At 45.4% G+C, this 487587-nt stretch overlaps 2 protein-coding genes and 2 long non-coding RNA genes across 7 annotated transcripts in view; 2 read left to right on the top strand and 2 right to left on the bottom strand.

The window, feature by feature from the left end:
• The first annotated feature begins 3853 nt into the window (after positions 1 to 3853).
• Positions 3854 to 354302, top strand: LOC138741602 (potassium voltage-gated channel subfamily KQT member 4-like). 2 transcript variants are annotated; one of them, XM_069895915.1, is made up of 14 exons: positions 3854 to 4233; positions 253489 to 253579; positions 261941 to 262067; positions 265924 to 266099; positions 268284 to 268409; positions 275462 to 275572; positions 276361 to 276456; positions 284181 to 284269; positions 297465 to 297617; positions 318408 to 318625; positions 322297 to 322399; positions 330125 to 330256; positions 340879 to 341014; positions 344044 to 354302. In XM_069895915.1, exons 1-14 carry the CDS (start codon positions 3878 to 3880, stop codon positions 344263 to 344265), a joined length of 2136 nt encoding a protein of 711 aa, XP_069752016.1. In that variant the 5' UTR covers positions 3854 to 3877; the 3' UTR covers positions 344266 to 354302. The 2 variants fall into 2 exon arrangements, with proteins under 2 accessions (XP_069752016.1, XP_069752015.1); XM_069895914.1 differs by lacking the exon at positions 297465 to 297617 and having other exon boundaries at positions 318411 to 318625.
• On the bottom strand, positions 298961 to 303975 carry LOC138741603 (uncharacterized). The gene is made up of 2 exons (XR_011343599.1): positions 303906 to 303975; positions 298961 to 301304 (listed from the first exon to the last, which is right to left on the bottom strand). It is a non-coding gene; the product is annotated as an uncharacterized lncRNA (long non-coding RNA).
• A 67715-nt stretch (positions 354303 to 422017) lies between the features above and the next one.
• Positions 422018 to 476512, top strand: tinagl1 (tubulointerstitial nephritis antigen-like 1). 3 transcript variants are annotated; one of them, XM_069895911.1, is made up of 12 exons: positions 422018 to 422238; positions 427059 to 427392; positions 427929 to 427992; positions 440731 to 440820; positions 441495 to 441609; positions 443863 to 443986; positions 448914 to 449064; positions 455007 to 455181; positions 456437 to 456482; positions 463072 to 463195; positions 473334 to 473379; positions 475789 to 476512. In XM_069895911.1, exons 2-12 carry the CDS (start codon positions 427092 to 427094, stop codon positions 475927 to 475929), a joined length of 1377 nt encoding a protein of 458 aa, XP_069752012.1. In that variant the 5' UTR covers positions 422018 to 422238; positions 427059 to 427091; the 3' UTR covers positions 475930 to 476512. The 3 variants fall into 3 exon arrangements, with proteins under 3 accessions (XP_069752012.1, XP_069752013.1, XP_069752014.1); XM_069895912.1 differs by lacking the exon at positions 422018 to 422238 and adding an exon at positions 422245 to 422297; XM_069895913.1 differs by lacking the exon at positions 422018 to 422238 and having other exon boundaries at positions 427304 to 427392; positions 441445 to 441609.
• LOC138741601 (uncharacterized) overlaps positions 428708 to 487587 on the bottom strand; it is a 60377-nt gene continuing 1497 nt past the window's right edge. The window contains exons 2-3 of the long non-coding RNA XR_011343598.1: positions 440646 to 440733; positions 428708 to 430974 (exon numbers count right to left, since the gene is read on the bottom strand). This is a non-coding gene — a long non-coding RNA (uncharacterized lncRNA). The remainder of the gene's footprint in view (positions 430975 to 440645; positions 440734 to 487587) is intronic.

Raw genomic sequence — 487587 nt, 5'->3', positions numbered from 1 at the left:
ATTGCTTTAAATGAAGAATAAAGGAATGGCAAGAGAAATGTTCTAATGGTTTAAAATTAGAATCGTGGATGCACAAGATTAACTTATCAATGGAAATTGAACATCAGTGATCAGGACCTACACAAAGAAAAATGAATATTTGGGAAAGAGTTGCATTGGGGCTCTACCAAGGAGTTCACAGAGAGATGATTGGAGCTGGAGACCAGTCCACTTACTGAGTTGGCATCTTCTGTTTGGAACAATAATGCTGTAGGGCAAGCTATTTCCTTCAGCTGTGTGACTTAACCAAGTTTAAAAAGGCCAACCTATACTTCCCAGGTGTATCCCAACCTCTTCCATTATCCAATCCTGAGTCAGAGATTCAGGTCACTCTTTCCACATTCTCTCCTCCCAATTCCCTCAGCTGCTGACCATACATCTCATCCAGGCAACGTGCCTAATCCTGTGTGGCTTGACGCAGTTATTCCCCTTCCATCATTATCACACCTGTTGGTGCAGCTCACCAGCCATTGCGAGGGCTCACTAAGCCTGTCCCTGACTGTTAATGTGTTCCTCCACCCACCATACTTACTTTAATGCAATCCACCTGTCCTTCACAGGCGTAGCTTCCCACCAATCCCATCTGGAAATTATTAGAATCTATTATTGTCATTTTGATTGCTTGGTACTCATCCGATATTCATGACACCTGCAAGATTTGAAACATTGCCATGTACCCCTCAGTCATAGGGATTGATTGCAGGTTAAATGAAGGAATAAAAGATCACTAGATGGGATATCTGATATCATTGAACAATTTCCAGCGCAGGATCTAAATGAATGGTTTGGTTTATAAATGGAGCAGGAGTAATTCTGGAGTGAATTCTGGGCCAGAATCCAACCAGAAAGTTACGTGGCTGATGTATTGATTATCAGAAGGCTGTGGGTGGGGGCGGTAGTTAGAAACTGTGATTCAAATAAAGTATTTTCATAGTATAACAGACACCCAGGAATTATCTGTCAGCAGGAATCCAGTCAAAGCGTTTGGGGGTGTGATCTTCAGGCTGGAATCCAAAGAAGGAAGCTCAGAGTTAATGGGACAGATAATACTGACTGTGACCCAGACTCCCTCCGCGATTCTGCTTGCCTGGAGGTCACAATAAGCCCTCTGACAGTGGTCTGGAAAGGTGGAGTAGGTTTTGAGTGGCGAATGGTGCTTCAGAACATATCCTGAGCCCAGCTGATGGAGCACCCTGTCAGGAACAAATATTTTAAATTGATTTTTTTTAAAGTTTAAAAAGTAGTATATTTAATTGAATAAGCTAAACAAAAGTAACAAGGCTGGTCACCCCTGTCAGCCAAAGGGCATCTAATGGACTGAATGGTGAATCCAGTTCCACCTGAATTCCTCTTCACTGCTTCCTTCCACAGCTGAGACCTGTTCTCAGCTAAGGGCCCTCCAAGTCACAGCCACAGAGGTAACAACAGGCTGAATTGTGGGGAAAGGGGTTGGGTAATTTGTTTGCAGAATAACCACCCTCTACCAATCAGGATAAAGTTGCAGATGTGAAAAGCTGAAATAAAATCAGATTCAGGAAACACTTAGCAGGTCAGCCAGTACCTGTGGAGAAAGTACAGGCCATCACCTCGCCTTCCAACAGTAGGGACACGTTACAAAGGTAAAGGAGTTTAACTGTTCATTTAATGACAGCTTCATTTCATCCCATTATTGGAACTCAATGCTCACCCTGGTCTCCTTTCTCAGGACTGATGGGGCCCAGAAATTAAACCTGAATTAGTGACATAAGATGCTGCAGTTGCTGGAATCTGGAGCAAAAATCAAACTACTGAGGTAACTCCACAGGTCGAGCAACATCTGTGGAGTGAAAGGGATCGCTCTGAGCACATTCTCAAGCCAAGGCATTGACCATCTCTTCTCCCCAACCCCTACCAATACTGCTTGACCCACTGACTTCCTGCAGAAGTATACTTCCATAAGACATAGGAGCTGAAATAGGCTATTCAGCCCATCGAGTCTGCCCTGCCATTCAACCATGACCTGATCCATTGTTCCATTCCACTGTCTGGCCTTTTCCCCATAACCTTTGATGCCCTGGCTAAATAATTACCTATTAGTCTCTCTCTTAAATACCTGGCCTCCACAATCTCCCGTGGCAACAAATCCCACAGATTCACTGCCCTCTGGCTGAAGAAAATCGTCTGCATCTCTGTTCTAAGTGGACACCCTTCAAAATCCGGAAGTTGCGCCCTCTTGTCCGAGACTCTTCCACTGTGGAAAACAACCTTTCCACATCTACTCTGTCCATGCCTTTCAACATTCAAAATGTTTCAATAAGATCCCCCCTCATTCTCCTAAATTCTAACAAGTACAGGCCAAGAGACACAACCGTTCCTCCTATGATAACCCTTTCATTTCTGCAACCATCCTTGTGAACCTCTCCTAAACCCTAATGTCAGCACATCCTTTCTTAAACGAGGAGCCCAAAACTGCTCACAATTCTCCAAATGAGGTCTCAGCAGGGCCTTATAAAGCCTCAACATCACATCCCTCCTCTTATATTCTTCTCCTCTGGAAATGAACGCCGGCATTTGCCTACTTCACCACCATCTCATCATGCAAGTTGACCTTCAGGGGATCCTACATGAGGACTTGCAGCTCAATTTGCATCTGGCAATTTTCAATTTTCTCCCCATTTAGAAAATAGCCCTGCCCATTTATTTCTTCTTTCAAAGTGGATAGCCATCCATTTCCCCCACATTATATCTCTTGTGCCCGTTCTTGTAATCGGTCCAAGTCTTTCTGCAGCCTCCCTATTTCCTCAAAACGACCTGCTCCTCCACCCTCCTTTCTCCAGTTTCCTCTTGAGGAAGTTTCCTTCCTAAAGTTTCCTGGAAACTTTAACTGTTTCCCTCCTCATCGACGCTGCCAGACCTGGTGAGTGTTTCCACCCTGTTCGGTGAGTTTACTGTCATAGACACAAGTACAATGTACAGATGCACTGAAATTCTTCCTTGCTGCAGCCAGTGACATGAGCTTCACCAACTGCAAAGTTAAACGTGCAAATGGCCACAATTGCAAGACGGAAAAGGGGATAAAAGAAACATCCTGTTTAGAAGAGATTCACCTGAATTGGGTTAGAGACAAGAATCCAATGGCAGGGAGGGTAGTTCATGAATAAAGAATCATCTGCTATCTCAGTACAAGATTCAGTGACTTATTTCCAGTGTTAGCTAGTAGAAGCAAAGAAGTTGTTTGCATTGGTTCGTATCTCGGATCATCGGGGTAGGACGTGGTGGAACTTTAACTAGGTGGGGGTTGAGGGGTTCAGTCGGAGAATAACGGGGCGGAAGATTAAGCAGATTGCATCAAATCTCTTTGGGACGGGAGTGAGTCTGTTGCATCCGCGGTGCCCGGGGAGACCATCCTATCGTCCGCTCCGACCTCCGGCTGAGCAGCTGCGGTCCAGCTCCTTCCCGGGGCAGCGAGGGATGGGCAATAAACGCTGGCCTTGCCCCTTCCTTCCCGCCCCCTCCCCAAAAGAAGGTGCGCCGCCGGACGCCCCCTGCGAGCCCCGGCCGATCTCTCCTCCCCCGGGTCGGGAACCGCTTCGCGTACTGGGGACGGCGGTCACAGCTGGGCGCTGGGTGGGGAGGGAGGGGGGGGGGGGGCGTTCCGGCGGCGGCGGGAGGGGGCGGGTCGCTGTCAGCGCGGACATGGAGGGAGGCGGAGGATCAGAAGCCCGGCGCCTGAGCTCAATCCAACACACGGCGGGATGTCCCGTTAAACTCTCCCGGAGCCCGGCGCTGCGCAGCTTCGCCGCTGTGTGACGGGTGGCGGGAGACCCCCCCCCCCCCCCCCCCCCCACGGCCGCACCCGATGCCCCGGGACCACGCGGATAACGGCGGCATGCCGGACGAGAAACGGGTGGAGTTCGTGGGACTGACGGCAGTGGAGAGCGGCACCCCCAGCCGCGAAGGGTCGACGGGGAGCCCTGGGGAGCGGCAGCAGAACAGCCGGCTCCGGCTGGCGGGGGTGCCCGGCCACAGCGAGAGACTGGGACTGGCGGCGGCGCCCGGGGACGGCGCGCCGAGTGCCCGCGTGGGACTCCTGGGCAGACCGCTGCCCCTCAAGCACGGGAACAAGCGGAATGCGCGCTACAGGAAGCTGCAGAATTGCCTGTACAACGTGCTGGAGAGACCCCGCGGATGGGCTTTCATTTACCACGCGTTCATGTGAGTCCCGAACGCGCGCACTCTCGGGCCACTGGCTCCAGATTCTGCTCGCCTGAGATTTCAACTGTCTTCACTTATGGGGCTGGTGTTAACGAGTCTCTGTCTCGGGTCAATGTTACTGGGTTCATGCATTTCAGTTCTAAACTGTGCCAGGCTTTCAGTCTGCAGGGAAAGAATCATTGGCTGGGATTTTTGCCCAGTGACGATAAGTAAGTGTTCTCCGTGGTCACTGTCCGTGCGGGTGCTCATTCATGAGAGGTGTGACCTCCCGGAATCCCTTGAGAGGCGTGGGGGCACAACTTGCCTGCACTCGCGGGCGGCGAGGGAGAGGGTTCGCTCGGGACGCGTCGCTGCTCCAGCCACAGGAGCCCCAAACTCAGAAGTAACTTCGTGGGCGAGTTGCTTGTGTTTTAAAGAAATGGAGATAAGGACCTCAAAGTCAGCCCCGGAATTGCGGCTGATGTTTAACATTTAATGCCCTTCTCTCTGCGCTGTTTCCAAGCGGGACGATGTAGTTGACGTTTGTGTTCAGCTGTTGGAAATAACACGGGTCCCCCCCCCCAACCCTTCAACTGGCGAAGGGACTCGACCCACGTGTAATATTAGAGTAAAACATGGTGTCAGGGCGTTGGATTTCACCCCAGGGCCGAGACAAGGGAGAGAACTGTGACCGCGTGAAAAAGAGAGGGGACTGGGGCGTCCTCAGTGAGAGGCGAGCCTTCGAACTCCCCACTGCCTGCTGGCGTCACTCACCGCGCTCCCTCTCTGTCCGGTGTCCCAAGCATCACCCGAGTACAAGCCATTATTGTTGGCGGAGTTCCGCGGGTCGAGTCCCTGGGGAAGGTCTCCAGTCCACCGATGCCGCAGCATCCCCATTGCCGGCGGTCAACGCCGAGATGTGTATTGCCGGCGCCGGTTTGGCCATTGGTGTCTCATCGCGGTCCTTTGGGCAACACAAGCGTCTGGTTGAGCTTTGAGAACGGGAAAGTGGTGGTGGGGGAAGGACGCGAGAGAGGTGCTGGGATAGAGACGGGGGAAAAAGTGGGGATGTGTGCCGCCGTTGCACTAAGTCAAGTTTATTGTCATCTGATTGTACAAGGACAAGCCGGGGAAAGAGTATTCTCCGGTCCTCGATGCAAACCACGCAGACACACAACCAGACCGAACACCATCACTATACAGGGAGAAATGCGTATTGTTTCCTGGATGGAAGAGGCTCAGTGTGAGCAGTTCCTTTTCGGGAGGAGTTGGGGGAGGTGAGAGATGATGGGGTGAGGGTTATATGGTTCCACGGGAATTAGGGGTGGCCGGTTGACCGGAGCCCGAACTTTCCTTCCCCACGGGGAGAGACGGGTGAAGGCGATCCGCTGGCGGAGGGGAGGTGGGAGCGGGCGGATCTCTGTGGCCAAGGGACAGGGGATGGCCTTGGGGTGGGGGGGGGGGGGGACACAACGTGGGCAGTGGGACAGTGAGTGCGGTCTGTGAGGAAATCACCTTCAGTGCGGAATGCTGCGTGACCGGCTGAGTTTGTCCAGCACGTTTGTGTCCTGCCCTCAAACAAAACCCCGCGTTCTTCACACACTGTCTCGCCTTCTCTTCGCTCAGTTCCCATTTGCTGAATAACTGGAACTTTCGGTTCTCTATGGAGTTGGACAGTACCGGGAGGCCGTTTGGTCCGTCCTGCCGGGAATGACTGAAAACCATCTGGTCGTTTACACCAAAGTGTTGCGTGATCCTGCCTTTGCGGTGGCTGAGTTCCAGTGCGAGGCAACCCCCTCTTCAACTCCTTCCAGAATCTCCGCTACCCAGTATTTTACCCTCTGTGGAAGAAAATAGGCCCTTCCCGCTTCGAGTCCCAAGTGAGCAAGTCGTCCATGCCGACTCGTCCGCTCTCCTGCAGTTAACAAACTCCGCGTTCATTGACTGTCCCGCGGAACCCAGCGTTTTCTGTTTATCTTTTATTTCAGATTTCCAGCATCTGCAGCCTTTCTGCCACCGCACTTCTCCCAACTCTTCCCCCACATCCCTCTGTTTTGGTCCACAAGAGCGGAATTGGGCGATTCGGCCCAACGAGCCCGCTCCGACCTTGCATCAAGGTTGATTTACCACTCCTTCGAGTGAAATGCTTCCAATTAGAGACCATCTCCAGATAACTCCTACCGATCCTCTCCGGGAACATCTTGTAACCAGGTGACTCAACTCTCCAGCGTGGTTCTCAACCCTTTCCCATCGGTGCTGCGGTTAGTAAGGGATTACAAACTTTTTATTGCCATCATACCACTTTAAGCAATCCCTTCCTAATCACAGAGCACCGCTGGTATAGGGATTGCATAAGGTGGAAAGTGAGTGGAAAGAACCACTGTTTTAATCGTCCCTAATGGACTCGTTAGGTGCACAGTTTCATAACTCCAAGGGAAATGGACCAATGACAATTTTTCTCAAGCAAAATATTTCAGTAACAATTGGGTTTAGAGCAGTGATTCTCAACCTTCCCTTCCCACCCACATCCCACCTTAAGCAATCCCTTACTAATCACAGAGCCCCGATGACATAGGGATTACTTAAAGTGGGATGTGAATAGAAAGAAAAAGGTTGAGAACCTCTGCGGAGGAATCAGTTGGGAACTGTTAGGTGGGGTTCCAGGCTGGATTCTTGCAGGGGTGGGTTGGGGATGGTGCCCATGCCTGGGCAGCATATTGGGACAAGGTGCCTGAGGCAGACGGCACTTATCCCCAGGCCATTCTGTGAGCTTCCAATCCTCCAACTGTGTCAACACCTTTCCCCCAGGCGGCTGATTGACATCAGCAAGGTGATCACAGCCACGTTGCCACCTTGCCTTCCCAGAGTCAAGCAGAAACAGGGGTTGGGAATGTATTGCCATCTGTGGTGGGTCCCAGAGAAATTAATCTCAACAGAAGATGTGGAGATGTGAGCAGGAATGAAACAGTCCTTGGATGAGAGAGGAGCTGGATGTTTCATGGCCACCCTTCCACTAAGCCCCAGCCTGCTGCGGGCAGATAGACATGCTGACAGTGGAGTATTGGAGCTGGGGAGCGGTGGGATGCGGAATAACCTTGGCCAGGCGGATATGCGCCAGTGAAGGCATATGCGGAGACTCCGCTGGGGTGAGGGGAGGACGGACGGTGGCAGTATTCAGCCAGAACCCTGTCCGGCGCTCACCTCGCCGACCCTGGAGAAGAGCACACAGCCAGTGGGCCACACACCACTCAGGCACAGATCAGTGAGTCAGGGTAGAAGGGCCACTTCAAGGGGCAGGAGAGCAGTTGCTCAAGCCCTTTGGCATGGTCGGAGAGTGGAGGCTGGGGATGGAGACGGTCACACAGGGTCAGACCAGCATATCCACTCCAGAAACCCACCGAAAGGCGGTTTTGTGGAAGGTGGAACTATTGTAGTACACCACCGGCCTATTGCAGGGGGCCACCTCTGTACCTGCAGGATGTAAGGAGACAGGACAACACCTGGACGGCTGTCAATCAGTCGGCCTGAAGGGATCAAGCCCCACACGGTCGGGAGTCAATCACACTCCGGGATATAAGTCTGCGCCGGCCCCCCGAGGCCTCACACAGACTTGCTGCAGTCACAGCTAGCCTGGCTCTGTGGAAGTCTTTGTGGATTAAAGCCTGTTGTACAGTCTTTACCTTGTGTGTGTCTGATTCTGGCTAACAGCACCTTTGGAGCGCAGGAGACTCCCCGAGGGCGAGGGGCTGGTTGCCGTCTCCCCTCCATACAGCAGGCGCAGCAAATCTGTGCATTGTGGCGACGGCTGGAGGTTCAGGGCTCAGGATCCCTCTCTGAAAAGGGCATGTCCTCAGCTAAGATATTGCATTTCCTACAAATGAAACCCATGCCACTTTTAGAGAACAGTCCTGAGACGATCAGCGGGGGGCGAGGACCCCACACCCAGATCAGCCACGGTCAAGTTCAAGTTTTGCTCTCATTTGACAGTGTTTCTTCGCACAGACACCTCCCGCCAGCTGAGTCCAAGGAATTCCAAGGATGACGATCAGCCCACAAGCTCCGCATGTGATCACAGTGGAGGAGGGTGAGGGTGGGGACAATGACGATCCAGTTGCTGGCTGCAACTGGAGCCCCTTCCAGCGCGGGCTGCGGTGAGATAGGAGCGGAGCCAATTTAAAAGGAGCATGGATCCTGTCAGTTTTGGCGCTGGATGTGCTTGACCCAGGTCCGTTTCCCATCACCTTTCCTTCGGACTCCTGTCCTGCATCTGTTACCCACCACCTCTCCTTCTAACTCCTGTCCCGGGTCTGTTTCCCACCTCCTCTCCTTCTAACTCCCGTCCCGGGTCTGTTTCCCGCCACCTCTCCTTCTAACTCCTGTCCCGGGTCTGTTTCCTGCCACCTCTCCTTCTAACTCCTGTCCCGGGTCTGTTTCCCGCCAACTCTCCTTCTAACTCCCGTCCCGGATCTGTTTCCCGCCACCTCTCCTTCTAACTCCCGTCCCGGGTCTGTTTCCCACCAACTCTACTTCTAACTCCCGCCCCGGGTCTGTTTCCCACCACCTCTCCTTCTAACTCCTGTCCCGGGTCTGTTTCCCACCACCACTCCTTCTAACTCCCGTCCCGGGTCTGTTTCCCACCACCTCTCCTTCTAACTCCTGTCCCAGGTCTGTTTCCCGCCACCTCTCCTTCTAACACCCGTCCCGGGTCTGTTTCCCGCCACCTCTCCTTCTAAATCCTGTCCCGGGATTGTTTCCCGCCACCTAACTCCTGTCCCAGGTCTGTTTGCCACCAACTCCCCTTCTAACACTCATCCCAGGTCTGTTTCCCGCCACTTCTCCTTCTACCTCCTGTCCCGGGTCTGTTTCTCGCGACCTCTCCTTCTAACTCCCGTCTTGGGTCTGTTTCCCACCACCTCTCCTTCTAACTCCCGTCCCGGGTCTGTTTCCCACCACCTCTCCTTCTAACTCTCGTCCCGGGTCTGTTTCCCACCAACTCTCCTTCTAACACCCGCCCCGGGTCTGTTTCCCACCACCTCTCTTTCTAAATCCTGTCCCGGGTCTATTTCCCAACAACTCTCCTTCTAACTCTCGTCCCGGGTCTGTTTCCCGCCACCTCTCCTTCAAACTCCCGTCCCGGGTGTGTTTCCCACCAACTCTCCTTCTAACTCTCGTCCCGGGTCTGTTTCCCACCACCTCTCCTTCTAACTCCTGTCCCGGGTCTGTTTCCCGCCACCTCTCCTTCTGACTCTCGTCCCGGATCTGTTTCCCACCAACTCCCCTTCTAACTCCTGCCCCGGGTCTGTTTCCCACCAACACTCCTTCTAACTCCCGCCCCGGGTCTGTTTCCCACCACCTTGCCATCTAACTCCTATCCCAGATCTGTTTCCCACCACCTCTCCTTCTAACTCCTGTCCCGGGTCTGTTTCCCACCACCTCTCCTTCTAACTCCTGTCCCTGGTCTGTTTCCCACCACCTCTCCTACAACTCCCGTCCCGGGTCTGTTTCCCACCACCTCTACTTCTAACGCCTGTCCCGGGTCTGTTTCCCACCACATCTCCTTCTAACTCCCGTCCCGGGTCTGTTTCCCACCACCTCTCCTTCTAACTCCCGTCCCAGGTCTGTTTCCCGTCACCTCTCCTTCTAACTGCCATCCCAGGTCTGTTTCCCGCCACCTCTTCTTCTAACTCCCGTCCCGGGTCTGTTTCCCGCCACCTCTCCTTCTAACTCCTGTCCCGGGTCTGTTTCCCACCACCTCTCCTTCTAACTCCCGTCCCGGGACTGTTTCCCACCACCTCTCCTTCTAACTCCCGTCCCGGGTCTGTTTCCCGCCACCTCTCCTTCTAACTCCCGTCCCGGGTCTGTTTCCCGCCACCTCTCCTTCTAACTCCTGTCCCGGGTCTGTTTCCCACCAACTCTACTTCTAACTCCCGCCCCGGGTCTGTTTCCCACCAACACTCCTTCTAACTCCCGCCCCGGGTCTGTTTCCCACCACCTTGCAATCTAACTCCTTTCCCAGATCTGTTTCCCACTACCTCTCCTTCTAACTCCTGTCCCGGGTCTGTTTCCCACCACTTCTCGTTCTAACTCCTGTCCAGGGTCTGTTTCCCACCACCTCTCCTTCTAACTCCTGTCCCGGGTCTGTTTCCCACCACCTCTCCTTCAAATCCCGTCCCGGGTCTGTTTCCCACCAACTCTCCTTCTAACTCTCGTCCCGGGTCTGTTTGCCGCCACCTCTCCTTCTAACTCCAGTCCCGGGTCTGTTTCCCACCACCTCTCCTTCTAACTCTCGTCCCCGGTCTGTTTCCCACCACCTCTACTTCTAACTCCTGTCCCTGGTCTGTTTCCCAAGAACTCTCCTTCTAACTCCCGCCCCGGGTCTGTTTCCCGCCACCTCTCCTTCTAACTCCTGTCCCTGGACTGTTTCCCACCACATCTCCTTCTAACTCCCGTCCCGGGTCTGTTTCCCGCCACCTCTCCTTCTAACTCCTGTCCCGGGACTGTTTCCCACCACCTCTCCTTCTAACTCCCGTCCCGGGTCTGTTTCCCGCCACCTCTCCTTCTAACTCCCGTTCCGGGTCTGTTTCCCGCCACCTCTCCTTCTAACTCCCATCCCGGGTCTGTTTCCCGCCACCTCTCCTTCTAACTCCCATCCCGGGTCTGTTTCCCGCCACCTCTCCTTCTAACTCCCGTTCCGGGTCTGTTTCCCACCACCTCTCCTTCTGACTCCCATCCCAGGTCTGTTTCCCACCACCTCTCCTTCTAACTCCCGTCCCGGGTCTGTTTCCCACCAACTCTCCTTCTAACTCCCATCCCGGGTCTGTTTCCCGCCACCTCTCCTTCTAACTCCCGTCCCGGGTCTGTTTCCCGCCACCTCTCCTTCTAACTCCCGTTCCAGGTCTGTTTCCCGCCACCTCTCCTTCTAACTCCTGTCCCGGGTCTGTTTCCCGCCACCTCTCCTTCTAACTCCCGTCCCGGGTCTGTTTCCCACCACCTCTCCTTCTAACTCCTGTCCCGGGACTGTTTCCCACCACATCTCCTTCTAACTCCCGTCCCGGGTCTGTTTCCCGCCACCTCTCCTTCTAACTCCTGTCCCGGGACTGTTTCCCACCACATCTCCTTCTAACTCCCGTCCCGGGTCTGTTTCCCGCCACCTCTCCATCTAACTGCTGTCCCGGTACTGTTTCCTACCACATCTCCTTCTAACTCCCGTCCCGGGTCTGTTTCCCGCCACCTCTCCTTCTAACTCCCATCCCGGGTCTGTTTCCCGCCACCTCTCCTTCTAACTCCCGTCCCGGGTCTGTTTCCCACCACCTCTCCTTCTAACTCCCGTCCCGGGTCTGTTTCCCACCACCTCTCCTTCTAACTCCCATCCCGGGTCTGTTTCCCGCCACCTCTCCTTCTAACTCCCGTCCCGGGTCTGTTTCCCACCACCTCTCATTCTAACTCCCGTCCCGGGTCTGTTTCCCACCACCTCTCCTTCTAACTCCCATCCCGGGTCTGTTTCCCGCCACCTCTCCTTCTAACTCCCGTCCCGGGTCTGTTTCCCACCACCTCTCCTTCTAACTCCCATCCCGGGTCTGTTTCCCGCCACCTCTCCTTCTAACTCCCGTCCCGGGTCTGTTTCCCGCCACCTCTCCTTCTAACTCCCGTTCCGGGTCTGTTTCCCGCCACCTCTCCTTCTAACTGCTGTCCCGGGTCTGTTTCCCGCCATCTCTCCTTCTAACTCCCGTTCCGGGTCTGTTTCCCGCCAGCTCTCCTTCTGACTCCCATCCCGGGTCTGTTTCCCACCACCTCTCCTTCTAACTCCCGTCCCGGGTCTGTTTCCCACCAACTCTCCTTCTAACTCCCATCCCGGGTCTGTTTCCCGCCACCTCTCCTTCTAACTCCCGTCCCGGGTCTGTTTCCCGCCACCTCTCCTTCTAACTCCCGTTCCAGGTCTGTTTCCCGCCACCTCTCCTTCTAACTCCTGTCCCGGGTCTGTTTCCCGCCACCTCTCCTTCTAACTCCCGTCCCGGGTCTGTTTCCCGCCACCTCTCCTTCTAACTCCTGTCCCGGGACTGTTTCCCACCACATCTCCTTCTAACTCCCGTCCCGGGTCTGTTTCCCGCCACCTCTCCTTCTAACTCCTGTCCCGGGACTGTTTCCCACCACATCTCCTTCTAACTCCCGTCCCGGGTCTGTTTCCCGCCACCTCTCCATCTAACTGCTGTCCCGGTACTGTTTCCTACCACATCTCCTTCTAACTCCCGTCCCGGGTCTGTTTCCCACCACCTCTCCTTCTAACTCCCGTCCCGGGTCTGTTTCCCGCCACCTCTCCTTCTAACTCCCATCCCGGGTCTGTTTCCCGCCACCTCTCCTTCTAACTCCCGTCCCGGGTCTGTTTCCCACCACCTCTCATTCTAACTCCCGTCCCGGGTCTGTTTCCCACCACCTCTCCTTCTAACTCCCATCCCGGGTCTGTTTCCCGCCACCTCTCCTTCTAACTCCCGTCCCGGGTCTGTTTCCCACCACCTCTCCTTCTAACTCCCATCCCGGGTCTGTTTCCCGCCACCTCTCCTTCTAACTCCCGTCCCGGGTCTGTTTCCCGCCACCTCTCCTTCTAACTCCCGTTCCGGGTCTGTTTCCCGCCACCTCTCCTTCTAACTGCTGTCCCGGGTCTGTTTCCCGCCATCTCTCCTTCTAACTCCCGTTCCGGGTCTGTTTCCCGCCAGCTCTCCTTCTGACTCCCATCCCGGGTCTGTTTCCCACCACCTCTCCTTCTAACTCCCGTCCCGGGTCTGTTTCCCACCAACTCTCCTTCTAACTCCCATCCCGGGTCTGTTTCCCGCCACCTCTCCTTCTAACTCCCGTCCCGGGTCTGTTTCCCGCCACCTCTCCTTCTAACTCCCGTTCCAGGTCTGTTTCCCGCCACCTCTCCTTCTAACTCCTGTCCCGGGTCTGTTTCCCGCCACCTCTCCTTCTAACTCCCGTCCCGGGTCTGTTTCCCGCCACCTCTCCTTCTAACTCCTGTCCCGGGACTGTTTCCCACCACATCTCCTTCTAACTCCCGTCCCGGGTCTGTTTCCCGCCACCTCTCCTTCTAACTCCTGTCCCGGGACTGTTTCCCACCACATCTCCTTCTAACTCCCGTCCCGGGTCTGTTTCCCGCCACCTCTCCATCTAACTGCTGTCCCGGTACTGTTTCCTACCACATCTCCTTCTAACTCCCGTCCCGGGTCTGTTTCCCGCCACCTCTCCTTCTAACTCCCATCCCGGGTCTGTTTCCCGCCACCTCTCCTTCTAACTCCCGTCCCGGGTCTGTTTCCCACCACCTCTCCTTCTAACTCCCGTCCCGGGTCTGTTTCCCACCACCTCTCCTTCTAGCTCCCATCCCGGGTCTGTTTCCCGCCACCTCTCCTTCTAACTCCCGTCCCGGGTCTGTTTCCCACCACCTCTCCTTCTAACTCCCGTCCCGGGTCTGTTTCCCGCCACCTCTCCTTCTAACTCCCGTCCCGGGTCTGTTTCCCGCCACCTCTCCTTCTAACTCCCGTTCCGGGTCTGTTTCCCGCCACCTCTCCTTCTAACTCCTGTCCCGGGACTGTTTCCCACCACCTTGCCATCTAACTCCTATCCCAGATCTGTTTCCCACCACCTCTCCTTCTAACTCCTGTCCCGGGTCTGTTTCCCACCACCTCTCCTTCTAACTCCTGTCCCTGGTCTGTTTCCCACCATCTCTCCTACAACTCCCGTCCCGGGTCTGTTTCCCACCACCTCTACTTCTAACGCCTGTCCCGGGTCTGTTTCCCACCACATCTCCTTCTAACTCCCGTCCCGGGTCTGTTTCCCACCACCTCTCCTTCTAACTCCCGTCCCAGGTCTGTTTTCCGTCACCTCTCCTTCTAACTGCCATCCCGGGTCTGTTTCCCGCCACCTCTTCTTCTAACTCCCGTCCCGGGTCTGTTTCCCGCCACCTCTCCTTCTAACTCCTGTCCCGGGTCTGTTTCCCACCACCTCTCCTTCTAACTCCCGTCCCGGGACTGTTTCCCACCACCTCTCCTTCTAACTCCCGTCCCGGGTCTGTTTCCCACCACCTCTCCTTCTAACTCCCGTCCCGGGTCTGTTTCCCGCCACCTCTCCTTCTAACTCCTGTCCCGGGTCTGTTTCCCACCAACTCTACTTCTAACTCCCGCCCCGGGTCTGTTTCCCACCAACACTCCTTCTAACTCCCGCCCCGGGTCTGTTTCCCACCACCTTGCAATCTAACTCCTTTCCTAGATCTGTTTCCCACTACCTCTCCTTCTAACTCCTGTCCCGGGTCTGTTTCCCACCACTTCTCGTTCTAACTCCTGTCCAGGGTCTGTTTCCCACCACCTCTCCTTCTAACTCCTGTCCCGGGTCTGTTTCCCACCACCTCTCCTTCAAATCCCGTCCCGGGTCTGTTTCCCACCAATTCTCCTTCTAACTCTCGTCCCGGGTCTGTTTGCCGCCACCTCTCCTTCTAACTCCAGTCCCGGGTCTGTTTCCCACCACCTCTCCTTCTAACTCTCGTCCCCGGTCTGTTTCCCACCACCTCTCCTTCTAACTCCTGTCCCTGGTCTGTTTCCCAAGAACTCTCCTTCTAACTCCCGCCCCGGGTCTGTTTCCCACCAACACTCCTTCTAACTCCCGCCCCGGGTCTGTTTCCCACCACCTTGCAATCTAACTCCTTTCCCAGATCTGTTTCCCACCACCTCTCCTTCTAACTCCTGTCCCGGGTCTGTTTCCCACCACTTCTCGTTCTAACTCCTGTCCAGGGTCTGTTTCCCACCACCTCTCCTTCTTCCTCCTGTCCCGGGTCTGTTTCCCACCACTTCTCCTTCTAACTCCTGTCCCGGGTCTGTTTCCCACCACCTCTCCTTCAACTCCCGTCCCGGGTCTGTTTCCCACCACCTCTACTTCTAACGCCTGTCCCGGGTCTGTTTCCCAACAAATCTCCTTCTAACTCCCGTCCCGGGTCTGTTTCCCGCCACCTCTCCTTCTAACTCCTGTCCCGGGTCTGTTTCCCGCCACCTCTCCTTCTAACTCCTGTCCCGGGTCTGTTTCCCACCACCTCTCCTTCTAACTCCCGTCCCGGGTCTGTTTCCCACCACCTCTCCTTCTAACTCCCGTCCCGGGTCTGTTTCCCGTCACCTCTCCTTCTAAATCCCGTCACGGGTCTGTTTCCCACCACCTCTACTTCTAACTCCCATCCCGGGTCTGTTTCCCGCCACCTCTCCTTCTAACTCCCGTCCCGGGATTGTTTCCGGCCACCTCTCCTTCTAACTCCCGTCCCGGGTCTGTTTCCCGCCACCTCTCCTTCTAACTCCCGTTCCGGGTCTGTTTCCCGCCACCTCTCCTTCTAACTCCCATCCCGGGTCTGTTTCCCGCCACCTCTCCTTCTCACTCCCATCCCGGGTCTGTTTCCCGCCACCTCTCCTTCTAACTCCCGTTCCGGGTCTGTTTCCCACCACCTCTCCTTCTAACTCCCATCCCGGGTCTGTTTCCCACCACCTCTCCTTCTAACTCCCGTCCCGGGTCTGTTTCCCACCAACTCTCCTTCTAACTCCCATCCCGGGTATGTTTCCCGCCACCTCTCCTTCTAACTTCCGTCCCGGGTCTGTTTCCCGCCACCTCTCCTTCTAACTCCCGTTCCAGGTCTGTTTCCCGCCACCTCTCCTTCTAACTCCTGTCCCGGGTCTGTTTCCCGCCACCTCTCCTTCTAACTCCCGTCCCGGGTCTGTTTCCCGCCACCTCTCCTTCTAACTTCCGTCCCGGGTCTGTTTCCCGCCACCTCTCCTTCTAACTCCCGTTCCAGGTCTGTTTCCCGCCACCTCTCCTTCTAACTCCCGTCCGCCACCTCTCCTTCTAACTCCCGTCCCGGGTCTGTTTCCCGCCACCTCTCCTTCTAACTCCCGTTCCAGGTCTGTTTCCCGCCACCTCTCCTTCTAACTCCTGTCCCGGGTCTGTTTCCCGCCACCTCTCCTTCTAACTCCCGTCCCGGGTCTGTTTCCCGCCACCTCTCCTTCTAACTCCTGTCCCGGGACTGTTTCCCACCACCTCTCCTTCTAACTCCCGTCCCGGGTCTGTTTCCCACCAACTCTCCTTCTAACTCCCATCCCGGGTCTGTTTCCCGCCACCTCTCCTTCTAACTCCCGTCCCGGGTCTGTTTCCCGCCACCTCTCCTTCTAACTCCCGTTCCAGGTCTGTTTGCCGCCACCTCTCCTTCTAACTCCTGTCCCGGGTCTGTTTCCCGCCACCTCTCCTTCTAACTCCCGTCCCGGGTCTGTTTCCCACCACCTCTCCTTCTAACTCCTGTCCCGGGACTGTTTCCCACCACATCTCCTTCTAACTCCCGTCCCGGGTCTGTTTCCCGCCACCTCTCCTTCTAACTCCTGTCCCGGGACTGTTTCCCACCACATCTCCTTCTAACTCCCGTCCCGGGTCTGTTTCCCGCCACCTCTCCATCTAACTGCTGTCCCGGTACTGTTTCCTACCACATCTCCTTCTAACTCCCGTCCCGGGTCTGTTTCCCGCCACCTCTCCTTCTAACTCCCATCCCGGGTCTGTTTCCCGCCACCTCTCCTTCTAACTCCCGTCCCGGGTCTGTTTCCCACCACCTCTCCTTCTAACTCCCGTCCCGGGTCTGTTTCCCACCACCTCTCCTTCTAACTCCCATCCCGGGTCTGTTTCCCGCCACCTCTCCTTCTAACTCCCGTCCCGGGTCTGTTTCCCACCACCTCTCATTCTAACTCCCGTCCCGGGTCTGTTTCCCACCACCTCTCCTTCTAACTCCCATCCCGGGTCTGTTTCCCGCCACCTCTCCTTCCAACTCCCGTCCCGGGTCTGTTTCCCACCACCTCTCCTTCTAACTCCCATCCCGGGTCTGTTTCCCGCCACCTCTCCTTCTAACTCCCGTCCCGGGTCTGTTTCCCGCCACCTCTCCTTCTAACTCCCGTTCCGGGTCTGTTTCCCGCCACCTCTCCTTCTAACTGCTGTCCCGGGTCTGTTTCCCGCCATCTCTCCTTCTAACTCCCGTTCCGGGTCTGTTTCCCGCCAGCTCTCCTTCTGACTCCCATCCCGGGTCTGTTTCCCACCACCTCTCCTTCTAACTCCCGTCCCGGGTCTGTTTCCCACCAACTCTCCTTCTAACTCCCATCCCGGGTCTGTTTCCCGCCACCTCTCCTTCTAACTCCCGTCCCGGGTCTGTTTCCCGCCACCTCTCCTTCTAACTCCCGTTCCAGGTCTGTTTCCCGCCACCTCTCCTTCTAACTCCTGTCCCGGGTCTGTTTCCCGCCACCTCTCCTTCTAACTCCCGTCCCGGGTCTGTTTCCCGCCACCTCTCCTTCTAACTCCTGTCCCGGGACTGTTTCCCACCACATCTCCTTCTAACTCCCGTCCCGGGTCTGTTTCCCGCCACCTCTCCTTCTAACTCCTGTCCCGGGACTGTTTCCCACCACATCTCCTTCTAACTCCCGTCCCGGGTCTGTTTCCCGCCACCTCTCCATCTAACTGCTGTCCCGGTACTGTTTCCTACCACATCTCCTTCTAACTCCCGTCCCGGGTCTGTTTCCCGCCACCTCTCCTTCTAACTCCCATCCCGGGTCTGTTTCCCGCCACCTCTCCTTCTAACTCCCGTCCCGGGTCTGTTTCCCACCACCTCTCCTTCTAACTCCCGTCCCGGGTCTGTTTCCCACCACCTCTCCTTCTAGCTCCCATCCCGGGTCTGTTTCCCGCCACCTCTCCTTCTAACTCCCGTCCCGGGTCTGTTTCCCACCACCTCTCCTTCTAACTCCCGTCCCGGGTCTGTTTCCCGCCACCTCTCCTTCTAACTCCCGTCCCGGGTCTGTTTCCCGCCACCTCTCCTTCTAACTCCCGTTCCGGGTCTGTTTCCCGCCACCTCTCCTTCTAACTCCTGTCCCGGGTCTGTTTCCCACCACCTTGCCATCTAACTCCTATCCCAGATCTGTTTCCCACCACCTCTCCTTCTAACTCCCGTCCCGGGTCTGTTTCCCACCACCTCTACTTCTAACGCCTGTCCCGGGTCTGTTTCCCGCCACCTCTCCTTCTAACTCCCGTCCCGGGTCTGTTTCCCGCCACCTCTCCTTCTAACTCCCGTTCCGGGTCTGTTTCCCGCCACCTCTCCTTCTAACTCCTGTCCCGGGTCTGTTTCCCACCACCTTGCCATCTAACTCCTATCCCAGATCTGTTTCCCACCACCTCTCCTTCTAACTCCCGTCCCGGGTCTGTTTCCCACCACCTCTACTTCTAACGCCTGTCCCGGGTCTGTTTCCCACCACATCTCCTTCTAACTCCCGTCCCGGGTCTGTTTCCCACCACCTCTCCTTCTAACTCCCGTCCCAGGTCTGTTTTCCGTCACCTCTCCTTCTAACTGCCATCCCGGGTCTGTTTCCCGCCACCTCTTCTTCTAACTCCCGTCCCGGGTCTGTTTCCCGCCACCTCTCCTTCTAACTCCCGTCCCGGGTCTGTTTCCCGCCACCTCTCCTTCTAACTCCCGTTCCGGGTCTGTTTCCCGCCACCTCTCCTTCTAACTCCTGTCCCGGGTCTGTTTCCCGCCACCTCTCCTTCTAACTCCCGTCCCGGGTCTGTTTCCCGCCACCTCTCCTTCTAACTCCTGTCCCGGGACTGTTTCCTACCACATCTCCTTCTAACTCCCGTCCCGGGTCTGTTTCCCGCCACCTCTCCTTCTAACTCCTCTCCCGGGACTGTTTCCCACCACATCTCCTTCTAACTCCTGTCCTGCGTCTGTTACCCACCACCTCTTCTTCTAACTCCTGTCCCTGGACTGTTTCCCACCACATCTCCTTCTAACTCCCGTCCCGGGTCTGTTTCCCGCCACCTCTCCTTCTAACTCCTGTCCCGGGTCTGTTTCCCACCACCTCTCCTTCTAACTCCCGTCCCGGGTCTGTTTCCCACCACCTCTCCTTCTAACTCCCGTCCCGGGTCTGTTTCCCGCCACCTCTCCTTCTAACTCCTGTCCCGGGTCTGTTTCCCACCAACTCTACTTCTAACTCCCGCCCCGGGTCTGTTTCCCACCAACACTCCTTCTAACTCCCGCCCCGGGTCTGTTTCCCACCACCTTGCAATCTAACTCCTTTCCTAGATCTGTTTCCCACTACCTCTCCTTCTAACTCCTGTCCCGGGTCTGTTTCCCACCACTTCTCGTTCTAACTCCTGTCCAGGGTCTGTTTCCCACCACCTCTCCTTCTAACTCCTGTCCCGGGTCTGTTTCCCACCACCTCTCCTTCAAATCCCGTCCCGGGTCTGTTTCCCACCAACTCTCCTTCTAACTCTCGTCCCGGGTCTGTTTGCCGCCACCTCTCCTTCTAACTCCAGTCCCGGGTCTGTTTCCCACCACCTCTCCTTCTAACTCTCGTCCCCGGTCTGTTTCCCACCACCTCTCCTTCTAACTCCTGTCCCTGGTCTGTTTCCCAAGAACTCTCCTTCTAACTCCCGCCCCGGGTCTGTTTCCCACCAACACTCCTTCTAACTCCCGCCCCGGGTCTGTTTCCCACCACCTTGCAATCTAACTCCTGTCCCGGGTCTGTTTCCCACCACTTCTCGTTCTAACTCCTGTCCAGGGTCTGTTTCCCACCACCTCTCCTTCTTCCTCCTGTCCCGGGTCTGTTTCCCACCACTTCTCCTTCTAACTCCTGTCCCGGGTCTGTTTCCCACCACCTCTCCTTCAACTCCCGTCCCGGGTCTGTTTCCCACCACCTCTACTTCTAACGCCTGTCCCGGGTCTGTTTCCCAACAAATCTCCTTCTAACTCCCGTCCCGGGTCTGTTTCCCGCCACCTCTCCTTCTAACTCCTGTCCCGGGTCTGTTTCCCGCCACCTCTCCTTCTAACTCCTGTCCCGGGTCTGTTTCCCACCACCTCTCCTTCTAACTCCCGTCCCGGGTCTGTTTCCCACCACCTCTCCTTCTAACTCCCGTCCCGGGTCTGTTTCCCGTCACCTCTCCTTCTAAATCCCGTCACGGGTCTGTTTCCCACCACCTCTACTTCTAACTCCCATCCCGGGTCTGTTTCCCGCCACCTCTCCTTCTAACTCCCGTCCCGGGATTGTTTCCGGCCACCTCTCCTTCTAACTCCCGTCCCGGGTCTGTTTCCCGCCACCTCTCCTTCTAACTCCCGTTCCGGGTCTGTTTCCCGCCACCTCTCCTTCTAACTCCCATCCCGGGTCTGTTTCCCGCCACCTCTCCTTCTCACTCCCATCCCGGGTCTGTTTCCCGCCACCTCTCCTTCTAACTCCCGTTCCGGGTCTGTTTCCCACCACCTCTCCTTCTAACTCCCATCCCGGGTCTGTTTCCCACCAACTCTCCTTCTAACTCCCATCCCGGGTATGTTTCCCGCCACCTCTCCTTCTAACTTCCGTCCCGGGTCTGTTTCCCGCCACCTCTCCTTCTAACTCCCGTTCCAGGTCTGTTTCCCGCCACCTCTCCTTCTAACTCCTGTCCCGGGTCTGTTTCCCACCACCTTGCCATCTAACTCCTATCCCAGATCTGTTTCCCACCACCTCTTCTTCTAACTCCCGTCCCGGGTCTGTTTCCCGCCACCTCTCCTTCTAACTCCCGTCCCGGGTCTGTTTCCCGCCACCTCTCCTTCTAACTCCCGTTCCGGGTCTGTTTCCCGCCACCTCTCCTTCTAACTCCTGTCCCGGGTCTGTTTCCCGCCACCTCTCCTTCTAACTCCCGTCCCGGGTCTGTTTCCCGCCACCTCTCCTTCTAACTCCTGTCCCGGGACTGTTTCCTACCACATCTCCTTCTAACTCCCGTCCCGGGTCTGTTTCCCGCCACCTCTCCTTCTAACTCCTCTCCCGGGACTGTTTCCCACCACATCTCCTTCTAACTCCTGTCCTGCGTCTGTTACCCACCACCTCTTCTTCTAACTCCTGTCCCTGGACTGTTTCCCACCACATCTCCTTCTAACTCCCGTCCCGGGTCTGTTTCCCGCCACCTCTCCTTCTAACTCCTGTCCCGGGTCTGTTTCCCACCACCTCTCCTTCTAACTCCCGTCCCGGGTCTGTTTCCCACCACCTCTCCTTCTAACTCCCGTCCCGGGTCTGTTTCCCGCCACCTCTCCTTCTAACTCCTGTCCCGGGTCTGTTTCCCACCAACTCTACTTCTAACTCCCGCCCCGGGTCTGTTTCCCACCAACACTCCTTCTAACTCCCGCCCCGGGTCTGTTTCCCACCACCTTGCAATCTAACTCCTTTCCTAGATCTGTTTCCCACTACCTCTCCTTCTAACTCCTGTCCCGGGTCTGTTTCCCACCACTTCTCGTTCTAACTCCTGTCCAGGGTCTGTTTCCCACCACCTCTCCTTCTAACTCCTGTCCCGGGTCTGTTTCCCACCACCTCTCCTTCAAATCCCGTCCCGGGTCTGTTTCCCACCAACTCTCCTTCTAACTCTCGTCCCGGGTCTGTTTGCCGCCACCTCTCCTTCTAACTCCAGTCCCGGGTCTGTTTCCCACCACCTCTCCTTCTAAATCTCGTCCCCGGTCTGTTTCCCACCACCTCTCCTTCTAACTCCTGTCCCTGGTCTGTTTCCCAAGAACTCTCCTTCTAACTCCCGCCCCGGGTCTGTTTCCCACCAACACTCCTTCTAACTCCCGCCCCGGGTCTGTTTCCCACCACCTTGCAATCTAACTCCTTTCCCAGATCTGTTTCCCACCACCTCTCCTTCTAACTCCTGTCCCGGGTCTGTTTCCCACCACTTCTCGTTCTAACTCCTGTCCAGGGTCTGTTTCCCACCACCTCTCCTTCTTCCTCCTGTCCCGGGTCTGTTTCCCACCACTTCTCCTTCTAACTCCTGTCCCGGGTCTGTTTCCCACCACCTCTCCTTCAACTCCCGTCCCGGGTCTGTTTCCCACCACCTCTACTTCTAACGCCTGTCCCGGGTCTGTTTCCCAACAAATCTCCTTCTAACTCCCGTCCCGGGTCTGTTTCCCGCCACCTCTCCTTCTAACTCCTGTCCCGGGTCTGTTTCCCGCCACCTCTCCTTCTAACTCCTGTCCCGGGTCTGTTTCCCACCACCTCTCCTTCTAACTCCCGTCCCGGGTCTGTTTCCCACCACCTCTCCTTCTAACTCCCGTCCCGGGTCTGTTTCCCGTCACCTCTCCTTCTAAATCCCGTCACGGGTCTGTTTCCCACCACCTCTACTTCTAACTCCCATCCCGGGTCTGTTTCCCGCCACCTCTCCTTCTAACTCCCGTCCCGGGATTGTTTCCGGCCACCTCTCCTTCTAACTCCCGTCCCGGGTCTGTTTCCCGCCACCTCTCCTTCTAACTCCCGTTCCGGGTCTGTTTCCCGCCACCTCTCCTTCTAACTCCCATCCCGGGTCTGTTTCCCGCCACCTCTCCTTCTCACTCCCATCCCGGGTCTGTTTCCCGCCACCTCTCCTTCTAACTCCCGTTCCGGGTCTGTTTCCCACCACCTCTCCTTCTAACTCCCATCCCGGGTCTGTTTCCCACCACCTCTCCTTCTAACTCCCGTCCCGGGTCTGTTTCCCACCAACTCTCCTTCTAACTCCCATCCCGGGTATGTTTCCCGCCACCTCTCCTTCTAACTTCCGTCCCGGGTCTGTTTCCCGCCACCTCTCCTTCTAACTCCCGTTCCAGGTCTGTTTCCCGCCACCTCTCCTTCTAACTCCTGTCCCGGGTCTGTTTCCCGCCACCTCTCCTTCTAACTCCCGTCCCGGGTCTGTTTCCCGCCACCTCTCCTTCTAACTTCCGTCCCGGGTCTGTTTCCCGCCACCTCTCCTTCTAACTCCCGTTCCAGGTCTGTTTCCCGCCACCTCTCCTTCTAACTCCCGTCCGCCACCTCTCCTTCTAACTCCCGTCCCGGGTCTGTTTCCCGCCACCTCTCCTTCTAACTCCCGTTCCAGGTCTGTTTCCCGCCACCTCTCCTTCTAACTCCTGTCCCGGGTCTGTTTCCCGCCACCTCTCCTTCTAACTCCCGTCCCGGGTCTGTTTCCCGCCACCTCTCCTTCTAACTCCTGTCCCGGGACTGTTTCCCGCCACCTCTCCTTCTAACTCCTGTCCCGGGACTGTTTCCCACCACCTCTCCTTCTAACTCCCGTCCCGGGTCTGTTTCCCGCCACCTCTCCTTCTAACTCCCGTTCCGGGTCTGTTTCCCGCCACCTCTCCTTCTAACTCCCATCCCGGGTCTGTTTCCCGCCACCTCTCCTTCTAACTCCCATCCCGGGTGTGTTTCCCGCCACCTCTCCTTCTAACTCCCGTTCCGGGTCTGTTTCCCACCACCTCTCCTTCTGACTCCCATCCCGGGTCTGTTTCCCACCACCTCTCCTTCTAACTCCCGTCCCGGGTCTGTTTCCCACCAACTCTCCTTCTAACTCCCATCCCGGGTCTGTTTCCCGCCACCTCTCCTTCTAACTCCCGTCCCGGGTCTGTTTCCCGCCACCTCTCCTTCTAACTCCCGTTCCAGGTCTGTTTCCCGCCACCTCTCCTTCTAACTCCTGTCCCGGGTCTGTTTCCCGCCACCTCTCCTTCTAACTCCCGTCCCGGGTCTGTTTCCCGCCACCTCTCCTTCTAACTCCTGTCCCGGGACTGTTTCCCACCACATCTCCTTCTAACTCCCGTCCCGGGTCTGTTTCCCGCCACCTCTCCTTCTAACTCCTGTCCCGGGACTGTTTCCCACCACATCTCCTTCTAACTCCCGTCCCGGGTCTGTTTCCCGCCACCTCTCCATCTAACTGCTGTCCCGGTACTGTTTCCTACCACATCTCCTTCTAACTCCCATCCCGGGTCTGTTTCCCGCCACCTCTCCTTCTAACTCCCGTCCCGGGTCTGTTTCCCACCACCTCTCCTTCTAACTCCCGTCCCGGGTCTGTTTCCCACCACCTCTCCTTCTAACTCCCATCCCGGGTCTGTTTCCCGCCACCTCTCCTTCTAACTCCCGTCCCGGGTCTGTTTCCCACCACCTCTCCTTCTAACTCCCGTCCCGGGTCTGTTTCCCACCACCTCTCCTTCTAACTCCCATCCCGGGTCTGTTTCCCGCCACCTCTCCTTCTAACTCCCGTCCCGGGTCTGTTTCCCACCACCTCTCCTTCTAACTCCCATCCCGGGTCTGTTTCCCGCCACCTCTCCTTCTAACTCCCGTCCCGGGTCTGTTTCCCGCCACCTCTCCTTCTAACTCCCGTTCCGGGTCTGTTTCCCGCCACCTCTCCTTCTAACTCCCGTCCCGGGTCTGTTTCCCGCCAGCTCTCCTACTGACTCCCATCCCGGGTCTGTTTCCCACCACCTCTCCTTCTAACTCCCGTCCCGGGTCTGTTTCCCACCAACTCTCCTTCTAACTCCCATCCCGGGTCTGTTTCCCGCCACCTCTCCTTCTAACTCCCGTCCCGGGTCTGTTTCCCGCCACCTCTCCTTCTAACTCCCGTTCCAGGTCTGTTTCCCGCCACCTCTCCTTCTAACTCCTGTCCCGGGTCTGTTTCCCGCCACCTCTCCTTCTAACTCCCGTCCCGGGTCTGTTTCCCGCCACCTCTCCTTCTAACTCCTGTCCCGGGACTGTTTCCCACCACATCTCCTTCTAACTCCCGTCCCGGGTCTGTTTCCCGCCACCTCTCCTTCTAACTCCCGTCCCGGGACTGTTTCCCACCACATCTTCTTCTAACTCCCGTCCCGGGTCTGTTTCCCGCCACCTCTCCATCTAACTGCTGTCCCGGTACTGTTTCCTACCACATCTCCTTCTAACTCCCGTCCCGGGTCTGTTTCCCGCCACCTCTCCTTCTAACTCCCATCCCGGGTCTGTTTCCCGCCACCTCTCCTTCTAACTCCCGTCCCGGGTCTGTTTCCCACCACCTCTCCTTCTAACTCCCGTCCCGGGTCTGTTTCCCACCACCTCTCCTTCTAACTCCCATCCCGGGTCTGTTTCCCGCCACCTCTCCTTCTAACTCCCGTCCCGGGTCTGTTTCCCACCACCTCTCCTTCTAACTCCCGTCCCGGGTCTGTTTCCCACCACCTCTCCTTCTAACTCCCATCCCGGGTCTGTTTCCCGCCACCTCTCCTTCTAACTCCCGTCCCGGGTCTGTTTCCCGCCACCTCTCCTTCTAACTCCCGTTCCGGGTCTGTTTCCCGCCACCTCTCCTTCTAACTCCTGTCCCGGGTCTGTTTCCCGCCACCTCTCCTTCTAACTCCCGTCCCGGGTCTGTTTCCCGCCACCTCTCCTTCTAACTCCTGTCCCGGGACTGTTTCCTACCACATCTCCTTCTAACTCCCGTCCCGGGTCTGTTTCCCGCCACCTCTCCTTCTAACTCCTCTCCCGGGACTGTTTCCCACCACATCTCCTTCTAACTCCTGTCCTGCGTCTGTTACCCACCACCTCTTCTTCTAACTCCTGTCCCTGGACTGTTTCCCACCACATCTCCTTCTAACTCCCGTCCCGGGTCTGTTTCCCGCCACCTCTCCTTCTAACTCCTGTCCCGGGTCTGTTTCCCGCCACCTCTCCTTCTAACTCCCGTCCCGGGTCTGTTTCCCGCCACCTCTCCTTCTAACTCCTGTCCCGGGACTGTTTCCCACCACATCTCCTTCTAACTCCCGTCCCGGGTCTGTTTCCCGCCACCTCTCCATCTAACAGCTGTCCCGGTACTGTTTCCTACCACATCTCCTTCTAACTCCCGTCCCGGGTCTGTTTCCCGCCACCTCTCCTTCTAACTCCTGTCCCGGGACTGTTTCCCACCACCTCTCCTTCTAACTCCTGTCCCGGGTCTGTTTCCCGCCACCTCTCCTTCTAACTCCCGTCCCGGGTCTGTTTCCCGCCACCTCTCCTTCTAACTCCTGTCCCGGGACTGTTTCCCACCACATCTCCTTCTAACTCCCGTCCCGGGTCTGTTTCCCGCCACCTCTCCATCTAACAGCTGTCCCGGTACTGTTTCCTACCACATCTCCTTCTAACTCCTGTCCCGGGACTGTTTCCCACCACCTCTCCTTCTAACTCCTGTCCCGGGTCTGTTTCCCGCCACCTCTCCTTCTAACTCCTGTCCCGGGACTGTTTCCCACCACATCTCCTTCTAACTCCCGTCCCGGGTCTGTTTCCCGCCACCTCTCCATCTAACAGCTGTCCCGGTACTGTTTCCTACCACATCTCCTTCTAACTCCCGTCCCGGGTCTGTTTCCCGCCACCTCTCCTTCTAACTCCTGTCCCGGGACTGTTTCCCACCACCTCTCCTTCTAACTCCTGTCCTGCGTCTGTTACCCACCACCTCTCCTTCTAACTCCTGTCCTGCGTCTGTTACCCACCACCTCTCCTTCTAACTCCTGTCCCGGGACTGTTTCCCACCACCTCTCCTTCTAACTCCTGTCCTGCGTCTGTTACCCACCACCTCTCCTTCTAACTCCTGTCCTGCGTCTGTTACCCACCACCTCTCCTTCTAACTCCTGTCCCGGGACTGTTTCCCACCACATCTCCTTCTAACTCCCGTCCCGGGTCTGTTTCCCGCCACCTCTCCTTCTAACTCCTGTCCCGGTACTGTTTCCTACCACATCTCCTTCTAACTCCCGTCCCGGGTCTGTTTCCCGCCACCTCTCCTTCTAACTCCTGTCCCGGGACTGTTTCCCACCACCTCTCCTTCTAACTCCTGTCCTGCGTCTGTTACCCACCACCTCTCCTTCTAACTCCTGTCCCGGGTCTGTTTCCCGCCACCTCTCCTTCTAACTCCCGTCCCGGGTCTGTTTCACGCCACCTCTCCTTCTAACTCCTGTCCCGGGACTGTTTCCCACCACCTCTCCTTCTAACTCCCGTCCCGGGTCTGTTTCACGCCACCTCTCCTTCTAACTCCTGTCCCGGGACTGTTTCCTACCACATCTCCTTCTAACTCCCGTCCCGGGTCTGTTTCCCGCCACCTCTCCTTCTAACTCCTGTTCCCATCACTCCTGCTCCCCCCCCCTCTCTCTCTCTCTATCCTCATTTGTTCCTTCGTTCGTTCCCTTCCTCCGCCGCGCAGCCACACCGAACAGGCGGCTCCTGGAGTTGTCGAGCTGGCCGTGGAGGTGAAGCCCCCCCTCACCTGGTGCAACCTGACCCCGCTCCGCACCCCGGCTGTGACAAGGAGGAGCGTCCTGCGCTGCCGCATTCACTCAGGCGCCCAGCTCGTGTTGAGCGGCCGGAGAGGGAAGCAGGAGAAGGGGAGGTTTGCGACCCCAGGCTCCGGCGCTGCAGGCATGACGCCCCCACCCTCCCTCCGCTCAGGCGGACGCGTAGCTAAGCAGCGACCTGACACCGAACTGGTCCTGGTCCTCGACCCGCTGCGTTTCTCCAGCAATTCCGGGTATTGCAGGGGTGGCCGAACTTGCTTAACGAAAGACGATAAAACTTCAGGGCGTTGGAGAGCCTCGAACAATCATTACAGACTCGGTTTTACCCAGTTACAAAATTATCTCAATATTAAGAATTGCATAATATTTATTCATGGATGTGGGTTTTAAACTGCTCATTTGTATTAGTTTCAATGTTTCACAAACTAGATATTCCGTATATATTCGTGTAATAGTCGAATCCTGTGGACCAGTTTTTGGGGAGTTTTTATGGACAGAAAAACATGTTCTAGTGGATCAAGGATGACAAAGCCAGGGCTTTTCTCTTTGGAGAGACAAATGATGAGAGGACTTAAACCACGCTCCCCCCACCCCCTCCCCACATCCACACCCACACACCCACCCACGCGGACACACCCACACAAACACACCCCCACCCACGCACACACACACACACACACACCCACCCCCCCCCCCCACACACACACACACACACACCCACCCCCACACACACACCCACCCCCACACACACACCCACCCCCACACACACACCCACCCCCACACACCCACACAAACACCCCCACCCACGCACCCACACAAACACACCCACACCCACCCACACACCCACACCCACCCACACACCCACACCCACCCACACACCCACACCCACCCACACACCCACACCCACCCACACAAACACACACACCCACACAAACACCCCCACCCACGCACCCACACACACACACCCACCCACACACACACCCCCACCCACACACACCCCCACACCCACCCACACAAACACATACACACCCACGCACACACACACACACCCACATACGTGTATGTGACAATATATAAATATGTAGGTCTAGATATTTACCATTGTACGATGCCTTGACAGAGGGTGGAGAGCTGGCACCCTTTTCCTGGGGCAACAATAGCAGATATCTGAGGGCACCTTTTTAAGGTGAACACAGGAAAGTTCAGGAGAGATATTCGAGGTGAGACTTTTACACAGAGAGGGGTGCATTGCCAGGGGAGGTGGTGGAGGCAGGTACAATAGAATCAGAATTTATTGTCATGGAGAAGTCATGAAATTCCGTGTTTTGCGGCAGCAAATATTCATATTATAACCACCGTACAACATTACTATATATAAAAAATATAATAGAGCACAAAAAGTAAGGCAGTGTCTTTGGTTCCTTGATTATTCAGGAATCTGATGGCAGCGGGGAAAAAGTTGTCCTTGTGCCGTTGAGTCCTCGTCTTTAGGCTCCTGCACCTTTTCCCAATGGTAGCAGAGTGAAGAGGGCATGGTCTGGGTGGTAGGGGTGGGTGTCTTTGAGGATAGAGGTTGTTTTTTTAAGAAACTGCCTCATGTCGATGTCCTCGATGGAGTGAAGTCTGGTGCCTGTGATGTCGCAGGCCGAGTTAACCACCCTCTGGAGTTTATTCTTGTCCTGAGAATTGGCACCTCCGTACCAGACAGTGTTACAACCATCCAGAATGCTCTCCACCTGTAGAAGTTAACGAGTCTTTGGTGACATACTGAATGTCCTCAAGACACCTCACAAGGTGATTGCATCACACCAACATATCAGTGCAGGGACAAGATTCAAGGAGCCGTGGTCAGATTTGTGACCCTGAAAAAGAATAGCAGTGAGCTGTTAAGATTTCTGTTAATACACAGAATATTGAGGTTTGTAACCATATACGCATCTTATTTTTCCATGAAAACTACAAAGAATTGTTTTGAGGAAGATTCAGAGACACAAGGGAGCGCACAGTTAGCGTAGTTGGTCAGCGCAACTTTCCTACAGCAGGTTCGAATCTGGTGCTGCCCTGTAAGGAGTTTGTATGTTTACTTGATGACTTGTGTGGTTTTCCTCCAGGTGCTTGTTTCCTGCCACATTCAAATGTTGTACGGGACTGGTGGATTAATTGGTCACTTGGGGTGTAATTGGGGAGCATGGGCTTGTTGCCATGTGTATCTCTCAATTAAAACATGATAGGAAGAAGAGAGAGAGAGAAAAGGGAAGTTAATACAAGAGCAGAGAAGGCTGGAAACATTCAGGTTGAGGAGATGCTTTGGAGCTTGGCTGAAGACTATTTCTTATTTCTATGAGGCATCACTCTTTGGACTGCAAGTTGTTGATTGTGGCTGTGAAGCACGAGCCATTGTTTTGTTGATGGCCAGTGATGAAAAATAGACTGTAAAAATAGAACTGCAATGCTTTTCTGTCTGTGGGACAGTCATTTCGGAATACCCTCTCTGCATTGGTAATTACATTAGCTCGATTATTTCATTGCCAGCAAAACTGATGACTATTGTATAAATGTTGTTTTAGCTAATTTTGGACAGCTTCAGTAAAGTTTCCCATGGTGGGCAAACTGTCCAAGTACAATGTTTGGAATGATCTCTCAGAGAGGGCTCAGTACAGCTTGTGCTCAGTGAACATTGTACGGCACAACAGGCCTTTCAACCCACCTGTTTGCACTGAATATTGTTCCCAAATTAAATTAAAACTGCACAGTTTACGCGTGATACATACTCCCTGCATATTTCTAGCGAATCTCTGTATTGCACAGTCGCTTACATTTGTTTGTTTACATTGTGTACAATTGTTTACAGTGTAAAGAGATTTACACGACCAAAAAGTGGCAATTCTGCCTCTCCTGCAGAAAAGAGGATCTCAGGGCTGTATGTGATGTATAAATTACATTATACTGAGAATAAATCTGAAAATCTGAAGCTGATCTAGAACATTCTTAAATGATACAAATGCATCTGCTTCCACCACTACACCTGACAGCTTGCTCCAAGTACCTATCATTTCTGTGTAAAAACCCTTCTCCCACACATCTTTAAACCCACCCCCCCCCCTCACTTTAAACACATGTCCTCTTGTAGGTGACAAATTTTACCCTGGGTAAATGATTCTGACCGTCTATTCAATGTTTCTCATCATTTAAATTTTTTTTTTATCAGCCTCTGACACTCCGGCGGGTGGGGGGGGGGGGGGGAACCTCAAATTTGTGGTTAGCTCATACCCTCAAATACAGACAACAGCCTGGTAAATCCCTTCAGTACCCTTTCCAAACCTTTCACATCCTTCCTGGCATGGGGCCACCAGATTGCACACAATACTCCAAGTGAAGCCTAACCAAATGTTTATATAGATGCAACTTGGCTTCCTTACTCCTGCCCTCAGAATACTACCCATTGAAGGCAAGGGTACCATGTGCCTTCCTTACCCACCATATCTACCTGCATGGCCAATTTAAAGGAACTATGGACCTGCATGCCCATCTCCCTCTGCACATCAATGGTTTAGGTCTTGCCATTAACTGCAAACTTCCCCCTTATATTCAACCTCCCAAAGTGCAACACCTCTAATGCACGGTCAATTGCACAAAGACTGAAGGCTTTTATTTACAAGAGATGGACAGGATCCCTGTGTCGGTCGCTCTCACTGACCCAGACTTCAACTGGGGGTGGGCTTGTGGCATGACAACCGTTATGGGGAAGAAAGGGGGAGAAGTCACAAGCCGGCCAGTGAGAGCAGGGTCAACCAGGAAAGGTCATGTCATTTACATATGACGATTATGTTTCACCACAACCAAACTCTTGCCCGAACTAAACTCCATCTGCCATTTCTCTATGCGCGTCTGGAACTGATCTCTACCTTGCCGTATCCTTTGATTGTCAGCTGAAATGTCCAAAACTACACCATATTATCTGCAAACTTACTCACACACCCACCTTTTTCATCGTCATTTATATAATATCACAAACATTTGAGGCATACTTCTGAATTTGATTCTGTGGACTAAGGATCTATATATAAAAAATTCTAAATTATATTTAATGTATACATATCCATTCTGTGTATGTTTGAAAGGACAATGAAGAGCCAGCTCTTCAGGGCTTGACGTCCTGTTTTGCGGAAACTGCCAAAATGTTTGGCCTGGAAGTCAGCCTGAAGAAAACTGAGGTCCTCCATCAGCCAGCTCCCCACCATGACTACCAGCCCCCCCCCACATCTCCATCGGGCACACAAAACTCAAAACGGTCAACCAGTTTACCTATCTTGGCTGCACCATTTCATCGGATGCAAGGATCAACAACGAGATGGACAACAGACTCGCCAAGGCAAATAGCGCCTTTGGAAGACTACACAAAAGAGTCTGGAAAAACAACCAACTGAAAAACCTCACAAAGATTAGCGTATACAGAGCCGTTGTCATACCCACACTCCTGTTCGGCTCCTAATCATGGGTCCTCTACCGGCATCACCTACGGCTCCTAGAACGCTTCCACCAGCGTTATCTCCGCTCCATCCTCAACATTCATTGGAGCGACTTCATCACCAACATCGAAGTACTCGAGATGGCAGAGGCCGACAGCATCGAATCCACGCTGCTGAAGATCCAACTGCGCTGGGTAGGTCACGTCTCCAGAATGGAGGACCATCGCCTTCCCAAGATCGTGTTATATGGTGAGCTCTCCACTGGCCACCGTGACAGAGGTGCACCAAAGAAGAGATACAAGGATTGCCTAAGGAAATCTCTTGGTGCCTGCCACATTGACCACCGCCAGTGGGCTGATATCGCCTCCAACCGTGCATCTTGGCGCCTCACAGTTCGGCGGGTAGCAACCTCCTTTGAAGAAGACCGCAGAGCCCACCTCACTGACAAAAGTCAAAGGAGGAAAAACCCAACACCCAACCCCAACCAATCAATTTTCCCCTGCAACCGCTGCAACCTTGTCTGCCTGCCCCGCATTGGACTTGTCAGCCACAAACGAGCCTGCAGCTGACGTGGACATTACCCCTCCATAAATCTTCGTCCGCGAAGCCAAGCCAAAGAAGAAGAAGTGACACAGAAACTAAATGGTAAAGAGGAATTTAATAAAAGCTCGCAAATGATAATCCTACTCAAAGACGGATGCAGAAGAATGTGCTCTCCGGGGTATAGTATAGCAGTGGTTGTACAGAGCCGGTTTGCAATAGTAAGCTTGCTTCTACTCCCTGCTCCTTCGATGACAGATCGTTTTGTATTCTACTCCTGTATCTGTGATAAGTAAACTACCATGTGGGTGTGGGGATGGGAGGGTATGGGCAGCCAGACCAGCAAGGGGGGACCAGGCTTTCATTTCTAATGATCTTCATACTGACATAAACTGATCTGAGCCATGCCCTCCCTCACTTTGTGCTGACTCATTGCTTTGGAAAGTTTAAAAAAAAATCTCTCGTGCACTTGTACAGAAACATTGGCAGTTATTACTTCACTGCTCCCTTGATCTATCTTCGATCAGCCTCGGGAGCTGTTGGTGTGGAATTTGCACACCTTGCTGTTACTGCACAAGTTTCCTCCAAATGCAGACATGTGGACTAGGAGGTTATAAATGACTGCTATAAGATTCCCCTAGTGAGTGGGGGTAGAATCTAATGTAGAGAGAATAAAAGGAGATTAGTGTAAGTGTGTAGTGGGTGGTTTCTGTGGCTGTACGTAGTACCTCTCGTATTGGGATGTCCCAATGTGTTATACAACTGGTTTGGTTCAGGAATTCAAAATGCATAACACTGCCAATTTACGAAGGACCTGTTGCATCACTGTCGGCACCATGGGTAGCAACTTCATCTCAGTATTGGGTGTTTCTCATTTAGCTTGCCTGACTCCAAATTTTGAGGTTGATCCCTCAGCAACAGAGCCGAGGCAACAGGTGAAGAAGGGCCAAGCCTAATTACGCTGTTAGTGAAGCTGGAGGGTGATGACTAGCCATGGTGAGCCTTACACTTGGGCTGGAACATGGACTGGAGAAGGTCATTGAAGCAAACAGATGATTGGGTTTAAGACACAAGTGGACCAGTTTTCTAAATGAGAAGTAACGGAAAAATTGAAGAGGACGGGAATTATTTATGTACCTTCATGTTTAAATCTTGATTTTGTGTGGTCAGGTGGGAGGAAGTAAAGTTGTTCTGTAAAGCAAGGTCTTGGGATCACTCATGTTCCCTGGAGCTCTAGAAGATGTTGACACTGTAATGCTACCAGCTTCACTTTCAGTGTTCCAGTTCTAGAGTGAATCTTGATTCAACTGTCTTCTTACCTGAAAAGGAAGAAGTTGTAGCTTGTGTTTAATCAACAGCTTTCTTGATGGCCACTCCATATTTGACTAAGAACCTTTGGAAGAACAGATGGTGTCTTCATGTGGAAAATTCAGTTTGTGTTTGATAATCACTGTGTAATATCGCTAACCTGTTTTAGTGAAACCATTTGCAAGGAAAACATCCAAACTGAGCCAATTAATAATTGGGGATATGGTGTGAGAAATATGGTGGGCGGAGATTCATTTTGTATCTTGTTACTAAACATTTGTAATGTGTGTAAGTTAATAAAGAACATCCCACTAAAAACACATCCAAATGCTGGAGGAACTCAGCCGATCCTTTCTGCGTCCATAGGAGTCAAAGATATATTGCTGATATTTTGGGCTTGGGCCCTTCTTCAAGGAATAAGCAGGAAATCTCAGAATTCAGACAGTGCTGACTGGGGGAGGAATCCAGACCAACAAAAGATGTTAATTGGATATGATAAGGGACGAGGTGAGAATTGATCAGGTATATGTGAAAAGAGATGAAATGAAGAGACAGAGATAGGGAAAGGCATCGGGAGGAAGGGGTGGTTTTAATGGAAGTCAGTATTAACGCCATCTGGTTGGAGGGTACCCAGTTGGAAGATGAGGTGGTGTTCCTCCATTTTACAGGTGGTCTCAGTCTGGCAGTGGATGAGTCCATGGACAGATATGTCAGCAAGGGAATGTGATGTAGAATTGAAATGGTTGGCCACTGAGAGATTCATGCTATTGCGGCAGACAGAGCCGAGGTGCTCAACAAAGTGGTCTCCCAGTCTGTGTCCAGTCTCTACAAGGTAGGGGCGACCACAACAGGAGCACCAGATACAGTAGATGACCCCTGCAGATTTACAAGAGAAATGTTGCTTCGCTTGTAAGGACTTTGGGTCCATGAACAGTGGTGCAGGAGGAGGTATGGGTGAAAGTGGAGCATCTCCTGTGATCACAAGGGTAGGTCCCAAGGGGATAATTGCTGGGGAGGAAGGAGTGGATGAGGGAGTCACGGAGAGAGTGTCCCTGCAGAAGGCAGAAAGAAGAGGAGGGGAATATTTGTCTAGTGGTGGGATCATGTAGTGGGTGTCAGAGGAGGATGTGTTGGATGTGGATACTGGTGAGGTGGTAGATGAAAACGAGAGAAATTCTGTCCTTGTTGTGGTGGGGGGGGGGGGGGTGATGGGGCCCAGGGCACATGTGTGGGTATGGGAGGATATGTAGATGAAGGTTGAGTTGATGGTGGTAGAGGGAAAGCCACGTTGTTGAAGAAGGTGGACATCTCTGATAATCTGGCATGGAAGACCTCGTCCTGGGTGCCGATGTCGGAGACAGAGGAATTGAGAGAATGGAATGGAATCCTTCCGGGGACAGGGTGAGAAGAGGTGTAGTCGAGGTAGCTGTGGGAGTTGGTGGGTATGTAGAGGATGTCTTGCTACCACTTTAATCTGGAGAAAGTGGGATGAGTCAAAGGAGAAATTATTGAGGGTGAGGACAAGTTCTGTCAGCTGGATGAAGGCCTTCAGTATGGGGGATGGAGGGATTGGATATCTCTGGTCATTTGTTTCTGTCTGGATAATAGAACCAACCAGTCCCCCTCCACCACTACCATCCTCCTCACCCTCAATAATTTCTCCTTTGACTCATCCATGGGCTTTTGGTTAGGCTGCGATGTGGAGTAGATGTCCTTATCACAGCTCTACACCATCAGTATATTTGCTAAACTTTTGAATTGGTGTCAAATTATATATTCTATATTAGAAATGGATACAAGAGCTGGAAAGATCGCTAAAAGTGGAAAAAATGGAAAGAAACAAGAAACTCTCCCTTATTCCACTCACAAACCTGGTTGCTGAGGGCTCTTCCAATGTACTTGAACAAATTAAAGAATCTATTGATACAGGATATAAATGTCTGGATGAAAGGCTTTTGGCACTGGGAAAACTGACTTGCACAGATCTGTCCTTCTATAGAAGAACAAGGTGAGCATTTGACCTTAACAGAATGTACATTAAAGGAAATGAACCACCAGGTCTGCTACCTGGAAGACAATAACAAGAGACTAATGACTAGAGTTATTGATATGGAAAGTCGAAGTAGAATTTGCACATTTGAGGTTTGGCTGAAGTTACCGAGGCTGGTAACTAAATTTTTCTCTGATCTGCTGTCAATGGTGTTTGGAGATGAGTTATTTCCAACTCTACTGGAGCTTGATGGAGCACACTGTTCATTATTGGCTAAGCCTATTTTAAAATATGTTGCTTAATGAATATTATGCATTTGCCTTCTGGGAAAATTCCTGAGTATATTCTTTCATTGGATACTTAAAAATCTTTTGATTGGATAGAATGGACATATTTGTTTACAACTCTTGAAAAATTTAAGTTTTGTCCTGATTTTATGACATGTTAAGCTATTGTATTTATGACCATCTGCCACAACTCTTACAACAATCTCAGCCTTTCAGTCAGCAGTGCGGCACTCGTCAAGGATGGCTGTTAAGCCCTTTATTATCTGATCTGGCGATTGAACCATTGGCATTTTGCGAGTGCAGGGACATCTTGGGGATATGGAGGAAAGGGGCTGAACGTAAGGTCTCTTTATGCAGACGATCTCTTGCTTTTCATTTCGGATCCAACCACCTCCCCCCCCCCATATCATGTCATGACTTTCACAATTTAGTCAATTCTCAGGATATAAATTGAATGTGCATAACAGTGAACTTCTTCCATTGAATTTTTACACAGCAGCATGTGGTGAGTCTCCTTTTAAGGTTGTTTGAAAACCAGTTTATTTACCTTGGTAAAGAATCGTAATGATCTTTTTAAGGAGAATTATCTTGCTACGCTTAAACAAGTGTAACATTCCCTGACCCAATGGACGCCTTTATCTACAACTCTAGTGAAGTGAATAAAATTGCTGAGGAACCTTGGACAGCAGCGGAGGGTAGCAATGCACGAGCGAATCTCCAATACAGTGCGAGCAGATTCATTTGATCAAGGTGCATATTGTGAAATGTAGGAAGAACTGTCCTGCCATCATTAGCCCCCTTCTAACACACTGCTTTTCAAAACAAAGCCCATGCTAAAGGTGTCAGCGTGCTGGTTAGGACCAGCTAGTTCAGTAATGATCATTATCTTTAGATGGACGTTTTAAAAGCCTGAACTGATTAAAACTAAAAAGCAAGTGACTTTGTGCCATCAGAAGCCACAACAGGTTGCTGGCCCAGACCACTTCACATCTCTTTGGACTAAGGTGATGCTTGACATTCTCTTCTCAGAATTATTATTTGACAGATTCACAAAATAGAAGTATAAAGGGTTACTTTAATCTTCTTGTTCTAATACTTGCACCACAGAGAATCTGTTTGTTATAAATTTCTAAGTAAAAGTTTTAAAAAAAAGATGGAGGAATGGCTCTGCCAAACTTTAGATTCTCCTATTGGGGAGTCAATATACCAAGACTTACGTTTTGGTCCTTTTTTCAGAATCATTCTGGGTGCCCATATTATGGGTATCAGTGGAGCTGAACTCCCCCCCCCCCCGCCCACCCCAAAATGTTTGTAATGCAGTGCTTCTGGGCTCTTCACTTCCATCTTCAACTAAATTAATCCAATTGTTAAATATCCTTTGATAATTTGGGCACAGTTTAGAAAAAAATTTGCATTTTATAATTTTTGTCTCTCAAGCCCTAACGTTTGCAATCACTTTTTCAACCTTCTTTACATGATGTTATTTTTCAGGGATGGTATAGACAGGGAATTTGAAGATCCTTAATCTGTTCATTGATCAAATATTTTATCATTCGAGTATCTTTCTGCTAAATTTAACCTGCCCAAATCACAATTTTTTAGATAGTTGCAAGTCTGGCATTTTCTTGAATCGCAAGTATCTGATTTTCCAAGAGAATCCGAATCAAATTTTATAGATGAGTTTTTTAGTTTAATGCCTTCTCAAAAAGGTTTAATATCTATTATTTATGAGAAATTGTTATGTTAAAATCAGACCGTTAGTTAAAATCAAAAATGCTTGGGAACAGCATTTAAATCAGTGGTTCTTAACCTTTTTCTTTCCACTCACATCCCACTTTAAGTATTCCCTACACCATCGGTGCTCTGAGATTGTTAAGGGATTGGTTAAAGTGGGATGTGGGTGGAAAGAAAAATTTTGAAAACCACTGTTTAAATCGTCCCTCATTGACTCGTTATGTGCAGGGTTTCAGAACTCCAAAGGAAATAGGCCAATTACAATTTTTCTCAAGCAAAATATTTCAGTAACAATTGGGTCTAGAGCAGTGGTTCTCAACCTTCCCTTCCCACCTTAAGCAATCCCTTACTCATCACAGAGCACCAATGGCATAGGGATGACTTAAAGCGGGATGTGAGCGGAAAGAGAAAGATTGAGAAGCACTGATTTAAATTTGACTATATCATATGTGGATTGGGTCACAATTCTTAAGTTCGTTAATAGCTCTTTGATATGTGCTTGATATCGTTTATTACAATTCAAAGAGGTACATAGGAGCACATTTGTCTAAGGCTAAATTGTCTCGCTTTTATTCCACTATGAGTCCTTAATGTGACAGGTGTAAGAGCAGAGAAGTGTCATTAATTCATGTGTTCCAGATTTGTCCCTAGTCTAGAAAAATACTGGAGGGAGGTTTCCGCTACTTTATCAACAATTTTTAACAAAGATTTAAGACCGAACCCTTTGGTGGCCCTCTTCGGTACAACAGGAGGGAATGATTCTTCTTTATCTCTGGTTCAGTGTCGTCCTGTCACTTTTCCCTCTCTTTTGGTGAGGTAAGCGATTTTACTTAAATGGAAGGATGCTGTCCCACCTACTCATGATCAGTGTTTGCAGAACATCAGGTCCTGTTTGAATATGGAAAAGATTTATTATTCAAATAATAATTCCGATATATAATTCCAGAAGTTATGGGGGTTGTTTATGACTCACTCTCTTGCTTTATAATTTGACTCTAATGTAATTAGAGTCATGTAATTAATTTATATTAATTATTTTCTACCTTTGTTTTTCTTTTGACACCAGTCCTATATAACATCTGGCAACATTTCACTTGTGAATCTGCATCCCGTGCTCCCATTGTGGTCTACTCTACATTGGAGAGACTGGACACAGACTGGGAGATCACTTTGTTGAGCACCTTAGCTCTCTGCTGCAATAGCGTGGATCTCCCAATGGCCACCCATTTCAATTCCCCATCCCAATCCCTTGCTGACATGTCTGTCCATGGTCACGTGCACTGCCAGACTAAGACCAGAAAATTGGAGGAACAACACCTCATCTTCTGACCAGGCACCCTCCATCCAGATGGCATTAATATCGACTTCGCTGGCTTTCATTAAATCACCCCCCCCTCCCACCCCTTTCCCTATCTCTTGTCTCTCCATTCCATCTCCTTTCACACAAACATGATAAATTCTTACCTCGTCCTTCCAATTAACACCTTTTGTTGGTCTGGATTCCTCCCCCATCTAGCATTGTCTGAATTCTGAGATTTCCTGCTTCTGTCCTCTCTGGTCTCTGTTTTCCTTTGTTCAACTCAGTTAAGCCAAAATCCTGTTGGAGCCCACCTCCATTTCATTTCTCTCCGAACCTTCTTTTATGCAAAGGGATCACCCCTGCTTCCCTGGACCGTTCTGATCGAACCACTCCAGTGAATCTTTGCCGCACACCCTCAGAGACCTTCACAGCCCCTTGACCGTGTGCTGACCAGAAATGGATGCAGTATTCCAGTTGTGACACAGCTGGTGTTCAGTTGGGCTTCAACACAACCTCCCTGAATTTATATGTAGGCAAGAGGGGAAGTTTACAAATCCCCAGATCCTATAGTTTTACTAATCATTCTCTCAAGTTGCACTGCAGGCCTCTCTGCTTCTGCAAAACTAGGATGTGGAGTAGTTTACTTTGGTCAGCACAGCATCCATGGGCTGAAAAACCCCTTACTGAGCTGAATATACTGTCATTTTGTTTTTTTGTTAATTTTCGAGATAGTACAGTAACAGGCCCTTCCAGCCCACGAGCTCGTGCCACCCAAATATACCAATGAACCTATCAGCCCTGTACATCTATTGGATGGGGGAGGAAACTGAAGCAGCTGGGGAAACCCCACACAAACACTGGAGAACGTGCAAACTCCTTACAGACAACGTCTGATTCCAACCCAGGTCACTGACATTGTAATAGCATTGGGATTAACTGCTAGGGTAACAGTGCTGTCTAGTTGTTCCCATCCCTCTGTTAAAGTCCATCACTTTATCCCTCCAGCCGTTACCTGTTCAGTCAGCCTTAAGATACTTCTCATGGGTCACCACACTTCCAAGCTCAGAGCCATCTGCAAACTTAACCATTTGCATTGACACAGACGACTGTCTGCTATCTTGATACCTGAAACACAGCCGTTCACCAACATTGCCACTGATATGTCTGCCTATGCACTGCCAAATCAAGGCCACCTGCAAACTGGAGGAACACCACCTTGTATTCTGCCTCAGTGTTCTCCAACCAGACTGCATTAATATTGACTTCTCCAATGTCTGTCTGTCTGTCCCCCTCTCCCTCCCTCCCTCCCTCCCTCCCTCCCTCCCTCCCCTATCAGAGTCACTCTTCTTTGCCCTCTGCCCACTCCCCCATCACTTCTCAGCTTTTTCTCTTTGACCCTCCCACCTGTTAGCCTTCCCCTTCCTTCCTGTTTTATTCAGACATTTTCCTGTTTTTCCACATTCTTGATAAAGGGCTCAAGCCTGAAACATCAACTGCCTGGATGCTGAGTGACCTGCTTTTATTGGGTTGAATTTAATGAGTCCCCTGCATTCCTCTTGATGGGTTTAATGAGCCCCCTTGTTGGGGTGAGTGAGCACCTTGCATGCCATATTGATTTGTTTTGTGGCCTTGTTTAATACTGTAGTTGGTGTAATAGCCTGTTTCAGTGCCCTAATGATGGGTTTAATGATCTGATCTAACATCCATTAATGGAATTCATCTGGAATTGATGGGAGTATTGATCCAGTGAATTGTACCCAGTAGGAAGCATAAAATGGCAGTAGGGGCATGCTTTTCCTGCTGTTGGCTTCAGGTAATGCACTTACTGACTAGTTCTATGATGCTCATTTTATTTCTTGTCAGTTAATTAATCTTTTTACATGATAGACCCAATGTTCTCTAAAATGGCCTCTCTGTTTATAGTATGATCCCATTGCATTGTCTCATGCAGTGCTGTCAGTCAGGAGTCTGGTGATCCATGCTGCATAATTGTTCTGTGATGTCAGGAGTTTTGTGTTCAGTGATTAATGATGTTGGGATACAGAAGAGCTGATCTCTAGAGTTGGATACATCACCGCTATTAAATATTGCAAAGTAATCATCAATTAATTGAAGAGATTTAATCAATTAATAGAATATTGCCTGGATTAGAGGGAAACTGAGGGGAGACTTGATAGAGGTTTATAAAATTATGAGAGGTATTGATGGGGCAGAGATCATTTTTTTCCCAGGGTAGAAATGCCACATTCTAGAGGGAATAGCTTTAAGGTGAGAAGGTTTAAAGGGATGTGTAAGACACGTTTTAAAACACAGAGCAGCTGGAACACATGACAAGGGTGAAAGCAGATACAACAGTGACATTAGGAAGCATTTAGAAAAGCACCCAAGTATGCAGGGAATGGAACAGCATGTATTACGTGCAGGCAGATGTGATTAGTTTAATTTTGCCTCATGATCAATACAGATATGTGGGCTGAAGGGCTAAATAGATGATCTTGTGGCTGGTAGGAATGTTCTGTAGATGCTGTTGACAGGACGTTCTGCAGCAAGACAGTGACTGCATTTCAAAGGGACTCAAATAACTGTTAAACGTTTGGTAATAGCTTGAGCTGGTGACAAGTCGTCAATAGCGATTGTACAACTTGCTGTAAATTAGTTGTCAGCTTGCTCATTGGAGACGAGGGGAGATTTGATAGAATATTACAAAATAATGAGGGGCAAAGTAATGAGGGGAAAAGAACTAGAGGATATGGGTTAAGGGTGAAATGCTTGAAGGGGAACTTCTTCACTCAGAGGATGGTGAGAGTGTGGGATGAGCTGCCAGTGGAGGGGATGGATGTGGGTTTAATTTTGGTTGAAGAAAAATCTGGATAGATACATGGATAGGAGGGACATGGAGGGTGGAGAACAATAGAAGGACCAGGTGTTTGGCCAAAGGGTCTGTTTCTGGGGTGTAGTGTTGACTGCTCCATGTGATATAATACACACATGCAGAAATAATTTAACTCCACATAAATGCACCTCAAATAACCAAATACCGACTTATCCTGTGAACATCTACAGTTGGCCAACCTGGTATTGTCACGCACGCACTCACTCACACACACACTCTCTCACACACTCACTCACACACACACACACACACTCTCTCTATTTGCAGGTTCTTGCATTGTTAGAATCTGGAAGGACTAAGAATTGCTGGGTTTTTTAAAAGGATGTAAACCATGCACACTTGCAAGTCTAGCAACACATCAAGTGGATAAATCCTCTGGGTCCAGATGGAATATATCCTTGGTCACTGAAGGAAGTGTGGGAGGAGGTCCTGGCCATAATCCTCCAACTGCCCACAGATTCAGGGACACTGGAATGAAAGTTAATGCTGAGAAATGCAAATGTTTCATTTTGGCAGAAATAATGTGAAAAGGTAATGTAACCTGGAGGATGCAATATAGAGGGGTAAAGGAACAGAGAGGTTAGATTTTACATAGACCTAGTTTATGAAATGTCACCAGGCAAGTTGAGAAAGTTGATTTAAAATAAACCTGAGATCGTGGAGCTCATAAATGTTCAACCACAACAGGAGTACTGTTATTGACAACCATTACTTACCAATAGCATCCACTGCCCCTGATCCTATAAACCGAAATATCAATGTTGGTGATTTTAAGATGTTTCATTCCTGGAGTGACCCTGGGATCCTGAGCTGCACACTTCCTGGAGCAGGAGTTCCTGCAGATAGTGTTAGAGTATCCGATAGCTCTTGCTGGACATCAGTTAGACACACTGTACCCCCTCAAAACTGCCCCATCCTTCAGTATGATCATGGATGATCAGCAATGGGCATCTTCTCTCCTCTGCCCGTGGCTCTCATTTCCCCAATCAGTCCAAAATGAATCTTCCTCCTTTAAATCCCTTCAACCATAGAGATTTCTGATGTTCACCACCCCTAGTGAGAAGATGTTCCTTTGCAGCTCAATTAAATGAATCCGAGTTTGACCCATCTTCAGTTCATCGAGCATGGAAACAGGCCTTTCAGCCCAACTCTTTAGGCTGACCAAAATGCTTACCCATTTGGTCGATATTCCATTAAACCTTTTCTATCTATTTACTTGTTTAAATGCCTTTTAAATGTTGTAATTGTACTCAACTCTCCCATATACCACCATCTTCTGTGTGAAAATGTCACACCCAACTCTCCCTGTCCACTCTCAATTTAAACCAAAGCCCTCTAGGTTTAGATTCCCTGGCTTTGGAGAAAAGACTGTGACCATGAACCATGTGCAGCTCGGGATATTATAAACCTTAGCCTCCTTCTCGCCAGAAAAAAACAGCCCCAGCCATTCCGGACTCTCGTTATAACTCAAGTCCACCAGTCCCAGCAACATCCTCATGAACTTTCTCGACACTCTCTTTAGTTTCATCACATCCTTCCACTAGCACGGTGACCAAAACTGCACACGATGCTCCAAGTGCAGTCTCACCAACAACCTGTACAGTGTAACACGATGCTCCATCTTTATACCCAATATCTTGTCTGATGAAGTCGAGTGCCAAATGCCTTCCTTATCCCGTCTCATGTGTTGCTACTTTAGGGAACTATTGATATGTACCCCCAAATCACCGTTTTATAACAGGTCTATGCTCTGGCTGAACTTCCCATTGTAACTTCATTTTCTCTCTCTCTCTCTCTCACATTCTCTCTCTCTCTTTCTCTCATACACACACTACCCCTACCCCTCATTGGTCACCTCTTTAAAGAACTCAACCAAGTTTGCAAGATATGATTTCCCATGCCCAAAGGCACTTTGCCTATCACTAATCAGTCCTTGGTTTTTCAAATGCAGATAGATCCCATCCTGCACCATCACCTTTAGTAATCATCGCCTACTGATGTGAAGCTCATTAACCCTTAGTTCCCTGGCTTGACCTTGCAACACTTCTTGCGTCCAATCTTTCACTCAGCTTTTTTATGCTGCAAGGACTCAGGTGACATTAGTGGGCTAAAGGTGCTACAAGCTAGGCAGAGGATTAACCAAGTAAGATGCGGTAGGTGACGCAACACACAAATTTATTGGTGGTCAGTCGCCCCACCCCCCCACCGTCAATAGTGCTCCCCCCACCACCCCACACCCCCCCACAGCAGCGACCTCACTCCCCCCCAATTGTGCACCCCACCCCCACCGTGGCAGCAACCCCACTCTCCCCCTGATCAAGCCAGACACTTCCGCCGGGGTTTTCCTGTGACGCCAGCATGCAAACACTGACATCATAGGAGTAACCAGGTCGCCCATTTTTGTTTTCAAGCTGCCGGTGGACGTGTCCTGGGTAAGTTTAACTGGGTTCCCTGACTACCTCCAAGGTAGGGCAGGATCCTGGTTGATTTTGGAGCATGCTGACCGTGTCGGACCTTTTTAAGCTGCCATGTAAGTGGGGCGCTAACCAGGCAAATTGCCCGGTTAACCCCATTTTACACGACAGCTTGAAAGCGCTTAGTACCTCACCTGTGATTAAAGACAATGCAGGGCTCCTGAAGCTTTATCCCTGGTTTTGCATAATGTTCCAGGACATCCTTGGGAACTGATCCACCTTCGTGCACTTCAAAATCACCAAAATCTCCTCTTTTATTATGGTGATATGTTTCAGGACATCACTGTATTTTTCCTGAACCCATGAATCTCCTTGACCTATTTGACAGAAAATATCTCGTAAAATTCCACCTATTTGAAACTCCTCCACCATCAGAAACCTCTACCTCTGATGTTTCAACCCCTTGGGTTAGTAGATATTTCAAAAGGATCGCTCCTCATTTTTCTGAACTCCCAAGAATTCAGATCCATCCTATCTGCAGGGTATTGAAGGCGATACCTCATCCTGTTGAACAGCTCTCTGACATTTACTCTCTAGGTCCCGTTTCAAGAATGGGAGCTGGCTGACGTCCCAGTGTTGACTCGTTCCCAACCTCTGCCAAAACTGAAATGATGTTAAAGTCACATTAAGTGGGAGTCTGGTGGAGACAGGGCTGGAGTGTGTGGGGTATGAAATATGTTGTGTGATTGAAATGTGGTAGGTTGGGACATCAACCTCACGTAGTTCCAGACCGATGGCTAGGATCATAATTAAGCTTGTATCTAATAGAACTTATAGAGGGGCTCCATTCCAATTGCAAGGTGTTGGAGAAATGTAGCTGAGAGCTGGATGAGACAGCTCCAGTGTAATAGGGCACTGGTTGTGGTAGAGGAGGTGATGGCAGGAACCACTGAAGTACAGACCACACCTGACTGGACAGCTTTCATTAGGAAGTCCAAAAAACCGAGGAAAGAGAGCACCTGCATTTGGAGTCTATTATCTGACTGTAAGGATACAACCAGACGAAACAGCAAAAGGTATTTCTTCGGACCACTGTGCACACACATACATTCATCATACTCTGTGCGTAATAATCACCTGTATACATACAGATATTATTTAAAATAAATATGTATAAATATTTGGGGTTGATTTACTTCTTCATCAGTCTCACAGCTTGAGGGAAGAAGCTATTTCTCAGCCTGGCAGATCTGATTTTGATGCTCTTTCTTGATGGTCAACGATACTGTGAGCTGGATGGAAAGGATCCTCAATAATTCTTTGAGCCTTATTTAAGCAAAGTTCCTGGTGACTGTCATTGACAGAAAAAAGGGAGACCCCAGTGGTCTCCTCCGACATTTAGTTCATTCCCTCTATTGATTTCCAGTCCAATGTTTTGCAGTGACCGAAATACAGATTATGCAGGAAAAGGCATGCCTACCCTAAACAAGTTTTGAACCTGTCTTCAAAGGGAGCTCCTTGAGTTTCTTTCACTGCTACTCCTGCATTATCCCCGCTGTTCCCAAGCTCTAATACCATGTGAGCATCCAGTGTTGCTTCCAGAGCCACGTGTCCTTCCTGGCAACGCCTTCTTGTGCCACGTGGCTTCCAGTTGGCTTCCCTTATCAGAGGGCTACCCTTATTTGCCCTATGGCCTCCCTCTCTGTCACCTCTCAGCTTCTACCCTCCCCCCTACAACTTCTTGCCTGTTAGCCTGCGCTCCTCCCCTTGCCCCTTCTTCCTCCCCCCCCCAACCCCCACCCTTTTATTCAGATGCCTGCCTGATTTTGGATATACTTGACAAAGGACTCAGGCCTGAATCGTTAGTTATTTTTTACTTTCTCAGGATGCTTCATGACCTGCTGAGTTTCTCCAGCGTGTTCGTGCATTGAACTCAACCCCAGCATCTGTAGATTTTCAGGTTAAAGTCCCATGAATGTTAATGTGGTGATGTTACCAAGGGATAAACATTGTCTGGGAAGCTGAAAGGAACTCCTTGCGCCTACTATCTGTCTACAGGTCTTTTACATGTAACATTTCTGCAGCTCCTTTCACAGACTTGACATTTTATGCTGTCCATTCACCACTTTCATACAGGAAATGCAGCAGGCACATTTGGTCCCACACACAACAATGGCTGGATAAAGTGATTAGCGTTTCATTCACTGGACAGCATTTCTTGATCAAGACAATGGGCTTAACGCTTCAACATATTCTCGTGGAATCAATTACGAGTGAACAGCAAGAAACGGCAAGGCCTCGATGGGCTGGGCAGCATCCACATCAAGAAATGATCAGTCAGTAGTTTTAGGTCAGGACCATTGGCCCCTCCAGCTTCTCGTTGTTCACTCAACGTCTGACGATCTTGTGTGGAATTATTTTTCACTGTAATTTCAGCCTGAAGGATGGCGATCGGATTGTAGCACTCCTCAAACTATACTGAGATGGCAGCTGAGATGTATAATTCGGGGGTGAGTCAAGCCTCCATCATTAGGTCCAGAGGCAGGAGTACTAACGTGGGGCCAATGCTTAACGCAAAGCCAGTGCTCTCTTATTTCTCGTTCTTCAGAATCATGGTTCCATTTGACAGAGAGAGGCAGCAATTAGTGCTGATCTGTGCGTGTTTTCCTGCTGTAATCTTCCATCCAGAATCTGTTGTCTGAAGACTGTCCCACACCTCGAGCTAACAAAAATGACTATTTAACTCAGTCGGAGGTCTCAATTCAAACTTGAGGGTGAGATCGTGGGGAATTTGCTAATTGGCTGTGACATCAGGTTCTCTTGAAAATTGAACTTGTGCCATGAATAAGGAAGGCTTCAGACTGATGAATGGCTCACAAAGTTCCTGCAAATTAAGTTAAGTTTGGTACTCCACTTTTCCCATTGCGTATTCTGTTTATAATGCAAGTAAACATTTCGACTTCACAATCCACTTTCAAATTTATTAAATTGTTTATGTGCATTGATACACTGAGTCCTTGAAGGTAGTTAAATTACTTAATGGTGTGAGAGAATTGTTGGCTCAATTTGCAGAAAAGTTAGGAAAGGAGCGGAGTTTCTACCTCAGCCCCAGCTGAAAGCTTGCTTGGCCTTGCTGAAAGTGCAGGCCTCTCAATAGAATGAGTAAATGGGGTTGACAAAAAAAATTAAAAGTTGAATGTGAGACTGCAGGGTTGAGAGAGAGGGTAACAGCCTCAATAACTAATTTTAAATGTTTTGAATTAAATTTAGACAGTAACAAGTCCTTCCAGCCCACGAACGAACCCAAGCTATCCAAATATCCCAATTTACCTGCAACCCCCATAAGTTTTTGAACCCAGAGCACCTGGAGGAAACAGACATAGGGAGAGCGTACAAATTCCTACAGACAGCACCAGATTCGAACCCAGGTTGCTGGCGCTTTAATAGCTTTGCACGAATCATGTCGCCCATAAACTGACAAATTAAAAAACAAATTTAAAAATTCATAATCATTCCCTCAGGAATTAAGCCCTCCATATTATAAAATCAAAAAGAACCAGAAAATTGATTTGCAAAGAGGAAAGGGAACTCTGGGGAAAGATGGCTCTCTGAATAATGCACAAGTGGACATCTCTTCGGCTGTGGTGGTTCCCAGGGGCTCAGAGTTGCAAGTTATTTGAAATTTAGTGAGAAGAGGAATTGTGCAGTAGAAGGTTGGGGAACTTTCAGGATGGAGGCAGTACCAGAGATCATTGCAAGTGATTAGATATGTGATGGTACAGGAGATAGGTCCCTGGTGGTAATTAGTGGGTTACTAGTCTGGGGTAGATACGAGGAGTTGGCTGGGAGCTGATGTTTGGCCTCCGTAAGGTCGTTTACTAGGACCACAATAGCACATCCCTTGTGTGTGGGTTTAATAGTAAAGTTGGGGAGTGGAGAGCAGTATGTCTGGGGTGGGGGGGGGGGGGTGTGCTGAGGTTAGAATGGGTGGTGGGGGAATGGAGAAGTCCAGGTGGTTGATGTGCCATTGGCAATCAAAATAGGCGTTGGGCACTCAAATTGCACAGGGACGCACTGCTTAGTGGCTTCTTTCACTTTCTCTGTTATGGAGGGTGTGAACAGATGACGTAGAAACCAGTCTTAATGAGGCACAATTACTCCAAATAAAGATTCCACAGCCCATTGTCCCTAGTTCCAGCCATACGGTCTCTCTGTTCAAAGTTGGACCCCTACACCACTCTGCTGAGCTTTCAACATCATGTCCTCTTTCAGATAATCCAACACCATTGCCTTGTCAATGATGCTCTTTTACATTCTCATGGCAAGATTCTGAAATGTCACCTGCCCTTAAAGTCCAGCTCATTCCCAAAACACTGTTTTCTATATTTGCCCTACAATGGTTGCTGTGCAGTAACCTATCCTCTGGAATCTAGCTCCTCACTCTTTCCAATTTAATCTCATCCTTTGGTTACATTTCTACAAGATTCAGCTTATTCCTCTCTTTTACGTCCTCCAAATTTCCATTTTTCTGATTTGATGGCTGTCTGCTCCACCTACAACTGTTTTGTATCTCGCGTTCCTTTCCTCTGCTGTTCCCGCACTGCCAGTTCTTCTTCATTGGATCTGCAATCATTACTCTCTTGCATCAAAGTGGTGGAAAGATGCAGACATTTCGCATTATCTAAAGGCAATAAAAATACATGATTGTTCCGGTCTGGGTTTGGAGTTGAACAAGAAAGTCTGCAGACACTGGATTGAATGCAATACAGATGGTCCCCGACACATCCGAGTTCTGCTCTGACCGACTGGTTGGATCTCAAAATGGACATGTCAGACATATGTTACTCTGGGCCAACACATTCTTAAACTGGACCCACAGCACTTTGTCCACAGCTCAGCTCACCCGATACAGGAAAGACCCATTGTCCACCACCACCTGGCCTGCGCTCACCTCCCTCCACCTTGAACACCGGATCCACCACCGCCTTCGTGTCCTGAAAATAGGACACATTCGGCAGCAGCAAGGCCTTAGCGCCATCCCGGCTCGTGGCTGCCGCATTGTTTGCTGTAGGTATCAAAATCTGATCAATCGATTCCCTCTATTTTATCTCTTCTTCAGCAATTTGATCAATTTTCATGTTACAAATTACATTTACAGAAAAGTGAGATGTTTGTGATGGACTTTTCCAACTTTTTAGATTCTTCTGTTCCTTTTAAAACAGTCAATAATCAATTTAATGATCTAGGTATTACCATCATTAGGAAATTTAATAACCTGTTTAAGGAAACCTTTCTTGCCCTACTGAGTCACGCTGAGAACTCCTTGACTCGATGGTCTCCACTTTTGATGACCTTAATTGGATATGTTAAGTTCATTAAGATGAATCAACAGCTCCTGGATCCCTGGGACCTGATGTATAATTTTTATATTTACATATTTTTTCTTTTTTTTATAATTTATACAGTATTTTCTTTTTTGGTCATATGTACAGATGGTCGTAAGTCGCATAGATCATAAGTAGGGGATCACCTGTACAGAAAATTAGAAAGTTAGAAGATCACGCAGCATCTATTACCAACATTTTGGGCTTATGCCCTGTCAAGGTGTGAGCAAAAAAACTGGCAGGTGCCTGTCTGGTTTTTGTTTATTCAGGTACTTTGACAAAAGATTCAGGCCCGAAACATTAGTTGCCTTTATTTCCCATAGATACTGCATGACTTGCTAAGTTCTCGGGACTTTTGAGTGTTGCTGTCTGGTCCTGTCTTTGCATTTTGGCTGGTAGTGGGTAAGAGAAACTGCGGTTGCTTTTTGCTGAATATTGGTCCACTGATTGAATGATTATGAGTTTGCTGTTATATATGTTGTACAATGTACTTACAGTATGCACCCAAATTCTTATTGAACAGGCACTCTGTAAAATTAAACATCTTCAAAAACTGCTACAATAATATAGTTGAATGAAAGAGGCAGTCAACAAAAACAATAGATAATAAATATTAACAGTTATTCCAGTGCAAAAAAAAAGTGACTTTACAACAGGGCAGATAGTCCTTTTGCAGGGTTGGAACAATCCCTAATTAGTGACGTTCAATAACCTGATCGCTGTTGAATAGTTCTTGAACCGGGAGGGGGTGGTTTTCAGGCTTCTGCACCTTCTCCCCGAAGGCAGCAGTGAGAGGAGGATGTGACCAGGGTGATGTTGGCTGCATTACAGAATTGCATAGCAGAGGGATACATTGATATTTGAGGCAATGCCCGGATCCAGGTTAGGATATTCTATTGAGTTATTTTATTCTTGGTCAAAATAATCAAATGTGTGACTTTGACTTTTTGTTTTGACTGTGTTGCAATTTCTCCATTTGCTTCAGTGTATTGGTTTGCAAGGCCTATTTCCAGACTGAAATCCATTTTGGGCAACAGGGATAGAACAGTGGCTCGTGCAACACTATTTACCGTGCCAGTGGCCCAGGTTTGAATCTGACGTTGTCTGTAAGGAGTCTGTAGCTTTTCCCCAAGTCTCTGTGGGTTTCCTCCCACCCTTCAAAACCTGTTGTAGTTTAATTGGGTATTTTGGCAGCGTGGGCTCGTGGGCCGGAAGGGCCTGTTACCAAGCTGTATGTCTAAATTTAAATGGCCAACAAATGCCCTCAGGTGGAAACGAGGACAAAGTTGGAGGAAGTTTCCTGGGCAACGTGACACCATAAGAGGCGTAGCAGTCGGAACTCCAAGGTGTTTAATCTCCATTTCAGATTCCCTCTCAGATTTTCTTTACGGCCAACAGTATATGAGACATTTCATTGCTCTAACCAGCATTACTAAAAGAGGGCTTCTGGTTTTTGCTTCATTTTGATTCTGGAACGTGTTCTGTACAAATTGGCTGCTGCATTTGTTGTACGGTATCAATAAAACGGTCTGCAGTTGATTATATGGTATGAACTATTTCAGGATGCCGGAAGGTTCTAAAGATGCTATTGAGAAGCAAGCCTTTCCTCTATGAAAGAGATACAATAACCACATGGTATGATAAATTGTCAGCATGGACCATTGGTGCACACAACTGCAGAAGGCCTAAAACCCCCTGAGACTGGAGAAGTGTTCTGGTTAGTCCTTCTCTAACGCTGGCCCATGTATGATATCAGTCCTAAAATTACTGTCGCGCATCACTAGATTTAAAAAGTGGTCAGTAGTTTGCAAAATTGAATGAGCTGATGGGTCCAGGAGAATCTTTGACAATTAGCCATCCTAGATATCTGTGGTGTTCCTCACTTAACAGTGGAATAATCAAACTACAATGTTTGTTCAAGAGAGTGTAAATGATAACAGATCTACTGAGGTGGCACAGCAGAGAAATGAAAGCTAGTCCAGAATTCCCAGTCCAAGCTTGATTTATTATAATTCATTATATAAACAACGTGGGAATTCTCACCATGGTAACTCCAGCTAAAACAAATACATAATACAAAAAATTATTTATATGTGTATATACATAAGTTGTTTTTATCTCCAAACTGTGCCAAGGATCGTAATGGTTGGGTCTCTTTCTTAACCCTTTCTTGTAGCAAATGCACCTTCTTCATCAGACAAGACAAATGAACGAGGTGCTGAGATGAAGTGCTCATATTTCCTTTAATTTCTTCCTGTGTTGTAATTCCTGCCTTTGCTCATTGCCCTGTCCTTTCTCCGTCCCCATCGTCTCCCAGCATCTCATGGAGAATGATCTTAGCATTAGGATGATGGCAGTGAATGTTAAGTTCAAAGTCCTCAATAAGTTACCACTCCACCCTAACATTCCCCCTAAACTTTTCCCCTTTCATTCTTAAGCTGTGTTTTCTGATTTGTGTCTCACCTACCCTCAGTGGGGAGGGGGGGGGGGGGTGGTGGGGAAGGGAAAGCCTACTTGCATTTGCTCTATCTATAGTCCTTATCATTTTAAATACCTCGATTAAATCTCCCCTCATTCTTTTATGCTCCAGCGAATAAAGTCCTAATCTGTTTAATCTTTCCCTGTAACTCAGTTCCTGAAGTCCCAGCAACATTCTAGTAAATCTTCTCTGTACTCTTTCTATCTTATTGATCTTTCCCATGATTCGGTGACCAGAAAGTTCATTGAAGGTGTTTCCTAAGTACATGTAATGGGAAGTGATCCACCCTTTCAGAGTCTCGCCTTGGAGGCAGGCTCAATGGGCCCCATATCTTGAGGATGTTGAGTTAAGCCCCATTCTTTGGTGAATGCGTCAACGGTGACATACAGCTCAGCCTAAAAGCACATGTAAGCTGACGAGCTGTCTTCATGCTGCAGTTGGTCAACTAAGGTTGATGTGACCTTGGCTTTGGAATGTGGTCGTCATTGGTCAAACAGATTCCCATGAGTTGTAACAAACTGTGTAATGTTCCTGGACAACAAATCTCTGGCCAGGACTTTAAATACCACCACTTCAATTTGAGACATTTTAATTCCTTAGGTTAGAACATAGATTAGTACAGCACAGTACAGGCCCTTCGGCCCTTGATGTTGTGGTGACCCATATAATTCCTTCTTTAAAAAAATAGTACTAAACCCTCCCTACCTCATAACCCCCTATTTTTCTTTCATCCATGTGTCTATTAAGCATCTCTTAAATGTCCCCAGTGTTTCAGCCTCCACCACTATCCCTGGGAAGGCATTCCATGCCACCACAGAGAGCTGTGGGGGAAAAAAACAACACCCCTGTTGTCTCCCCTAAACTTCCCTTCCTTCACTTTGTACATGTCCTCTGGTATTTGCTGATCTTTCCCTAGGAAACAGGTGCTGGCTGTCCACCCTATCTATATCTCTCGTAATCTTGTAGACCTCTATCAAGTCTTCTCTCATCCTTCTATGTTCCAAAATGAAAAGCCCCAGCTCTGCTAACCTTGCCTCATAAGACTTATTTCCCAATCCAGGCAACATCCTGGTAAATTTCCTCTGCACCCTCTCCACAGCTTCCACATCCATCCTGTAATGAAGTGACCAGAACTCTACTGATCTCTACTCCTGAATTCAATCCCCTTATTAATGAATCCCAGCATTCCATAGGCCTTCTTAACTATCCTGTCAACCTGTGCAGCAACCTTGAGGGACGTATAGATTTGCACCTCAAGGCCCTTCTGTTCATCCACACTCTTAAGTAACTGACCATTAACCTTGTTCTCAGCCTTCTGGTTTGTCCTTCCAAAATGCATCATCTCACACTTACCTGGATTGAACTCCATCTGCCACTTTTCAGCCCAGCTCTGCATCCTGTTTATATGGTTATATGGTTATATCATCTTGTAACCTTTGATAACCTTCAGCTCCATCCACAACTCCTCCAACCTTCATTTCATCCACAAACTTACTGACCTATCCTTCCACCTCTTCAACCAGGTCATTTATAAAAATCACAAAGAGCAGGGGTCCCAGAACAGATCTCTGTGGCCCCTCCACTAGTCACTGACCTCCAGACAGAAAACTTTCCTTCCACTACTACTCTCTGCTTTCATCCTACAAGCCAATTTTTTATCCACACACCCAAATTTCCACTGATTCTGAATCTTATGACTTTCTGGATGAGTCTCTCATGGAGAACCTTGTCAAATGCCTTGCTAAGATCAACGTCGACCACACCTACCACCCGACATTCCTCAATTTCCTTTGTTACCTCCTCAAAGATCTCTATTAGACTCATGAGGGTCAACCTTCCCTTCACAAAGGCCTGCTGACTATCCTTGAGTAGACTGGACTTCTCTAAATGCTCATAGATCATATCCTAAGAATCCTCTCCATTAGTTTGCACACCACCGACATAAGACTCACCGGTCTATAATTCCCAGGATTCTCCCTATTACCTTTTTTAAACAAAGGGACGACATTTGCTATTCTCCAATCCTCTGGTACCTTCCCGGTGGCCAAAGAAGATTCAAAGATCGTAGCTAATTCCCCCAGCTAGCTCTTCCCTCACTTTCCACAGCAGCCTGGGGCATATTGCATCTGGCTCCGGGGACTTATCAATCTTGATGTTTTTAAGAAGATCCAATTCTTCTTCCTTCTCTTAGTCTCCACATTGTCCAGCACACAAGCCTGTTCTATTACGACCTCATCCTGATCAAGGTTTTTTCTCTTGTATCACAAAATATTAATTTCAAATCTCCCCATCCTACTCCGCCTCCAGGCACATGTTGCCTCTTCTATCCGTTAGTGGCCTCACTCTCATTCTCATCATCCTTTTGTTTATGCAGATGACCTTTTGCTGTAGGTATCGAATCCTGATCGATCGATTCCCTCTATTTCATCTCTTCTTCAGCAATTTGGTCAATTTTCAGGTTACAAATTAAATTTACAGATAAGTGAGATGTTTGTGATGGACTCTTCTAACTTTTTAGACTCTTCCGTTCCTTTTAAAACAGTCAATAATCAATTTAATGATCTGGGTATTACCATCATTAGGAAACCTTTCTTGCCCTACTGAGTCACGCTGAGAACTCCTTGACTCGATGGTTCCCGACGTGTTCATATCATTAAGATGAATATCCTGCCAAAATTTTTATACATTTTTCAAGCTGGACCAGTTTTTGTCCCTAAATCCTTTTTTGATTCTTTGGACTCTTATATCTTCCTTTATATGGAATATAAGCTTCCCTGTCTTTAAAAAAAAACATTCCTTCAAACTATTAAGATAAATGGAGGCTTGGATTACCGAATTTTAGATTTCACCACTGGTCACTCATATCAGATGTTATTCTTTGGATTCATCAGAAGGTTTTTTTTCAGGTGCTTCAGGTTGGATTAATTTAGAAATTAAATTACTAAAAAGCTCTCCTGTATTTCAATTCTTGGAGCTTCTTGATTATCGGATAATTTTTTTGTCAGACATACATTGAGAATTTGGTTTCAATTCAGGAAATATTTTGGCCAAAGAAGATTCAAAGATCGTAGCTAATTCCCCCAGCTAGCTCTTCCCTCACTTTCCACAGCAGTCCTATCTTAAGTAAATCTTTTTTCCTCCCTCCGTTCAAGATATATTTTTTTAAATCAATGGCCTTGGGTATCTGATCTGTACTCTTGCCTCTTTCAAACAACTGTCTGCTAAATATAATATATCCAGACACCATTTATTTTGTTATTTACAGTTAGGAATTTTTTTATCTTGGAGACTTCCTCAGGTCTTAGTTTAATGTTACAGGGAAGATGTATAATTTTCACTGGACCTTATACGGCTGTTATCTGCCCTATGTGAATTATTTTTGCTTTCTAGGGATAAGCCCCTGGATTAAATTAACAAAAGATGGGAACAAGATCTCCAACAAATATTTTTTAAGACTACATGGGATTCTATTCTGAAATGTGTTCATTCATTTTCTCTCTGTGCCCGACACTTGCTTTTGCAACTTAAAGTGGTCATCGTGCCCACTGTTCCAAAACCCCATCGGCTAAATTCTATCCCAACTTCTCTTCTAAATACGATAAATGTGAAACTGAAGATGGTTCTCATTGTATCATATAGGTTTTGGTCACATCCTTCTCTCAATTATCAAGAAGGTGTTTGCAATTTGTGGGCCCAATGATCGAATATTGAATTCTTCCCAATCCCATGTAATAGCGTTTGCCTCCCTGATCGCCAGAATGAGATGGAAAGATGCCGTCCCTCCCACTCACGCTAAATGTCTGTCTGATATGATGGCTTGTTTGTCGTTAGAAAAAATTAGATGCTTCACGACTGTAACAAATGTAAATTTGATTTCTTCATGGGGTTCTTTCCTTAATTAATTCCCAAATTTGTAAGCTACATTCATTTTTGATTTTTGACCTCATTGTTTATTTGCTTCTTTCATTATCAGATAGTGTATGGTGTATTCTGCCAACAGCCTCTTTACGTAGGGGGTCGAATCTGTAGAATAGCCAGTTTATTTTTTCCTTATTTGCGTGTAAAACGTAATATAGGTTTTGTCATTATGTTCACTAGTGTTGTTTAACTTTGATTATTGTCTATTCATGTTTATTTACCTATGCAACATTTGCTAAACAAAATTAATAAAAAATATTGAAAAGGGATGTCCCCAACCTCCACCACCTCCAGGAACATGTCACCTCCTTTATCCTTTCGTGGCCCCACCTTCATGCTCATCATCCTTCTGTTCTTCACACATACATAGAGCATCTTGGGGTTCTCCTTAATCCTATTTGCCAAGGCCTCTCATGCCCCCTTTGAGCTCCCCTAAGTCCTTTCTTAAGCTCCTTCCTGGATACCACATACTTCTCATGAGCCCTTCCTGTTTCCTGATTCCTATATCTAACATATGCTTCCTTCTTCCTTTTGACTAGTTGTCTGACCTGTTTTGTCAACCACAGTTCCCTTTTTCTATCATCTTTTCCTTGACCCAGTGGGACAAACCTATCCTGAACCCAGCACAAGTGGTCCCTAAACTTCCTCCACATTACTTCTGCGCTTTCACACTTGAATATCTGTTTCAATTTATTCCCACAAGTTCCTGCCTCATCCCTTCATAATTAGCCCTTCCCCAGTTAAGCACTTCCCCATTTTATCTGTTTTTATCCTTTTCTATAGCTATGCTAAAACTCAAGGAGTTGTAGCCACTCTCACCAAAATGCTTCCCCACAGAGAGGTCCACCACCTGACCATGTTCATTACCCATAACCAGATCCAGTACGGCCTCTCCTCTCATCGGCCGATTCACATACTGTGTCAGGAATCCTTCTTGAGGGGGGTGTGGCAAGATGGCGTAGAAGAAAGACGTGTATTCCACCTTTCCCCAGATGGATTACTAAATACTCGGTTTAAAAAAAGCATAAAACTGGTTAAACATAATACTTAAAGTTGTTTAAATAACAGTAATTTATTATGGCAACTAATGTGAAAAAATCTAAACCTCAACTTCAGAAAAAATTACCATATAAAAGTGCGGAAGAATTGAGGTCTACTTGCATAGCTTAATGCACTGAATCGTCGTTGGGAGCCTCCAAGCCTCAGAGGACTACAGCCCATTCTGAACTCACCGCCAATCCTGCCTCTGCAGGCTGTTGCCGACCTGCGTTCACGTGAAGCCGTGTGCGTGGGCGGCATGGCCGACAAGGGGACTCGCGAACCCACGACCTTGCTGTGCAGCCCAGGGATGCACAGTGTAGCATTGGAGGATGCTTCTGCGCATCTGGCTGCTTTTCCTGGCTTGTGTGAGGCGTCCCGGGTCCGAGAATTGCTGGACAAAATATGGGCTGTGGGGGAGCCCGAACGTTGGTGCCCCTAAGAGGTCGGGGTGCCGCTGTCAGGTGTCAAGACCCGCAGCCGTTCAGCTAAAGGATTTACAATGACTGAGGAAGAAGAGGAACTTACCTTATTGGAATTTGCCCAGGAGGTGGAGCCTGTAGTTAAAGATGGTAGACCTCAAAAAGTGGTGGTGGAATCTGGAATAGATTCAGTGTTCACTGTTTTGGAAGGGATTGCTTGTCAAATGGACAATATGTCAAAACAAATATCAACTCAGATGAACGAAGGATTTATGGAGATGAAAATAAAATTGAATACCTTGTGTGATGAAATATCAACCATGAAACAGGAAATGACTGTAGTTAAGAGTGATATTAATAGATGTATAAAATCAGTTGATTTGTGCAAGATAATTTTAAGAAAATTGAAACATCCTTTTCTGAATGTCAAAATCAGGTAGAACGTAATAGAGAAAAAATGGAAAAAGTGGAAGGTTCTTTTGTAGATTGGGGGATTCAAAGAAGAGACTTATTGAAGAAGATTGATTTGTTGGAACATCAAAGCTGAAGGAATAATGTGAAAATAGTTGGTCTTCCAGAAGACATTGAAGGTTCCGATCCTATAAAATTTTTGTAGCATTGGATCCCAGATGTGCTAGGTAAAGAGCTTTTTCCTGAAGGCTTGGAACTGGATAGGGCTCACAGAGCTCTGAGGAGAAAACCACTTCCAGGACAAGCATTGAGGGCAGTCTTGGTTCGTTGTTTAAAATATAAAGATAGAGAAATGATTCTACGTACGGCGGTACAGAAAGCATGGTAGAGTCAGTCTCCATTAATGATTCAAAATAACAAGAGTGTTTTTTATGCCGATTTGAGCCAAGAGGTTATTAGAAGACGACAAGATTTTAATAAGGCTAAAGATGTTTTGTGGCGAAAGGGCTACAAGTTTGCTTTTCGTTATCCTGCAATTTTGAAGGTTTTTTTTATGGAAATTTTCAATCTCAATTCTTTAAGAATGATCATGATGCTTTGGTTTTTGCTAATTCTTTGCTGGAATTGCAAAGAAATGGGTGTTCTCCTCTGTTGTCTCCTAAGAGGAGGGTAATTGGAAATGACATGGGCATGGAAAGAATGGAATGAAAGAGAAGTTGACACAAAGTCTTCTTGATATTGAAGATCCAGAGCAGTCATTGGGTTTGGAATCATTGGACTATATTTGCTTATGTTTAATTAAATCATAAATATGTATCTGGCTGGGGCGGTGGGGAGGGAGGGGGGTTGGATGACACTGAAAACTTTGATAGTCATCTGCCACTAGTGGGTTCACCACACCTAGAATTTTAGGGTATTGCAGGCTATTTTTTCTTTCCTTTTTTTTTGAAGAATTATAGAGGGGAGCATTATTTTATATTGTGTAAATATATTAGTAGTTAAAAGGATGTCTAAATTGAATTTTGCAACTTTTAATGTTTAGGAATTAAATAATCCAATTAAGTGAAAGAGAATATTGGTTTATATTTCTTTCTTCTTTCTTTGGCTTGGCTTCACGGACGAAGATTTATGGAGGGGGTAAAAGTCCACGTCTGCTGCAGGCTCGTTGGTGACTGACAAGTCTGATGCGGGACAGGCAGGCACGGTTGCAGTGGCTGCAAGGGAAAATTGGTTGGTTGGGTGTTGGGTTTTTCCTCCTTTGTCTTTTGTCAGTGAGGTGGGCTCTGCGGTCTTCTTCAAAGGAGGTTGCTGCCCACCGAACTGTGAGACGCCAAGATGTACGGTTGGAGGTGATATCAGCCCACTGGCGGTGGTCAATGTGGCAGGCACCAAGAGATTTCTTTAAATAGTCCTTGTACCTCTGTCTCAGTGGCCAGTGGAGAGCTCGCCATATAACACGATCTTGGGAAGGTGATGGTCCTCCATTCTGGAGACGTGACCCACCCAGCGCAGTTGGGTCTTCAGCAGCATGGATTCGATGCTTGCGGACTCTGCCAGCTCAAGTACTTCGATGTTGGTGATGAAGTCACCAACATGAATGTTGAGGATGGGGCGGAGACTGCGCTGATGGAAGCGTTCTAGGAGCTGTAGGTGATGCTGGTAGAGAACCCATGATTCGGAGCCGAACAGGAGCATGGGTATGACAACGGCTCTGTACACGCTGATCTTTGTGTGTTTCTTCAGGTGGTTGTTTTTCCATACTCTTTTGTGTAGTCTTCCAAAGGCACTATTTGCCTTGGCGAGTCTGTTGTCTATCTCTTTGTCGATCCTTGCATCAGATGAAATGGTGCAGCTGAGGTAGGTAAACTGGTTGACCATTTTGAGTTCTGTGTGCCGGATGGAGATGTGGGGGGGACTGGTAGTCATGGTGGGGAGCTGGCTGATGGAGGACCTCAGTTTTCTTCAGGCTGACAGGACGTCATGCGTTGGAGAGCTGGCTCTGAATGGGCAACTAAAGCAGCATCGTCTGCAAAGAGTAGTTCACGGACAAGTTGCTCTTGTCATCTGACTAAAAAAGAACATTTGAAATTGAAAAGAGATTGGGTTGGTCATGTTTTTTCTTCTTCTTTTAATTCTAAGGCAAGAGGAGTAGTGATTTTATTCATAAAATTTTACCATTTGAGTTGGAATCTTCGGAGGGGTACGCTGGCAGAGTGTTAAGAGTAAACCGTAAAATTTTTGCTGAATCTTGGACTTTGCTGAATCTTTATGCCCCTAATGAGATGATGAGCAGTTTATTTCAGAAGCTTTTTTACTGTAAACTCAAGCTAATGAAATTGTTTTAGTTGGTCGTGATTTTAATTGTTTTGGACCCTTTATTGGACAGAAATCCAAAAAGTATAAGGAAATCAAAGGTGGTAACACAAATTAATGTGTTAATGAAAGATTTAAATTTGGTGGATATTTGGAGAAAAGTTAATCCTACAGAGAAAGATTTTTCTTTTTACTCTTCACGACATGATTTGTGTTAACCATATAACCATTTACGGAGTGGAAACAGGCCATGTTGGCCTTTCAAGTCCACACCGGTTCACTGATTTTGTGTGCCCTCTTCAGGCATTGGTCCCGGTAGATCTTCATTCAATAACGATGGGTGAATCCAATGCAGGTGGAATCAGATAATAGCAAAACTATGAGCAAACAGATTGGGTGTCTGTGTACCAAAAATAGTAAAACTTGATGAAACTGGATTTATTAAGAAAACACAAACAATGGACAATATCTCTAAATTCATTAACTTAATCCATGCAGTACAAGGAAAGAAGACTCCAACAGTGGCAGTTGCTTTTGACGCAGAGAAAGCCGTTGACAGGGTAGAATGGAATTATTTATTTAAAGTACTACAGCGGTTCAACCTACCAGAGAAATATATTAATTCTAGAATTGATTTATTTTTGGTATCAGCACATTTACAAGGTAGAGTATTATGAGCTTAATATAAAAGTAGAGTTATATCAGATCATTCATTATTACTTTTTTCTTGTGAAAGTTCGAAGGTAGTACATCCATCATTTAGATGGAGGTTTAATGCAATGTTATTGAAAAAAACCAGAGTTTATTACTTTTGTTAAAGAATATATCTCTTTATTTTTGACCGAGAATGTTAATTCTGTGGATAGTCATTTTGTAATATGGGACACTTTAAAAGCTTATTTGAGGGGGCAGATTAATAGTTATTCTACAAAAGTTAAGAAACGATATATGGCAGAAGCTTTAGAGTTAGAAAATCAGATTGCTGAGTTAGAGAAAGAATTTCAGAAAGGTGTAACAGAAGATTTTTTTTTAAAAAAAGCCACATTAGCAAGGTTGAAATTATGTTATAATACTTTACAAACTTATCAGGTTGAGCACTTAATTAATTGATCTAAACAATGTTATTATAAGTTGGGGGAAAGAGCTCATAAGGTACTTGCTTGGCAATTGAAAGCAGAACAGGCATCTCAGACTATTAATGCTGTTAAGAAGAATTCAAAAGTTACATAAAATTCAGGAAATTAATTACCAGTTTTATTCATTTTATCTAAAATTATATAATTCTGAGGGGAAACAGGATAATGGTTCTCTTGACTCTTACTTATCTAAATTAAAGTTTACCAATATTATATAGGAATGATGTTCAGGAATTAGAATCTCCATTTATGGATTTTGAAATTAAGGAAGCTATTCAGGAAATGCCTAATGGAAAGCCCCCAGGGGATGATAGATTCCCTGTGGAATTTTATAAACTTTTTAATGATGATTTCTCTAATGTATTTGGAGAAATGTTGAATCAAGTTACTGAAGATCAGAAGTTACCAGAATCATGTTCAAGTGCTTTAATAACTGTTATTTCAAAAAAATATAGAGATCCATTAAAAGTGTCTTCATATTGACCCATTTCTTTATTAAATGTAGATTATAAAATTATAGCAAAAGTATTAGCTAATAGACTTGCTAAATATTTACCCAAATTGGTACATATTGATCAAACAGGTTTCATTAAGAATAGAAACTCATCAGACAATATATTTCGATTAATTACTTTGGTCAACACATACACATGGTTGCATTAGATGCAGAAAAAGCTTTTGATAGGGTTGAGTGAGATTTTTTATTTAAAGTGTTAGAGAAATTTAAATTCGGCCCTTTTTTATTGGTTGAGTTAACCAACACATGGTTGCATTAGATGCAGAAAAAGCTTTTGATAGGGTTGAGTGAGATTTTTTATTTAAAGTGTTAGAGAAATTTAAATTCGGCCCTTATTTATTGGTTGAGTTAAGGCTTTATATACGAACCCGATTGCTAGGATGATGATAAATGGACAGATTTCTTTACATTTAAATTGACTCGTTCAACTCGGCAGGGCTGCCCATTGTCACCAGCTTTGTTTGCATTGGCTATTGAACAGTTAACTCAGGCTATTAGACAAAATGAAGAAATTATAGGGATGAGGGTTAAGAATGAAGAATATAAAATTAACTTATTTTTGGATGATGTGTTGATATACTTGATGGTACCAGAACGATCGTTGAAACAATTGCAAGAGTGTTTGTCAAAATTTGGAGAATTATTGGAATATGAAGTTAATTGAGATAAAAGTGAAATTTTACCAGTTGGAGTGGGAGATTATTCTGAATTTAAAACTATTAGAAAATTAAGGTGGACAAGTAAAATTAAATATTTAAGTGTATTTAGGGATACTAATTATTAATCATTATATCAATTAAATTATGTGCCTATATTAAGATGGATTAAAGCAGATTTGATTAAGTGGAAAGATCTTCCATTAACTTTGATTGGTCGGGTCAATTGTATTAAAATGAATATTTTTCCTCAAATTCAATATTTATTTCAGTCTATACCTTGTTTACTTCCAATGGGTTTTTTTCAAGATTTGAATAAAGCAGTGGAAGAGTTTTTATGGAAAGGTAAATTAGCTCGAGTGGCGTTGCATAGACTTACATGGAAGTATGCATTGGGCAGACTACAGTTACCACATTTTCAAAATTATTCTGAAGCGGCCCAGTTGAAGTTTGTTAGTAGATTGATGGATTTAGATCAGCCTCCTAGCTGGGCTAAAGTGGAGATGGTGTGTATTTCTAGGGTTGAGATACATGAATTTATATTTTGTTGGAATTTGATTTTATTACAGTAATATGATATGCCGATATTGAAACATTTGTTAAAGATTTGGATTAAAAAAACAGGGTGTTAGGGTCGAAAGATAAATTATAAATTCTAATTCCATTGTATAATAATCAGCTTATTCCTTTTCCAATGTTTAATAATCATTTAAAGATTTGGGACTCTAAAGGTTTAAAGACAATACAAGATTGTTTTGAACAGGGGGAATTTCTTTCTTTTAATCAATTGAGAGAAAAATTTGATATATCTGTAAATTCTTTGTTTGTGTATTATCAACTAAGAGCTTTGATAAAAGATAATTATGGTAGAGAGATGATTTTACCTACTTTGTCGAGATTTAAATCTTTTATTTCCTCTATACTGAAAAAGGGTTATATTTCAGTTATGTATAATTTGTTACAAGATAGAATGGGTAAGTCAGATTGGGAGAAATCTAAACTTAAATGGGAGAGTGATTTAGTATTTAATTTTCCCGAAGATGATTGGGTGACTATGTGTCAGGATAATGTAATTAAATTGACTAATGTAAGATATGGAATGGTTAATTATAATTTTTTACATCACTTATATTTGACCACAGAAAAGCTAAAAAAAAATATGGGTTTAGTAATTCGGATTCTTGTTTTAGATGTGGCTCATGTATCGGAACTTTTCTACATGCCGTTTGGACTTGTGTTAAAATTCAATCATTTTGGCAAGGAATTAAAGTAGTTTTAGAAAAATTATATAATTTTATATTACCATTAGATCCAATGATTTTTTTGTTGGGAAATTTGTATTCATTAAGGGGAATGGGATTGGACAAAATTCAAATTGCTTTTGTACGTTATCAGTAGTATTGCTAGTACTTGGAAAGATGATACTGAGATTAATATATTACGCTGGCACAATGAATTAAAAGTATGTATTGTCATGGAAAAATTACCTATAATTTACATGATAATTATTCTTCTTTTGTTAATAAGTGGTCTCCATATTTGAAATATATGCATTTAGATATACTTTGAAATGTTATTAACATTTATAATATTTTTTTTATATATATATATATAAATAAAATATTATATATAATCTATATTTTTTTTGCTCCCCTTAAGGGAGTTGGCTGAAGGGGTGAGAGGGTGGGGTGGGTTTTATTTTGGATTTTTAAAAATTATTTTTTATTATTTGTTTTTTTAATATATTTGTAAAATCTTTTTTTGATTATTACTATACTGTCATGATTTTTCTATCTTTTAAATAGTTTTTTTTTAAAAAAGGAATCCTTCTTGAACACACCTGACAAACTCAGCCCCATCTCTCCCTCTTGCAGTCAGGAGGTGCCAGTCAATATTAGGGAAGTTGAAATCACCCATAACTACAACCCTGTATTTCTTGCCCCATTCCAAAATCTGCCTGCTTATCTGCTCCTTGGTGTCCCGAAGGCTATTTGGGGGCCTTTCGACGACTCCCAGTACAGTGAGAGCTCCCTTCCTTTCTTTCTTTTTATGAAGTTTCAGATTAATTAAACATAATTATGATACAGAGAGATGGGGATTGCATTAACAACCTGTACAAACACAGACATCGAGCAATGTTTGTAAACTGAGCCCCCTAGTCTCTTAAAGGCCAAACGTGAAAAGGAATCAAATTTTATTACAAAAATGCCCCTCTAACTAAGAAACAAAACAAAGAAGAAAACAAAAGCTGGGCGACTGTGATTTATTGGTTAAACAATCATTTTGTGGTTAATTCTGCTCTTCTACACTCACAAAAACAAATATTGAACCAGATTTGGAAAGGATCAACTTACATCATATGAAAATGTCTCCACATTTCTTCAACTTTAACTGATAGGTTAACAGTGCCCCTTCTGATTTTTTTTCTTCTAAATTTAAACATGCTCTAGTTTGGGAAAACCATTGAAATGTAGTCGATAGTTTAGGGTCTTTCTATTTGAGTAGAATTGATCTCCTGGCTATTAAAGTAACAAATGCAATCACTGACAAGCTGAAATAGTTCAGTGCCCAGAGTCCAAAACTGGATGTCCAAAATACGCAGTCATAGGACGAGGTTATACGCCAATAAACAAAACTGCTGAAATAATATCAAAGAATATCTTTCCAATATTTTTTCGGGGAAGGGCACGATCAAAACATGGGAAGCCATCTCAGAATGACATCTGTCACAGATAGGGTTTACATGGGAGTAAAAACGAGCTGGCTTAAACTTAAATTGTATCAAAGAGTGTCGAGCACACATTGAAGAAGGGTTAACGAATTGGAGAATTTTCTCCCATGTCTCTATAGATAAGGGATCTGACAGTCGCCTTCCCTTTCATTCTTAATTTTATCAGAAATCACTGGATGTATTTTCAGGATCAAATCATAAATAATTGCTGTTAAACTCTTTTAAAAAGGTTTGAGCTCCCTTCCAATTTCTGACCCACACTGACTTGGTGGACACTCCCTTGCTGTAGCTATGATACTTCCTTGACCAGTAATGCTATTCCCCCCCCCCCATCTCTTACCTCACACCCTATTCCTTTTAGAACACCTAAACCCTGATACCTGCTTCAGCCATTCCTGCCCTTCCTCCAGCCAAGTTTCAGTAATGGTCACAAAATAGTAGTTCCACGTACTGATCCATGCTCTAAGTTCATCCCTTTTATTTATAATACTTTACATTCCATTCCATGGTGGTTATCTCAAACAAGCTGCCTAAGGAGTGGTGGAGACGGATATAATTACAATTTTTTAAAAAGGGTTTTGGACAGGTACAAGGTGTGGGGGGGATTGGGCCTAATGCAAACAAATGGAATTAATGCAGACGGGAATGATGGTCAGCAGGGACAAGATGGGCCGCAGGGCTTGTTTTTGTTCAGTACAGTTCTCTGATTCTGTAACTTTTCCCCTTTCACCCTTAACCCATGTCCTTTTGCTTGAATCTCAACCACCCTCAGTGGAAAAAGCCATCCTACATTTACTCTGTCAATCTCCCTCAGAATTTTAAATACCTCTATCAAATCACCCTTCATTCATCTACATCCCAGGGAATAAAGTCCTAACCTATTTAACGTTTCCCTGTAACTCAGTCCCTGAAGTCCAGGCATCATCCTAGTAAATCTTCTTTGCACTCTTTCTACCTTATTGATATCTTTCTTGCACACAATCCTCCCAATATGGCCTCACCAATGTTTTATACAACTTTACTATAACATCCCAACTCCTATACTCAATACTTTAATTTATGAAGGACAAGATGCCAAAAACCTTGTTTACAACCCTGTCCTCATGTGATGCCACTTTCAGGGAATTATGTATCTGTATTCCCAGATCCTTTGACACGGGGCTCAGCCCTTTCCTATGGACGCATCATGACCTACTGAGTTTCTCCAGCAATTTTTGTATCACTCTCAACCGCAGGGTCTTGCTGATTTTCTTTTTAACTCAGTGTTTGAAATAAATGCTCCTTTAAAATCTGCTGGTGAAAATTTTTTTTATTTTTTATTTTATTTTTTTTTTATTTTTTATTTTTCACACCATAAATCACATTAACCATGATACACACTTTTTCCTTTTCACACATATACAGTGCCATTTTCTCCCCCCCCCCCATCCCACCCTCCCCACCTCCCCCCTCCCGTCCATTTAAGGTACAAAATCTAGGATACATTAAACCAGTCAGACAATGTTGTCATTCAATAAAAATACACCAGAAATTCCACTGAGTCCATTCTTTTCATTTCCTTTTCCTTCCGTTAACTTAGGTAGTGATTGTCGCCGGTAGGTTTTCGCTATTGTGTTTAATGTAAGGCTCCCATATTTGTTCGAATATTTCAATATTATTTCTTAAATTATATGTTATTTTTTCTAATGGAATACATTTATTCATTTCTATATACCATTGTTGTATTTTCAAATTATCTTCCAATTTCCAGGTTGACATAATACATTTTTTTGCTATGGCTAGAGCTATCTTAACAAATCTTTTTTGTGCATCCTCCAAATCAATTCCAAATTCTTTGTTTTTTATGTTACTTAGGAGGAAGATCTCTGGATTCTTTGGTATATTGTTTTCTGTTATTTTATTTAATATCTGATTTAGATCTTCCCAAAATTTTTCTACTTTCTCACATGTCCAGATTGCATGAATTGTTGTTCCCATTTCTTTTTTACATCGAAAACATCGATCAGATACTGTTGGGTCCCATTTATTTAACTTTTGAGGTGTAATGTATAGCCTGTGTATCCAGTTATATTGTATCATACGTAACCTCGTATTTATTGTATTTCTCATCGTTCCAGAGCATAACTTCTCCGCTGGTGAAAAATTGATGAAATCTTGACAAGTGAATTGGATGTTTAGTTGCTTAGGCATTGGATTCAAGGTTAGAAGATGGTAATGAGGCTGAAGTAATGATTTCAGATTTCAGATTTATTGTCAGATTACATACATACAACCCTGAGATTCCTTTTCCCTCTGGGTGAGGCATAATCACCACTAATTGGTAGTGCAAAAAAAAAACTCTACCCAGCCTATACATGCAAACAAATAAATAACTGTCAACAAGTAATGAATGTAAACAAACTGTGCAATACAGAGGGAATAAAGTGCACAAGTAAGAGTCCTTAAATGAGGCCCTGATTGTGTTTGTTATTGAGGAGTCTGATGGTGGAGGGGGAACAGCTGTTCCAAAACTGGCAATGCATGTCTTTCCTGATGGCAGCGGTGAGAACAGAGCGTGTGCTGGGTGGTGTGGATCCTTAATGATTGCTGCTGCTCTCCGATGGCAGCGTTCCCTGTAGATGTGGTCTATGGTGATGTCCTGGGCTGTGTCCACTACCTTTTACAGGGCTTTACACTCAGGGGTATTGATTGGTGTCCCCATGATGTAGTTGGTCAGCACACTTTCCACCACACCTCTGTAGAAATTTGCCAGCATTTCAGGTGTCGTACCGAACCTCCGCAAACTCCTGAGGAAGTAGACATGCTTTCTTCATGATGCCACTAGTTTGTTAGGTCCAGGAAAGATCCTCTGAGATAGTGACTCCTAAGAACCTAAATGTGCTCATCCTCTCCACTTCTAATACTCCTAATGATCACTGGATTGTAAACCTCTAGTTTTCCCTTCCTGAATTCAACAATCAGCCCCTTAGTTTAGGTGACATTGAGTGTGAGGTTGTTGTTAGTGCACCATTGAGCCAAGTTTTCAATCTCCATCCTGTATACTGATTCATCCTCTTCCTTTATACAACCCACTACTTGTGGTGTTGTCAGCAAATTTGTAGATGGTGTTTATAATGAGCAAAGTGGTAGATTGTTCAGGATGTGATATTGTTTCCTATCAAATACTCCCAGGTCATGTACCATACACTCAATCCTCTCCCATTCTAGGATTTGGTGTCTACCACCTCGCTCAGTGAAACTAGATGTTAAATGCTCAGTCATGGACAGTTTGTGTTTGATCCCAAGAACATACTGAGCACTAGGTGGAAATGTCTAGCTGCAAATGTTGAAAGAATGAGAGTTTATCCATTAAAATAATGTTAACTCTGTGCATTAGTCACACCCTGCATTTCCTTATTGATTCTGATTTGTAATTTATGTGGAGTTGATCTGTTCTGTTTTGAACCCATGTGCATTGGGTGGTGGATCCCCACTCACTGCCAATGCGAAGTATGCGTTTCTCTGATCTTTGGGTCAGGTTCATGGGTAATCACCAACCTGTTCCTCAGGTTAAATGAAGGAATCTGGATGAACTGGGTCAGAAGTGGTACAGGATAGCTCAAAGTGATTGGATCAATGAGTAGGGCTGACAGCTCCTTCAGAAGCTAAAGTGCAGGATGATCAAGTCTGTAATGAGACCAGATGCTCAAAGGTTGCTGAAGGGAAATAATCTTATGAAACTCATTCAGCAAAACCTGCTGCTGGTGTGGTTCGTGTATGCCAAGTCTGAGATGGGCCAGTTTAGAGGTAGGAATGTGGACCCTGGATTAGAACATTACAGTACAGTACAGACCCACAATGTTGTGCCAACCTACTCCACAGCATCTTTCCCACTCACACTCACTTTCCTACATCCATATCCCTATTTGAGTGTTTTTTTTAAATGTCTCTATTGTATCAGCCTCCATCACCATTCCCAGCAATGATTTCCAGGCACCCATCACTCTCTGAGTTAAAAAAAATTGAACCCTGGCATCTCCCCGAATCATTTCTCCACTCACCTTACGCAGACGTCCTCTGGTATCTGCTACTGAAAAACGTGCTGGCTGTCTATGGCCCTCATAATCTTGCATACTTTTCTTAAGTCTTAAGTGAAGGACATTGTGTCTCTTCCACTAGCAGGAGTGTTGTGAAGTAGTTCATGAGTAACAAAACTCCGATGAAATCTGGGCTCTGTTGTGGGTGTTTCCTTTATGGCATGAAGCAGAAACATCCGATATAATAAAGGCCAACAATTTGTTTTGGGTTTTTGGATGGGGGAGATCTTCACGCCACTCTTCTCTGGGATAGTTTCGACCCAGCTGAGCTGAGACAACATTCCGCTCACTACTGCAGTGAAGTGCCAGCCCAAACTCTCCGCAGGGCAAGGAACTTTGACTCAGACCACAAGAATCATCGGCTTCTCCATACCTCGATGAAACCTTGTTAGTTTTGTGTCTTTATCTTTACTACATAATGGACTGTTTGACCTGCTGAATTTCTCCAGTGTTGTGTTCTTACTTCAATCACAGAGTCTGCAGACTTGTGGGTTTTACTCCTCCAGCTTCCCCATTTTGTACTAATTCCCATGACCCCTTGAGAATTAGTGGAAATGTTCACAAGGTTGGGTTGCAGAGATGTAAGCGTATGTTGAGGTTAAATATTCCCCAACTTCCCTGTAAGTGAGGTCCATTTGGAACTGCAAGGCATAAATAGGAACATAGGAGGTAGGAACAGGAGTAGGCCAAAAATGGCCCATCGAGCCTGCTCCTCCATTCAATACGATCATGGCTGATCTAATTTATGACCTAACTCCACCTACCTGCCTTCTCCCCATATCCCCTAATTCCTCTATCATGTAAAAATTTATCTAACCAAATTTTAAATATGTTTAATGAGGCAGCCTCAACCACTTCCCTGGTTAGAGAATTCCAAACATTCACTACTCTCTGGGAAAAACTATTTTTCCTCATCTCTGTCCTAAATCTATTCCCCCGAATCTTGAGACTGTGTCCTCTCGTTTTAGTTTCCCCGGCCAGCTCAAAAAACCTTCTAACATCTATCCTATCCATACCTTTCATAATCCTATATGTTTCTATAAGATCTCCTCTCATTCTTCTGAACTCGAGCGAATACAATCCTAGACGATTTAATCTTTCATCATAAGTCAACCCCTTCATCCCAGAAACTTAGCAGGTCACTCAGCATCCATGGGATGGGTAAAGGGTATCCAACATTTTGGGTCTGGGCCCTTCGTCAGGAATGCTAAGTTTCTCCAGTATATTTGTTGTGTGAGAACAGGGTTGATAAGTCGAAGTGAGTCCTGGGGATGGCCATGACTAAGGCATTTTAGACAGGACATGTGAGGTCCTTGCTGGAGTATCCCAGAGCTAATTCTACTGCTCTCACAGTCACCATTGGTCTGCACTTGAGTCGATTTCAACATTGAGACATGTTTTACAGCCACAATATCTGCCTCAACCACAGAATCAAGGATTGCAAAGAGTTCAGCTTGTAACAGCCCAGTGTCAAGCCTATTGAGCTAGTCCCACTTTCCACAGCCCTGTAAAGCCTTTCCTTTCAGACACTTACCCATTTCCTTTATGACCTCCTCTATTTCTCCATTCCCTAACCGTGCACTGCATGAAAGTGTTTTTCCTTGGACAACTTTTGCCTCCTTCAATACATCCTGTTCTTCTCTCTGCCAATGAAGTGATCTGCTATCTAATCCTCCTGGAATCTTCAAGATTTTAGATAACTCATTGTGACCAAAGAGACCAGCCCACCCTTTCCCAGACTATCCACAAAACTGAAGTCCTTCTGGACGAGAATTTCCTCTGCACCATCCCCTAAGGCTGTACATCTTTCATCTAAAGCAGTGCCAAGAACTGAACTCTGTGCTCCCAGTGTGACTGAAACTGTGTTTTTGAGATGTTAATCTTGGCTTTTTCACTCTGTACTCGATGCCACTATTTACAAAGCCCAGGATCCCATATGTTTTGCTTTGTGACTTACTCAGCCTGCCCTCTAACTTTTGATGAACTCTGCACATCTTATTCCAGATATCTCACCTCTTGTACCTTTTTCAAATTTGGTTCCTCTGGTTTATATCTCTTTTTATTCTTGCAACCAAAATACAGTACTTCACATCTCTCACCGTCAAAAGTCCCTCTGCCATCTCTCTTTCGAGAGAGATTCAGGGTAAATGCTGTCCTTCCCACTGTTGCTCTTCCCCCAAGTTTTGTGACACCTGTCAATTTGGAAGAGGCAGCCTCTGCATTCAAGTCCAAGCCACTAAATAACTGAAATAAAGGGGTTGTCCTTCTTCTATGAATTCCACTTCCCCCCTAGTCTAACCTATTTCCCCTCAACTTCTCATATCAGCTAATTTCCAATCAAGCTTTTATTCCACGTCTATTAGTCATGACGCCATTCTTGATGAAGGGCACAGGCCTGAAATATCTGTCACCTTTCGCTCACTGCGTGACCTGTTGAGTTTCTCCAGCACATTTGGGTATTGTACTCAACTCCAGCATTTGGGAATACAGATACATTGTTCCCTGCAGGTGGACAGGGTTGTGAAGAAAGCTTTTGGCATCTTAGCCTTTATAAATCAAAGTATTGAATGTTGTGTGCAGTTTTGGGCGCCAACCTACAGGAAGGATATCAATAAGATTTACTTGGATGTTGCCAGGTCCTCATGAACTGAGTTACGGGGAAAGATTAAATAGGTTAGGACTTTATTCCTTGGAGTGAAGAAGAATGAGGGGAGATTTGATTGAGGTTTACAAGATTATGAGAGGTGTCGACGGAGAGGATGTGAGTAGCCTCTTTCCAATTAGATTGGGGAAGATAAATACATGAGGGGGAAGTTATGCTGAAAGGGGAGAGGTTTAGAGAGAACATTAGGGGGAAGTTCTTCACTCAGATAATGGCGGGAGTATGGATTGAGCTGCCATCTGATGTGAATGTTTTGAGAATTAATTGGATAAATACATGAATGGAAGAGATCTGGAGGGTTATGGAAAGGGAGCAGGTCAGTGGGACTAGGGAGATGATGACTGGTACAGACAAGAGAGGCTGAATGGTTGGTTTTCTGTGCTCTAGCGTTCTATGGTTTTAACGCCATTTGGCTGCGAGTCTCTTTGAAGAAGTTCTCCTCTCTTTGAAAGGAGTTTTGTGAGAATCTCCCTCACTGTTCACCCGTTACCTCCATCCTTGATGAAGTGCCCAGGTCTGAAACGTTGGTCACCCTTTACATACCATGTGACCTGATGAGTTTCTCCAACATGTTTGTGTATTGCTTGATGATCCGATTGTGTCGTATGTCAGAGGGTTTTTGGAAACTCCGATATACCACATCAACAATATTTCCCTCATCATCTTTCTGTTCAACTTCATCTAACAGCTCTGTCAGGTTAGTTTACATGATTCATAAAATTATGACAGTCAGAATCTTTGGGTAAAACTATCACTAACTGAAGGCATGTTTTTATAAAAGGATGGGGGGGAGTGACAGGTGAGGGGCGCGGCAGGAGGGAGGATAGACAGTTCTTTATATGCAGTTAGTAATGGATGCCTGGAATGGGCTGTCAGGAGTAACTATGGAAGGAGACGCTATTAAGAGACTGCTGGAATATGCAGGAAAGAGAGGGATGTGTATCATGTACAAGCAGCAGATTTTAACTTGGCCATCATGGCCAGCACAGACATTGCAGGCCGAAGGTTCTATGTTCAGTGTTCTATAGTTAGGAACATAGGAACATAGGAAGTAGGAACAGGAGTCAGCCAGAAATGGCCCATCGAGCCTGCTCCTCCATTCAATACGATCATGGCTGATCTAATTTATGACCTAACTCCACCTACCTGCCTTCTCCCCATATCCCCTAATTCCTCTATCATGTAAAAATTTATCTAACCGAATTTTAAATATGTTTAATGAAGCAGCCTCAACCACTTCCCTGGTTAGAGAATTCCAAACATTCACTACTCTCTGGGAAAAACTATTTTTCCTCATCTTTGTCCTAAATGCCTTCAAGAAATTCACACTGTAGTTTCCTCAATCAACACATACCTGTCCTCGTTGATTGATGTGAACTAGAACCTCAGCCATGAATAATTTCCGTCCCTGACCTCTCCCCTTACAGTCCTCTTCCTTTTCACACGTGTATTGAATGTTTTCATTTTCCTTCTATATTTGCTGTCAGTCTCTTTTTTCTTATTATTTCTCCTCTGAACTTTAAAATGTTTTAAATTTAGAGATACAGCACGATAACTGCCCTTCTATTATACAAGCCTGCACCACCCATATACGGCCATGTGATCAATTAACCTACAAACACCGTAGGTGGGAAAAGTGGCAGAAAACAGGTGCACCTGGAGGAAGCCCACATGTTCACAGGGGGAATGTGCAGACCCCCTGCCAACAGCGACAGGTTCAAACCCATGTCACTGGCGCTGTAATAGCTTGTGCAAACTGTGATGCCCACTTTGGAGCTCTTTATCATCAGCTTGGTTCTCACTTGTGTTAATAATCTGGTACCTGGAATACTTTTAATCTCCTCGATTTTACATTCCATAATTTTAGTCATTCCTGAAGAAGCCTAATAGCCTGAATATGCCTGAGATTGTCTCATCTTGGAAGCTAAGCAGGCTCAGTCCTGGTCAGTACTTGGAGGGGAGACCATCGAGGATCACCAGGTGCTGTAGGCTTCTGTGAGGAGCGCTGGACAAAGTGGCGACTCTCTGCCTGCCTTACAGTAGACGAAAGAATTTCATGTATGTTACAATCTAAATGTAGTATTACATGACAATACTGGAACCTTTGTTATTAATCACCACCTCCTTGCTGGTGGAGATGTGTACCAGGAACTACAGCCACAATATCTCCATAATGGCTCCTTTTCCTGTTGCCTGTCAAAATTTGACATGATTGACTCTGTTGGAATTGCCCTTGCCTGAGTCACATGATATAGGTCATAGAGCGTAGAAACAGGCCATTCTGTCCAACCAGCCTGTGTTGGTGCTTCTACACCACCATTTCCTATCCATTTATTGCTGGATATCAGCTTATCTTTCTGTTTCCCGATGATGAACTCTAGTCCATGCCAAATTATTATTCTGTTTTCTTTTCCCTTGTGTATTTGTCTGGATTTTGTTTTGAACCCTTCCCTCAACCACTTCCTGTGGCATTCCCCTCCCTCCTGCAGACGGGACACTTCTTATTTTTCTGTTGAGATTTTTGGATTCACCCACAGATGGAACATTCTCTCCACAACCACTTCACCCAAACCATTCACCATTTTAGAGATTTCTATGAGCTCACCTCCAAGTCTTTTCACAGTCCCTTCAAACTTTCCTAACATATCCAGCCCTTCAGTTTTGTGACCATTCCTCAAAATCCTATTGGTATTTTGTGCGGTCTTTCCATATTCCTCTTATAGAACTGTGTCCTCACTCAAAGAACAGCCAGAATACAAGCTCCACGTGCATTCCCTTTTCTACTCAGTGCCCCATGAAATAAGGATGAATAAGGAATAAGAAATGTTCTTTCACATTTCTAATCGCTGTGTTGACCTTCACTACTCCTTTCATGACTTATCCACCTGTATCTCTTTGCTTTTCCAGACCACTATTTTGGAAGGCACAGGTGATATTCTGGTGCCCTTTCTGTCAAGGTACTTCACCAGAGTTATTTTTTAAACCTGATGACTTGTTCAATTGCTCTGTGAACAAATGGAAAACCTTACATTTTTTAAAATTTAGATATACAGCATGGTAACAAGCCATTTTGACCTATTGATCCATGCCATTCAATTTATACCCAATTGACCTACACCCCCAGTTTGTTTCTAATGGTGGGAGGAAACCGGAGATTGTAGTGTCTGCATGGGAGTTGAACCCCGGTCCGGCCCCAATCTCTGGCACTGTAAAGATGTAACACTGCTATTGGGAGAAGTAGGTTTTCTGAAAATACTGACGTAATCATAGTTAGTGGGCAGATTGCACAAAACACAATTACTGGCCCAGAATATGTTTTACAATCTTTTTCAGTATCCCTCAAGGTATTTACTTGTATTAAAGAACTCCACATCTCAGCAATATTTGCATCTCGCTCTGTATCCCACTATTTGAACTGCTTTCTCGTTGTTCATACATATATACCTCTTCTTCTCCACTCTCCTTCACTTTCCTTTCCTCATTCTCCCTTCCTCCACTTCCTCCCTCTCCCCTTTTTGACCCCTACTCCTTCACGCCTCTTTCTCTTCTGTTTCCCTTTCCTGCCTCCTCCCTACCCTCTCTCTCCTTTCCCCATTTCACCCCTCCTTCTCTCTCCCCTTCCAATTTCCTTCCCTCTCTCCCCTTCCTCCCAAAATGTCTCCCCTTCTCCCTTATTCTCCACTTTCCATCACTTCTTTCTTTCCCCCTTATTTCTTCCTCTCTTTTATTTCTGCTCTCTCCTCTTCTCCCCGCTCCAACTCTTAAAATAAAATTAAGATATACAGGTAACAGGCTCTCGAACCTGCTCTCTCTCCCCTCCCACTTTCTGATTCTCTCCTTCTCCCTTTCACCAGCTTCTCTCTCTCCTTTTCTATTTCTCCCTCCTCACTGTCTCCCCTTTGTCATTTTCTCATCTTTCTGTTTCTTTATTATTGTGATAGTTTCCCCTCACTATCTGTCTCTTTCTCACACTCCCCATCTTTTCTATCTGTTTCTCTCTCTCTCTCTCGTTCCCTGTCACTTTCTGTTACTCTCTACTTCCCTTCTTACTGACTCTCGATGTTTGTCTCTTTTACGATATTTTCTACGTTTATCACTGGCATTCTCAGCCCTCCCACTCTGTACCTTCCATTCCTTTTTATGAAAATGTCTTTTGCTCTCTATTTTTGCTCTTATTTTCTCTTTCATAATTTTCAATCATTCCCCATCTCCAATGCACCAAGACCCCCTCTCTCAACCCATTGCACCTCACAGTAATGGTGGACTTTCAAACCCTTCAGATCTTACCTATTTGTTTGCAAACTGCTTCCTGGTTTTGTAGGCCACTGACTCAAGCAGCAAGATCAAATTAAATGCGGGAAATCCTTTAGTCTTATTGACTAATCCTGTGATATGACAGCCTGGGGTGAGGGCAGCACAAGCCTTCTACCGCAAGTGCACGTGGGATTAAAATTACTGGATTTGCAGATGGAAGTCGTGGGGGCTGAAAGAGTTAAAGTGGTCTCTCATCCTCAGATTGTATTCCTGCCCCTCTTTTGGCGAGGGCCTTCTCTCCAGAGAAGGTGAAGTTTGTGAGGGGAGAGCAGGAGACCAATGTTAAACAATCTGTCAGCGAGGCAAGGACGTGCTAATGAGCTATTCCTGTGTTTTAGACATGTCCTTGGCATCTGAGATTGAGCCACTTCCTGGGAACTTCCCTTCTTATGGAAGAGGTCAGCTTTGAGCATTTGGTTTTGGTTGGTGATCTATGGTGCAGTTTGATAGAAATTACCCTGTTGTCTTTTATGGAATGGATCTTTTTTCATCGAGTCAGGGTACCAGTGTCAGTGAAGACCAAGCAGATTTAACATTCCTGAGTTCATTGGCAAAGCACTGTCAGCAGGGAGACTGCAAGTGGTGACCGGCAGCTCTCCTACCTGTGAGTCGGAGACTCTGGGTTCATATCTCAGGCACACGAACACTGATCCTGGGCAACACACCTGGAGAGGGGATCTGTTCTTGGTTTTAGTGGCATTCTACGGTGAGTTCAGCTGGGCAATCTCCTGGGCAGAGGGCAAATGAGCTCCTGACAAGCTGTCGGTAACCTGCCATATCTAGTGAGGCCAACAAGCTCAGCACAGGTTTGTGCCAGGGCCTCTCTGCTCTGTTTGGCTCAGTTCCTTAATAGGAGGCACACTCACCCATGGAGCCAACAAGCACTTGTGTAAGGCCCTGTCCTACCTTGGCCCTGATAATGGTTGGAGATCTGAAGAAGCAATGGAGAGAGAAGATGAACAAACATGGATTTAGATACAATGTCAAGAGCTCCTTGAGTCTAGCAGAGCCAAAAGTCATTGATGCAGTGGGGCCTTTATCACTGGTCCTGATGATATGCATCCAAGGGTACTGAAGGAAATGGCAGAAGTTATAGTTGATGCATTGGTGGTCATATACCAAAGTTCTTTGGATTCTGGGCAGGTCCTGGCAGACTGGAAGACAGCAAATGTCACGCCACTTTTTAAGAAGGGATGTAGGCAGAAGACTGGAAATTATCGGCCAATTAGCCTGACGTCTGTAGTTGGAAAAATGCTTGAAGCTGTTATTAAAGATGAAATAGTGAAACTTTTGGAACGTAAGGGTTCAATCAGGCAGGCGCAGCATGGTTTTAGAAAGGGAAGATCTTGTTTGACAAACTTGTTAGGATTCTTTGAGGATATAATGGGTGCGGTGGATAGAGGGGAACAGGTTGATGATGTCTATTTGGATTTCCAGAAAGCGTTTGATAAGGTGCCGCACAAGAGACTTATCAGTAAGTTACAGGAAAGTGGAGTCCGGGGAAGTCTATTGGCCTGGATTGAAAATTGGTTGTCTGACAGGAGGGAGAGAGTCGGGATAAGTGGGAGTTTTTCAGGTCGGCAGAGAGTGGTAAGTGGGGTGCCGCAGGGGTCAGTGTTAGGCCCACAACTGTTCATCATTTACATTGGTGATTTGGAGGAGGGGACAAAATGTGGTGTAGCCAAGTTTGAGGATGACACCAAAATGAGTGGAAGAGCAAATTGTAATGAGGGTGTGGAGAGTCTGCAGAGAGATAGAGTTAAGCTGGATGAGTGGGCAAAGGGCTGGCAGATGGAGTACAATGTTAGTAAGTGTGAGGTTATCCACTTTGGCAAGAAAAATAAAAAAGCTGAATATTATTTAAAGGGTGAAAAACTACAGCATACTGTTGTGCAGAGGGACTTGGGAGGGCTTGTGCATGAATTGCAAAAAGTTAGGTTGCAGGTGCAGCAGGTTATGAAGAAGGCAAATGGAATGTTGGCCTTCATCGCTAGAGGAATTGAATTCAGGAGTAGGGAGGTAATGTTGCAACTGTTTAAGGTACTGGTGAGACCGCACCTGGAGTACTGAGTCCAGTTCTGGTCTCCTTATTTGAGGAAGGATATACTGGCTTTGGAGACGGTCCAGAGGAGGTTTACTAGGTTGATCCCTGGGATGAAGGGGTTGACTTATGGTGAAAGATTAAATCGTCTAGGATTGTATTCGCTCGAGTTCAGAAGAATGAGAGGAGATCTTATAGAAACATATAGGATTATGAAGGGTATGGATAGGATAGATGTAGGAAGGTTTTTTTGAGTTGGCCGGGGAAACTAAAATGAGAGGACACAGTCTCAAGATTCGGGGGAGTAGATTTAGGACAGAGATGAGGAAAAATAGTTTTTCCCAGAGAGTAGTGAATGTTTGGAATTCTCTAACCAGGGAAGTGGTTGAGGCTGCCTCATTAAACATATTTAAAATTCGGTTAGATAAATTTTTACATGATAGAGGAATTAGGGGATATGGGGAGAAGGCAGGTAGGTGGAGTTAGGTCATAAACTAGATCAGCCATGATCGTATTGAATGGTGGAGCAGGCTCGATGGGCCATTTTTGGCCGACTCCTGTTCCTACTTCCTATGTTTATCAGCCTTGTCCTCATCTACATTTTCCATTCATTTTTCAGAATATGGGGAGTTATTACCCTCCCTAATTGACCTTTTGGGAGGTGGGGGCAGTATGTGACCTCTTCCCCATGATCTGGTGATGCCTCCAGACTGCTCCAGTCAAGGGAGCTCCATGATTTCAACCCCATGATGATGGCAAAGGACTGGCCATGTATTGCAAGGCAGGATGGAGTGTGTTGTGGACGGAGGTGGTGTTCCCATGCTCTCAATTTCCATTATCTTCTGGGTGGAAGAGGTCATATTTCTGGGGAGAGGTGTCAAAGTAGCCCAGACGAGTAACTGCAGCACATTTTGTCAATGGGACACATTGTAGTGACTGTGTACCTTAATGGAGCAAATAAATGTTTGGGATGTGTTTGGGGGGTACAGATAAAGGAGTTGCCTTGTCATGGATGGTGACCACCAGCTGATTCCCAACAGCGAGTTTTCCATGAAAAAGGCCTGCCATTATTCTTAGTGGGGGTCTCATTTGGAATTTCATTTAGTGGGGTCCATTTGTGGTTCACATGAAGCAGTGGTTCCTCACCAATGGGGTTCTCAGTAGGGGCTCTCAATTTGTGGAATGCTGGAGTTGTTATTTTGAGTTCTAATGGGGGAGGTGGTGTTTTCTATAAATTGGTACAATTGCAGGACTCGATTTAATGTTGGTGTCTCTATTTAGTGTGGACAGTTGATGGAGCTTTTAAAATCAGGCCCAGTTATCCTTCCTGACTCCATTAATCGGGTTTCCGATGCAAGATTTGTCACTGAGGTCTGTTACGTGTGATTGGCCATTTGCAGACATTATTATGGATGTAGTGAATTTAGACGGTCAGTTCGAAGTATCAGTGGAACATGGACAGGCCATTTAGTACCTCTTTCTTCCTCTTTGCTCTCCATTCTCTTTGTCTGTCTCATTGTTGGACTCTCACTCCCTTTCCTTGGCATTATCATGCTCTGCTCATGGACTACACCAGGCATTGCCCATTGAACATCTCTCCCTTGTCCAGCTGGCCCAGGAATTCAACTAGGGTGGCATGGTTAACGTAGCAGTTAGCGCAATGTTATTACAGTGTCAATGGCCCAGGTTTGAATCCAGCACTGCCTGTAAGGAGTTAGTATGTTCTCCCCATGACTGTGTGGGTTTCCTCCCACGTTCCAAAGACGTACAGGGCTAGTAGGTTAATGGGTGTATTTGGGCGGCATGGGCTCATGGGCCAGAAGGGCCTATGACATGCTGTATCTCTACATTTAACATTTTGTCAGTGTGATCTAATTCCACACGTCATTTCCCCTGTGGGTCTCCACTGATCAGGTCATTATTTGTGGGCTCTTCATTCCGAGGAACCATAATTGGTGATGTATGTTATTGGGGCTGTTATTGAGTCCTCAACCCTGTTGGTAGGGCATCTGTTACCAGAGACCCTTCATGTGGCTCCTCTCCCACTGAGGGAATCAATTCCTAGGTTGGTAGATGGAGTTTACTTTCAATGAGTCGTAGAACACTGCAGCTTAGATACAGGCCCTTCGGCAAATCTAGTCCATGCCAAATTATTATTCTGCCTAGTCCCACTGACCTGCACCTGGACCTTTTGTACCCCTCCCATCCAGGCGCCCAATCCAAATGTTTCTCAAATGAGCCCGCATTTAATTCCACTGTCAGCTTGATCTACACTCTTGCCACTTTCTGCGAGAGAAGTTTCCCCTAATTGTCCCCTTAAACGTTTCACCCTTAACCCGTGGCCTCTAGTTTTTTGTCTCAGTGGAAAAAGCCCGCCTGCATTTACTGATCTATCCCCCTCAAAAGAATCTCTTCTGTGGAGACCTTGTTCGGTAGAGTGCAGTGATCTGGCAGGCTGTGATATGTGAACAGCGTGCAGTTGACCATTAAACAGAAAACCCAATCAATGTAGTTCAGCCATCCACACGGAACAAATTCAGCAATGATGGGGTTAAACAGTAGACTACGGATACTGTCCAGTGCTCATTAAAGGCTCTTGGTTGATTGGTCGACCTAAGCTGTAGCTAAAACATTCAATGTGGCTTCTCCTTCATCTGGTGTTATTCTTGGCAAACTTTTCCCATCAGCTTGAGGTTCTATCAATGTTTAGAAATACAATTGTGATTTATGTTCCATGTGGGGTTGGGAAGGGGGGGGCCAAGGGTGGGAGAGGGAAAAGCCATAGAAAGTTGTACACACAAGCGCTGGGGAAACTCAGCAGCTCATGCAGCATCCATTGGAAGTAAAAAGGCAGCTGACATATCGGGCCTGAGCCCGTGGTTGGGAAGGGCCACAGAATCCTTCCACAACTGTGTGAATGAACATTTCGGTCATGCTCATTTTCTCTTTTTTATGCTTCCTCCGACTTTTGTTTCTCTGCTTCTCTCTCACCAACATGTTGCCTGCCCATCTGCCTCTCTGTGACTCCCCTCTCTTTATCCATTTCCATCTGCACCTCTCTTTTCCTACCCTCCATTCTCTCATTCTCTTTCTCCAAGCCTCGCTCCCTTCTCCCTGGAATTGTGCCCCATAGTGACCTTGGCCTTGCTTTGTGACCTGTCCTCATTCTCTACCTTGTCCTGCTTATATAATCACCAACTTTATGCTTCCTGCAAATCTAAAATCAACCTCCTGACACAAAAGTGTTTTTGAGATGCTGGGAGTTTGCCTCCTGATGACCATTTTTACGTGGGCTTGTCTAAAGTTTCAAGCATTTTATGATTGGCACAGACAAACAAATAGCTTTCTGCATCCACAATATTACAGCTCTCGCTGTTGAGTTCTATTTTGCAAATAAATAATTCTCTGGGGGGAATAACATTCTGGTCGCTTGCAATTTTCCCTGCGTGTGACTTTGTTTAACTTTACTGATTTCAGCACAGAGGAAGGCCATTCAGTCCCTAGGGTTCATGCCAGCCCTCAGAGACCAATCTCATCTGTTCCATTCTAAGAACCTTTTGGGGTTTTTGGCATTTTTCTGGTAAATATAAAACCAGAAATGTGTGAATTTGTGCCTAAACCAGAGTCATGAATGTACCTGTAGGAAGGCAGTCCAGAACTTTGCTTGAGGGTGTGTCGGAATATCAGAAGATAACAACATAAGAAGCAGAAGCAGGAGTCGACCATCTGCCCGATCGAGCCGGCTCCGCCACTCAATAAGATCATGGCTGATCTGGTTGTGGACACTGTTCCACTTACTCATCTGTTTGCCACAAATCTTAATCCCCCTGTTCTTCAGAAATCTACCAATGTTTTAATGAGGCAGCCTTTACTGCTTCCTCACGCAGAGAATTCCCCAGATTCATCACTCTCTGATAGAAGCAGTTCCTCCTCATCTCTGCCCTAAATTGACTCCCTGACTCTTGAGGCCATGTCCATTAGTTCTGGCCTCCAGCGGTAGCAACCATTCTTCCTCAATTTCATATATCGCTTTCATAATTTTATAATTTATTAGCAGGGAGGTTCCCCTGCAATTGTAATTTTATTTTATAATGTTGAATGTTTCTAGAAGATTCCATCTCATTTTTCTGAATTCCAGCAAGTATAGTCCCAGGTTACTCAATTTCTCCTCAAACAATAACCCCTTATCTCTGGAATCAACCAAGTGAACCTCCTCTGCATTCTCTCCAAAGCCAGTATATCTTTTTGTCAAGTCAGGAGACCAGAACTGCAGGCATTTCTCCAGAAGCGACCTGACCAGTCCCCTGCAGCAGAACCTCCCTGCTCCTAAACTCAATCCCTCTCACAATGAAGGCCAACGCCCCACTTGCCTTCTTGATTACCTGTCTGTGGCACCTGCAAAGCAACCAATCAGAATCAGGATTTATTGTCCTGAACAAGTCATGAAATTGGGTGTTTGCAGCAACGTCCTAGTGTAAACATTCAGATTCTAACCATCTGACAACATTGCTGTAAAAAAATAACAGTTCACGAAAAGTAAGGCAGTGTCCGTGGTTCATTGATCATTCAGGAATCTGATGACAGCGGGGAAGAAACTGTCCTTGTGCCGTTGGGTGCTCATCTTTAGGCTCCTGTACCTTTTCCCCAATGGTAGCAGAGTGAGGAGGATATGGCCTGGGTGGTGGGGGTCTTTGAGGAGAGAGGCTGCTTTTTTAAAGATGTTGGAGTGAAGTCTGGTGTCTGTGATGTCGCAGGCTGAGTTATTCTTGTTCTGAGAGTTGGTGCCTCTGTACCAGGCAGTGATGCAACCAGCCAGAATGCTCTCCACCTGTAAAAGTAACTAGAGTCTTTGGTGACATACCAAACTGCATCAGACACCTCACAAAGTATAGCGACTGGCAAGCCTTCTTTGTGATTGCATCAATGTGGAAGCTCTAGGACAGATCCTCAGAGATATTGACACCCAGGAATTTGAAGTTCTCGACCCTCTCCAAACTGAGCCCTTGATGAGTGTTCCCCTGACTTTCTCCTGAAGTCCACAATCATCTCCTTGGTTTTGCTGACATTGAGCATCAGGTTGTTGTGGTTACACCATTCACAGAACTGATCGATCTCCCTCCTGGACGCTTCCTCATTGCCATTTGTGATTCTGCTGACAACTGTAGTGTCATCGGCAGACCTGCAGATGGTATTGGAATTGTGCCGGGCCACACGGTCGTGGGTGAGTAGTGAGTAGAGCAGTGGGCTAAGCACGCATCCTTGGGGTGTGCCCGTGTTGATGATCAGTGAGGAGGAGACCTTGTTTCCAATTCATATTCACTGTGCTCTTCTGATAAGGATCCAGTTGCAGAGGGAGTACAGAGTTTGTAGCTTCTTGACCAGCATTGAGGGAAAAATGTTATTGAAGGCCGAGCTGTAGTCGATAAAGAGTAGCCATATGTATGAGTTGCTGTTTTCAAGGTGATCCAGAGCTGAGTGGAGAGCCAATACAATTGCATCTGGTACGTAGCCATTGTGACGATTTTTGTGATTTATACTCGCACACTCCCAAGATTCTCTGTACAACAGCATGCGGCGAGCTATCACCATTTAAATAATGATCTGACCTATTTGTTTGAACATTTGCCAACATTGTATTCCATCTCTCTGCAGACTTTCCACATCCTCTGCACAATTTGCTTTTCAACTTGATTTAATGTGATCAACAACTTAGATGTACCACTCTCAGTCCCCTCTTCCAAATCATTTGTGCATATCGTGAACAGTTGAGGGACCATTATTGATCCCTGCAGCACCACTGATTGTTCACCACTGATTGGCAGCCAGAGAAAAATCCACTTATGCCAATTCTCTGCTTTCTATTGGTTAAGCAATCCTCTCTATTTATGCCAATATATCACCCCTCCATTGCCAGGCATCCTTATCTTACCGATAACTTTTACATCGGGACCTCTCCATCCATAGAGTTATATCCCAAAGAACTCCAGTAAATTTCTCAAACATGATCTACCCTTCCTGCATCCATGCTGCGTCTGCTTGATGGAATAATCTTTATCCAGATGTCTTGTTATTTTTTTCCTTAGTGATTGATTCATGCATTTCCTGGCTGCAGACATTAAGCTAACTTGCCTACAGATACCTGCCTTCCACCAACATCTTTTTTAAAAAACTGTGGCATGACATTCACTGTCTTCCGATCCGTAGGGACCCTGTGCAGTGTCCAGAGAATTTTATTGAAGTGCCACAAATAGCCTCTACTGTAATTCAGCCATTTCTTTCGGTTCTTTGGGATAAATTCCATCAGGGCCACAGGCTCCACTAGTTTGCTCAGTACGACCTCTATGGTGATAACGATTGTATTGAGGTCCTCACTGCATCCTTAACATCGCTCTTCGGCAGGGATGTCTTCCACTGTGAAGACCGACAAAGTCGTTCAAGGCCTCAACCATTTCTGTACTCCCCAGTATTAATTACCCCCTTCTCATCTTCCAAGGGACCCACGTTCACTTTATCCACCCTTTTCCGCTTTATTTAATTATAAAACTTTTGATATCTCTTCATATATTTTGTGCTAATTCACTTTTATAATCTATCTTTCCTTACTTTTGCTTGCTTAGTGGTTCTTTGGGAAAATAAAAAGCATCAATCTTCTAGTTTCCCAAGACTCTTGATAACTTTCTATGCATTGTCTTTTGATTTGATGCCGTCCTTTATTTCCTCAGTTGTCCACAGCTGTTTCTTCCCACTCTTACTGTCCTTGTCTCTTAACTGGAATAGACTTTTGTCTCTTTGGAAGTTTTCCAATGTTCCTCAACTCTCCCCCCATACAGCCTGGCCTCCCAGTTTACTCCAGCCAACTCTTTCTCCACCCTATTGCACTCCCTTGTAAAGGTTTAATACACTGTTTGCATGTGAAATTCCATCATACTGTGATCACTCTTTCCAAGAAGATCCCCAACAAGAAGATGAAATGTCCTATCATTCCGGTGAGAGGTTGAATCGAAGATCCTTGTTTCTCAAGTGAACACAGAAGAGGTATTCCCTCTCCCTATCAATTCTCAGCCTTTTCTCTCTTCTGCCCTCCCACCCACATCTACCTGTGTCCTCTTGCCTGTTGGCCCATGCTCCTCCCTCCTCTCCCTACTTTTTTCCTGCCTGCATCTTGCTCATACCTTGACAAAGGGCTCAGGGCCAAAACATTGGCTACAACTTTGGCTCCAAATTGATGAAAACAAAGCAGATTATCTGCACCTTGTCATTGTACTGTCACCCTCTATGTCTTGTATTTTGCCCATTAACCAACCTGCAATCCATGGTGAAATAATATCCCCCCCATGTTGTGACATGGTCTCTTTTGTGGCATCCAAATTAATGCCTTCTGAAAATCCACCTCCACTGATCTCTATATCCACCCTCCCAGATATTCCCTCACAATCATAATCAATTGTTCTTGGCCAGCGTGGTTAGAGTAGCGGTTAGCAACCCAAGTTTGGATCCTATGCTGTCTGTTTGTATGCTCTCCACATGACCATGTGGGTTTCCTCTGGGTGCCACAGTTTCCTCCCACATTCCAAAGACGTACAGGTTTACATGAACAAAGGCATAAGTTAATTGGTCACATTGGTGTGTTTGGACGGCAGGGGTTTGTAGGCTGGCAAGGTTTATTACCAAACTATATCTCTAAATAAAATTAATTTTTTTTGTTACTTTATTTTTCCATGTCTCCTGACACCATAATAAACTCCAACAATTTCCATTTAACTGATGCCAAGTTAACAGTCTCGCCTCTTGATTTTGCTTGCTCTTTCTTGAGTTGGTGAACACATTTGCTGTCTTCCAGTCTACAGGAAGAGAGGAGCCCACTGTCTTCCGAAAACTCATCATGCCACCCATCAGCTTTTAGTCCGATTAATTTTGACACTACCTTCTCTCCACTGGTTCTTCCTCAAGTTCTTTACTTTCATGTGATCTTTGGCTCCCTGTAATTTCTGAAACGTAGTTTCTCTTACAAAGGTGAAAGATGTGGATCATAGAATCACGCAGTGTGGAAATGGACCCTTTGGCCCAACCTGGCTATGCCGACCAAAATGTCCCACCCACTCTAGACCCCCTGCCTACGTTTGGCCCATATCCCTCTAAATCTAGTCGATGTATTCATCCATTTGTTTCTTAATCATTGCAATAGTATCTACCTCAACCATCTCCTCTTGTAGCTCATTCATTATACCCACAAATCACTCTGTTAAAAAATAATACCCCTCAGGTTCTTGTTAAAGTTCTCCCCCTCACTTTAAACCCCTGTTCTCTGGTATTGATTCCCCTACTCTGAGCAAAAGATTTTCTGAGTTCACCCGATCTAGTCCTCATGATTTTGTACACCTCTCCTTATCCTCCTGTGCTTCAAGGAATAAAGCTCCAGCCTACTCAACATCTCCCTGTAGCTCACGTCCCTCAAGTTCTTCATAAATCTTCTCCATACCCTCTTTAGCTTGACAACATCTTTCCTGCAGCACAGTTGACCGAAACGGAACTCAATAATCCAAATGGGGCCTTATCAACATCTTGTACAATGGCAGCATGACCTCCCAACCTCTACAGTATATTCAATACTTTGACTGATTTCTGCCCACCCTATAGAACTGAATCCACTGCCAGACTTGACCCTATCAAAGGTTGACATGGTGTTTATTGTATCAGAGATGATGTTGATGGGAGAGAAAAGAACTACTAATGACAATATCCTTAAGACTAACAGAGCAGGCTTATGTTCGGGGCTGGTGACCATTGGATGCTGGGGCCAGGTCCCTCCATGCTTCAGCCCTCAGGAATGATGGAGCCACAGGTCTCTTGGTTACAAATTGGACCAAAGGATTTGTTTTTCCTGCAGCTTTGGGCTGGAGGGCAGGGGATTATTTGAGAGAATTGTCTATTGCTTGATTTTTAAAAAAATATTTTATTATAAAACCATTAGCAAGCATATCACAATATTTCAAACTTAATCATACTTAACATGTATTCGATGTGGTATTTTATGTAAAAGAAAAAAGAAAGTTTATCAAAAAAACAAAGACAAACATCCTATAAATCCCCCACCCCTTCCCCAATCCCCGACAAACTAAAAAAAGAAAAAGAGAGAGTGATTAAAAAAAAACACAACAGGTGTATTTCACTTTCTGATACTTTTAAACATGTTCATAGAGATCTATAAGAGAAATCATATAGTAAAAATACTAGTAAATACATAATATTTTACCCCATATAATCACCCACCCCAACCCTAACACACCCACCCTCCCAACCCCCTTCTAATCTACTCCAAAGAGAGAAAGAAGATAGACTAGGAGATCAACTTTTAGAAGTTTTATTTAAATTTAAAATTTCATTTGATCCTATGGTATTTTTATTGAGTTATATTAAGAAATTGAGTTTGGAATTAAAACCAGATAAGTTTAAAATTGCTTTTTGAGATTGGCTTTAGCTGTGGCTAGAAAACATTTGGCGATAACTTGGAAAAATGAGACTGATTTGAGTATTTAATGGTGGCATTTGGAAATGAAGTCTTGTATTCCATTGGAAAAGACCATGTATAATTTACGTAACAATTATTCTTCCTTTGCTAAAGTTAGGAGCCCGAACATGAGATATATGGGACTGAATTTGTAATCATTTGTTTCCCCACAGTTGTTGGGGTAGCACTAAACCGTGGCAATAGTTGAAGGTTGTGATGTAAGTTGATCTTCTATTCTCTTTGGGGTAGATTAAACAAGGCCTTTGATGTGGTGAGCAGGTCTGGAAGGTCAGGAGGCATGGGATTCATAATGAGCTGGTCAATTGGATGCAGAATTAGCCTAATGATGGGAGACGGAGAGTGTTGGTAGAGGTTGACATTCAGGATGGAGGCCTGTGACCAGTGATGTGCTGCAGAGATCAGTGCTGGGTCCACTGTGGTTTATCATTAAATTCATAATCGGATGGCAGTGAAGTTGGTCTGGTCAATAAGTTTGCAAATGACACCAAAATTGAATAATGGAACATGATGGGGCTCTCTGAGATTGCACCAGGACCTGAGACTGGGACCATTATCCATGAATTTCAGAATAAACACGAGATGGAGTAGTTTCAAATGAAACGTTGGTTACCCTTTCCTTCCTATGGATGTTGCATGTCTGCTGAGTCTCTCAAGTAGTGTTGACCCCAAGATTGCCGGCCTTGTTTTACTTCTGCCCCCGGAGCAGCCGCCCAGTGCAGATTGGAAAGACAATAGACTGACAGGAAAGTGTGATGAAAGGATCTCTCTGCCAGTCAGCCAGCCCTGGAAATGTCTTCCAGGCTCGTGATTTACGAATATTACGTTTCTGTGTTTGATCTGCATGAAGATTGGCAGGCAAGCACCCTCAGAGAGTTTGAAGTTATGTCCTGCACATCCCTGCCAGTTCGCAGCATCTTTACATGACCAGGAAAGAGTGTTTGGAAAGACTTGATCTTTTACTTGGGGAGAAGGAAGAAAAAAGAGTTGCTTTGTCACTTTGGCTCCGAGTCCAAATCAGAATTGTTATGATTAGACCCTGTTTCCTACCCTTTGCCCATCCTATTCCTCAGTCACACTCAGCTAAACCAATCAACGGACAGCCACTGTAATTCTCCATCACCTGTCTCACGCCAGTGATTGGATTGCTGAGTGCAGGGGCAAAGAACTTGCATCCCTTTTGACCTTGCAGGGCCTGAAACTTGCTGGATGTCCACCTTGCTCCACATCAAGGGGGGGAAAAATCCTTCCATTCAGGGCATGATTGATGTGGGCTTCTTGAACATTCACCACAGTTTCATCCCTCAGCAAGCAGAGCTGCTTGATGCAAATTCAATCAGGTCCTTGGAAATTATGATGCACCTGACAAACATTTCCTGGCAGCCTGGAACATTCTTGGAGTTCCTGTTTAGAGGGCTGAGGCTCATTTGAAGGAGGTCATATCATCCACTGTAGAATCTCCCATCTTACAGTATTTTTTCTGCCCCCACCCGGCCTCCAGGGTTAGGTTTCAAAGCTCAGTCTAGGCATCACTGCCCATCTCCTGCACCATCCACAGCTCAACCTGGGCATCACTGACCATCTCCTGCACCATCCACAGCTCAACCTGGGCATGTGACCATCTCCTGCACCATCCACGCTCAACCTGGGCATCACTGACCATCTCCTGCACCATCCACAGCTCAACCAGGGCATCAGTGCCCATCTCCTGCACCATCCACAGCTCAGCCTGGGCATCAGTGACCATCTCCTGCATCATCTACAGCTCAACCAGGGCATCACTGCCCATCTCCTGCACCATCCACAGCTCAACCTGGGCATCAGTGCCTATCTCCAGCACCATCCTCAGCTCAACCTGGGCATCTGTGACCATCTCCTGCACCATCCACAGCTCAACCAGGGCTTCTCTCCCCATCTCCTGCACCATCACAGCTCAACCAGGGCATCTCTCCCCATCTCCTGCACCATCCACAGCTCAACCAGGGCATCTCTCCCCATCTCCTGCACCATCCACAGCTCAACCAGGGCATCTCTCCCCATCTCCTGCACCATCCACAGCTCAACCAGGGCATCTCTCCCCATCTCCTGCACCATCCACAGCTCAACCAGGGCATCTCTCCCATCTCCTGCACCATCCACAGCTCAACCAGGGCATCTCTCCCCATCTCCTGCACCATCCACAGCTCAACCAGGGCATCTGTGACCATCTCCTGCTCCTGAAAAGATGAGGAACAATCTTCTTAAAAGATTGTCAGAGACCCCAATGTTCCTAGGAACATGGAGGCAGTGAGTGCAGCAGCTATTGTTTGCTTAGTTAGGACCAAAATAAATGAATGACCTGTTAGTGATCGTTGTTCTGACAGACTCAGGTATCAGGTTCTGTTCAGAAAATTTCAGCTCCAACCAGAGAAGACAGCTTTGGTTGAAATATCTCATTAGTTGGAGAACACATCTGAAGCTACAAGACTCTGGGAGTTAGTTGGTCTGTGGGAGAGGGAATGGATTGGTAGTGGAGCATTGAGTGGAGAACCTGAAGGCCATGAAATTGACCCTGTAAGGAAAGTGGTTGAGTGGGTGTGATATCCTGTGGTAATGGGCAAGAGGTCACCCGAGGGGTTCAGTAAGAAAGTTAGTGACATCTCAAATATTTACCATGTCCGTAAAGACATTCAGTAATGATGTAGAAAGACGAGTGTCTAGGGTTGTTAATGACACTTTCAATGTTACACTGTGACCATGCAGCTGGAACTGTTAAATTACAAAATGTTTTTAATAATTAAGTAAATGAGCAACTCTGGTGGGGATTTATGGGATCATTCAGTTTGGACCCAGAAAGAGAACAGGTGGTTGGAAATCGGAGCTCACCCTCTTTGACTTCACCACATGCACTGTATGTGTATGTGATCTCCACCCCACCCTCCCGAAAATGTTAACAGAAGCTCAGTGGGATTTGGTCCAGCGGTTCAGGAGCTGAGACTACATTTAGGCAGCTGCACAAGGAGTTCACAGGCATCTGGACAAAACAATTCAACACTTAAAGGATTAATTGAAACCACAGCTTTGGATGAGCTGATGAGCTTGATCAGCAACAGGTTGCAGTGAGATGCTGCTATGTGTCAAGGAGCACATACTCTGTGTGGATTGAACAAGAGAGCAGAGGTTTAAATTCTGAGGAAGATCACACAAAGTAATTATAATGGGCTCCTTTTAATTCTCACCTGTCAATCAGCTGAGGGTCAAAAGCCATATTAATGTGCCAATTAGTTTGGTCATCATTGAAATGGCCAGGTTGCATGTGATGAGGTCATAACTTGTGCGACTGAGGCCCTGCAAATGATAATGTGTTTAACAGGAAAGTCTGCAGACAGCATGATTGTAAATCAACACATAAAAGTTCTGTGGAAACTCCACATTTTCAGACTTTTCAGGAACCTTGATGAAAGGTTCTATCACTTTGCTTTCTATGTCCTGCTGAGTTTCTCCAGCACTTTTGTGAATGGTATTTGTGAGCGCTGCTGTGCAAATGATTCTGACGCAAAGTCCACAGAATGCACAGCAGGCTTTAATTAGCTTAAACTTTGTACACCAGTCTTAGTATCTTTTCTGGCTCCACGTCTGAACTGTCCCCCGAAGGGGCCGGTTTGAGTCTTTATACGAGCCGGTGACTGACAGCTGGCAGGTGGGGCCAACCTCCCAGGTTGTCTACCTGCAGGTACAGTTGCCCCCTGCAGTAGGCTGGTAGGAGTGCAGCCAGTGTAGTGGTTGTATCATGGTAGCAATTAGATTATTGTCCTATACATTGTACAAAATACATATGCATGAAAATTCTTACTTTCTGCAGCTGGACAGGTACTTTTTAAATGTAAACTACAATTGTGTACATTAAATTAGATTAAATGGAGATAATAAATCCCAAAGAAACCAAGATAAACTTTAAAATGCCAAAGTAATGGGTGCATTGGTGCTCACGTCAACAGGTACAAAATGATGTGGGTGTGACCGGCAGCCGGCTGGAGAAATTCATCAGGTCATACAGCCTCCGCAGGAAATAAAGCACGACCAATGTTTCAGGCCTGGGCCCTTCGACAGGAATAGGAGAAAAACCAGGCAGACGTCTGCATTAGAGAGTTGGGGGCAGGCAAGGGAGGAAGGGGGAGGAGCACAGGCTAACAGGTGGGAGGTCAGAGGTGGATACAGGTGGGAGGGTATAAGAGAAAGAAACTGAGGTGATGGGGGAGAGGGAATCTCTGATAGAAAGAAGGAAAGAGGGGAGCTGAAGGAAAGGAGACCGAAGGTTGGGAAAGAGGAGGTGAATGGAAACCAGAGAAGTTAATGTTAATAAATATTATTTTATTAACATTAGTAAATTAAACTATTATGGTATCAGAGAGCTCTGTTCCTCCCTCTATAACTTCACAGCTTTTTCCTCTTCGAACCTCCCACCCATAACCAACTGTGACCTGTTAGCTTGATCTGCTCCCCCTGTTCCTTCCTCCCTCGTCTCCTCCCCCTTCTTCAGACACCTGCCTGTTTTCTTTCCTTATACCAGATGAAGGGCTCAGGCCCAGTACGTTGGTTACCCTTTACTCCTATGGCTGTTGATTGACCCGCTGAGTTTCTCCACCATTCTTATGCATTTGCTAATGTATGTAGAGAAGATTTTCTGGACAAATACATCCAATTCCCCAACAAGAGGAGCAGTCAAATGGTTAAAATCTCTGGGCAGTAGAGGAGCAGAGTTAACCAACATTGAAGTGGCATGGACAAGAAACGACAACAAAAGCTTTCGCAGAGAACCAGACCAGGGGTACAGCTTGTGTTCCAGCTGTGCAGAGCCACTTCCATCCCCTGGCCGCAGAAAGGATGCTTATGCCTTTGAGGCAAAGAAATCTTGATTTTTTTTCTAATACATGGCCTGAACACCTCGGGTTAACTTCTGGGGGAAATGATACAAATTAAACATAGAATGTAGAAATTTACAACACGGTACATGTCCTTCGGTCCACAGTGTTGTGCCAACCTAAAAACCTGCTTTCATAACTGCCTAGAATTTCCCCCACTGCACAACCTCCATTTTTCTCAGCTCCATATACTGATCTGATAGTTTCCCACCATTGCCAGCAGCACATTCCATGCACCCAACACTCTCTGTGTGAAGAAATTGCCTCTTACATTCCCCTCCCCCTCCCCTGTACTTTCTCCCAAGCACCTTAAAACTATGCCCTCTCATGTTAGCCATTTCAGCCCTGGGTGGAAGCTTCTGGCCATCCACACGATGAATGCTTCCTATCATCTTTTATCCCTCTATCTGCTCATCCTTCATCCCCTGTCACTCCAAGGACTCTAACTTTCCTCAGAAGATGTGCTCTCCAATCCAGGCAGCGTCCTTGTGAATCTCCTCTGCCCCCTCTCTACAGCATCCACATCCTTCCTGTAGTGAGGTGACTAGAACGGAACAAGCGTGGTCAAACTAAGATTCAGATTTCAGATGTATTCTCAGAGCACAGATATGACATAACATACAACCCGGAGATTTGTTTACCTGCGGAGAGCCCCTAATTGGTTGTGCAAAAAACTGTACTCAATGTACACATTTACATAATAAAAAAACTTTGCAATACAGAGAGAGAAAAAAAGCAATAAAGTGCACAAGTAAAGTCCTTAAATGAGGCCCTGATTGAGTTTGTCGTTGAGGAGTCTGATGGTGGAGAGGTAGCAGTGTTCCTGAACCTGGTGGGGCAAGACTTGTGGCACCTCTACCTCTTTCTGTAAATAGTGTGTTGGGTCCATGAAAGAAACTCCGAGATAGTGTCTTGCAAAAACTTAAATTTGATCACCTCCACCTCCACCTCTCTAGTTAAGTAAGGTCTTGTATAGCTATAACATGAACTCAAAGTTATCTTCCAAAAGTTTTGCAGATACAAAAGGGAACTGACAGAACAAATGGAGGGGGAGTCTGTGGGTTGGTTTGGTCTGGAGACAGAGTTTGGAATGCAGATGCAAGGTTTTATGTGGGAACTGAGAGGAATTCAGAACTTCCCCACCAGAGTCAGCTGGTGCCAGCACAGTGGCCCATTTTAAATAAAAAGCACAGAGATGCTGGAAGAATTCAGCAGGTCTCACAGCGTCTGTGGGAGGTAAAGATATATAACTGATGCTTCAGGCCTGAGCCTTTCTTCAAGGTCTGAGAGTACCACTCGGCTCACTTTAAATGCCAGGTGGATCATTTTTGGTATGGAGTGGTCACAGGATGGATAGGTCACAGTTCAGCCCTTATCTCAACAAATGGCAGAATAGATTTGTGAAGCCATGCTGAATCCTATGTGAACCACCACCTCAGCGGGACTAAAATCCAGGAAGAATTGAGTTTCTCTTACGTTTTAATACCTTGAATTGAACACAAGATATTGAAGCAACAAGCTGGATCATAACTTTCTGCTGCAGTCATAGAGGTTCACAGTTCTCACTCTCCCCTTCATCATTCACTCAGCCCTAAACATTACTGGTAGCCAAGGTTCCCAAACAAAACCGGAAGGGATGGTCAGGCGAGTCACCTGGAGTTAGACCACATCCACACCTTTACAACTGTTCCCTGCTCATGGTGTGTGTGTATATTATGAACATACTGGTGTGGGAGTGTGTGTGTGTGTTATGAACACACTGGTGTGTGTGTGGGTAAGTGTGTTCTGAACACTGCTGCATGAGTGTGTTCTGAAAACACTGGTTGTGTGTGGGGGGGAGTGTGTTCTGAACACTGCTGTATGTGTGTGTGTGTGTGTGTGTGTGTGTGTGTGTGTGGTGGGGGGGAGTCTGTTATGAACACACTGGTGTGTGTGTGTGTGGGAGGGTAAATGTGTTCTGAACTTTGCTGCGTGAGTGGGTAAGTGTGTTCTGAAAACGCTGGTGTGTGTGTGTGGGGGGGGAGTGTGTTCTGAACACACTGGTGTGTGTGTGTGTGTGTGTGTGTGTGTGTGTGTGTGTGTGTGTGTGTGTGTGACTGACTGATTGCCCTTGTTGGTGAAGGAGCCCATTCCAAACTGCTTTTTGCTCAGTTGATGAACTGAATCTCATAAAATGATCCCTTGATACAAACAGAGAAAACTTCTGGTGAACTGTTTAGACAGTGTCACATTCCATCAAATCCACTGAGAGATCTTTTGTACTGAACTATCATGTCTGATCAAATGGCCTTCTGGTCAAATGCACAGAAATAATTATATAATTGGCTTTGCTTCGAAGAAAACTGGAGGCTGGGGACTTTGTTGACGGAATCGTAGACTTTGCTGTCATCAACTAAAACTGCTGATGAGCACAGAGAAGGTTTTATTTTCTCTTTCCCCTGATTTACTCTCATCTTTCTTAGCAACCATGGTAATTAAACAGTTAATAGATTCTGCACTGAACCCACTCTCAGCCCGAGTTACCCAGAGAAGTGTGAATCTGTGTGAATCTGTGGAATTCTCTGCCACAGAGGGTGGTAGAGGCAGATTCGCTGACTATGTTCAAAAGAGAGTTAGATAAGACTCTTGTGGGTTACGGAGTTAAGGGTTATGGGGATAAGGCTGGAAAGGGGTACTGATGGTAATGATCAGCCATGATCTAAAATGGCGGTGCTGGCCCGACAGGCCAAATGGCCTACTCCAGCTCCTATTGTCTATTGTCTATTGTCTGAAACTGAGTGGCTCACACAGGTGGAAGTATGGAATCAGGAGACACTGTTATAAGACAAGGAAGTGGTCATTTTCAAATGAGGTGCTTTGTGAATCTCTGGAACTTTCTACCCGAAAGGTTCGGGTCATGATAGGTTCAGCTAAATCAAGGCTTTTGGATTTCAGGATAAATGGGAAGTCAGGATTTGGGGAAAGGAGAAGATAGTCTTGAGGCAGAAAATGGGGCTGAATGACCAGCCCCTACCCTATTTATTAGCCAATGTTAGCCAACAGTCAAAGGGGCACCCTCTGTTGTTTCACAAATTTGACAATTCGTGTGTGCGAAAGAGATGGAATAGGTGGAGTGTAGGGCAGACCCAGATAACACCATAACATCCAGCTGTTCGCTCCCCCACCAGCTGTGGCACAGCATCCAGATTTCTTGTAATAATTCCGCTTCCTCTCTGGATTGGCACCCAGTTCATCTGATTGACCGAGGTGGGCTGTACTGGTGGATTGGGTGGTGCAGATTGTACTCCTGCCTCATGCTCCCGCAATGTGGGTTCAGTCCTCACCTCGGCTGCTGTCAGTGTGGAGTTTTCACATTCTCCCTGTGACCGTGTGGTTCCTCCAGGTGCTCCAGTTCCCTTCCACATCCCAAGGGTATGTAGCCAGAGGGAGAATGCGCAACAGCACAGGCCCTTTAGCCCATGACAGTCAGTTGACCTATTTCAATCTACTCCACATCCATCCTACCTTTCCCTCCCCCTAACCCACTATCTTCTTTTCAAAAGGAATTACAACAATATAATGTTGTCAGAGATAATCTTTATTCTGAAATTTGTAACATTAATCTTGAAGCGGTGAGATGGTTAGCATTAGCACTCATCTCAACACTGCTCCAACGCCAGCAACCTGAGTTTGAATCCACTGTTATCTGTGAGAAATTTATATGTTCTTGCTGTGCCTGTGTGGGTTTCCTCTGGGTGCTCCGGTTTCCTCCCACGTTCCAATGATAAACAGGGTTCATCGGTGAATTGGTCATATGGTGTATTTGGGCAGTATGGCCTCATGGGCCAGAAGGGCAAGTTACCGAGCGATATCTACAAATTAAATGTTGTAATCTTGATGTCCTACAATACCTAGACCACCCCAAAGTTTCCCTGGTACAATGATCTGCAGGAACAGCCTGGACTATCTCAGCTAGTCTACTCTGAGCCATTGCCCAATTGCTAGCCAATACTCTTCTCACTTGTCAGAAGCATGGAAGTCCTGGATGCCTGTAACATAGGGGGGTCTGCTCCCTGGGCTCCTGCTCTGGCAAACATCCTGCACCACTCATTGGTGAGACATATGAACTGGAAGAGAGATGTATCCATGTGAACAGCACCCTATCCATGAACACCAGCATCTCTAATCCAGAGGACGAGCGCTGGCTTCAGCCTGGAATCTTACCAGGAGAGTGCTAGCAAACTCCCAGTGTCACTCACGTTGGGCAAAGAGGAAGTAAACAGGAAAATAAAAGTTTAAAGTTCAAATATATTGTCACATCACATACAACCCTGAGATTCTTTTTCCTGCAGCCAGGCAGAATTTCTACTTGTGGGTAATTGTAAACTCTATCCATGAAGAAAGAAACGTAAATAAACTGATAGCAAACAGAAAAAAAGTTCAGTGATAAATAATGTACAAAGGAAGAGTCCTTAAATGAGTCCCTGACTGAGTTTCTCATTGAGGAGTCTGATGGTGGAGGGGGAGCTGCTGTTCCTGGACCTGGTTGTGCGAGTCTTGTGGCACTGATACCTTTTTCCTGATGGCAGCAGCGTGTGCTAGTTAGATCTGAAGATACTGCAGATTACTGGGCAACTATTAGGTTCCAGGACCACCGATCCCTCAAGGTTGCTGCATAACTTGATAAGGTGGTTAAGAAGTGGTCAAGGATGTGTTGACTTTTATCTCTATGAAACTTAGACCGACCATTTTCAACCTTTTTTTGGCTGTGGCTTCCTTAGGACTCTGCTCCAAGTTTATGAGCTCCCTTCCCTGTGAAACAGTCAAGTTTTGTTTTCTTTTATACTTCATTTCCTACCGACTATATAAAAATATTTGTTACGTGAGGTGAAGAGGAAGCAAGGCATTTTCTTAAATGTGCTTGGCCCCTGGGGGTGCATAGGGCCTCCATCGAGAATGGCTGGGTTGGGTCACACTTGAGATTTGTGTTTTGGTTGCCTCATTACCAGAAGGATGTCGACACTTTGGAGAGGGTGCAGAGGAGATTTACCCCCAGATACCATTCCAGAATGTTGCCTGCATTGGAGAACGTGTCCTGTGAAGCAAAGTTGACAGAGCTAGGGCTTTTCTCTTTGGAGTGATGAAAGGTGATAGGTGTCTTAATAGAGGAAAATAAGATTATGAGAGACATAGACAGCTAATGCCTTTTTCCGGGATGACCGTAGCAAATAGCAGAGGACATCTGTCTAAGGTAAGTGGAAGAAAGTTTAGGGGAGACGCCAGAGGTAAGTGTTTTTACACAGTGAGTGATGGGTGCCTGCAATGCATTGCTGGGGGTGGTGGTGGAGACTGGTACACTAGGGTCATGGATGTAAGAAAAATAGTGAGTTGTGCATGTGATGTAGGGAGGGATTAGATTGTTGTGGAGGAGATGTGGTGGTACACCACTGGCCTACTGCAGGGGGAAATTTCTGTACTTGCAGAAGAGCATGGGGACAAGACGACACCTGGCCGGCTGTCAATCAGCCGACCTGAATAGACCAAGCCCCACCCGGTCGAGTGTCAATCACCCTCTGGGATATAAGCCTGAGCCGGCTTTTCGAAGTCAATCTCAGAGATCACAGCAGTACAATTTCACAGCCAGCTCTGTGGAAGTTTACGGCGAATAAAGCCTGTTGTACAGTCTTTTGGTTTTGTGTGTTTGCTTCTGACTGACAGCGCACCACAGTAGGTTTATATTGGTTGGCACAACAGGGTGGACTGAAGGGCCGACACTGTACTGCAATGTTCTATCTTTTGCCAATGTGAGATCCGTTCAAGAGTCTGATACAGTAGGAAAGAAACTGCCCTTGATTCTGGAGGTTCGTGTTATTGTGGGTATCTGATTCTGTCCATCGATGAGGCCTGGGGCAAATAAGCCCAATACTGGCATCTCTGTGAGTTAATTCAGGTGTTCCTAAAAAGGGAAGGGGCATCTTGAGCATGTACTTCAGTAAAATTAGCTCTACTTTGAGCAAATGTGAAAGCTGTTTAAATTACTTCACTTCAAAGTAACCGTGTGAAAGGATAAAATAACTGTTTAAAATATTTGGAAGTATTTGTTACTGAAAGTGATAGGAAAAGGAAACTGGGCCCAGGTTCCAAAGGAAATGTCAGAGCTGTAAGTGGCTCTTTGGTGAAGGTTTTTCAAACCCTCACCTGTCACTGTTTATTACAGGGAATGGATTTTGAAATTGTTTGGTTGGGAAGATTCCGGAGCTGGGTGGACATTGAAGGATCTCACTCTTTGAGTGGGTTCGCTGCCTTTAATGAGGTACTGTTTCACTGGCTGAGGTCATCTTCACATCTGCATTGCAAAACTTGGGCAAAGGCAAGATAAACACAAAAGTTTGCAGATGCTGGGGTTGAGCGCAGTCTGTGCTGGAAAACTCAGCAGGTCATGCAGCAAACCATAGCAAGTAAAGGGTGAGCAACATTTTGGTCCTGGACCTTTATCAGGATTGAGATGAGAGGCATTGATCACGAGGCTTTTTCCCAGGGGTGAAATGGCTAACACCAGAGGCCATAGATTTAAGGTGCCTTGGATTAAGTACCCGGGGAATGAAAGGGATAAGTACTTACACAGAGAGTAAGAATCAATGGCAGTGGAGGCAGGTACAACAGGATCTTTGACGACACTATTAGATAGGTATCTTATGCAGGGAAAAATGCAGTAGGGAAATACTAGGCATTAATTTGATAGGTTATTAAGTCAACATAACACTGTTGGGTGAAGGGCCTGAACTGTGCTATAGATTTCTATGATCTTTGTTTTAAGAAACAAAAAGTAGGCATCTGAATAAAAAGATGTGGGGAGGAGGGAGAGGAGAAGAGAGGAGGGATGAAGGGGAAGAGGGAGGAGCACAGGCTAACAGATTGGAGATAGATACAGATGGGAGGGTATTCAGTCTCTTGGCGGCATCCTTCTTGCATGCAGGGGTGCTGGGAACAAGGGGCAGCTTGTCTCTCGATGGTCTTGTCAGGTGGCTACTTGGCTGAGCTTTGGGCAGGGTGTACAGTCAAATTGACAACTGAGTTGCTCGGTTGAATCATTAATAAAATCATTAGTTTGGCAACTTGCCTCTGGATCTTGAATAAATCTTGTGTTTCATCACAGAACATTTGTTATATTTCTAATGAAAGACCAAACAAGAAGAAATGTGCAGTGAATGACTGTGTAGGCTGTGAATGGCTCTGTGTGTACACTATAAAGTTATTGTACATGGCACGTATGTCTGTGTGCAGTAAACAACTCTGTGTACGTACAATGTACAACTCTGCGCCCAAACAACTATGTGCCTGTACGTTAAAAAATGTGCATGTGGATAACCTTGTGGTGTTTTGTGTGTGGGTGTGTTCGTGGGAGTGTGTATACACAGGCCCTTCAGTTCAGGATGTTGTGCCGACCTGATGTAAACCCACTCCACAACAATCTAACCCTTCCCTGCCTCACGCCCATAACCCTCTATTTTTCTATCTAAGAGTATTTTAAATGTTCTCATTGTACCAGCTTCCATCAGCACCCCTGGCAATGCATTCCAGGCCCCACCATCCCTGCAATGCATTTCAGGCCTCCACCATCCCTGGCAATGCATTCCAAGCCCCCACCATTCCAGGCCCCCACCATTCCTGACAATTCATTCCAAGCCCCCACCATTCCAGGCCCCCACCATCCCTGACAATGCATTCCAAGCCCCCACCATCCCTGACAATGTATTCCAAGCCCCCACCATTCTCTGAGTGAAAAACCTGCCTCTGACATCTCCACTCATCTTTTCTCCACTCACTTAAATAGACTTCCTCAGGTATTTGCTATTGTCATTGCAAGAAAAAAGGTTCTGGTGTCCATCCTATTTAAGCCCCTCAAAATTTTATAAGCCCCTATTAAGTCACCTCTCATCTTTCCAAAGAGAAAAGCCCTAGATTTATTAAGCTTGGTTCCTATGATATGTTCTCCAATCCAGGCATCGACCTGGTAAATCTCCTCTGCACCCTGTAACGAGGCAACTAGAATTGAATGCAAAACTCCAGATGTGGCCTAACCCAAGTTTTATAGAGATGCGACATTACCTCACAGCTCTTGAACTCAATTCCCTGACTAATGAAGCCCCACACACCAAATGCTTTCGTAACCATCCTGATCTATGGTCCTAGGCTTTTCAATTGTGGAAAAGGTGTGGGGTGTCAGCTGGTGAATCACTCACTGTAAGATACTGAGTCAATAACAAACATTGGATATTTAGTGACTGGCTCTGGTCAAAGGAAGTCGAAGGCGTGGGACTCAGTGATGGTTTCTCCACTGAATATCAAGTCTGGTTGGGTAGCCTCTCTCTTGTTGGAGATACTCTGTTCCCTATCAATGGGCCCATGCTTGAACATTGCTAGGTCACGTTGCATACAGATGTGGAATTCTTCATATTGTTCAGAGGTGCAAATGGAATTAATTGAATGTTGTGAGCAATGAAAAGTGAAAAAAAATCAACAATATTCATTGTTCACCAGGGCTTACATTAACTAAGAATAAGGCAATGATAAATATCCAGAAAATACTGAATTGCAAGACCAAAAATGTAAAAGAAAATTATACTTATCCAATGACTCTAGATTTTTTTGACGGGGTGGCAAACGTGGTTGATGGAATAGATTTTCAAAATCAAATTTTGGACACAAAATTAACTGAATGACATCGCGGGACAGTGATGGTTTGTGGGCTGGAGGAAGCAGTGAGGTCAGGGTCCACTACCTGATGTCTATGACTGAGCCGTGCATCATTAACGCGAAGGTTGTAAGCATGGTTGGCAGCAGATGGGGCAGGCGTTGACTTCAGGGGGACACTGAATGATTTGTGAAATGACGAACTCCCACCAAGTCACAATGAATGCAGCAACGTGTGAATACTTTCTGGAAGGCAGGCAGAGATTTGAAAAGGGCTTCAGAAGGAGACAAAAATAGGTGTGAATATGTACAAATCTCTAGAGTCATAAGAGCCCTGGCCACTAAGCAAGGCCAGTAAAATGCACAAACTCTGTCAGTAGAAGCCCAGAGTGCATAATTTTGCAAGGGGTGTGATATGGCTTCATCACGAAGGCACCTCTCTTATGAGTAAAACAAAAACTCCAACATCCTTGTCGAAAGTTCTTCTTGACCAGAGTTGGCCATATGGTCGATGAGGAATGCAGGAGAGGGAAGTGTCAGGTCATGAGCACAGGAAGTTGGGGGAGAATGCAATGCTTATTGATTCCAACAGCCCCTCATGGGTACCCTGTTTACCCCAGTGAAGGGGAACTCCGAGAGAACCTATGACTGGTGAGGGCCGCTGTGAGCGTAGAAGGTGAAAATGATATGTGAGATTAGCAGCCTGAGCTCTTTTTTTGATCTGGGTAGTGCCTTGGAGGGAGCTATTAACAGCTGACAATATGCCAGCTAATGACCTTAGCAACCCAACATCCCTGTAGGATGGGTTCACCACCCTGGCATTATTGGTGACACCAGACATGCAGAAGGTTGTAATGCTATACTTTGAAGGGGGCTACTTTTTCCAGTTGATTTTCCTTTTCCAGTGTAGCTGAGAACTCCCATACTTGTCTGGAAATATTTTTAAGATACGTGGACAAACGGTGAATGTAGACCTAGGAATCACACGGAAACCAGACAAAAGTTTGACACAGAGGAGTTGACAGCACGTCAAATAGAGGAGAGGGCATAGGGGTAGTTTGGGATCACTAGTTATGGATCTATGCACAGATGGTATTTTTTTAATTCATTTTCAAGACGTGAAGTTTATTGTCATATGACAATAATGACAAAAGAGCATTCTCCGGTCCTCGATGCAAAATCAAAGCAGACACACAACCAGACATAACACACATACAGACAAACAAAATGCAGGAAAAGTATTTCATCTGCATAAATAAATAAATAGATGTTGTTTCATGAATATGAGAGTCTCGGATGGTCAGTGTGAGCAGTTCCTTTGGTCGTTCAGCATTCTCACTGCCCATGCGAAGAGGCTGTTCCTCAGCCTGGTGGTGCTGGCTCTGATCTTCATGTATCTCCTCCCCAAAGGGAGCAGCTGAAAGATGCTGTGCGCGGGGTGAAAGGGGTCCTCAATGATTTTGTGCGGCCTCTTCATCTCTCTGTAACTTGGGGGGTTGGCACATCACTGAAATTGAAAAATCCTGGAATAACAAATGATTCATCAAATAAGGAGGGAAAATGTGCAGTACGTGTGTTGGTTGGTGAGTGATGATGGCTGAGGGATGTCCCCTTCCCACATTCCAGAAAGTCCAAACAGGACCCGATGCATGCTGTATCCCTGGGAAATGGATTATACACTTGGAGTTCAGCCGCCACCTCCACATGGGATCCTGCCAACGATCGGAGCCATTTGCACTGAGTGCAGAATCTTCGCACCGCCTCGCTGCCCTCTTGGTGAGATGGTGAAGCCCGGAGATGGACAGTAAGGTGAGCTTCTCTGGTTAGTCCAAAACATGCTGTCCTAACCTCCGAGATGCTGGAGTTAACCTGAGAAAGTCCATGACTTCTGCTTGTAGCATGTGAAACAAATTCCTTCACTGTAGGAAGGAACTACTGGCCAGCTTGACATTCAGATTTGTTGAGAAACTCCTAATTTGCTGAACGATCTGACAGCTGTGATGAGCCAAACTAATGATGTAATCCTTTCAAATATATGTTGATCCAGATAGCCCTTATTGTGCATTACAGGAATGCTTTGAGCTGCTTGTAATCCCTGGCTCCCTCTCCCTCTCCATGTTCACATCACGCGTTCCCTTTATTCCCCAACAAAAGCTTGTCTCCAGACTCCAACTGCTGTACTTTTCACTTTGCAGTGTTTGCCTTTTGTTCTCGTGCTGCTCTGGCCCCGCATACAAGTTACAGGAAAATTATCCAAATGTTGGAAGTGACTGGCACCAGCTCCACCCCCAACTCATCCTCACTTTTTGATTTTGAGGCACATACATGGCCTGGGATGGAGTGACTCAGTTGCAAAGAAAGAGTAGGTAGGATGGGGTTAAACAAGATGCTGGAGTCTAGTGCAAGACTCAAAACGACTGGGAAAACTCAACAGGTCACGCAGCATCCATGGGAAGTCAAAGGCAGTCTTTTTTATTAAACTTCCTTTGGATGCTGCGTGACCTCCTTAATTTCTCCAGCACTTTTGTAATTGACCATAATCATAACGTCTGCAGACTTTTGTGTTTCACTGAAGGAAGGAAGGGGTTGATTTCCATGGAGGGGTGCAGGCTAAGGGGGTGATAAACCTGCACAAAATTGCAGAAGGGTATAATTGAAAATTGATTGTTTGTTAGTACAGTGTTAAAGCAACTCTCCATAACTCTACTATTTATTGAGTATTTATTTTAATATGTGTACAGATGTTCTGTGTATATTGTTTGTCTGTATGTTCGTCGTGCTCTGCTCCATGGACTGGAGAATGCAGTTTTGCCAGGTTGTACGGGTTCATTCAGATGACAAATAAACTTGAACAAAAAAATATTCCTCCAAAGCAGAAGTATCTAGAACTGAAGACATTAGGTCAGAAGTCATGAGGGAATCTGAGGAAAAAAATTTCCACCCAGAAAGGGGTTGAAATCTGAGCTGGTGCTAGAGGAAGGTCCACTTGTAGCTCAATGTGTACTTGAATGAATAAGGCACCAAAGGTTATGGAGCAAGTATTTGCCAATGGGCAATTGATAGTTGGCGTGAATATAATGGGTGGAATGGCCTGCTTCTGCTGGTTGGCCGTTACTCTCTCCATCAGAAATAGCATGACTGTTTATGGTCCTTTGTGCAGGTATATATGAGGAGCATTGCCGGGTTTAGCTTCAGGAAGGAGACGGGGCACAAACCACAGCAAGGAAAACTTCAGGGGAAGAGAGAAGACGAGGGAGAAGAGAACTTGCTCTTGCACTGACAGGGACACTCACAACACTTCACTTGTGGATGCATGGAATGCACTGCCGGTATCAGTGGTGAAATCGGGTACAATGAGATCTTCTAAGAGATTATTAGATAAAGTACATGGAACTGAGAAAAATGGAGGGTTTTGCAGTAGGGAAATTCTTGGCAGCAACTAGAGTAGGTTATTAGGTCAGCATAACACTGGTCTGAAGGGCCTGTGCTGTGCTGTAGATTTCTATGCTCTAAGGCAGTTATCCTTGGGTACTGTGGCTTCTGAGCAAGTACCAACCTTCTATTTGATGCAACATGGTGGTAAATATTCACTTGGTAACGACTTACAATTATAAATGAAGCCATGTCAATTCCATTCATGCCACAATAAATCATGGGTGCATGTCACGTTAATGGAATGTGCGTTCTTGAACAATGTCCACCAGAACCTCACTAATTATCCCAGTTATTCATCATTTTAATAAAGAATGGTAATGAAAATTCTCATCTATCTGACTCCTTTCACAAAGCACTTCTTGGACTGATAACCAGATGGAATTTGACACTAAAAGCCACATATGTAGCACCAGAGCTGGCTGAAATAGGGTGATCAATGCCCTCGGGAGAGTGTTTGGTAGTGCTGTTGAGGAAGGTTTAAACTAATGTGGCAGGGGGATGGGATCAGGAGTAGAGAAATGGAGGGGTTTAGCATGAGGGAAGAAGTCGGAGATAGGAGGAAAAGAGGCAGGCAGGTAACCTCAGGGCAAAAATGTAAAAGGGCCACTTTACAGCATAATGGTGATAGGGTTAAGGCTCTGGTAAAAACAAGCTTGAAGGCCTTGTCTTAATGCAAGGAGTATTCGTAATAAGGTGGATGATTTGAATGTGCAGATAGCTGTAAATGACTATGATATAGTTGGGATCACAGAGACATGGCTTCAAGGGGACCAAGGCTGGGAGCTTAACATTCATGGATTTTCAATATTCAGGAGGGACAGACAGAAAGGAAAAGGAGGTGGGGTAGCATTGTTAGTTAGAGAGGAGTTAAAAGCAATAGAAGGGAAGGATGTTAGCTTGAATGATGTGGAATCAATGTGGATAGAGCTGCAAAATGCAAGGGGGAAGAAGATGTTAGTGGGAGTTTTATATAGACCACCTAACAGTAGTAGAGAGGTTGGGGATGGCATTAAACAGGAAATTGGAAATGGGTGCAATAAAGGCAAGGCAGTTATAATGGGTGACTTTAATCTCCATATAGACTGGATGAATCAAATTGGTAAGGGTACTGATGAGGACGATTTCTTAGAAGGTATACGGGATCATTTTCTAACCCAGTATGTTGAAGAACCAAAGAGGGAATAGGCCATTCTAGACTGGGTTCCGAGTAATGAGGAAGGGTTTGTTAACAGTCTTGTTGTGCGAAACCCTTTGGGCAAGCGTGACCACAATATGGTGGAATTTTACATTAGGATGGAAAGTGACAGGGTTAATTCTGTAACTCAGGTTCTGAACTTAAAGAAGGGTGACTTTGAGGGTATGAGACACGAATTGATTAAGTTAGATTGGCAAATGTTACTTAAAGAATTAACTGTAGAAAGGCAATGGCAAGTATTTAAGGATCACCTGGATGCAATACAGCGTTTGTTCATCCCAGTTTGGAAAAAGAATAACTCAAAGAGGGTAGTACATCCTTGGATAACAAGGGAAATCAGGGAGAGTATCAAATGTAAAGAGGAAGCATTTAGACTAGCCAGGAAAGACAGAATACCAGAGGATTGGGAGAAATTCGGAGTTCTACAGAGGAAGACAAAGGGATTAATCAGGAAAGGCAAACGAGATAACCATATAACCACTTACAGCACAGAATAGGCCAGTTCGGCCCTACTAGTCCATGCAGTAACAAATCCCCACCCTCCTAGTCCCACTGAGCAGCACCCAGTCCATACCCCTCCAGTCTTCTCCTATCCATGTAACTATCCAGTCTTTCCTTAAATGTAACCAATGATCCCGCCTCGACCACGTCTGTCGGAAGCTCATTCCACATCCCTACCACCCTTTGCGTAAAGAAATTTCCCCTCATGTTCCCCTTATAATTTTCCCCCTTCAATCTTAAACCATGCCCTCTAGTTTGAATCTCCCCCACTCTTAACTGAAAAAGCCTATCCACATTTACTCTGTCTGTCCCTTTTAAAATCTTAAACACCTCTATCGTCCCCTCTCAATCTTCTACGCTCCAGAGAAAAAAGCTCTAGTCTGCACAACCTTTCCCTGTAACTCAGACCTTGAAATCCTGTCAACATTCTCGTGAACCTTCTCTGCACTCTCTCTATTTTGTTTATATCTTTCCTATAATTTGGTGACCAAAACTGTACACAGTACTCCAAATTTAGCCTCACCAATGCCTTGTACAATTTCATCATAATCTCCCTACTCTTGAATTCAATACTCCGATTTATGAAGGCCAACATTCCAAATGCCTTCTTCACCACACCATCTACCTGAGTATCAGCCTTGAGGGTACTATTTACCACAACTCCTAAATCCCTTTGTTCCTCTGCACTTCTCAATAGCCTACCATTTATGAGAGAAAGTTGGCAGGGAACATAAAAAATGACTGCAAAAGTTTTTATAGATATGTAAAGAGAAAGAGACTAGTAAAGACAAATGTGGGTCCCTTGAAGTCAGAAACAGGTAAATTGGTCATGGGGAACAAGGACATGACAGACCAATTAAATAGCTACTTTAGTTCGGTCTTCACTTGGGAAAATATGAATAATCCAGGAAATAACAGAGGACCATGGGGCTAATGTGATGGAAGGACTAGTGAAAATAAGTGTAAGTTATGAGGTTGTGTTGGATAAATTGAAGGGATTAAAGGCAGACAAGTCCCCAGGGGCAGGTAGTCTGCATCCCAGAGTGCTAAAGGAAGCAGCCCATGAAATAGTGGTTTCATTGTTGATAATATTTCAAAACTCTTTAGATTCTGGAGTAGTTCCTGAGGACTGGAGGGTGGCTAATGTAACTCCACTTTTTAAAAAGGGAGGGAAAGAGAAATCAGGGAATTATAGACCGGTTAGCTTGACATCGGTAGTGGGGAAAATGTTAGAGTCAGTTATTAAAGATGTGATTGCGGCACATCTGGAAAGTGGTGAATTCATTGGTCAGAGCAGCATGGTTTTATGAAGGGAAAATCGTGTCTGACTAATCTTATTGAATTTTTTGTGGATGTAACTAGTAGAGTGGATAGGGGAGAATCAGTAGATGTGGTTTACCTGGATTTTCAAAAGGTTTTTGATAAGGTTCCCACACAGGAAATTACTAGACAAACTTAAGGCACACGGTATAGGGGATATGGTATTGAGGTGGATAGAGAATTGGTTGACAGATAGGAAGCAAAGAGTAGGAATAAACGGGTACTTTTCGGAATGGCAGTCAGTTACTAGTGGGGTACCACAAGGCTCAGTGCTTGGAGCCCAGTTATTTACGATACATATTAATGATTTAGATGAGGAAATAGAAAATAGCATTTCCAAGTTTGCAGATGACATGAAGCTGGGTGGCATTGTAAGCTGTGTAGAGGCTGTTAAGAGTGTGCAGGGTGACTTGGACGGGTTGGGTGAGGGGGCAAATGCATGGCAGATACAATATTATGTGGATAAGTGTGTGGTTAACCACTTTGGAGGAAAGAATGGGAGGGCTGAGTACTATCTTAATGGTATCCATTTAGGAAAAGGGGAGATGCAAAGAGACCTGGGTGTCGCTGTGCATCAGTCATTAAAAGTGGGCAGGCAGGTGCAGCAAGCAGTAAAAAAGGTGAATGGTATGTTGGCGTTCATATCAAGAGGATTTGAGTACAGGAGCAGAGAGGTATTGATGCAGTTGTATAGGGTCTTGTTGAGACCCCATCTGGAGTATTGTGTTCAGTTTTGGTCTCCTTATCTGAGGAAGGACATCATTGCCATGGAGAAAGTGCAGAAAAGGTTGACCAGATTGATACCAGGGATGGCGGGTCTTGCATATGAAGAAAGGCTAGAATGACTGGGCTTGTACTCGCTGGAGTTTAGACAATTAAGAGGAGATTTAACAGAAATGTTCAAAATTCTTAAGGGATTTGACAGGCTAGATGCAGAAAGATTGTTCCCAATGTTGAGCAAGTCTAGAACCAGGGGTCGCAGTTTAAAGATAAAAGGGAAGTCCTTTAGGACTGAGATGAGGAAGAATTTATTTCACTCAGAGGGTGGTGAATCTATGGAATTCTCTGCCACAGGAAGTGATTGAGGACGGTTCCATAGCTATATTTAAGAGAGAGTTAGATTTAGTTCTTGTGACTAGGGGGATCAGGGGGTATGGAGAGAGAGCTGGAACAGGGTACTGAGTGGATGATCAGCCATAATCAAAATGAATGGCGGTGTAGGCTTGAAGGGCCAAATGGCCAACTCCTACACCTATTTTCTATGTTTCTATTTTTCTATATTTGGAGCTCCTGAAGGAGGGGCAGAGGAAGAGGTCAGAGAATCTCATGTGTAAAATGAAGCACACACTATTGGGTTCAATGAAGTGCCATCTGTTTGCAGCCAGTTGTGGAAGGAGAGGTGTCATATAGCCTGGGCCTTCTATGCATTGAGTTTGGCTCTGTGGAGACTCAATATTTTCACTGTGCTCTTGTCAAGCTTGAACAAATAGTTATGTCTTTGTTTCATCTGTGCTGAAGGTCCAATTTGCAGTGTTGCTTCAACCCAGTTAAAAACAGTGGCTTTCTCTCAGCCTTGCTCAGAAGGATATCGTTCCTCAATGTAGCACACAAACGTGCGGGGGAAACTCAGTAAGACACACAGCATCCAGAGGAAATAAAGGGCAACTTAACATTCTGGGCCTGAGCCGTTCATCGGAATCTGGGAAAACAGGCAGATGTCAAAATAAAAAGGCGAGGGGAGAGGGCAGGAGGTGAGGAGGGAAAGGGGTGGAGCAACAGATTAACAAGTAAGGGGTAAGGTGGGTACAGGTGGGAGGGGAGAAGAGAAGTGATGGGGAGGGGCCAGAGGACTAAGAAGTGTCTAAGGAAGGAAAGTGGGTGGGGAGCTAGCAGAAAGGAGTCAGGGGTAGGGAAAGAGAGAGACTGGAGGAGGGGTTTAATGGAAATTGGTGGTCGACATTGATGCTGTCTGGGTGGAAGCTGCCAAGATGGAATATAAGATGTTGTTCCTCCAGTTTATGGGTGGCCTCCATTTACAGTGCACGAGGCCATGGACAGAAATGTCTGTTAACTCCTTTTGACCATCAATACATATGCATTTCCCAGCCATACCCCCACAAGAATGTAAGAATTGATACCTGTAATGGCATTGTTTCCTTAGGTTGCCTCTTGAGTAGGACCTTTTATTGTGCTTGTTCCAGCAGAGATTCTTGTCCAATGCTCATTTCTCATCAGAGGTCGAGCACATTCTGGGATTTACAACCAATGCCCATGGGCAGTGGGAAACATCAGGAAACCTAGCCCGATGATAATTCCGCTCATGGTGGAAAGACAACTGAGGCCCGTGGGTCAACTCGCTCAACACGGCAACAATCCTGCCTCACACCCTGAGAACACTTCGATGCTAGAGGAAAGCTTGCTCCCCAGGCCTGTGGTTTAAGTACCCCAGTAAATCGAGATCTCACATCACTGCAGGAATAAATGGTTGGACATGGATAATGCTTTTGGAATGATGCCATGTCATTCTTGGCCTGGATCTGATCATCAAATGTGTGCAGCAAAACCTCTGTCATCAGAAAAACAACTGAATTTATGTAACAGCTAATGCCCAGAGATTTAGCAAAAGAACTTGTATTTAAAAGTACAATAGTTAATCACCCCTTCCCAGAGATCACCTCCTCCTTATGCTTATCAATTCATTACATTTGAAGCCATGTTTTTGGAAGCCAAACATGGTACTTAATAGGCAAAGAAATAACTGTCTGGTTTTTCAATTATAGATGATGTTGATCACAGGAGAAGCTTTGGCCAGGTGGTTGGGAGATTTCTGTGCAACCTGTTTTGTGGTGACGTGTCAAATCACACAAAGTCTCACCAGACCATTTGCATTTGTCAAATATGATTTATTCTGCCATGCCCTGGAGTGAATCCTGGAGAGAGTTACATCACTCAAACCCGCACTTTCTTCATCTCAAGTGTGTTGTAAAATATTTACAACTGGATGACATTGTTCAGAATAATATTTGATGCAAAGACATTGATTTTCCATTGAAAGGTTGGGTCCTGTCTGCTCTCTCTCTTGCTGCACTCTTGGTTCGATGAGAGGCAATTGCACGGCTGAGAATTCCATCACAAGAGTTTGTCTAGGGGGCAGGGGTTCAGATTTGTGGATCATCGGGATCTCTTTTGGGGAAGGACGGGCTGCACCTGAACTGGAGGGGGACCATTATCCTGGTGGGCAAGTTTGCTAGAGCTGTTGGGGAGGGTTTAAACTAGTTTGGCAGGGGAATGGGAACCAGAATGTGAGGGCAGAGATTAGGACAGAAGGTCAAAAACAAGATGCTATGCATTCTGAGTTTGTGAGGAAGGACAGAGCATAAAGGCAGCTAGTTAGAGGGGTAGAAATGCATACATTTCAATGCTAGGTGTATTAGGGGATAAACGAGGAGCATGGATCAGTACATGGAACTACAGTGTTGTGGCCATTACAGAGACTTGCTTGGAGGAAGGGCAGGATTGGCTGATGTGGGTACCAGGGTTTGGCCAGGTGGTTGGGAGATTTCTGTGCAACCTGTTTTGTGGTGACGCGTCAAATCACACAAAGTCTCACCAGACCATTTGCATTTGTCAAATATGATTTATTCTGCCATGCCCTGGAGTGAATCCTGGAGAGAGTTACATCACTCAAACCCGCACCAATGATCTCTTCTTTCATTTCCCACAGAAGCCTGGACATCTCCACATTGTCCAGCCCACAGGAAGCATACATTAGATATAGGAAGCAGGAAACAGGAAGGGCTCATGAGAAGTATATGGTAGTCAGGAAGGAGCTTAAGAAAGGATGGGAGAGAAGAGAGGGGGTGGGGAGTAGCATTACTGGTCAGGGTCAGCATCACGGCTGTAGAAAGGGAAGGGGCTGCAGAGGGAGGGTCCACTGAGTCAATGTGGGAGGAAGTCAGAAACAGGAAGGGAGCTATCACTGTGCTGGGAGTCATCTATAGACCCCCAAATAGCCCTCAGGACACTGAGGAGCAGATAAGCAGGCAGATTTTGGAATAATGCAGGAAATACAGGGTTGTAGTTATGGGTGATTTCAACTTCACTAATATTGACTGGTACCTCCTGACTGCGAGGGAGAGATGGGGCTGAATTTGTCAGGTGTGTTTAAGGAGGATTCCTGATGCAGTAGGTGGACCAGCCAACGAGAGGAGAGGCCAGACTGGATCTGGTTCTGGGGAATGAACGTGGTCAGGTGGCAGACCTCTCAGTGGGGGACATTTTGATAAGAGAGACCACAACTCCCTTAACTTCATCGCATGGATAAGGATAAAAGCAGACAAATTGGGAATGTGTTTAATTGAGGAAAGTCTAATAATGATGGGATGAGGCAGGAACTAGCGAGAATAAATTGGAAACAGATGCTCAGGGGTGAAAGCACAGAAGTAATGTGGAGGAGGTTTAGGGACCACTTGTGCTGGGTTCAGGGTAGGTTTGTCCCACTGGGACAAGGAAACGATGGTAGGAAAAGGGAACTGTGGCTGACAAAACAGGTCAGGCAACTAGTTGAAAGGAAGAAGGAAGCATACATTAGATATAGGAAGCAGGAAACAGGAAGGGCTCATGAGAAGTATATGGTAGTCAGGAAGGAGCTTAAGAAAGGACTGAGGAGAGCTTGAAGGAGGCATGAGGATTAAGGAGAACCTCAAGGCATTTTATGCGTATGTGAGGAACAGAAGGATGATGAGAATGAATGTGGGGCCACAAAAGGATAAAGGAGGAAACATGTGCCTGGAGGTGGAGCAGGTTGGGGAGGTCCTAAATGAAAACTTTGCTTCAGTATTCACAAATGAAAAGAACCTTGATCAGGGTGAGGTCGGAATAGAACGGGCCTGTGGGCTGGACAATGTGGAGATTAAGGAAGAGGAAATGTTGGATCTTCTGAAAAATATCAAGATTGATGTCCCCGGGGCTTCTGATGTCCAGGCTTCTGTGGGAAATGAAAGAAGAGATCATTGGGGCAGTAGTGATGATCTTGGAATCCTCTTTGGCTGCAGGGGAGTTGCCAAAGGATTGGAGAACAGCAAATCTAGTCCCCTTGTTTAAAAAAGTAATAGCGAGAATCCTGGGCATTGTAGACTGGTGAGTCTTCTGTCAGTGGTGTGCAAACTATTGGAGAGGTTAGGAACCATGAGCATTTGGAGAAGTCCATTCTACTCAAGGATAGTCAGCATGGCTTTGTGAAGGAAGGTCATGCCTCACGAGTCTAAATGAATTTTTTTGAAGAGTTAATAAAAATAAGTTGATGTAGTAGGGCGGTAGATGTGGTCAACATGGATTTTAACAAGGCTTTTGACAAGGTCCCCCATGAGAGATTCATTCAGAAAGTCATGAAATACGGGATTCATGGCACCTTGGCTGTATGGATAGAAAGTTGGTGAGAATAGGAGTGGAAGAAAAGTATTCTGCCTGGAGGTCAGTGACTCATGGAGGGCCACAGGGATCTGTTCTGGGACCCCTGCTCTTTGTGATTTTTTTTATGTGGCCTGGATGAAGAGGTGGAAGGATGGGTCAGTAAGTTTGCAAATGATACGAAGGTTGGAGGAGTTGTGGATGGAGCTGAAGGTTGATGAAGTTTACAAGAGGATATAGACAGGATGCAGAGTTGGGTGGAGAAATGGCAGATGGAGTTCAATCCGGATAAATGTGAGGTGATGCAATTTGGAAGGAAAAACCAGAAGGCTGAGTAATGGTTAATGGATGGTTACTTAAGAATGTGGATCTGTGGTTTTCAAACTGAGCCCCTAAACTCATATTCCACTTTAAGCAATCTCTATGCCATCAGTGCTCTGTGATGAGTAAGGGATTGCTTAAGGTGGTATGTAAGTGGAAAGAAAATGTTTGAAAACCACTGTTTTAATCACCCCTAATTGACTCATTATGTGCACGGTTTCATTACCCCAAAGGAAATGGGTCAATGACATTTTTTTCTTAAGCAAAATATTTCAGTAACAATTGGGTCTAGAGCAGTGATTCTCAACCTTCCCTCCCACTCACATACCACTTTAATCAATCCTTCACTACTCACAGAGCACTGATGGCATAGGGATTACTTAAAATGGTATGTGAGTTTAGGTGGCAGTTTGAAAACCACTGATCTAACCAATGAACTGCTGCCAAGGTTCCATAAATTTCAGCTAAGGTGTGATGTAACGGTGCCTCTCCACATTTGAGGGGAGTCACAGATCTGAGAGGGGGTCCAACAGGAAGAACTGGATTTGATCTCTGGCTCATCCAGGCATAGATCTTGGGTTCAGGCAGAGCTCCCTGTGGGCCAAAGCCTTTGAATTCATTTATTCTCACTCTCAGCTTGTATATGACTATCACCCCTCCCCAATCTCTTGCTGAGATTGTTTAAGGAGATGCTTAAAGAAATTGCTGATGGCCTGGTCATCATTTTCCGAATCTCCATAGAGATTCTACTTTTGGGTTGGAGAAGGAAGCTCGAGGACACATCCGCAGAATATGCAAGGCAGGTTGAATGAGCCAAAGACAGTGTGGAGTTGGGTTAAATATGTAATAATATTTAAATATCATCCCCAAAATTATCTAATTATTTCATTCATTTTATTAATAATTTTTAAAAAAATGTAAATATTATTTAAATAATAATGAAACATGAAGGTTAGGTGTTATTTAACTATTTGGGAAGATTTTTGACACCATTCCCAGGAGAGAATCTGTAGGCATTAATGATAAAACCACAGAAAATGTTGGGATAGAATTTTTCCACTCATACCCCTACACGTTTTTACGGAGCGGCTGCAGTGTAATTTGACGGTAGCCACTCCGCAAGAAACAGGCCTAATGAATCCAACGTTTCCCCCTCCGACAAACTCCACCACACAGGAAAGCTGTGTAAAAGTGCCCCCGTGTAAAAGGCCACATCGGGACACATGGTAAGTATGCTAATTTTTTTCAGAATAATTCCAATCTCTGTAAAAATGCCAAATAACATTAAAAGAGGCCATTGAACTTATCTGTGGTTCACATGCTCCATTAGAACTATTCAATAATTTCACGCCCTTGTTCTTCCCTCCAAGTTGTTTCGGCTCCTGTTTCCAATTTTGTGTCTTTCTGTTATTTTGTTAAAAAGATAAATCATTTGAAGCCAAATTTGATTCAGACATGCTGCCAATAGGCAAACATGCTGGAGAAACTTAGCAGGTCATGTAGCGTCCATAGGAAGGAAAGGGTAACCAACTATGCAGGGATGAGAATAAACAGGGCAGGCCACTTGAATAAATGTCTCGAGCTGACCTTTGATTTTCCCCCTACTTTCCCAAATATCAATTCATTTTGTTTCAAGCTTGTTGTCCCCGACTGTGTGTAATTGTTTGTTTCTCCCAGTTTTTAAGCTGGTTTTCTGGTACCTCTTTATCTCCAGGATTGGAACCATATACTTAGGCCCTCAGCACTTGCTTCGTAATCAGGTGGGATGACTTTGCCGCTCAGCAGCTGAGAACTTCCTAATGTTTTGACTCTATCAAAGATTGTAACTGTTTCACTGAAACAGATGGCAACTATTGTCCAATGAACGCAGATACATTCAGTATTTTAGCTACAGCTTCTGCCTCCAACATAATGTCCTTTCCTCCCTGAATCAGTGCAAACTTTTGCTAAACTTTCAACTTTTTCTGCATTTCTAAAATACTTCTAGGTTCCATTTCATCCTATTCCCTCATCTGCTTGCACTCTCTCAAGTCTCCCTTCGTTCTCTTTGTGAGACCCCCTCTGTTGTGTGTACATTCATTTTACTTCTTTGCTGCTGTTAGAATCTTGCCTTCAATATAAATCTTTCTCAGGGGCAGTACAGATAACGTAGCGGTTGTCACCACGCTATTATAGCACGAGCGACCCTGGTTCAAACCCAGTACTGTCGATGAGGAGTTTTTAAGTTCTCCCTGGGTTTCGTCCGGGTGCCCCGGTTTCCTCCCACTCTCCAAAGTGTACGGTGTTGGTAGGTTCGTGGAGTGTAATTGGATGGCACAGGTTTCATAGGCTGGAAGGGCCTCACTATTAAAAATTTAAATTTAAAAACAGAACTGCTTGTCCATAGAGACAAAATCCAATGCTCTCCACAGAACTGGAGGGCATTGTGACTATTTCCAGGCTGTGTTCTGATTGGGATGCAGGCTTCGGTGAATGGAGGGAGATGGACGTCTCCATCTCCTTGTTGCCATTGGCCAACTCACCTGAAAATGTTCCAGTGATCACAGCATGCAACCTGTGAAGCTTCTCATGGACACATTCCCATCACAGTCTTCCCTCGCATCATCTGGGCAGTACCCATGTCCGTGCAGCAGGCCACAACTGCAGATTGTGGGAACGCCTGACTAGCCACATCCCTCTCCTGCCACTGTGTCTCTCTGTCTTCACCTGACCTCTATCTTATCAGTGTCTGAGGTGGTTATTAGATGTATCAGGCACAAAATGTAGAATTCTCCCCTTCATTAGTCGTCTCCTCTTCCTCCTGCCAAGGACAGAGAGTGTGATTCAGTGAGTTGACTCTCTTCATAACACACAAAGGCCAAATGGCCAAAAGAGCTGGTTTATGTGTGGGAATGGACCAGCAGAGACACAGATCAAGACATAATCACCAAAAGGCAAAGATGAATGAAACAGCTGGACAGCGACTCTTCTTATCCTGGTGGTCTCATCCTGATGCTGGTGGTCTTCCTCCCTTCCTGGAGGTCTTTTCCATATCTTTAGTGACCCTAAACTGAACTCTGAGTAAATGAAACCTTCCAACAATCCGTCATTTTTGCATCTTTCACTTAACTATCTCCAGATTTTCTTTTTGATCTTCTCCTCGCTTGTCCTTTTTCCTTATTTCTAACAGAAAAAAATCCTGTCCTTGAAACCTCAACTGCACGCCCCTCTCTGCTACTGAAAGAGCTCCTTTGATAAGAACTGCCAATTCTCCCTCTCTTCTTCGTGTACGGCCATGCTTCAAAGCATGACGTGCTGGGGAGCTGGGAATTCTTGGGGGGAGGGGCAACAAGGATACACAACCCTTCAAAGATCCTCCAACTAGAACAAGATCATAGACACACACACGAACAAAGACTGCAGATGCTGTAACCTTAACCATATAACCATATAACCACTTACAGCACAGAACAGGCCAATTCGGCCCTACTAGTCCATGCCGTAACAAATCCCCACCCTCCTAGTCCCACTGACCAGCACCCAGTCCATACCCCTCCAGTCCTCTCCTATCCATGTAACTATCCAGTCTTTCCTTAAATGTAACCAATGATCCCGGCTCGATCAAGTCTGTCAGAAGCTCATTCCACATCCCTACCACCCTTTGCGTAAAGAAATTTCCCCTCATGTTCCCCTTATAATTTTCCCCCTTCAATCTTAAACCATGCCCTCTAGTTTGATTCTCCCCCACTCTTAATTGAAAAAGCCTATCCACGTTTACTCTGTCTGTCCCTTTTAATATTTTGAACACCTCTATCAAGTCCCCTCTCAATCTTCTACGCTCCAGAGAAAAAAGCCCCAGTCTGCACAACCTTTCCCTGTAACTCAGACACTGAAATCCTGTCAACATTCTCGTGAACCTTCTCTGCATTCTCTCTATTTTGTTTATATCTTTCCTATAATTTGGTGACTAAAACTGTACACAGTACTCCAAATTTGGCCTCACCAATGCCTTGTACAATTTCATCATAACCTCCCTACTCTTGAATTCAATACTCCAATTTATGAAGGCCAACATTCCAAATGCCTTCTTCACCACACCATCTACCTGAGTATCAGCCTTGAGGGCACTATTTACCACAACTCCTAAATCCCTTTGTTGCTCTGCACATCTCAATAGCCTACCATTTAATGCATATGACCTATTTAGATTTGCCTTTCCAAAATGTAACACCTCACACTTATCTGTATTAAATTCCATCAGCCATTTTTCAGCCCACACCTCCAGCCTTTCTAAATCACATTTTAATCTATGGTAATCTTCCTCACTGTCCACAACACCACCAATCTTTGTATCATCCGCAAACTTGCTTATCCAATTCTCCACCCCTACTTCCAGATCGTTAATATATATAACAAACAATAGTGGACCCAGGACCGATCCCTGAGGAACTCCACTAGTCACCGGCCTCCAATTGGACAAACAATTTTCTACCACTACTCTCTGACACCTCCCATCCAACTATTGCTGAATCCATTTCACTATCTCCTCATTTATGCCTAATGCCTCCACCTTTTTTCCTAACCTCCTGTGTGGAACTTTGTCAAAAGCTTTACTAAAGTCTAAATAGACAACATCCACAGCTTTCCCTTCATCAACCTTTTTTGTAAACCCCTCGAAAAACTCAATCAGGTTTGTCAAGCATGATCTACCCCTGACAAAACCATGCTGATTACTCCCTATCAATCCCTGTACCTCCAAATATTTGTAAATACCATCCCTCAGAACACTTTCCATCAACTTTCCCACCACAGAAGTCAGACTCACGGGCCTATAATTCCCAGATTTACATTTAGACACCTTCTTAAACAGCGGAACCACATGCGCCACCCTCCAATCCTTTGGCACTACCCCCGTGGCCAGTGACATCCTAAATATCTCTGTTAATGGCCCCACTATCTGTCCACTAGCCTCCTTGGGAATATTTTGTCTGGTCCCGGAGATTTATCCACCTTTATCTTTTTCAACACAGCCATCACTACCTCCTCGGTTATCCTTATATGCTTCATGACCTCCCCACTATTTTTCTTTACTTCGACTGGTTCAATATTTTTTTCCCTAGTGAATACCGAGGCAAAGAAATCAGTCAAAAATTCCCCCATCTCCTCTGACTTCTCACTCAGCCGACCCTCGCTATCTACAAGGGGTCCAATTTTATCCCTCACTAATCTTTTACTTTTAATGTACTTATAGAAACCCTTTGGATTTATTTTTACTCTGTCTGCCAAAGGCTCTTCATGCCTTTTTTTGGCCTTTCTAATTCCTTCTACACTCCTTGTAGTCCACCTTCAAACTCTCAGCTCCCTGCTCTTTATACCTCCCTTTTTCTCCTAACCGAATTTCCAATATTCCTCAAAAACCAAGCCTCCCTATGACTTCCAGCCTTTCCTTTGATCCTCACTGGGACATAACTACTCTGTACCCTCAAAATTTCTTTTTTGAATATCCTCCATTTCTCATTTACACCCTCACCTGAAAATATCCTGTCCCACTCAATACTCCCCAAATCCCTTCTTATTCCTTCGAAATTTGCTCTTCTCCAATCCAGAACCTCAACTTTAGGCCCCTCCTTGCTCCATCCTAAAACTACCTTAAAACTAAGAGAATTATGATCACTAGACCCAATTGGATCTCCAACATGAATGTCTGATACCTGACCTAAGTAGACAATGGTGGACTCGGCAGGATCTTGAAAGTGGCATCACATGTAGATAGGGTTGTAAAGAGAGCTTTTGGCACACTGAACTTCATAAATTTAAGCACTGAGTTGAGATATTATGGTAAAGTTGCATAAGACATTGGTGAAAAACTGTGCAGTTTTGGTCATCTAACTATGGGAAGGATATCAGAAAGATTGGACGAGTGCAGAGAAGATTTCTAAGAATGTTGCTTGGACTTGAGGAAATGAGTTAAAGGGAAAGGTTACATAGATTAAGACTTTATTTCCTGGAGCATCAGAGAATGAGAGGGGATTTGATAGAGGTTTACAAAATTATGTGGGATATAGACAGAATAAATTCAAGCAGGCTTTTCCCACTGAGGTTGGGTGAGACAGGAACGAGAGGACATGATATTTAACCATATAACAATTACAGCATGGAAACAGGCCAATTTGGCCCTTCTAGTCTGCACTGATCCAAGTACCCTCCTCTAATCCCACTTACCAGCACTCTGCCCATATCCCTCCATCCCCCTCCCATCAATATACCTGTCCAACTCTTTCTTAAATGACAAAATTGACCCTGCCTCCATCACCTTTCCCGGAAGCCCATTCCACACAGTAACCACTCTCTGAGTAAAGAAGTTCCCCCTCATGTTACTCCTAAACCTTTGCCCGTCAACTCTCAACCCATGACCTCTTGTATCCCTCTCTCCTACTCTCAATGGGAAAAGCCTTTCCACATCAACTCTATCAATCCCTCTCATTATCTTAAACACCTCGATCAAATCCCCTCTCAGCCTTCTACGTTCCAAGGAATAAAGACCTAATTTGTTCAGTCTCTCCTTGTATTCCAGATGCTGAAACCCAGGCAATATTTTTGTAAATCTTCTCTGCACCCTCTCTATCTTATTAATATCATTCCTATAAATCGGTAACCAGAACTGCACCCAGTACTCTAAATTTGGCCTCACCAATGCCTTGTACAGTTTCATCATTACTTCCCAACTCCTATATTCTATGCACTGATTTATATAGGCAAGCATACTCAAGGCCTTCTTCACCACCCTATCCACATACGCTCCTACCTTCAGGGAACAATGCACCGTTAATCCTAGATCTTTCTGCTCCACTGCATTCTTCAATGCCCTCCCATTTACCACATATGCCTTGCTTTGATTATTCTTTCCAAAATGAAGCATCTCACACATCAGCATTAAACTCCATCAGCCATCTTTCTGGCCACTCCTCTCTTCTTGGCTTGGCTTCGCGGACAAAGATTTATGGAGGGGTAAATGTCCACGTCAGCTGCAGGCTCGTTTGTGGCTGACAAGTCCGATGCGGGACAGGCAGACACGGTTGCAGCGGTTGCAGGGGAAAATTTGTTGGTTGGGGTTGGGTGTTGGGCTTTTCCTCTTTTGTCTTTTGTCAGTGAGGTGGGCTCTGTGGTCTTCTTCAAAGGAGGTTGCTGCCCGCCGAACTGTGAGGCGCCAAGGTGCACGGTTTGAGGCGATATCAGCCCGCTGGCGGTGGTCAATGTGGCAGGCACCAAGAGATTTCTTTAGGCAGTCCTTGTACCTCTTCTTTGGTGCACCTCTGTCTCTGTGGCCAGTGGAGATCTCACCATATAACATGATCTTGGGAAGGCGATGGTCCTCCATTCTGGAGACATGACCCACCCAGCGCAGCTGGATCTTCAGCAGCGTGGACTCGATGCTGTCGACCTCTGCCATCTCGAGTACTTCGACGTTAGGGATGAAAGCGCTCCAATGAATGTTGAGGATGGAGCGGAGACAACGCTGGTGGAAGCGTTCTAGGAGCCGTAGGTGATGCCGGTAGAGGACCCATGATTCGGAGCTGAACAGGAGTGTGGGTATGACAACGGCTCTGTATATGCTTATCTTTGTGAGGTTTTTCAGTTGGTTGTTTTTCCAGACTCTTTTGTGTAGTCTTCCAAAGGCACTATTTGCCTTGGCGAGTCTGTTGTCTATCTCGTTGTCGATCCTTGCATGTGATGAAATGGTGCCACTCCTCTAAGCAGTTTAAATCCCTCTGCAATCTTTGAAAACCCTCTTCATCATCCACAATTTCCCCTATTTTAGTATCATCTGCATATTTACTAAACCAATTTACTGCCCCATCCTCCAGATCATTAATGTATATGACAAACAACAATGGTCCCAATACTGAACCCTGAGGTACACCGCTTGTCACTGGCCTCCATCCTGACAAACAATTATCTACTACTACTACTCTCTGGCACCTTCTTTCCAGCCACTGTTGAATCCATTTGACTATCTCCAAATTAATTCCCAAGGACTTGGCCTTCCTAACTAACCTCCCATGTGGAACCTTATCGAAGGCCTTACTGAAGTCCATATAGACAACATCCACTGCTCTACCCTCATCAACATTCCTAGCCACCTCTTCAAAAAATGCAACAAGATTGGTCAAACATGACCTTCCATGCACAACTCCATGTTGGATGTCCTTGATCAGACACTGTCCCTCCATACACTTATATATACTATCTCTAAGAATGCTTTCCATCAATTTACCTACCACAGACATCAAACTCACAGGCTGATAATTGCTAGGCTTGCTCCTCGAACCCTTTTTAAACAATGGAACCACATGCGCAACATGCCAATCCTCCGGCACGATACCCGTCTCTAATGACATTTGAAAAATCACTGCCAGAGCCTCCACTATTTCCTCACTAACTTCTCTCAAGGTCCTGGCGAAAATCCTGTCAGAACCTGGAGACTTATCCACCTTTATATGTTTCAAAAGCTCCAGTACTACCTCTTTCTTAATCATTATAGTCTCCATATTTACCCCCTTTGCTTCCTTTACCCTGCACAGTTCAATATGTTTCTCCTCAGTAAGTACTGAGGAAAATAAATTGTTCAAGACCTCCCCCATCTCTTTTGGCTCCACACACATTTGTCCTTTCTGATTCTCTATTGGACCAATTTTATCTCTCGCTTTCCTTTTGCTATTTACATATTTGTAGAAACCCTTTGGATTTATTTTCACCCTGCTTGCTATAGCCACCTCATACTTTCTTTTAGCTTTTCTAATTTCTTTCTTAAGATTCTTTTTACATTCAATATAGTACCAAACATCTTTTTTCCCTGTTTCTTATATTTATTGCAGTACTCCCTCTTTTTTTTCGAACCAAGTTTCCAGTATCCCTTGAGAACCATGGCTCTCTCAAACTTTTGACCTTACCTTTCCACCTAACAGGTTTATAAAGATTTTGTTCTCTTAAAATCTCTCCTTTAAAATACTTCCATTTCTCTATTACATCCTTCCCAGAAAACAAATTGTCCCAATCCACCCCTTGTAAATCCTTTCGCATCTCCTCAAACCTAGCTTTTCCCTACTCAAATCCTCAACTCTGGGCCCAGACCTATCCTTTTCCATAATTACCTTGAAGCTCATGACACCATGATCATGTGAAAGTATGGAACGAGGTGCCAGCTGAAGTGGTGAATGAAGGTAGGCTCGATTTCAAGATTAAAGAAAAATTTGAACAGGTATGTGGATGAGAGGGGCATGGAGAGATAAGATCTGGGTGAAGGTCAATGGGACGAGGTAGAACGGTGGTTTTCAAAAGTTTTCTTTCCACTTACATACCACGACCTAATTGATTCATTAGGTGCATGATTTCATAACTCCAAAGGAACAATTTTACTCAGACAAAATAGTACTCTATAGATCTATGGCAGGATCTGTGGGTAGAAATGGCCAGTCAATATTCTGGATCTAAACCCTTTGTTGATACTCAGTCTCTATATTGGGTCCTGACCCAGACCATTGACTGGCTCTTTCTATCCAGCATGATCCATTGAGTCTCTGCAACAGTTGACAGATATGCACAGACATCTGTTGCCTAGCCTTATGGATTGTGAACCAATTCCTCTAGGATCCTGCAATCTCCAAGTGCCATACATGCTCCTGGATCTGCTGACCAGAAGGCCAATCCCGCCCTCCCTGCAACCACGTCTCAGCATTTGCCAATGGATCCAAGCTGTAGCCCAACTTCAACCTCTGTGGCCACTAGCAGCCTCCACTGCTTCTGTCTTATTCCACTCCCCCTCAGCTCTCTGTGGACTTTGTCTAACCTTGTAATGCTTCTTCATGGTCCTCATTCCCTTTGATAAGGTATTTTAACATTCCCCCATCACTATACATCCCCCCATCACTATACATCGCCCCATCACTATACATCCCCCCATCACTATACATCCCCCCATCACTTCCTCATGGTGCTCTTTCCCTTTGATAAGGTATTTTAACATCTCCCCATCACAAAACCAAACAATGTGATCATCCATTTAGCTAATCACTCTCTGCTAGAGGAATTCAAGTGAGAGAAAGAATGGTTAATGTTTCTCTCTTCCCTATGGATGCTGCTCGATCCATTGAATTCCTCTAGCAGAGAGTGTTTAGATTCGGATCCCAACATTTGCATTCTCTTGGGGATCTTCCTTCTGGCCTGGATATTCTCTGCTACAGCAATGAGTGGATGGAACAGAATGTAGCTTTGGGGGTAGGACATGTATTGGCAATTGGTTTGGCCAAGACAGGAGATAGTGAGCTCAACAGAAGGGAAGGAATTTATACTGGCAGCGTGCAGTGTAAGTGGTTCTGGAGGGGGACTTGGGTGTTTATTTGGTATGCTGAGAGAATCGAGTTCTTTATTCTTGTTACAGTCATGGTATCACAAGAGTAGAAACAGGCCCTTCAGCCCAACTTGCCCACACCAGCCAAAGTGTCCCAGCCACACTAATCCCACCTGCCTACATTTGGCTCACACCTCTCTAAACTAATTGTATCCATGTATTTATCCAAATTTATTTGTAAACACTGCAGTAGTCTCAACCTTCTCTTACACCAGCCCATTCCATACCCAAAAAGAATTACCCAGTTGGTCCCTGTTAAAACTCTTCCCTCCCCCTCCCCTACCTTAAACCAGTGTCCTCCAGTTACCAATTCCCTTAGTCTGCTTTCACCCGATCCATTTCTCCCATGATTATCTACAAGATCACCCCTCATGCCCCTGGCTCCAGGGAATAAAGCCCTGGCTTGATCACCCTCTCCCTGTAGCTCAGGTCCTGGAATGTCTTCGTAAATCTTCTCTGCACCCTCTCCAGCTTGATGGCATCTTTCCTATAGCACAGTGACCAGAACTGAACACAATACTCCAAATGGGGCCTCACTAATGTCTTGTACAACTGTGACGTGACCTCCCAATTTCTGCCCTTAGAGCTCTGACTGATGAAGGCCAGTGCGCTGAAAGTACAGATGCCAGGGCTCATGTGTGAATAGACTGCAAACCGACATCAACTGGTCAGACAGCATCTGTGCAGGGCGAGAACAGAGCTGACTTTTCTGGTTGTTAATCATTCATCAGAACCAGGTATTCGTGGATGATATTCAGCAAAGGGTAACATTTAAGGGTTTGAATTTTAAAAAAAGGTCGTGGTGAGATGATGGGATGATGATGTCGTTAATGTTTTATAATTAAGTGCAATGTACAAATGCACTGAAATTCTTGTGTAATGCAGCCAAGCAGGTGTGTAAGATACACCAGCTACATGACCACAATATACCAAGGCAGAAAAAGAGATAATAAATATAAGAGGTAAACATATGTTCACAGCTGAAATCAATGCAGGAAATAAAATGTTGCTTCAGGAGTACAGACAGACTTTTTGGTGGTCCCAGAATAGTTTAGGGTTTGGGTGGTTCATGGACGTTCAAGACCCTCAAGAGGATCAAGAACTCTTCTTGAAGCTAAGAGATGCTGGACTTCAGGCTTCTGCCCAAAAGCAGCAGTGAGAAGAGGTTGTGATCAGGGGTGGGGGGGGGGGGGGGGCCTTTGTGATGCAAGGATGTTAGGGCCTGTGATGGACTTGGCAATGTTCGCCACTTTCTGCAGTCTTCAGCATTCCTGGGCATTTGAGTTTCCAAACCAGGCCAAAATGAAACCAGTCAGTATATTTTCCACACTGTTGAAAAGAATGGGCAACTTGATGGCGGGGGAAGTTGAACATTGAGAAATGGAAGATTGCCCATTCTGTCCTTGCAGCTCTGTGCAGGAAAAAATATCTCCTTTCACTGAGAGGATAGGCTGAGGATGCTTGTCTTCCTCAAGCTCGCACTTTCTATTGCAAAGAAGCTGCTTGCCACATGGGAAGTTTGTCATTAAGACATAGGAGCAGAAAGAGGCCATTCAGACATCAAGTCTTCCCTGCTATTTAGTCACGAGCTGATCCATTTTCCAACTCAGACCCACTCCCATAACCTTTGATTTTCTGGCTAATCAAGAAACTATCAATCTCTGCCTTAAATAAACCCAATGACTTGGCCAATGACCTAGGATGGGGTAAATGCTGATTTGACATCTGTTCTCTGTGCACAAGCCAGTGTGGACCTCATGGAGTTGCACAGTGAGCCCTCAATCTGTGTTTAGGAAGTACTCACTAATATATTCTTCTCAGTCAGTGTGTTGAACAGCCAAAAGATCTGAGCTAAAGTCTCTGAGAGCATAACAGTGGTTCCCCTCAACAACGAAACTATTGGGAGGGCAGACATCTTTACGCAGAGAGTTTATGACAAAGGATCAGCGGAGAACTGGTGCCAAAAATATGGGGTCTGCAGCGTATCAATCAACGATAGCTGAGTTGAGTCAGGCCTGGGTTTGAAGTGCCTGTGGTTTGTCAGGAAGGGGAACTGGGAAGGAGGGAAGGGGGAGGGAGGGGGAAGGGAGGGAGGAGGAAGGGAGGGAGGAGGAAGGGAGGGAGGAGGAAGGGAGGGAGGGAGGGGTGAGGGAGGGAAGGAGGGAGGGGGAAGGGAGGAAGGGAAGGAGGGAGGGGAAAGGGAGGGAAGGGGAGGGGAAAGGAAGGGAAGGGGTGGGGAAAGGGAGGGAGGGGGAGGGAGAGGGAGGGAGGGGAAGGAAGGAAGGGAGGGAGGAAGGGGAAGGGAAAGGAGGGAGGGAAGGAGGGAGGAGGAGAGAGGGAGGGAGGGGAAGGGAGGGGGAAGGGAAGGGAGGGACAGGGAAGGGAGGGACAGGGAAGGGAGGGACAGGGAAGGGAGGGACAGGGAAGGGAGGGAGGGAGGGAGGGAGGGTTGATGGAGGGAGGGAGGGATCATTCTCATGATTTGAACATGCAAGCCAAGTCATTCGGTAGATTTAAAGCAGAGGTTGATTGGTTCTTAATTAGTGAGAACATCAAAGGTTATGGGCAAAAGGAAGGAGAATGTGGTTGAATGGGGTGTTTGTACAGTCAAAGATGGACCTACATGTGAAGAGGTTTTGTACAATCAAATGTGGATCGGTTTGGTACAGGGTGATTATACACTCAGGGATGGACTGGACTGGGACAGAGTTTTTGTACACTCAGAAACAGATAGTTTGTGACAGTGTATTTATACACTGAGGGACAGACTGGTTTGTGACGCTGTGTATGTACACTCAAACTGACTGGTTTGTGACCAGGTATTTGTACACTTAGGGCTGGACGGGTTTGTGACAGTATGTTTGAACACTCAGGGATGGACTGGTCTGTGACAGGGTGTTTGTACACTCGTGGTTGGACTAGTTGGTGACAGTGTGTTTGAACACTCAGAGATGGACTTGTTTGTGACAGTGTGTTTGTACACTCAGAGGTAGTCTGGTCTGTGACACTATGTTTGTACAGTCAGAGATGGACTCGTCTGTGACAGTGTACTTTCAGAGAGGCTGATTTGTAACAGTGTGTTTGTACACTCAGCAACGGACTGATATGTGACTGTATTTGTACATTCAGGGACCGATTGTTCTGGACAATGTGTTTATACACTCAGAGTGACTGGTCTGTGACTGGGTATTTGTACACTCAGAGATGGACTGGTCTGTGATAGGGTGTTTGTACCCTCAGGGACGGACTGGTCTGGGATAGGGTGTTTGGACACAGGGACAGTCTGGTCTGTGACTTGTTTTTTGTACACTCAGGGACAGACTGGTTTGTGACAGTGTGTTTGTACAGTAAGGGACTGACTGGTCTGACTAGAAACGAACTAGTATGGGACAAGGTGTTTGAAAACTCAAGGCTGGACTGGTCTGTGACAGGGTGGTTGTACACTCAGGAATGGACTGGTTTGTGACAGTACATTTGTACGCTCAGAGATGGACTGGTCTGTGACAGGTTTTCTGAACACTGAGGGACAGACTTGTTTGTGATGCTATGTTTGTACATTCAGAGACGGATTGGTCTGTGATAGAAAGTTTGTATGCTCAGAGATGGACTGGTCTGTGCTAGGGTGTTTGTACACTCAGAAGTAGTCTGGTCTGTGACACTGTGTTTGTACAGTCAGAGACAGACTCGTCTGTGACAGTGTGTTTGTACACTCAGGGACAGGCTGATTTGTAACAGTGTGTTTGTAAACTCAGATACAGACTGGTTTGTGAAAGTGTTTGTACACTCAGGGACAGATTGGTTTGTGACAGTGAGTTTGCACACTCAGAGACAGACTGGTCTGGGACAGGGTGTTTGTACACTCAGAGACAGACTGGTCTGGGACAGGGTGTTTGTACACACGGAAATAGACTGGTTGGTGACAGTATATTTGTACACTCAGGGACAGACTGGTCTGGGACAGGGCATTTGTACACTCAGAGACAGACTGGTCTGGGACAGGGTGTTCGTACATTCAGGGACAGACTGGTTTGTGACAATGTGTTTGTACACTCAGAGACAGACTGGTCTGGGACAGGGTGTTTGTACACTCAGAGACAGACTGGTCTGGGACAGGGTGTTTGTACACTCAGGGACAGACTGGTCTGGGACAGGGTGTTTGTACACTCAGGAACAGACTGGTCTGGGACAGGGTGTTTGTACACTCAGAGACAGACTGGTTTGTGACAGTATGTTTGTACACTCAGAGACAGACTGGTCTGGGACAGGGTGTTTGTACACTCAGAGACAGACTGGTCTTGGACAGGGTCTTTGTAATCTCAGAGATGGTCTGGTTTGTGACAGTACATTTGTACACTCAAAATGACTGGTCTGTGACAGGTTATTTGTTCATTGAGGGACAGACTGGTTTGTCACGCAGTGTTTATACACTCAGAGACAGACTGGTCTGGGACAGGGTGTTTGTACACTCAGAGACAGACTGGTCTGGGACAGGGTGTTTGTACACACGGAAATAGACTGGTTGGTGACAGTATGTTTGTACACTCAGGGACAGACTGGTCTGGGACAGGGCATTTGTACACTCAGAGACAGACTGGTCTGGGACAGGGTGTTTGTACACTCAGGGACAGACTGGTTTGTGACAGTGTGTTTGTACACTCAGAGACAGACTGGTCTGGGACAGGGTGTTTGTACACTCAGGAACAGACTGGTTTGTGTCAGTGTGTTTGTACACTCAGGGACAGACTGGTCTGGGACAGGGTGTTTGTACACTCAGAGACAGACTGGTCTTGGACAGGGTCTTTGTAATCTCAGAGATGGTCTGGTTTGTGACAGTACATTTGTACACTCAAAATGACTGGTCTGTGACAGGTTATTTGTTCATTGAGGGACAGACTGGTTTGTCACGCATTGTTTATACACTCAGAGACAGACTGGTCTGGGACAGGGTGTTTGTACACTCAGAGACAGACTGGTCTGGGACAGGGTGTTTGTACACACGGAAATAGACTGGTTGGTGACAGTATGTTTGTACACTCAGGGACAGACTGGTCTGGGACAGGGCATTTGTACACTCAGAGACAGACTGGTCTGGGACAGGGTGTTTGTACACTCAGGGACAGACTGGTTTGTGACAGTGTGTTTGTACACTCAGGGACAGACTGGCCTGGGACAGGGTGTTTGTACACTCAGAGACAGACTGGTCTGGGACAGGGTGTTTGTACACTCAGAAACAGACTGGTTTGTGACAGTATGTTTGTACACTCAGAGACAGAATGGTTTGTGACAGTGTGTTTGTACACTCAGAGACAGACTGGTCTGGGACATGGTGTTTGTACACTCAGAGACAGACTGGTCTTGGACTGGGTCTTTGTAATCTCAGAGATGGTCTGGTTTGTGACAGTACATTTGTACACTCAAAATGACTGGTCTGTGACAGGTTATTTGTTCATTGAGGGACAGACTGGTTTGTCACGCAGTGTTTATACACTCAGAGACAGTCTGGTCTGTGACAGGGAGTTTGTGCACTCAGAGGTATTCTGGTCTGTAACACTCTGTTTGTACACTCAGAGATGGACTGGTCTGTGACAGTGTGTTTGTACACTTAGGGACAGGCTGATTTGTAACAGTGTGTTTGTAAACTCAGATACAGACTGGTTTGTGACAGGGTGTTTCTACACTCAGTGATGGACTGGGTTGTGACAATGTTTGTACACTCAGGGACAGACTGGTTTGAGACACTGTGATTGGACACAGAGACGGAGTCGTCTGGGACAGGGTGTTTGTACAATCAGAGACAGACTGGTTTGTGACAGTTTATTAGTACACTCAGAGATGGACTAGTATAGGACAGGGTGTATGTACACTCAGGGACAGTCTAGTCTGGGACATTGTTTATATACTCAGACTGACTGGTCTATGACAGGGTGTTTGTACACTCAGAGATGGACTGGTCTAGGACAAGGTGTTGTACACTCAGGGTCAGTCTGGTCTGGGACGTCATCTGTGACAGGGTGTTTGTACAATCAGAAGTGGACTGGTCTGTGACAGGGTGTTTGTACACTCAGAGACATTCTTGTCTGGGACAGGGTGTTTGGACAGTCAGAAACAGGCTGGTCTGTAACGGTGTTTGTGCACTTATGGACAGACTTGTCTGGGTCAGGGAGTTTGTACATTCAGGGGCGGACTGGTCTGTAACACTGTGTTTGTACACTCAGAAACGGACTGGTGAGTGACTCGGGTGTTTTGTACATTCAGGGACCGATTGTTCTGCACAATGTGTTATACACTCAGAGAGTGTATAAACCTCTGGTTTGTGACAGTCTGCATGAACACTTAGAGACCGACTGGTCTGAGATATGGTGTTTGTATACTCAGGGATTAATTGGTTTGTGACTGTGTGTTTCTACACTCAGGGACAGGCTGGTTTGTGAGAACGTGTTGGAACACTCATGGATGGACTCATTTATGACAGTGTGTTTGTACATTTAAAACAGTCTGGTCTGTGACAGGGTGTTGAAACCTCAGGGCTGCACTGGTCTGTGATAGTGTGTTTGTACAATCTCTGACGGTCTGGTCAATGACAGAGTGTTTATATACTCAGAGTGGACTGCTCTGTGACAGGGTGTTTGTACACTCAGGGACGGACTGATCTGGGACAGGTTGTTTGGACACTCAGCGACAATCTGGTCTGTGACATTTTTTGTACACATAGTGACGGAGTGGTTTCTGACAGCGTGTTTGTACACTCAGAGACAGTCTTGTCTGGGACAGGGTGTTTGTAGTCTCAGAGACGGGCTTGTTTGTGACGGTGTGTTTTTACAAACAGGGACGGACTGGTTTGTGATAGTGTGTTCGTACACTCAGAGTCAGTCTCGTCTGGGACAGGTTGTTTGTACACTCAGACTGATTAGTCTATGACAGGGTGTTTGTAAACTAAGAAACGGACTGGTCTGTGACAGGGTGTTTGCACACTCAGGAATGAACTGGTTTGTGACAGTGTGTCTATACATTCAGGGATGGACCAGTTTGTGACAGGGTGTTTGTACACTCAAAGACGGACTGATTTGCGCTCAGAGACAGACTGGTCTGGGACAGGGCATTTGTACACTCAGAGACAGACTGGTCTGGGACAGGGTGTTTGTATACTCAGAGACAGACTGGTCTGGGACAGGGTGTTTGTATACTCAGAGACAGACTGGTCTGGGACAGGGTGTTTGTACACTCAGGGACAGACTGGTCTGGGACAGGGTGTTTGTACACTCAGAGACAGACTGGTCTGGGACAGGGTGTTTGTACACTCAGGGACAGACTAGTCTGGGACAGGCCATTTGTACACTCAGAGACAGACTGGTCTGGGACAGGGTGTTTGTACACTCAGGGACAGACTGGTTTGTGACAGTGTGTTTGTACACTCAGAGACAGACTGGTCTGGGACAGGGTGTTTGTACACTCAGGGACAGACTGGTCTGGGACAGTGTGTTTGTACACTCAGAGACAGACTGGTCTGGGACAGGGCATTTGTACACTCAGAGACAGACTGGTCTGGGACAGTGTGTTTGTACACTCAGAGACAGACTGGTCTGGGACAGGGTTTGTACACTCAGGGACAGACTGGTTTGTGACTGGATGTTTGTACACTCAGGGAAGGACTGATTTGTGACAGTGTGTTTGTACACTCAGAGACAGACTGGTCTGGGACAGGGTTTGTACACTCAGAGACAGACTGGTCTGGGACAGGGTTTGTACACTCAGGGACAGACTGGTTTGTGACTGGATGTTTGTACATTCAGGGACATATTGTTTTGATGAAGCTCCTCTGTCGTGGAAGAACATATTTCACAAAATGCCTGTTTTGTATTTTTAAAGCACTCTTGAGTGAAAGTAATTGATCTGTTTATGCATATTTGCTGAATGTTAAATTACACCATAAAGCATTTTATTCTGATTGGCCGATCAATGGAACATTCATCCGAAGAAATTGTTTGTTGCCAGATTGGATGCGTTGTTCATCTGCCCGTGATTCCAGTAATGCTAAATGAGAACCTATAAATTGACATATATTGGTTAAAAATAGAAAAAAAGTCCGTGACTTGGGCCTGAAAGTGTATACATCATCTCGAATAACAGCCAAATCATCAGATATTTTCCTGACCTTCAAAGAGAAATGATACAAGGCACATTCCAAATCGAACATTGGTCTTCGCAACAAACTCTGACCCCAAGCACTTCTTACCAGCAGTTGTCGTTTGAAAGATCATTGAATTATTTGCAGTCTATGTTGGCTCTTGCTCAGGTACCACGCCTTCAAATCTGCTCCAGGATGCATTGACCTAGGTGCAATGCACCAACGTGCTGGAGAAACTCAGCAGGCCACTCAGTGTCGAAAGGAAGCAAAGGGTAACTAATGCTTCAGGATTTGGCTCTTTGACATGAATGATTCAGGTGTAGGTTTCACTTGCAGATGAGTGAGGTTTTTCTAGGATCTCCTGTCCATTACAGAGAGCCCCTCTGATTGATCCACCATGTCAACTCGACCCACCCGTGTCTAACCTATTCCCCCTCTGGTCCAACGGTATGGCAGGGGCTCTTTGTAATAGACGGGATGAGCTGGGAAAACTCACTCACCTCATCCCATCCCACCTACAGGTAAAACCTACACCTGAATCATTCCTGTCGAAGGGCCCAAGCCTGGAGCATTGGTTACCATTAGCTTCCTGTAGACCCTGCATGAACTGCTGAGTTTCTCCAGCACATCAGGTCATTGCATCTAAATTATGAGATTATCTCTTTCTTTGGCTTGGCTTCGCGGACGAAGATTTATGGAGGGGGTAAAAAGTCCACGTCAGCTGCAGGCTCGTTTGTGGCTGACAAGTCCGATGTGGAACAGGCAGACATGGTTGCAGCGGTTGCAAGGGAAAATTGGTGGGTTGGGGTTGGGTGTTGGGTTTTTCCTCCTTTGCCTTTTGTCAGTGAGGTGGGCTCTGCGGTCTTCTTCAAAGGAGGTTGCTGCCCGCCAAACTGTGAGGCGCCAAGATGCACGGTTTGAGGCGATATCAGCCCACTGGCGGTGGTCAATGTGGCAGGCACCGAGAGATTTCTTTAGGCAGTCCTTGTACCTCTTCTTTGGTGCACCTCTGTCACGGTGGCCAGTGGAGAGCTCGCCATATAACACGATCTTGGGAAGGCGATGAGATTATACTGTTGAATGAAATCTCAAAGAGTGTATAGAACCATTGGATCAGAGAAAATGTCCATCTGCCATTGGTCCCTTGGCAAAGAAGTTCCCTCAGCTAATTCTGTCATCAGCTAAGGTCTTGTCATCATTCCAAACACAGAGGGTTTCTGACCCATTCTTTCTGGTAGGGAGTTGCAGATCCCCAGCAGCCTCCAGGTGACAGGTCTATCCTTCATCTCCCTTGTATTTCTTCTGTCAGTTATTTTAACTTGTTACTTTTGGGTGGCATGGTTAATGTGGCACTATTTCAGCACAGCGACCCGGGTTTGAATCCACTGCTGTGTAAGGAGTTTGTATGTTCTCCTTGTATCACTCTGGGTTTCCTCTGGATTCTCCAGTTTCCTCCAATGTCCAAAAGACGTACCGGGTTGGTGGGTTGATTGATCACATGGGCGACATGGATTTGTGGGCCAGAAGGGCCTGTTACTGTGCTGTATCTCTATATTAAAATTAACTTAAAAACCTTGAGGAACATCACTGCTGAAGATCAATGAAATCTACAATACTGTCAACACAAGTCTGAAATTTCAAACACTTTCTACACCAAGAAGCTGTCCTGTATCCCTAAAGGTGAAGCTATGTAAGTGCAGAAAATGGTTCAGAAAACAGCTGACATGCTGGCGTTTGCTGCAAGAGGGAAGAGCACAGGAGTAACGCTGCCTCACCTCAACAGTACCAGGGTTCAGTGAGACCCCAGCCAGACTTGGCCCCCTTGCCGAAGACAGATGTACTTGCTCTGGATGAATACTACAGAGTTTCACCAAACTGATCCGTCAGATGGCAGGATTGTTGATTGAGGAAAGATTGGGTTGATGAGGTCTGTATTCCCTGGAGCTGAGAAGAACAAGAAGCTAGATGCTGGGAAGTTGTTGCCCCTCATTTAGGAGTCTAGAACCAGGGGCACAGCTTCATGATAAAAGTAAGACATCGAGGATACAAAGGAGGAGAAATGTCTACAGCCAGGGGATGGTAAACGTGTAGAAGAAGTGGAGACCATCAGTGAAAATATTTAAGAAAGATTTAGATTTCTAGACATAAAAAAAGGGTTTGGAGAGAGAGAGGGACAGAGGATCAGCTGTGATCGTTAGGGCCTCCCACTCCTATTTGTCAACCCTCTATGTTTCTGTCCTCTCTGGGTTTTCCTCATCTTTCCTATTCACACAGTCCAGGCCCATCTTATGTTGTGCAGCTCATTAACCTCACCACCCCCACTCTCAGCCTCCTTAATTCCAAAGGAAACAATCCCAGCTTTTCCAGTCTTTCGTCAGCACAAATGTTTTCCTATTCGGGCAACATCCTTGTAAATCTCTGCACCTTCTCATGCTCGTTCTCACTTTAGCTGCAACATGATGCCGCGTTCCAGCTGTGACCTGATAAATCTTGTTTACCATCCAATCAGAGCCTCGTCATGCCTCAGCTCAGGGAGAGAGAGTCAAATCATTACGGGGAGACGGAGGCAGAGAAAAGCCACCCGTTTGGGGGGTTTAACCACCACTTTGACTTGTCCAGGGACTTTAGGGAACTCAGACATCAAGGTCCATTTTTCTTTCATTCAACTCAGTTGTATACTCCCATGCCTGGTTGCATTTTCTCAAAAACATTATTTCACATACCTTTGGATTAATTTCTACTTGCCATTTTTCTGCACAACTGACCAGGCCATCATTTCTGCTGACCAAAACCTTCCTCTGCTGTCGACCCTGCAGCTTTTATTTTTGTACCAACTGGAAACTCCTTCCTCATGCCCCATTCATTTCACTCTAAATCACATGAAGCAAGTTCCAGTGCACTGAGCAGCTCCTCTGGGAAGGCTCATCCTGCATCATCCTTTGCTTTCAGCCACTGAGCCTGGGATGAGGTCTGGGGAAGATCAGCAGTTGAATGGTTTGAGGGGCTGATTGGCTGCTTCCATTGTCAAAGGTCTTTCACCAGGATGGATTGATAAAGTGAGGTCAGAGCTATTATTATTCCCTGCCTTGCTTCATTTAAAAACCTGGGATATATTTTATTCGGACTTGGCGATCTATCCATTTTCAAAGATAATTAATCCTTCAGCATTTCTGTTTTTACTCTGTTCATCCCATCAATCTTTTGCCCTCATTTTTCCTCAACTACAATATCTTGGTCATCCCCCTCTTGATGAAGACTGTTCCAAATGCACACGATGGATCACATCCCCATTCATCACCTCCACCCACAATACAACCCTCTTGGCCTCCAATAAATTTCTTCCATTCTCCATTCAACTCTGATGGATGAATCTTCAAAACTCAAACTCACACAGGGTATCACAAAGGATGAAAGGTTATTGCCATGGGTTGATTGGAGGCCAGAGATCACCAGAAAGTATTTGAAGACAGATGTGCCCTGTGTTCTCAAGGGGAAGTTAACAACCGCACCTTCAGAAGATTAATTTTTAATTTTAGAGAAATAGCATAGAAACAGGCCTTTCCAGTCCATGAGCCTGTGCTATCTAAATACACGCATCTGATGACAAGTCCCGAATGTCTTTGGAATATGGGAGGAAACTGGAGCACACAGAACACAGGGAGAAAACTCCTTACAGACAGCGCCAGATTCGAAGCCGGGTGGCTGGCAATTGTACTTAGTTTTCCCTTGATAGAATCTATTGAAATATGATGAGTTTGTTGTCTAGCAAACACTCACTATAAGTAACAAACATGTTTGGGGGTGTGGGAATAGATCAATGTGAATCACCCTATTGGCAATAAGATATTAGTTTGATTTCCTGTTGGAGATACAAAGGTGGAGCAAAATGATGGCTGGTTTGTCAATTTTCCTGGACTGTCAAGGATTTATTGGCAGTGGAAAGTGGGTCCCCCCCACTCTCTGCAGTGAGGATTTTTGGAGAAGGCCACATCAAACTTGTAGCTCCTGGCCATTGGTCAAATATAGGTGTTGATGTTCATCAACTTTTCTGTTGATGAAAGTGTTCAAAACTGAATGTCCATCGATTTTAAAAACTTCTCAAAGTCAGCACTGATTATTCAGGCAGAGAACTATTTGGATGGGGAGAAAATTAAATCCTCGGAGGTGCAAAAAGACCTGGGCGTCCTTGTGCAGAGTCATCTAAAAGTGATGCCCAGGTGGAATTGGCAGTGAAGAAGGTGAAAGCTATGTTGGCCTTCATTTTGAGAGGAATAGTGTATAAGAGTAGAGAGGTGTTAATGAGACTCCATGGGGCACTGGTGAGACCCCATTTGGAGTACTGTGTGCAGTTTTGGGCCTCCTATCTTAGAAAAGATGTGATGTTGTTGAGAGGGTGCAGAGGAGATTTACTAGGATGATTCCTGGAATGCAGGGGCTAACGTACGAGGAGCATTTGGCACCTCTTGGGTTGTATTCGTTGAAGTATAGGAGAGTGAGGGGATCTCATAGAGACATCTTGAATTTTGAAAGGTTTTGACAGAGTGAATGTGGATAAAATGTTTCCCTTGATGGGTGATTCAAGGACAAGGGGTCATAGTCTTAAAATTAGAAGTTATCCAATTAAAACAGAGAGGAGGAAGAACTCTTTAGTCAGACGGTCGTGGATCTGTGGAACTCATTGCCGCACAAAGCAGGGAAGGCCGGATCAGGGGAGTATTTAAACAGGAAATGGAGAAGTATCTCATTGGTAAATGTATCAAGGGATATGGGGAAAAGGCTGGAAAATGGAATCAGGTGTGAGCATAGTTTAGTGTAGAGTCACAGACCAGACTCGATGGGCCTAGTGGCCTGCTTCTGCTCCTTTATCTTGTGATCTTGTGAATTGCTTTACACTGACATAGAGTATTGATGTTCAACTGCACAATCCATTTCAATTCAGTCATTGAGTTCTGGTGAGGCTCTCCAATTATACAGTTTAACAATCGAAGGAAGGAAACAGGAATAAAGAGTTTGGGTTAAAAAAACAATTTTGATCACTTTACATTTGTAAGTTAAACCAGGACACATTCACACCAAGTACGGTTTTTCACATTGAAAAAGTGAAGATTTGGGACTGAGATGAGGAAGAACTGTTTTTCACAGAGAGAAATCTTTAGAATTCACTTCGTCTTGATCAAGGTTCAAACCCAAAATGTTGCCTGACCCTTTCTAGCCATGAATGTTGCATGACCTGCTGATCTCCTCCGGCAATTCGTTCTTTGTCTGCTGTGGAAAGAAAGCCCAGTGACACTTAAGAAAAAATATCAATTGACAAAGGTAAAAGCAAGAAGGCTTACAAAATCAGGAACCAAGAGTTGGTAGAAGTACTAGAAATGGCATTGACAATAGTGCAATGTCTTGTTACTGTGTAATGAGACCAAAAGAAATAATTAAGCAAAATTAGGCCATTCAAATCATGGCTGATCAATTCTTCCTTTAAATGTCATTCTCCTGCCTTCTCCCCATAACCTTTGACATCCTTACTATAAAAGGTGGGATGTGAGTGGGAAGAAAAAGTTTGAAACCCACTGTTTTAATTGTCCCTAATTGACTCATTATGTGCGTGGTTTCAGAACTCCGAAGAAAATGGGCCACTGACAATTTTTCTCAAGCAAAGTATTTCAGTCACAATTGGGTCTAGAGCGGTGGTTCTCAGCCTCCCCCACCCCCCCCCCCCCCACTCTCATACCATTTTAAACAATCCCTTACTAATCACGGAGCACCGATGGCCAAGGGATAACTTAAGGTGGTATGTGAGTAGAAAGAAAAGATTGAAAACCACTTCTCTAGAACAAAGATTCATTCTAGTGATAGAGTCAAGGAGTCACACAGTGAGAAACAGAGCCTTTGGCCCAGCTTCCCCATACTAACCTATATGTTCCCATCCACACTAGCCCCACCTGCCTGAGTTTGGCCCATATCCCTTTAAACTCATCCTATTCATGCATCTGTCCACCTTTTTTTCTTAAACACTGCAATACTACCTGCCTCGACCATTTCCAGAGGCCCATTTCATACATCCACCACCCTCTGGGTAAAAATATTCCCCGTCAGGTTCCTGACATCTTCTATACCGCATGGAGATCAAAACATACAAAATATTGAAGGCTACATTGATGGAAGCCAGAGTAGAAGAATAGAGTTGAGGTGCAGCCTTCAGAATGATTGGTGCACAGCCCGCAGGCCATTCTGGTCCATGACACCTCCTTCGCTGGGCTACCCGACAGACTTTGACAGATCTGCAAGGGTCCTGTGGACGGGATGTATGAATTCCTTCCATCTGGTGACAAACTAATCTCTTGGTGTATCAGGATGGCACAGGTTGACGGAGTGGTTAGCAGAGCCCTTTTACAGCACCAGTGATTGGCCTGGAAGTCAGCCTGAAGAAAACTGATGTCCAGCTCCCCACCATGACTACCAGCCCCCCACATCTCCATCGGGCACACAGAACTCAAAATGGTCAACCAATTTACCTACCTCGGCTGCACCATTTCATCTGATGCAAGGATTGACAAAGAGATAGACAACAGACTCGCCAAGGAAATAGTGCCTTTGGAAGAATACACAAAAGAGTCTGGAAAAACAACCATCTGAAGAAACAAACAAAGATCAACGTGTACAGAGCCGTTGTCATACCCACGTTCCTGTTCGGCTCTGAATCATGGGTCCTCTACCGGCATCACCTACGGCTCCTAGAACACTTCCATCAGCGCTGTCTCCGGTCCATCCTCAACATTCATTGGAATGACTTCGTTACCAACATCAAAGTACTTGAGCTGGCAGAATCTGCAAGCATCAAATCCACACTGCTGAAGACCCAACTGCGCTGGGTTGGTCACGTCTCCATAATGGAGGACCATCGCCTTCCCAAGATCGTGTTATATGGTGAGCTCTCCACTGGCCACCGAGACAGAGGTGCACCAAAGAAGAGGTACAAGGACTGCCTAAAGAAATCTCTTGGTGCCTGCCACATTAACCACCACCAGTGGGCTGATATCGCCTCCAACCGTGCATCTTGGCGCCTCACAGTTCGGTGGGCAGCAACCTCCTTTGAAGAAGACCGCAGAGCCCACCTCACTGACAAAAGACAAAGAAGGAAAAGCCCAACACCCAACCCCAACCAACCAATTTTCCCCTGCAACCGCTGCAACCATGTCTGCCTGTCCCGCATCGGACTTGTCAGCCACCAACGAGCCTGCAGCTGACGTGGACATTACCCCTCCATAAATCTTCGTCCGCGAAGCCAAGCCAAAGAAAGAAGAAGATTGGGGTTGATTGTTTATAAGGAGTTTCTGCGTTTTCCCCATGGCCATGTGGGTTTCATCTGGGTGCTCCGGTTTCCTCCCATATTCCATATTAGCAGGTTAATTGGTCCCATGGGTGTAGTTGGGTGCCCCAGGCTCATGGGCCAGAAGTATCTGGTACCGTGCTGTATCTTTTATATTAAAATTAAATTAAAAATGTTGAGGCTCGTCACTGCTCAAGCTCAATGAAACCTGCCAACCACCAGTTTGAAACCACCATACTGTCAACACTAGCTGGAAGTTACAAGACCATTCTTCACCAAGAAGATATGAATCCAATTATGAGAATAATAAATATTATCAAATTATCAATCTCAATCACTGTCAAGTATCTGCAGATGCTGAGGCTTCTTCTTCTCTTTCTCTCCCCCCCCCCCCCACTTTTTTTATTCAGGCCTCCACATCTGGGGCCTGGAGAGATGTACACTGCAGGGCCCTGTCTAAAGTTCTGCCTTCAGAGCATGTGGTGCTAGAGGGAACTCCCATGTGGTAGCGAGGAAACGTTGTGACCGATAGAATGGGTTCTCTACTCGTGCACTAACGGCAGGAGCGTTGGTGATGTGGTGTGTCCTCAGAGAAGACCTGGGGGAAATTCATTGTTTGTTACAAAGGAATAAAGCTCTCTCCACATCCAAAATAGATGCCCCAACTTGTCATTTGATCTGCAGCTTTTATGATTTCCAGTTGGTCAGTTGGTCCAGCAGAAGCTGGATGGGTCACTGATCAACTGAAATACAAACGGCTGAAGATTATCATCATCTGACTGTACATGTCTTTCTTTCTTTGACTTGGCTTCGCAGACGAAGATTTATAGAGGGGGTAAATGTCCACATCAGCTGCAGGCTCGTTTGTGGCTGACAAGTCCGATGCGGGACAGGCAGACACGGTTGCAGCGGTTGCAGGGGAAAATTGGTGGGTTGGGGTTGGGTGTTGGGTTTTTCCTCCTTTGTCTTTTGTCAGTGAGGTGGGCTCTGCGGTCTTCTTCAAAGGAAGTTGCTGCCCACCGAACTGTGAGGCGCCAAGATGCACGGTTTGAGGCAATATCAGCCCACTGGTGGTGGTCAATGGGGCAGGCACCAAGAGATTTCTTTAGGCAGTCCTTGTACCTCTTCTTTGGTGCACCTCTGTCACGGTGGCCAGTGGAGAGCTCGCCATATAACACGATCTTGGGAAGGCGATGGTCCTCCATTCTGGAGATGTCACAAAGAAAAGCATATACAGAGCCGTTGTCATACCCACACTCCTGTTCGGCTCCGAATCATGGGTCCTCTACCGGCATCACCTACGGCTCCTAGAACGCTTCCACCAGCGTTGTCTCCGCTCCATCCTCAACATTCATTGGAGCGACTTCATCCCTAACTGTACATGTACAACCAGAAAAAACAGCAATATCTGGACCAGAGTGCACGTGTGCACACACACACACACACACACACACACACACACACACACACACACACACACACACACACACACACACAAACACACACAGCCACACAAACACACCCACACACACCCACACACACCCACACACCCACATCCACACCAACACACACACACACCCACACCCACACCAACACACACCCACACAAGAACGCGCACACACCCACACAGACACACACACACACCCACACCCACATGCGCACGATGCACAACACATAATAATCACATAGATACATAAAGATATAATGTAAAATAAATGTATATAAATATTTTTAAATAATTTATTTGGTTACATGTCACCATTCATCAATCTTACAACCTGTGAGAAAGAGATTTTCCAGCTGCCAGTTCTGATCCTCCTGGTACCTCTTTCCTTATGGTAGTGGCTCAAAGATACTGTGTGATGGCTGGAAATGGCCCTCAATAATTCTTTGAGCCCTATTTAAGTAACAGTCCCGGTGAATGTCGTCAATAGAGGAAAGGAAAAGCACCAGTGATCTCCTCGGCCATTTTGATGATCCTCTGTATTGACTTCTAGTCCGATGCTTTGCTGCTACCATCCCACACAATGATGCAGCCAGGTGGGACGTTCCCAGTGTTGTCAAGATGGGGACCAGTAGCCTTAGGAAGTGTAGGCACTGATAGGCCTTCCTGACATAAAGTCCTAAATCCTGTATTCATAACTTTGACTTATGAAGACCGATGTCCCCTGGGTCCTTTTGCTTTATTACCCAGTTGCACTCAAACATTTAAACATGTAACAGGCTCTTCCGGCCCACAAGCCTGCGCTGCCCAAATAAACATGATCAATTAACCTCTTAATCCTCTACGTTTTTTGAACAAGGGAGGAAACGAGAGCAGCTGGAGAAAACCCAAGTGGTGTTGGAGAGAATGTACAAACTCCAGACAGACAGTAGTGGATTCAAATCCAGGATGCTGTGCAGTGACAGCTTTGTGTTGGCCACTACACCAATCTTGCCAACCCAGAATGGTCATGGCTTTTTTGTTCCCTGAGTCAAAATGCACCCTCTGATACTGTCTCTACACATTCTTATTTTCCACTTGGATATTGATTCTGTGTTAATGATGTTTGCCTCGATACTCACTTCACGCCCTTACCTGGCTAATTGTTTCTGATCCTCATGCCCTCATTGTTGCTATGAATGATGAAGAGCTGTTCTCTGACGCCACTTTCTACCAACCTTGAACCAATCTCAGGAACTGCCATTCGCTCAGGTTGTTCATTGATGTGAAGTGATTTTTCCAATCTGACTTGTCCTGTTCCTGTGGTGCCTTTACAACCTCATTTGTAAACTATTTTTTCTGTGTCCATTGATTTTGTTATCTCTTCAAAAGTACTCAATGTGATTGAAGAAGCGTGACCTTCCCTTTTGAAATCCATGCTGCTTATTCATTATTGTATTTTTGGTCTCTAGATGTTATTACATCTTTGGATAAATATTCCATTACCTTTCTGGCACTGGACTATCTGGTCAATAGTTCACACTACTTGCCCTCTCTTTTTTTATGTAAACATAAGGATGACATTAGCTTTCCTCTGGTCCTCTGGCATGATTCCCTTTTGCAATGAATCATTACATATGTACTATAATACCTCTGAGATAACATCCTTTACTATTTACACAGGCAGTCCATCAAGACCACGGACCTACCCTCCCCAGTTTGCAACTTATTCCCTCTTTTTTCTCTCTTAAATACTTTTCAAAGCTCATATTAGGTTCATCCTACTCTGGAAAACAGTGATAGAAATTATTCTTTCTTGGGCCCTGTTTATTGTGTGTCTTTATCTGTCTTCAGTTTGCGGTAAACACAATGCCATGTTTATTCTCCTGTACTTCCTGCTGACTGGATCCAACGGTGTTATTTCTCTCATTGTCCTCATGCAGAGAGGTATCCCATGAAAATAATGTTCTTTTACACTTTCCTTATAGTTTGTGCATTTATTTGGATAGATAAATTGGTTAACGGACCGCTATTACAGCGATAACACCCGGGTTTGAATCCAGCTGCTGTCCATAAGGGGATTATACGTTTTCCTGTGACCAGGCGGATTTTCTCCTGGTGCTCTGGTTTCCTCCCATGTTCCAAAGACATGTAGGGTCAGTAGGTTAATTGATCACAAGGGTATAATTGGGTGGCAGGGCATTATGGGCCAGAAGGCCCTGTAACCATGCTGTATATCTAAATTATTATTTTTATTTTTAAATACAGTATACCCAAGATTGTTATTCAATGGGCAATGTGGGAAGTGTTGCCAATTTAATCATAAACTAAGAGCACAAGTTTACTGGTAGTGCATCCCAGGATGTCCTCTGTAATATCCTGGTCACTTCATTGCAGAAAGGAGGTCGAAGTATTGAAGTAGGTGCAGAGAGATTCACAGATGTTGCCTGGATTCAAGAACATGTCACATGAAGCAAGGTTGTTTGGAGCGGTGAAGGATGAAAGCTGACTTAATAGCAGTGTCTTAGACTATGAGGGGCTTAGACAGGGTTAACAGCAGGGCATTTTTTTTCCCCAGGGTGGCAATCGCAAATACCAGAGGACATTTGTTCTATGTGGTAATGTTCTAAACCCACAGGTGCTGGAAATCTGAAATATAAACAGAAAATGCTGAAAGCACAAAGCATTCAGTCAATATCTGTGGAAAGAGTTAATGCTTCAGATTGAAGAACCTTTCTCTTCCCATAGACCAGTGGTTCGCAACCTCACATACCAATTTAAGTATTCCCTATGCCATTGGTGCTCTGTGATTAGTGAGGGATTACTTAAGGTGGGATGTGGGTGAAGAGAAAATGTTTGAAAACCACTGTTTTAATCGTCCCTAATTGACTCGTTATGTCCACGGTTTCACAACTCCAAAGGAAATGGGCCAATGACATTTTTTCTCAAGCCAAATATTTCAGTAACAATTGGGTCTAGAGCAGTGTTTCTCAACCTTCCCTTCCCACCCACATCCCACCTTAAGCAATCCCTTACTAATCACAGAGCACCGATGGCAAAGGGATTACTTACAGTGAGATGTGAGTGGAAAGAAAAAGGTTGAGAACCACTGCCATAGACATTGAATGACCAGTCTTTGGAGTTTATTAAACGTTCTTACTTGTTAAATTTGTAAGTGGGAAATATGAAAAGGGAGTAGTTAGTAATATTATTTTGAAACAAGCTTTGTTAAAGTGACCAAAGACAATCTAGCCTCCATGCAAAATCAGTTCTTTAACTTCTGAAAAAAAATCTGCCTTACATCCCAGCTCACTTCAGCAGTTTTTAACCCTTCCTCCTTAGCACAGTACAGGCCTTTCAGCCTCGATGTTGTGCTGACCTATATATTCCTACTAAAAAATACCCTTCTTACCTCGTAACCCTCTAATTTTCTTTCATCCATATCCCTGTCAAAGGGTCTCTTAAATGCCCCTAATATTTCACCTTGCCCTTCCAATACTTGGCAAACGGCCACAATTATAATTTGTGAAAACCAGATCCAGGCAAATTATTGTTCAAAACCACATTTATAGATCAAGAGCAAGTCATGCAATTGATGACTAATCACCAAGTAACTTGTGGATGACCTTCAGCATTTAGAATATATAGGAGCATTTGAAATAGGAGCAGGAGTCGGTTGTCTGGCCCATCGAACCTGCTCGGCCATTCAACAAGATCACTGCTGATCTGGCTGTGGACTCACCTCCACCTACCTGCCTGTTTCCCCATAGTCCTTAATTCATCTACTATACAAAAATCTGTCTAACTCTCTCTTAAATACATTTAACGAGGCAGCTTCTACTGCTTCCTTGGGCAGAGAATTCCACAGATTCACCACTCCCTGGGCAAAGCAGGTCTTCCTCATCTCCGTCCTAAATCCACTCCCCTGAATCTTGAGGCTATGTCCCCCCCAGTTCTAGTCTTATCTATCAGTGGGAACAACTTTTCCATCTCCTTAATCTATTCTATCTCTTTCAAGATGTTATGTGTTTCTGTAGGATCCCTTCTCACTCTTCTTCCAGAACATACCACAGTGCAGCACAAGAATAGGCCCTGCAGCCCACACGTCTGTGCTGAACATGATGTCCAAATCAAACAAAAACTCTGCTGCTTTCTTCTGCCCCTAGAACAGACTCACAAGCAAGCTCCCCATCAGGGAGCCAACACCCAAACTCTTCCTTGACAGCTCATCTCCTGTACCTCAGCAGCTTTAAATGTCATGTGCTGGCTTTCCACCACATTGCTTGACAGCTATCAGTGGCTTCCTCCATCTCCCCTGTTGAGGCCTGGCCAGGCCAAAGTTCCCAAATATCTGGGATGATTGTGGAGTTGTGGTGAGGACTGAAGGAAAATAATGTGCATCTCCCTGATGGCTTGTGGCTCAGTGGCAAAGTCCCAGTGATGGTCAGAGCCCTCTCGACCACTGAGCAAATGGATGCTGTCTTCTCAGCCAGACCTGATTCTTCAGGAGACAACACTCTTACTGAGGGTGCAGTACATTGCCTGCTGAGGTAATGATACAACTGAAAAACACAAATGCTGAAGATGCTGGAACTTTGAGCAAATAAAGAATTGCCAGAGGAACTCAAATGGTTAGACAACATCTGGGGATAGAAAATGTCAGCAAGAAGTGCTCTACTTCCACACACCTCCTCCTTCACCACCATTCGGGGCCACAAACAGTCCTTCCTTGTGATGCAACATTTCACCTGTGAATCTGCAGTGGCCATTTCCTGCATCCAGTGCTCCTGTTGTGGCCTCCTCTACATCAGTGAGACTGGACCCCGAATGGGAAATCGTTTCATTGAGCACCTTTGCTCTGTCTGCTGCCAGAGGCCAATATTTTAATTCCACACATCATTTCCACAATGACATGTCTGTCCATGGACTTGAAATGCCAAATTGTGGCCACCCACAAATTTGAGGGACACCTTTAGTCTGTCTCAGCAGATGGCATCAATATTGACCTCCAATTTCCATTAAACCATCTCCTCCAGTCTTTCACTACCCCTCTCTCTCCTTTCCTACAGCTCTTAACCCCTTCCCTTCCTTCTCTTATCAGAGATCTGCCCTTCTTAGCCCTCTGCCCTCTCCCCATCACTTCTCATCTTCTTTCTCTTCCACCTTCCAACCTCTTACCTGTTAGCTTTTTCTCTTCTCCCTGCCCTTTCCTCCTTTCTCTCCTCTTTCCCAATGTTTTTATTCAAATGTATTCCTGTTTTTCCAGATTCCTGACGAAGGGAATTGCTATTCAGGGAAGTTAATTCTGATCAATCCTGATGTCTTATTATTACATATCACTTTACACATCCCTGCGTGACCGCACCTGTTATCTGATCTGTTGCATTTATTCTGTAACTTAGTTTGACCTTTCCAATTTCTTTTCACTTTTGCTTTTATTGTTCCACCAGCCATGTCCATCAAGTAAGTTTCAAGTTCTCTTCCATTGCCTGATTCCTTTGGTGTCAACTCTGGGCACTTTCTCAATCAGGAAGGATGTGGATATTTTGGACAGGGTGCCAAAGGGGTTTACCAGGATGTTGCTGGTTTAGAGAGTATGCGCTCTGGGGAGAGATGAGACAAACCCAGGGTGTTTCACTGGAGTGTAAGAAGCTGAGGGAAGATCTGATAAAGGTGCTTTACTCATGAGAGGCATTGATGGAACAGTCAGATACCTTTTTCACCAGGGCAAATGTATCACTCGCTAGAGGACATGTGATTAAGGTGAGGGGGAGAGAGTTCAAGGGATTTGTGCAATGTAGATATTTCATGCAGAGAATGGGGTCCAGGAGTAGGGGTGGAAGCAGGAATGATAGCAGCATATAAGAGACTTCAAAACAGACATGAATAAGGAGGGGATGGAAGGATATCAGGTTTCAGAATATTGGAAGTGGCTTTTGAGGGGGCCTATAGAATAGCCCGATCAGAGAGATTACAGCTTTCTTATTTCTGATCTCTACCTTGATTACCTCAGTAGATGAACCCACCATTACATTCTGACTGGAATTGTGACACTCTTCTCGTTTAGCACTGCAATGCTTTCATCTCTTTAAGCGGTCTCTCTATCTGGTGAAAATCAACAGAATCCAGGATTAGCACCCGTGAGTTGGGACTATCAGTGCCAGGTTCGAATCCGGCGCTGTCTGTAAGGAGTTTGTATGTTATCCCCGTGTCTGCATGGGTTTCCTCTGAGAACTCTGGTTTCCTCCCACCCTTTAAAATGTATGGGGTTTGTAGGTTAATTGGTGAATTTGGGGGGGGGGGGGGGGGGAGGGGGAACTTGCCTCATAGGCTGGAAGGGCCTGTAACCATGCTGTACATCTTTTAAAAAAATTGGATGGATGCATTGTAAGGATGGGTTTAGAGCAGAAGTTTTCAAACTGCCCCCACAAACTCACATCCCACCTTAAGCAATCCTTTTGCCATCGGTGCTCTGTGATTAATAAGGGATGCTTAAGGTGGGATGTGGGTGGGAAGGGAAGGTTGAGAACCACTGCTCTTGACCCAATTGAAACTGAAATATTTTGATTGAGAAAAGTTTCCTTTAGAGTTATGAAACTGGGATGATTAAAAACAGAGATTTTTTCCCCTCACATATCACCTTAAGCAATCCCTATGCCATAGGTGCTCTGTGATTAGTAAAATGGTATGTGAGGGGAAAGACCATTGTTTTAATTGTCCCTAATTGACTCGTCATGTGCACGGTTTCATAACTCCCAAAGGAAATGGGCCAATGACAGTTTTTCTCAAGTCAAAATTATTCATAACAATCGGGTCTCGAGCAGTGATTCTCAACCTTCCCTTCCCACTCATATCCCACCTTAAGCAATCCCTTACTAATCACAGAGCCCCGATGGCACAGGGATTACTTCAAGTGGAATGTGAGTTTATGGGGGCAGTTTGAAAACCACTGGTTTAGAGGGATATGGTCGGACTAGTGTAGCTGGGACATTTGGGTCAGCGTGGGCAGGTTGGGCTGAAGGGCCTGTTTCCAGGCTGTATGACTAGGACTCTAATTCTCTTTAATATCTCTTTAAGGGCTGGTTGCCGAGGTCACAACTGTGAGATCAGTAAGGTAGCTACGTGCTGAAACTGACAGCACAGCATTACACAGCCAAACGTGACAAACCTGGACATCTCACAAATGGGGATCATGATCTTTATGGGATTTATATAAACAGTAATAAGTTGACACACACTGCTCTTTTAACACCGTCAATAAATAGTAATGCAGTTTCGAGGCTCTAATACTTTCCAGCAGGTTATTTCCAGATTGGCTTGTCTAACTATTCTGATTGCAGTGTAATTGCCCTGAGACATAAATACCAGAGAATAAAAATATCTGGAAATTAAAATCACATTGGTCATCAACAGAGCAGTGTTAAGACATTATGGCACAGTACAGGCCCTTTGGCCCACGATGTTGTGCCGACCTATATAAAGCTTGTCAACAATCTAAACCTTCCCCACCTCACACCCCAAACCCCCAAATATAAAATAGAGAATGTTGCAGCACAGTATTGACCTTTTGGCGCACAATCTGGTGCCGACCTATGTGAACCTACTCATAACAAACTCTTCACTCACGCCCCTAACTCTCTATTTTTTGTACATATAACCATATAACCATATAACCACTTACAGCACAGAACAGGCCAGTTCGGCCCTACTAGTCCATGCCGTAACAAATCCCCACCCTCCTAGTCCCACTGAGCAGCACCCAGTCCATACCCCTCCAGTCTTCTCCTATCCATGTAACGATCCAGTCTTTCCTTAAATGTAACCAATGATCCCGCCTCGACCACGTCTGTCGGAAGCTCATTCCACATCCCCACCACCCTTTGCGTAAAGAAATTTCCCCTCATGTTCCCCTTATAATTTTCCCCCATCGTGTGCCTATCCAAGTCTTTTAAGTGTCCCTATTGTACCAGCCTCCACCACCACACCTGGCAAAGCATTCTAGGCACCCACCACTCTCTGTTTAAAAAAAAACACCCCTAACATCTCCATTAAACTTCCACTCACCTTAAATAGATGTCCTCTGGCATTTTCTATTGACGGCCCAGGAAAAAGATGCTGGCAATTCATTTGTTATCACTCCAAAGAGAAAAGCCCTAGACCTGTCAACCATGCTTCATAAGACATGTTCTCCAATCCAAGCAACATCCTGGTAAATCTCCTTTGATCCTTCCATAAAGCATCTACATCCATCTTGTAATGAGGTGACCAGAACTGAATGCAGTTCCAAGCGTGGTCTAACCAGAGTTTTATAGAGCTGCCACATTACCTCACGATTCCCGAGCTCAATTCACTGACTAATAAAGACCAGCACTTCATACACCTTCTTAACCACCCTGGGCAATTAAAGTGGCTGGATACTGCAGGAAACTATCCTAATGCAGCAAAGGGGTTTAGTGTGGATGGGCATAAATGACAGTATGGATGTGATGGGCTGAAAGGCCTGTTCTGTGCTCCACGACTGTGGCCCAGTGTAAATGATGGGAGCCATGCATTCACTGATGAAGAGGACAGCCTGAGAGGTCCGAGGATTGGGGGGGTGCAGGTCTGGAGTTTCATCTGTTAAATGTGCAGGAGTTCGTTCCTCCTCTGGACCTCCAGTTCTTGAAGACAATCTTCAATTCTATTCATGGAAGTGACTGTGCTCAATCGGAGACAAGCATCTGCAATCCCTGCTGCTCTCAAGCTCTCCAACCACGACCTCCAGTTCTCCAGCCACTTCCCTCTCCATTTGGAGACCTATCAACACCCCCCATCACTTCTCAGCCTTTATCTCGCGTCCTCCCACCCATATCCACCTATGACCTCTTGACTGTGGGCCTGTGCTGCTCCCCCTGCCTATTTTATTCAGGTGCCTGTCTGCTTTTTGCTCACACCTTGATGAAGGGCTCTGGTTGGAAGTGCGGGTTATGTATTCTTATCCTTGTTGCATAAAGAACACTACGCGACTTGCTGAGTTTCTCCTCAACTACAATCATAGCATCTGCAGATTTTCTTGTTTGACTCAGTACTAATTGGAGGTGTCTTGGTCCACATTAACCCTTTGGGGTGTGTGTTTGAAATTCCATTCATCCCCCAACCCTCCGTCATCACCCACAGACTGCAGTCACCCCCTGATTAGCTTCTTGCCCTGTGCTCTGGGATTCATTCCTCTAACCTCCTCACCTTTGTGGGGCTCTAACCATTGGCGAGACCTCTGGAATCTGATAATTCTGCTCCTGTGTCTCAAGTGGACTCCAGTCTTATGGGCCCGCTCACCACACTCTTACAGACTCTCCATGGCCTTTATGGGGCTGGCCTCAATGAAGACGTGCACCAGCTCGGAGGAATCCTATTGCACGGTCAGAGTGATTGTCGAGTGACTTGTTGTTGAACGGGGCTGGTTCTGTCGAGGAAGATGGTGGTGGTGATGCGGAGAAGCTCTTCGTCCTGCTTTTCACATTTTCATCTCTTTGCTTGGCTAACATAGCTACCAGACAAACTTCTCCTCCCTCCCATCCCCTCCTGCTTTGGATTTGAACCTGTCACTGATGAATGAGTCTATCTGAGTAAACAGGTTGAATAACCTACTGATCGGCAGATAGTAGGTGCCAGAAGTTTCCCCCACAGCCTGGTGGCTCTGCACCAGATGGGTCATGACCAATACGTCACCCAGAAATTTGTGGGCATCCTATTCTCTGGGGTGGGGGGGGGGGGCGGTGGTTGGAAGAGTGCAGATGGCCACTCACTGTGGCCAACGTTTTCTAAATAGAATCTGCTCTCCTTAGGGAGTGATTGAGAGAGCTCTCTTCAAGATTCTTCCCACTTGCTCGAGCAATGGATCTGAGCCCAAATGTAGTGGGCTGCCGCATGACGTACAGTTTGATGCTGAGCTGTGGGTCCGGAGGATGGAAATGTATGAACTCCCAGCTCTGCTTCATTGGCAATGGGTACATCAGGATCAATCAACAGTTACAGTCAGTTTTCTGGAAGTATAACTGAAGGATTATGATTACGTTTTCCACTCTTTATATGGCAGGCCCGACCACACTGGATGTTGCCTCTCACCTGATTCTGTCTAATTCAGTGCATCGCTCCCTGCACTCTGGGCTGAAGGTCGCAAACTAACACTGTCTCTGGTTCCTGGACAATCTCAGCGTTAGCTTCTCAGCTCGTCCAACATACTCAGGCCAAAAATAACATTCATCTCTGGCACTAGGCAGTCTGTGTTCTTATTTGCCAGTCCCAGTTCCTACACAAGCATAACAGCAGCTGAAGGGGATTGAATCACTCCTAATGTACGCCCCTTGGGTCTCCTGGTACACAATGGGAATGCCTTCTTCTTGCCAAGATACTAAGGAGCAGAGCTGCACTTGGAGTGACAAGCAGCCCATCTGAATATCAGGCAGAATTATGAAACAGTTTATATATAGAATTTTTTTGTTTACACTACAGTAGGAGCTGATTCCAGCCATTTAAACCTGTGCCGCCCAATTACACCCAAATTACCCAACAACCCCATGAGTTTTGGAAGGTGGGAGGAAACTGGAGCAGATGGGGAAAACCCTTGCAGACACAGGGAGAATGTGCAAACTCATTACAGGCAGCGCGGGATTCGAACCCAGGTTCTCCAGCGTGGGATTCGAACCCAGGTTCTCCAGCGCGGGATTCGAAGCCAGGTTCTCCAGCGTGGGATTCGAAGCCAGGTTCTCCAGCGCGGGATTCGAAGCCAGGTTCTCCAGCGCGGGATTCGAAGCCAGGTTCTCCAGCGCGGGATTCGAAGCCAGGTTCTCCAGCGCGGGATTCGAAGCCAGGTTCTCCAGTGCGGGATTCGAAGCCAGGTTCTCCAGCGCGGGATTCGAACCCAGGTTCTCCAGCGCGGGATTCGAAGCCAGGTTCTCCAGCGCGGGATTCGAAGCCAGGTTCTCCAGCGCGGGATTCGAAGCCAGGTTCTCCAGCGCGGGATTCGAACCCAGGTTCTCCAGCGTGGGATTCGAACCCAGGTTCTCCAGCGCGGGATTCGAAGCCAGGTTCTCCAGCGCGGGATTCGAAGCCAGGTTCTCCAGCGCGGGATTCGAAGCCAGGTTCTCCAGCGCGGGATTCGAAGCCAGGTTCTCCAGCGCGGGATTCGAAGCCAGGTTCTCCAGCGCGGGATTCGAAGCCAGGTTCTCCAGCGCGGGATTCGAAGCCAGGTTCTCCAGCGCGGGATTCGAAGCCAGGTTCTCCAGCGCGGGATTCGAAGCCAGGTTCTCCAGCGCGGGATTCGAAGCCAGGTTCTCCAGCGCGGGATTCGAAGCCAGGTTCTCCAGCGCGGGATTCGAAGCCAGGTTCTCCAGCGCGGGATTCGAAGCCAGGTTCTCCAGCGCGGGATTCGAAGCCAGGTTCTCCAGCGCGGGATTCGAAGCCAGGTTCTCCAGCGCGGGATTCGAAGCCAGGTTCTCCAGCGCGGGATTCGAAGCCAGGTTCTCCAGCGCGGGATTCGAAGCCAGGTTCTCCAGCGCGGGATTCGAAGCCAGGTTCTCCAGCGCGGGATTCGAAGCCAGGTTCTCCAGCGCGGGATTCGAAGCCAGGTTCTCCAGCGCGGGATTCGAAGCCAGGTTCTCCAGCGCGGGATTCGAACCCAGGTTCTCCAGCGCGGGATTCGAAGCCAGGTTCTCCAGCGCGGGATTCGAAGCCAGGTTCTCCAGCCATGTGTATAGATGGTAGAGTTCCATCATTTTACTCTCCCACTCTCCAGTGAATGTTGTGGACCTGCTCATAATGACTCCCTGCGTAGGGGTTTATTACCTTTGGCAAGTTAATTGAGAGAGAGGAATAAAGGATCCTCTGTGCCTTGTTGAGTGAACCTGTCCCATTTTATCAGCATTTACAACCATTTTTGGTAAATTCTGTTAAAGTTGGGAGCTGAGCCAAAGCAGTTCCCTCATTTATATGTTTTTCATAGATAAATATTCAGCATGTTAGTGTTTTCATTAATAATGAGATATTATAGACCATATATTATTCTTGAAGTGGAATATTTGAACTGCTGATCCATATCAGTAGATTAATGCAGGAATATTTTGCTTTGTTAGCGTACTTTGGTGTTGAACAGCATTGAGAACAAAATGCAGAATTTCTTTGAAAATAGCCTGGTTGTTTCAGACTGGAGATGACACGTCTAATTTTAAAGAAGCCTGCTCTTCAACAATCATGTTATAGCCATCAAGGCATAATAATGTGGTTAAAATGGTTTTGATCGATAGAAGCAAGGGGGCCCTACCTATAATTACAAACCCTCTCTCTCGCAACCTGGCTCAAGTTGAGAGAATCAATGAAGAGCCACTCCAGGAACTTCCCTTTCTTGCCTTACTGTAATTAAGAATATTATTATCTCTTTCAGAATGGTAATATATACCATTTTAGTTTATTTAGAGATAAAAGCGAACAGGGATTGCAAGTTAATTGTTGTATTTGGGGAGCACAGGCTGGTGGGCCAGAATGGCCTGTTACCATGCTGTGTTACTGAACAAAAATGATACAGCACAGTTACAGCCCAAATACACCCACACAACCAATTAACTTTCTAACTCTGTACACCTTTGTGATGTGGGAAGAAACCGGAGCATCCGGTAGAAACCCATGGGGTCACAGGGAGAACATACAAATTCCTTACAGACAGCACCGGATTCAAACCTGGGTGACTGGTGCTGTATTGGATCACACTAACCGAGCTGCCACATTGACTAATGAACTTACAATTTATGCAGAACCTGCCACGTTTTAAATGTCTGAAACCTACAATTATTTATCTTGTCAACATAAATGACCTTACCTCCCTAAACCCTCATTTTGATCAGTACATCGTTGGCATCTACTCAAAGCCCCGTCATCGAGGATCTTCACAGTATTAGTGATGGGAGTGGAAAGGAAAAATTAAAAGAATGAGAAAAAGGTACAAAGTTTACGGAGAGAGCATAAAGAAGGATTGAAAGGACAGGATCTCAAGCTGGTTGGAGTGTGAGTGTGAAATTTTGAGCTTGTCAGCAGGACTAATTACATAGAACCGTAGAACACGGACTAGTAGGGCCGAACTGGCCTGTTTCTGTGCTGTAAATGGTTATATGGTTAACACTACAGCACACAAACATGCCCTTTGGTCTCTTGGGTCCATCTCAAACTATTATTCTACCCAGTCCCATGGACCTGCACCGGGACCATAGCCCTCCGTACACCTCCCATCCATGCACCTATTCAAGTTTTTAAATTTAAATTCAGATCTAACAGGCCCTTTCAGCCCACAAGCCCATGCTGTCCAATTAACCTACAAACCCTGGTACATTTTGAAAGATGGGAGGAAACCAGAGACCCAGGGGAAAACCCACCCAGACACGGGGAGCATGTCCAAACTCCTTACAGACACCAGTCCCCATGACTGGTGCGCTAATGTTGCACTAACTGCTGGGCCAACTGCACTGCCATTTCATCTGACAGCTCGTTCCATCCTTTCACCACTCTCTGCGGGAGGACGTTCCCCCTTGTGTTCTCTTTAAACATCTCACCTCTCACCCTCTACCCATGTCCTCGAGTTTTTCCCTTGTTGACCCTCTGTGGGAAAAACCTGCTTGCGTTTACTCTCACTTGGAGCCTCATAATTTTGTATACTTCAAACCAGTCTCTCCTCATTTTTTTACGCTCCAGGGAATAAACTTCTAACCTGTTTAACCTTTCCCTGCAACTCAGCTCCTCAAGGCCTGGCAAAACTTTGAAAATGTTTCCTGCATTCTTTCTATCTTATTGATATCTTTCCAGTAGTTCGTGACCAAAACTGCACAATGGCAGAGGTACCAAGTCTTATCAATGAAAAAGGCCTAACTGCACTCAAGAACAATCCTGGTGGAGTAGATTTGGTTTACAAATGACCTGTTTGGCTGAAGGAAGTAAGAATTTTGGTGTTTATGTTCAACAAAAATCTCATTATCACTAGCTCTTAAATGCAGCCGGTGGATTCTCATATTCTGTTCTCCTACATTAATACCGTAGATAGGTGGGGGCTCTCAACTATAGTTGACAAACAGCAACATTGCTTTAAAATTTTATTCTTTGGAGATTCCACTAGTACCTCATCAGTAGTGGAGTCAATATTTCATGCAGAGTATCAAAGGTAATTCCAATCCTGAACCTCATCTGAAATGATTTAGAATTGTGGAATAAAGCAGTGCAGTGAGGCCTTCTGTCCTGAGTTTACTGGCAGGTCCTATACAAGTGGCTGTGCCATCTTTATTAAGGCCAACTATGCTCCTTCTCTGCAACTATTTCCCCAGCTTGGCCAATACCTTTTCAAAAGCTGCAATTGAAATCTGTTTGCACCATTGATCAACCACCGTGATCTCAGCTGCTCTCTGGCAAAAGGTTTCTGTTCCTGCTGCCCCTAGTTTATTCTCTTGCTATTGTGCAATCTCTTGTTATAAGCACACAAGAACGATCAACGGGAGTCAACTGTCTGGTCCATTCACCTTGCTTTGCTTTTCCATTAGATCATAGTTGATCTGGCCATGGTCTCAGCTCCACTTACCTGCCTGTTCCCCACTTCTCTTAATTCACCCTATTTTTCAGAAGTTTCTATCTTGGTCAATGAGTCTCCACTGCTTCCTTGGGCAGAGAGTTCCGCAGATTCACTAATCTCTGAGAGGAGGAGTTCTTCCTCATCTCCATCCTAAATCTGCCTCCCCAAATCTTGAAGTTCTGTCCCAGTTCTAGTCTCACCTGCCAATGGAAACAACCTCCCTACTTCTAGTATGTCTGCGTTATCAACTGACAGGTCTGTAATGCCCAGTTCTAAGGATCTCAATGGTGTTGGTTCTCCACCTTATTGGTGCCCTTCACCCTAGTGGTACTGCATCCAGCTTCCACCTCATAGCCCCAGCAATGTGGGTTCAATCCCAATCCTCTGGTGCTGTCCGTGTGGAGTTTGCATGCTTCCCCTGTGACTGTGGGAGTCTCCTCCCACATCCCAAAAGCGTGCAGGCTGGTAGCTTGATTGGCTGTTTTGAATTGCCGATGGCGTGGCAGAATCTGGGGGATAGATGATGGGAATGAGGGAAGAATAAGGCAGGGTTAGGTAGGATGGGTTCAAACAGTTAGCTTGGACTCTGTTTCCATGTTTTTCTCTCTCTCCTTGAGTCTGACCAATCTAGTCATCTCTTCTGTGATTTCAGTAAAGTCTTCCTGAAGTGTGAGGTTCAAATGCTTCATCTGGGATGAAACTGATTTTTTATAATGAAGGTTTATCATACGATCCTGGCTTTTGCACTTAAGAATTTAACCTATTTATGCCTATTCTTTAGGGAAAATTGTGTAATTCACCTCAGTGCACCTGAGCTTTGCCCGGAATCAGTGGCCTAGGTAATTTAACACACAGCGTGTGCTTTCTCCACTGCCAGAAACAATCAGAGCTCTTGGGGAAGACCCATGATCTCAGCTGTTTACTCACGGAGACCAGTGAGTCGTGCAGGGATATGGTCTGAGAATTAGGAACAGCAAGACACCCTCTATTCTCCTCTACTTGATAAGATTGTCCCTGATCTCCTATCACTGAGTTAAGAGCACCTTACTGTACTATCCCATAATCCCCCAGTATCCATATAAACATACGAATATTCAAATGAGATGTTCAGTCCAAAATGGTCGGGACTGAGCCTATTCCGGATAAACGACATTTTCGAAGAACTGGTCATTTTTTAAAAACAGCCCAGTAGCAAATCACTGGTATCAGGGTTTAAACAACAACAAACAACAAGGGAAGGTTTTTTAATCATTAAAATAATGTTTAATTCTCACCAAAAAACAACCTGAAGAAAATAAGATAAATCCAACACCAAAAACTCAAAATTCTACTCAGGGGTTTTCCAAAATTCTTTCAACCTGCGACATCAGTTCGGCTACGAAAAAAAATTTTGGACAACTGAGGAATTCTGATTGTTTCCGATATCTTCATTTAGCCGAGAATTTTCAGAGGCGAAATGATGTCATTTTGGCTTCGAAATTAGGACTTTTGATTTTTGTGAAATCCTCAATTATCTGAAAAAGAATTTGGTGCCGAACAGAAGTTCCTTCCGGGTCTAAAAAGACTTTGGATAACTGAGCATTTTTGATCATCGGACTCAGTCCTTCAAACCTGCTCTGCTGCTTAATGAGATCAGTGCTAATTTAATTGGACACTCAGCTCTCTGTTCCAATCTATCCCCACCAATCTACCTCTATCATTAGAATAAACACTGACCTGTTTCCAGTGATCCTTGAGAAGAGTTCAGAAGAATCCTAACCATTGAGAGCAAAATAAATTTAAAATATATATTTTTTTAAATGTAGAGACTCAGTACAGTAACAGGCTCTCTGGCCCATGAGCCTGTGCACCACAAATACACCAAGTAACCTCAAATCCCCGTATGCTTCTGGAAGGCGGGAGGAAACCATCGCAGGCACTGGTAGATCGTACCAACTCCTTACAAGCAACACTGGATTTGAACCCGGGTCGCTGACGCTGTAATGGCATTGCACTAACCAGCATGTTGACCATCCCAGTCATAATGGCTGGCCCTTATTTTTAAACAATGGTTCCACATTTTGAGGTTCACCTATGAGGAAGCATTCCCTCTACATCTTTCTGTCAGGTTCTAATTGTTTATTTCGAGTCCTATCCCACTGTTCTAAACCCCAACTGGCGTTTCCTTAAAAGGCAAGGAGTGTTTGGCCATTTAAGATCTGTCTGGTAGACATTCTTCAAAGTGCATTAATGTCCTTCCTTGAGGAAGCTGACTAATTCTGCTCAACTACCCCAGTTGAAGTTCTCATCAGTGCAGGACTGAACAGAAACACGACCTCCGTACTTGTGTATTCATTCCCCTCACAATCAACAATACCATTCTACGAGCTTTCCTAATTACTTGGAGCCCTGAATGTAAGACACTCCACCCCCTCTGCATCTCAGAGAACTCTGTAATCTGTCACCATTTAGATAATATTTTTAAAATGTTACCTGCTAAAATGCACAATTTCACATTTTCTAGCATTATACACACTTATACACTTATACACACTTACCCACTGACTTAACCTACTTGTATTCCATTGTGGCTTTACTACTGTCCCCTCCACAAATTGATTAATCTCTGGCTTGAGTATACTCATCAGCTCATCCTCTACAGCCCTCAAGTGGGAGATTCAGAAGATGGCAGATCGAGTCTGCCCTCTTGCTTTGATGCCCCACTCTCAGTTAGCAAAGGTCAGTGTTGCACTGGTGCTCTGGTAGATCGCAGCGGCCTTTCTTGCCAGTGACGTGAGCTGTGAATGCTGGGCCCTTGATTGACCCTATTTACAACTATAACCCACAGGCTGCAAAGCCTGTAACACCATGAACTGAAGCCCACAACCCACAATGCAAACCCCAAAGCCCATAGTCTGCAGTCCACAGCCCTGAGACCCATAACCTGCAGCCCACTACCTTGCAACCTGCAGCCTGCAGCCCACTACCTTGCAACCTGCAGCCCATTATCTTGCAACCTGCAGCTCACTACCTTGTAACCTGCAACCTGCAGCCTGCAGCCCTGCAATTCACAACCTACACCTGTAACAAATAGGCTGCAACCCTCAACTCTGCACCCTGTAATCCACTGTGGGCCGGCGCTACTTGAATCACAGGGGATACGTATGCGGCGAATACGTGGGGCATTGGCCGGTCCTGTCCCTGTGCTGCCTTTCCCCCACATGGCAGCCTTTCCCCTCCCTTGCTTGTGGCTGCTGTGGAGACCTTGGTAAACTCAACCTAAGTCTCCAGCGATCACTGGGCTTCTGCACACGATACATGAAGGGATTCACCAAGGTCCCGTTTAGTGCCAGACTTGTGAGTTAAACAGCAGTGTGCCACTTGCACACCTTTTGACTCCATTGGCTGAAGTGTTGCGACCTGTCACTGTTAACATTTGAGTTAAACAAGAACATCTGCAGAGGCTGGGGTCGAGGGCGATCCACAAACCCACTGGAGAAAGTCAGCAGGCCACAAAGCATCCCGTAACTCTAACACTGTAGACATGTTGTGGACGATTACAATCATCACACCGAGAAAGGAAAGATCTCTTCATAAAGTCCCAACTACTTTACTGATATTTCTTAAATATTCTGTATTTTTACAGATTTGGAGCCCATAGGCTCAAATAATGGGATTAAAATTTGAGTCCTCCAGTCCACTGAAGTCTTCCCTTAAAATAAATAACTTTTTTTCAGAAGAATGTTTTTTTAGGGGGGATATTTGAGCGTCCTTTGAAGCAATCCAATCCCAAATATAATCATCTTATATACTTTAGCAATTAGTTTTTTAGTCAGGGTTGGGGTGGGAGGAAGGGATTAGTTGGGGTTTAGATGGGGGGGGGGGTTTAAATCTTTCTATATAAATCAACATGTATTCATAAGTTTTATAACAATGTAATTTATGATTTTACTAAGTTATGTGTTGATCTTAAATAAAATATTCAAAAAAAAGATAAGAGCAAGGAGCTTGCATTGGTTGGGTGGAGGATGTGACCAGGAATGTACGATGGTGGAAGACCCATTCCAAGGGAAATAAAAAATAATTTTATGCAACATTTTAGAACTTGCAATAACCTTTTCCATTTTGAAAACCTGCAAGTGTGCATTCTGTCACATTAAACAGTGAGGACTAAATATAATAATAAATCAAGGCCTTACCGTAATGTGTCAGGATAAAGTTAGGCCTGGTTAACTTTCAGGCAAGGTACTGTGCTCATATTGGGCATATTACGTAATTGTGAATCAGGCCTTCTGAGATTTTTTTTCTCTTAATAATCATTAACTCTTCACTTCCTGAATGTGCGAGAGAAGGCAGTTACTCAGCCAGACTCTCCATGAATTGTTACAGTCACCTTTCCCACCGTGGCGTACTCATCCCCAACTCAAAATTATGACTGAGGGGTTGATTTTAGAAGCCGTGGCCTGTCACTGGTCTGGATAGAGTGGAAATGAAAGAGATGTTTCCTGTAGTGGGCACAGCCTCAGAATAAAAGGACATTCCTTTAAAACAGAGAAGAGGAGAAATTTCTTCCGGCAGAGTTAGTTTAGTTACGAATTAGTTCCCACAAACAGCTGTGGAGGTCAAGTCATTGGGTAGGTTTAAAGCAAAGGTTGATAGTTTCTTGATTTGTAAGCAAGCCAAAGGTTATGGGGAGAAGCCAAGAAAATGGGGTTGAAAGGAAGAAAACATCAGCCATGATTTAAAAAGGCAGAGCAGACTTGATGGGTCAAATGGCCTAATTTTGCTCCTATCTCATCATTTTATTCAGGTTCCATGGTACCTTGTTTCTCTGTGAAATGAGGCACATTGTATTCAATATGAACTCTTGGCCCGAAATGAGTTCATCTTGAAGTGGCCCCCTCATAAACCCGGCTAATCCAATGCCCGTACCTTGTCGACAAATTCTCCAACAAATTAGCTCAGACCAGCTGAGTGGCCATTAACATTGAAGCTTTTCTCAGGGGCAGGGGCAGAGTCCCTGCTGCAGAGGAAGATCCCAGTAGTTGAGATGAGGCAGACAAGGTCAAGTGATGCCATAGTTTTGCTGTGGTGCTTGGAGGAGCACATGCCAGCAGAGGCTTCTGTATGGGACTCACCACACTTGCCCATTCATAGAACTGAATGGAGTTAAGCAAGAAAATAGGCAAATGCTGGGGTCAAGGGCAATCCACCAAAGCGCTGGAGAATCTCAACGGGTCACACAGCATCTTTAGGAAGTAAAGGGTGGCCAACATTAGCTCCATACCAGGAATAAGTGAAAAGCAGACAGGTGGAAGGTGGAGGGAGGAAGTGCTGGGGGTGGAGCATGGACTGACAGATAGAAGGTAATAGGTGGAAGGGTAGAAAAGTTGAGAAGTGATGGGGTAGCTCTCTAATAGGAGAAGGATGGGAAGGGATGGGAAACTGGAGGAAAGGAGACAGAGGGGAACGGAATGAAAGAGACAAAGAGGGATTGGTTAATGGAAATTGGAGAAGTCGATGTTAATATCTGGTTGGAAAGTACCCAGATGGAATATAAAGTATTGTTCCTCCTATTTGAGGGTAGGCTTGGTTTGGCAGTACGTTCCATTGGCGCAGGACTTCATTGGCATGCAGGGGACTGTCCCTCTCATCGGCACCTGAAATGCCTGCAGATTAAGGCCATGACTTGGGCAAGAGGATCAGCAAGGAGTGGGCAAAGGAGTCAGACTGTGCCTATGTGGACTGCATGCAGGAAGAGGAGTCATAGCCACTGCTGAGGGTAGAACCTACTGTCTGATATTTCCATTTCTTGGCCACCTTCAGCAGGTGCTGGGGATCCAGCTGTGATCCCGAGTGAAATCCGGAGAGTACTGTTTTGTGCGGCTTGGCTATCCAGATAGCTGAAGCACACACTGAAGGGGCTGGGAGGAATGCATGGACTGTGTTAACAGTGCAAGGGCAATTCCTCTTGCACAGGAGTGACAAGTGATTCCACCCAACCGTACAACAGCATAGATATACAGTATACTGTCAAAGCTCTTGGCAATTCCTTTCTACGTTGTGGCAGTTATGGCCAATCGCCTTGTATAGTTAACGAGGAGTAGCTCGTAGAGCACAGCAGCAAAGGGATGCTGGAGTTACTGGGGATTCCGTTAAGGGATGCTGGAGTTATTGTGGATTCCTTTACAAAATGTTGTTGCGAATATAGAAGGCTGTAGTATTTAACTTTCTTAAAAATGTTGCTTTTATTGGCTATTCCATCAAAGAATTCTGTTGCTTTTGGATTACATTATACTGGTGAACAATTACTAGAGATTTATCTACCATCTTCCATGCATATTGGGCTTCATTTTATGAGATATACATAGTTACTATGTTTCCCATTAAAGAGTAGTGCAGGAACAGAGTAAAATAGCACTGTACATTCCATCATAATTATCAGAATGTAATTATTATCTATAATTAGATAAACGGCTGCACCATTTCATCAGATGCAAGGATCGACAATGAGATAGACAACAGACTCGCCAAGGCAAATAGCGCCTTTGGAAGACAACACAAAAGAGTCTGGAAAAACAACCAACTGAAAAACCTCACAAAGATAAGCGTATACAGAGCCGTTGTCATACCCACACTCCTGTTCGGCTCCGAATCATGGGTCCTCTACCGGCATCAACTACGGCTCCTAGAACGCTTCCACCAGCGTTGTCTCCGCTCCATCCTCAACATCCATTGGAGCGCTTTCATCCCTAACGTCGAAGTACTCGAGATGGCAGAGGTCGACAGCATCGAGTCCACGCTGCTGAAGATCCAGCTGCGCTGGGTGGGTCACGTCTCCAGAATGGAGGACCATCGCCTTCCCAAGATCGTGTTATATGGCGAGCTCTCCACTGGCCACCGTGACAGAGGTGCACCAAAGAAAAGGTACAAGGACTGCCTAAAGAAATCTCTTGGTGCCTGCCACATTGACCACCGCCAGTGGGCTGATATCGCCTCCAACCGTGCATCTTGGTGCCTCACAGTTTGGCGGGCAGCAACCTCCTTTGAAGAAGACCGCAGAGCCCACCTCACTGACAAAAGGCAAAGGAGGAAAAACCCAACACCCAACCCCAACCAACCAATTTTCCCCTGCAGCCGCTGCAACCGTGTCTGCCTGTCCCGCATCGGACTTGTCAGCCACAAACGAGCCTGCAGCTGACGTGGACTTTTACCCCCTCCATAAATCTTTGTCCGCGAAGCCAAGCCAAAGAAGAGAAAATTAGATAATTACAATAATATTATATAATATGCCTCAATTAATATTAATAATGTTGAGTTTATAATCATATACAGTAAAACCCCTGGTTTCCGGCACTGAAGGGGATTGATAGATGCTGGATAAGTGAATTTTTCAGTTGCTTGAGTTTGTGTGTTGTGTAGATTGGTGAACTAACGATGAGGTGCATTTTTTACCAATTTATTCTCTGTGTTTTTTTATTTTTGCTGGAAGCTGCTTGAAGCTGCTACCGGCTTGAATTCTGGATAACAGAGGTTTTACTGTACGTAAGTAACAAAATTCTTCCTTGCTGCAGCCACACGTGTATTTTAGAAGCACCAACTACATTAAATTAGCCCAGTACGGAAATAGATAATGAATAGATAGATAAATAAATATGCACATGATGCGCCATCAATAATCACAAAAGGCTGGAGTTGTGAATCTATCAGGCTTTTACTAACTAAAGACTGGAACAACCATCATCCTCAATGACTGATCAAAGCAAAGGGAAAGGGGCTATGGATAGGTTCTCGGAGGTGTGTCCAGCCGGCAGCAGCCAATCCTAACATAACAGTGGTTTACCACAGGACATTGACAGTTAGTGGAGCAAAAAATAGCAGCATTTCAATGATGCAGATTCAATCAAGTAGTTTGCTTTACCAATTGTGGATTTCATCTTAGAATAATGGAATAATTTGGAACACTATTAGGCAGTGCTTTAATCCAGTATTGAATACTGGATTTCTTGGGGATTCCCTGTATTACATTATCAAGAGTACAAGGTACTGACTGGGATTCCATTAGAGAATGTTGCTGTTATTGAGGATTGTATATCAGTGTTCATTACAGTTACTAAGATCCTATTACAATTGGTGCAGTTATTGGGGATATGATTATAGGGTGCTGAAGTTATTGAGGATTCATTTTATTGGTGAACGCAATTGATGGAAGTTTCATTGAGGAATTGTGCAGTTATCTTCAATATACAAATGCTGGAGAAACAGCAGGTCATGCAGCACCTGTAGGAAGTTAAAAAAAATCAACATTAACCAATTTCCATTCATTTCCACCCCTGATCTCTCCCTTTCCTTATCTCTCTGTCTCCTTTCTTCCAGCTCCCTCACCCCCTTCCCTTCCTTCTCCTGTCAGACAGCTGCCCTCCTTAGTCTTCTGCCCTCTCCCCATCACTTCTCAGCTTCTTTCTCCTCAATCCTCCCATCTGTATTGACCTACCACTCCTTACCAGTTTGCCTGCACACCCTCCCCTTCCTCTTTCCTCCTCCTCCCTCCCTGCACCCAGCTTCTCAGCCAGGTGCCCATCTGGTTTTTTCTCTTGTTCCTGATGAAGGGCTCAGGACCGAAACATTGGTTCCCTTTCACTTGGATGATGCGTAATCTACTGAGTTTCTCCAGCACATTTTTGGGCGGCACAGACTCATGGGTTGAAATGCCCTGTTACCGTCCTGTATGTCTACATTTTTTTAAAATGCAATTTAAACATTCAAATTTAAAATTTGTGTATTGCACTTGACCCCAGCATCTGCAGATTTTCTTGATTAACTCTGCGTAGTTATTTTGGATTAATTTTGGGTTACTGGTAATTAGGATGTCTTAGTCATCAGGCATTTTTGTTCTGTGTCTCCAGCTAACAGGGATTTCCTTATATTATACTTCAATTATGAAAAATTCCTAATAATACACAAGATCACAAGAAATAGAAATGGAAGGTGGGTGACTTATTTCCTTGTGTCTGATTCAACGTTCACTAAAGTGGTTTTCCATTGACCTTAGTTCCACTTACCCTCCATTAATTCTCAATCTCTTGAGTCTCTTAATATCTAAAACCTTTCAATCTCTGTCAATTTAATCTCCAAAGAGACTGCTCCTCCAAAACCTTCTTGGGTTGAGAACTCCAAGCATTCACCACACTCAGGATGGAGACATTTATTCTCATCACCTCTTAAAAATGTAATATGTTGCACTGAGAAAACCTGTCCTTCTAATCTCCAGAGACTTTTGACCCCGCAGACTTGATCTCTTCTCAAATGACAGTACTGTCACCTTAGGAATGTGTCTGGAGGATATCCCTCTGTCATGAAGTAGGGAGGCATGTTGTATTCTCCATTTGATGGGGATTTCCTTATATTGTACCCAGTAATCAAGGACTTCTTCATGATGCACTTTATTTACCTGCCTGACTGTGTTGACTGGGAGTTGATGACCTATTGGTACACTTCAGCTGTGGAGGTTTCCTCATCCACTGTGACTGAGCCTTCTCAGTGTGAATGCTACCTATGTAGGATTCCCTTTCAAGTCAAACTTCAAGTTTGTTTATTATCATCTGACTGTACCTAAACAACCAGATGAAAAAGCATTTCCCCAGACCACAATGCGCGCACGCGCACACACACACACACACAAACACACACACACACACACACACACACACACACACATACCCCTTATAAAAATCACACATACAAATAAAAATATAATAGAAAATGAATATGTATACATATTTAGGAATAATTTACTCCTTTCATTTATGAGACCCAAGGTTACAGGACACCGTTCATCAATCTCACAGCCTGTGGGAAGAAGATATTCCCCAGGCTGGCCATTCTGGTTTTGATGCTCCTATACCTCCTTCTGATGGTAGAGGGTCAGAGATCCTGGGGTCCTCAATAATCTTTTTGAGCCCTATTTAAGCAACGCTTCCAGTGAATGTTGCCAATGGAGGAGGGACATCCCAGTGTTCCTGTGGCCACTGGAATCACAGTGGAGACGATGAAATAACCATGCGAGGCATTTTTAGAGTGAATGAAATGGATTAACTCTGCATCACCTTTTAAAAACCAGAATCACACGCTCAACACGTGCTGATGTCATCACGCGCTGACATCACATGGCCACTTCGATGCCTTCTGAGAGTTGGAGTGCCACCACAGCATCATTACAATCCTCTCGGCCATTTTTATGATCATCTGCATTGATTTACGTTCCGATGCTTTGCAGCTGCCGTCCCACACAATGATGCAGTCAGGCAGGACACTCTTAATTATGCTCCAGTAAAATGTTGTGGCCTTGCCCTCCTCAACCTCCTTAGGAAGTAGGTGCTGCTGTCCCTGCCTGTCTAATGAGAAGGGGTGGTGGCCCTCGTTATGTACGGCATGGGGCAATGATTTAATCCTGTAATCCGTGATCCTTTCCTGGTGTCCGATCATCCTGATGCATTCTCCACCAATTTGATTTTCTCCTGATCCATTCCTCCTTGAGGAACTAATTCTGTGGAGCTACAGTTCATACAGATGCTTTCATAGAACTGTGATCCATTTTGAATATTTTCAAATTAAGGCCATTGGATTTTGTAAAGATTCTGTTGTCAAGTTGTCCATTTGTTTCACAATTACAGAGTCTACAGATTTCAGATAACCTGACCATCCAATGGCTGCAAAGATATTTTCTTCACAGTTCAGGAAGGCTTGAGGTTTACCAACATAAGTTCATTAGTTCCTCTTGTAAATAATACCACAATCATTTATAATCAATGAATAATACGTTTATTGTCATATACATAAGTACAATGTTCAGGTGCATCAAAATTCTTTCTTGTTGCAGCCACAGTTAGAAACCTCTGCAATTCTATACATTAAGTTACCTAAAAGGCCAAGACAGAAACATTGATAATGAATATAAAAGGAAAAATAAATCTTCACATTTGCAGATCGTGTAAGAAAAAAAGTGGCATTTCAATAGTGCAGACAGATCTATTGGTGGCCACAGAGCCTTATGGGGTGGGCAATATAGGGGAGGTTCAGGAGCCTGATGGGTGTTGGAATTAAACTGTTCTTGACCCTAGAAGTGCTGGTTTTCAGGCTTCTGTACCTGCTGCCTGAAGGTAGCTGTGAGAAAAAGGTTGTGACAAGGGTGATGGGGTCTGTTATCATGTTGGTTGCCTTCTTGAGGCAGCGCCTCACATAGATGTATACCCCGATGCTCGTGGTGGATTTAGGTGGGTTTGCCACTTTATGAAGCCTTCTATGTTCCTGGGCATTCCAGTTTCCAATCCAAACCATGATGCAATCAGTCAATATTCTTTGCACAGTACGCTTGTAGAAGTTTAACAGAGTATTCAATGACCTGCCATATCTCTTTGGATGTCTTTGAAAGTGGAGGTGTTGGTGGGCCTTCATCGTGATTACCTTGATGTGCTGGCTCAAGGAGAGGTCCTCCGAAAGGTGGGTTCCCAGGACTTCCCCTTCTGACCTTCTCCACCAATGAAGATGGGTGCGTGGTCCCACGGCTTTATGTCCTAAAGTCTACAATAACTTCTTTGGTCATGCTGACATTGAGGGTTAGTTTGTTGTTGTCAGGTACTCGATTTCACGCTATGTTCTGACTCCTCATGTCCCATTACTTGGCCAACAACAATGGTGGGGTCAGGTAATTTATAGATTGAATTTGAGCTGAACTTGAACACGCATTCAAAATCATACAGGCAATAGGGCAGGGGACTAAGCTCGCAGCATTAGGGTCCCCTGCGTTGATGCTCAACAAGGAAGAGATGATGTTGCCAATCCGCACTAATTGAGGTCTGCCAGTGAGGCCGTCGAGATCGAATTACAGAAGGGCAAATATAGTCTCCCCACCCTGAACTTGATTATACCCCAGTTAATGAGTATGACAGATTCTGGGGATTTATTGGGGCTTTTATGAAATTAATTCCTTCATAGAATTCTGCTTTTATTGGCTGCTCCTGCCTAGTTCCCTGCAATTGTTGTGGATTCCACTGGAATGAGGGCACTGTGATGGGAGGGATGGAAGGTTCCATTGTTTTGTTCAATAACTGCTGGCAATTCCTTTACAGAGCAGCTGTTGTGTAGAATTAATTGGTGATTCTTAGCAAAGCCAAGCAGATATTGCAGTTTTCCTTTCTAGAATTCTGCTGTAGATGGGGATTCCCTGGAGTATTTTGTAGGTAGTAAGATTTACTATTTGGTGTGATCCAGATATTGATTCCCTTGTAAATTTTTATTAGTTGTTGCAATCTTTGGAAAATCCTTGTCACTTTATTGGTGTCCTGTTTTCCCTTTTTTTAGATTTCCTAATGCGTTCCAACGTAAATGGGGTTTCTCTCAGATTACCCCAGTTATGGTGCATTTTTGTATGGGTCTTGCCCAATTATTTATAATATTGTAGGGGAATTATTGAGAATCTTGTGCCCAATAGTCTGTTAAGGTTTCAGAGTGGTTAAGTTATTGGACCAGGGTCTAGAAATTTGGATTATTGATGAATGGACAGAAGATGGTGATTGTTTTTCAGAGAAGGTCATCTATAAAATTTACATTTTTGGAGGATGGAAGGAAGTCAGTGACTTGGTGACTTTGAAATGATTCTCTTGTACTTCTCTTTCTCAGACTGTAAGAGGTACCAGGCAAATGCTAATTGACGAATCTGCCGCCTGCAGCAACTAAAGGCAATTTTGTGAAATATTGCGTTTCTCCTTTATTTAGTATCTGATCTGAAACTGGAGAACCTGGGGAAAGCCCATGCAGGTCTCTGGGAGAGCCTACAAACTCCTTACAGACAGTGCTGTAACAGCATGGTAATCTGCAGTCTTAAAAGGATGTTGGCAGGTTCAGTTGCAAGGAGACATTGGATAGATTGGCACTGATTATGCCACCACAGCTTACACAGATCTTGGAAGGTGGCAGGTCAGATTGAGAAGCTGCAGACAATATAGGTAATTCTGGTCTTTATAATCTTGAAGCAAGGAGGGAAATAGTGAGGTATAAAAAAGTAGGACAGTGGTTCTCAATCTTTTCTTCCCACTCACATCCCACTTTAAGTCATCTCTATGCCATAGGTTCTCTGTAATGAGTAAGGCATTATTTAAGGTGGGATGTGGGTGGAAAGAAAAAAGTTTGAAAACCATTGTTTTAATTGTACCCCATTGACTCGTTATGTGCACGGTTTCACAACTCCAAAGGAAATGGGCCAATGACAATTTTTCTCAAGCAAAGTATTTCAGTAACAATTGGGTCTAGAGCAGTGATTCTCCACCTTCCCTTCCCACCCACATCCCACCTTAAGCAATCCCTGACTAATCACAGAGCACCAATGGCCTAGCGATTACTTAAAGTGGGATGTGAGTGGAGAGAATAAGGTTGAGAACCCCTGGTTTAAGGTGAGTGGAAGAGGGACCAGAGGGCAGTGTTTGACACAGAGGGTGCAAGGTATGTGGATCTAGCTATACAGGTGTAATGTTGAAAAGACAGTTCAATGGATAGGAAATGTGGGTGGGCAAATGAGAACAGGCCAGATGCCCAACCTGGTTGGTATGAACAGTTTGGGCAGAAGGGCTTGTTTCTGTCTCTTTTGCTCTCTGACTGTGCCTCAAATGATGTGGGCCTGATTCCTGCACGCCCGTGTCACCTCCTCTGCAGTCAAAGGCTGGAGGGCTGGCTCTTTGCTCCTGTCTCTTGCTAAAGGCAGGAACATCAGGCTCATTGGTGAGAAGGGGAATGTGACTAATGGTGAGGAGAATCATTCCAGAACCCTCACCCGATTTCCCGACATGGACATCCACCAGGGGCCATGACGTAATAAAAAAAACCCATGATGACTATTTCTTCCTGATCGCCAGACGAATTATTGGACTTCTGCCAAACTTCAGCTGTGATGAACTAATTAAGGACTCTTAGCATCAGAGAAAATAGGACCAGGAGAAGGTCCTTCAGCCCTTCGAGCCTGCACCATAGTTCAATCTGAATAGGGTTGATCGTGCAAGCTCAGTCCCTTATTCCTGCGTTCTCTCCATACCCCTTGATCCCTTTAGCCTCAAGGCCCACACCAAACTCCAACATTAGAATATATCTAATGAGCTGACTCCCAACTATTTCTACAGGAGGGAGTTCCACAGATTCACAACTCTCTGTGAAGAGCTTTCTCCCAATCTTAGTGCTAAATGACTACCCCCTCTGTCCTGGACTGTGATCCCTTGTTCTGAACTTACCCAACATCAGGGACACTCTTCGTTACAGACACATATCGGAGGACGGAAAAGGTCACTGATCTAAGCCTCCATATCATGTGTATTGTGTTGGAGCTTTGTCATTTAGTATCTGCAGGCTTGGGACAGCACACTGTCAACTGGTGGTTCAAGCTAGTAACTGCTCAGGTGAAGCCCCACAGCCACAGGTTCATCCCCCCGGCTACAGAATAAAGAGAAAATCTAACAGAGACGTAGGCTGGAAATCTGAGGCAAAAAGCAAACTGCTGGAGGAGCGAACAGGTCGAGAAGCATCTGTGGAGGAAAGGAACTGAGAACAGATTGAGTTGAGTGTTCAGATAGAATTACACTCTATCGGCACTGATAATCCCTACTATTTTAAGCAGGTTTGTTAAATTAACAGAATCAAAAGATTATGTTAAATGCATTGAACAAAGATTACCAATAGTTATTCCTCTTTGATATCTCAAGTAGCTCTTGGAATCAATAGCGTATTGGCCACATGGTTATCTCCTGTTATCTAGGAGTGGAAACCCAGTTACGCGCTGAGATGAGAGGAAGGGGTGGGAGTGGGGGGGAGGGGTCATTGACAACAATCCACAAAAGGTTGGCAGGTGTACAGAACTTTCTCCGCGGTCCTGCTGTGAGTGGATTTCAGCAAGATTCTCCTTAGAGCTGGTACACAATATATGCTTTACAGTAAAATCTGGAGCAGAAGCAACTTCCAGTCACAGATAAACTGACTCAGCAAAAAGAAAGACAAATTAATCAGGTTTTTGTGAAAATGCAGCACTTTTATGTGTGGCTGAAAAAAAAACTTTCATCAATTCAATTCTGATTTTTGTCTGGTTTCAAAAGTAATTAAATTCTTCCTTTGGGTTTGCTTCATTACCACTCCAGCTGGGCCAGAGGTATTGAACGAATAAAACTCCTGGTTAGCACATTTGAAAGGTTACCTTTCCATCCTCAGCTCCGACTGATTGGTTGGTTACCGTCAGCCAGAGGGATTAGAAAATCTCTGCTCCATCCACAAACCCACCTGATGGAAAAATCCATCAGTTTAATGGTCCCTTTTATATCCTTTGTCACAAGCACTCACAGTTTAAACTCGGGGTTTCCAACATAAAGTAATTGCAGTCCACTAAGTGCTAGAGAAACTCAGCTGGACACACACCATCCGTCGGTGCTGCAGCCTGAGAGAACTCAGCAAGTCAGAAAGCATCTGTGGGGGGGGGGGAGGGGGCGTGGGTGGACAAGACATCAAGATGAAAGGTCCCAACTCAAAATGCTGACTGTTCCGTTTCCCCACCCCCCCCCCCCCCCCCCCCCATGGATGCTGCCTGCCCCGCAGCAACCCGTCTTCTTCTTGCGTGATTGCTACCTGGTGTTTGAGTAGGTTGGTGCTGGTGTATCGGATGGATGGACCAGGCAGAGAGCTCTGGTGCTACCTGACTCCCGGCAGAACTAATGCTGGACAGCAAGACCTCAATCTGGATAGTGGAGGCCACTGCCTGTCCTTCTGTCCCCATCTGCAGTCTTGGCACATTGGTGAACACAGCCAAAAATCAGTGGGAGAATCTGTGGTCTGCTCCGCTCAATCACTAGAGAATGTGGACAGCATTCCTGTAAAAACCTTCCTTTGACAAACACCTGGCAGTTCAGATAATCGAAGCAAGAGGATCAATTGGCATATGGTGTGAAATTTAGAAAATATCATCATCTATTTATGTAATATATGTAATAGACATGTCATGGATATGTTGCATATTTAGAAAATAGCATGATAGCAAATAAATAGTACTGTTGTTGCAATGGAGACACAGCACTCCTCTGCAGGGTCCTAATGACCAGTCATTCCACTGACAGCCCCGGGGAGCAGGGACACAGCATTCCTCTGCAGGGTCCTACTGACCAGTCATTACCCTGATGGCCCTGGGGTGCGGGGACATAGCGTTCCTCTGTGAGGTCCCACTGCCTGGTCGATACACCAATGGCCCCGGGGGTGCCAGGACATTTCACTCCACCTTGGGGTCTGTTGTTACCCCGACAGTTCCAATATGGTTTAAACAGCCTGTGGAAGGGGCCTGGGAAGGTACATGAGGAACAACCCTTGGAATTTAAGTGAGAAAGTGTTGACGTTAAACCAAGAATGGACATAATCAGTAAATGGCAAAGCCCTGGGGAGTGTTGTTGAACAGAGAGACCCGAGGTCACAAAAGTATAATTTCCTTAAAGTGTCAACACACTTTCAAGGGATAATAAAGAACGTGTCAGTCACATCTCCCTATGTTCGACAGGGCTTTGATTGTAAGAGTGAAACACAAACGTCTCCAGATGCTGAGATTGCATTAAAAACACAGAAATGCTACAGGAGCCCCCGGTCTCGCAGCCTCTGTAGGGGGTAAAGATATTACTGATGTTTTGGGCCTGAGCCCTTCATCAAGGTACGAGCAAAGAACAGACAGGTGCCTGAATAAAGTGGCTTGGCGAGGAGGGAAGAGAGGGCAAAGGGAAGAGCACAGACCAAGAGGCCATCATGGCCATGATTGGAAGGGAGAGGAGAATTGATTGGGGGAGGGGACAGCTCTGTAAATATGGAGCTGAAGGAAAGGGGATGGGGGGATAGGGGAAGGGGAGAGTCGGAAGTGGGGGGGGTGGGAGAGAGCTAATGAAAACTGTAGGTCGATGTTAATGCCATCCGGTTGGAGGGTTCCCAGATGGAAAATTAGGTGTTGTTCCTCCAATTTGTACATTGAGTGTCAGAGTTGGGATAGAGCTGTTGCAAGATGTTGGTGAGACCACACGAGGGTTGCTGTGTTCAGTTTTGGTCGCCATGATAGAGGAAAGGTGTCATTAAGTGAGAGAGGGTGCAGAAAGGGTTCCCAGGGATGTTTGTCAGTAACGGAGGGCTTGAAATGTGAGGAGAAGCTGGATAGGCTGGGGACATTTTACCTGAAACCAAGGAGAATGAGGAGTGAGCTGACAAGGGTTTCTAACACCCTGATGGATGCTGACAAGGTAAATGATCGTAGTCTTTTTCCAAGGAAAGGGGAGTCCAACACTAGAGGTCATAGGTTTCAGATGAGAGGGACATATGTTAAAGGGGACCTGAGGGGCAGGTTTTTCACAGAGAGAGTGGTGGGTGTTTGGAGATATCTGCCAGTGGAAATGGTAGAGGCACTACCTTACAACATTGAAAAGGACTTTGGTCAGGTGCATGGATAGAAAAGGTCAAGGGATATGGGCCAAACTCCAGCAAATGGGACTAGGTCAGGTTAGCAGGGAGGAAGCTGGCCTTCCTGAACGGTAATTGAGGCTTGTGACATGAACACATCATATGTTGCAGAGTTCACTAAAAGAGCCACACATATGTGTCACATATAGAAATATACGAGGTTGTATCTGCAGTGGTCACAAAGTAGTGCAGCTTGTCGAGCCTCGGCCTTACAGCGCCAGTGACCCAGATTCGATCCTGTCCTCTGGTGCTGTCTGTATGGAGTTTGCACACTCTCCCTTTGACAGTAATTTTTCTCTGCATGCTCCAGTGTCCTCCCACAACTCAAAGAACTGTGGATGGTTGGGTTACGTGGCCATTGTTAATTGCCCCATGTGGTGAAATCTGGAGGAAGTAGATGGGAGAGTGGGAAGAATAAAATAAAACTCGTGTAGGTTTGGAGTAAATGGATGGGTGCTGTGCAGTGGGGGTCTGAAGGTCCTGTTTCCATGCTGTAGGCCAACAATCTGGTTGGTCTCCACTGGGAATGGTGCAGGAGTAATACTTTGTGTTTCTGAAAGTGGTTTTATTTAATTGTGGAACAAGGAGACAGTGGCCGTGTTTCTTGACCTTCTGAGAAGCCCGAAGCCCAAAGCACATGGGTGCGGGATAGCTTCTTGAGTCATGGGCTATGATTTGGTACAAAGACTTGGGCTGTTCCAGTGGACAAAGACTTTGCGTCTGGACCTACGTATAGTCCAGACTAGATGAGAACAGCAAATTTTCCGCTCCAGAAAATTAATGACTTTGCATTCACAGTTACTAATTAATGTTTTTGATTCCAGGTTATTTAATGATCTATGTTTAGTCCTGTGACTGTTCAAGTTCCTATTTATTATCAGCTGCTTTTACACATACAACCAGATGAAACTGCATTTCTGCAGACCACAGTTCACACACAGCACATAATAATTGCATTTTTTCATAAAAATATAACTTAAAGAATATAGATAGTTATAAATAATATACATTTAGCTATATATATATCTATAAACCCACACACACACACACACACACACACACACACACACACACACACACACACACACACACACACACACACACACACACACATTCATTCCTCTTGTATAACGTGGTTAATACATTCCAAGTAACTTCAGTGTTATGGAACACCACATTGTTCAAAGCATCATTACAATGTAATTTAATGTAAAACTGTGGCCACTGGAATCACAATGAAATAACCACACAAGGCATTTCTGGAGTGAATCAATTTGATTTACTCTTCATAACCTGCGCAACCTTTTAAAAGCCCGAATCACACACTGATGTCACATGGCTGGTTCGATGCCTTCAGGGATTGTAGTGCCGTCATAGTCCTGCTACACGCCCCCCCCCACACCCCACCACCCTCCCACCTCCAGAACCAGCAGAAAGATTTTTCTGTCCTCTGTGACAGACTGTTGGCCTGCTGCAACTTGTCCACGAGCTAGTTTAAACCTATCAATAATGAACGACTGTGGCTTCTCTGCAGGCAAGCAGCGCACTTTGGAAAGGATAGGTGGACCCTTTCCCTACAGGACATACCATATACACATAATAAAGGTGCTTTTAAAGTGTCACACTTGCTGGAACGTGGTGGATCCTGTCAGAAGTTCACTGACGATATGGTAATAACGAGAGGTGTCCAACTCGACTTGGCGAAGGTGAAGTTGTGCTTCAGCTTGTTGGAACCACAGTTCAGGCTCAGCTGTCCAGAAAGGGGGCAGCTTCACAGCGACGTCTGCAGGGTCCATGTTTGTCCAAAATACATTTTTAGACTCTTCGGGGTCACCAATTGTGGCCACTGGAATCACAGTTGGACACAATGAAATAACCACACAAGGCATTTCTGGAGTGAATCAAACTGATTTAATCTTCATCACCTTTTAAAATCCAGAAGCGTTCGCTTGACCCGCGCTGACATGATCATGCACTGTTGTCATGTGGCTGGTTCAATGCCTCCTGGGAGTTGTAGTGTTGCCACAGCGCCTCAACAATACGTTCCAATCCTTAATTATTTATTCTTTTACCAGAACTCCTATGCAAATGCGCAGAAAATATTTAAAAGGAATATATAAAACTGAAAAATGACAAAGATCTTTATTGGCAATAAATGAACATTGTTTATTTAAGAAAATATTGGTCTAATGTAATATTCAGTTCTTTGGACTTTTTTCCACAATCCATATCTTTATAACATCGAATAGGATTTTGCAGGTTCTTGTGGTTCTACATCCACAAGGTCATTGTCCAGCATCACTGATTTCTCCAATAAATGTTGATAATCTCTCGAAGGTGAATTCATTTGTTGGCACCTCATTAACATCTTCACTTTGCAGCTCATCCTCATATCGGTACACCTGTGCACCTATATATAAATACATACCTCCTTCCTGATGGTCGTGGGTCAAAGATACTGTGTGTTTGATGGAAAGGGTCTTCAATAATTCTTTGAGCCCTATTTAAGCCATATTACACTTCGGATAAATATCATTAGTGGTGTAAAGGGAGTCTCCAGCCATCTTCTCAGGAATCCTCTGTATTGACTTCCAATCCGAAGCTTTGCAACGACTGTACCACACAATGTTGCGGCCAGACAGGACACGTTCAATTTTAACTAGATCTGACCTGGATGACTGGCCCAGCAGCCTAACCAAACTCACCACACATAGCCGGAGCATTTTGGCAGTATGTCATCCATTGATTAGGTGTTACTGGTGATGAATTGGTTCCAATGGAAGGTGAGTCAATCTGGTTGCCCTGTTGGGAAGGGAGTGAGCACATGTCACACAGACACCTGCAGGATGTAGGCCAGGGGAACATGTCAGGATGTCCCTCCTGCTGACACCAACACTGCTGGTATAGACCTGAATATTAGAACAAAGCATGCGTATGTGTTCAGGAGTGGAGAGAATGCCTCACCCCATGCCCAACCCCATGCTATTTAAAGTGACTTTTAGACTTGAATTTTTTTTAATTTAAATTTAGACATATAGCACATAACATGCCCATTCAGCCCACGACCCCTGTGCTGCCCAATTAAACCCCCTCCCCTACGTTTTAAGCAGTAGGAAAAAACTGGAAGCCCCCCAGTGAAAACCTACACAGGCACGAACCCAAGTCCCGATCACCAGTGGCGTTGCAAAAACTGTGCTGCTCCAAAAGGGTTAGGCGCTGTTTTATTTCTATGGAGTGTTCACTGAAGCATCTTGTTTAGTGCTTTCCAAATTGAAAGACGTTGTAAACTCCACTGGAGGTGACATGTGGGAACCACAGAGTTTTGCTTTAATTGCTTCTGTAATAACCAGTTGCTCCAAGCCTTGAGAAGCCTGTGTGTGTACTGTGATCCGGAGAGAGATTATTTTGTCTGGTTGTATACATTGAGTCAGATGATAATAAACTTGAAAATGGACAGAGTGCAGAGCTGGAGAGGTGGTTCATGTCCAGCACAGCCCTGCTAGTGCAATGCTGCTCTCCTCCACAGTGAGGAGCACTAGAGCGCATTGCCTGCAATTCACCAATAACAACACGAGCTGATGTGTATCTCATTCTGCAGCCAATGCTCCGTGTGAGCATCAACCTGCCCCAGCCCAAGGACATTAGCCGCTTCGCAGGTTGGAGCCCATCCACTGTTGCCTAGAGGAAGTCACGGGGGCTTTCTGTTTCCACGGAGCAAAGCAGGTAGAGAGAGAGCTAAAAAAAAACAATGCAGATGAGTGGTAAAATTTGGAGGGGTTGGAAAAAGTGGGGGAAAATAAAATTGGTTGGAGTAGGATTAGCATGTGGATGTTTGTGGGTTGGCATGGACCAGAGGGGCTGAAGGGCCTGTTTCCTTGTTCAAGGTTCCTTTTATTGTCATGTAATAATAACATAATATACATGAAATACTTCAACTTCTACCTGACATAAGGCAGAGTCACCATAGCGTTGTCTGTATTATAAGAGAAGCAAAAGAGAGTCCCTTCAGAGACACTGAGTGTCCGTGGATTCACCTCGAGCGCTACCGCCATCTCTACAGCCACACAGACTCCTGTTCAAACCACTGGCAATCCAAGCTCCAGATCCAAACCTCCAACACGATCAGGAAATCTTCAGTATCCAAGGCCCTTTGGGAGCCCTTTTTGCCCTCAGGCCCTGTCAAGTTCTAGTTCCCAAGAGCCGGAGTAAAGCAGCCACCACTTCTGTGGATCCCTCGACCATATCGGTTACAGCCCGAAGCCTGTGTGAGTCTTTCAACTATGTCACCAATGGCTCACAGCCTTCAACCACTGAACCCTTCACTGGTCTGATGTCGTGCCTGTCATCCATCTCTATGACCAGCTGACAAAGCTTAAAACAGAGCCCGATGCCAGGTATGTGACCAATATCTTCTGCCTGTCGACTGCTGAGTATGTTTGTGGGCTCAGAGATGGGCAATAGCCCGGGGAGGTTTGGCTCACTTATACCCCGGTGGATGGGCAGATGTTCTGGTCTGCAACAGGCCAGAATCCTTTAATAAGGATGACCTCTGGGAAAAGTAGAGTGGCTTCTGGTAGTTGACAATGGAATGATAGCTTCTGGCAGAGCAGGTTCAAGGTTGCTGTCATCTGCTTGTATTACACTTGGCAACAGGGCCTTGTGACATCTCCAACAGGATCAGAATCTGGCCCTTTGATCATTTCAAATAATTCTACAAAAACTGCTGAACTTAAACCCCTGCTTTTATCCTCATAATTGCTTTGAAGTGGAGATTTGTAGATAAACATCATTCTTATATACAACTGACAATATCAGATATAAATATACAACTGGATGCATTATACTAGCTTGAAGCTAACCAGGTTTCAGACTGTTGCCACAGAAAGCAGAGGATATCCAGATCCAGAAAGGTCACATGGTTCCAGGGATGAGAGTTGTGGGTGATGTGGAGAGATGGGAAAATCTGCTGCAGACCCCATTGGAGTGGAAGAGAATTGAGATAGAGTGAGTGAGGAGGAAATATTCCCCATCGCTGGGGTTGGAAGGGATTTACAACTGAACAAGAGGAAATGGGTGCAGTTGCATGGAGGTAAACAAGGAACCCACCGACGCTGGGGTCAAGTGCAATACACAAACATGCTGGAGAAACTCAGCAGGCATCCACAGGAAGTAAAGGATAAGCAACATTTCAGGCCTGGACCATTCGTCAGGTATAAGGTTAAAGGAGCAGGCAGACACCTGAATAAAAAGGTGGGGGGGAGGAGGGGAGGGACAGGAGAGGAGCACAGGCTAACAGGTAAGAGGTAATAGATGGATACGGGGGAAGGGTAAAAGAGAAAGAAGTTGAGAAGCGATAAGGGGAGAGAGCCAGTCGTCGAGCTTGAGAGCAGCTGCCCTCAGCCCTCTCTCAGCAATAGGCAGTCGGCGCAGCTTCCTGAAGAAGAGCTCAGGCCGATGCTTTCATGGATGGAGCACGAGTCTCTCTGGCACCCTCATGTATTGAACAATGTGCAGTTACAATCTGGAGTTCATTGCCTTGAGGGGGGTCAAAGCAGTTTCAGTGGAGCTTTCAGAAAGGATTTGGGTGGATGCACAAGGGAGAATATCTGTCAAATTAGCTAGAGTCCTGTTGGTTGTCACAAAACATACGAGCTTGGTGGGCCAAAGACCGAGCCTGCCATGTCATTTCAACAATACTGGTGGCATAGACGGCATCTAGAGCAGTCTAAATCAAGAAGGCATGGAGATGACTGTGGAGAGGGCACAGAGAAGACTGTATAGAGGGGAAAATGTAATTCCCATTTTAGCTGTTAGCAAAGTCTCCACAGCATTAACCATGTCATACCTGTATAATGTGCAGTGCTGGCAGTTGGACAGACTAGGTAACACCAATGTAAAAAGGAGAGGCAAGTAGTCACATTGCAGGGGATGTGCAGTGTCATTGATACAACTGTTGGAGGCTTTCACTGACCACAAATGTCCACATCTGTTGATGCCCATCACTGAATACGGATATCCACAGCTGTTGGTGTTCATCATGGTGTGCAGGGTTCACGGCTGTTCTTCATCACTGAGTCCAGATGTTCACAGTAGTCCTGAGCATGTTCCAACTCTCTATTTGTATTTCACTTCCCTGTCAGTTCTTTGTATCCCAGTCATGCCTTGTCCTCCATCTTTTCATGCACTCTGCATTTACATTCAGACTGAACTACCCACTAACTCAAGCTGGAAAAGATTAAGCAATCTAAATTCTGAGAAGAAATAGATCATTTAAAATAATAACATACTGTGACTGAAGCTCTAAAGCCCCTCCTTTCATCTTCCAGCCAAATGGAAGTTGTACTCAGTAAATGTCCAGTTGATGATATCAATAATTAAATTTGGCCATCTTATCTGATCAGTTTGGATGGGGTTTGTTATCTTGGTTAAGTGGGTCCTCTTCAGCAGCTGGTTCAGTCAATGAGATAGATAATGATCATCCCAGGATATTTGAGATATAAGGCATCACAATCTGATCCAAACCTCATCTATGACCTCAATGTGTGTATTTCCAGTAGCAGTCACATGAGGGTGAACTGACAGAGGGTCTCTTGGCAGTGGGCATCTGCAACAAAACAACTACAACACTGCAAAAAGGCAATGAGAAGACTACAACAAGGCAACTACAAGACTGCATCGAAGTCTCTACAACAAGGCAACTACAAGACTGCATCGAAGTCTCTACAACAAGGCAACTACAAGACTGCATCGAAGTCTCTACAACAAGGCAACTACAAGACTGCATCGAAGTCTCTACAACAAGGCAACTACAAGACTGCATCGAAGTCTCTACAACAAGGCAACTACAAGACTGCATCGAAGTCTCTACAACAAGGCAACTACAAGACTGCATCGAAGTCTCTACAACAAGGCAACTACAAGACTGCATCGAAGTCTCTACAACAAGGCAACTACAAGACTGCATCGAAGTCTCTACAACAAGGCAACTATAAGACTGCATCGAAGTCTCTACAACAAGGCAACTACAAGACTGCATCGAAGTCTCTACAACAAGGCAACTACAAGACTGCATCGAAGTCTCTACAACAAGGCAACTACAAGACTGCATCGAAGTCTCTACAACAAGGCAACTACAAGACTGCATCGAAGTCTCTACAACAAGGCAACTACAAGACTGCATCGAAGTCTCTACAACAAGGCAACTACAAGACTGCATCGAAGTCTCTACAACAAGGCAACTACAAGACTGCATCAAAGTCTCTGCAACAAGGCAACTACAAGACTGCATCGAAGTCTCTACAACAAGGCAACTACAAGACTGCATCGAAGTCTCTACAACAAGGCAACTACAAGACTGCATCGAAGTCTCTACATCAAGGCAACTACAAGACTGCATCGAAGTCTCTACAACAAGGCAACTACAAGACTGCATCGAAGTCTCTACAACAAGGCAACTACAAGACTGCATCGAAGTCTCTACAACAAGGCAACTACAAGACTGCATCGAAGTCTCTACAACAAGGCAACTACAAGACTGCATCGAAGTCTCTACAACAAGGCAACTATAAGACTGCATCGAAGTCTCTACAACAAGGCAACTACAAGACTGCATCGAAGTCTCTACAACAAGGCAACTACAAGACTGCATCGAAGTCTCTACAACAAGGCAACTACAAGACTGCATCGAAGTCTCTACAACAAGGCAACTACAAGACTGCATCGAAGTCTCTACAACAAGGCAACTACAAGACTGCATCGAAGTCTCTACAACAAGGCAACTACAAGACTGCATCGAAGTCTCTACAACAAGGCAACTACAAGACTGCATCAAAGTCTCTGCAACAAGGCAACTACAAGACTGCATCGAAGTCTCTACAACAAGGCAACTACAAGACTGCATCGAAGTCTCTACAACAAGGCAACTACAAGACTGCATCGAAGTCTCTACATCAAGGCAACTACAAGACTGCATCGAAGTCTCTACAACAAGGCAACTACAAGACTGCATCGAAGTCTCTACAACAAGGCAACTACAAGACTGCATCGAAGTCTCTACAACAAGGCAACTACAAGACTGCATCGAAGTCTCTACAACAAGGCAACTACAAGACTGCATCGAAGTCTCTACAACAAGGCAACTACAAGACTGCATCGAAGTCTCTACAACAAGGCAACTACAAGACTGCATCGAAGTCTCTACATCAAGGCAACTACAAGACTGCATCGAAGTCTCTACAACAAGGCAACTACAAGACTGCATCAAAGTCTCTACAACAAGGCAACTACAAGACTGCATCGAAGTCTCTACATCAAGGCAACTACAAGACTGCATCGAAGTCTCTACAACAAGGCAACTACAAGACTGCATCGAAGTCTCTACAACAAGGCAACTACAAGACTGCATCGAAGTCTCTACATCAAGGCAACTACAAGACTGCATCGAAGTCTCTACAACAAGGCAACTACAAGACTGCATCGAAGTCTCTACAACAAGGCAACTACAAGACTGCATCGAAGTCTCTACAACAAGGCAACTACAAGACTGCATCGAAGTCTCTACAACAAGGCAACTACAAGACTGCATCGAAGTCTCTACAACAAGGCAACTACAAGACTGCATCGAAGTCTCTACATCAAGGCAACTACAAGACTGCATCGAAGTCTCTACAACAAGGCAACTACAAGACTGCATCAAAGTCTCTGCAACAAGGCAACTACAAGACTGCATCGAAGTCTCTACAACAAGGCAACTACAAGACTGCATCGAAGTCTCTACAACAAGGCAACTACAAGACTGCATCGAAGTCTCTACATCAAGGCAACTACAAGACTGCATCGAAGTCTCTACAACAAGGCAACTACAAGACTGCATCGAAGTCTCTACAACAAGGCAACTACAAGACTGCATCGAAGTCTCTACAACAAGGCAACTACAAGACTGCATCGAAGTCTCTACAACAAGGCAACTACAAGACTGCATCGAAGTCTCTACAACAAGGCAACTACAAGACTGCATCGAAGTCTCTACATCAAGGCAACTACAAGACTGCATCGAAGTCTCTACAACAAGGCAACTACAAGACTGCATCGAAGTCTCTACAACAAGGCAACTACAAGACTGCATCGAAGTCTCTACAACAAGGCAACTACAAGACTGCATCGAAGTCTCTACAACAAGGCAACTACAAGACTGCATCGAAGTCTCTACAACAAGGCAACTACAAGACTGCATCGAAGTCTCTACATCAAGGCAACTACAAGACTGCATCGAAGTCTCTACAACAAGGCAACTACAAGACTGCATCAAAGTCTCTACAACAAGGCAACTACAAGACTGCATCGAAGTCTCTACATCAAGGCAACTACAAGACTGCATCGAAGTCTCTACAACAAGGCAACTACAAGACTGCATCGAAGTCTCTACAACAAGGCAACTACAAGACTGCATCGAAGTCTCTACAACAAGGCAACTACAAGACTGCATCGAAGTCTCTACAACAAGGCAACTACAAGACTGCATCGAAGTCTCTACATCAAGGCAACTACAAGACTGCATCAAAGTCTCTGCAACAAGGCAACTACAATAAAGTGACTACAACAGGACGACTACAACACAGCAACAAAAGAATTATAAGAGTGCAAGAAGGCAACTGCAGCACTGCGACAAGGTGACTCCAACAAGGCAGCTACAAAGCAGAAAGCACCAACTGCAAAGCTGCAGCAACAATGTCAGGTGAACTACAACTTCCAAAAATAAGGCTAAAAATGAAGGGCAGTGTTTGCATTTCTGTGCTGGATTTTGTAAAGACTTTAAAGTCCCAGAATTTAAAACCTTTTCTCAGGCAATCAAGTTATTGTGTCACGGGGTGGAGGGGAGGGGAGGGGGGGGGGGGGGAGGAGTTCAGAACTCTAAAATATTAAGAGAAAATGCTGGAACTGCAAAATGAGCCAGGCAGCATTTGTGGGGAAAGACATAATGTCTTTGTATTTCTCTTCCCACAGTTGCAGTATTTCAAGCATTTTCTGATTTTAATTTAGACTTCCACCATCTGAGTTTTTATTTTCAAAGATTGGAACTCCTCCAGCAAATGCCAGAGAGGGATTGACACAAGGTTCCAGTATGCATCATTGGTCCCTTCTGAGGGACACAGGATTGTCAAAGTTTCCCTTCAGCATCTGCAGAGAGGACACCTTGCCCTGTCACCCCTAATGGGAAGATGACAAGGGGGTGAGAGAACTTTGAGTGGTGATCAGCTAAAAGTGGAGTGGTAGGTTGAGGAAGTAGGAGCTATAACCATATAAGGCTTTGATGAAACCATGCTTGGAGCTTTGTGCACAGTTCAGGCCACCCAGGTGTGGGAAGAATGACATTAAGCTGGAAAAGGTGCAGTAAAGAATCACTAGGGATGTTTGCTGCAACTGGGTTGGCTGATGTTATAAGGGAGAGGATGGATTAACTGGGACTTTTCTCTCTGGAGGATGGGAGGCTGAGGGATGGCGTAGAGAGGTTTATATCAATTATGGGGATCATAAGTGAGATGAATAATCACAGGGCACAAATTTAAAGTAAGAGGAGAAAGGTTTTTAAGTGAATTGAGGACTAACATTTTTTTCCCAAAAATACACTTTATTCACAATGAATTATTTACAAAGCAACAAAACTATTCAAGACTTTTTACATTAATCATATCAACACATCTTACATTCTTCTCAATACTCTGTTACCACCACAGTGGCACCTTCAATTTTAAATTTAGACATACAGCACAGTAACAGGCCATTTTGGCCCACAAGTCTGTGCCACCCAATTTACACCCTATTAACCTACATCCCTGGTACCATTTTGGGAAATGGTAGAAACCTGAGCCTCAGGAGAAAACCCATGCGGACACGGGGAGAACATACAAACTCCTTACAGACAGCATGGGATTCAAACCCCCGTCTGGTCCCGATCCCTGACGCTGTAAAGGCGTTGCACCAACTGCTACACCAACTGTGCCACCTATTGCTGTTTCTCCCCCCTCCCCGACGTTTGAGGGGCTTCCCCTCAGTCTCAGCCCCTCAGTGCCCAGTAATGTGAGGACTCTAAACTCTGGTCCTTCCCTCAGCGCCTCCTGTTGACTGCACCAAGCCTCAGCGCATCCCTCAGCACGAACTCCTGCAGCCTGGAATGTGCCAGTCGGCAGCGTTCCCTCACCGACATCTCAGTATACTGAAGACAAACAGGTTTTAGGTCGACCAAATAATGTTTTTCACCAAGTTGATGGTCGTCCAGCAATTCTGGATGTCTGACTCTGAGTGTGTCCCCGGGAACAACCTGTAGATCAGAGAGTCCTCTGTCATGCTGCTGCTGGGGATGAACCATGACATCCTTCTCCACACATGCTTACTGAACCTGCATTCAGCAAAGAGGTGGGCTTTTGCCTGCACTCCATCATAGCCATCTCAAAACAAAGTGTGCGGAGGGTAATGTTCCAGTTGTACGGGAAGGATCTCACTGGAAGGGCTCCTCTCATCGCCAGCCAGGCCAAATCCTGGTGTGTGTTTGTGAGCCCTGGCAATGAGGCATTCTGCCAGTTGACCTGGATGGTCTGTTCTGGGAACCCTCCTATTGGATCCATCGAGTCCTCATCTCTTTGTTTCTACCGGATGTTCTGTGCTGACCACTGCCTGATGGTCGAAGGTGTTGTCCTGGAAAAACTTTTCCATAAAGGATAACATTTTCACATAGTGTTATGGATACATGGAATGAGTTAGAGGTGGGTAGAATCACAATGTTTAAACAATAAGGGGCACAGTTGGTGCAGTGGTTAGCACAATGTCTATACAAATCCGCGCTGTCTGTAAGGAGTTTATACGTTCTCCCCGTGTCTGAATGGGTTTTCCCGGGGGCTCCAGTTTCCTCCCAATGTTCAAACCCTACTGTGGGGTTGTGGTCAATGGGGTCTAAATTGGGGAGCATGGACTCGTGGACTGAAAGAGCCTGTGTGTCTAAATTTATTTTTAATTAATAAAATTGAATTTAAATTTTGTTTTAAAACTTGGTTGGAATGGACAAGTTGGGTTAAGGAGCCTGTTGTTAAAATTCTGACTACACCCCAGAGTTTAATGCTCTTGGCCTACAACTGAATGAACTGCTAAAACATCATGGAATTCTGGGTAGTGTCGACTCAGACCAATGGCCTTAACTGATGCAGTACACAAAAATATTAGAATAATTCACCAGGTCACACAGCGTCCATCGGCAGTGGAAAGCAGTCACTGTTTTGGGGCAATTCATCAGGAATGTGGAAAACGGATAGACGGCTGAATAGAAAGGTGGGATGGGAGGAGGGAAGGGGAAGGAGATAGGAAGGAGCACGGGCTGACAGGTGGATAATGGTGGGAAGGTAGGAGAAGTGAAAGGTAGCTTTCTGGGCAGGAGAAGGGAGGGGGGAGTGGAGAGCTGGAGGAATGGAAACAGAAGGAAAGAGAGAAACCAGGGAAGGAGTTATCAGAAATCGGAGAAGACAATATTGATGCTGTCTGGTTGGAAACTGCCCAGATGGAATATAAATGGGTGTTTTTCCTCCAGTTTGCAGGTGGTCTTGATTTGGCAGTACATGAGTCCATGGACAGACAAGTCAGTGTGGCAATGGCGTGTGCAATTAAATTGGGTAGCCACTGGGAAGTCCTGGCTGTTGCAACAGACAGAGTGAAGGTGCTCAGGAAAGCAATATCTCAGACTGCATCCAGTCTCTCCACTGTAGAGGAGTCCAGAATGGGATGCAGTGGATGGCCCCTGCAGATTCACAAGTGAAATGTTGCTTCACTTGGAAGGACTTTTGGGGCCCCAAGTAGTCAAATTCCACAAATCTTTAATACACTGAGAGTCCAGAATGGGATGCAGTGGATGGCCCCTGCAGATTCACAAGTGAAATGTTGCTTCACTTGGAAGGACTTTTGGGGCCCCAAGTAGTCAAATTCCACAAATCTTTAATACACTGAGAAGGAAGTGAACTACCTAATTGCCTGAGCACATCTGTAAAGATCATTCCAAATGCTCCAACTCAGTGTGGTCTGCTGTAGTCATGTGGCAATGTCCCACCAACAGCGGGTGATCTGTGTAAGGTAGCAATGACCGTGGAATCGCCAGCTGTACGAAGCAGTGAGCACCTTGTGCTGAATTCAGCAAACTGATAATGAGGCTCTCTCTGACAGTGCACAGGAAGGGTAACAGTGAAGAACTTGGGTCCCTAGCTTAAGTCCAATTACATAGCTAGGGAAAGCACTTATAATTTGGCAATGATTTGGCTAGGATCTTTGCTGATGGAGAAGATGCTGGCAAGAGGCCTGTTTCCACACTATACAACTCAGCTTCTTGGCCACAGTGGGCATCAAAGAGGCTAGAAACAGGATACCTCTTTTGAAATCAAAACAAAGAGCGTAATTTTAGTTCAGGAAGTCTATGAGTGTTCCAAATGCCTTTTGTGCTTTTTTCCCAATGCTGTGATTTTACTGGGAACTTGTCAAAGCAGCAGAATGAAATCTGCCACTTCCTTGTTGAACAGATCAATGGTTCTTGACCTTCTTTCCCCCACAGACTACCTTAAGTATTCCTTCAATTTACCATGGATATACAAACCCACAGACCACCAATCGGTGAAGGAGCTCCAGCAAGTTTACCTAAATTGTCAATGGGATTCTAGTTTTGGTTTGGTGGGAAAACTTTGGGGAAATGTTTGCTTTTTGTGATCAAATGTCCATCCTTGTTTTATCAAGTCCTTGTATATTGTATCAGTAATACTGGTCTTTGTCGTGGACCACCTCATCAAAGCCATGGTGATTCCTGAACTTCAGGTTGAGACATGCTGTCGTAGACTATTGGCATTACATCTGTCACAACTGACTGATGCTACTCCTTCTATTCCTGTAGGAGTTGAGTGTACTATGTCCACGGATACCGTAGAAGTCCGAAAATCCGGACTGCTTAGGAATTGGGTCTATCCGGATTTTTGGGTTTTCAGGATTCTCAGGCAGTACTTTTAAAATGAGCGTATGCATGACATCTTGAAACTACGGTTCTATTGCACAAATTTAATAAGCATTTCCATTGACTTTTCGGCAGTAGTCTTTTATCGATGTCCTATATTTCCATTAGAACCGTGTTGCTCACACCACGTTCTAGTTTCTTAATTATTTCACATTTGTCACTCACTTTCAATGTGTTATTCTTTCTCTTCACAATGTGAACTTTATCTACTTTAGGATCCATTATCAATGGTTTGTAAATATCGATGTTATACACTTGCCCCTGTGTATCTGTGGCATGTGCGCACACAAAAGCCCACTAAGTTTTACAAGTTTGAGAGTTTTTGAAAAGTCCAAATTCTCAGGTGATCCAGATTTTTGGCATCTGAATTTTTGGACTTCTACTCTAGTCAAAACCTGTACTGTGATTCCATATATATACAGGCCAAGCAACAGTGATCCTCCAACACAGAGCCTGAGCAGAACATTCTAAGAGTACAGTTCAAAAGCGATATCTCAGGGTGAAATGAATTGTGCAATTTCCCACCCTCATGTTTCAGATAACACTCCATCAGTTGCCACCCAGAGTGCGTACATTGCCACCTCCCACTGACGTTTTACCACAACCCTGAATTTTTTTGCTGATCTCCGTGAAAGGCAGACTGTCATTTATAAGGGGGATTTTGAACAGACTGGGAGGTGAAATGATATTGGTCAAAAATAAACCTGTCATTAAAGATATCAGCTGAAGTCAAGACTTCAAAACCTGACATTTTCATTTATCGAAAGGGATAAACAGAGTACGTGTGAATGCGAAGGTATGGGGTGCATTTCTGTGGATGTTCCAGTGCTCCTGAGATGCCGAGGACCGTATCCAGAGCAACGCTGGCAAGTCACCATCTTGAACAAAGGGTTGCAATGTGCTGGGGAAGGCAACTTTCAGAATCATTCAATTTTGGGCATTTGTAACAATCCCACTCTTTCATGCTAATTTTCTAAAGTAATTTTCACTGACTGAACTAAATTCAAATTCTCCATCTGCTATGGTGGGATCTGAGTTTATGTACTGGGGTCATTAGTCCAGGTTTCTGGATTACGAGACGGGTAAATTAATCTCTGCACCACTGTCCCCTGGCTCTTCACCCCTGCCCAAGGTTCATTGATCCTTCCACTCACTGCCCTGCTTTTAGCAAGAAATAAAGAAGTATTGAACCTGGCACAAGTTCTACACAGCAAGGGGAATGCAAATTGTCTTGTTAACATTTTTAGAATGGTTCAGAGATGAGGGATTTCAGATCTAAGTTTAGATGAGAGATGCTGGGGTTGTTCTCCTTGGAGAAAAGAAGGCTGAGAGATATTTGGACAAATGTAGATGGGGTGATGACAGGTTGAGACAGGGGAACCTGTTCTCACCATATGGGCTTCCTCTGGATGCTCCAGCTTTATCCCACATCCTGAAGGCTGTGGGATGGGTTGGTGGCTGTAAATGTTCCCCAATGTGCAGGTGTGTGGTAGAACATGCGAGGAGTTGCTGGGAATGTGCGGAGAATAAAAATAGGTTTAGTGTTAAGGGGTGGGTGATAGTTAGCAGGGACTCAAGGGATTGAAAAGCATGAGTTTTCTATGTCTCGAAGGCTAGCAGGTGGTTCACCAACCCCAAGGATGGATTTCGAATCTGGCAGACCAAATAGAAGGAATTGTGCAGAAATCCCTTATTGACTATTGGGGTGGGAGAGGCAGCCCCCATCAAGATGCTCCCTAGGACTTGGGTAACCATTTACAGAGTTCTTGCTCCACTAAGAACCAGCATGGACGATTCAGTCATTCTGTAATTCTAACATCCCCTCTAACATCATAAAGGACCCCCATCACCCTGGTCACATGCTCTTCTCATTGCCACCTTCAGGGAGAGGGTACAGAAGCCTGAAGGCCAGCACCTCTATCTTCATGGTTTGCATAGCAGTTAAGGCAATGCTATTTCAGCATCACTTGTCCAACACCACACGTACGTTGTCCCCGAAACCTGCGTGGATTTTCTCCGGGTGCTCTCATTTCCTCTCACATTCCAAAACGTACAGGGTTGGGAGGCTAATTGGGTGTAACTAGGCGCAAAGGTTTCACTCCCTTCTACCATGCTGTGACATTTTTTAAAAATTGTTATCTATAGATTAGATTTTTTACTATCTCAATTACAGGTAGTCCTCAACTTCTGACCCACATGAGTTACGTCCACCCGCACATACACCCAATTTTTTTTAAAAAATCTTTATTTTAACTACTGGACAAGTGCATATTTTGCATTAAAAGTACCGTATACAGCAGTCCCTGCTCCTGGCAGCAGCCCTAAGTCCCTATCTTTGTTCCCCTTGGCAGCCTGAGGTCCCCGTTCCCTGTGGTAGCCCAAGGCCCCCATTCCCCCATGGCAGCCCGAGGTCCCCATTCCCCCACAGCAGCCTGAGATCCCCATTCTCCATCTTATGACCAAACCCAAGTTACAACCAATCCTTCTGTCCCCATTATGGTTGTAAGTCGGGGATTACCTGTACATACATTTCATAATAGGTCTGATAAGAATTTAATTGATGTAATTTTTAATTTACAGCCTTTCTATGATGGTCCACTATCTAACATTTATTTGTTGTTGGGAATAAGAGAGGCTCCCTCAGATAAAATTCAAAAAGCCTGGGAACAGGAACTACACCTTTTAATTCCTGAAGAAACTTGAAATGAAATTTTCAAATTGGTTAATACATCTTCATTATGACCCCACCACTCTCTCCTACAATTTAAAGTAGTCCATAGGGTTCACATGTCCAAAGTCAAACTAATTAGTTTTTATGTGGATGTATCTCCTCGTTGTGTTCATATGTTCTGGATGTGTCAGAGAAATATTGGAACTAAGTATTTCAAACTTTTCTCTGCACTTTTTAAAGTTAATTTTAAACCAGATCCCTTAACTACTTTATTTAGTATCATTGAAGAGAGTGACATAATGTTAGATACCTGAGCTACATGTGTTAGTTTTTATTTCTCTTATGGCGAGACGTGCGGTGTTGCTCAGATGTTACCCCACTTAATCACGTTCAATGGCTACGTGACTTCATGTTTAAACTTAGAGAAGATTAGATGATCAATTTCTGATATGAATGGAAATTTTCAAACACTGTGAGAACCCTTTTTGAATTACTTTCAAGATCTTTGATTTGGTCAATTAATGCAGAGATGTTGACTAATAAGGTCATTTACTCTGATAAGGAATTGTTTTCCTTTCTTTCCTTTTTTACATTAGAATTTTCAAACAATATGGGGACCGGGACCCTTTTGGAGTTACTTTTATAATCTTTGATTTGTTGTGAAGGTAAAAATGTTGATAAATGGCATAATTCATCTCTCTGATAAGAATTCTGTCTTTTTCTGGCCAAACAGCTTCCTTCTTGGTAGTGGGTTTAGATTTTCCTTTTTTTTAATAATAAAATAATATATTAGGACAATCGAATCCGTTTGATTAAAATGTGGGGCACCTTGGATGAAATGATATGATTTAAGTGTTGTATCTTTTTGACTTTTAATATTAATTCGTACGTAGAGTGTATTTTTGGTTGTGAAATTTCAATGTTAATAAAAATACTGAATAAGTTTTTTTTTAAAAAAAGGAACAGTTTTTATCCAACAGCTATCAGGCTCTTGAATCTCCCCATACAGCCCTAACCATCAACTCCTCTGGGATCATCTAAAGGTCTGTCTGCATTGTTGAAACTGCACTGCTTGTCTTGCAACTATGAATTTTTAATCTAGCTATCCTTTTTTTAATTTTATTATCTCTCTTTCTGTCTTGGCAAGTTGTGGTCATTTAATTTATACCATGTAAGAATTTTGGTGCATCTGTTCATTACTCTTAACTATATGACAATAAACTCTTGTTATTCATTGTCCTCATGAAGATTCCTCTGCTCTAAACATTTGGGTCATCTCCTGCTGTCAGTCTCTTCTGACCTCTGAGCTTTTCGATGAGCTCCAGCTGTGAAACCCTTCCTTTTAAGAGGCCCGGCAGGATAAACTCAGCACTGGCTATTCTCCGCTGCTGTGTAGGTTTCTGAATCTGTTCTCAACCATTGTAGACCAATACAGAAAGCAACAAAACTGATTCACAAATCTCTGCAAGGTAAGCCTGAGCAAGGATCTCGCATGGGGTGAGCTGACAGGTTCCTGTGACTATCCTTACTGGTGAGCAGTTTTCTACTTCAGAAAATATGAAGCAAGGATGATATAGCTAAGGCCTTTCTCTTTGAAGCGCTGAAGGATGAGTGGCAACTTAACAGAGGTGTTTAAGATCATGACAGGCTTAAATACGGTGGAAAGACAGCGTGTTTTCTCCTGGGGCAACGATAGCAAATACCAGAGGAGATCTGTTTAAAGTGAATTGAGAAAAGTTGAGGGGTGTGTGTCCAGAATGCATTGCTAGGGAAGCGGTAGAGACTGGTACAATGAGGACATTCAAAAGCCTCTGAGATAGGCACATGGATGTAAGAAATATAAAGGGTTATAGGTGTAAAGGAAGGAAAAAGGAGGTTGTTGAGGAGTAGGTTCACATGGGTCAGCACAAAATTGTGGGCAGAAGGGCTGGTAATGTTCTCTGATCTGAGAAACTTCCTGCTCTTTGCCCACATGTGCACTTGCTGAGAAAAGGCCTGGCTTGTGTCCCCACAGCAACTGACCATTCGCAGAGAGAAATTGTCAAAGCAACCTCCATTTACTTCTAATGTGGCAAAGGATGGAGGAAGAATAAATAATTCATTGTCTGCTGGCTTGGTTCTACTGAGGTTATTCTTAATCATCAAACTCTGAAGCCCCAAATATTGAGTTTGCAACCCTCCTCTATTGCCTGAGCTTCTACCCCTTATTTGTGTATGTCACGCAACTGTGTTGTCTGCTCCCATTATCCTGCTCTCTGAGTGTCTGTGACCCAGTGACCTTGAGGTATGAATTGAAGGAATGCAGACTCTCTTGGGATTGGAATGTGGAAATGATGAATCAATTTGCAATAGAGAGTGCTGTAACGTTTCACACCTGGACTCTCTGGGGTAAGCAGCTTTCCTGTGAAGCCTCCATTCTAAGAAATAACATTTAAACCTCACTGAGTGTTAATGATCCACTGATGTGCACAGATGCTGTGTGGTGTGGCAATCTGGAGCTGTCCCCCAGCTAAAGTCGGCAAACAGGAATGGGGAACAGGAACAAGAGACCAAGAGGAAATTGTCAAACTAAGTCAAGAGATGTTTGGTGTGGAAGAGTTACTCTTTGTGTGTGTGTGTGTGTGTGTTTATACTGTGTTCGTGCTTGAAACCAAACCATGGGAAAGCGTGCAAAGATACCAGCAGAGTATGGGAACACAATGAGAATGTTAAGAAGGGAAAGAAGCTTTGAAAAGTTTTAAATTTAGATTGGAGTAAAATCCTGCCTATGAGGACTTCTAACACATTGTAGACAGTATTGCGGAGGAGGAACAAGTTGCATTTTTTTACATGCAAAGACAAGCTCACTGAATAGGTGCCATGAGCTGGAGTGCTGCATTTTCAGACACGGGCAAGGATGCTCAGAAAATGGCCCCAGCGGTCAGGTTGGGGGAGGAAGGCCGTACAACCTACGGATGCTGAATGGAGAAACAAAAGAAGGACTGAAAAGACTAGCGAGAACATGCAAATAGAATAGAGGAGTCAAATGGGCTGGAAAAGGCACGTTCCTTTGGGAGGGCATGGGTGGATATGCCTGTTAGAGTCTCCCACTCTACCTCGTACCAAAGATGGGAAGGGGAACACCAAGATTGGAAAGGTTAAAGTACCAGTAAACTGGGTGAATTCTTGCAGTCTGAGTGAAATCTTGACATTCATTCAAGTGGTGAGGAGATGGTCTCAGGTCCTCTCGCCCAGAGAATGACAGACCCACTGTTGTAACTAATGCAACACATATAATGGAGGTACCCAACCAGTACAGATCCAGGGGTTTACAGAGTGACGGGAAATTCCAAATCTTGATGGTTTACATCCTGATAAGGGCAGCTTCACAAAGTAACTGTTACTCCAATCACTGTGGAATACACCTGTTACCCAGTTAGGAACATAGGAAGTAGGAACAGGAGTCGGCCAAAAATTTCCCATCGAGCCTGCTCCGCCATTCAATAAGATCATGGCTGATCTAATTTATGACCTAACTCCACCTACCTGCCTTCTCCCCATATCCCCTAATTCCTCTATCATGTAAAAATTTATCTAACCGAATTTTAAATATGTTTAATGAAGCAGCCTCAACCACCTCCCTGGTTAGAGAATTCCAAACATTCACTACTCTCTGGGAAAAACTATTTTTCCTCATCTCTGTCCTAAATCTACTCCCCCGAATCTTGAGACTGTATCCTCTCGTTTTAGTTTCCACGGCCAGCTCAAAAAACCTTCCTACATCTATCCTATCCATACCCTTCATAATCCTATATGTTTCTATAAAATCTCCCCTCATTCTTCTGAACTCGAGCGAATACAATCCTAGATGATTTAATCTTTCATCATAAGTCAACCCCTTCATCCCAGGGATCAACCTAGTAAACCTCCTCTGGACCGTCTCTAAATATGGAGACCAGAACTGGACACTGTACTCCAGGTGTGGTCTCACCAGTACCTTATACAGTTGCAACATGACCTCCCTACTCCTGAATTCAATTCCTCAATTATTGTTGAATATACCTGCTATCCTGTAACTGGAATATACTTGTTACCACTGTCGCTGTAGAATACACCTGTTTCTCCTGTCATGGTGGAATAGACCTATTACCCCTGTTACAGTGGAATACACCTGTTACCCCTGTTACAGTGGAATACACCTGTTAATCTGTGTTACGTATTTATACAGCAGCCATAAAGATTTAGCCAAGACAGTGTTATATTTAAAATAATATTGTTATTATTAATTACCAATAATATAACACCTTATTTAACGTATCTAAACTTATCTATCTTAACCTCTAACATGCGCCAATGTGTGTGCCTGTGTGTGTGCCTGTGTGTGTGCCTGTGTGTGTGCCTGTGTGTGTGCCTGTGTGTGTGTGTGCCTGTGTGTGTGTGTGCCTGTGTGTGTGTGCCTGTGTGTGTGTGTGCCTGTGTGTGTGTGTGTGCCTGTGTCTGTGTGCCTGTGTCTGTGTGCCTGTGTCTGTGTGTGTGTGTGTCTGGAAATACCCCAACCCATTATAGTTTAGCCTCAATTCTGGAATGTCAGGTTCAGTTTCAGAAATTCCAGTGTTGACACCCAGGCTTAAATTAATCAAAGATGTAACCACGGAGTAGGTGCGAGAGACTTTTTGGGAGAGACAGATTGTGGTTAACTCACAAAAACCTTGTCAAGGTGCTTCCAAAGAAATGTCCTTTTCTGACACCTTTCAATCAAACTCCCCTTTCCTTTGCAAAGGGCAAAGTAAAGTGAGTGATTTCTACAAAGCTTCCAGAACCCTTTGGTGGGTCAGCCGAAATGACCCTCGCAATGGTCTTGACCATAATGCAGTATTCCTCTGCTTCCAGAACCCCTTCTTGGGTCAGCCAAAAATGGTCACCTTGTCTTCTGGTCTTGGTATGGCACACTAACCCCCTTCAAAAGAGACCGTTCCTTTGGCCAAGGTGGGGTATATTCATTCTTCCTACAGAGAGAAATCAGACAAATTGTCTATTGCCACAAGGCCAATTCAGCACCGTATCCCTTCAAAGAGATGTTTCCTTAAAATGGCCCCATATCAAGCAGTGTACACTTTCTTTAATATGTTGGCCACATGGTCTCTGTACCCATGTTTGCCAGGGCCACTTCCTCTCTCTTCAGAAGTAGTCAATTAGAGCACACGTTGTCCCAAGCCTGTCAGCCCACAGTCAATCCCCAAAGCTTGCAGGAATTCCAGCTTGATTTGTTCAATTAAAGTGACAGTCCTGCTCAAGTGAAAATGAACTGGGAGCACGTAATACCCTGTCACCACAGAATACACCCTTTACCCTGTCACTGCGGAATACACCTGTTACCCCAGTAATTGCGGAATACGCCTGTTACCCCTGTCACTGTGGAAAACGCCTGTTACCCTTGTCACTGCGGAATACACCTGTTACCCCAGTAATTGCGGAATACGCCTGTTACCCCTGTCACTGTGGAAAACGCCTGTTACCCTTGTCACTGTGGAATACATCTGTTAACCCTGTCACCGGGGAATACGCCCGTTACCCTGTCACCGAGGAATATACCTGTTACCCCTGACACCGGGGAATACGCCCGTTACCCTGTCACTGGGGAATATGCCTGTTACCCCTGTCATTGTTGGATACGCCCGTTACTCTGTCACCGGGGAATACGCCCGTTACCCTGTCACTGGGGAATATGCCTGTTACCCCTGTCATTGTTGGATACGCCCGTTACTCTGTCACCGGGGAATACGCCCGTTACCCTGTCACTGGGGAATATGCCTGTTACCCCTGTCATTGTTGGATACGCCCGTTACCCTGTCACCGGGGAATATGCCTGTTACCCCTGTCATTGTTGGATACGCCTGTTACCCTGTCACCGGGGAATATGCCTGTTAACCCTTTCATGCTGGGCCACAGATCAGATAGGAGCATTGGGTGTCGTGCAGGTGAGGAATCGCTGTGCTTTGTAGATGACGCGCACTAATGCACTGAATGTCAGTGGTGACGATGGAAAACTTCACGATGGATGAGGAGCCAATCCTTGATGGGCATTAGCTGGTACTGTCCTCACACCAATTGGTGGTGACCATTCCATAACCTCTTCCTGATTAGGACGACCCTTTTGTGTGTATGGAACGTAGGCAGAATATATTTTATGCCTTTCTCTGCTTTTCAAATGTCTCACCTTATCCGGCAATGTTATTTATTTAGTAAATTAGGAAACCAGGAAGCTCCACCATTAGCAATATAATTTACTGGTGATACCATTAATGAAGAATAAGTAGTAGGGATTAGATCCCATTAAAGATCAGCGTGGCTATCTAGGTGAAGAATATTTCTCATTTGTCTTTACTAATGGAAGTCATTGGATTGAAAATGATTTGCGCTGGTCAGTATGAGCAAGTTGGGCGGAGGGGCCTGTTGCCAGGTTCTGTCACTATGACTGTCTAACAGCACCCCATTCTAGGACCAGAAAGATGAAGCAGAGCACAGGGATCCTGGTCTAATGTTGTGTTATGAAGACTTGGCTTTCCCAGGCTTGGTCAATAATGCCAGCTCCCCGAAAATGTTCCCCTTGCAATGTTCCATTACATTGGTGGTGATGTCATTGCACAGGGGGCACAAAGATGACTCGTACCCCCCCCCACCTGAGACAGCAAGATAATCAGAAATGATCACATTCATATTTCAGTCTGGAAAGAGTCGATATTCATATGATGTTCAAAGTACAAATTCATATGGTTGAGCTTTAGGAAGCCTCATTTTGATATTTTAATCATTATTTGATTGTAAAGGAATTGCAGAGAGTAATGGTGAATGGCTTCTGTAAAGCATGCAGAGAATAACAGCACACCTGAAGAGGATGGAGACTGGTTGGAGAAATGGGGAGATGACATTTTTATCACGATGGAGTAAAACACAAAAGTCTGCAGACGCACGGATTGAAGTTTCCAGCATTGTGTTTGTGCAGGAACATAGAGCTGAGGGCTTCCCTTAACATCAAGGGGGCAGCAGCAGTGAAGACCAATCCACTGAATTCTGGTAATTGCGTCATCGATGGAAAAAATACACAGTGGCGTTTGAGGCCTACGTTAGGACAAATTAAGAAGGCTGTTGTATCATTCAGAATCCTAAACCTGAGCCCCTCAAATGACAAAGAGGAAAAATAGAGGGTTGTGTATGTGAGGTAGGGAAAAATTTGATTGTTGTGGAGTAGGTTTACTTAGGACGCCAAACATTGCGGGCTGAAGGGCCTGTACTCTGCAGCAATATTCTATGTTGAACCCTTATAGATCAATTTTGGGGAAATATACATGAAGAATGACCTCAAGGCTGTAAGATATGAATTGTGTGGAGAATAGTGCTGAGGCAGAGGGATGAGGAGGGAGGAGGGGGGTGTTGATATTGCAAGTGGTTTTGACAGAGAAACTAAGAGCAGGCTTAAAGTAGCCAACAAGGGAAGGAGACGTGAGTATTTAGCTGAATCATCGAGTTTTTTTTAAAGTCAGGAATGTGCTGGTTGAAAGGGCACTGGAAGCAGATTCAATAACGTTCAAAGGGAATCAGACAAATCACCAGTGTTGCAGGATGTGCGGAGGGAACCGATTCAATAGTTCCTTCTTGGAGCTCACACAAACCTGAAGAGCTGAATGTTTTCTTCTGACCCAAATGATTCTGTGTCAGAAGGGTTAGATTGTTGTGGGATAGGTTTATATAGGGTTGGCACAGCAGCAGGGTCTGCAATGCACTATGTTCCATGTTCTAACAATTCTGGGATTCCATCAGTTAACCTTTGGAAGAGGACACTCATTAAACGACATTTATGGGGGCTCCTTGATTGCCTCTGAACAGAGGAGTTAAAGGCCAAGCTCAGTGGAAAATTGATTTAGTTCTTCAGTTTATCTTCGCAGTTTGAGGAATTGTTCCCTCTCCATCTGCAGAGGCCAACTGAAATCAGCAAAGCTCATTCCACAACACCATTGCCTCCTGTTCTTCATCTTGTAACCTAGTTTTACTCTCCTCCTTCACCCTTCTCCTTTTTCTGCCTCCTTACCTCCTAACACCTCTCACCTTCCCAGCAGAGCTCATTGGCCTGAACTGTTCAATCCTGTTTCTTTCTCCATTCCCTGATCTGCTGAGTCTTTCCAACACTTCCTGTTTATATTATAATTAATATTTGACATGTTTTTGCACAAATTTAAATGGCAGATTGCCAAGGGCAAAATTGCATGATCAGTCATTTTGTTGCCAGCTGTGTAGTGATACCCAGCTGTTATGAGCTCAGCTGCTAAAAACCCTTCCTCCTTTGGACGGCTGATCGGTGTATCAGTGTTTTGATTTTATTTTCTGTAAATTTGGTGCTTCTGAAGGTTAGAGGTCGTCGTGCTGAGGGATAAAAATATTCCATTTTTAGTTACAGCCTTTGCATCAGCAAATACGGTTCATGCATTATACAGGGTAGGCTGCGGCCTAAATCAATACTCGTAATTAGCCCAACTGTGCACTTCAGACCTAATCTCAAAACCATGTCGCAAACTAGTTTCCTCGAATAATTTACCCTTTCGTGCAAATCCCTTCCGAGTATCCACTCAGCTTTGTCACAGTTAACCTCTCTGAATGTCTGAAAGTCTTGCGATGGAGGTTTTAGCTCAAGTTCCTGAAGGTTAAAAACAAAAGGAGCTCCAAGGGTAGGGGGGGGAGGGAGACTTGTTTGGGGTTGGGGAAGGCTCTTGTAGAGCATGTGCCCCAGCAAAGATTGTCAATGCAATAAAACATTGGCTGGTCTTCTGCACACCATAGACACAAGGGACTGCATCCAACTTACCATAGGGAATGGGCAAGGGAACTAGTGAGATTAAACAAGAAAAAATGCTGGAGGAACTCAGCAGGTCACTGTCATCTGGAGAGAAAAGATATATAACCAGCGTTTCAGGCATGAGACCTTCTTCAAGGAGCGTGGTCTGCTGAACTCCTCCAGCATTTTTTGTACCTACTGTATTCACCGTGTCCGCAGGCTTTCGTATTTCACTCTAGTTAAACAAGAAAATCTCCAGGTGCAGGGATCAAGTGCATCACACAGACATGGTGGAGAAACTCAGCAGATCACGCAGCATCAGTAGGAACTGAAGAGTGACCATAGTTTCAGGCCTGAGCCTTTTAGCAGTAATAAGGAGACTAGTGTTCGATCCTGGTCCATACTTCGGAAAATAATTGGGGGTAAGTCCTCAAACCCCAACAGAGGCCTCATTTCTGTACGACATTATTGCTTTTGCTCCCAGCTTGGCAAACAGAAAATATGTGGCCTGGTAGGTCGTAAATGTCCGGTTTATATTCATGAGGCTTTGATCACATGAAGCCAGTTCTGTCCTGCTCCACAAGAGCTCAGAGCCACAGGCAACTCGTAACCTTCCTGAGTCCGGTTGCAGTTATGGGTCAGGTTGGAGTGGGCTCACTTCCAGTTGGGAACTGGATGAAAAGAGAGTGTTTTCATTTTGCAGAGTATCTTAACACTGAGCAGACACAGGAGACATTCATTGCAGTGGGCCAGGATCTGAGCCAATTTTCCACATGTGAAGGAGTAACAGTATTTACCTCTCTGTCTCCAGCAGAAAAATGAGTGAAGGGAAAATCTGTGGTCATTTAACGAAACACAAGTACTCCTTCTTTAAATCGGTGCATACTAGTTCAGAGTGCAGGTGTGAATCTTCAGCTCCTACACAACTTCTGTTGTTCGCACTCCTTGAGGTAAGCCTCATCAAAGGTTGTCTCCAGCCCTGTTTCCTGTGAGACCATCATTCTGGCCATGCTGAGAGATCCAAGGACCCCACCAGCCCACCCAGAGATAGCCACTCTGACCATGTGCTAGGTGTGGATTGTTGATGTTGGCTTTTCGAAGATTCATGAGGCGAAGTCTGAGTGGATCATTTCAGTTGCACTTTAGAATCTTGTTCAAATGAACCACTAAAGAACCCTGATGAAGTGGCAAAAGGCGGTGGCTGTCCTGATGCCTTGAGGGATTCTGTTGTGCATGAAGCTCCTCTGTTCTGCTTATTAATAAACTGCATTGTTGAGGGAAAATGGTGAGGCTGAGGGAGCAGGGAAGTAATCGATCTACATTTTGGATGGTGAGCATCTTCCATATCCGTCTTGAGAAGCTACTATAATTATCATGAGAGAATTTAATTTACATATTGATTAAACCAACCAAATTGTCAAAGGTGCTGGAGAAGAAGAATGTGGAATGCCTCTGAGATTTCTTTCTAAAGCAGTATGTTATGAAACCTATTCAGGTCATTTAAGATTTATCCACCTACGGCTCCTAGAACGCTTCCACCAGCGTTGTCTCCGCTCCATCCTCAACATCCATTGGAGCGCTCACACCCCTAACGTCGAGGTACTCGAGATGGCAGAGGTCGACAGCATCGAGTCCACGCTGCTGAAGATCCAGCTGCGCTGGATGGGTCACGTCTCCAGAATGGAGGACCATCGCCTTCCCAAGATCGTATTATATGGCGAGCTCTCCACTGGCCACCGTGACAGAGGTGCACCAAAGAAAAGGTACAAGGACTGCCTAAAGAAATCTCTTGGTGCCTGCCACATTGACCACCGCCAGTGGGCTGATAACGCCTCAAACCGTGCATCTTGGCGCCTCACAGTTTGGCGGGCAGCAGCCTCCTTTGAAGAAGACCGCAGAGCCCACCTCACTGACAAAAGGCAAAGGAGGAAAAACCCAACACCCAACCCCAACCAACCAATTTTCCCTTGCAACCGCTGCAATCGTGTCTGCCTGTCCCGCATCGGACTGGTCAGCCACAAACGAGCCTGCAGCTGACGTGGACTTTTTTACCCCCTCCATAAATCTTCGTCCGCGAAGCCAAGCCAAAGAAAGAAAAAAGATTTGTAATGAGGGAGGATTAACAAGAGTTCTTGTGGTTAAGGATTCCTAGAAAGTAGCGGCCACATTATGGTAAAATTCTAGGCAGAATTTGAGGGAGAACGCTTTATGTCAATTAGGAAAAGGGATTCCAAGAGGAAGTGGCACAATCTGTGGTTAACAAAGGAAGTCACGGTTAGGACTAAATGGAAAATAGTGTGCACAAAGTGGCAAGAGCTGGTGGTGGATGGAGAGCTGGCAAGTTTCTGGGAACCAGCAGCAAAAGCTTATAGGAAGGGAGGAAATTGATTTGGAAAGAAAACTTGCATATAATATCGAAATGAACAGTGAGAATTTCTCTGGATATGTAAGTAGAAAGAAAATTGCTCAGGTGTAATGAAGCTAGTGCGTTTATAAGAGGAAACAACAGACATGTTCCATCAATTTTTCCATCGGTCTCCACCATCGAAATAGCCCACAAGTTCATTTTTAACTAACACGGAGGAACTTGCAAAAATCCCACTTACAAGGATAAAGAAGGAGCGAATCTCACAGGACTCAAGGCAGACAAGCCACTCAGTCCCGATTGCCAGAACCCAAAGGAAGTGGTTGCAGAATTAGTGGTTGAAACTTTGCAGAACTCCCTCAATTCCAGGACGTGGCAGGAGATTGGAAGACAGCCAGTGTGACTCCCTTGTTCAAGAAGGGAGGAAGACAGAAGGCAGGGAACACGAGGTCAGTCAGTTTAACATCTATTGTTGGCAAGTTACTAGAATCAATAATCAAGGAGGAAATAATAATATAGGAGAAAGTTGATAGAGGGCAATCCATAGATGTAGTCATAGAATCTTACAGAATTGAAACAGGTCAGTGGCCCATTACATGCTGTATATAATTTAAGTTCCAAACAGTATTTGACAATGTCTACACACAGTGGCTCTGACACCCACCATAATGAAGTGCTTCAAGAGGCTGGTCGTGGCCCACATTAGCCTCCAAGACAGCCTCAATCCACTACAATATGCCTGCCTTCACATGGGGTCCATGGCAGATGTCATCTCGCTGGCTTGGGATACCAGGATAATAAGGACACTGATGTCAAGCTCCTATTTATTAACTATAGTTCTGCCTTCAACACCACAATCCCAAACAAACTCCTACTCAAAGTAAGAGGCCGAAGCCTCAGCATCCCCCTCCACAACTGGATCCTGCACCCTATGTCCTGTGACAACACCTCCTCTATGATAATGCTGACGACTGTCCTACCTGCACATTCATGACCCTATGGCCAAATACTGCTCTAACGCGAGCCAACGGCGTTTATCAAGTCTCAGTTTTATTAGGTCAACACAGAGATGCTGAAGGAACTCAGCTGGGCTCGCAGCGATCATAGGAGGTAAAGATATAGTACAGACATTTCAGGCCTGAGCCCTTGCTCAAGAGTGGTTTGTTCCTCAATGCATTATGAAGCTTCACCCATTCTCTTTCTCCCACTGATGCTGCTTGGCCCGCTGTGTTCCTCCAGCAGATTTGGGTTAAGCTTTGGATTCCAGCATTGGCCGTCTCCAGTTTGTTAGCACTCAAACTCCATCTAATATCATAGTTATTGGCAATATCTCAATCAACGATGGGCGGGGTGGGGGGAGAAGAGGAGAGAGAGAGAGAGAGAGAGAATGATCTGGGGGTATGACATCAAGATAAGATTATCCCTGAATGTTAGTAAGATGAAGGAGCTTCCCATTGATTTCAGGGAACAGCGGTAAATGTCCCTGTCTGTATCATTGGTGCTGGAATGGAGATGCTGGAGATGGCCTGGTATGGAGGCACTAACACCTCTGAATGGAAAGCCATGCAAAAGGTAGTGAACACATCCTATTCATCACAGGCAAAACTCTCCCCACCATCAAGAATATCTATATAAACGCTGCCATCAGAGAGCAGCAGCAATCATCAGGGATCCACACCACCCAGAACACACACTGTTCTCACTGCTGCCATCAGGAAAGAGGTGTAGGTGCCACAAGACTTACACCACCAGGTTCAGGAACAACTGCTACCCCTTCTCCACCAGACTCCTCAACAGCAAACTCAGTCAGGGACTCGTTTAACGTCTCTTACTTGTGCACTTTATTATTGAATATTTATCTTTCTGTATTTGCAGTCAGTTTGTTGACCTTTCTTTCTTGGTTTACATTTCCCTCTTTTACATACATGTCTTTTTCTTGTGTTCAGTTTACACTACCAATAAGTAGAAATTCTGCCTGGCCCACAGGAAAAAGAATCACAGGGTTATGTGAGATGTCAAGTCTATACTCTGTCAATAATTCTGAACTTGAAATATAAACTTAACTAAAGATCTTCAAGTGCTCAGAAGGAAAAAAATTACCAACAACCTGAGCTGGTGCGGTCATATCGATACTACAACCAAGAAACCATTTGCTCAGAAACTTCTGGAAATGCAGCACGTCCTCAAGGTCTCTCACCAATTAGCACAGATGCTCGAAGGGTTGGGTAGGTGAAGGCACAACAGGATGAGAGATGATTTCAGAGAGGTGTATGAGAATAAAATAATGGTGCTGCAGGAGCTGGTATAATGGCAGTGCTGTCGCTGGTACAGACCCACGGAGAGCTGAGAGTAGAGACCCCATGGGATACAACAGCTGTTGGCTCTGTACAGGCTGTAGACAACACTTTCCAAGTTCTAATATTTCCCAATTTCAACACGTGTCACCTTCAAAGAAATGTGAGTTACCAATATTCCAAATGATTATCTTATTAATCCAATACACCAAACTTTGTAGATGCAGCTGTAAGTAACTTTAATTCATTGATAAAATGAATAAACATTTTGCATAACTTAGCATTGAGACTTTTCATAACGATGAGTAAACAAAGCATTTACTGGATAATGATATTGACATTCAACTTGAAACAGATGTAAGAAGAAATAGACAAAATAAGACAAATTAAGATGACACATTTTGAAATTGGGAAATATTAGAACTTAGAAAGTGTCTTCTACATTTTTATTCAAAAAATATCATGAGCTTGTGTCCAGTTAATAATTCTATGAAGAGTGAGATGCAAGCTCTCGATCCACTCAGATATCATGACATACGATGTCATAGTCACTATGGTAACACTACAAACAATAATTTCTTCTTAAAGGGATAGGCACAAATTAACTACGAATAAAAAACACAAGGTTTTAATCTTTACGCATACTTCAAATGGGCTGTTAAAGGAGGTCTGGGCCAAAATGGTGCCGCCTATATTTGGCAGTGGGCACAAGGGGTTGCAGATTCCAAGGATTCAGCGCACCAGAATATGGGGAGATCACCCCCATTTGAGAAGGATAAGCAGAGGAGATGACCCAGAGGACAGTGACCATGGTGGTAGACCAGTGAGGGGCTCTTAGGCTGAGGTGACTCAAGGCAAGGAACCCAGGCAGGCTGCGGGCTGCTAGAGAGTGGCACAAGACTGGCTGCAGGTGTACCAGATGTCTGAACCAAGATGTGAGAGGGTGCTGAGGGCTTCCTGATTGTGTCAGAGATTTGGATCTGGAGCTCAGGTTGCCTGTGGTTTGCACTGAAGGCTCATGGCTGCAGAGGCTGTGGGAGCGCTGGCAGCGAATCCATCAACACTCAGTGGCTCTGGGGGGACTCTATCTTGCTTCTCTTTCTCTGATGATAAGGGGCACCGGGCGATTTCTACTGATAGTGAATATTTGCCTTACGGCAGACTAAAGGAAATTTAATGTAATATTAATGTTTTTGTTTTATAGAGAATCTTGAACAAAATCATGAGATGAATAGTTGGGGTGAACAAACACTATCTTTTGCCCAGACTAGGGGAATCGGAAACCAGACGACATAAGTTTAAAGTGAGGAGGTAGATTTAATAGGAATTGGAGGGGTAACCTTTTTTTACACAGATGGTGGTGAGTATGCGGAACTGGTTACCGGAAGAGGTGGTTGAGGCAGGCACTTTGGCAATGTTTAAGAAAAAATGGGCAGATAGGATGGGTTCATAGAGAAATGGGCCAAACACGGGCAGGTGGAACGCGTGTGGGTGGGGCCTAAGGGCCTGTTTGCACTATGTATGACTCCACAAGGGATAAGGAGTTTATACTGAGTTGAGTGGCATTGATTGGAATTGTTTAATACCATGGGCACCGGGATATGTTGGCAGCTTTTCCATGACATCAGGAAGTATAAGCAGAGATGGTGGAGGGGAGAGTAGGATGGTGTGAGCTGTATTATTAAATTAATACAGGGTATTGTTGAAGTTACACCAGCACCGATTTCATCCTCTTTTCGAAATAGGATAAGGTAGCATTGGAGACAAAGATTCTTCAAGCTATTAGCTTGACTGAGGGGTTGTCCCACCAAGGGAGATTAGACAGAATGAGGAATGAGCTTGTTCAAACATACAAAGGGGAATGGCAGGGTAGAAGTTGAGATCTTTCCACCATTGGATAAGGGGCTGGACATTTAAAATTGAGGTTTGTGGAAATATTCTCCTTGTTGGAAAGGATGAATCTCTGGAATTCTCTATCGCAGAGACTGGTCGATCATCGAAAGTAACTCGGGTAGAGGTAGACAGATTTTGGAAAATTGGGGAATTGTTAGCTATAGGGAACTGACAGAGAAGGTAGGACCTGGGTTGGATCAACCATCATCATATGGCGATATGGGGCAGGTTTGAGTGGCCTACTTTTTATCATATTCTTGTGACCTACTAGTGGTGTCTCCTGAAGGGCATGTGCAGATGATGATGCAGCTGCATTCGAGGGAAAGTCTCCCACTGTGGTCATAGAGGGGAGTCCTGAGTGTGGGGCACCTGTGCCAAAGAAGGAAAAGCAGTGTACTTGGTCAGATGGAAGGGAACATGGCACTACTGATGACTGTGGAACCTGGTGCTTTAATTCTTCTGATTGCGAGCTGATGGTCTGTGATCAGCTGCAGAATCCCTGCATTGGAGGGGGTGATAGAGAGTTTGGCAGCTGGTGCCAACCACCAAGTAGAACCTTTAGACTGCTGATGCAGGAACATAAACTTGAGAGCACAATATCCTGTCTCACTGCTGACCACAGGTTTAAATATGGTGGAAAGCCTTTGAACAGTTAGCTGGCAAGACGTGCCTTGTAGAATGTCATGCCTGTGTCATGTTATGGCTACAACAACTGGTCCAGGAAAAACAAGGCAGAACAATTTGTGTGGCAGTTAGTGCCAAGCTAATTACAGTGCACGTGACGCAGGTTCGAATCCAGTGCTGTGTGTGAGGAGTTTGCTCGTTCTGCTTGTGTCTGCATGGATTGCCTCCGGGTGTTCCAGTTTCCACTCACCCTTCAAAAACGCACAGGGGTTGTAGATTGATTGGTTTATTGAGGCATCACAAGCTCATAGGCAGGAAAAGCCTGTTATCGTGCTAGATGATTAAATTAACTTTTAAATTAAAATTCCTCTGTCTTGGCTCTTGCATCTTGACCTAATGACAGAAAGTGCTGGGAACCTCCTACTAACCTCTCCTGCACCTTATCCAAGACCAGAACCTTGTGCCACATGGTTTCCAGCTCCATTTCCAAGCCTCCCAGTTTGGACCCCACAAGGATCTCAAGTATTTGTGCTTTATTACCTGCTGTTCTCTACTCTCACCAAATTCTACAGACCACCCTTGCCTCCATGTGCAGATACCAATGGACTCTCTCTCTCTCTCTCTCTCTCTCTCTCTCTCTCTCTCTCTCTCTCTCTCTCTCTCTTTCCCCCCACCCCCCCCGCCACTACCACAGCTCCAGAGCTCACTTGCCATGACCTGACATGACATGGACCTTGCCTGCTCTTCACCCTCCACTGGCTCCATGTGTAAGGTTCAGACCCTTTACTCACTATGGTCACTGCATGACCTGCTGAGTTTCTCCAGCACATTTGTGTATTGTACCAGCGTGAGTCCAAAGGGATGAGCAGCTGTTGACCCAGGCTGACATGAATGTCTTCCCACAGGCCCAACTAATCCTGTCAGTCATAATGTCCTGAAAATAAATCTGACAAATAGTTAAGCAGGTATTCCTGCACTTATTTGTTGCTGTTCTTCCCAGCACTGCAGTATCGTAGTCTCCACTGACTCACCAAAGGAGCTTTCTTCACTCAGCTGGAGAAATGATGATAGATACTTCGAACAGCACAGGAATAGACCCTTGGACCCATGTGTTTGTGCTAAACACATGCCCAAATCAAGCTGAAACTCTGCTGCTTGCACTTGATAGACATCCATCAATTCCCTTCAGAGTCCTGTGTCTACTTGAAAGCCTCCTAAATGCTACATTTTGCATCTGCTTCCATCACTATTTCTGGCAGCCTGTTCCAGGTACCTGCCACTCCGTGTAAAATATTCGAACCCCAGTCCCGATCGTTGGAGCTATAACAGTGTTGCTCTAATTGCTGCGCTAACCTTGCAGCCCTTCTCTGCCCAACTCTGCATCCTGTCTATATCCTTTCGTAACCTGTGGCAACCTTCAACACTATCCACAACATCTCCAACCTTCATGCCATCTGCAAACTTACAGACCCATCCTTCCACTACTTTATCCAGGTCATTTATAAAAATCAGAGCAGATCTCTGCAGAACTCCACTTGTCACTGACCTCCAGGCAGAAAATGTTCTGTTCCATCTACTATGACCTCTGCTTTCTCCAGGCAAGCCAATTCTGAATCCACACAGCCAAGGTTCCATGGATCTCATGCCTCATGGCTTTCTGAATGGGGACCTTGTCAAATGCTTTACTAAAATCCATATACACCACATCTACTGTTCTACCTTCATTAATTTGTTTGTTGCTTCTTCAAAAATCTCAATTAGGCTCTCAATGCATGACCTGCCTTTCACAAAAGCCATGCTGACTATCCCTGAGAAGGCTTCTCCAAATGCCCGTATATCTCCAAATACTCCTAATTCCTGTCCTTAAGAATCTTCTCCAATAACTTGCACCTCACTGCCAGAAGATTCACTGGTCTCTAATTCCATATTACCCTTTTTATACAACAGAAATACATTTGTCATTCTCCAATCTTCTGGTACCTCCCCTGTGGCCATAAGGGGGATGTAGAGATCATTACCAATGCCCCAGTAATCTCTTTGCTCTCCTCCTTTAGTAACCTGCAGTATATCTTGTCCATCCTGGGAATTTAGCAATCTGAATGTTTTTAAGAAGATCCAGCCCTTCCTCTTTCTTTACTTCAACAAACTCCAGTGCATAAACCTGGCCTCACATTGACTAAGGTCCCTCTCTCTGGTGAACACTGAAGCAAAAAATTCATTTAGAACCTCCCCTACATCCTCTGCCTCAGGGCACATGTTCCCTTCTTTATCCTTAAGCAGCCCTACCTCCACTCTCATGATCTTTCTGTTTTTCATGTATACCAAGAATGCCTTGGGTTTTTCCTTCATCTCTACCTGTCCCCCTTAGCTTTCCAAAGTCCTTTCTAAGTTCATTCCTGGCTTCCATATAATTCCCATGAGCCCTATCTTTTTTTTAACTCCCTAAACCTTCTGTCTGTTTCCTTCTTCCTCTTTCCTAGTTATCCCACCTCTTTTGTCAGCCATGTTTCCTTAATCCGACCATCTCTTCCCAGACTCAGTGGGACAAACCCAAGCAGAACACTGTTAACATCCCCCACATTACCTCTATGTTTTTTTCCCTGAGATCACCTGCTTCCAATTTACTCTCCCCAGTCCCTGTCTAATCTCATCATATTTAGCCTTTCCTCAATTAAACACTTTACCATCTTGTCCACTCCGATCCTCGTGCCTAGCTGTACTAAAAGTCAGGGGGTTGTAGTGCAAGAGGTCCGTCGCCTGACCAGGTTCAGTGCCCAATACTAGACCCAGTAGGGCCTTTTCTTGAGTCGGCTTGTCCACATACTGTGTCAGGAATCCTTCTTGGACACACTTGACATCTATCCCTCTTAGGAGGTGCCAGGCAGTATGAGGGAAGTTGAAGTCTCCCTTAGCAACAACCCTATTATTATTGCACCATTTCAAATTTTGCCTATTTATCTGCTCATCAGTGTCCCAGGGGTTATTTGGAGGCCTATAGACCACTCCCATCCTCTCTCTGACTTCCACCTAAACTGGTTCATTAGACAATCCCTCCACAATGTCCTCTCTTTCTGCACGGTTTTTATCCTGGGGGAAATTTCCGACTGCCTACCCTATTTATACCTCTGACGATTTTATACTCCTCTCTTAGCCTCCTACACCACAGAGAAAGCAGCCAAGTTTGTCCAGTCTATCCCCATCAGTCATACCCCCTAAAGCAGCAGTGTTCTGGTAAACCCCTTCTGCACCCTATCCGAAGCCTCCACATCCTTCCTGTAACGGGGTGATTAGAATTGTACACAATATCCCGAGTGCGTTGAACCAATGTTTTCTATCACTGAAACACAGCCTCCTGACCTGTGCCCCGCTCAGTGAAGGCCCTCAGTGCAAGCGAATAAAGGTGAGGATGTGAGCAGAGAGAAAGATTCAGCGATTGAGCCAGGAGCTGACACGGCAGCAACTGTGGTGTGTACATATCCCCTGCCTCCCTCGAGGATCCAGGATTCTATTTTAAAGCAAAGCGCAAACGTCATCAGCCTTCAGCTGCTCGTGTCATCTATTTCTGTTTCTCCGTTGGCTGGAACAGATCTGCAAGCTCTGGTAAATGTGCTTCACGACAGTGATGTCACCCCTATACAAGTTGCATCTCACGGTCCTCGCACAAGTGACTCTTCTTCCAGACGTGTATCAGCTGTGCAGTGAGCCAAGCATGAGAGGTCATTTCTCTCTAGGGATCCTGTACGTCAGCAGGCTGTGACTATACAGGTGTGACTGGGGTCTTGGATTCACAAGACACGCTGGGGCTGGTTGCTGGGCGGTGATCTGTATCGTTGGCTGAAGCATTTGTAATAATTAGCCGCTCCAGTATCACACATCTGCTGAGAAATTCCAGCCTCCCATTAGGGTGCACTGGAATGGAACTGCAGCCCTCGCCCTCTGTCATCTTCCTCTGTACCTGTGGGCAGAAGGCTGGCCTGACTGTACCTGTGCTGCGGTGGGAGGGAGGAGCTCGTTGGCCCTGGTGTGGATGGTGAGGGCAATGGGCCATGTTGCAGTGCAGCCAGTAGTGACCAGCTCAAATGTGGCAGAAACTGCGAGGGGATCCATTCAACTTTCTGACAGGAATGTTTGTAGTTTTTAACTCCAGGAAACATTCAGTTGGATATAACTGAACATAAAAGCATCATGCAATTGAATTGCCATGAAAAGTTTTTTTTTGTTAAACACATTCCTTTGCGAGAAGAAAGTCATAGAATCATGAAGTAACACGGAAAATGGAAACCAGTCCTTTGGCCCAACTTACCCATGCTGATTGAAATATCCTACCCACATTTGGCCCATCTGCCCTCATTTGGCCCATATACCTCTGAATCTGTTTTCATTAAACAGCCCATTAGATCTTATTAAATCTCTTTCCCACCCCCCCCCCATCCCCACCCCCATCACCTAAAACCTATGTCTGCTGGTTACCTATTCCCCTGCTTGAGGTAAAAGACTATGCATTCACACAATCTATTCCTCTCATTATTTCCACCACCTCATCCTCTTGCACTCCAAGGAATAAAGGCCCAGCCTGCTCCACCTCTCCCTGTAATTCAGGCCCACTGAGTCTGCCAACATTGTCGTACATCTTCTCTGCACCCTTTCCAACTTGACAACGTCTTTCCTACAGTATGGTGACCAAATGAGGCCTCACCAATGTCTGATACATTTGCAGCATGACCTCCCAACTTGATTACTCAATACTCTGACTGAGGAAGGCCACTGTGCCAAATCCTTTTTGACTACTTGTGATGCCACATTCAAGGGACTGTGTGCCTGTACTCTCATATCCTTCTGCTCTCCCACTGTGTAGGTCCCACCCATGTTAGACCTACCAAAATACAACAATTTACATTTCTCTCTATTAAATTTCATCACCATTCACTCAACTGATGATCTTGCAGCAATCTTTGGCAAACGTCTTCACTCTCTACAATAACAGGTACTTTAGCATCATCCACAAACTTGCTAAATGTTATTTGTCCGATAAATCATGAATCCCACACAATGAGAGCCGGAAGAAGGAAGGAGTCTGCATATTCTGGGGAATGAGAACAACACAGAAGTACTGGAGGAACTCCGGCTTTCATGAACCCCTCCCCCCCGTCATCTCTCCATTCCCTGTCTCCTTTCGCACTGACATGATAAATTCTACCCAGTCCCTCATCTCATCCAATTAACACCTTTTGTTGGTCTGGATTTCTCCCCAATGTTTGAATTCAGAGACTTTCCGATACATCCGGCCCCTGCCTTTTCTGATTTTTCCTTGAAGAAGGGCTCAGGCCCGAAATGTCGACGATATATCTTTGTCTCCTACAGATGCTGGAAAGACCAGCTGAGTTTCTCCAGCATTTTGGTGTGTTTACTACAATCACAGTGTCTGCAGCCTCTCATGTTTCTCTGATCTCATTAGATCATACAGGATCCGTAGAAAGCAATAGGCAGTTGTTGTTTCGGGGGAAAGAATCACAGGCTTACAGGTGATGAGTGGACCCCCGTGGGAGGGGGATAAAGGAAAGGAGCTGGGTAGAGGGCTGAAAGGAGGAAGGAAGGGAAGGGGGTGGGGAGCTGGCTGGTGTGGCTAACGGGCAAAGGATAGAGGAAAGAAGGGGGAGGGCTAGTGAGGAGGATAGGTTCTAGGGGAGGGAGGGGTTACCAAAAATTGTGATTGGCGTGGGTGCTGTTTGGTTGGAGGCCGCTGAGAAAGAATATAAGGTGTTCCTCCAGGTTTTCCAGTGATCCTGGTGCTGGCTCATTTGAACAGGTCCACACCAGGGGTGTGGTCGTTCCAGAGCAGCTTCAGCTCCCAGAACTTTCAGAAACCCAGGAGTGACTCCAGCTCCACAGCAGGGAAACAGACTGTCGACCACTTGGTTGGCCAGGGTTCCGAATTCCTCTGCAGTTACTCTCGCCCTGCTGAGGAACACAGTGGTGCCTCCTGGAAGGACACTTCAGAATCAGATTTCAGATTTATTGTCAGAGTACATACTGCACATGACATCACGTACAACCCTGAGATACTTTTTCTGTGGACGAGGCAGAATTACCACTTATTGATAGTGCAAACGTAAAGTTATTGTGGTTACACCATTTGACCAGCTGATCTATCCCCCTCCTGTACACTTCCTCATTGCCATTTGTGATTCTGCCGACAACTGTGGTGTCATGGGCAAATTTGTAGATAGCATTAGAATTGTGCCTGGCCACACAGTCGTGGGTGTGTAGCGAGTAGAGCAGTGGGCTAAGCACGCATCCTTGGGGTGCGCCTGTGTTGATAATCAGTGAGGAGGAGACGTTGTTTCCAATTTGTACTGACTGAGTTCTTCTGATGAGAAAGTCAAGGATCTAGTTGCAGAGGGAGGTACAGAGGCCTAGAATTTGTAGCTTCTTGACCAGCATTGAGAGAATAATGGTATTGAAGGCTGAGTTGTAGTCGATGAAGAGCAGCCATATGTACAAGTTGCTGTTTTCGAGGTGATCCAGAGCTAAGTGGAGAGCCAGTGATATTGCATCTGCTGTGGAGCGATTGTGAAGATAGGTGAATTTCAGTGGGCCCAGATCTTTACTTAGGTACATGGTTAATTCTGGCCATGACCAGCCTCTCAAAGCATTTCATCACAGTAGAAGTTAGTGCTACTCGACGATAGTCGTTGAGGCAGCTCTCTCCGCTCTTCTTGGGCACCGGGATGATTGATATCAATAAAGTACAAGTAAGAGTCGTAAATGAGTCCCTGATTGAGTTTGTTGTTGAGGATCCCTGATGATGGAGGGGATGCAGCTGTTACTGAACCAGAGCATGCGCTGGGTGGTGTGGATCCTTGATGATTATTGCTGCTCTCTGATGGCAGTATTCCCTGCAGATGTCCTCGACAGAGGGGAGGGTTTTGCCTGTGATGTCCTGGGCTGTATCCACTACTCTTTTGAGGGCTTTTCACTCAGGGGTATTGGTGCCCCCAAACCAGCTCGTGATGCAGCCGGTCAGCACAATTTCCACCACACCTCTGTAGAAATTTGCCAGGATTTCTGATGGCAAGAGAATACAATGCACCCACCTGTTAACCCTCTGGCCTCAGCATTCCTGTTGATGGTCCTGATCCCTCGGTTCTCTTTCTCAGTGCTTGCCCAGCTCCAGGTCTCCATCTCTCCCCACCTCATCATCCTCCTCCTCAGCCACACCCTCATGTTAACCCAGTTATCTGTCCCTAAACTAATCTCCTCTGGAGCTCTGCAGTGGGGGTGTCAGTGCGTGAGATGCCCATAACAGATGCACAAAATGTCCCACCACCATAACGCCTTACGTCACAGAGGCCCATCATCAGGTCTGAATGAGTCTATGAAGGCTCCCATGCAGAACTGGTGCTATAAAATTTCAAGCTTGTTGACTTTTTTTTTAAAAGAATCTCCTGGGCTCCCATGCGAGCTCTATCAAGCACACATTACCTAATGTTGGTGGTGGGGCACTAATCTATCCAGATTTGTCCTCAGCTGCCAGATACATGAAGCACACTGTCTGACAATGGGAATGGAACAGCAAACAGAGAGATCTGTGGCTTATTTTTCTCTTTATTGGACAAGGGAGGCCCAGAAGCTGGCTGGGACTTCACAACTGGGACCAGCTTAGTCAGCAATGATCAAGGGCAGTTTGTGCGTCAGTTTCTTTTAAATCAGGGACCTATCATCTGTGACCTTTGCATCGACTTATTGCTGTGAAAGATCAGTGAGAACTGAGTGCTCAGCATTGTGTTGAGTGCTTTTTCCTTCTGGGTAGACCACCAAGCTGGTAGAATGACAGACATATCAGGGATGAGTTGGGATCGCCGTGTAATTGTGCAGAGATGCAAGTACGTCAACAATATTGTTAAGTGTCAAGGAATATTAAAACTGGAATGGCGATAACCCCACACGGAGTTTATTTGATTTGATAAGTTTATTGTCATACACATTGTACATTGTACATATGCATCGATGTTCTTTCTTGCTGCAGCCGAACAGATACTTGTAAAAAAAATCATAATTGTAGATTAATTAAATTTAATTAAGAGGCAATAAATACGTGATGGGTGATGAATATGCAGTTAACCTCGTGCAAAAACAGTGCCTTGCAAGAGTGTAGAGAGTCGTTTTGTGGTGTTGGAACTGTCTGTGATGGGGGTAACAAGGGGAGTTCAAGAGCCTAAGAGCTGTTGAAACGAAACTGTCCTTGAACCTCAGAGTGTGGAACATGAAAGTCTGCAGATGCTGTGAGTGTAGTAAAAACACAAAATCACTGCAGGTCTCAAGGTGTCCATTGCAGGTAAGGGTATACAGTGGAGTTTTTGGACCTGAGCCTCTTCAAGGACTGAGGGAAAAGCAGACAGGCCACTGAATTAGAGACTCGGGAGAAGTGAAGAAAGGGCAGGGGGAGGAGCATGGATAACAAATTAAAGGTGATCATTGGACGTGGATAGGAGGCTCTGAGCCTCAGATGAGAAGGGGGAAATTAGGTTGAGCCCATAGTCAGAGGAACAGATAGGAGATGCTACAGCCATAAAAGAGACTCCAGGATAGAATGTTGCCTCCCACATGCTTGGGTGCAGCATATTCTCAAAGGGGAGGGTGAGCAGCCAGAGGTTGTACCATAAACATAGGCAAGAGCTGGGTAGAGGTCCTGCAAAGTATGTTTAGGGAGTTGGGAAAGAGGGCTGAAGAGCAGGACCTCCAACGTGGTAATCCCTGGATTACTTCTGGTGCCACAAGCTCAGGAAGGCCATCACAGATGAATGAGTGGCTGAAGAGATGGTGCAGGGGCCAGGGTTTCAAGTTGGATCATTGGAACCTGTTCTAGGGAAGGGAAGCCTGTACAAGTGAGATGGGTTATATCTGATCTCGAGGGGAACCAATATCCTGGCAGGGAGGTTTGATCATGCTGTTGTGGGGCTTAAATTAGATTCGCAGAGGGGTGGGAACCAAAGTGAAGAGGCAGAGGAAGAGGGGGTTGGAGCCCAAGTAGAGTCAGCTGGTAGGGAGTTTGTGCGGAAGGTCAGGCAGATCGGGCACAATTGCAGTCATGGGGATGTGATGCAAAGCAGCAGGAGTACAGAGTTAAAAACTAAATAACAGATGCAGGGCCAAAGGGTTTATATTTAACTGGCCGCAGCATGAAGGCGTGAAGTGGAGGAGCTTGTAGTACAGCTACACATTGGGAAGTATGATGTTGTGACCATCATGTTGTCGCTAAAGGATGGATGTCATTGGGAGCTGAATGTCCAAGAATACACAGGGCATCAAAAGGATAGGCAGGTAAGCAGAGAGGTTGGCTCTGTTGGAAAGGATCAACATTGAATTATTAGAAATGGGATCAGAATATATAGAATTGTTGGAGGTTCTGTTAAGAAATGGCAATAGTAAAAAGACACTGTTGGCTGTTCTATTACAGACCTCCAAACAGATGTGGACAACAAATTACAGGAGCAAATAGAAAAGGGTCATCAGAAGGACAAAGTTATGGTAATCAAGGGGAATTTTAACATGCACGTCAATTGGAAAACCCAGGCTGGGACTGGATCGAGGCAGAAAGAATTTGTAGAATGCCGACGAGATTGATTTTTTGAGCAGCTTGTTGATGAGCCCATGAGGGGATCCGCTGGTACTGGGCTGGGTGTTGCGTAATGCACCCGAGGTGATTACAGAGCTCAGGGTAAAGGTGCCATTACAGGGCAATGATCATAATGAGTTCAATTTGAGGTTTAACAAGAAGAAACTAAAGTCCGATGTGTTGGTATTTCCGTGGAGTAAAGGGAATTCCAGCGGCGTGAGAGAGGAACTGGCCAAAGTAGATTGGAAGGAGGCACCAGTAGGGAAGTCGGCAGAGCAGCGTTGATGGAGTTTCTGCAAGAAATGAGGAAGGTGTGGGATAAATACCGACCAAAAAAGAGGGAATATTTGAATGAAAAATCTCAAAACTGTGGCTGACGAGGAAAGGTTAAAGTGAAAGAGAGGGCAGATAAGGAAGAAAAAATTAATGGGAAGATGGAGGATTGGGAAGTTTTTAAAAACTTGCAGAAGGTCATTTAAAAAGGAGGAAAAAGATTAAATGAAAGTTTGCGCCAAATAATCTCAAAGAGGAGTCCAAAAACTTCTTCAATTAAAAGAGAAGGTGCGAGGAGATCGAAGGCCACAAGAAAATAAATACATACATATATTTTTCTTTGGCTTGGCTTCGCGGACGAAGATTTATTGGGGGGGGGGTTAAATGTCCACATCAGCTGCAGGCTCGTTTGTGGCTGATAAGTCCGATGCGGGACAGGCAGACACGGTTGCAGCGGTTGCAGGGGAAAATTGGTGGGTTAGGGTTGGGTGTTGTCTTTTGTCAGTGTATGTATACATATATACATACATACATACATACATAAATAAAGCTTCTACAAGTAAAAGAGAAGGTGCGAGGAGATCGAAGGCCACTAGAACATAGCACCGGAGAAATAATAATCAAGGGAGATAGCAGAGGAACTAAGTGCTCAGAAAACTGAAGGGGCTAAGGCTGGATAAGTCCCTGGACCAGACGGATTGCACCCTAGAGTGGTGAAACAAGTCAGTGGAGAGATTGTTGTTCAGGGGGAGTCACGTGATGGAGTAGTGGCCGGTCGGGGAACTCCAGCCCTCTCCGGAAAAGTTTTTAAAAAAAACACAGAAAACACAAAGGCACAAACATAAAAATTAAAATAAAGTGAAAGTAAAGGTGGGAAGAAAATGGCAGCGAAGAAAGAAAAGTCGAAAGCAACGGGAAGAAGAGAAGAAGAAAGGACGTCGGAAGAAGAAGATGAAGGCCTTACCTGTCCGAGGAGGCCCGCCGCGGAGAGAGAAGCCCGCTCCCTAAGGTCAGTCGAAGTCCCGAGCTCGGGACTACAAAAATGGCTCGCTGAGCCGAGCAAAAGTGCGCAACCGCGCATGCGCATGACAAAAAGAACACTGACGGGAGGGGGGACCAGCTGAGGAGTCGATCTCCACAGCTGAGAATGACAGCTACAACACAACAACAGGAAGAAAACATAGAAAACAACGAGAACAAGAAAGAAGAGAGTAAAAAGAGATTGTTGTTCAGGTATCATTCGATTCTGTATGGTCCCAGAGAACTGGAAAATTGCAAATGTCATTGCCCTGTTCAAGAAGGGAGGGAAGGCACAGAAATGAAGTTATAGATCAGTTAGCCCGACGTCAGTGGTTGGGAAGATGTTGGAGTTGACTGTCAAGTATGAGGTTACAGAGTACTTGGAGGGACATGTTATGATCGGCCATAGTTTCCTGAAGGGATCATTTTGATTGAGTCCTTTGAAGAAGTGACAAGCCGGCTGGATAAGGGATTTGCAGGAGGTGTCGTGTATTTGGATTTTCAGAAGGTCTTTGACAAGGTGCCGCACACGAGGCTACTTTACTAGATAAGAGCCCGTGGTATAACAGGAAACATACTAGCGTGGGTGGAGTATTGGCTGATTGACAGGAAGCAGAGAGTCAGAATGCAGGGCTCCTATTCTGATTGGCTGCCAGTTGCTACTGGTGTTCCACAGGGGTTGTTGTTGGAGCTGCTTATTTTTATGTTGTATACTAATGATTTAGATTATGGAATGAAAGTTTGCAGACGTATGAAGGTAGGTGGAGGAGCAAATAATGTTGAAGTTGCAGAAGGACTTAGATTAAGAGTATGGGCCGACAAGTGGCAAATCAAATACGTTGTTGGAAAGTGTTCGGTCATGCACTTTGGTAGAATAAATGACCAGTCGATTATTCGGGAGAAAATTTAAAATACCTGGATGCAAAGGGACCTGGGAGTTCTCGTGCAGGATAGTCTGAAGGTAATCTTCCAGGTTGAGCCAGTGATGAAGAAGGCAAGTGCAATACTGGCATTCATTTTAATGGGAATAGAACATAAGAGCAGGGATGTGATGTTGAGGCTTTATGAGGCTCTGGTGAGATCTCACGGAGAATTGTGAGCACCTCGTTTCAGAAAGGATGAGCTGTCATTGAAAAGGCTTCAGAGGAAGTTCACAAGGATGATTCCAGGAATGAAAGGGTTATTCAAGTTTCAAGATTCAAGATTCTTTTATTGTCATGTAATAAAATAGAAAATATGTTACACTAAATTTCCTTTAGTTTACTGTATGGCAGGCAAAGATTAACATCAGCAGAAATTGCCCAGCGCCCCTTACAGTCAGAAAAAGAGAAGCAAAAGAGAGTCCTTTCAGAGTCACTGAGTGTCCGTGGATTCGCCTCCAGCCCTCCCACAGCCTCTGCAGCCACACAGACTCCAGTCCAAACCATCGTCCACCTGAGCTCCAGATCCAAACCTCTGAAACGATCAGGATGCCCTCAGCACCCTCGCCACCCTCTCGCATCTCGATTCCGATGCCTGGTACCCCTTCGGCCAGTCTTGAGCCAGTGTCCAGCAGTCCACAGCCTGGTGCTAGTCCCTTGACCACAGTCGCCATCAGCCCACAGCCTGCGTGGGTTCCTTGCCTCGAGTCACCAACAACCTGTCACCTGTGGAGGAGCATTAGTACAGGCTGTTGGCCTGTACTAATTGAAATTTAGGAGAATTAGGGGAGGGGGATCTAATGTTGAAAGGCGTGGACAGAGTAGATGTAGAAAGGTTCTTTCTATGGTGGGTGAGTCTAGGACAAGAGGGCACAACTTCAGGATTGAAGGGTGTCCACTTAGACAGTGATGTGGAAGAATTTCTTTAGCCAGAGTCTGGTAAATCTGTGGCATTTGCTGCCACAGGTGGTTGTGGAGGTCAGGTCGTTGGGTGTGGTTAAGGCAGAAACTGATAGGTTCTTGATTAGACAGGGCGTCAAAGGAGAATGGTGAGTGGGAAAATAGATCAGCTCATGATTAAATGGTGGGACAGACTCGATGGGCTGAATAGTCTATCTCTGCTCCTATGTCTTATGGTCTTGTGATAGGAGAGGTGAGAAAGGGTGGCTCTGTGAAATCAGAGCTGGGGAAAGGGAAAGAGAGAGAGAGGTACTGTTCTTCAGACTTCTCTACCTTCTGCCAGATGGTAGCAGTGAGGTTGTAGCCAAGGAGACCTTCTTTAGGCAGTGCCTCATTTAAATGTCTGCAGTAGATGGGAGGTTGGAGCCTGTCATGGATCTCCCTATGTTTGCTACCTTCTATTGCCTTCTCCATTCCTGGGCAGTCAAATTCCCAAACCAGGTTGTGATGCAACCTGTCAATATACTTTCCATAGTGCACCTGTAGAAGTTTGGTAGACTATCTGACAACCTGCCAAATCACCTCAGACTCCTTAGAATGTGTTCCTCCTTCAGTGCCCTTAAGGATCCTGGGTCAGAGCAAGAGGAGAATTACCTGGTGTTGTTAGTGGTCTCTGTAATGCCCATTGTACCTGTGTGTATATAATTGAATGTAGAAACTTTTGGGGAGGTGTTTGAGATAGTGATGTTTCAAGTCCAATCCCCTCCTTTCTGGACAGATTTAGAAGGTTTCTTCTTCAACAGGAACTGGTTTAGGTTCAGGACTTGATTGTTGCTGAATTAGCTGATTTCCTTTGGAATGTGCCAGGCATTTAATTTGGTGAGGACATCCACTTCGGAGGTGGCCATTGGGTCCAGAGTCTGCTTGGACTCCTCAGTGCCCTGACCTCACCAAACCCCCAACATACTGCTCATCCCTTCCTGACATTTAACCAGTCAGAATCTTGCTGCCGCTATTTAACTGCACATCAATAACCTTGAGTTTGATTGACGATATTCAACATTGCAAATTTTTTTCCCTCAGACCGGGAAACTCCATAATGAATCAATGGCACAAATGGATATTAATGGGCTTGATGACCTGACCAAGGCTGGGAATCTGATTACTCAGTGGAGCTGTTAGTTATTTAAAAAGAGTACTTTGTGGGTGCAGCAGCAAATCAAGAAGGCCGATGGGATGTTGGCCTTCATTGCAGGAGGGATCGAATTTAAAAGCAGGAAGGCTCTGGTGAGGCCGCACCTGGAAGACTGTATGCAGTTACAGTCTCCTCACTTGAGAAAGGATATACTGGCTTTGACGAGCAGCAGAGATTACAGGCAGGGAGCAGTGAGGGAGGGTCGCTCAGAACTCCCTTTTAAGACAGGAGAAGTTCTTCAGGGTAGGCATCCCTCAAGGAGACTTTGAAGGCAGGGCAGAGGATTTGAACTGGGCTGATTCCGGAAATAAGAAGGTTATCTTATTTGCCTGAGAAATATGGTTGGTGGGGGGGGGGAGTGAAACGTTATTGAGTCATATGTAATTATGAAAGGGATAGATAAGATTGAGGCAGGAAAGTTGATTCCATTGATAGTCGAGAATAGAACTAGGGGACATGGCCTCAAGATTCGGGGTAGGTTTAAGGTAGAGGTGAGGAGGAACTGCTTCTCCCGGAGAGTAGTGAATCTGTGGAATTCTCTACCCAAGAAATCAGTCGAGGCTGGTAGTTAAGCGTTAGATAGAAGTTTAAAGAAAAGAAACATTAAGGGCCTGTAAGGTAAGTGGAGCTAAGTCCACAGCTTTTTTGAACGGTGGAGCAGCCTCAGTGGGTCAGATGGTTATTTATGAGCTGAAGTACAGGAAACAGTGAGTAAAGTGCCTGGTGAGGACCAAATGATAATGCTGGCCGAGGGGTAGCATTAAGGAATGAGCTTGGCTGGGAATTAAATGAAATAGAAGGAACACAGATGGAGGTTGGACATAATTGGGGAGGTGTCAATGAATCCTCTCTCACCGGACCTCGGGGAGGAGTAACATAAGCTTGGAAGGAAGGTTCATTGCAAAATGAAGTCAGCCAAAGGCTCAGATGCAGACAATGTGTAAAAGACATGGATGAAATGGATGAGACATTAAATGGGTGTGAAAAGACCAATTAAATGCATCAGAAAATGTTGGGAACAGAGTCCTTTGAATGAAGAAATTAAACTAATTAATTAGTAACAAGGGTGTAAATGGAAATTAAATACTAGAATATTTTGTGTATTTTTCAAGAAAAATTAGTGATCTAAAGACCCAGTGAGAGGAAGTCGAATGATTATTTGGAGAACTACTGCTGGAGTGGCAATGAGCTGGCAACTGATAAAGGATTTGTTATCTACAACATTTGAAGGCTGTAGAAGTGGTGGACAGCTACTGTCTTCCAAAGTTTCATCGATTCGGGAATGGCTCGCACAAATTGGGAAAGGGGAGGGAGGGGAATTAGCCCATTAATGGAGAAGGGAGGAAGGGGAGAACAAGGAACTGTGAGCCTGATGGCAATGGTTGGAATCTTTTACAAAGGGCAATTGGAAAATAGCAATATTGTATCTCAGATCGATGTTTGTAACTCTAAAACAACGTGTAAGCAGTTCCTTCAGCCCATCAAGACTCTGTGTGGAAAAAAGGTTTCTTTTAAATCTCTTCCCTTTCACCTTAAATGCCAGCCCTCTCATTTAAAATTCCCCAATCCCAGGGAATAGGCTATGACTACTTACCTATCGATTTTATCAACCTCAATAGGGTCTTCCCTCAGCCACCTAGGATTGAGGGCAAAATGTCCCAGCCCATCCAATGTCTTATAATTCAAGTCCTCCAGTCCAGAAAACATTCTAGTGAACCTATTCTACAGTTTTATCAGATTAATGACCTATTTCCTGTAGCTGGGTGACAAAATCTGCACACAATTCTCCAAATGTGGTCGCGACAACATATTGTACATTGGGTAACATAACATCCCGGTCCTGGACTCAGTGCCCTGACCAATGAAGGTAAGAGGGCTAAACACCATCTTCATCACCCTCTCTATCCGTGTCACCACTTTCATGGAACTAGGTACCAGTACCCCAAAGTTTCTTTGTTCTTTATTTACTACGCCATTTACTGTGTAAATCTTGCCCTGGTTAAACCTACCAAAGAGTATCACCTCAAGCTTTTCTGAGTTAAATTCCATCTGCCATCTCTTGGCCCACTTTAACAGTTCCTCTACATCCTATTGTATTCTGAGATAACTTTCTTCATGGTCTACTAGGCCACCAATATTGATGTAATGTATAAACTTATTAACCATGCTAACAGCAGGGGACCCAGCACTGATTCCCATGGCATATCCCTGGTCACAGGGCTCCAACCTGAGTTACAACCCTTCACCACCTCCATCTCTCTCCTTCCAAATTCAATCAGTATCCAATGGGCCAGCTCACCTTGGACCTTCCAGACCAGCCTACTGAGCAGGACCTTGTCAAAGTCTTTTGAAAGACCAATATAGAAAGCTGGGGATTGATCCAGAGGACCACAGGCCTGGGCCCAGTCCTGTCAAATGGGAGGAAGGGTCGATCAGGGAGAGAGCAACTGAAGGAGAAGAAATCAGACACTAAACCTCTCATTAGTCCTTGGGTCCAATCCTTCTGCCTCAATGCTTCCGACACAATTCCTCCCTTATTAGCCCTAATGTCCAGTTCTGTAATTGCAGAAGATCCAGCTCCCACCTCTGCCCCTTCTACTTGGTCAGTCATCAATTGCCAACCCTCTCCTTCTGGTCTGAAGGAAGTTGAAAGGAAATGGATGAATCCACATGGGAATGAATAGAATTGGAATTCCTGACACATCACAGCCTTGCTCAGCCGCACAAGGTCTCCCTGCTTAGAACCACACTCTTGTCAACAAACCACCCACCTACCCAGATTATTTTTTTTTTAGCTAATACAACATGAGAGAAGCCCCTAGTGGATCATGAAACCCATGCCTCCCTATTATTCTATCAACCCTGTATGTTTTGGAGGCTGAGAGACCCATGCAGATCACAGGGAGAATGTACAAACTCCTTATAGCCAACCGTGGACTCGAACTCGAGTCACTGGTGCTGTAATAATGTGGAATTGTGGATTTGGTTTTTATTTCACGACACAGCAGAGTAGAAGGCCCTTCCGGCCCACGAAATCCACGCCATCCAATTAACTTACCACCTCTGTATGTTTTGGAACATGGGAGGAAACCCAAAGGAAATCCTCACAGGTTATGAGAAGAAGTCTTCACAGGCAGCGCCAGATTCAAGCCCAGATCACCGGCACCTCATCAACATTGCACTAACTGCTATGCTAACAGAACCACCTCTCATGTACATACTAGGGAGCAATTTACAGCAGTCATTCCACCTCCTGACCACTACAATGTGGGATGAGTCTAGAGCCTCCAGAGGAAACCATGCGTTCACAGTCAGAACTTTCAAACTCCACACAGACACCACTGGAGGTCAGGTCAGGATCAGACTTGGGCTTTTGGCGCTGTGATACAGCAGCACTACCTGCTGCTCCACTGTGCTGCCTATTTTATCTTCAACTAATTGATGTTGGCTTATAGTTGCAGCATCAAAGGCATTATTGGGTTGTAAATGTGTTAGAACCATCTCCATCCATCTTATGGAGGATGCGCTACATTCTGGAGCCAATCAATTTCTGGCTTTGGCGCATGGTGTGGAGTGCACTGATTTGCTTTTAAAGCTTGCGGGCATTGCCTTATTTATTCAGCAATTACTTTGAAAGTTTGTTCGATCAGTGAGCAGTTCCATTGACAGGAAGCAAGCTTGCTCCATTAAAGTAGCAGTGATCCCTGCCTGGCTGGGGTCAGCTCAGCTCTTGGACAGAGCACCTGTCGTGGGTCAGGATGGGATTGACTTTGGGGGAGGTTGGATCTTAATTTGATTCTCTTCCCTACCCACCACTTTTTTTGAACCAATAGGGCATTGACAGCAACGGACCAATGAGGGTGGTCAGGGATGGGGACTGAATCTGAGGTAGAGATGGGAACTGGACTTTGGGTCCTTTCTGAGCTTGGGCCAGCACAAGGTCTACGTGCCTCAGCATGTTGGAGGAAAGCGGCTAGAATAAGGCCAAGGGGCAGGATGGATGCTCCCCAGTCGGAACGATGGTTGACAGTGCCAGTGAGGGACTCCAGGGAAGCAATGGCTCAATGTATGAATGTTTGATTCATGTCGGTGGGAAACAGAGTGGGGGGGGGGGGGGGGGGGTGGGTCCTCCAATTTTCTGATCACCCGAGGATACAATAATCTTTAATCTATCACTGACCAAGAGAAAATATGCTGCTGATGTGTGGAGAGCGGGGGAGTTCCCTGCAGTTCCCTCCCCACCCTGCACCACAATTGACTCCAAGTATCAGGGAGCGGTAAACTCTCTGTGTAGATACCCTATGTGAGACACTTAGCTCAAGAAGGCAACCAGGATCACAAAGGACTCCCATCACCCTGGTCACCATCTATTCTCACTGCTACTTTCAGGCAGAATGTACAGAAGCCTGAAGACCAACATCTCTAGGGTCAAGAACAGTTTCTTTCCAACTGTTATCAGAGTGTTGAATCTCCCCTTGGTACACGAGTCAGGAACTGTTCCAACAGCACAAAAGGACTCTCTGAACTATTGTATCAGTTAATTTACACAAGGATTCCTGTAAATATTTATATCCATCTTGTGTATTTTATATATTTCATAATTTAATTAACAAACAGGCTTTTTCCACTGAGGCTGGGTGAAACAAGAATTTGGGGACATGGATTAAGGGAAAAAGGTAAGATATTTATAGGGAACATTGGGGAGAACTTCTTCATGCTGTGGTGAGAGTACGGAATGAGCTGCAGTGATGGATGTAGGTTTGATTATATATAACATTGGACAGATCCATAGATGGAAGTGGTATGGAGGGCTATGGAACTTGGCAGAACAATAGTTTGGGACTGACTAGATGGGCTGAAGAGCCTGTTTCTGTGCTGTAGTGTTCAATAATTCTATAGGTTTTCTTTACAAGTACCTATTTGACTGCAGCATATAAGAATTTTGGTGGGTATGTAAATTGTATAATAAATGCAGGACCACCACCATCATGGCTTCAAGGATTGCACCATTTTTCACTGAGGCACACAACTCAGTGATGCTGTGTCCTTTTGCTTGTGGAGGGAGTTCCAGAACTGAAAAGCCCAGCAGAGATTGGAGACAAAGCATTGATGTGCCAGCAGGGCCTTTTTGTTTTCTTCTCTTTGCCGACTGACTGAAGGTTTTCCTGCTTGTCTTGTGGTGAGTTACCAACGCAACAAGTCAGTTCATCTTTACCCACTGGTCCCTGTTAGGAAATGCAGAAAGCGGTGTTGTGTGCTGGACGCATCGCACAAACATGCTGGAGAAACTCGGCAGAGTATGCAGCGGCTGTAGGAAGCAAAGGTTTAACAACATTACGGGCCTGAGCCCTTCGTCAGGTAAAAGAAAAAGCAGGCAGACATCTGAATAAAAAAAGGTGGTTGAGGAATGGAGGGAGGAATGGGCAGCATTAAGAGTTCAGACAATCAGTGAGAGATCATTGGTGGAAACAGATGGGAGGGTAGAAGAGAAAAGAGTTGAGAAATGAAAGAAAGAGAGGGCAGAAGGCTAAGAAGAGTAGGTCCCTGATTTCTCCTTTTACCTGACAAAGGGCCAAGGCCCAAAATGCTGGTTACCCTTTACTTCCCATGGATGCTGTGTGACCTGCTGAGTTTCTCCAACACGTTTGAACTGCTCTTGACCCAGGCATCTGCTTATTTTCTGGTTTGACCCTGTTATGTGCTGATTGTCAGACACTAGACAAACTCCAGCTGAGGTGAGGTGAATCCCCAGGTCAGTACAATCAAGCAAGAGTGAAATGGCTTTGATGTAGAAATCCTACAAGAAAAAATGGGTGTGTGTGGGTGCAACCGCCAGCACAGGCTGTTACAGACGAGACCGAGAGATAAATTATGGAAATGGTAAAGCAATTAGCTTGGAGTTGTTATCAGGGAAATGCTGGACACGTTAACAGGACACTTGACAAGATGAAATAATTGGTCGAGACTGCATTGATTTATGTGGACAAATGCTCTGTGCCTGAACAACCCGCTCCACCTAACTCAAGGCACAGGAGCAACTGTCCTGCGCCGCCTCAGCAAGATTAAAATTTACATTTTTAATTAAATTACATTTTTAAAATTTAGGCATATCACGGTGGCATGCCCTTCCAGCCCTTGTCTCCCAAATACGTCAATTAACTCACAACCCCGTTTTGAAAAGAGGGACAAAACCAGAGTACCAGAGGGAATCCACACAGATATGGGGAGAATGTACCGACAGTGGCGGATTCGAACCCGGTCGCTGGCGCTGAAATAACATTGCGCTAGCCACTACACTAACAGGGCCCCCTTTCCAAGTTCACTGGTACTAAAGTCCATGGCCTCTCTCGAATCAACACCATCTTGTTCCATCAATGAACCAAAGACACTGCCTTACTTTTCATGCACTGTTATTTTTTACAGTAATGTTGTCAGATGGTTAGAATCTGAATGTTTACACTAGGACGTTGCTGCAAACACCCAATTTCATGACTTGTTCAGGACAATAAATCCTGATTCTGATTCTCTTTTTTTACAATATTATTTTTAATGTATTTTTTAGACATAATTTTAAACATACAGCTTGATAACAGGCCAATTAAACCCAATTGACCTACAACCCCTCCCCCAGTACATTTTGAAGGGTGGGAGGAAACTGGAGCCCCCAGGGAAAACTGATGCCAGACAGCACAGGTTTCGAACCCCACATGTTGATTGCTGGCGCTGTAACAGCGATGCGCTAACCGCTATGTCAACCGAGCCATTGTTGTTATGTGTGATATGCTTTATATACCTGGGAGCTGCAGCATGTTGTACCTATGTATATGACAATTAACTTAAAATTTGAACTTGTTCGTGAACTCCTTGCAACTTCTGCAAATCTGGCAATAATTCATAACTGAATGGGGTCACCAATACTCAACAAGCAGAAAGTGTTTGATGTAGAGAACTGAGAGGCTCTTCACAGTATGCAGGAGAGTTTACAGAGAGATGTTGGAATGAACATCTTTTAAACTCTGAGAAGTTGGTAACTGTGGTAAATCTAGGTCCACAGGTACTTCAAATGGTTGAAGCAGTTAGAAGGTATATTGGTCCTTCTTGTGTGAAGCCTGGAGCTGAGAGGGGGTTCGGGGAATTATTCTGCATTTGCAAGCACATTTGGTGAAAAGACACCTCTTTGGAGAATGTATATACTCCTTTCAGACAGCGCCAGGTTCGAACTCGGGTCACTGGCACTGCAATAGCTTTGCACTAATCTCTGGCCTGCTTGTTTCCAGGACTGAGAAAAGGAGAATATTCATTGCTTGGAGTGTTATGAATTGCTAGCCCAGTACTTACTCATTATGTATTTGTAGAGGCATTGAGAGATGTTTTAAGGAAATCATAGGATGTGGAGGTCGAGGGCACAATCAGCGAGGATCTGATTGAATGGCAGGGCCTTTTCAGTGCCACATAGAGACCTCACACTACTCTTCCTTCTTCCCATTCTCACAACTTTATCATGCAATGTTCAGTTAATAGCTGTCATCTCCTTTGAAGACAGAAAATTGCTGTTGTTTCCTTCTGACAGATATACAGCCCCACCAGCAAACAGTTTCATCTCTAAGGTTCTCCCATTTATGGCTTCTCTTGCTTGGCATCCTTCATTTTTGACCAATGATCTTCTTCTCCCTCACGTAACCTCGGGACACTAGGACCCTCATGGAGACCCAGAGTATAGAACAAACCCTTCAGTCAACTCGCTCATGCCAACCAAGGCATTCTGGGTTAGTCCCATTTGCCTGCATTTGGTCTCTATCCTCCTAAACCCTTCTTCTCTGTACATGTGTCCAAATGTCTTTTAGATAAGTGTGAGGTGTTACATTTTGGAAAGGCAAATCTAAATAGGTCATGTGTATTAAATGGTAGACAATTGAGGAGTGCAGAGCAACAAAGGGATTTAGGAGTTGTGGTAAATAGTACCCTCAAGGCTGATACTCAGGTAGATGGTGTGGTGAAGAAGGCATTTGGAATGTTGGCCTTCATAAATCGGAGTATTAAATTCAAGAGTAGGGAGGTTATGATGAAATTGTACAAGGCATTGGTGAGGCCAAATTTGGAGTACTGTATACAGTTTTGGTCACCAAATTATAGGAAAGATATAAACAAAATAGAGAGAGTGCAGAGAAGGTTCATGAGAATGTTGACAGGATTTCAAGGTCTGAGTTACAGGGAAAGGTTGTGCAGACTGGGGCTTTTTTCTCTGGAGCGTAGAAGATTGAGAGGGGACTTGATAGAGGTGTTTAAGATTTTAAAAGGGACAGACAGAGTAAATGTGCATAGGCTTTTTCAATTAAGAGTGGGGGAGATTCAAACTAGAGGGCATGGTTTAAGATTGAAGGGGGAAAATTATAAGGGGAGCATGAGGGGAAATTTCTTTACGCGGAGGGTGGTGGGGATGTGGAATGAGCTTCCGGCAGACGTGGTCGAGGCGGGATCATTGGTTACATTTAAGGAAAGACTGGATCGTTACATGGATAGGAGGGGACTAGAGGGGTATGGACCGGGTGCTGGTCAGTGGGACTAGGAGGGTGGGGATTTGCTACGGCATGGACTAGTAGGGCCGAACTGGCCTGTTCTGTGCTGTGTGGATATATGGTTATATGTCATCATTGTACCCACTTCTAAAATTTCCTCTGGCAGTTCAATCCAGATACATTTTAATTTTAGAAACCCAGCACGGTAACAGGCCCTTCTGGCCCATACTGCCCAGTTACACCCATGTGACCAATTCACCGACGAACCCTCCCGTGGAATGTGGGAGGAAACCGGAGCACCCAGAGGAAACCCGTGCAGGTGAAAGGGAGAACATACAGACTCGTTACAAACAGCTGCGGATTCGAACCCAGGTTGTTGGCTCTTTGTGCTAACCAGTACATGAACAGACCCTGCAAACCAACCTGTTGCAATTCACACATAAGCACTCCCAAGTCCTTCTGCATGACAGCTCGCTGCAATCGCTTACCATTGAAATAATATTCTGATCTTCCATTTTTCTTTCCGAAGTGGATAATTTCACATTTGCCAAAATTGCTCTCCATCTGCCAGACCTTTGCCCACTCACAACTTATCTATCTCTCTGCAGACATTCTGTATACTCTACACAATTTGCTTTTCCCCTCAAGGTAGTGTCATCAGTAAATTACGATGCACTACACTCTGTCCCCATTCCCAAATGTTTAAATATGTCGTGAACATTTGCAGCCCAGCATCGACTCCTGCGTACCTGTCTCGCCATGTCTCAGGCCCCCCTTCTCAGCCCCCCTTCTCAGCCCCCCTTCTCAGCCCCCCTTCTCAGCCCCCCTTCTCAGCCCCCCTTCTCAGCCCCCCTTCTCAGCCCCCCTTCTCAGCCCCCCTTCCCAGCCCCCCTTCTCAGCCCCCCTTCTCAGCCTCCCCGGTCCCTCTTCCCACTGGATCCTCCCTGGTTCCTTTTCCCACTGGAGCCTCCCTGGTTCCTCTTCCCACTGGAACCTCCCCAGTCCCTCTTCCCACTCACCATGGTTCCAGCTTCTCTCTTCACCTCCTGCCTTTGGAAGATAACGGTCTTTTTTAACTCACTGAACTTGGACCTTTCTGTTGGTGTAGTTATGTGTGGCCCAAGGTATCTTCTCCCAATGAACATGATCTTGGACCTTTATTTTCATGTAATGATACACAAATGTAATCTGCTCGTCATTTGTCAAAGTCTGCCTGTCGTAAAGGCAAACAAAGAGTTGCCATGAGCATTGCCCTGTTCCCCCAATAATAGGAGAATGAGAAGCAGAGTCCCTTCTGAACTAGAAGCTGGACAACTCTCCTCACTTGAAGCTTATGACCAGCTGCATCCAGTCGCACACACGTATTCATGGCTGGCACCAAGGGGGGAGCATTCGTGGGCATTGCCCCCCTCAATGAGATTATGCTCCTCCCCACCCGCAGCCCTAGTCTCCACGCGATATAAGCGGTGCGTCTGTCTGTTGCATTGGAGGGAGGGGGAAGTGTGACGGTGGCTCACGGAGAAAGCTCAAAGCAGGTAGGCGCCCCCCACCCCCCACAGCTGAATGAGCTTTCAAACATCAGGCTGAACCCCCCTGCAGTTACTCTAATGTCTCCAATTAGACCCACCCATGTTGAATATCACTCAGATAAATCCATGTACTCACACAAGGGCATCTTGATTCTAAGATACGTCACCATCCCACACCCCCACCCTCCATAACAGGGTACATTCAGCCTCTGAGGCCCAGAGTGTTTGAAGATTAATCTCATAAGCAGGCCAACGAGGCCCATTGGGACAGCTGCCCTCCTACATACTTCTGGGACATGAACCACCTGCAGCAGGTACCTCAAAGCACTGGAGACTCTCTGCCTCAAGGACCTAATGAAAATAGTTGCTGGAGCAGCAAACCCACCCCAATCAATATGATGACTGATTTGCCCCAGGTCTCAGCTCCTTTACTCGTTCCCCAGAGACCTTTCAAAAAGCTATTTCATGAATCAGGCTCGTGGCCATCCAATCTCCTCCCATCCATGGAATTATCCGTGTTTCTTAAAGGAAGCTCACATTCCTGTCTCCACTGCTTTGTCTGGCAGCTTGTTCCATGCACCCACCACCCTGTGAATGAAATACTCTCCCCTTGTGTCCCTTCTAAATCCCATACTCCTTGATTTTGCACCACTGCTGTGCCATTTATTGGTTGACGTGCCTGGAAAGCACACACAAAAAAAAGCCTTTACTATATCTTGGCACAAATGGCAATAAATAATTCAATTCAAGTCACAACAATCAACATCAAAGTTGGTGGATGCCAGATCATGGAATCAATTCACCCTCCACCCTGAGGAAGTGTCTGATTGGGGGGGGGGGGGCAGGAATGATAAAGGTTCAGAGAATGGGAGCAAAGAGGCATTCTCCTCCATCAGTGGGCTGACTGCCCACTTCCGTACCTTTAGACAACTCACTTCTTCCCTTTATGTATACCAGAACCAGACCTTTCAGCCTGTCATCACTTTGGGTGAGGTCTTCTTTTTCTATTGGTATAGTCTGGCCTGCTGGACCTGTCCCACAGTTCTACCATGAACAACATATTACACAGCTATAGAACTTAGAACTTAGTGCAATGCAGGAACAGCTCCTCCACCCCATGCCGTCAGTACCAAACTTGATCCATAAGAACAAAAGCAATAGGAGCAGGGATCGTCCATCTGGGCCTGTTGAGTCCTCCGCCATTCAATAAGATCATGGCTGATCTGGTCATGGACTCAGATCCATCTACCCTCCTGTCCATTTCTTAAATATATTTAATGAGGCAGCCTCTACTGCTTCCTTGGGCAGAGAATTCCACAGATTCACTGCTCTCTGGGAAAAGCAGTTCCTAACATCATGGACATAGAGGCCTACGATGAAGCTGTCCAGATTTCAAATCCAATTTGTGCTGATTGCTCTGGCCGTGGCCAGGAAGTGCATAGCAGTTACCTGGAAGTCTGGGCATTGTGCGTTGGAATACGGAAATGCCGAGCTGTGTTCCCTTGGAGAAAATTACATAAACCCAAGGAAAAAAATTATGAAACTTTTAAAATCTGGCAACCCTACCTGCATTACATAGGTGTGCCCCCTCCCCCCCCCCCCCCCCCCCGTGTTTCACTCCTGCTGCCTGTTCCCCTCCCACATTTTCCTCGGGGGTGGATAGGGGAGCATCCATTCCAATCAGACTAAGTCGAGATGAATGTAAGAGGCCTGGAGGATGGGTGTTGAGCTCCAACAGACCCTGTGGTTAATGTGTTTCTTTCTTTTTCCTTTTTAATTTGTTATTTGTCTGCAGTCAGTGGCGTCTTGTTTTAATGTTAAGTAAGTGTTTTTGCCTTTTCATACAAGTTTCTTTATTTGTTTTATTTTTGGTTGTTTTCTGTTGGGGGGAGGGGGGATAAAACCAGACTCAGCAGAAGAAATGTAAATATACTTGATGAATGCGATTGTGGTACTTGGAATTATTGGAACTGAGTTTGGAAAAATTATAAATATTCAAAACAAAAACGCAGGTTCCTCCTCATCTCTGTCTTAAATCTACTCCCCTAAATTTTCTATCCTAATTCTTCTCTCACCCACCAGTGTGTGATAGGACAGATTCTATCACCAATGTGTCTATGTACAGATGGTCGTGTAGGGTGACTGTGATTGGCTGAGAGTGTAGCACCACCTACTGGCAGGTCTTAAAGGATTGCTCCTAGCCAGACCAGGTCATTCTGGACTGGTCGACCTACTTGTGATATGGTCCAGTCTTTTAGTTAATAAAAGCCTTGGTTTGTATCAACAAGTCTTTGGATCTTTCGACGCGCTCCACACAGTAGAAACAAAATCTCTGCTACCTGCACATGCTCCACATCCCCCTGTTCCCTGCATATTCATGTATCCATCCAGCAGCTTTTTTGATGCAACAGCCACGTCTGCTTCCAGCCACCCCGGTTTGAATCCTGCGTCGTCTGTCAGGCGTTTGTAACTTCTCCTTGTGACTGTGTGGGTTTCCTCCAGTTTCTCTACTTTCCCCCATAAACGCACAGATTTTACAGGTTAATTTTTTTTTTTAATTTTTTATTTTTCACACCATAAATCACATTAACCATGGTACACACTTTTTCCTTTTCACACATATACAGTGCCATTTTCTCCCCCCCCCCACTCCTCCCAACCCACCCTCCCCACCACCCCCCCCCCCGTCCATTTAAGGTATACAATCTAGGATACATTTAACCAGTCAGACAATGTTGTCACTCAACAAAAATACACCAGAAATTCTACTGAGTCCATTCTTTTCATTTCCTTCTCCTTCCATCAACTTAGGTAATGATTGTCCCCGGTAGGTTTTCGCTATTGTATTTAATGTACGGCTCCCATATTTGTTCGAATATTTCAATATTATTTCTTAAACTATATGTTATTTTTTCTAATGGAATACATTTATTCATTTCTATATACCATTGTTGTATTTTCAAATTATCTTCCGATTTCCAGGTTGACATAATACATTTTTTTGCTACGGCTAGAGCTATCTTAACAAATCTTTTTTGTGCATCCTCCAAATCAATTCCAAATTCTTTGTTTTTTATGTTACTTAGGAGGAAGATCTCTGGATTTTTTGGTATATTGTTTTCTGTAATTTTATTTAATATCTGGTTTAGATCTTCCCAAAATTTTTCTACTTTCTCACATGTCCAGATTGCATGAATTGTTGTTCCCATTTCTTTTTTACATCGAAAACATCTATCAGATACTGTTGGGTCCCATTTATTTAACTTTTGAGGTGTAATGTATAGCCTGTGTATCCAGTTATACTGTATCATACATAACCTCGTGTTTATTGTATTTCTCATCGTTCCAGAACATAACTTCTCCCATGTTTCCTTTTTTATCTTTATATTTAAATCTTGTTCCCATTTTTGTTTAGTTTTACCATTTGTTTCCTCATTCTCCTTTTCTTGCAGTTTAATATACATATTTGTTATAAATCTTTTGATTATCATTGTATCTGTAATCACATATTCAAAGTTACTTGCCTCTGGCAAACTCAAACTGCTTCCTAATTTATCCTTCAAGTAGGATATGCCAGTAGTAATATGCCAGCGCTGTATCTTGAGTTATATTGTACTTATCTTTCATTTGTTCAAAGGATAAGAATCTATTTCCTGAAAAACAATTTTCTATTCTTTTAATCCCTTTTTTTTCCCATTCTCTAAAGGAAAGGTTATCTATTGTAAAAGGGAGTAACTTGTTTTGCGTCAATATTAGTTTTGGTAATTGATAATTTGTTTTATTTCTTTCTACATGAATCTTCTTCCAAATATTGAGGAGATGATGTAATACTGGAGAACTTCTATGTTGTACCAATTTTTCATCCCATTAATATAATATGTGTTCAGGTATCTTTTCCCCTATTTTATCTAATTCTAATCTGGTCCAATCTGGCTTTTCCCTTGTTTGATAAAAATCTGATAGGTATCTTAATTGTGCGGCTCTATAATAATTTTTAAAGTTTGGCAGTTGTAAGCCTCCTTGTTTATACCATTCTGTTAATTTATCTAGTGCTATCCTCGGTTTCCCCCCTCTCCATAAAAATTTCCTTATTATTTTCTTTAACTCCTTGAAGAATTTCTCTGTCAGTTGTATTGGCAATGCCTGAAATAAGTATAATATCCTTGGAAAAATGTTCATTTTAATACAGTTTATCCTTCCTATTAGTGTTAGTGGTAAATCTTTCCAATGCTCTAAATCGTCCTGTAATTTTTTCATTAGTGGATAATAATTGAGTTTATATAGTTGGCCGAGATTTTTGTTTATTTGTACACCTAGGTATCTTATTGCTTGCATTTGCCATCTAAATGGTGATTCCTTCTTAAATTTTGAGAAATCCGCATTATTCATAGGCATTGCTTCACTTTTATTTACGTTTATCTTGTAACCCGACACTTCTCCATATTCCTTCAATTTCTTATATAATTCTTTTATTGATAGTTCTGGTTCTGTTAAGTACACTATAACATCATCCGCAAATAAACTGATTTTATATTCCTTGTCTTTTATTTTTATTCCTTTTATATTATTATCTATTCTTATCAGTTCTGCTAGTGGTTCTATAGCTAACACAAACAATAAAGGTGATAGTGGGCATCCCTGCCGTGTTGACCTGCTTAAGTTAAATTGCTTTGATACATGTCCATTTACTGTCACTTTCGCTAACGGTCCCTTATATAATGCTTTAATCCAATTAATATACTTCTCCGGTAAACTGAATTTTTGCAATACTTTGAACAAATAATTCCATTCTACTCTGTCAAAGGCCTTCTCTGTGTCTAAAGCAACTGCTACTGTAGGTGCTTTATTTCCTTCTACTGCATGAATTAAGTTAATAAATTTACAAATATTGTCTGTTGTGCGTCTTTTTTTGATAAATCCAGTTTGGTCTAAATTTACCATTTTCGGTACATGCTCTGCTAATCTGTTTGCTAATAGTTTAGCTATTATCTTATAATCTGTGTTAAGTAAAGATATTGGTCTATATGACGCTGGTGAGAGTGGATCTTTCCCTTGCTTTAGTATTACTGTAATTATTGCTGTTTTACATGAATCTGGTAAGCTTTGTGTTTCATCAATCTGGTTGATTACTTCCAGGAGGGGCGGAATTAATAAGTCTTTAAATGTTTTGTAGAATTCTATTGGGAATCCATCCTCTCCTGGTGTCTTATTATTTGGTAATTTTTTTATTATCTCTTGTATTTCTACTATTCTAAATGGCTCTGTTAATTTATTTTGTTCCTCTATTTGTAGTTTTGGTAGTTCAATTTTAGTCAGAAATTCATCTATTTTCCCTTCTTTCCCTTCGTTTTCAGTTCGGTATAATTGTTCATAGAATTCTCTAAAGTTTTCCTTAATTTCTTTTGGATTATATGTAATTTGTTTGTCTTTTTTCCTTGATGCCAATACCATTTTCTTAGCTTGTTCTGTCTTAAGCTGCCATGCTAGGATTTTGTGCGTTTTTTCACCTAGTTCATAATATTTCTGTTTTGTCTTCATTATATTCTTCTCCACCTTATATGTTTGTAGTGTTTCATATTTTATTTTTTTATCCGCCAATTCTCTTCTTTTAGTTGTATCTTCCTTCATTACTAATTCTTTTTCTATATTTACTATTTCCCTTTCCAACTGCTCTGTTTCCTGATTATAGTCCTTCTTCATCTTGGTTACATAACTTATTCTTTGCCCTCTGATGAACGCTTTCATTGCATCCCATAGTATAAACTTATCTTTCACTGATTTCGTATTTATTTCAAAATACATTTTAATTTGTTTTTCAATAAATTCTCTAAAATCCTGCCTTTTAAGCAACATGGGGTTTAATCTCCATCTATACATTCTTGGAGGGATGTCCTCTAACTTTACTGTCAATATTAAGGGTGAATGGTCCGATAGTATTCTAGCTTTATATTCTGTTTTTTTACTCTATCTTGCATACGAGCTGATAACAAAAATAGGTCTATTCTTGAGTATGTTTTATGTCTAGCGAAGTAATATGAATATTCCTTTTCCTTTGGGTGTTGTTTCCTCCATATATCCAAAAGTTGCATTTCTTCCATCAATTTAATTATAAATTTGGTTACTTTGTTCTTTCTGTTAATTTTTTTCCCAGTTTTGTCCATATTTGAATCCAAATTCAGGTTGAAATCCCCTCCTATTAATATGTTCCCTTGCGTATCTGCTATCTTCAAAAAGATATCTTGCATGAACTTTTGATCTTCTTCGTTAGGTGAATATACATTGAGTAGATTCCAAAACTCCGAATATATCTGACATTTTATCATTACATATCTCCCTGCTGGATCTATTATTTCCTCTTCTATTTTAAATGGCACATTTTTACTAATTAATATAGCCACTCCTCTTGCTTTTGAATTATACGATGCTGCTGTTACGTATCCTACCCAATCTCTCTTTAATTTCTTATGTTCCAATTCAGTTAAATGTGTTTCTTGCACAAATGCTATATCAATTTTTTCTTTTTTCAGTAAATTTAGCAGTTTCTTCCTTTTAATTTGGTTATGTATTCCATTAATATTTAAAGTCATATAGTTCAACGTAGCCATTTTATACTTTGTTTATCTTCCCTTTCCGTTTCTCCATCATTACTTTTCCTTCTTATCCATTTCTGTTTTCTTGTTTTGAATCCTTTATAAGACAACATTCCTAAAACATCAAACATTTTCCTTATTCTCCTATTTAAAACTTCTTTAGCCCCAATCCCCCCTTCCCCTCCTGAGTTGTCCTTTATCCCTTGTCGGACAACCACACCTCCCCTCTCCATTTGGATTTGCGAATTCACTCGCAAGCGTCAGCTGATTTTGCAGTGACCGTAACACCCCCCCCCACCCAGCCCCCCCAGAAAAGATTTCGCTTTTCATATGTGACAAAGGTCACTCTTTTAGTTCCCTCCTTATTTCCTCTATTCCATTTCCTTCCCTTATTAATTCTTGTCTATACTATCTATATTTCCCTCTAAATGCGGATACATTCATGTATGCACATTATACATATACACACATATACCTCTTTACCCACATACATATAAATCGTGATCATTTTTACTCTTATTACATGTCTTCATCTCTCTGTTTGTTTTGTAGTTGTTCTGCAAATTTCCTTGCTTCCTCTGTATCTGAGAATAGTTTTTTTTTTCCCATAAGATCGTTTTCGATGTTTTGAACTCTTTCCTCCTCTTCAGGAGCTCAAAACTTATGTCTTTTTAGTTTGCAGTCTTTTGTACTCTCGTTACACGTCTTCATCTCTCAGTCTATTTTGTAATTGTTCTGCAAATTTTCGTGCTTCTTCTGGATCCGAGAATAGTCTGTTTTGTTGTCCTGGAATAAATATTTTCAATACCGCTGGATGCTTTAGTATAAATTTATACCCTTTCTTCCATAAAATCGCCTTTGCTGTATTGAACTCCTTTCTCTTCTTCAGGAGTTCAAAACTTATATCTGGATAAATGAAGATTTTTTGCCCTTTGTACTCCAGTGGCTTGTTGCCCTCTCTTACTTTTTCCATTGTCTTCTCCAGTACCTTTTCTCTTGTAGTATATCTTAGGAATTTTACTAAAACAGATCTTGGCCTTTGTTGTGGTTGTGGTTTAGAGGCCAATGCTCTACGTGCCCTTTCTATTTCCATTTCTTGCTGTAGTTCTGGACATCCTAGGATCCTAGGGATCCAATCTTTTATAAACTCTCTCATATTCTTGCCTTCTTCATCTTCCTTAAGGCCCACTATCTTTATGTTATTTCTTCTGTTATAATTTTCCATTATATCTATTTTCTGAGCTAACAGTTCTTGTGTCTCTATAACTTTTTTATTAGATTCCTCTAATTTCTTTTTTAAGTCCTCTACCTCCATTTCTACTGCTGTTTCTCGTTCTTCCATCTTGTCCATTCTCTTTCCCATTTCTGTTAAGGTCATCTCCATTTTATTTATTTTCTCTTCTGTATTGTTTATTCTTCTTCTTAAATCATTAAATTCTTGCGCTTGCCATTCTTTAAATGACTCCATGTATTCTTTAATAAGAGCAAGTATATCCTTTACCTTGCCTATCTTTTCTTCTTCTATTTCACCATACTCTTCCTCTTCTTCTTCCTCTGGGTTGACCATCTGTTGTTTCTTTGTTGCCCTTTTCTTCTCTTCTTTCTTGTTTCTATTGTCTTCTATGTTCTCCTCTTGCTGCAGGTGTTCTGCAGCTGTCGTTGCCGGCTGTGGAGATCGACTCCCCAGCTGGTCCCCCCTCCCGTTGGTGTGTTTTTTCTCATGCGCATCGCGCATGCACGACTCCTCGCGCATGCGCGGTTGCGCACTTTTAGTCCATATTCTACCGACCTGAGGGAGCGGGTTTCTCTCTCCACTGCGGGCCTCTTCGAACAGGTAAGGCCTTTTCCTTCATCTTCCGTTGTCTTCTCTTCCTCTCTTCTTACCGTTGGTTTTGACTTTTCTTTTTTCGTCGCCATCTTCTTTCCACCTTTATATTCACTTTACTTTGATTTTTATTTCTGTGCCTTTGTGTTTTGCTTTGTTTTTTCTGACTTTTCTGGAGAGGGCTGGAGTTCACCATCCGGCCACTACTCCATCACGTGACTCCCCCTTTTACAGGTTAATTGATGTATTTGGATGGCTTGGGCTCGTTGGTCATGAGGGCTTGTTACCACACTGTATCTCTAAAACAAATTACCCCAGCATCTTGTTTTCTTTGTCAAAATCTTGTCCCACACATCTCACTAAAACTTTTGTCATCCCGTCACATAAATGCATATTGTCTAATGTTTGAGATTTTTTACCTTTGGAAGGAGGTTCTGGCTGCATCTCATATTTTATAAAGGACAGTATGGTGAGCACCAGCGACCAGGGTTAGAATTGGTAAGGAATTTGCGTGTTCTCCTCGTAACCTGCTTGGGTTATCTTCAGATGCTCCAAGTTTGTCCAACCTCTTCTGATGGCTCATACCCTTGAATCCAGGCAGTTTACTGGTAAACCAACTAATGCTGCACTGAATCATCTGGTCACATGCTCTCAAAGATGTTCCCTCCACTCTACCCATTTCCACCCCATTTTCTCTACCTCTGAAAGCTGACTGTTTCCTCTCTTTCGCAGTTTTGGTGAAGAGTCCCAGGTCTGAGATGCAGACGGTTTCCTTCTGCACAGGTGGTTCCCAACCTTCCGAATCTTTCCATCATTTTCTCTTTTACTTTCAGAGTTCCACTATTCCCCTCCCACACCACACCATGAGGCAGACTTCCGTGCTTTACACCAACTTGGATTATGTTCATTGAAGTTTGGCAGAGTGAGAGGGGATCCCATATAGACACAAAAATTTCTGACAGAAACGGCCAGGTTAGATATAGGAAGAATATTCTGCCCAAGACAAGGGGCCACAGACCAAGGGTAAGGGGGAAGCCATTTAGGATTGAATTGAGGAGAATCCACTTCACTCAAAGAGCTGTGAACTTGTGGAACTCCCTGCCACACAAAGCTGTTGAGATCAGTTCATGAGATATATTCAACTGGGAATGGATGTAGCCCTTCTGGCTAAAGGGATGAAGGGGTAAGGAGAGAAAGCCAGGACAGGGGACTGAAGGTGTGTGATCAGCCATGATTGTATTGAATGGTGGTGCAAGCTTGTGGCCTTCTTCTGCTCCTATTTTCTATGGTTCTATGACCTGCTGGTGTTTCCAGCATTCCCTGTTTTTACTTTAGGTTGACTTTGTCTGCAGTCTTTGAGTTTTGTATGTGGAGGAGCAGAGATCCTGATTGCCAGGTAATGGATGGGTATCACACCAGGACAAGAGATAAAGGGTAAGGTGCAGTGCCATGATGGGCCAAATAGTCCTCCGTGTTTTGCTGACTGATCTTATACGTCAAGGATGGATAGAATGTGACTACAGTGTCAGTAACACGGGTTTGAATCCAGCATTGTCTGTAAGATTTTGTACGTTCTCCCTGTGACCTGTGAGGGGTTTCCTACAGGTGCTCTGGTTTCCTCCCACACTCCAAATTGTATGGGATTAGTCAGGTAATTGGGGGTGGCATGGGTTGGATGGACAGGAAGGGGCTTCTATTGTGTGGTGTCATTAAAATAACCCAAACCAGCCAACTGCCAAGGATCTGCGTTGCAATTTCACCACTGCATTGGGGTTAGGGTTAAAAGCCAGTGATGATTGCACTTTATTGATTGACAATGAAATGAATGAGAGGAACTGCCATGGGAGACCTATTTCTGAGAAACCCTCAGGAAATGGAATGTCCTTCAAAAATGGGTGTTGGAAGCAGAAGCCATAAAATATTTTTGAAAGGAAAGTGAATTGATGTTTCAAAAATTTCAGATGATGTGTGGGAGCAGACAGGTTTCACCCACTGAATTGACACCTGATGAAGTGAAGGCAAGTGAAGCTGCTTCTATACCGTAAGATTTTCCAATTCTACACGTACGAATCAGCACATTTTGTGAGAGTGCTGTGTAACTACTCAACAGATGTGCTCTCTGTTAAATGTGCATTATATCTTCAATTTTTATTGATTAATATACTGCTGCATCCTTGAGCCAGTTGCTAAAGGTTTGATTTAAGGGAAATGATCGTCTAATCATACTTAGGAACAAAGATGGGCAGTGAAAGGGGAACAGCAAATCATCAAATGGGTCTGTACCTCCCCAGGAAAGGACTGTTCAAGGAAAACAATCTCCAAAGTATTCATGCAATACTAACCTCATTCTGAAGTTACGCAAACAAATGATGCATTGTTGACTAACCTAAATCTGCTCAGTAAGCACCATCTGACAGTCATTCCGCACTCACAACCTCACATAAAAACATCATATCCTTTGCATAACAAGCAGAGGTTAGAAATCCTTATAGATTTCAAGAAAAGTAAGTCTAAACTTGAGTCAGGCTTCAACAAACAGAAAGCAAGAGAGAGAAGAATGGAGAGTGGGCAGCCTCGCAGAGAGCCTGGATGCGGCAGGTCCAACTCTCGTTCATCATACAAGCGACTAGTCACTGGAGGGAGTAAGCAGGTCAGGGTGGAAATGGTCAGTCAACATTTCCGTCTCAGATGCTTTATTGAGACTAATGTAGAAAGGGTTATTATGCATATGAAAGAGTAAAGCAGCTGGGGAAAGACCAAAATGTAACAGGGTATTGGAAAGAAGGTGGGAGAGGTGGAGAGACAGATAGAGATAGAGAGCATTCTGGGAGATTGGGGAGTTAGAGAGGAAAGTAAGGACACAAGTAGATAAAGAAGAGATGGAAACAGTGGAACCGGATCGAGGTAGGGGCTACCTAAATTTAGAAATATTGATGTTCACTGCCCAGGAGGAATACATGTTGTTCCTCAAGTTTCCATTGGACCTGCCATGATGATAGATGAGGCTGAAGGCAAACATGTCTACATGAAAATGGCTGATGGATTTGAAATGGTTGTGTACAGGAATGAACAGCATGAACATCAATGTTTCTAAATTTAGGGACCCTCTCCCCCCCCCCCCCTGCATTATTATTGCTTCCATCTCTTCTTTACCAACTCACCTCCCCAGTGGTCTCTCCCTCCTTCTAGGCCTCTCCCACCATTTGTCCAATTCCCTATCACCTCCTGGCACATCCCAAGCCCTTCCCTCCTTCATGTAGAACATAGAAATCTACAGCCCAGTGTTGTGCCAACCAAGTAACCTACTCTAACACTGCCTAGAATTTCCACACTGCATAACCCTCCAATTTCCTCAGTTCCATGTGCTTATCTAATAGTTCCTTCAAAGATCCTATTGTACCTTCCCCCATTACCATTGCTGGCAGAACATTTCATGCACCCATTGCTCATTGCGTGAAAAACATATGTCCTACATCCCCCCAATCCCAAGTTCCAAGCACCTTAAAAATGTGCCCTCTCATGTTAGCCATTTCAGCCCCAGATAAAAACCTCTGGCCATCCACATGATCAATGTTTCATCATCTTGTGCACTCCTATCATGTCTCCCTTTATCCTCAGTCATTTTAATGAGAAAAGACCATGTTCACTCAACCTATCCTCATAAGGTGTGCTCTCTAATCCAAGCAACATCCTTGTAAATCTCCTCTGCCCCATCTCTACAGCATCCTCATCCATTCTCTAGTGAGGTGACCAGAACTGAACATAATAGTCCAAGTGGGGTCCAACCAAGGTCATATTTACCAACAACATTATCTCACAGCTCTTGAACTTGATCTCAAGCTGAATGAAGGCCAACACACAATACACCTTCTTTAACAACACAATCAACCAGTGCAGCAGCTTTGAGTGTCCTACAGACATGGATCACAGCATCTCTCAGTTCATCCACTCTGCTCAGAGTCCATTTACATTGTACTCTGCCTTTAAATTTGACCTACTGAATGAACCACCACACTTTTCTGGGTTAAACTCCATCTGCCTCTTCTCAGCCCAGCTCTGCATCCTATCAATGTCCCCCGTATCTTCTGACAACCCTCCAGTCTATCTACATACCTTCATATGGTTCACCCTTTCCCTTCCTCATCCAGGCCATTTATAAAAATCACCAGTCAATGACCTCTATGTAGAATATGAACTATCTACAACCACCCTCTGCCTTCTCTGGGTAAGTCAATTCTGTATCCACAAAGCAAGACCTCTTTAGGTTTTGAGCCTCCTTACTTTCTGAACGAGCCTTGCATGGGAACCTTATGAAGTGCCTTGCTGAAATCCATACACTACATTCACCATCAATGTGCTTTGTTACATCCTCAAAGAATTCCAGCAGGCTTGTGAGTCATGGCCTTCCCCTGACAAAGCCATGCTGACCAACTGTAATCAGATTATGCCTCTCTAAATGCTTGTAAATGCTGTCTCTCAGGATCTTCTCCACTGAAGTAAGACTCACTGGTCTATAATTTCCTGGGTTATTGCAACTCCCTTTCTTAAAGAGGGGAACGACATTTGCAACCTTCCCATCCTTTGGTACTTCTGCTGTCCCTAGAGATGAAGTGAAGATCATCGCTACTGGCTCAACAATCTCCTCCCTCACTTTCCACAGTAGCCTTGGGTAAATCTTGTCTGATCCTGTTGACTTATCTAACTTTGTTCTTTTCAAAATTTCCCCTCTTAATGTTAACACGCTGAAGGGTTTCAGTTTGCTTTTAGTTAGCAAGGTCCTTTCCTGGTGAATAGTGAAGCAAGGCATTCTTTAAGGACCTTCGCTTCCTCCTCCAACTACATGCACATCCCCGATGGGTCCTATCCTCACATGACACATTCTTCACATCCTTGTAGAATGCCTTGGGCTGACTAAAGCCTACTCACAGCCCCTTCTAGCTCTCCTGAATCCTTTCTTAAGCTCTTTCCTGACTCTTGTAATTCACCAGAGCTCTATCAGTTCCTATCTTCTTAAACGTCTGGAAAGCTTAGTTTTCTTCTTGACCAGAGTTTTCTGTATCCCTTGGACACCATGGTTCTTTCACCTCATTATCCATTCCTTGCTTCAATGGAATATCCTTGTGAAGGGCCCAGACAAATGTTTTCTGAACATTTGCCACATTTCTGCCGTTCATTTCCCTGAGTCCATCTCCATCCAATTTATGCTCCCAACCTCACCCCCTATCATCTCCTTTTCACTTTCATCTGAATAGAGGTTCCTGTCCCGAAACGCTGACCAACCATTTCTACCCATGGATGCTGCCTGACCCATAAGTCTCCCAGCAGCTTCATTGTCGGCACTTTTAGGGCTTCCTTTTGTTGATAAAGGTTTCTGAGTGGACAATGAATCGCAGACACTACCTCGCTCTTTTCTTCGGAACAATTCATTAATTATTTTTGTGATTTTTAAAAAAAATGTAATTTATAGCAATTTTTGCTTGCTGCAAATTCTACCACAAAACAACCAAGTTTGTGACATATGTTCATAACAATAAATCCTGATTCTGACTGTGACCCTGGAGCCTGGTTCCCCCGCTTCTGTCTTTCGGGCTCTCTCTACGATTTGTGCACGAGAAAGCTGAACGTTGTTACACCTTGTCCTCCGACAAAATGTGAGAATCTGGATGAAATGTGCAATTCTTTTCCCGAAACCTGACCCTCTCGATCCACAGTGCAAACTCCTCGCGTGACCCTGCCTAGGCGTGTGGGTGGGCAGGTGTAGCCTCTTCATCCTCTTCTCCCAAAGATGTTCTCTTTGACTTCCCTTCATCACTGTGCTCTGATGGCCTGAAACTTGTAATTAGAAAGGCAATGTTTCCCAAGAACTGAGGATCAAATGAAATTATACGAATTGTAGTAATGTTCCTACTAAAGAGCAGACTGAGGATTTTGCTGTCGGTGTAAACACTGGATGCCCATTCTACGGAAGCACTCCCTTGTGGGCACCAAAACACAGCCTGCTCCCAAATAAACATGTGTTGTCGCGCATAGCACACAACTGCCTGCACAGTCAGCATCTAGTCCTAGGCGCAGTCTTACGTCACAGGACCAAATAACATATCCCTTCTGTAATCAGTAACTAGGGGCACTGCCAGTCCAGAGGCAGTCAGTCAAGAGCAGCAGACCTGAATTCAAATCTCACGGCAGACTTTAAAAGCCAATTAAAGTGGAGTTACAACCGTCAGTAATAGTTGCCAGAAAATAATCTGACGGCCTTGGAAATTGATCTGGATTCCTAGTCAGTACTCAAGAGTGGTGGAGAAACTCAGCAGGTCTTGCAGCATCAACAGGAAGTAAAAGATATTTTGGGCCTGAGCTCTTAGTCAGGAGCTTCAAAACTTAGGAGCCTGAATAAAAAGGCAGGGATATGAAGGGGAAGGAACACAGCGGATATGGGTGGGAGGCTAGAAGCTGAGGGGGAAGATGGCAGAACAATAGTTTTCTGATGGGAGAAGGGTGTTGGGGAGCTGGAGGGAAGGAAGCAGAGAGATGAAGGAGGGAAAGAGACCGTGGGAGGGTGTTAGCAGAAATTAGAGAAGCCAATATTCATGTGGTCTGGTTGGAGACTGTCCAGGTGGATTTGAATTACTGTTGTCTGCCTCCCTAACCTGGTCTTGCCTACACAACCCTAGGACCTGCCAATGTGGTTGGTCAGTCTGTTACTGTTCTCTGACATAGGTTAGGGGCCACTCAATGATATCAAATGGCTGCAAAAAGTCAAGACATAATGATTGATGCATGACCTGCAGATCAAACACATTGAGACTAGAGACTGGCCTTCAATCCTGCCAACTCCTCTGGGAATAGGCTGTGTTTCACACCTCCGGGACAGGTCGCGTTTCGCACCTCCGGGACAGGTCGCGTTTCGCACCTCCGGGACAGGTCGCGTTTCGCACCTCCGGGACAGGTCGCGTTTCGCACCTCCGGGACAGGTCGCGTTTCGCACCTCCGGGACAGGTCGCGTTTCGCACCTCCGGGACAGGTCGCGTTTCGCACCTCCGGGACAGGTCGCGTTTCGCACCTCCGGGACAGGTCGCGTTTCGCACCTCCGGGACAGGTCGCGTTTCGCACCTCCGGGACAGGTCGCGTTTCGCACCTCCGGGATAGTCTGTGTATAGCAGAGGGATCAGTCTATCAGCAGCCTGAGAGCAGTGGGTTGCAGGACCATCATCGCCGGATAGGTCCGGTTCAACTGCTAGGGCAGCTTCCTCAGGGTATGGCACTGAGGGCAAGGGAGGCAATGGCTTTCAGAACCCTTGTGCCTCTGCGCTGTATAAAATCTTGGCATCATAGCAAGGCCAGGTTCAGCAACTTCTTCCTGCCTTTGAGAAATGAGTGCACCTCTACGTTGACAGAACAGAGGGAGAGGGATCACAGCATGTACGCTGGATGAGAGGACTTCAGGTTCTACAGCAACCACATACCTGCAATTCTTACAGGGTGAAGGGAGTAACCTTGAACATTCCATCCTGCAGGTGTGAGCAGACACACGTTGGGGACAAAGAACCCTCCAACTCTGAAATTACAACTTGCATTGTAGTCCTATTCAAGGCAGTTTCTTCTATTCTCTTGGAAAACGCATCAATTGTGATTATGGTCAATTCCCGACTCCAACCCTGTTTATTTACAACTGAGGGAAATTATCTCTGAGGCAGCAAGAAAACCAAAGTACCTCCCCCTCCTTCAGAATGGGAACATCCCCGACATTCTCCGTGTGGTCCTGCTTTCATCCAATACATCAAACTGTTCATTGCCCTCTGGACGGTGCTCAGAGCCGATGAAACTTGTCGTGTAGGCAATGACAATATTCCCTGTCATACACATTGTATCATGTATGTATGCATCAAAAATCTTACCTGCTGCAGCCAAACAAGCTGTAAAATAAAACAATCTCAAAAAACAGCAATATTAGACTTAATTGAATTAAAAAGAGATAATAAATAAAAAAAATACATGATAAATATTCCATTTATAAATAAAGTTATACTTGTACAAAAAAGTAATGTAGTAACAGCCATCCCCTTGTGGTGTCGGAGAAGTCCCTGATCAGTGTTAAATGGGAAGGTTCAAAAGCCTGATACTTGTTGGAACTAAACTGTTCTTGAACCCGAAGGTGCTGGTCTTCAGTCTTTGATACATTCTGCCCAAAGGTAGCACTGATCGGGTGGCAGTGAGAAGGGGGGGGCTGAGAAGGGGGGGCTGAGAAGGGGGGGCTGAGAAGGGGGGGCTGAGAAGGGGGGGCTGAGAAGGGGGGGCTGAGAAGGGGGGGGCTGATGGGAGGGCTGAGGGGGGGGCTGAGAGGGGGGGCTGAGAGGGGGGGCTGAGAGGGGGGGCTGAGAGGGGGGGCTGAGAAGGGGGGGCTGAGAAGGGGGGGCTGAGAAGGGGGGGCTGAGAAGGGGGGGCTGAGAAGGGGGGGCTGATGGGAGGGCTGAGGGGGGGGCTGAGAGGGGGGGCTGAGAGGGGGGGCTGAGAGGGGGGGCTGAGAGGGGGGGCTGAGAGGGGGGGCTGAGAAGGGGGGGCTGAGAAGGGGGGACTGAGAAGGGGGGCTGAGAGGGGGGGGCTGAGAGGGGGGGGCTGAGAGGGGGGGTTGAGGGGGGGGCTGAGAAGGGGGGCCGTGAAGGGGGGGCTGAGAGGGGGTGGCTGAGAGAGGGGGCTGAGTGGGGGGGCTGAGCGGGGGGGGCTGAGCGAGGGGGCTGAGTGGGGGGGGCTGAGCGGGGGGGGCTGAGCGGGGGGGGATTGAGCGAGGGGGCTGAGTGGGGGGGGCTGAGCGGGGGGGGCTGAGCGGGGGGGGCTGAGCGGGGGGGGCTGAGCAGGTGGGGATTGAGCAGGGGGGCTGAGACATGGCGAGACAGGTACCGCAGGGGTCGATGCTGGGCTGCAAATGTTCACGACATACTTAAACATTTGGGAACGGGGACAGAGTGTAGTGCATCGTAATTTACTGATGACACTACATTGAGGGGAAAAGCAAATTGTGTAGAGTATACAGAATGTCTGCAGAGAGATAGATAAGTTGTGAGTGGGCAAGGGTCTGGCAGATGGAGAGCAATTTTGGCAAATGTGAAATTATCCGGGGAGGCTCCAGTGGGAAGTAGATGGACTGTTGGCCCACAAACACAAATGAAAGACAATGCAAGGAACAGGAAAAGGGCGAAAGATATAAAGTGGTAGAAGATAAAAGGTGAAGCTAAATAAATGTGAGAAAGTTTGGGAAGATGAAAGGGGAGCAGAACAGTTAATCACCCGCTACTCCAAACTGTTTTGTTTAAAAGATTTATTAAAATCTTTGAAATGACTTCTCATTTGGATGTTGTTCAACAGAACTTTGCAGTAACTTTCAGTCGAGCTGAAGTCACAGCTTAAGGTGCACGAAGAGTCTTAGTTAATATGTATGAGGAATCATGATGGATATGATGTGTTTATTGTCATGTACATTATACACCGGCCGGAGTCTGTATATCCATGAGTGGGTGGGGAATTATGCAATGCATTTTAAAGGTCCCGATTGAAGTTGTGGACATCACTGACCGTAGGGAAGGTAGCAGGAGGGTCACTTCAGTTAATAAATGAAGAGGAAACAATCAAGAGTGTTGGAATGTGAACAGGCTCATTTCAGTGCTTCACTGTCCTCACGCCTGATGCCCCATGAGAGGAGAGATTGGATAGACAATGGAAGGGGTAAGGGTGGACGCAGGACAAAGGGGAGGGCACTCTGTGGATTCCTGTTACACCCTGATTATATTGATCTGGATTTTGTTTATGAGGGGCATCCGAATGGTATCTCTTTCTTCCAGGTGGAAACCGCCCTCCTCCTGTCTTCCTCCTCCAAATCTATCAGGCTTGTTCAGCATCCTACTGAATCCACCTAGACCACTGGTCCTTGGCCCTTTCTTGCCCACAGACCACTTGAAGTATTCCTTTACTTCCAGCGGAACACCAGTGAGGGGGAAGGTGGCTGGAGAGCTCAAGTACCTCCCAGATCACTGGTGGGAGTTCCATTTCATTTTGGTGGGAATTGTTTGGAGAATTGATGTACAATCTTGTTTTACATATGACTTGTTTATTGTGTCAGTAACATTTGCCTATGGTGCATCACACCACACATGAAGAAGTAATGATCTAAATGCTTCCCCTCCAAAACTCCTTGGCCTGAATTCCAAAATCTTACTGCTCTTAGGGTGTAGAAGTTGTTTCTGGATTTCCCATTGGATTTCCCAATGACCCTCTTCTACTGGCAGCCTCTTCCAATCACTGGAACCTCCCTGCCTATGTCCTCAATGTTCCAACACGTTGTAGCTTTAAATGTCTCTGTAATGCCTTCCCTCAGAGAAAAGGACTCCCCATCTGTTCATCCTTCATCCTTATTGTTTTATAACTATGAATATTTATTCTTTATCTTTTCTGTATTTATTTATTATTGGTCTATTCTTTTGTATGTATTGTAGTGCTTTGTTTTTTTACGAACTACCTGTTTAATAGTAACAAGTGAGAATGTTGGTCCACATGTACATTGTACACTGTGTATGACAATCAGGTCATTATAACTATCAACACCATCGGAATCACCTCAGTACCTTTTTGATGAAATGATGACCAGAGCTGTTCTCACAGTTCTGGTATAACAAAGCTTGGTACAGATGTAACATAACTTTCAATTCTGTCTCTGAAAATAAAGTGAAGCAGTTTCAATCCCAAAATATCGTCTGTCCATTTTCCTCCACAGATGCTGCCTAGCCCACTGAGTTCGTCCAGCAGTTTGTTTTTGCCCCAGTTTCCAACATCTGCTGTCTCTTGTGGCTCCAAGTTTAATAAATAGTTTGCTTTGCTCTTTGTGGCCTGTGTGGCAATTCTGCCAATCGATGTGCTTGTGTTCTCAGACCCCTTGGTTCCTTTACCCTGTCACGGCTCACACTTTCCAGTGGTAAATGCCCTCCAACCTCTCTCTACCAATGCGTGTACTGCCTCTTGGTTACCTGAGCAGCTGAAAAATCATGAAGGGTTGGGACTGGGGTCTTACTGATTGTAAAAGGCAGGAATGACTTAGGTGTTAAGGGAGGAGAATGTGTAGATAATGAGGAGGAGGATTTCAGGGTCCAGAGATTAATCAGCTGGGCAGAGAAATAGCAGATGGAATTTAGTGTGAAGAGAGGCATGAAAGAGGAGCTGATTAATGAATAGTGGGTCCCATGAAGTATTGTGGAAAGAGAAGCACCTTGGGATGCATCCACAGATGCCTAAAGGTGGTAGTACAGGTAAGTTGGATGGTAAAGAAGGTGTTTGGGGTTGAATGAATGAAAGAATTAATTCATTCATTAATTGATTGATTTGTGAAGGGTCCTGATGAACTGTCCCTGAGCTGAATATCATAGGAACATTATAAGAGGTTGATGTAAGTGAGATTGGGATGGCAGGGAGTAGAGGAGCTGTGACAACAGCATGGTCTCGCTGGCGTGGGGATGTTCAACAGCACATTGGCTAAATCTGTGCCTTGTCTCCCCAGTGTGGTGAAATTAATTTTTATATTAATAATGAGTAATGTGCCAGAAATGTAACTCCACTATTCAAGAAAAAAAGAGGGAGGGGGGGCAGGAAAACATCGGCCGTGTGGGCGAACATCTGTCATTGAAGCAGGCAGGACACTGAGAAAATCAGAAGGCAGCCAAGGAGACGAGCTGGTCGAGGAAAGCAAAGTGTCTGGGATCCAAGATCTTTGATGATGCAACAAACAGAGTGATTAAAAGGAGTCCTGTATTTGGGATCATTGCTGGGTAATGATGTTTTTCAACCAAAGGTATAATAGGAAATGGAGAAAAGACAATTGTATGGAAATAGATCTCCGATCAGTTTTAATTTCATGGAGACTTTTTGTTCCAAAGTTCAGAAAGTGGTATTAGGTTCCATTGATTCCAAGATCCAGACATCCTTGGGGCACCAAACTCCTCTGTATCTTTAAGCCAAAGCATAGCTGTACTCTCCTACCCAAACAACTCCTCCTCGGGGATGCTCAGCTCGGCCACTACCCCTCGATCTTACCGATTTTTGGGGCTTGCAGTCAGCTCCTGCTGCAGCTGATCATTTACGTTTGCCCATATGCTGTGAGACTTGGCCGCCCTGGCACTTTCGAAACAAAGTATTGCCTTTTCCTTGTCACTGACAATCAATGTGAACAATTGGAGCAACTGTGTATTTGATCAACCTGACAAGAGAGTGATTATAAGGTTTGTAACTTGTACTTTAATCAGGGACTGATTTATTTCATGGAACTAATTATTTCAAGTACTTGGGTTATTTAAGGAGCTTTTTAAATGATTTAAGATCTATTTAATAGTAATTTATGGCCTTTCCCTCATAGTCTAGTGCAGTGCTTAAAGTTATTTGTGGCCACCCTCGGAGATGTCTTGTGCGAGTTAACGCTCTTGCTTGAGTCAGATGCTTGGGGCTACAATTCACCTCAGTGGTCTGAACTGAACACTTAGGTTGACCCTCCCCTGCTGCCTTGTCTAAGGTGCTGCATTTAGATGAGGTCCTCAGCGACTTGTTCTCCCGGGTGGCTGTAAAAACTCTTGTGGAACTGTGGCAACAGAGGGGCAAGGAAGGTAATGACAGATGTCTGCCTAATGCATGGCCAGTATTAAGTTACTATTTGTGGAATCTTGCTTTGCATCAGGCAGCAGCATTCCAGCAAGAATTGCATCTGAAAAGTCCTTCAGTGGCTTTAAAGCAATTTGGGATGATTGGAGTGACATGAAAGGCGCTCTAGATATGCAAGGCTTTTCCCCCACTGCCCCCAACCCTGCAGGGGCAGATGGGAAACAAATGTATTGTTTGATGTACTGCTGTGATGGTCTTTATGGACAAAGGGAGTGTTCTGATTAGCCTCTATGTTCAGGGCTCTTTCTAATTCTTGTCCTAATGTCGGGCTGGATTCACCAGTGTGCAGTTCCAGCTTGTGTGTGGTGGAGATGATGGAGGTCCATCCCCCTCAGTGCTTCATCCTCAGACGACTCAACCCAACTGTGGTTAGTTCCGTGAGATTTCAGGTTGAAGAATTTTCCTGAAACGTTGACTCTGTTGCCTTGCGCGGATGCTGCCTTACCCACTGAACTCCTTCAGTATTTTGTGTCTCACTCCAGTGTAATATATATGGACAGGACTGACACTAAGAAACAGCCATGGATACCAGTCCAACTGGGACCAAACTCTACCCTCTTCCCCAAAGCCAACTCACCATGTATGTCGGTCAGTCACACGTATGTAGAGCATCCACAACCTTAAAGCTAAAGAATCAGCACCTTTGTCCAAGTCAGGTCAAGTTTATTATCAACTCATTGCACAAGTACAACCCGACGAAACCGTTCTCCAGTCCCTGTTGCAAAACATGCAGACACACAACCAGACATAACATACATACAGACAATAATACATACATGTGCAGGACAAGGATACATCTATACAATAAATATTGTTTCATGAATATGAGTCTTGGATGGTCAATATTCCCACTGCCCGTGGGAAGAAGCTTTTTCATAGCCTGGTGGTGCTGGCTCCTGATACTCCTGTATCTCCTTCCCAACAGGAGAAGCTGAAAGATGTTGTGTGTAGGAAGGGGTCCTCAATGATTCTGTGTCCCCTCTATAGATAATGATCCTGGTGGATCATGTTGATGGTGAGAGGGAGACTCCACTGATCCTCTCTGCCACTTTTATGTTCCTGGGATTGAGCTCCAATCCATTTCTCTCAATAGAGCTCCTGTAAAAGGTTGACATGATGGTGGCCAGTAGCCTTGACCACTTCAGTCTTCTCAGGAAGTGCAGTCACTGTTGCACCTTCCTGACAAGTGAGAAGATGTGTGTCCACAATAGGTCATTAGTTAAGTGAACCTGGTGCTGTCAACTCTCTCTACTACTGAGATGTTGATAGGTAGCAGAGGGTGGTCATTCCTACACCTCCTGAAGTCCACGATCATCTCCTTTATCTTGTCCACGATGAGCCTCAGGTTGTTTCTCTCGCACCATGTCACGAGATTTTCCACCTCTTCTCTGTAGTGCGACTCATCGTTGTTGCTGATGGGGCCAATGACTGTGGTGTCATCTGCAAATTTGATGACTCTGTTGGAGCTGCCTCTGCCATGGGTCAGTAGAGTGAACAGGAGTGAGCCGAATGCACAGCCCTGAGGTGTACCAGTACTCAGCAAGGTGGAGTCTCTCTGAGACTCCCTTGTCTGCTCTTTCCTTACAACCCCTTCAGGTACTTCCCACTTTAACTGAAGAAGATGTAAAATGAGTTCCTACATCTCCCCCTTCACTTCCATGCAGGGGCCGCACACAGACCTTCCAAGCGAGGCAGAGCTTTACATGCACATTGTCTCATCCATCCTGGTCTACAGCATTCGGTGTAGCCAGTATAGTCTCCTCTATATCGGTGAGACAGAATGCAGATTGAGTGACCACTTCACCGAACACCTGCACTCTGTCTGTGTGCCTTACCTAAAACTCTTGTTTGTTAACCATTTTAATCTGGCTCACCGTTCCCACACTGACACATCTGACCTTGACCTCTTCCATTATCAGGGTGAGGCTTAAGTACAACCTTGAGGAAGCAGAACAATTCATCCTGGACAGCCTTAAACTATGAACATTGATTTTCCAAATCTTAGGTCACCTCACCACACACCCCCCCCCCCCCCCCCCACCGCCGCCCCCACCAACCAACAACCTGGGTCCACTGCTCCATCACAACAGGAAAAGGGAAAAGTAAGAATTTCAGTGGTGATGTACATAGTACAATGTGTATGACAATAAACTCACTCTCATTATCTGATTACAGTCATTCTAAAGAAAAGGTTTGGAAAAATTGTCACCGTCTCTGACTTGAAGTTGAATTCTCGTTTTCCTGTCTGTTCCGGTTTAAATCTGGTGTCACTTGGACATTTATCACGTTGTTTTGTTTTTGCCTGGTGTCTTACATACAATTACCATAAAGTGCCACTCAGGTGCTAATTCTCTCCTCGTTAATCACCAGGAAATGTCTGTGTGTCAAAGCAAATAATCACCGGTCATTGTATTCCAAGGTTATTATCCATTCTAATTGTACTCCTGTTATAGACTTGCCTTGCCAAGGTAATTTTTTTTCATCCACAGTATAGAAATTGTGGACCCAGGACAAGCAGAAAGAAAGAAGATCAGAAAGTGTTGTCAGTACTCAGCAGGCCAGGCAGCACCTGTGGAAGGAGAATGAGGTCCCGTAATGTTAACTGTCTCTCTTCCCTCAGATACTGATTGACCTGCTGAGTGTTTCCCAGCTTTATCTGTTTTTATTTCAGATTTCCAGCATCTGCAGCTTTTTCGGTGTATTTAGGTTGGCGATGATCCACACCAGTGCAGTTCATGTAATGATCCAGGAGACTTGTGTTCACAGACACCACTTCCCTGATCATCTTCTCTGTGTTTCCAACAGATTCCTTCTTGTCTTCAGCTGTCTGGTTCTGTCAGTCTTTTCCACCATCCCCACTCACCAGGCTATGGCTAACTCTGGTCTCTTCATTCTGGTAAGGAACATGTGATATGTGGGCAAGTTGAACTGATTCTACATGGACTTATGTTTTACCTCGTTTGCCTTTCAACCTTTTAGAATTGATTTGAGAGTGGAATAGCCTTCAGGGTTAAAAGGCATACTCTGAGAGACTCAGAGACTGAAGGCCATTGTTAAACCAGGTGAGGGGGGTAATGCAGCAATATATAAAGCAAGGAAAGCACCAAAAGAGAATGAGGAACTGAGCAATCCTGTCATTCAAGAGAAAGTGCAAGACAAGCCAAGAAGAGCACAGCTTCCACACTTCCCAGACCAGATCTAGAAGCTCTCAGCAGGTCAGGTAACACCAGTTAAGAGAGAAACAGAGTTAATTAACCCAGTGAAGAACCTTTCATTGGAAATCAACTCCCAAGCTGAATCATTAACTTCCTTTCTCTTTCCAGGAATGTTGTTCAACCAGCTGAATGTTTCCAGCATTCTCTGTTTTCTGCTGCAGTCACCTTTTTAAAAATAATTTTCATGGGATCTGGTGTTCTGCAGCCTATGGTTCTAAGGCACAGGGCTGCAAAAATAGGGGAAGTATTTGTTTTGGATTTTCGAAATTCCTGCAATTCTGGAAAATTTCCAGCATTTTGGAGAACAGTAGCTGCAGCACTGCCACCCAAGGAATGGAGCTGAGGTGGAAACCGGGAAACTAGGGGCCAGTCATACTGGTCATCGGAAAAATATCAGAATCAATCATAAAAAGCTAATCAAGCACTTTGGAAACCATAACGTTATTAGACAGAGTTAGGGTGCCTTCACGAAACTATAATAAATGTACACCATTGGGATTCTTTGAGTTGATAATAGCTGATGGATAAAGATGAGTCTGTGGAAATATTACATTTTGATTAGCAAAAGACTTTTGAGGTTGCGTTAGAATTAGGGGGTCAAGTTCAAGTTGATTATCATCTGATTGTACATGTACAACCTGCCACACAATAAATACACAGTCCATAACTATCACACAAATAATCCCACACAAATATATATAAATATTTGGAATGATTAACATGGTAGCAGGATACTGTTCATCAATCTCACAGCATGTGGGAAGAAGCACCTCCCCAGCCTCGCAGCCCTGATCTTGGTGCTCCATGGGTTGAGGATAAAGGATTGGTTAGCAAATAGGGTGCAGACAGAGGTTAGGTTGTTGATTTATATTTTTTTATTTAATTTTAACAATATAGTAAAGTTCTTTGGCCCTTCTGACTCAAGAAATCCGTTCTGCCCAATGACATCCAATTCACCCCATACATTTTGGAGGGTGTTTTGGTTATGATTATGACGGGAGGCTCAGCTGTTTTATATCCATATTCATAGCTTATCGAAGGGATCTGTGTAATGTCCCACAGCCAGCTGGCAGCACGAAGTTGGGAAATGGGGAAAGTTAGCCATGAGAAGGACAACAGAAGAAACCAGCAAAGGGATATAGACAGGGTAAGCGAGAGAGCAGGAACACAGGAATGCATCTCCCTATGTTTCTGCTTTGTTATTGCCCTGCCTACCACACTTCAGTATTTGAGTTGACCTGCTGGATATCACACAAACTTTGCACTATATCTTGATACACATTTAAATTTAATAATGTGAGCAAATATAACCATATAACCATATAACCACTTACAGCACAGAACAGGCCAGTTCGGCCCTACTAGTCCATGCCGTAGCAAATCCCCACCCTCCTAGTCCCACTGACCAGCACCTGGTCCATACCCCTCTAGTCCCCTCCTATCCATGTAACGATCCAGTCTTTCCTTAAATGTAACCAATGATCCCGCCTCGACCATATCTGCCGGAAGCTCATTCCACATCCCTACCACCCTCTGCGTAAAGAAATTTCCCCTCATGTTCCCCTTATAATTTTCCCCATTCAATCTTAAACCATGTCCTCTAGTTTGAATCTCCCCCTTTCTTAATTGAAAAAGCCTATCCACATTTACTCTGTCCCTTTTAAAATCTTAAACACCTCTATCAAGTCCCCTCTCAATCTTCTACGCTCCAGAGAAAAAGGCCCCAGTCTGCACAACCTTTCCCTGTAACTCAGACCCTGAAATCCTATCAACATTCTCGTGAACCTTCTCTGCACTCTCTCTATTTTGTTTATATCTTTCCTATAATTTGGTGACCAAAACTGTACACAGTACTCCAAATTTGGCCTCACCAATGCCTTGTACAATTTCATCATAACCTCCCTACTCTTGAATTCAATACTCCGATTTATGAAGGCCAACATTCCAAATGCCTTCTTCACCACACCATCTACCTGAGTATCAGCCTTGAGGGTACTATTTACCATCACTCCTAAATCCCTTTGTTGCTCTGCACTCCTCAATTGTCTACCATTCAATGTATATGACCTATTTAAATTTGCCTTTCCAAAATGTAGCACCTCACATTTTAAATTCCATCAGCCATTTCTCAGCCCACACCTCCAGCCTTCCTAAATCACCTTTTAATCTACGGTAATCTACCTCACTGTCCACAACACCACCAATCTTTGTGTCATCCGCAAACTTGCTTATCCAATTCTCTACCCCTACATCCAGATCGTTAATATATATAATAAATAATAGTGGACCCAGGACCGAACCCTGAGGAACTCCACTAGTCACCGGCCTCCAATTGGACAAACAATTTTCTACCACTACTCTCTGACACCTCCCATCCAACCATTGCTGAATCCATTTCACTACCTCCTCATTTATACCTAATGCCTCCACCTTTTTTCCTAACTTCCTGTGGGGAACTTTGTCAAAAGCTTTACTAAAGTCCAAATAGACAACATCCACAGCTTTCCCTTCATCAACCTTTTTTGTAACCCCCTCAAAGAACTCAATCAGGTTGGTCAAGCATGATCTACCCCTGACAAAACCATGCTGGTCAACCACTTCCACGGGAAGGGTAGAAAACCAGAATAATATTTAGACAATCTGAGGTGGTGAAAAGTTATCGTGCAGGCACTGAAGGAGTTACGAAGGGAAGTAGAATACTTGCCGTTGTCGTCAAGGGAATGGAACCAAGAATGAGGGCCTGAGCAGAGCAGCGATGTCACCATTCACAAGCAGCCTCTTTCTTTTGGGAAGGATAAACTCACCTGGAGGTTCTTCAGTGGTTTTACCAGATCATTTTCTGAGGGGAAGGGGTTGACTTTTGAGGAACAAGAGTAGGTTGGGTCTAGACTTACTGGTGTTTAGGGAAATGAGAGCTGACCTCACTGAGACCCAAGTTTCTAAGTCGACCAGTGGCAGGGTTTCCACAGCTGGTCCGTCTCAGAATATTGATGGCAGCCTCAAGTGGCCACCGTTGAGAGAAATGAGAAAGAACATATTTTCTTGGAAGGTAGTAAAACTCTGGAATTCTCAGAGCTGGAGACCTGCAGAGACAGAGTCCTTTGGTACATTCAAGGTTGGAGTTAAACAGGAAAGTCCGCAGATGCTGTGATTGTAGTGCAATACACAAAAATGCTGGAGAAACTCAGCAGGTCATGTAGAGTCCATTGGAACCAATGTTTCAGGCTTAACACTTCCATCAAGGTTTAAGGTCAAGGTTGGCATGGGCAGGTTGGGCTGAAGGGCCTGTTTCCACACTGTATGACTCCATGCCTCTATGATTACGTAATGAAGTGACCACGTCATTGATCAGCCGCTGTCCTTCTAAATGGTGGAGCAAGCATAAGCGACAAATTGCTCCTGCACTGATGGATTTAATTTATCAGGAACATCTCTGCTATGGAGTTTCTGATAACCTTGATGTTAATGTTGTTCCAGCAAAATAGAGATGCAGAACAGCTGATTTTGAATTGTCTAAACTCCTCTTGGGGGGCAGGATTTGTGGAAAGTAAATTCTGACATTTTGCTAATTGATAGAACCATGGAGGATCAGTTGAAGTTGATTAAAAGTCATACAAAATGGCACAGAATTGGTTTATTCTCTCCATTTGATGTAAGAAAAGGGATGTCTAAATCATGGGATGTGACAGGCAAATCAATTAAGAAATAGAGTGGATGCTGAAAGCCAGCAGAGGCCCAAATGCCTGAATGGCCTCCATCTGTATCAAAGAGTCATAACATGGAAACAGGCCCTTTGGCCTGACTTGCCCATGCTAACCAAAAGGTTAAAAAACCCTCTAAACCAGTGGTTCTCAACCTTTTTCCTTCCACTCACATACCACTTTAAACATTGTGGGTGGAAAGAAAAAGTTTGAAACCCACTGTTTTAATCATAACTAATTGACTCGTTATGTGCACGGTTTCAGAACTTCAAAGGAAATGGGCCAATGACAATTTTTCTCAAGCAAAATATTTGAGTAACAATTGGGTCTAGGGCAGTGACTCTCAGCCTTCCCTTCCCACTCAAGTACCACCTTAAGCAATCCCTTACTCATCTCAGAGCACCGATGGCATAGAGATTACTTAAAGTGGGATGTGAATGGAAAGAAAAAGATTGAGAACCACTGCTCTAAACCCATCCCATCCATGTATCCATCCAAATTTTTCTGAAACATTGCAGTTATGCCTGCCCCAACCACTGCACCTGGCAGCCCATTTCATACACCCAACACCCTGTGCTTTAAAAAATACTTACCCCTCAAGTCCCTGTTAAATCTCTCCTCCCTCATCTTAAACTGATGTCCTCTGGTTACCGATTGCCCTACTCTGGGCGAAAGACTCTCGCCGGTCACCCGATCTATTCCTCTCAGCATAACTGAACAGAGCTAAGAGATCACAGTAATCTAAAAGAAAATTAAAGATACAAAAAGGTAGGTGGGGCTAGAGGACATACTTAGTTCGGTGTGGACTAGAAGGGCCAAAATGGCCAGTTTCTATGCTGTAATTGTTATATGGTTAAAACCAGTGGTGCTCCTGGTATCTATTAGAGATATGAAGCAGATCAAAAGGCATTAAAATAACAAGAATGCAATTAAATTTTAAAAAGAGGTGGTTTGAGTTAGGGTTAGGCCAATATCCAGGTGTCACAAAGGACAAGCACATGATATGGTTTCCTCCAGTAGTAATGATCCAGTAGCCCTTAAGCAGTACACAGGTCCTCACGACACTACTCCCCCTTTAAGGAAGGGTATTCCCAGGGTACAAACCATTAAAAGGAATTTTGTCAACACTATTATATTCAGAGAGCCCTTTCCCCACGGTGCCCTGGCGATGCTGTCTACTCTCTGTCCTCAAACCATGCTAGCCTCTCATTCTGCCTCCCTCCACTGCTAGCTCTGTGTAGCCAGCTACACAGACACGATACTCACAGCACCCCAGCTCCTGGCTGTGTGCCAGCGACTGCCTGCCGCAAAATGCTTGAGAGTAAACATCAGGTAAAAATAGCAGAGAAGTCAGCTATGAGACCTGGACAACTAACTAACCTGTCAACACCACACTGGGGAACAGGCAGCTGGAAAAGCGCTGGTATCGGAAGCTGCAGCTAAGGACCGTTCACTCGCTCCATGAACTGGGGAAGAAGGGGACAGAGACCAGCGTCTGAGATAATATGAACCGATACATGTTAGAAAAGCTCAGACAGAAACAATGTCTCTCACCTAATTTGAGAACGTTTCAGGTTAGAGCATAGAAAATAGAGCATTGCAGCATAGAACAGGCCCTTCAGCCCAGGATGTTGTGCCAACCTGATGTAAACCTACACAGCAATCTGACCCTTCCCTACCTCACACCCATAACCCTCTATTTTTCTTTCATCCATGACCCTATTGTAGCAACTTCCACCATCACCCCTGGTAATGCATTCCAGGCCCCCAACACTCTCTGCATAAAATGCTTAACTCTGACATCTCCCCTAAACTTCCCTCCACTCACCCTAAACAGATGTCTTCTGGTATTTCCTATTGCTGCCCCAGGGAAAAGCCACTGGCTCTCCACCCTATCAAGTGCCCTCATAATCTTCTAGACCTCTATTAAGTCACCTCTCATCCTCCGTTACTCCAAAGAGAAAAGCCCCAGCTCTGTCAAGATGTTCCCCAATCCAGGAAAACTTCTCTGCACTCTCTCCAAAGTATCTGTATCCTTCCTGAATGAGGATGTAAACATTCCACATATGCTCATTTGTTTTTCAGTAATTTCACTGATATTTCAGTTTTAGTGATGCTTTCACAAAGAGAGAGTCTGGTTGTGACCAGACCACGATTCACCCTCCCCCTTCCTAGTGGTCTCTCCCTCTACCTGTCTCTCCACTTTTCACACCTTCCATTCTGACAGCTCTGGGCCCCACCCCAGCTTCATTCCCTGGGCAATATCATCAGTTCAGTCCCATGAAGTTTATATTTCTTTGTTCAATGGTGTTGATGAGGACATTTGTTACCCACAGTGGGCATCTGACCGGTGATGTTCTTCACGCACCACTCTCCTCAATCCCCCGAAGGTGAGATCCTCCAAACCCAAATCTCGCTTTGGTTGAAAGGATGCAATACACAAACGTGCTGAAGAAAGTCCATGGGAAGTAATTCCAGACCTGGGCCCCCCACCCCCATTGGGTGTAAGCAAGAACAGGCAGATGTCTAGATAAAAAGGTGAGAGGAGAGGAGGAAGGGGAACAAGGTGGAGCACAGGCTAACAGGTAAGAGTTAAGAACTAGGCCAACCCCAACTTTTTATTCAGACACCTGCCTGTTTATTCTTAAACGTGAATGAATGGCTCGGGGCTGAAACGTTGGTTACCCTTTACTTCCGCTGGATGTCGCGTGACCTGCTGAGTGTATCCAGAGCATTTGGGTATGGGATTTGAACCTAGACTCCGCACATTTTCTTAACTCCATTGCTTTACGAACATGTGTTCCTTGATCCTCGAGTGAAGTAGCGGAGATAATGCTTATGAAACAGGTGGGCTGCGACTCCCAAATATCTGCATAAGGACAGTAATTTCTTAATCCCCTCGCTTGAGAGGATTAGTAGCTTTGGGAGGGTCCTTGAGTGATGTGCATGGTGATGTTCCGACAATCAGAGGTACACATTCAATGCTGGTTGAGCCCCACACCCTCCATACACATGCACATTGTACACACTCACACACTCAGGCACGCATGCATACATGCATGCTTCTTCACGCTCACACATACATGCGTGCACACACATGGACATACACGTGCAAACACATAATGGCACAAAGACCCCAGATGCTGCAATTTTGAGTGGACAATAAGCGGTTGGAGGAACTCAAGGGTCAGGCAGCATACGCAGAGAGAAACAGTCAGTCAATATTTCCGGTTGGGTCTCAATGAAGGGTCCTGACCCGAAACATTGACCACGGATGCTTCCTGGCCCATTTAATCCCTTCTGCAGCTCCATGGCTGTGACCATCGGGTGACCTGTGACTGCCATTGGTTTGTTTCCCTTCCTCCTTCTGATGCCCACGTCCCTGCATTGTGACATTCTAAAATGTCTCAGCAAGCCAATCAGAGAGAGAAGAGTGGCGTTGTATTGTGGGGAAGGGGGAGAGAGAGCGTGGAATCGCATGTTACAGTGACTCACCTCTGGGGGCCAAGCAACATCTGGAATCCCATCTTCTTGGGCATGGTTAGGCACACCACCTGGATCTGATGATTTGGAACTGACTCGTAAAAGGGGACAAGGCAGAGAGAATGAATTCCTTCTTTCTTGATAAACCAACCAGCAGAAGTCAGATAAATCACCCACAAGTAACTGTTCATCATTAACCAAAGCACAAGTTTCATTTCATGCTGGAGAAACTCAGCAGGTCATGCAGCATCCACAGAGGTAAATGTTTCAGAGTTAGCCCTTGGTCAGGCATGTTGAAAATCACGCAGAATAAAAAAATGTCAGGGGGTGGGGAGTGGGGAGAAGGTAGGGGAAGGGGGAGGAGCACTGGCTAATGGATGAGGTACAGGAGGGAGGATAGAAGAGAAAAGCTGAGGGGAGAAGGCAGAGGGTTAAAAAGGGTAGCTCTCTGATAGGGGAAGGAAAGGAAGAGATAGGGAGCAGGAGGAAAGGAGACAGGGGCTGTGGGAAAAGACAGGAGAGAGGATTCATGGGAACCGCAAAGTTGATATTGATGCCAAATCCTCTCCGCTTTTTTCAATCCTTGATCTGGAGTTCCTCAACATCCATCCTGCACTAGATCTGTCCATTCCTGCAATAAAGTGGTCACTTCACAGGTGGGTCCGGAGAACGTGCAATGGCCAGGATGGGACATCCCTCCCCCATGCACGGAGTGGGCGGGTGGCAGAAGGTAATGCATGGACCATTGGCCAGGCTCCTGGGTGCATGGTGGGATGAGGAGCACGCTGACCTGCTTGGCCAGGGAAGAAGGCAAACCTGGTCCCGAGGCTGATGGTTTGTTTTTGTCTCGTTCTGCAGGAGTTCGTCATGATCATTGTGTTTGGTTTGGAATACGTCATTCGGATCTGGGCAGCCGGCTGCTGTTGCCGGTACCGCGGACTTCAGGGGCGTCTCCGGTTTGCCCGCAAGCCCTTCTGCGTGATTGGTGAGGACACCTGAAGGGTTCAGGAAGCTGCAATACATGAACGAGCCTCAACCAACACTGGACATTGATGTCTGGGAAACGCAGCAGCACTTTGGCCCTTTGCTTATTTGGCAAAATGGCTTCAGTTGTATTTCTCATAACAAAAGAAGTCACTCCACAGGGAAGCCAGGGGATCCTATAATTATAAGCAGGTGATGGCTTGTTACGTCTGGTGGACATTTGAATGCTGCCTATTGGGAAGATGAGGTGTCGTTCCTCCAATTTGGGGTGGTCTCAGTCTGGCAGTGCATGAGACCATGGATAAAGACTGGCTGATTTCCTTCAGCATTTCTGTGTTTTTACTACAGGCCGTGGACTCAAGTACTGCCAGACTGAGACCACCCACAAATTGGAGGAACAACACCTCATCTTCAGACTGGGCCCCCTCCAACCGGATGGCATTAATATTGACTTTGTTGAACACCACCCCCCACCCCCCTTTTGCCCCCATTGCCATCCTCCAGCTCTGTTTCTCTCCCTTTTCTCTGTCTCCTTCTGCACAAACTTCCTACCTCGACCCTTATTCTATCCACCTTACACCTTTTGTTGATCGGGATTCCTGCCCTCAGCAGGCATTGTCTGAATCCTGAGACATTCTGAGAATTTCGGAGACTTCCAGCTTCTGGCATTCTTCTTATTCCTTGAAGAAGGACCCAGACCTGAAACGTCAGGCAATATGTTCCTCGAACATTTCTGTGTTTTTACCCCAGACCATGGTCACAGCTCCTGTAATTACATATATACATAAATTTAGAATACCTTTTTAAATTTACATGTACTGCATGGTAACAGACCCTTCCAGCCCACGAGCCTGTGCCCCCGAAATACACTGATCAATCTAAATCCTGTAATGCACGTCGAATGAACCAAAGACTTGTTGATCCAAACCAAGGCTTTTATTAACTAAAAGACTAGAGCATATCACAAGTAGGTCGACCAGTCCAGAGTGACCTGGTCTGGCTAGGAGCAATCCTTTAAGACCTGCCAGTAGGTGTGGCTACACTCTCAGCCAATCACAGTCACCCTACACTACCATCTGTACATATGTACATATACACATTGGTGATAGAATCTGTACTATCACATTCACCCCTTCTTTGAGAACCGACCCCAGGGTGAATGGAGGTTAGGGGCTGTAACGGTCAGGGCTTCTGACCATCCGGCGTGACCGCCTTAGCGCCGGGATTGGTGTCACCAGAGTCGTGTCACCACTGCTTCGCTCAATTCCCCAACAGTGTTGCCGACAGTCTGGCCTGAGCTGGTGGGATGGTGCTGGTCCCTCTGTTCAAGCACATGACCTGGGGGAGAAGGAATAGGGGGAGGTTGGGTGAAAGGCACTGCAGCGCCTGATCCAGCTTGGGCTAGGTCTCTTACCGAGACTGTATCCTCCCGCCCGTCCGGGTACTTAACGTAGGCATAATGCAGGTTCGCATGGACCAGAGTCACTCGGTCAACCAAAGGGTCATTCTTAGAGTACTGGACGTGGCATCGAAAAAGGACTGGACCAGGAACCGGGAGCCATGGTCGTACCCGACTCGGATTTCCTCAGGAAAGAGAACATCCTTTCATGGGGGGTGGCATTGGTCATGGTGCATAGGAGGGAGCGGATGGAGTGTAGGGCACTACTGAGCACATCTTGCCAGTGAGAGGTGGGGAGACCTTTGGACCGGAGGGCAAACGTAACCGCTTTCCAGACAGTAACATTCTCTCTTTCGACTTGCCCATTACTGCATGGATTATAGCTGGTGGTCCTGCTTGAAACAATACCACGTTCCAGAAGGTACTGCCGCAGCTCCGCACTCATAAACGAAGACCCCCTGTCACTGTGGATGTAACTGGGGTACCCAAAGATGGCGGAGATGCTGTGCAGGGCCTCTATAACTGAGGAGTCAGTCATGTCCGAGGAGGGCACAGCGAACGGGAAGCGGGAGTACTTGTCGATGGCCATAAGGATGTAGGTGTTACAGTTGGTCGATGGTAGGGGCCCCTTGAAATCTACTCTGAGATGCTCAAAGGGGCGGGTGGCTTTGATGATGTGTTTGTTCTCTGGATAGAAGAAGTGGGGCTTGCACTCAGCGCACACCGGGCAGGCTCGGGTCATGGAGCGAATCTCCTCGACCACATAGGGCAGGTTGTGAGATTTGACAAAGTGTGTGAACCTAGTGACCCCTGGATGACGAGCTCCTCGTGGAGTTTCTGCAGCCTGTCCAGTTGCATGTTGGCGCAAGTCCCCCTGGTGAGTGCATCTGGCGGGTCGTTGAGTTTACCTGGCCGATACAATATGTCATAATTAAAGGTGGAGAGTTCAATTCTCCACCTGGCTATTTTGTCATTCTTGATCTTACCTTGCTAGGTATTGCTAAACATGAAGGAGACTGCACATTGGTCGGTCAACACCATAAAGCGCCTGCCAGTGAGGTAGTGTCTCCAACGACGTACTGCCTCGACTATGGCCTGGTCCTCCTTGGTCACGCCAAATGGTCAGACCCCCTGACCGGTACAGCCCCTAACCTCCATTCACCCTGGGGTCAGTTCTCAAAGAAGGGGTGAATGTGATAGTACAGATTCTATCTGTTCTATCACAAATCCTATAAGCCCCTTGCATTTTGAAGGGTGGGAGGAAACTGCAGCATCTGGAGGAAATTCATGCAGATTTAGGGAGAGCGTGCAAACGCCTTACAGACAGTGTTGAATTTGAACCTGCTATCTATGCTGCCCCTAGACAAATGATATAAAGATATGAATTGAAATAAATATGTTAATATTTTGGGATGAGTTACTCGGTCATAGGATGCCCTTCGTCAATTTCACAGCCTGCGGGAAGAAGCTATTTCCCAGCCTGGCCGTCCTGATTTTGATGCTTTTGTTCCTCCTTCTTGATAGTTGTGCGTTAAAGATACTGTGAGGGTGGAGGTGAAAGGAATAAGGAGGTGGGAAAATGGTGAGGGAATGTGTGTGGAGGATGGGAAGATGATGTGGGTAATGGGGAAGTGTGTGGTGTGGGTAGAATGGTGGAGTTGGGAGTGTGGGGAGGTTTGTGGTATGGGGGAGAATGGAGGGGATAGAGGTGTGGGAGAGGGAGGTTTGTGGTGGTGGGGATGGAGGTGTGGGAGGAGGGAGGTTTGTGGTGTGGGTAGAATGGTGGGGATGGAGGTGTGGGAGAGGGAGGTTTGTGGTGGTGGGGATGGAGGTGTGGGAAGAGGGAGGTTTGTGGTGTGGGTAGAATGGTGGGGATGGAGGTGTGGGAAGAGGGAGATTTGTGGTGTGGGGAGAATGGTGGGGATAGAGGTGTGGGAAGAGGGAGGTTTGTGGTGTGGGGTGAATGATGGGGATGGAGGTGTGGGGGAGAATGGTGGGGATGGAGGTGTGGGGGAGAATGGTGGGGTTGCGAGTGTGGGGAATGGGGAAATGTTTGAGATGAAGGAATAGTGTGGTGGGGGAGTGGGGAGTTTTGTTAGGTGGAGGGGAATGGAGGTGAGAGGACTGTATAAAACAAAGAAGAGGATGGTGTTCAAATTATGCTCCCAACTCGGGCTTGTGGCTCGTGTTGAACAATCCCAGCTAGGTCTGTGGTACTGTGAATGATCTCAGTGCCTCTAGCCATTGTAGGGAGGAGAGGCAGGTTCCCTGCGGTGGTGGACGGGTTTGGGCAAGGTGGCTGAACACTGACTATCTGCTCCACTGCTGATGAGGACTGGCTGGCCCACGGTCTAGTGGAGGCCACCTTCAGCTGGATACTTTGCGGCCGCTCCTGTGAGGTGGCAGGAGATGATGTGCCCCATATCCCTCCCTGACTGCCCTGTTTCCACCTTTGCAGATTTCATCGTGTTCGTGGCCTCTGTGGCAGTGATAGCCGCTGGTACCAAGGGCAACATCTTCGCCACTTCAGCACTGCGCAGTATGCGCTTCCTGCAGATCCTCCGGATGGTCCGGATGGATCGCAGGGGTGGGACATGGAAACTCTTGGGATCCGTGGTTTATGCACACAGCAAGGTCAGTAAAAACCTCGCTGCCCTCTCCTTCGCCTCAAAATTTCTTTACTGCCATGTGCATACTGTAAGTATACAATATAAACAAACTTTGCTTGCCATAAAGCCCGTAGAGGCACCCCCTAGCCCTAACCCTAATGAGAGAAGGAGAAGCAGAAGAGAGTCCCTTCAGAGTCACTGTGTGTCCGTGGATTCATCTCCAACATGGTCGTACAGACTCCTGCTCAATCCTTCGGCTACCGAAGCTCCAGATCCATACCTCCAATATGATCTGGAAGCCTTCAGCTCCTGAGGCACTTCGGGACCCCTGAAGCCCTTCTTGCCCACAGCACCTTCTTGAATGCTGGCACCGATACGTGGCTCCCATGAATCAGTGTCCAGCAGCCCGCAGAGTGTATGGGTCCCTTAGCCTCTGAGCCTCTCACTGGTCCACCACTGTGGTCATCATCCTGTTGGGTCATCCCCACCTGCTTCTTCTTCTCAACTTGGGGTGTTCTCCCTGTTCCCGGTGCCCTATGTCAGTCCACTGCTCCCCGGAGTCTGCAACTCCTCATTGCAGTTGCAGGATTTTAAGATAAAACACTGTTAGCTCCTTTAACAGTCCATTTGAAGCCTGTCGGGACCCGTCGGCTGATGGACCAGACGGGTGAACTCCTCAGACCAGTGCTGTCTCCGCTCTTCACTCTCCTGGGTCTGCACCGGCATCATTGCTGACATTACCAGCAGTTTAGCAGCACTGACTTTTTCTTCTGGACCTCTCCTAGTTTTATCAATTTCAATCGGGTCTCCCCTGAGCCTCCAATGTTCCAGAGGAAACTGCCTAAGGTTGTCCGACCTCTCATACCCTCTAATCCAGGCAGCATCCTTGAGAACCTCTTCTGTACCCTTTCCAAAGTCTCCACCTCCTTCCTGTACTGGGGCAACCAGGTTATTTCACATGTACCCAGTTTTATATACAGCAGCTGCAAATGATTTCCTTCCTCTTTGATGTGAAACATCATTCATTCACACCTTAACCATGGTTTGGACCGCAGTTCACACTTTGTTCCCCATCTCACCCCCAGACTGCCATCAGCCACAGAGTGAACTTCATTGAAATCCCAAACTGGATCTCTGGGAGTGCTTTAATATCAGGAACCCTATTCCCTGCAGGTTCCTCCTGCCCTGAGAATCACTCTGACACATCGTAAATTAGGCCGCGTACTCTTGGGGCTTATGAAAGGGAAGAGAACCATAAACTGTGGTCAACTGATCCACTGATGCTCTGACCCATGATCCAGTGGCCCTCTGACCTTCTGACCCACAGAGGCTCTGATCCTCCAACCTATGATCCAGTGGCCTTCTGACCTTCTGACCCACAGAGGCTCCGATCCTCCGACCCATGATCCAGTGGCCCTCTGACCTTCTGACCCACAGAGGCTCTGACCCTCCGACCCATGATCCAGTGGCCCTCTGACCTTCTGACCCACAGAGGCTCTGATCCTCCAACCCATGATCCAGTGGCCTTCTGACCTTCTGACCCACAGAGGCTCTGACCCTCCGACCCATGATCCAGTGGCCCTCTGACCTTCTGACCCACAGAGGCTCTGACCCTCCGACCCATGATCCAGTGGCCCTCTGACCTTCTGACCCACAGAGGCTCTGATCCTCCAACCCTCTTATTTCCATGAGAGTCAATGGCATTAACATTGTGAGATGGAAATGAACTGCCAAATCAGCGGCCACATCACATGACGTCATCGTCACCCACCTCGCATGGAGGGCAGACAGCTCTGTGACCCTATGCTGAGAGCTGCCATGTGAATCCAAACAGTTCTGTTCAAAGGCTCCTGGGGTGAAAGTTTGCCCCAGATACTGGTTGGTGTTTAAAGTGAGTTTGGAAATCCACTCAGAAACATCCACTGACACGATTAACATAACAGCTTGTGCGTAAGAACCCAACTTCATCAATACCCAATACAAGCATTCCACTTGGGGAGATAGCTGGATAACAATTTGGATCAGAAACTGACACATAGTCACTGAGGCCTCCAGAGCAACAGCTCAGGGTAGAGTTTGGCTTGAAGAGCTTCAGTCACTCACACACAGATAGCTACACCTGCCAGTGTATGGAGACCCTGAAATAACTGCTTAGACTGTCGCCTTGCAGTTTGGAACATTGCAGTAAACTCCACCTGTTCTGTTGCAGGAGCTGATCACAGCCTGGTACATTGGGTTTTTAATCCTCATTTTCTCCTCGTTCCTCGTCTACCTGGCTGAGAAGGAGGAAAATTCAGAATTTTTAACATACGCCGACTCCCTCTGGTGGGGTACAGTAAGTCCAGCCACCAGCTGTTGTATTCTGCTCTTTGAATGCCTCTCCTGTGTATGCCGGTGACGTGAATGTACTGACAATAACCACACCAGCAGTGCGAGTATAAGACAGCTTTAATCAACTAATATGTCCACTAAGAGGCCTTGTCTCTCTGCAAGCCCAACCTGGAAGGCGAGACTGTAGCTCTGGACTGCTTTATAGACAAAGTCACCGGGATGCCCCCTGGTGACCTAGTGGTGCAATTACATATCACCACAGTGAAAAAAAAATTTGAGGAAGCAGGAGCCATTTACTCTGAGCATCTGGAAGGGACATTTCCTGAGGATGTTCAGGGCTGAGCAAGAAATGGGTGAGTGGGGAAGAGGTACAGACCTGTCCTGATTTGCAAGAGGGAGTGATGAAGTAGGCTGCATTCCCACATAGTATTGGAAGCACTTTGTTTGCATTTCTGAGTATTGTCTTCCTTCCTTACTCATGAACTTCTTGCTGTTGCTATTTGTTAACTGTTTCCAAAGGGTATCTGGTTATCATGTCTCTCTGAGTATAAAATTGGGATTTCATGGTTAAGATGTGTTGATGCTTGTTGTTAAACAGGAGAGCCTGCAGATACTGTGATTGTAGTGCGATGCACAAATGTGCTGGAGAATCTCCGCAGGTCATGCAGTATTTATTGGAAGTGAAGTGTAACCAACGTTTCAGGCCTGTGCCCTTCGTCAAGGTATAAGCAAAATGCCAGGCAGGTGTGGGGAGGGGAAAGGAGGGGGGGGAAGGGCAGGGGGAGGAGTACAGGCTAACAGGTAAGCAGTCCCCCTACCCCGAGCCCCTCTCTTTCCCTATCCCTTTCCTTTCCTCCAGCTCCTCACCCTTTTCCCTCTCCACTCTTCCCCCTGTCACTGCAGCTTTTTCCTCTTCTCCCTCCCACCTTTATCCTGTTGGCCTATGCTCACTTCTCCCTCCTCTCCCCTCTCCCCACCTTTTTATTCAGCCACCCACCTGCTGTTTGCTTGTTCCTTGGTGAAGGGCTCAGGCCTGAAATGCTGGTTACACTTTGCTTCCTATAGAGCAGTGGTTCGCCACCTTTTTCTCTCCACTCACGTTCCACTTTAAGTCATCCCTCTGCCATCGGTGCTCTGTGATTAGTAAGGGATTGCTTAAGGTGTGATGTGAGTGGGAAGGGAAGGTTGAGAATCACTGCTCTAAACCCAAATTTGATAAATTTGGACCAGGTGGGCTTTGTTAAAAAAAAAGACAGTCTGCAGATACTTTGAGCAGACTATTTATATAATTCACCTGGCTAAAGCTAAAGAGAATCCAAGTGTATAACTACTGCTAGATGCAGAAAAGACAATCAATTGACTAGAGTGGCCATTTTTTTTATTTAAAGTACTAGAAAAATTTGGAATGGGCTGAACATTTATTGATTGGATAAAAAAACTCCTTATCATAAACCACAGACCAAAATTATAACCAATGTTCAAATGTTGTCGGTGTTTCCTTTGAGTAAATCCTGCAGACAGGGCTGTCCTCTGTTTCCAGGCCTCTTTGTTTGGCAATTGAACCATTAGCAGAAATTAGAAGGAAAGATCCAGAAAAAAGGGATTCAGAGTTGGCCGCGAAGAGCATAAAATCAACCTATTTGCACATGATGTGTGCTATATTTATCAGACCCGTTTGATTCTTAAGCACTTATAACTTTAAAAAATGTGTCATTTTCATCAAGATATGGCAACCATAATTAGATGTGCAGGAATCGAATTGTAAACCTGACCCTTCAAGGTTTGTGTCTAGTGCTTTTGTAGTCCACGTTTAACAAGTAGATAGATCTATATGAGGATGGTTTTAGTGGGTCTCTGTTCTTTCTTTGGTAATACCACAATAATCACTGTTGAGAAGGATTCTGGAAGAGGCTTTGTTTCAAGTGCCCAGTCCAATATCTCCATACTAAGAGGTATCAAAAAATATTTAAATTGTCTATAAAACTTGGGTGGGAAACCATCTTCTCCCAGGCTTTTTCAATCTCTTCTCTAGTAAACGGGGCATCTAAGTCCATCTGATCTCTGCCTTCCTATTAGTTTATCTCAGTATCAGTTCTGATTATACCGCTTCGTATAATGTTGTTTGAAAGTATCATTGATTTCCTTCTGGTTGTATGTTAATTTGTCTGGTTCGGTTTGAATTGCATTTATCATCCTGGATGTCTCCTCTGCCTTTAATTGCTAAGACAAAATTTTATTTGCTCTCTCTCCCAATTCATAGTACTATGACAGATTATGTTATATTTTATATTGTATATAGATATATTTTAAAGGAGATCAATTGTGGCAGGTTTTTTAGTGTAGGTTACATACAAACTCTTCAAAACAGATCTCATTTAAAATGCCAAAGCTCTGCTCAAGCCAGACAGTCCAGGCTCCGGGTGCCTTTACAAAAACTTTGAAGATTGCCTATAAGGACCTCACAAGTAGGTGTTAATTGGATATGCCGTGGAGTAATGGATATTGTTTTGGAAAGCAACAGATGAATGAACTTGGAAAATTAGGTCCAGAGCCACAGTCTGCCTGAGTGCAGTTTGCTGTTCTAAGAGGGAAATGTGGTTTTCTCTTTGTGTGTGCGTATGTGCGTGAGAGAGAGAGAGAGAGAGAGAGAGAGAGAGAGAGAGAGAGAGAGAGATGATCATCTGGAAAACCCTGATGAGGCATCTTTCTTCAGCAAGACACTGAAGTGGCTGTTCAGAAGTGGTAAAACACAGGATTCTCTTGACACTGTGAAAAAAACACACAAATGCTGGAGAAACTCAGCAGGTCAAACAGTGCCTTAATGTAGCAAAGGTGAAGATGCATCACCAACGCTTCAGGCTTGAGCCCTTCATCAAGATGTCGGGGAACATGAGAGATATCTGAACAAAAGGGGAAAAGGGGGGTGGTGAGGGTGGGAGATGATAGGTGGAGAGGGGGGAGAAACACCATGAGGGGGAGGAGTCTAAGCTAGATGGAGAGAGGAAGGAAGTAGGAACTGGAACTGGATGTTCAGAAGAAATCAGTTGGTGGGTGTCCAACAAGCAACGAATCTCTCTCTGAAAACCGACAAGAACCTTCCTGAGCGGTAACCAATTACCTTTAAACACTAGAGCTTGGTGAAAATTCATAAATGTTAAATTCTGTGCACAGTCTAAGAATTGTCTGATACCGGTGAACTTGGAGGAGTGAGAAGTGAGATTGGACTGCGAATCAAAGAACTTTCCTGAACATGTACACCTTACATACACGTGCGCTTAGAACTAGAAGGGGGTTAAGTTGGGTTTAATTAAGTTCATAGTAATAAGTTAAAGTTTGATCCTATTTTCATGCTTAAAGATAATTAAAAGCAACTTTTGTTGAAGTAACCATTTGTCTTGGTGAATTTCTATTGCTGCTGGGTTTTGGAGTCCTCTGGGCTCATAACAGCACTTCGGTTTTGACTTCAAAATAGTTTTTTTTTTCTACTCTATATGTTTATTTCAATTTTTATATTTACCAAAATTTTGTATTTATCTTTCAAGCCCATTCTCTAGTATTCCTTTTCCAATTCTGTTATCATTTCTCCAGTTCTATTTGTTCCTTAATAAAATTACAGAAATTAAGATTAAGACTAAATTTGGATTAAGACACCATCTATAGACACTTTATTGCGTTTCAGGCATTGTTATTGTAATCAATGATCAGAAAGAAATCCTGTCCTCTCACTATTTCCACAGTGCCTGGATGTGGAGTTGGTGGAGCTGCGACTTGTAAGGCTTTGGGCCCCTGTGCAAGGGGAGGGAGTGAGAAACTACTTCTTGGCTAGCACAGATACACTGGGATCCTCCTGTGCTGTACATTTTCCATGATTCTCCAATTTAGCCGTTCTCAACCTCCTTTTGACTATGGCCCCTTAGAACTCAGCTCAAAGTGCAGGGCCCCCTCCCCCGTGAAGCTGTCTAGTTTAGTAGGTTTTGTCCAGACTTCTCTCCTACTGACTACATAAAAAATATTTTATGATTTATGTCCATGACCCTCCCTCCTCCCCTTGAAAGTCCTGTGGCCGCCTTGGGTTAACAATCAAATGTCTCCAAGGAAGATGGTTTGCCTTTAATTTTGAATTTTATGGTGTAAAATACTTGAAAGCCACCTCATTTCACCCTGCAGCTCAATAGGGTTGCACAACACGACACCATAAGGATGAGGTAGTATGAGCCAAGATCTCTTCGTCCCTCTAATTGCTGCAGGTATTAGCTAACAAACTGGAGTTCCAGAGAGGAGGAGGACAGAGAGGGGGAGTGGGAGTATATTGACATGCGAAGGAGGAATACTAGTAGGTCACTCTAACTCGCAGTTAAACAGGAGAGTCTGCAGATGCTGGGGTTGAGTGCAATGCACAAATACACTGGAGAAGCTCAGCAGGTCACACAGCATCCATTGGGAAGAAAAGGGTAACCAATGTTTCGGGCCTGAGCAAAAAGCAGGCAAATGCCTGACTAAAACAGTGTGCAGAGGAGAGGAAGGGGGAAGAGGTAGAGGCAGGAGTAGAGGCTAACACAGTAGCTCTCAACCTTTTACTCCCCACTCACATCCCACTTTAAGTAATCCCTATGCCATCGGTGCTCTGTGATGAGTAAGGGATTAAAACCACGGTTTTAATTGTGCCTAATTGACTTGTTATGTGCAATGTTTCATAACTCCAAAGAAAATGGGACAATTACAGTTTTTCTCAAACAAAATATTTGAGAAACAATTGGGTCTAGAGCAGATTCTCAACCTTCCCTTTCCACTCACATCCCACCTTAAGCCACCCCTTACTCATCACAGAGCACCGATGGCCTAGGGATTACTTAAGGTGGTGTGTGAGTAGAAAGAAAATGGTTGAGAACCACCGGGCTAACAGGTAAGATTTCAGATTCAGGTTTATTGTCAGAGAACATACATGACATCACATACAACCCTGAGATTCTTTTTCCTGCGGGCCAGGCAGAATTACCACTAATTGGTGGTGCAAATAAACTCCACAACGTCCACATGTAAACAAATGTAAACTGTGCAATGCAGAGGGGGGAAAAAAAAATCAATAAAGTGCAAAAGTAAATAAGCCCCTAATTGAGTTGGTTGTTGAGGAGTCCGCTGATGGAGGGGTTTTGCAGCTGTTCCTGAACCTGGTGGTGCCCCTTTCCTGATGAGCGTGTGCTGGGTGGTGTGGATCCTTGTTGAATGCTGCTGCCCTCCGATGGCAGCTTTCAATGGTCCGTAGACGTTCTCAACGTTGGGGGTGATTTTGCCTCCTATGTGTCCACCACCTTTTGCAAGACTTTCCACATACCAAGCCGTAATGCAGCCGGTCCGCACACTTTCCACCACACATCCGTAGAAATTTGTCAGGGTTTATGAATACCATTAGTGTGTTGGATCATCCAGGAAAGATTCTCTGAGAAATTTGCTCACCCTCTCTGCCTCTGGATCATACACTTCTGGTATTCCTTCCTGAAGTCAACAATCAGCTCCTTAGTTTTGGTGACCTTGAGTGTGAGGTTGTTGTTGGTGCACCATTCAGCCAAGTTTTCAATCTCCAACCTGTATACTGACTCATCCCCTTCCTTTGTACAACCCACTACCCGTGGTATCGTCAGCGAATTTATAGACGGTGTTGGTGTCATACTGAGCCGTACAGTCATAGGGGTAAAGTGAGTAGAGGAGGGGGCTAAGAACATAGCCCTGTGGTTCTCCGGTACTGATAGAGATTGAGGAGATGTTCTTACCGTTCCTCACTGATAGTTGTCTGGAGGTGAGGAAATCCAGGATCTAATTATACAGTGGGTATTGCATCCAGGTCAGAGGTGGGATATGGGTGGGCGTGTCAAAGAGCAGAAAAGTGACGGGGGAAGAGAGTAGCTCTCTGATAGGGGAAGGAAGGGAAGGGGGTAGAGATCTGAAGGAAAGGAGGCCGAGAGTTGGGGAAAGAGAGAGACTTGGGGGCAGGGTTTAATGGAAACTGGAGAAGTCCATGTTGATACCACCTGGTTAGAGACTGCACAGACAAAATATTAGGTGTTCTTCCAATTTGAAGGTAGTCTCGGTTCTGTTCGGCAGTGCATGAGGCAACAAATAGACATGTCGGTGAATCATGGGCAAAGAGTGACCATCCTGATTCCTGCCTCCCCTCCACCCGCACTGCTCCGCCATGCCGTCAGCAAGCCTTGAACAACACTTGGAAAAAGCCAGATGTGGGGAAGCCACAGGAAGAACAATGTCCATTACCAGGGGCAGCTCTGTTGCCCCACTGCCCTAGCCCTACTCTCTCTGTCATAGGACATGGTTCCAGCATTGGAGGCAATGCACAAACATGCTAGAGAAACTCAGCAGGTCATGCAGCATCCATAGAAATTAAAGGGTGACCATGACTTTGTCCCTGAGCCCTTGGTTGGGAATGTGTTGAAGTTATGTGAGTTTCTCCAGCATGTTTGTGCATTGCGCTCGACCCCAGCATCTGCAGACTTCCTTGTTTAACACCATCATTGGACGTTTCTCTGACCCTCAGCTCAGGCCCATTTCAGGAGTAAGTCCAAAGCCTCCACAGGCGAAGTCGTCTCTCTGTATTCTGTCCATCCCCGGACCAATGCCCCAAAATCCAAAATACTCTGACGATGGAAATCTGAACCAAAAATAGAAAACACTGCAAATTCTCAGCCAGTTGGCCAGCGCCTATGGGGAGAGAAACTAGAGGTAATATTTCAGTTCTGCTGAATGGTCTCCAGCCTGAAACACCAACTTGGTTTCTCTCTCCACAGATGCTGCCTGACCTGCTGAGTGTTCCCAGTATCTGTTATTTCTGTTTCCTGAACATTGTCTCCACAGTTCAGAAAGGACCAACTGGTACCGCGTCACAGAACAGTGGAAGTCAATGAACAATCATACCCTTTCTCCAACTTCCCTGGCCCACCTTTCTCAAGAGTGGCTGAGATAATAGTTGTTCCATATGAGGAAAATGCTGTTGCAATGTGTCCACCTGGGTATAGAATTGAACTTTCAAATATTCCAACTTTGCAGGTTACACTGACCACAATTGGCTACGGCGATAAAACTCCACAGACCTGGCTTGGGCGAATGCTCGCAGCGGGGTTTGCACTGTTAGGAGTCTCATTCTTTGCGCTCCCAGCTGTAAGTATGTACAACTGCACTAGAAAGCTTCCACACAATCCATTTAATTAAAATACATTGAATGTTATCTTTTCACCATAAAATATTTTTCTTCCCCATTTCTGGCTTTCGTGGGTATCGTTTAATATTAACTTTTCACCGCTGACTTGTCCAAAATCTTCCCAAATCCCGTGGCTGCTGAGAATCTTACAAGCGTATCTTTTTTTTCTGGACGAGAGTGATTTGGGGAATCTGGTAAGTGAGGGGGTGATCAACATGGGATGTGAGTGGAAAGAGCCCACCCCTCTGCACCCACGGCCATCCCAGCTCTGCTCTGCCTCGCCCCAGGGTTCAGTGGGCCACCCGCAGAATGTGACTTCACCCTTCCTCCCAGGCCTAAGGACGATTCCGTCAAAATTAAAAAAGCACCTTCTCAACGCGTTGGTTCTTTTTCCCTTCCTTTCAAGTGGCCATGGGTGGGACGTCCTGAGGTGCAGAGCTGTCCCAAGATGGTGATCTGGAACCCTGGCCTGTTCTCTGATCTCAGTTAACAGCTGAGAACATCTCCAACATGCATGGTTAATTTGCCCATTGTAATTATCAGTCTGAACTCACACATGATGTTTGAATTGACACACAGATAAAGAATCAATGTTGCCTATGGTGAAGCCATTTTCATAAGGGGTGAGCTACCTCAAGTGATTAAAGTCAGCAGGACACAGTCACCAAATATTTCTTATTGACAACACTGACCAGCTTCAGTTTAGACCATCTTCAGTTAGTGACTCATGGAGATTTATTGCTTGCAGGGAATTCTGGGTTCAGGGTTTGCTCTGAAAGTTCAAGAACAACATCGACAAAAGCACTTTGAGAAAAGACGAACTCCTGCCGCCAACCTTATTCAGGTGAGTGTCAGAGTGGCTACCTGGTTGGTATGGACCAGAACTGTGTAACAAGCCGGAGAAGTGGTTGAACAGTGACTTCAGGTTGTGCAGTCGAACTCTGTCCTGGGAAGTTTTAGGGTGGATTTTCACTGCAGTGAAAGACATGGGGGGATGTGCCCAACTTGCAGTGTGGGGAAGAATGAGAGGAGATGGGGTGGGTGTGGGGGGGAGGGGGAGAGTGGGGTTGCAATGGGATACACCTAAGGTAATCAGAAAAAAAACCCCAAACAAATCATGAAGTCTGCATTGTGAAAATAAATAATAGTCAACTTTTTTGATTCTTGCAGGGTTTTTATCTTTGGTCAACTTCAAAAGAGTAGCTAAAAGGTCAATCCCAATAATGTTTTAAGTTCATTACCATGGCAATATTTTATTTTATTTAATTTAGAGATACAGGGCCTTCTGGGCCCATGAGCCCACGCTGTCCAAATACACCCCATTCACCAGTAGTTCTCAACCCTTTTCTTTCCACTCACATCCCATGTTAAGTAATCCCTATGCCATCGATGCTCTCTGATTAGTAAGGGATTGCTTTAAGGTGTATGTGAGTGGGAAGAGAAGGTTGAGAATCACTGCTCTAGGCCCAATTGTTACTGAAATCTTTTGCTTGAGAAAAATTGTCATTGGCCCAATTCCTTTGGCGTTCTGAAACCATGCACATAACGAGTCAATGAGGGACGATTAAAACAGTGGTTTTCAAATGTTTTCTTTCCACCCACATCCCACCTTAAGCAATCCCTTACTCATCACAGATCACCGATGGCATAGGGATGACTTAGAGTGGGATGTGAGTGGAAAGAAAAAGATTGAAGACTCTGCCGTACACCTTTGGAACATGGGAGAAACCAGAGCACCCAGAGAAAACCCACATGGACACAGGGAGAATGTGTGAGCTTCTTGCAGACAGCGGTGAATGCAAACCTTGTTTGTTGGCACCGTAAATGTGTTGCACTAATTGCGACGTTATCGCTGCTGTCCCCATATTATTATGTAATTAATATAACATTAGTTCTAGAATCATGGTAAAAAATTCCCCACCCACATTATTGCAGAACAGCAAAGGCGGAGGTTTAGAAGGGTTGTCACGGCAGCTGCCTCACTGCAGGATCCATTCTGTCTGAACCCATGGCCAGTGATATGGCTGCAAGAAACCTGCTGTTTGGTTAAATATGAACAGGAGCAAGATATTGGACAGGGCCGTAGGGGACCTGATTTACCTGGTGCCCAGCCACAATGCAAAGTGCAATTGGTAGAGGTCCCCATCTTCGATGACATTATCCAAAGCATTTGCTCTCCATGGAAAGTACAGAGTTATAAAGGACAGATAGATAAATTAGTGCAAAGCAAGGGCAACACTGTAGTGGGGATTGTTCAGTAACCTGATGGTTCCTGGGAAGAAACTGTCTTTATGCCTGTTGGTGCACACTTTCACACTCTAGACCCTTCTCCCCAAGGAGAGAAGAGAGTGTGTCCGGGGTGTGATGAGACATTCAGTACATTGGCTTCCTTTATAAGGCAGCTGGAGATGTAGATGGTTTCCATGGAGGGGAGGGAGGTCTATGTGATGTAAGCTGCACTCACCACCTTCTGCAACAGCTTCAGATCTTGAGCAGATCAGCTCCCGTCTCGCGCTGTGATACATCCAGCAAGTCTGCTTTCGCTGAGATCTTTTTCAGATGAGTGGAGGAAAATTTCGGGGAAATGTCAGAGGTAGATGTTTCTCCACAGAGAGTGGTGGGTATCTGAAATGCTTTGCCAGGGGTGGTGGTGAAGGTTGGTCCAATTGGGACAAACAAAAGATTCTTAGAAAGGCTCCTGGATGTAGGAAAAATAAAGGGTTCTGGGCAGTGATATTGGGAAGGATTAGATTTATGTGGTGGGTTCATAGAGATCAGTATAATTCGACAGAGAGTAGTGAATGTTTGGAATTCTCTAACCAGGGAAGTGGTTGAGGCTGCCTCATTAAACATATTTAAAATTCGGTTAGATAAATTTTTACATGATAGAGGAATTAGGGGATATGGGGAGAAGGCAGGTAGGTGGAGTTAGGTCATAAATTAGATCAGCCATGATCGTATTGAATGGCGGAGCAGGCTCGATGGGCCATTTTTGGCCGACTCCTGTTCCTACTTCCTATGTTCCTATGACAGGCCGATGGACCTGTACTGTGCTGTAATGTTCTGTTCTCAAGATTCAAGGTTTCTTAATTGTCATGTAATAGTGCAGAACATGTAATATTACACAAAATTGCCTTCTGCCTGTCATTAGTGTCTCCTGGAGCCCCGTGCAGTAAGAGAAATAAAAGAGGGTCCCTTCAAAGTTACTGAGAGGTCATGAGTTCACCTCCAGCGCTCCCACAGTCTCTGCAGGCCCACAGTCTCCTGTTCGATATATCTACAACCTGAGCTCCAGATCCAAACCTCCAATACAATCAGGAAGCCTTCAGTGCCCCAGACATTTTGGTTGCCCTGCTCCAGTCCGCTACCCCACCCCCAGATTCTGTAACCCATCATGGCCACTGCCGAGCACAGGCGACGCCATCTTGGGCACAGACCCCCGAGATTGCAGGATTTTGGTTTGAAAACACCATTTCCTCCTTTAACAGACTGTTTAAAGCCTGTATGGAACTGCCGGCATAAAGACCAGGTAGTTGAACTATTCGGACAAGCGCTTTGTCTCCATCCTCCCTGTGTCTGGACCGGCTGCCGTTACAGCAGATCCAATTGTGCTCCATTTTTTTCACTACAGAGGAAATCTACAGGGATTGGGAAACAGTGAAACTATAGAAAGTCTGGACTTTTTTTTCTCTTTGAAGCCGTGTGTTGTAATTGACGTGTGACTGAGGCCAGCTCGATTAGCACAACGCTATCAGAGCGCCAGAAACCTGGATTCAAATCCCCCCACTGACTAAGGAGTTTGTACATTCTCCCCTTGTCTGCATTTCCTCCTGGTATCCCTGTTTCTTCCCACATTCCAGGGGTACTGGGTTAGCCAGTTAATTAGGCAGCACGGCTTGTGGGCCAGATAGGCCTGTTACCCTGCTGTATTCCAAAATGAGAATTAAAATTAAAATAAGGAGGGACAGAGTAAATAGGAAGGGTCTGCATTCAGTCAGGGGGACCTTCCTGAAACCCACAGGGCCCAGGTTCAAAGTAATGGTCAAAGGTTTGGAGAGGAGCAGGTGGTGGAATGGTTTGAGTTGCAGGCACTCGCTCTGCATTGATAAAGGCCCTGCCTATTACCAGTGAAGGGTTAAGTTGTGCTGCTTTTTGACCAGCATTGGCAAGATGGGCTGACTAGCCTCCTGTGTGAAGAACATTCTGGAATTTAACAAAGTGCCAGTGGTTCTGGCTGAAGGAAGACAGTGAAGATCTCCTTGGATAATGAGGAGAGTAAATAGGAGGAGGGAAATTAAATCTGAAGTCATTGGATTAGGAGTGGGAATAAACTGAAGTGAGAAACATAAGAGTAAAAATGAGCTGCTGGAGAAACTCAGCAGGCCAGGCAGTGTCCGTGGAGAGAAATGGGCAGACAACATTTAAGATTGGGATCCTTTATCAAAACTGAATCAGGTCTTGATAAAGGGTCCTGACCCGAACCATTGACTGACCATTCCTACCCGTGGCTGGGGCCTGATCCACTGATTCCCTCCAGCAGTTGATTGTTTGCTCAAGGCTCCAGCATGTGCAATCTTAGTGTTGATAAGAGTTGGACATGGTGCAATCATCAACTTCCATCATCATTTCTGGCCTTAGGTGGAAGGAAGGTGATGGATGAGCATCACCCATGCCAACACACAATCACCGAAGTGCAGGGAAGCTGATTAACTGTGTTGGAGAAAGCCAACCTTGATGTTCGTAGAGCAGAAAAGCTTTATTCTCAGCTGTGATACGTGGGTCTAAAGACCACTTCTTCCTGGGGCACTGACTGGTTAAAGGAAGGGCTGATGGGTGAACCTCTCCAGGGTTGATTTGCCTCTCTGGGAAGGTGGCCGAGAGTATTGGTGGAACTGAAAGACTGATCCAGGGGTGGGGTTACTGAATGTGGAAAGCCGAAAGGGGAGTGGATGGCATGTCTGCTGATGGAATCTTTTGGGATATCAGGAATTATCACAGATTATCCATTGAATGTAAAAGTTGGTGAGATAGAAGGTGTTAGGAGTTATGGACCTATGTGGGTAGAGGGTATTAATCCAATCCAAATAAGAATTAGTCTTCAAAGAAATGTGTTTGCAGCTTGACTCCCATTTATATTTTAAGGCCATGTTAACCAGTGGATTGTGGACCATTCGAATTCAATAGCTTTTAAACCATGTAAGAAAAATCAATAAATGAATGATCATGTTAATCCACCTTCAATGGCACCCGCATAATGAGAAGAATGAAGCCATTGTGGCCATCTCCCCTATTGGCGCACTTGATACTTGACACACAGTTCAGAGCTTGACCCCAAGAGAATGTGTTGATGAATAAAAATCTTCTCTACCCAGCATGGGAGAGAGTCCAGAGAAAGATCACTCGAATAAAAGGGTTATTACATGAGGAGCGTTTGATGGCTCTAGGATAGTACTCGCTGGAATTTCACAGAATGAGGGGAGGTCTCTTTGAAACCTATTGAATACTGAAAGGCCTGGATAGAGTTGGCATGGCAAGGAAGTTTTATAGAGAGGGGGAGTCTGGGACCAGAGGGCACAGCCTCAGAATACAAATATGTCTTTGGAAAAGAGATGAGGAGGAATTTCTTTACCATAAGGGTGGTGAATCTCTGGAATTCATTGCCATGGACGGCTGTGGAAGTCAATTAAGATGGTGATAGATAGGTTAGTGGTCAGGATGGGAATCAAACGTTATGGGGAGAAGGCAGGAGAATGAACGCAAGAAATAGGAGCAGGAGTTGGCCATCCAGCCATTGAGCCTGCTCCACCACTGAATGAGATCATGGCTGATCTGATGATCAGCTCATATCCACCTACCTGTCTTTTCTCCATATCCCTTAATTCCCGTACTGTGTAAAAATCTATCCAACCTTGATTTCAATATATTTAGTGAGGTCGCCTCCACTGCTTCAATGGGCAGTGAATTCCATAGGTTCACCACCCTCTGGGAAAAGCAGTTCCTCCTCATCTCCATCCTAAACTAGTACCCTGAATCTTCAGACTCTATTCCCTAGTTCTAGTCTCCCTCACCCATGGAAACATCTTACCTACCTCTATCTTATGTATGCCTTTCATATTTTCATACATTTCTAAATTCCAGCAAGTACAGTCTCAGGTAGCTCAATCTCTCCTCTCAATGGGGTTGAAAGGATAGAAAGTCAGTTATGATAGAATGGCGGGGTGAACTCAATGGGCTGAATGGTTAATTCCGCTCCTATGTCTTGTGGTTCGATCCTGACCTCTTCCACCATTTGTGGATGTTGCACGTTCCCCCTGTCACCCTGTTGGTTTTTTTCCCGGAGTGCTGTAGTTTCCTCTCACATCCCAAAGGCGTGCGGCCTGGTTGGTCAAGTCGTCATTGTACTTTGCCCCGAGTGTGTAGCAGAGGTGTTGAGTCAAGTAGGGATTAGGTGGGGATGTGGGGTATGTAATAGAGTGTCAGATTGGTGATGATCAGCATGGACACAGTGGGCAGAAGGGCCTGCATCTATCCTGTACATCTGCACAACCTTCTGTATTGACCAACCTTTGACTGTCACCACCGCCACCTTTGTCACTTGATGTCACCAGTCTCCATCCAATTGCACATCTTCCCTTTGTCTCTCCCCCTCTCCCTTCCACTACAACCTTATAATTTATTCTTCTTCAGCCATTTCCAATTCAAGATAAAGTTCATTAACCTGTAGCATTAACTCTGATTCTCTCTGCACAGATGCTGCCTGATCTGCTGTCTATTTCCAACATTTTGTTTTTACTTCAGATTTTCAGCATCTGCAGTATTTTATTCTTGACTGATTCACTGTGATTAGTTTATAAACAATTAGGTCAGGTAACTTGGGGATATATTTTGGTTACTGAGAGTAAGTTGTTTTATAGTGGTCAGTGCTGGGAGTTATTGGTGATCATTTCTTGAAGCTTTGAAGAGTTTGTGAATCTAAAAAATGGTAGTTTTTTAATAACTAGCGACAGCACCGTTCCTTGGGCTTGTTCCCCGAACTAATAGGATCAGAGCTCCACTTTGCACTTGATCCCCAAGTCCTTGTTTTGCTTTGTCTAAAATCCATATACATCGACCTTGGATATATTCGGTTACAGAGCATTTCCTGCCCTCAAGGGAGGACAGACATAAATATTCACAGCATCCCCTCAATCTAACATCGCTTCTCCTGAGACTCTTCTGAATGGTCTGCAGGTTGGCTTGCTGCTTTAGTTTGGTGATGAGGTGTGTGTTTTGACCATGTCCAATGGGCAGGTCTGATGGATCTGAGTGAACGATCTCAGACTTGAGAAGAAAACTAGTCAGCCGATCAAGGCAAGATGGAGGGAATGAGGTGAGGAGGTGAGTGGACACCCTCCTGTCATTTCCACTGAAGTGCTTATGTTTAAAGAGGTGCTCGAGAACGTATTTGTTTCATGAGGAGGAGTGAGAGGCAATCTTAAATGTAGAGAAAAAAGCTAATTCAAAAGATTAGTGGAGGTTCTGAAACAACAGAGGACATCTGTAGAGAGACTGACATTGCCAAGAGCTTGAGGAGAGTTTCTAATAACCTTCACAAAGATATAATGGAATCATGAGCCATGTACCTGAACTTATTTAACATCCAGCTGAAGATAGAACTCTTTGGCCATGCCACACTCGGTTAGAGTTGCACAGTGTCAACCCAGGTTCAGCACTGAAGTCGACAAGACCAGATCCTGATGCACTGTGTGATGAGGTGAGTATTTGCATTACTTCTGTTGATGTAGCTTATACCAGAAGATGTCCACTTCCCAAAACGGTGGGAAATTAACGGACTCCAAGAGAAACAAGAGCTTGCTCATGCGCAGAGCAGGAAAACCCCCTCACTGCCATCACCAGGTCTGCGTGACGTGAATTGGCCTGGACACTCAATATGAAGAGCTTCTTTAGGAGGGATTAAATGCCCCTCGCTGCTGACAGGCGCCTCTCTGGAGGCTGGTAAGGACACAATCAGGCGACGGTGTAAAACTCTCCGCAAAACCCACGGACTGTACTCACACAGAGAAAGTGCACACGGGTGAGGTGACCACCACTCTCCGGGTCACGATCAGCAGAACCCATTTATCCTGAGAGTAATGAGAGTTTATTGTCATACACGAAAGAATAATGAACAGATTCACCAAAATTCCTACTTGCTGCCACCATGCAGGTGCTGAGGAAACAATGAACACATGCGGAAGCTTTATATTACCACAATATGCCAATTAATTAAATTTAATTAAAAACACACTGAAACCCTCAGACACCAATGAGTGAGTGTCACTGTCAGTGGTCACACAGCTAAGTCGACAAGACCAGATCCATTGATAAGTGTTAACCCACACAGGCGAGAGTTGTATTCTTTCACGTCCAAAGGGGCATCATCCACCTCAGCAGTGACGTTTCCCCACAGATGGATTCCTGTTTCGTTGGCTACTGTTTTAATGCTCTTTCTTATTTTACTTTCTCTGGTCCTGTCCTGTGTGATGGTCTGACTGGTTAGTGTGTGTCTCTCTGTTTGTATTTATCCAGGCTGCCTGGCGTCTCTACTCTACAGATGTGAGTCGGCCTTACCTGACTGCCACCTGGTATTACTATGACAGCATTCTACCTTCGTTCAGGCATGTACCCACACGCCACGAAAGTAACAATTCTTTATTCTGACCCGCCTTTCAGTCCCTAGCTGATCTCAGCACCCCATTCGGTCTAATCCACGCTGCTTCCAATGAAGAGAAAGCACTGATTTCATTGGTCTGTCAGGCAGTCCCTGGTCATCGCCCTGACAGAGTCTTGCTCCCCTATACACATTTGTAGAAAAATTCCAGCCTGCAAGTCCAGCCTTGAAAAAGAAAGATCTTTGTGTTAAAAAGGAGGAAATTGAGCCCAAATCTCTCCCCCTCCACTCTGCGGAACTCACTGTGGAAGGAGGGAAACAGTGAGCATCGAAGTTTCTCTGGCCCTCCCAGGGTCACAAGGTTGGCCCAATGCTGACTCTGTGTGGAGAACAGTGGCAGGTGGGTTTGAATGGCAGGTCCCTGGCAATGAATGAGAGGGGAGCTGGGTGGGGATAGGATGCTCACACTCCCTGCTCCCCCACCACCTTCTCCCCTCCATTACTGCTCACTGGTTAACTGTCGGGTCGACACAAATGTCACTCACAACTCAAGAGACCAGCAACCTGTCCAGCTTTCTTGCAGCTGAGCGGCTCACAGCTCACAAACTTTCAACCAAGAGCAAAACAGGTCGCAGAGAGTAAAGGTGACCTCTTTAAATGTGCAGCTGATGGCAGACCAATAATAAAGGTTCCTTTCTCTTTGTTGTGCATTTTGCTGCTGCGCTCCTGCCATGCTCATCAATGATTGAAGGCCTGTGTATACTTTTTGCCTGATTGTAATAGAGCCAGCAATAGCTTTATGCCACTGCATTAGATTCCCCACTCCTCACTCCTACTGTTTTCCATGAAGCTACTCAGATGGTGAAGTAGTGAGATGTTAAATATGGCCAACCAGGTCATTAAATCCCTTTGGTTCACTGTTAGTTGCACCTACAATGGGTCTATGAGCTACGAAAGGTGAGATGGCTCAGATCTCCTTGCCATGGTGATTCTAAAACCACACCAGTGCAATATTCTCGTGTGCGTCCCAAAGGTGAAGAAACATCTGAAGAAAACATTTCCCTTTAAGTTGTTTTGCTCGTGTCAATGTGTGTTTTGGAAGAAGAAAAACATTCTCCCGTTAACCCATTTGCCCCACAAGCAACATTTCAATAAGAAAATAACCTCCGCTCATTAAATAAACCTTGGGCCCAAATCAGCTCCATTCAAGTTCAAGTTTGTTATCATCTGACTGTACATTATACAACCAGACAAAACAGTGTTTCCACGTGCACGCACAGACACAAATACACAGCATTCAATTAAAAGGAATATATTTCAATATTTTGGGGTGATTTGCTCAGTTGCAGGATACTGTTCAATAATCTCACAGCCTGTGGGAAGAGGCTATATTTCCCAGCCTGGCAGTCCTGATTTTGAACCTCCCTCTTCATGGTTCTGGGTCAAAGATAACTGTGTGCTGGATGGAAAGGGACCTCAATAATTCTTTGGGCCCTATTTAAACAATCAGTTTTGTAAACATTTAATTGAAGCCAATGCCTCTCCCACTTTGTTCCACCCTGACCCCCAATAACAAGCACCTACTGCAACGCTCGGATTCCAGTTTAAAATAGCACACATCTCAAAATAGGGATGGCACAGACCCCAGGAACCTATAACGTCCCTTGGACTTGTTCCCTGAACCATTTGCACAGATTATGAGAAATTTTCATGAAATTAAAAGCAAGATTCAACCAATTTGGCAGGAAATCAACTTTTATTTTCATTCCATTAGCCCATAAACGTATACATTTTCTTTCAATAAAAGTCCCCGAGAGTAAAGCACCTGGAGCATTAATTAATGTAGCTATTCTCAAGGTTCCGTGGCAAGAAATTCTCCAAGATGCTACCTGTTCTTTCCATTCAAAGGAAAGAGTTCCAATGTTGGACAAAGACTGCAGATGATGGAATCTGGAGCTAAAAGGGCTCTCTGCTGTAGGAGGTCAGCTCCTCGATTGTGTCTAGTTTCAACATTTGGTTTGGCAGAGGCTGATATTGTGCAAATTAATTACCTAGAATCTCACTGACAGTCTTTTCAAGTGCCTAACCTCAAGAAAATGTAGTAAGATGGCCTTGTGATTCCTCCTTGATAAATGCTATTCTACAGAAAAGTCCCAACTCTGGAAACTTCACCAGCAAATCTCACCAAGAATCATCCAAACACTGCAGCACAGAAACAGGCCTTTGACCCATCTAGTTCATGTCGATTTGCCTAGACCCACTTACCTGCGCCCAGACCATAACCCTCCAAACCCTTCCCATCCATGTACCTTTTCCATTTATTCTAAAATGCCAATTTGCCACTTCAGCTGGCAGCTCGTTCCATGCTCTCACCACTTTCTGGGTGAAGTTCCCCCTAATATTCCCATTCAACATTTCACCTTTAATCCTTAATCTATGCCCTCTAGTTCTTGTCTCACCCAACCTCACTGGAAAAATTCTGCCCTTTTGTGCAGAAAAATTCTCCCCTCAATCTCCAAGTTCCACAATTAAATGATCAAAACTGGAGACAATGTTCACCCATTTTATCAATTTGTGGAATTTAAATTGTAGTGGCAGACTTTATTCCCGTACAATATAACTGGGCCCTTCTGAACAGATTAAGATGGCCTGGTTATTTGCTCCCCACCCTTGAAAAAAGGTCCTGAACCGAAACGTGGACTGACTGTACCTACCCATGATAGTTGCCTGACCTGCGAGTCCCTCCATCAGTTTGTCTACAGTCCATGCTGCTTGGTCAAATAACATGTTAAAATTAAACTCATTTCCCAAAACAAATGACAATTTAGACAGTTCAGTAGGGACACTTCTGGAAGTTTACATGAGCCATCTTCAGCAAGAACGAGGAGCAGGTAATGATGACCCAGCTGAGAATTTCTTAGCAACACCAACAGGACTCGAGCCCTGTGAAACTAAGCCCAAGAATGGAATATTCCTAGGCCAAGGGCACCATGCCTATAAGGGTGCACCCATAACACTTGCCCACCACCCAGTTGTCTGGCATGCTCTATGCTGCATTGCCCCAAAGACAATTGGTGAAAATGAAAGCTTTCCTCCCAGAGGATTCATGCAGGGAAGAGTCGGTAAGTCTGTGAACAATGCAGAATGGAGAAACCCAGCGGGTCACATAGCTCCATAGGATGGTACCAACGTTTAGGGCCTGGGGCCTTCATCAGGTTTAACTCAATTTCTGTGAACACTTATTGTGGGACCAATCACAATCTGTTGAACCCTGTACCTGACCTCAACTCCTCACTGGATCAGAGTAGGGTCTGACACTTTCCCCTCTGACCTTGTCAGGTAAGTGACCGACTTTGATCGGGCCGCTGTTTCAGGAGGAGCAAGGATGCTCTTATTTCCAGTCTCAGTAGCTCTTTCTTATCTTCCAGTGCCCTCCTCCCCGGCCCATTAACCCCAAATCGCAGTCTATGGGTGGCAACTGGGCATCTCTTCTGCTCAGCTTGTGTTGGGCATTCAACTGTATCTCCTAACCTGGTTGTGTGATGTAGCCACATCCAAGGACAGGCAGAGATTAAAATGAACAGAAGTGAGGTCCCACTTTCCTGCCACAATACTCACCTGCTCAAATCCTGCTACAACAGAGGATACTTGGATCCATTCTCCAAGTAAGGCATAGAAAGGATGGTGTTTGATTCCAGATCTGATAACCCAATAGGTAACTTCAGGAGATGCTGCGGGGTGTACCCCTGCTCTCTCAACAGGCCAGTCTGTCAAAATAATAATATCTAGAATATATACAGCACAATCCAGGCCCTTCAGCCACAATATTGTGCTAACCTATATAAATCTATTCCACCATCAACCTTGTCCTTCCAACCACATAGTCCGGAAGCCTCTGTTTCCCTTACAACCACGTGCCTATCCAAGAATCTTTCAAAAGTTCCTATTGTACCACCCTCCACCACCACTCCTGGCAATGCTTTCCAGGGACCCACCTGCCTCTGTGACGTCTCCCCTAAATTTTACCCACCCTAAACGGATGTCCTCTGGTATTGGCCATTGGTATCGGCCCTTCATGATCTTATATAACATTAAATAATTCAGATGCAATACTGATACCATTCAGTCTGGAGGCATTGGTTAATTCAAGCCTTCCTTCATTTCTCACTGACCCACAGAGAAATACTAAAAGGTGCCAGAAATTCAGGGGCATGTCATAGCCACCATTTCAGGGTCCCCATGGATTTTTGCCTTTCATTGTTCACCTTTAACTTGTCTCTGCATCACACAACCCACACAGACTTTACAGTGTAGTTTCTCATCTCATTCACGGGCAGGGAAAACACAATAAGACTGTTTCTATCCAGGCTCGAGGGGCTATGATCTTCTCCTGCTCCTAATGCTTAGGTCCTAATTCACAGCATCTATTATGCAAGATAATCCTGCAGATAAATAAAGACACAAATGAACACAGGCTTCAGGGCCTCACTGAAGACACATGCACTGAACGCAGTGGAAGCTGCACCTTGCCTTCTCCTCATCAAGTTCAATATCATTAAAGTCAATTGAAGTAAGTGACGTAGACAGCGCCAAGCTCCAGAATCCAGTCGCAGGAGGCCACAGCCTCAGAACAACTTCTGCACCCTTATTTAGACAGCACTGAGCTAAGGATCCTTATTTTGCTGAATTTGCCCTCTACAATATTGTTGCTTTCATGTTTTGAAACAAAGAAAAAGTCTTGATGTGGTTTAAATGGAAAATACATTCCAGTCCAATACTATTTCCATGCAATGGAGCTGATCCTGTTGCCTCCGAAGCTGAGTGTTCGCGGTTAAAACTATATTGCTGCACTGTGTGACCTGCATAGCTCCCTTTCAGCAGTTTTCCGCCATTACTGGCTCGTCGTTTTGCAACTATGTTATTTGCACATTCTGGCAAGACTTTTTTTCCTATTTTAAATCCCCGCCTTGACTGCATGTGAAGCTTATGCCTGAATTCTTTTCTTCAACTGAAGTTCCAATTTGTCCTTCCCTAACTTGTTCTGACCCTCAGTCTGTTCCCGATTTCCTTTCCCTTCCTCTTGGTTTTGCATCCTCAAGCAGTGTTTCTCGCAGGTGTCTGTCATCCTTGTCTGACCAGTTATTCTTTTTATTGCACATGGAATGGTGCAATTACCACTCTCCCTTTCTATTCCCCAATGTTGAGTGGATCCACTCATCTCAGAATTTGTTCACTGGAACTGCATTAGTTGATCAAATCTTGGCTGAAGATTTGAGATAGGACTGAGGATGAAGGGATTTTCAACTTAATCTCAACATCCAAAGTGAAAATAACTGCCTGGAAGGGTTAATGTAAGGGTTAAGGCTTGGTTGTGGCGGGGCAATCAGTGTAGATACAACATTTCAAGTCTGATTGAAGATCTTTATTTTTAATGATACTATCTTGCAGTTAGTGGAAATAACCAATCTCCTTCTTGCTGATGAAGTATCTTAGCCTGCAAATGTCAGAGTAGAAAATGTGAGGGAAAAATCAGCTCAAGGTTTACATTTTGGGTCTGGGAGCCTTCAATGAGGACCAGGGGACTGAGAAACATGTCACCCTCAGTAGCAGTGAAGATTGTGGGGGGGGGGGGGGGGGGGGGGGGGTCAAGGGAAGACCAAAGGGAATTGCTCTGATTGGCTGAATTAATGTGGCAGTAAAGGGGCAGCTAAGTTCCTGTCAAGTGACTGACTTACTCAGAAGGTCACAAAGCACCATATTGGCATCATATCAAGGTACTTTGCAACATATCAGGAGATGTCCAATTCTAGAGTAATAATGAATCTTTCTGATTTGTAAAATTAAAGTTTGAAGTAACCTCATATCAGCCTCAATATTTGTTGACTCCAGTTGTCACATTTCGTGATATTTGGTTCAGGCTTTTAAGGATGGGTGTAATTTAAAGTAATTCCATATGAAGCTCAGCTCTTTCTTTATGGGATTTTAATCAACTTCCCCGTCCCCATTCTGTTTCTCCTTCTCTCTTTCTCTCCATCCACCTCTCTCTGTTTCTCCTTCTCTCTTTCTCTCCATCCACCTCTCTCTGTTTCTCCTTCTCACTTTCTCTCCATCCACCTCTCTCTTTCTCTCCATCCACCTCTCTCTGTTTCTCCTTCTGTCTCTCTCTCCATCCACCTCTCTCCTTCTCTCCATCCCTCCCATCACTTCTGCTCTGCTCACTTTTCTGCATGTTTGGACACTAATTTATGATTCATTGGCTTTTTCCCATGTTTCTGAAGATAAAGCTCTTCTGGAAAAAACATGGAAAATGCCCTTAATCAAAGCAAATCACTTCACCGAGGTCAAATAGCGTTTGTCTCCAACCTGTCACCTCCAATTTTCCAAATGCTTTGCAAAGCTCTCATTGGACACTGCTCACTGAAAGCTTAATGCTGATTTACTCACACAAACCACAGGATATGCAAAGCTAACAATTCAGTTCCTATTTTGTTGTTTCTGATGTATGGATTGAAGTGACAGTATCTTCTTGCTGGTTTCTGCAAACCTTGGGTAAAAGTTGGCTCAGAATTAAACTTGGACCTGCTGAACTCAACTGATCTCATTGGCAGTGACTGTTACAATAACAGCTCGACGGGACTTTGCTGGTGGTTCAGATGCCAATGGGTTAGAGGGGTGATGCTCACTGCCTTCCCATAGTCCTCTCTGTCCACACATATTCCTCGTTATCCCTCCCCCCACACCCCGCCCCGACAATACTTGCATCCAGCCAAACTAACTAGAAAGTTGCCCAGGTCAGTCCTGTTTGCAAAGAGTGGGTGGGATCCAATCTGGCTGATTGCCATCCAATCGGCCTATCCTCTACTTATTCAGAGATAGAAGGAAGGATCAGTGCTGGCAAATGGCACTTCCTCACTGATGCCCACTTTGGCTTTTGCCAAGACCACTTAGTCCTGACTTCATTGCAGCCTTGGTTCAATCGTGGACCAAAGATGTGATTCCAGGAGTGAGATGACAGAAATCTAGGCAGCATAATTTTGAGTCATACAGGAAATGGCAGATGTTGTAATCTGAAGTCAAACACAATCTGCTGGAAGAACTCAACTGGTCAAGTAGCATCCGTGGGAGAAAACGAATGGTTGACAATCTTTTTTACTTGAATGTGGCAACAATGCAGCTTGGTAAATCTGACCAATGTGCCTAACGGAAAATCTGGTGTTGTACCTAGCACAGAGGTGCATGGCTGTGCTTGTTGAAGATTTGAATATTCCAACCCTTGGACATCATTGCAGGTGACCCTCAGGGGGCAGTGATCAGATCCAACGAACTTTAGCTGTTTCATCAGTGATCTTCTTTCCGTTGTAAGGTCAGAAATCTGAACACGATGCAATGCTTTATTCTATTTGCAACACCTAAGCAAATGAACAGTCCATCGCTGCATGCAACAAGACCAGGGTAACATCCAGACATGGGCAGAGAAGCGGCAACCAACAGTCATGCCAGGCAGCGATGATCTCCAACAGGAGAGCATCTAACCACCAACCCTTGGCATTCAATGGCATCAACATCGACAAGTCTTCCAGCATCAGTATCTTGGGAGTTACCACTGATCAGAAGAGACTCAAGTGGACAAGTCATATAAAGCAGTAATTCTCAATGAGGGCCATATGGGGGGCCGCAGCACATGTAAGAGGGGCCACGGACTTAAATCATATATATTTTTATGTAGTCGGTAGGAGAGAGGTATGAAAGAAACTAACTAAACTTGACGGCTTCACAGGGAAAAGGGCCCATAAACTTTGAGCAGAATCCTAAGGGGGCCACAGCCATGAAAAGGTTGAGCATAGCTGACATAAAGACTGCGGCTACATGAGCAGCACATAGGTAGCCTGCAGCCAGTGATTCACCTCCAGCCAACCCAAGGCCTTTCCATTATCTACAAGGCACAAGTCAGGTGTTCGATGGAACACCCTCCACTTGCCTCTGACACTTTAAAAGTTTGACCGCATCCAAGGCAATGTAGCTTCCTCCAAGAACACACAGTGGCTGGTGTGTGCACCTTTCACAAACGGCACTGCAGTTACTCACCCAGGTTACTCTGATAGGTCCATCCCATCAGTCAGCCTCTGGGAACATCACTGCCAAGGTTCCCCTTCCAGACCTAGAGGTATAATGCCAGTCCTTCATTGTTATTGGGTCCAAATCGTGGCACTCCCTCCCCATCAGCACTGTGGTAGCCCCTTCACCAAACTGACTGCAGTGTTTGCAGGAGGCCGCCCACCCCCCACCTCTTCGAGGGCCATTAGGGATGGACAACAAAACGCTGTGCTTGTCTGCAGCACACACATCCCAAAAAAATGGAATAAAAGTCCCCAATCCTTGACTGGTCTGATTTCCACCTGTTTTCAAAATCTTGTAACGACACTGATTTAACACAGCTTACAAACAAATAAAGAATACGCTCACTCGTTTCTTCCAGCACATCATGAAGTCAACCCTTTTTTATTATTCACTAAACACAACATTGTATTCTTTAACTCCCCAAACACCACTCAGCTAAAGTCCTCTGACTTTCTCATTGACTCACTGTCACAAGAGACGCTCTCTCACCCTCCTCCACCTGCATCTGAGATTCACCACCCGCATACTGACACCAAACACTCCCACACATGCGTGCTATTACCCCTGCACATCGCATTGCTTACGTCATCAACATGACCGGCACTGGTCCCAACAAGTACACAACCATGACCATCTTCACTCTCACATTACAGCTGACTTTCAGTGACTGGTTCAACCATCTCCAAGCTGTCTCACTGGCTAGTTCCACCTTGAACTTGAGACAAATATTTGGACTCCCCCGTAAGGAATCCGGCACAACCAGAATTCCCTCAGCAAGACTTTGCTGGGCTGCAGAGAGGCTGGGATGGAGCAGATACATGTTTTAGTGGAGAATGGTGGGGAGACCTGAATGAAGTTCACCAGATAATGTGGAACATAGAGGGGGTAGAATGGGGAAGTTTTTCTCCGTGGCAGTTGTGTTCATTACCCAAAGGGCACAGGTTTCTGGTAACGGCTTGGAGGTTTAATTCACCGACAGGCTGAATGGAATCTGGATGAAACTCCCTGAGGCAAGGTTGGAGGCAGAGATTCTCAGTATATTTCTTAAATACCCACCACTTGAAAACCATGGCAGTGAAGTCAAGGAGCTGTGCTGGTAAATGGGATTGATTGATTTAGATAGATCCTTGATGGGTAGTATGGACACTGGGGCTGAAGAGCCTCTTTTATGGTGTCTGATACTCTGACTATAGCATTAACACCTGTATCCCTGCTCCACAGTCCAAGAAGTCCATGCATGGAACAAAATGAGATTTTTTCCTTCAGTATCTGTCACCTCCCATACTTTCCCCATTTGCTAGCAGTGATTCAGTTGGTTTCTGTCGGCCCGCTCACCACCAGCAATCAGTGGATTGGTTGGTCTGGTCACTGAAACTGTTTGCTTCAGTATCAACACCCTTTGCCGGAGCAGGCCCACTGTCATTGTCCCCACCTCTACCATCTCCTCCAACAGATATTCAGATCTCCTTCAAATTTCTCTCCTCTCATCTTAAGCCTCTGTCCGTTTATAAACCTTTATAACTCCTCTATGTTCCTAGGAAAACCAAGCTCTCCTGATAATCATTGTCCTCTAACCAAGCAACATCCCAATGAATCTTCTGCACTCTCTCCATCACTGCCATTTCCTTCCTGTAGAGTGGTGACCACAATTGTGTATGAATGTGGTCTGACCAATGTTTTGTAGGGCTGTAACATGTCCCACTCTCAGACACACTGCTCTGACTAATGAGGAAAAGCATGCCAGATGCCTTCTTCACCACCTTATCTATCTGTGTCACCACCTTCAGGGAACAATGTACCTGCACTCATATGTATCTATAGGATTCTACAGGGCCCTGCCATTTCCTGTGTATGTTCTGCTCTAGTTAAACTTTCCAAAAGGCAACTGTCTACGCATCTGAGTTAAATTATGCTCAGTGCCTTGGTTTATAAAGATTCAAGATTCTTTTATTGTCAGGTAATAGTACAGAACATGTAATGTTACATGAACTGAAAGAAATCAGTATCTCTAAGGACATGGTCTTGGGGAAATTGATGGGATTGAAGGCAGATAAATCCCAAGGGCCTGATAATCTACATCCTAGGGTACTCAAGGAAGTGGCCATTCAGATAGCAGATGCTTTAAGAATTATTTTCCAGAACTCGATAGACTCAGGATCAGTACCCATGGATTGGAGGGTAGCTAATGTTACCCCACTATTTAAAAAGGGGGGTAGAGAAAAAGCGGGGAATTATCGGCCTGTGAGCCTTACATCAGTAATGGGCAAAAGGATGGAATCCATTATTAAGGATGTAATAGCGGAGCATATGACTAGCAGAGAAGGGATCGGATGGAGTCAACAAGGATTTACAAAAGGTAAATCGTGCTTGACAAATCTATTGGAATTCTTTGAGATGGTGACAGGTAAAATAGATGGGGGAGAGCCAGTGGATGTGGTGTACCTGGACTTCCAAAAGGCCTTCGATAAGGTCCCGCATAAACAACTGGCTTCCAAAATCAAGGCTCATGGGATTGTGGGAAAAATATTGATGTGGATTGAGAACTGGCTGGCAGGTAGAAGACAGAGAGTTGGGATTAATGGCTCGTTTTCTGAGTGGCAGGCGGTGACCAGTGGGGTACCACAGGGATCTGTACTGGGACCCCAGCTGTTCACAATTTACATTAATGATCTGGATGAGGGGATTGGATGTAATATCTCCAAATTTGCAGATGACACTAAGCCATGAGGGGTTGTGTGCACGGAAGAGGGGGTCAGGAAGCTCCAGTGTGATTTGGATAAATTGAGGGACTGGGCAGATACATGGCAAATGCTCTACAATGTGGATAAATGTGAGGTTATCCACTTTGGTAATACAAACCGGAGGGCAGATTACTATTTGAATGGCAATAGATTAAGAGATGGGGAAGTGCAGAGAGACCTAGGGGTACTTGTACATCAGTCTCTGAAGGCGAGCATGCAGGTACAGCAGGTGGTTAAAAAGGCAAATGGTATGTTGGCCTTCATATCAAGAGGGTTTGAGTATAGGAACAAGGATAACTTACTGCAGCTGTACAAGGCCTTGGTGAGACCCCACCTGGAGTATTGTGTGCAGTTTTGGTCACCTTATCGAAGGAAGGATGTTCTTGCAATGGAGGGAGTGCAGAGGCGATTCACCAGGCTGATACCTGGAATGGCAGGAATGACTTATGAGGAAAGATTGCGCAAATTGGGATTGTACTCGCTGGAGTTTAGAAGATTGAGAGGGGATTTCATAGAGACCTATAAAATTCTGGCAGGACTGGACAGAATGGATGCAGATGGGATGTTTCCAAGGATGGGAAAATCCAGAACCCGGGGCCATGGTTGAGGATAATAGGCAAACCATTTAGGACCGAGATGAGGAGGAATTTCTTGACCCAGAGGGTGGTGAATCTGTGGAATTCATTCCCACAAAGGGCAGTAGAGGCAGGTTCATTAAATCTATTTAAGAGGGAATTAGATCTATTTCTTCAGTATAAGGGTATTAAAGGTTACGGAGAGAAGGCGGGGACGGGGTACTGAACTTTAAGATCAGCCATGATCTCGTTGAATGGCGGAGCAGGCTCGAAGGGTCGAATGACCTACTCCTGCTCCTATCTTCTATGAAATTTCCTTCTGCCTGCCTTAAGGAGACAGTCACCATTAGTGTTGCCTATTTAACCTTACAGTAAGCGAGTCCATGGATTCACCTCCAGCACTCCCACAGACTCCTGTACAATCCACCAGCACTGCTATTCCTCCTCACTATTTTCAGGGAGCTATGGACATGGTTCCTCCAGTCATCCGAGCTCCTGAATTCCCTGCCATTGCTTGGTTGAGCATTTGACATCCCAGAGGACATTACATCACACTGGTTAGGAGTAAGTTACATCTGGCAATGCTCTGCCCAACTTTCCAATTGATATTCATCCCTCTGCATTCTTTCAGAACCTTCTTCAATATGACCAACTCCACCATTTCTGGGGTCATCTGCAAGCTGAATCATCAGTCCACCTACATTCTCATTCTAGTAATACATGTATAAAAGGCAACAGAAGTCCCACATAAATCCTTTGGGGGGGTGGGCACATGTTACTGACTTTGAGTCGGAAAGAAAACCCATCCACCACTGCCCCTTTTCACCAAGTCCCTTTAGAATCCAGTTTGTCACAATTTTTGGATCCAATGAGCTTTAACCTTCTGTGTCATAAGGGGCTGTGTCAAAAACCTCAGTAAAGTCTATGTCCTCTACTACCCTGCCTTCATCCATTTTCTCATCTACCTCCTCAAAAAACAGATTTTAGAGGCACAAAATCACTCTACCCACCCCCACCCCCCCCCCCCCCCCCACCCCCGAATCAGTCCCCACCTTTCCAAATCTGCATGCATTGTGTTGAAAAGTTTATGTTCAAATAGATCCTTCCTGCTTTCATTGGGCCTGTTAGGGGGTCTGGCAATGGAATAATGCTCATTTCTCCTGAACCTGTTTTGGGATGTTTGTGTAAGTTTGCCCATTTGGCAGTCTCAGTGACTCCGTAGACATCCATGGGACCAAGCACCTCTTTGAAGTTTGCTGCTTTCCCTTTGGGCTTGGATGTGACAATTGGCTGAAATGCTGTATTCCTTGCTGGGAACTTTTCTTCTAAATTTTAAAGATGCAGTGTGGTAAAAGTCCTTACACCCCATGAAACCTGTCCCACCCAATTAACTGATCAATCCCATCCATTTTTTGGAGGGTGGGAGGGATCTGGAGCACCCAGAGGAAATCCTCACAGCCATGGGAAGAACATACAAAATCAGTACAGACTGATTCGAACCCAGGTCGCTGGGCACTATAATAAGTATTGAGCCAACTGCACAGTCCTAATCAGTGATGTTCTCACGCCACAGTTCCATAGATCCTGCTCAGGAAGACTAATGTGGAAATATACAAATACCCCACAAGGAAATTCTGAACAGATTCTACCCAGAAGGAAATGTGCAAACCATGCAAAGCAATGCAAGATACTGTCCCTTTAAGAGATACGGAATTTTTGGCATTCAAAAAAAGAATGATCGTTTTCATTTGTTAAAACCAAACTCTAGAGAGCTGGCAATTATTCTTGAATCTCTCAGCCGTTGGCGCAATGGTGGACTTAAAAATTCAGACTCCAAAAAACTGCAAGAAGAATCCCCACGGATACATGCCTTTCACTCAAGTCAAAGATTAATTGTACCCTCCTGTAATTTGGGGGAGAGGTAGGTGACAAATCTATTGACCTCTAACTAAACCTGCACCTATGTGCATGTGTATAGTCCTCTGTGGGGTTTATTTGCACAAATGTAACATAACAGTCAGCTCATGGGATGAGAGTCTGCATCTCCTGCTTTAATTGGCCTGCCATAGGGTTATGGAACCCAGAAATTCATGGGTCATTGATAATGTCAGTGTACTGCCCACACACTGAGTTCCAACCCTGCTCAGAACCCCTCTTCTTCAAGGTCTGAGATCAACTTTTCCACTGAGGACAACTCTCACTTCAGTCAAAGATCATCAGGTGCTCTCCCCGGCACTGGGAGGAGATGGCGACAGTTTTGGAAAGTCCTCTCTGAGTGGAACCATGTGGGATTAAAGCCAGATCTTGAAGAGAGTTTACACGTGGGGATTAGGTGACAACTCTCCTTTCTATGAACATCTTGGATGGGAGCTGATGAGTGAAATGGGGGAGGAAGGGCGAGAGTTCAAAAACATTATTGGACAGAAAGTAGTTACTCATCTCAGGAGCTGCACTGCAATATTCACTCTCTTTCTTTATTAATCCTCATTTCTCTTTCCATTTTCATTCATTGACATCAGTGAGAAAAATAAGTCGGATGGCAGGTTTGTGTCCATCACCAGAGAATCAATTTCTTGTGTCTCGTCATTTATCTCAATCCCATTCAAAATTATGTTAGCCTTGTTTTAAATAATTGTGAATTGTTTTTTCAAACTTCAGTGCTATGGTTACCATAGCACTTTGCTAAGCATGAGCCGAGCTAAGGTCTTCCATTCCTTGTATAGTAATCACAGTTTTATGTAGTAAAATATACTGCTGGCATGAACCTCACAAAGAGGTTCATTCTCTCTCAGACAATGCTTCTCAGCCTTTTTCCCACTCACATACTACCTTAAGTAATCCCTTACTATCCAAAAAGTACCCATGCCATAGGTGCTCAGAGTAAAGTTCTTAAGGTGGTGTGTAAGTGGAAAAAAAAGCTGACAACCATTGCTCTAAGGGAAGATAAAGTTCTTATTTATGTGAATTAAGCAAAGATGTTTAAAAGTTGAGGCCAGTTTGGATCCTAGCACCCACACCAGAAACTAGGCTCCAGTGTGGCGAATTTGTTAAGGTGATGGTTAATTTCTGAAAATAATCGAGATTAGAGTGATTTTAAGATTGTCTTACATAAAAGTCCCTGCGAAAAATCCTTTTATAAGGCATTAGGTGACATGTACAGGCCGTACAGAAACGCCCTTAGAATGTTACAGTGCACAGCCCTCTATCCCAACCTCTGAAATGATGATGTGGTGCGCTGTTAGACAGAATCAGACACACACAAGGTAAAGACTGAACAACAGGCTTTAATCCACAAAAATCTCCACAGAGCCAGGCTGGCTGTAGCTGCAGCAACTCAGTGTCAGGCCTTGGGAGGCCGGCACAGGCTTATATCCTGGAGGGTGATTGACACCCGACCAGGTGGGGCTTGTTCCATTCAGGCCGACTGATTGGCAGCTGGCCAGATGTTGTCCTGTCCCCTTACGCTTCTGCAGGTACAGAGGTTGCCCCCTGCAGTAGGCCGGTGGTACACTCTGGCAGGTACAGAGAGTGCCCCCTGCAGTAGGCCGGTGGTACACTCTGGCAGGTACAGAGAGTGCCCCCTGCAGTAGGCCGGTGGCGGACCACCACAATTATATATCCCACATCTCATCTGTCTGGTGTCAGACAATCAAAAGTTAATTGTTCTGTGTTAAATAATCTTTACTGATGACTTGTAGTGTTGCAAATCTGATCTTAGAACATATGATGTGGAAATTATAAAAAGAATTCACTGAATCAATGTATCCAACTCAAGTTGCACCTTCCATGGGAACAATTGGTAGCACAATAAATGGAGCTTTGTCATGGAAGATCAAACCAGAAGGCTGAGTGCAGGGTAAATGGTCAGTTACTTAAAAATGTAGATGAACAGAGGAACCTTGGGGTTCAAATCCATACATCCCTCAAGGTCACCACACAGGTTGATGGGATAGTTAAGAAGGCCTATGGGATGCTGGGCTTCATTAATGGGGGATTGAATTCAGGAGTAGAGGTCATGTTGCAACTCTACAAATCTCTGGTGAGACCACAATGTGTTCAGTTCTGGTCACCTCATTATAGGAAGGATGTGGAAGCTATGGAGAAGGAGCAGAGGAGATGTATCAGGATGTTGCCTGGAAAGGAAAACAAGTCTTAATGAGGCAAGGTTAGCAGAGCTGGAACTTTTCACTTTGGAGCATAGAAGGATGGGAGAAGACTTGATAGAGATCGACAAGATTATGAGAGACATAGTTAGGGTGGACAGCCAGTGCCTGTTTCCCAGGGCAGAATCAGCAAACACCAGAGGACATGTGTACAAAGTGAAGGGAGGGAAGTTTAGGGGAGACATCAGGGGTAAGACTTTTACACAGAGAGTTGTAGCCTGGAATGCCTTCCCGGGGATGGTGGTGGAGGCTGAAACATTGGGGGCATTTAAGAGACTCAGGCACATGGATGGAGGAAAAGAGAGGGTTATGGGGTAGGGAGGGTTTAGAACTTTTTTTTAGGAAGGAGTATATGGGTTGGCATAACTTCGAGGGCCAAAGAGCCTGTATTGTTCTATGTTCTATGTATCCAATTTAAGGTGATAGAAGTGTTGCTCCTTTGCTCTGGGAATTTTTGCAGGGCAGTGTAGGTTTAGTTTGCATCTGGTCGCTTCTCTACCCAATATTATCATTTTCTGAGGCACAATGAAGGAGAAGGATGACTCTGTATCTAGTCTGCTGTTAGAGTTCTCAAAGGAGCACTTGTGTTCTGTACGAAATTGGTGCTTCATCATCCAACATGGATTGTTGGCAATTAATGTCAAAGCATTAGACATACTAAGTACAGCAAGGTATAATTGATTGTAAGGTCAAACATTTGCAAGGTAAGATATTTTCTGCAATCTGTTCGTGAAATTAATTCATGGCAAAAGTTTCCATCTCCAAATCGCAACTGGGATAAGCTGCTTCATGCTGGACTAAAGATTGTGAAAAATCTATCCCAGACGTATGTACTAGAAATGCTCAGCTTCACTTCTCCTCCTGTTGAAATCTGATGATTGTGGGTCTTAATCTCTTTATAAGCTTCATTACCAGAGGTACGTCATTATAACTGCTCCAAGCTTCCGGCACACTCCAACTGGCTAATTACCAAGCAATTTTTTTTTGGTAAGAAATTGGCTGCAAAGTGCATTGGGACTGGGAAAAAATTGTAGAAAGCGGGGCTTCCAGCAAAGAGAGAAGCATTACCACAGGGAACCTGGACTCAACTCAAACTCGGCAATCCGTTAATTATTCTCTGACTTCTTTTTCTTAGCAATATTTACGGACAAGAGTAGAACAGCAGGGTCCTGGCTGAACTGCAGTCAGCTTAGAGTTAATTCCTTCTCATTTTCAAGCCTCACCTTCAGCATCTCCTGGGTCAAGTTTGACTTTGTTGGGTAATTGACTCAAGGTGCCACTTCTGAAGTTGCTGTGTTTTCCTCCCAAAGGTGGATGTGGCAGGGTCCATCACATTGTCCGTGCTTTTCATTGATTATCGATGTCAGCTTCTTTAGGTTTTTTTCTGCATTTTAGCCACTGGGAGATGTAGATTGCTTGGGGATGTTTGCACGCTGAGGTATCTTCTGTTGAGAAAACAACAGATTAGATATTTCAATGGCTGCTATATTGGCCCATTGAGAGTGACCTGATTTTCATGGAAAAGATGTTTTACATTTTTGAAGGGGAAGTTTCCAACTTCACTGAGGATGGGGCAATAGGATTGCTCTGTAAAAGCCAGAATAGACTTTGATGGTCAGAAGGACACCTGAAATGGAGGATTAACTTCAAACAAAACTTTAAAAGCTTGGGACATGCAGCAGAAATGGCTGGAGCAACCATTGCATATTTTAGAAAATACAATTTTCTATTAATTTATCTGCAACAAGAATATTAAAAGAAGGGCAATTAAAGGGAAAGTGTTAGTCAAACTAACTCTATTTGTGATGTTCATGCCGCCTAAAACTAAATCTGGGCAGCTTCCTTTGAAGACTTCACCTTTGAAAAAAATTACACAATAGTTGATTGGAACAGGATGATATAATTATCAGATTCACATTCCCCCAGTGTTGGGGATGCCCAAGCTCCCTTTGTAGGGGATGGACAATGGTCTCCACTGTTTGGGATGGACAATGATCCTAGTGTTGTGGATGGACCACATTCCCCATGTTGAGAATGGACCACATTTTTCCCCTCCCGCGACCCCCCCCCCCACCTCTGTTGAGGATAGACAATGTTCCCCACTGTTGGGTATGGATCACATTCCCCATTTTGGTTGAATGACCATGTTCCACACAGTTGGATAGTGACCACATTCCCTCAGTGTTGGTGATTGACCATGTTCCCCACACTTCAGGGTGGATTACATTTTCCACTATTAAAGATGGATCCCATTCCCTCACTCTTGGGGATAGGCCACATTCCCCACTGTTGGGGGTTTGTACAGGTTTCCATCCATTAAGGAAGGACTACATTCTCAACTGTTGGAGATGGACCATGTTTCCCACTGTTGGGTGTGGACCACATTCTCCACTATTGAGGAAGGACTGTGTTCCACACTGTTGGGGATGGACAACATTACTTTTCCAAGGACACAATGTCCTGGAGAAATCTTACATCATGTTTGTCACAGGCTGCACCAAGATCAGTGGGGAAGAAGGTCCAAGTGCGAATGCAGGAAATGAATTTTCAATGACATGTTGCATTTTATAGTTTTGTCAGCTTGAAGCAGACTTAAAATATGACAGGAAATCATAAAAATTGGTTATATCTAAAAAATGGTACATGATAGGAAATTTTTAAGATGATTTTCCTGATCAGGAGCCCAAAATCCATAAAATACACCTAAAAGTGTGCAGGAAGAAAAATCTTCATTGTCCAGTGTAGTCATTTAGCCAAGGGAAGGGGAGTCTCAATGTTGAAGACATAGATTCAGGGTGAAGTGGGAAGAATTAAAAGGGACCTGAAGGACCTGGGTAAGTGGAACAAGCTGCCAAATAAAATGGGAGAGATCAGAACTATTGCAGCATTTCTAAGGCACTTAGGCATGTTGATGGATGGGAAATGTTTGATGGGATATGGACCAAACGCAGGCAAATAGGACAACAGGTCTGTTTGAGGATCTATCAGGAGGTCTCTCAGTATCCAGCAGACCTTCCTGCTTCAACTAAGGACAACAAGGCAGCAGTGGTTTTGTCAGCCCTGCTGTGCCAACAGTGTATAAAGCATTGATGACCTCATTGATTTTGAAGTTCTTTTGGGTGGGTAATGGAAAGTCCATATGCATCCCATTTTCTTTTGGGAGCATGCATTAGTGTTAGAGTTGGGTTTAAGAGAATAATCAGGCCAAAGTTTCCCATTCGTAACCAGCCCACCCTCACTCACAGCTGCCTTTTGATAAACTCAACTTATGGAGAACTCCACACTCTGCCACACACGGGAGAGGTAGCTGGGTCTCGGGAACTGTGTCTCTTTAACACTGACAAAGCTTCCAATGTGGGGTTGGGAAAGAGGCAGGTCGGGTGTTGTTTAAAGCCCACCCCTGGCTACAGATCACTCCAAGGTCACTAGGTTAGACTCCAGTAGCATTAACCAGGGTGCCTGGCAGATGAACCAGTTATGTTCCTAAGGGCACCACCCACCCCCAACACAACACTGTCTTCTTGCCACCGACTGCTTAACCCCACCATCACCTCATGTCTAGCTCCCATCCATGCTCTACTGAACCAGGCCGCTGGCTCTGCTCCTCCCTGTCAGAATCAATTGATCCTTTCCCAACCAGATCGCCTATTCCTAGCCATCCCCTGGCTCATCTACAGACCAACCCAGACACTTGACTAGTGACATCTGACCCCAGCACGGACCAAACCAGTCACATGACCAGTGACTTCTAACCCAGCCTCTCAGAAAGCCAGCACCTGACACATTTCTGGTGCCAGTGATGGTTTAGGGAAGAACTGAGCTTTTTAGAAGAGGGTTTTGTGAAGTACAGCTCCTCATCTCTTGCCCCCTCCTGTTGCAGCCAGCAGGATGTGGAGGAAACCCCCGGAAAAGGATGCCCAAATCCAGCCAGAGTTGGTATCAGAATGTCTAATCGGGGAGCTTTAGGGTAACTGCAGGCGGGGCACGAACTGATGTTCGAAAACTCACTCAGCGGTTGGGGGGGGGATGGAGAGTGGGTGCCATACCTGCCATGAACCTCCTCCATGTGCTGCCGTCACACTTCACCCTCCCTCTGGCGTAACAGACAAACGTGTGCTGATAGCATGTGGAAACAAAGCCACATGATGCTGGTGCTGTGGGTGGGGGGGGCACAATAAATCATTGGGGGGGCATGGCCTGCTAGTGCCCCCCTCATGTAGCTGAGCCTGAATCCAGCACAGACTGGTGCCGTCCCCAGCAGGATATCTGTTCCAGTTCCATGATCTCCCACAGTGTAGAACAATCTGCGGCATGTCAGTAAGAGCCAGGACTACTCCCCTGAGACTGGGACTTCCCACGCTTAAAGAAAAACATTCTCCATCTGCAGGCACCTTCTCAGTGAAGACGACTTCCCCTGTGCTCTAAGGCTAGTGTATTATCCACTTTGAACAGCAGAGGGAAGCCTGTGTCCATACCTCCCTGGTTAGAATCCCTCCAGCTAGCAACCAAACCACAGAACACAACAGCACAGCAACAGGCCCTGCAGTCCACACCTAATCCCATTGACCTGCACCTGGACCATAGCCCCCCCATGTCCCTCCTGTCTATGTGCCTGTCCACATTGTTCTTAAATATCAAAATTAAGGCCACATTCACCACTTCAGCTGGCAGCTCGTTCCACACTTTCACCAGTGTCTGTGTGAAGAAGTTCCCCTTAAACATTTCACCTTTCACTCTTCACCCATGTCTTCTAGTTCTTGTCTCACCCAACCTCAGTGGAAAAAGCCTGCTTGCATTTACTCAATCTATACCCCTCACAAGTTTGTATACCTCATTCAAATCTCCCCTCGTTCTCTAACGCTTCGGGGAATAAAGTTAATTAACCTTTCCCAGCAACTCAATAGACAATAGACAATAGACAATAGGAGCTGGAGTAGGCCATTTGGCCCGTCGGGCCAGCACCGCCATTTTAGATCATGGCTGATCATTACCATCAGTACCCCTTTCCAGCCTTATCCCCATAATCCTTAACTCCGTTACCCACAAGAGTCTTATCTAACTCTCTTTTGAACATAGTCAGCGAAACCGCCTCTACCACCCTCTGTGGCAGAGCATTCCACAGATTCACACTTCTCTGGGTAAAAAAATGCTTTCTCATCTCCGTCCTAAAGGGCCTACCCTGTATTCTTAAACTATGCCCTCGAGTCCTCGTCTCCCCCATCACTGGGAACAAGTAATCAGACTTCACCTTGTCTATCCCCCTGATGATTTTGTATACCTCAATCATGTCCCCCCTCATCCTTCTAAACTCCAATGGATACAAGTCCAGTTTTTCTAGCCTTGCTGCATATGACAACCCCGCCATCCCTGGAACTAACCTTGTAAATCTGCACTGCACACCCTCTATATCTAGTATGTCCTTCCTCAAGTTTGGAGACCAGAACTGGACGCAATACTCCAGGTGGGGTCTCACCATGGCCCTGTATAACTGCAGAAGGGCGTCTCTGTTCCTATACTCCAAACCCCTCTTTATGAAAGCCAACATGCCATTTGCCTTCTTCACAGCTTTCTGAACCTGCATGCTAGCCTTCAGTGACCGGTGAACAAGTACACCCAGATCCATTTGCACTTCCCCACTCCCTAGCTTGTCTCCATTTAAATAATACTCAGCTTTCCTATTACTTCCTCCAAAATGAATAACCTCACATTTGTTCACATTGAAATTCATCTTCCATTTAGCCGCCCACTCCTCCAGCCTGTCCAAGTCCCTCTGCATTTTCCTTACATCCTCCTCACACCCCACACCGCCACCCAGTTTAGTGTCATCTGCAAATTTGCTCATGTTATTTATAATCCCCTCATCCAAATCATTAACATAAATTACAAACAACTGAGGACCCAACACCGATCCCTGAGGCACTCCACTCGTCACATCCTGCCATTCTGAAAAAGACCCATTTACTCCAACCCTTTGTTTCCTATCTCTTAACCAATTTCCTATCCATGTCAGCACCTTACCTCCAATACCATGCTCCCTGATCTTGCCCACTAGACTCCCGTGCGGTACCTTATCAAAGGCCTTCTGGAAGTCCAAATACACCACATCCACTGGCTCTCCCGAGTCCACCCTCTTTGTCACATCCTCAAAAAATTCCAGAAGGTTAGTCAAGCATGACTTACCCTTAAGGAATCCATGCTGACTAGCCCTTATACTATTATTACTGACTAAGTGTTCTGCTATTTCTCCTTTTATGATGGACTCCAATATCTTCCCCACCACTGATGTCAGGCTAACCGGTCTATAATTTCCCGTTTTCTCCCTCCCTCCTTTCTTAAAAAGCGGCACCACATCAGCCACTCTCCAATCCTCAGGGACCTCCCCGGAATCTATGGAACTTTGGAAAATGTCGACCAGTGCCTCCACAATTTCCATAGCCACCTCTTTAAGCACCCTTGGATGCAGCCCATCAGGCCCTGGGGATTTATCAGCCCTCAGTCCCAACAATTTACTCATAACCTCCTGCTTCTGGATCCGGATATCCATTAGATCCCCTACCTCCCCAGTAAAGTTCCTCAAGTCCCGGCAACCTCCCAACGTTATACTAACACCTGCCAAACCATTTATATATAACTCACACTTTCATTGTTATTCATTTCTGTTGGCGTAATAATGAGACATACCAGTTTTCAATCTAAACAGGTAGCTTTGGTGGAAGAATAACCCTTGGCTTGTGGATCAACATCATCAGGGAAATAGAATTGAATTGTTTACTGTCATGTGTGCTGAGATACACTGAAAACCCTTTGTTGTGGGCAATCCAGAGCATAGAAAGAGACTCAGACCAGCATTTCTATTTCCGAAGGACTATTTATTTTACTGATCCACTTCTGGGCAGCAGTAGTGTTTGTTTACATGGCATCTGCTTTATTCATGTAATTCCCCTAATATGTGCAATAACATTATACTTTTATCTTCTTCTTGACTCCGTGCCATCTCTTTAATAGTAAAAAGAATTTCTTCCGGATTCAGACCACTCGGAAACAGAGGTATCAAGAGCCGTGATAGGTCACGTGATCTTTGGAATGGCCGCTAACTAAATCTGCATGAACCCTTGTGCCCAACCCCCCCCCCCCCCCCCCACTTCCCCCCCGCCAGCCCTGGTTTTCCTTGCATTAGCTCGCATTGGAGACTAGCTTGTTCTCCTTTAGATGGACTCGTAGATGCTTGGTACTAAATGACTATTTGCGCCTCGTTTCTGCATGAGTCAAGAGTTTATTCCTTTGATTATCAAGCTGCTAATCAATGGGTCCTCCTGAAATCCTACACATAGAATTATTTTGGAGGTCCAGTGTTCCAAGGCTCGTCCTGTCGCCTCTGCAGGAAACCTCATTGTGTTTCTCACCTGCTATGAAATGGCCTCTTTGGGTGGGAGAATCAGTTTGTTGATGCAGCAAAGGGGTGTGAACAGTGGTAAACAAGTGGGAGAATGGGTCACCATGATGGACAGGCTTGAGGCCCTGCATTGTCTCTTTCTCCTCCTATGGTCTTTAACTAAATTATGCTCCTTTGATCAGGAAAGGGAACAAGGATAATCCCAGGCAGCTCCATTTATCAATGGTGGGAAAACTTGAGAAATATTGATCTGTGGCTACTGGAGGAGAATGGATTCATTAAATCCGCACAGAACCATTCAGGGCTAATTGTGCATTACCTATTTCACAGATCATTTTGGTGAAGTAATAGTTGGTGTTGATGGGGATGTACATGAAGTTCCAAATGGCTTTCGATAAAGGTGCTGCAAATCACCATAAGTCAAAGAAGCAGAAATAGGCTATTCAGCCCATCAAGTCTGCCCTCAAGAGGTTTTTAGCTGTAAAGTTAAAGGGCCTGGCACATGACAAACATTGACATCATGACACGAAGTTTGCTAAGGGACTGAAAATGGGGGGGGGGTTGTTTCTCAGGCTGGAGAGGTATTGGTGTTCAACTTGATAAAATGTGAGGTAATGCATTTTGATGGGAAGAATGAGGAGAAGAAATCAAGAATAAAGTATATACTGTTCGAAAAGGGATGGGATAGCCAGGAGCCCTAGGGAAGGGGTTCACAAGCATGGAAGGTGAAGGGTAGGATGAGAGATCAGTTAATAAAGTATATGAAAATATGGTGAGGTACACAAACGTGCTGGAGAAACGTAACAGGCCACGTACCATCCATAGGAAGTAAAAAGCAATCAATAGCCTTTCCTCAGGAATGTGGAAAAGCAGATGCCGAAATAGAAAAGTGGGGGGTGGGATGAGGAGGAGAGGAGAGGTTGGAGGAAAGGGAAGGGGAAAAGCGCAGTCTAATAGGTAAGAGGTGAAGAGAAATAAACTGAGAAGATTTGAGAACAATATCAACCTCCATTGTCTGTTAAGCCGCTCCCGTGGTCTCTCTCTCTTTCCCTACCCCTCGGTCTCCTTTCCTCCAGTCCTCGCCCCTTTCCTTCCTTCAGAGAGCTAGACTTCTCACCCTTCTGCCATCACCCCCATCACCTTATCTCACACTCCCACATGTATCCACCTATGACCCCTTTCCCACTTGCCTGTGCACCTCCCCCGCCCCTTCCTCCCTCCTCTCCTCCACCCCCCCACCTTTTTATTCAGGTGTCTACCTGTGTTTTCAGATCCCTGACAAAGGGCTCAGGCCCGAAACGTCGACTAACTTGTACCTCCTATGGATACTGCATGACTTGCTGAGGTTTCCCAGCACCTTTCTGCATGGCACTAGACCTCAGCATCTGCAGATTTTTCTTGTTTACACACAATTCTGGGCTTTATCACTGAAAGCAGAGGTTTTCAGAGCAGTCGTGCTGAACGTGTGGAACATGTGGGCCCAGCCAGAGTTGCAGTGTCATATTCCATTCAGATCCTAATATAGAAAGGTTGAGAACACGTTAGAGAGAATATAGAACAGAACTCTTTGGCTTGGCTTCGCGGACGAAGATTTATGGAGGGGGTAAAAAGTCCACGTCAGCTGCAGGCTCGTTTGTGGCTGACAAGTCCGATGCGGGACAGGCAGACACGGTTGCAGCGGTTGCAGGGGAAAATTGGTTGGTTGGGGTTGGGTGTTGGGTTTTTCCTCCTTTGCCTTTTGTCAGTGAGGTGGGCTCTGCGGTCTTCATCAAAGGAGGTTGCTGCCCGCCAAACTGTGAGGCGCCAAGATGCATGGTTTGAGGCGTTATCAGCCCACTGGCGGTGGTCAATGTGGCAGGCACCAAGAGATTTCTTTAGGCAGTCCTTGTACCTTTTCTTTGGTGCACCTCTGTCACGGTGGCCAGTGGCGAGCTCGCCATATAACACGATCTTGGGAAGGCGATGGTCCTCCATTCTGTTCGGCTCCGAATCATGGGTCATCTACCGGCACCACCTACGGCTCCTAGAACGCTTCCACCAGCGTTGTCTCCGCTCCATCCTCAACATCCAGAACAGAACTACTAGAATAGTTACTGGCATGAAGGGTTAATGTTTCATTGTATTGTCTTGTATGTACTGAGGTGAAGTGAGAAAGTTTGTTTTGCAAGCAATCCGGAAGAAACCCTTGCAGACACAGGGAGAACGTATAAACTCCTCACCGACAGAGGTGGATTTGAATGCAGGGTGCCGACACTGAAATAGGGATGTGCTAACTGTAGTGTCCAAATTGTCCAGGTGTGCCAGCTCCAGTTTCACATCTCACCCATTTTCAAGCAGAAAAGATCTCCTGTGTGATCTACTGTGGGTGAAATTAAAATTTAAAATAAACTTGTTCTAGTTTTTCAAGGACTGAGAATAGGACAGGGAACCAAACAGGCAAATGGTGGACAAGGAAATGGCAGAACAGAGACGGAACTTTACAAGCCCGTGTTTCCCATTCAGTTCTTGGTCAATCAATCTCTTGCAGAGAAACTTCTCTTTAATGATCAATGATGTTCTTAATTCAGCAGGTCGTTCCTCAAACAGGTCTGTGTGGAGCCCGTGTAGGGCAAGAGGTTTTGACTACATGCGGGATTGGCACTGTTCAAGGGTGTGTGATACCTCCCTTACAAGGGCACACACAGCCAGCACAATTGCAGCAGGTTCCTCCCTGTGGACATCGCCAACTACTTGCAACATCAATGAACTCCAAAAGTGATCACCATCCTCTCCTTCTGCTCACCCCATGGAGTTAAAGCTCATCCATCTGCGACACACCTTGCCGAGCAGATTCATGGCAACTGTTCTCAGTTCCCCAGGCAGTGAGCAAGTTCCTTAACAATGCTCTAGGCAGAGATCAGCCAAGCCCTTGACCACTAGCAGTTAACCTTGCGCCTCATCTCCCCCTGACCTCTCATTGCTGAGTTAAACATGTCCTCCCTCCACTGCCCATTCCCACTCCAATTACCCAATAATGGTCCTCTCCATCTGCCTGAGTTGAACACCAGGATCGTGCCTCTGATCTTTGTTGCTACATGAGGTTAACCAGTTATCTCTTAACTTCATTAACACTTCATTAATCTGCAGATATTTGGTAAGTCAGAGACTAACCACTTCTCAAAGTACCCTTGGTGGTGATGAACCAGCTGTAGTGGATATGGAGAATGGAAGAAGGGTGGTCTGTTTCCAGGTCAAGATGGTCTGGGAATTGGAGGAGTCACATGATGGAGTAGTGGCCGGTAGGAGAATACCAGCCCTCTCCAGAAAAGAAGAAATAAAGTGAAGAAAATACAAGGTTCAAGAAACACAAAACATAACAAATAAAAGATAAAGTTGTGGAGAAAAGAAAGAAAATGGCACCCAAAAAGGAAAAAGTAAAAACAATGGGAAAAAAAAAGAAAAGACACCAGAAGAGAAAGGAGAAGGCCTTACCTGCATGAAGAAACAGGGAGCCGTCATGGAGAAGAGAGCCCGTTGGTGCTGACGCCGCAGAGTCACGACCTCCCGACCGCTGGACTGCAAAAATGGCTCTCTGAGCCAAACAGAAACGCGCAACTGTGCAAGCGCAGTGTGCACACTAAGGAAAAAGAGAACACCAATGGGAGGGGGCCCAGCTGAGGAGCGAGCAAACACAGCGCAACCAGCTGAAGGATGCCTGACACCAGGGGTCTCAGCTGGAAGAAGAGGAAAGCGACTGGAAAGGGAGTGATAGGAAAGAAGAGTAGCAACAGGAGGCCCAACAGATAACCAGCCCAGAAGAAGAGGACCAACAGCAAGAAACCATGGGGAAAAAAACCCAACAAACTGAGACAAGCAACTCAACAAGAAAGTCAGAAGAGACACAGATACAAGGAAGAGAAGAAGAAGACACAAACACAGATGCAGACACAGAAGAAGAGGAAGAAGAAGACCAAGATCTGCACAGAGAAATGCCTAAAGAAATCTCTTGGTGCCTGCCACATTGACCACCGCCAGTGGGCTGATAACGCCTCAAACCGTGCATCTTGGCGCCTCACAGTTTGGCGGGCTGCAACCTCCTTTGAAGAAGACCGCAGAGCCCACCTCACTGACAAAAGGCAAAGGAGGAAAAACCCAACACCCAACCCCAACCAACCAATTTTCCCTTGCAACCGCTGCAATCGTGTCTGCCTGTCCCGCATCGGACTTGTCAGCCACAAACGAGCCTGCAGCTGACGTGGACTTTTTACCCCCTCCATAAATCTTCGTCCGCGAAGCCAAGCCAAATAAAAGATATAGATTTTTAAAAATTTCAAGAACAAATGAGAGCATTAAAAGAATGGTTGACATTAGGATTTAGTGAAATGAAAAGAATAATGAAAAGTACAGAAGAAAAAGTGAGTAGAATAGAGCTGGTCATGACAGAAATAGGGAAAAGATTAGAAAATGTGGAAGAACGAGAAACGGCTGTAGAAATGGAAGTGAACGGCTTCAGAAGAAAATTGGATGAAAGTGACAAAAAAGTTAAAGAAACACAGGAGTTGTTATCTCAGAAGATGGATATAATGGAAAACTATAGTAGGCGAAACAACATAAAGATAGTGGGCCTTAAGGAAGATGAAGAAGGCACAAATATGAAAGGATTTATAAAAGAATGGATCCTAAAGGTCCTGGGAATGCCAGAAATACAGGAAGGAATGGAAATAGAAAGGGCTCACAGAACATTGGCCCGAAACCACAGACACAGCAAAAACCAAGATCCATTTTAGTAAAATTTCTGAGATACATGACAAGAGAAAATATACTGGAGCGGGCAAGGAATAAAATTAGAGAAGATAATAAACCATTGGAACACAAGGGTCAAAAAATAATTTTTTAGCCAGACATAAGTTTTGAACTCTTAAAGAAGAGGAAGGAGTTTAATACAGCAAAATCAATCCTATGGAAAAAAGGTTATAAATTTATGTTAAGACATCCAGCAGTGCTTAAAATAGTTATCCCGGGAGAGCAAAACAGACTGTTCTCGGATCCAGAGAAAGCACGAGAATTTGCAGAACGCCTGCAGGATAGAAGAAGAGATGTAACAAGAATGAAGAACGACGACAAAATACATATAAAGATGTAAAAATAATGTATAAGTAAGAACTAAAGAAGGGAAATAAAAGGGAAGAAAGGAAGTAAGGGGGAAAAAGAGGGTGAGCTTTGTTATATGTGAAGATAAAAGTCTTTTCTGGAGGGGGTTGGGTGGGAGAGAATAACAGTCACTGCGGATTCAGTTGACGCTTGCGACAGGTTCGCAATCCAAATGGAGAGTGGAATTGTGGTTTCCCGGCAAGGGACAAGGGGCAACTCAGAGAGGGGGGGGAGACATTTGGGGTTAAGGGAATTTTAGATATGGGAGTTGTTGAAGTATTTTATGTTTTAAATGTGTTGTCATACATTGAGTTCAAAAAGGGAAAACTGAGAGATGAAAATGGGGAAAAGGGGGATGGAGGTGGTGAGGAAGCGGAAATGAGGTGTAAACAGAAAATGGGATGGCCATGTTGAACTATATGACTATAAACATTAATGGAATACATAACCAAATTAAAAGGAAGAGGCTATTAAATTTACTGAAAAAAGAAAAAATAGATATAGCATTTGTGCAGGAAACGCATCGAACAGAAGTGGAATGTAACAAATTAAAGAGAGACTGGATAGGACACGTAGCGGTAGCATCCTATAATTCAAAAGCTAGAGGTGTAGCTATATTGATAAATAAAATGTACCAATCAAAATAGAGGAAGAAATAATAGATCCAGCGGGAGGTACGTAATGATAAAGTGTCAGATATATTCAGAATTCTGGAATTTGATCAATATATATGTGCACCTAATGAAGAGGATCAAAAGTTTATCAAGATATTTTTTTGAAGATTGTAGATACGCAGGGGAATATATTGATAGGAGGGGACTTTAACCTTAATTTGGATCCAATGTTGGATAAAATTGGACAAAAGACTAGCAGAAAGAATAAAGTGGCCAAATTTATGGTTAAATCAATGCAGGAAATTAATCATGGATATATGGAGAAGGCAGCACCCAAGGGAGAAGGAATACTCATATTTATACTCAAGGATTGATATGTTTTTGCTGTCGGCCCATATTCAAGGGAGAGTTAGGGAAACAGAATCTAAAGCTAGATTGTTATCTGATCATTCACCCCTGTTATTAGCAATAGAACTGGAGGACATCCCACCAAGAACATATAGATGGAGGTTAAACTCCATGCTACTTAAAAGACAGGAATTTAGAGAGTTTATTGAACGCCAAATTAAAATGTACTTTGAAATAAATATGGAATGAGTGAAATACAAATTTATATTATGGGATGCAATGAAAGCCTTCATTAGAGGGTAGATAGTAAGTTACGTAACTAAGATGAAAAAGGACTACAATCGGGAAATAGGGACAAAGGGAGATAGTAAGTACAGAAATAGATGGTCTGGGAATTCTTGGCAGAATACTTGAAGTGGTGGTGATCTCTGGAACCAGTTGCCTTTATTACATTCGGTGTTTGGAGAGCTTCATAGGTGGGTCACACTGGAGCCACTATTGTGTTGGTGGCGGAGGGAGTGAATGCATACTTTAGGGTGGGCTACCAGCCAACAGGCTTGTTCAGGGAATCATACGTGTTGGTCCCCTGTCACAATGCCGAGCAGAACAGACATACCAGCTGTAGGGAGCGAATGTTGTCAGCTTACCTTCCACTTCCCTTGTCGCATATCTGACTCCCTCAGTCTCTTTCTCATAGTTATTAACATTGTTTGTAATGAGCTAAGGACTCAGCACTGATCCCTGGGGAATCCCACCCGTTAAGCTAAGGATGCTTTTTGTCGCAATTCCCTGCTTTTGGATAGAATCCTTTTTCCATGTAAATGTGCAGGCTGGTGGATAAGATTTAAACTTCTTCAGCATTGCCACATTCTGTGTGCTGGTGTTTCATTCTGGAATCTTGTGGGTTCTGATGGGTTCTCACTGAAGATCCCCCTTGAGTTCATCTGCCCTCCCTGCTAGCATTAAAGTTTATCGGACCTTCCACACTCTTTCACTTCTGCCTATCTTGCCCTTTGGATGTGGTTCCTCGAGCCCCTGTATTTGCTTCAATTGTCTCACGTGTTAGGTCCAACCCAACCCCCGCCAGACTCATTGAAACCCACCTGAGTAGCACAAGCAAGCCTCCCAGCAAGGTTCAGATGCATCCTATCCATTTTGTGCAGGTCACCACTGCTCTCAAAGTGATACCACTGGTCTGAAGCCCACCTGCCCACTTGCCTGCACCATCGCTTCAGCCCTGTCCCCTTGCTTTCAGGCAGGTAACAATGCAAGTTACTGGGTCAATTCTGGCTAACTGCTCTCATTCATTCTGCAGGACCTCATCTCTCTTCCTATTTGTCCTTGGTACCAATATCAACCATGATCTTTGACGTGCAAGGCCTGTCCCTTCACCTCCTCCTCCCTCACCTCCATCCAGGGACCTAAACTGTCTGTCCAGGTGAGACAGAGATTCATTAGCACCTTCCCTAGCCTTGTCTACTGATGTGGCCTCCTCTATGTCAATGAGACCAAGTGCACACCCGCTGTCCCATTTGCCACACACTTGTGCTCTGTCCACAATGGACGCATGGAGTTCTTTCTATAATATTTCAACTCCCCTTTCCATTCCTATGTCGGATATTTCCTTGGCTTTCTCCACTGCTCAGATGAGGTGAACCACAACTCACAGTCCGCCCAGGCAGTGTACAGCCCAGTGGTATCGACTCCCTCTCCATCCCCTTCTCCCATGTTTTGATCCTCCCGTTCCTCCCTAACAGAAACTTCTTTTCAACCCCACACTCCCCACCCACACCATGTACCCATTTACTTTCTCATCCCCTGCACACTTCTCCCACTGAGTCCACCACCCCCTGCCCCCTGCCTCTCCATTAAGATAATGTCACTACCATCCTGAGCTGTTTGTGCCACCCAATTTACACCCCATTGGCCTACAACCCCTGGTACGTTTCAAATGGTGGGGGGAACCAGAGCCCCCAGGGAAAACCCACATAGACATGGGGAGAACGTACAAACTCCTTACAGACAGCACAAGATTCAAACCCTGGTCCTGATCGCTGGCGCTGTAAAGGCGTTGCGCTAACGCTGCGCCAACCGTGCCATTCAGTATGTCTAGTCTGTGCTAAAGCATTTTTCTTTGCCTAGTTCCACTGACCTTCACCCAGTCCTTCAGGTTCATGCTAAATCTCTTCCCCCTTGCATTAGCCCAATATCCTCCGGTAACCGATCCCCCTACTCCGGGCAAAAGGCTCCTTGCATTCACACAATCTATTCCTCTCATCATTTTGTACAGCTCCATGAGATCACCCCTCACCCTCCTGTGCTCCAAGGGGTAAAGCCCAGCCCTAATCAACCTCTCCCTGTAGGAGGGCTAAAGTATTTGTGTTCATGGAAATGTTGATTGCATCAGTTGAGGTGGTAGTGGATCAGAAGTAGCAAGAGAGGAAAGCCAACTCTTTTCTGGTTCAGGAGGCCAAGGGAGCAGAGGTCCACAGTTGGTAGGTCCGACCCACCAAGACTCTGAGAGACATGCTGTTATGTCCCGGGACAGAAGGTTGCCTGGATCAACATCAGCGGCCTGGTACCTCCTCAAGTAAGCCCCTGAAATGGTGGAACCACCTGTCTTTTCTTCATGAGGTGTTAGAGTTGTAGGCCACAGGCACCCAAATTTCCCACCTTTTCAAACAGAGATCTTCAGTGAAGGGCAGCTCTCCTTACTTGGTGAAGCTCTTCCATCACGTGTACACCTCAAGACAGGTTGTGGACATCTTCCTGACAGCTCCAGATACTAAAGAGTTCTTTGTTTTCTTCAACATGAGATTGCTTTGCCACTGCACGTCATCCCACATTGGCTAACCCCATTGGGTGTCCTGTTCTCCATTTGGACACCAGCCACTCCCCATCATAGAGGGAGGCACCTGGACAGACTGGGCTGGGTGGATTCTGTCACACTTAGAAAGATACCAACCATCACCCGGGTGCTAGACCTCATCTACTGTGATGGAGCTGCTCTACTTACAGCAAGAATGGAGTTTTGTCAAGCACCATCAGTCCAGCGGTCGACTCTCAAGTTGAGTCTATTGTCATGTGTACTGTGGTTCGTGAAAAATTTTGTTTTATGAGCAATCCAGCTCAACAATTCATACATAGCACAGCAATAAAAATGCCATGCAGAGTTACAGAGAGGGATCAGTTGGATCATAGCAAAAAGACATTATTTTACCAGTGTGCAGTCCCAATTGGGGGTGGAGAAGATCATTAGGGTTAGGGTAAGTCTTTGATGTGTTGGCTGCCTTTCTGAGACAGCAAGAAGTGTAGAAGGTGTTGATGGAAGGGAGGGGTGGTGTGTGATGGTGTGAGCCATGTTCACCACTCCTTGCAGTATTCTGTTCTCTTGGGCGGAGCAGTTCCCCTCCCACACAGCGACACGCCTTGACAGGATACTTTCAATGTTGTATTTGCAGATATTTGAGGGATAGGTGAAATACCAGATTTCCTCAGCCCTCTTGGACTTTCTTGGACTTTGTGTTGACGTGAACAGATCTCCCTGGGCAGCTGACCTTGATCTCCCGGTTTGTGTGCATCTCTCAGCTTCGCTCGACTTTGTGGGATCATCCAAAGTCTATGTGCTGGTCTCCATGAAGACTTCCCTTTGTTTTTGTGCATCGATAAGGTCTTTATTCCTTTGTACTTAACTTCCTGTCTAGCTTACCTCTGAATGACTCGGCCTCTCTTTATTCTGCAGGTGATTAAGGCTCCTTGTCCAGGTTGCCATTTGTTCAAATGGCCTTCTGCTTGCTGGCAACTGCATGTTTCATCCATTTTATTTTCCCAGCTTTGAAACTTTCCTAGTTTGGTCAGGACCTGCTTCTATCAGGCCTCTTCGCCAAATCTAAGTCTGGACGTCTGGCTTCTGAACTGTTGGTTAAGATCTTAATTTTGCAACCTAAGGAAGGAAATATTCTGAGCTTCAGTGTGTGAGGAGTAAAGCCCTTGTGTAGCAAAATGAACCGGTGAGCAATCGATTTGTGGCAATTCTGAGAGAAAAGGCAATGATCCCAACTCACTGCATCTCAGAACATATCCTATTTATACCACATGTTAAAAATACCAGTGCAAATTTTGGTCCACTTCTCAGATTGTGTGCAGATTAGAAATTTATTATTAATTGGTTTACAATTTTCAATCCAGTGAAAAGATAGTGGAAATTGGAGCTTTTCATGAATGGATTGGGAGTTGTGGGACATCTAAAGAGCCAAGGTAGTACTGCTGCCTTGCAGCACCAGGGTCTCAAGTTTGATCCTGACCTCCAGTGCTGTGTGTGTGTGGTGTTTGCCCATTCTCCCTGTGACACCACAGAACTCCTCCAGGTGCTCCAGTTTCCTTTCAAATCCCAAAGAGAGGCATGTCAGGGGTGGGGGTGGGAAATAATTGGCCACCTGGTGTGGGTAATAGAAGTGAGGGGGAAGGGGTTCAAGGAGAGAGGGGATTGCTCTGCTGGGGCTGGCATGGGTCTGATGCATTGAATGTCCCCTCCACTGTAACGTTGAATCTGATTCCTGTAAAGTCCCCCTGTGGTGAAGGTTCACACCCAGGTGCCACAGCGAATATTAGAAGTTGCAAACAGTGAACCCTTTCTCCACAATTTTTAATGCAAGATTATAACTCTCTGCCCAGAGAGGAGTGAACCTGGGGAATTCTCTGCCTAAGGAGGCTGCTTCATTCATTGCATTGAAGACACACAAATGGATGATTGAATAGTGAGGGAATTAAGGGTAATGGGGCAGAGGAGCTGAGTCCAAGGCCAGATCAGCCATGATCTTGTCGAATGGCAGAGCAGACTCAATGGGCCATACAGCCGACTCCGGCTCCTGTTTCTGAGGTTACAGGATATAGATGATAAGGGCTGACTCCCGGATCTTCAGAAACATTTCATTTTCCAAAGTTGCTGTCCTGTGTGGTATAAATATACTTTCAGTATATAAATGCATTATTCTTTTCAACAGGCATCGGGTGGAAGTTCACTGGCGCAAGGACTCTTTATGCTTTTTTCTGTCTTGTTTCAGTAGCCAAAGGTTAGGCTTCAGAGACCGAATGAAGATGAACAGTCCAAGGATTCAGAGTATACGGAACAAGCAGGCCTCTGCGCCGAGTATCCAGCGCTGCCCCAGTACCGAGAACGCTGCTCAGATCAGCCCCACCAAGGTGCAGAAGAGCTGGAGCTTCAACGACAGGACCCGTTTCCGGGCATCCCTCCGCCTAAAGCCCAGGGCCACGGTGGAAGGTGAGGAGTAGATTGCCAGGGTTCAGTCAGGGGCTCCGCTCTCCATCCCACCACTACCCACAGCTTGTGGGTTTCCTCAGGAAGGAGCTGGTCATAATCCAGAGGTGGAGTGTCCCGCCCCTGCACAAAAGGTGCTTGATATCCTGAGAGTGGGGAGGGGTGAACTCCACTTCCAGAATGCACAACCCCCAGTGCACACAACTCTCCTTACACCCCTCCCATTACACACACATTACATACCTCCCATTACACACACTTTCCATGACACTCAACTCCCATTACATACCTCCCATTGAATACATCACTCTTTGGACACAGCTCCCAATACACACAAATCCCATTGCACACAACTCCTGATGCATAAACTACTCATTGCACTCAACACCCATAACGAACAGCTCCCATTACACACTCTTCCCATTACACACCTTTCATTACACGCAATTCCCATTATACACAACTATCAATCCACACAGCTCCCCTCATATAGATCTCCCATTATACAGATCTCCCATTACACACAGCTCCCTTTACACATAGCTCCCATTACACATAGCTCCCCTTATACAGATCTCCCATTACACACAGCTCCCCTTATACAAATCTCCCATTACACACAGCTCCCTTTACACACAGCTCCTTTTACACATAGCTCCCCTTATACAGATCTCCCATTACGCACAGCTCCCATTACACACAGCTCCCTTTACACACAGCTCCTTTTACACACAGCTCCCTTTGTACAGATCTCCCATTACGCACAGCTCCCATTACGCACAGCTCCCATTACACTCAGCTCCCCTTATACAGATCTCCCATTATACACAGCTCCCTTTACACACAGCTCCCATTACACACAGCTCCCAGTTCTGAGGTTAATCGGCCAATATATGTGGCCTTTAAGACCTTGGATGGTATGTGCTGTGCTCACCACCAACCTGGTAAAGCAGGATCACTGGATGTGGTTCCCTCTCTTTATCTTCCCAGGAAGGTGTGAATAGAATGCAGAAGGCCACTCGGCCCCTCCATCCTGCTCCACCATTCAACATGGCCTCAGCTCCTACCTTCTTTGGTATACTTTACAATGTTTTCTTTCCCAAAGCACTCCTTAGGATCCTGTGAATATTCAGGACAGCACCAGCTAAAGGAGAGAAGTGCCAGATAAACAAAAGATAGGCAGCGCAGATCGGTGTTCAAAATCCAAAATAAAAGATGCTGGAAATTTGAACTAAAAGCAGCAAATGCTGAAGACACTTAACGGCTCAGGAAGCATCTGTGGGTAGAGTCACAGGATTGTAGTTTGAGTAGGTTGGAGGAGTATTCACTCTGGTTCTCTCTCCATGGCTGCTGGCTTGCCTTCTGAGATTTTCCAGCCTTCCCGTCATCATCAATCAAAGTTCAAAAGAGATGGTGACCAACAGCCTTCTGGTGTACTGGTGGGGTGTCAGTCCCCCTGCAGGACACCCCCTCACTCTCTCCTCCTTTGGCATCATTGAGCTATGTAAACACTGGACATTAATCATCACTTGAAGGGTTAATTCACAATGGTAAGACAAGCCCTAGTCCACTTTTCCCTCCCCCATCCATTCTTCTGCCCCCTTATGCACTCCCTGCTGTAACCACAGAAAGTATAAAACTTGCTCTGACATTTCGCCCCTCAGCCCCATAAAGGACCCCACACTGACATTCCAGCTGAGGGAGACGTTTACCAACACATTGTCCAAACACGTCCACTGCATTCAGTGTACCCAGAGTGCCCTTCTCTACGTCGCTGAGACCCAGTGCAGAATGGATGACCACTTTGCCGAACACCTGCTTTCTGGGTCTGAGCTTGAGCTTCCTGTAGACAACCCTTTGAATTCCACCAATCATTCGTACAGTGACCTGTTCTCAGCCTCATCCAATGTAGGGGTGAGGACTAATGTAAACTTGAGGTACAAGATATAGAATTCCTCCTGGCCAGACTTAAACCCAAGGGCATGAACATAACTTTTCGAATTTTAAATTACCCCCCTCCTCACCCCATTTGATCCCACTGTTTCCATCTCTTCTTTACCTACTCCTGTACTTATTCCCTCTTCTGTAACATTTCTTCTACCACCAACAACCCCTCCAGTGATCTGGCTCTCTGCCCCTCACATCTTCTATCCAGTGCCCTATCACCTTATGAAGTTCACATTCAAGTTTATTATCATCTGACTGTACATGTACAACCCACCGAAACAGCCTCTCTCTGGACCACGGTGCCCGCGCATGCACTCATACACACACACACGATACATTTCTCACACAGCATCTAATAATCACATAAAAATGTGATATAGAATAAATAAATATTAATAATTTGGGATGATTCACTCAGTTACAGTTCATCAATCTCACAGCCTGGGGGAAAGAGCTATTTCCCAGCCCGGCCGTCCTGATTTTGATCCTCGTGTACCTCCTTCCTGATGGTAAAAGGTCAAAGATCCCATGTGATGGATGTTTGGGGTCCTCGATAAATTCTGAGCCCTATTTAAACAACTCTTGGTGAATGTCATCAATAGTGGAAATGGAGATTTCATTGATACTCCTAACCATTTTGGTGATCCTCTGTATTAACTTCTGGTCCAATGCTTTGCAGCGATCATCCCCCACAATGACGGCCAGAGAGGACCCTCTCAATTGTGCGATGGGGGCCAGTCGCCTGGCCCTCCTCAGCTTCCGTCGAAAGTGTCAGCACTGCTGTGCCTTCCTGACTAGTGAGGAATTTTCTTCGCCCTTCCCCAGTTCCTTTCCCCTTTTGTCTCGATAAAGGATCCAGACCAGAAACATTGACTGAATTTCTCCCCTCAGATGCTGCCTGACTCAGTGAGCCCCTCCAGCAGTTCATTCTTTGCTCAAGATTCCAGCATCTGCAGTCTAAGTGTTCCTCAAATGAGCACTGGCTGTCTGTTCATTACTGGAGGTAAACAAGTAAATCTGCAGGTGCTGGGTGAAGTGCAGTGCTCAAAAGTGCTGGAGAACCTCAGCAATCATGTAGATTCCACAGGAAGTAAAAGGCAGTCAATGTTTGGCTCCGACACTGCACTATTAATCCCTTGGAGCATTACAGTCAGATTAAGCCCTCTTTGAATTAAAACACACTCACTTACCCTGGACCTTTAACAGCAGTTAGAAGCCTTGCCCATGCCCTATTAAAAAGGCAAAGCGTAACAGCCCTAACTGAAGAAATAACAAGACACATTGTTATGGCAGTCAGGCAATGTTATAATAAGACATGATGTCTCTCACGTATCCATTGTACTTCCCCAACAAGTCCTCAACACACTGCTCGAAGAAGAGGCTGCCTGTTTAAATGTTTAAGATGGAGTTCAAAGGATCTTTGCATGCCCAAAGTTATAGGAAAAAGGCAGATTAGTGGAGCTGAATCCACAACCAGATCAGCTATGATTTTACTAAATAGCAGAGCAGGATTGACAGGCCCAGATGGCCGATTCCTCATCCTATTTCTTATGAAAGTGAGGGGGGGGGGGGGGGGTGCAAGCCCCTGTTGGCCATTTCCGGCGAATGACAACTATACCTTGTAGCAGCTTGGTGGGGTGGAGGGGGTGCTGTGGAGTCCTTTGCCAGGCCTCAGGTCCATGCCTTGGTGAAACTTGACAACCCTCTCCTTGTTTTTTTCACTTCAGCCGAGAGCCTGGGAGACGACAGCTGTGATGAGAAGGCCTTTCACTGCGACATCAGCATGGACGATGCCAAGCCCCTTGTGAAAGCCCTCATCCGTGCAATCAGGTTGGTGCTGCTCCGCGAGAAGAAGGTAATCCTTATCTCAGCCAAAGGCATGTCGAATGCAAGACTGGTTGATCTCTCATCTGTAATGTGCTATTAGCCCTGCAAAGCAGAACTTGAAAGTCATACATCACACCCACAGGCCCTTTGGCCCACTGAATCCATGCCAGCCACCTGTGACACTCATCTTACTCACCTTCCATTCACCATGCCCCCCCCCAAACCCCACCTGCCACATGTTCCAACCACTCCCCACACACACATTCAGGGAAATTCACAGTGGCCAGTTAACCTGCAAATCCAGAGCACAGGGAAAATGAGCAAACTCCACACAGTCAGCGCCAGCGGGTTAGGGCCGAACCCAGGTCTAGGGAGCTGTGAGGTTGTATCTTGGCTGGCTGCACCCCCTGCAACTGTTCAGGGTGGGAGTGGGAACCTACAGCCATTCTGCCTCTCACTGAAGAACTGACCCTTGTTCAGCCTGCTATCCCTGGGGCCAGGTTGAGCAGATTCCTGGGTCCAGTGCCCTGCTGCAAATGAACGCCTGCTGAGCCCAACCAAAGGACGTAGACCCTGGTCAGTTAGGAAGTATCTTGTACTGCCATTGATGAGTTAAACAAGTGCAGATGCTGGAGTCGAGTGACGAAGGGCCCAGGTCCAAAACGCTGGTTACCCTTTACTCCCGTAGATGCTGCATGACCTGTAGCACATTTGTGCGTTGCACTCCTAAATTCGTGGCACCTTTCCAAGGCAAGGGCAAGGCAGGCAAGGGAGCGACCACGTCTGAAAACACTGACTTGGGAGCAAAGCGTTGTGCTAGTTCAGGATAGAACTCTCGGAGAATGGAATGGGGCCTGCCGTTCTCACAGAGGCCGTGAAGAGGAAACGCGGGGATATCACCAAAGCTGACACCCAGCCTTGTGGATATGTTTTATGTTCTCAACTGGCATCTAGTTACACGCTAAATATGCATCCCACAAGGCAGCACTGCAGCAGACGCACGACAAGGAGATGATTCAAATATGTGAGCAGAAATAATACTGATGGATCCATGTTGAGATCCGACACAATGACAGAGCACTGCATGATCCATGCTACAGTCCCAGTGTATGGGGTAAAACATAGGTTAGAGTGTGGTCAGGCTGTAACAGAGCAAAACTCCCCCTTCATCATCCCATCAAACAGCTCCAGAGAAGGACAGCACACTATGGACAGAGAACTACGTGTCCCGGCTACAGAAATCTGCCCTCTGCTCATCCTTTCTTGTTTCATGGCTGACATGTGTGAATGTCTTGCTCAGATCTCTGCATTGCAATTTAAGATTTGCTCCGACAATAGTCAGTGTATTACAGGCTTCTTACAACCAAATGCTGGGGGAATTCAGTGGGTCAGGGCATATCTGTGGAGGGAAAGAGATGGTTTATATTTCAGATCAGAGAGTAACCAAAGGAGATAGCCATTCTAAAGAGGTGAGGAGTGAGGCAGGAGCTGGCAAGTGATCGGTGAATCCAGGTGAGGAGAGTTTGATGGACAGATGGAACCCAGGAGGGGAGGTAAAATATGGAGATGCAGCTGAGAGGTAATGTTGGACAACAAAGGGTTGCAGAAAATGGAATCTTTTGAGAAAGGAAGGTGAAAATTGGGACCAGAACAGGGAATGGTGGGCAGGTGGGAACGACTGAGGAATCAGTAGGTCGATTGTGTGGCTGATGGGCAGATGGAGCCATGGGGGAGGGTTAAGTGGGTAACAGGGGGTGGGGGCAGGGATCAAAAAGAAGGAATATGTGAAAGAAGAGGTTAAGTAGCTTCCTGTACAAGAGAAGAGATGGTTTGTCTCTCCTCTGGCTTCTAACCTGCTTCAGCTTCCATTCCCTCCACAACTGATGCACCCAGTACTTCCAGGAACACACAATGGCTTTAAGAGAGAGGTTGGCCAGGCTGGGGCTTTCTTCCCTGAACCACAGTAGAGGTGTACAAAATCACGAGACGAAGAGATTGAGTAAATGGAGAATCTTGTGCCCAGAATAGGGGAACGGGTTAGCAGAGGACATCGATTTAAGGAAAAGAGGGAGAGTTTTAACAGGAAACTGAAGGGTAACTTTTTTACCCAGAGGGTGATGGTGGGTGTGTGGAATGGGCTGCCAGAGGAGGTGGTTGGGGCAAGTACTATTGCAATGTTTAAGAAAGACTTGGATAGGATGGGTTTAGCGGGATATGGACAGGTGGGACAAGTGTGAGTGGAACACTTTGGTCAGCGTGGGCAGGTTGGACCAAGGACCTGGGTGAGTCAGAATTGAAGAGAAAGAAAAGGAATCAAAGGGGATGAAAGTTTCCTGAAATTTAAAGGTTCAAGGTTCATGCTTATGGGTTGCAGGCTTCCCAGATGGAAAGTGAGATGCTGTTCCTCCATTTGGCTTTTGTCTCCACTCTGAGAGTGGAGGAGGCTGAGTGAGGAAGGAGAAGAGATTTGAAATGGCCTGGAACCGGTTTCTGGGGATGATCATTACAGACAGACCGCGGGTGTTTGGCGAAGCGGTCGCCCAGGTGACACTTGGTCTTGTAGTGGGGGCTGCCTTGAGAGCACGGAATGCAGCAGGCCAGACTGGAGAAGGTGACTTCCACCCTGCCATGATTGATGGGGTCCTCACCTGCTTCTCCTCTGTTTGGATCAATTCCGCTCTCACTCCAACCCCCCTCCCTCCCCCTCCCCACCCACCAAAGATAGAACAGAGCTGGAATTCCCTTACAGGAACTGGTGGAACTGTGGGTAGGCTGAAAATGACCTTTTGGATATCATGGAGTGGAAAGACTCACCTCAAGTTCAGATGTGGACAAACTGAGAAACGGGTGACATCTTTACAAGAAACGCAGTCTAGACAGCTGTGGGGTCAATGGGTTTATGGTAAATGTCAGTAGATACTTTGTCTCCTGCAAGCCAGAAAACCAGAAGTCAGATGTATCCAGTAGAGTGGACAATGGTGAGCTAGTTGATGTGGGGTCATTGGACTTTCAAAAGGCTTTTGATAAGGTCCCACACAAGAGATTGGTGTGCAAAATTAGAGGACATGGTATTTGTTCTTTGACATTTACACAGGTTGCCATCAATCATTTCATTTGATGGCTTTTCATATGGGCACAAAATGCTCTTATAATATTAAAGATGTTCCCACAACCTTCTTCAGGACAAGTTTCAGTAGATAACAGCATTCTTACGTACACGGCCACACCGATCATATCGATCATCCTTCTCTTCAAACTGGTTGTTTGCAGTCTTCTCTGTGGTCTTAATACGACATCCCCAGTCACCAGAGGTAATGTATTGATATGGATATAAAACTGGTTGGCAGGCAGGAAGGAATAAATGAGTCCTCTTCAGATTGACAGGCAGTTATTCGTGCAATTCCATATGGTTCAGTGCTGGGGCCCCAATAGTTTACAATATATATTAATGATCTAGATCAGTGGTTTTCAACCTTTTTCTTTCCACTCACATACCACTTTAAGTATTCCCTATGATCTGTGATTAGGAAGGGATTACTTAAGGTGGGATGTGGGTGGGAAGAAAAAGTTTGAAACCCACTGTTTTAACCATACCTAATTGACTCGTTATGTGCAGGGTTTCATAACTCCAAAGGAAATGGGCCAATGACAATTTTTCTCAAGCAAAATATTTCAGTCACAATTGGGTCTAGAGCAGTGATTCTCCACCTTCCCACCCACATCCCACCTGACTAATCACAGAGCACTGAATGGGAAGAATAAGTTTGAGAACCTCTGATGTAAATTAAGGCATTTCAATCTAATATCTCCAAGTTTTCAGATGACACTGAGCTGGGAGGCAGTAGGAGCGGTGAGGAAGGTCCCAAGAGGCGGTGAGGTAACTTCAGTTGATGAGGAAAATGGAGATATTAAACAGCAGATGCGGTATAATGTAGATAAATGTGAGGTTCTCCACTTTGGTGGCAATAACACGCAGGCAGATTATTATTTGAATGGTGACAACTGAGGAAAGAGAGAGGAGCAACAGCAAGACCTGGATGTCATTGGAACTTGGAGGAGCAGCAGGATGTGAACAAAGCAAACAGTACTTTAACCTTTACTGCGAAGGGTTTTCTATATAGAACTGGGAGATCTTGCTGCCAATGTATGGGGTTTTTGTGAGGCCCCACCTTGAGCACTGTGTACAGTTTTGATCTTCTAATCTGAGAAAGGACATCCTTGCTGTTGAGGAGATACAGCGAAAGTTCACCAGACTAATTCTTGGATGGCAAGACTGATATATGAAGGAAGACTGGATAAACTCGAATTATCCTCACTGGAATTTCAGAGAGAAAGAGGATCTCATTGAGAGGGTATAAAATTCTGACAGGATTGGACAGTTTGGATGCAGGAACAATGTTCCCGAAGTTGGGGTGGTCCAGAACAAGGAAAATAGTCTCAGGAAGTTGTGAACTTGTGGAAGTTTCCAAAATCACAAGACTCTGACTACCAGCACTCATTCCCAATCACACTTAACTGCCTTGTGCAGAGACTTGTCACAGAACTGCTCTGAAGAATTCCACACAGGAATTATGCACACTTTCGTCCAATAGGAATGTTATCTGTATTCAAGCCCGACAGCCTGAATGCACATGAGATTGTCTCATCTCAGAAACTAAGCAGGCTCAGGCCTGGTCAGGACTTGGAGAGGAGACCACCTGGGAACACCAGGTGCTGTGAGAGACGCTGGACAAAGTGGTGACTCTGCCTGCCTTACGGTGGACAAAGTTAAAGAATTTCATGTATGTTACATTCTAAATGTCGTATCACGTGACAATAATGGGACCGTTACCTTTATTTTTAAATACTTAAAGTCACCAAAATTTGGAAATATAAATTAACCAATGATCAGATTGAGAGACCAACTATACCTTAATTAAAATAAATGTAACCGCCAGAGAATAATTGGTATTTTTACCTCTACTGCCACGTTACCAGTTGTAAGTTCAGACAAAGAAGCTCTGTGGTCCCAGCACCTGTTACAGTTTAGTCTTTATTCCCAGTATCTGTAATAACTGCTAGGCCCATCTCAAGGTCAGGAATCTGCCTTCAATAAATGTTATCTCTATCAGTTTGTTAGCCAGTCTGGAAAGTTAGCTTAGAAACCCACAGAATTGCTTTAAAGTGTTTAACTCTTGCTGTGCTATAACTCCTGCCGAACACTCTACCCCAGTGAATCGTTGAGGTCAGTTCATCCAATCTATTCAGAGGGGAGTTGGATGTGGCTGCCCCTTATAGCTTAATGGATATGGAAAGAAAGTAGAAATAGGGGTCTGAAGTCACATGATCACATTGGATGGTGGTGCAGGCTTGATGGGCTGAATGGCCTCTTCCTCCCAGTTATGTTCTACAATTCTTACAGCTTCCTTTTGATTTTTTGATCAGTTGCTGTAGATTCAAGTCTTAAACCTAGCTCCAGAGAGTCTCTGATCAGCCAGAGGGTGCCATCTGGAATACCAGGAGTTGGGAATGTGAATGGGTTTGTCACCAGAGCTGGGGTTCGGTTTTCCAAGCATTTTAAACTCCTCAGATTCACTGGAACATGTGTGATATGTTTTTTTTTTAAAAAAGAAATAATGTAAGGTGTGGATCAAAGTGCTGGATGAACTCAGCAGGTTACACAGCATCCATAGGGATCAAAAGGCAGTTGACGTTCGGGCCTGTGTTCTTGTCAGGAATGCTGCAATTCAGCTGGGGGGGGGGGTTGGTGGAGAAGGGGAAGAAACACAGGCCAGCAGGTAAATAGTATAGGTGAGTTCCATCACCTACCCCTACCTTTTATTCAGGTGTCTGCTTGGCTTTCAGCCTTCCTGAGAGCTCAGGCCTGAAACTGACTATGTGACTTGCCACGTTTCTCCAGCACAGTTGTATATTGCAGTCGACCCCAGAATCTGCACATTTTCTAGTTTACCTGGGACAAAGGTGTGTTTGGCCATTAATAGGATTAACATCCATGAGTCTAGAAAGTCCCAAAGGTGCCAGATTATCAAAATTTTGCAATACTTCTGCTATTGGATTATGTCGAGCAGTTGATCATTGGGAGAGCTAACTCAGTAATGACGATTAGGTTCATACCCTGCAGGCTCAACCCCACTCATTCAGTAATCGCCACTGAAATTGTCCTGCTTGTTTTCAGTACTTTGAGACCATATTAATTTTGTTTAATTTCTGCTGGAAATAAAGTCATACAGCGGGTCAATGAGCTGAACGTGTGACAGACAAACAGCTCGAGGAACAGGTTCTTCTTGTCAGGTGGAACTGACTTTATGTGATTTCTATGGATTTATCTTTTTGCACCAACAAGTTTAATGACCCATTCCTCTGTGGTTTTTATTCTAATTAAACTATTAATATTTAAGGGATCTTTGTTCAAAGTCAGTCATCTCATGGAGCGAAACAAGAGAGTCTCCAAATGCTGTGACTGTAGTTTACGCATGAAAGTGCTGGACGAACTCAGCAGGTCCAACGGTGCCTCCCACCCCCTCCACATCCTGTCCCTCTGTCCCCTTTCCTCCAGCTCCCCACCTCCTGTCCCTCCCACCCCCTATCCCTTACTCCCCTTCCTCTAGCTCCCCACCTCCTGCCCCTCCTCACTGACTTCAGTGGCAGATTGCTCGCCATCCCACCCAAGGTCATCCAGGAGGACCAATGGAGTATGCACCTGGGAAATGGGATTGATAGATCACTCTGAGAACTGGCTTCGATGCGATGGAATGAATGGCCCCCTTATTTGTAATGAGCAAAGATGTAAGATAATGTCTTGACAAGTCTGATCCCTTTACCCAGTTTCTTCTCCAAGTTTCGAGCAAGCTGTGGTCCTGACCAAATTGAACCTGGGATGAACTTGATCTTCCTGGTCACCATGCTGTACATCAAAATCCCAAAGGGATTAGAGGGTGAATCTTGTCAGAGTGGTCATATTTTAATCAAATTGGAATGTTTATCCACAACATGACAAGTTATCGTAAAATTCATTTAACAAGGAACTATAGAATTGCTTGAAGGACAGGAAGATTAACAGGCACGGGATGTTGCCTGGTGGATGGAAGAGCACAGAGTTCTGGTCCCAGCAGCCTTGATCTGCACATTCTGTCTGCGGACTAAACCTTCACATTTCAATTTTGCTGGCCAAGTTCCCTTCCTGGCCTACTGAATGCTTCCAGAGTTTTCTGCATCAGATTTCAAACACCTGCAATAATTTGGTTCACAAAAACTATTATGTCATTTGACCTATGGCAATAATTAGTTAATGACATCCCAACAGGGATAAAATTAACTTCATCTTAATGAATGATTAACTCCACCTTGATAAAAATAAGTGAGTCCAGATTGCAAATGTGGCTGTGGTTTATAGACTATGACAATAAAAAGTTACAAAGACTCTTTCTCCTTCCTATTCTTGATGTAACGTACTGATCGGAATTGTTCTCTCTACGGTATAGCACCCTAATCACTGATAATGCTGAATTGTTTGTATTGAGTAACACATTATTCCCTGGCACAGTCAGTTTGGCTGGATGGGGATAAAACAAAGAGGAAATTGTGTCAAAATAAGTTAGAGCTATTCTCCTGATTCTCAACTCGTACATAGGCTGCAGTGGTCTGATTGGACATTAACCATCAACAATGGTAACAAGCCCTGATCTGATTGCTGTTGAATAGACCTAATGCTTTTGTGCATTTCTGCAGGATTCTGAAATTTCTTGTGGCCAAGAGAAAATTTAAAGAGACCTTGCGCCCATACGATGTCAAAGATGTGATAGAGCAGTACTCTGCGGGGCACCTGGACATGCTGGGTCGGATCAAGAGCCTTCAGGCCAGGTCAGTCTAACTCCAGCTCTCCGAGATCTGGTTGTGATGTTGCTTCTTGCAGGTGCTGGCCTTGGGTTTTGTGGGAACAATTATGGCAAACCTCATCCTTTCATTTCCTTTCTACATCACCATGGGAGGCCCTATGGACCGTCACAACTCTGTGGCATCTGAACTCTGGATCATCCTTGTGGACAACAAAAAAATATTGCCCAAGAGTAGTTTGGGGAATAAAGGAGAGGTTTAAATACATCCAGAGGAAACTGGCACAATTTTGACATTCAAAAGACATTTGGACAGATTTATGGATAGGAAGGGCTCAGGAGGAGATTGAACAAATGCAACTAGCTCAGCATGGATTAGATGCTGTTTTCCTAAAATATCCCATTCCTTCATTTATTCCTCAATAGATTGCTGCAGGAAACAAGCTCATGTACACTCCATGAATTTGTCCTTCAAACTACTCCAGCTGATTTGATGGACCCCGTCTACATGTAGATGATTATAGTATGACCCGAATCACACACACCCATAAGTGCCTGACTTGTGTTGTGCCCAACACCACTGCCACTCTTTGGAGGTCAAAAGACAAGGTTTTCTCTCTCCTGGTACTTTGTAACTCTACCCAAAGTCAATCTATTTCTTGATTTCTCTTTACAGCTTTTGTCCATTCTTTATTTTGACTTCATCCCCTCTTTTCCCACTGGCTGAAGGTGAATCTACCTGCAATATTTCTTTCCCAGTCTGGGTCATTTTCTTCTATTGTGTCTTTGTAATGGTAATTAGACTGAGTCCATTGGTACCATGCCTCATACAATCAGATATTTTCCTCACTCTGACACTGACCCGTCCTTCCCCAAAAGTCTCTGGTCATCATTACCCAATCCCCTACCCCATTACATTACTTTTTCTGCCAGAACCCTCCCTCACTTAGTTATTTGTTTAAAGCCAACACATCACCCGTTTATTCAATTCAAGTGTGATTCAATGAAACAGCACCCTTGTCCAATGCCCCATGAATTAAATCGCAAAAGTCTCCGGTGCCTGGAACCCAATACCAAAACCCAGCAGGTCAGTATCCATAGGGAGAGAACGTCTATGGTAGGTTCAGAGAGAACGTCTATGGTAGGTTCAGAGAGAACGTTCATTCTAGATCAGAGTCCAGTACATCTGAATCAGGATGTCCCACATTTTGTACTCTGTACCCCAATGAGGGGCAGTGCACCAAATGGCTTCTTCATCACCCTGTCCAGCTGAGTTGCCAATTTCACAGAACAATACACCTGTACCCATGGGTCTCTCTGTTCTTCGACACTTTCCAGGGCCGGACTATTTGCTGAACAAGTACTTCAGGTTTGACTGACCAAAGCAAAACCCCTCACACTGTCAGAGTTGAATTACCCCAACTTCCCAACTCCTTGTAAATTTAGACGTCCTTCCTCACTGTCCACTATAGAATCAATTTAGGTGAAATGTGCAAATTAACATCTCTACATGTACAACCTGATGAAACAGGGTCTCTCCAGATCACGGTACATGCACAAAAACTCACAATCCACAGTACATAATGTTGACGTTAATAATCAATATAAATAAATAAATAGATAGATATATTAGGATGATTGGCACAGAGACAGAGTACTACTCTACTGCCTGTGGGATGAAGCTATTCCCTCGCCTGGAAGTCCTGATTTTGATGCCTGTGCTCCCATCTTGATGGTAATGGATCAAAGATACTGCTCGCTGGATGGAAAAGGTCTTCTATAATTCCTTGAGCCCTATTTAAACAATGCTCCCAGTAATTGTCCAGCAGCAGAACGTCGAACACTGTCACGCTGGGCTGGTCAATCAGCCCGCTCCTGTTCACATTACTGGCCCACAACTGCGTCACCAGATCCAGCTCCAATAGGGTCATCAAATTTGCAGAAGGGGGAGCCACGTGATGGAGTAGTAACTGGCCCTGTATAACCAGCCCTCTCGGGAGAAAATTCCAAAAAGTGGTAAATAAATAAAGCCTTAAAATAAAACAATTAAAATTGGAAAGTTAAACAGTTGGAGAAAAATTTGAAGATGGCACTGAATAAAGAAACATCTACAATGGTCAACAGAGAAGAAGCAACGAAAACGACAGAAGATGAGGAAGAAGGTCTTGCCTGCACAATGGATCCAGGAGTTGTTCCGAAGAAGGTCACCCAATCTGCGCAGTCTGCAATTGAAATGTTGCTGCTCGTGCACAGAACTCGTTTCAAATGGGCCACTGAAGAAGGAGGATGTCGGCAACAGGGTGTTTCAAATATAATGGAAGTCAATTTGGAAGCAATTGCTGGAACATTGTCTATATTGAGTGAAGAACTGGATCCAGAAATATTAGAAGTAAGAAGAAAGAGAAAGGTAAACTTCAAACTCAAACGTGGATATACAATATTTTGATAAGCAATTAAACATTTTTAATAGAAACACTGATTTCTGAAATTAAAGTTACTAGAAATTGTGTATTAGAAACAGATGTTAAAATACAGTGTGTGGAGAACATAATGATGGTCACAAAGAAACAATTTGAAGAAGTGGGAGAAAGAGTGAAAGGTATGGAAGAAAAACTGTTATTATGAATAAGGATGTTACTAAGACACAAGAAATACGGGCTCAGAAAATCGATGCTTTAGAAAGTTTTAGGAGACACAACTATATAAAAATAGTAGGTTTGAACCAGGGCGATGAGGGTGCAGACATCAAAGAATTTTTAAAACAATGGATCCCGCTATTCTTAGGAGCTGAGGAATTTCAAGGCAGTATTGAAATTGGAAGAGCTCACAGGGCTTTGACACCAAAACCTCAAATAAATCAAAAACCACAATCTATTTTGGTACAATTGCTACGCTATCCAGTAACAGGGGGAAAAAATTAGAACAAGCCAGGGAAAGCAAAGGACCACTGGAATACAATGGAAGTTTTTTAAAAATTTATCCAGACATAAGTTTAGAACTTTTAAAAAAGTAAAGAATTTCATTCAACAAAACATGGAAGAAGGGCTACATCTTTATCTTATGTTATCCAGCCACTTTGAAAATATTTATTCCTGGCAGACAAAACAGATTTTTATTGAACATTTATTGAAAGGCTAAACAGTTTGCTGAACAGTTGCTAATCAACAAGAAAAGGTGGAATTAATACAACAAAAGGAGATCTGAAGTTAATACGCATAAATCTGTTTTGATTCAAATAAATCTTAGACTGTACATATTATTATAGATGTTAAGGATTTGATTCTATCAAGGTTTTAATTTTTTGGAAAATAGGTTTATAAATTTTCGCGGGGGGAGATGGGGAAGGAATGCTGCAAGATCAGGTAACAATTGTGGTTTATACCGCAACCCAAGATGTTAAGGGAGTTGTGGTTGGCTTACAAGTTAGTAAAGACAACTTAATTAGGGGATTTTTTTTCTTTTTCTTCTAAAATTTTTATAATTCTTACTTTTTATGCTACTCATGTCAAAAATAATAAACATCAAACAAGTATTTTTGGAGGAATAGAGTTGGAGGATTTGAAATGGTGTTTCATAAAGAAATTGAGATTAATAAAATGAATACATTGAAAGTAATAACTATTAACATTAATGGAATACAGAATCAGATCAAAAGGAAAAAAATATAGACACTAATAAAAAAGAAAATATAGATATAGCATTGATACAAGAAATACATTTAACAGAGGCAGAACATTATTAGGTAAAACTGGAAGAAATACCATAAAAAAATAAAGCAGCTAAACTTACATGAAGTCTAATGCCAGACATGATAATTGTATGGAGAAAAAACACCCAAAGGAAAAAGATTATTCATATTATTCCAATAGGCATAAACCCTACTCCAGGATAGAGATGTTCAAATACAAGGAAGAGTTCAGGATACTGAATATAAAGCAAGATTATTATCAGATCATTCACCCTATTACTAACAATTGCTCTAGGAGATATTCAGTCTAAAAGATACAGATGAAGATTTAACTCCATGTTGTTAAAAAGAAAACATTTTTGAGATTTTATAGAACATCAAATTAAAACATATTTTGATATTAACTCTAATTCTGTAACAAATAAATCTATATTGTGGGATGTGATGAAAGCTTTCATTCAAGGGCAAATCATTAGTTATACAACCTAAATTTAAAAAGAATACTGTCAAAAAATAGAAGAATTAGAAAAAGATATATTAATTTTGGAGAAAGATTGAATAAAAGAAAATGACATAGACAGGAAAAGACAATTGACAGAAAAAAATTGAAATATAATACATGACAAACATATAGATTAGAAAAGGATATTACGAGTTAGGAGAGAAAACATAAAATTCTGGCTTGGCCGTTAAAACCAGAACAAGCAATAAGAACTATTGTAGCAACAAAGAAGGGAAACAATCAGATTTCATACAAAACCACAAGAAATTAATGATAATTTTTTAAAATTTATAAACAACTATATCAATCCGAATTTTTAGGAGAAAGTTCTGAAATAGATGATTTTCTGTCCCTCATGAACCTACCTCGATTAGATTTGGAGGATCAATGCAAACTGTCAAAGTCATTGAACATTACAGAAGTTTATGATATACCTTTAACAAGTAATGAAGCGCCAGGTGAAGACAGATTTCTCATGGAGTACTATAAAGCTTTCAAAGAATTATTAATTTCACCCGTTCTAAAAATATTTTAAAAAGTGGAAGAAACTCAAGACCTACCTGAATCTTGTGAAATGGCTATAATTTCAGTAAAACCAAAAAAAGAAAAGATCCTTTATTACCATCCACATATGGACCAATGTCTTTGTTAAATACAGATTACAAACTCATTGCAAAATTATTAGCAAATAGACTAACAAATTATTTACCAAAATTAGTGAAATCAGACCAGACCAGATTTGTTAAAAATAGATCACCTGACAATGTGTGTAAATTTATTAACTTGATCCTTGCAGCACAAACCGTTGCAGTAGCATTAGATTATGAAAAGGCTTGAATGGCGTTTCTTGATTCAAGTATTACAGAAATTTGAATAACCAAAGCAATTCATTAACTGGATTAAGGCCTGGTATAACAATCCTAAAACGAGAGTATTGACTAACGGGTATGTCATAGATTCTTTCCCATTAAATAGGTCAACTGGACAGGGATGTTTACTATCACCTTGCCTTTTTGTTTTAGCTATAGAACCATTAGCAAAACTGATAAGATCAGATAAAACAATAAAGGGAATAAAAATAAATGATGAAGAATTTAAAATTGGCCTATTTGCAAATGATAATATTGTGTACTTAACACAACCTGAAAAGTCAATAAAGACGTTACATCCTAAATTGAAAGAATATAGTGCAGTATCAGGGTAAGGAAGTTAACACTGATAAAAGTGAAGTAATCCCAGTGAACACAGCTGATAATACACATTGTAAAAAGAAATCTCCTTTTAGATGGCAGACGCAGGCAATACGTTATCAAGGTATTAGAATAGACATTATCTAAATCATCTGTTTAAACTCTCAACCACTATTAAAAAAGATCCAAGACAGTCTAGAAAAATGGAAAGACTTACCTATAACTCTGATAGGGAGGGAAAACTGTATAAAAATGAACATATTTCCAAGATTATAATCGTTACCTATTCTCTTATCAAGAAATTTTTTCCAAAAACTGAATAAATTAATAAGAACATTTAGCTTTGGATAAATTAACATGGTCATAGAAACAAGAGGGTTTGCAGCTACCAAATTTTAAAAACTATTATAAGGCAGCTCAATTAAAATATTTGTAAAACTTCTATCAACTTGTGGAAAAACTGACCTGGCTCAAGATGAAGTTATATAAATTAGAAGAGAATGATTCTGAACATTTAATTTATAAATGGAATGAGAAATTAGTAAGAAATAAAAATACACCATATATCAAAAATATGGAGTAATATACATTTAGAAGGAGGGATGGTAAATTATTAACTACCAAATATGTTGTTAAAGCAAAATCAATTAATTCCCTTTACAATGAACAATAAATTTTTTAATGAATGGACAAGAAAAGGAATTAAAAGATTGTTTTTTGGGGAAATATTTTAATGACATTTGATCAATTGAAAGATAAATATGAAATATCGAATGGCACAATATTTTCTTGTTATCAATTAAAAACATATTTAAAGGAGAAGATAGGAACATGTTTAAGGCTACTTGAGTCAAGCTGTTTTGAATATATAATTACAGACACATTAATAGTTTAAAAATGTATTACAATTTACAAAATAATAAAAATGATAAAGAAATGTACAAATCAAAATGATGTTGGGAAGAGGATTTAAATATACAGATAAAAATCAAAACTTGGTCTGAACTATGTAATGGTATTATGACAAATACAATAAATACTTGGCATTGTATGATACAATATAATTCATAACACAGATTATATATTACACCTCAAAGATTAAAAGAATGGAATCCCACATTATCAGATAAATGCTTCTGTTGTGAACAAAAAATTGGTTCAATACTACATTCAACTTAGACATGTGAGAAAGTAAAAAAAATTTGGGGATGAATTGAATCTAAGATTATATCAAATAACAAAAAATAAAATGCCTAAGAATCCAAAACTGTTCTATGAAGTAATATAAATGATAAAGACTTACAGTTAAAGTTGGATCGATCTCAAAAACAATTTATTATGATTGCTTGAGCAGCAGCAAAAAATTGCAGTGAAAATTTGGAAAATGGAAACATCTTTGAAAATACAGCTCTGGTTTATCGAAATAGATCGCTGTATTCCACTAGAAAAAAAACCTATAATTTTAAAAAACCTGGGAACCATAGATAAAGTTCATTGGAGATTGCCTGACTCAAACCTCCAATGTATGTTACTGAATATAATATTATATATAATAATACTCATTAAGTCAATAAAAATTCGATAATAACCAGATGATACCCTTTGGGTTTAATTTTGAGGGAAGGATGGGGAGAAAATGGAAAATGTCACTATATATATATATATATGTGAATTTATATATATATATATATATGTGTGTGTGTGTGTATGTGTGTGTGTGTGTGTGTGTGTGTGTGTGTGTGTGTGTAAAGCATATAGTTTTGAATTATTGAGACTTAATGTTGTTTTTAAAAAGTTTGCAGATGATACAACAGTCGTTGGCCTCATCAGCAATGATGAGGAGTTGCCCAACAGAGAAGAGGTGGAAAATTTTATGATATGGTGCAACTTGAGTCTCAATGTGGACAAAGCAAAGGAGATGATCATGGACTTCAGGGGGACCAGGAAGGACCACCCTCCACAACACATCAATAACTCTGTAGTGGAGAGAGTGGAAAGCATCAAGTTCCTTAGAGTTCACTTAACTAGTGGCCTATCGTGGACACACAACATCTCCTCACTTGTCAGGAAGGTGCAACAGCGACTGCACTTCCTGAGAAGACTGAAGCGGGCCACCATTATGTCAACCTTCTATAGGAACTCTATTGCGAGCGTCCTGGCCTGCTGGAGCCCTTCCAACCAGCACACAGCATCTTTCAGCCGCTCCCATCAGGAAAGAGATTCAGGAGTATCACAGCCAGCACCACCAAGCTGAGAAAGTCTGGACCACCGAAGGAACTGCTCGCACTAACCATCCGAGACTCTCATATTTACAAAACATTATGTATCCATTTAATTTATATAATTATGGTTATCCTGCATATGGAGGTTCATCTGTATGTCTGCTGTGTGTCTGCATGTTTTGTACCAAGGACCGGAGAACACTGTTTCATTGGGTTGTACTTGTACAATCAGACTTGACTACAGAGGAAAGGGAGCCCCAAAGGTATAGATGAATTTACCATCCCACACAATAATGCAGCCTGACAGGACCCTCTTAATTGTGCTCTGTAAAGGTTGTCAAGATGGAGGCTGGTGGCCTTGCCCTCCTCAACCTCCTCTGGAAATGTATGTGCTGCTGCACCTTCCTGACTAATGAGGAGGCCTTGTGGGTCCACGATAGGTTGTCCTTTATATGCACACCAAGGAACTTTGTGCTCTCCACTCTCTCCACAATGGAACCATTGACGCATCATGGAGAATACTCAGCTTTCATCCACCTGAAATCCATAACCATCTCTTCTGTCTTGTCAACGCTGAGACTCGGATGGTTGTTCTCACACCATTTTACGAACCTTTCAACCTCCTCTGTGTAATGCGACTCATCATTGATGAGGCCAACTTCTACTGCATGGCCATCCAGATTGTTAATATGGATGACATATTAACACTCCACTAGTCACAGGCCTCCAACCAGAGGAATGACCTTCCACTAATATCACCAACACCAATGGATGCAAAGCACCTGACACAACCATCAAAAATTCCCGTGACCCACAATTTGTCAAACCAGACCCCCAGCAAACATTTCTCCTCCCTACCCACAAGCAGAGGCTGAGATGCAAAGACTCAGTAGGCTTGTCCACATTCAAGGACTCGGCTACCAAACTGAATGAATACACCACCCCCATCAGCAGGTGTCTAGTGAACTCTATATTAAAGAACAATCCATATGTTCTCTCATCAGAGATCATAGTTAAGCTGTGAAATGTCCTCACTATTGAAGGTCAGGAACATGCAAGTCAGATGACCCAGCCCAACACAGGAAATCCAGGTATGCCTATCGTGGAAAGACAGTACCAGATCAAAGCATAACAGGGCATGCATGCTACAGTAAATGATGAGCTAGAAAACCACAGCAGGCAGTTCATCCCTCTCAAATGAGCTCAGTGGCCCCTAAGCTCACTTGGGAGAGTGAGCCCATGGCATATACGCATCAACCTCAGGCACTGCTGCACCTGGAGTCACGTCTGCAGGCATCCGATCGGCCTCCTGGAGTGAGAGCCCATGGAAAGCGACTGCTTTGATGTGTTCTTCCAGCCTGTTCAGACCTGCTTGGGGGAGTAGTCACAGGCATCTTCAATGCCTTCTTGCTATGGGCCAAGCACCTACCTGCTTCAAGGAGACCACAATCATTCCAGTGCCAAAGAAAGATATGATATCAGGCCTAAATGACTGCCAACCAGTGGCTCTGATACCCACTGTCTTCAGTGCTTTGAGAGGTTGGTCACAGCTCAAATCAACTCCAGCCTCCCAGCCAGTCTCAACCCACTCCAATTCACCTACAACTACCCCCAGGTCCATGGCAGACACTGGTTCCCTGGCCCTACACAGCCCTGGAACATCTGGATAACAAGGATACCCATGTCAGCCTACTATTTATTGGCTACTGCTCCACTTTCAACATCATAGTCCCAAATAAATTCATCCTCAACCTCCATGACCTCAATCTCAGCAGCTCCTCTGCAACTGGGTCCATTACTTCCTGTCTGTAAACTACAATCAGTGAGGGTTGGAAACAGAATCTCCTCCACAATCACCCACAACATCAGAGCTTCACAAAGCTGTAATATCAGCCCCCATCTATACTCCCTGCACACCCAAGACTATATGGCCAAACACCACTCCATCTATCAATCCACATGTGGCATTACTGTGGCAGGCAGGATCTCAAACAACAATGAGCCTGGAAGGGAGATAGAGGAATGAATGGTTTAATGGCAGTCATGACATCAAACTCTTCCTCATTGTCAGCAGGACCAAAGGAGCTCACTCCCCTGTCGGCATCAATGGTGCTGAGATGGAGATAGCAGGCAGCTTTAGGTTCCTAGGAGTAAAACTCTGGTCTGGTCCACCCCCGTCTCGCCAAAAATAATGCACCAATGTCTTTGCTTCCTCGGAAGCCCCCTGAGGAATTTCACCAGGTCGCCTGCATCTCTCAATAACTTCTACAGATGCATCACTGAAAGTTACTGTCAAGACCACAGGAATCTACAGAGAGGTGAATGGAGCTCAGGCCACCACATATCCCCTCCCTTCCATTGACACCATCTACACCACCCTCGGCCTTGGAAAAGCAGCCAATCTAATTAAAATATTCATCTCATCCCAGCTACATCCACTTCATCCTTCCCCATTAAAGAAAAAGATTGCAGGATGTTGCCAAGACTGGAGGGCTTGACCTTTCAAAAGATGTTGGAGAGACCAGGTCTTTATTCTCAAGAGAATAGGAGGATTATGAGTGATCTCACAGAGGTTTATAAATTCATAAGCAGTGTGGATAAAGTGAATCCTTGCAGCCCATATCCCAGGATAGCTTATTCAAGGGTTAGCTTGCAAGGAGAGATTGAGTCACCTGGGATTATACTCTCTGGCATCCAGAAGAATGAGAGGGGATCTTATGGAAAAAATTACCAAAGGGATGGATATGACAGAGGCAGGAAAGTCATTTCCAGTAATGGGTGAGATGAGGATCAGGGGACATAGCCTCAATTTTCAGGGAAGTAGATTTAGGATGAAATGAGGAGGAATGGCTTTTCCCAGAGAGTAATGAATCTGATAATAAAAGTGATGGCACAGTCAGCTCTTCTCAAATTCCAACAAAGAGGATTCATCCCATTTCTTCACCCTGAACTTGTTTCATTTTTGATTCCTTTGAAAGAACAGTGAGAGCACAAGCTTGTCATGCTTGGTTCGTGTTCTTAGCTGGCTCGGATATTTTGCTTTCACAGAGTTGACCAAATCGTTGGGAAAGGCCAAGTGCCAACGGACAAGAAGGTGCGTGAGAAGGGAGAGAAAGTGCCACCAGAACTGGAGCCTTTCGATGAACTGAGTATGATGGGGCGTGTAATAAAAGTGGAAAAGCAGGTAATCTGTTGGGGGAGGGAGTGTTGGAGGGCCTCAGAAAGTTTTCTTACTGCTCAGGGATCTGTGGAGCAGATGCCCAGTATAGGGGGCAAAAAGCTCACATTCCAGGCAGGGACAAACCAATTAGCCAATTTTAGTTTTCCCCAGCCCCATTACACCCTCCCAATGTTTTAAACAAGGTTAATATCCATAATGCATTTGAATGGAAAATTAATTCCATTCTTACGTGCACATCACTGAGCAGGAGGGCAAGCTTCAAAGGGAGGATCCATCATTCATTGTTTAAAGGATTTGTGCACATTATTCTGGACCAAAGGTTGGACTATTCCTGAGATGTTTTATGTTGTATCCAGCAGCTAAACTCTAGACATTATTTTCTGCTCAGCTGATTTGTTCTGATTAGGTGCAGTTTTCTCTCCTTCACATGATTCTTTGATAGAAATTTCGCGCCAACCGAAAGCTCCGCGTCCCCTGCTGTAACACCCTGCTTCACCAAACACACAATATCAAGCACTCTGCCTCACTGCATTCCAGCCAACAGGTGTTGACATAGTGGGACTCACATCGGGTGATTTAAGAACATCAGATGAGCAGTAGCAGCAGGAGAGGTAATTCGGCCCTTCACACGTGTCTCAGCATTTGATACGATCGAGGCTGATCATTTACCTCAGTCCCACTTTCCTTCACTAACCCCACCTCCCTTCATTCTCTCAATTTCCTGAACATGCTCGCTTCCACAGTCTGCCGCTTCAGTGGACAATTCAAATGTTTCTGGACAAACAAGTTTTATTTCATCTCTCTGCTGATTGGTCGGGCCCTTATTCTGTCCCTTCAATGCTTGGTCAGGATGCCCCAATCAATCATCCCCTCAGTCCCTTAAAACCTGTACGAATTGTGTGGCCTCAGATTAGTTCCATCTGAAACGATGGAAGGGAAATGGAATGAAATGGAGCTTTTTGCTGGGAGAAATTGAACGGTGAACCAAATAACCAGAAATTCGCTCATCCACAAGGGAGCAACCAGTGTGACATTTGGGGGGAAGCCCACACTTATTTTGGTTGCTGGCAGGAGAGGTAGTCATTGAACCTCAGCGCTTGGGTGGGGAGAGAGGGTATTCAGTCCAGCACAATATTTGGGTGGTGGGTTGAAGAAATGGAGCCAAGACTGACACAGGCTGACTGATTATTGGCAGAGTGGAGAGAAAGAGAGGGAGAGGGAGAGACTGGCACCACATAGTGGTGGGTCCAGCTTGGACTTCAGGCCTATAGAACCTCAGGCAAAGAGACAGAAGATCAGAGATGCAGGGGTTGGAGTGGAAATGGTGGGGTGAGGAGATTATGAGAGTTTATTGTCAGAGACACAAGTACAATGTACAAATGCACCAAAATTCTTACTTCCTGTAGCCACACAGGTCCATGTAGACACAACAACTATGGCCACTATCAATGAAATTACAAGAATATGCTGAGAAAGATAAATAAATATTCACAGTTGCAAAGAGTACAAGATAAAAAGTGGTGTTTCAATAGTGCAGATAGATTTTTCATTGGTCCTAGAGTATTTTATGGTCAGGGTTGGGGAGGTTCAAGACCCTGATAGCTGTTGGGAAAGAAATCTGTTTTTGAAGATGGAGGGATTGGACTGCAGGCCCAAAGGTTGCAGTGAGAAGAGATTGTGACCAGAGTGTTGGGGGCCCTTTATGATATCAGCTGCTTTCTTCAGGCAGTACCTCACACAGATGTCTTCAATGGATAAGAGGTCAACACCCATAGTGGTGTTGGCTAGGTTTGCCACTGTCTGCAGCCTTCTACATTCCTGGGCACTTGGAGACGGTGAGAAGGGTTCAGGTCAGTACATGGGATTGGATTAAGGATGTGAAGGTAAATAATTTGTTTCTTGGTAAATACACAGAAGTGCTGGAGAAACTCAGCAGGTTCCCCAGCATCCATAGGAGGCAATGAAATAGAACCAAGGATTCGGGCCTGAGCCCTTTAACAAGATACAAAGCAAAAAGCAGGGAGTTGTCTGAATATAAAGGCTTGGGGAGAAGAGAAGAAGGGGCAGGGGAGGAGCACAGGCTAACAGCCAAGTGGCCGTAGGTGGACACGGATAGGAAGACAGGAGTGAAAAGCTGAGAATTGATCAGGGGAGGGGGTGGGGCTCTGTGAATGCAGGGCTGGAGGAAAGGAGACAAAGCAATAGGCAAAGAGAGAGAGAGAGAGAGAGAGAGGAGGGGTGGGAGCTAGAGGAAAGGAGACCTTGATGCTGGGAAGACCAAGTTCTCTCAGCAATGTCCATCAACAGATGACTCCTGGGCAAAGTGGACCTCAGTGCTCCAGAAAGCGTGGCATGGAAAGTGACATCATGTCCCACAGTCCAAAGACAGATGTCATGGCCAGATGTTCAGACTGACGTGAAGCAACTGGAAAATGGTCGTTATCTTGCTTCACTTCCAGTTTCATTTGCAGCAAGCTGAAAGTCAGCATTGTGCAATTAAATATCTAGACTTGACTCATGATGCAAAGGCTCCCACGTGCTGGTGAATGCAGAGTGGAGGAGTTTTCAGAGTGGTCTACGTCTATGTGGCAGGTCACCCGCTCCCCTACGCTGAAGGGCTTGTCTATTTGACAGGAGAAGATAAAGTTAATTAAATGACCTATGATCACTGATAAACCTTTCCCAGGCTGGAAAACCAGGGCTTTCCCAGTACAGATCTGCACTGGAGGTAGTTGAACCATGCTGAGTAACATCTCAGACGCCATCTCCTATCTTCACAGCCATTAATGTCAGTTCAATTGGTCAGTTTATATCAAAGCTTGATAGCCTTTGCTAACCAACGAAAGAAAAGGAGAATTGGAGAATTGAAGGGGGAGAAAACTTCATTATATTTACACTCCTGGTCATATCTTAATTTGCCATTTGACCGCACTTCTCGAGACTTCAAGCACTAGGTACATGCAGAGTTTTGACTAACTGTATTTTTGCTTCATTCTTGGAACAATGCCTTATCCTTTCTCTTCATATTGCAGGTGCAGTCTATAGAACAAAAGCTGGACATATTGTTGATGATCTACAGCCAAAGTTTAAGCAAAGACTCAACCACGTCATTGACACTGGCTGCGATGAACATTCCTCTAATTGACCAGGACCTGACCTCTGACTATCATAGCCCAGTGGACACTACAGATATCTCCATGTCTACCCAGACATTGAACTTATCTACCAACACGAATATTGAGGACAGTCACTAGAAGGTCCAGGTGACCCACACTTATCTAAACACTGCTGTTATTAATTACATGGACTCACACCAACAAATTTTAGGAAGACACTTACAAAAGCTTATTATTATTTTTCATGTTAATTCAGTATCTTTTCTGTATTGGTCATCGACTATTAAAGAACATCCCAGCACTTCCAGGAATGCAAACCTTCAAGGGATATCTTCCATGAACCTGAGGACCATCGCTAATCCAAATTTCAAGATAAACTGGGATGCAGGGAGCAACAGCCCACAAACATCCACAAACACAGCTTGTGAAAAGGACTCCGTTTCGAACGTGCAACTGCACAAGGCACTCAATGATGAAGGAGAAACCTCTGGTAGAAATAATTTCATGATTTACAGAAAAAGAGGATTTCCTATTCACGACTTTGAACATTCCAATGAAACTGTTTATTATGTTCCTTGTGTGTGAGAGATCCCAGAAGAGGCCTTGGCATTTTGTCCCAAAGGAATTATGTGAAAAGTCAGGTGCACTGAATATATCACAAGGTCGATAAAGCAGCACACTGGATGTAGGAATTGGTGAAGGTCAGTATTCTAATGGAAACCATAACTAATGGTAACATAACTGCATTTAAGGAAATGTGCATCTATTCAAAATGGCAAATGAACGAAATGATGATCCTTTTTTAATCAGAGATCCTTCAGGAGCAAATTAATCCAAACCTGTATGTGAGGGACCTTATTCAAACTTTAAGGTTGAGAATCACGCTATCTACAGGATGGGATTTTTTTTTAGTGCTGTTTCTTTTCACTTGTTGTCCGATTAAAGATGAGAGCACTGGCAAATCCCTGCTCTCGTCAAACCTCCATTTCACAGCGAATTCCAGGAGTCCTTGGACAACAACTTAAGGTGCAGAAAATGCAGCCCACATCAAATGTGCGACTCATTTTTAGCAAAGGGAGGTAAACTCTAGCAAGGATTCAGTGGCATTGTTTAGCACTACAGTAATTGAGGGGCAATATTGGGAGTCCTCTATCTCAATCTGTGTTTCTCTCGGTTAACAGCCACAATATTACCCATGGTAGGTGCTAGATAATTAGGTCCAAGTGTAAACATTTTGCCTGTCAAATTACAGGCTTCTGGGCAATACCAATCTTTGTACATCAGATGCATCCAGGTGTTGTTCCAGCACTCCCAATCAGTTCATGATTTACTGTCCATGAGGAGAGAGAGAATAGAACCAACATTGCCTCTCTTTCCATCTATCATTTGTCGTCCTTTCTTTCCTCCCCTCCCAGCATTTTTATTGTGGCGCTTTTAGTTTATAACTTGAAGAAAGGCTCAGGCCTGAAACATTGCTTCCATATCTTGAGCGCCCATGGACACTGAATGACCTGCTGAGTTCCTCCAACACTTTTGTATATTTACCATACAGGCCACCCTGTTCTATGTGACTGGCCACGAGAACAGGTTCCGCCTGGGGTATCAGTACAAGAGACTCAGAATAAAGAACCTGCCAGTCAAACCCCAGCTTGTGATGAAGACATTGATGAGGGAGGGCATTCGCTGCCATTCCGCCTACATTGGAAACCTCACCTGCTCCAACACGATTCTTCTTAACCACTTGACATTCGCTTGGTTCGAGGGGCATATGAAAAAATATATTATTTGGGTGCTGTACTGAAAGAACATTTAAAACAATGCATCAGCATCTGTGCCTCTAGCTATGGCTTGTCGCTGTCTTTTGTGCTTTGGAGTTGCTGGTTGGAAGATTCCAAAGGACTTTATCACATCTCCCAGAAACATCTCAGGTTGCTCTGCAATTGTTTTCAGGTTCACTGACTGTCACATATACAGGTTTGACCTCCATTTTGAACACAGCAAAAAAAACCTTCATACAGCAATAAATGTTGACCTGTTTTGTCATGCGGTTGGGCTGCAGAGCAGACACTGGGAGAACCTTCATGTTGTGCCTTGGGACAATCCACTGAGAAGGGCAGACATCTCCCTCACTATTTGCACAGCATTGGTGGGCTATGTCAGCTGGTGGGCAGCATAAACCTCTTGATCAAGAAGATAGGACACTATTTAGACTGAAGCTCACCATTCTAAACATTCACCGCAGGGACAATGGGAATGGCAGCAGGACTGTGCATTCCCTCTTGAGGCTGATGGACCAAACCACTAGATAGGAAATGAGGGGCAATTAGTCTGCTTGCAGTCAACACAAGTGTCCAAGAGCACAAAACTTGGCAGACAAAGTGATTCGGAGAGCAGCCGGTGTACAGGTGGCTGCAGGTCTCATTTCCATTAATCTGGAGGTGTGTAGATGAGTGCAGCACCAAGTTTATGCCAGCCCGATGAACACAAATGGGCATGCGAGTAAGCTTGAGCTGGAGGTGAATGACCCCATGGCCAATGGAGCATTTCAAAGCCCCATAACCTGCTGCCCTATCCATCTGTGAGTCGTGGGCAATTAACCAATAGTTGGCAGGAGGAAGCTCCAGAAAAACCATGACATTAGATAATGGTGAATGTCTCAGCCTGTAATACTAAAGACAGATTCCCAGCAATCTTCACCTTCAAGGGCTAATTCTCTCTTTCTCTATTTCTGTCTCCACTTTCACCTGAAGACAGTTTTTAGATGATTTGATTCATTGAATCATAATAAAGGATAGACAGATAAATTCATTGAAGACATCTATGTGAGGGGTAGGACAAACTCAGAACACCAGCTATCGTGATGTCCTCACCTCGTCAAGCATCTCAAAGCTGATCATAACCAGGAATGTCTTGCAGCAGTGGAACCTAACCTGTCCAGTCATGTCTATGGCAGAGCTCTGGCCCAAAGATGGGCAAAAGAGCCAAATTCCTGAGGTGAAGAGAGTGCATTTGACCAAGTGTAGCATCAAGTGGACTGCATTTGACCAAGTGTAGCATCCAGGAGCCTTGGTCAAACAGTGTGAAATGGCTGGACCCAGAACTAGCTCAAAGGAGGATCATTACGCTTGTTGGAAGATAATGATTCCCAACCCTCAGGAGCTCCTCAGGGAAATCCCCTAGACCTGACCTTCTGGTTCATTAATGACCTTCCAAAGGTCAAGGGTAGGGTTGGTTCTTTGTTGATGGCGCAGTGTTCACTCTGCACCATCTCAGATAACAAAGCTATTCATCCTAGATATGACACCCTCCTCTCAACTTTCCAACTTGGGCAATGTTGTTGAATCCACATGCCAAACTACTGAGTGAGATAATCTCCAAAAACTTGCAGTCTAACCACCCATGGTGACATTGTAACAGCAGCATCTTAAGAATCAATATTCCCCAGAATTTTAACTGGTGCAGTCACATCAATACTAATGCCACAGTGGGAGCTCAGTGAATTGGTATTCCATTGCCTTATTCCCGTCTACAAGGCCAATAGAAACATAGAAAATAGGTGTAGGAGTCGGCCATTTGGCCCTTCAAGCCTACACTGCCATTCATTTTAATCATGGCTGATCATCCACTCAGTACCCTGTTCCTGCTCTCTCTCCATACCCCCGATCCCTCTAGTCACAAGTACTAAATCTAACTCTCTCTTAAATATAGCTATGGAACTCACCTCAATCACTTCCTGTGGCAGAGAATTTCATAAATTCACCACCCTCTGAGTGAAAATATTCTTCCTAATCTCAGTCCTAAAGGACTTCCCCTTTATCCTTAAACTGTGACCCCTGGTTCTAGACTTGCTCAACATTGGGAACAATCTTCCTGCTTCTAGCCTGTCAAATCCCTTAAGAATTTTGAATATTTTTATTAGGATGTTAGAATTAACTCCACCTGCCCGAATGTAGCTTCAACATTTTTCATGAACATGGACAGCCACCAAAATAAAACAGCTCATCTGCTTGACTCCCCTTCAAAATGGCACCCAGTAGCTCCAATCCACACCACCTGTGAGTAACAATTCACCATGACCTCTTCACAGGTACCTTCTGTAGCACACACAAGGACAGATAAATTATCTGTATGGAAGCACCATCACATCCAAGCTCCCCTTCAAGCTACTGTAACTGGATTTAAGTACTGCTGTTCCTTCATCATACCTGAACTTTAAATCCAAGAGCTCACCAGTTGATACCAACATCAAATGTGATTTGTGGCAATTAAAATTTGCCAACATATACTGTTCCTACCAGAGATGCCCACCTTCCAGAGATGACTGAAGACCCCTCTTGAAAGTTAACAGTGAATGGTGGAAAGACCCCGAACTTTGGAATCTAAACAAGGATGTCTGCAGAATCTGGGGTCGAGTGCAAGATACAAACTAGCCAGAGAAACTCAACAGGTCACGAATGGAGATAAGAAGAGGGAAGAAGGGGCAAGGGGAGGAGCACAGGATAACATGTAAGAGGTGGGTATGGGTGGTGGAAGAGAAAAAAGCAGAGAAGTAATGGGGAGAGGAGACCTGCATCCGATCCTTTTCCTCTTCTACCACCAGTCTCCACCTCTTACCTGTGCTCCTCCCCCCTGCTCTTTCCTCCCTCCTGTCCTCTCCTCCTCCCCGCACCTTTTTACTCAGGCGTCTAACTGTTTTTGCTTATACTTGATGATGGGCCTAAACCTGAAACACCCTTTATTTCCCATGGTTGATGCGTGACCTGCTGAGTTTATCTATCTTGTTTGTGTATTGAACTTTGGAATTTCATCAGATCCTCACTGCTTCTTTTATTCTTGCACTTCCTTCCAGAAGTTTCTCAAGACCTCTCTGCCCAGTTTTGTTTTTAATGCTCATTACATCTGAGGTAGTTGGGGTTCATTGTCTTCTGCAGGTGACCCTCTGCTGCAGCTTCCATCTGGTGGCTGCCAGGTGCAGAGACCCAGGTCTTGGATAGAGTGACAATAAAGGAATAGTGATTGGGTGGAAGGGGGGAAATTGGCAGAAAGTGACAATAATGTGGGATGGTCGGGACATGTCGAACCTGCCAGAATTTCCGCCTGCGGCTATTGGGACACTCAGGGAACCTGCAGGTATGGAAATCCTGATCTTCCTGATGAGAGGAGCTCGACAGCTACTTCCCAATCCAACAATGGCCGAGCACCAACTTCCTGTAGTTCCCCAGCAGTCTGACTGGGAACTCAGCCCAACGACACAAGCTGCAATAACTCAGTGCAATGAGGAGAAGCTTTAGGTGATTTGCAGCTTCTTAATTAACTAACTTAAATGTATTTAATTGTTTCCAGGTATTTTGTATTGCTTTAATTAATTTTATTATTTATTTTTAAATTCTTGAAATGTTTCTGTAGTTTTTTTAATGTTTCTGAATACCCAAGATATTCATAAACATTCAAAATGTTGACACTTTTGACAGCCAGCTAAACCTGGGGATGTGGCCTGTCGAGGCCTTGTTCAGCCCCTGTCACATGATGCTGCTTAAAGCCAGAGACCTTGTGCTGTGCAGAGCCTCCCCTCCCATATTGGATTCAAGAGTGGTGACACGGTTACCGTAGCAGTGAGCACAAGGCGGTGGCAGCACCAGTGGCCCGGGTTTGAATCTGCCGCTGGCTGTAAGGAGTTTGTACGTTCTCCCCCAGGATCCACGTGCGTTTGCCCTGGGTGTTTAGGTTTCCTCCCCCATTCCAAAGATGAACAGGGGTCACATGGGTGTATTTTGGCAGCATGGGATCGTGGGCCGGAAGGGCCCAATGTTGCATTGCATCTCTCAATTTTAAAAAAAGGTTTCTAAGAGGGCTTGGTGAGTGGGTGAGCTGCACTTGTGGGGCGATCACCACTGACAGGATATCCTGAGCTTCTCTGAGTCGGAAAGTGCAGAGGGCAGTGCTCCGCTGGGACAATTTGTAATCTTGGCTGCGTGGCCTGGTAACTTTCCCCACCTCGACCAGAAATGGAAGCCAAGCTCACCAAGTATTGCCCTGTGGTGCTCAGCCACACTTACACTTGAAACAGGCTCTGAGGATGATCTGTCCATCTAATGTGAAGGGAATACCAACCCTGAGGATTGCTCATAGCAACAAGATGGCGTCACCATTCTAGGCAGAGCCTGTTTAGAGACACCACCAGTGCTGTGGCATTGCCAGCAATCACCACCGTCATCTGTTGGACACCAGTTGGGGACTGCTTTATTTCGGACTTTACACATCTGCAGCATTTTATTTTGGAATCCAGATCTGATTTCTGGATGGCACCAAACCACTGCCCAAGTAAGGGCCCATCTCATGAGAGACATGGCCCTCACTCAAAGCACTGAGAGTCTGTGAGCAGGCTGTGTCGGGACTTCCCGCCTCCAGTCTGGTTTGGCATCATCCACAAATCTGGCCCAAAAACAAACTAGTGCAGATGCTGGAAATCTGAAATAAAACAGCAAGGCAATCCTGTGTCCAATTGATAATTTTAATATTGTCATACACTCGAGTACAATGTATAGATGCACCAAACTTGCTGCTGCCACACAGGTACGTAAGATGCACAAAGAACATTAGATTTCCCCAGTGTGAAAGATAATAATAAAGGATAGACAGATAAATTCACAGTTAGAATTCGGGTGAGAAAAATAGGGCAGGTATCAACAGTGCAGACTGATGTTTTGGTGATCCTGGAGCAGCTGATGATGTTGCAGTGTCAGAAATGTCTCCTTGGAAGGTGTGAAGCACCGTTTTCCATGCCCTGTTGTGACACCTGTTTTGTGGTTGGTGGTGGTACATTGTTGATGAGGGCAATGAGAGTGGCATTACGTGATGTTGATGTTACTGGTGGTGTCAACAGAAGGGTGATTGTGGCATGTGGACAGGGGCATCACTGCTCTTCTGGATCTAACAAGCTCCTTCATCCTGGAGAAGAGAACCCAATCCCTTCATCTTCAGATACTAAAGCATTTTCCATCCTCAGAATACACTTGTGAACAACTTCTCCGTGGTCTTCTGTCCTTTCTGGCCTCAGATGTCCAATGTTCTACTGCAACTGGTCTCCAACACATTGGCCAATGTTGAAGATCACTGACACCCCCTACCCCCCATCTCTGTTGCAGACCCTGTCATCCTGGACCAAGATATTGAAATCCAGCCCCAATATACTGAGTGCAAGGACGAGGATACCAAGATTTGGAATATCCTCTCAATCAATGTTTGTAGATAAGTGTGATTGATAATATTCAGGGCCCGTGTAGTCAGGCTTGCATGGTGTTTTTAATGGGATTTTCACATAATATGGCACAAATAAGTGATTGCGCAGATAATTGACAAATGGGCCTGACGTGAGATGTTGGCGGGGAGGGGAAACAGGTTTCGAAGTCCAGCGTCACCTGACCTGGCGTGGCGGGGTACCTGTTCCAACCAGTAACGGTGCCAGGCCAAATCAACAACATGACTGCAATCAGACTATGAAAATTTGGCAAGTAAGTCATTCGTGCCCAGCTTTACCTGAGCCCTCAAAAAAAGGTTCCAATTTGCCCCAGCACTGATACTTCAGGTCAAATGTGATTGAAAGGGCCCTTGTGTTACAGACTAGAGCAAGCTACTTACTAACCATTCCAATGCTTCTAACTAACCCACCAGCATCACACCATGAGTGTTGAACTATAGTTGTTGTCTCCATTGCTGGTGCCCCATGGGTATCACAGAAATTTGTCAATACTGCTGTAATTATTTTTCATCTTTCTGCAAGCACATAACTTGTACAGCACGCAATACCAATGTGTCTCCACATAATATGACTGTTTTACACACACACACACACACACACACCTGACAAGACATCATATATGCATGATCCCTGCTTACATATACTCAGTAGGCACAGCATGTGCATGGTTCACGTTTTCAAATATGTATCAACCCTTTACATCAGATGATGTTAATCAGGAAAGTCTGCAGATGCTGTGATTGTAGTGCAATACACAAAGGGCTGGAGAAACTCAGCATGTCACACAGCATCTAGAGATAGGTATTGATCTATCTATATTTACTTACACACACACACACACACACACACACACACACAGACCTGCAGAGTTGCATTATATCAGATAGCCTTCTTTCTATAATTTGCCAATTATCTGATGACTTCAATGTTGGGTGGTGGGGAACATTCTCCAGCCCTGAAATCTTGGCAGGCAGTTTTGCTCACCAGTAGGATAGCAACAGTGAACCTACTGCCTGTACGAAAGGCCACGTAGGAACCTAGCTGGCTGTTGGAAGGAACAGGCCAGGTTTGACAGCTTTACCTCGCCGTCTCTGTTCTGACAGGATAGGCAAAGCGGTGACTGCCTTGAAATGAGTTGACACCCCACCACCCTTCGTCCCCAGTGGAATGCTGCTGGACAGTGTGCTCCACTTCCTGAGGTGTGCCACCTACCTGCAGGTATCACAGAGAATGAATTGAGGTCAGTCGGGAAACCAGGCATTCCCAGCATATTTAAAACCCCATAATAGTCACAATGGAGGTCCCCAAAACTCTGCTGGACCCCCATATCGCCAGAATTACAACCTCCCTTATAGATGAATGCATCACACCCTGTTCTCATGCCCAGGCCCAAAACCTTGGTTACCATTTGCTTCCAAAGGATACTGCATGACCTGCTGAGTTTCTCCAGCACGTTTATGTATTTCTCGTGAACCTAGCAGCTGCAGACTTTCTGGTTCAGCTCCACTGTCCTCATATTTGTCAGCTTTGAAGGATGAGAGTGGATTTAACCGCCTTTTGGCTATCTATACTATTTTTAACATTCCTCAGAAGATTTTGATTCCCCGTATTCACTCCCCCACTCATTTAAATTTTAAATCTTTTTAAGCTAAAGATAAACACAAGTGGCCAAATCATATCAGAGATGTCAGTGACGAGGGGATCGCTTCTTGTTAGTAGTTGTGCAGAGAAATGCAGGATAGGACCCTACTCTGTGAAGCTTGTGGCTTTAATGAGTTCGTGAACAGTGCCAAACTCCATGTTTAATTTCATGAATCCTGGATAATCAAACTAAGAAAGGTATTTTGTCGCTGCTGACTGGGAATATTGCATTGACTTTTCTGAATCTGACGGAACAAAACCAATTGTGTTCAGCAAATACAACCAACGAATGATTATTACTGGCTAATAATTCCCAACCGCAGGCGATGATGGGCCCATTGCTCACAGTTTCACCTTCCATGCTTGTAGTGGGTTTGGGTGTGGCAGAGGAGGACTTGACACGAGACTGTCAAGTGTTCCCCAATGCTCCCTCTTCCTGTCCCATCCTGGCAGCTGTGTGGACAGGCTCACCCCTTCAGCACATGTTGTCGCTCCGTCTCTCCCACTTGAAGCTCATTCAGTGCAGCCTTGTGGGGAGGTGGGGGGGGGGGGGGGGAACAGCTTGCAAGTGCAGGCTGACAGTAGCTGCCGCACCTCCAGCCTTCCCACTAACATCCTGTGATCAAACCTCGGTTGAAGGGAAAGTATTTGCTGCTTCTCATTGGGTGTTGGATCACAATATCCTTAACCAATCCCATCACCTAGACATGGCACTGGGCAGGACCCTCAAACCCATGAGAAATACCCCTTCTCCAATTCTACAACCTTTGAAGCATATTGTTGTACTATAAATGCTTGCTAATTAATAACAATTAGTAAGCCAGTTATTGTCATGCTCACCTCATTTGTCTGAACATAACTGAGCTTGCCTCCCTCAGAGAACCTTACGTTAAGCTGGGCTGGAGCGTAGGGTGTGTAGCATGCATCCCACCATACTAATCGCACATAGAAATTGCATGTCACCCCAGGGTTATGCTTTGGGTCTCACAGACAACCTCTGCATGAGATGCATGCCCATCGCAGGTCATTGTGAACACCTTTTTCGCAAAGCTCTGCGATCTTAACACAATTAGGGAGAAGTTTTTCCAAACACCAAGTAGATGTCAAGTAATTTCCAACAATGCAATGCCCTCTTGCAACCAGAGTTAATTATCCATATTGTATGTAGTGGAAGGACAATCCTAATCAGCTTCTAACCAGTTTTATTTAATAAAGAAATGAGTACCTCACTCTGATAATAACATGTTATTTATTACAATAAACTTTTATGAAGAAACTTTCTCAATTTGTTATGAAGCATCTGTTATTCATGGTTGTAATTTTATCATGGAATTCTTTGGTGTCGTTCTATTATTCTTCATCTTCAGGTGTATGTATGACTTGAATGACAAAGCTATTGCATTTACCCATTATCACTCTTTACATACCCACACCCAGACGCTTCAGACAGGCCACACTGCTCATTGCACATGGCACATGCATTATCTCTACTTCCACATTCTCCGCAGACATTACATGTGCACAGTTGTCATTTGCCTAAGAACAGAAGCATTCACCCTCCCTGAAGAAGGCAAGTCAGTGCTCTACTTTCTAAGGAGTTAGTGGAGATTTGGCTTGTCGTCGAATACGCTATCAAACTTCTACAGGTGCATCACAGCCTGGTTTGCGAATTCAGGTGCCCAGGAACATACAAGACTGCGGAAGGCAGTAAACGCACCCTGGTCCATCACAGGCTCTGACCTCACATCCATTGGAGACATCTAAATGAGGCGCTGCCTCAAGAAGGCAGCCAATATCATTAAGGACCCATTCACCCTGGTCACAGCCTCTTGTCACTTCAAGGCTCAAGAACATTGTTTTCCAATGGCTATCAGGCTCTTGAACTTCCCCACACTAATCATAAAATGCTCTGGCAATGTATAAAGAGGTCTGTATTCACCATTTTAATGCCACTTTTTTCCTTCTTCCATTAACCACAGCCATGAATATCCATTTCCTATCTTTTATATTTATTATCTCTTTCTACACGGTTGGAGTTGTTATTTTTTACAAAGTACCTGTTTGGCTGCAGCTAGTAAGACTTTTGGTGCATATTATGTGTATGACAGTAAAGTCATTATTAGATATGCAGTAGCTCCTGAGGCATTTCCTGTACAGTACGTATGCACACACACACACACACACACACACACACACACACACACACACACACACACACACACACACACACACACACACACAGAGAGAGAAATAGGCAGAAGTAGTCATTACTTTCCCCACCACCACTGAATTCTATACTAAGAGACAGTGAAAATTTTGTTTTACATGCTATCCAGGCAAGTCAGAGTCTACATAATACAGCAGATGGTGCAAGAATAAAAAGTGTTACAATAAATCATAAATTCAAGGTACAGTGTTAAGGAGCAAAATATCGTGAAACAGAAAAAGAGCATCATCTTTTACTTTGGGAGATTCACTCAAGAGTCTGATAACAGTTGGATAGAAAGTGTCCTTGAATCTGGAGGTGTGTGCATTTGAAGGGATAGGGAAAGGAGAGTGTGACTAGGGTGTGATAGATCCTTTCATTTGTTGGCTGTTTTCCTGAGGCAGTGGGAGGTGGGGATGGAGTTGATGGAGGGGAAGAGGGGAGTGTGTATGATGGCCTGAGCTGTGTTCACAACTCTGCAATTTCTTGTCACATTGGGCAGAGCAGTTCCCATCCCGCTGTGAGGCATATGGACAGGATACTTCCTATGAGGCACCTGTGACAATTGCTAATGGAATATGGGGTCAGGCCAAATTTTCTTCAGCTCCTGAGAAAGTCTCCATGTGGTCATCATCCTGTGCCCCTCCTTTCTCATCTTCCTCCATTCCCACCATCCTTCATCTCTTCTTCATCCTATTTAGGATGAGGGGGGGAGAGGCTCTTCCCACTCAATGCAGGATAAAGAGGATGGGGCTACAGGTGCCACAGATTGAATCTTCCCTCTACACCTGAAACCACAACCATCTTGCCCTCCTCATGGATGCTGCCTGTCTTGTTGAGTGTTCATGACATTTTCAGTTTTATCTCAGGTTTCAAGATTCTATTGTGGTTTCCATCGACTCTCAGTGCTGTCATTGTCTTCTCACTGTGACTCCCTAGTTTAGGAGTACATGGTAACGCTTTTTAGAACCCTGACCCCAAACCTGGGATGTATGGGGGTTGCTCTTGTCTCGCAAGAACCATCTGTTGGGTCCATGTGATGAGTGAGGCATGACCTGGGAATGAATGAATCCTATGGCCTCTGCAGGTGCCTGGTTATTTTTTGACTGCACCTGGGGTCTGTTTGCACCTCAGGAAATCAATGTCATTCTGCCTGAAACAGGTTGGCGTTCCCAGGAGGAACCCCTAGCATGACCTGCACTCTGGGGAAGTCTGCAGGCTCTGCCAAGCCACTGCCAGCACCAGTTTCGGCAGCTCCTCCCGAACCTGTGACCTTGACCACAGGAGAATAAGACCATAAGACATAGGAGCAGAAATGGGCTATTCAGTCCCACCATTTAATCATGAGCTGATCCATGTCCCCACTCATCCCACTGCCCGACCTTCTCTTGGCAAATCAATCTCAGTCTTAAATACACCCAATGACCTGGCCCAACTACCTGTGCCAACAAATTCAACAGATTTACCACCCTCTGGCTAAAGATATTCCTCCACATCACTGTTCTAAAAGGACAGCCTTCAATCCTAAAGCTGTTGCCTCTTGTCTTAGACACTCCCACCATGGGAAAGAACCTTTCCACATCTACTCTGTCCACACCTTTCAATACTCAAAATGTTTCAATGAGATCCCCCCTCATTCTCCTAAATTCCAACATCTACAGGCCAAGAGCCATCAAATGCTCCCCATTTGATAGCCCTTTAATTCCCAGAATCGTCCTTGTGAACCTCCTTTGAACCCTCTCCAACGTCAGCACATCTTTTCTTCAACGAGGAGCCCAAAACTGCCCACAATCTTCCAGGTGAGTGAGGTCTCACCAAAGCCTTTATAAAAGCCTCAACATCACACCCCTGCTCTTATTCCTCTGGAAATGAAGACCGATATTGCATTTGTCTTCTTTACCACCAACTCAACCTGCAAGCTTACCTTTAGGCTACCCTGCATGAGGAATGAAGGTGGGCTTCCCATGGGAACATCAGCTTCTCCTCTGAGTCATCTCAGCCTGGTCTGCTTCCTTCGTTGTCCCCAGAGCCCAATCTGAAAACATTCTATTCAAGAGGTTGTTGTGACTCTACAAGGTTGTGGAGTTGTTTGGGAAAGCTGCTCATGCCAATGGTTCCAAAAACTTCCATGATGCCCAGATTTTGTGTGATTAAGTCAACATCCACATTCACTACCAGTCACCTAATTGCATTATTACTCCATCCATCACAATAGACAAATGTGTAACTGTTGAGAGACAGAACTTATCTCTGAGCTCCCAGCACTCCAGTCAGGGTTCCAAAAGAGGTCACTTAGAGTGATCCAAAATCATTCAGAGAGCCCAATGCAATTACCGTGACAGTAACCAGGGTTCAAATCCAGCAATGTCTGCAAGGAATTCTCCCTGTAACCTGCATAGGTTTCCTCCGGGTACTCTGGTTTCCTCCCACCCTCCAAAAATAAAAGGGGTTTGTGGCATGAATAAAAGCTCTCACAACTGGAGGGAGAACACACACTTTTAACAAAGGGTAGGGTTTTACAATGGTCTTCAGTAGGACTCAGGGTTTAGACAGGAAACCTGGGTTATATATGGGTAGATGGGGGTGGAGTCTGGGGGAGGAGTCAGCCATCAGTACAACTCATCACCAGTGAATCTCAGTTCACTGCAAGGTTGGTATATTAATGATCTGTTATTGGGCAGCATGGGTATCATTCTACAATGTGGTATCGTTAGAATGATTTCAATAAAAAAGGAAAATAAACAATGGGGGTACTGGAAAAGTCTAACTCTTCCTGAAAGACCTGCTCGTTGTGACATTGAGTGCCACACAACTTCCAGCTCAGGCTCGACTCTCTGTGAGAGGGGTGGGAGTGTCGGAGACAAACACTGGATGTGGACCTTTTATAAGAAGCTTATGAATTCCAGACCTGTATAGTATCGGCCAGGCTTAAGAAGTCTGGAAATACACCAACATGCTGGAGAAATTCAGCAGGTCATGTAGCATCTACAGGAAGCAAAGGGTAACCAACGATTCGGCCTTGGGCCCCTTGTCAACTACGAGCAAAAAGCAGTCAGACACCTGAATTAAAAGGTAAGGGGGAGGGGGCAGGAGAGACGAAGGGGCAGTGATGGGGGGAGCACGGGCTCATAGGTAGATATGGGTGAGAGAGTCGAAGTAGAGGGGAGGGGGTAATTCACTGATAGGGGAGGAACAAGGGTTGGGAGCTGGAGGAAAGAAGACAGAGGGATAGGGAAAGAGAGGGACCCATAGAAGGGTTTAAGACCAGCAGAGTGAAGATCTTCCATGGAAACCATTTCAATTCCCCATCCCATTTCCATGTTGTCATGTCTGTCCATGGTCTCATGCACAATCAAACTGAGACCACCTGAAAATTGGAGGAACAACAGTTCATATTCAATCCAGGCACCCTCCAACCAAACGGCATTAAGTTCAACTTCTCCAGTTTCCGTTAGCACCCCTCTCACCCACCCCCCCCATGTCTCTCTCTTTCCCTGTGTCTCCTTTCCTTTTGTCTCTCTTTTCCTATCCCTCTGTGTCCTTTCCACCAGCCCTGCATTCACAGACCTACCCCTCTCCCCTGATCAATTCTCGCTGTTTCTTTCCTGACCTCCTATCCATTTTCACCTATGGCCTGTGGTACTCCCCCTGCCCCTTCTTCCCTCCTCCCCCAGCCTTTTTATTCAGGATTCTGTCTGCTTTTTTGCTCAGACCTTGACGAAGGGCTCAGGCCCGAAACATTGGTTTCTTCCTCATATGGACGCTACAGGGCCTGTTGAGTTTCTCCAACACTTTTGTGAATTAATGAACTCCAGCAACTCATCAAGGCTTCAACACAGTAGGAACTCCTGCCCTCCACCTCCCAGAAGAACAAGGACAACACATGGAAATATCGCGACCTGTAGCTTTGCCTTGAACATAGATCTGTGCTTATCCTTTGTCACTAGATCAAATTCTTTGTTCTTCCAACAGAATATCTTCATTCCAAGACTTTAGCAGGCCTTCGCCGGCTTCTCTACAGCCATCACAAACACTGGGCCAGCAGTGACCATCTCCTGTGAGAGAATGAAGATCAGCAACAGTTCCTTTGTCCCATCACACTTCCTGTGATACTGTCCCTCTGTTAAGAGTTGTTTCAAGTGCGGATGAATACAGTGCCTGACTGATGCACAATCAAACTGAGACTATTGTAAAGAAACCAATAGTCAAACTCAAGCACATCCATACTGTTTGGTTCTCCTGCACTGAGTTTCAGGGGGCTGTGGAACAGTCACCTTGACACAGGAACCTGTGGGGAGGACCACAGATACAACCGGCCAATAGCTGTGCCTGACCAGACAATTAACCACTCTGACCAAATCATTATTCTAACTCTTATTTATCAACAAATTGAAACCAGAACAAAGTCCTATCACATTCTGCTCAATAGGTTGAGCAACATCAGTGAGAGAAAAGGAATGATCCAAGGGCTCCAGCCCAAAATGTCGGCCATTCTTTTTCACCCACTGATGGCTCCATATAATTTTATTTAAATTCTTTAAAAACTTCTTAGGTACGACAATAGGTAAAGATTGAAATAGATATTGAATCCTGGGAAAAATATTCATTTTTAATACAATTTACTCGACCTATTAATGTAATTGGTAAATCAATTCACCTTTTTAAATCTGCTTCAATTTTCTGAAACAACAGCCCATAATTAATTTTATAAAGAGCTTCTAAATGACTGTCAATCCAAACACCTAAATATTTTATACCCCCTTCAGGCCATTTATATTTTGCTTTTTTTGTCTACACTGTGTGTAATCACCAAATGTAAAAGACATTATTTCACTTTTATCCCAATTCACCTTGTATCCTGACACTCTACCATATTGTTCTAATTGCAATTTACATAACGATCTTTCAGGATCAGTCAGGTTATGCAAATTATATCATCTGCAAATAAACTTAATTTATGTTCATTAGTACCTGTACTAATACCTTTAAAATTTGGGACTTTTCTAATTAATTTGGCCAAAGATTCAACTACCATTACAAAAAGGGCAGGCGATTATGGACAACCTTGCCTAGTTGATCTAGTCAATTGAATATAGTCAGGCATAACACCATTTGTCACAACCCTTACTTTTGGATCTTTATATATTGCTTTTATCCAATTTATAAATATTTGACCCAATCCAAATTTAGCAAGTGTTTTAAAAGAAGTCCCACTCAACTCTATCAAAACCCTTCTCTGCATCTAACACTACTGCAACACTGTTGGTTCCTTTCTTTTGGACTAGATGAATTAAACTAAGCAACCGGGTCACCTTATCTGCCAATTTTCTATTTTTAATAAATCCCGTTTGATCCTTATTCAGCAATTTTGGCAAAAGGTTTTCCAACCTATTGGCCAACAATTTAGCTAATATTTTATAATCTACATGTAATAAAGAAATTGGTCGCTAAGATGATGGCATTAATGGATCTTTACCTTTTTTTAGAATAACCGTTATAATAGCCATTTTGAAGGAATCAGATAAATTTTCCATCTGATCCTATTGTAACAAAACTTTCATAAATACTGGAATCGAAACATCTTTAACTTCCTTGTAACATTCAGACGTAAACCTGTCTTCACCTGGAGATTTATTATTTTGTAATGAGGATATAACTTTTGCAACTTCAGCAACCGAGAAAGAAGTACCTACAATTTTCTGCTCCTCTCTGCTTAATCTTGGTAAACTACCCTGTTCTAAAACTTGATCAATTTTACCCTCTTCTTGTACCGACTCTTATTTGTATTTCATATAAATCAATTTTATATCATATAAAATTGCTTAAATGAATTATTTATATCTTCTGGTTTGTAAGGTACACAATCTTTTTCCTTTCAGGTAGCAGTAATAATTCTAGACTCTTCTTCTGTCTTCAGTTGCCATGCCAAAACTTTAGGTGCCCATTCTCCCAATTCATAATATCTGTTTATTACTCAAAATCATTTTTTCCATTCTATAAAATTGCAATTTATTATACTGCTTTTTTTATTCAACAAAATTATGACGGCCATCTTTGTAGCTCTTTCTCTAAGGCCAATATATCCCTCTCTAAAGTATTCCTTTTTGATCTTAGAAGAAAAACATTATTTGACCACGAATAAAAGCTTTCATAGCCTCCCAGAGAATAAATTTATTATCCATTGTATCTTCTTTAGTAGCCAGGAATTGTTTTATCTGATTTCTAATAAACTGACAAAAATCTTCCCTTTTCTATAACATACTATTAAATCTCCATCTAAAAGTCTCATCTCACTTGTCTTCTAAACCTAATACTAAATACAATGGGGATTCATCAGAGATAAGTCTTGGTTTATATTGGAAAAGAAAAGGTACAAGGACTGCCTAAAGAAATCTCTTGGTGCCTGCCACATTGACCACCGCCAGTGGGCTGATAACGCCTCAAACCGTGCATCTTGGCGCCTCACAGTTTGGCGGGCAGCAGCCTCCTTTGAAGAAGACCGCAGAGCCCACCTCACTGACAAAAGGCAAAGGAGGAAAAACCCAACACCCAACCCCAACCAACCAATTTTCCCTTGCAACCGCTGCAATCGTGTCTGCCTGTCCCGCATCGGACTGGTCAGCCACAAACGAGCCTGCAGCTGACGTGGACTTTTTACCCCCTCCATAAATCTTCGTCCGCGAAGCCAAGCCAAAGATATTGGACCTACTGAACCCTACCTTGAAGTTTAGCTGATCCTAGGAACATATCCGTTCTAGAATATGAATCATGATGACTAGAATAAAATGAATAATCCTTCTCTCTAGAATATATCTTTCTCCAAATATCACCTCAATTAAGTTCTTGCATTAGAGATATAGTCACCTTTGCTGCCTTTCATTTCACTCTAGTTCTTGCCAATCAAAGGGTCCAGACAAAAATTAAAATCCCCACCCACCAAAATATTACTACTTGCTTCCCCCAGATGTAGAAAAGGTCCTGTATAAATTTACTATCATCCAGATTTGGCACATAGATATTCATCAATGTCCATTGTTCAGAGAAAATTTGGCAATTAATAAAAACAAATCTACTAAATGGGTCTAAAATCATATTATGTATCACAATAGGAAGATTTTTATTTATTAAAATTGCAACCCCTCTAGCTTTTGTTTTGAAATGTGATGCCTCTACTTTACCTACCCAATCTCTCTTTAATTTCTATTATTCCTTTCCGGTTAAATGTGCCTCTTGCAAAAAAGCAATATCTACTCTCAATTTCTTAATATTTGGTACAACTCTTTTTCTCTTTTATTAGGGTTCTGAAGCCCATTCACATTAAAGGTAAGATAAGATGCCAAAGATTTCTACGGAGAAATTGACTTGGAGGTTTGAATCGGGTGGTCTACAATTTTGAATATTATAAAGCTACCCAACTGTGATTTTGCTCCTCCTTTTTTGAGGAGGGAGATAAAGTGGCTAGATTAATACTGAGATTAATAAAATAGGTGAACAAAAGCCTGCAGAGCTATTATATAAATGGAATGAAGTGTTATTAACTGAGGAAGTTGATACACCAATATTGAGACATTTGATAAGAATGTGGCATAAGGCACATAGATTGATGGGAATGAAGGGATACGGTTAGCAAATATGCCATTGGTACAAAATAGATTGATGCCTTTAACGTTGGACAATAAGAATTATATTGATTGGTAAAAGAAAGGATTAAAGTTTATTAAAGATTGTTATCAAGATAGACGTTTGATCAATTGAAAACTACTTATGGAATACAAAATGCTACAATATTTGGATACTATCAATTAAAGGCCTTTTTATGAGAGAATTTGACTTCATTATATCTATTACCACAAGATGATGAAATTGAAATTATTATAACTAATGAAAATCTTAAACAATTTATATTGTATCTTTTACTTCTAAGAGGAGCTAAGAAAAAAAGACTTTCATAAATCCAAACAGAGGTGAGAGGATGACTTAGGCATCGTTATAAATGATAAAAAATTGGGCCGAGATATGTTATGACTGTATGAAAAGTACAATAAATGTTAGATAAGAATGTTCAATATCATTTTTTACGCCAGTTGTATATTACATCTCAAAAGCTTAAGAAAATGAAATTAGACTTATCAGATAAATGTTTTCAATGTAAACAGGACATTAGTACTTTCTTACGTTCCACATGGACGTGTTCTAAACTGAATTTCTTTTGGACCAAATTGATTGATTTTCTACAACAGGTAGCAGGGACTCCACTTCCACGAAACCCTATACTATTTCTGCTGGGAGATATATCAAAGGTTACCCCAGGATATAATTTGGATTGGTCTCAGAAGGAGTTTTTAAAGATTGCTTTAGCATTTGTTAGAAAATGTGTAGCAGTTTCATGGAAGTTGGAAACCGATCTAGCATTAGAGCGTTGGCAAAGTGAAATTTGAAGTTGTATAACTTTGGGAAAAATTACATATAATTTAAGGAACAAGTAGGGAGATTTTTGGAAAATTTGGTTCCCATATATCCAAAAGATTGGTGTTGTTACTTTATAATTAATCTTATTAGAATTATTAGCTACTTTTGGGGCAATCAGTCATCCCTGGCCTCATCTTATACTGTAACATGCTTATTTTATATTTTATTTCATACTGAAGGTATAACTTACATTTATTACAATTTTTGAAATTGATATACATATTATGTACTTATTGTTAGGTTATGATTAACATAATATATAATTTTACAATGATGTCCAGTATTATTATTAAACTAGTTTAGTTCTTTCCCTTTTATTCTGTTTTCTTTCTTTTCTTGGGTGTTTTTTTCTGTGGGAGGGAGTGGGTGGGGGGGAGAGAAATGAAAAAAGCATGTTTGTTTTTTCTTGACTAGATTAATTTTGACATCTATATGTAATTTTGATAACATGTTAATAAAATAAAATTTGAAAAAAACCTCATATTTGCAGTTAATGCAAGAGATAAAAAGCCTGTTTCTACCATGCAGACAGATCTTTTGGTGGTGCCAGGGTAGATCACGGTAAGGGTAGTACAGGGAGATTCAAGAGCCTAATTCGCTGCTGGATACAAATTGTCCATTGGGAAGAGTTTACAAAGTTTGGGGGGGGGTGGGGTTGAGACCTGGAGAGAATCAGAAAGAACAATGTGAGGATCAGCTGCAAAATGAGGCTATAGCAGAATCAGAATTTATAGACATGAACATGTCACGAAATGTGTTGTTTTGTGCCAGCATCACAGCGCAAAAATTTACATCAACCACCTCACAGAATAAAATCGAAGTCAGGCAGTGTTCATTCAGGAACATTGTATCGAGCTGGCTCTGGAGAATCATGTTTCTCAGCAGAAATTAACTGGGCTTATTATTGGAAAAAATATCTCTGCTCCTCATAACTCTGGGTGGCCAAGGCTGTGACCTTGTATCGGCTGGTGGAAGTTGGTGGGAGATATTGGCCACCCAGAGTATGAGGAGCAGAGATATTTTTTTCCAATAATAAGCCAGTTAATTTCTGTGAGAAACATGATTCTCAGAGCCAGCTCGATACAATGTTCTGAATGAACACTGCCTGACTTCGATCTTCTCATTCTGTGGAGGTGGTTGACTGTAATTTTTGCGCTGTGATGTGGCACAAACCAACACATTTGTGACCTTGTTCTGTCTATAAATTCTGATCTCCTGCTCTAGCTCATCTTGCAGTGATCCTCACATAGCTTCTTCTCTGATTCTCTCAAGGTTCAACCCACCCCCAAAATTTGTAAACTCTTCCAACTGGACAATTGTATCAGCAGCGAATCTAGGCTCTTGAATCTCCTGTACTACCTTCATCCTGATCAGAGTCTGCCAAAGATCTGTCTGCATTGCCAAGAGACAGTTCCATTGTAGAAACCTGCTACCGAAAAAGGGGGTGAACAAAAAATCTGCAGATGCGGGGGGTTCAGTGTGATACACAATGTGCTGGAGATACCCAGCAGGTCATGAACATCCATAGGAAGCAAAAGGCAGTCAACGTTCAGGCCTGAGCCCTTTGAGAGGAATGTTGAAAATCGGGCAGGTGTCTGAAAAAAAAGGCAGGAGAGAAGGAGCACGGGCTGACAGGTAAGAGGTAGATACAGGTGGGTGAGTAGAAGAGATGGAAGCTGAGAAGGTTAGAGGGCTAAGAATATTAGCTCTCTGTGTGGTGCGCTTTTAGACAGAATCAGACACACACAAGGTAAAGACTGTACAACAGGCTTTAATCCACAAAGACTTCCACAGAGCCAGGCTGGCTGTGGCTGTAGCAACTCTGAGTGAGGCCTTGAGAGGCCGGTGCAGTTTATATCCCGGAGGGTGATTGACACCTGACCGGGTGGGGCTTGATCCATTCAGGCCAACTGATTGGCAGCCGGCCAGGTGTTGTCCTGTCCCTTTACACTTCTGCAGGTACAGAAGTTGCCCCCTGCAGTAGGCCGGTGGTGGACCACCACACTCTGATAGATAGAAGGAAGAGAAAAGGGTGGGAGCTAGAAGAAAGGTGACCAAGGGATAGGGAATGAGAGACGGAGGGAAGGGTATAACAGCAAACAGTTCTTACAAAAAGCTCAGGCCCGAAACATTGCCTGCATTTTATCTCCAACGGATGCTGCGTGGCCTGCTGAGTCTCTCCATCACTTTTGAGCATAGCACAAAAAAAAAGGGAAACTGGAACCTTCGGCTGATCCATGTGAACAGCTCGCTGAGGGTTAGAGTTTCTATCAAAGCCAAGCAGTGGGTAAGACCAGTGAAACAAAAATCAGAACTGAATATACCATCAAATCTGAATCTAATGGAATCTGGCTACTGGTGATGCCACAAGGTCAGATCCAGAAAGTGGCTGAGGAAAATTGAATGGCTTTGACATAACTCAGAAAGAGAGAGAGATTGCTCAGTTACAAAGTCAGCGTAATAAAGACTGTGAAAAATCTAGCAAAGCAAATACTGTATATGTGATAACTGAACAAGTGAAAAAGGAAAAAGGAACATTTGGCAAATTATGAAGTCAATATGATAGAGAGAGTAAAGAATCTAGAGGAAATCTGGGTGTGAACTGAACACGCGAGTTAACAAATTGGGAGTGAAATCGAATCGAAATGGACGACATGGAGCTCGGAGACAAACTGAGATGGTGTGGGACAGACACCATAGCAAGCTTTCTCAAGTGGCAAACCCTCACCAGCGGCCTACAGCCCAAAGCAGCACCCAGATCTAATATGAGAGGAATTACAGAATGGTAGATCATGGATGATACAACAACCTCTGGTCATTGAAGTTTCGATGAGAATGATGAGAAGACAAAATCGGCAGCTGTGTCCAGTCTGGTCCCATTGAAAACCAAGCAAGTGAAACTTTGTAGGAATGAAAATAAGTTCAAATTTATTATTGTACATACACAGCCAGACAAAACCGCGTTTCTCCCAACTTCAGTGTACACACATGCTCTAACAATATACAGCACGTAATAATCACATATGTGCATAAATATATAATTTCAAATAAATCTACTTAAATAATTTGGGATGGGTTACAGGACACTGTTCATTAATGAACAGCATGGTTATGAAGAGGTTACCACTATTACAGAGCCCGTGACCCAGGTTTGAATCTGCTGCTATCTGAAAGGAACTTGTGTACATCCTCCCCATGTGTTTCCTCTGGGTTCTCCAGTTTCCTTCCATGTCCCAAAGATGTACAGAATTGGCCACATAGGTGTACTTGGGTGACAGGCTCACGTGCCAGATGAACCTGTCACTATGCTGTATCCAAGCCTGAAAGTCCTGATTTTGATGCCCCTGTACCTCTTTCTTGATGGCAGTGTGTGCTGGATGGAAGGAGTGCTCAATGATTCCAATCTGATGAATAGGACAAGAGTTTTCTCACACATCTACTGAACATGAGAAAATTGCTATGTGGTCCAAAGAGGTCCCACATCCTAAAAACAAGACGTTCAAGGGCCTGGACTGAATTGGATATTAAAAATATATACTCCTGCACCCCTGTGATGGCATCCAAATTCTGGCCACTGCAATGTCCCCTTGTCAACTCCGACAGTTGATGCGTAAAGTTAACACTGAGATTGGAGAGGACAAACAAAATGTACAAAGTGGTCGGAATGCCATTCAAATAATGGCTGCATGAACAAACTGCAACCCAACAGACTGGAAAAAGATCATCAGCTCCAAGCAGATCTCCAGGTCATCTGTGAACCTGGGCAAACTTCAGAAATGTGTGGCTGACACATCAGAGTTCCAGGGGCTCTGATCACAGTCTACTGAAGTCAAAATGCTTTGGTGAAGAATGTCAAATTGGAATGAACCCAACCCTTGGTGGCTATTGCTAACCAAGTGGAATAAGACATGGAAGCTCGAGTGAGAGCACTAGAGGTGGGACGACCCGTTGGACAACGACAGAAGCGAGACCAAGTCTCTGATGGAGCAAGTCACCATTGTGGAAAAGTGGGATGTTGGGCCAGATGGTCAATGGAAACAGGCTCAATCAGCAGGTCCACCAGGGAGGAAGACACAGCTGACTGCACAATTTCCACATGTGACCATGACTTCCTTCCGAGATGTCACATTTAAATCTGGATTCAGAAAGTCATTTTGCAGCAATCCTACTTCCGATGTATGGTGTTGCAAGATCTGCAATTGAATTTAAAAATGTTGCTGAACACAGAAACTGTCGATGCTGGAATCTTGAGAAGATAAAGAACTGCTGGAGGAGCTAGGCAGAATCTACCCGTGAACATTGCCTGACCTGTTGAGTTCATTCAGTAATTCTTTGCCTGCTTACCCAAGAAAGGGTAAGCAATGGCATTCCTGGTGTCTCACAGAAAGTAACCGCAGAAATGGCTGCAATGATTAAAATGGTTCTCCACAATTGCATGGCATTAGTTCTTAGCTGTTAAGGGGTGGACATGTACAGTTGTTAACAAAGAGTGTTGAGCCTGATAAATTTGAAGATATTTCTAATTTGGCTGATCATATTTGTAAAGATACAGTGAAAGTCCAATCCAATGGATGGGAATTCTTCAACTGGGGAGTAGGGGACACAGCCTCAAGATTCAGGGGAGTAGATTCAAGACGGAGATGAGGACAAACTGTTTTTCCCAGAGAGTTGTGAATCTATGGAATTCTCTACTCAGTGAAACAGTTGAGGTGACTTCATTAAACATATTTAAGGTGCAGTTGGATAGATTTTTACATAAAAAAGGAATTATGGGGGAGAAGGCAGGTAGGTGGAGTTGGGTTAATGATCAGATCAGCCATGATCCTATTGAATGGCAGAACAGGCTTGATGGGCGGAACGGCCGACTCCTGCTCCTAGTTCTTATGTTCTTTATGGTTCAAATCACCTCTTAGGAGCTGGAATTTGCTCGACGTTACGAATTGTTTATTCTGATGCATCTTATATTGTCATTTCATCTTAATTACTTGTATAAGGGCCATCGCCAGGAGAACTGTTCATACATATCTGAGCTACCCATCACTCAAGGATATTCCAGCTGATTTTGATATCGCTCTTTAAAAACCCTTTGATTTTTTTTTATGGCTTGAAGTTGATTACGTTTGAAACTCAACGCTGGCACCACAAGTTTTTCTACCTCTTGAATTTTCAGATGTACTATGTTTAAAATCAAGGGGGGGGGGGGCTGTTAGATTAGGGTCAAAATTGCTGTTGTTATTGGGTTTTTTCCTTGTAGTTTTAGTTTTATAAACAAAATGTATTTCTATTGTTACATTCTGAATGTAACAAGTAGCAATGAACCAGACAGTGTTTAGACTTAGCTTTTCAACTATCCTTAACACTAAATCTATCCCCAACTATACACTGGTGTCTAGTGTGTGTGTGTGTGTGTGTGTGTGTGTGTGTGTGTGTGTGTGTGTGTGTGTGTGTGTGTGTGTGTGTGTGTGCTCACGATTCTCCTTGCATTTCCTTTGAAGAAATGTCCATCCGCACGAGCTGTGGTCACAACACTCCTGGTCCTTTTGTAGGCAAGACTCGAACTGGGGGGCCTCCACGAATCTTCCAAGACCCTGGCACCGGTCTCTCCAAGTGACCTCCACTGTTAGTCACAATCAAAATGAAGCACTTTGCTTCCCGAAAAGACCCTCCTGGCACAAGTCAATCCACCGAAAAGATCCAATCATTCACAGAGTCGGTTTTGGTGTGAATTCCACAGAGTAGCTGGGCCACAAGAGCTGCTTCAAAAAGTTGCTTCCTCTCCAGCCGTCAGAATGGTTCTCCCTTTGCAAAACATCACAGTGAATTTGCAAATGTATGGAATTCTGGAACAGACTGGGACAAACCTTCCCTCAGTTCTTCCAATGCATCAAATTATCGCTGGGCTGTGACTTGTGGTTGTGTGAACTGTTAAATGTTAATGGTGACCATTCAGCCCCTCCTGTCTATACTATCCCTTACAGTGATAATCTCATTTTACTAAAACAGGAGCTCATAATTACTACAATCATTTATCTGCCAACTTCTACTAACTTGTGGTATATTTGTGTCTGTCCTTCTGCAGATTTTTTGTCTATAAAGCTGAAATGTGAGGCAGTCAGTGTTCTATCTAAACTGCCTCAGACTAGTCTGCAATGTAAAAGGAGAGCATGTGGTCAAGTTCTTTGGTTAGTTTTTGCTTGCCTTCCTTACTGTTACAGGCTGACCCTGTCTGGCCTGTCCAGTGATGAACATTTCATAAAAACAGCTGTAATCATGAGATTCTGGTGGCAAATTTAGCGCAGCAGAGAGCTCAATGCTATTGTAGTGCCAGTGACCCGGTTCAAGTCCTCCTCCATCTATTGGGAGTTTATGCTTTGTCCCCGTGTTTGTAAAGGTTTCCCTCCAGGTGCTCCAGTTTCCTCCCATCCTCTAAAACAGATGGGGTTGGAAGATTAATTGGGTGTAATTTGTGGCGTGGGCTTCATGCTGTATCATTAAAATAAACATTAACATTTTTACCTTATTCTTGGCTTCCGAAGAACCTACTGGACAACATCATCTCCAGATCTGATGCGGAGAAGAGATGCAAAGTGAATAGGAACCAACTGATGACTGGAGTGAGGTGATCGATGGCCGCCTGGGAGGAAAAAGAGAAAAGCAGGACATTAGGCCCTTTCCAATTATCTTGTAAAATGGGGTTAACCAGGCAATTTACTAGCTCAGGGTCAAGGCTATTTGAAAGGGTCGAACTGGGCAAGCCCGGTCAAAATCTACCTGGGTCCCAGACCTATCTTGGAGGTGGTCGGGGAGCCCAGTAAAACTTACCCAGGGATCCTCCTCTGCCCTATTTGAAAGGGGAAATAGCCGGCCTGGTTACTCTGGAACTTTAAACAGAAAGGGGACAGAAAGAACACAGGGAACAGGGGACTCCCCGTGACTGCGTGACATGTCACTCACCGCCTCATCACAGGGGCAGGATCCTCCCTTAAATCGCCAAGATGACAATTTAACAGGTAGGTTAGGCTGCTATTTGAAAGGTGAAGGAGGCACCCATGACCCAGTAACCTCACCCGGGTCCCAGGAGGGGCAGCTGGGAGCTGCAATTTGAAAGTGCCCTATTGTTTAAATGCAGAGAATTGCAGAGGGACCTGGGTGTCCTCAAAATGTGAAGAGTTAGCCTGAAGGTACAGCAAGTCTTTAGAAAGGCAAATACTGTGTTACCATGGAGTATAACAGCAAGGAAATCTTGTTCCACATGTGTAGGGCCCTTGTGCAAATGAACCTGGAGTACTGCACACAGTTTTGGTCTCATTTATAGTCAAGAATGATTCCTGACATAAAGGAGGTAGCATTAGGAAAGGTTGAGTAGGTTGGGTCTGTGCTCATTAGAAGAACCAGAGTTGGTGAAAGGGAACTGTCAGGGAGATTCCAAGATCATAGGAATCAAGAACCAGGGCTCATAACCTCAAAATACAGAGGTCCCACTTGAGGCACTGATGAGGCAGAAATGTATCTCCCTGTGGACCAAGGGAGTTATAAGTTCAGAATCAATGACCAAGGCAGGAAGACGGGTTCTTGTCTGTTGGGGAGTGAAGGGTTCTGGGGAGCAGGCAGTGAAGTTGAGACTGGATCAGATCAGCGTTGATCCGACTGAGCAGGGAGCAGTCTCCAAGTACTTTTCCTTGAGTAAATCAGGTTAATATAGAACAGATCAATTTCATTTTCCTTCTTCCCTCTGACATCGTTAACCAAGCAATGACCACATCTCATGCTTTCCTGAACCTCTGTTCTCACCCCCTCTCTCCTCCAGGGCAGAACAACGATAGAGGCTCCCCTGGTCCTGACCTCCACTCCACCAGAACTTGCATTTAACAGAACTTTCTCCCCCAACTCTCTCACCCTCCACCACCAGACACATCTTCCCCTCATCTCCCATTCCACCATTGCTCAGAGGCTGCTCCTTTCACAAATCTTCCATTCCTACCAACCTCTCCCCCTATAGACAACATTTTCCAGGTTCCAGTATTTCCTAATTTCAAGATGTGTCATCTTAACATAACATAACAATTACAGCACGGAAACAGGCCATTAGGCCCTTCTAGTCCGCACCGAACCAAACACCCCTTTCTAGTCCCACCTCCCTGCACAATGCCCATAACCCTCCATCTTCTTCTCATCCATATACCTGTCCAACCTTTTCTTAAATAATACAATTGACTCCTCCTTCAAGGAAACACGAGGACAATATTCTGAATTACTATCTTATTAATCCATTAAACCAAACTTTGTAGATGCAGCTTTTATGTAGCTTTAATTCATTGATAAAACAGATAAACATTTTGCATTAAGATTTTCATAACACAATGAATAAGCAAAGCATTTACTGTATTTAAAGATATAACAAGATTCAACTTTAAAGAGATTTACAAGAAGAAATAAGACAAATTCAAAGAAAATTATCTCGAGCTCTCGTTCCCTTCATAGTTCATCAAAGAATGAGATGCACGTCCACTCGGATATTACAACATAGTCACTACGGTAACACTACAAACAATACTTTTTTTCTTAGAGATAGGCACAAAATTAACTAAGAATCAAAGACACAAGGTTTTAACTTTTACACCCAACCCCCCATACTTATAGCTCTTTCCCTGCAACCACAGAGGTGTGACCCTCAACTTCTCACCTCTCCCCATCCCACCATCCAGTATCCCTAGGTGAGGCAACAATTCACTCACACTTGCTCCAGTCTGATGGCACTGCATTCACCAAACACAGGTTGAATGACTGTTCAAGTTCAAGTTCAGATTTATTGTCAGAGGACATACATGACATCAGATACAACCCTGAGATTCCTTTCCCTTAGGACAGGTAACTATAAACTGTACTCAAGAAAATAGAGAAATATAAAAAAAGCAAGGAATGCAAGCAAACTGTGCAACACAGAAAAAAATAAATATTCATCAATAAATAAAGTGCCAAATCAGAGTCGTTAAACGAGTCCCTGATTGAGTTTGTCATTGAGGAGTCCGATGGTGGAGGGCGAGCAGCTGTTCCTGAACCTAGGGGTCCAGTGAGAACAGTGCGTGCAGAGACTGTTTTGCAGGGGACGCAATCAGTCCATAGGGGAGAGCATGAGATTCCCGTTGTATGTCACTTTAAGTGCCCGTCACTCCCACTTGGACCTGTCGTTCTGTTGCCTCCTGCACTGTCGCAGTGAGAGACAGTCTTCATCGTCTATAGGGCGTGTCTCACCCTTCCACGCCCAGTACTGAATTCTACACTTCAGGTCACGTGACCTTTCTGTAGCTGTGATTTTATTTCCTTTTGTTTTCCTTTGGAAGTTGTCGTGTTGGGAAGAGCATCAGGTTCGGTGGGTTCACAGAGGGATGAGTCTGGACATAAGTGTTAATCACACACAATGTTAATTAACCCACGGGAGACAAGTTGGGGGTGGGGGGGGGAATGTTAAATGATACTTAATGATACTAGTAGAAGTAGGCTTTATTTGGCGCTTAAGAAGAAAACGAGACAGCGTTTCACTGAACCCTACATAATAGCAACATAGCCCGTACAGGCAGTGAGGGAACAGAAGCAGCAGGTCCCGAAGAGACCATTGCAAGCGACTGCTGCAGCAGCATCTTCGACACTGATACTCGTCAAGAGTATCGAGTTCTTTAGTGTGCACTTGGTGGAGAATCTCCCTTGGTCCATTAACACCAGCTCCATAGCCAAGAAAGCCCAGCAGTGCCTCTACTTCCTGCGAAGGCTGAGGAAAGTCCATCTCCCACCTTCCACCCTTATTACATTCTACAGAGGATGTATCGAGATCATCCTGTGCCACTGCCTCACCGCCTGGTTTGGAAGCTGGACCTCCTCGGGGAAGAGAGGAAGGGAGCTGGCAGATGATGGGGAGGGGGCAGAGGATTGTAAAAGGTGCTCTGTGTAGGAGAGAGGAAGGAAAGGGAGTAGGGAGCTGGTAAAGGAAGATGTGGGTGATGGGCAGGGAAAAGAGAAGCGAAGAAGTCAGACGGATGAGGGAAAGCGAGGGTGGAGAGAAAGGGGGAAATGTGGGGAGGGGGACTGGAAATTGATATTGATACTACAGTAGATGGTTGGAGATGCCCAGACAAAATATAAGGTGTAGCTCCTCCAATATACAAATGGCTTCAGCCTGGCAGCACATGAAGGCATGGACAGACATGTCAGTGTGGCAGTGGGGCGTGGAACTGAACTAGTTGGTCAGTGGGATGTCCTAGTCCTTGCAGCAGACAGAGCAAAGGTGCCCACTGAAATGATCTCCCAGTCTACAGCCAGTCTTGCCGGTGTAGAGGAGGCCAAATTGCGAGCACTGGATGCAGGAGATGACCCCTGCAGATTCCCAGCTGAAATGGTGCTTCACTTGGAAGCACATCCATCCTCTCCACTAACTCCAGCTGCACCTTGTGCTGCCTTTAGAAAGGCAGCCAACACTCTGAGGGCCCATCACACCCCAGACACATTCTCTTTTCCCTCCTCCTGCCAGGGAGAAGGTTCAGTGAGTTCAAAGACAGTTTCTTCCCCGCAGCCATCAGGCTCCTGAATGAACCCCACATGGTGCTCTCATGTTGTCCTGTTATGTATTACTGTGATCATCCTCATCTACTTTGACCTGCTGAGTGCATGCCAGAGTTGACTTGCTGCACTGCTCATGAAACCAACCCTTCTCACTGTCCCAAGTAAAATGTAACTGACTCTGAGTGGGGAGGGGGCAGAGGGGGTAGTGGGAGTGGATGATGGGTTAGTAGGAGGAGTGGGAGTGGGGGATGAGTCAGGGAAGTGTCGATGGGAGTGGGGGATGGGCTAGCATGTGTAGTAGGAGTGGGGGGATGTGTCAAAGGCGACAGTGAGAGTGGGTATGGGTGAGAGTGGGGGTTCAGTGCAAGTGTAAGGTTGGTCAGAGATCTCAATGGGAATGGGGAACAGGTAGAAGGGCAGTGGGAATTGGGGATGGGTGAAGGAGCCAGTAGATCTGGGATGTTCGGAGATACAGTATGTGTGAGATTGTGGGGTGTCTCAGTAGGAACTGGTGCTCACCCACAGCACCCTCAGCCTCTCTGTATCCCAACAACCAAACACTCCCTCCTAACTTCTAGATATTATTTCTTGAAGCTCCTGCCAGCCAGGGTTGAGTAGAACTGACTTGGCTGTTGATGCATGGAACGATGGCATTGTGGGTCCCTCCCCCTCCCTGAGGAGGAACTTTGCAGTCTAAATCCACATCCCACCACCCCCCTTCTTGGGAACCTCAATAAGACAAATGGGAAGCAAGGGACCAGTGGGAAAATGGGCAAAGGGCAAAGGAAATAATTACTTTGAGATGATAAAGATCTTTCCTGCAAACCCTGGAGAACCCTGGAGAGTTGAAAATAAAGGAGAGAAAAGGATGCTGGGAATGTCAGCGGCCAAGGGGACAGGCTTGTCACTGAGTTCCTCAGCAGGAAGCAGGCTGTTCAGACCATTAATTCGCTGCCGGCCATCACCACCGCAACGACTCAACAGTCATCCCACTTCATTCTCCTCGTTCTCTCTCTCATCTCCCCATATTCTCCCCATGTATTCCCCATGTACTCATTAACCCTATTCCCCATATTAAGATTCAAGATTCTTTTGTCATGTAAAAAACCAGAAGCAATTATCACACAAAATTGCTTTAATGCCAAGATTCGCCATCAGCAGAAAGAAAAGCAAAAGAGAGTTCCTGCGTGAACTTGTCCATGAATTTGTCTCCAACGCTCCTGCAGCCTCTGCGGCTGCACAGACTTTAATCCAAACCATTGGCAACCCAAGTTCCACATCCAAATCTCCGTCATGATCAGGAAGCCTTCGACGCCATTGGCACCCTCTCGCATCCCAGTTCCAATACCTGGTACCCCTGCAGCCAGTTCTGAGCATGTCTACAACAGTCCACAGTCTGGTGAGAGTCCTTTGACCACAAGTCCGCAGCCCATGTGGGTTCCTCGCCTTTAGTCACCAATAGCCTACCGCCTGTGTGTTCTTCAGCCACAGACCCACACCGCTGTCTGCCATGGTCGTCATCACCTCTGCTTCTCCTTCCCAAACAAAAGGTAGTCTCCCTGCTTCTAGCGCCCTGCGCCAGTCCTCTGCTTCCCCTGAGTCTGGAATTCCTTGAGGCCATTGCCAAACACAGCCACCGCCAAATTAGGCTCAAACCCTGTGGTCGCAGAATTTTAAAATAAAACACCCTTAGGTCCTTTAACAGGTCGTTTAAAGCCATTACAGAGCTTTTGGTATCAGAGTGGGTGGTAGGATGGTGCCGAGGAGTGCCATGTCTCCACTACCCAGTCTCTGTAGCAGTGCTAGTAAGGCAGATATTATCCCCATTTCTCCTCCATATTTCTCCCCCATATTCCCCCATATTCCTCCCCTATCCTCTCCATATATATTTTCCAATATTCCCCATATTTGGCATGGCCAGCACAACATTATTTCAGTAAAAGTGTCCTGGGCTCGAATCCACAGCTGGAAAGAGTTGGTACCTTCTGCCCATGCTCTGTGAGGGCTTTCTCCATGTGCGAGGGTTTACTCCCACCTTCCAAATACGTACGGGATTATTTGGTTAATTGGGTGTAATTGGGAAAGCACCGGTTTCAAGGACCAGAAGGGCTTCTTCCTTCCCTGTATCGTTAAAACTAAAAATACACTGAAATTCCCAACAATTCCTCGCAGATCCTGCCACACATTCAGCCCAGTTAACCTACCAGCCCACATATCTGCGGGACGTGGGAGGAAGATGGAGGGGGTGACTGGGTCAGTTAGTGTGAAGTTCATTATGAGAGCCGAGATGATCCAAAGTCCCGGGCCAGTGAGCGGATACTGTGAGGCCCCAGTTTCCTGCCACAGCTTTCATCTCTCTGGCAGGATTCAGAAATCTTCATGGCATTTTTGTTTAGAGATGCCAGAAGCTCATTTTAATTTAGAGATTTTGACTCCCTGCTGTCAGGAAACAACTCCTTAAAGAAACATTTTAATTGCTGTCAGTAACTTATTTGACTGACCTTGTGAGGTTTTCACAATAACTATAGAGCCCTGGGAAAGGGCAGAGAATTGTATTATTTACATGGCCCCCCAAGTGAATTGCTACTGGTGCTTTACGACCACCTTTCTCAACCATGTTTTGGCTATACCTCCCCCCTCCCGGGGCCTCCACGCCTGTGAAGCGGTCAACTTTTGGTTTCTTCCATATTTCTCTCCTACCGACTACGTACAAAATATTAAAAATATTTACGTTACAGGAGGTGAAAAGAAAACGAGGCTTTTACTTGAATGTGCCTTGGCCCCACAGTGCTGGGGGGGGGGGGGTTGCCTAGGCCCCAATGGCTGTTCTAAACCAATAATAATTTCCTTGTTCTTTATTCTCATTCTGTTTCCCAGCTTGAGTTTTAATTAAAATCGAGCGATAAGCCGTGGGAAAAGTATCCACTGACCAACATTAAATATGCTGGAATTTTTTTAAGAAACTACTGATGCTGGAAATTTAAAATAAAAGCAGAAAATGATGGAAATACACATCAGGTCAGGCAGTGGCTAAGGAGAGGGGAACAGAGTTAAGAACAAAAGGAGAGAAAGCGGTTTCCTTTCGGGTTAATTTGATTTTCAATTCCTTCCCTTTTTTAATTTGGAGATAGAGCATGGTAACAGGCCCTTCCGGTCCATGAGCCTGCACCACCCAAGGACACCCATGTGACCATTCACCTACTCGCCCCATCTTTCTTTCGAACTTGGCAGGAAACCAGAGCACCTGGAGGAAACCCACGTGGTCATGGGGAGAACGCACAAACTCCTTACAGACAGTAGTGGATTCGAACCTGTGTCACTGACCCAGTAAAAGCATTGCCCTAACCACAATGTTAACCGCACCACCCAAAGTTGTAGGGATGGACATTTCTCTGATAGGGTGAGACCAGGGTTCTCCTAAATCGGTGCGGAGTAGAGGGGCCAAGATGGCCAGTTTCCGGACTGTAATTGTTATATGGTTCCCAACCCACCAATTTTCCCCTGCAGCCGCTGCAACCGTGTCTGCCTGTCCCGCATCGGACTTGTCAGCCACAAACGAGCCTGCAGCTGACGTGGACTTTTACCCCCTCCATAAATCTTCGTCCGCGAAGCCAAGCCAAAGAAAAAGAAAGATATGGTTATAGGGTTGCAATAAGGAAAGGTTGTTGATGAATTAATCTAATTGATAGAAAAGTGAGAACGGTTAAAGAAGGTACACAAAACCTGTGTAATGAGGTAGTCAGTCCAGCCCATCTGCATGCTGACCCCTTGGTCACTAGCCTGCTAACATGGGGAACATGAGGACCAATTAGAAGCTGGAAGAACAACCCCTCGTCTGCATGTGGTGCTGTCTTCTGGACTCAATAGCAAACCCAACAATGTGCAATAACTCACTCCCTCACTTAGTATCAGAACTGGCCAGCCTGCTGCAACTCATCCTTTTGTAATTTTTGCTCAAGTTTGCTCACTCCACTGGCATCACCTGACCTGTGTTTTGCTGCTTGTACACTTCAGTGCTTGAAAACCCTCACTAACGACCTTAGTTTCACGTTATCTTCCTTCATTCTCTCCCTCTCTCCACTTCCTCCCTTTCTCACTTTCTCTCTTCCCCCCTCTCTCTCCCCCCTCACTCTTTCTCTCTCTCTCTCTCTCGCTCACTCCGCCTTCCCCCCCCCCCCCCCACCCCCCGCCTCCCACAGCTTCTCTGGACTTTTTCTAGGTTGGTTACGGTCAAACACATGAATGTGAGGTGTTGAGAGTTTATCGTCCAATAGTACAATATACACCAAAATTCTTATTTGCTACAGTTACGTAAAGTACATCAACTACATTAATATAAATTAGATTATTGTAACAGCGGTATAGATAGATAGACTTCCACTCCCAGAAGTCTAGCGAACCGGCACGGGACGTCATAATGTAGTTCAGTGTTTTAAAAGAACACGTGCGTGACTCAAGTAAATGAGTTCTGATTTACCTGAACTATGTGTGTCGTTACTTCGCGTCCATCAGCATTTTCAGTAGCTGGGCATTTTACCACAAAATTCCACGAGACAGAAAATGAGAATAAATACAAAAGGTTCGATAAATAAAGGTTTAAAAGGCTCAAAGGTTTTATTTAATGTTATGTAATATTCATTAAAAATGTAATACAGATACTCCCCGACTTGTGACCTATTCAACCTACATACAACAACAAAAATTGTAAAATATAAAATTGACACAGTTTATGTTGTCTTTGACAAACTATAACAGGGCTTGTAAGAGCCAAAATGTGCACACTTCCCTGGTTAGTTGGTGTTCCGCGGTCTGTAGGCTGGTTGCAGCCATCTTGATTCCTGTGCACAAGAGGACAAGATAAGCATGGACCAGAAAGTGAAAGATTCAAAAGGTTGATCAACAAATTCAAAACGTTTTAAGTTGTTATCATCAAATCTACGCTGAAAAAAGATTTGATTGAAAAGTTTGGTGCTCCACACGCACAGGCAAAATTCCAATTACAGTCTTAAGTCAGGGCGTTCCTTAGACATAGGACAAACACAGAGTCGCTATGAGCATTATCCGCCACCCCTAACAATATGAGAAACAGAAGCAAAGAGGTCCCTGTTTGTCCATGGACTCCACTGCAGTGACCCTGCAGCTTCCAATTCAAACGATCAGCAGCCAAGACCCTTCAGAAGCCCTTCTTGGCCTCTCAAATCCCAGTTCCAATCCTGATTCCCATGAGCCAGTCTCCAGCAACCCCCCAGCCTGTGTGGATCCTTCAACCGCTGAATCCCTCACTGGTTTGCTGCCATCTTCACCGTCCTGTAGAGTAATCTCCCATGCTTCTCCTTCCCAACAGTGGCCGTTCTCCCCATTTCAGAAGCCCTGCACCCGTCCGCTGTTCTCCCAGAGTCTGCAACCTGTCCTGAACAATTACCGCCATCTTGGGCACAGACCCTGTAATTGCAGAATTTTTTTAAAAAACACTGTTGGCTCTTTTAACTGAGCATTTAAAGCCTGTATGGAGCCGTCAGCATTAGGACTGGGCAGTAGGCCCTGTGGAGTAGCACTCTGTCTCCGCTCCCCACTCTCGCCGTAACAGCAGCCCAGCAAGGCCACCATTTTTAAAAGATATTCACAGTGGCAGTTAATGTAAAATCAGTGATGATTCAATCATCAGAAAGATCTTACGGCGGTCCTGTGGTAATGTAGGGCCGGTAACTAGATTAGTCACCCAATGCTCTCCCATTGCTGAAGTGGACCTGAGTGTTGAACATCTCTGGCAAGGTGCCCTTGTCATTAAGTAATGGAAGAGCAGCAACCACACCACCAAGCCAGAAGGACAAAGGTGCTGAAAGAGGCGGACGAGAGGTTGTGAAGGAACCCAGAGAAGTAGGGGGGGGGGGGGCTCCTCATCTCTCAGGGGTAGCAGTCCTGGGCCACTGCACACTCCAATTCCCCATTGAGGCACTGGATAGGGATTGATACAGAACAGATCAGGATACACTGGAACCACTGGAATTACCAGTCAGCATATATAACAATTACAGCACATAATCAGGCCAGTTCAGCCCTTCTAGTCCATGCCGAACAACTTCTCCCACCTAGTCCCATTGACCCACGCCCACCCATAACCTTCCGTACCTTTCTCATCCATATACCCCTCCAACTTTTCCTTAAATATTAAAATCGAGCCCATGTCTATCACTCCCACCTCCCTCTGAGTGAAGAAATTTCCCCTCATGTTTCCCCTAAACTTTTCACCCTTCAATCTCAGTCTATGTCCTCTTGTATGAATCTCCCCCACTCTCAATGGAAAAAGCCTCTCCACATTGACTCTATCTGTCCCCCTCAGAATTTTAAACACCTCTATCAAATCACCCCTCAATCATCTATGTTCCAGGGAGTAAAGTTTAACCTTTTCCTGTAGTTCAAACCCTGAAATCCAAGCAACATTCTTGTAAATCTTCTCTGCACTCTCTCTCTATTTTGTTGATGTCCTTCCTATAATTTGGTGACCAAAACTGCACACAATATTCCAAATTTGGCCTCACCAATTCCTTATACAACTTCAACATGACATCCCAACTCCTGTACTCAATACTCTGATTTATGAAAGCCAACATACCAAAAGTCTTCTTCACATATGTGCATACTAGCATAATTCATACCCATGTGGTCTCCCTCATGCCTCACTCTCTCACCACCAATACCCCATGGGACACTGATCCAATGACCAGGTGAAGGTCCAACTCAGGGCAGCAACTTGGAAACCATGCTACAAACTGACTCACCTACCATCACAATCAATGAACCAGATCAAAGCTCTGCAGTCCTCTCACATGCAGTCATTAATGAAACAACAGAGGCAGGGACGCATCTCCCTGAACACATCCATCCTACAGAATGGAGCCCAACACCTGACAGCAAAACACAGATCATCTGCCACTGCTGGTCCATCCTCATCTGTACCTTGGGGTTTCAAGTTTCATGCACTCGGGAAGGTCAAGGCTTTGCGTCTCAAACACCTCAGAATAAGAGCCAGGAATCTAGCTCCACAAACCTATATAGTCTTCAACATTGTGTCCAATCTTCCAGCTAATGTCCCCATACCCATTCTCTCCTCAAAATTCACCAACCTCTCCCTTAAATCTCTGTAGATCGGGATGTCGGTGCACCTTGGAGATCTTTCCGTTAAGAGGAGGAAAGATTAAAACAAGAGGACATGAGTTAAGAATTAAGGGGCAGAGGTTTAGAGGTAACATGAGGAGGAACTTCTTTACTCAGAGAGTGGTAGCCGTGTGGAATGAGCTTCCGGGAAAAATAGTGGCGGCGGAGTCAATTGTATTATTTAAGAAAAGGTTGGACAGGTCTATGGATGAGAAGAAGATGGAGGGTTATGGGCATTGTGCAGGGAGGTGGGACTAGAAAGGGGTGTTTGGTTCGGTGCGGACTAGAAGGGCCTAATGGCCTACTTCTATCAAATCCCCTCTCAACGATTTTACTTTTAATGCATTGTTGGACCAGCCACTGCCATTAGTTGAGCATTGATTCAACTAAAGAGTTAAGTCAATGAAGGGTATTTTTGGGCACGTTATCCATCTTATTTTACCAAAGTCAGTAAGAAAAGGTTGGACAGGTATATGGATGAGAAGAAGATGGAGGGTTATGGGCATTGTACAGGGAGGTGGGATTAGAAAGGGGTGTTTGGTTCGGTGCAGACTAGAAGGGCCTAATGGCCTGTTTCCGTGCTGTAAATTGTTATGTTATGTTATAAGAAAAAAAATTGGCAATAATTTTAAAATGCATGAGGTGCACAGGACATTGACAGTGATCAATTATGGGGAGATAAGGAGGGGTAAGAAAGTGGTCATGGTGGACCTGGTGGAAAGGATGAGGATTGCAGTTACAGAGAATGGGTATTGGCTAAATAGCTTCCTGTCATGCTGGAAGCATTTTGAGACTCTGTGGTACATCCACAATCCTGAGAGATACCCACAGACTCAACTGTTTCCACCCGTGAAGAGATATCCCTGAGAACAATTACCTCAGCATTCCGGGAGAAAGAGGAGAGGAAGCTAATATTATTCCTGATGGAGTGTGTCAGGTGCTTTGGACATTGGGGAGCTAAAGAAGAAAATATATAGATGCCAGGATTGAGTGCAATACACAAACATGCTGGAGAAACTGAGCAGGTCATGTAGCATCCAGAGGAAGTAAAGGGCAACTAACATTTCGGGCCTGGGCTCTTTGTCAAGGTACAGTATTATAAAGGCTTGGGCCCAAAGTGTTGGTCACCCTTTACTTCCTCTGGATGCTGCATGACCTGCTGAGTATCTCCAGCAAATTTTTGTCTTACCCACTGGGGAACTGTTGTGCACCATGCATCATGGACCCTCACATGGACATTACAAGGTTTCTGAAGTTTAATTATTCAAGCAATTTTGAGAATTATGACATTTCCTTGGGCAAAGTGTGACTGAAGGAATAGGTGGCAAAAGGAGGATTCAAGAAAATCTAAACTGTGTACTGTAAATGGAGGGGCAGAGTGGGGTTGTGCACTGGTGTGGGATGGCACTCTGGGCTGCAAGGGAGATACACCATTGAGTTGCCAGTGCGCACCCCTGATGGCAAAGCTGAACACATGCCTGGTGCATGTATGTATGTCTGCAACTGTGCAAGATCAGGGTAATCCTGTCCCGCTGAAGAGGAGTGAAGGATGACCCCCCCCCCCCCCAAACCTGCGCTCTGAGTTGTAGGTTGGAGAGAATCACTGGGGTAGGGGTTGGAATCTGGAATGGATGGTGGAATCAGGGAAACACTTGAATTGCCAAGACATAGAAGTTTGCAGAGCAAGGGCTGGCAAATGGGTCAAGTACAGGTAGGTCAGCATGGCCATGATGGGCCGAAGGGCATATTTCTATACTCTATGATTCTGACTCCATGAACGGAAGCACAAGGCTAGGGCAGCACCGTTTATTCTTCCTGCTGACTGATGTGAAACTCCCTTCCCCTGGAATGTACTCATGCACCAACATTTCGCAACAGAATAAAACAGGGGAAACGGCAACATGGACCCAGGACACCAGAGATACAACGCTGCTTCGTGGGGTCTTACTGCCCATCATTTCCCAATGGCCCTGTTCCCCAGGGAGTAGAGACACTACGCTCCTCCACGGGGTCCTACTGCACATCATTTCCCGATGGCCCTGATCCTCAGGGAGTAGAGACACTGCGCTCTTCTCTGAAGGGACTCTCTTCGACTTCTCTTTCTCTCACTGGTGGGGCCCCTTTGTCTCTATGGCAAGTGAAAGTTGACAAACGAGCTTTATGTACATGACAATAAAGGAATCGAGTCTTGTTTGAAGGTTCAATCCCATTTCTGGCATGAGGTTTGACCCATGGACCTGCTCCAGGATTCACCTTATTATCTGGCTCCAGATTTTCCTATATGAGGGAGCCAAGTGCACCTCAGTGTGCATTTTTAGCACCTTCCCATTGAAGTTCCCCTTCCTACCTGCCCAGTGGGTTAACTGGGGATATACCAAGTAAGGGTGCATCAGGTGAAGGGGACTGGCTTACTTCAACCAATCCCACCCACTGCCTTCTGAGCCTCCTTCCCTATCTGTTAATTTCATGCCTCCTCGACCTAGACTTACCCTCCCCCATAGAATAATTTAACATTCAGTTTCTCACAACTACTAGTATCATCACCTTCCAATAGCCTCACAATTCTCTGCCATTTCCAGTATACATAGTAGCAACACACAAAGTGCTGGAGGAAGTCAATGGGTCAGGCAGCATCCGTGGAAGACAAGACATCATCGGCATTTCAGGACAAACCTCTTCACCGTGTCCTGACCCACTGACTTCCTCCAGCAGTTTCTGTCTTGCTCCAGTTTTCTAACAGCTGCACATTTCCAGCACCAATTGTGTTCTCTCTACCAGAGAAGGAACCACAAAGTCTCTTGGTTCTCATTGCCTGCTGTTGCATTGAGTCCGACATCTATAGGCATTTTCTAAACCACCTACTAAACATTAACCATAACTGCTTGTGATGCCTGTGGGTTTCTTTACGTCATTGCAAACACTGGTTATTAGAAGTAAAACTGAACATATGTTAGTGTCTGATTTAGGAGACTCAGACCACAGGTCCTTGTTTCCTCTCCTTCCTTTTCAGTCAACTTACAATTGCCCAGTGAGAATATTCCCTTCAAACTTTCTCCCAAGGACTAATGTCCTATGGACTTGATCGGGGCTAATATCTTCCAACTTTTAATGTCGCTTTTTAATTGCAAATATGTTAAATTTCACTTTGAGCTGTTTGTTCTGGCCTTCAATTTTTTTAATTTTTAATTTAGACATACAACACGATACAGACCCTTTCAGCTCACAAGCCTATGCCACCCAATTACACCCAATTAACTTACAACCCCAGTACGTTTTGAAGGGTGGGAGAAAGCCGGAGCCCACACAGACATGGGGGCAGCATACAAACTTCTTACCAGAAGCGTCTGATTCGAACCCAGGTCGCTGGCGCAGTAAAAGAGCGTTGTGCTAACCGTTACACTAACCGTGCCGTCACGTGCCACCATGCCTTCAATATGCCAAAAATTATTTAGGATAACATTTAACAGATAGGTTCCCACAGTGCCCCATCCACCACAGCTGCTATCGGATGACCATTGCTGCAAAGCCATTGGGCAGAAGGCCAGCAGTGGTGTGGTGATTCTCTCACTTTACACTGAGGGTATTCCGGAAGTGGTGCTGATGGAGGCATTCCAAGTCCCTCTAGTGGTTCTTTAGGTTCAGGTTCAGTGGTCAGTTTATGCTTATCACGTGTGCAGCTGAACAAGAGGTTCAGTGAACAAAATGTCTGCTGGGGCTGGGGAACTGGAGCAACACACAAAAGTACTGGAGGAACTCAGCAGGTCAGGCAACATCCATGGAAAGCAGTAGGCAGTCCATGTTTGAGGTGGGAGCCGTTCATCAGAAACTGATACAGTAAAAAGGTGAGCTATGCGCATAATCCAGCAAGTCCAGCCATAGATACGTACGTACTGTAAATATAATAGGGTCACCAAGTCCAGCCATACATACATACGTACTGTAAGGATAATAGGGTCACCAAGTCCAGCCATACATACGTACGTACTGTAAGGATAATAGGGTCACCAAGTCCAGCCATACATACGTACGTACTGTAAGGATAATAGGGTCACCAAGTCCAGCCATACATACGTACGTACTGTAAGGATAATAGGGTCACCAAGTCCAGCCATACATACGTACGTACTGTAAGGATAATAGGGTCACCAAGTCCAGCCATACATACGTACGTACTGTAAGGATAATAGGGTCACCAAGTCCAGCCATACATACGTACGTACTGTAAGGATAATAGGGTCACCAAGTCCAGCCATACATACGTACGTGCTGTAAGGATAATAGGGTCACCAAGTCCAGCCATACATACGTACGTACTGTAAGGATAATAGGGTCACCAAGTCCAGCCATACATACGTACGTACTGTAAGGATAATAGGGTCACCAAGTCCAGCCATACATACGTACGTGCTGTAAGGATAATAGGGTCACCAAGTCCAGCCATACATACGTACGTACTGTAAGGATAATAGGGTCACCAAGTCCAGCCATACATACGTACGTACTGTAAGGATAATAGGGTCACCAAGTCCAGCCATACATACGTACGTACTGTAAGGATAATAGGGTCACCAAGTCCAGCCATACATACGTACGTACTGTAAGGATAATAGGGTCACCAAGTCCAGCCATACATACGTACGTGCTGTAAGGATAATAGGGTCACCAAGTCCAGCCATACATACGTACGTGCTGTAAGGATAATAGGGTCACCAAGTCCAGCCATACATACGTACGTGCTGTAAGGATAATAGGGTCACCAAGTCCAGCCATACATACGTACGTACTGTAAGGATAATAGGGTCACCAAGTCCAGCCATACATACGTACGTACTGTAAGGATAATAGGGTCACCAAGTCCAGCCATACATACGTACGTACTGTAAGGATAATAGGGTCACCAAGTCCAGCCATACATACGTACGTGCTGTAAGGATAATAGGGTCACCAAGTCCAGCCATACATACGTACGTACTGTAAGGATAATAGGGTCACCAAGTCCAGCCATACATACGTACGTACTGTAAGGATAATAGGGTCACCAAGTCCAGCCATACATACGTACGTACTGTAAGGATAATAGGGTCACCAAGTCCAGCCATACATACGTACGTACTGTAAGGATAATAGGGTCACCAAGTCCAGCCATACATACGTACGTGCTGTAAGGATAATAGGGTCACCAAGTCCAGCCATACATACGTACGTACTGTAAGGATAATAGGGTCACCAAGTCCAGCCATACATACGTACGTGCTGTAAGGATAATAGGGTCACCAAGTCCAGCCATACATACGTACGTACTGTAAGGATAATAGGGTCACCAAGTCCAGCCATACATACGTACGTACTGTAAGGATAATAGGGTCACCAAGTCCAGCCATACATACGTACGTACTGTAAGGATAATAGGGTCACCAAGTCCAGCCATACATACGTACGTACTGTAAGGATAATAGGGTCACCAAGTCCAGCCATACATACGTACGTGCTGTAAGGATAATAGGGTCACCAAGTCCAGCCATACATACGTACGTACTGTAAGGATAATAGGGTCACCAAGTCCAGCCATACATACGTACGTACTGTAAGGATAATAGGGTCACCAAGTCCAGCCATACATACGTACGTACTGTAAGGATAATAGGGTCACCAAGTCCAGCCATACATACGTACGTAGTGCAAGAATAATAGGGTCAGGTTGCATCACTATGTGGTACAGTAGCTGCAAAGCATCAGACTGGAAATCCATACAGAGGATCATTAAAATGTCCAAGAGGATCGGGGCTCTCCCTCTCCTCTGTAGATGACATATATTGTCTAGATAGGGCTCAAGGAATTATAGTCCAGCACACAGTATCTTCATCCCACTACCATCAAGAAGAAGATACAGGAGCATCAAAGTCAGGACTGCCTGGTTGGGGTACAGTTTCTTCCCACAGACTGTGAGATTGATGAAAAGTGTCCCGTAACCATGAAAACCATCCCAAATATTTAAATACGTTTACCTTTGATTTATTCATGTGATCTTTATGCACAACGTTTCTGTCTGGACAGACACTGTTTCATTGTGTTGTATAGGTACAATCAGGTGATGATAAACGTTACCTTGAACTTGAATGGAGTAAGAACGTTATTTTACTGATGTGAGTCTTGTTTAGTCGGCTGATAGCAGCGGTTTAGAAACTGCCCTTGAATCCAAGTTTCATAGCTGTGGAGGAAATTTGAAATCACCGCAGCCTTACAGACTGGAAGCTTTGACTCCTGATGTCATGCGATTGAATACTCTCCGGGAAGCAGCTTACTAATGACAGAGTTCATTGGATCAGCATCTTGAAGTGCCCTGATGAATGCCAAGATGTGCCAAGTGTTCAACCTCCTCCAGCCCCTTGTCCATCAAGGTCAACCATCCCCACGGAGAAAGATTGGCTGGCTTGAATCACTTCCATTTTCCCAGTGCTGAGGTTCAGTCCCAAGGGCCAGTAATTTAAAGTCGCTTGTCCAACAATGGCAGAAGGGTCAAAACCAGGAAAGATGCATAGTCACCCTGAGAATGGTCTCCCTCATATCAGCAAAACTAAATAGGAGATAAATATGGTGCGACCACACACTGTGCTTGACTCCAGCATAAGCACTAAGGGTCTACCAGCAAAGCCTCTGTAAAGGGGAAGCGATCAGCTGAGTCTTTCTCTGGGCTGGCATAAGGTCTGCCATGGAGAGAGAGTCAAAAGCTTTAGTGAGATCAATGAGGCCATTGATATCCTTAATCAGTGTTGGTTTAATGTAATTTTAATTTAGAGATACAGCACGGTAACAAGCCCTTCTGGCCCATGAGCCCGCACCACCCCAATAGATCCACGTGACCAATTCAGTACATCTTTGGAATGTGGGAGGAAATTAGTGCAGACACGGGGAGGATGTACAAACCTCTTATAGAGAGCAGCAATTCCAAACATGGGTTGCTAGCCATGTAATAGCTTCTTGATTAGAAAGAGAATCAAGAGTTATAGGGAGAAGGCTGGAGGATGGGGTTACAAAAGGAGAGCAAATCAGCCATGATGGAATGGCAGGGGGCACTCAAAGGGCCCAATGGCCTAATTCCCCTCATATGCCTTATGGTCTTTTCCATTTCTGTTCCAAAGGGGTTTCTCAGATATTTCCAAGAAGCTCAATGTGGACACCAGTTGAGTCCATCCTTTGGAGATCAGGTGGTATTAGTGACAGGTTGGAAACAAACCTGAATCATTCAACTAATGCACAGGCAGAGGATGGTTAGTGTCAGAGATGGAAGGCAGAAACACATGTTCCCAGGTTGATTCGGGAAATTCTTATGAGGAGAAATTGGGTAGCCTGGGTCAACTCATTTAGAAGGGTGAGGGAGGAGCTTATAGAGACTGATAAAATTATGAAAGGAATGGATAAGCTAGAAGCAGGGAGGTTGTTTCCACTGGAAGATGACACTAAAACTAGGGGACATAGGCTCATGATTTGGGGCAGTTATCCCAGAGAGTAGTGAATCTGTGGAATTCTTTGCCCAATGAAGCAGTAGCGACTGCCTCATTAAATGTGTTTAAGACATGGATCAATTTTTGTAGGTTTGGGGAATTGAGAATTGTGTGGAAAAGGCAGGTGAGTGGAGCTGAGTCCACAGCCAGATCAGCCATGATCTTATCGAATGGTGGAGCAGGATCGACAGGCCCAGATGGCCTACTGTATAATTTACTTCAAAATAAGGCCCCAGAGATTGGGGTGCATAAAACAAGATTAAGATGGGAAATAGATTTAAATACAGAAATAAGTGAAAAGGATTGGGTGGAGTTATGCAAGAATAATATGACTGAAAGTAACTTTTTACATCAGGTTATATTTGACTCCACAAAAATTAAATAGATTAAATCCTGTCATGTCACATTTATGTTTTATATGTAGATCAGAAATTGAAAATTTTTTGCGTTCAACTTGGCCATGTCCTAAAGTTGGACAATTTTGGTTAGGTAATTTTTTGGAACAGATTACGGGGCTCAAATTCTCACAGGTTCCAAAGTTATTTTTATTGATTAATATTACAGCCATAAAGCCAAAATTAAAATTAAATATTTATCAAATTGAATTTGTTTTAATTGCTTTAGCAGTTTCTTGGAAATACATAGCAATATCATGGAAGTCAGAAAGAGATTTAGGGATGGAAAGATGTAACGCAGAACTTCGTCGTTGGATACCATTAGAGAAAATTACATAACCTATGAGACAAATACTATGTTTTCTGAAAAATATGGAGCCTATATTTACAAAATTTTGTTTTGCATGTTTGATTGGCTCCCTGAAGACCTCACTTCTTGGTAACCTCCAACAGACCTTATTGTATTAATGTTTTATTTTCTTGGCATTTTCTTTTTTTTCTTCTCTTTTAGGGGTGGGAGGATGGGAGATGGGAGGCCGGGGGGGGCGGGGGGGCCGGGGGGGGCGGTGGGATGATATATTCCACATGTATAATTTCTTTTGAAATAATTTAGAATTGAATGTAATGTAATTCTTATCGTGGTTTAAAAATTTATATTCAAAAAAAGACAGGCCCAGCCGGCCGAATCCTGCTCCTGTTTCTTATGCTCTTGTCCTTCTTTTTGATTCCTGTAGTTTTGCAAATACAGCGTCAAATGATCATATCTCTCTCTCCCATGGTAATAGAAATAGTCACCATTATAATGTTTACAGAGCATGATTTGCCTGAGCAGGGATGTATTTCGACTGTTCAGCCCCTGCTGTCCTCTCACCTCCCCTTACCAATGTGGAATGGATGGAATGCATGGGAATTCTGCTCTGTGCTCCCACGCGCTACTGAGGCCAGTGAACCTCGCTGTTCTGGGAGGATGCTGCAAAGTCATATGTTGAGGTTGAAGCTGAAGGTGTGAATGATTAAGGGAAGATGGCCATAGATCGTTGTTCCTGCTGAGGTGGTGACTGCCCCTCAATCGTAGTTATTAATTGCCCTCAGCGGCGGACCTTGTCTAATTAAAATCATCCAGGGAGCTGAAACTTTAGAGGAAGCATGAAGTCTGCAGAGACAGTGGAACTAGAGCAATGCACCAAGTGCTGGAGGAACTCAGCAGGTCAGGTAGCGTCCGTGGAAAGCACAGGGTAGTCAATGTTTTGGGACTGAGCCCTTCTTCGGGAATTCCTAAAACCAGGAAAAAGTCTGATGGTGGGTGGAGGAGCACAGGATCTCGGGAGGGGGGGGGGGGGGAAGAGGAGGGAGAAGGCTGAGGAAGATGTTCTCTCAGAGGAGAAAGGAAGGGAATAGGTGGGGAGCTGCGGGTGACGGGCAAGGGAAAGAGAAGGGAAGGAGGAGAATCAGAGGGAAGAGGGAAAGCAAGAGAATGGATGGAGAAATCGATACTGATGTCATCTGATTGGAGAAGGCCAAGACACGATATCAGGTGTTGTTCCTCCAATTTACATGTGGCCTCAACCTAGCAGTACATGAGACTATGGAGTTGCATGGAACTGAACACTGCTGTTTTGAGCAGGCCCAGAGCACCACCCCCCCCAACCCAGTCTCACCCCACACTCCTCTGGATCATCCTGAAAACCTATCAATATCCCACCCTGTTTATTGAGAAGACTTACCTCACCAGTGCTTTTAAAAAGACTTCCTTTATCCTCAGGCTTCCTGCCTACCTTGGTTGATTGTACTCTTGTCATACTTTCACCCTTCAAGTTTATGGTCAAAACTTGAATTTGAAGTTCAAAAAGTAAATGAGTCATAAACTTCATTCTACGTGCAATCCAGATCGTCAACCCATACATAGTAAAACAATAAAAGCACAATACAAAGTGCAGAGTTACGGAGGAGATTGGTTAGAGGAGAGTAAAGGCAAGTTTTTCAGGTCTGATAACAGGGCAAAAGAACCTATCCTAATCTCCTCCTCCTCCTCATGAATCTTCTTCCCGAGAGGAGGAGGAAGAGGATGAAGAGAGTGTGACAAGGGGGTGATAATTGTTTTCATATGTTGCTTGATTTTCTGAGACAGGGAGCAATAGATGGAGTCAATGGATGGGAGGGGGTGCTGTATGATATGTTCTGCGTTCTTGGGCAGAGCAGTTCCCATCGCCCACAGCTATGCACCCTGACAGGATATTATCAATAGTGTCTCTGTAGACATTGCTGAGAGGGAGATGTTACATTTCCTAGGGTTTCTGGGGAAGTAGAGGCACTGGTGCACTTTCTTGGCCATTGCATTGACCTCGGGTGGAGAAGGACAGATCACAGGAGATGTTCACTCCAAAGAGCTTCAGCCTACATCAGCCAAAGCCCTCCCCCTCACCTTCCACCCCACCAGCCTCATCCTCATCCTGTGCAATGGCGGCCGCTATCAATCGGAACCCACCACCAGATAAAGCTCCCGCTCCTTTCCCCTTTCAGCATTCCTAGAGGACCATCCTTGTATGATTCCCTACACTTTCCAGTGCAACTGCAGGAGGAGCAGAACATGGTCATGGCTGAACTTGAGCTTAGTCGCCAGAACCATGCCCACCCTGACCTTTCCCTTTGACATTGCGCATTACTTCAAAGATGCCCAATGATGTCATTGCAGAGGATCATCAAAATAGCCAAGAAGATCATTGGGATCTCTCTTTCCTTTATTGACGACATTCACTGGGATCATTGCTTCAATAGGGCTCAAAGAAATATTGAGGACCATTTCCATCCAGCACATTGTATCTTTGACATAGAAACATCAGGAAGGAGGTCCAGCAGCATCAAAATCAGGACTGCAAGATGGGAAATAGCTTCTCACAGGCTGTGAAATTGATGAACAGTATCCTGTAACAAACAAATCATCCCAAAATATTTATGGAGTATGTATCTATTTTAAATTACATCTTTATGTATATATGTGGCGATTATGTGCTGTGCTCTGTGTGCTTATATCTGTGCACCACGGTCCAGAGAAACACTCTTTCATCAGGTTGTATATGTGCAGTCAGATGATAATAAACTTGAATATGGGGTCAAGGAGCAACATCTCATCTTCAATCCAAGTTCAGCACTCGGGATTTAACAATGAATTTAATCATTTCAGGTTCTCTCCTACTTTTCTTCTCACTCTTGCAACTGTTTCCTTTCTTCAGCTTCACTGTTGACGTGAACACTTTGGTTTATTTCCACTCGTAGGCCTTCCCTATATCTCTTCACCCCTGTCCCTCTCTGCAACTTAGGGGTCTTGCTTTCCTAGTTCTGATGAAGGATCATTGAGCAGGGACGTTAACTCCGTTCCTCCCCCCATTGATGCTGCCTGACTTGTTGAATACTACCAGCATTCACTTTGGTTTGAAATGTGGCTGTGGCATCTGTGCCCCAGATCAGGCAAATGTAAAAACTCTTGTGGCGATATCTCGAAAAAGCATGGGGAAGGTCACTCTAATGTCCTCACCTATCCCCCATTCTTCAGTAAATGCTGCTCCATTATTTGGAAAGTCTGCAGATGCTGGGGACATCAAATGCAGTGAACAAGAATAAACTCAGCATGTCGGGAAGCATCCACAAGAATCAAAAGGCAGTCTGGAGTGGACTCCTGATGAAAGGCTCAGGCCCGAAACATCGACTTCCTTTTACTTTCTGCTGTTGGGAGGTTGCTGTTGTAGAGCTTTTCAAATAATGACAGCGGGTACGAGAAGCTGTGGGCCATTCCGTGACTGATATTAACACTGCATGATCTATCGATGGTGTGAAGGCTTTCGCCACACCCATGCTTTGCTAATGTTTCTTTGAACTAACAGCATCACGATTTGCAGCCCCTTCTCGCCTCCCAGTTCCAGGTAATCTGGAGATATGCCTTCTCCTGTGCCCGCTAAAAGTAGACACTTTACAGAAGAGGGCTTTCATTATGAAATCTTTATTTTAGTTCCCTGATCTCTCACTGCAACATAAATCACTATTTGCATTCCTTCTTGACACACTAGACAGCCAGCTCTCATTTACTGTGATCAACTGCTTCCTCCGAGTCTCTAACTTTATTCATTACCTCCACTGTACATCCCTGAGCCCTACCCACAGGAAAGGCCTGATCCTGATCTGTAGTCTCTCCAGCAGACACCACAAGCGGTGGCAGATGGGAGGCTCAGACCACAGATATCCAGCTTCTTGGTTTTTCATCTCCCTCCATTGCTGCCTCAACCCCATTTCCCTAACCTGGACTGGCTAGACATTGATTAATTTGTCTCTGTACATTCTTCTGTAATCATTGCAGGTGAACATCTACCTAGTCAGCAACGCAAATCAATTTCCTCCAGATCAGTGAAAATACAAATAGAAACTGCAAAGGCTGGAACTTTGAAAATGCTGGAAACAGATGAGGCAGAATTGTAGGGAGAGAAATTGTTCAGGTATCAGGTTGAAGCCCCTTCTTTGGAGCCGAACCATCAACTCCACTTCTCTCTCCACTGGGCCTGCCTGACGTGCTAAGTGTTTTCACTATTTTTTATTTCAGCAAGCTTTCATCAGGAAGTAAAAGTAGGAACATTGGAAAATAAACTTCCAGGGTGAAAGATAGACATTCACTCACCATACCCATTCAGAGAAAGGCTCTGAAATCGCAGCTGACCGTTCGACACAGTGCTGGCATTATTTGGTAGCAGACCATCAAAGACCCATCGGGTTCCAATTACAGTCAGACTCTGATAAGATTAGATCTCATCTGCCAAAAAAATAGTTTGGCTCAAGATTAAAATCCATTCTGATTACTGCACAAAAACACAGCCATTCCTGCTGCATTCTTTCAGACCATAGGACATTGTATCAAATGTTTTGACCAAGGTCAACAGATGGGATATAGATCTGCATTTTTCAGGCCAAGGTTCTTATCAATCGTGTTTACTGTTCTCGTCCATGTTTTGTGGAATACATCTGTTCCGCAGCTCGCTTCCAGATCTCCCAGTTTCAAGACACTTCAACTCCCTTTCCCATATCGACCCATAGTGGCCTTCTCCACTACTGGGGTGAGGCCGAGCATAATCAGGGCAACAATGCATTATATTCTGCCTGGGTTGTCTACAACCCAATGGTATGAACATTGAATACTCCATTTACAGGTAGCCCACACCTCCTATGTTTCCTTTTCCCTTCTTCCACCTCTCTCCTGTCACCCGGTTCATTCCCCTCTCCCACCTTGGTTCCAATAGGCCATAATCACTCCTTCATCTGCCTCCACTCATCATTGACCTTATGTACCCCTTCCTGACCTGTTTCCACCTCCACCCTCTTGTCTTCATCTGCCCCTGTTAATTCCCTTTACCTATTGCTACTTTTCACAGACCAGTCTGTCTCCCAACTCCGCCCCTCCCTCTCCCCCACCTGGTTCCATCTCCCGTCTCCTCTAGATCCACCTATCACCTTCCAGTCTCTTACTTCAAACCCCACTCCCCCTGACCTCTTCATCCTGACTATCTACCGCCCCCCCCCCCACACTCTCACATTCTCAACCCGAAATGTCAATGACCCTTTAACCTCCGTAAATGGTACTTGACCCATGGATTTCTCCAGCAGTGGTCACCTGTCCTGGCCCAACAACATGAATCTACCCTGCAAGAAAGCTCATTGATGCCTCAGCTTCGTCAGAACACCAGAAGCCTGAGGAAATTTGGCACTTTCCCAGTTTTTAGAAGCATCGTAGAGAGTGCTCACTCTGGATACGTTGTAGCTTGGTACGGTAACTACTTTATCCAAGGCCACAGCAAACTGAAGAGAGCCACCACGCAAACCACCATCTACATCGTCCACACCTCCTGCCATCTTGGAAAAGCAGCCAACATGTTAAAGACCCATCTTCCCCCCACACCCACCCCCATTGGGCAGAAGACGCACAAGCATGAAAACATGATCCTCCAGATTCAAGGAAATCTTCTTTCCTTCTGTAAACGGACTCTTGATTGGCCTTGCACTGTTAACTGATCTTTTGAACACTAAATGTTGCACTTTTATTTTATTGTAAGACTATGGTTTTTTTCCCTATCTTCTGTACTATGTAGAGGTTGACTTGCCTGGGTAGTACTCAAAACAAACTTTTTCACTGTATCAGTTGACAATAAACAATTCAATTCAACTCAATCCATCCGTAGTCTACCCAGCTAGTCCCATTTGTCAATATCCTTCTGAACCTTTCTTAACCAAGCACATCTACCACTTCCTCTCATAGCTCTCCATGCACCCACCATCTGTCTGAACAAAATACCCCTAAATGATCTTTAAAGTCTTTCCGTTATCACATTAAGTCTATACCCTCTAGTTTTAGACTCACCCAAAGAGGGAAAAGCCATAAATATTGACCTTATCTATGTCCCTCATGATTTTTTTTTAAATTTGGAGATACAGCACGGTAACAGGCTTTTCCAGCCCATGAGACCAATTAACCTACCAATCCCACACGTCATTGGGGGCAACAGGAAACCTGAGCACCTGGGGAACCCCATGCAACCATGGGGAGAACGTACAATCTCCTTACAGTCAGTGCCAGATTCTAACCCAGTTCACTGGTGTTGTAAGAACATTGTGCTTAACTACTCTGCTAACTGGATTTTATGAATTTCCATGGCCTCCAGCATTCCTGGGAGAAATGTCTTAGCCTGTAGCGAAGTATTCTATACTGAGTTACTCTGGATATAAGTGTACATGTTGTGGAATTGCTGTAAACATTGTCAAGTTGATGTATACACAGGGAAGTCTATGTACACACTGTGGAGTTTAGTGCAAGACTGACATCTCCAAGCTTGCATGCTGGGCTTATGTGTATATATATATATATATATATATATATATATATAAAACTACTTCTGTCACATGCACAGGAAGTGATGTCATCAGCCCAGATAAAAACCTGTGTTGGATGTAAGTCAATTTCCCGCGTTTTCCACAGCACGTCCGCCATTTTGGGATCGATTTGCTTACTGGTAAGTGGGTCACCACAAGCCTGTAAAGCCCATCCTTTTAATTCAAGCCTGCCCGTCCCACTAACATTCTTGTGAATCTTCTCAGCACCATTCCCAATCTAACGATATCATTCCTATAGCTGGGTGACCAAAGCTGCACAAAACACTCAAAGTGCAGTCTCGCTATGGTTAGTTGTCACATGACATCACAGTTCCAGGACTTGATGCCCTGACAAATGAAGCCAAGCATGCCAAATGCCTTCTTCACCACCCTGTCCAGCTGCATCACCATCTTCATGTATGTACCTGTACCCCCAAGTCTCTCTGTTCTACACTTCCAAAGGCCCTGCCATTTACTGTGTAATTCATGCCCCAGATGAATCTTCCAAAGTGCGGCACCCTACATTTGTCCAAGTTACATTCTATTTGCCATTCCTTGGTCCACTTTCTCAATTAATCTTGACCCTGTTATAATCCTAGATAACCTTTTTCTCATGTCCACTATACCATCAATGTTGGTGTCATCCAAGTAATTAATGTAATTTGTGAGTCAGCATCTGAGTCAATATATTGAATTGTTTATTGTCACATGCACTGAGATACAGGGAAAAGCTTTGCTTTGCATTCTATCCAGCCAAGTCAACTCATACTCAAGTCCAGCAGGAAGTGCCAGAATGAAACAAAAATGTAGGGTCCAGTGTTACAGTAGTCAAAGGACAAACTGCGGAGTATTGAGAAAAGTACAGTCAGTGTAAGAATATCAGGGGGTTTTTTAAAAGAGCATTTAAGAGACTGTTAACCGTGGGAAAGATACTGTCACTGAATCTGGAGGTTTGGATTTTCCAGCTTATGTACCTTCTTGCTGGAAGAAGGATTTGAGAATGTAACCAGGGTAGGATAGGCCCTATAGCAGGACGTATAGATGAAGGATGAAGTGGGGTTGGTTCGGGTAATGCTCTGAGCTGTATCCACAGCACTCTTTTTATTTTAGAGGTACAGCAGATAAAAGACCCTTCAGCCCATGAGCCCATGCTGCCCAATTACACGCACGTGATCAATCAACCAACCAATCCTGTACAGCTTTGGGAGAAAGCGGGGAATCTGGAGAAAACCCACTCAGGTCACAGGGAGAATGTACAAACTCCTTAAATAGAGCAGTGGATTCCACCCTGAGTTGCTGGCATTGTAATAATGTTCTGCTAACTGCTACGTCAACCATGCGGTCCGTGGTCTTGTTCTCACCTGGCAGTGATGCACCCAGATAGATTTAGGGTTTGGTACTTGTACTCAAATGGGTCTGTAAAATTTGGTAAGAAGCCTTAAGGACATGCTGAATGTCCTCAGGTTTCTGAGAAACTAATATGCTCTTTGCTGAATTATCCAGAATCAAAACTACATTCTGAATGAATCAGAGGAATTCATTCCCGTCATATCAGTGACTTGTTCAGAACTAAACAGAACTGAAAAACAGGACAGGCCCATTTTAAAGCATTGGAAGTGAGATCATGTGAAGGAACAATGTGATGCTGTGGGTTATAAATAGGAATGCTGGAATATTTAGTAAGTCAAACAGCAGCTGTGACAAGAGAACAGAGATATTAGTTCAGGTCAGTGACTCTTCATCTGATGTTGTGGCTTAAATGCTTTCAGGGTGAAACACCAAAGTCTGCAGAAGCTTTGATTATAGTAAAAACACAGAAATGCTGGAGGAGCCCAGCGGGACTCACATCGTCCAGAGGAGGTAAAGATGTATAACCGACGTTTTAGGCATTTTCCCTTCCGCGAGGTGTGGAAAAAAACCATGGGAAACAACTTTGCCACATCTATTCTGTCCAGGCCTTTCAACATTCAAAATGCTTCTGTAAGGTCCCCCTTCATCTATCTGAACTCCAAATACAGTCCAAGAGCCGTCAAACATTCCTCGTATGCTAATCCCTTCATTCCAGAAGTCATTCTTGTAAATCTCTGAACCCTCTCCATTGGCAGCACGTCCTTTCTTTAAAACCTGCCTGTTTACCCATTCCTTTCTCAGGGCTGAAGCGAAATTTCAATCCAAAGGTCAACTGTACATCTCTCTCCACAGATTCTGCCTGACCCCCCCAGAGTTCCTCCAGCAGTAAAATACGAAAATCTGCAGTTACCACGGTTGAAGTAAAAGCACAAACCAGTTTGCTTTTTGCTCCAGATTCCCAAATCTACAGTCTCTTGTGCCTCTAGGGGAAGATTTAATCAGGATTTAAACCAAGCACTCGATATTATCGAATGTTTGACGGGACAAGGGAGAGAAAACATTTTATTTTATCTAATCTATCCATACTAGTTCTATAGTTATTTGGTGGGATCAAACAAAGAGAGTTTCTTCTTCGTACAACCTTGCTGGGACACTGCATGTTACCTATCTCTAAGCTCAGCGCTACCTAATCCCAGGAGTGCTAAATGCAACAATATAGAGGAAGCTTTGATCTGTATTTAAACTATGCTATCCTTCACAAGAAGGCCTTAGCAGATGAGATTTACTTCATATCTACTCCTGAAAGATTTGATTGCACGGGGTAAAGGGAATTTTTCACTCTAACAACTTCAACATGCCTTACAAGTTTTCAATGAGAAAGGGTGAAAGAGGAAAACTGGGGGGGTGGGGGGAATGGGAATCAAGATCGTGAATCCACCTAGTCCTGTTTCTGAGGCTGCTCCATCCTTTCTCGTGCATGAATGTGAACTTGGGGTGTTGTCTCATTAATGCCCTGCATTATTAAAGGAAGAATTCCTTACCCTCGCACTCCAACCCCTACCTACAAGGCCTACACACCAACGGCCTTCCTGATTGATTGTCCCTGCCTACTAACCAAATATTTCCTGAAGCAGCTCAATGTTCATATCCAAGCTTGTCTTATCTGACTGTTCGGAGAGGCCAATGAAGTGCGGTTCTGAGGAAAGACCAGTTTTCCATCAGCTGCAGCCAGATTGATCTTCATGCCAAAGCTCTCAAGACTCACAACAGACCAGGACAATTCCACCCTGGACTTAAGTCAGTGACTGGAAGCATCAAATGGTACATACTATTCTCTACACATATTCTCTTTGGAGCAACAAAGGAAGAGAGGTGGCCTAATAGAAGTATATCAGATTATGAGGGACATACATAGGGTGGACAGCCAGCACCTTTTACCAAGGGCAACAACAGCAAATACCAGAGGACATCTGTTTATGGTGAGTGGTGGAAGGTTTAAGGGAGACATCAGAGATAGGTGCCTGGAATATGATGCCGGTGGTGGATGCTGGTAAAATCAGGACATTTAAAAGACTCTTAGTGAGAAAAACTGAAGACTCTGGGTGTAAGGCAGGAAGGATTAGATTGTTGTGTCACAGGTGTACATTATGTACCGTGCTGTAAAGTTCTATGTTCAAGGAGAAGCTAGTCAGAAGTGTCAGTATTTCAGTGGAGAAAAGGAAGATGAGAGAGGAAGTGGCTGAAGCAGATGGGAAAGGTGCAGTAGAAGGGAGAACGGCTCAGCAGAATGGATGGAGTTTCTGTAAGAAGTGAGGAAGGTGCAGGTTAAATACAGACCAAAAATGAGGAAATATTCGAATGGAAAATTATCACAACTGTGGCTGATGAGGGAAGTCAAAACCAATGTCAAAACAAAAGAGAGGGCAGACATGGAAGCAAAAGTTAGTGAGAAGATCAAGGATTGGGAACTTTTTATAAACTTGCAGAAAGTAACAAAAAAATTCATGAAAGGAGATGAGCAAATAATATCAAAGAGGATTTTTTTAAAAAGGCTTCTTGAAGTATATTAAAAGTAAAATATGTGAGAGGAGATCTAGGACCAATAGAAAATGACATCGGAGAAATAATAATGGGAGACAAGGAGATGGCAGAGGAACTAAATTAATATTTTACATCAGACTTTACTGTGGAAGATATTAGCAGTGGGCCAGATGTCGAGATATATCAGGGAAGGGAAGTGAGTGCAGTTAGTAGTTCAAGGAAGAAGGTGCTCAGAAATCTGAATGGTCCAAAGATGGACAACTCACACAGACCAGATGAATGGCACCTTGGGGTTTTGAAAGAAGTAGCAGTGAGGTTGTGGAGTCATTGGTAATGATCTTTCAGGAATCAATCGATTGTGGTATGGACCCGGAGTCCTGGAAAATCACAAATGTCAAGAAGGGAGGGAAGTCAGTGGTTAGAAAGATGTTGGAGTCGATTGTGAAGGATGAGGTTATTGAGTACTAGGAGGGACATGACAAGATTGGCCAAAGCCAGCATGGCATGCTTAAGGGAAAATCTTGCTTGACAAACTAATTGCAATCCTTTCCAGAAGTGACAAGCTGGCTAGATAAGGGATATGTGGTGAGCATCTTGTATTTAGATTTTCAGAAGGCCTCTGACAAGGTGCCACACATGAGGCTACTTAGCAAGATAAGAGCCCATGGTGCAACAGGAAACATACGAGCATGGGTTGAGCATTGGCTGGAAGCGTTGGAATAGAAGGATCACATTCTGGTTGGGTGCCAGTTGCTCGTGGCGTTGCCCAGGGGTCAGTGTTGGGGACCAATCTTTTTATGTTTTATATTAATAACAGATTGTGGAATGAATGGCTTTGTGGCCAAGTTGGCAAATGATACGAATGTAGGTGGAGGAGCAAGTAGTGTAGAGGAAACAGAAAGGCGGCAGAGAGACTTAAATTAGGAGACTGGGCAGAGAAGTGGCAAATGAAATATAATGTCAGAAAGTGAACGGTCATGCACTTTGGAGAGGGTTCAGAGGGATTCACAAGGATGATTCCGGGAATGAAAGGGTATGAAGGGACTTGAGGGCTGGAGGCTTCCTCATCGTGTCGGAGGTTTGGATCCGGGCTCGGATTGCCGATGGTTTAAACTGACCTGGAGGCTGTGCAGTTGAAAAAGCTGCAGGAGCGCTGGAGGTGAATCCACGGACACTCATTGACTCTGTGGGACTCTCTTCCCCTTCTCTTTCTCTAACTGTAAGGGGCGCCGGGCAATGCTAATAGCGAATCTTTGCATGCCTTATGCCAGACTAAAGGCAATTTAGTTTAATACAGTATGTTTCCGAACATCCAAAATGCTCGGGACTGGTTATGTATCCGTTCACTGCACTTTGAGGATATCTGATCTGCAGTCCCAGTTAAAGCAGTGAATTTACCTGTATCTGCCATCGCCAATCTCGACACCTCCCATCGCCAAACCTGTCCCGGAGCCTGAGGTCCCTGCTCGGATCCCCGACACCTCCCCACCACCATTGCCGAACCTGCCCAGGAGCCCAAGGTCCCCGCTGCAATCCACGACACTTCCCCACCACCATCACCAAACCTGCCCAGGAGCCCAAGGTCCCAGCTCGGATCCCCGACACCTCCCATCACCAAACCTGCCCAGGAGCCCAAGGTCCCCGCTGCAATCCACAACACCTCCCCACAACCATCACCAAACCTGCCCTGGAGCCCAAGGTCCCTGCTGCAATCCACAACACTTCCCCACCGCCATCACCAAACCTGCCCGGGAGGCCAAGGTCCCTGCTCGGATCCCCGACACCTCCCCACCACCATCACTAAACCTGCCCTGGAGCCCAAGGTCCCCGCTGCAAATCAAGACACTTCCCCACCGCCATCACCAAACCTGCCTGGGAGCCAGAGGTCCCAACTTGAATCCCCGACACCTCCCCACCACCGTCACAGAACCTGCCCTGGAGCCCAAGGTCCCAGCTCGGATCCCACCACAGCAGTGTCAGCATAAAACTTGTACAGTATCAGTGGTTAAAACAACAACAAAGAACAAGCATGAAATAAAGTTTAATTCTTACCTTGAGTACACGAGAGCGCCGTTGGATTCAAAATGGCACTAACAGCGCGGCAGTGTCCCACTTGAGCACGGCAGGAAAATATTTTCAACTTTTTTTCTCTTCACTTTTGTGGATAACAGTATCTGATCTGAAAGGTTGCCACATAAGGACGTTGTAGCTATTGGAATTTAGGAAGAGTGAGTGAGGATCTCATTGAAACATTTTGAATATTGTAAGGCAAGGACAGAGTAGATGTAGAAAAGTTGTTTCCCGGGCTGGGAGAGTCTAGGACAAGAGGGCATAACTTCAGGATTGTAGGGAGCCCACAGAACAGAGATGCAAAGAAATTCCTTCAGCCAGAGGGTGAAAAATCTGTGGAATTTGTTGCCACAGGCACTTGTGGAGGCCAGGTTGTTGGGTGTATTTAAGGCAAAGATGGAGAAGTTCTTGATTAGGCAGGGCATCAAAGGTTAGGGGAGAAGGCCAGGCAGAGGGGCTGAGTGGAAAAATAGATCAGCTCGTGATTAAATAGCAGGGCAGTCTCGATGGGCTGAATAGCCAATTTCTGCTTCTATGACCTTGTATTCTTTACACAGAGCACAGATCAGATGAGGTGGGGGATAGGGGATGCTTTCACTGATCCAATCCATCAAACCCTCCCAGGACAGCTACAAACCTGAAGCATCAACACCAATTCTTCTCACCAAATATTTCCACAATTTCTGCTTTTATTTTGGAATGAGATGTCAGCCGTGCTGAACGTTGGCCTGTTAGGCATTAAAAACCTGCATGAATTAGTAAATTGGATGAAAGGTCAGTAAACAACTCTAAATAACACTGCTGGCTGAGAGTTTAATGGGACTGATATTCATGGTCAAATTCCTGTTACGCACTCCTGGCACCTGAAGCTTTCCACCTGGAGGATGTGTTCATACTCCATAGCCCCAGTTAAGCTGCTTAAAGTCACCATTAGAAACATGAACACACCATGACAGCATGAATGCTCCAATTGTTAGTCATGCAAAATGACTACAACATTAATGCATGGGGTAAGTGACTGTTTCACCGCAACCATTCAATGTGCTTATTCAACTTTAATCAAGATGAACAACTCTTTATTTGGAGCACTTGATCAAGGCTGTTCCAGTTAATCAGAAGCAATTCATTATTCAACCACATCAGCAATCAAACCTCAGTCCCCACATGTACAACAGCATTGTCCTCCAAGACAGCCAAGTAGTTGGTGTGTGGTCAGCAAGTCTTCTTAATCAATCCTTCGAGGATGAATTGCTTCCACTCTGCTCCTGTGGATTCTGAGACTAATAGGAGTTATAATGACCCATCCCACACATGGGGAATGTCTACCTATGGCCTCTTTGGACTGTCAAACCAAGGCCACCCGCAATTTGGAGGAACAACACCTTATATTCTGCCCGGGCACTCTCCAACCAGATGGCAACAGCGACTTTTCCTATTTCTATTAACCCCTCCTCCGAGTCTCCCTCTTCCCCTACCCCTCTGTCTTCTTTCCTCCAGCTCCACCCCCCCCTTCCATTCCCTCACCTATCGGAGCTACCCCACCTCCCTGTCACTTCTCAGCTTTTTCTCTTCTACCTGACTACCTGTGATCTCTTACCTGCTAGCCTTTGCTCTCCCCCTGCCCCTTCCACCCCCCTCTCCTTTCTGCCTGCCCCCAATTTTTATTCAGGCACCTGCCTGTTTTTGCTTATACCTGATGAAGGGCCCAGGCCTGAAACGAGTACCTTTTACTTCTTGTGGATGCTGTGTGACCTGCTGAGTTTTTCCAGCACATTTATATATTTGGTTCAAATGGAGCAGGAGGCAGCTGATGGAATAGACTCAGGGGCTCTATGCATAGGCTTGAGGCTCTCAGTAGCACCTTGAAGGCTCCTTTTCTGTGAGATGAACCACAGATCCCCAGGAGTCAATGTAGATGTATCACTGCAGTGATCGAACTTTACACAGAGCACAGATCAGATGAGGTGGGGGATAGGGGATAGGGGATGCTTTCACTGATCCAATCCATCAAACCCTCCCAGGACAGCTACAAACCTGAAGCATCAACACCAATTCTTCTCACCAAATATTTCCACAATTTCTGCTTTTATTTTGGAATGAGATCCAGTTCTCCTGTCAGCCGTGCTGAACGTTGGCCTGTTAGACAACGCTGGTGGAAGCTTTCTAGGAGCCGTAGGTGGTGCCGGTAGAGGACCCATGATTCGGAGCCGAACAGGAGTGTGGGTATGACAACGGCTCTGTATACGCTTATCTTTGTGAGGTTTTTCAGTTGGTTGTTTTTCCAGACTCTTTTGTGTAGTCTTCCAAAGGCGCTATTTGCCTTGGCGAGTCTGTTGTCTATCTCATTGTCGATCCTTGCATCTGATGAAATGGTGCAGCCGAGATAGGTAAACTGGTTACATCTCCATCGGGCACACAAAACTCAAAACGGTCAAAACTCAAAACGGTCAACAAAACATGTAATATTACACTAAATTGCCTTCTTCCTGCCATAAGGCAGATATAGAGTCACCATTAGTGTCGCCTGCCACCTCTTCGAGTTAGAAAGAAAGAGAAGCAAATGAGTGTCCGTGGATTCACCTCCAACCCTCCCGCAGCCTCTGCAGCCACACAGACTTCTGTTCGATCCATCGGACGCCTGAGCTCCAGATCCAAACCTCTGACAAGATCAGGAAGATTTCAGCACCCAAGGCCCTTCAGGAACCCTTCTTGCCCTCAGACTCCTGGTTCCAATACGTGGTTCCCTTGAGCCAGTCTCCAGCCGCCCGCAGCCAGTGTGGGTCTTTCGACTGCAAGACACCCGCAGTCTGTGAGGGTCTCTCAGCCACTGAGCCCCTTTCTGGTCCACTGCCATGGTCTCTGTCCTGTAAGGTCATCTCCTCTGTTTCTCCTTCTCAGTGGGTGGGGGGGGGGGAGTTGTTCTCCCCACTTCTGATGCAGGAATAAACAAAAAATGCTGGAAACATTCAGAGCGGGTTCTAACAAAGGGTCCCCAGATAATGAGGACAAATTCATCACTTAGCATTCATAATTTGCCAAGAGCAATGGTTCTCAACCTTTTTGTTCCACTCAGATACCATCTTAAGTACTCCCGTACTAACCACAGAGCACCTTACTGTACATAGCATCCATTGGTGGTCTGTGGATAGTAAGGAATTATTTAAAGAAGTACGAGTGAAAATAAAAGGTGAGAACCATTGCCCTAAACTCTTGCCAATGCTGTGAATGGTCCAGTTTCCAATATAAAAAAAATTCCACCCTGGTCACACTCTCTTCTCCACTCCTCCTGCCTCTGTTGGGCAGAGCTTGAAAGCACAAGCCTCCAGATTCAAAGATAGTTTCTTTCCTGCTATTATCAGACTCTTAAATGGATCTCTCATTGGTAAATTATGATGCCCCTGCATTGTTTTCAACTGTAACTTCCTCTATACCCTGCACCTAGTCTCTGTAACACTATACACTGACTTACATTACCCTACACTTTTGCTTTATTATTGCAGTATTTGCTGTGTGGGTTGACACCTGGATAGCACACAAAACAGAGCTCTTCACAGTATCTCAGTACTCATGACAATAAGCATTGTTTACAAATGATATATTAGCATCAGGCTGCTGACCAAAGCCTATCAATCTCCTGGGCCACCTCCCCTTGCTCTGATTCTCTACTCCACCTGCCCCTTTGTGTATCACTCAGCTCATAATGATCTCCACGAACGCCTTCTGCCCCAGTTCCCACCGCCATCTTGCTACAAGGCTGCTTCAATTGTTGATCTGCTGTGGAATGGACATCACCACAGTTACTGCTGACACCTGAAAACAACCCTCAAGGAAGGGTCTCACCATTATCTATACATTGTGGAAGTGTCCGCTCGGGTTCCATTCACTATCACGTAGTTTCATCACAACCCTTGGCTCGACATCACGCAACCTTTTTTCAGATTCTTTAGAACACAGCTTGTTTTGGCAAAGTTACCTCCTCCCAGGATGGTCTGGTGTTTAACTGCTCAGCTGACGTTTTGCATTCCTCAGTACATTGGCCTCATGCCACATTCCACCTCTGGTGCATGGCTCTCCATTCTCAGTCTCTGCTCTGTTCTTGAGGAGAGGACTACCCATATCCCAGCTCTACCCCCTCTTGTAGAGTATCCACCATTGGAGCTACAGACAGTGGCCCGGAACTGCCAGCATCTGCGAGCTGCAACATCAACAGACAAGCACCTCAAGCCTACACCATCAATCACTTGACCTCAGTACCCTAATTCTGCTTTCTCCCCTTACCATGTGATTCCTTCCTCTATAAGAACCACATCCAAGTCCCTTTTGAACGTATCTAATGAGCTGGCCTCAACGACTTTCTGTGACAGTTCCAAAAGTTCACAGCTCTCAGAGTGAAGCAGCTTCTCCTCATCTCAGTCCTAAATGGCTTCCCCCTTACCTTGTGTCTCTGAAGCCCTCCTGATGACCAGTGGATGTCTGGTCAGAACTACAATGGCCCAAAACCTGAGATGCTCCTGGATCTCCACACTGCACATTTCATCGCAACATGATGAGTACCTTGACTTCTGTCTCCTCTGGCAGCAGACCATTTCCCACTCCATCTTTCACAGAGCACTTCCTGTGCGGGTGCCCAATATTATTTTGCTCCCTCTCCACAAAATGTAGCTGAGATATTTCTGCCACACAGTGCGACCTGTGACTGACCACAGCTTTTTACAGTTTCATCATATTCAGCCTGCATGCTTAGGATTGCTTTGTCAATCATTGTTGAATCATACAGAAGCCTGAGAGCCTGATCTGTCTGATCTTGGAAGCTAAGCAGACTCAGACCTGGTCAGTACTTGGAGGGGAGACCGCCTAGGAAGACCAGGTGCTGTAGGCTTCTGCGAGGTGAGGGTGCTGGGCAAACTGGCGACTCTGCCTGCCTTACAGTCAACAAAGGTTATGGAATTTCATGTATATTACATTCTAAATATAACCATATATAACTATATTACAGCACGAAAACAGGCCAATTTGGCCCTTCTATTCTGCACTGATCCAAGTACCCTCCTATAATCCCACTTTCCTGAATGGGCTCCTGCTCCTATATTTTGTGTTTCTCTGTTGATGTTGCAGCTCTGCCCATATCTCTCCACCCCCGCTCCCATCCATATACTTATCCAACTCTTTCTTAAATGACAAAATTGACCCTGCTTTTCCCGGAAGCCCATTCCACACAGTAACCACTCTCTGAGTGAAGAAGTTCCCCCTCATGTTACTCTCAACTCTCAACCCATGACCACTTGTATCCATCTCTCCTACTCTCAATGGGAAAAGCCTTTCCACATCAACTCTATCTATCCCTCTCATTATCTTAAACACCTCTATCAAATCCCCCCACAGCCTTCTACATTCCAAAGAATAAAGACTTAATTTGCTCAATCTCTCCTTGTATTCCAGATGCTGAAACCCAGGTAACAGTTTTGTAAATCTTCTCTGCACTCTCTCTATCTTGCTAATATCCTTCCTATAAATCGGTGACCAGAACTGCACACAGTACTCTAAAGTTGGCCTCACCAATGCCTTGTACAGTTTCATCATTACTTCCCAACTCCTATATTCTATGCACTGATTTATATAGGCAAGCATACTCAAGGCCTTCTTCACCACCCTATCCACATACGCTCCTACCTTCAGGGAACAGTGCACCGTTAATCCTAGATCTTTCTGCTCCACTGCATTCTTCAATGCCCTCCCATTTACCACTTATGTCTTGCTTTGATTATTCTTTCCAAAATGAAGCACCTCACATCTCTCTGCCCACTCCTCTAAGCAGATTAAATCCCTCTTCAATCTTTGAAAACCCTCTTCATCATCCACAATTCCCCCTATTTTAGTATCATCTGCATATTTACTAATCCAATTTACCACCCCATCCTCCAGATCATTAATATATATGACAAACAGCTACGGTCCCAATACCGAACCCTGAGGTACACCGCTTGTCACCGGCCTCCATCCTGACAAACAATTATCTACCACTACTCTCTGGCACCTTCCTTCCTGCCACTGTTGAATCCATTTGACTATCTCCAAATTAATACCCAAGGACTCGGCCTTCCTAACTAACCTCCCATCGAAGGCCTTACTGAAGTCCATATAGACAACATCCACTGCTCTACCCTCATCAACATTCCTAGTCAACTCTTCAAAAAATTCTACAAGATTGGTCAAACACGACCTTCCACGCACAAACCCGTATTGAGTGTCCCTGATCAGATCCTGTCCCTCCATATACTTATATATACTATCTCTAAGAATGCTTTCCATCAATTTACCTACCACAGACATCAAACTCACAGGCTGATAATTGCTAGGCTTGCTCCTCGAACCCTTTTTAAACAATGGAACCACATGCGCAACATGCCAATCCTCCAGCACGATACCCGTCTCTAATGACATTTGAAAAATCACTGCCAGAGCCTCCGCTATTTCCTCACTAACTTCTCTCAAGGTCCTGGCGAAAATCCTGTCAGAACCTGGAGACTTATCCACCTTTATATGTTTCAAAAGCTCCAGTACTACCTCTTTCTTAATCATTATAGTCTCCATATCGTACAAGGGCTGCCTAAAGAAATCTCTTGGTGCCTGCCCCATTGACCACCGCCAGTGGGCTGATATCGCCTCAAACCGTGCATCTTGGCGCCTCACAGTTTGGCGGGCAGCAACCTCCTTTGAAGAAGACCGCAGAGCCCACCTCACTGACAAAAGGCAAAGGAGGAAAAACCCAACACCCAACCCCAACCCACCAATTTTCCCCTGCAACCGCTGCAACCGTGTCTGCCTGTCCCGCATCGGACTTGTCAGCCACAAACGAGCCTCCAGCTGACGTGGACATTTACCCCCTCCATAAATCTTCGTCCGCGAAGCCAAGCCAAAGAAGTCTCCATATTTACCCCCTTTGCTTCCTTTACTCTGCACAGTTCAATCTCCTTCTCCTCAGTATTTATCTGACAATAATGGAACCTTTACCTTTACTTTTTACGATTGTGGTGACCTTAAATCTACCCTCCTTGGCTATGAAATGCTGCTGGTTACCATTCCCTGTTCCACCTCTTCTGCCTACAGTACCCCAATGGGGCTATTCCATACCCTTGATCTTTGGATTGGGGGGAAACAGGGCCTACAGTTTCTTTGGGCTCAACCTTTCTCCAGAGGCCAATCCCATCGTGCAATGCAGCCCACCACATGTAATCTGTAGCACCAGGACCCTCTGAGACTGGGTTACCTCTAGGACATGCACTGCATGGGCTACCTGCCATTGGTGCCAACAGGACACAATGACCCATGGGTTTCCCACAGCGCCCACATGTAACATGCTGTGAGGAGCACCGTGACCCTTTCTGTGGCATCATGGCCAGAGCTAAACTAGCTCCTGGTCAAAATGCCTTCTCCACACTGATGCCCCCTCTGCATCCTCACTCAAACATTTCGATCAAATACTCTGGCTTGAATTCTTCCACTGACCAGTCTGCACACTAGACAGCCTTGCAGCAATCAATCAATCATCAGTTTATCTGATTTCTCTTCCTCGCTAATCCCTGACTGAAAGCACCCACTCAGGGTTCTGCCCCAGGCACATGCCACTTTCTTTGCCCCTTCAGGTGCCACCTGACCTTTATCTCCCTGCATTCCCATCATAAATTGGTACCAGATCTTTGGCTTCCCTTCTGCTCTCTCTCCACCATCCCTGTTTTCTTCACTTTCCCTCTCAACTTATGGTATTGAGCCTGGTTCAACCTTAAAGAACTCACCTGATGTGAATATACACCAACATTTATTCATTTCATCACTGTCTCTCTCATCAGGTTCCAATTCTCTTTCCATCTGTGGGAATATGCCTAGCCTGGTCCCAAAATCTCTCCCAAAGACTATCACTTGCTCATCTTTGCTTCCCCTGGCCCTTTACTGAAATCAGCCCGTGTAGAAGTTTACCTGAGGTTGTTGTGAGTGAGGAAACAGGTTTGGTAAGTCTCAAAGGCAAGGACTCTGAACATAGTTTTTGTAGGGAAGGATTTTATTTACAGAAGGCAAGTGTGGGAAATGGTAACTGATGCAGGACACCCACAGTTTACAGCAGCCGTGGGGAAGTAATAACGAACGTGGGGAAAATAGCTTGGGAACAAAATACACACACACAATGAACTGGTACATACAATGATCAAGGAAAGATCACTACAATGTCCCACCACCCTTGACTCAGTACAGGCTCAGCTCTCTGCTACAAGGGACACTAATAAAATGTTCCCAATCCTTTTAACAGTGCACATCTTACCAACAGTTTCTCCAGCCCCCTTCCACATTTCTAGGCCTGGAGTGAAGCAGGGTGGTCCCAAGCTGGCAAAGAGAGAGAACAAAGAACACATGGCACCTTTATAATGCTGGAGGGACAAGCTCAGATCGTTGTCAGGAGGGTTAATCCAATTACAACAGCCAATGGCCCAAGACCAAGTACTGGGAGACCAGTCCAGGTAATTTACATGGTCCCCAACAGCAAGTTGTGCACTGGCAGCTGGTGTGTCCTCTGACTAAATAGGACTGTTACATGACAGCCACAACCCTTCCCAATACAGTTGTCCATTTCTCTTCTCTGCTGAACATCTAAACCAATAACCACTCTATGACTACTTTTCCCCAATGTTCACTCACAGTCTGCTGTCCCATCTCAGGCCCAACACCAAATTTACAGGAGCTCCTGTCTGATTGGGCCAGGAAATTCCTGGCTTGCCTGAATTTCCTACCCTTCCTTTCCCTTTCTCACACTGTTTAAATCTATATCTGAGTCACTGAAGTTCCCCATTGTATAGTTGCTCCACTGTAATGTACTGCAATGTGCACCTCTCTTTCTATCTCACTCAATCTGGCGTTGGATTCCCCTCCAAGCCACACCCCAAACTGATTGGAAACAGACGGCTCATCCTTCATCATCACTGTCTGAGTGCTGTGACCACCTCCCTCAGCACCATGGGGGCATCTTAACCTGAGGAATGCAGTTCTCAAGAAGGCAGCTCACCATCATCTCCTTAAGGACGATTAGATGCTGTGCATGCCAGCAATCCCAAATCTCAAAAAAACAAAGAAATGAACTAAAACAAACCTTCTTTCTATTTCCTAATTTAATTTTTTATCATACAGATGGGTAACAGGCCCTTCTGGCCCATGAACTCATGTCCCCTAAATACCCCAATTAACATACTTAACCCTGATGTTTTGAAGGGTGGGGGGGGGTGAAACTGGAGCTCCCAGAGGAAACCCACACAGACACTGGGACAGAGTACAAACCCCCTTATAGACAGTGTGGGACTCAAACCCTGGTTTTCTGGTGCTTATGAGAGCATTGGGCTAACCACTCCAGGGGTTCGCAACCTTCCTCTCTCCACTCACATCCCACTTTAAGTAATCCCTATGCCATCAGTGCTCTGTGATTAGCTAGGGATTGCTTATGGTGGGATGTGAGTGGGAAGGGAAGGTTGAGAATCACTGCTCTAGACCCAATTGTTACTGAAATATTTGGCTTGAGAAGAATTGTCATTGGTCCATTTCCTTTGGAGTTATGAAATGGTGCACATAACGAGTCCATGAGGGATGATTAAAACAGGGGTTTTCAAACTTTTTCTTTCCACCCACATACCACCTGAAGCAATCCCTTACTAATCACAGAGCACCGATGGCATAGGGAATACTTAAAGTGGAATGTGAGTGGAAAGAAAAAGGTTGGGAACCACTGACATACACTATCCGCACCCCAACCCCTATATTCTGCTCTACAATTGTCTAATTTTTACTATGTTTAAATAGTGCACAATGAGCCCTTATGCAGAAAGAACCTTCCAGAATGCTCGCACTGGTGTTTGTGATCTGGGCTTGGTTTAAAGGCTGGGTCTGTATTCAGCGAATGCTCTGCGATCTGGTGTATGATCCCTGGAAATGAGGCTTGTGGACATAGAATTGGCAGGGTAACAGAATGGGAACTTCACCTGCCTCTGTTATCAGGACTGAGCTCCATCCCCTTCCTGAGCGAAGTTACAGATATTAAACACATCACCTGTTATGCCACTCATAGTCCTGAATCCTTGCCTCATTCTCTCTATTCTCTTTATCCATTCAAGATTCAAGGTTCCTTTATTGTCATGTAGTAATACATGAAAATGTACAAGATGTAGTTCAACTTTTGTCTGCTGTAAGGCAAACAAAGAGTCACCATGAGCATTGCCTGGTGCCCCTATCAATGAGATAAAGAGAAGCAAAGAGAGTCCCTTCAGAGACACTGAGTGTGGATTTGCCTCCAGCGCTCCTGCAGCCTCTGTTACTGCACAGACTCCGGTTTAATCTATTGACACCCAGAGCTCCAATACGATCAGTAAGCCTTCAGAGCTGGAGGCTCTTCGAGAGCCCTTCTTGCCCTCAGAACCCTCTCGGATTCCCATTCCAATACATGGTCTCCAGCAAGCCTGTAGCCTGTGTGGATACTTCGACCACAAATCACCAACAATCCACAGCCTGTGAAAGTCCTTACAACCACATGTCACCAACAGCCATTGAGCCCTTTCAGTGGTCTGCTGCTCTCCCAGAGGCTGCACCCACTCGTAATCTGCTGCTCAGCACAGACGCTACCATCTTGGACGCAGACTCCATGATTTATAGGTTTTTTTTAAAAACACCGTCAACTCCTTTAACAGGCCATTTAAAGAGTATACTGAGCCATCGGCCTCATGACCAGGCAGTAGGACCCTGTAGAGCAGTGCGGTGTCTCTGCTCCCTGCTCTCCTGAGACCACTCCTGCGGTACTGCTACCATTTTTTTTCCACACCAGTGGACACTGAGTACAATGCTCCTGCCTCAATGAATTGAATTCACTTGGAAACGTGACAGAAATGGATTGACTGTGGTTTAAATGACAACTGCAGTCAGCCAATGAGCATCTTGCCCTCTCCTCGCCCAACCTTTCTCTCTCAAATGTAAGCAAACCCCACTCCCTGGTCAGCCATGCATCCCTTAGTCACTGAGTAACAGAGGTTGTTACATCAAGAGGAGCAATTACAATGGAACCAATTCTTCTTTTTCCCGGCTTCACTTCCCTAAATTTACTCACTAGCACAAGGCCTGTAATAAATGAATCACTTGATTGAACAATGCACCACAGACTGGGGTCTGCACAAGTATAAAGAGAAGGGAGGTCACTTTTATCCTCTGGAGTTTAATGACTCCTTAACTTCTGAACTTCAATTAACCACAAATAGCTTCATTTTTAGGCAGCTGCCAAGTGCACACTATACGATTGCTTTCTCATTTCATCCACTAGAGCTTTGGCCCTTGAGTCAACAGCTGTTGACTCAGATCACTCCTGCACAGATGGCATTAATGGTGGTGCCTGCTCTGCCCCCAGGTTCACAGTCTTGAACTCAAAGGACTTTACGGGGTCACCGTCCGATTTCAGTCCCTGTGAGTGATGTGGAAGAACATCTCACTGTGTCTGATGATGCTCAACTTCCATTAAACTCCTCAGTGAATGAAGCAGCTCATGCCTGCAGGTAGCTAGACTGAGACAGCCTCACGTCAGGTATAGCTGTTAAGTGGCCACTAATATTCATGCCACAAAATTTCCAAGTAATGACCATGTCCAACAGGAGAGAATCAAACCACTTCCCCATTGGCATTCAATAGCACTACCTTTACCACGTCCCTGCCAACTGCATCCTGAGAGTCTCAACTGACCAGAGGTTCACCTGGACCAGCCTCCCACTAGGCAGAGGCCAAAGGTCATCAAGGTGACAAATGTCATCACAGTGCAGGTATCCTCCAGAATGTTTGTCAACACAATTTGCATTGACATCATTTTATAAGCATCAACTAAAGGAGGGTGTTGAGCAAATATGACACTCTACCCAAGATGCTTGGACTTAGAACTAACTTTGATGGGCTTCTTCAAAAAAGAGATGTGAAGTGATTGGGTTCCAGAGCTCAGACACTGAAGGCACAGCCACCTGTAGTTCAAAGCATCAGCACGTGCAAGAGAACTGGAGGAAAACCTAGATATATCAGGCTCCTTAACATGTACAATGTCACACAACATGGAAGACCGTGCATGTTTCAGTCAGCACAGAAATCACATGTAGCATGACTGGTGACTCCCAGTCTGATCGTTCTCTTGGTCAGCAGGAGCCCCTTTGAGGCAGGTCCCCCTCAAATGGGGTAAAGGCCAAGAGGCATCTCATGGTGCCCCTCCAGAACTTAGACCCAGTGGAATTTGATGGAAGGGGAAACAGCCCATCCTGCAGAAAGCTTCCCTTCTGGAACTCCTAACAGTGGCATCTCATTCACCCACCAGTGTACCCACTGCTGCAAAGTTGCTCCCTACCTGCACCCATTGCAAAGTAGCCTCCACGTATGAGCATGTCAAGTTGACAGGTACCCTAACAAACCATCAAACACACAGAAAATACCTGATCATATTTAGTGATTAGGTTTAGAACAATTCACAGCATAAAACTTGTGTGATGGAATTTTTGGTGGAGCCACTAACACGGTTTCTGAAAGCATTTGGGTATGGAGTGTCACAAAGGGAGAATGTGGTCCTTGATCTCAGTCAATGACAGAGCAGGCAGAATGGTCCACTCCTGCTTCAGTGTCTCATATAGGTGCTGACCTTCACCTCTGGTTTCCACAGAGGACGTTGCTCACATTTAAGCCCTGGCCAAGAAGGTGCATAAACCTGTCTCAGAAGCCTGGGGAAATCTACTATGTTCCCAGTGTGCCTTATCAATGATTGTAGATGCACCCCAGAAAGTGACCTGCCCAGATACATCGCAGCTTAGGACGGGAAGTGCTCCTTCAAAGACCGCAAGAAACTGCAGAGAATCCATCACACAAACCATCCTCCCTTCCATTCACTCTTCTCTGCCTGCTGCCTTGGGATAGCAGCCATCCATCCAGGTCTAACTCCCTTCTTCCCCTTCCATTGGGCAGAGGATACTTGAGTTTGGACTCCGAGTTGGGTAATGATATCTCAGATTCAAGGGCACTTTCTTTCTTGCTGTTCAAAGACTCTTGAACGATCCTCCCATGAGTACAAAATGATGCCTTGCCCTTTTTATCTGTACTTTTCTCTTTAACTCTATATGCTTAACTTTAATTTGATGTGATATTTTAGCTCTTCAAGTACCTGCTATACTATGTAAATGTTGACTTGCCAGGATAGTACACAAAACAGTTTCTCACTGTGTCACAGTACAAATTGGTTCAACTCAGCCCTTGTCAAGCTGCCTGAATCAGCTGTTGGCACATTGCACTTGCAACGTTTGTTCACCCACATACACGGTATATTGGAGATTCGGAGATGTGACTTACTCTTCCAATTCCCAGACCCCCAGTGCCTTGTAGCAATGAATTTCCCCTTCCATGGGAGTGCATGGAGTTGAACATCGGAAGACAAGACAGTGAAGTCATAGTCTAGACACAAGGCCAGAACCACAATTGTTGGGAGCCAGAAGATGGAGTACATGAAACCATTTCCCCCTCCATTTTGGAGTCGACAAGCCTGACCTTTTTTTTATTTTCATTGTTTTAATAAACATGTCAAAATTCCTAATGGTGCAAGAATCCCCATCACCCGCAATTCCCCTACTATTCAAAACTCTTTTGAAGTCTTAAATATATTGAATGGAGCAGTGTATTCTGCTTTATTAGGCAGAGAATTCCACAGATTCACTACTCTCTGGGGGAAACATTTCTTCTTCATCGCTGTTTTAAATCTACTCCCCTAAATTTCGAAGCAACGTCCTTCATTCTAGTCTCACCCGGCAGCAGAGAGACTCCCTGCTTCTATCTTACCTATTTCCTTCATGATATTATGCAAGATCCCCCTCATGCTTCTAAACTCCAATAAGTCACAGTTACTCATAAGCTAACCCCCTCATCTCCAGAATCAATCTGGTGAACCTGCTTTCTCAAGTAAGAAGACCAGAAGTGCTTGCAGGTCTGCAAGTGCAGCCTCACCAATGCCCTGTAGAGTTGTAGCAGAACCTCCCTGTGGCATGGTTAGTCTTCCAGTTAGCACCGCTCAATTACAGCGCTGGTGACCTGGGAGAAGTTTGAATGTTCTCCCAGTGTCTCTGTGGGTTTCCTCCGGGTGCTCCAGTTTCCACCCACCCTTCAAAATCTACAGGGGGTTATCAGTTCATTGGTGTATTTGGGGGACACAGGCTCGTTGGCCATTAGGGCCTGTTACCATGTTGTAGGTCTAAATTTTAAACATTAAATTCAATCCATCTACCAATGAAGGCCAGTGTCCCTTTTACCTTCTTGATTACCTGCAAACTCACTTCCTGGGATTCATGTGCTGGTCTCCACACTGCAGCAAGCTACAAGCAACAGGAAAAGAAGTAACAATGTACAGAAAGGATGAGAAGCCGGCCCGTCCCTCCACAGCACACAGCTGAGCCATGCAGGTCTTCACGTAACAATATATCAGAAAGCTTTCCAGTGCTTCAGAAATCTCCTGCTGCTCTTGTGAGTAGTGGAAAAGAAACATCGGAAGTGGCAACAAACTGTTGAGTGACATCAGCGTGAAAAGTTTTTAACTGGCTGCAGATCTGGTAATGAATTGGGTCATCCCATCAGGTCCATGTGCCCACCTTCAATGTAGGGCAGGCACTGCCATCCAGCACGCAGTATCTTTGGCCAATGACCATCTAGGAAAAGGCAGAAGAGCATGAAAATCAGGACTGCAAGTCTTCCCGCAGGCTGTGAGATTGATGAATAGTATCATGTAATCTTGGGTCTATTATAAATGAAGCAAGTATATTGTTATAAAATGTTTACACATATTTAATTATATTTTATCTTTATGGACTGTACATATGTGATTACCATGTGCTGTATTGCGTGTGTGCACTGTAATGAGGAAAAATGCTCTCATCTGGTTGCAAAGTACAGTGTGGCGCAAATAAAAGCTCTCACAACTGGAGGGAGAACACGCTTATAGCAAAGGGTAGGGTCTTACAGTGGTCTTCAGTAGGACTCAGGGTTTAGGCAGGAAACCTGGGTTATAGCTGGCTAGATGGGGGCGGAGCCTGGGGGAAGAGTCAGCCATCAGTACAACCCATCACCAGTGAATCTCAGTTCACTGCATACAGTCAGATAATGAACTTGATCTTGAACAGTGAGCAGTGACTGACTGCAGCTCAGGAACGAGTGAGGACACCCAAGGTTTCAGCCTTCTCTCAGTGAGGTGGGGGCCGCGCACAGCTCAAACCCCAGCGCACTCCTGCACAGGGCAAAATCCACCCTCCCGCAGAGGAACAAGCCACTTCCCGACAGAAACACAGCTCAACTCCCGAGAGGACAAAGAGCAAAACCAAAAAGGAAAATCAACCCAAGTACCTGGTGGAAACCACCCCGTCTGCTGAGAGAGAAATATCCAACTCCCCTCCCGGGGGAGCAGAACTCATCAACTGGACCAGATACAGTAATTTAGGGAACCGCCAGAGAAAACAGCCCAGTACTTTGCAACAAGACTCTCCCTCTGAGGGTGCAGCTCTCCCTCAGTACCAGCCCCACCCCACCACGGGGCAGCTCTCCCTCAGTACCAGCCCCACCCCACCACGGGGCAGCGCTCCCTCAATACCAGCCCCACCCCACCCCCACCACAGGGCAGCGCTCCCTCAGTACCAGGCAGTCAGCTCTCCCCACCCACTCGACTGCCCGTTGTCTTGACCCATGAATACCCAATTTCACCAATCCCGGCAGGAACCCCATGAGGAGACCCACCCCCCAATCCGCACCGGAGGCCGGAGATCAGGAGTGAGGGGCTGAAGTGCAGCCAGAACGAGGAGCAGCCCCTTCAGGACGGCGAAGAGGGGATTGCAACCTCACCCACTCCACAAAGATGTGGTACTCCATCTCCTCCCGGCCGCAGAAGTCGGTTGATCGACTCACGAAGCAGTTAAGCGGCACTGCTCGGTGCAACAGTCTCCACCCCAGGTCCCCGATGTGAAGGGGGAACATTCCTGCACACAGGAACCTCCACTGGGTACCCCCTTCGACGCCGGGCGGTAAAAGCAGACCGCCAGTGAGCGTCTGGATGCCTGACGAGGCCGAGGAAGTGAAAAGTGTGCAGAAGCAACCCGTATAGGAACCGTTTTGGTGCATCCCGGATCTGGACAGCGTAAAACACCATGAGGCGGCTCACATTATTCCGCAAAACCCGTCCAGCTCTGGCTCCAATGAGCACCTAAGTTGATCGAGGATCAGCACAGCCAGGACAGCTTCACTCCCCACCCCCCCCCCCACTCCCACATCAGTACTACCCCTTCCTCAGTATCATCCCAACCCCCTCCCCACAGTACAGTACTCCCTCAGTACCACCCACAAGGGCCTACAGAACTGCCCCCTTTTTTTGCCTTTTTATCAATAAATCAATACAGCCCCTTTATTATTCTTAATCCAAAAGTTACGTATTATATTAATCTACAACTCAGGCTATTCACACAAACACAAGTTAAAAATTGAAACATAATTATCTCTGTTGATACTGTCAAACCCTTGAGGAGCCAACCATTCCTGTGACCCTCCAAACTTCCTCCCTCTCCAGGGACACCCTCGCCTGCCTGCTGCCTGGACCCATGCATGGCCATCTTGGCCAGGCCCAGTACCAAACCGACCAGGGCAACTCTCGACCAACCCTCCTTCTTCACATCGAGTGTCCAAAATCCAGAGCGTGGGGCTGAAATGCAGCCAGAACTTGAGGAGCATCACCTTCAGACAGGCAAGCAGGGGCTGCACCCTACATCTCCATGAAACATGGTCTCAACCAAGCCACTGAAGTGACAGTTGGCTGGTGAGTCAATGAATTGACTCAACCCATGACTAGGGCTACAACCTTTACGTTTTGGAGTAAAGCACGGTTTTCACCTCCATTTCCGCACTCGTTGTAATGGTCGAGGTGCCATCACTCCCCTCTATTGTGTTCATGCATTTCCCAACTGTGATAGGTGATGTAACATTACTGCATTCTCGTCTTCCAGTATAACAAAAGAGTTCCTGGCCACAGGGTCATTGAAGTTACTGGCTCAGTGCGACTCCTGTAGGACCTAGATCTTTACAAAACAGAGAGCTTCCCCATAAAGTCTGGAGTTAGGCACGGTTGCCTACTCTCCCCATTCCTATTTATGAGCTGCATAGAGCCCTTTGCCAAATCCATCAAGAAGATGGATAACAGGAGTAAAGTTGCCAGGTAGTAGAGACACTCAGGTCAAGGCCTCCATGTATATGGATGTAGTTGTCTTTTGTTCAGACACACGATCACTCCACAGATTGATCAGCATCTCTGGCCAGGGTAAAGCAGAAGAAAAGTGAGGTAATGCTCTTTGGTAACTAGTTCAACTGGTTCACCATCCCCTTCAGTCAGATCTGATAACCTGAAGGTGTGGGGATCTGGTTTGGAGGGTCAGAGCAGATCGCAAAGGTCTACTAGAAATTGGGTATGTGGGGGTGGCTCTCCCTCTCAGTAACAGGGAAGAAACTGGTCATCAGGTGTGAGGTGCTCTCAGGACTGCTGTACATGATGTAAGTGACGCCCATGCCCCGCACTTCCTCCCTGGTGGTCACCAGTGCAGCTTTCCGGTTCATAGGTGATTCAAGATGGAAAAAATCCGATGGGTCACCGTGTACAAGTTGCGGGGCAAGAGTGTACTCAATGTGGCCCTCATCCTGACGACCACCTTCATGTGTGGCTGCATCAGACTGTGTGTGGAAACAAAGTACGAGGGCACCAAGTGCCGCTATGTGCTGAGATTCTACCTGTCCCAGGTGTGGCGAAGGATGGGCCTGGCCCTGTTGCTGTGCAATGTCCCAGTCAGCTGGACTTTGCCATGGCTCCAATCTTTCATAGAAAAGTTTGTCCAGACCAATAACTTTGACCATAAAGCCATCAGGCAGTGGTCAGCATGGAATGTCCTGCAGAAACTAAGAGTCGAGGACTCGATAGTGGAATGGTTCCCTAAGCAGGCTGTGCAGGTCACCTTGTGCAATACTTCATCACCAGAGTTCACAAGCAAGCACAAGGACTTAACCTGGCTTGTGGCAAGAGGAATCCTCCCAGACAGATCCCTCTGTACAACAGGAACATCATTCACCATGCACATTATCTTTGAGATGAATGCATTGGAGTAGAGCCAGTAGCCCAACTCTTTGCTGAATGCAGATTTGTAAAGATTGTGTGGAGAAGGTTGCAGGGGTCCTTGTCCAGATCATCCCCAACAGCAGTGTGACAGAGGGCTCTCTGAGTTACGAGCTATTCCCAGGGATGCATACAGAGACAAACATCCAGAACTACTGGAAAACTATCAACTCGATGAAAGACACATTTTGGTCTGCCCAAAACCTGTTGGTCTTTCAGTATATGGAAATATTAGTGAGGGAAAGCTGCTGACTGGCACATTCCAGGTTGCAGGTGTATGTGCTAAGGGGCACACAGAGGCTTGGTGTAGCAGTGCATGGGTGCTGTGGGGATGGGACACTACCAGGCATTGAGGGGCTGAGACACAAGGGAAGCCCCTCAAATATTAGAAGGGGAAGAAGAAGTGGCAAGGTGCCACTACAAATGTGAACTGTACATTGATGGGAATTTATAGATATGATTGGGTGTGAAAAGACTTAGAACAGTTTCTTTTTCTGTAAATATTGTGAACAAAGTTTATTCTTGGAAAGAAATGCCAAGAAATCTGGAAATGCACTGAGAGGGTGATGTGGGGACAGGGTTAGCTGCCACAAAGCAGAAAACAGAATTAAGTTTTAGTTTAAATATTTGATGAATTCTCTTGCTGAACTGTTGGAGAGGCTGGTTACTTGATAAATGTGTCCAAAATTATGAGCAGTATAGAGAGAGTAAATGCAAGCAGGCCTTTTCCTCTGAGATTATGTGAGACAAGTACCGAAGAACATAGGTTAAAGGTGAAACATTTAAAGGAAACTTGGGGCTGGGTGGGGGGGGGAGACGGGACTTCTCCATGAAGAGTGTGGTGAGAGTATGGAATAAGCTTCCAGCTCAATTGTGAATGCAAGCTCGATTTCAACATTCAAGAATATTTTGGACAGATAGTTGATGAATGGGCTTTTTGGGGAGGGGGGATTATGGTTTGAGTGCAAGTTGGTGGGGGCTAGGTAGAATAATTGTTTTGGACAGAGTAGAGGGACCTGCTTCTGTCCTGTAATTTCTGTGGTTGCACGAGGAGAATTGGACAGAACTGGGCTGTTTTCTCTGAAGGGTTAAAAACTGAGGAAGACTTGATGGACGTTAATAAAATTCTGAGAGGCGTCCATAGGCTGAAAGGGCAGAATCTTTTTCCCAGGCTAAAATTGTCCACCTGCATTTAAGGTGTGGGGTTAAACCAGAAGGTGCAGTGCAAAACACAAACAGGTCATGCAGCATCCAGAGGAACTGAGAGTGAGCAATGTTTTTGACCTGAGCCTTTCCTGAGGAAGGGCACAGGGCTGGAAGTATTGGTGACCTTTTACTGCTTGACCTGCGGAGTTTTGTGTGTTGGGTTTAAGGTGGGGATGGAATTCGAAGGTATGCAGAGGAGACTTTTTACACAGAGTGGTGGATGCCTAGATTGGACAGCTGAAGTCAATCCAATGGAGGGAGGGATGCAGATGCGAACGGCAGGGATTTGGTTTAATTTGGAATCAGACTGGGTGGTCCTGTTTCTGTGCAGGTGGTTTCACCTGTGCGACAGCAATGTTCTGTTGACGGATCCCCCTGCCTCCCCTCGCTCATTCACACTCTGCCGGCCAAGTGCCGGGGGCCAGTGCGATCCAGCGGTTCAGGACGTGGACGCCAGCTCGGGACATGCCACGAAGGCGGGGAAGATCTCCGCGACGGTGCGTCAAAGAGGCGGGTCGCCCAGTATAAAACGGGCTGGACGGCCGCGGCCGGGCACTCGTTGCCGAGTCTCGGTCACGGGCGACGGAGAAAGAGGGCGGGCGTGGTTAGACTTTGAACGCGGTGCCGCCAGGGCAGAGTTTACAGTGAGTTCTGGGGACAGGTTGAGCTCGGGGAGGACGCAACTGTGCGGGGCCAGACATCGGTGAGGGGCCCATCCCCGGGGTCGAAGACCCGGGGAGCGGAGGGGCTTCATCTCTCCCGACAAAGGGCGGACCCGTTCGTCCGCTCTCCGGCAGAGGGACCCGACCATCCCCGGGTGGTTTGTGGGGCAGGTGGACCGGTCCGGGCTATTTAACTGGCCGGGCACAAGCTGTTCGAGAGGGGGGGGCAGGGGGTTTGAGGAGGGGGGGGCAGGGGGTTTGAGGAGGGGGGGGCAGGGGGTTTGAGGAGGGGGGGGCAGGGGGTTTGAGGAGGGGGGGGCAGGGGGTTTGAGGAGGGGGGGGCAGGGGGTTTGAGGAGGGGGGGGCAGGGGGTTTGAGGAGGGGGGGGCAGGGGGTTTGAGGAGGGGGGGGCAGGGGGTTTGAGGAGGGGGGGGCAGGGGGTTTGAGGAGGGGGGGGCAGGGGGTTTGAGGAGGGGGGGGCAGGGGGTTTGAGGAGGGGGGGGCAGGGGGTTTGAGGAGGGGGGGGCAGGGGGTTTGAGGAGGGGGGGGCAGGGGGTTTGAGGAGGGGGGGGCAGGGGGTTTGAGGAGGGGGGGGCAGGGGGTTTGAGGAGGGGGGGCAGGGGGTTTGAGGAGGAGGGGGCAGGGGGTTTGAGGAGGGGGGGGCAGGGGGTTTGAGGAGGGGGGGGCAGGGGGTTTGAGGAGGGGGGGGCAGGGGGTTTGAGGAGGGGGGGGCAGGGGGTTTGAGGAGGGGGGGGCAGGGGGTTTGAGGAGGGGGGGGCAGGGGGTTTGAGGAGGGGGGGGCAGGGGGTTTGAGGAGGGGGGGGCAGGGGGTTTGAGGAGGGGGGGGCAGGGGGTTTGAGGAGGGGGGGGCAGGGGGTTTGAGGAGGGGGGGGCAGGGGGTTTGAGGAGGGGGGGCAGGGGGTTTGAGGAGGGGGGGCAGGGGGTTTGAGGAGGGGGGGCAGGGGGTTTGAGGAGGGGGGGCAGGGGGTTTGAGGAGGGGGGGGCAGGGGGTTTGAGGAGGGGGGGGCAGGGGGTTTGAGGAGGGGGGGGCAGGGGGTTTGAGGAGGGGGGGGCAGGGGGTTTGAGGAGGGGGGGGCAGGGGGTTTGAGGAGGGGGGGGCAGGGGGTTTGAGGAGGGGGGGCAGGGGGTTTGAGGAGGGGGGGGCAGGGGGTTTGAGGAGGGGGGGGCAGGGGGTTTGAGGAGGGGGGGGCAGGGGGTTTGAGGAGGGGGGGCAGGGGGTTTGAGGAGGGGGGGGCAGGGGGTTTGAGGAGGGGGGGGCAGGGGGTTTGAGGAGGGGGGGGCAGGGGGTTTGAGGAGGGGGGCAGGGGGTTTGAGGAGGGGGGCAGGGGGTTTGAGGAGGGGGGGGCAGGGGGTTTGAGGAGGGGGGGGCAGGGGGTTTGAGGAGGGGGGGGCAGGGGGTTTGAGGAGGGGGGGGCAGGGGGTTTGAGGAGGGGGGGGCAGGGGGTTTGAGGAGGGGGGGGCAGGGGGTTTGAGGAGGGGGGGGCAGGGGGTTTGAGGAGGGGGGGCAGGGGGTTTGAGGAGGGGGGGCAGGGGGTTTGAGGAGGGGGGGCAGGGGGTTTGAGGAGGGGGGCAGGGGGTTTGAGGAGGGGGGGCAGGGGGTTTGAGGAGGGGGGGCAGGGGGTTTGAGGAGGGGGGGCAGGGGGTTTGAGGAGGGGGGGCAGGGGGTTTGAGGAGGGGGGGCAGGGGGTTTGAGGAGGGGGGGCAGGGGGTTTGAGGAGGGGGGGCAGGGGGTTTGAGGAGGGGGGGCAGGGGGTTTGAGGAGGGGGGGCAGGGGGTTTGAGGAGGGGGGGCAGGGGGTTTGAGGAGGGGGGGCAGGGGGTTTGAGGAGGGGGGGCAGGGGGTTTGAGGAGGGGGGGCAGGGGGTTTGAGGAGGGGGGGCAGGGGGTTTGAGGAGGGGGGGCAGGGGGTTTGAGGAGGGGGGGCAGGGGGTTTGAGGAGGGGGGGCAGGGGGTTTGAGGAGGGGGGGCAGGGGGTTTGAGGAGGGGGGGCAGGGGGTTTGAGGAGGGGGGGCAGGGGGTTTGAGGAGGGGGGGCAGGGGGTTTGAGGAGGGGGGGCAGGGGGTTTGAGGAGGGGGGGCAGGGGGTTTGAGGAGGGGGGGCAGGGGGTTTGAGGAGGGGGGGCAGGGGGTTTGAGGAGGGGGGGCAGGGGGTTTGAGGAGGGGGGGCAGGGGGTTTGAGGAGGGGGGGCAGGGGGTTTGAGGAGGGGGGGCAGGGGGTTTGAGGAGGGGGGGCAGGGGGTTTGAGGAGGGGGGGCAGGGGGTTTGAGGAGGGGGGGCAGGGGGTTTGAGGAGGGGGGGCAGGGGGTTTGAGGAGGGGGGGCAGGGGGTTTGAGGAGGGGGGGCAGGGGGTTTGAGGAGGGGGGGCAGGGGGTTTGAGGAGGGGGGGCAGGGGGTTTGAGGAGGGGGGGCAGGGGGTTTGAGGAGGGGGGGCAGGGGGTTTGAGGAGGGGGGGCAGGGGGTTTGAGGAGGGGGGGCAGGGGGTTTGAGGAGGGGGGGCAGGGGGTTTGAGGAGGGGGGGCAGGGGGTTTGAGGAGGGGGGGCAGGGGGTTTGAGGAGGGGGGGCAGGGGGTTTGAGGAGGGGGGGCAGGGGGTTTGAGGAGGGGGGGCAGGGGGTTTGAGGAGGGGGGGCAGGGGGTTTGAGGAGGGGGGGCAGGGGGTTTGAGGAGGGGGGGCAGGGGGTTTGAGGAGGGGGGGCAGGGGGTTTGAGGAGGGGGGGCAGGGGGTTTGAGGAGGGGGGGCAGGGGGTTTGAGGAGGGGGGGCAGGGGGTTTGAGGAGGGGGGGCAGGGGGTTTGAGGAGGGGGGGCAGGGGGTTTGAGGAGGGGGGGCAGGGGGTTTGAGGAGGGGGGGCAGGGGGTTTGAGGAGGGGGGGCAGGGGGTTTGAGGAGGGGGGGCAGGGGGTTTGAGGAGGGGGGGCAGGGGGTTTGAGGAGGGGGGGCAGGGGGTTTGAGGAGGGGGGGCAGGGGGTTTGAGGAGGGGGGGCAGGGGGTTTGAGGAGGGGGGGCAGGGGGTTTGAGGAGGGGGGGCAGGGGGTTTGAGGAGGGGGGGCAGGGGGTTTGAGGAGGGGGGGCAGGGGGTTTGAGGAGGGGGGGCAGGGGGTTTGAGGAGGGGGGGCAGGGGGTTTGAGGAGGGGGGGCAGGGGGTTTGAGGAGGGGGGGCAGGGGGTTTGAGGAGGGGGGGCAGGGGGTTTGAGGAGGGGGGGCAGGGGGTTTGAGGAGGGGGGGCAGGGGGTTTGAGGAGGGGGGGCAGGGGGTTTGAGGAGGGGGGGCAGGGGGTTTGAGGAGGGGGGGCAGGGGGTTTGAGGAGGGGGGGGCAGGGGGTTTGAGGAGGGGGGGGCAGGGGGTTTGAGGGGGGGGGGCAGGGGGTTTGAGGGGGGGGGCAGGGGGTTTGAGGGGGGGCAGGGGGTTTGAGGGGGGGGGGCAGGGGGTTTGAGGGGGGGGGGCAGGGGGTTTGAGGGGGGGGGCAGGGGGTTTGAGGGGGGGGGCAGGGGGTTTGAGGGGGGGGCAGGGGGTTTGAGGAGGGGGGCAGGGGGTTTGAGGAGGGGGGCAGGGGGTTTGAGGAGGGGCAGGGGGTTTGAGGAGGAGGAGGGGCAGGGGGTTTGAGGAGGAGGAGGGGGTTTGAGGAGGAGGAGGGGGTTTGAGGAGGAGGAGGGGGTTTGAGGAGGAGGAGGGGGTTTGAGGAGGAGGAGGGGGTTTGAGGAGGAGGAGGGGGTTTGAGGAGGAGGAGGGGGTTTGAGGAGGAGGAGGGGGTTTGAGGAGGGGGGCAGGGGGTTTGAGGAGGGGCAGGGGGTTTGAGGAGGGGAGGGGGTTTGAGGAGGGGAGGGGGTTTGAGGAGGGGAGGGGGTTTGAGGAGGAGGAGGGGAGGGGGTTTGAGGAGGAGGAGAGGAGGGGGTTTGAGGAGGAGGAGGGGGTTTGAGGAGGAGGAGGGGGTTTGAGGAGGAGGAGGGGGTTTGAGGAGGAGGAGGGGGTTTGAGGAGGAGGAGGGGGTTTGAGGAGGAGGAGGGGGTTTGAGGAGGAGGAGGGGGTTTGAGGAGGAGGAGGGGGTTTGAGGAGGAGGAGGGGGTTTGAGGAGGAGGAGGGGGTTTGAGGAGGAGGAGGGGGTTTGAGGAGGAGGAGGGGGTTTGAGGAGGAGGAGGGGGTTTGAGGAGGAGGAGGGGGTTTGAGGAGGAGGAGGGGGTTTGAGGAGGAGGAGGGGGTTTGAGGAGGAGGAGGGGGTTTGAGGAGGAGGAGGGGGTTTGAGGAGGAGGAGGGGGTTTGAGGAGGAGGAGGGGGTTTGAGGAGGAGGAGGGGGTTTGAGGAGGAGGAGGGGGTTTGAGGAGGAGGAGGGGGTTTGAGGAGGAGGAGGGGGTTTGAGGAGGAGGAGGGGGTTTGAGGAGGAGGAGGGGGTTTGAGGAGGAGGAGGGGGTTTGAGGAGGGGGGGGTTTGAGGAGGGGGGGGTTTGAGGAGGGGGGGCAGGGGGTTTGAGGAGGAGGAGGGGGTTTGAGGAGGAGGAGGGGGTTTGAGGAGGAGGAGGGGGTTTGAGGAGGAGGAGGGGGTTTGAGGAGGAGGAGGGGGTTTGAGGAGGAGGAGGGGAGGGGGTTTGAGGAGGAGGAGGGGAGGGGGTTTGAGGAGGAGGAGGGGAGGGGGTTTGAGGAGGAGGAGGGGAGGGGGTTTGAGGAGGAGGAGGGGAGGGGGTTTGAGGAGGAGGAGGGGAGGGGGTTTGAGGAGGAGGAGGGGAGGGGGTTTGAGGAGGAGGAGGAGGGGTCGGCGATTTTCCGCTTGGATCTGCCTGTTCTTGCTGCCGCAGGAGTCGAGGCCGGCTCGGGTCGCACTGTCCACCATGCCCCCCGCCTGGCTGCTGATGCTCCCGTGCCTGCTGTCCACGGGCCTGGATGCTGCTGTCCGCCGCAGCCGCCGGGAGTTGGCCCCGGCTCTGCACGGCGCCGGTCTCCGGGATCCGCAGGGCTCCTACTGCGAGCGCCAGGGCTCCTGCTGCCCGGGCAGGGACGACGTCTGCACCGTGCCCTATATGGACACCATCTGCTACTGCGACCTGTTCTGTAACCGCACCGTGTCCGACTGCTGCCCCGACTTCTGGTCGCACTGCCTCGGCTCCCAGGCTCCCTTTCCCGGCCGGCACGGTAAGCACCCGAGCGCGCTGTGCGTCCCGGCTCCGCGATCCCAGCCCGGCTCCGCGTCCCGCCCCACCTCTTTTCTATTGATCAGTACATTGGCATGGCCCATCCCCATTTGATTGATCAGGGTATTGACAGGATCCCTCCCCTATTCAATTGATCCATGTATTGCCTGGGACTCCTTCTTGTTCTATTAATTAATTGCCTGGACTTCTCCCCCATTCAATCAACCAAGTGTCTTGACTGGGACTCCTTCTCATTTTATAGATCAGGGTATAGATTAGGATTCCCCCTCCAATTCCAATGATAAGTGTGTTGTCTGAACCTCTCCTGTCCCACCCCCTGCAGATTATTGATTGGAGGACTGATGTTGTCCTTGACTTTGCCTCTCCCAGCCCCCCACCCATCTTTTTTATGATCTTCAGCTGCTGAGGTCAGTGTTAGACAGCTGAAGATATTGTATCTCCACTCCAACAGCCATTCCACTCCATCAGCAAGTATTCCTCTTCCTGATACAATATTCTTTTTTTTTGATTTCCCAGAATGTGCACAGAATGGACGGTACTATCCCAATGGAAACACTTACAAGGAGAACTGCAATTTGTGGTAGGCTCTATTGCTCTCACCTCCCGGTCAAATCACCTCAAGAACTTCCATTTAATGAAACAGTATGATGTGGATTGTGAGACAGCTTATGTAGATCAGCCATTTTCAATGGGGACTCTATGCACCCCTTTCCCCTTGGGGGCCACAGCACATTTAAATAAAAGCCCTGTTTTCTTTTCACGTCATGTCACATCAATATTTTTGTGAGGTCAGTGGAAGAGAAATATGGAAACAAAACAAAACTTGACTGCTTCATGGGGAAGGGGACCATAACTTTGAGCAAAATCCAAGGAGGCCATAGTCAAAAAAAAGGTTCAGAATGACTGGTCTAGAACATACAAAGTCCAAAAGGACACTAGGGGTAAACCTTTAGGGAACACCTGCAAACCTCAGCACTTTGCAGTGTTTTGTGTTGGTCCATTGATGACACTTGGAGGGTGATTAGCATTGGAATTGTCACAGCCTCTGCACACATGGTGACATAGGGGGAAGGTAACAATAGGCAGGTCATCTGTGTTGCAGTTGGTTGAGGAATAATCGCGGCCTCATAGCTGAGGATGAAGCGGCATCTCTTACTCAAGCTGTGCCATCGAGTTCTTATGTTATTAATGTTTCTCCAAGGGGGCAGAGGTCATATGTTAATATCTCTTAAAGGTTAAAAATAGATAAATATTTACTTATTTTTTTTTAATCATGGCATATTGTGGTGATTTAATTTATGCTATTGTAGTTAGTGTCTTAGGTGTCTTGCTCCAGAACTAGTCAGAATCTTGGTACATCTGTACATTGTATTTGTGACAATAAACTCTCAGATTACAGCATATCCTCTAGTAGAGAGTGAACCCAGGTTTTCAATTTGAGCAAGGTTTTAAACATGTAGCAGGAATTTTAAATTTAGAAATATAGCATAGTGCAGGCCCTTCCGACCCATGAGCCCGTGTTTCCCAATTACAACCAACTCTCGTACATTTTGAAGGGTGGATGGAAACTGAGCACCCGGAGGAAACCCACGCAGACACTAGAAGAACGTACAAACTCCTTACAGACAGCATCTGATTCGAACGCTGGTCACTGGCGCTGTAAGCGCAATTCGAATGTTTTAGTTTGTCATATTCTACTGCATTGAATGGGCACTGGGAAGTGAGATGGATAATGGGTGCATAGCAGGCCAAGGTGACCACAGAGATAGCAAGGCAGTGCCTACCTCTCAGTGCTTCATGTTACTTTGCAAAGAGTAGTAATGAAGCAAGGATGCTGGTTTTCTCTCAGGAAGGAGCCAGGATTGAATGGGAATGAACTGTGCTGGGAGATGTTAAGTCCAGGATGAACAGGTCATCTCCAGAGACCAGTAATTACCACTACAAACTAACAGGTTTCCAAGTGCCAGCAGAGACAAAGTTATTGGATGCTGACAATTCAATACCCTGACGCAGGGCTGGAGACCTGCTTCGAACTGTCCAAGCAGAATTCCTGGTGCTAAAGGAATCTGCTGTGCTCCCAAACTCAGATTGCGAGAGTTGTTTAAGGAACAAAGATCTCAACTGTGAGGTTTGCCATAGAGCATTGTCAGACCTCCTGTGTAACACTGCGCCGAGGCTGACGTGTGCCACATTCCCTGGTGATGTGTGGCAGGTTCTTGCAGCCGCCAGATCATAACACAGCAGATAGGATCATCCCATACTGCTCATTAACAGTACATGCTGCAACTATCTTCTGACCATGGGGAGATATTCCTACTGAATGACTGGAGGAGTGCAGTGATGGGGAATGATGTGCTCCCAGGGCAGAAGGAAATTGAAACTGGGGAAGAATAGGCCAAGGCACATTCTCTGGAACAGAGACCTTGCAGGGTTACTGTGAGGAAGTTGCCAAGAATTCTGTGGAAGCTTACCAGGGCAATCTATGAAAGTCTGCATCTTGGCAACACCAATGACATTTGATGCATTGTATAATGCACAGGGGTGCAGGAGCTCACCAAAAACAGTGACAGGGAGGTGCCAGAGCCTCTCCATGCAGTGTCCAGCACCATCACATGAGGTGCCAGAGCAACCCCCTGAAGTGCTGGTGCAGTGCTCTGGCAGTACTGCACCCCTGATGATGCACATATGCACTGGAATTCTTCTTTGCTGCAGCCTTTAACAGTCCTGTTTCAGCAATGTCAGGATCGGTGAACCGCTTGTCCTGTGAATGAGTAACAATTTGTTTTTTTGGATGGATTAAATTGTGAATCCCTCTGCAGACAAATTTTGGATGATGCCTTGGTGTGGATGTCACTTGGGAGAGTTTAATACCAAGGGGGCTATGTACCTGGGATAGTGAAAATCATTCAGGTATGAGGAGCCCATGGGGGTAATGACATTTAGAAATGTGTGTGAGTTGGTTCATCTGAACTCTAACTGCTCAGACAACTTTGTGGATAGTGTGTGAACAAGTTTTCAGCTCCAGGCCTTTCCCCACAACATTGTCCTCTGTCCAACCTACCTTTCCTTCAGCACCAAGCAGTGAGAGTTACTGTTGGCTGTACCTAGTGTTTGGTGAGACTCTAGTGTGTCTGTTGTTTGTTGTAGTTGGGGGGGGGGGGGGGGCACTCTACAGTTGCATCTGGAATTCTATGTGATGGTAGTGTGCCTGATCTTGGTGGGGGAGGATGAAGAACTCTGGTTGTACTGGAATTCCGTGCGGTTGTAGGGGGCATGATGCTGGTAATGGGGGAAACTGTGCAGTGAGGTCACCAACCTGCACCGAGATTCTCCCACGGTAGGCCTGGTCTGGCCTGCAGCTCTCATCGTTCCCTAGAACTGAATGAACTGAGGCTTCAAGTCTCAGAGGCAGCCACATTACCACGGGTGCTCACTGCCCTTCACCCTTGTGATTGAATTATTCTTCCTTGCTGGATTTCGAGTTGAATTCGGCAGCCCCATGACTCTGCCTGCCGGTTGTAGTTAGCTGCACACCAAAGGATCATGAAGTACAGTTCGAATCCTAAGACATGAGAGCAGAATTAGGTCATTCAGCCCATCAAGTCTGTCCTGCCATTCCACTGTTGCCGATTTACTGTCTTTTTCAACCCCATTCTTATAACTACTCATTATGATCCTGGATTCCCTTCGTAATTAAGAACCTGTCTATCTCCGACTGAAATAAACCTAATGACTTGGCTTTCATAGCCGTCCCCAGCAATGAATTCCACAGATCCTCCCCCGCGGGTGAAGAAATTCTCCTCAGTTCTGTTCTAAAGGGATCTATTTGTATTCTGAGGCTTTGTCCTCTGATCCCAGATACACCCCCACTGTAGGAAACATTCTCTCCACGTCCGCTCTATCCAGGCCTTTCAGTGTTTGATAGGTTCCACCTCGTTCTTCTAAACTCCAGCGAGTACAGTCCCAGAGCCATCAACATCCCTCATATGATAACGCTTTCATTCCAGGGATCGTTCTTCTGAACTTCCATTGGATCCTCTTGAAAGCCAATGCATTCTTAACTGCTCACAATATTCCATATCGTGTGACGTGTCGTGCAGCCAGTGTTCTAATTCATGCCTGGATCTTGGTGTTATAATATCGAACATAGCACACTACAAAGTTGTGCTGACCTACCTAAAACCTACTGCACAACAATGTAATTTTTCCCATCACCCTCTATTTTTCTGACATCCATGTGCCTAAGAATCTTTTGTATGTCCCTTTTGTACTAACCTCCACCACTCTCCTCAGCAATGCATCCCAGTCACCCACCACTCTGTGTTTTTAAAAAAAAAAAGTCTCTGAAATCTCACTTCAACTTTCCTCTACTCGCCTTAAACAGATGTCTTCCGGTATTAGCCACAGCCACACTTGTGCGAAAAAAGGTGATGCCTGAACCCCATATCTATGCCTCTCATAATTTTGTATAACATTATTGTGGTCTCTCATCCTCTGACGCTCCAAAAGGAAAAGCTGTAGCTCTGTCAACCTTTCCTCATGTTCTCCTCTGCACCTTCTCCAAAGCTTCCACATTCTTCCTGGAATAAGGCAATTGGAAATGTGGTCTAACCAGAGTTTTATAGATCTGCAAGTTTACCTCAGGGTCTTAAACTCAATCCCCAACTAATGAAGGCCAGCACACCAAATGCCTTCTTCATTACCCTGTCAACTTGCTCAGCAACTTTGAGGGATCTATGGTCTTAGTCTCCAGGATCCCCCTGTTCCTCCACACTGCTCCAAATCCTTCCATTAACCACTTTCTCTGCCTTAAAGTTGAACTTGCAAAGTGCAACTCACAATCTGGCTTGAACGCCATCCGCCATCTCTTGTTGGCAAGGCTGGTCTTCACAGCCAAACACAATCTGCTGGAGGTACTCAGCAGGTCAAACAGCATTGATGGGGCAAAAGAATGGATGACGTCTCAGGGCTTGGGTCAGGATCATCAAAATCTGAGTGCTGAAGGAGAGTTTTGGTTCAAAAAGTCAACCATTCTTTCTCTTCCATTGCAGAGTTCTTCCAGCAGAGTGTGTTTAGCTTCAGTTTTCTGTGGCCTTTATTTCCTTTTTGTTTTAATTATCCTTGAATGGAATAAGTCACCAGACCATTGCAGAGGGCACGTAGCAGTCGATCACATTGATAAGCCTGGATTCACGTAGCCTTCCAGTCCAGAATGCATGCTGTCACAGTGCAGAGGTTGATAGCTTGTATTGCACTTAATTTGCTGTTTCAATTCATTGAGGAGGCCGCAGGAAGTGAATCACACCTCCAATATTTGTGCAATCTGTTGCTGCATCAATTGTTTTATGGTTGGAGCTATTCCCATTATGTGCACCTCTTCAGTGGGACAGCCTGAGTCTCATAGTCTGACCTCATGCCAGAGACTGTGAGCATATACACCGAGTCCACAACAGGTATCTTGTATCTGTGGACGAGCCTTTCAAGCCCCTCTATATTTTTTTGCTTCTCTTTGTTCTGTAGCCTCTGAGGGGAAAGGCCAATCGCACCCTTATGCCTCTCAGTAAGGACGATTCCCGATCCTGCCGCCTTCACCAATCCGATCGCAAGGGTTGCAAGCACAGCATGGACAACAAATGCTGATGGGAATCTGGGATAAAGCCACGCTTAGTAGAACGGTCGAATTGTGAAGCTGTAATGGCAGCAGTTGACAGCAAACTTCAGCACTGAAGGCTTGTTCTGTTCACAGCTGTTCACTCATTGTGTGGCACTTAGCTTCACCCAGTCCACAGCGACAACATGGGATCCCTGTAGCATGTTACTTGAATCACTAACCTGCCAAGTACATTCTATCTGAGCACACATGTTCCCAGAGCTTAATAATTACTGAACATTCAAGTCTGTATTCTCATCCCACTCACTGTCTATCAGGACCTTTGAGAATAGCTAAAATTGTATTTTTGTTCTTGAGATGAGATGGCAGTTTATTGTTATACACTTACTACAGCATACAGCAGATGCACTGAGATTCTTGATTACTGCAGCTACACAGCTGTGGAAAATACAACCACAAGCAATAAGTTTAAATTAAATACCCCATGAGAGAGAAAAGGGTAATAAGTAGAAAAGATAAATATTCAGTTACTGTTAGTGGAGAAAGTTTTTGGTGTGAGAATAATCACAGTATTGATACTGAGTTTATTGTCATACCCACTGTACAACGTACATATGCACTGAAATTCTTACTGCAGCCAAATGGGTATTTTGTTTTTTAAAAAAAACCAACTACAATACTATAATTAATTGAATTAAAAAGAGACAATAAATACAAAATATCAATAGATAATACACCATCAGTTACCTAGTGCAAAAAATGTGACAGCAATAGAGCAGACTCGTGTGGTGTCGGAGCAGTATCTGATTAGTGTAACAAGGCGAGGGTCAAGAGTCTAATAGTTGTTGGAAAGAAATTGTTCTTAACCCTAAAGGTGCTGGTCTTCAGACTTCTCTACCTTCTGCTCGAAGGTAGCAGTGTGAAGAGGTTGTGACCAGGGTGGTGGGGGTCTTTTGTGACATTGACTGCACATTGATGGCTTTACCCTGCACCATGTGGCTGGGTAGTGTGTTTGTGCAATCAACATGGGTTGATTCAGCATGAGACCGATGCGTAATTTCTCTTTCAGTTCCGTAATGCTCTTGTTTCTTGTCTAAAATCAGAAAATGCTGGAAATGCTCAGCAGACGAGTCCGTGTCTGTGGAGGGAGACACAGTTAATGTTTTAATGTGTCATAACTGGGATTTTTTTTATTTCAATGTGCACATGTTTGAAGTTGCAGAAAAGTGGAAGGGATGGAGAGTTGAAAGGGAACTGTGGTGGGATGGAGCAGAGATAAAGTGGATGACTTTGATTCTTTTTCAAAGAGCACAAGGTTGTAGAATAATAGTTTCAGTTTAGTCAATTAGTGGATGCAGAGACTCTCAACATTTGAGTGAGTGCCTGAATAACCAATGCATGTTGGCAAATGGAAATTGCATAGATGAGTGGATAGCATGGGGATAGTGGGCTGAAGGGCCAGATTTTGCAATCTATTAGTCTGACTTTAAGACTGTAAGAAAATTCTACTCCCTCCTAAAGTATTGAGATGGGGTTGTACGTACCACATGGGGTTGTACCAGATAGGATGTGTTAAATTATTTGTAGGTTGGTTTCTGAGATCAGACAGTTTTCACGACCAAATCCAAATGAAATCTGAATCGGACAGTCAAAGAAGCTATCAGGCCTATTTTGTCAGTGACCTCCTCTTGGAAAAGGTCTCCAAATGGTCTCATTGCCTTGCTCATCCCATTGGCCTGGATTCCTTCTCTTTCATCTACGTCAAGCTTCCTTGAGAAAGTTTCTGTTGAACCTGCGCCCACCAACTCATCCGATTGTGTCTCCTAAATCTCTGAAAGAAACTCCTGAATTTCCTCTCCAGCTTCTTCGACAGATATTTTCAATCTGTCTCCCCTAGCCACTGCTCTGTCTGCCATCAAAAAAATCTTACACTTGTCCTATGTCAAAGCCACTCGAACAGCTCAACAAGATCTTATTTTAACTGCCTTGGCCATTAGAATGACCCCATCTTCTGCCTGTCTCAACTGGAGCAGGATCAAGTGCAGATCTCATAGGTTAACATTAAAAGAGAGTTTGGAGACAAGCTGACTCATGTGGAAAGATTGCTCTTGTATTTGATTGAATCACAAAGCATTTTCCAATATTGTGCTGTATCCAAAGCCCTATCATGTGGTGAGCCACTCCTGAGGGATGTTCCTAATGTTGCAATCTTCCTTCAGAATATCCTGGTTCCATATCTTTTAAACTCCAGCATTCCATCGGGCTTAGGAGAGTGGATTTTAAAAGAACCCTCCTGCAAATGGCAAAATAATTCTCAGGGAAAGGAGCAAATTCTGTGCAGTTGCAATTGTGTGCCTGCCGAATGTTCACACACATGTACATGGTAACCTGGATATTTCAGCTGACTTTCTTCTGAGCCAATCTGTGAGAAACCCATGTTCGAGGGATAGAATGAAAGAATTTGCTTCCACTTTTGTGAGCCCAATATCTATTGTAGTTCAATTATTGGTGTCATTTTAATTTTACTATTGACAAGTTAAAATAGTACTTCAGCATGCTGAGGACCAGCAAGAGACTGCAGATGTTGGACTCTGGGGAAAAGCACACAACCTGCTGGAGGAGCTCAACTCAATCTTAATGAAGGGTCCCCCAGCCCAAAATGTTGACGGTTCTTCTCCCATTGATGCTGCTCAATCTACAGAGTTCCTACAACAGATTGGGTTTTGTTTTTGTATTGTTAGGCTGCTGGTAAGGGTGGCATTTTATCCCATATTGGGTGATGATCCACTACATTAAATCATTGCACCGTGTGCAGAGAGGGACCCACAGGGGTTGGGCTGATAGTTCCAGGATTAGAATGGTCGGCATGGTGGGTAGAGCCACTTACTCACAGTGCCAGAGATCCAGGTTCAGTCCTCATTTCAGGTGCTGTCAGTGTGCAATTTGCATGTTATCTGCAATTGCATGAGTTTCCTCCCACATCCTAAGGATGTAGGTTGGTGGGTTAATTGGCCCCAGTAGGTAGGTGAGAGGTAGAATCTTGGGGGGGATATGATGCGATTGTGGTTAAAATTCATGAAGAGTTGGGATGATTAGTGAAGCAGATAGCGCGATAAAATCACAGTGCCAGCGACCCAGGTACAAATCCTCCACACCCCCCCCCCCCCCACCCTCTGCTGTCTGTAAGGAGTTCGCATATTCTCCCTCTGACTGTGAGTACTTCCTCCAGATCCTCTCACGTTCCGAATATGTATAGAATTAGTAGATTCATTAATCACAAGTGTATTTGGGTGGTGTGGGCTCATGAGCTGAATGTTGGATTGGTGCAAATGGATATGGATTGTCAGCACAGACCTGATGGGCTGAAGGGTCTGTTTCCACATTGCATCTCTCTGTGACTCCAGCAGATCGGGCAGGTTTGTGAAATAGGGAGACACATGGCAGAGGCAGATATTTGTGAAGTGTATATAAAATATTTGGATGATAGGATGGGTTTGGAGGGATATGGGCCAAGCACAAGCAGGTGGGACTGGTGTGGGTGGGACATTTTGGTCAGCATGGGCAAGTTGGACTGAAGTTCCTATTTCCATGCTGAGTAACACTGTGACTCCAAAAAGCAAAATAAATGAAATGGCTACATTTTGAATGAGTGTAGGAGCCAAAATGTGGAGATGCTGTGCTTTATTAATAGAGGCTTCGAGAAGTAAACTCCAGGGTACAATGCCAAATCTTAATCAAAGGATGGTTAGGTCTCTGCTTTGGCCCAGGTACATCACACTGGCCTAAACCTTGGGAATATTCTTGCTTACTGCAGCCATACAGGCTGCAATACTACAAGATGGCGATTTGGAGAGGCAGGGGTCATTCTTCTCGGAGCACATAACGTAAAGAGAAGATTTTATCAAATGTTTAGATTCTGAATAATTTAGCATTCATAATAATTGGTCTCAGAATTCAGATGACTGATGAAAGACTAGAGGAGTCGTCAGTAATTTTTAAAAGGAAATGTGATGAGTTATGAAGGAAGAGATTGCATGGATTTAAGTAGGAGGAGTGAGACTCTTTGCAGAGTGACCTCAAAGATGTGAGCGAAACAAGTGGGCCAGAGACACCCGTTTGTTGTTTTGTGCCAGGAGGTGGCTGGGTTAATGCTCACCCTGTTGCCCTTCCCCTCCCAGTGTTCGAGGTGGCAAGTAAATTCTCAATGTCAATGTCAACATGAGTCTATGGTCATATACAAACATGCAATATTTCAGATTCACCAATATTCTTGCTTACTGCAGCCATACAGGCAGGTAAGATACCCCGACTATAACTATAAATTACCACAAATGCAAGACCTAAAAATACAGGTAAATGAATATTCACTGTTGCAAAAAGAGAAAATGATGTTTTGGTAGTGCAGACAGATCCACAAATGATTAGCAGGGTGAATCAAGTTCTGACAATACGTGGAATGGATATATCCAATCACCAGATTGGACAAAAGTGTGAAGGTCCCTTGAGGGGGTCAGAGAGCAGGACTAGGTTAGAAAAACAGAGTTTATTCTTCGAGCAAAGGAGGTTGAGGTGAGATTTGACTGAGTTGTACAGTTTGCAAGAGGTGAACAAAAACTGTTCCTGTCTGAGGATTGACATGGGGAAAGGAGGGGCACAGGGAAGATGGGAGTGGAAACCATTGTTGTACAGTGTGTGACCCTGAATTGGAACTCTGTTCCTGTGATGGGAACGTGGTTGACAAAGTCAGGAAGAGATTGGACAGAGGAATGGGACTGTTTTACATATCAGCAAGAACTTGAATCGCCTTCTCTTGAGCTGCATTTATGAGTGTCTTCATGTAATGTCTTGGGATGTGCTGAGGCCGTAAAGGAAAATGCAAAGTATTTACTTTGTAAAACAAAAAGACACAAGGCTGCTTTTCAAGTGTGTTGGGGACTAGTCATTAATTTTAGTCGTAGAGATATCATTCCACCCAATTGATCCATGCTGTCCAATCAAATTACATTTGTCTGCTTTAGGCCCACATCCCTCTTAGCCCTTTCCTATCCATGTACCTGTCTAAATTTCTTTGAACTTCAAAATTGTTTCTGCAGCTCAGGGTGGTGTTGCGTAGCAGACTTGTTGGGCTGAATGGCCTACTTCTATTCCTTTATCTTGTGATCTTTCGTCAGCTCCTTCTATATACCCACCATCCTCTGTGTAAAGAAGGTGCCCCTCAGATCCCTTTTAAATCTTTCTCCTCTCATCTCTATATAGATTCCCAATCCTGGGGAAAAGGCTATGACAATGTATCTTATCAATGCACCTCATGATTTTGTAAACCTCCATAAGGTACCTCTCTCAGTTTCTGACATTCGAGAGAGAAAATCCACCCTCTCCTTGTAATTCAAGCCCACCAGTCCTGGTAATATTCTGAGGAATATTTTCTCCACCCTTTCCATCTTAAAGTTCACTGAATTCCCTTGACATTTCACTTAGGTTGGCTACTGGGAGGGGGAAGAGGAGTGAAATTGCAGGCAGCCCAGTTAGTGTAGTGGTAAGCGCAACAGTGTTATGGTGACAGTGACCCAGGTTCGAATTTGCTGTTGTGGGTAAGGAGTTTGCACATTCTCCCTGTGTTCTCATGGGTTTCCTCTGCGTACTCTGGTTTCATGGGTTTGTGGGCTGGAAGGGCCTGTATCTCTAAATTTTTAAAAAATGTTAAATGTGGAGAGTCAAGGATCATTAACTTGCAGGATTTATTTTAAAAGGCCTCAGTGCTCATTAACTGACCATGTTTCCGCACGCAATGGCTGCCTGCCATTAACCACTGCCACCTTACACGGCTGCTGGTCAGAATAAGGAGCAAAACTGCAGCAAAAACATGATAACTATGCGTAGGTAGCATTGGCTGGAATTCCAAACAAACTTCTCCTTTAAAAGGAACCCTTCATACTTCTCTCACAGAATAAGAGGAGAGTTCAATAACAATGAAACTTCAACATTGCAAACAAAAATTAACTGTTGAATGGGTGGATTACAAAAAGCAAGGCCATTATAAATACCACAAATAGCCCATCACTGCAAGGACCTGCCAGTGGCCAACCATTTCAATTCCATACTCCATTCCCACACCATGTCTGTTAAGTTTGTCGATGACACCACAGTTGTCAGTGGAATTACAAATGGCAATTAGGAAGTGCTTAATGGTGTAACAACAACAACAACCTTGTGTTCAACGTCCGCAAAACCAAGGAGATGATTGTGGACTTCAGGAGGAAGTCAGAGGAACATGGCCAAGTCCTCATTGAGGGCTCAGTAGTAGAGAGGGTCAAGAACTTCAAATTCCTGGTTGTCAACATCTCCAAAGATGTGCCCTGGAACCTCCACGTTGATGCAATCACAAAGAAGGCTTGCCAGCAGATGGGTCTGAGGAGATTTGGTATGTCACCAAAAACTCTCAAAAGCTTCTACAGGTGTACTGTGGAGAACATTCTGGCTGGTTGCATCACTGCCTGGTATGGAGGCAGCAACTCTCAGGACAAGAATAAACTCCAGAGGGTTGTTAAGTCAGCCTGCGACATCACCGGCATCAGACTTCACTCCATCGAGGACATCTACATGAGGCAGCCTCTATCCTCAATGACCCCCACCACCCAGACCATGCCCGCTTCACTCTGCTACCATTGGAGGAAAAAGTACAGGAGCCTTAAGAGAAGCACTCAATGGCACAAGGACAGCTTCTTTCCTGCTGCCATCAGGTTCCTAAATAATCAATGAACCAAAGACACTGCCTTACTTTTATTTTTTATAGTGATGTTGTAAGATGGTTACAATATTATGAATGTTTGCAGTATAATGTTGCTGCATTACACTGAATTTCGTGACATTAAAATTCTGATTCTGAACATTGTCTCTCGGAACAATGGGTGATGGGAGGGGAGGGGAGGGATGACAGGGAGGAAGGGTGATAGTAGGGGAGGGTTGATGGAACATTTACTGGGAAGTGGAAATGTGAGCAGGCAGTTAGCTGATCCTGTTAGCCAGAAATCCCCATGACAGATGTAAAGCTCTCATTTCCTGTTTATTTTTTTTAAAGGTGATCCAAAGCATTGTGAGGGCTTGTAAAGTAACTTCCTTCCACCATGTTCAAACAGAACAATGCAACAAATTCCAGAACTATCCCTTCCTCTGAGTGAATATATTCTCAACTCTCTGCATCTTCCACCAATCCACATAAATCTATCTCCCACTGCTGGTGATGTTACCCAGGGCTCTGGGTTAGTAGGAAGTAATACACTTGGAAGGTCAGTAAGCCTAAGGAATACAGTCCATGTTACAAGTACACTTGGTAGCAGTTTAAACCGTCTAGAAAAGCATCAGGGAAGCCGGGCACGCAACAGAATGTAGATGAACTGCAGAAGGGTGAAGAATGATGGACAGTAGACGATGGGGGGAGACAGTGGTAGGAGAGTGATGGAAGCAGACAAGGAGGGGAAATAGATGGAGCAGGTGGAGTGAGGGAAGGAGGGCTGATGTGTGAGTGTGTCACTAACACACACTCCTCTCACACATTCCTGTCTTAATCTGGTTCTATAAGCTTAGAACAGCTGATACAGGCTCATAATCAGCAGGTCACCTACCCCTTTCAAGGCCACTTCACTTCACTCCTGCTGTTCCTGCCTTTGATTTGGGTTGTAAATGATTCCTTCCCCTGCATTTCCTCAGCACCTGCAACAAGGGCCAATGGGATTGTCAGGACCATGCATGTCTCATCAATCAGGAAATGATCCGAAACATCAACCAAGGGAATTATGGGTAGGTGTCATACCCACACCTCTCTCTCTCTCTCTCTCTCTCTGGCATGAGCTGCTTGAAGAATGTTACATTGGTGTACGTGAGTCTGAGAGTCACAGGGATCATGTCCTACTGATTTTGTGTGTGGGTGTGGGGAGGTTTTGTATGTGGGAGGGAGATGGGAAGATGAGGGGGTGGTGCGTGCGTGCGTGCGTGCGTGCGTGCGTGCGTGCGTGCGTGCGTGCGTGCGTGCGTGCGTGCGTGCGTGCGTGCGTGCGTGCGTGCGTGCGTGCGTGCGTGGATCACCACGTCAGTACCAGGGTTACTGCCGCACTGATATCTTGTATGTGTGGAGCCCCTGAGTGGCAGCAGTGACTGTCACTTCCACTGGCTGAGTCCGCATGAACAGCTATGCTCGTCACCAGGACTCCTTCCTGCTGAGAGCTGCCAGCCACACAACCCCCTCCTCCCCACAGTGTCCACGCCCCTCTCCGTGGGCACTGGGCCTGGGCAGCTGACTGACTGTGGAGGGTGGAGACCAGTCTGGGACTGTGGTGAGGAGACTCTGAGCCTCCTGTGGCTATTCTCCCACACCACACTGGGGTGACTGGGCTGGGCCTCATGACCTTCGGCCTTTCACCCCAGGAGGAGAGTCTGGTGATGGAACATCCTCACCGTGGTCGTGTCCTTGGCAGATGGAAAGCAGCCAATTACAGCCAGTTCTGGGGCATGTCCCTGGACCAGGGCATCCAACACCGTCTGGGAACCCAGCGGCCCCCACACACCGTGCTCAAAACCAACGAATTGAAGGTAAGGCAGCTTGGGTCCAGGGTCCAGGGGTGGGGATGTAGGGGTTAGGGCTTTTGGGCGTGAACTGCAGGTCAACAAGAACGTAAACCACACACTGTCTGATGGGGGAGGGGGGGAGATGAAGGGGCGAGGAGTGAGAGTCACCACCTGACGTGAAGGGAGGGGAAAGGGTGACATGGAAGGAGAGGTGTGGGGGAAGGGTGATAGAGGGGGAGGGTTGATGGGGAGGAAGGGGGATAGTAGGGGAGGGTTGATGGGGAGAGGATATATGGGGAGGGGTGATGGGAGGGGAGGGATGACAGGGAGGAAGGGTGATAGTAGGGGAGGGTTGATGGGGAGAGGATATATGGGGAGGGGTGATGGAGGGGAGGGATGACAATCACCACCTGCAGTAGGTGGCAATGAATGCAGAATTGATGGATGAGTTGTGCGAGGTAGGGCAGGAGCTTTGTGAGTGTTGAGCAGACAGCCAGGAGGATGCGGAGAGGGGGCAGCTCACAGTATCCACGACATCAAGGTCCATTGACTGGTCACTGACAAGAACAGCAATGCAAGCAGTATTTGACAATGCTGGGTGATTGGTTTAATTATTTTTGGAGTGGTTCCTGTCTGATTGAACTCTCCTGGGTATCTCTTCCAGAGGAGTTTGTCTGGGATGAGTTCAGAGATGAGGGGGTTAGCCCATGAGGAGAGAATGAGTCACCTGGACTACTCACTAGGACTCAGAAGAATGAGAGGGGGTCCTGTAGAAACATAAAATTAAGAAATGGATGGATAAGATAGTCTGGAAAGAATGTTTCCACTGGTAGATGAGTCCAGAACTAGGGGACATAGCCTCAATGATTCAAAGGAGGGTTAGGGTTATGAGGAGGAATTACTTTTCCCAAAGAATAGTTGTTCCATGGAATTCTCTGCCCAAAGAGGCAGTAGAGACTGCCTCATTAAGTATATTTAAGACACATTTAAAAAGACTATTTAGGAGGTGATATGTATTGAACAAAATGTGGGGGAAGTGGAGAGGCAGGTAGAGGGAGTGTGCACTGGGGGGGGGGGGGGTGAAAGTTGGAGAGAAAGGTAAGAATGGAAGTAGGTAAAGAAGAGATGGAAATAGTGTGACCAGATCGAGGTGGGGTTTACCCAAAGTAGAGGGGACAGGTCCTACAGTATTGCCAGGGGATTGTTGCCCAACTTGAGGAACAACAAATCATATCCTCCTGCACAATATTAAACACAATGACATGAACATACGGAGTTCTCACCCATCCCCCACCTACACAGCCCTCACTGCATCTCCTCCATTTCCCATACATCTGCCCTGGCCATCTCCACCCCGATTTGCAACAAGGACAGGATTCCACTCGACTTCACCTACCACCCCACCATCCTCCACATCCAACATATCATCCTCCACCATTTCCACATCCTTCTATGTGATCCCACTGCCAGACACACCTTCCCCTCTCCTCTCCACCTTCGGCAGGGACTATTGTGTTCCTCCTCTTTCCCTTTCCTTCCTTGTCTCCTCTTCTCTCCCACCCCCATTCCTCACCGCCTTTTTTATTCAGGTTCCTGTCTGGTTTTTTTTCTTGTGTCTAACGAAGGGCCCAGGCCCAAATGTTGGTTGCCTTTTACTTCCCAGGAATCCTGCATGACCTGCTGAATTTCTCTAGCACATTTTTATATCATATAGGGAGATCAAACAGTTAGAAAAGCAAATGGACATTGTCCCTTTTTCTTTAAAAATTGTAGTACAAATATAAGCAAATATTGTTAATGTTAGTTAAGAACTTTTGCAGAGTTACATGTGCAATTTTCATTTCTGTGCCCAAAGAAATATGTATATCACTACCTTGGTGTCGACACTGTTGGGGTTAAATGGAATTGAATGGTTGTCCTTGGAGGAGTGATTCAGTAGGTTTAGCTTGAACTCAAAATGCTTTTTTTAAAAAAAAGAGAAAATCTCATTGAAACATTCAGGATTTCAAGGGCGGTTGAGGGAGGTCATTACTGACTCCTGTGAGAAACGATATCTGGGAGAAGGGAATGTGGTGTCGACATGAAGGGCCAATCATTCAGGACTGAGCTGAGGAGATGGGTGTAGACCTTTGCCTTTCTTTGCCTCAGGACTTAAGATGCTTAGTCACTGAATATTGTTTAAGACCAGAATCAACAGATTGTTTGGGAATGAAGATAAGAGAGTGGACACAGACCCATCAATGAACTGACAAGTGCCTGCTCCTATTCTCCTTTCAGGTGATCATGGACAGAAATGAAATCATGCCCAAGTATTTCAATGCAGCAGAGAAATGGCCTGGAATGATCCACCAACCCCTTGACCAAGGAAACTGTGCAGCATCATGGGCCTTTTCCACAGCAGGTAATAGCTTCAAAGGGAAATGTTGTGTATCATGTGTGGGTCAAGTCACTGTATCCCAGTGCAAGGTATGGCTTTATCCCCGTCTATATGGTGTGTGGATGGAGGGTGTGGCAGTGAAGGTTGTGGGTTCTATCATCAGTCCTGTGGAAGATGTTGACTACATTGAATAACTACAATAGAAGCTTGGAAAAGATCACAAATATTGCTATACTTTATTAATGTGTCACAATAGAAGATGTGGGATGTATTACTGTTACAATGGACACTTAAGGCTGTATTAGGGATGAGATGTGGGCTGCATCACGATATACAGAGTAGGGTGACGAATGTCAGACAACCCAAGGATTGTAAGTGTAAAGCTACAAGGGTCATGTTGAAATTGAATGGTCTTAACGTTGAGGTATGAGGGTGTTTGTGGATTGGATCAGTGAGAGGGGGTGGATTTGTACAGCGAGGCTGTGGTCCAGTGGAGGGGGGGGTGGCTGTGGGCCCAGTGAGGGAGGGGCTATGGCCCAGTGAGGGGGGGGCTGTGGGCCCAGTGAGGGGGGCTGTGGGCCCAGTGAGGGGGGGGCTGTGGGCCCAGTGAGGGGGGGGGCTGTGGGCCCAGTGAGGGGGGGGGGGGCTGTGGGCCCAGTGAGGGGGTGGGCTGTGGGCCCAGTGAGGGGGGGGCTGTGGGCCCAGTGAGGGGGGGCTGTGGGCCCAGTGAGGGGGGGGCTGTGGGCCCAGTGAGGGGGGGGGCTGTGGGCCCAGTGAGGGGGGGGGCTGTGGCCCAGTGAGGGGGGGGGGCTGTGGGGCCCCAGTGAGGGGGGGGAGCTGTGGGCCCAGTGAGGGGGGGGAGCTGTGGGCCCAGTGAGGGGGGGGAGCTGTGGGCCCAGTGAGGGGGGGGGAGCTGTGGGGCCCAGTGAGGGGGGGGGAGCTGTGGGCCCAGTGAGGGGGGGGCTGTGGGCCCAGTGAGGGGGGGGGCTGTGGGCCCAGTGAGGGGGGGGGGCTGTGGGCCCAGTGAGGGGGGGGGCTGTGGGCCCAGTGAGGGGGGGGGCTGTGGGCCCAGTGAGGGGGGGGGCTGTGGGCCCAGTGAGGGGGGGGCTGTGGGCCCAGTGAGGGGGGGGGCGGCTGTGGGCCCAGTGAGGGGGGGGCTGTGGGCCCAGTGAGGGGGGGGCTGTGGGCCCAGTGAGGGGGGGGGGGGCTGTGGGCCCAGTGAGGGGGGGGGCTGTGGGCCCAGTGAGGGGGGGGGCTGTGGGCCCAGTGAGGGGGGGGGGCTGTGGGCCCAGTGAGGGGGGGGGGGCTGTGGGCCCAGTGAGGGGGGGGGGCTGTGGGCCCAGTGAGGGGGGGGGGGGCTGTGGGCCCAGTGAGGGGGGGGGCTGTGGGCCCAGTGAGGGGGGGGGCTGTGGGCCCAGTGAGGTGGGGGGTGAGTATGCTCAATAAGGGGACTGGATTTGTTTCAGTGAGGGGGGTTTGTTCAGTAAGGGGGCTGGATTTGTTCAGTGAGGGGGGATGTTCAGTTGGTGTGGATTTGTTTGGTGAGGGGGCTGGATTTGTTCAGAGAGAGGTGGGTACTCAAGAATAGACCTATTCCTGTTATCAGCTCGCATGCAAGAGAGAGTTAGGAAAACGGAATATAAAGCTAGACTATTATCGGACCACTCACTCCTGTTATTGACAATAGAGTTAGAGGACATCCCACCAAGAATGTATAGATGGAGATTAAACTCCATGCTACTTAAAAGGCAGGATTTTAGAGAATTCATTGAATGACAAATTAAAATGTACTTTGAAATAAATACGGATCAGTGAAAGATAAGTTTATACTATGGGACACAATGAAAGCGTTCATCATGTAGGTGGAGAAGAATATCATGAAGACAAAACAGAAATATTATGAACTAGGAGAAAAAACGCACAAAATTCTAGCGTGGCAGCTTAAGACAGAACAAACTAAGAGAATGGTATTGGCATTAAGGAAAAAACACAAGCAAATCACATATAATCCAACGGAGATTAATGAAAACTTCAGAGAATTCTACGAACAATTATATCAAACTGAAAAGAAGACAAAATAGATGAATTTTTAACTAAAATTGAACTACCAAAATTACAAACAGAGGAACAAAATAAATTAACAAAACCATTTGAAATAGAAGAAATACAGGAAATAATAAAAAAACACTACCGAATAATAAAACACCAGGAGAGGATAGATTCCCAATAGAATTCTATAAAACATTTAAAGATTTATTAATTCCTCCCCTTCTGGAAGTAATCAACCAGATTGATAAAACACAAAGCTTACCAGATTCATGCAAAACAGCAATAATTACAGTAATACCAAAGACAGGGAAAGATCCACTCGCACCAGCGTCATATAGGACCAATATCTTCACTTAACACAGATTATAAGATAATAGCTAAACTATTAGCAAACAGATTAGCCGACAATGTACCAAAAATAGTAAATCTAGACCAAACTGGATTTATTAAAAAAAGACGAACAACAGACAATATCTGTAAATTTATTGAATTATTTATTCAATAGTACTACAAAAATTCAGCTTACCAGGGAAATATATTAATTGGATTAAAGCATTATATTAGGAGCCATTGGCGAAAGTGACAGTAAATGGATATATATCAAAACAATTTAACTTAAGCAGATCAACAAGGCAGTGATGCCCACTATCTCCCTTATTGTTTGCATTAGCCATAGAACCACGAGCAGAACTGATAAGAACAGAAAATAAAATAAAAGGGATAAAATAAAAGACAAGGAATATAAAATCAGTCTATTTGCAGATGACGTTATAGTATGCTTATCAGAACCAGAAATATCAATAAAAGAATTACATAGGAAATTGAAGGAATATGGAGAAGGTCGGGGTACAAGATTAATGCAAATAAAAGTGAAGCAATGCCAATTAATAATGCGGATTTCTCAAATTTAAGAAAGAATCACCATTCAGATGGTAAACGCAAGCAATGCGATACTTAGGTATACAAATAAATAAAAACCTCGGCCATCTATATAAACTCAACTATTATCCACTAATGAAAAAATTACAAGACGACTTAGAGCATTGGAAAGACTTACCACTAACACTGATAGGAAGGATAAACTGTATTAAAATGAACATTTTCCCAAGGATACAATACCTATTTCAGACATTACCAATACGCTTAACAGAGAAATTCTTCAAGGAGTTAAAGAAAATAATAAGGAAATTTTTATGGAAAGTGGGGAAACCGAGGATAGCACTAGATAAATTAACAGAATGGTATAAACAAGGAGGCTTACAAGTACCAAGCTTTAAAAATTATTATAGAGCCGCACAATTAAGATACCTATCAGATTTTTATCAAACAAGGGAAAAGCCAGATTGGACTAGATTAGAACTAGATAAAATGGGGGAGAAGATACCTGAACATATTGTATAAATGGGATGAAAAATTGGTACAACGTAGGAATTCTCCAGTATTGCATCATCTGCTCAACATTTGGAAGAAGATTCATGTAGAAAGGAATAAAACAAATTACCAACTACCAAAACTAATACTGACGCAAAATCAGCTAATCCCTTTTACAATAGATAACCTTTCCTTTAGCGAATGGGAGAAAAAAGGGATCAAAAGAATAGAAAATTGTTTTTTGGGAAATAAATTATTATCCTTTGAACAAATGAAGGATAAATATAATATAACTCACGATACAGTGTTGGCATACTACCAACTGAAATCCTACTTGAAGGACAAATTGGGAGGCAGTCTGAAGTTACCAGAGGGAAGTAATTTTGAATATGTGATTACAGACACAATGATAATCAAAAAATTTGTAACAAATATGTATATTAAACTACAAGAAAAGGAGAATGAGGAAACAAATGGTAAAACTAAACAAAAATGGGATCAAGATCTAAACATAAAGAATGAAACATGGGAGAAGTTATGCTCCGGAACTATGAGAAATACAATAAACATGAGGTTACGTATGATACAATATAACTGGATACACAGGCAATACATTACACCTCAAAAGTTAAATAAATGGGACCCAACAGTATCTGACAGTTGTTTTTGCTGTAAAAAGGAAATGGAAACAACAATTCATGCAATTTGGACATGTGAGAAAGTGAAAAAATTTTGGGAAGATCTGAACCAGATATTAAATAAAATCACAAAAAGCAATATACCAAAAAACCCAGAGATCTTCCTTCTAAGTAACATTAAAAAAAACAAAGAATTTGGACTTGATTTGGATGGAGCACAAAAAAGATTTGTTATGATAGCCCTAGCTGTAGCAAAAAAATGTATTATGTCAACCTGGAAATTAGAAGATAACTTGAGAATACAACAATGGTATATAGAAATGAATAAATGTATTCCATTAGAAAAAATAACCTATAATTTAAGAAATAACATTACAATATTTGAACAAATATGGGAGGCATACATGAAACACAATAGAGAAAACCTACCGTGGACATCTACCACCTAAAATGACAGAAGGAGAAGGGAATGAAAAGAACTGACTCAGTGGAATTTCTTGTTTATTTTTATTGAGTGACAACATTGTTTGATGGGTTTAATGTATCTTGTATTCTGAACTTTAAATAAATGGGAGGGGAGGTGAGGGAAGGGGGGGAGAAAATGACACTATATATTTAAGAAGGAAAATGTATGTATCTTGATCAATATGGTTTATAGTGTGAAAAATAAATAAATAAATAAATAAATAGATAAAAGGTGGGTCTGTTCAGTGCAGGGCTGGATTTGTTCATTAGGGGAGGTAGATTTATTTGGTAAGGGTGCTGGCCCAGTGAGGGGGCTGAATGTGTTCAATAGGGTCTGGGGAAAGGGTTTGAAAATATTCTCTCCCTGAGGGGTGCTGAGGTCCAGCACTGAGCCAGGATCTCTCTGACTTTACTCCTTGTCCCTGCAGCCGTGGCATCGGACAGAATCTCCATCCATTCCATGGGTCACATGACTGCTACCTTGTCACCGCAGAATCTGATCTCGTGCAACAGACACAGGCAGCAGGGCTGTCATGGAGGACGGATTGATGGGGCTTGGTGGTACCTGAGACGTCGCGGGTATGTACCCCAGGCAGGGCTGGGAGGGGGAAGTAATTGGTGGTGGACAAGGAGCAGAGTCAAGTGATGTGGGCAAAGCATGAGGTGCCTCCAACCACACCAACCTGAAAAAAAAAACACCTACGCTTTACGTGTGGGTCTAAACCTGAGCTTCCTGCAGCCAACCATTCCAACAGTGACATGTCACTCCTCAGCCTCATCCATTATCATGGTGAAGCCCAAGCGTAAACTTGAAGAACAAAACATCATACTTCTCCTGGACAGCTTTAAACCAAACATCATGAACAGTGATGTTTCCAGTTTTAGGTAACCTTAACCCCATCTCTTACCATCTCATCTTTACCAATTCCTTATTTTTTTTTTAAACTTTATTTAAAATTATTAAGAACAATATAAAAAGCATTATATGAAAAATACAATAACAAATCATTAAACAACCCTCCCTCCCACCCACACCCCCCATCCCCACCCCTCAGCCAGCCCTGCAAGGGGAGCCACAGAAAAAAACATATTACAAATAATTATAAATATGAATAAACAACATAACATTTTAAGATATTTCTAAACCCATATACTCTAAATAAGGTGACCACATTTGAACAAATAAATAATTATGTAAATTGTGTTATTGTTTCCATATCAATACAAGATCTCAATTCATTATGCCAACAGATTATATTAATTTCCACATTATCTTTGCAAGTAATCGCTGCACATTTCCATGCCACTGATAACACTAAATGAACAAATGCAATCTGAAACTTATCCAACCCCAAACCAGTCAAAGAAACCATATAACCCAACAAAAAAATCTCTGGGTCTAACAGTAATTTAATTTTAAATAATTTCTCAAAAAATATCCTAATTTTTTTCCCAAAATGGTTGTACCTTATCACAAGACCAGACTACATGAAAAAAGTTCCAATATTCAACCCACATCTAAAACACAAATCCGAATCACTAAATCCATATTTTTTCAATTTCTCAGGAGTCAAATACAACTGATGCAAAAAATTATAATTAACCAAACCCTACCTTAACATTAATCAGTTTAGATATCCCTTCACAACACACAACCTCCCAGTCTTCCTGGGGTATATCATAAATCACCTTCCCATTTATTTCTAGATCTCTCCAAATTCGGCTTATCCATATTCTCTTGTAACAACCTATACATATCTGAAATAAAGCCCTTTTTTGACGCAAAAGAAATCAAAGATTCAAACTTCGTAAACTCAGGTAAACTCGTATCCTTTCCATAATCATCCCTATCAAAGCTCGAAGTTGATAATACACAGATAAAGAATTTACAGGTATTCCATATTTTTCCCTCAAACGGTTAAAAGAAAGAAATTGTCTCTCTTCAAAACATTCCTGAATCACTTCTATCCCATCATACCTTTAAACATCTATTAAACACTGAAAAAGAAATAAGCTGATTTTGATAAAACGGAGTTTGAATTGATAATCTCCCCTTTGTGCCCTATAATCCATATCTTTAATAAATGCTTTAACACCGGCATATTATATCCCTGCAATAAACACAAATTCCATTTATATATAAACTGATGAACTTCAGATTCAGAAATACAGGCTAGTTCCACCTTTGTCCAACTAGGGGGCTGTTTAACATCCATCATTCTATTAACAAACTTTAACTGTGAAGCCTCATTATGAGGCTTCTTTACCAACTCCTAAACTTTTTTCCCTCTCTAACTTTTCTTCCCCTTCCCCCTCCGCTACTTCTCAGTGGTGTCTCCACTCTCACACCTTCAGTCATGAGCCCTATCACCTATGAGCCTCTCCCTCAGCTTTCTCCCCCCCCCCCCCCCTTATATATTTATTTCACCTTTTTAATCTTAATCCTGATTGGGGGCCTGTCCCAAAACACTGACTGACCATTTATACCCACAGATACTGCCCAATCTGCTGAGTTCCTCCAGTAATTCTTTCCCATCTCAGGATACCAGCATTGGCAGCTTTTATGTTCCTCATATGGCAAAAGATATCAATGTAATATCTGAGTATTTAAAGCTGGGACCCTCACTCCAATTCTTTACGGACAGTTGGTATTAGCCGCAGGGTGTGAAGTCATAGGTTCCCTTTCCATCAGCAGACTGCTCTGATCAGTCTGTCAACTTTCATGGGGGTCACACGCTTGATGTGCTGGACTTTGAACACAGGACCTATCAGCTGCTTATGTCCTGCTCTCCATAGGTAATGGGGAAGAGAGCAAGCTTGCATTTATAGAGCCCTCTACACACCCCAGTGGATTTCTTTTCTTTGAAATCCTCTGAAGTGTAATTATTGTTAAATGTAGGGAATGCAGCAGTGAGTTTGCACAAATAACAGAGTGATGGTGATTGGTCATCAGTGTTGGTGATTTTAGTGCAAGGATTATGATTGAACTCCCCTGGCCTTTTGCAAATCCTATCAAGTCATCTTCAACATTCACCAAAAGCAAGCAGGAACTTGGTGTGATGCTCTTTCTGAAAGGAGTCTGCTATAACAATGGACCTGTGCTGTGTTGGCATATCACCATGGACATCTGGAGACTCAGCCATCCCTATTTCAATCCATGACAAGTGTGGGAGCCTGGACTTCCAATGAATATTACCTATTAGTATTGAGCAGATCAAGCAAAAGGTCTGGAAAATTATTCAAAATTTCTGGCCACACCCTCCCACCAACAAGATGGTACTCTCCCCGCAGAGACAAATCTCAGGTGTGTGTGGGCCTAGAGAGAAATGCAGAGGCTGGAACCTTGAGCAGAACCTCCTATCGGAGAGCTACACTCTGCCCTCTACCCTCATCATCTCTTAGCCTTTTTTCTCTTCTACCCTTCCACCTGCATCCACCACTTACCTGTTAGCCTGTGCTACTACCCCTTCCCCTTTCTCTCTCTTCCTCATCCCTTCCCCCCCCCCCCCCCCAACCACATTTTAACTCTGGCTCCTACCTACTTTTTTCTTGTACCTGATGAAGGTCGGGCCAAATATGTTGTTTACCCGTTACTTCTTATGGTTTCTGTGTGACCTGCTGATTTTCTCCAGCACATTTCAGTATTGCATTTGACCCTAGCAACTGCAGATGTTCTAGTTTAACTCTTTGAGCAGACAAAGAAATGCTGGAGGCACTCAACAGTTCAGACAACATCCATGGTCAATTAATGCTTTTAGTCTGGAACCTTTATCTAGACCAAGGTTTTAAAACTTTTTCTTTCCACTCACATACCACTTTAAGTAATTATCCCTATGCCATCGATGCTCTGTGATGAGTAAGGGATTGCTTAAGGAGATATGTGAGTGGGAAGGGAAGGTTGAGAATCACTGCTCTAGATCCAATTGTTACTGAAATATTTTGCTTGACAAAAATTGTCATTGGCCCATTTCCTTTGGAGTTGTGAAACGGTGCACATAACAAGTCAATTAGGTACGATTAAACAATGGTTTTCAAACTTTATCTTTCCTCTCACATATGACTCCCCCTTCAAAACAAGCGTCGCATCACCCTCATCAGTGTCTATGCTCCAACCCTCCAGGCGGACATACCACTTTAAGTAATCCCTTACTAAACCCTATGGCAATAGGGATTGCTTAAGATGGTAAGTGAATGGAAAGAAAAAGTTTGAAAACCACTGATTTTTTTTAAAAATAAAATTTAAATTTATACATTCAGCACGGTAACAGGCCATTTTGGCCCACAGATCTGTGCCATCCGGTTACACCCAATTAACCTACACATTTCAAACAGAGGGAGAAACCCAGAGCCCCCAGGGAAAACCCACACAGACATGGTGGAGAACTCACAAACTCCTTACAGACAGCGCAGAATTCGAACCCAAGTCCCAATCGCTAGCGCTGTAAAGGCGTTACGCTAAGGACTACACTAACCATGCCACCCTAGACTGATCTATTTTAAAATAAAAGAGATGGGCTGTGTGAGCATTGACTGTGTTTTTGGCTGTGGAGTAAAGGTGGTAGTCTGGTCAGATGCACTGAATCTATTCCAGGTTCATGGAGGAAAACTATCACCCACCCCCTGCCACTCTCACTCTGCTATCAGATCTGTGCAGCTGGCACATGGCCTAAATTGAAAGCCTTCTCAACTTGCTTAGTCATAGCAAGCTCAATATTTTTGCTGAACAAGCATCAAGACCAGAAACTGTGACCACATCCCACCTTGCTCGTTTCCATCTGTCATTTGTGTTGATTTTGTGTCAATTTGTGCTTTTCATTAAATGCCTTGTTTATTTCATTATTCTGTAACAAAGAAGCATTGCTTCAGTGAATGTACAAACCAGAATTGTTTATACACCTGTAATGCCAAGCTCAGGATGTGTCCGATCTCTCATCTGTCAATATGCTTGACTTCTGTACAAATGCTTCAGTCCTCAGTTGCACAGCCAGGCATTCAAAGCTTGAACTATCCTGAGCCCTTGAATTGCTTTGGCACAGGGTTGTTGACCAAGTGCTGGGGAATGGGGCAATACAGAAAAGTGCTCACAGGTTGAGATGGACCAATGGGCTGCTTTTCTGAGTTGTATGGTACTGATATTTCATCCAACATATTGGCCTATCTATCAATGTGGAGATCATGCTGCCAGCCATTTTAGAATCTGCTCCAGCCTCTCTGTGCCAGAGACCCAAGTTCAAACCCGACCTCGGGTGCTGTCTGCGTGGAGTTTGCACATTCTCCTTGCGATTACGTGGTCTTCCTCCCATAGTCCAAGACCTGCAAGCTGGTAGGTTTTGTGCGCCACTGTACATTGTCCCCAATGCACAGCTGAGTGGTAGAAAATGTGGGGGGGAGGGGGGCTGTTGATGGGAATGGGAATATCAGGGAATATAAATGGGTGGTTAATGGTCAGTGTTGGCTCGATGGGCTGAAGGGACTTTTCTACATCTAAGAAAAAATGATGTTATCTGCAGCTTGAGGCCTTGCAATAGATGTTCCACTGCATATTTCTGTGTATTTATGGGCAAGACTTTTCAATATTAGGTGTTTGCAGAAAGACTTCAGAATTCCATTAAAATACTGATTTTAATAAATCTAATGTTGTCTAAAGAATACTTAATTTGTTTATCAAGACCTGTCGTCCTCATCAAGAGTCTCTGGCGAGTATTGTTCATTGTTTGGGGCCCTTGCTGGGTTAGCAGGATGGTCTGCACACAAGGAATGCAGCCACTGAGCTTGCTCCACATTTCCAGGACTTCTGCCCACAAAATTCTTCATGCAGAGATGCTGAGTGCTGTGGATCTTGCTTCCTGTAACCCTCTACACTCTTCCTACCTCAGTAACCTCTCTAGTTCACCGGTGAATAGGAGCTCCAGAGATAAGTCAAACCTCCTCAGAACCTTGGTTCCAAACCCCAGAAGTGATTAGGAAGCTGTCAGCACCCAAGGCCCATGAGAATCGAGGGACATTGGGGTGAGGCTGGAAAATTGTGTGGAGGATGAATCAAACAAGAAATTCTGCAGATGATGGGGTCGAGTGCAATGCTGGAGAAACTCAGCAGGTCACGCAGGATCCACAGGAAGAAAAAGGTGACCAATGGTTTCAGGCCTGAGTCCTTCATCAGCTATATCTCTGGATGTTACATGACCTGCTGACTTCTCCAGCACGTTTGTATATTAATGTGTGAAGGTGAGTTGGGACCTGTTGATGGTAGGCTGCTCCATCTGATGTTCAAGTTTATTATCATCTTAAGGCACATATAAAAGCAACAAAGCAGTGTTTCTCTGGACCATGTTGCACACTCATTCACACATAATACACAACACATAGTAATCACATATATAAATACAGACATAATTTAAAATATATATATATATAAATATTTTGGAATTATTTACTCAGTTACTGTTCGTCAAACTGTGGGAAGAAGCTATTTCTCCTCATTTTGAGAGCCAGGGCTTATCCTCTCCTGTTGTATCCCGCAGGGTGGTGTCAGACGGCTGTTACCCTTTCTCCAACTCTGACAGCAGGAGCAGGTGCATGATGTTCACTCGGTCTGCCGGACGGGGCAAGAGGCAGGCAACAATGCCCTGTCCCAATACTTCAAGCCACACCAACCAGATCTATCAGACCACTCCACCCTACCGACTATCCAGCAATGTGAGTAGTTCCGATCACACCACTATGCCCTCTTCCTGTCTGTGGCCTTGGGGACTACTTGCTGTGAAAGCATTGGTGTAAAGATGGCATGAGTACAGCAAAATCTCATCGTCTGTCACTCCACAAGGTGCTGAACTCCAAACTTCCCAAGCACCCTCCTCTCTTCACCACCTCCTTCACCTGCGTCCCAATTATGTCACCTTACAGTACAGGGTTACAGAGGTGGGGAGAGGGTAGGGGGTTACAGAGGTGGGGAGAGGGTAGGGGGGTTACAGAGGTGGGGAGAGGGTAGGGGGGGTTACAGAGGTGGGGAGAGGGTAGGGGGGGTTACAGAGGTGGGGAGAGGGTAGGGGGGTTACAGAGGTGGGGAGAGGGTAGGGGGGTTACAGAGGTGGGGAGAGGGTAGGGGGTTACAGAGGTGGGGAGAGGGTAGGGGGTTACAGAGGTGGGGAGAGGGTAGGGGGTTACAGAGGTGGGGAGAGGGTAGGGGGTTACAGAGGTGGGGAGAGGGTAGGGGGGTTACAGAGCTGAGGGATCCGGAGAGGTGCCGGAGGTTACAGAGATGCAAGAGGTGCTGGAGGATACAGAGATAAGGAGTAGAGTGGGTTACAGAGATGGGACAGGTGAAGTACATTATTGAAATGGTGAGGGGGTATAGGAGGTTACAGAGGTGGGGAAGGATGATGAGGTTGACAGAGATAGGGAGGGTATGGAGACTGGGAGGGGTGGAGAAGGTTACAGAGATGAGCAGGGCTACGGGATTTATGGAAACTGGGAGGGGTGGAGTTGGTTAAAGACGTGGGAAGGTTCTGTGGGATAGGGAAATAAGGAGGAATGGAATGTGTTAGAGATAAGGAAAGGTGAACGGGGCCACAGTGGGAAAAGATAGGTGGGATTGATTGGGTCAACATTTGCCAGAAAGCTAATATCTCCCAGTCAGGACCACATGTTTTATTGAGACTTGGTCAATTTGTGACTCCTCATGCTGGGATTTGGTTGGTCAGTGATCCCGTTCACTGGAGTAGTAAAGACTCCTCTCACTGGGGATCAATGGTTTGGAGGACTCTTTGGGGTTAAGCCTGTCTTTGGGAGTTGGAGAGCATGGTATTCAATAACAAAATAGATGGCATATGTGGCCTGCTTCCATGTTCCTGCTACCTGACTGCGACATGAAACTAGCTACAGCAAAGATCATCAAGGAGCAAGTAGAATGGGCAGGTTTTGTGGTAATTTACTCTTTCTCTTGAATCAACAGGAAAAGGAAGTGATGAAAGAACTGATAGAGAATGGGCCCGTCCAAGGTAAGAGACTCATTGGAGCCAAACAGTGGTGGAGACACATTTCCCTGGGTCTGGCAGCCTAGTCTCGATTCAGGTCTAGGGCACCAAGGACTGCTGTGTGAGATTTATTCACTGAGAAGATCAATGTAATTTCTTTCCCCACAGTCTGGGTGCATTCTGATGCTCAATAAAATTTGAGGATAAGGTTGGTTGATTAACCATATAATCATATAACCACTTATAGCACAGAACAGGCTAGTTCGGCCCTATTAGTCCATGCCGTAACAAATCCCCACCCTCCTAGTCCCACTGACCAGCACCCGGTCCATACCCCTACAGTCCTCTCCTCTCCATGTAACTATCCAGTCTTTCCTTAAATGTAACCAATGATCCCGCCTCAACCACGTCTGCTGGAAGCTCATTCCACATCCCCACCGCCCTTTGCATAAAGAAATTTCCCCTCATGTTCCCCTTATAATTTTCCCCCTTCAATCTTAAACCATGCCCTCTAGTTTGAATCTCCCCCACTCTTAATTGAAAAAGCCTATCCACATTTACTCTGTCTGTCCCTTTTTAAAATCTTAAACACCACTTTCAAGTCCCCCCTCAATCTTCTACGCTCCAGAGAAAAAAGCCCCAGTCTGCACAACCTTTCCCTGTAACTCAAACCTTGAAATCATGTCAACATTCTCGTGAACCTTCTCCGCACTCTCTCTATTTTGTTTATATCTTTCCTATAATTTGGTGACCAAAACTGTACACAGTACTCCAAATTTGGCCTCACCAATGCATTGTACAATTTCATCATAACCTCCCTACTCTTGAATTCAATACTCCGATTTATGAAGGCCAACATTCCAAATGCCTTCTTCACCACACCATCTACCTGAGTATCAGCCTTGAGGGTACTATTTACCACAACTCCTAAATCCCTTTGTTGCTCTGCACATCTCAATAGCCTACCATTTAATGCATATGACCTATTTAGATTTGCCTTTCCAAAATGTAACACCTCACACTTATCTGTATTAAATTCCATCAGCCATTTTTCAGCCCACACCTCCAGCCTTTCTAAATCACATTTTAATCTATGGTAATCTTCCTCACTGTCCACAACACCACCAATCTTTGTATCATCCACAAACTTGCTTATCCAATTCTCCACCCCTACTTCCAGATCGTTAATATATATAACAAACAATAGTGGACCCAGGACCAATCCCTGAGGAACTCCACTAGTCACCGGCCTCCAACTGGACAAACAATTTTCTACCACTACTCTCTGACACCTCCCATCCAACCATTGCTGAATCCATTTCACTACCTCCTCATTTATACCTAATGCCTCCACCTTTTTTCCTAACCTCCTGTGGGGAACTTTGTCAAAAGCTTTACTAAAGTCTAAATAGACAACATCCACAGCTTTCCCTTCATCAACCTTTTTTGTAACCCCCTCGAAAAACTCAGGTTTGTCAAGCATGATCTACCCCTGACAAAACCATGCTGATTACTCCCTATCAATCCCTGTACCTCCAAATATTTGTAAATACCATCCCTCAAAACACTTTCCATCAACTTGCCCACCACAGATGTCAGACTCACGGGCCTATAATTTCCAGGTTTACATTTGGACCCCTTCTTAAATAGCGGAACCACACGCGCCACCCTCCAATCCTTTGGCACTACCCCCCGTGGCCAGTGACATCCTAAATATCTCTGTTAATGGCACCACTATCTGTCCACAAGCCTCCCTGAGTGTCCTTGGGAATATTTTGTCCGGTCCCGGAGATTTATCCACCTTTATCTTTTTCAACACAGCCATCACTACCTCCTCGGTTATCCTTATATGCTTCATGACCTCCCCACTATTTTTCTTCACTTCAACTGGTTCAATATTTTTTTCCCTAGTGAATACTGAGGCAAAGAAATCATTCAAAATTTCCCCCATTTCCTCAGACTTCTCACTCAGCCTACCCTCGCTATCTACAAGGGGTCCAATTTTATCCATCACTAATCTTTTACTTTTAATGTACCTATAGAAACCCTTTGGATTTATTTTTACTCTGTCTGCCAAAGCCTCTTCGTGCCTTTTTTTGGCCTTTCTAATTTCTTTCTTAAGATTCCTTCTACACTCCTTGTAGTCCTCCTTCAAACTCTCAGCTCCCTGCTCTTTATACCTCTTGTACACTTCCCTTTTTATCCTAACCAAATTTCCAATATTCCTCGAAAACCAAGCCTCCCTATGACTTCCAGCCTTTCCTTTGATCCTCACTGGGACATAACTACTCTGTACCCTCAAAATTTCTTTTTTGAATATCCTCCATTTTTCATTTACATCCTTACCTGAAAATGTCCTGTCCCACTCAATACTCCCCAAATCCCTTCTTATTCCTTCGAAATTTGCTCTTCTCCAATCCAGAACTTCAACTTTAGGCCCCTCCTTGCTCTTCCCTAAAACTACCCAAAAACTAACAGAGTTATGATCACTAGACCCAATTTGTTCTCCAACATTAATGTCCGATACCTGACCTAGCTCATTTCCTAACAGGAGATCCAGTATTACACTGTCCCGAGTCGGTTCTTCTACTAATTGATTTAGAAAACAATCTTGAACTCTAGCCCATCCAGCCCTCTAACTTTATGGGTATCCCAATCAATGTGAGGGAAGTTAAAATCTCCCATGATCACTACCTTATGATTCTCACACATATATGTTATCTCCCTACAAATTTGTTCCTCTAATTTTCTTGGCCCATTTGGTGATCTGTAATACACCCCTATTAGCACCCTCATGCCTCCTTCACCCCTCAATTCCACCCAAACAGCCTCACTGGACGATCCCTCCAGACCATCCTGCCACCTCACAGCAGTAATGTCCTCCTTAACAAGCAGAGCAACTCCGCCCCCTTTTTTACCCCCTGATCTATCACATCTAAAATAAATGTATCCTGGAGCATTAAGTTGCCAGTCCTGCTCCTCTTGTAGCCAGGTCTCACTAATTGCCACAATATCGTGACCCCAAGTATCTGTCCATGCTCTGCTCGTCTACCTTGTTCACTATGCTTCTTGCATTAAAATATATGCATTTCAGAGAATGACCCTCACATATATTCTCTTTTCTACCTTCTACCCTAATCTCCATCCTACCTTCGTTATCGTTATTATTCCTATCTAGGTGGCCATGCTCCCTTGACACTGCTCTCACACTCTATTCCCCACCCCGCTGCCAAACTAGTTTAAACCTTCCCCCACAGCTCTAGCAAATCTGGTTGCCAGCACATTGGTCCCCCTCCAGTTCAAGTGGAGTCCGTCCCTTTTGTACAGGTCCGACCTTCCCCAGAAGAGATCCCAATGATCCAGAAATCTTATCCCTTGCCCCCTGCACCATCTCTTTAGCCACGCATTCATCCTCCACATCCTCCTATTTCTACCCTCACTAGCGCATGGCACCGGCAGCAATCCAGAGATTACTACCTTAGAGGTCCTGTTTTTAACTTCCTACTTAATTCCACATAATCCCCACTTCTAACTAAGTCATTGGTCCCCACATGGACCACGACTTCTGGCTGTTCTCCTTCCCCTTGCAGAATGCTATGAACTCGATCAGAGATATCCCTGACCCTGGCACCAGGGAGGCAACAGATCAACCTGGATCCCCGATCTCATCCCACAAACCTTCTATCTGTCCCTCTGACTAATGAGTCCCCAACTACAAGAATCCTATCCTTATCCTTCTTTCCCTTCTGAACCTCAGGGGCAGCCCCTGTGCCAGAGACCTGACCCCTACGACTCGTCCTGATAGGCTGTTCCCCCCAACAGTATCCAATGCAGAATACATGTTGCTGAGTGGCACTTCCACAGGGGTACTCTGCACAGGCACTCTCCCTCCTTTCCTCACAGTCACCCAATTCCCTGACTCCTGCCTTCTAGGGGTGACTGTCTCCCTGTAACTCTTCTCTATCACTGCCTCTGCTTCCCTTATGATCCTCAGTTCATCCAACTGCATTATTGGACATGAAGTGAATTTGGAATACTGGATGAGGACTTGCAGTGGAGGATCACCGTTAACTAATGGTTTATCCTCCCTCTCCCATTTCTGCTTCTTTCTTGTTTTCTTTGATGAATTAACTATGGATAAAATTTTAACTGCAGTGAGCGTGGATGATCCTGATTCCTCCCTCAATGTGGTAAAGCTGATACAACCCACAACTTCTTCCTATTACACAGATCTATTCTGCAACCCCTCAGAGACACACAATTGCTCTTTATAGACATACAACTTGAAACAAGCCCTTTGGCTCAACGACTTCATGCCATCAGCCACCCAGTTAAATTAATCATGTTAATCCCAATTTTAATCTCCCCACAAGCTCTTTCCTCTCACTAAATTTTCCCACTCACTACACATCAGGGGCATTCTACCTACTAAATGACAAGGCCGTGTTAGGATGTGGGAGAAAACCAGAGTGTCCAGTGGAAATCCACAGGGAGCAGGTGCAAACTCCACTTAGCTGCCAGATTTCTGGTCCTTGGTCTCTGGCACTGTAAGCCCAAACCCCTCTCCTCTCTCTAACACTTTTCTCCACTTCAGCCCCTCAACTATTCGCCATGCTCTCTCTTACAATTCAAAAGTCTACAAATGAATCCTCACTCTTGGTATCTTAATCCATAACTTGGGCATACTCCCCTTGCCACAGAACAGACAAGGTGCAAGTGCTAAAATCTTGACAAACAATGAGAAGCTCATGAGACTCGATGGGTCAGATAGTATCTATGGTTAGAAAAAGCCAGTCAACATTTTGGGTCGTGACCATATATTGAGGCTCCCTTTATAATGTGAAGCATTGTTGAATTGTTGGAGGCTTCAGACACATCTACAGCCTGCTAGATGTCATTGATCCTAGGGAGTCAAACTTTGCCTCACAGTGAATTGCTTAAAGCCCCGTTCAGCTACTGACCCTTGAAACTAATGAGAGTTCGGAGAGGATTTCCTCAGCTTTAACTTGCATGTATTTGTGTGGTGTCATGAGCTCCAAGATCATTGATTGCTCTTCCACGTAGAAGATGAGTCTGGCCCTGCAATTAATCTCCTTGTCCAAATAAAAAATTAATTTCATTCCAAGATTCCTTAGTCACATACTAATACACAAGATGTAATAATACTCAAAGTTCACCAACTTTCCCTTCCCGTTAAGATGCACAAAGAAGTGTCGCTATCCCAGTACCCCCACCAATGCGAGAAAGAGAAGCAGGAGAGTCCCATCAGATTCACCAGCTGCGCTCCCGCAGTTTCTACAGCCACACGGCCTCTATCTGTTTCAATGCTGACCCCGAACTCATGGTTCCCCAATACGATCAGGAAGCTGTTGGCGCCCGAGCACCTTCAGCCCATCCACTTTGATTAATTCTACATTGTGTCTGTTCTTTCAGCTAGAGGTGAAAAACCAGCATTTGCTCCATGCATTGCTGCCTTATTACAGAGTCGATTCACCTATGTTTGATGCCATGTTCAGATCAGTGTAAGATGAGATGATTGGAAAGACCAGATAAGACTGATGTTGCATAATGACAGGCCAAATCAGAATGTTCTGTTATCTGTTGCTCTTGGGATTTATTGAATTGTTTATTGTTAAATCTACTGAGATACAATGAAAGACAGGATGAACGTACAACAGGTAGTGCAAGAATAAAATGATAGTTAAACAAGGAAGTTTGCAGACGCTGGGTTTGAGTGCAATGCACAATAGTGCTGAGGAAACTCAGCAGGTTATGCAACATCCATAGGAAGTAAAAGGTAAACAACGGCCTGAAACATTGGTCACCCTTTACTCCCCATGGCTGTTGCATGATCTGCTGAGTTTCTCCAGCATGTTTGTGTGTTGCAATGAAAACAAAGTGTTGCAAAAAAACAAAAATGTGGGTGTGGTGTTAATGAGAAAACTATGTTTAAGTAGTCATCCTTCACTGATGGGAGATCCACTCAAGACTTTGATAACAGCAGGATAAAAAGTGTCCTTGAATCTGGAGGGGGCCTGTTTTCAAACTAGTGTATCTTCTGCTTGAAGAGAGGGGGAGAAAAAAAAGCATGACCAGGGTGGGATGCATTGACAGCTTTCCTGAGGCAGCAGAAGGTGAGGATAGTCGGTAGAGGGAAAATTGGTTTGCCAGTTGGCCTGAGGTGCATTTAGATGTAGCTGGATTTTATTCAATAATTGGGAGAATTTAGTTAGCTGGCCATTTTGTGTTCGAAAAGGTAGGTATGAGTAGCTTCCAAACATCTTGTTGGATATTCCATGCCAGCCAGGAATTTATCAGGAGCTGGGGATTCACACACAAGGAGGAAATTGCTGCATCAAATCCAACTTCTAATTGTAAATGGAAAGCCTGGGAATATTGTGGAATTCTCCAGAAAATTTTACAAAAGTAGTACCAAATGTTGTCCTGCTTTGAATGTGTGACGATGTCATGCTGTATTAATGTAATTTAAGTTGTGTCTGTGGTGGGAATATAGCATGTTTGTACAGAGATTATGGGGAGGGTTGTGACAGAACAATGGTCAGATTGAAGTGAACAGTGGAGAAAATGCTGACGCGCCTCTGTCCTTTCATAGCCCTGATGGAGGTCCATGAAGATTTCTTTGTGTACAAAAGCGGAGTTTACAGGCACACACCAGTGATGGCTGAGAAACCAGAGAAATTCCGCAGACATGGGACCCACTCAGTTAAGATTACAGGGTAAGGAATGAAGTTAAATACAAGAGAAATTAAATGGGCAATAATGTCGAACAATCTAACGATATGGGCTGTATAAAAGCTGATGGTCCTTCCATGTGGTGATGTCAGAACATAAGGAGGGATGTGGTGGTGTGACGCTCATCAGGGCAAGACTGTCACCGGTGCTGAGTTCACATCAGAAAGTCCAGCCAAACTGAAGTTCAGGATACAAACGGTTTGCACAGGCGAGTTGATACGTTGGAGGGAAGGGATGAAGAGATGTGTGGCAAGCCTCCGCTTATCTTTCAATGTTTAATATGAGTTTATTGTCATATATATAATTACAATGTACACATGCATCGAAATTCTGACTTGGTGCAGCTAAACAGGTACGCAAGATGGCAATAGTAAAAACAAAAATTTCACAAATGCCAAGACAGGAAAAAAAAGATAAATATCAAAGGTTAGTTTAATAAACATTAACGGTTACAGTTGCAGGAAAAAAAGTGATGTTTAAATTGTGCAGACATTTTTTGGTGGTCCCAGAATAGATTATGGTCAGCGTTAGGGTAGTACAAGAGTTTGAAAGTTGTTGGCTTAAAAACTGTTCTTGAACCTAGGGTTCAAGGTTTCTTTTTCTTCTATTTGAAGGTAGTAGCAAGAGAGGTTGTGACCAAGGTGATGCGGGCCTTTATTATGTTGGTAGCGCCCCTCATGGATGCTTTCAAAGGATGGAAGGTCCATGACTGTGATGGACTTGGCTTGGCTTGCCATTTTCTGCAGCCTTCTGCATTCCTGGACACTCCAGTTTCCAAAAAAGGTGGAGTTGCCACCAGTCTTACACTCTTTGCCGATTGGTACATTGTGGAGTAGGCCGGTGTGTTATGAACAGTGAGGCATCAAGAGTAACTCTTGAAATGGAGAGGACTGACCTTTTTTGTCTTCCTTTGTGCAACTTGATGGCTCCAGCATTTGGAGTGCTCTGTCTGTCATGCCAGTAATTTCAGCTTCAAATACTAAAAGGTCTGGATGGAGTGGCTGTCGAGAGGATGTTACCTGTGGTGGGAAAGTCTGGAACCAGAAAGCACAGCCTCATAATACGAAAAAGTCCCTGTGGAACAGAGATAAGGAGGAATTTCTTTACCCAGAGGGTGGCAAATCTGTGGAGTTCAATGCCAATAACGGCTCTGGAAGTCAAGTCATTGGGTACATTTAAGACAGAGGTAGATAGGTTCTTGATTAGGAAGGGAGTTGAGGATTATGGAGAGAAGGCAGAAGAATGGGATTAAAAATAGGGCAGTAAATCGACCATGAATGGCAGGGCAGACTCAATAGGACAAATGGCCTAATACCGCTCCTATGTTTCATGGTTCTCACTAGATTCCTTAATGCCACGCTTCATTCAACACCAAGGTAATCTCAGCTGGCCTCTAGAATTTAATTGAACTGTTTATCATCACGTGGGCCAAGATACAGTAAAAAGTTTTGTTTTTGCCTATTCAGGCAAGTCGGCTCGCATAGCAGATAGTGCAACAATAACAAACAAATAAATAAACAAAATTTCCAGACTTTAATGTTGCAGAGACACGATGCAGGGTATTGAGAGAAGCAGTTAAAATGCTGCATAGGACTGAACTCTTTTTTTCTTTTACAAAGGTGTTTTATTCAGTGATTACAAGAAATCACATTAATTCAATATTACATCATTTCAGTCACGCATTATTTAAAATATAAAATTATAATATGATAATCACATTTCAGAACTCGCTCAAGCCCCTGTGGCGCCCACCAGTCCCTGAAATCCCCTATCGTACCCATGGATAACACATGCTTATTTTCTAGTGACTTACAGGCATGGACGTAGCCCCAGAAGATGGGCAAACAGTTAGCCTGGATTGAACCCCTGACTGCCCACAGCCTAGACCTATGAATAGCTAAACTGGCCAGGCCCAGGAACAAACTGTCCAGGAGACTTCCCTGAGCAGCCCATTCCTTTCCTCACTGGGTGACCGAAGATCAGGAGCAAGGCACTAAAATACAGAAAGATTTGGGGAGTAACCCCTTCAGATATTCAAATACAGGCCACAACCTCTCATAATCCTTGTATACAATTCATGATACATCATCTCCAACCGCCCAGACTGAACTCCCTTGTCAGGGCTGATGGGGTAGAGTTACAAAATCTCAGAGAGCTGCACTCTGCGCGAGGGTTAGCAGAGACTGTGCTCCCCCAACCCTTCATCTTGCCCTGACTAAACATTCCCCCCAGGACATGGACAGTGCTTGTCCAGCGACCCATCACTTTTTCTCAGCCCTCCCACCTACCCATTCAGCTCTGAGAGGGGAGGTCCAAAGGGACTTGACAATCCTAATGCAGAATTCCCCAAAGGATTAACTTGCAGGTTGCAATGATGGCATTCATTTCAAGAAGACTAGAAGGTAAAAACAAGGATGTAATGCTGAGGCTTTATGAGGCGGTGGTCAGATTGCACAGACTAGAAGGTAAAAACAAGAATGTAATGCTGAGGCCTTATGAGGTGGTGGTCAGATTGCACGGAGACTAGAAGGTAAAAACAAGAATGTAATGCTGAGGCCTTATGAGGTGGTGGTCAGATTGCACGGAGACTAGAAGGAAGGTAGAAGACGGAGACTAGAAGGAAGGTAGAAGACGGAGACTAGAAGGAAGGTAGAAGACGGAGACTAGAAGGAAGGTAGAAGACGGAGACTAGAAGGAAGGTAGAAGACGGAGACTAGAAGGAAGGTAGAAGACGGAGACTAGAAGGAAGGTAGAAGACGGAGACTAGAAGGAAGGTAGAAGACGGAGACTAGAAGGAAGGTAGAAGACGGAGACTAGAAGGAAGGTAGAAGACGGAGACTAGAAGGAAGGTAGAAGACGGAGACTAGAAGGAAGGTAGAAGACGGAGACTAGAAGGAAGGTAGAAGACGGAGACTAGAAGGAAGGTAGAAGACGGAGACTAGAAGGAAGGTAGAAGACGGAGACTAGAAGGAAGGTAGAAGACGGAGACTAGAAGGAAGGTAGAAGACGGAGACTAGAAGGAAGGTAGAAGACGGAGACTAGAAGGAAGGTAGAAGACGGAGACTAGAAGGAAGGTAGAAGACGGAGACTAGAAGGAAGGTAGAAGACGGAGACTAGAAGGAAGGTAGAAGACGGAGACTAGAAGGAAGGTAGAAGACGGAGACTAGAAGGAAGGTAGAAGACGGAGACTAGAAGGAAGGTAGAAGACGGAGACTAGAAGGAAGGTAGAAGACGGAGACTAGAAGGAAGGTAGAAGACGGAGACTAGAAGGAAGGTAGAAGACGGAGACTAGAAGGAAGGTAGAAGACGGAGACTAGAAGGAAGGTAGAAGACGGAGACTAGAAGGAAGGTAGAAGACGGAGACTAGAAGGAAGGTAGAAGACGGAGACTAGAAGGAAGGTAGAAGACGGAGACTAGAAGGAAGGTAGAAGACGGAGACTAGAAGGAAGGTAGAAGACGGAGACTAGAAGGAAGGTAGAAGACGGAGACTAGAAGGAAGGTAGAAGACGGAGACTAGAAGGTAAAAACAAGGATGTAATGCTGAGGCTTTATGAGGCAGTGGTCAGATTGCACGGAGACTAGAAGACGTAGACTAGAAGGTAGAAACAAGGATGTAATGCTGAGGCTTTATGAGGCAGTGGTCAGATTGCACGGAGACTAGAAGACGTAGACTAGAAGGTAGAAACAAGGATGTAATGCTTAGGCTTTGAGATGGTGGTCAGATTGCACGGAGTTTTGGGGCAGTACATGAAGTGCTGGAGGAACTCAGCAGATCACCCAGCATCCCTGGAAAGCAAAAGGCAGTCAACATTTCAGGCTTGAGCCCTATAAGCAGCTTTTGGCTCCATAGCTAAGGAAAGATGGTGTTGGAGAAGGTCCAGAGGTTTAGACATTTAGACATACATACAGCACAGTACAGGCCATTTCAGTTCATGAGTCTGTGCTGCCCAATTAACCTATACCCTGGTACATTTTAAAGGGTGGGAGGAAACTGGAGCCCTCAGAGAAAATCTATACAGACATGAGGAGAAGGTACAAACTCTTTACAGAGCGGACGGGTTTTGAACCCAGGTCCCGACCACTTGCGCTGTAAAGGTGTTGCGCTAACTGCTACCCTAACATTTTATGAGAATGATCCCAGGAATGAGAGGATTAACATACGAGGAGTGTACTCACTGGAGTTTAGAAGAATGATAGGGAATCTCATTGAAACATATTGAAAGGTCTGGATAGAGTGGATACGGAGAGGATATTTCCAGTAGTTGGAGATTTCTGGACCAGAGGGCACAGATTCAGAATAAAAGAACATCTCTTTTGAACAGAGATGAGGAGAAATTTCTTCAGCCAGAGGGGCTGAATCTGTGGAATTTGTTGCCACAGAGGCTATGGAGGACTTCATTGGATAGATTTAAAGTGGAGATTGATATGTTCTTGATTAATAAGGGAGCTAAAGATTATGGGGAGAAGGCAGGAAGATGGTTGAATGGAAAATACATCAGTCTTGTAAGAATAGTGGATCAGACTCAATGGGATGAATGGCCTGAGACTCTGCCCCAACATCTTATGGCCTTATTCAAGATCAAACACCAGTCTATTCCAGTGAGCTGGCATTGCGACCTAGAGTTGGGGGTGGAGGGTAGGGTAATGTTGGTGGGAGCAGACTAGCCATTCACAGGCATACAGTAGTTTGAGGTGGATCCACAAAATGGGGTCTCCTCCTCCTTGCGCTGTTCTTCCTCAGTTTCAGGCACTGCTGTGTGGATCAGCATGCATTTCCTACATGTTCTATTTTCGGTGGGGGTGGGGGAGGGGGGGGGGGAGAAAGGTTCCTGCCCAGGAGAGCTCAGGGTTTACAAAGGGAAGTAACATGAATAGAAAGGCTTTTCCGTTCGAATGTGGAGTTTGATAAATATTTGGGCATTCTCAGTGAGGAGGAAAGTCTCACCCAGTTGGGTGAATCATAGTTTGGCTGTCTTCTCACAGCTGATTTAATCAGTATTCAGCGGGAATCCTGTCCAGGAGTAACAGGATGTACTGTGCTCGGTGAGAGCCCGCATTGTCTGGAATTCTGGATGGAGTCTGGATAGTGTCATTTGACTGGACATTGCCCTCCTCTACTTGTTGTTTCTCGTTGGAAAATGATGAAACTTTGTGAAACAAGGAAGGGCAAGTCCAATCGCTTTCTTAATTTGCAAAAAATCTGGAGCTGGTCATTGTTGAGACCTGGGCAAATTTATCTGTACAGACCTTATTGGCATGGCTCTTTTCAGGAACATTAGTCAGCCTGCAGCTGACGTGGACATTACCCCTCCATAAATCTTCGTCCGCGAAGCCAAGCCAAAGAAAGTCTGTTCTGCAATCATTTAGGGTCCAAAAACAGAAAGGATTTGTATGCACAAGATTCCATCGAACACTACAGCACAGAAACAGGCCATTTGGCCCTTTCAGTCTGTGCCAAATTATTATTCTGCCTTGTCACACTGATCTGCACCCAGTCCCGGTTCCTCCATTTTACTCTCATGTATAATGCGTTTTTTTTTGTTTTGTTTTTTTTTTCCTTCCCCCCCCTCTTATTTTTGAGGGGGAAAATCTTTTTGCATTATACACGAATATTTACGGTAATCAATGGACACCATAAAAGCCCCGCATCCATTATCGGTGCACACCTCGGTATCGATTCTCCAGCATCGGCTCTGCTTCGACCTGGAGTGGAGCTTGGGTACATTCCTTAGGGAAAAGAGACCCAGCAACTCCATGTGTATGATCTTTTGAAAAGGCCAATTGCAAGGTGAGGGTTCAGCACGGGTGATCTTGACCTCGATTGATTGGTGTGGTTTCTTCCAACCAGATTCCTGGCAGAGGTCACATGAACCCCCATCATCCACATTCTGACCAGGTTCCTGCCAGAGAGGTCATGTGAGCAAGGAAGGTGTGGGGGAACGGGCAGGTAAAGGATGGGGGGCTGGGAGAAATGGGACCAGAGGCATCAGGGAGATTGGGGAGGGGGGGGGGGGAGTTGGGGGTGGAGGAAGCTTACTGGCAATTGTAGATCGATGTTGATGCCATCTGGTTAGACAATGCCAAGATGAAATATAAGGTGTTCTTCTTATTTGTGTGTGGCCTCAACTTGGTAGGCCATGGACAGGCATTGGAATGGGAAGTGGAATTCGAGTGATTGGCCACCGGGAAATCCTTGCTCCTGCTGCAGACAGAGCGAAGATGCTCGACAAAGCAATATTCAGTTTGCATCCCATCTTCCCAACGTAGAGGAGGCCACAATGGGAGCATTGGATGTGCTGGGTGACCCCTGCAGAATCACATGTTACTGTACTTGGAAGAACTCGTTGGGGCCTGAATGGTAGGTTAAGTGGCCACTGAGAACTGTCCCTTGTATATAGGTAAAATCCAGCAGGAATTGATGGGTACGTAGGGAAAACAGTAAGGATTGTGTAAGACCCATGTAAATTGATCAGCATGGATTCTGTCGACTCATTCCTGTGACCCTAAGATTGCAACATCACTCCCACAATAATTTCCAGTAAAAGGGATGATGTTTCTAATCACTGGGCTTTGACTGAGGAGAACCAGATTATCCAACACCTTGGACTCCTGTATGAGTTTTCAGTTCACTGGTAACAAGAGGGCCCAGTGTTTGATCTTCAGTGTGGTATTGTCATGTCAAAGGCTAGATTTCACCAGCCAATGGGAACGGAAGAATGTGGATTTCCTATTAGGGTACAAGACAGGACAGGTGACAGAAGTGTGTGTAGGGGAACATTTGGGTCCAGTGATCATAATGCCATTAATTTAGAGATAATTCTGGAAAATTATCTGGTCCGATCTTTGGATTGAGATTCTAAATTGGAGAAAGGCTAATTTTGAGAGAATGAGAAAGGATCTGGTAAACGTGTGTTTGGGCAGATTTTTTCTGGCAAGGGTGTGCTTGGTGAGTGAGAGGTGGGCTCAATTTCATCATTTTATAAACATCAGGATGGGTACTTGGATGGGAGAGTATGGAGAGCTATAGTCAATGGGATTAGGCAGAATAATTGTTTGCCATGACTAGATAGGTTGTTTGCCATGACTAGATAGGTTGTTTGCCATGACTAGATAGGTTGTTTGCCATGACTAGATAGGTTGTTTGCCATGACTAGATAGGTTGTTTGCCATGACTAGATAGGTTGTTTGCCATGACTAGATAGGTTGTTTGCCATGACTAGATAGGTTGTTTGCCATGACTAGATAGGTTGTTTGCCATGACTAGATAGGTTGTTTGCCATGACTAGATAGGTTGTTTGCCATGACTAGATAGGTTGTTTGCCATGACTAGATAGGTTGTTTGCCATGACTAGATAGGTTGTTTGCCATGACTAGATAGGTTGTTTGCCATGACTAGATAGGTTGTTTGCCATGACTAGATAGGTTGTTTGCCATGACTAGATAGGTTGTTTGCCAAGACTAGATAGGTTGTTTGCCAAGACTAGATAGGTTGTTTGCCAAGACTAGATAGGTTGTTTGCCAAGACTAGATAGGTTGTTTGCCAAGACTAGATAGGTTGTTTGCCAAGACTAGATAGGTTGTTTGCCAAGACTAGATAGGTTGTTTGCCAAGACTAGATAGGTTGTTTGCCAAGACTAGATAGGTTGTTTGCCAAGACTAGATAGGTTGTTTGCCAAGACTAGATAGGTTGTTTGCCAAGACTAGATAGGTTGTTTGCCAAGACTAGATAGGTTGTTTGCCAAGACTAGATAGGTTGTTTGCCAAGACTAGATAGGTTGTTTGCCAAGACTAGATAGGTTGTTTGCCAAGACTAGATAGGTTGTTTGCCAAGACTAGATAGGTTGTTTGCCAAGACTAGATAGGTTGTTTGCCAAGACTAGATAGGTTGTTTGCCAAGACTAGATAGGTTGTTTGCCAAGACTAGATAGGTTGTTTGCCATGACTAGATAGGTTGTTTGCCATGACTAGATAGGTTGTTTGCCATGACTAGATAGGTTGTTTGCCATGACTAGATAGGTTGTTTGCCATGACTAGATAGGTTGTTTGCCAAGACTAGATAGGTTGTTTGCCAAGACTAGATAGGTTGTTTGCCAAGACTAGATAGGTTGTTTGCCAAGACTAGATAGGTTGTTTGCCAAGACTAGATAGGTTGTTTGCCAAGACTAGATAGGTTGTTTGCCAAGACTAGATAGGTTGTTTGCCAAGACTAGATAGGTTGTTTGCCAAGACTAGATAGGTTGTTTGCCAAGACTAGATAGGTTGTTTGCCAAGACTAGATAGGTTGTTTGCCAAGACTAGATAGGTTGTTTGCCAAGACTAGATAGGTTGTTTGCCAAGACTAGATAGGTTGTTTGCCAAGACTAGATAGGTTGTTTGCCAAGACTAGATAGGTTGTTTGCCAAGACTAGATAGGTTGTTTGCCAAGACTAGATAGGTTGTTTGCCAAGACTAGATAGGTTGTTTGCCAAGACTAGATAGGTTGTTTGCCAAGACTAGATAGGTTGTTTGCCATGACTAGATAGGTTGTTTGCCATGACTAGATAGGTTGTTTGCCATGACTAGATAGGTTGTTTGCCATGACTAGATAGGTTGTTTGCCATGACTAGATAGGTTGTTTGCCATGACTAGATAGGTTGTTTGCCATGACTAGATAGGTTGTTTGCCATGACTAGATAGGTTGTTTGCCATGACTAGATAGGTTGTTTGCCATGACTAGATAGGTTGTTTGCCATGACTAGATAGGTTGTTTGCCATGACTAGATAGGTTGTTTGCCATGACTAGATAGGTTGTTTCTGTGCTGTAATGTTCTATGGTTCAAACAGTTGCAGGAATTTGCTCCCCACAGTTGCCCTGGATCAAGGCCTTTTCTACCATATCTGGGCCTTTTTTAGGAGTTTATTTAACACAGTGGTCTCATTGGTGTGAGAGCCTCTCCATTGGGCTACTGGTTAAAACCTGGCAGGGAAGCAAAAGGGTCTCCATCTCTGCTCTGCTCTTGTGTCCTCACTCATGAAATGGTGGAACACCCAGCTCCCTCCCCTCACCACCACCTGTCATGAAATAACTACCCAAGCCATGAATCAAATCAACCACACTCCCCTTCTCACCAGGCTAGGGCAATGAAGTGGCACAGCTAGTTGAGCTGCTGTCTCACACTGGAGACGAGAGGTTCAATCATGACCTCCAACTGAGTGGAGTTTGCATGTTCTCTCCCTACAGTCCCCCCCCTTCCCCCTGTGTTCCCCACCCCAGCAGTGCCAGTTTCTTCCCACATCCCAAAGGCCTGAAAGTCAGTAAAACCATAAGACAGAGACACAGAAATAGGTTTTTCAGCCCATTAAGTCTGCCCCACCATTTAATCATGAATTGATCCATTTTCCCCACTCAGCCCCACTGCCTGGCCTTCTACCCATAACCTTATATGACCTGGCTATTCAAGAACCTATCAACCTCTGCCTTAAATACACCCAACGACCTGGCCTCCACACCGTCTGTGGCACTCTCTGGCTGAATAAATTCCTCCGCATCTCTCTGTACTCACTCCCAAGCACTTTAAGACTATGGCCCTCGTGAGCTATTTCAACCCTGGGGGAAAAAAAAGCCTCTGCCCATCCACAACATCAATGCCGCTCATCATCTTGTACACCTCCATCGGGTCATCTCTAATTCTGTCACACCAAGGAGAAAAGACAGGTTTTCTCAACCTATCCTCATAAGTCATGCTCTCCCAGCCAGGCAGCATCCTTGTAGATCCCCTCTGCACCCTATCTACAGCATTCACATCCTTCCTGTAGTGAGGTGACCTGAACTGAACACAATATTCCAAGTCTTTGGGATGTGAGAGGAAACCAGCACATCCAAAGGAATCCCATCCAGTCACAGGGCGAGCACACAAACACCACACAGACAGCACTGGAGGTGGAAATTGAACTCGCGTCTCTGAAGTTCTGAGGCAGCAATTCTTCTCCCACGCCACGGTGCCACCCAGCATGCTGATATTGTTCATCTTGCACGTTTCTTTGCTGACCAATGGCCATGCACCAATAATATCTTTTGGTAATTACTCAAATCATTTGAGTGTTTCTGTTATCAAAATCTTCTTTGTGTTTGGCATTTTTCAGATGGGGTGAAGAACAAGGATACGATGGACAGGTCCATCATTACTGGGTATGTTGAAGCTACCAAAACATAGCTAACACACAGGTCAGGCAAACAATGTGTTAGGTAATGGCTTAAAGGTTCTCCCACACTGCAAGAAATTAGATATACAAGCAGTAGTCAAGTTCTACCATTCAATAGAATGTACTTCAAGTTATTGTGAATCATAGAACATTTACAATACAGGAGGTATTGGCCCAGTTGGCCCATCTTATCAATGCTGGTAAGGGAGAAGTTCCTAACTCAATCACACCTTCACTGGATCTGTATGGTGCAGGTCACAGTATTTCAAGTACCCACCCAAACATTGTTTGAATAAGTTGAGAGGTCCAGTCTCTCCCACCCTTTTAGGCCGTGAATTCCCAACCCCACCACCCTTTGGGGAAGAAAAGATTTCACCTCCTTTGTTCTCCTATGAATGAATTTATAAGGTGGTGGTCCTTGGTTCTTGAGTCATATCTTCTCTTAGCATCCTAATTTCCAAGGAAGACAATCCCATCCTTTTTCACAGTCAAACCATTGTGATCCAGTTAACATCTCCATAAATCTCGCATCCCCTCCATTGCAATAGCATTCTTCCGTGTCACGGTGACCAGAACTGTATGTCGTACACCATGTTGTATCTCTTTCTGGCAAAACTTCCTGCCTTGGTGTACAATAGCAACCTCTCTGGGTCAACCACAAGGCCAATTTTTGTACCTTCAAGCTCGGTTGTTTTAACCTTTCCCATGCTGAACTCTAAGCCCTTTGGAACCCAAAGTCAATCACTACTCTTTGCTCCCTGCTTCTCTTCCAATTCAAGTGAAGTTTTTATTGTCATATACACAGGTACAATGAAGAGATGAAAAGTAAATACTTACTGCAGCTTTCCAGGACCACACCGCACATAACCTAAGAAGAGGATTGCATACTGCATTCCAAGTAAAAAGCTGTCATCTGCTCAACCTTGCCCATTACCTTAAGCCCTGTGGCAACATCCCTATGACATCTCTCAGTGAGCCAGCCAAGCAAAATTTCCAATCTGGCAACTCTACAGATTTCCATGTCAGTTTACATTTTTTTTTTTTGAGGCGTCATAGCAGCTGTCCCTTGAGGCCAAACTTCTGGGTCCACAGACAATCCTATTTCTCTTGAGAAACCCCTCCAATCCCAGCCATGGCACTGTTAACACATTGATAGATTCTCACTGCCTCCTGCCTTAAGCAAGTTACATTGTGAAGGATCTCCAACATCTTGTGTTAGGGTTTCAGAGTACAGAATCATTTTTACCTTGGGTTGGGACTATACAGTACGTGTGGTCTAATTTACTTGCTGTAGCCAGATGATACAGTGCAAACTTTCCCTCCATTCAGTGTCCTCCATAGCAGCCATCCTGTGTGTTGACTCAGTTTGGCCATCATGAGGAATGTTGTTCATGGGTCCACAGTGGAGGGTCAAGTTCGATCCCATTCAAGAACCTTGCAACCATGTTCAGTGCTTTATATAAATCCTTGCACTCTTCTGCTTGAGCAGTTCCACAGCTCTTTTTGAGAATCACCTGATTTAAAGCTCACACTAAACTCGCTTTTGATTTAGTGCACCATACGTAAGCAAGATCCAACTGGCATAAAATATCTGGTGACAATACAGAGAGTCAACAGCCTCCAGTGTCAGTGGAATGATGCTGAAACAATCTGCAAAGACCTGGTGGACCACAGGTGATGGAGGACTGCAGGACTACTTCTGCACTCTGTATGGAAGACCTCCCAACATCACTGCTGAATGATAGGGCCTTGATTTTAAGATCAGATCCTTGATTTTACATTATTTAATTTTAAAGATATCACAAGATAACCAGCCTTTCCGGCCCAATAGCCTGCTCCGCCCAAATACACCCCTATGAATAATTAACCTACTAATCCAGTGCATCTTTGGAGGAAACCCATGCGGTTACAGGGAGAATGAATAAAGTCCTTACAGACAGCAGTGGATTCGAACCCGGTTAGCTGGTACTGAGACTGCATTGCATTAACCACTACGCTAACCGTGCTGCCAAATTAATTGTTCTGCCCTGTCGTAATGAATAACTTAGTTGGATTATCCCATAGAGAATATATCCAGGCTACACCACGCCCTATAATACCTTGATCCCATGTGTCATGTGAGGATGTTGATGGTTATGGAGTCTGTGTGGGCCCTGCCTTGGTGACACAATGGGGCAGTTATAGTGCAGAGATACAGCAGCCACTCTGGTTCCCCTCTCTCACCAGAACTGTGCCATGCAAGCCAAGATGTCCTGCCATTCTCCAGTCCTTCAGAAGGATGAGGGAAGTGCATCGCTCATCCTTCAGGAGAGGTACCTGTGATCATGAGATACTCATTGGTTAATTCCTTCACCCTTCTCATTGTGTGCTCTTTCTCCCCTCCCTTACCTTCCAGATTGCTGCCAACTCCTGGGGGAGGAGCTGGGGGGAGAATGGATACTTCAAGATAGCTCGCGGTGAGAATGAATGTGACATTGAGAGTTTCATCCTGGGTAGCTGGGGTCGGATAACATTGGAGGACATGCACCACAAGTGAGAACCCAGTTCAAGGAATGGCAGAAGATATCCTGTTTGGAAAAGATTCCTCCATCGAGTTAACCCCTTTTGCTCAATCTTCAAAGCTCTCGATATTCAACTGTAATTGGCAAGTCATTTCTGACCATAGATGTCAGGACAGCTCTCTAGTTACCCAGGAAACCTCATTCCTGTGTGATCATGCTCCAGGAAACCTCTTGGAGCAATAAAGCATGCACTTCAGATGTGGTGCTGAACAGGTGTGACAGTCACTTCACCCTGACAGAAGATTGGATGTACCTTCAGTCATTAGTGTCCCAGTATCCATGGCAACTGGAAGCATTTCACAGTCAGACCTACGAACACGGAACTTTTCCCAGATGATCTGGTTTGGGAATGTGACATGGTGCTATTAAAGTTGTGACAGAGAGTATCAAGAGAATGGTAGACAATAAATTGTCACTCCCTCTTGTGGGAGTACGACATCTGTGGGTGGGGTATCTGATTCAAATGGAATTTGTGCTGATTTTCACACGGAAATAATTACCATGCTTTTGCCATTTTTATATACTCTATAAAGTTTAAAATAACACTGTAATATTGCACATGCACGTGTGTAATGAATATTTGTCAAGCTCAGGAAAAGCTGTCATTTAAATTAAGAAAAGTGAGTCAGAGCCACAATGTGAGGTGAAAATCATGAATGATCTAATTGGGGGGCAGAATGAGCTGGAAGGGAGGATATTGACCCTCCTATGTCAGGGCGTCCTGCCCTACTTCACTGATGGCACCCAGTGGTATCAGCTTCAAACAGGGGATCAGCCAGACGAGATGTCAACGATAAGGAACCAAACATGGGGAGAGACAGGAGAAACCCAGCCTTGTTTTCAGAGAAAAGGTGGGATGGGAAGGTGTGGTAAGTGTGTTCAGCATCACGAAGGCATTTGAGTGTGAGGAGGGTCTGAGATTTCAGTAAATGGCAAGCTCAGGTGACAATGGGGGTTTTTGCAGGGACCTGGCAGAGTGGTGGAAATGATTCAACAAATGCTTTCAAAAGGGAAATTCAATAAATGCCCAAGGAAGCAGAAAAAAGGGATTTGGGCTAACTGGGGGATACTTCCAAAGACAGAGCTTCAGACCCCCTGTCCTGTGAGGTGCTATGAAAAGCTGACATGATCTGGAACAAAAGCTTGATTCCAATTCTGGATTCTAGAGTGGTCGCATATGGGTGCTGACTATTCCCAACTTTTGCCAACCATGTGTTGTTTAGAATCGTAGAACCATACATGTGACTCATCTAATCTGTGCTGAATTATTTATCTGCCAAGTCCCATCACCTGCACCAAGATAATACTCCTCCCATCCATGTACTTACCCAATCTGCTCTTAAATATTGAAATCAAACCCACATCCACCACTTTTGTTGGCAGATAATTCCACATCTCACCACCCTCTGCATGAAGAAGTTCCTCCTAAGAAATTTCCCGGAAAGTTTTCACCCTTTTAACCTCAGCTCAGGTAATCTAGTTCATATCTCATCCAACCTTAGTGGAAAAAGCCTGCTTGCATTTAACATTTATATCCCCCTAATTTTGTACACTCTTCAAATTTCCCCATAATTCTCTGACACTCCAGGGAATAAAATCCTAAACTATTCAACCTTTCCCTATAACATTCCCTATAGCTCCTCAAGTCCCGGCAACACCCTTGTAAATTCTCTCTACACAATTTCAAATGTAAGATTGTTTTTGGATATTAAGATTTGAGTAATTTTTCATTCTTCCATAAACTTTACACTAGCTGAAAAGCAGCTATTTTAAATACTAAAATAAACCTATAATTGAAAATGGCATCTGCTGCTGGTGTAGTTCTGTCTTGCCAAGTAGAGGAGAATATTAGTGGAGGGAACATCAAGAATGCAGTCATGAAAGTAAGGTTCCAAAAGTGTACAATCAGACGGTGGGGAGGTTGGGGAGTGTACAATCAGACGGTGGGGAGGTTGGGGAGTGTACAATCAGACGGTGGGGAGGTTGGGGAGTGTACAATCAGACGGTGGGGAGGTTGGGGAGTGTACAATCAGACGGTGGGGGGGTTGGGGAGTGTACAATCAGACGGTGGGGGGGTTGGGGAGTGTACAATCAGACGGTGGGGGGTTGGGGAGTGTACAATCAGACGGTGGGGGGGTTGGGGAGTGTACAATCAGACGGTGGGGGGTTGGGGAGTGTACAATCAGACGGTGGGGAGGTTGAGGAGTGTACAATCAGACGGTGGGGAGGTTGAGGAGTGTACAATCAGACGGTGGGGAGGTTGAGGAGTGTACAGTCAGACGGTGGGGAGGTTGTGGAGTGTACAGTCAGACGGTGGGGAGGTTGTGGAGTGTACAATCAGACAGTGGGGAGGTTGTGGAGTGTACAATCAGACAGTGGGGAGGTTGTGGAGTGTACAATCAGACAGTGGGGAGGTTGTGGAGTGTACAGTCAGACGGTGGGAGGTTGTGGATTGTACAGTCAGACGGTGGGGAGGTTGTGGAGTGTACAATCAGACAGTGGGGAGGTTGGAGAGTGTAGAATCAGACAGTTGGGGAGTGTACAATCAGACAGTGGGGAGGTCGGAGAATGTACAATCAGACGGTAGGGGTGGTTGTGGAGTGTACAGTCAGACGGTGGGGTGGTTGTGGATTGTACAGTCAGACGGTGGGGGAGGTTGTGGAGTGTACAATCAGACGGTGGGGAGGTTGTGGATTGTACAGTCAGACGGTGGGGGAAGTTGTGGAGTGTACAGTCAGACGGTGGGGAGGTTGTGGAGTGTACAATCAGACAGTGGGGGGTTTGGGGAGTGTATAATCAGACGGTGGGGGTGGTTGTGGAGTGAACAATCAGATGGTGGGGGAGGTTGTGGAGTGTACAATCAGACGGTGGGGGAGGTTGTGGAGTGTACAATCAGACGGTGGGGAGGTTGTGGAGTGTACAATCAGATGGTGGGCAGGTTGTGGATTGTACAGTCAGACGGTGGGGGAGGTTGTGGAGTGTACAATCAGATGGTGGGGAGGTTGTGGGGTGTACAATCAGTCGGTGGGGGGTTGGGGAGTGTACAATCAGACAGTGGGGGGAGGGTTGGGGAGTGTACAATCAGACGATGGGGAGGTTGTGGAGTGTACAGTCAGACAGTGGGGAGGTTGTGGAGTGTAGAATCAGACAGTTGGAGAGTGTACAATCAGACAGTTGGGGAGTGTACAATCAGACAGTGGGGAGGTCGGAGAATGTACAATCACACGGTAGGGGTGGTTGTGGAGTGTACAGTCAGATGTTGGGGGAGGTTGTGGAGTGTACAATCAGACGGTGGGGAGGTTTGGGTGTTGAAATGTACCATCAGATGGTGGGGAGGTTGGGGAGCCTTTGCCACCCATATCAGAAATCCCAGATTTCTGACCCTGGTGCTTGTTTACCCTTTCATCATCTGTGCCAGTCCTTCCTTCTACTGCCAAGAGCAACATCTGCCATCCCTTCTCTCTTCCCCTCCATCTCTGTCTTCCCAAACTTACCTCACTAACCGTGCAGCAGGTCTGCTCTCGAACCCCTTGCACAGTTTAAAGTGGAATAATTTGCTGTGAAGTAGCCAATTACAGTTTAGTAAAGGCACAGAAGTTCACTTTGTACAGCTTACAGCTGCAGTCAGCAGATCCCTGACCCCAAGCTGACAGGACCCCGGTGTCTGTGTGTGTGTGTGTGTGTGTGCACACAACCAATGGAGCAGTGGAGTTCTATTTTGGTGCTGTGGAGAGATTGTGGGGTCATGGAATGATGGGTTGTGGGCTGTAGAGATTGTGAGATGAGGGGTTGAAGAGTGAGGGGAAGTCGGGGGTAGAGGTTGTGGGATGAGAGGATGTGGGATGAAAGGGTCGTGGGGTGAGGGGTTGAGGATATGGGGTGAAGGGATGGTGTGGAGCATGGGTTTCTGAGTGCAAGAAGTGCTGTGTGCAGGGATTGGAGGGGTCAGGAAATGCTGGATGTGAGAAGGGTGGAGTGTGTTGATTATTTCAGAGATATTTTCTATTTATTTTGTCAGTGCTGGATATCACTGGCAGGCCTAGCATCTATTGGCCATCCCTTGTTGCCCTTGAGAAGTTGGTAATGTCCTTGAAGTGAATGTACTACAGTCCTTGTAGTGAAGGTATTCCCTCCGTGAAGTTGGAAAGGGAATTTCAGGATTCAGGACCATGCAACATGCTGTCCAGTCCAGAGTGGGCCGCTTGAAGTAAAACCACCAGGTGGCAGCATTGATCTGCACTGGAAATCCTTGTTCTTGGTGATGGAACTCCACCAAGCAAGTGCACTCTGGACTTGTGCAAGGAAGATTCCTTAGTTGTCAGTGGCTGATTCACTTGTTGCAGATGCACAGCCTCTGTTTTGCTGTTATATCTATGGTATTTTTGTGGCAAGTCCAGTGAGTTTCTGGCCACTGGGTGATTCTGACTCCCAGAATGTTGACAGTGGACTACTCAGCAGTTGTATTTCAATTCAATGTTAAATGTGGATTTCCTGTGATGGAGATAGACACTGCCTGGCACTTCTGTGGTACAAATGTGTAACTTGCCACACATACTTGAAAGTTGGCTGGGTCTGCAGACATTAGATTTTAAAAATTGACTTATTTGTTCCTGGTTTCAATTTCACTGGCAAGGCCTATCCCTAATTTCACTTGGATGCAGTAGAGAACTGGCTTCTTGAGCCACAGCAGTCCTCTCACGATGGTGCTCCCACAGTGCTGTTGGGGAGGGAGCTCCTGGATTTAGACCCACCAATGACTCATCAGATCATTGGCATGTGATGTACAGGAGAACTCCAGGTGGCAGTGTTTATGGGCACCCACTGCCCTTTTCCTTGGAGGTATAGGTCACTGGCTTGGGAGCAGACAGAGTAAACTGTTGAGATCTGAGCTGTAGGGAGAGGTTGAGAAGGATTGGGCTTTATTCCTTGGAGCGCAGGAGGATGAGGTGTGTACAAAAGATCGAGTGATCAGTCTTTTCCCCAAAGCAAGGGAATCGATAACCAGAGGACATAGGTTTAAGGTGAGAAGGGAGAGAGATAAACAGGAACCAGAGGGGTAATTTTTTTTTACACAAAGGGTGGTCAGTGCATGGTCTGCCAGAAGAGGTGGCTGAGGTAAGAAACATTGGTCGGATACATTGTCAGGATGGGTTTAGAGCAGTGGTTTTCAAATTGCTGCCATAAACTCACATTCCACCTTAAGTAATCTCCATGCTATAGGTGCTGTGATGAGTAAGGGATTGGTTAAGGTGGTATGTGAGTGGAAATAAAAAGTTTGAAAACCACTGTTTTAATTGTCCCTAATTGACTCGTTATGTGCAAAGGAAATGGGCCAATAACAATTTTTCTCCAGCAAAATATTTCAGTAACAATTAGTTCTAGAGCAGTGGTTCTCAACCTTCCCTTCCCACTCACATACCATCTTAAGCAATCCCTTACCAATCACAGAGCACTTACGGCATTGGGATTACTTTATGTGGAATGTAGGCAATTTGAAAACCACTGGTTTAGAGGGATATGGGCCAAAAGCAGGCAGTTGGCACATTTTGGTCAGTGTGGGCGTTAGGCTGAAGGGCCTGTTTCCATACAATAATGACCTTACGATGGTGGTGAGATGTCTTCTTTAATCACTGTAACCTTTCTGATTTTGTAGATGTACAGACCATTGATTTTAGAGGGAAGGAACTGAGGCATGTGCCATTACAGTGGTTGACTGTGGTTGTACAATTCTTGAGAGCAGTTGGACGTACAGTTGTCCAATAGTGGACACTCCTGACTTGTACATTGTAGTTGATGGAAAGATTTTGGAGAATTGGGAGATGAGGCCTTCTTCCGAGGATATCCAATATCTGACCTCCACTTGTCACCACTGTTAATATGTTTGATGCAATGTTGGTGGGGTCCTTGGTGATGATGATGTCAGGGTTAGGTGCCATCAACTCACACTTTTGTGGCTCTCACTTCCCATCACATCCTAAAATACATCACTCTTTGCCAGGTTAAACAGGTCTCCCATTGTGGAGGTTGACACAAAATAGATGTTCAAATGACCTCAGCCATTTCTAAATTACCCAATATTAAATCCCCCTTCTCACTTTTCATGGGATCCAAGTCCATTTCAGCCTCCCTTTTCCACTTTATATAATTATAAAACTTTTACTATCTCTTTTAACTAGAATACACTTTGTCGGATATTATCACAGCGTAAAATGACGGCGCTGCCAGAGCTGAAGCGGAGACAGAGTGCTGCTTACCAGGGTCCTGGTCATGTTGGAAAGGGTATCAGGTTCAGTGGGTTCACAGAGAAACAAGTTTGGACACCAGTGTTACAATCACACGCAACTTTAATTAACCCGCAGGAGACAAACGGGCAAACATCAAATGGTATTTGATTACTATACAACTTAAACAATACAGACATTCACATCAGACCTTGGTTGGACTCTAATACCAGTGGCTGCCTATACTCTACAAGCTCATACACAAGTGCACACTTTCACACACGTACCTTGTTCCCTGTACGAAAGGAGATGTGACTCTCTGCAAGTATTGATCTATCACAATATTAAGGCTCAGCTTCAGTGTAGCGCACACCCATGACACTTCCAGCGACTTGGCATGGAGTGATTGACAGATGATGTGACTTGCGAATAAGTTTCAGACAGGGAGGACACGTGACCACCCGCAATACACACATTCCAGACAGGTAGGGAGGCCATGGGTTTCTGCACAATCCACATATAACAGTCCTACTGCCCAATCTTGATGCCAATGGCTCAGTATAGGCTTTAAACAGTATGTTAAAGGGACCATCAGTGTTTTTTTAATAAATCCTACAACCATGGAGGTCTGCGCCCGAGATGGCAGCACCTGTGCTGGGCAGCGTACCATGAGAGGTTGCAGACTCTGGGGGAGCAGTGGACCGATGCAGTACACCAGAAACTGGGAGAACACCTTCTGTTGAGAAGGAGAGGCATAGAAGATGACTCTATAGGGTAGGTGACCATGACAGTGAACAGCCAGGGGCTCAGCAGCTGAAGGATGTTCACAGGCTGATGGTGCCTTGCATTCGAAAGACTCACACAAGTTGCGAGCTGCAGGAGACTGGCTCATGGGAGCCAGGTATTGGAACTGGGATTTGAGAGGAAGTGAGGGTAATAAAGGCTCCCAAAGGGCCTCGGGCACTGAAGTCTTCCTGATCGAGTCAGAGGTTTGAACAGGAGTGGCTGCAAAAGCACTGGAGGTGAATCCATGGGCACTCAGTGCTTCTGAAGGGACTCTCTTTTGCTTCTCTTTCTTTTATTGTTAGGGACACCAGCCAATGCTCATGGTGGCTCTGTTTTACAGCAGACAAATGTTGAACTATTATCTTGTATAGTATATTTTTATGTATTATCACATGACAATAAAATGAATCTTGAAGTTAGAGCAGAACAGACAAGATGAGATTAGCTGTAATCTTACTAAATAGCAGACGAGAGGGCTTTATGGCCATCTCCTCCTCCTATTATTATACTCTGAAGGTACTTGTAATAAAGCAACATGTTTTCTGTTTCATTTCACATCCATTCTCTCTGCCATTTGTAAATAATGGGATTTGGTCAGTAGTTCATGGACTAAGTCAGGTTATTCTTTTAAAGAGTTGCTTATTCTTCCCAGAACATTGTCTTCTGCAAGTAACAAAAGTCCAAAACAATAACAGAATGCTGGAACTGCTCAGCAGATCAGGCAGCATTAATGTGGAAAGAAATAAGAGTGAATATTGTACATCAAGGATCCTTGATCAGGACAGGAAGGAGAAAAACCACCTGTTTCATGATTTAGAGAAGGGGGTGGACAGTACAAGAGAGAGTCTGTGATTGATTGCAGGGCAATGGAAGCAATTACAGGTACTTTAAAAAAAACAGCATTTGGAGACAGAAAAGAGAAATAAATTGAAACACAAAAATTTCACCCACAGTAGGGAAGTGTGAGAAAAAATGAGTAGTTAGCTGAAGTTGATAAATTCAAGTTCATGTTTATTATCATCTGATTATACATATACAACCCATGAAACAGGTTCTCTCCAGACATAATGCTTCACCATAACAATTATTGTATTTAAATATTTGGGGTGAATTTCATGGTGACAGGATAGTATTCATCAGAAGCTATTCCCCAGTCCTGATCTTGATGCTCCTGGACCTCTTTCCTGATGATAGTGGGTTGAATATTAAGTCCAAACACTTCATAAGGAAATGAGATGCTGTTTCATAAGGTCATGTCAAACAACATAAACTGAACAGGTATTTTGCATCAGTCTGCACTGTGGAAGACACCAGCAATGTGCTGGAAAGTCAAGAGTCACAGAGCAGAAGTGAGTGCAGTCCTGATTACTGAGGACAAGATGTTTGGGGAACTAAAGGGTCAAAAGTGATTGTAGACTTTTAAACCAAAAATAAACTTTATTCACAATAAATAATTTTTAAAAAACCATTAAAAATCTTTTTACACCTATAAGGTCAGTCGTATCTATACATTCTCATCAATATACATTGTTACATTTGTTCTCTCACTACACCGTTACCACCTTGTCATTTCTCCCCCCTCGGTTGGTTGAGGGACTTCCCCTCAGTCTCAGCCCCTCGGTGCCTAGTAATGGGAGTCTCTATAGACTATTCCCTACAGTACCCCATATTGGCTACACCAAGCCTCAGTCCCTAAGCACATACTCCAGTATTCTGGAATGCGCCAGTCGGCAGCGTTTCCGGACTGACATCTCCGTGTGATGAAAGACTAACAGATTTCAGGCAGATCAAAGAGCATCTTTTACCAACTTGATGGACTTCCAGCAGCTCTAAATGACTGACTCCGAATGTGACCCCGGGAACAGCCTGTAGATCAGTGAGTCCTCGGTAATGCTGCCGTTGGGGATGAACCCTTGCATCCTTCTCCACGCACTCTTGGCAAATCTGCATTCAACAAAGAGATGGGCAACTGTTTCCACTCCACTGCAGTCATCTCAAGGACAACATGCATGGTTGGTGCTGTTCCAGTTGAATGGAAGGATCTGACTGAAAGGGCTCCACTCACTGTCAGCCAGGCCAAGTCCTGCTGCTTATTTGTGAGCTCTGGCAATGAGGCATTCCACCAGATGACCTGGAGAGTCTGATCAGGGAGCCATCCCACCAGGTCCATCAAGTTCTCATCTCAGTTGCTGAAAGACATTCTGGGCAGCATGGTTGGCATAAATGTTAGCGCAACGCCATTACAGCGCCAGTGATCAGGGCTGTGGTTTGAATCCCTTGCAGTCTGTAAGGAGTTTGTATATTTTCCCCGTGTCTGCATGGGTTTTCCACTGGTGCTCCAGTTTCTTCCCATTTCCTTGAAATGTACAGGGGGATTGTAGGTTAATTGGGTGCAATTAAGCAGCATGGGCTTTTGGGCCAAAATTGCCTGTTACCATGCTATATGTCTAAATTTTACATTTAAATTCCATGCTGACTACTGCCTGATGGCCTTGTTGAAGGTGTTGTTCTGGAGAAACTTTTCCATGAAGGATAGGTGGTGTGAAAAAGTCCAGCTGACTGGGACATTGCACAGCAATGGGGCCAGGCCCATCCTTCACACCACTGGGACAGGTAGGACCTCATCACAGAGCAGCACTTGGTGCCCTCGTAGTCTGATGCAGCCCCACATGAAGTGGGTTATCATGATGAACGCCATGTTAGGTAGGCCCTTGTCCCCATTATCTGGCTATTGTACATGGCGCCCCTTTGGACCCCATCCATTTTGGACCCCCACATGAATCAGAAAACTGTTGTGCAGGGAATGGGACACACTACATTCAGCCGTCACGAGAGCACCATTCACCTGATGGATCACCTGCCCTAAGGACGGGACTTAAATGAGATGAATCTGAATCAGAATTTATCGTCATGAGCAAGTCATTAAATTCTGGGTTCGCAGCAGAATCATAGAGCAAACATTCAGATTATAACCATCTTACAAAAATAGTGCATGAAGAATAAGGCAGTGTCTTTGGTTTATTGATTATTCAGGAATCTGATGGCAGTGGGGAAGAAGCTGCCCCTGTGCGCTGAGTGCCCGTCTTTAGGCTCCTATACCTTTTTCCCCCCCGCAAAGGTAGCAAAGTGAAGAGGGCATGGCCTGGGTGGTGGGGGTTCTTTTGAGGATAGAGGATGGTTTTTTAAGGCACTGCCGCATGTCGATATCCTCAATGGAGTGAAGTTTGGTGCCTGTGATGTCGCAGGCCGAGTTAACAGCCCTCTGGAGTTTTTTTCATGTTCTAGGAGTATTATCATCTGTACAAATACAACCTGATGAAACAGCTCCAGATTTTTATGCTCCTGTACCTTCTTGATGGTAGTGGTTGAAGATACTGTGTGTTAGATGGAAAGGCTCTCCCATAATTCCATGAACCCCATTTAGGCAACACTCCCAGACAATGTCATCATTTGAAGAAAGAGGCTTGTTGTCCTAAGAACAGCGAAGATTGAAATGTTTTATTGCATAATGTGAATATTCTATCGTCAGGGAAGGCATCGGAGTTCACTTACACAAGTATGAGATCACAGACAGACATGTCGGCAATTGAAATGGATGGCTACTAGATCCATGCTATTGCAGCGGACAGATCCGAGGTGCTCAACAAAGCAATTTCTTAGTCTGCGTTAAGAGACTTTTTCACAGTTGCTTCAATCCAAAACATTTGCAGCTTTTTAATGCTATGCCTGCTGTCTAAAAAGCATTGAGATGGAATGGTGGGATCATTCCAGTCCAGTCCTGGCTTTTTTCCCAGCAGCAGGTGCGGAGTCAGCCCAGGAACTCCATCTGTGTAAAAGGAGAATCTGGCATTCCGGGACCAACTTGGTTCAGGAATATGATGCTGTGATGATGCGTAATATGTGATATGTGTGATATATCAGTGCAAGATTTGAAAATTTTAAAGCATCAGTCAGGATGTAACAGTCAAGATATCTTGTCAATTGGGGGTGATAAAGAGATCCACAAGCTCCTTACCTGCCATGCTGAGGAAGAAATTAAGTGCTACATTACGGGAACGGTAAAGGATAGCCCGTTATTGGAGAGGCTTGCTCAGATTAGACAAACACCAGGTAAACAACCACAACAGGAGGAGTGGTAGAGAACATTTGTACTGCCCATTATTTTGATCTGGGGCACAAGTCAATCAGCAAACCTAGTTGCTTTTCTAAGCAATCCATTGTCCCCTGAGACCGTTCCAGCTGCATCTCCCTCCTCCAGCAGCAGTCCTGCTGCTGGAGTCCCTAGCAGCATGGATGCAGAGGTCAGCAATAAAGAATCCAAACCTCATGATGGACCAGGTAAAAACTTAATTCTCTTCAATGATTACCATTTTCTGTCATGTGTTTTTGTAAGTATGTTTGCCCATAAAGAGCGGTCTCACTAATGTGTTCTATTGTTCTCTAGGATGCCAGCCACAACAGAAAGAAACAGAAACCTAGAAAAGCCCAGGTGGTGACGAGGGAGATGTTGCTAGCTATGGACCGTGAAGACGTGGGAAGGGAGCAACTTCGATTGGAGGTGCAGACGACCTGTGAGGAGCGATTGAGGAGACACGTGCAGGAGGTGGAGATGACAGCATGAGAGTC

Source organism: Narcine bancroftii, chromosome 8, assembly GCF_036971445.1.
Source record: "Narcine bancroftii isolate sNarBan1 chromosome 8, sNarBan1.hap1, whole genome shotgun sequence".
Lineage (NCBI taxonomy): Eukaryota > Metazoa > Chordata > Chondrichthyes > Torpediniformes > Narcinidae > Narcine > Narcine bancroftii.
This window is presented reverse-complemented; position numbering and strand designations above follow the sequence as displayed.

What these genes read in the sequence shown, in the direction of transcription:
- tinagl1 (XM_069895911.1), top strand. Translation starts at nt 427,092, where the DNA reads ATGCCCCCCGCCTGGCTGCTGATGCTCCCGTGCCTGCTGTCCACGGGC. An exon ending in ATGGGCCTTTTCCACAGCAG is followed by an intron (nt 443,987 to 448,913) that starts GTAATAGCTTCA and finishes TTGTCCCTGCAG; the next exon opens with CCGTGGCATCGGACAGAATC. An exon ending in TGGTACCTGAGACGTCGCGG is followed by an intron (nt 449,065 to 455,006) that starts GTATGTACCCCA and finishes TGTATCCCGCAG; the next exon opens with GGTGGTGTCAGACGGCTGTT.
- LOC138741602 (XM_069895915.1), top strand. Translation starts at nt 3,878, where the DNA reads ATGCCCCGGGACCACGCGGATAACGGCGGCATGCCGGACGAGAAACGG. An exon ending in AGCATTCTACCTTCGTTCAG is followed by an intron (nt 284,270 to 297,464) that starts GCATGTACCCAC and finishes ACCAAACTCTAG; the next exon opens with AGAGCTGGCAATTATTCTTG. An exon ending in GCCCTCATCCGTGCAATCAG is followed by an intron (nt 322,400 to 330,124) that starts GTTGGTGCTGCT and finishes GCATTTCTGCAG; the next exon opens with GATTCTGAAATTTCTTGTGG.